The sequence below is a fragment of the Schistocerca serialis genome, chromosome 2 (assembly GCF_023864345.2).
Source record: "Schistocerca serialis cubense isolate TAMUIC-IGC-003099 chromosome 2, iqSchSeri2.2, whole genome shotgun sequence".
NCBI classification, from domain to species: domain Eukaryota; kingdom Metazoa; phylum Arthropoda; class Insecta; order Orthoptera; family Acrididae; genus Schistocerca; species Schistocerca serialis.
The window spans coordinates 334,930,998-335,507,713 of record NC_064639.1 but is presented as its reverse complement, the minus strand read 5'-3'; the positions used below and the strand labels follow the sequence as shown (position 1 = coordinate 335,507,713).

General features: G+C 41.9%; 3 protein-coding genes, 1 non-coding gene and 1 pseudogene across 4 annotated transcripts; 4 read left to right on the top strand and 1 right to left on the bottom strand.

Annotated features, from left to right (window-relative positions):
- Nucleotides 1-134,768: 134,768 nt before the first annotated feature.
- On the top strand, nucleotides 134,769-141,725 carry LOC126455961 (uncharacterized). The gene is made up of 3 exons (XM_050091718.1): nucleotides 134,769-134,840; nucleotides 140,982-141,253; nucleotides 141,521-141,725. Exons 1-3 carry the CDS (start codon nucleotides 134,769-134,771, stop codon nucleotides 141,723-141,725), a joined length of 549 nt encoding a protein of 182 aa, XP_049947675.1.
- A 37-nt stretch (nucleotides 141,726-141,762) lies between these two features.
- On the top strand, nucleotides 141,763-142,590 carry LOC126455960 (piggyBac transposable element-derived protein 3-like). The gene has a single exon (XM_050091717.1). It carries the CDS (start codon nucleotides 141,763-141,765, stop codon nucleotides 142,588-142,590), a length of 828 nt encoding a protein of 275 aa, XP_049947674.1.
- A 15,532-nt stretch (nucleotides 142,591-158,122) lies between these two features.
- On the bottom strand, nucleotides 158,123-554,905 carry LOC126455959 (protein NDNF). Its single transcript, XM_050091715.1, has 9 exons — nucleotides 554,552-554,905; nucleotides 439,078-439,268; nucleotides 250,182-250,297; nucleotides 242,321-242,567; nucleotides 231,467-231,728; nucleotides 207,843-208,070; nucleotides 194,636-194,857; nucleotides 184,356-184,645; nucleotides 158,123-167,169 (listed from the first exon to the last, which is right to left on the bottom strand). The coding sequence occupies exons 2-9, from the start codon at nucleotides 439,266-439,268 to the stop codon at nucleotides 167,025-167,027; spliced, it is 1,701 nt and encodes a 566-aa protein (XP_049947672.1). The 5' UTR covers nucleotides 554,552-554,905; the 3' UTR covers nucleotides 158,123-167,024.
- Nucleotides 259,992-260,109, top strand: LOC126459061 (5S ribosomal RNA; annotated as a pseudogene).
- On the top strand, nucleotides 376,769-376,842 carry Trnat-ugu (transfer RNA threonine (anticodon UGU)). Its single transcript has one exon. It is a non-coding gene; the product is annotated as a tRNA-Thr (tRNA).
- Nucleotides 554,906-576,716: the final 21,811 nt, after the last annotated feature.

Genomic DNA, 576,716 nt, shown 5'->3' with positions numbered 1-576,716 from the left:
CGCTTAAAAAAATAAAAAGAGGAATCGTCTCATTAGCGGAACAATGGCAAGAGACTGCTTGCTATTTGCTGTTACTTACACTGGTGCTTTCTTTGATAATGATCAACAAGAACCAAATGATAGACTGCGTATGATAGAAGATGTTCTGAACTAGAGTTTAGCGAAAATTTTTCTCCGGTTGAAAATCTTTGCAGACGCCTCTGTAGTACATTACATTCTGTACAGAAATTAGTCATCTTAGATTTAAAAATCTTGTCAATGGCCGAGCTTCATTTCTGACTGTATCACTATTAGGCATAAGAACGATGCGAATATAAACATGACATGATATGTATATTCTTCCGCATTTGCTGTTGTCTCACTCTAGTTTTGTAGTTTATTAGGCAGACAGGATTTAAATGAGATAGCAGCAAACATGAAAGAATACATGGCAAAATGTTTATATTCATATTATTCTTATGGTGAAGAGAATACTGCATATGATTCACAATTCATAAAAGTTCTTATTAGCAACGATCTCTTGTCTTAGGTAGGAAAAAATTCAGACAAACAATCTTGCCAGTCGGATTTTCGTAGTACGCTGAAATGCTGCTGCATTCGAAGATGAACAATACGGAATTTGTATTTACTTTGTTGGATAATGTGCGAAAATGCAGTGGTCAAAACTCAGGGCGGTGAAAAAAAGCTCGTCTTCCACTTTTTTTTTTTTAATTTACTGACACAGAGGTTTTGTCGCCAGTATTTATCTTTGTGCCTGCAAAGCATACCTGTGTAGCGCTACATAATTCGACGGAAGAAGTTAGTTGTGGCGGCACCTACCAACATTTTTCAGAACTGCCGCTTACTTTGCACTCGATTCTAAGCCGCAGGCGGGTTTCTGGATTACAAAAAATTTGGAAAAATAGTGCGGCTTAGATTCGAGTAAATACGGTACTTAATAAACTTTTAACAAAAGCCACCATCTTTCTCGATGGCTTACTAAACAAAACTTAAAGAAACATGTTGCTGTTACTTAGTAAACTTTCAATGAAACTTGTCAACTTCTTTGATGACTTAAAATTTAACTTAAGTATTACAAGAACTACTACTACTGATTAATTGTCTACTAATTCTACATAGAAAAATTCATAAACATTGTTCATGTCTTCTTGCTTCCCATCTTATCCTACTTTATATGTGCAAAAAATTAAATTCTTAATCAATTAAAATATTTCTTTAATTCTATATGAAGATACACCCCCTTTATCTTCTTGTTATCTTCATCTACCAGAAGGTAACTTCCTGTGTGTGGTATTTCAATAATGCTGTGTGGTCGTTTGTATAAGCAACACGATTTTCTATTTAACTTCTTTCTCTTTGAAGATTTGGGATGATTCATTAATAACACACAATCACCAGCTTTATAGCTAACTCCTCAACCTAGCTTCTTATCGAACTGACTTTTTCAAAGATTAGCTTTCTGTTGTAAACTTAAATATACTTTATGTATAACCTCATCATGATCCTTTGTCTTATTACGTAAGCATGGTAACTTACCAAGCCACTTATTACTACATTGCTTATTAAATAAAATCTCATTAGGTGAATAACCGGTTGACATATGTGGTAATTCATTATACATTTCTTTAAATTTTGCGATTAATTCTATCCATCTATGATGTTGGTTACGCACATACGTTCTTATGAATCTGTTCAATTCTCGAAAGACTCTTTCTATGGGGTTCCCTGACGGATTAAAGTGGGCAATGAATACATGAGGAATTCCCCATGTCTTCATTGTTTTGCACCACACTTTACTTCGAAAATACAATGCATTATCAGAAATTAGCATTGCAGGTTTCCCATTTTAACTAAATAATCATCTATGATCCTTCTTAATATAGGTTTCACATTAGTTGATCATAACACATACAATTTTACATATTTTGTGAAAAGATCATACATTTCAAAAACACATTTAAAATTTCCTTTTGCTACCAGAAATGGCCCACACATATCACATGATACGATGCTTAGAGGTTTCCTAGGTATTATCAGATGCAACAAATCTTTGACACAATAATTGACTGGGTTTGCCTTTTGGCATACCCTACACCTCTTGAGAATTTCTTCAGCTCTTTTCAGTAAATTTGGATAGGAACATAGTTGTTGCAATTTCATTACACACTTACGAGCTCCAAAATGTCCCCATCTCACATGTGTGAACCACATTACGGAATCAATACGCATTGAGGGAATACATATCTTCCACTCATCCTTCTCAGTTTTATGATAAAACAAAATACCTTCTTGTAATTGGTAATGACTATTAACTTTATCAGTCATTCCTGTTCTTAAATCACTTATTATTTTTCTCCAGTTATCATCTACTTTATTCATTCGCCCTATTCACGAAGACATTTCATTAACCTCGTTCTTATATGGAAGTGTTCATAACATCATCACCTTAAAATCCATTACTCACTCTTCTTCAACCTCATCAATCTTGGTATTGTGTAACCTCAACAATGTGTCAGCGACAGCATTGTCTCTCTGTTTGACATACTTAACTGTTACATCATATTCCTGTAATAATAAGGCCCAACGCGTAAGTTGGCCTTGTAACATCCTACTTATCATTAAGAATGTCACTGCTTTATGGTCACAATATATTGCTATCCATTCACCATACAGAAAATATCGGAACTTTTTTAGTGCCCGTATAATTGCTAATACTTCCAGCTCAGTAGTACTGTATGAGCATTCACAACCTAATAAGGTTCAACTAGCAAAGGCAATAATTTTTATAGTTTCTTCTTTATTCTCATCATCCATTTGGAATAATGTAGTTCCTAGTCCTGTTTCTGCTGCATCTTTTGCTATGAAAAAATCTTTATCCATCTGTGGATAATGCAACAATGGAGCATTTATTAATGCATTGCGACTCTCATCAAAGGCTTTGCTACAAGATTCTGTCCAGTGCCATGATACATTTTTCCTCAACGATTGCAACAGACAGTCTTTATTTAATAACTGCTGAGATACAAACTTTCTGAAGAAAGATGCCAGACCTAAAAATGACTTTGTTGTTTCTTATTTTGCAGATACAGACAATTTCTTATTGGATCCAACTTTTAGGATTTGGAATAATTCCTTCAGGAGTTACAATATGACCCAAGAATTTAATCTGATTTCTTCCAAATTTGGATTTTGCTAAATTAATCATGACTCCACATATTCCAGGAATTTCTCAAATACACAATTCACTTGCTCAATATGTTCTTCCCAGGTCTCTGTGGCGATCAGTAAGTCGTCACCATATACAGTGACCTGCTCTAGTAATTCCAGACCAAGTATTGTATCCAAAGCAGTTATAAAAACACCACCACTAGCATTCAGTCCAAACAGCATTACTTTAATTGGTAATTACGTCCTAGGTAAATGAACGCCGTATACTTTCTTAATTCCTTAGATATTTTAGTTTGCCAATATGAGCTTCAGAGGTCAGTGGAGGTCAAGAACTTCACCCTGTGAAATTTCTGTAATAGTTCTTCCAAATTCTCTGGGTGAGTCCTCATAGGCTTAATAATCTTATTAATATCACAAGCGTCTAAGACTAACCGAATGTCACCATTAGGCTTAGTCACTGTCAATAATGGGCTTGAGTATTCAGACTCGGAAGTCTCAATAATTCCCCAGTCTATCATCTTTTTGATCTCTTTAGTTACAGCTTCTCTTTTTGACCATGGGACTGAATATGTAGTTTTACAAAAAGTTGAATGAGGGTATGTTTCGATACAATATTCAAAGTCCTTAATTACACCTGTTTTTTTTTATTAAATACAAAGAAAAATAATTGCAAGACTTCTCTCAATTCAGTTTGTTGTTGGGGCATTAAATATTCTGATTCTTGTACTTTTTCAGCGATGCTCAATACATCGGTCTCAGCATCAGTTTGCCCAACACAATCATTACTCTTGAAATGCAAAGCAATTACAGGAAGACAATTAATGGTTAGATTCTGGAAATACTTTCCTAAAATAATCTCCTTCTTCAACAAAGTTATCTTTAATGGTTTGCCTTTAGCCATAAAAGTACACACACCTTCCTTAATATCAATCACTGCACCATAATCATATAAAAAATCCATACCCTAAATACGTAGCATTGACATTCTAGACACTACCAAGAAAGTGCAGTCTATGGCTACTCCTTGTAGTTCCACTGTCACCCATATCTGCTTAATTATGCATTGCGCTTTTGTGCTAAATGCCCCTGACACTGTGCAGCCTGTTATTGGTAAGGTGAGTATTTTTTGTTGCTGGCTAACCATATTCAAGCAACCCATTGTCATCACACTAACTGTCATCCCTGTATCTATCAATACATTAACCAATAAATTATTAATCTTTACTATTACAATCACTTGCAAAGTACACCCTTTTTCATTTGTTTCATTCCTTGGTTCTTTCATGAGATCTTCCCCAATATCCGGTTCCATATTATATTCAAGAATATTTACTGACTCGCAATGTTTGCCTCCCTCCTCAATACCAGCCACCTGAGGAAGGCCTAAAATGACTAGTACTAGTTTGACCGTCTGTCATTTAGGTTCCTCGGTGGTTCAAGTACCTCTACTAAATGAATTTCATTTCCTGTTGGTGGATATGTGTTATCTGCAACTTCATTTCTCTCATCTGTCAACGGTATGGGTCTGGTAGATCCAGAAGATGTACCTGTAGTATTAGTGTTTGTCCAACCTACATTATTCATGTGATACATTCCCCAATTTGATTTATTCAGTGGCTCCATAGGAGTACAATTATTCCTAAGGCCATCATCGCAACATGGATTGTTTGACAACTGCCGCCCCCAAACCACCTTTTCCTATTTGTATTTACAACATTCACCTGTTGAAAACCTCCTGCTCCTGGTATCTGGTTATTATTTCCTATGAAATTCCCTTTAGAGTATTTCTAATTCATATTCCAATTTTGATTATTCTTTTGTGTAAGATCCACATATCCACTACTGTTCTTAGAATTATTGTTGCTTCAGTTAAAGTCTGGAGAATGACTATTACTTTGATTACCATTATTCCATTGATTGCTACACACATTATTCCTAGAATAATGATTACTATTATTATTCAGACATTGTCTCGCATCTTCCATCAGCATGTCGATCAAATCGATTACTGACATAAATCATTCTAAATCACTATTGGATACATGAATAAGTTTCTCTCTGATATTAAAAGGTAATCTGCCTTTTAATATTCTAATAACCTCCCTACTCGAAATCAGTTCAGTTCAATAATGTGTCTTGTTGAAATAATGTTCAAAATATTGTCTCAATGTTTCTTTCTTTGAATTGTAAACTTCAGGCTGATAAACCTCTATACGTAATCTCTCTTGTCTACTGATTGACCAATATTTTGCTAGAAATAGTTTTTCAAATTTGGAACACATATTGCAGGTTTTTACTTATCTCAGTGGCCCACAATGCTGCTTCTTGTACAATTTTTGATACTATGAATTGTAGTTTGTCAGACTCTGTCCAACTACATAGAAATATCCTTTTTAAAAGAATTAATAAGTACTTTGAGATTAATGTTATTCTTTTCACTCAAAAAATAGGAAATTGTCTACTTTTGAAAATACTGTGTTTTACCTTTAATGATGAAATACAACTTCTTTGAACATAGGGATCATCCTCTTCATCCCATTGGCTGTTTACTTCCTATGGTTCATCTGTATACACACTGTGTTGTACTTGTGGACATTTTCTCTTGCAGTTAGATTTTGCATGGCTACCTATTCGTTCATTTTCCAGCTTGGCATTACTATTTGATTGTTGCTCTGGTGAGCGAGTGAAACTAATTGCTGAGTGACACCCTTTGGTGCATTCATTGACAAATTTGTGTTTAATATGTTTAAATTCTTTAACAAGAGTTTCTATTGAAGAATTATCCCTCAGTGTCTGTCCTAGTACCTGCTTCTGTGGGCACTTGATGGCAGACTGCACCTTGCCATCAACTTCTATAGTCTGCTGTTCTATCCATTCAGATAGATTCTCTTCTAGCTTCTTACTTTGGTCTAATAGGTAAGTATCTATTTTACTCAATGACCCGCTCTCTAAATCATTTAAATGACCAGTTAATCCTTCTATTTTTTCAGTAATACTGCAATTATTCTCAGCCAAGGCGTTAACCTTTTCTGATACAACCCCAAATTGTTCTGAAAAATTACTAACAGTTTTAATGGATCTTGTCTATACAATCAATAATTTTAACTTCTTCTTTTTCTTGATTAACTAATCTGGATTCTATATTATCAATTTTATTATCGATGTTAACCTGCTGTTGAATAAACTTGTCCTCCCAAGCAGTGATCATTTTAGCCTGCTGTTCTGCAAATTCATTTTCTAAAACCGCTTGTTGATCCCTAAGTCTGGCATCAGCAGATGCTTGCTGCTCCACTATCCTAGCATCGATGTCAGATAATCTATTTTCTAACATCTCCCACTGTTCAGAAAATTTAGTATTTAAAGATGCTTGTTGTTCAGCTACATCAGAAAATTTAGCATTTAATGTCACTTGTTGTTCAGCTAGCTTGGTATTTAAATCATGCAACATATTTAGCTCTGATAGTATAGCACTAAGTACATCTATATTTCCTGAACCAGTTTGTGCAACATTCATCATGCATTCATTGCCTGCTTTATCCTTGGGATCAAAATTATTATCATCTCATTCCATAACCTTACTTTCCATTCCAGAACCAGATACACTAGGAGTAATAATTTTGTCCAACCCTGTAAATGATTCTTGTCCTGCGTTAATGATTGTTCTGTTAATCTCCTCATTTTCATATAATTCACTTAGTTCACCACCAGATTCTGGAATGGTTTTGTCAAAATCACTATGTAATCTCCTGCTTCACTTTGACATGATGGAAAATCTTGTTAACTACAGTCTATTACAATTAAAATATTCAAATGACACTACATTTACTCCTACTTGACACAAGCACAATGAAAATCTCACTATTACCAATATGGCAAAATAATGAAATCTACGGTACCTGAATAATCTCTTATTTTCATTAGTGCTTACTGTATATCGTCTATTTGGGGTTGTTGCAGCTTCACCCACATCCCTGCAGGCAGCATATGTTGTTGTTTCAAACAATGTTCTGCTCTTGAACAGTTCTCTGACAAGTTGTGTCACTCCATCTGCAGATATCTTGTAGTCGCCAAGCGTTGACCCTCACGTGAGACGTGGCAGTCATAGAGACGTCGAACTCCGCACATCATCTCTGCTGGTGTCGTTGATGTGAAGTGCCAAACGATATGTAGTCCAGCATCATCAGGCCTCGCGCTGTAGGTGAACAATGTGTTGCTTGGTGTCATCGAGCCCCGTGTTGTGGGCACCAACTGATGTGACATCACTTCCCTCCTACTTCACTCACCGGGAGGAGACGCAACTTGTAATGATGTTCATTCCTGTCAGTATGATGCGGAAGAGCACCTGTAACTCTCGTAAGAACACAACTCCTTGTGTGGTTTAGAAATATTCTGTTGTCTCTCTGCAACAGTCTTCTCAGATTGTGTGAACTGGTAAACTGCAATCATTTATGTCTATTGTTATGCCCAGTTAGTTCCATGATGAAATAAAATCATGATTCTTGATTTCATCATTACAGTCATTTTTCACATCATACATAGCAAAGATGAAATTTTGCTGTCTACTATTCCGTTGCTATGTCAAGTTATTAACAACAGTCTGACGTAACTCCAGAGATAACATATGTTGGAGTAAATGGTTTTTAATGCGCCATAATACTGATTTAAACTAATCACTTTTCACTGTCCATTATTCATGTACTCACTTAGTCATTTAAAATGTTTAAAGAGTCAATCAACTTGCTTTAATACACATTATATTGTCTGTTTAATGAGTTAGGCAACACATAAGATTTATCTTTTGACTCAGATTTTATTGTTCTTTCTTTAATTAATTGTTTGTCCCTACAACACACGCACACCAATATATAATTCAAGATTAACTTCTGATCAGTTCAGTAATCGTGATGCTGACAACATCTTTTGACTTATTGGCCTACTTCTCTTTCTTCATGTCTTCGTTTTATTGTGTCCTCCTCAAGACTAGAAATTGTTTTTCTGTCATTGATCCATTGCTCTCAAGGCTAAGTTCGATAACCCAATATCACTCAACTAAAGTCTAACACTCATCTTAGTATATCCTCACGTTGAGAACAGTAAAGATTAACTTTCATAAGTTAAATGACTGAGCAATACTTCAGTCTCTACCTCAAAAATTATCAAAGTTCCAAAACTGAAACAATCTCATAGCATTTGCATCCAGACAACTATTGTAAAAGTACTCTAGAGTGACTCAAGAGCAACTAACTAACTGAACATTTCCATATCCGAGTTGCATTGTAGTCACATTGAACTTCCTTTTCGATGTGGCTACAACTCTCTTCCATGGTAAATGTTATCTTTGACTCAGTTACTTTCTTCGATTTAACATTTGTTCATATGATTTTGACTTTATTCTATAGATGTTTGATAAAGAATCTATGATGATTCTTTCCTTTTATCTCCCCTTTTTGTATCCTATTCTCAGTATTTGAATGATATAGGTGCTAATCAAAATACACTCCTGGAAATTGAAATAAGAACACCGTGAATTCATTGTCCCAGGAAGGGGAAACTTTATTGACACATTCCTGGAGTCAGATACATCACATGATCACACTGACAGAACCACAGGCACATAGACACAGGCAACAGAGCATGCACAATGTCAGCACTAGTACAGTGTATATCCACCTTTCGCAGCAATGCAGGCTGCTATTCTCCTATGGAGACGATCGTAGAGATGCTGGATGTAGTCTTGTGGATCGGCTTGCCATGCCATTTCCACCTGGCACCTCAGTTGGACCAGCGCTCGTGCTGGACGTGCAGACCACGTGAGACGACGCTTCATCCAGTCCCAAACATGCTCAATGGGGGACAGATCCGGAGATCTTGCTGGCCAGGGTAGTTGACTTACACCTTCTAGAGCACGTTGGGTGGCACGGGATACATGCGGACGTGCGTTGTCCTGTTGGAACAGCAAGTTCCCTTGCCGGTCTAGGAATGGTAGAACGATGGGTTCGATGATGGTTTGGATGTACCGTGCACTATTCAGTGTCCCCTCGACGATCACCAGTGGTGTACGGCCAGTGTAGGAGATCGCTCCCCACACCATGATGCCGGGTGTTGGCCCTGTGTGCCTCGGTCATATGCAGTCCTGACTGTGGCGCTCACCTGCACGGCGCCAAACACCCATACGACCATCATTGGCACCAAGGCAGAAGCGACTCTCATCGCTGAAGATGATACGTCTCCATTCGTCCCTCCATTCACGCCTGTCGCGACACCACTGGAGGCGGGCTGCACGATGTTGGGGCGTGAGCGGAAGACGGCCTAACGGTGTGCGGGACCGTAGCCCAGCTTCATGGAGACGGTTGCGAATGGTCCTCGCTGATACCCCAGGAGCAACAGTGTCCCTAATTTGCTGGGAAGTGGCGGTGCGGTCCCCTACGGCACTGCGTAGGATCCTACGGTCTTGGCGTGCATCCGTGCGTCGCTGCGGTCCGGTCCCAGGTCGATGGGCATGTGCACCTTCCGCCGATCACTGGCGACAACATCAATGTACTGTGGAGACCTCACGCCCCACGTGTTGAGCAATTCGGCGGTACGTCCACCCGGCCTCCCGCATGCCCACTATACGCCCTTGCTCAAAGTCCGTCAAGTGCACATACGGTTCACGTCCACGCTGTCGTGGCATGCTACCAGTGTTAAAGACTGCGATGGAGCTCCGTATGCCACGGCAAACTGGCTGACACTGACGGCGGCGGTGCACAAATGCTGCGCAGCTAGCGCCATTCGACGGCCAACACCGCGGTTCCTGGTGTGTCCGCTGTGCCGTGCGTGTGATCATTGCTTGTACAGCCTTCTCGCAGTGTCCGGAGCAAGTATGGTGGGTCTGACACACCGGTGTCAATGTGTTTTTTTTTCCATTTCCAGGAGTGTATTACCAGTGTAGATTTTATCGACAACAGTTCCTGTCACTGTCAAAACTACTCACTTCCCTATTTTAAGTTTTCACAGAGTTTGTTAACTGGGGTTTTCTGTCCTTGGTGCATTACACAGGGGAAGCTAATAACACAGACTGCATGTTTCAAGGTAAGTTCTGTAATTCTGAACTTTAACAGGAAACAGATTAAAGTCATGGCAGGACTCATACCTCAGCATGGGAACTGTAAGAAACACCTGCACACTTCTGGTATAGACGAAAAAACCGCTAAGTGTATGTGGTGAGGAGGATGATACCACACATTAATCTTCCAATGCAAAGCTCTGGAGGATGCAAGTCACAGACTATTCAGGTTGGTAGAGCCTCAAGAAATAATGCCTAGTAAGGAACCAGCAAAGGGTCTCTTACTACTTCTTAAGGGTACATGCAAGCTTTTCAAGAATCACAGCGGGCAAAACCACAAAATAAACTCAGTTTTGTTGCAGGCAGCAGTCGGCTAAGACCACTGTTATTTTCGTCTCCCTGCATAAATCAAGTCAAATCAACTGTGCTTTGTGAAATATGTAATTTCTTATAACTGTGTAGTGCAACTAAAATCTTTTTAAAAATTAATTTTTCAGTCCTATGTTACATAACATACAGGCGAAATATGAAAAATTTCTGGCAAAGATAATTAAGATTTAAAGGACAAACTTGAAAACAAATATTTCAGTTTTCACATGTGATTCATAATAAAAATTTAACTGCAAAGAAAACATTACATAAAAATCCTAATTATAAATTATATTTCATGTATTGACCTTTTAAGTGAATGTTGTAACTTAACAGATGATAATTTATGCATGTACAAATCTTAGAATTTATTTATTATTCATGCTGATCATACAAGCAATGTTGTTTAAGAAAACATCATAACTGAAAATATATAATGAAACATTGGTAGTCCACCCTAGCTTTTATCTTCTGCAAAACATCTGTTATATGACAGTGCTACAAAATTATTCCTATTTACACTGCATTTGCATAAACTTTCAGTTGTGATATATAGTAGATTACAGAATTTCATTGCCTTTCAGCTTAGTGAATAATTTAAAAAAAAAAAGTAAACATGAGGTTTTTGGTATCTTTAATCTTGTTGGAGTGAGTGTGCCTGGAATCTTATGTACATATCGAGGTGTTTTTCCTGTTGTGGCCTGATTTAAAGTGATTGCTATATTGTGAGTTGCAAGTCTTTACTCATTCTCTGTAATAACAGTTACCTTCTTTTCCAAATTTCCCAATTGCCATCTTGTTTTCCCTTGATGTTGTGGTCTCGCTAGGCAATGCTACATATTTGACCACTGACTTCTTTCCCGATTTATAGCATCATGTATCACTACAGATTCCCCTCTAAGATAAAAGATGTTGCATGGAATAACTTATACAACTAAAGATTGTGTAGCTTATCTTACAAGTTATCCATAAATTAATCTAACTTTTACATCCAGGTCTCATGTGACCTAAATTCAGTGTATTCCTTCCAGCATCAAACCGATGCATTCAGTCATCATCAATTTCCTTACATTAGTCACCATGGCTTAAAACCGATTTGGTTTCTGAACATATAAATATTTACGAGGGCAGTTCAATAAGTAATGCAACACATTTTTTTTCTGAAACAGGGGTTGTTTTATTCAGCATTGAAATACACCAGGTTATTCCCCAATCTTTTAGCTACACAACACTATTTTTCAACGTAATCTCCATTCAATGCTACGGCCTTACACCACCTTGAAATGAGGGCCTGTATGCCTGCACGGTACCATTCCACTGGTCGATGTCGGAGCCAACGTCGTACTGCATCAATAACTTCTTCATCATCCGCGTAGTGCCTCCCACGGATTGCGTCCTTCATTGGGCCAAACATATGGAAATCCGACGGTGCGAGATCGGGGCTGTAGGGTGCATGAGGAAGAACAGTCCACTGAAGTTTTGTGAGCTCCTCTCGGGTGCGAAGACTTGTGTGAGGTCTTGCGTTGTCATGAAGAAGGAGAAGGTCGTTCAGATTTTTGTGCCTACGAACACGCTGAAGTCATTTCTTCAATTTCTGAAGAGTAGCACAATACACTTCAGAGTTGATTGTTTGACCATGGGGAAGGACATCGAACAGAATAACCCCTTCAGCGTCCCAGAAGACTGTAACCATGACTTTACTGGCTGAGGGTATGGCTTTAAACTTTTTCTTGGTAGGGGAGTGCGTGTGGCACCACTCCATTGATTGCCGTTTTGTTTCAGGTTCGAAGTGATGAACCCATGTTTCATCACCTGTAACAATCTTTGACAAGAAATTGTCACCCTCAGCCACATGACGAGCAAGCAATTCCGCACAGATGGTTCTCCTTTGCTCTTTATGGTGTTCGGTTAGACAATGAGGGACCCAGCGGGAACAAACCTTTGAATATCCCAACTGGTGAACAATTGTGACAGCACTACCAACAGAGATGTCAAGTTGAGCACTGAGTTGTTTGATGGTGATCCGTCGATCATCTCGAACGAGTGCGTTCGCACGCTCCGCCATTGCAGGAGTCACAGCTGTGCACGGCCGGCCCGCACGCGGCGATGATGACACACGCTTTGCCCAACGACTCACCATGCTTTTTTCCACTGCCAGATCACCGTAGACATTCTGCAAGCGCCTATGAATATCTGAGATGCCCTGGTTTTCCGCCAAAAGAAACTCGATCACTGCCCATTGTTTGCAATGCACATCCGTTACAGACGCCATTTTAACAGCTCCGTACAGCGCTGCCACCTGTCGGAAGTCAATGAAACTATACGAGACAAAGCGGGAATGTTTGAAAATATTCCACAAGAAATTTCCGGTTTTTTCAACCAAAATTGGCCGAGAAAAAAAATGTGTTGCATTACTTATTGAACTGCCCTCGTATGTCTTTGTATTTCAGAATGATAGTACTGTAAGATTAACCTTAATTGAACAAGAGGTAGTTTCAGGATCTTGTAGTAACACATTATTCATCATGTGGTTGTTGTCATTTGTCCTAATGTCTTTGTGGGTTTTCTGGCTATAGCAACTGACTGCACACAGAAAACTCTAACTTACTATGATCAGGTACTTTTATTAAGGTTTGTATAATTACACAAAACACAAGAAAAACAATACAGAAACTCACAACACACTTATCATAACCTGCATCCACAAGACTGAACCAAAAGAATGAGCCCCCAAAGACTGTTTACTCTACACTTCATAGGTGGCGGTTACTGGCAGTCGATAGTCACAAAAACCACCCTCCCCGGGGGTACGGAGCACTGGGGGAAGGACATGGGCATCTTCCCGTGTAGTGGTGTTGTGGATGCTCGCTGGTTGATAGAGGCATGTGCAAAGAGTCCATGCTGTCAGTGCAGGGTGTACTAGCACTGGTATAGTCCACCATCCAGTGGGGGGAGAGGGGGGGGGGAAGTACTAGTAAACCTGTATGCATGAAGTGGACTGGCACAGACGATGTTGGTGTTGCAGTAAAGGCGAAGAGGGGGATGTGAATCTTGAGCATCCTGTCAGTACTGAAAGTTGCAGCTATGCCAACCGTATCCACCCTGTTTGGGATGAAGACTGTGCACAGGATGGTGATATGTGACGTGGGAGTGGACTCATGTGAAGTGTCCCCTATGCAGAGGAGAAAGATGGATCCCTCGCAGAGTTGCAAGGAAAGCTCGTCATGTGGGCAATCAGAGGCATTGATCAAGATGCAAATTTCATCAACAGTGGACATAGGGGGCACTAGGGGAGGTGGTGAGGAAAAATGATGTAGTTCAGGAGGAACACTGGAATACTCTGTGGGGGCACTGGGTGCCATCACTTGCAATGAGATAATGTCACATGCAACATGTGGTTAGGCCTGAGGTTGTGGATCGTCACACACAGTGCCTGAGTGAAACAAGGATAGAGTATCGTCCCACACAACAACTGAGCTGCCCACAGGCTTGCTGCACATATGATCATGATGGTGCACAGGGGAGTGGGCCATCTGTGTGAGATCAGAGTTGTCACCTGACAGGGGAACACTCGACTCAAGAGGATGTGGTACAGATTCCTTGACCGTCCTGGCTGGTTTCACATGCTGAAGGGAACTGTCTGTTGATGCCCACTGACAAGAATGTCCATAGTATTGTCTGTGCGAGCCACTACTCAATGTGGGCCAGAGTAAGGTGGCTGTAATGCCAAGTTGACTGTGTAATCCCGTAACATAACGAACTCACAAGAGTCCAGTGCTGAGTGCAGAACGACCCGAGGACAGGTGTGCGGTCATGGAGGGGCATGCAGATTGCAGCTATGTGTGTTTGGACATGCTCAACAAGAGTGGGGAGTTCAGACAGGTTGATGATTGCTTCATCATTGATGAACTCTGTGGGAAGAACTAGGGTCTCGCCATACAGTAACTCCACAAGTGATGCCTGGAGATCTGTCTTGTAAGCTGTGTGTATTCCTAACATAACCCAGGGAAGGGTGTTGGAGCATTCACTGCTGTGCCACACGAGGGTTGCTTTCAGAGTCGTGTGCCACCGCTTGACTAGTCTGTTGCTTTGTGGTGGTAAGCTGTAGTGAGGAATCTATCCACCCCACAGAGTACGCAGAGTTTGTTAAACAGCAAGGATTCAAACTGCCTTCCCTGGTCAGTGGTGATGGATGTAGGACACCTGAATCGAGCTGCGCAGGAGGATACAAATGTGTGTGCTATGTAATATGCTGTGATGTCCTGCAAGGGTATTGACTCCGCCTAATGTGTAACATCAGGGTCACCAATGTGGTTTTCTAGCTGTAGCAACTGACCGCACACAAAAAACTCCAACTTACTATGATCAGACACTTTTATTAATGTTTGTATAATTACACAAAACACTAGAAAAACAATACAGAAATTCACAATATGCGCATGTAACCTCTGTCCACTAGACTGAACCAAAAGAACAATGAGTCCCAGAAGACTGTTTATTCTGCTCTTCATGGGGGGCAGTTACTGGTGGTTGATGGTCACCACATCTTTGTCAGTCACCTCTGAGGATCTTGACAACCATGCAGGTAGTTGGTCATTCTATATATACCCAACATGTGACAGTTACTACTTGGAAAAATGTATTACTCATTCTAGTAGTTAACCTCCCCCATAAAACATATATAAAACTTAACCTATTTTTTATATGGAAGGAAAAATACAAAATATCACATACAAAGAGTATAAAAGTATTTCAATTTTTTTGTAATGATTGTACAAATAAATATCTAATTTTATTGCACTCCAGTTTTTTCTTCAATTATTGTAGTAAATCTTCACATTCCTTCCTTTACTTACAAAGATTACACTGTACTTGTGTATTTGAAATATAGATCTATCTGTACCTGTAAGATAGTCAGAAAAAATTGAAAGACAATAGAATAGTTAAAAAGGAAGAAATTTCCTCATAGAAAACTAAATTGGAAAAAAATGAAACAATTAATTTGGAACCTGGCAGTTGTTGCCATACCTAATCTGCACAGAGGGCAGATTATCCTAAGGACCTAAACATTTTTATTATATCAGTGCTACCAAGTCTTTTTTTTTTTTTTTTTTTTTGCATCCTGTTTTGGAATTGATTAAAAATACTGCTTTGGGGTGTAGATCCCTATTATCTTGAAACGCCCAGCATATTTTAGGAAAAACTCACTCATCCATTTCTTTATGTTTGAACACTGACAATACTCTTGTATTAGCACTAAATCATTTCTATTAAATAATTGTATTTGCTCCTTTTCTTTGCATTTGTGTACTGTTAATTATGGCTGACTACTCAGATTGTCATTTACTATCTTAGTAACTTACCTGGAATTTGACCATTTAAATAGTTTTAGCAGAGGTTTTCTGATCAAATTCTTACTTAATACTTTGACAGGGGACAATCCTGTTGACATATGAGGTAGTTTGTTTAGTATTTACATGGAACTCAGGGATCATCTGAACCCAAGTTGTAACTCAGTATGTTTGTCAGAGCAACATGTATTACATAAATAAACAATTTCCTTCATAATCCTCTCACCTGGATCGTTTGCAGATGGTATTTCAGTATCAGTAGTTTTACATTGGGTACTACTAACAATATGTGAATAAATTCAACATCACTTATTTCTAATGGTAGCCAAGTTTACTACCCACTATTCCAGCAATATATACTCCTGTCACAAATAATATGGGATATTTATTATTTTCTTATTTCTAAGAGTGTGCAGGTATTCTTGTGAAATTAATGAAATTAATGAAATTTCCTCCTGAGTCTATATAAATATCTACATTTATATGTAATACCTTTCCCCTGATTATGGGTTTTAATTTCTTGTCCTCTTCTATATTATCTTCTTGTAATAACCATTCTCTTGTAGGTATCATATGAGTGACTGCAATTAATTTTTCTTTGTTAGACATAGGATGCATTCTGTTTTACTGCAGTATCAATGGTGTTTGAACCTCACATCCTTATTACATGTAGCTGTGTGAAAAAAATCGGATTATGATGTAACAAGGAAACATATGGTACATACAGGTAAATATCATCTGATTCAAATACTGATCTATTCCACAAAATACAACTTAATGCCATGATTTACATGTTGTTAGTGTGCAGTGGACAATTATATTGATGCCTCAGTGGTAATCGCTTCTGTTCCTTATCAGTTTTCCTCATAGAGTGCTTTACTAGCATGTGATATCTGTGCTAAGATCAGAGGATGGTCTTCAACTTATTCAAAAAACTTCTGTCTGACTGAATGCACAAGCAAAACTTGCCACATAAATTAATGCAGTTATTGTAACAATATTTTTCATTTAAACAACAAAATGAATTTTGCAAGTAGCTTTCAATATTACAGTCTCAAAATGAGATGGAAAATTCAACTTTTCAGCAATCTGGCTTACTTATAATTAGCACATGAATATATTTAACTGTTTATCAGAGTAATGGTGTCCATACTCACATGTTCATTACACTATTCTTCACTACACATCTTGCTTCTTGTAATGACCTACATCCTTCCTCAGTATATACATATATGGGCATCAATAGTATCTTCCACTAATATCCCTATCACAATTTCATTGTCCGCCCCGATAGCTGAATGGTCAGTGGGATGGACAGCCATCCTAAGGGGCCGGTGTTCGATTCCAGGCTGAGTCGGAGATTTTCTCCACTCAGGGACTGGGTGTTGTGTTGTCTTCATCATCATTTCATCCCCATCCAGCATGCAGGTCGCCCAGTGTGGCGTCGAATGTAATAAGACCAACACCAAGGGGGCCAGACCTACCCCGTAAGGGGCCTCCTGGCCAGTGACGCCAAATACTCATTTACATTTCCACAGTTTCATTATTACCTTCTTTCGAAAGTAATTAGTCCCATTGTATCATTACACAGTATTCTACATTTCTACATAAACTTTTCAATTTCCATCCGTTATTCCAAACTTTCCCAGTACTACAACATGAAAATGGAACGAATGGTCATTATGACACTATTTCATCATAGTCCATATATATTTACATATATTAATATATTATATCAGCCTAATAATGTCTGACATAAAAAGATGCTTCACTGTTTGCTATGCTAGTACATCTGACCTTTCTAGGTAAGACGGCTCTTTCATATTTAAAGGTAGGTAAACAGGACACATTGGCATCTAGTTTTCACTTGGTAAATTTTACATCTGTTACTACATAAATGTTATAATGCCAGTTGTTTGTACTAATGGTATTTGACAAGTGAAGGTGTGGATTACTGATCCCCTTCATTCCACTTACTTCTATCCTATGGTATTCATGTGCTTATTAGTACATTACAGTTAGGCTTGTAACCAATTATATTATGCAAACTTTATCTTTACTGTATCATATGACAATTGATAAGTAAAGCAAAAATGAATCAAATTCATATACAAACAACCTTATAAACACAGGTTTGGCAACGAAAGAGCCACGTTAACGTCTGTTATTCCCAAATCTTACATTAATAGTTGACTTAGTCCTTATATTCACTGTTTTTTTTATTAAAGTAACAAGTTTTCAGGTATCTTGTAATGTAAGGTATCTGTAACTCTGTGTGACATAATAAACAACATAGTAATAAAAAAATCAATATTATTTACAACTATATACAGTCTTTCACTACCCAACATTCAGTAATCTACAAAACCAAATAAGGCATCCGTTCCCATTCAACCAATCTACACCTACATCTAAATCTACATGGATACTCTGCAAATCACATTTAAGCACCTGGCAGAGGGTTCATTGAACCACCTTCACAATTCTCTATTATTCCAATCTCGTATAGCGTGCCGAAAGAACAAGCATCTATATCTTTCCGTACGAGCTGTGATTTCCCTTATTTTATCATGGTGATCATTTCTTCCTATGTAGGTCAGTGTCAACAAAATATTTTCACATTCAGAGGAGAAAGTTGGTGATTGGAAGTTTGTGAGAAGATTCTGTCGCAACGAAAAACACCTTTCTTTTAATGACGTCCAGCCCAAATCCTGTATTTCGTGATAATACAAAATGTGCTGACCTTCCTTGAACTTTTTCAGTGTACTCCATCAGTCCTATCTGGTAAGGATCCCACACCGTGCAACAGTATTCTAAAAGAGGATGGACAAGTGTAGTGTAGGCAGTCTCCTTAGTAGACCTGTTACATTTTTTAAGTGTCCTACCAATAAAATGCAGTCTTTGGTTAGCCTTCCCCACAACATTTTCTATGTGTTACTTCCAATTTAAGTTGTTCACTTGTGTGTTACAGTGTCGAAAGCCTTCTGGAAATCCAGAAAGATGGAATTGATCTGAAATCCCTTGTCAGTAGTACTCAACACTTCATGCGAATCTACTACTAACATCTGTAATTAGCTAACACAGGTACTCTAATGAGTCAGTTCATCATCTTGTGCCATAGTCTTTATACAGAAAAGGGTGTCCCACCTGACAGACTCACTTACTGACTCATGATTCAGCCCAAAGCACCAATGATAGAAGCTTGATAGTTGGAGAAGGTGGGTGTTGGTCTTATACTGTAGACATTGTTTCAGAAGGAATTTTTTGAAAGTCACCTCTTTATGGGAAGAGGAGGAAAGGTTTTTTTGACACTATGTTGCTATTTAAACAATTGTGAAGGTAGACCCAAAAAAATTGGTATTTGGTTTCACACTCAGAAATAAAGAAATGTATGTTTCAACATTTTTGGAAATTTAACCCCTATGAGGGTGAAATAGTGAGTGAAAGTGTTTCTTGAAAATAAGTCATTATTGAAGAACTACTTATGTATTTTTAAAGCCACTACTATGAAGAAAACTGGCATTTGGCTTCCCTGTTACAAATAAAAAAAAAGTCTTTCAGTGTTTCTGCAAATTAAACCCACAGTGGAATGAAAATGGAGATGAAATGTTTTATGAAACTATTTCATAATGAAAGCAGTTTTAAAGCTAAATCTATAAACATTCGAATTTGACTTCTCAGTTATAAGTAGGAGAAAATACATTTAATGATATGAATTAATAGAGGGAAACATTCCACATGGGAAAAATATACCTAAAAACAAAGATGACGTGACTTACCAAACGAAAGCGCTGGCACGTCGATAGACACACAAACAAACACAAACACACACACAAAATTCAAGCTTTCGCAACAAACTGTTGCCTCATCAGGAAAGAGGGAAGGAGAGGGAAAGACGAAAGGATGTGGGTTTTAAGGGAGAGGGTAAGGAGTCATTCCAATCCCGGGAGTGGAAAGACTTACCTTAGGGGGAAAAAAGGACAGGTATACACTCGCACACACACTCATATCCATCCGCACATACACAGACACAAGCTGTATGTGCGGATGGATATGAGTGTGTGTGCGAGTGTATACCTGTCCTTTTTCCCCCTAAGGTAAGTCTTTCCGCTCCCGGGACTGGAATGACTCCTTACCCTCTCCCTTAAAACCCACATCCTTTCGTCTTTCCCTCTCCTTCCCTCTTTCCTGATGAGGCAACAGTTTGTTGCGAAAGCTTGAATTTTGTGTGTATGTTTGTGTTTGTTTGTGTGTTTATCGACGTGCCAGTGCTTTCGTTTGGTAAGTCACATCATCTTTGTTTTTAGAAAATACATTTAGCTATTTTTGGAAATTTAACCACTAAGGGAGTGACAAAAGCATTTTCATAGCTAAATCTTTGAAAATTAGTTTTTAGCTCCTCAGTTATATATGAAAAAAAATGTGTTTCACTGTTAATGTAAATTCAGTCCCTAAGGAGGTGAAATAGGGCCAGACTGATTCACTGCCTCATCATCACCCAGTGCACACTGCTAAGGATAGAAACTTGAAATTTGGAGAGGGACATAGATCTTATAACTTAGACATCATTTAAGAAGGGATTGTTAAAAATAACATTCCAAAGTGGGTAATACTGGGGATAAAAGGAGTTCAGAAAATATGTCACTATTATGGCAGTTTTGAAGACAGAACTACCAGAATTGATGTCAGTCAGAAATTTAAAAAATGTGTTTCAGCATTTTTGGAAATTCAATCACAAAGTGGGTGAAGGAGCAAGTGAAAGTTATTTTGAAAATAAGTTGTTCTTAAAAACTACTAATGTTTTTCAAAGTTAATCTATGAAAACCGGTATTTGACTTCTCAGTTCGAAATAATAAAAAAAAAATGTTTTGGTGTTTTTGGAAATTCAGCCCCCGGAGGGAGTGAAATAGGGGATGAAAATTTTTATGTGATTATTTCATTATGAAAACATTTTCAAAGCTAAATTTATGAAAATTTGAATTCGGCTTCTCTGTTAGTAATAAAAGAATACACATTTCACCATTTTTGAACTTCAACTCATAAGGGGTTGAAATAGGGGACGAGAATTTTTAAGAAAATATTTCTTTATACTAAAAATTTTTTAAAGCTACACCTATGAAAACTGGTATTTCACTTCTGGATTAGATATAAAGACATATGTGGTAGGGGGTGAAAGTTTCTATGTAAATATCACCTCAAGCATGCAAAAGGCATGATAAAGAAAACCCTTGGACACCAGCAACTAGAATGCTTTTTGGTCAGACATACATTTGAAAAAGACCATACTTCTATGGCCTTAATTAGCTTGAATTTTGAAAGAAAACAAAAAAAATCTGCATAGACCATATGGTCTACATGAGCTACAGCAGTTGGCTCTAAGCTTCTCTTTACATATAAAAGGAAATTTTCTGACTGATTCACTGACTCTTCATTGCTCAGACCAAAAGAGTACAGATATAAACTTGAAATTTGGAGAGGGTGTTGATCTTATACTATAGGCAACGTTTCAGAAGGAATTATTCAAAATCCACCCCTAAGGAGGTGAAATAGAGGATGAAAGGTTTTTTGAAAATACGTCACTATTAAAGCAATTTTGAAGCTAGAAGTATGAAAATCGGTATTTGGTTTCTCAGTCAGAAAAAAAACAAGTTTCAGCTGTTTTGGAAAATCAACCTCCAAGGGTGTGAAATAGTGGGGAAAAGATTTTTTTTAAAAATAAATAGTTCTTAAAGAACTACTAACACATTTTAAAGGTACATTTATTAACATTGGTATTTGATTTCTTTATTAGAAATAAAAAGATACATGTTTCAGTGTTTTTGGAATTCCAAACCCTAAGGGGTTGACATAGCAAATGAAGACTTTTATGTAAATGTATCATTATTTGAGCATAGTTAAACCCAAATCTATGAAAATTTGTATTTTTGAAATTCATGCCCTAATGGGGTGAAATAGGGGATGAATATTTTATTATGAAAGCATTTTTGAAGCTGCATCTATGAAATTTAATATTAAGCTCCTCGATTAGAAATAAAAAATATATATTTCAGAATTTTTGGAAATTCAGCCCCTGAGGAGGTGAATATGGTTAAAAATTTTTATGAAAATATTTCATTAGATTAAAACATTTTTAAAGATAAATCTAACAAAATTGGTGTTTGATTTCTTGCTAGGAAATAGAGGAATATGTGTTAGGGAATGAAAGTCACTATGAAAATATCACAACAAGTAGTCAAAAGGCAGGTTAATAAAAATCTATGAATCCAGCTACCACACACACCTTTTGGTCAGAAGTACATTGAGAAAAGACTATGCTTCTATGACCTTAATTAGCTTAAAAAGATTAGAAGATGTTGCAGTTTGTGAACTAACTGAAAGAAAACTATTTAACACTCGACACCACATCAAATCTGCTTTGTCAGTATTTTTATTTGAATAATCAAAAACTAGTGCCCAAAAGCAATTGCAATAAGAAGTGTACTAGGTCCCTGAAACCAGTAAAGAAATAAAATTTCTTTTGTGTGACTCATAGCTGATTATTTCAGTAAATGGAAGATGAATAAAATAGTAAACTTGTCAAAGTTGCATGGAAAAAGAAATGGCTCTTTGATACATTAACTTTTCATTGGACCTAATATATGTTTATTTATAAAATTATTTTTCTCATAGGTACTACACAAAAGACATGAGTAAAACAGGTAGGTGCTAAGCTTGTCAACAATAATGCAAAACATTGTACGTCACCATTATGTGTTATAATGTCCTAGACAGTATATCTTTTCATAAGGAAAACAATGTTTATCATCATGCAAAACATTTTCCTATACAAAAAATTTCCTAGCACTGCTAATAAATTCGTCAACACAACAGTGCTTCTCACTACCATAGAGCAAAAATAGTGCTTAGCATAAGATACTATCATGAAAGTATAGTTTGTCCAAGGTACATAATTCACATCATACAACAAACAAGACGAATCAGTCCAGAATGAATTTTTCACTCTGCACTGGGATGCATATTGATATGAAGCTTCCTGGCAGATCAAAACTGTGTGCTTGACTGAGGCCTTTGGTTTTCACAGGCAAGTGCTCTACTGACTGAGTTACCCAACCATGACTCATGACCCAACCTCAAAGCTTTACTTCTGCCAGCCCCTCACGTCCTACCTTCCAGACTTCACAGATTCTCTCCTGCATAACTACGAGGACTAGCACTTCTGAAAGAAAGGAGATTGGGGAGATATGGCTCAGCTGTAGAGTAGGGGATGGTTCCAGAATGAATTTTTTGCTCTGCAGCAGAGTGTGCACTGATATGAAATTCCCTGTCAGACTGAACCTATGAGCTGGACTAAGACTCAAACTCAAGAGAAACTGAAAATGTAAATTTTGGTGCAGATAGCTTGGCAGTAGTGGATGTTTGTTAACAAACTGTTACTCATGGTATGAATGAGATTGCAAATTGTACTGACATTTTACTCAAAAGTTGCACAAATATTAACAGAAACAGAAATGAAAGCATTGAAATGGAGTTGAAGTATCTCAAAATGAACCAAAAAAGAAAATTTCTAAGTAATGGTGAATATGTATGCAAAGCAGTTTTTGCCATAAGACACTGTGGAACTTTAGAGTATTAACTCAAACTGTCAAAAAAATGTTATTTCAAGGGTAAATACAAATGAAAGTAGTTACTTGTTGATGAGAGTGACAGAATTAGTAATGATACCAAGGAAAACCATTATGGACCAAGCCTTTGAATGAAGCACTTGTGAAATGGTTTGAATTCACAAAACCCAGGTATTTATGACACTGTATGGCATTATTGGTTATTTTGAGAGATACTTATGGGGCCTGAAGATAGCATAGTGGAATACTCTAATTGATTGTCATCAAAATAAAATAACATCATAGTTACAGAGCTGTTGGAGAATTTCATTGATACTGACAAAAATGTATGGATTTATGTAATGAAAAAATGAATAATAGCTATGTAGTGTAGTGTACAGTAAAACAAAGAATTATTTAAAGTCAAAAACATATTCTAGCCAAATTATATATTTTTCAGTGTGTACATGCAATGTTGAGTTAAAACAAGTGCATTCAAAGAAACTCATGTTAGAAGTAGAAACAGACAATTTCAAAAATAATGAACATCTGTGTACACCATAACATTAAAGACTTCAGGAGTGTATACATTCAGTTGTATACAATGTGTCTGGTAAACACAGAGTTTTAAGCTGATGAGGATCTTGCTTCAAAAATTTTGATTTCCAGAACCACATCCATCCTCTAACTATCCTGTGAATCTTTCAAGTTATCTTCTATTGTCATGCTATCTTCCTTCAATAGCTGTTAGGTGTGTATAAACCAGAGAATTTTAAGTATAGTTACACAGCAGTAATAATGACAAGTTTATTTACCATTTTTTCAAAAGTCATGTATGAGTCTGAAATGAAGTCTGAATTCAGTTAGTTAGGGCAGAGAAATTCTGGAACATGGTTACACTAAAGATATTTTATACTGTTATGAATGAAAGATATATTTATATTTAAGTCGTGTATGAGTCTGAAATGAAGTCTGAATTCAGTTAGTTAAGGCAGAGAAATTTTGGAACATGGTTACACTAAAGATATTTTATACTGTTCTGAATGAAAGATATATTTATATTTATGCTTGTATAGTGGAGAAGTTGTCTTACATTTTGAGAATGTACATTTTGGCTGTCTTTCAGGAGAAACATTTTTTACATTTGTTGTACTGTGAATTACTGTGCTGTTTGGTTTCATAGAAGGTGCATAAATACAAATTTTGGAAATACTTGGAGAACATTTGTACTTTATTTGTAACTGGAAAGAAAGGAAGTCACACTTGTTAGTTAACTATTCTTGTTTTAAAGATCTGTGGTCAGCAAATGAATACAACCATTGCATACAATGAGAGAAATGATAAAAATGTATTTTGAGGAGTGGATACTAAGCTGAAAATTTCAAACCTAAAGAGCACTTCTCAATTATTTCAAGAACATATAAGTCTAAAAGAAGATTAGATTGAGGAGATTATTTATCTCACCACATACGTAATATCTGAAAGCTATAACTGGTGAGAACTATGTTTTATATGAGTAACTTAAGTGTGGACTGGAACTTACATTTTTCCCAATATGTAAAAGAACTTTTATAATTTTTGAAGGTATTAAACATGTGATGGAGAGTAATGATCTGAGAGCTGATACACTATGGTTACAATATCTTGTAATATAGAGACAGTACATTATACATTTATGGTTAATTATGAGGATTTGTCTATGAGTAGTGTGATGATGCGATATGGTAGGATTATGTGTATGCTCTGAAGATATATAGGATTTTCTTCATGTTTTCATGAAAACTGATGAGATACACGGTACATTATACTACTTTGGAGGTAGTGATTATAATGTGAATGCTACATGTTAGTGAATTTTATTTTGTACAGATGATCAGCTACATCATATAATAAATGTTTGTACTTTCTAATAAGATGGTTCTTAATGTGTCTGGCCTGCTGTCAGTCTCACAGTAATGTGAGGAAGTATGTGTTTATAATGAAACTTATCTTGAGATAATGAAAGTTGTAGAACATCTACTTTTGGAAAATGTCTGGGATGAAGTAATGTTGCTGAGTAATTTTTGTAGCCAGTCTGCATATGGCGAATCACCTAAAACTTGCACTGCAAATATTGCAGAAATAGAGAGTGCTAGTGATGTGCAGTTTTCGCAGAATGGCTCATATTGTTAGCAAATCAACAGATTCTAACAATACTTAGAAAGTGTATTTTTTGTGCAAACATACACTTTTTAAATGGAACAATGCCTATTGAAATTAACCAAGCAAAAGTGAGGTAAATTAGAATACCAGTGGTGTTTGTTGCAGGATTCTACTGTGAGTTGTTTACAAGATACCTCATTTTGTAAAGTTCTCCCACAACAACACTTGTACAATACCTATGGTAGCACACATTAAAGAACAGTGTAAGTGCCTACACCAGTTATGTGGATTCTGACCAGTAATGAGACAACTGACCATCACAAATTCTGTTCAAAATAACCACTGGCAGTTGCAATACATGCTTCTAGTCTGCTATGTGCACTGTGCTGCAGCACACATGCTAGCATTTCAGCAGAGGTGTCTGAGCAGGCTGCAGCAATTCATGACTGCATATCATTGGCTGTAGTTGCTGTGTCCTTGCAGGCATCATCTTCCAGCTTTCCCCACAGAAAATGTCTACAGACATAAAATATGGGGAACAGGCTGGCAAAGGTACAGATCATCTGCTCCCAATCCAATGATTTCAAAACAATTTGTGAAGACCTGCTGTTGTACTTTGTGCACTAACAGCTGGGCAGCCATAATGTTTGCACCACAGGTTCCTCTTAGTCTGTTGAGGAAAGTGTTCCAGCACCCATGGAAGATGGCCTGTTAGGAGGCTGTAATACTTGTGCATGTTCAGTGTTCTGACTATGAGAAGTGGGCCTATGAGATGATGGTTCACTATCCCGCACCACACATTCACTCTCCATGGATGCTGATGTTTCACCTGATGAAGCTAACGGGGATTGTCAACAGACCAATAGTGCATGTTTTGCTGGTTTATTTGGCCATGATTGATAAAGTGGTTTCATCACTAAACAAGATACATGGTACGTCTGGAGTATCCTGTCTTAATGGCTATCTACATAAATTAACATGATTCTCATAATCATTTTCAAGAAGCTCTTGATAGAGAGAGATGTGACAGGAATGGAAACTATGTTGATGGAGAATGTGTAGGACCCTTGCCTGATTCATGCCACTTCCTCAAGCAGTTGTGTGAGAGCTGACGTGTGGATAAACTGCAACACAGCAAGAATATTAATTTCCCCCTGTTCTGTTCTCACATGTTTCCTTCTGTTATGTTGCCTAGGCATTACAGTACAACTTTCACATAAATGGTTGAAGGGGTTGACAAAAACTGCCAAGATGGCTGATGTCTATTGTGATATCTTGCTACATACACCATAAAATAACAAACTGCATTTTTCCTACACTCTCCATACGCCCTGAGCATGCCAGCTTTTTCTGTATTGGTAAGTCCCATCATCCACTCATGACCTACTGCCTGGACTGTCACATACCAACTGACTAGCAAGTCACAATGCACTCAAGGAACATACAAGCATAGTACAAGCAAATAACAAAATCATACCTAGCAACTATGCAGAATGAATTGCACAAACAAGAGTTGGTGTGGAAACTTTTCAAAATATGATATCTTGTAAATGACTTGCACTAGAATTGTGCAACAAACACCACTGGCATTCTAGTTTACCCTACTTTTAGTATGCTAATGTCAATAGGCATGGTTCAATTTAAAAAAGTGTATTTTTCCGCAAAAAGTACACTTTCTAAGTATTATTACAATCCATTTATTGGCTAACAAGACAAGCCCCTGACTATTAATTCATTCTGTTAAATCCTCATATCAATAGCGCTTTCAATTTCCACAATATTATTTGTGGTACAAGTTTTACGTGGTTCACACTTTGTATGCATGTGTGTGTGTGTGTGTGTGTCTGTGTGTGTGAGTGTGTGTGTGTGTGTGTGTGTGTGTGTGTGTGGGAGTGGGTGAGTGCATGTGTGTGTATACTTCTGTATGTGATGAATTTAAAACACTACTAATGATGACTATATTAGAAGACTATACTAGAAGACTATCAAATTTACACACTGACACTTATTTGTAGGAAGAACCATTTTGGAAAATATTTCTTAACACTGAAGTTGACTACAAGTTACGAAAAGTAAATGGAATTTATTTCGATTCAAGACAATGAAATGATTATTAAAAATTGTGAACACATGATTTTGTGGTGATGCTTTTGATGCAAAAAATATTACTGTTTGTGTGATACGAAAGTTAGATACAGAAAATATTGATATAAGCTTACTCGCAATGCTACACTTTATGTTCTTCTGGATAAGCTGATAAAACACCAGAACTGAATTGTAGGCAAAATAATTTAACTGGATAAACAAAAAATCTACTCACCAACTGGCAGCAGAATGCACACATAAAAGAGGATTATAATTAGCCAAGCTTACAGAGCCAGTGGCTCCTTCTTCAGGCAGAAGAGTTGAAAGGAAATGAAGAGGGATGAAGAAAAAGGACTGGAGAGATCTAGAAAAATGGGTAGATTTTGGGAAAGTCACCCAAAACAACAGGTCAGGGGATACTTACCGGACAGGATGAGAAGGAAAGACTGATTGTTGGGGACGGCATCGGATGAGATTTGAAACACCTGAGACTTAAAGGTGGAAGACAGGGTAGTATGCAAGACAGAGGTTACTGTTTAAACATTGTGCATGAGTTAGTAAGAGTGAAGAGCTAAGTGCATTTTACGTAACAGAATTGGGGGGGGGGGGGGGGGGTTGCTAGTGAAAAATACACAGGTAAGACAATGAAAGATTTAGAAAACTAAAATGGAGTGAAGAAAAGAATAGCTACTGTGAAGAAATGCTGGGACAGAAGAAATTAACATAAGTTAAGACCAGGTGGGGCTCGTAGCACTAGTTTGCACTTACGGAGATCTGAGAAACTGGTCTCTGGGGGAAGAATCCAGATGGTCCATGTGGTGAAACAGGTACCCAGATCACAATTGTCATGTTGTAGAGCATGCTGAGCAACAAGGTGTTGCTAGAATACAGCTTCTGCCTATGCCTATTCATCCTAATTGGTAATTTGGTGGTGGTCATGCCACTGTAAAAGGCCGAACAATTATTACATAAAACATGGTATATGATGTGTCATTTCACAGGTGGCTGTCCCTTTGGTAGTATTTGTTTTGCCTGTTACAGGACTGCTATAGGTGATGATAGGAGCATGCACAGGGCAAGTCTTTCAGCAGGGATGGTCACAGGGGTAGGAGATATAGGATCTGACAAGAATTTTGCAGAGATTGGTGGGGCAATGAAAAGCTGTTCTGAGCAAAATCTCAGGCAGCATATGATCTCATTTCAGGGCATGATTTTAGGAAGTCATGGCCTTATCACTTGCAGCTGGTTAATACATTCTAGACAAGGATAATACTGAGTGACCAGTGGTGTGCTTTGAAGCTGTGTTTTGGAGGGATCAGCAGTACCAGGATTGGAAGTGATGGCCCAGGAAATCTGCTTTTGAACCAGTCTGGTGGGGTAATCACATCCAGTGAAGGCTGAGTCGAGAATGGTGGTGCATTGCTGTAAAGAGTCTGTATCTGAACAAATATGTTTGCCTCGAATGCCAAGGCTGTATGGGAGGGAACGTCTGACATGGAAAGAATGGCAACTCTCAAAATGTAAGTACCATCATTTGTTGGTAGGTTTAATGTGGACAGAAGTGTGTAGCTGGCCTTTGGTGAGGACGAGACCATCAAGGAAAGTGGCATGGGATTTGGAATAGGACCGTGAGAAATTTAATTGGGAGAAGGTATTCAGAGATTTTAGGAATTTTGGCATGTCAGCCTCACCATGAGTCAATACGTTAAGACATCATCAATGTTTCTAAACCAGACTAGAGGCTGAAGGCTTATAGATTCTATGAAAGCTCCCTCCAAGCAACCCATGAAAAGGTTGGCATAGGAAGGAGCCTTCCTGGTTTCCATGGTCATACCCCTGCTCTGTTTGTATGTCTGTCCCTCAAGGATGAAGAAGTTGTTGGTAAGTATATAGTTGATTAAGGTGAGTAGAAAGGATGTCATAGGTTTGGAATCAGATGTGTGCTGGCTGAGAAAATGTTCAGCAGCAGACAGCCCACATTTGTGGGGGATGTTGGTATAGAGGCAGGTGGCATCAATGGTAACAAGAAAGGTGTGTGGTGGGAGTAGGATGGGCATGGATTTCAGATGTCTAAGAAATGGTTGGTATCTTTGGTATAAGAGGGAAGTCTTTGTACTATGGGTTGCAGGTGCTGATCAACTAAGGCAGATATACATCCGGTGGGTGCTTTGAAGTCAGCAAAAAAATAGGGCGGCCAGGATAATTAGGTTTGTGGATCTTAGGAAGAAGGTAAAAGGTGGGGGTGCATGGATTGGATGGGGTGAGAAATTCTATGGATTGATGTGTTAGTCCTTGTGAAAGGCCTGAGGTTTTAATGACAGAGTAATGGTCAATTTGAAGCACAGGGATGAGAACTTGATGGCAGACACTGTACATAGAGGTGTCAGATGGCTTCACTAACATGCTCCTTTCAATCAGTTACCACAGTGGTACATACCGTGTCTGCTGGGAGGATAATGATGGAGTCATGATCAGTTTTTAGAGCATGTAGAGCCTGGAGTTCTGCAGAGGACAGTTTAGTGTAATGTTGTAGAGACCTGGGTTGTGAAGCAATGCTGGATGTGAGGAATTCTTGGAAGGCTTGTAAGCAATGATTTTTGAGGTAGTGGTGGTGGATCAAGTTGGGATCATGGTCAGAACTGTTCTAGGCAGGGAATAATGTCAGGTTTTCTGTTGGAAAGGATTTGAGATTGGGTTGCAAAATGATATTTCCAATTGACATTATGTGTGAAGGAAAATAGGTCCATCACCAAGGCACCATGATCAAATGCAGGTTTAGGGCTGAAAGTGAGACCCTTAAATAATAAAGATAATTCAGGAGGGGGCAGTGCTTTAGATGAGTGGTTGAGGACACTGTACTGTTGTGACTGGTTCTTGTAATTATGGATTATTCTTGGTCTGGGTGGCAGTGGTGAAGTCTATGGGATGTTAAGGAGGTCGGCCAAGCTTGGTTTGTAGGAGAGAAGTGATGGTCGAAGGTGTGGCTATTTAGGGAGCTACAGAGGGACAGAAAGCAAAACACCACTGTTCAGTTAATTTAGGAGAAGGTGGGATAGATTTCTGAGGTGAAGTCTGTCATGTTTGAATTTTAGTATGTCTCAATTTTAGAATTACATTTCATGATTACCTAATTTTGTCACATGACTTTATGCTGTATCATTTAATAAGATTGCTATGCATTAATGTGACAGTATGAGAGAGAGAGAGAAAGATATTCTTTATTACTCTGCAGCGAAGTGTGCTTAGATAATTATTCTTAGATAGTAAGCTTTTGTTCTTGTTAAGATTTTATTTCATGAGAGAGGAGTCTGTTCTTTATTGTGTAGCACAAATCAATGCCATTGCAAGATTTTGAAGAACATTTGTATATACATCTGTATATATGATAGAGAATCACTAATTCATGTGCGAGAAGAATTTCATTGACACTAAGGTCAATAAAACTTAGTTCATTTCAAAAAGTTACATGTTATTTCCACAAACAACATACACTCAAGTGTGATCTATTAATGAATACCAGCTCGAGAACAATTCCAATGGGATCATTCAGTTCTAATTAAATAATTTGATGCTTTCTTCGGAAAAAAAGTAATTTTACAGATCACTTTTTTGTCACCAGTGTTTCTAAGAACTGAAGGCAAAACTAATTGCTATGCAACAGAGCCCAAATGAATATTTCCCCGCAACTTTAATTAACACTTTCAGCTTCAGTACAGCATCTGCAGCAGCTGGAGCAGATCGCCATAACAATGGAAGCTTATAGCGTGAAAGCAGTTTCACCCACTGCCCTGTGTCCCATCAACGGTGTATGTATTCACTACAACAGAACACACCCACAGACAATCACTCATACATATAAAGCCAAAACACAGGTTGGTGTGGGGAACATCTCAGTATAAAAGTCTCAGTATAGGCAAAATACACTCCTGGAAATGGAAAAAAGAACACATTGACACCGGTGTGTCAGACCCACCATACTTGCTCCGGACACTGCGAGAGGGCTGTACAAGCAATGATCACACGCACGGCACAGCGGACACACCAGGAACCGCGGTGTTGGCCGTCGAATGGCGCTAGCTGCGCAGCATTTGTGCACCGCCGCCGTCAGTGTCAGCCAGTTTGCCGTGGCATACGGAGCTCCATCGCAGTCTTTAACACTGGTAGCATGCCGCGACAGCATGGACGTGAACCGTATGTGCAGTTGACGGACTTTGAGCGAGGGCGTATAGTGGGCATGCGGGAGGCCGGGTGGACGTACCGCCGAATTGCTCAACACGTGGGGCGTGAGGTCTCCACAGTACATCGATGTTGTCGCCAGTGGTCGGCGGAAGGTGCACGTGCCCGTCGACCTGGGACCGGACCGCAGCGACGCACGAATGCACGCCAAGACCGTAGGATCCTGCGCAGTGCCGTAGGGGACCACACCGCCACTTCCCAGCAAATTAGGGACACTGTTGCTCCTGGGGTATCGGCGAGGACCATTCGCAACCGTCTCCATGAAGCTGGGCTACGGTCCCGCACACCGTTAGGCCGTCTTCCGCTCACGCCCCAACATCGTGCAGCCCGCCTCCAGTGGTGTCGCGACAGGCGTGAATGGAGGGACGAATGGAGACGTGTCGTCTTCAGCGATGAGAGTCGCTTCTGCCTTGGTGCCAATGATGGTCGTATGCGTGTTTGGCGCCGTGCAGGTGAGCGCCACAATCAGGACTGCATACGACCGAGGCACACAGGGCCAACACCCGGCATCATGGTGTGGGGAGCGATCTCCTACACTGGCCGTACACCACTGGTGATCATTGAGGGGACACTGAATAGTGCACGGTACATCCAAACCGTCATCGAACCCATCGTTCTACCATTCCTAGACCGGCAAGGGAACTTGCTGTTCCAACAGGACAATGCACGTCCGCATGTATCCCGTGCCACCCAACGTGCTCTAGAAGGTGTAAGTCAACTACCCTGGCCAGCAAGATCTCCGGATCTGTCCCCCATTGAGCATGTTTGGGACTGGATGAAGCGTCGTCTCACGCGGTCTGCACGTCCAGCACGAACGCTGGTCCAACTGAGGCGCCAGGTGGAAATGGCATGGCAAGCCGTTCCACAGGACTACATCCAGCATCTCTACGATCGTCTCCATGGGAGAATAGCAGCCTGCATTGCTGCGAAAGGTGGATATACACTGTACTAGTGCCGACATTGTGCATGCTCTGTTGCCTGTGTCTATGTGCCTGTGGTTCTGTCAGTGTGATCATGTGATGTATCTGACCCCAGGAATGCGTCAATAAAGTTTCCCCTTCCTGGGACAATGAATTCACGGTGTTCTTATTTCAATTTCCAGGAGTGTACAATTAACAGTAAGTGAAGATAGCTGAGCGCTTTTATAACTTACATGCATCCCCAGTGCCAGAACAAAATACTTTAGTTGTTAAGATCGTATGTATGAGACCATTTTGTCTTAAAGTTGAATTAGTAGGTAACAAGATTTCCTGAACCATTTAAACTTTAAATGTATGGTGTTCAAACTGGTCAGATTTTAATTGTGCATCAACCATTTAAAGAACTTTATATTCAATCTGTAGTTGGGTTCTGACTTGGCTACAGAACTTTATATTCAATCTGTAGTTGGGTTCTGACTCGGCTACAGAACTTTATATTCAATCTGTAGTTGGGTTCTGACTCAGTTACTAGTAATAGAAACTGAAGATGGTTATTTCAGAGAAAAAAAAACACATTTTGAAAAAGTTTCAAGGAGAAATGAGATGTCAACAGAATACCTCCTGGCAAAACACTGCAACCCTCAAAATAGAATTTTTTTAGGAGAGAAGAAAAGTAAACAAGCAAAATGTTTTCAAACGCTTAATGACATGCGGGGTAGACTGTATGAGGCACCTTGTCATGGTTCACGCAGCTCCCCCCCCCCCTCCTCCCCCCCCCCCCCCCACCCTGTTGGAGGTTCGAGTCTTCAATCAGGCATGTGTGTGTGTGTGTGTGTGTGTGTGTGTGTGTGTGTGTGTGTGTGTTGTCATTAGCGTAAGATTGTTTAAGTTAGATTAAACAGTGTGTAAGTCTAGGGACCAATGACCTCAGCAGTTTGGATGTTTATTATGCTGCTGATAGTCAGTTTGATCAATTTAAATGAGTTCACTAATAATTAATGTACCATAATTTTGAAAATTTCTGACTTTAGAATCAAGATATGAGAGTTATCATTGGATGTCTATGCAAGAACATTGTAACTCTTATGGAAGTATCTAATTCATTCAGATTATAATGTTCATGCCACTGAATGTATTTAATACAATTCCTTGGCTTTATTCTGTATAAAAATAATGAAAGAGAAACCATAACTGCAATTTGCATTACTCAGTTTTGTATTTCCCTTTGCTTAACAAAGTTCATCGAACACTAGAGTTACCATTGCAAAAGAAAGTTCTGCAGTGATTAAGTATCACATTGGGAGTTCACTTTGAAGTTCTCATAAAAGGGTTTATATTTTTCAGGAACATAACTACACCAGTCTAGCAGATGAATTTTAATTTTCCACAGATAGCAAGTCTCCATACAGTCTGGGTAGGCCATTCAAGATAATTGTCCTCAGGTGAAAGTGTAATGTTATTTTTACCTCTATAAAGTTTTGAAAAATCTGCAGAGTATATCATCATGCAAACATAATCCATTATTTTGTATTTTGGATCTTTGAATTTGCTTAGCAGTATCATCTTGCTTTTCAATATCATCTTGCTTTTCAGTATCGTCTTGTCGCATGTAACATATCAAAAATAGTTGTTTGGTCTTGCACTGCTGTTACCTTGATCCATTCAAATGGCTCATACACAATATGGTTCTTCTTGTTTCTCTCAAATATTGCAAAATTTCTATCACAAGGCAAAAATCTATGCTCCATGATTAGAAATTTTTGCTCCATGGAATGAAGTACTTCAAATTCAGCAGGTATTGATACCAAAGAATAGTTTTCCAATTATTGTTCTGTACTGCTCATTGATCTGACAACATCACTAATATTCTTTCTTCACCCAATTTCAGTTCTAAAACTTTAGAGGTTCTATAGTTCAGGAGGCAAGAGGTAATTTCTACTGATCCCCTTCTTCTGCAATCTCCTGGACAGTCATCTTTGACTGGCATGCGCAGTTTTATTGACGTTCCCAACATGAGCATCATTAATAAACGGCGAAGGGCATCCTGAATGAAGGTCATCTTTGACTTCTGCCCATCCCTTTTTAAGCCATGTGAATGATTTGTAAAACCAGGTACAGCTTAAGTACTCATTGATGCAGTCTTCCTGCATCATTTAGTGTGTCTCTGTAAAGGTCTTCTTGAATTTCACACAAAATATAATGCAGACGCATTGCTTTTCTAAATCTGCTATCTTGAAATTTACAAACTGTTTGACACAATATTCTACTCAATACAGCTCTGAACAATAATTAACAGACATACAATGATGAAACTTCCAGCAATTACACTTTAAACAGATGCATGTGCAGGAATGCCATCTGCATTCCACTCCGGCACATCATTGGTGTGAAATTATGAATCTTCCAGAATATTTTGAACAGACCTTATCAGTCTTATCAGTAGCTACCACCTCAAATGGAGCAGTTTTGTCTCTTCTTCAGTTTTCTGTCTTTTTGCTTCATTTTCACTTTTAACTTATTGAACTGAACTCCTTACTGCATTTCTTTTTCCTGACTAGTACAATGTGACACCCACAACCTCATTTGCTGTGCCAGTCTCTTCACCTCAGAATAGCATTTAGCTCCCAGTCACCTCAGTTATTTGTTGGATGTATTTCAGTCTTTGTCTTCTCCTGAAATTTTTTTCCTCTAGTACTATGGGAGCTATTCCGTGATGTTGTAACTCTTACTGTAACAGATCAAGGTAGAACCATCATCCTATTTGTTCTTATACTACTCCTGGTATCAATATAATTTTTTCAATTTTTAATATCACTTTGTTAATAGTACATATTGAACTGTTACACAAAATAGTTAATTATGATTCATGATTCATATCATTGAAGTTTATTTTGCACTGGACAGTCTTCAGACTGCTAATGATAACAGTTTACATTTGGTTCTATCAGAAATATTTTATTTAAAAGAATATCCACAATGTATGAGTTATATAAAACACATAGAGGTGAAAGTTTCAGTGAACAAATAGGTGTTCATTTTTAAATTTTGGTTATTTTATGTGTGAGACCCCATTCTCCTCTTCTCCATGAACTCTTTTATTTTTCGAAAAATGTCCTATTTAAAAAGTTATTTGTAGTCAAAATTTTCATGTTCTAGAAAATATGAATCTCAAATAACAATTATTTACAAAATTCAGTACAATAGTTCTGCAGTCCATATTTTTCTCATTTAAAAAATGCCTACTTTCATTAGAATCACTCTTTAGCGTGTTAATTACTTGTTTTGGAAAATTTCACCTTCTAGAAACTTTTTGGCAGGCTTTGGGAATCTCTGCATATGTAAAAATCATTTTTGTAAAATATTACTTATAACTTAGCCTTTTTTCTGCTTATACAGCTCATAGGTAACCATTGAGAGGGCGCACTGGTGCGCGGATTGCGCCACTCATTAAAAAATCTCTACATGAAATATAATCAGTTGCTACCACTGTGTTCTTCTCTTGTGTATTCCTTCATTCTTGTCTTGACTTCTGCTGTGAACAATTGTTTCTGTCTGTCATTGTTACAAGTGGAGTTATTTCATATTTCTTTCACCTGTATGTAGTTGGCGCACAAAGTCGCCACGCGCCTACTGATGTCCCGATACCAGTAAGCATTTTTTTTTTTTTTTTTTCGTTTTATGTGCTGTACAAAACCTTAACGTTATAATACTTAATTGTTTTACATATTTTGTAATTATTTTTGCTTTTATAGCCCTAAAAGGTGCCTTAATGATGCAGAGGTTGAGTGACTAGTCATGGAGAACCCAGATTTTCTGGTATCATATTTTGAGTTTGATTATTGTGAAGATGGGGATGATGAAGAAGAAGAAGTGATCACACAGAGTGACCATGATTCAGCAAGTGAGCAAGAATGTACCTCTGAAGCCAAAGAAAGTGATATCGAATCTGTTTCAAATGACAAATATTATATTGGAAGGGATAAAACGTGTAAGTGGAAGAAATCTTGCAGTATAGCTGTAACAAAGACAAAAAGTAAGAATATTGTCAAGATATTTCCCAGACCTAAAGCCATAGCTAGGGATTTCAAGGATGATATAAGTGCATTCATTAAAATAATCAGCATTGGCTTGATCGATGAGGTTGTCAAATGTACCAACATGTATAGTTAACATAAAAAGACTAGTGTAAATTATGTGCAAGAAAACGATGCCAAAGACACAATGAGAGATGAAATAATGTGTTGTTTGGATTGATCTACATGTTAGGAAGAAGGAATGCTAACCATACAAATGTGAATGAACTTTGGGTGACTGATGGATGAGGCATGCAGATACTTAGAGCTGTGATGAGCTCTAGGCACTTTCTGTTCCTATTACGGTGTCTCAGATTTGATGATAAAAGAACATGACTAGTGAGACAAGAAACAGACAAGTTAGCTGCTATTAGAACAATTATTGATGAGTTTATTGGAAACTCTAACAACAGTTACAGCGTGAGAGAATTCGTAACTGTGGATGAAAAGTTACAAGCATGTAGAGGATGCTGTAACTTCATTCACTATTCCCATATAAATCAGCAAAATATGGAATAGAGATGTTTGCTCTGTGATGCAAAAACTTTTTACACCAGTACCTTGGAGATCTACTGTTGCAATCAACCTCAAGAGCCTATGCTGTTTCAAATTCTCCTTCAGGTTTTGTCAGCAGGCTTACCAGTCGTATTAAAGGAAGCAATAGTAATGTCACTATGGATAATAGGTATACCAGTTATGCACTAGCACTGTCCTAGCTGATCAAGACACTCACATGCATTGGAACAATTAGGAAAAATAAACGTGTGATTCTGCCAGAATTTCTGCCAAAGAAACATAGAGTAAAAAACAAAATAATAAATAAATAAATAGGTAAAAATAAAAAAAATAAAAAAATTACTTTGGTGTCCTACATACCTAAAAAGAATAAAGCTGTGATTCTCCTATCTACGATGCATGATACTGGAGCTATCAGTAAAGAAACTAACACGCCTGAAATCATTATGGAATATAATGCCGCAGAGTTGACAGTTTTGATCAAATGTGTGACTCCTCTTCCATAGCAAGAATTATGAGAACATGGGCTTTGGCAATATTTTTTGCACTGATGGACATTGCAGGTATCAATGCCCAAATAATCTACCATACAAACTCTAAGCATCCTAAAATCCCAAGAAGAATGTTCCTGAAAGGATTGTCACATAACCTAATGAAACCACATCTGCTACAGAGAGCTAAGATTCCATCTCTATCATCTGACATTTCAGCTTTCCTTCAAAATTACAAAGAAGCAGAAGTAGCAAAAGTTGGAGAGTCTTCTTCAAAGGAGCATGGACAATGTGTTAACTGCAGACATTCTAAAAACCTAAACACTACAGTCAAATGTAATTTTTGCTGCAATTTTGTCTGCAAATGGCATGTGACTGTTAGATACATGTGTGAAAACATGCCGAATCAGAATTAAATGTTACAAAGAAATGTGTGTGCATTGTTCACTTTCATAATAATGTAAAGTTTTATAGTTGATTATCACAATAAAGAAATAACATTGCACTGTCTCTATGTAATGTTTAGTGTTTTACATGTATGACATGGAATACAATCTCCTGCTAAATGTGCGTGCATTGTTCACTTTCATAATAATATAAAGTTTTATAGTTGATTATTCCAATAAAGAAATAACGTTGCACTGTCTCTATGTAATGTTTAGTGTTTTACGTGTAAGACATGGAATACAATCTCCCGCTAACCCAAATACATTGTTCTTTTTTTTGTTATTTACAAATCCATGTAAATAGCAATAAAAATACAAATGAGACGTAAGAAACAGAAAAATGTGCCAAAGCGCACAGAGTGCGCCATGCGCCCAATCGTGTAAATAATGGAAGCATGCCCACTTGAGGGTTAATCAGACCTTGCTCTTTTGCACATTGTGATTTTGTGTCCTCTAATTTAGCTACAGTTTTGTTAAGACAAGAGTTTAACACTACCGTTTGATCTTTATTCTTATGCACATCTGTAAGTAGTAGTGCCGGATGATGATGGAGTCAGTTAGTAGCTGGCTGTTGAAAAGTAAATTTCTTTGTGAATAAGCCACCACCAACATCTGTGTATCAATATGGGTCAGTTAGGTAGAACCTTTTGCTTATTTACTTTAATCACATTTCTCTTTTGCTGCCACTAAAGCACTCAATGTATGAGGATTATTTCAAAAGTCCAGCACACTGCACGTGCATAGCTGTTACAGTGGCATCATCAAGTTTAAATTTATTAATAGAAAAATTTATGACTAACTTTTGATCTTTAATGTTACACACATCTGTAAGTAATAGTACAGGATGATAATTGAGTCAATTAGTAGCTGACTCTTGAAAAGTAAATAGCCTTGTAAATAAGCCATCACCAACATCTATGATCAATATGTGTCAGTTAGGCAGAACCTTTCACTTATTTATTTTAATCAAATTTATCTTTTGCTGCCACTAATGCACACAGTGTATGAGGATTATTTCAAAAGTCCAGCATACTGCAAATGCGTAACTGCTACAGTGGCATGATCAAGTTTAAATTCATGTTCGTTGTGAGCATGACTTAGGTGTGATGGCCATATGAGTATTTGCCAATTCGTGTGTCTGTGTTATGAGTAATTATATTTTAAGATGGAGGCTGCAACTAAGTCAGATCAGATTACACAACCAGTGTTGCTACATCAAAATTGAATTCCTATGTGAAAAAAATGTCTGTAATAGGGGCTTACTATAAACTGTTTCTACAAAATGTTTTGTGCCCAAAAATTCTTCAAAGAATGCCTGACGTGCTTGCAGCTGATGTCCTCATTTATATGAGAATGCAAGACCCCATACTGCTCTACCACTGGCAGAAATGCTCAACAAAGATTGAGAGGAAATACTTCCTTACCCTTCATTTACTCCTGATAAGAGCCCAACAGACTCTGATTTGTTTCTCAAATTGAAGCAACAACCCCATAGGAAACTTTTGATACAACTAATGAATCTTACAGTGAGGTAACCCAAGTAATCAGACAGCTCGACAATGAAGGTGCTCTATCCAGGTCACAGAAGTTTCCAAAACACTGTGAAGCTGTTACAAACAAGAATGATAATTATATCAATGGCCTGTAAAGATATTTTGTAAAATAAATTATTTTCTTCAGTTCTGTGTGCAGAATATTTGAGCTAAGTTCCTCTATTGTAATTTTGTTTTGTCAGATGTTAAAAAAGTCAGAAATTATCAAGCATATATTAATCTTCTGGTTGCACATATCAAGTCTGATGAAAACCATTGTATTAATCATTTTCTAATTTTTTATTTTGTTTTCTTCTGTGTCATAAATGGTGTCATACTTTTACATTTGTATTCAACATACTTTTCAGCTGCTTATACTGTGCTACAATCTAGGACTTAGGCAGTGAACTCAGTGATACAGAGATGGCTTTTCCTCTTGATGTATGTGTATTCATTATGCATCACACTTTTGTACTCATTTAGTGAATAAAACTTTATCAGATTATTGACCCAATAATCACAGAGTGAGAAGCTTTATGTATGTAAATAAAATGGAATAGCAGATATAGTGAGGAAGGTGTTTTGTGGTTATTTCCACCATGTGAAAGTGAAAAATATCTTAAAATGATGGAAGGAAATATTACAAAAACTGAAAGCTCAAAGACATCAGGAGCTAGCTGGCCTGGAAATTTCAAGTGCATATAACCTTAGGTGGCATAGGAACTTGATATATTGTCATAGGCTAAACAATTAAACCTGTGCATAACGATGATGTGAACACGGCAGCAATACAGACACATAAAAATGATGTTACAGCATACAAGAAGATGATCAGTGCAGGTCCGAAAATCATCAGAATGCCACTTGAGGAGAAGCTATTGATATACATTATTAATTGTGATCTAACCTTGATGTACCATCCTTTGAGTAACCCTGCAGAAAGATGTATGAGAGTGATTGGAAGACTGTTTACAACATATTGTAGTAAGAATCAAACCAGTTGGATGGATTATGTTAGTACTTTGAGGATATTATGAACAGCTTACAACATTATCAACAGGTTTTTCACCATTTGAAATCATGTTTAATTACATACCAGCTAACTTTATTTCTGAAAATGTTGAGTTTCCACTATGTGAAATTCTGTTTTCACAAGAGAGGGAAGAGGGTGTTATGGAGATGATGAAAAAACAGGGCGATAGGAAAAAGCAGAGACATGATGGTAAAGCTAGATTTTCTAAGTTTGGAGTGGGAGATGTTGTGTTGGTGAAAGGCAAAAGAGAAATCTAAAGTGTTGACATCTGAGATTAAGAAAATTTTCAATATTTATATTGGACCATTCAAAGTTCTTGAAAATCCACATCCTAATGCATACAAACTTGTATATCCAAAATCTAAGAAGCTGTTTGGATTACACAATATCACTGAACTGAAAGCATATAGACATGACCCATAAGTGTCCGCCTCCATAGCACAGCAGTAGCATTACGGACTGCCACGCAGAGTGCCCAGGTTCAATTCCCAGCAGGGGACTGGGTGTTATGTGTCCTTCATCATCATTTTCATCATCATTGACTCACAAGTCGCCGATGTGACATCACCTAAAAAGGACTTGCAATACGGTGTCCGAACTCCCCTGCATGGGGCCTCCCAGCCAACAATGCCATACGATCATTTCATTTCATTTCCATGATCCGTTAAGTATCTAATTTTTGTTTGTTTGTACTTTTTCCATTGTCATGAACTTAAAATGTAAGATCATGTAGTTTCTAGAGTTTTACCTTATCAGTTAACTGAGTTTAAGTCTATCTGTAAAATCCTAAGACTATATGACTGTGTTTTGTTTGTCTGTAATTTAGTGTGCAAGATGTGAGTTTTGAAATTTGTGTTTTGTCCATTGACTGGGTTAAAATCTATGATACACTATATAATTGTGTTCTGCAATGGATTTGTGCTTTAGAATTAAATATGCAGATGCCATCAGACTAAATGAGTAGATCCTTTTACAGTTTTGAAACGGGACAATAACCATAATTTGTACTGCAAAAATTAGGAGTAGTATCTGAGCATATCTGTGTATTACCTTTTTGGTCCATTCTTTTTCCTGCATTTAACTCTGTTTGTTAATGTTTCGTATGTGAACACTTTTAAATCTCAACTGATATAAATCCCATTTAATTGAGTTTTAAATGTTACTAAGGAGAACATATCTCATGTGATGTGAAGGAGGTGTTGAACAACATATTTAGTACACATAACAATGTTTCAGGATTTGATGTGAATGCTAGACAGGAAGTTATCTATTCGTTTGTTGGAGCACATGGTGATAACTCTAAGGAGGAAGCTGAAAGATGTGGGTAGATTCACTCCTCACACCGCTGTATGGCTGTACCCTGCTGGACCAGTCATCTTGAAAGAGATCGTGGTTGCTGGGTAATGTACTTGATCAACTGTTGACTGGATTGTGTGTTGTGTCTGATATTTGTGAATTGTTAGCCAAGACTGATAACGACAGTGTTATTCAGCATAAATGCATTTTTTTATTGGTGGATAGACTCTCCAATCATTGTGTAACCTTAAATCAGTATGTATTTTTTTATTGATTGCAAATGAATCTTCTAGGTCTTTGTGTACATAGGTTAGTGTGTAAGATGTTTACTAGTGTGGACAATATAATAAGATGTATACATGTTTGCTTTCATACTCTGATTTTGGTTGTCAAGCTACTGGGTCATGTCATCATTCAAAGCTAATTTATGACCATATTTACCTGAATTTATTCTGAATATTGCAATATTTTATCTGATTGGATCTTGAGTTGTGGGCAGACTCATGCTTAGTTTTGTTTTGGGTATCCCTGGTCATCACAACTGTGGGAGTGTCAACTCAAGGAGAGTGAACAACCACTGATTGAAGCTAGATGCTTCTCACAATTACTCTTTTGCATATGACTGAACTCATTGATACAATTATGAACTTTATTCATTTTGTTTTGTCAAAACTTTTTTGTTGGTTTGTACACAATTTGGTTTGGATTCATGGGTTGGTTCCCACACCGTAAACATAGGCCCTAATACACTCCTGGAAATTGAAATAAGAACACCGTGAATTCATTGTCCCAGGAAGGGGAAACTTTATTGACACATTCCTGGGGTCAGATACATCACATGATCACACTGACAGAACCACAGGCACATAGACACAGGCAACAGAGCATGCACAATGTCGGCACTAGTTCAGTGTATATCCACCTTTCGCAGCAATGCAGGCTGCTATTCTCCCATGGAGACGATCGTAGAGATGCTGGATGTAGTCCTGTGGAACGGCTTGCCATGCCATTTCCACCTGGCGCCTCAGTTGGACCAGCATTCGTGCTGGACGTGCAGACCGCGTGAGACGACGCTTCATCCAGTCCCAAACATGCTCAATGGGGGACAGATCCGGAGATCTTGCTGGCCAGGGTAGTTGACTTACACCTTCTAGAGCATGTTGGGTGGCACGGGATACATGCGGACGTGCATTGTCCTGTTGGAACAGCAAGTTCCCTTGCCGGTCTAGGAATGGTAGAACGATGGGTTTGATGACGGTTTGGATGTACCGTGCACTATTCAGTGTCCCCTCGACGATCACCAGTGGTGTACGGCCAGTGTAGGAGATCGCTCCCCACACCATGATGCCGGGTGTTGGCCCTGTGTGCCTCGGTCGTATGCAGTCCTGATTGTGGCGCTCACCTGCACGGCGCCAAACATGCATACGACCATCATTGGCACCAAGGCAGAAGCAACTCTCATCGCTGAAGACGACACGTCTCCATTCGTCCCTCCATTCACGCCTGTCGCGACACCACTGGAGGCGGGCTGCACGATGTTGGGGCGTGAGCGGAAGACGGCCTAACGGTGTGCGGGACCGTAGCCCAGCTTCATGGAGATGTTTGCGAATGGTCCTCGCCGATACCCCAGGAGCAACAGTGTCCCTATTTGCTGGGAAGTGGCGGTGCGGTCCCCTACGGCACTGCGTAGGATCCTACGGTCTTGGCGTGCATCCGTGCATTGCTGCGGTCCGGTCCCAGGTCAACGGGCACGTGCACCTTCCACCGACCACTGGCGACAACATCGATGTACTGTGGAGACCTCACGCCCCACGTGTTGAGCAATTCGGCGGTACGTCCACCCGGCCTCCCGCATGCCCACTATACGCCCTCGCTCAAAATCCGTCAACTGCACATACGGTTCACGTCCACGCTGTCGCGGCATGCTACCAGTGTTAAAGACTGCGATGGAGCTCCGTATGCCACGGCAAACTGGCTGACACTGACGGCGGCGGTGCACAAATGCTGCGCAGCTAGCGCCATTCGACGGCCAACACCGCGGTTCCTGGTGTGTCCGCTGTGCCGTGCGTGTGATCATTGCTTGTACAGCCCTCTCGCAGTGTCCAGAGCAAGTATGGTGGGTCTGACACACCGGTGTCAATGTGTTCTTTTTCCCATTTCCAGGAGTGTATTTTTCCATTATTTTGTTCCTTCATGAATCAACATATTCTTGAATACTATGGTTTATATAACTGATTGATTCCTACTCATGACTGAATATAATTATGCTGGTCTTTACCCATTGTGAGTTTTTTGAGTCAGCTCACTTGTCGTACACTTACACTCTGAAATTTTTCTCTTCTCTTCTGAAGATTTTCAGCAAGTGATTTTACGGATGTAAACTTAAAAATTGTAATACTAGTAATTTACGTTATCTCTGCATTTATATCTATAGTTTAGAGGTGTAATGTTGTAGTTTTGACCTTGTATTATTTGTCTTGCGATAGTATGTTCCACAGATCTTAAAAACTGATTTTATGAGTTGTATAGCAGATATTTTTCTTATGTTTTCTGTAAAATGTTATATAACATATATTTCTACACATCTATATGATATCCTGGGTATCATTTCATACACCATTTGGCAAACCTTATAGTCTGCCACAAAATATTGTAAACACCCTGTTTCCAAATTTTGTGAGGGGGATATTGTAATGAATCTTTCTCCTCAAACATTATTACCTGTTTTTTATAACTTATGAAATGAAAGCGTTGGTATGTTGATAGGAGACAATAAAAAACACACAAATTTCAAGCTTTCGTGACCCACAGTTGCTTCATCAGGAAAGAGGGAAGGAGAGGGAAAGATGAAAGGATGTGGGTTTTAAGGGAGAGGGTAAGGAGTCATTCCAATCCCTGGAGCGGAAAGACTTACTTTAGGGGGAAAAGGAACAGATATACACTCGCACACACACACATATCCATTGGCACATATACAGACACAAGCAGACATATGTAAAGGCAAAGAGTTTGGGAAGAGATGTCAGTCGAGACGGAAGTACAGAGGCAAAGATGTTGTTCAGTGACAAGTGATGTACGAGGGGCGGCAACTTGAAATTAGTGGGGGTTGAGGCCTGGTGGGTAGCGGGAAGAGAGGATATATTGATGGGCAAGTTCCCATCCCTGGAGTTCTGATAGGTTGGTGTTAGTGGGAAGTATCCAGATAACCTGGACGGTGTAACACTGTGCCAAGATGTGCTGGCCGTGCACCAAGCCATGTTTAGCCACAGTGTGATCCTCATTACCAACAAACACTGTCTGCCTGTGTCCATTCATGCGAATGGACAGTTTGTTGCTGGTCATTCCCACATAGAATGCTTCACAGTGTAGGCATGTCAGTTGGTAAATCACATGGGTGCTTTCACACGTGGCTCTGTCTTTGATCGTGTACAACTTCCGGGTTACAGGACTGGAGTAGGTGGTGGTGGGAGGATGCATGGGACAGGTCTTACACCCGGGGGGGGGGGGGGGGGGGGGGTTCAGAAGGGTAGGAGCCAGAGGGTAGGGAAGGTGGTTTGGGGATTTCATAGGGATGAACCAAGAGGTTATGAAGGTTAGGTGGGCAGCAGAAAGACACTCTTGGTGAGTGGGGAGGATTTCATGAAGGATGGATATCATTTCAGGGCAGGATTTGAGGAAATCATATCCTTGCTGGAGAGCCACATTCAGAGTCTGATCCAGTCCCGGAAAGTATCCTGTCACAAGTGGGGCACTTTTGGGGTTCTTCTGTGGGAGGTTCTGGGTTTGAGGGGATGAGGAAATGGCTCTAGCTATTTGCTTCTGTACCAGGTTGGGAGGGTAGTTGCGGGTTGCGAAAGCTGTTTTCAGCTTATTGGTGTAATTGTTCAGGGATTCAGGACTGGATCAGATTCATTTGCCATGAAGACCTAAGCTGTAGGGAGTGACCGTTTGATATGGAATGGGTGGCAGCTGTCAAAATGGAGGTACTGTTGCTTGTTGGTGGGTTTGATGTGGACGGATGTCTGAAGCTGACCATTGGACAGATGGAGGTCAACGTCAGGGAAAGTGGCATGGGATTTGGAGTAGGACCAGGTGAATCTGATGGAACCAAAGGAGTTGAGGTTGGAGAGGAAATTCTGAAGTTCTTCTTCACTGTGAATCCAGATCATGAAGATGTCATCGATAAATCTGTACCAAACTTTGGTTTGGCAGGCATGGGTAACCAAGAAGGCTTCCTCTAAGTGACCCATAAATAGGTTAGCGTACGAGGGGGCCATCCTGGTACCCATGGCTGTTCACTTCAATTGTTGGTATGTCTGGCCTTCAAAAGTGAAGAAGCTATGGGTTAGGATGAAGCTGGCTAAGGTAATGAGGAAAGAGGTTTTAGGTAGGGTAGCAGGTGATCGGCGTGAAAGGAATTGCTCCATCGCAGCAAGACCCTGGATGTGCAGGATATTTGTGTATAAGGAAGTGGCATCAATGGTTACAAGGATGTTTTCCGGGGTAACAGATTGGGTAAGGATTCCAGGCATTCGAGAAAGTGGTTGGTGTCTTTGATGATGGATGGGAGACTGCATGTAATGAGTTGAAGGTGTTGATCGAAGTAGGCAGAGATAAGTTCTGTAGGGGCTTGGTAACCAGCTGCAATGGGGCGGCTGGGATGATTGGGTTTGTGAATTTTAGGAAGTAGGTAGAAGGTAAGGGTGCGGGGTGTCGGTGGGGTCAGGAGGTTGATGGAGTCAGGTGAAAGGTTTTTTAGGGGGCGTAAGGTTCTGAGGATTCCTTGAAGCTCCACCTGGACATCGGGAATGGGATTACCTTGGCAAACTTTGTATGTAGTGTTGCCTGAAAGCTGACACAGTCCCTCAGTCACATACTCCTGATGATCAAGTACCATGGTCATGGAATCCTTGTCAGTCGGAGGAATGACAATGGATCGGTCACCCTTCAGATCACGGATAGCCTGGGCTTCAGCTGTGGTATGTTGGGAGTAGGATTAAGGTTTGGAGAGGGTGATTTTGGGGAAGAGGAGGTGGATCCCGCTGTAATGGAGGATGGAACTGTTCCAGGCAGGGTTCAGTTTGGATAGTCTCTTGGGGAGTTGGATCATTAGGAGTAGGATTAGGATTATTTTTCTTCATGGCAAGGTGATATTTCCAGCAGAGAGTATGAGTGTAGGACAGTAAATCTTTGATGAGGGCTGTTTGGTTGAATCTGGGAGTAGGGCTGAAGGTGAGGCCTTTGGATAGGACAGAGGTTTTGGATTAGGAGAGAGGTTTGGAGGAAAGGTTAACTACTGAATTGGGGTGTTATGGTTCCAGATTGTGTTGATTAGAATTTTGAGGTTTTGGGGGGAGTGGAGCTGGAAGTGGGAGATTGAGTAGATGGGAGAGACTGGGTCTGTGTGCAATGAGAGGAGGTTGAGGTTTGTTGGAAAGGTTGTGGAGGGTGAGTGAGTTGCCTTTCCGGAGGTGGGAAACCAGGAGATTGGATAGTTTTCTTGAGGTGGAGGGTGGCATGCTGTTCTAATTTGCGGTTGGCCTGTAGGAGGATGCTCTGAACAGCCGGTGTGGATGTGGGAGAGGAAAGATTGAGGACTTTTATTAGGGATAGGAGTTGACGGGTGTGTTCATTGGCTGAGTTGATGTGTAGGTGAAAGATTAGGTGGGTGAGGGCTATGGATTGTTCAGAATGGAACTGGTATAGGGACTGATGGAAAGAAGGTTTACAGCCAGAGATGGGAACTTGAAGTGTGAGGCCTTTGGGGGTAATGCCAAATGTCAGGCAAACCTGAGTGAATAAAACCTGTCTAGGGCGAAGGCATGTTTGCAGAGGGATTATAAATAAAACTTAATGGGGTCATTGTGAGGATGTTGTGAGGGTGACATGGTATTAGAAGGTGGAAAGTGTAACATGAGGCTGAAATGAAAATAAAAATATATGGGGAGAGATAAAGATGAACTAGAAAGCAACTGGAGATCTGGTGTGAAAAAAGTCGAGAAAGTGTTGGTTAAAGCTGAGCTATGTTGATCCTGTGGGGAAATTAGGTTGGTAAACAATGATGTGCACAAAGGTTAGGTGGTTGTGTTGCCTCCAAAACATGTTAAAAGGTGGAGAAATTCAGGAAAATTTCGAAAAAACTGCGTGTAAATGTATTAAAAGGAGTGGTTTTGTGGTGCGTGAAAATGAGGCTAGCAATTGTCTGATGAAGAAATAATGACGTTAAAACCTGTGGGAAGCGGCTAAAAAATGATCGGTGATGTGGGAAAAATGGAAATGGAATTAAAGGCTTGTAAGCTCTTTTGCTTTGCAAACTCTTTGAAAATTGTGAGTACTTCAGAATGTAAGTAGTGGTGGGCATGCCTCTGATGGTAGCAGATGTTTTTCTGAACTTGGCAACAACAATGTAATTTTTTGGTGTGATAAAAGTGAAAATTGTAAAGTCGGTGTGATTTAGAAGAATGGGATAAAAATAAAAGATATTTATAGCAACAGGCAACTCTTCAACAGTTATTTTGTCATCAAGAACTTACGAAATTGAAGTTTCAGCTGCAAGAATGTATCCCTAGATAAGACCTTGAGCCATCAACAATGACAACGAGATAAACAAGACAAATAAAAAAGTTATTATTTTGTAATCTTACTCCTCTTGAAGCTTTTGAAAATAGTGAAGACACTAAGACAGTGAATTTAATAGTGATGCATGGCAGGGAAAGATTACAAAATCTTCAGCATTATTATTCAGAGTATTAGTTGAAGTATATTCTAATATTTTTTGGTTTAGATTGGTTTCCACTTCCCTTGCAATATTGGCATCAAGTGCATCTATCAAAAATAATAAAAGAAGAAATTCTTACATCCATCTTCATCATCAAAAAATGGTAACAATATGCCATCAGCACTTGATAAACGAGAGTGTTTTGTCATAAATGCTTTTTGTGGTAGATCAATATTAGTCTGTTTCCCTATAGGGAAAACAGTGTTGCACGCAAATGTGAAAATCAAACTACACTCAAATAGAAAAAAAAAACAGTTGTTATTATTTCTCTATATGTAAGTCATTCATGAGAAATGCAATTGTCTCACCATCAAGTAGTGGTGACATATACTAACAACACTCGATAAATGAGCACACTTACCAGTGCCATCGCTATCAGCCTGCATGGAATGTTTCATGACTGATCGGACTGAAGTGAGAAGGAGCTGATCAATACAGAATATTTATATGGCCAGCACACACATCTGATTACAGGTACATGTGTCTCAAGAAAGAAATCATCAGGCAGGTCACTGAATTCATGTGTGCTGATGTTTATGCATGTCCCACGATGTTCACACTTTTTCATGAGAATGACAGTGTGTTGTAGTTCACATGTACATACTCAAAATCCAGCATGCCCCTGCATGCTATTGAGCCATAGATGTGCATGTTCACTGCACCTGTAATCTGATGCACCTGTGAGTTCTATCGAGTGGTGCTACATGCATGTGGCACAGTGACAGTGTTCTGCACGAGTTGGCAGTACATTATCAGCAGAGTAAGCTAACCAAGGTCACAACACAATGCCTGCCAGATCCCACAGCTGCCTGTTAATACCTGTTGGCACAAGCTGTCTGCTTATAAGCCACAGCTAATCCCATCTGCTGGATATGACTCGCAAGGGTCCATGGTGCTTCAATTGTCATATTCTTCTTCTTCAAAAGAAGTGCAGCAGACAACATAAGTTAAAAACTTATCTACAGCCTGTCAGTTAGGAGGTGGAAAATAGGAAGTGAATGAATAAACATGCAGAATTTTGTAAAGAAACAATGTACTTGACTGGGAAGCTAAAAGAATAACAGTTCTACATTTTATGAAGCGATTATAAAACCATGTTATCTCCTCTTCAACTGCTTGAGAGCAGGACTGTGGAAGTATTTGGTATTCAAACAACTCCCATGAATGGAAAGTCAAATGCAATTAGACTCCAGAATTCAGTATGCACAATAGTTTCAGATTTTGTTTGGCTGATAGAGATAAGTGAGGTACTTTCCATATAAATTATCCAGCAAATTTTGTGCTCTTCTTTTCTTTGTCCTACAATGTATGAGTTATCATCTGTAGCACTTTGAACTAAAATCAGCTCATCAAAGGGCCCCATCAATATTTTGAGTGGAATGTATACACTAAAGAGTTATCTATTGGTCTGTCTATGAACCATCTTTTGTTTTGTGTGGCATTCACATTTGATGTTGATGCAGTGACTATGTACTGAGAGTTAATGTGATATGATGTTTATAGAATGCCTGTTTTCAGTCCCATTTAGTTTATTTCTTGACATACACAGGTGAATGCATTACTTGAAGGTGTGATGTTACTGATAGTGCCAAGGCCTTCTTGGGTGTAAACACACATTCCAAATAGGGCAAACTCTTGCTTGGAAGTATCAGTCCATCTCAATGCTGAATAATACAAAGTTATTCTAAATGATGGACCCATTTTCAAAAATTCATATGTATTCAAGTACAAATCCAAAATTAACAAGCTTTATTCCAATGAAAATGGGAAGTTTCAAAGTTTCTGAAGGGCGGCGGTGGGTGGGCAGTGGTGGTTTCAGAAGCAGCTGGTAGAGTTCATGCAGCAATAGGGCTGTCATTCAGTTTCACTATCAGTTGTGAATGAGATGGCGAGTGTGGAGCACAAGGTTTTCTGTATTCTTGAGTTCACGAAAAGTTAGTCACAAATTGCAGTGCAGCAGGCATTTTGTTACAAGTTTGGTTTTCAACCACCAACTTGCAAAAGGAATGTAAACAGACTGCAAAGGAAAAAGCACAGGCCGACTGTGTGTGTCAGAGGATGACATCTGACGGATTCAAGAAAATTTGGTGCGCAGTATCTGTAAATCTACCAACAGAGCCAGTAGAGCACTTGGAATACCCCAACTAGCTGTATGGAAAGTTCTGAGATGGCATTTGCTGTACAAGCGCTACTGTCTACACGCCCAATGACAAAGAGAAGTGTCTCACATTTTGTGGTTATGTACTAGCAAAGATGGAGGATGACACATTTCAACAGCATGTAATTTTTAGCAATGAAGCAATGTTCCACCTTAGTTCAAAAGTCAACAGACACAATGCTCACATGTGGGGTTTGGAAAACCCACATTCACCATTGCAACATAAAAGAAACTCACTGAAGAGCAATGTGTTCTGTGCCATATCCTGTACAAAGGTTTATGGACCAATATTTCCTAATCTCACATATGTGACAATTTCTTATGGGGTTATGTGAAGGAAGATGTTTATGTCCTGTCTCTACCAACCCCTCTGAACAATCTGCAGAACTGATCAATGCTGCCGTGCGCTCACTAACAGCAGATACACTTTCATGTGTGTGGGCTGAATTTGGCTACCACACCAATGTTTACCATGCAGTCAACAGTGGCCACATTGAACACTTATCACATTTCTCATTATTAGATAATTATAAAAACTAATTACTTACAAATTATTAAATTTATTAAATTGATATCAATTATTATGAAACATCTTTGGAACTCCCTCTTTTCATTGGTATTAAGCTTGTTCATTTTGGACACAAAGTATTGAAAATGGGTCTATCATTTAGAATAATCCTAATTCAGATCTCGTCATTATTATTAAATTTTGTTGAAGCAAACTATTTGTTAGAATAATGTTCCTAGCTAATGATACACTCTTCATATTGAATTGAAGATGTTAAATTGAGTGATATCCTTGTGAATTTTCAGTCCTAAGTAGCTCATAATTCTTGTGTGTTATTACATTCTGCTTCCACTGCAAAGTTGTCTTTTGATGGATGGGCATGCCATATTTATACTAAATACTAATAATTCTGCCTTATATGAAGAATACTGTAATTTCCTCACCACAACTAGATTTGCATTCTGATCTGTGATACTCAGCTTGAGATGGTCTAATGTCTGAACAGTCACTGGGAGATACATTGGCAGACTGGGAACCTCTACAATTTTATAACTTGAATCCACTGTAGGAAAAACTTTGTGTATATAGTATGGAATGATCTGTTTGCCATATTTATACTAAATACTAATAATTCTGCCTTAGATGAAGAATACTGTAATTTCCTCACCAAAACTAGATTTGCTTTCTGATCTGTGATACTCAGCTTGAGATGGTCTAATGTCTGAACAGTCACTGGGAGATACATTGGAAGACTGGGAACCTCTACAGTTTTATAACTTGAATCCATTGTAGGAAAAACTTTGTGTATATAGTATGGAATGATCTGTTATTAATGTGCAAATTCTTCATGACATTGCATTCTACATGAATAATACAGACTGGCAGTATGCCCAACACAATACTGAATCAACACATAGATTTTATCAGTATTATGCTCCCGCATTCATCCCCTTGAAAACTTAGTAGTGATCCTTTTGATGCTTCATGACTCAAGTCCAATGTCTCTCCTGGTGTTTTATTCTTGGTTTTAAACATAGGTACAAACTTTTTCATGTTACTCAGATCCTTTTACAATGTATTTTATACATGCATTTATATTGTAAGTGCTATAAGAGCCAGGAGTATTACCACACCTTCACAACTTCCTACGTGCAGTTTATTATTTGCCTCTCTGATGTTAGCTATGCTGTTGTATGTTTCCAGACCAATAGATACTCTAATTCATTTCCCTTGCTTAGACCTGTTGATGGAAAGTAGTTCACTTATAATTTAGACAAATATTCTTTTAAAGTTAGAGCAAACGACTTTGCACCTTGGCCTGAAATCACGTAGTGATGTGCATACTGCTTGTTTTTTGCAGTTGTCAGGAGAAACATTAGACAAAATGTGCACAGAGAAATGAAATGAAGCTTTGGTAGCATCAAAAATTTTAGAACACCTGGTTTCTCTTGGTGAAGTAATCACACAAATCTCCTTGTGGTCTTACATTGCTGAACTAGTCAAAGTATTAGATTGTATTTCATTCTTTTTCTTTTTTAATAAACATGTGTGACACAATGTGTTTCATACCCCCTCTAACATCTAACATCTAACGTCTAAACTTCTTCAGATTTCCACATTTTCTCTGGTAATGTATCCCACATGATTGCTGTTGTGGTCTTCAGTCCTGAGACTGGTTTGATGCAGCTCTCCATGCTACTCTATCCTGTGCAAGCTTCTTCACCTCCCAGTACCTACTGCAACCTACATCCTTCTGAATCTGCTTAGTTTATTCATCTCTTGGTCTCCCTCTGTGATTTGTACCCTTCATGCTACCCTCCAATACTAAGTTGATGATCCTTTGATGCCTCAGAACATGTCCAAACAACCGATCCCTTCTTCTAGTCAAGTTGTGCCACAAACTCCTCTTCTCCCCGATTCTATTCAATTCCTCCTCTTTAGTTATGTGATCTACCCATCTAATCTTCAGCATTCTTCTGTAGCACCACATTTCAAAGCTTCTATTCTCTTCTTGTTCAAACTATTTATCATCCATGCTTCATTTCCATACATGGCTACACTCCATACAAATACTTTCATAAACGATTTCCTGACGCTTAAATCTATACTTGATGTTAACAAATTTCTCTTCTTCAGAAATGCTTTCCTTGCCATTGCCAGTCTACATTTTATATCCTCTCTGTTTTGACCATCATCAGTTATTTTGCTCCCCAAATAGGAAACCTGCTTTACTACTTTAAGTATCTCATTTCCTAATCTAATTCCCTCAGCATCACTCGACTTAATTTGACTACATTCCATTATCCTCATTTGCTTTTGTTGATGTTCATCTTACATCCTCCTTTCGAGAGGCTGTCCATTCCATTCAACTGCTCTTCCAAGTCCTCTGCTGTCTCTGTATCCCACATAAATGCACCAAAGAACTTAGGATTTTGAGTTTTCCAATGAGTTTCAGTAGATCAATGTTTGTAAGTGAAGTGGAAAGAAAACAAAGATTTCTGGGCAGATGAGTGTAGGGTAATATCAACAGCAGTAGAAAACTGTAAAACACAAGTAGGATTCATTATGAATGGAAGGGTAGGACAGAAAACGAGTTACTGTGATCAGTTTGGAAAACAATCAACACTGGTATATATGCAGAAGGTGCAAGCTGAAGATGAAGAGATCAAGAAAGTATATGAGAATATTGAAAAGTTAATGAAGTACATAAAAGGAGATTAAAATCTAATACTCTTGGGGGCTGGAATACGGTTGTAGGGGAAGAAGTAGAAGAAAGGTTACTGGAGAATATAGGCTTGGGACAAAGAATGAGAGAGAAGAAAACGTAATTATGTTCTGTAATAAGTTTCTGTTAGTAATAGGAAATACTCTGTTCAAGAATCACAAGAGGAGGAGGTATACTTGGAAAAGGCCAGGTGATAAAGGAAAATTTTGGTTGGATTACATCATGGTCAGGTAGAGATTTCGAAATAAGATACTGGATTACAAAGCTCACCCAGGAAGAGATATAAACTCAGATTGCAATTTAGTAGTGATGAAGAGTAGGTTGAAGTTTAAGAGATTAGTCAGGAATAATGAATATGCAAAGAAGTGGGATATGGAAATACTAAGGAATGATGAGACATGCTTAAAGTTCTGTAAGGCTGTAGATGCAGTGATGAGGAATAGCTTAGTAGGCAGTACAGTTGAAGATGAGTGGACATTTCTAAAAAGGACAGTCACAGAAGTTGGAATGAAAAGTACAGGTACAAAGAAGGTAACTGATGGGAAGCCATGAGTAACAGAGGAAATATTTCAGTTGATAGGTGATAGAAGGAAGTAAAAAATTTTTGGGGAAATTCAGGAATACAGAAACACAAGTTGCTGTAGAATAAAATAAATAGCAAATGCAGAGAAGCTAAGACAAAACGACTGCATGAAAAATGTGAAGAAATCAAAAAAGAAATGATTTTCAGCAGGACTGACTAAGCATATAGGAATGTCAAAATGACCTTTGGTGAAATTAAAAGCAAGGATTGTAACATTAAGAGTGAAACAGAAATTACATTGTTACATGCAGAGGAGAGAGCAGAGTACATTGAAGTCTTCTATGAAGGGGGAAGATTTGTATGATGTGACAGAAGAAGAAACAGGAGTGGATTTAGAAGAGACAGGGGATCCACTATTAGAGTCATAATTTAAGAGAGATTTGAAGGGCTTAAAACAAATAAGGCAGAAGAGATAGAAAAAATTTCATCAGAATTTCTAAAATTGCTGGGGGAAGTCACAACAAAATAACTAATCACGTTAGTGTGTAGAATGTATGTGTCTGGTGATGTACCATTTGACTTTTGAAAAAATAGCATGCACACAATTCTGAATACTGCAAGAGCTGACTAATGGGAGAATTATTGCACAATTAGCTTAATGGCTCATGCATCCAAGTTGCTGACAAGAATAATATACAGAAGAAAGGAAAAGAGAATTGGGATGTGTTACATGACAACCACTTTTGCTTTGGGAAAGATAAAGGCACCAGAGAGGCTATTCTGTTGTTGGGGTTGATAATGGAAGCAAGAATAAAGAAAAATCAAGACACATTCATAGGCTCTGTTGACCTGGAAAGAGCGTTCAGCAATGTCAGATGGTGGAGAAAAATAGGGCTGAGCAATAGGGAGAGATGGCTAATTTACGGGGTGTTCAAAAAGTCTCTCCGCATTGCCTTATGATTGTTAGCTGAGCATACCATATGCCACAGTGAATATACCAAAATGAAACTTAGTAAAATACAAGTTATTAATTTATTGAATATTCATTTTTACTTACAAATTTTCACATTAAATGTTGAAGGATTCCCCCCTGTTGTTGAATACACAATTCAATTTGTCTAATCATGTTTCCAAACACAAGCTGTAACATTTCTTCTGTAACAGAAGCAGTGAAAGTGGATACTGCAGTTTTCAATTCATCGATGGATTTTGGACGGTTTTTATAGACAGTTGCTTTTGCTGCACCCCAGAAGAAAACGTCAGGTGGTGTTAGGTCAGGTGACCAAGGAGCCCAAAGTCCCTGTGAAATTATGTGATCACCAAAAACATCAGCAAGTAGTGACACTGAAATGAGAGCTGTATGCGCAGTTGCACCATCTTGGTGAAAATAACTGTTCAGTACTTCACTTAACACAAGTTCTCCTATGAATCGGTACAGAATATCACTGCAGTATCATTTTGCATTTATGGTCTCATTGAAAAATATGGGACCCAAAATCTGACATCTAGAAATTGCAATCCAAACTCCTATTTTCACAGAATGAAGTGGTTCCTTATGAATACACAGTGGATTTGCAGTACTCCACATACAAGAATTTTATGAGTTCATGTACCCAGATAAATGAAACCACACCTCATCAGTGAAAAATGTTTCATTAAGAATATCCCTTCCATTTTCTTGAATGAAATTTTTGAACCATTGACAATAATGTAGTCTCTTGCCATGATCAGTATTTTTCAGTTCTTCTATGACTGTCACTTTTTATAGGAAAAATTCTAATTTTTTCCTTGCAGCTGCTTGGGCCGTTCCAACACTAGCATTGATTCCCTTTTCTTACTGACTTGTTTGGACGCGTGGTCATTTTATCAGAAATATTGAGTAGTTTATCCTCAGACAAAATGTTAGGACAACCACTTCTTGGTGCATCTGTCACTGAACCCATACTTCGAAATTTGTTAATCAAATCTCACACAGTATCGCGATGTGGAAGTGTTGTCTCTGGGAAAACTGAATTAAATGTTTGATGAACTGAAACTGTATATTTACCATTAGCTTTGAAAACTTGTTTTATTAAAAACACACGTTCATCAATGATTAGCATTTTAACAGTGAGAAAAACGAAACAAATGAACAAAGGAACTAAACTTAAACATTCACGTCGACAAGTAACGACACACACCAACGATACTACTGATGCTGGCTGAGATAAATGAAACAGAGGAATCTTGGGAGAGTCCACTTGAAGGGAACTAACCCAGGCAGGTGAACAATCATATGGCATGCACGGCTAACAATCAACAGCGCTTAGAGACTTTTAGAACACCCCGTACAACATGTCCAAGAGCCAAAATGGAATAATAAGAGTGAACCAATTAAAAAGAGTATAAGAGAGGGATGTAGTCTTTTACCCCTGCAGTTCAATCTGTACACCAAAAAATCAATGATGGAAATAAAAGAAAGGTTCAGGAATGAAATTAAAATTCAAGGTGAAAGGATATCAATCATAAGATTCACTGACGATGTTGCTATCTGGAGAGAAAGTGAAGAAGAATTACACTCAAGAGCCAAAGAAACTGGTACACCTGCCTAATATAATGTAGAGCCCCCTCAGGCATGCAGAAGAGCCGCATCACTACATGGCATGGCCTTGACTAATGCCTGAAATAGTGCTGGAGGAAATTGACACTGTGAATCCTACAGGGCTGTCCATAACTCCATAAGAGTATGAGGGGATGGAAATCTCTTCTGAACAGCATGTTGGAAGGCATCACATATATGCTCAATAATGTTCACGTATGGGGAGTTTGGTGGCCACCAGAAGTGTTTAAACTCAGATGAGTGTTCCTGGAGCTACTCCGTAGCACTTCTGGATGTGTTGGGTACCAGACTGTCCTGGAATTGCCCAAGTCTGTTGGACTGCACAATGGACATGAATGAATACAGGTGATCAGACAGGATGCTTATGTGTATGTAACCTGTCAGAGTCAAACCTAGACAAATCGAGGATCCCGTATCACTCCATCTGTACATGCCCCACACCATTACAGAGCCTCCACCAGCTTGAACTGTCCCCTGCTGATATGCAGGGCCCATGAATTCATGAGGTTGTCTCCATACCCATACATGACCATCCACTTGATACAATTTGAAACAAGACTCATCTGATCAGGTAATAAGTTTCCAGCCATCAACAGTGCAATGTCGGTGTTGACAGGCCCAGGCAAGGCATAAAGCTTTGTATCGTGCAGTTATCAAGGGTACACTGGTGGGCCTTCAGCTCCAGAAACCCAAGTTGATAATGCTTCATTGAATGGTTCACATGCTGACACTTGTTAATGGCCCAGAATTGAAATCTGCAGCAGTTTGCAGCAGGGTTGAACAATTCTCTTTATTCATCATTGGTCCCATTCTTGCAGGATCTTTTTCTGACCACAGTGATGTCAGAGATTTGAAATTTTATTGGATTCCTGATATTCATGGTACACTTCTGAAATGGTCATAAGAGAAAACCTCTACTTCATTGCTACCTCAGAGATGCTGTGTCCCATCACTCAAGTGCCAACTATAACACCATGTTCAAACTGATAACCTGCCATTGTAGCAAAAGTAACCAACCTAACGACTGTGCCAGACACTTGTTGTCTTTTATAGGGATTGCTGGCCACAGTGCCATATTCTGCCTGTTTACATGTCTTGGTACTTGAATACACATGCCTATACTAGTTTCTTCGGTGCTTCAGTGTTCCTGATCTGCTGAATGGAATGAACAGTCTAATGAGTGCAGAATGTGGATTGAGAGTAAATCAAAGAAAGATGAAAGTAACGAGAAGCAGCAGAAAGGAGTGCAGTGAAAAACTTAACATCAGGATTGATAGTCATGAAGTAGATGAAGTTAAGGAAAACTACTATCTAGGCAGCAAAATAACCATAGGCAGCAAAATAACCAATGATGGCTGGAGCAAGGACATCAAAAGAAGACTAGCACTGAAAAAAAGGGCATTCCTGGCCAAGAGAAGTCTACTAGTATCTAATGTAGGTCTTAATTTCAGGAAAAAACTTCTGAGAATCTATGTTTGGAGCACAGCATTGTATGGTAGTGAAACATGGACTGTGGGAAAACTGGAACAGAAGAGAGTCAAAGCATTTGAAATGTGGTGCTACAGATGAATGTTGAAAATTGTGTGAATTGATAAGGTAAGGAATGAAGAGGTTCTTTGCAGAATTGGAGAGGAAAGGATTATGTGGAAAACACTGACAAGGAGAAGGTACAGGATTATAGGACATCTGTTAAGACATCAGGGAATGACCTCCATGGTACTAGAGGGAGCTGTAGAGGGCAAAGACTGTACAGGAAGACAGAGATCAGGACACATCCAGCAAATAATTGAGGACATAGGATGCAAGTGCTATTCTGAGATGAACATGTTGGCACAGGAGAGGAATTCGTGGTGGGTGGCATGAAACTAGTCAGAAGCCTGATGACTCAAAAAAAAAAAAAAAAAAAAAAAGTGGTCTGTCCAGTAGTATTGTTACAAGATTATCGATGCCCAAGCCCTTACCTATATACAACAGTGCAGTGCCTCTGCTAGCCTGATTATGATGCAAAGTTCCTTTGGACATGCGTGCGGTGACCACAGCTGTTACGAAACACATCAAATGAATTCATAATTGCAAATAAGGACTACCATCAGCTGTAGAATGGAATGATGACATTGAAGATTAGTGCTGGACCAGGACTCGAACCCAGATTTCCTGCTTATCGCTAGTGGTTGCCTTACTGTGCTACAGCTGATGGTAGTCCTTATTTGCAATTGCGAATTCTTTTGATGTGTTTTGTAACAGCTGTGGTCACTGCAGTTCCTATTCCTTTGGACTTGCAAGCATGTCCAAAGGAACTTTGCGTCATAATCGGAATAAACAGGCACTGCACTATTGTATTTATCTGCCAATACTGGGCAAGTGACTTTCAAGTACAACATCTGACCTGTAGGGGAATATACATAATGGATGTATGAGTTCGGGTCATAGACGCATGATTGATGACATATATAAGTTTGAGTTTGGCCATGAGTTGTGCATGGATAACCCAAAGGTAAGGGGACCACTCATGATAAGTGGGAAATTCGAGTTTGAGTCCCTGCCCACACAAATTTTCGTAGTCATCATTCCATTCTGCAGCTGATAGTAGTCCTTATTTGCAATTGCAAATTCATTTGATGTGTTTTGTAACAACTGTGGTCACCACAGTCCCTGTTTCTTTGGATGCACATGGATGTCCAAAGGAACTTTGCATCATAATCAGAATAACACATGTGCTGCACTATGTATTTGTCTGCTGATACCCTGCAAGCAACTTTCAAGTACAACGTCTGACTTTTACAGGAATCTACATAATGGATGGACAAGTACTGGTCATAGGCACATGGTTGATGAAACTGGGAGTTTTGGTCTTGCCATGAGTCATGCACGGAAAGCCCAATAGTAAGGCGAATGCTCATGATACGTGAAAAATCCGGGTTCAAGTCCCAATATGACACAAGTTTTCATTGTCGTCATTCCATTATACAGCTGATGGTAGTCCTTATTTACTACTGTGAATTCATTTTATGCATTTCCTATGTGATTTGTAAATATAATCCTTTACTGATAGTGATGGCCTCCATTGCCATATTATGTCATACATGTCCCGTTGCTGATTCTTTATGTTTTGCACATTACTGTGCATTACTTACTACCTGAGTTATGGGAGTGGCTCCTCCAGCTAATAAATCCATGGATTATAGCCCACCTTATGATCAGATAAAAATCAAATTATTTCACCAGATGGCTTAAGTATTGGCAAAACACTGGATGTTGGACATTTTAACACGTCTTTTTCTTCCACCTTTCTGCCTCAAGGCACCTTTCACCACTGTCACAGTTGGCTGGGTGCAAATTTTTAAACATTTTGTATGTTTTCTCTCCTTCTTTAATGTGCACCAAGCTGAATTCATTATGTGATTTAAGGTTATTGAAGCACCCTATTTAAGTTAGACACACATCACCTTATTAACCATGATTGCAGCAATACACTGTCCTATACCAGTGTCCTTTCTCCAATGTATCTGTGTAGCTCTATCAGCTATTATTAGGTCTGCAATACAATGATCTTTCTTTGTAGTGTAAGTGGTACTATGCTCCTTGCATACCTCATGTAGGATTTGAATCCCCTCACTTCCACAAGCTAGACACTTTCTCAACTTTGTTCCAATTCCACGAAAATTGCATCCAGGGGTACGAAGTTTGACTGGTAAAGTCTTCAGAATATCACCTCCACCTCTGTTGGTACATTTCCTAGCACTCATGCCAATCTACTGTGTGGTTTGAGGTTTGGATCACCTGTTATACAGCAAAAAGTGAGCGTTCATCCAACTGTTGTGCTTTGTTTAGGAGCTGAACCATTTCATTAATGCTATTTACCCTTGATGTCCTATAACCCACTGTAGAAGGAACACATGAAGTTCAGTGCTTTTCTGTAATTCCTCTGTGTAAAAAATCCATGAAATTTCTTAAGCATCACTATCCTTTAAAATGTATGTTCTCATGTATGTCTGCAGTGCCTTGGAAACTGTATATATCACACCAGTTTGATGGGAAAGACATCTCACAATTTTGTATTTTCAAGTAAGTCCAAATCACCTATGTTGAACTTCTGCTTGCTTGTGTCTACCAACTTATTAAGCTTGCATCCTGTATTTAAAAGCCCTTTACCACAGAAATCAATAGGTCTCTCCTTAACTGTGTGATGAGTAGTGCAATTGTATTCATCAGTGATTTTTGGTAGAATATTTAGCCATTTGTATGACACCTGAGGATTAAATTGCTTCCATATCTGGTTTTTGATCATTCTGAGCAACTAATTTTCAAATGGGAGAATGATGAGCAATGGTTTATTCCATAACAACGCAGTATCACTTTGAAATACATATTGTAAAATTCACCTCAATGGTCAGCTGGAAGGGTGTTGGGACACTGATTCATTACAGCCATTGCCAAGGTCTATATATCATTATGGGTCAGTTGATGTGATTCCAGATATTAATGTGTTAACAACTTTGTGACTTTGCCATGAAAAATTACAGTTTGTAACTGGGTTGAATAAATCAACATATTAGCATAGCAACAGCAACATATACGTGGATGATGTAATGACTGTAAATGTGGCCATTCACATCTTTCATTGGCTTAGATTGTTGCTTGAGACAAAGCTTACCATCAGACAATAAATAATGGTTATAAATAAACATGAAGAAACTGAATATTCATGACTATAGTTTGGTGTACACTATTTGGCATTTGTCCATAGTATAGTTTCACAACTATACAGTTTCACACAGGAACACTAAGTACCAGAGCAGCTACATAGTGTAGAATACCAGGTGACCAAAGTCAAAATGTCTGCTTAATTCTCAGCATCCTCCTGTAATGCAACCAGTTTTACTACAGGCCATGAATCATTTCCCGACAGTGCTGTACTCCTGAAATATACACTCAAAAATGTCTTCCTCAAGTTAAAGCCTTTGTTTGATGTTTTTAAATTTTCTTTTATTGTATTTCTTTGTCTTGGATTATACAAGTAGTGTCATGGGAGGTTTTGACTCATCAGTAGGTCATCACCAGGTGTCCTGAATCCATTCCATAGTAACTTTTCAATGGAAAACTCCAAGAAATACATTCTCCTTGTGAACATATGCACAAATATTTTCACATTGTAAACACTTATTGTGACTTGTTACGTTGATGGGTTATTACATAATGAATTAAAAATGTCTGACAATGACTTACTAGAAAAATCTTTATGTAGACTTTTCCTCTTTGTCTAGAGTCACGAGCAGAGTTTTGTACACTGCTGTAGCCAACAAGTTCCCACCGAACGTAAAGTAAGACCTGGGAATCACTACCAATTCAAAAGAAAATTACAACCTGTTTTTTGTGGCTTCACTAACATCAGCATGGAATACCTTTGCTGGTTCAGTAGAATGCTATTATCATTTATCACAGTATACACCACTGGCCATTAAAATTGCTACACCAAGAAAAAAAGCAGATGACAAATGGGTATTCATTGGACAAATATATTATACTAGAACTGACATGTGATTACATTTTCACGTAATTTGGCTGCATAGATCCTGAGAAATCAGTACCCAGAACAACCAACTCTGGTCATAATATCGGCCTAGATACGCCTGGGCATTGAGTCAAACAGAGCCTGGATGGCGTGTACAGGTACAGCTGCCCATGCAGCTTCAACACGATACCACAAAGAGTAGTGACTGGCGTATTGTGACAAGCCAGTTGCTTGGCCACCATTGACCAGACATTTTCAGTTGATGAGAGATCTGGAGAATGTGCTGACCAGGGCAGCGGTTGAACATTTTCTGCATCCAGAAAGGCCTGTACAGGACCTGCAACATGCGGTCATGCACTATCCTGCTGAAACGTAGGGTTTCGCAGGGATCGAATGAAGGGTAGAGCCATGGATCGTAACACATCTGAAATGTAACGTCCACTGTTCAAAGTGCCATCAATGTGAACAAGAGGTGACCGAGACGTGTAACCAATGGCACCCCATACCACCACGCTGTGTGATACGCCAGTATGGATATGACGAATACACGCTTCCAATGTGCGTTCACTGCGATGTCATCAAACACAGATGGGACCATCATGATGCTGTAAACAGAACCTGGATTCATACAAAAAAATGACGTTTTGCCCTTTGTTCACCCAGGTTTGTCATTGAGTGCACCATCGCAGGCGCTCCTGTCTGTAATACAGCGTCAAGGGTAACCACAGCCATGGTCTCTGAGCTGATAGTCCATGCTGCTGCAAACATCGTCAAACTGTTCATGCAGATGGTTGTCTTGCAAACATCCCCATCTGTTGCCTCAGGGATTGGGACATGGCTGCACATTCCGTTACAGCCATGCAGATAAGATGCATGTCATCTCAAGTGCTAGTGATACAAGGCCATTGGGATCCAGCACAGCGCTCTGTATTACTCTCCTGAACCCACCAATTCCATATTCTGCTAACAGTCATTGGATCTCGACCAACACGAGCAGCAATGTCGCGATACGATAAACCGCAACCGCGATAGGGTACAATCTGAGCTTTATCAAAATTGGAAATGTGATGGTACACATTTCTCCTCCTTACAAAAGGCATCACAACAATGTTTCACCAGGCAATGCCGGTCAACTGCTGTTTGTGTATGAGAAATTGGTTGGAAACTTTCCTCATGTCAGTATGTTGTAGGTGTTGCCACCAGCGCCAACCTTGTGTGAATGTTCTGAAAAGCTAATCATTTGCATATCCCAGCATCTTCTTCCTGTCGGTTAAATTTTGCATCTGTAGCACGTCTCTTCATGGTGTAGCAATTTTAATGGACAGTAGTGTAGATTCCCTTCACTGCATGAACCACACTTGACACTTACTCCATTTCTCTAAAAGAATTCATAGACATGACCTCTGCTCATGTCAATTTTGCAAAGAATCAATGGGTACCAGATTAGCCTCAGCAAAACAAGACTTCTCAGGCATCTTCATTTCAGTTAACATCATAGAAAAATGCCAAAATAATATGTCTGTTGCATTAGCAATAATATGAATTCACAACTATTGTTAGGTGAATTCAATGACAATCCTCTGTCAAGGGTGTTGTGTTTGGTGAAAACAAATTCCTTCTAGCAGTGTACATATGCAAATCATTTTGCATATGACATGAATGACACAATTTTTCAGAACTTAGAAGCCAACAGAATTCATCATAAAGTACTACCAAAATGGTCTTAGTCATATTTTGAAAGACTGTTAATACACGTATCCACCCATCATGATGTGTTAAATAATTTGTAGTCCCTGAATCAAATATCCACACATTTACATCATGTTCAGTATTCATGAAATTTATGGGTAAATGATTGATTCCTGGGAGCTCTGTTAAAACTGTTCTCTTTTCTTTGTGTTTGGACAGTCTTTGCTAATACATCCCTTCTCCCAAAAACAAAAAAACCTTAAACACAACTTCTGTTTTTTCTGTTTTGCCAATCTGGCAGAACCTTTCACTTGATTATTTAATCACATTTATCTTGTGCTGCCACTAATGCAAATGATATATGAGGGTAATTTCAGAAGTCATACACACTGCACATGCATTACTGTTATGGTGCTGTGATCAAGTTTAAATTCATGTCAGCTGTGAGTGAGGCTTTAGGCATTATGGTGGTATGAGTATTTGCTGGTTTGTCTGGCTGTGATATGAGTAACTTCATTTTAAAATGGAATTTGAAACTGAATCAGGTTTGATTATGTGTAGTGACCAGTATTGTTACATGGAAATTAAATCTCTACATGGAAAGAACCCAATGGAAATTTACAACACTTTAAGAGAGATATGTGGAAATAGTGTATTAGTTTATATCACAGTATTATGATGGTCTACATCAGCATCTACTTCTTCAATGATAATCTGCAAATCACACTTAAATACCTGGTGGATGGTTCATTGAACCTCTGCTTGTTTCCCTGAAGGTCAGTAAACTGCAACAGACCACTCCTCTCAGATCATTGTTAACCTTCTAAATAATTAACTTGCGATAACTCAGGTCAAACTGTTTTACTGAGAAATATTATCCTGAGATAACTCAGGCCTCCAAATTTTGTGCATCCCTGGCAATGATCCTGATTATAAATATTGTAATCTCTTTCACTGCCCCTAGTTAGCACCAGCACACAGATTTTAATCATTGTAGTTCTGCTGTCTATGGTTTGCATTTTTTGCAGTTTTGCATTTTGTTACAGTGTATTATTAATGGCTTGTGCTCATGAAGTTGTTGCGACAATACCACGTTGTTTCATAGCACTTAGGTGCAGTTGTTCCAGTATTACATCTGCTGGCAGTTTTCTGAAATGAACAGTGATCGTTCCAGTGATGTAGAGCAGTGGAAAGACATCCCTGTCTTGGAATCTGGTGATAACTCTTTTGGACTTTCATCAAGTGAGGAAGAAAGTGAAGAAGACACTGATATAGACTGGTCTCAGGTGAGAGAGTGGCATGTTGTTGATCAAAATACTGATTGTGCTCCATTAAGATTTCTGTTTACTGTTAATCCTGGCTGTACATTTCCTTTTGCTGAAATATTACATCATTTTTTTGATAGGGATTTGATGGAAATGATACATCTGTAAACAGCTACATATATCAGCTACTGCATTTCAACCACTGGATGTAAAGTTTTGCTGCCATCATGTGAAGAATTTCAAATTTTTCTTGCTCTAACCATTTTACAAAGTGTTGTTCAGAAACCTGAATTGCAAATGTATTGGTTCCAGCAGGCAAGCATAGCAACTCCATTTTTCAGTGATGTAATGTCCTGTAACAGGTTTAGCCAGTTCAAAAAGTATCTCCATTTTTCTGATAACAAAGTTTATGATGCTGCAAATCACTCAAATCCTAAGTTGAACAAAATTTTGTCAGTTTACCAGCACCTTGAAAATAAATTCAATACTTTTTTTGTTCCTCAACAGCACATTATGGTGGATGAAAGTCTACATTATTACAAGGGCTGCCTGCAGTATACACTGATGAAGAGAGCAAGAGTTGGAAAAAATTCTATGTGCTGTGTGAATCATATAGTAGATATGTGTGGTCCCTGATTATTTACACAGGAAAATGAATGAAGCTGGGTGCAGACTTCACAGATTTTCCAATGTCATTACAAGTTGTTTTGACACTTGTAAAACCACTCCTGAAGCAAGGTTACTATCTAATGACATTTACACATACCAACAGGTAGCAGATTTCCTAATATTGAAGTCCGCTGATAGTTATGGGACAGTAAAACAGTAAGACTGACCCAGAAAGAAGTGTCAAAATCTCCACAAAATAAAAAAATCAAGAAAGTGGGTGTCACAGGTGAAAGATGACGAAAAATTCTCTCTAAGCATTGGAAAGACCAGGTAGACATGTTACTTCTTTCAGATATCCACACTATGGATATGGTGAAGACTGAGAAAAAGTGAAAGGAAAATAATGAAGCCAATCTTATGCTTACAATGAAACGAACACCCTTAGCTGCTTACAGGCATTGACGTACGTCAACGGGGACAGATGAAAATGTGTGCCCCGACCGGGACTCAAACCCGGGATCTCCTGCTTAATGACAGATGCTCTATCCATCTGAGCCACTGAGGACACAGAGGATAGTGCGACTGCAGGGATTCATCTCTGGCATGCCTATTGCGAAATCCACATTCTCAACACATTGTCCCGCACTACATTCGTAGTGCCCCCGCTCATTGTACTCATTACTCGCGGCATGCTGCTGATTCCCGTAAGAGTTCAGGCACTGTTTGCACACTCGCACAGAAAAAGATATATATATATATATATATATATATATATATATATATATATATATAATGTCCGAAAGAACAGATATACCGAACGAAAGCGCTGGCAGGTCGATAGACACATAAACAAACACACACACAAAATTCAAGCTTTCACAACAAACTGTTGCCTCATCAGCAAAGAGGGAAGGAGAGGGAAAGACGAAAGGATGTGGGTTTTAGGGGAGAGGGTAAGGAGTCATTCCAATCCCGGGAGCGGAAAGACTTACCTTAGGGGGAAAAAAGGACAGGTATACACTCGCACCCACACACATATCCATCCACACATATACAGACACAAGCAGACATCTCACAAGCAGACATATTTAAAAACAAAGAGTTTGGGCAGAGATGTCAGTCGAAGCGGAAGTGAAGAGGCAAAGATGATGTTGAATGACAGGTGAGGTATGAGTGGCGGCAACTTGAAATTAGTGGAGATTGAGGCCTGGTGGGTAACGGGAAGCGAGGATATATTGAAGAGCAAGTTCCCATCTCCGGAGTTCGGATAGGTTGGTGTTGGTGGGAAGTATCCAGATAACCCGGACGGTGTAACACTGTGCCAAAACATGCTGCCGTGCACCAAGGCATGTTTAGCCACAGGGTGATCCTCATTACCAACAAACACTGTCTGCCTGTGTCCATTCATGCGAATGGACAGTTTGTTGTTGGTCATTCCCACATAGAATGCATCACAGTGTAGGCAGGTCAGTTGGTAAATCACGTGGGTGCTTTCACATGTGGCTCTGCCTTTGATCGTGTACACCTTCCGGGTTACAGGCCTGGAGTAGGTGGTGGTGGGAGGGTGCATGGGACAGGTTTTACACCGGGGGCGGTTACAAGGATAGGAGCCAGAGGGTAGGGAAGGTGGTTTGGGGATTTCATAGGGATGAACTAACAGGTTACGAAGGTTGGTGGACGGCGGAAAGACACTCTTGGTGGAGTGGGGAGGATTTCATGAAGGATGGATTTCATTTCAGGGCAGGATTTGAGGAAGTCGTATCCCTGCTGGAGAGCCACATTCAGAGTCTGGTCCAGTCCCGGAAAGTATCCTGTCACAAGTGGGGCACTTTTGTGGTTCTTCTGTGGGGGATTCTGGGTTCGAGGGGATGAGGAGGTGGCTCTGGTTATTTGCTTCTGTACCAGGTCGGGAGGGTAGTTGGGAGATGCGAAAGCTGTTGTCAGGTTGTGGGTGTAATGGTTCAGGGATTCCGGACTGGATCAGATTCGTTTGCCACGAAGACCTAGGCTGTAGGGAAGGGACCGTTTGATGTGGAATGGGTGGCAGCTGTCATAATGGAGGTACTGTTGCTTGTTGGTGGGTTTGATGTGGACGGAAGTGTGAAGCTGGCCATTGGACAGGTGGAGGTCAACGTCAAGGAAAGTGGCATGGGATTTGGAGTAGGACCAGGTGAATCTAATGGAACCAAAGGAGTTGAGGTTGGAGAGGAAATTCTGGAGTTCTTCTTCACTGTGAGTCCAGATCATGAAGATGTCATCAATAAATCTGTACCAAACTTTGGGTCGGCAGGCCTGGGTAACCAAGAAGGCTTCCTCTAAGCGACCCATGAATAGGTTGGCGTATGAAGGGGCCATCCTGGTACCCATGGCTGTTCCCTTTAATTGTTGGTATGTTTGGCCTTCAAAAGTGAAGAAGTTGTGGGTCAGGATGAAGCTGGCTAAGGTGATGAGGAAAGAGGTTTTAGGTAGGGTGGCAGGTGATCGGCGTGAAAGGAAATGCTCCATCGCAGTGAGGCCCTGGACGTGCAGAATGTTTGTGTATAAGGAAGTGGCATCAATGGTTACAAGGATGGTTTCCGGGGGTAACAGATTGGGTAAGGATTCCCGGCGTTCAAGAAAGTGGTTGGTGTCTTTGATGAAGGATGGGAGACTGCATGTAATGGGTTGAAGGTGTTGATCTACGTAGGCAGAGATACGTTCTGTGGGGGCTTGGTAACCAGCTACAATGGGGCGGCCGGGATGATTGGGTTTGTGGATTTTAGGAAGAAGGTAGAAGGTATGGGTGCGGGGTATCGGTGGGGTCAGGAGGTTGATGGAGTCAGGTGAAAGGTTTTGCAGGGGGCCTAAGGTTCTGAGGATTCCTTGAAGCTCCGCCTGGACATCGGGAATGGGGTTACCTTGGCAAACTTTGTATGTGGTGTTGTCTGAAAGCTGACGCAGTCCCTCAGCCACATACTCCCGACGATCAAGTACCACGGTCGTGGAACCCTTGTCCGCCGGAAGAATGACGATGGATCAGTCAGCCTTCAGATCATGGATTTCCAGCAGAGAGTACGGGTATCACTTTGCCAGGAAGAAAAATGATCCTAATCCTACTCCTAATGATCCAACTCCCCAAGACACCATCCAAATTGAACCCTGCCTGGATAGTTCCGTCCTCCATCGCAGCGGGACCCACCCCCTATTCCTCAAAATTACCCTCTCCAAACCTTCCAGGAATTTCTGACTTCCAGCCTTGCATCTCAATCCTTCTTAAAAAACCTTAATCCTACTCCCAACATCACCACTGCTGAAGCCCGACCTGGTACAGAAGCAAATAACCAGAGCCACCTCCTCATCCCCTCGAACCCAGAATCCCCCACAGAAGAACCACAAAAGTGCCCCACTTGTGACAGGATACTTTCCGGGACTGGACCAGACTCTGAATGTGGCTCTCCAGCAGGGATACGACTTCCTCAAATCCTGCCCTGAAATGAGATCCATCCTTCGTGAAATCCTCCCCACTCCACCAAGAGTGTCTTTCCGCCGTCCATCAACCTTCGTAACCTGTTAGTTCATCCCTATGAAATCCCCAAACCACCTTCCCTACCCTCTGGCTCCTATCCTTGTAACCGCCCCCGGTGTAAAACCTGTCCCATGCACCCTCCCACCACCACCTACTCCAGTCCTGTAACCCGGGAGGTGTACACGATCAAAGGCAGAGCCACATGTGAAAGCACCCACGTGATTTACCAACTGACCTGCCTACACTGTGATGCATTCTATGTGGGAATGACCAACAACAAACTGACCATTCGCATGAATGGACACAGGCAGACAGTGTTTGTTGGTAATGAGGATCACCCTGTGGCTAAACATGCCTTGGTGCACGGCAGCATGTTTTGGCACAGTGTTACACCGTCCGGGTTGTCTGGATACTTCCCACCAACACCAACCTATCCGAACTCCGGAGATGGGAACTTGCTCTTCAATATATCCTCTCCTCCCGTTACCCACCAGGCCTCAATCTCCACTAATTTCAAGTTGCCGCCACTCATACCTCACCTGTCATTCAACATCATCTTTGCCTCTTCACTTCCGCTTCGACTGACATCTCTGCCCAAACTCTTTGTTTTTAAATATGTCTGCTTGTGAGATGTCTGCTTGTGTCTGTATATGTGTGGATGGATATGTGTGTGGGTGCGAGTGTATACCTGTCCTTTTTTCCCCCTAAGGTAAGTCTTTCCGCTCCCGAGATTGGAATGACTCCTTACCCTCTCCCCTAAAACCCACATCCTTTCGTCTTTCCCTCTCCTTCCCTCTTTGCTGATGAGGCAACAGTTTGTTGCGAAAGCTTGAATTTTGTGTGTGTGTTTGTGTCTGTTTGTGTGTCTATCGACCTGCCAGCGCTTTCTTTCGGTAAGCCACATCATCTTTGTTTTTAGATATATTTTTCCCACGTGGAATGTTTCCCTCGGTGACCATGCAGCTCATTAGAATGATATTACAATGAAATGAACACCCTTAGCTGCTTACAGGCATTGACATATGTCAACGGGGACAGATGAAAATGTGTGCCCCGACTGGGACTCGAACCCGTGATCTCCTGCTTACATGGCAGATGCTCTATCCATCTGACCCACTGAGGACACAGAGGATAGTACGACTGCAGGGGCCACGTGACCGTCTTCTTCTTCTGTGCGAATGCACAAACAATGCCCGAACTCTTACGGGAATCGGCAACGCACCGCGAGTAATGAGTACAATGCGCGGGGGCACTACTAATGTAGTGCGGGACAATACATTGAGAATGTGGGTTTTGCGAGAGGCATGCCAGAGATAAATCCCTACAGTCACACTATCCTCTGTGTCCTCGGTGGCTCATACAGATAGAGTGTCTTTCATGTAAGCAGGAGATCCCGGGTTAGAGTCCCGGTTGGGGCACACATTTTCATCTGTCCTCGTTGACATATGTCAACGCCTGTAAGCAACTAAGGGTGTTCATTTCATTGTAATTTCATTCTAATGAGCTGCATGGTCACCGATGGTATCTGTTCTTTCAGACATGTCTGAAAGAACAGATACCATCTTAGTATATATACAATCTTATGCTTGACTAGAATGACACAGAGGGAGGAATGGATCAAGCCAATCAGCGAATGGTATCATATCCAATACCCAGAAAGCAAGGCAAGAAATACTACAAGAAAATCTTTATCCATTTGCTGGAAATTTCTGTGTGGGATTCTTTTATTTCATATGGAAAATCTGGAGGGAAAAAGGACTCCCTGGAATTTAGGTTGAACCTCTCAGAAATGATAGTTGATAAATACAAAGGGAGTATCATTGTTCCTAAGTCAGGCTGAACAGGACAAATGCCCCACTGTCTTCAGTTGACTAAAAACATTTCCCAGAAGTCACTAAACCAACAGAGAGGAAGTGCAATCCAACACAAGTATGCACACTTTGCTCCAAGAAGCAGGATGCTATTGCTTCAGGATCTATTATACAAAAATGGATTTCTGGTACCACTGTAGTGTGATATATATATATATATATATATATATATATATATATATATATATATATATAAAAAGACACAGGGTGTACATAAAGTCTGGAAACACTTTCAATTATTTACTGCACAAGAACTAAACATTGTACAGATGTCATACATATTGCATTTTGAAGAGAAACCCTGAAATTTTTTTTCATGTATACCGCCACAGCATAGTAGTTTGATAATTTACTGATAGTCAACGCTAGTCACAAACATGGTGAGTTCAGCTGTGGAGTGAGCTTTTTGTGTTGGAGTTCAAACAAGTGTGCTACAGCTGTTCAACAGATGTTTAGAACTAAGTATGGTAAGAAGCCACCAACAAGGAAGGTTATTTACCACTGGCACAACAAATTTGTTATGACAGGTTGCTTGTGCCAGCAAAGCAAAGCACATGTCCCATCTGATTTTTGTCTTTAAATAAAAAATTTCGATTTTTATAATGAAAAATGTGTTGTAACAAATATTTTCAGCGATTTGTGATGTGCCCAAGTTATCTCATGATAATACCTTTTATCCACTTCTGCCTACATTATCTCCTTAGATTTTTAAGATAAATGTAGGGATGAGTTGCCAAAGCAATATATTTTCAAAAAAGTGTAAAATTGCATATAAAAAATAGGTAATGTGTAGAAAGTTTTGTGACAGAAATAGGTATGTTAGGAGGTTAATGACATATTGAGGAAGCATCGATGAAAAACTTGAGAGGAAAATGTGTATGAGGCCAGAATGTCTGTCACTTCAGTTTACAGAATCATAACTAAAAAGTTAAAGTTGAGAAAAGTTACTGTCAGATGAGTTCTGTATGATCTGAGTGAAGAGCAGAAAGTAGGTTTGAAATGAATTGCATAAGAACTGCTTCAACGTTATTGAACAGAAGGAGAATAGTTTCTATAAAGAATTGTTGCATTTGATGAAACCTCGATATGAGATTTTGAGCAAGAACAGTAGCTTCAGTCATCACAATGGAGAAGTTCCAACTCTTCATGGTTGAAGAAATTCCACTGCCAACAATCACAACAATCAAAGGAGGAAGTGATGATGACCTTTGTGGATGACATGTATGGAGTCATAGTTGTAAACAGAGTGTCCAGGGAGATAGCTGTAACAGGTCCACACTACAAGCTGTTTATGCAAAATGTTTTGTGCCTGAAAATTCATGAAAGAAGGCCTGATGAACAGCTGATGTCCTCATTTTGCATAATGATGCAAGAGTGTATAGTACCCTACCAGTAAGAGAAACACTCAACAAATATGGATGGGAAATATTTCTCCACCTACCATTCACTCCTGATATGAGCCCACCAGATTTTGAAGGAACAACCCTGTGGAAAACATTTTGATACAAAAGATGAAGCTTCCAGTGAGGTGACCCAAGTAACCAGACAGCTCTACAATGAAGGTGCCCTATCCACAATACAGAAGTTTCCATAATGTTGGGAAGCAATCAAAACAAGAATGTAAACTATACTGAAGGCTTGTACAGGTATTTTGTAAAATAAATTATTTTCTCCAGTTCTGTCTTACAGTGTGCAGAACTTTTCAGCCAAGTTCCTCTATTGTCAATGCATTTTGTCAGATGTTAAAAGCATTTGTTGATCTTCTGGTTGCACTTATCAAGTCTGATGAAAACTGTTGTAATAATAAGTTTCCAATGTCTTAATTTTTTGTTTCTCTGATATTTATTAACAGTGTCATATTTTCAGTGTCATATTTGACATACTTTCCAGCTGCTTATTTTCTGCTGCTATCTGGGAGTTATGCAGTGAACTCAGTGGTACAGAGACTTCTTTTCTTCTTGAAGTGAGTATGACCATTATGTATTACATTTTTGTACCCGTTTATTGAATAAAACACTGTCAACATTCAACAATAAAAATCAGTGCTGTTTTGCAGGGACTATTTTATCATGTTATGGACACTGTAACCACAGAGTGACAAGTTTTAAGTGATGTAGATGAAACGGAATACCAGGTACAGTGAGAAAGAAGTTTTGAGATTATTTCCACCACATGCAATTGAAAAAATAATCTTAAAATTTTGAAAGGCAATACTGCAAAAGTTACAAAACTTGAAGGTATTGAGATCTAGCTGGTCTGGAGATTTGGAGTGCATATAACCTTGAGTGCCATAGGAGATTGGGATACTGTCATAGTTTAAATAATCAAACTGCAGCACTGTAGCAGATGGGCAGTGCAACTCAAAAAATTATCAGAATGTCATTTGAGGAGAAGCCAGTGCTATGCACTATTAATTGTGGATCTTCAGCTGTCATGTGGACCAAACTAGTTTCAGTTTACAAATTGAAAAACAATATAAGCATACAATTACTCCAGCAGCAACTTAAAAAAAGGATGTTTCAAGTGACATGACTACATATATTTTCATTGTTAAAAGATGTGGTACATCTCTTGAGGGATTACTGTGCAAACTTTTCAAACTCTATGGCAATCTTAAAACTGTTAATGGTGTTACCAATGATGTATAACCATTTTTGGAGTTCTTGGGAATCAACACATTATAAGACAATCAGCTTTTGTGGCCATATTTCCATTACTTTACTTGATAATTGTTGAAGTGGATAGTGAGGTGCACAGCTGGGTTTTAATGTAATTCCTCCATTTAAAATATTATATAGATCAGTTGTTATGCATTGAGAGACAGTTTTCAATGTTTCACCAACAAATAATGTAGCTGAAATACTTTTTAGATAAGCTTATTACATCACATCACGGATAAAACTGTCATGGGTTTACTGCTCACAACACTGGTTCAAGACTGGCTTGCCATGGCTACAGACACGGTGATTATATAACAGCCAACAATTACAGTACCTTCCTGTGCATTATCTAATGTGTACATAATTAAACTCACAAGTGAAACTGATATGCTTTCATAAAACTTACTACAGATTTTAGCTTGAGAATGATGTTAACACATCTGATACAATCAGTATGTTTGAATAATTCAGCTTTTATATTGAAAATTCATGAAACATTCACTTGCAAAAATGCATTGGTTACTTTAATTAATTGCTTCATAATTTCACTGTGAATTTTGATGCTAACATGATTTTTGTATTTTTACATTGAGTTGCATCATTAATACTACTGTCCTTTTGTGTATTAGTCTTACAAAGAATGATCTCAGTTTGTGTTTACATTTGGTTTAAAATGCATTGGATTTGTAGTGGAGTCCTTCCAGAAATTTATTGGTATTATTTATCATGAACGTCATTTCATCATAAGTTAATTAGCTTTCATAGATATAGTAAGTGAGTAACAATATAACTGAAACTTTAAGATGTATTTGATGTTGCATAAAGGTCACATGATAACATCACTATCTCTGAAATGTACAGTATCTGTGTTTTGTACAGTCCTATTCTGCTACTTGTCTTCTTCTGTTGGCCTCTTCAGTTGCAATCGCAGCAGAAGAAGACATTTGTGCAGTGGCAGCTGTGTTAGCTGGCCTCTCTGCCAACTGCGTCCCAGGTGCAGACATTAGGTAATGAGTCTTTCTTCTTCTTCCATTGGCACTACATCCCAGCATGGGACTTCGTCTCCTCAATAATTTTTCCACAATTCCTCTTTGGACTTCACTGTAGATCTCCAGTTATGACAACCAACTCAGGCAGTGTCTTCTCCAGCATCATCACTCCATCTCAATCTCAGTTGTTCTCTTGCTCTTCTTCCTCCAGGTTCACTGCAAAAGGTTTCCTTGCAGGATCTGTCTTATCGAATCATATTACATGTCCAGCCCACCTGAGTCTACACAACTTTATGCACTTGATCGTATCATCCTCCTAATAGCAGTCATAAGGCTCATCATTCCTGCACCTTCTACATCTCCTACTTTCATAAACAGATCCAAAGGTTCTCCTGAATATATTTCTTTTGTGTGATCCCCATCTGCTTTCACCCTGGTTTGTAATTGTCCATGATTCTGAGCCATACATAAGTACTGAGTGTATCAGCATTTTATGGAGTAATTAGTCTCTCATGATAGAAACTTGGATTTGAAATGCCACAGCATTCTAAAGGAACATCAATCAGAAGCACTTATGTGGGGAATAATTTCAGTCAAATTTCTGCCATTTGCTTCTATCTTTGTGCCCAGATAAGTGAAACATTCTAGTCACTCAAAAATCATTCCACTGATGGTTATTGTGGGCTGTAAGAGTTGATTTGTACCATTATACGTATACTTGGTCATTCCTTCATTAATTTTAAAGCCTATCGTCTCTCAACTCTATTTTAAAGCTGAGAATGAACTTTGTAGAGCTATAAATATTCTAGTCATTAGGTCCATGTCATCCAGATGTCCCAACAGTTGTACACACTTATAGTAGAGAGCACTTCTTGTCTGGATACCTGATTCATGCACCACTTTTTTGAGTGCCAAATTGAAGAGTAGGCAGGAAAGCCCATCCCCTTGTCTTGGCTCAGTTCATGTGGGAAACTGGGGTAATAGCCTAGACTGCACTCACACAGTACACTGGGGGAGCCTTATGGTGACCTCTATCAAACACACCAACTTCCCAGGTGCCCAAAATTCCTGCATTGCCTCATAAAGTTTAGCCTGCTTGATTGTGTCATATGCAGATTTGAAGTCAATGAAATGATAGTGCACATCAACATTAAATTCATCGATCTTTTATACTATTTGCTTGTGAGTAAATATCTGGTTCACAGTTGCCTTTTCTGGTCTGAATCCACACTGATAACTTCCAATAATGTTTTCTGCCACGGGTGAGAGTCTACTAAACCAGTCATTTAACCATGTTTTATATGCAATATGTAGTAGTGTTATGCCTCTGTAGTTGCCCCATTTAAATATATATCCTTTCTTGAGTATGAAACAGACTATCCCTACATTCCATTCTTCTGGTATCACTTCCTTTTCCCAGATGAGGCACAAAATCCTGTATACCCTGTGATTTAACTCAACTCCTCTGGCTTCCAATAGTTCTGATGTTATTTTATCAGTCCCTGGTGCTTTATTGTTCTTCAGTCAGGCAACTGCTCTGTTCACTTCTCCTTGAGAGACAGGAGAAACTATGGCTTCATCATCTTCTTCTGGGTGGATTAGGATCTCTTCAATAGGGGGCTCTGGAGCATCCAACAGTTCACTAAAATACTCTACCCCACGTTTCAATATACTCGTACTTGGATATCAGTTAGTCATTTCCCATTTTTAATTTTACATACATTGATACACGGCTTAAATGTTCTTGTTTTTCCCCCCTGGAAGGGACTGTTAGCTGCTTGCCCAACCCCCACCTAGGAGGACCAGGATTTCTATCAGGTTTATTCTATTAGGGAAGTTGATTTCACCATGCCTCTAGAGCCTCCTTACCCTATGTTGTGGGACACACTTTGTCTGGCTTCTCCATCAAGACCACTCTGGCTTGAGTGACCCTGCCAGTAGCTATGCTAATGCTGGCATAATTCTTGAGTTTGATGGAGGATGCAAGGCCTGCTGACAACACTGAAGGTGCCTCTGACAAGGCAGTGTCACTTGGGAAGGAGGTAGTGTGACTAGTTGCCTTCTTTCGGGGAAATCTACGCAGGTGAGCTTCCGCATTCTGAAATATCTTTCACTCATTGTAGCTGACAATGTAGTTGCTTCTGTTGTTCTGGCACCTGGGTGGATGGGTCTTCAGCTGTGGGTACAGGATTGCCCATGTGATTGCCCATACACTTCACACATGCTTTGGAGAATTAGCAGTAGCGTGTCACATGTCCCACCTTTTTAGCAATAGATGCACTGTGGTGAGCCCTTGTTACATTTCAACAGTTCACTTGCGACTGCTGTATGCTGTATGAGCCATCCTCCACATGTAAAAGAGCTTTTGGTTCTCTGCATTGTGATGATAAGCAGAGCAGGTGACTCTTGCTTTGTCTTGGGCAATTTTATGTGTGCCACTGAGTGTGCAGCATATCGAAGGTCTTCCAGTTCTTCTTTAATGTGACCAGATCCACACAGTGAGGAAAACCCTTGAACACAATGATCAGAAGCTTCTCAGGATGGTGCCATCAGTGAAGAATGGCATCTTGCTTATCACCTTTGTATAGTCTTCATAATTGGTGTTGTGGCCATGCCAAATGTTTCTCTTGGACTTGATAGTGTTTACAGTTGTCATCCTGTGCTTGAGGTGCTGCAGGAGCCATCTGTAATCTTCTTTTACTTCGGTGATAATGGAATGTATCCTCTGCTCAGACCCTCTGGCTTTGGGTTCTGGGCGGGAGCCAGTTACATCAGCATTTGCCTGCTGCTTGGTTGGCAACTGATTTGTGCAGTCTTCTTGTTGTGCTGCAATATTAGTGCCCTGCTGTCTGCTCTGCACCTGTTCTTGCATCCTAGGGTCAGGAACTGCAAATGCTTGAAAGCAGTTGGCTGTTGTCATCTGCTGGTCTTCTTGCTAGTTGGTGCAGAATGAGCCACATATCTTGATCTGATTGTTTTTCAACTGTCCTTCAAGCTTGTGTCAGCTGTGTCTGGTGTGGGGGCAATACACTTGGATGTACAGATATCCACAATCATCCCACCACATTCATATCAGCCATAGCTCACTTCCTCACTTCTTACTACCAGTTATGGAGGCCATGATTGGCCTTCCCATCTTGGATGACCTTCTCCTTGCAGGCATAGCCTCTGTACTAGAGTGGAAGAACACTGCCACTGCCTCTCCACCAAATGTTTAGTGTTACAATTCAGTCCAAGAGGTGGTGCTCCACATTAGTGTTCATGTCCCTGTACATATTCACAGACCGTGTGATCCCAGTTGGGGGGACCAGATGCGACTGCCAATGAAACAGACTCCATTGGACAGCAATCAGCCACAACCTTCTGTTTATCAAATGTGAATTTGAACAAATGGCACACCCACACCACTCTTGAGGCAATGGTACAAGGAAAGTAGCTTCCAGAAAGCCACTTGGTGCCTCAGAGGTCCTAATGCTGCCTTGTCCACCACACTCACTTAGTTCTTGAATTCTTGGTTGCACTATCACAACATACTGTAGTCTGTTTCCTTGCAACCCAGCAAAAAATTCAAACCTCTTCTGATACTTCCACTGTTCTGGTTCACGACAGTTTCAGTTTTCCGGACACACAAATGAGCCCAAATTAGCACCCAGTCAGCTGCCCACTCACTCACCATATACATCCCTCTCAGTTACTCTAACATAATATTAAAAACAAGCTGCCAAGTTCAACTGAGGGGCGTTTGAAAAGTCCATGCAAAGTCTGAGAGATGGCACCACTGGCACGTATCAAGGTCATGTTTAGTTAGTACCCTGTTTGGAAAGAAAACACACCAAGTTTCAGCCATATTGGTCTATTTCTTTGTTTTTTGCATTTGTTTGAATCAAGGAAGTCAAGTTATTGTCAAGAAATGGACGAAAAAGAATTTCATGTGGTGATAACATTACTTTATGAAATGCAAAACGTCTCAGGACACTAAAGAGAAGCTTGATAAACATTACAGTGACTCTGAACCTTCGATTAGAACAGTTTATAAGTGGTTTCAAAATTTTTGGAGTGGCCATATAGCCACAAGTGATGCTGAAAGTTCTGGACGCTCTGTGGAATTTATGACTCCAGAAATCATTGATAAAATCCATGATATGGTGATGGATGATGAAAGAGTTAAGGTGCGTGAGATTGCTAATGTTGTGGGCATCTCAAAGAAATAGGTAGATAATATTTTGCGTAAACATTTGGACATGAGAAAGCTATCCACAAGATGGGTTCTGTGCCTGCTCACTCTTGACCAAAAACGGAATCATGTGAAGTTTTGCAAGGATGCTTTGCAGCTGTTTAGGGAGAATCTGCAGGACTTTAAGAATCGTTTTGTCACTGTGGATGAAACATGGATACATTACTATACTCCTGAGACCAAATAACAATCTAAACAATGGGTTACCAAGGGAGATTCTGTACCAAAAAAGGCGAAGACCATTCTTTCGACCGGAAAGTTAATGGTGACTGTGTTTTGGGATTCACAAGGGATAATCCTCATTGACTATCTGGAAAAGGGTAAAATTCTTACAGGTGCATATTATTCATCATTATTGGACCAATTGAAAACCGAGCTGCAAGAAAAACGCTGGCGATTGGACCGCAAAAAAGTCCTTTTCCATCATGACAATGCACCAGCACACACCTCAGCAGTTGTGGTCACAAAATTATTGGAAATAGGATTCCAACTAGTTTCACATCCCCCCTATTCTCCAGACTTGGCTCCCTCAGACTACTATTTGTTCCTCAATTTGAAAAACTTGCTGGCGGACAAAGATGTGATTGCAGCAACTAACAGCTATTTTGCAGACTTGGACAATTCCTATTATTTGGAAGGGATCAAAAAACTAGAACAGCCTTGTGTGAAGTGTATAAGTCTAAAAGGAAAAATAAAGAATATTTACCCCAAACACATAAGTAGTTTTTATTTTTGCATGGAATTTTTAATTGCCCCTCATATTGTAACAAAAATTATTTAAAACCATACACATTATTACAAACAACTGTGTGCTTAGCTGGATGTGTTAGTTCAGGAATTGCTATCCGGAATGATCCAAGTGGTGATAGACACAATTTATTGAGTTTATACCCTGGGTAATGTAAGGAAATACATACTCAGCTGAATGCCTTAGTTCAAGAATTGAGCTCCAGGGTGTTTTGGGTGATGATTTATGTAATATATTGAATTTATATCCTGACCAATGTAAGGAAATATATTGTATTTACACAAGAACTTACAAAAAACACATTGTAGTCATTAATAAAGCCACAACTACTCTGGTGATAAAGTGATACCTTGCCATATAACTCAACATTGCTCATTCTATATGGCAACAAACAAATTCTTCATCTGCGTGAGCCACACAAATAATGCTCCCCATATCTCATCAACCATCACTCAGAACCCTTATTTTTTATTCTAACTTTCCATTATTTGGCACTTTTTACATAACAACAGCCTTAAACTTATGAAAACAGTAAATATCAACATTCAAAATTCTTCAGTAAACATTCCCAAATGCAGCAAACAATATCAATAAAGAAAAGTTAAATCAGGCAAGCACATGAACAATAAAACAGTAGCAGTCGCAATTTATACACGTTTCATCCATAACAGACATTTCAACATACACTGAACAAATTATGTAACTTTCATAAGCCTTAAGGTAGAAATGAATTTTTTAAATTCTCTGTAAAACTTCGTCTCAATGATGAACTGGTTATGATTAAACTTGTTACTGCCTTACCCTTTTCTTCCATCTTACTGCAATCTTCTTTCCATTAAGTGCATGATAACAATACTAGGATTCTTTTCCAGTGACTTTCTTTTCAAATTACCATCAAATAATTTCTCACAAGTTGCCTTCCATGGCCTATTCCATCTTACTATGTACAATAACACCTTGGATAACTTGAATTTATTGGCTTTCCAATAATCCACATATATCTGCCAAAATAGATAATTCATCCCAGGCCTTCTGATTGCAAGTTCTGTAAATCCCAGTCTCCCTCACATTGGAAGAATGTCTTTCCTATAGCCCCTTAATAACTTCAAATAAATCACCTGTTCCCCTCATTTCACCAGCATTAACAGCCTTACCTCCATAATTAACAGTTTCCATTACTGCACTCTTGTCTGATCCTATGCTCTTTTGTTTCACAGTATCGAATTCTTTTTTCCATCTGTTGCATCTGATCTCATCACAAGAAACACTCCTTTCCATTAAGTTTTTCTGCATTACCAAAAATATCAGCTATGTCATCAATAACTGCACCACCGTATACATCAAAAGCAACTCTAGTATTAACAGCTTCACTACCATTCAATTTGTCTTAGCAGAAATAAAATAATCAACCTGATTAACAAGACTAGCATATTTTACTTCTGAAACCACAGGGTTTTTATCTTCATCAACTTGAACATTATTCCCTGCCACATTCATTCACATTATTTGTATATTTGTATTTATAATGCTCTAACACAGAACATTTGGCTCCTTACTTACTATCTATCCTGTTGATCTTATTCCATACCTCACCATTCAATCTTATGCATTTGCTGAGTTATTTTCTATCTCTGACTTCAGCTTGTTTGATGACAGTTGCCCATTTACAGAAAATATTTTCCATTGACTGGATGCTTTTGTTAACATTGGCTCCTTGGTCTTTTATATCTATTTATTTTCACCTTATTGGCCTATGATTTTCGGCAGTGCTTGCAACATTAAATTTACAGGACCCATTTATATTCAGAGTTATTCAGTCTGCTTACACTGATTTCATTCTCTGAAGGTTTACAGTCACTTATGACTTTGTTAACACCATTTCTGTTCGTGTTATTCATTTTTAAATTCTCACTACACTCAATGAAAATTTCTAAAATAGACCTCTACACAAGTCCATTCACATTTCATCATTTACACTTATTGCACCAGTGTCAGCCACTGCTTGGTCTGCAACCAAAGAGGAAAACACAAGAAGATGTGCATATATGCACAAAATCTGTAGGACTGCCATTCCAGATGAGTGGTGACATGTTCTCCCCAGGGGGAAGTTCGTCATCCAGCCAATAATGTCACCACTATGGCACGCAGAAGTAGTAGAAATGCTACCACTGCTGACCACAATGATGCTGTTTCTTTCCAGGCTGCACCAGTAGCTGTCACCAGTGGTGACCTGCCAATGTGGCTTGCCTTGCTGCCTGCAGTTCTCAGCCAGGTCTTGCTCCTTGTTGAGACATCGTAACAGGTGCCTGAGGCAGTGATGAGAGCTACCCAAGCAATCAAACTGGCTGCCCCATAGCTGATACCTAGAATGTCCTCCCAATGCTGTCTGCACTGGGAGCAGTAAGAGAAGATCAGTCCAATCTTATACAAGCACTGTCAGTGCTGCTGGTCATGCAGCAAAAACAACACTCGGAAGGAGGGGGCAACCAGTAGCCACCACAAACCAAAAAGCTTTCTGTTTTTACATTGTGTCAGATTTTTTTGGAGGAGTAGCACCTGTGTTTAACCTCTACCAGTCCAACTACTTGAAGTTTTTGTCTGAAGTAGTACTGTTCTTTAATTCTGAAGTTTATTCTCTGCACATAGCTGCCACTCACCCACCTCCTGTACACAATGTCACTGTAGTGGTTTCTAGCTATTCAAATTGGGTTCCCTTTCTGGTTTATGATTTCTTCTTTGATGCTGCCTTGAGAGAATTTGTTAGTAGCAAGGCAGTGTACATTCTGGCTCAAGAATGTGATGTCAGTGTCAATGTTTTCTTATCTGTCATGTAGTATTACAGCTGAAACATTGTGCTTCTCATATTTTGCTTACAGCAGCATCAGCACTTCCTTATATCTAAGGCCATTGGGGGAACCATGTGCCAAGGCCAAGGAGGGGAGTGAGAGGGAAGGGCCTTCACCCCCCCCCCCCCCACCCCACATCCCCCACCCACATGTGAACTTGCAACTTGCACATTTGCATGTGTGTTGTCAGCATGAAGCACTCCCCACCTCGAATGCAATAGAGAAGACTGTGATTGAGACATTGCAAGAATAATTTAATATGCGAAAAACACATAACACCATAATTTATTTGCCATCAGTGCAGCATGTTTTCAATTAATGAGGCAATTGTGTTGAGCAAAGAAGACTCTGATAAGTTTATTTGTTGTAAACCTCTATTGAAGAAATGTACTCACAGCTTTCAGCATCAAGAATGGAAGGACATGGTATTGGAGCATCTATGGAGCAGAATGCCAAGAAGACACATTACATGCTTGGGTCCATTGACTCAAAGTGCCACATACATTGGAATTGTTGCTATCTTTAAAATGCCTATCCAGGCTCCTGCCATGAAAGACACATAACATTTTTATCTATCTATAATTCTTATTATATTCCACATAATGTTATACTTGGTGTTTATTTATTTTTTGTTTTGCTATTACAGTACTTGTGGAGGTGTTCATTACAATAGCAGCTGGTTGTAGCTTTTTAAAAATGTTAATGCACAGGACTCTGTCACTGCATTTTTTTCTTGATGTGATGCAACTGATGATGACATCTGTTCCATGTTCCAAGTCCCTTAAAAAAAAAAAAAAAAAAAAAAAAAAAAAAAAAAAAAAAAAAAAAAAAAAAAAAAAAAAAAAAAAAAAAGAAGTCTGCCCTTCTCACATAACACTGCTAAGCATTCACTTCACTGTATTTACTTTTTTTCCCCACAGAAATACATGATGGGAGTGCTGATGATGATGTGATTGAAGCATCTTGCTGTTGTCGTTGTTGTGGTATTCCAGAAAATGTAAAGAAGATATTGTTGGCAATTATGTAATAATAAGTAATTATTGCTTAAATAGGCCAGTGTAATGTCACAGAATGCCCCAGTTCTCACAACAATCAGGAGGAATATTGTAAATAAACACTTGCAGTCTTTTTAAACAGCATAAACAACAAATAAACAGCATGCACCTCTGGCTATGAGGAACTTATCACCCTTGTAGTGTATGTTAGCACACCAACTAGAGCATCATCCTGAATGTCTTAGCCACACTGGCATAGGTAATTTTACCAAAAATACTAACAATGGCAGTAAAGGTCATGAATATATGTACAGAAATTGATAAATAGTTCACCCAATTGTGAGAGAAGTGGAAAAGGGTTAGGATGTGAAGATGTATATCAACACTAATTGCTTCAAGGCAGTATAAGTATTAATGTTAACAGTGTGCAGGAGGAAAAAGCAGATATGCTTAACTGATAATGCTTGTTTCCTTACAAGTGAGTTGAAGTCACTCCAGCAACAGCCATCTGATTTGTGAAAATAATGCTGCTCAGTCAAACATACTGTGTGAAACCCTGTGGCATAAGCATGCCAATGTTGGTATGATGTTGAATCAGGAATTTTACTTGGTGTTAGTGTTAGAAAACCCTTGATTTACAGATATAATATTATCCATGGATGAATAGCATCAACTATATGATGTGTCAATACAGATTTCACCCTTGTTCCATGGAGATGTTTACTCTTTGTCGGTGACACTAGAAGAATGGACAATCTCTGTAGGACACTTCTCTGATGCAGTTAAAATATTTACCAACAGAGAGTGCATAAATCTACAGGAGCAGACTTTTAAGAGTTTAATGAATGTCATCTAAGCACTACAGCATCAGCTAGACTGTCAACAAAGGTGGCAGTCATACATCTAGCAATTCTATAAGATATTGCGGAGCAATCTGCTGGCATTAGGTCACCAAACTCTCTGTCAATAGGAAGAAACCACAGCTCAACACTATGATGAGTGCTGTGCATCAATGAAAGTGGAAGCATATGATTCAACATAACCAAATATGAGCATAGAGCAAATATCTTATTTAAATTTGTTTGTATACTCACTTTAATGTAAGAATTTTATTTAAAAAAACTCTGCATCCCAATGTATTATCAGGACTTCAGATTGTAGGAAAATGAATGTTGTTCTAACACTGATAACACATTCTTAGGAAGTGTACTTTGAGACATATTTTTTCAAAAATCTTGTTTCAGCCAAAACATCAGGTACTTCAGGAGAGTGTGCATGACATTGAGAGAGTAACATATCGTTAAGAGCAGCAAAAGCAGCAATGTTCCACTACCTGAAAAAGGAAATCCAGACAGCATATTTGCATTAGACAACATCTCAGTGGAAAATCAGGACAAAATCTGGAGATATTTCTGCATTGGTTATCATATGCAAGTTAATATGTTTTATTTGAACCAGACATAATCAAGGAATGGAGGGAGTTGGTGTGGGATAACGTGAATTTTATTTTTTCCGTAAAACAGGAAAATCTGAATTTAAAGCATTATCACCAAACACATGTGGGAACCAAACAGGTCATTCGATGAATTCAATACCAAATGCAGGGTTTGTTGGAATAACTTGTGATGTGGTTTCCTGGTTATAGATAAAGCTAATAAACTGAATGATGGCCAATACAGATGAAACTTTGATAAGATTCTGCATAAAAGGCAGTGTACCATAATGTAACTGTATCGGTAAACTATACACAGTGGACAAATTTGCCTGTGTTTTGCACACTCATTCAGAGGGTGATAAGCATATGCATCTACATGTTGACAGAAAACTGAGGTAATCAATGCAAAATTAATTGAACTAGAAAGTCTTATCAAGATGGGGTTATAAATGGAAAGGTGTTGAATGGTAGAACACAGTGATGTGAACCATAACTCATGAGAAAACTGAAGAAGTCAAAACAGAATGAACAGATACGTGTGGTTATATAAGGGCAATAGGTAAGTGCTTGACTCTCATCATCATCATCATCACCCACAGTCTCAAAGTATACATAAGCTGTACACTTGTGACATTTGCCTCCCTTATTTCTTTGTTGACAGTCCTCGGTGTTGATGTACTGCATTGTTATACTGACTGAAAAATGGGGGGTGGAAGTTCAACATTGACTACTGTAAATGATGTGGCTGAGACTTGCACAGTTGCATTTCACAGCCCTTTACTTTCAGTTAACAACCACCCAAATATTAGACAGTTATATGGCCAGTTAACTATTGGTCAACTTTTGATAGCTTCATTAATAGTTTGCAGGCAAACATCGGCATACTGCTGCAATAGTTTGCTGTTGAACGACTATGAGCAGTAAATACCTAACCACACAGTTCACTACTTCTCAAATAAATGAAACAGACACTGTCATTGTTTTAACACAGAGCCTATTTATGTCACACTAATTCCACTGTTCAGTTGAAGCATTACTATAACTGATACAGACTTCCAGTTCGAAAATCAGCAGTGGACTGACTGCATAAGGACCAAAAATCAGGCCTTTATATATACTCACAACAACTGGCACTGAAACTATGCGCTGTTCAATGTTTAAGTTACGGAAATTATAATTAAAACATAACTCATTTAATTAACTGAATACAATGAAAAATTCTTTCTTTTTAACAGTTCCTTCTACCACAAAGGTTATGCCAAATTATTTGATTAAATAATGAAGTTCACAGATAAAGTTGCACAAACATTGCTTCTGACAAACCTGGTAATTACTCTGGAATTAATTAATTAATTAATTAATTTGCTAACATGTTTTCGAATAGAGCCAAATAAATACTTAAAGGATCCTAGTAGTTCTTCTTCAAAATCCAACAAAAGACATTAACTAGGAATAGTCAAAATAAATTAGGAAATTAACTACATATACAAAACTAAGCACAAAATTAGATCAGTTGCTATATTCATTAAGACTGAGGATCAACCTTTCTCTTTTATGAAAATGCAGATTATATTCATGTATGTTAATGATAATTAGTCAAAAATGAAATAAAATGAATTTAAGGAAGCAGATGGCAAAACAAGAGAAGAAGAAAATTGATGCCAGCTTGCTTCGTCACACACTGTCTCAAAAATTGCTTAGTATAAAGCAGCTTGTCATCAACAAAGCATAAAGTCATTGAAGTGTGGAAGGCTATTTGACAGGAGATATGATTCTTAAGTTAGGGCATTTGCAAAAAGACCAGCATCTTTCATAAATATTTAAACCAATAACTGAAAGTCTGAAAGGGCTGTAACACACTATGGACAGAAGCAGAAAAAGAAGAAGAAGAAGAAGAAGAAGAAGAAGAAGAGGGAGTACATGCTATTAATGACTTCATTAACCACTTCAATTCTGCCCAGTACACACAACATGCAGGTCAGTTGTATGAAACCATATATGTTAGGCAAGTGCCTAATACATTTAACTGAGAATCCAATATGAGTTATGGATAAGGAATTTGAAAGATTGCCCAGTTTATTAAAGCTAATATTCTTAAAATCTTTAAACATAAAAAACTATACTTCAAAAGATATAAAAGCATATGGTCAAATATTACACATGACTAATTCACAAAGAGGAGGATGAATCAAAGCCTCTAAGAGCGACAAATACAAGACTATAACTAATCAGTATTAGCAGCAGTGCGTAGTGGAGGTAAAGCATTTGAAAGTCAGCATGAAAGACTGAACAACCTACCTGTGGCATATAAACATTATGATGAGCCAAATGTAATCATAAACTGATTAAAGCTACTTACAGCATCAGCTGCTGCAGGGAATATAGGTCACATGAACAAACTCTTATCACTCTTATCAAAGCTTTGAGAAAAATGCATCATTGAGTAATTATGGAGATGGGTGTTCATGAGCTTCACAGGCCAGCATGCAAAACATATCTGCGATATGTATGTAATACAAGGACTAAATGATTTATGGGAGGCTGATCTCTTAGATATGTGAGATTGCTCACAATCAAATAAAGGTTTTGAGTACATTCTAATGATTGTAAATACATATTCCAAATGTTCTCGGGCTCTATCTGTGAAGATAAAGGTGAGAAAAGCTATTTAATAGGTTTCTGAACAACTGCTACAGGTTGGAATGAATTGGTGTCCCAACAACCTTCCAACTTACCATGAAGGCAAGTTTTACAATTGTCATTTCAAAGGGCTAATGGAATCATATGAGATAAACCACTTCTCATCATTCTCCCATCTGAAAGCTAGTATTGTAGAACAGCTGATCAGGAAGATCAAAACTCAGATGTGGAAGCAATTTCATCTTCAAGGATCATACGTACAGCTAAACATTCTACCACAAATCATTGATTAGTATAATCACAGTATTCATCACACAGTTAATATGAGACCTTGATTTCTGATAATGGGCTTCTAAATACAGTATACACCAATATTAGGATGGTGGACACAAGTGAGCAGAAGTTCAGCATGGGTGATTTGGTACTTCAAAATACAAAACTGCATTTGAAAAGTCTCACCAGTACCAAACCGGCCAATGTAGATATTTAGTTTCCAAGGAGCAGCACACAAACCCAAGAACACACATCTTAGAGGACAATAACAATGAAGAAATTTCAGGGAGATTTTACGCCGATGAATTACAGAGAAGCTCTGAACCACATGTGTTCCTCATAGAGTGAGTCATAAGACATCAAGGGAGCAAGGTGTTAATGAAATGGCTCAGCTTTTAATCAAAGCGCAACAGTTAGTTTAACATAAACAATTTGTTTCATGAAAGGACACACAAACCTCCAGACACTCAATAGCAAGACATGAGTGCTAGAAAACATATGAACAGAGGTGGGTGTGGTATTCTCAAGAATCTACCTGTTGGACTTCCTATCCCTGGATACAGTTTTTGTGGACCTGGAATGAAGTTGAGAAAGTAAGTAACACATGGTGATAAAGGAATTAATATCCTAAATGAGGCATGCAAGGAGCATGATATCACTTACACTACAATGAAGATCATTGCATTTGCAGACCAAATATTAGCTGATGAAGGTAGTCAAATACTTCGAAGAAGAGACACTGGTGTAATACAACATATTTCTGCATTCATGATCAATAAGGCAATGCACTAACTTCAATTGGGTGCTGGAATAAACTTCAGTTCAGATTGACACACACTAAAGAAGAGAGAAAACCTACAGAATATTTAAAAATTGCATCTAATCAGCTGTGACAGTGGTGAAAGATGCCTTTGAGGCAGAAAGAGGAAGAAAAGTATGAGTTAAAATATTCAGTGTTTTGCCAATACCTAAGACATCTGCTGGAATCATTCCACTTCTAACCCTTCATTTGCCTGGCTATCAGCCATGGGCTCATTAACTGTGGTGCCAATCCAATAACTCAGGTAGTAAATAATGCACAAAACAGAGAAGCAGCAACAGGAAGCTAAAGGACATAATACGGCCATGGATGCCATTACTATCGGTAAAGGATTATATTTTAAACCATATAGGAAAGGGATTCAGCTATGAAAATCTCATAGCAATACTGTTGGACATATGATTACAAACTTATATCTACTTAAACTCATCAGAAAATTCAAAATCCCAAGTTTTTTGGGATGTTTATGTGGGAGACATTGCCACAGACAATGTGGAAGTCCAAAGAATGTGAGATTGTCAACTTAGATGTTGCGAGGAGATATGAAGCTCACTGTGTTGCATATGTTTAAAAAAAAAAGTATTCCTGACAGTTGCATAAAAACAAGAGGGATGACTGTCACTATGTGATTTGAGGTTGAGATGCCAAATAGTTTGTTCTAACTCTAAAAGAATATTTGTCAAATTAAAAGCAAACTACTTTCCACTAATAGATCTAAGCAAGGAGGCTTGGAATAGAGTATTGATTGGTCTGGAAACATACAACAGCACAGCTAATGCCATTGAGGTCAACAATTAATTGCACGTAGGAAGTTGTGAAGGTGTGGTAATACCTCCTGGCTCCTATGACACTGATGATTTAAATGCATATATAAAATGATTTGTGGAAAGATTTGAGTTACATGCAAAAGTTAATATGTTTAAAACAGAGAAGAGACAATGGACTTGAGTCACAAAGGTTCAATAGCTTCACTTCTAGATTTTTTGAGATGCAAGTGCTAGAGCATTGTACCACTGATTACCTGATACTAGTGTTACCTGTCTTTTTTAATCTGACTGATGTGTACTCAGGAGATCAGACTGCTAACTGGATTGTGGATGAAAAGATTAACAGGACCCAGTACCTGGAGGGCACAATAAGTGCCTAGAAAATGCAGTGAAAGCTTTCTAGAAACACTGACAATAGGTCATTAATGTTCCACAAAATTAATAACGCAGAACTGAGTGGGTAAGCAAACATTAGCTAAGTGGGAATGGCCTTCATAGACTCATATTGGGCAGAATTAAAGGTGAGGTTGATACGTGGGAGCAAGGCATCCAACTTGGTATCAGTCTTAGTATGATAGATAATAAGAGTGGCCTTAATGTTCCTCTCTCAGCAAATGTAGCCTGGGGACTGGAGGGCATTCTGAAAACAAAAGTGGTTAAACTGCTTTGAAAAAAAGTCACTGATTAGGGCCCTGGATTGAACAAATATAGAAAAAACTGTAGAAAGATGGTAGATAGTAGTTGCAGTGGTAACTCCCCTACCAGGAACAAGTCAGATGAACCAGGAAATGCCATTCATGACAGCTAAGATGTAATGATTCACTGCCTTAGTTTGGGGAAGGGGGCATGTGTAACCAATGAATAACTTGTCCATATAATGTTTTTCTCTCTCCAACTGGAGGAGGGTCTTGGGTGAGTTGTGATTAGGTTTTCCCATTTTACACAGCTTGCACTCCCACACTAAATGTGAGACACCCTTACCCAGCAATGGTCAAATTATGTGTTGTTTCACCTTAGTGATGGTCTTGTGAAACCTCAAATGTTCTCCAAGTAAGGAGTATTCAAGACAGTGAAAAATGGGACATGACAAGTTCCATGGGCAAACAAACCTTTGACTAAGGTGATTTCACAACCTCATGACATAAAATTCCGCTAATCAACAGATACTCTAGCGTCTGCTCCCCAGCAAGCAGATGCTTCCTAATAGTGCCCAGCTCAGCATCCCAGTTCTGCTTAACACCGAGGTCAGCAAAGAGCTCCAGCACCTCATTTAGGATGGCACCAACCAATTCTTCAGATGCTTTGTAGCACTCAGTTATCTCCTTGCCATCCTCCTGAAACTTTTGGCTAAGTGCATTGGCCATTGGTTGTTATCCCCTCTTATATACCACACTGGAAAGCAGAATGTGGATCTGCACACCACCCTCCTAGCAATTCTGCCAGTTTTCCTGGGAAGGGCCAGGACACAGCTTAATGCCTGATTGTCAGTTTCAAGATCAAACTCCCTATGCTCCAGGTAGAATTTAAATTTTTCAACTTGAAAGAGCATGGCCAAAACCTCACACTGATAAATGGAGTATTTTAATTCAGCCTCTGTCAAGATCCTAGAAGTGTAGTCTCCCCAGAGCATACCTGTAGTACATTGGAAGCACCAGCATTGGAGGCACCAGTCTGGATGACAAACACCTTTTGAAAGTCTGGGGTGGCCAAGACTGGAGGGTTACTCAAGGCAGTTTTAATGGCCTCATAGGCAGACTGCTGACTCTACCCAAATGAAGGCCTCCCCCTTTTTACATAAACTTGCCTTTTCCCTTGGGAAAAAGAAAAATTGGTGACCAATAAGGCAACATAGATGGCCCAATAACCCCACCCTTCTACATTTGGTTCTCTTACGGCCATAATATACTCATTTTTGGGAGTGACAAATGATATGGAGCTTGCTTCACAGGAACATCAGTTGATAAATGAATTTTATGCTGAATTTTGTCCATTATACCTAAATGGTTAGTGAGGACATTGGGACAGTCTCCTGAGATCTTGAACTACTGGAGAGCCCAACACTGCTCAAGGTGGTTAATGACAAACTCAGACGGCATGAGTTAAGTAGTTTGACCTTGCCACTGCTACAATGGGAACAAAGGCCTATTTTTTCCAACTTAAAGGAAAAGGTCTTACTGATGCAATCAAGCACCAGCCCAGTTTGCTGAATAAAATCACAACTGAGGATTGAGGGAATGGGCAAATTTTTAATGATGACCAATTTAATTGGCCATAAAAAATCACAAATGGATAATTTCCCCTGAACCTCACCTGTCACAAGCAACACTTGGCAATTAACTGCCCGATACCTCTGAAGAGTGGTGTGCAAAGGTGCCATTCTGCATAACTCACAATATTCCAATTACCTATGGTAATCTAAAAAAAGACACTGACCTGACTGCATCTAACAGGCCACAGAAGAGTTCCTGGTTAAATTGAGTACAAACATTTGGCAAGGACAACCATTAATGCCTTGGACATGAGCACATCGGCTATGAGGTTTTCATCAACCAGTCTCAACTTTGTGGATATGGCGCTATCTGTTTGGTATAAAACCTTGTTCAATTGGACAGTCACATGCCAGAGGATCCCTTTTCTACACCAGAAACTTGCTTTTCAAGCAGAAGGTTTAAATGGTAACCAATGGATGGAATTTCGACTCTAATCCATTTTGCTGGTTGCATTGCCCATCTATCAACCTCACACCCTTCACGGAAGACAACAATTCATTTAATTCAGAAAACACAGTGGGCTTCCGGGTGAATGCAGTCTACGACTGATCTTCTGGTGTTGTGTCCTGGAGAATGTTGGGGACACTGTCATGTTCTGTAACCATCATCTACAAAGCAGAAACTGTCATGTGCACATGCTCTATGCATTTGAACAAATTCTCAGTTGGCCATTGTACCCACCAATATTCATTGTGGACATGGGGTAATAACTCTAACTGTATTGCGTGACTCCTCGGATTTCTTAGAGTACCCCATTCCTTAAGTATTTCCGAAAGTACACTACACAGCAGACACCAGGTTCAAGGATATAATAGATGCAATATATTAGGGTGGGGAATCTGCAAGGCATCAGCATGAATCTCAAAATGGACAATCAGCGATAACAGTTCTTTCGTCTGGGGCAGTTAGTCAATAGCTAGATTGGGAACTTACAGAAACAAAAGTATAATTGTTTTAGGTAACTTAGCAAATAATTTTACAGGTGATCTATTGGGAAGGTAAGCATCAGTATTCTGACTTCATCTGACAAAACCTGGATGACACCACTTGCCACCTATTGGTTGCCACTGTAACTTAAACTCACATTGAAGCTGGTCCCTTTTTAAATAGGTCAGGCCAAGGCAGCTTCTTCGACAATCCCCCATAGTATGCCTCTACAAAATTACAACAAATATTAGACAACAATATTAACCAATAATACAGTTCAGTAATGAAACCATGACTGATGTCATCAAGGTGAAGGCAAACTCCTCCCCTCCCCTTCCTCCTTGTGGAATAACCACACTATGCAGATACAATTGAAATGTTCTTTTATTGATGGTGGCAGGAATTTATGGAAGGACCAAGCTCCAAGTTCAACATCACTTGCTTTTGACAGCAACAATAATCACAGAGGGCCAGAAGATCCTAAAAATTTGCTTTGAAATTTATCCCCACCATACTCTTTAAAGAAAAGTTATAAGGAGATCAACATCATCTTTAAAAGTTCTCTTGATAAAATTTACAAGTTTGAAATCAATAATCACAAGCACCAAAAGGCTTAGAAATTGCATTGAAATTTTTAAGTATGAGGGTAAGTCAATTATTATCCGCAAAGTAGTTATAAAATTTTATTGTAATCAAATAGGAAACTTACAAGAAATTCATTTCTCAACATAGTCTCCTTGCATTTCAATGCACTTGGTCCATTGTTGCACAAGCTTCCTGATGCCCTCATAAAAGAAGGTTCTCGGCTGAGCTGCGATCCAGGAATGCACTGCTTCTTTCACTGCATTGGTCCGAGGCAAATCGATGGCCCCTTAATGCCTGTTTGAGAGGACCAAACAAGCGATAATCAGAAGGGGAAGATCAGGACTATATAGAGAATGATCCAGTACTTCAAATTTCAGTTTCCAAAGTGTTTCAGCAGTGTGGACAACAGTATGTGGACGGGCATTGTCATGCAACACAACACCTTTTGACAGCAAACCTCAGTGTTTGATCTGAATTGCATGCTTTAGCCTGGCAGTAAGCATCTCACTGTAATGTAGACTGTTTTTTGTTGTGCCTCTTTCCCCATAATGTGCCAATACTGGACCTTGTGCATCCCAAAAAACCATAAGCATCTGTATTCCTGTGGACGGTTGGGCCTTGAACTTATTTTTGCACAGCAAATTTGGATGTTTCCATTCCATACTCTGCTGTTTGCTCTCCAGCTTGTAATGATGGATACATGTTTCATCACCAGTAATGACCCTGTCTAAGAAGTTGTCCCCTTTGTTACCACAGTGATCCAAACGTTTTTTGTAGATGTCCAAGCGTGTTTGTTTATGTAACTGTGTGAGTTGTTTTGGGACCCATCTTGCACAATCTTTATGAAACCCAAGTCTGTTGTGAATGATTTCATAGGCAGAACTGTGACTAATTTGCAGATGATGTGCCACTTTGTCAATAGTTAATCATCTGTCTAAGAGAATCATTTCATGTGAACGCTCAATGGTTTCTTCATTTGTAGTGGTAAACAGTCATCCAGCTCCTTCATTGTGTGTAACACTTGTGCGACCATTTTGGAATTTTTCTCTCCCTTTGTAGACACTCCATTGTGGAAAAATACTGTTCCCATACTGTATCAAAAATCTTTGATGAATTTCGACCACTGATGCGCCTTCTGACCACGAAAAGTGGATCACTAAACATTGCTCTTCTTTGGTGCATATAGACAGTGCAGCAATAACAAAACTAACCTAGCAGCTTGAAAATTGCAAAGATATGACAACAAATACATAAATCATGCATCATAAACATAAAATGACAGTACTACCAAAATAAACAAAAATATAACTAAATTGTGGATAACCATTAACTTACTCTCATATTACAACAAGGCCAAGATCAATACAGTATCCCAGAATGCTTAGACATATTTCCTTTTACAAAAATTAAAAAAAGAGAACTTTAACAGAAATAGATCAAGGTATTTTACAATTCTTCCACAACAATTTAAGAGAGTAAATACCTCACTTCAAAACAACTAGGTCACGGTGGTGGCTACCAGGAAAACAACAAATGTAAAAACAATGACAGCAAGCACACTTGTAGGGGCTTAAACATTTGGTAAATTGGCAACAATAAGTGACTGATGACCTGCTATCACCACTTGGCATGTAATGGCAGTCCCGGTGAGGTCCTAGTACCGGTCTCCATCTAGGTGCTCATTTCCTCTCCCGTCATCAAGGTGGCCGGCTGGTGAGGCACACCAGAACAATTTGTTGCCTTACCAATAAAGGGCATTCATCAACAGTCCACAGTGTCTGCTACATGACAGTTGTCTTCCTGTGCAGCTAGGACTAATGAACATTGCACTGGATAGCAATGTAATTCTAAAACACAATTTAAAAAAAGAGTTTAACAACTGCCCTGTCTATCCCAGTAGGACTCCTATCCTTCTCAGATCCACCAAAAAACAATACCACAAGCAGCTCAAATGATAATAAAACCAGTCACTGTGCATAAACAGGGATGAAATGCAAGTTATCGGGGGCACACGGTCCCCAGAAGTGGCCAGAAGACCTAAACACATTGTCTGTTGAGACAACCGACTAACCAACCAACAGTTGTTCCCAATAAAATCACAGGCAAGCGAAAAGTTTGCAAGTGGATTATTACCAAGAGGTCACTTTGAGAGACAACAACATGATGGGCAGTGATTCCAGCAGCACACTTTTGATGCAAAACCAGTAGCCATCAGCTTCTCGAAGAATGGAGTCTTTGGTCACTTCCTGCACAATGGACCAACCTTCATCCCAACTGCTTCAGCTTGGAGCCCCAATTTCCTCCCAGCGTTATCCAAACAAGACTTACACGCTGAAAAAATTCAGCCCACAGCCCATGGCGTTGTGGCAGCCCCACCAAAGACCAGAGGAAAAACCACGTAGAGGAAGTTACCTGGAAGAGAAATTGATATGAGCCAGCATGGCTAACTGATGAAGGATAGTTGTGGAGTTTGTAGGGCTTAGATCAAAGCTGTATGCATACCATGTGGATGCAGGTGCCGCCCATAGATGGGCTAAGGTGTGCATCATGTGGGCTCATTGGCGGCATGATCGAAGACTGTCTTCTGATGATGTATCTCCTTATATTGTGCAGCAAGTAGTGTTTCCATTGTGGGGCCATGATGTGCACACTGCACTACAACTGAAAGTCAGTCCATCAGGTCATGAAGACATATGCTTCATCTGTGTGGATGGGATCAGGACACTCCCATCCTCACATATTCTTTCAATCTACCATAAATGGTCAATCAACAACCGGTACTGTAACGTTTTAACTGATTATGTATCTGAAGTTGTGTGTAAATTGTCCAATTGTCCAATGAGCTGTCACAGACAGACAGGAATATTTCAAGAATGAAAAACATTGTGAGAAGGAACAATGGCAATGAAAACTTCTTAATATTTAGTAATAAGCTAATAGAGGTAAAATGACCTTTTGATCATTGGATCTCAAGTAACGGAAATATTTAAAAATTGCTAAATTTTTTTCTAGATGACTTTCATAAAACAATTCCACCTAGATCCTGGAGTAATAAATAGACAAATAAATTTAGGTGGGCCACCCAGGGCACCAAAATTTCCAGAGTAATGAGTATGTAACTGCACAGAGAATTAAAATATTACAGAATATTGACCCATGATCTAGGGGTAGCATCTCTGATTAGAAATTAAAAAGTCATCTGCACTGGGTTTGAAACCCACCAATGCTTAAATTTTGATTAATAATCAGCATTGGTGGCCGAAGACATCCAGCATAGTAAGTCACCCTCATTCTACCAACAGCCTCATCAAAGTAGGTGGAGGAGCGGACAGAGGTTCAGGACACTATCTTGTCCTTGGGGTGGGAAACTGCCACTAAAGGAATGATCAATGGCATGAGGGTGCAGAAGGCAAAGGAAACCACTGCATTAAAGACATATAACGTGTTTCCACAGGACATGTGGCCTGTAATTAAAAAAGTGTCATGATGATCTCTCCATTGGCAAAATATTCTGGAGTAGTCTCCCATTCAGATCTGCGGGAGGGGCTGCCAAGCGGGAGGTAACCATGAAAAAAGATTGAATAATCAACAAAAGAATAACATTCTACAAGTTGGGTTGTGGAATGTCAGAAGCTAGAATGCAGGCAAGCAAGAAAATCTGAAAAGAAAAATGCAGTGGCTTAATCTAGATATAGTAGGAGTTGGTGAAATGTAATGAAAAGAAGACACAGATTTCTGGTCAGATGAGTTTAGGGTAATATCAACAGCAGCAAAAAATGATGTAATGGGAGTAGGACTTGCTACAAATGGGAAAGGTAGGGCAAAGAACGTGTTCCAGTGAACAGTTCAGTGATGAGTTTGTTTTCATCAGAATCAACAGCTAACAAACACTGACAACAATAGTTCAGATGTATATGCTGAAGATACAAGCTGAAGATGAAGAGATGGAGAAATTATATGAGGACACTGAATGGGTAATTCAGTACATAAAGGGAGATGAAAATGTAATAATCCAGGGGGACAGGATTGCAGTTATAGGGGAAGGAATAGAAGAAAAGGTTGCAGGAGAACATGGGCTTGGGAAGAGGAATGAGAGAAGAGAAAGACTAATTGAGTTCTGCAATAAATTTCAGCTAGTAATAGCAAATACTCTGCTCAAGAATCACAAGAGGAGGAGGTATACTTGGAAAAGATCAGGTGATATGAGAAGATTTCAATTAGATCACATCATGGTCAGACATAGATTCCGAAATCAGATACTGGGTTGTAAAGCATACCCAGGAATAGATATGGACACAGATCACAATGTAATAGTGATGAAGAGTAGGTTGAAGTTTAAGAGATTAGTCAGGAATAATCAATATGAAAAGAAATGGGACACGGAAGTACTAAGGAATGATGAGACACGCTTGAAGTTCTGTAAGGCTGTAGATACAGCAATGAGGAATAGCTCAGCAGGCAGTATAGTTGAGGAGGAGTGGACATCTCTGAAAAGGGCAATCACAGAAGGTGGAAAGGAAAACGTGGGTACAAAGTAGGTAACTGCGAAGAAACGATGGGTAACAGAAGAAATACTTCAGCTGATTGATGAAAGAAGGAAGTACAAAAACATTCAGGGAAATTCAGGAATACTGAAATACAGGTTGCTGATGAATGAAATAAATATGAAGTGCAGGGAAGCTAAGACAAAATTGCTGCATGGAAAATGTGAGGAAATTAAAAAAGAAATGATTGTCAGAAGGACTGACTCAGGATACAGGAAAGTCGAAACAACCTTCAGTGGCATTAAGAGGAAAGTTGGTAACATTAAGATTGCAATGGAAATTCCACTTTAAATACTGAGGACATAGAGGATAGGTGGAAAGAGGACATGTAAGGCCTCTATGAGGGGAAAGATTTCTCTGCTGTGATAGGAAAAGAAACATGAGTGGATTTAGAAGTGATATGGGATCCAGTATTAGAATTAGAATTTAATACAACTTTGGAGGACTTAAGATCAAATAAGACAGAAGGGATGGATAACATTTCATTAGAATTTATAAAATCATTTCAGAAAGTTGCAACAAAATAACTATTCACGTTGTTGTGTAGAATATATGTGTCTGGCGACATACCATCTGACTTTTGGAAAAATAACATGCACACAATTCTGAAGACTGTAGGAGCTGACAAGCGTGAGAATTATCACATAATCAGCTTAATGGCTCATGCATCCAAGTTCCTGACGAGAATAATATACAAGAGAATAGAAAAGGAAATTGGGATGTGTTGGCTGATGATCAGTTTGGCTTCAGGAAAGGTAAAAGCACCAGAGAGGCAATTCTGATGTTGCGGTTGATAATGGAAGCAAGGCCAAAGAAGAATCAAAAGAGATTCATAGGATTTTTTGACCTGCAACAAGTGTTCAACAATGTCAAATGGTGCAAGACGTTCAAAATTCTGAGAAAAATAGGGGTAAGCTATAGAGAGAGACAGGTAATACAAAATATGTACAGAGCCAAGAGGGAATAATAAGGGTGGATAATCAAGAACGAAGCCCTCAGATTAAAAAGGGTGTAAGACAATGATGTAGTCTCCCCCCCCCCCCTCCAATACTGTACAATCTGCATATCACAAAAGTGATGATAGAAATAAAAAGATAGGTTCAGGAGTTAAATTAAAATTCAAAGTTAATTGCTGATGACATTGCTTTCCTGAGCGAAAGTGAAGAAGAAATACGTGATATGCTGAATGGAATGAACAATCTAATGGGTATGGAACATGGATTGAGAGTAAATTGAAGAAAGATGAAAGTAATGAGAAGTAGCAGAAATGATAACAACAAGAAACTTAAAGTCAGGACCTAGGGTCATGAAGTTAAGGAATTCTGCTACCTAGGCAGCAAAATAAGCAATGGCAGATGGAGCAAATAGGGCATCAAAAGCGGACTAGCACTGGCAAAATGGGAATTCCTGGGCAAGAGAAATCTACTAGTATCAAACGTGGACCTTAATTTGAGGAAAAAATTACAAGAATGTATGTTTGGAGCACAGAATCATATAACAGTGAAACATGGACAGTGGGAAAACCAGAACAGAAGAGAACTGAAGCATTTGAAATGTGGTGCTACAGGCAAATGTTGAAAATTAAGTAGACTGATAAGGTAAGGAATGACGTCACGCCGCGGCGCGGGGGTGCGCGGACACGGAATTTAGCAGCAGTCAGTAGCGAGCCAGTGTGTGTGTTGGACCTTCCATCAAGCTACAGACCCCCTTGAAGATGTCTCCCACAGTCGGAGACGAAACGTTGGGAATCACCACAGAATTCATCAACCAACCACGGTATAACAGCCCGGATAATTATAATGGACATGATATTTCCGGCCGTGAAAGTTTACATTTTAGTATTGTACAAGCCCCCAACACTGAATGACAAACTCTGTTTAGTATTTTTTAAAAATGTGTTTGCTCATCTTGATTTGTCAATGGATAACTTAAGAGGACAGTGCTATGTTGGTGCCTTGAATATGAGAGGTAAGTTCAAAGTACTAAAAAAGTTAGTTTTGGATATACAACCAAAAGCACATTAGGTGCATTGCACTGCTCACAGTTTAGACTTGTCAGTTGTAGACAGTCTCCACCATCTTACATCTATGAGGTATATTATAGCTTTAACCAAGGACTTAATAAACACTGTAAGGGAATCCAACAAAAGGATGAGACTTTTCAGTAGCATACGCTGTGAGAGTGCCAACAACCAAGCTGGTCTATGACCCATTTGCTTCACTCAATGGACTATGCGAGCTTCTAGTATCTTGAGAATACTGAAAACTTTGAAGAGCTTCTAGAGATTTTTGAAACATGTTCTGCAGAGGACAAAACAGAAGCAGGTTACAAATGTGCAGGCTACCTTGAGTCAATGTTACAATTCAAGACATTTCTTTTTATGTCTTTATTGCCATGCAATGAACCCAGTAGATGATGTCAATGAAAAAGTTCAATGCCCTCATCTAAGTGTTGCTGATCTGGAAAAAATATATGAGGGCTTGACTTGTACATTGAATGGAAGGCATGGTAGTTTTGAACACTTTTGGGAATTCGGTTTAAAAGAAAAACCTTTACAAGTTGATGATTCTTCACTTCCTCAGAATCAAAGTATACCAAAGAAGTATGAAAACAATGAAGCCAGCTCACTGCACACTTTGAAAACCCCAAAGGAATACTACAAAGCTATTTACATTGAAGTTTGTGAAACAGTGCAATCTTGCGATACTGAATGGTTTGCTTCAATTGGACTCACATAGGTCGCTGCCGTTGAACAAGAGTGCTTGCTTTTAGTAAACAGAGGTGAAACAAATTTGGAAAAATCAACTGAGTTTTTTTAAAAATGACCAAGACATTGAGAGATTGCACTTACACTTGAATATGTTAGCTGATATTGCTAATAAAAAACAACTGGTCTTAATAAACATGTGTGATGTAAGAAGAAAGTACATTACACAAGAGCCTGCAGTTGGAGAAATGTTATGTGAAGTAGTGAAGTGCATTAAGCTTCTCCAAATAGTTCAAATCATGACAGTAACAGCAGAATGGTCATTTAGCATCCTTAGATGTCTGAAGTCATATCTCTGATCAACAACGAGACAGAAGCGATTGAACAACTTGGCTGTTCTTCATGCCCACCAAGATGTTTTGGATGAATTGGATATCCGACCAGTCATCAACAACTTCATATTCAATAATCCAGTCAAACATTCAACACTTGCACCTTTCGAAACACACTCTAGCCCTAATAACAGCATAACAGTAATATTAAAAAATCTTTATAAACTAGAGAATTAAATACATACATAATGTTTAATTTTCAGTTTCAAAATATTGGTACTAGTATAGTATGTATTACTATATTACTATAGTACTGTATTAGTTATTTTCAAATACTTAAATATTTTTAGGGTGTAAGATCCAATTAAAACCCACTTTTTACATACTTTTTGACTGAAAGTATTAGACATACTGTATTAACTTTATTAACTGTATTAAAGCATTAACTCTGAGATATTGTTTTTATTTAATGAACCCTGAGCCTTATTCAGAGTAAGATTAAATTAGCTGTTTCACTTATTAATCAAAGTGCTATTACTGTGTGACAGCAATATTTTGTTTCATTCTTTTAATGATAGTTAAGGATTTATTTAAACATAATTTCAGTCTTTTCAGAGCTATATGTTCACTGCTCTGTAATACTCTATAAACATGATTATTACTGTAAATTAAATTATCTTTTTAGAAAAATACCTTGCGTGTTTATGTTTTGTTTCTTTTTTCAAAGCCAAAAAATGTGTCAGGCTTTTCGAGTTTACCGGAGTGTCGAGTTATCGAGAGTCCAATTTTAGGGGTTCTAATGTTGGTCATATGACTCTAAAATGCTTAAAAAAACTTTAAAACTCACTATTTTTCATCTAAAATTTCCCATTGCAGGACCCCCAGTATGCCCCCCCCCCCCCCAATATTTTTTATAAGTCGGCACCCCTGGTTGCAAGTGCTACTCAGGACAGGAATTCATGGCGGGATGCATCAAACCAGTGAGAAGGCTGATGATCTGACCATTCACCCCCCCCCCCCCCTCCCCCCACCCCTCACACCTCCCCTCCCAAAATAGATAAATAAATAAATATATTGATTTTATTGGATAACAATATGTTAGACTTTGCAAAACTATATTATTAGGGAGACTGTGAAACTATTGGCAAAAAACCAGATAATTTTCAACCACAAAAATAAGTCAAATGCTGTGTGCCCAGTTATTAAATCTGAATTAGGTGTAACCAAGAAATTTCAAAAACTAACTTTGAAGGAAACACTTTTGCAAGTCCAACACAAGCATCAGAGGGCTCCAATGAATTGTTTACAAATATAATAAAATCTGATGTCAATGTAACAGATTATTACAACAAAGTAAATCCCTTTGACCTGGAAGAAATCCTCTGATCATCCTACAGTTTTTTTATAAAGTTTTCATATGGTGGGTGCAGTCTTAGCATTAAAAAACTGTTGGCAAAATCAGTGCATAGACAAGTTGGCACCATGTACCATGACTGATATAAATTTTGCATCCAGGAGATCATTATGTAATTTAGTGTCTGTTTTGAATGGTTAATTGGACAGTGAATGTGTAAGTGGTATCATGGACAGTGTTAAACTTCTGTAATAGCTAATGCAAACTGTGACAACAGTATTGGACTGTGAACTGTGTTATTTCCAAACTATACGTACTGTGCACAGCGTGTTCTTTGTGATATGACTATCCACTTAGAAGGACAGTGCAATTAGTGAATGTGTAAATGATTTACTTCCCACACTTGAACTTTTGTGTCACTTCATTGTTAAGTTACAGCACAGAACAATCTCATTATAGGACACTGACAGGGTGTAGCATGTGGCTAACCAGTTATCTATGCATAAATTATAATAAACGAGACTTGATCTGGCCATAGTCCACCCCGATAGCTGAGTGGTCAGCATGAAGAATTGCCATCCTACGGGCCTGGGTTCGATTCCCAGCTGCGTTGGGTATTTTCTGTGCTCAGGAACTGGGTGTTATGTTGTATGTATCATTTTATCCCTATCTGGCACACAGGTCACCCAATGTGGCATCGAATGTAATAAGACCTGCACCAAGGTGGCCAGATCTGTCCCGTAAGGGGCCTCCCAGCCAATGTTGCCAAGCGCTCATTTCCATTTTCATCTGGCCATAAACCATAGGTTATTCCACATGAAATCGCAACTAAAATATTTCAACCGAAAGCCTTTTGTAGACCATGTCATCTGAAGTAACCTACTCTTGACAACCACTTTCAACCAGATTTGATGGAAGCTTAGCCACCAGAGCTATATTAGCACAGGTAAATATGTTTATGCTGCATTTAGTATCATTTTTGGATGAGGATTGTTCCACCCAGGCACGTTTTGGACTTACAAAACATGTGGTAAAATAATAGTAGACAGTGATGGTAACAATAAGAAGTGAGAGGGAGTGGACAGTGTAATATTACCCTCCCACATATCACCAGTAGATTTTTAGTCTCCTAAATAATTGATTTTATTTCATAAGCTCTGAGAGGCATAAGAGGTACAAATAAACTTTCTTACTTATCTTCATTTTCTTGTTGCTGGCTGTAGTTCACCACATCTAGGGATTGATTCTTGAGGCTGAAATTTTTTTGACTTTGCAGATTCAAGATTATATGATAATTATTAAGGAAGCCTATTGCATAATTTCTGTTTTTGCATTTTTTTATTATGTCACATTCTTCTATACTACACTGCCTTTACAATTTCCACTCCAATAAAACCAAAACTTAGTCTTATTGCCAAAATTAAAAACATGTCCAATTTCATCAGATGCATGCCCACTACTACTAATTGATTCTGTGGTACTAACGATATTCCAAAGAGCTTACAAAACAAAAAGAGTTTATAAACTTTCTTGACAAAAGAAGAATCTTCACCAAGTTATACTATTATTTTATAAATGAATCCAGAAATAAGTTAGATAAAAATTGTCAGATTGTGCAATTAATAATAGGAATTTTAAGTATGTCAGACATTTACTAATTTCAAATGTTTCTTAAAGAAGAGTAATTTTAATTGTACATACAGAGTTAATACATATCAACTGTAATAAAATAGTTTCTTTTTATACATTTTAGATTAAAAAGTGTTCACAAATGAAACATTAATGAACAGAGTTAAATGCAATGAACAAAAATGAACTAACAAGGTGATACACACAGACATACTAAGATACTACTCCTAATTTTTACAGTACAAATTATGAACATTATCCCATTTCAAAATTGTAAAAGGATCTACTTACTAAGTCTCTTGTCATATATGTATCAAATTCCAAAGCACAAATCTATAACAGAACATAATTATATAGTGTATAATATATTTTAACTCAGACAATAGATAAGACAAAACATTAGAAATCACATCATCTTACATGCTAAGTTCATGACAAACAAAACAGTTATATAGTCTTATGAATTTGCAGATAGATTTAAACTCAGCAAATAGATAAGATAGAACTTAAGAAATCACATCATCTTATGTACTAAATTGATGACAAATGAAACACATTTACATAGTCTTATAAATCTACATACATAGTGTATATTTTCCTCTAGACTAGGCATCATTCTGCATCCATGTTCAAAGGTCTTGTTCTCTATACCAAATGTTAGCAGTACTTGACATTGAACATACTTGCTTTGCTTACCAATAGCTCCTCTTAACTTAACAGAGTTAATTCTCACTATACAGGATATTGTCTCTAAATTGTTCATATATGCTACAAATTGGACTATTTATTTTTTTATTTTTATTTTGCATGTGTATTCCATGGATCTGTACATGCAATCGATTTGCCTGGATGTGGAACATGTCAATATAATTGTAAAAATACAATTAATGCTACAGAATAGTAATATAATACAATGATATAGATATCAATAAGTATCACTTTTTCTCATTTACAAGCTGCCATTGAACTAGTATAGCAATTCACACTATAACATTATAACTATAACATTAACACTATAACGTTAACATAATATTGTATCATCCATCTAATAACTAAGAGACTAAATACATCTATTATTAAGGGAGTGCATTACTTCTGGAAAAGAATTCATCTAAGGAGTACAGTGGATGGATAAGCAGGCTACCTGTGTCAGCCAAACAGTTCCCTTCCCACTGATCAATCTTAATCTTAAGGTAAGGACATCCAAACTCTGAATCATCATCTCTGTTATTAGACTCTTCATGTAAAAGAACACATTTAATTTCATCAAATGCTACATCCACGCTGTTTTTGCGAGGTTTTATCAACTTAACTGGTATCAGAGCATTACTTTGCTTACTCATGTTGTCAGGTAAAGACTGAACACACTAAATGGATACCATAGCACAACTAATATCACTTATTACTGAAGGAATACTAAATATATTACTGTCAAAATTACATTTCCTACTTAGATCTTCTTTCACTTCATTCCACCAATTTGGATACAAATTTTGACTAACCACTGCTAACTTATTACAGGTCGCACATCTATCTATGTTATCATCAGTCTGATCCCAAACAAACTTCAGAAAGCTTTCACCTTTATTCTCTAGTCTTTCAGATAACTCACCTTTACTATTTGGATCATTACTGTGCATGATGTTAATGAAAAACTGCTTTGACTGGACTGGTATTCCATGACTCACTTACATCATCACAAACCTCACTTACCTTACCTATATTCACAAAAAACTCTGAAACTTCATTGATCTTAAACTCTACAAATACCTGATGCTCATCATCATCATACTCTTCAAAAATTACTTCATCAACAATATCGTTAATAACAAAAGTCTCATGACCATCAAAGTCACACATCTCACCTTCATTTATTTGCAATAAGCTACCAGTCTCAGACTTAACAACCTCAGTTATTTCACAGCTTTGATTCACATCTACATAAAAAGTACCACCTAATTTAGATCCAATACAGTCATAACCTAATTTACATACATCAATAACACTGTTTTCTGACCATTACATCAAAATTCTTGTTTCTCTCACATTCTGATTTGTGATTAGTACCTACATCACTACATTAAACATAGTATCCCAAAACTTTTGATAAAAACATAAATGAGAAATCTGATATTTCTTCTGTTCAACTTCAGACACCTGTACCACATTATTAACACTGTTATTATTGTCTAATTGCAAGTCTAAATTGGGGGTCCTGTAGTTGATGTGTTTCCTCACCCCAAAACTGTGAACCTTCAATGAGGTGGACTGCCATTTTCTGAATAGTTACCTCTATGATTGTTTCTGCTATTAGATTGCCCATAGTTATCCCCATTATTCCTATTCTGCTAATGTTCAAAATTTCTTTCTCTATTGCCATTCTGACACTGAGAGAAGTTGCCATTATCTCTGTTTCTGTAGCTATTCACATTGTGATCTCTATCATGTCAATTTTTATGATACATGCTTCTTTATAATGCCCTGTCCAGCATGTCAACATATCATAAAAATTCTTCAAGGCATTCATCAGATCCATTTACTAAATCCCACTGCAACCTTTCTGGTTATCTCCTTTTGAGTGCATCAATTGATGTCATTTTGTCAAATGGTTTGTAAGGTGTGTTAATTTCTTAAATCGATTCTTACAAAACTCTTTCAGAGTACCATCCCTATCCCTATAATTAGGACCATTTAAAAAATCACTTTTAATTCTCCCATGTTCAGCTTCCAATCAAAATTTATTTAAAAAATTTTTTCGGAACTTTTATATGTTTCCCACTGACTTAAATTTAGATTTGTCCAAGAAAGAGCTTCACCTTCAAGACATCTTTTAACAAATTTCATTTTTTGATTGTCACTCATACCCATCACGAAACTATCTCTACAGTGCTGCAGAAAATCCACTGGATGTAAATTATCTGATGGAAAAATTGTTTGGAGTGTTGTACCATGCAATACCATTGTTTGAATACAGATTTTTTTAATACAGTTTTCCTGAACTGCTGAAATTTTTTGACCTGAAACATTTACATTAGATTGCATACTGTTTCCAACATTTAAAATTTTTTGATCTAAACTACTTAAAGTTCTGTTCCATTTTTTCCGCCATTACCTTATGTTCAACTCTGACATCATTAACATTTTTTTTATGATTTGCAGACTTGGCAATAAACTCATTTTCCAAAAACAATAAATTTATTTTCTAAGACATCAACTTTTTCATTCACACTTTGTAATCCCTCTGACAACCCATTTTTCAGCTCTGAAACCTAATTACTAACTTCATCTATTTTTACTATTGTTTTCAGTTTTTATGTAATTTAATTGTCCTTGTAGTGAAGTAAATTTGCTATCATTTGCTGTTGTTATCCATATTCATTTCCTCTAGTTTTGCCAAAATTAACCGCAAAATATCCATTTTTACTGTTTCTTTGCTGACCACACTTTCACTCAGTTCAAACATGTCCTGACTGGGACTCACAGCTTTCACTTCTACATCACTACTACTCTCGTCTCTATTGATTTTCCTAACAATCTTGTCTGTCATTGTTGATAGTATCTCATCACAGTTGATACAACTTTGTTGGGCAGTCTTCGGTCTTCTTTCTCCACATCATCGGGAATCTGTATATATGTATATATAAAAACCGAAAATGACACAAATCACTGTCCTTTCTTCTTTTGCAAGAGACATAACTTCATTATCAGTCAACCGATCCCAGACGATGGCCAAAATTGTAATCTTACCCTCTCATACATCACCAGTAAATATTCAGTCTCCTAAATAATTGATTCATTTCATAAGCTTCAAGAGTAGTAAGATGTACAGATAAACTTTTTTACTTATCTTCATTTTTTCATTGTTGGCTGCAGTTCATCGCATCTAGGGGTTGATTCTTGAGGCCGAAATTTTTTTGGCTTTCTGAGTTCCAGGTGATACGATTATTATTAAGTAAGCCTGTTGCATAATTTTTGTTTCTGTACTGTTTTTTATTATGTCACATTCTTCAATATCACACAGTTTTTACAATTTCCACTTCCATAAAACCAAAATTTTAATTCTTATTACCAAAATGAAAAACATATGCAATTCCATCAGATGCATGCTCACTACTACTAACTGATTCTGTGGTACTAACAATATTCCAAAGAGTTTACAAAAGAGTTTATAAACTCTCTTGACAAAAGAAGAATATTCACCAAGTTAGATCATTATTTTGTAAATGAATCCAGAAATAAGTTAAGTAAATATTGTCAGATTGTGTAATTAATAATAGGAATTTTAAGTATGCCAGACATTTTGTAATTTCAAATGTTTATAAGAGTGAGCAAATTTAACTGTACATGCAGAGTTAACACATATCGATTGTAATAAAGTAATTTCTTTTTATTAATTTTAGCTGTAAAAATATAAAACCTCATATAAAAAATCATATGAAATTCATATAGTTAAACAGATGAGATAATGTTCACCTCTATAAGATTTTAAAATATTCTCGATATCAATGAAAAGTAGTGGTAGAGCAGAGGATGGTGTTCCTTCACAACAGGGACAATGGAAGTGCATTTTATGTGGCATACAAAGAAATTGAAATTATGTATGGCCAATGATTAGAATATTGCTCAGATAGATTTTAAAAACAATAAAAATTTTAATTTCCTGGTGTTGTACATGGAAGTGGGGTCGACTATGGAAGAAAGTAAGACCAATGAAAAATGCAATACTGCCTGATGTCATAAACATTGATTCCATCTTGGATGGCCACCAGTCAGCGTGCAACAGACATTACACTGCAGAGCTTGATACCTGAATGACATAAGGTGGAGCAGTTGTAAATAACTCCAGAGATGAACCAACACAAAGATTACTTGCTGCAATAGTCAGCAAATGATGCAATGGCAGCCACAACTGGTGGCAGAAAATCGTCAATATAAAAATGTTTATATCATAAACTAATGGGTAGTTGTGCGGGCAATATGAGTAACTCAAAAGTTAAGGACAGTGTGTTTGGGGATAGAAGACAAAAGTGGGTCAAGAAAGAGGTTGGATGAGTGATTTTAGAGAGTGATATTTCTAGTTTATGTTCAGGAATAACTGAAATGCGTAGTGACATAAGAAGTAGCATCAGAGAGTGTTTTGACAGTCTAGAACCAAAATCAACCAGCAGTACTGGAAGTGTAAGTATTGACAGAGTTCCAGCACCAAATTTTTTATGAAAAGAAATGACAGAGAACAGAACATTTTGATGAGGAATTAGGCTGTCAAATACAAATGTAATTCAAAATGAATGCAATAGGGAATGAAAGTTTTTGATTTTTGTTGTTTTGATTTAACTGAAGTAGTACAAATGCGTTCTTTTGGTGATAGCAATGGAATGAGTTAGAATACAAAGCAGGTAAATACTGTTGACGTTGAGAAGGTGGAGGTAGTCACAGAGGATGTTGGTATAAATATTGATGCTCCTGATGGTGATGTGGTAGAATGTGTACCAGTATTAAATGAAATGGTTGTCAAAGTAGTTATTAATGTTGTGGATCTGGGGGTAGTGTAGTGAATATGGAAACAAATATTAATACATGTGATGATGGTAATAATAACAAATTGACTGCAGATGCAATGCAAGTAAAGTATGTTAACATTCAGGATCTGTGGGTCAATCAGAAAATCATTGATGTAAATACTGATGTTTTTGATGTAGAGCAGGAGTGTGTATAGGTACTAAATGAAAGTACTGATGAAGTTAATGATCTTGTTGGCAAGGAATGCAAAGCTTTAATAATTAGTAAAAAGCTACTGGTGAGTGAAATGAAATTAGTAATTGTCAATATAAATAATGTTGTGCTGATGTGTGAACTAACTGAGAGGAGAAAAGTCATTACATTAAAGAAACAAGTTTTCAAGTCATCTGTGATGGATGTGTACAGCACATTAGAGACAGATAAAGAAGTTAAAGTTTACAAAGAGTAGTATTTGATGAACAAGTGCAAAAAATTATTTTCTGTGTAAATTCACTAAAGAAATTTTCACTGCCAAGGCTTAAAGAGTAAATCATGATTTGTGTGCAAAGGGATTAAATTTCAATACACATGCAATGAGAACCATTCTGAACATCAAATTTCAAAGTAAATATGAAGGGCAATGCATTGGTGTTTGCTGGGCGCAAATATTTGAGGAATTTGTGATGTTCTGCAGTGATCTTGTAGAGGTTCTGAAGTCAGTAGTGCAAGATTGATAGGAATGGCAGGTGTCCAGTTAATTATGGACATACCAGCATGTAGGGGGTTCAGTGCTCTCTACTGAATTCATTATGTGGCAATAATGTTTATCGCAACTGGGTGTCTCATCCTTTTTTGTTTCTTGAGTGAGTCAACTTCTTCTAATATCCTTTCAATAGCTTGTAAGCCAATTAGTAATTGCCTTAGATTTTGTATGATCTTTGGTACAATAATATGTTTGAGTAAAGATTCTTCTATGATTCTAGTTTATATTGGAGTAATCATTAAAAATTATGGGATGATACGAGACTGTTGTGCTTCAAGAATTTCCACATAAATTCTAGAACCACTTGGCCTTCCTCCATCACAAACCCACAATATTTTAAATAGAAGTGTGAGAGAGATGAATCTGACCTACTGCACATTGCATGTTTGTGTGTGCAGGTCTAAAAAAACAGTCACAAGCAAAATGTGAATGCAGCAGCTGAACGGCAGCCAACAGGTACATAATGTACAATCCATAGAGTTTCCTTTTGTGTGTAGAGAAGGGCCTGTGCTATCCTTTGCTGGTTTAGCGACTGTGAGGATTGTTAAGAACAAATGAAGAAATGAGATTAAACTTTTAAGAAATTCGTGTGTTGGACTTGCTACAAGCAAGCCATGTTCATAAATTATGAGTGGTTTTTAAACCAACTTGATTATGAATGTTAATTTAATGCATTTATAAAACTTTAAATATGAGTGAAATGTGAGAAGACAGAGATATTTACATGTGAAATGTGAGAATGTTATTCTGCATAATCCAATACATCATTAAGTGGTGAAAATATAAATTTTGTATATTTACTCCACACGTTCTATCATCTAAAGCATTAGAACGTGGTGGCCAGTGAAAAAGGACCTGAAGAAATGGGAACTAGAGATGAATACGAAAAAAATGGATGTTGCATGTTGCCATAGCAACTGAGTATAACAAGATGAGAAAACCATTATGAGAAACGGGATTTAGCCCAGAAATCAAATGAAAAAGAAAATTTGTGAATGCAGCAAAGGGAAAGACGTAAGGAAGTAATAACATTGAAAGAATGGAAAGAAGACCTCAACGTATTAGCCTAAGAAGAGATAACAACGAGAATAATTCAACTAAGAAGATCCAGTGTGGGGAGTAGCTCTCACACACATCACGGCAATGCTAACATGGAAACCAGGAACCGTTGACACTGGCATCAGTTGTTGTTCACCGGTGCTGATTCCACACCTGCCACCGATGCAGCCTAAAACTTTAGGCTGGGTGAACATAAAACAGTAATTGTTTGAGTATAAAGTTGAAGAAACTGTTCATTAGACTGTATTTGTGTATTTATTATACTTAGAATTATTTTTTTAAATGCTTACTAGATTTAAAATTGGTAAAACCATGGAAAATGTACAGTTAGTTGGAGAAAATTCAGAACCAGCCATGGCTATGAGAATCAGTAGAGAAATGAGCCAGACTGGACTCAGTTAGCAAATATAATTAAAGCACAAAGCGCAGCTTCCAATGCTCAAATTATGACTTTAAGTGAAAAAATAGATGCCCAGAGGGCAGATTCAGTGGCTTTAAGAAAGGAATTAAATGAAATTTTAAATTCTAGATTAAACGCTCAGAAGGAAACTCTAAGGAAAGAATTAGGTTTGGTACATTCTAGTTTAAATGCTCAAAGTGACGTGCTAAATGAGCAGAGTGAAACCTTGAATAGTCAAGCAACAAATATATGTTTACTAAAGACAGGATGTGACACACTAAATAGTAAAGCAGAAAATTTGAAATTAGATTTAAAGAAAGAATTAATGAGTTCTTTAAACCTTCATGTAAATCATGTATTCACTGACTTTAGTCAGAAACAGAATGATAAAATCCAAGATTTAGCAAAAAGGTTAGAATGTGATATTGAGGAAAAATGTAATAACGTAGAAACTGAAATAAAATGGGCAAATGTCTGGGTGAAATTAACATCATTAAATTTGTGTATTCTATTAATATGAATCATACTTACAATGATTCCAAAAATGGTTTTCTTGAAAGCTGCCAGTATTTGTCACATAATTCTAAGTAAGTAGGGAGAACCATACCTAGCACTAAGAAGGCCAAAGAGTAAGGCAACACAAAAATACTTCCGCATACACACAAAGAAATATGAATACACAAACAATGAAGTTACAGATTAAAAGGATGTAAGAACCACCAAGGGTTGTAGGGGAAAAAAAAAGGTGTACATCTGGAAAGATGCACACATTGTTTTTTAAGTGACGGTTCTACATCGTTACTTTTTTTTTCTTATCTTGCATATACATACATATATATAGATGTGTGTATATATAAAGAAAGAATGGTAGCAATCAACTCAAGTGCCAAGAGAGACAGGAGCAGGAGAGCTTGTGGAATAATTATAAAACAGTGATAAGCAAGGTTGCAGTTAATCGTGATAATCATTTAAGAAAAATCAGGGTAGCAAACACTCTGATGAAGTGATGAGTCATAGAGTAGCGGTACTTGATCGTAATGTGTAGACATAGTGTCTACTAAGATTATAGATGTCAAGAAGTGAAAGAGGACTCTAGGTTACTAGAGGAAGTACTAAGAAGTGAGAGTGAAGTGTAAAATAGTGTTTAATTTTACCAAGATATATTTAATTACAGTGCACATAAACATGTATACTAGGACAATGAACCATGAGGCCTACTCATAAAGGATAAGGGGGACACACCTGCCATTTGCTAAGGATATAGGGCAGGCGTACCTACATAGAGATAGGGCGACCTGTGGCTTCATGAATAGGGATGTTTTACAAAGAGCCGTACTTAGCAGAATGAAAGGAGTAAGTGCGCTCATAGGGTCAACCCACATGTAAGGCATAGGTACTGATCCTAGGAGAAAAGGGCAGTTATCCTGACAGAAGTCACACATTTAATAGGAATTATTCAAGTAAGTTTGAATTCTATATACCAATAGCTTTATTATGGTTTAGGTTGTTTACGAGTGTCAAAAGGGGACACTTTTATTTTGCCCAGAGTTCCCCCAGACTACAAAAAACTATAAATAACGATACTAGTACATACTACAGAAGAAATAGTACAAGGAATTAGAATAAGGAATAAAGCACTCAAGTGTCTTGAACACCTGGAATTTACGATTGGATAAAGAGCAGAAAAAAGAAAAAGAGCTAACTCCAACATTGATTGAAATATTCACATTTTATAATTAAAGCAAAATGAAAAAAATAAGGAATAACTAAATAATAAGGAAAAGGGTATTCACAGTTATTAAAAGAACAAGGTATACTGTTGAAATATGAGTTGTTATTATATGTGATATAAATGTACATAATGATGGTGTATAAAATATTGTGTGTTCGATCTGTAGGGAATATGTAGTGCTTCGAGAATTTCCGTGTAAATTCTAGAGCCACTTGGCCTTCCTCTGTCTCGAACCCTTGATATTTTAAATAGAAGTGTGAGAGAGAAGAATCCGAACTAATATGCATTGCATGTTTGCATGTGCAGGTCTAAAAAAAGTCACAAGCAAAATGTGGATGCAGAGGACAAATGGTAGTCAAGTACCTGCTGTATGATCCATAGAGTTTCAGTTTATGTGTAGAGAAGAGCCTGTGCTATTCTTTGCTGGTTTAGTGACTGTGAGGATTTTTAAGAACAAATGAAGAAATGAGATTAGACTTTTAAGTGATTCATGTGTTGGACTTGCTAAAAGCAAGACATGTTCATATTTTCTGGTGGTTATTAAACCAACCCTGTTTGAAATGTATCCTAATAGAGCCTAATGTTTGATGACTTGGTTCACTCGCATGAGTTCAAATATTTATATGAGAAGTGGTGAATTTGTTTTTTGTGGAAGTTGAAATATAACACCACTGAACTAAAAGTATTCTTCGAGTGCCAGATTATTTCAAGAGTAGAGAAGGAGTCTGATAAATTCCCTTAATGAGCATTACTCTTTGGAGAAGAAATTTTTGAAGATCGATGTGGCTGGATATCCAGAGAAGATCGGCTATGCACACCAAGTAAGTCAATCTATGGGAGAGAGGTGGGAAGTTTGCAAACCAGCTCCAAGTTGCTTCTTGTCGTCTAAAGTGTTAGAGCAGGAAGCAAGGGCAATATACAATGTGTATGGTATATGGTAAAATTGAGGCGGTATTGTCTTTATTTTAGTTTTGATGGTCACAATGACACTAATTTTATTTCAGCATGAATCAATTTCTTTAAACTGAAGGATAAGGTGGATTTAAAGGACAAGTGTGTCAGGATATGTGGAAAATGTGAAAGTATCTGAAAATCATATTTAAGATGTAAAGTAATCAGCTAATGTGTGGTGCGAGCAGAAAATTCTGCAGCAGCATAAGTAAAGAAAGAAAGAACATCTTGAATACATGGTTGAGTTCTATTTGTGGTAACTTTAAAAGTTTTATGTGTAGTGCAGTTTTTTATGGAGATTTTAGTCTATCCATGTTAAAATGTGTCATGATATAGTCCTTTTGGCATCAGTAAAACAGAATAAAATTAAGGTACAGCTGCATACAGTAATGTATGGAGAATGAGAGAGAAAGGTTTGTATCTGTATTGCCCTTCAGGTTTCAGAATTTAAAATTATATGATGGGATACAGTGAGGTATGATTTTAGCTATGGGTATTTTGTCTGTTATGTTTCCAGAGAAAAGTTTGCATATAATACTAGGATTTGTTTCTGTGGAGTGTGGGTCTGTACATTCTCTTTTGTATATGAGGAGCAAAGCAGATGTAATGAAGTATAATGATACTTCAACAATGAATGAAGTAAGATGAGAAGTAATAACAAATGTGTTAGGTATGCCATTAACGGTCAGGAAGCCTGGCTGTGCAGGAGGGTAATTATTGGGAATGCACTTCTCTGTATAACAAGATTAAAATGGGAAAGGCATGATGGGACTTAAGACATGAATGAGTAGTGTAATGCTAACTGTATATGGGTACTTGTGGTTTTGTTGTACTGAAAATATGGTTGTGCTGGGCAACATTTAGCACTATTTTTCGTGACACTGAAAATGGAAAAATGACTGAGTGAGTAATATTTTGCTAAAGTAGTAGTTATGCACTGCTGCATATTTGGTTTTAAATGCTACTACTGGAAATGGCTATTTGTGTTCTGCATAATGAATGGTTTAAGATAAAGGTGATACATTGAATGAAAAATATTTTTGCTAGTTAACTGACGACATTAACTCAGAAGTAATGTAAATTCTGACAAGAAGGAATTATTTTGTGACATTTTGAAGAATTTCATGAGGATTTATTTTTCTGGAAGGTAGTACTCTAATTTGGGCAAAATAATGTAATGATTTGAAGCAGCTTCCCTCTCCTTCATTTGATTTAACTAGTAATTATGTAATGATATTATCATCATGGTTTTGTTCTCTTTGTAATATGCTTAGTCTATCTTTCTTAAATGAATAGAACTGATGTCAAGAAAGAATGAGCTCCACAGTTACTAGATAACTTAATATATTTTCACTAATGCCCAAATTATAAACATGGCAATTTAACACCAAGACGAACAAGAGTGAGCAGCAGCGCAATAGAACAAAGAAGTACATACACAAAGATAAAACGAACTGATTGATCTCACTTGCCCATACACCAGCCTCCCCCCCCCCCCTTTCCCTTTTCCTGAAATTTGGTGCCCCAGGTATATTGGGGTACTGGTGGCAGACAGTTGTTCTGGCCTGTTCAGTCACTGGAGAAATGGGTGGAGGGTCTGTAGGCGGAATGGTGTAATCCTTCGCTGGAGATCTGTGGAGCCCCTGAGAGTCATGGTTTGTAGCAGCTGCACTCAAAGTCCCATTGTCCTGTGCATCAAGGTGAGTAGGTTTGAGCCACTCTATGGAGACTGATCCATGCTTTCCATTCCAGTCTATGATGAAGTCATTCGGCAATCTGCACAGTACTCAGAATGGACCTGCACTTGGTTGGTGGAGAGGGGAGTACAGTATCATTTCATAGCCATGAGTGTATTGATGTGACCAGATTCCTGTGTACAAAAATTGCTTTGTTGCCATGATGTTGTAGAGGGTGCATCTTGATCCATGACATTCCCTCTTTTAATTGTCTAGGAAAATTGGATGTGTGTTCCTCAGGTGGCAGGATGGTGTGTTTGTCAGTCAATAGATCAGAAGGCAGGCATACTTGCTCACCAAACACCAACTCTACTGGTGAATAACCTAAGTCTTCCAACACCAGAGGCAAAGCTTCCATCCATTTAGAGCTGTGTGCCATAAACTCAAACTTCAGAAATTGTCTAAATCTTCCAACTAATCTGTTGTTTGCTGGGTGGTAACTAGTTGCTGAAATGTGACTGCAGCCACATATCTGTAGCAGCTCTTGAAACAGACAAACCTCTAATTGTCCTCTGCAATCGGATGTGATCACCTGTGGTATGCCATACCTAGCAAACCAGCTTGCCAATAGTATCATAACCACAGAGTATGCCAAAATATTGGAAAGAGGGAATGCTTCTGGCCATTGGGTAAACGTATCCACCATCACCAACATGTAGCTATAATTTTCAGAACACAGAAGATGTCAGACCAAATCAATATGTTGGTGCATAAAATGGGCTGTAGGTTCAGTGAACATTCCCACATCTGCATGCATATGTTTGCTCACCCTACTCTTCTGACACTGTAAACAGCATTGAACCCAGTGGTGGGAATCTTTCCTTATTCCAGAGCATGTGATGTATTTTGCCAACAGTTTAGTTGAAGCTCTGACTCCCAGATGTGCTGAATTATGAAAGGAGCAGGAAACCTCTTTCTAGTGTCTTGTTGGAATGTAAAGACCTAATCTACCCCGTGATGTATCACGCCATAAGGTAAGTGCCAGCTCTTTCACCACTGGTATATCAAACACCAAACCATGAGATTGGTTAGCCAACAAGTGAACCATTTCAGCGACTTTCTCTTAATCACCTGCTTTTTTCTCCCAGCACACTGCCTTGATGCTTGCGCAGCTATGTGATAAGTAATAAGCCACAACATTATGTATCTAACATCTGTGGTGTACCGTGTTATGAAGTCCACCATGTGACATTGATGCGGCAGTGCTAGGTCTGTCATCTTCGAAAAGAATGCTGTAAGTGGTGCATGATCTGTATAAATTGTAAAGTGCTTGCCTTCCTGGTATTCTTCAAATAATTTAACCACTTCATGAATGGCTAGTAATTTACGGTCTTTAGCACTCCATTTGTGCTGTGATTCTGTCAAGAGATGGGAAAAAATGACAAGGGTTGCCAATCACTATTGATCCTCTGTTGTAATGTCATGCTGATTTCCACCTGGATGATGTTGACCATGACTGCCAGTTTGGAATTGTGAATAAGATAGTGTAATAGAACTGGCTCTACCACAGCATCCTGAACATTGTGGAAGACCTGCAATAGATTCTCATTCCACAGTACCTTCTTGTTCCCTGAGGCAAATTTTCCCTTCAAAAGTGGGGTCAAAAGAGTGTTTCACAGCTGCCTGTGGAAGTTGGCATTGGTAGAAATTACTCTTTCCCAAGAATCTTCATAATTCCTAGAAAGTCCTCAGAACTGGAAATTTATGGAAGAGTTGTATTCTTTCGTGGTTTGGAGATAGAGCTATGTGGGAATGGTGAACTACAAATCCAAAGTTCTTAAGCCTCTGGAGAAGGGTTCATAGGTGTTCCTTATGTTGTTCCACACTGTCAGAGAAGATAAGAATGTCATCCATGTAACAAAACAGGATTGAAAGTCCTCCAAGAGCCTGGTGAACAAACCTTTGCTAGGATTGTGCAGCATTATTAAAATGAAAGTGCATAAAGTTGAAATGGACAAATGAAACAGAGTAGTGATAGCAGTCTCCTTCTTGTCGTCCTCTCTGACTGGAATCTGTGCATATGCCTTGCAGCAATCAGTAACATTTAAAACTCTCATTCCTGCTAAGGCGTTGTTACAGTCATTTTTATTTCTTGTTATTATATGGTATATGATTCTGTATTTGAGTATGTTTTGAATAATTTATAATTCCTTGTATTATAAGTTTGTTGCCAGGTTAGCTAACCAAAATATTTCTGAATCTGGATGTCTGAATTATTTTGTAAAAAAAGTTGTGACTTGCTGTCTAGGTATTGGATTGGTCAGTTATTTGGAAATATTTGCCTAAATAACCCAGTGGGTGAAGCAACAAACAAGGAGGATACTTTCTTCCTGTTCTGTTTTTCTCCCCCCCAAAATTTTTATTTCTTTGCAAATAACTCAAGTCATGTTATTTATATGACATGTGCACAGTACCTAAAAATTTCAAATATTAACTCAGTGCTTCGCCAACTTAACTTTATTATCTATTACATTCTTTTGGTTAATGGGAGCTCATAAGTGTAATTAGTTTGCCTAAAAACCATACTAATTACAAATACCCATAATAGAGAAGTTTGTTATCATTATTCTTGTGTACATATACCTGGTCGCTAACTCAGTTAGTTCTAGAGTAATTAGCAATATTAGTTAGAATGTTGTTGCTGAAATAGAAACCCATATTTCAGCAAACCAGGCAGCACAATCTACATCTACATCTACATCTACATCCATACTCCGCAAGCCACTTGACAGTGTTTGGCGGAGGGTACTTTGAGTACCTCTATTGCTTCTCCCTTCTATTCCAATCTTGTATGACTCAATAGCAGTTCAATAGCAATTATGGTTCTGTCTAAAAGTCAACATTTAGAAGAATCTTCCTTTACTATTTATTTGCCCAGAAACATAAATTCTTAATTGTAACTTATGAAAATACAGCAAACAATAATGGCTAACTTCAGCTTTGATTATTGTGATCTTATAAACAAGGCTCCTCAGCAGTCATTTTAGTCAGTCTATGGTAGGTTATGATATGAGCAAGATCTATGCTCAAAATTACTGTACAGCACACACAGAATATTTGGTACAAATTACAGTTTGGAAAATGTACCATTTTGGTCAAAATTTTGCCACTGGAAGATCATTCTGTAATCTAGTGACTGTTTTAAATGGTTAATTGGAAAGTGAATGTGTAATTAGTATCATGGACAGTTTTCAACTTCAAGAATAGCTCATGCAAACTGTGACAATAGTGATATGAGTGTCCACTTGGAAGGACGGTGTAATTAGTGGATGTGTAAATGATTTACTTGCTGCTTATGAACTTCTGTGACACTTCAGTATTGTGTTACTGCACTCGAACAATTTCACTATAGGACATCAAAAGACTTTCATATTTGACTAACTGTTTATCTGTGCATAAATTATAATAAATGAAACTCAATCTGGTCATAAACCATAAGCTGTTCAAAGTCAAATTTCAATTACACTACTGGCCGTTAAAATTGCTACACCACAAACATGAAGTGCTTCAGATGTGAAATTTAACTGACAGGAAGGAGATGCTGTGATATGCAAATGATTAGCTTTTCAGAGCATTCACACAACGTGCTGACATGAGGAAAGTTTCCAACCGATTTCTCAACACAAACAGCAGTTGACCGGTATTGCCTGGTGAAACATCGTTATGATGCCTCGTGTAAGGAGGAGAAATGTATACCATGACATTTCCAACTTTGATAAAGGTCAGATTGTAGCATATCGCATTTGCGGTTTATCGTATCGCAACATTGCTGCTCGCTTTGGTCGAGATCCAATGACTGTTAGCAGAATATGGAATCGGTGGGTTCAGGAGGGTAATACGGAATGCTGTGCAGGATCCCAATGGCCTTGTATTACTAGCAGTCGAGATGACAGGCATCTTATCCACATGGCTGTAACGGACCGTGCAGCCACGTCTCGATCCCTGAGTCAACAGATGGGGATGTTTGCAAGACAACAATCATCTGCACGAACAGTTCAATGACGTTTGCAGCAGCATGCACTATCAGCTCGGAGACCACTGCTACCATTACCCTTGACGCTGCATCACAGACAGTAGCACCTGCGATGGTGTACTCAACAATGAACCTGGGTGCACGAATTGCAAAATGTCATTTTTTTGGATGAATCCAGGTTCTGTTTACAGCATCATGATGGTTGCATCCATGTTTAGCGACATCACAGTGAAAGCACATTGGACGCATGTATTCATCAACGCCATACAGGCATATCCCCCGGCATGATGGTATGGGGTGCCATTGGTTACACGTGTCCATCTCCTCTGGTTTGCATTGATGGCGCTTTGAACAGTGGACGTTACATTTCAGATGTTTTATGACCTGTGGCTCTATCCTTCAATCAATCCCTGTGAAACCCTACATTGCAGCAGGATAATGCACAACCACATGTTGCAGGTCCTGTACTGGACTTTCTGGATACAGAAAATCTTCGACTGCTGCCCTGGCCAGCACATTCTTCAGATCTCTCACCAATTGAAAATATCTGGGCAATGGTGGCCGAGCAACTGGCTCATCACAATACTCCAGTCACTACTCTTCATGAATTGTGGTATCGTGTTGAATCTGCATAGGCAGCTGTACTTGTACATGCCATCCAACTGTTTGACTCAATGCCCAGGCATATCAAGGCTGTTATTACAGCCAGAGGTGGTTGTTTTGGGTACTGAGTTCTCAGGATGTATGCCCCCAAATTGCGTGAAAATGTAATCACATGTCAGTTCTAGTATAATATATTTGTCCAATGAATACCTGTTTATCATCTGTATTTTTTCTTGGTGTAGCTATTTTAATGGGCAGTAGTGTAAAATGTTTGAACTGCAAACCTCTTCTAGACCATGTCATTTGAAATTGCTTACTTTTGACAATCAGTTTTCAGCCAGAGTCAATGGAGGTGCAGCTGCTGGAGGCATATAAGCACAGATATAAATGATTCTGTTACAAACTGGTTTAAGACTGAGGCAAGGCTAACACACTTTGACTACAGCCATTCCAACTATTGCAAAGTCATGTCTTGTATTGTTATATTGAACATAATCGAATTTTCAATTAACACTTACGTGCTTTCATAGTACTGGTTATGGATTTCAGTTTTACAAATCATGATACAGTTAGTATGTTGAAATATCGTAGTTTTCATATTAAAATTTCTTGAAATGTACATCAATGACAATGTTCTAATCATTTCTGTTAATTACTTTTTCATTGCAGTATGGTATAGTATACACTTTTATTCCTAACATGAATCCTGTGTTTTCACAATGGGCTCTATTGTAAATGCTATTACTCTTCTACATCTTAACTCCACAAAGGAAAAGTTGGGCTTGTGGTTACATTATATTGGACATATTTTTGATTTGCAGTACAATATCTCTACAGACTTACTGGTATTTGTTAAATTTCATCTTAGGTCAACTAGTTTTCATTAACACAGTAGGCTGGCAATATTGCAGTTTAAACTGACACGTGTCTATAATTTTGTGTGAACATTGCATCAAAGTATAATCTCCAATATGTCTTGAATCATACTCTTCATTTAATGCTGTCCTATTCGGGTACCAGTACATTACAAGTTCCATTACATCTGGTGCTTTGTGGTTTCAGAAAACTTTATAATGAAAGTGTTGAGTGAAAGAACTCTCACAAAAAAGTGAACTAACAGACAATTGAAAGAGGTCTTATTTAAGTGTGTATTAGACAGAACAATGTATTTTTGAACAGCACAAAAAACTGAAATAACAAGTGGGCTGACAGATATGACAGAACACTGATCATTTTATTACTTGAAATGCAGACGGAACTGTGTGAAGTGGACCTCAACCAATGGGAGAGCAGGACTGCCTGATGCCATCACCTGTGCCATTTTGAATAGCAGCCTGTCATCTGGAGCCTGGGTGGCAATATTGGAGACTGACATGGCAAAATGAAAAGCAGATAGCAGTTATGATATACAACAGCTGACAATAGATTCTGGTGGCAGTAGCAATTGGTGTGAAAATAATTTGGAGTTAAGATATTTTTGTTATTCACGTGCGAATAACTGTTTGCCAAAATGAGTGACAAGGAAGAAGGAGTCGATATATGTTTGACAATGATGAGCAGAAACAAATATTAAGAATGAGGCTTGTGATGATCACTTATTTGGAGATACAGAGGAAGAACTAACATTTGTAACTGAATGTAAAGTGGTTGTTAAAAGTGGATTTGATGTTGAGTGCAAGGTAAAATTAGAGCAATCTTGTTTGTATGAAGAGGCTACTTCTAGGCAAATTATAGATGAATTGTCAAGGGTTTCACCTACTGAATATTGTGATGACAAGGTAGATGATCATAATGTAGGAATAATGGGTAAATTAGAGGTACAATTGGGGGACAATCAGACAGATATGTACAAGAAGGAATAGGTTGAATGAGGGAGAATAATCATGTTGTATTTGAATTTTTGAAAGTAATGAGTACTGACTTTAAACAAGAGTTTAAAAGTGATACTGGTGGTTTGAATTCAAAAATAGACAAAAATAGTAGTGATATCAAAGAAGAATTTAAGAAAGACATTGGTAGATTAAAGGTTGAAATGAAAGAAACTAAAAAAGGTATTTGTAGGTCATATTGAAAAAGAGATAAAAAATAGGGAAACTGGTGTGATTAATGTTACACTTGCGAATTTGGACAGCAAAATAGTCTGCAAAAATTATTTTTGAAAATAAGTTGAAAGAAGTGGTACAGGACACAAAGGTGAAGATAAAGACAGTGAGTAAAAATTGTGAGGATAATATTAACAGCACTGGAAAACTATGTGAAAAGAGAACAGAAACTGTTACTGATTCATGTGAGAATGAGTTTTTATTACCACAGAAATCTTGTTCTGACAATAGGGATGAGACCAAAAGAGAAATTGAATAAACTAAAACAGATCTACACAGCAAAATAGGAACTGAAGAAAGAGATACAGAAAATGAGTGTATGGCAGTTAGTGAAAAAAATAGAAAAAGGAGAACAAAAATATAGATTAGAGTATAAATTTGTTGGAATGAAAAACTGAGTCAGTAAGGTTCAAAACGTAAGATATAATGCTTGTGTTGTATCTAGTACAACAATCTTCAAAAACCTGGTTTCAGATGAAACACAGTTTAAACAGAGTTTGAACAACTTTTTGATAGGTAACTCCTTCTACTCAATAGATGAATATTTTAACAGGGAATGATAGACCAGCTTAAGTAAAAATGTCTGCTAGATTTCAGTTTTGGCAGCAATTAGATGCAACAGTTAAGATTAAGTATTTTGTGTATGATAAATTTATTAAAAGTGCATAACAATGTTTCATTCTGACAGTGTAGTAAGTCTATAAATATTAGTAATTCCAGTTTACTATGATGTATTCACATGTTTTGAGAGTCTCCTGATAAATGATCAGGATGGTAAGTATTATATTAACATGTTATTTGTTTTTAATGTTATACTTTTCTACATTTTCCACACCCACAAGAGTCATCTCTTGGTTCTCAGACTAGATTAGATTAGATTAGAAATTAGATTTACTTTCATTCCAATTTATCCGTAGTGGAGAGGTCCTCCAGGATGTAGAACATGTTAGAAAATCAAAAATACATGACAAATATTTACAACTCAAACAAATAAGTTAATGTGCCATTCCACAGGTCCCAAGTGAAATGATCATAATTTTTTAATGAACACTATATGAAAGAATCATTTTAGAGACACTAATGCACTGAAATTAAAATAAAAAAGTTTTTTTATTTATAAACATGTAATAGAATGAACACATTGCTGCACTGAAATTGTGCAGAAGTTATATTATATACAAATCAGTTGGTTCTACTGAGAAATTCATCAATGGAGTAGAAGGAGTTGGCCACCACTAAATCCTTTAGGCTTCTCTTAAACTGAGTTTCATTGGTTGTTAAGCTTTTTATGGCTGCTGGCAAGTTATTGGGAATGTGTGTTCCTGAATAATGCACATCCTTTTGTACAAGAGTGAGTGACTTTAAATACTTGTGAAGATTATTCTTATTTCTAGTATTGATTCCATGAATTGAGCTGTTCATTTGAAAAAGTGATATATTTTTAATGACAAAGTTAATTAAGGAATAAATATATTGGTAAGCAGTAGTTAGTATCCCTAATTCCCTAAACAGGCTTCTGCAGGGTGTTCTTGAGTTCACACCACATATAACTCTTACTGGACGTTTTTGGTGCCCAGAAAACTTTAGCTTGGCTTGATGAATTACCCAAAAAAATAATCCCATACAACATTTTGGAATGAAAGTAAGCATAGTATGCCAGCTTTTTCATTTTTATATCCCCTATGTCTGACACAATTTGCATTGCAAATAGAGATTCATTAAGACACTTCAGCAGTTCTGTGGTGTGCTCCTCCCAGTAGAATTTATTGTCAAGCTATAATCCCAAGAATTTAATACTGTCCACTTCTTCTATCTGCTTGTCATTGTATGTTAGGCATATACTTGTGGAACACCCCTTACAAGTTCTGAACTTGATGTAGTGTGTTTTATCAAAGTTTAGTGACAAAGAACTGGCTAGGAACCAATGATTAATGTCCACAAATATTTTATTAGCCAATCTTTCTAAGACTACACTTGATTTTCTATTTATTGCAATGTTTGTATGTTGGCAAACAAAACAAACTTGGCATCTGGTAATGTTACTGATGAAAGGTCATTGATATACACAAGAAAAAGTAAGGGGCCTAAAATGGAACCTTGTGGGACCCCACATGTAATTAGTTCCCAGTTGGATGAGGCCTGATAGCTTAATACATGTCTCTTTTCTAATAATACCCTTTGTTTCCTGCCAGAGATATAAGATCTGAACCACTTTGCAGCATTTCCTGTTACACAATAATATTCTAATTTACTTAAAAGGATATTATGATTTACACAGTCAAATGCCTTCGACAGATCACAAAATATACCAGTTGCCTGCAATTTTTTGTCTAATGAATTAAGCACATTTTCACTGTAAGTGTAGATAGCCTTCTCAATATTGGAACCCTTTAGAAATCCAAACTGTGACTTTGATGGTATGTTATTTGAGATAAGATGGTTATAAAGGCAATTGTACATAAATTTGATGCTATTTATTTATCCCTTTCTTAAGCAGTGGCTTAACTTCAACATATTTAAACCATTCTGTTCTGTGGAACAGAAATTGAATCTACTCTAATCTATACTTTTTTTGTTAGTTATAAGAAATTTAATGATCTTCAATTATAAGATGAGGTACATCCTCTAGAATTTATTACATAAATTAATGATCTGCCTTAAAACTGGAGTTATAAGGAGGAAGTGTCTTTTGGGAGAGAATATTGAAAGTAGATTCCTATAGTTGGGCAACTGATGTTGCAGAATGAAATAATTCATAGGAAGAGTTTTAAAAAAATCTTTTTTTAACTGAGCATTGGTATAGAGACAAACAGAAGAGGATTTTAAATGAGTGATAGGTATGATTCAAAAACAGGCACAGTTAAAGGTTTGTCAATACTCGATTAACAAAACTTAAGTATTTGGACCAGGAAGTGGGCATTGAATCTGTAAGTGTTGGCTTATAAAATAAACTTGCACTTAGAGTTGGACTGTTGCTTTTGCCATCTTTTAGGAATAATATTAATGCTTTTTTGAGTTATTTGGGAAAGGTATTTTACTTCACCCCAAATCATCAGTCTTCTGACTGGTTTGATGTGGCCCACCATGAATTCCTCTTCTATGACATCCTTCACAGCTCAGAGTAGCAGTTGCTCCCTATATCCTCAGTTATTTCATGGAAGTATTCCATTCTCTGTCTTTCTCTTTAGTTTTTACCTTCTGCACCCCCTCTAGTATTATGGAGTTATCCCCTGATGCCTTAACAGTAATCCTATCCTGTTCTTTCTTCTTGTCAGTGTTTCCCATATGTTCCTTTCCTTGCCAATTCTGTGGCCTCATTCCTTGTGTTATCAGTCCATCTAATTTTCAACAATCTTCTGTAGCATCAAATCTCAAAGGTTTATGATTCTCTTCTGTCTGGCATTTCCCCACAGTTTATGTCTCTCTACTATAGAATGCTGTGCTCCAAACACACATTTTCAGAAGTTTCTTCCTCAAATTATGGCCTATGTCACTATTGCTAGACTGCTCTTTATGTCCTCCTTGCTCTGTCCATCTTAGATTATTTTGCTGTCTAGGTAGCAGAATTCCTTAACTTTGTCTGCTTCCTGATCCCCAACTGTAATGTTAAGATTCTTGCTATTCTTGAAAGTCTCTTCGGGTTTACTGCTGGATCCTAAAATCAACTTGACTTGATATTTTGGTGATACAACTACCGTATTTACTCGAATCTAAGCCGCACTTTTTTCCGGTTTTTGTAATCCAAAAAACCATCTGCGGCTTAGAATCGAGTGCAAAGCCAGCGGAAATTCTGAAAAAAGTTGGTGGGTGCCGCCACAACTTACTTCTGCCGTCGAATATATGTAGCGCTACACAGGCATGCTTTGTAGACACAAAGATAAATACTGGTGCCAAAACCTCTGCGTCAGTAAATAAATTAAAAAAAAAGGTGGAAGACGAGCTGTTTCCAATGTACTATGAAAATCCGACTGGCAAGACTGTTTGGGATGTTTGTCAATATGGCCAACTCTACGTTCTGAATTTTTTCCTATTTGTGAGAAGAGATGGTAGTTATAATAGGGACTTTTATAAATTGTGAATCACATGCAGTATTCTCGTCACCATAAGAATAATACGCATATAAACATTTTGCCATGTATTGTTTCATGTTTGCTGCTATCTCATTTAAATCCGGTCTGCCTAATAAACTACGAAACTAGAGTGAGACAACAGCAAACGCGGAAGAATATACATATCATGTCATGTTTATATTCGTATTATTCTTATGCTTAATAGTGATACAGTCAGAAATGAAGCACGGCAATTGACTAGATTTTTAAATCTAAGATGACTCTAATTTCTGTGTAGAATGTAATGTACTAAAGAGGCGCCTGCAAAGATTTTGAAACGGAGAAAAATTTTCGCTAAACTCTCGTTCAGAACATCTTCTATCATACGCAGTCTATTATTTGGTTCTTGTTGATCATGATCAAAGAAAGCAGCAGTGTAAGTAACAACAAATAGCAGTTTCTTGCCATTGTTTCGCTAATGAGACGATTCTCCTTAAAAAAAAAAAAAAAAAAAAAAAAAAAAAAAAAAAAAAAAAAAAAAAAAGCGGCGGTAGCGCGCACAAAAGCAAGCCATGCCACGAGCGGCGACAGGCCGTAAACACGCACTATCAGAAAGCGACAAACAATGCATGACACAGTACAGTAACGCATTTTCAGCTTAGAGTGACGTAAACACCTTTAACAAAGAAAACTGCGCGTATCAGATCAAAGAAAAATAGGCTATCAATTCAAACCAGACGAAGCACGTGCAAAAGGAAGGGTACCCGTATAAATACTGATGCATAGCAATGGCTACCTGGTAAAGCTTAACTGGTAACTTACGACTCGAACCAAACTACTGTAGCTGTATCGTCATTCATTCGACCTAAATTGTGTCTCATATTACAATGGACCAACTTTGTTTCGATTTGGAGATGCGGCCTATAATTTTTCTCTCCCCTTGAATTTTGAGTCTCAAATTTCAGGTGCGGCTTAGATTCAGGAAAATATTTTTTCCTTGATTTCGAGTCTCATTTTTCAGGTGCGGCTTAGATTCGAGTGCGGCTTAGATTCAAGTAAATACGGTAGTCACCATCTTCAGGATAATGCTGCTTCTGCTGATAAGACCTGCTGTGAACTGAAGCCAGGTTGCAAATCAACATGCTATGTAGGCCACCATTCAGTACACAGTGCATGCGCCACCCATCATGGTTTCTGCCCTCCAAGACAGGGAGGTGGCGCCGCCTTTAGTAGAACACTGGTGGTAATGATATCTCACACTCAGGGCCGCACCAAAGGACATTCAATTTTGATGTGAGATTATACAGGATTCCATGTCTTGCTAAGAGGAAACCCATTGTCTATGTGGATTAAATTATGTGTCAACCTAATTTCAATCGCCTCTTTATAGACACTGTTTCAAAAACTGGAAATGATGGAAACTACCACAGTTTCATCAAATTTCATTCCGTGTCCCTCAATTAAGCAGTGTTCTGCTACTGCAGAATTTTCCGGCTGTTGTAGCCTCATATGATGGCGATATTCCACACATCTGTCATGAACTGTGGGAATTGAACGGCCAATGTAAGTCTTCGCATATTGACACAGAATTTTGTACACACTGGGTTTCCTAAGCTCCAAATCATCTTTCACAGAGGCAAGTAGTACCCTAATCTTAGAAGGTGGACGGAACACACTCTTAATGTTAAAATTCCTTAAAGAAGCGGCATTCTCCTGAAGATGGTGACCAGCTGGATTGCCAAAATATCAAGTGAAGTTGATTTTAGGGTCCAGTAGCAAACCCAAAGAGACTTTCAAGACTTATTACTCTGGGAAAGCCTACGTAGTAACTTCTCACTATTCTCATTTTTGCTACTGCTCATTTCTTTTGTCTTCCTTCAGTTTTCTCTCAGTCCATATTCTTCACTCATTATACTGTTCATTCCATTCAACACATCCAGCAATTGCTCTTCACTTTCATTGAGGATAGCAATGTTGTCAGGAAATTTTATCATTGATAACCTTTCAGCCTCAATATTAATCCCACTCTTGGGGCTTTCTTTTATTTCCCTCTTTGCTTCTTTGATACATAGATGTAATAGTAAGGGCAAAATACTACATCCCTGTCTTACACCCTTTTTAATCTGAGCACTTTGTTCTTGGTCTTCCAGTCTTATTGTTCCCTCTTGGTTCTTATAGATATTGTGTATTACCCACCTTTCCCTTTAGCTTACACCTATTTTACTCAGAATTTTGAACATATTGCACCATTTGATACTGTTAAATGCTTTTACCAGCTCAATAAATCCCATGACCATGTCTCGATTCAATCCCGCATCCGGCCATCCTGATGTAGGTTTTCTGTGATTTCCCTAAATTGCTCCAGGCAAATGCCGGGATGATTCCTTTGAAAGGGCATGGCCGACTTCCTTCCCCATCCTTCCCTAAACTGATGAGACCGATGACCTCGCTGTCTGGTCTCCTCCTCCGCAACAACCAAACCCCCCATGTCTCGATTTTTCTTCAATTTTGGTTCCATTATCAACTGCAATGTCAGAACTGCTAATCTGCTGCTTTTAACTTTCCTAAAGGCAAACTGACCATCAAGCAACAGATCTCCAATATTTTTCCATTCTTCTGCATGTTATTCTTGTCAGCAACTTGGATGCATGAGCTGTTAAGCTATTGTGGAATAATTCTCATGCTTGTTGGCTCTTGGTGTCTTGGGAACTGTGTGGATAATGTATTTCCAAAAGTCTGATAGTATATTGCCTGTCTTGTACAATCTATGCACTAACATGAGCAGTCATTTTGTTACCAATCATCCAAATGATTTTAAAAATTTCAGTGGAATGTTATCTATCCTTTCTGCCATATTTTATCTTACGTCTTCCAAAGCTCTTTTAAATTCTGACTCTAATAATGAATCCCCTATTTATTCCCTGTTGATTCCTGATTCTTCTTCTATTACATCTCTGGACAAGTCTTCTCCCTTGTAGAGGCCTTCAACGCACTCTCTCTACCTATCCACTGTCTCCTCTGCATTTAACAGTGGAATTCCCACTGAGCTCTTGATAGGATCGTATCCTTGTGGAAGACCCAGGTGCAAGATCTGCCCAATCCACCCACTCAGCACTTCTGATTCCAGTCCTGCCACAGGTTTATCCTACCCCATCAGGGGCTGAGTCACCTGTGAAAACCCTAGTCCATCGCTATGTCACTGGCACTCCCAACCCCTTACCACAAGGAGCATATCCTAGTGCAAGACCCAGGTGCAAGACCTCCCCAGTCCACCCACCCAGCATATCCTCTTTCAGTCCTGTCAGAGGTTTCTCCTAACCCATCAGGGGCTGGGCCACCTATGCAAATAGCCATGTCATTTATCAGCTCTTCTGCAATCATTGTACAGCTTTTTATACTGATGTGTCTACCAACCAGCTGTCCACCAGGATGAACAGTCGTATCCAAACTGTGGCCAAGAACAAAGTGGACCACTGAGTGGCACAACATGCAGCTGAACATAACATACTTGATTTCAATGGCTGCTTCACTACTCAAAGTACTTGGACACTTCCTTCTGTTATCAGGTTTTCTGAACTGCACAGATGGGAATTATCCTTACAAATATTCTCTGCTCTCATGATTATCCTGGCCTAAACCTCAAAATATGCTCCCCACACCCTCCACCAAACAGTTTCCACCCCCTCTGAACTGTCATCTCCTCTGCATTCTTGTTTCCCACCCTCTTTGTTTTCCACCCTCCACCAATGTACCTGCCCACATTTCCCCATTTCTCTCCTCTTTTCCTCCTATTTTCTCCACCTTTTTGCCCCACAACATCCTGACACTATACTTGATGGAATTCTAGTCACTCATACTCTGCCAGCCTCTCTCCCCTCATCCATACACTACTATCTCTTTCCCCTTCACCTTTCACTTCAGACTGCTGCTTGTATCTGATGAGACAGTTGCATTCTCTCCTGAGCTGCTGGTGTCGGCAGTCATGTGTGCATGAGGTAGGCTTGCTTGCCTATATGAATGTATTTACCATTTGCTGATGTAGGCTGTGGGCAAAAGCTTTATGTAAGTGTCTTTTAATTGTGCCTGTATGCAACTTAGCGTGTCTTCTTTATGATAAGTAGCAATCTACTTTTTTTCTAAATTGTTGTTAAGGACGTTGTATTGATAACAGTAGCCTTAGGACCCCTGGAATTGAATGAGTGCATCTATGTTGCCTCCATAGACGAAATATTAACACTGTTATGTGGTAAGTCATGAACCAGTAGATGTAATTGTAAAGGAACAGGTAAACTGATATCCTAAGGAAAATGTACAGATATCGCAATGAATTTATACTACATATTCAGCAGACAATACAGACTGAGAAAATCTTCTGAGATGTGCTACATAATGTTAACATATCCATGAAGGAGTTCCCATATGGAACTAAAATACAAACAGATAAAGATGGAGATGGAGAACTGCACTTCCTCGCATCTATGAGTATACATCACTCACAGTACCTAAAAGGGAAATGGCAACATATGCTAAATTAGAGATAGAGTGGCAGAGACTGACAGATCCAATAGGTACAGAAGCATTTTTGCCTGTGCATTAGTAATCATCAGCACTCTTGTAACCCTAAAAGTGGTGCTTAGACATCTCAGACATGGCATCCAGAAATGGAAAATGTGGAAAGACAGGAAGTGTTACGATCATCTGCATGTGAACTGTGATCCAGCTCATGGGAAAATTTCACAAAGAAGTGCACTCTCTAACTGAAATTATTCCTAACCCCTGTGTTTCATGATCACATACATCAGATTCCAGTTGAGGGATGGAGAAATTGTGATTACTTGGTGTATATATTTTTGTTACAGGGATGTATTAAAAGTATCAATGAAAAATCTTTGTTTCTCTGTTTTTATGGTAAAATAGAAATCTAGTGTTAACATATTTATATGTACACAGCAATGTAACTTGTGTAAGAAAGAAGTCTAAAACTAGTATCAAAGATTTGAGGGCAAATCTTCTCCTGATATGGGATGTGCAATGACTGAATCATTAAGAATTGCCAAAAAAGAAAAGGAAAATCATCCAAGTATGAGTATTAGTTGTAAGTCTTGAAACTTGGGAAGAGATGTACAATGCAGCCACTTCTGTCAGTCCATTAAGAGGTCTCATTCATTGGGAAACCACTGATTACATGCTCACAGCAGCGTCAGATGAATGAGCCTACAAGAAATACTATATGAGTGAGCATTATATGCAATTAAGCATTTATACTAAGAAGGACTTGCAAAGTTTATCTGTACATATCCCTCTACTAGGATTATTATAAATTTGCCTGCATGTAGCTATGTCTGTATGTCACTTTCATTGTGATGAGTCAATCCGCCATTTCCTGGTGGAATGCCCTTTTTTTAGCCACTTACATTCTCGTTTGTTTGCCATCTGAGATATTAGCCATTTTAGTGAACAGCGCATGGGCTGTTCACTGCATTTTACTTTTTACCCATAGTAGCAATATGGCAAAGGAAATTTAATTTTTAGTTCAGGACCTCTGTTTCTCTGTGGCATATATTATAGGCCTTTCTCCATGTCCCTGTTTTTAGCTGTCTTTCTTCTATCAATTGGGATTAACATGTAGTCATTTTTAACTCCTCTCTCTGTCTTCATGTTCTACAGTTCTGATATGGGCGCATATGACCCTAATTGTTTTTGCGCCCTAAAACAAAACAAAGCAAAGCAAAACAAAACAAAACTGAAACCTAAGGGTTCAATTAGAGCAACAGAACGTGTCAGTTCAATGGTTAATGGTCTGCAGTAGCATATGTTACTATGTATACATAAATCTTGAAAAAGTTATGGGCTGGGATGGCCATTATTTTTGGTAACTGGCTGGTGAATCAAGTAAGCCTCGTCTAGGTTTTGTATTTACGTATGTTGTAGAGTAGTGTCTGAGCTGTTCTGCATGTTCATTGCAAACACTTGAAGAAGCCATAAAAAGCAGATGAGAAAGCCAATCCAGAGTATTATTTCTATATCATCACCATATTTACCTCCTTATCCTAACATCCAAGCCATTCTGCACTGTCTCTTACCACAGATATCTGAAAAGTCTCAACTGGACCCTGCTGCATTTCACTACTACACACAACTGCTCATATACCAAGAAATGGATGAACTAAAATCCTATGTCGCCTTTGATTTGAGAGTGAGTTTTTGACCAAGTATATTGTGACCCAACTCAGGTTACAACACAGTCCTGTGATATCACAACACTAAAGACAGAATGAATCGTCACTCTAGAGCAGAGTGTGCACTGACAGAAGTTTAAAAGGTCAGAGATGAATAACTGGCAGAAGTAGAGCTGGTAAAGAGTTGCACTTGGATAGCTCATTTGTTAGAACACTTGTCTGCAAAAGGCGTTGGTCTCAGGTTTGAGGTTTGGTCCGGCACACAGTTTTAATCTACCAGGAAATATGGTAACACTAAAGCCAGTTTATTTTGCATTAGTACATTCAAGTATTTTGCAAACATTCATTTTATGAGCTAAATACTGATCAGGAATCTAGATGGGATAAGATATATGGACAATGTGCACTACAATAAATAATCCCTATCTTTTTGTGAAAACATTGATACATTTAAGAATAAAGTGAAGAACATTTTACTTACATGCTCTTATTTCAGTTGATTGATATCTAAAAGCCAATTGTATTTATACTACTTGAACCTTTATTATACTTACCGTTATTATTGTAGATCTTATTAATTTGAACACTACAGTGTTATGTGTAGTGTAGACAATGAGACCGGCATACAAGTTACTTAACCCATTACCGGCCATTGTCCCTTTTTTGGGACGCATATATTTTACTTATTTCTACATAATCAATTGGGCTTCTAGGCTTTATTGTTGCACCTGTAGGTTCAACTAACTGCTATAATGCCTGTAAATGTAAAATAAATAACTTTTTTCTAAGTACTTCATGTCAGGAAAATTATAAACTTGCCGATTTTTTGTTCTCGCACTTGGCAGCACTGTATGTCTGCTGGTAGTTCCTGGATGACAGTGAGCTGTGATTTAGTTGTCTGGGCATGTTTGTTATGAACATATGGATGTCTGTGTAAGATTAAGTATACTTCAGATTTTTTCAAGTAAGTGTGAAGCGGGACGGGAACGTGTTGTATCTCCGCTTACAGTTGCTCACGTGCAGTGAACCGGCTTTATCGCCGCGCCCACGCACTATGCTCAAGGTAGAGGCTTGTGGCAATGAACGACTAGAGCAGTTACGGGACAGGCCACATTTATTTTTCCTACCGTTACGATGATTGACACATAACATCCTTCACTAATGTCCGTCTATACGGGTGCGTTGCACTGGCGGCACGGCTCAATCACCAATCCCAGAGGGTGTACACTCCAGTGATGAGCCGTGGTGCGACTGTGTGGACCGAGCGAGGCAAAAGGCCGCATCACTGAATGTTCTGCTCTTGGCGCGACCGGAGGTGCCATAACATCCGCGAAGAAGCGAAAGACAATTTAACGGCGACTGCGTTTACGACCGTGCGTACGCATTTACGGCGGAGCCACGTTGACTCGACGCACATGGTCCACAGCGGAAGAACTGGGGAGACGTGTGTCGCGTCGATTGACTGGCTCGCACTGGCCGCCTGCTTTGTTCCCGTGCGGTCTGGTGTGCGACGCACTGTTGCCGAAATTCTGCGGAACGGTACAGCTGCCCATACTTGTGTCGGCAGTGCCATAGTTCAGCCCTTCGTGCGTTGGATGGTGCTGCCGCCACACAGATCCCCCCTTGGAGAGCGGAGCTTCATAGCTGCGAAAACGCGGCCATCGTTCGGTGTTTAAAGTTCGCGCGCTGCGTGATGGCAGTGCGGCAGCTTTGGTGGGGGTCGGTCGGCGTCGGAAGGGCGGCGGCCCGTGACGTCAGCGTGCCGGACCGGCGAGCGTGCGGTGGGCATGACGTAGTCCGCTGGCGGCTGTGTTGGGGGCGACCGGTGCGCGTGTGGTGGGCGCGGTCCGGGCGGCCGTACCAGCTGATTGGGCGTGGTGGTGGGAGGCGCACATGGCGGCGCGATGACAGCAGGCTGCAGCTGTGCGTCACCGGCGGCTCCGGGTGCGGGTTCCATCTGACCGCTGGCAGAGGGAGTGTCGTCCGTGATCAGATCTTCTGCCGGGTCGAAGAAATGCGTGGCTGATGGAGCGGGCAAGATGTAGGCTAGTTTGACGCGGTCGACTGACACTGTCGACGGCTTTCTGTTGCACTCGAGGACCAGCGTTTTGTCTCCTCGGGCGATCACGTGGTGCGGTCCACTGTAGGGCGGTCAGAGAGGTGGCCGTACTGTGCCGGTACGCAACATGACGTGCATGCAGCACTGCACGTCGGCGTGGACGAATATCTTCCCGGTGCTGTGCCGCGTCGGTGCGTCCGCTCGGAGGCCGGCCATATGACTGCGCAGACGTTCCGCCAGAGTGGGTGCCATGGTGTTGCGTGGGAGTCTTACATCTTCGACAAAATCGCCCGGGATTGTCAGAGATTGCCCGTAAACGAGGTCGGCAGGTGACGCACTGATCTCCTCCTTCGGCGTGACTCGCAGGCCGAGCAGCACCAGTGGAAGCGCCTCTGGCCATGAGGTGTCATGGCAGGTTAGAGCGGCTTTGAGAGTCCTGTGGAACCGTTTGAACAAGCCATTCGACGCCGGATGGTAGCTGGTTGTCCTGTGTAACCGGGTGCCACACAGTCTGGCGACGTCTGTGAACAACGCGCAGTCAAACTGGCGGCCGCGATCAGTTGTCACGTGACTGGGACATCCGAAGCGTGCCACCCAGGTGTCGACGAATGCGGTGGCGACGGTCTCGGCTGTGACGTCCGCGACGAGCGTTGCTTCCGGCCAGCGAGTAAAGCGGTCCACCATAGTTAGGAGGTACCGCTTGCCTTGTGAGAGAGGAAGCGGGCCGACGAGGTCCACGTGAACGTGCGCAAATCGGCGTGTCGCGTCCGGGAAGGTGCCCACGGGTGTGTGGGTGTGCCTCCCGACTTTGGCGCGCTGACATGCGGTGCAAGTGCGCGCCCATTCGCAACAGTCCTTCCGAAGCCAGGGCCAGACGAAACGCACAGCCACGAGCGTCGCAGTGGTGTTGGTGCCGGGGTGTGACAGTCCGTTGACATGGTCGAAGGCACTGCACCGGAATTTCTCCGGGAGGAATGGTCGGTGCGTGCCGGTTGACGTGTCACACCAAATATTCCGTGCGGAGCCGGGGACAGGCACCAGCTCCAGTTGCAGGCCGCTGGAAGTGTCGTGACGGAAGTGGTGCAGTTTTTTGTCACTCTCCTGTACTTGGGCCACGTCCTCAAAGTTCACAGGGGGTGAAATAACGGCACACGCTCGGGACAAACAATCGGCGACGATATTGTCTATCCCCGAAATGTGTCGAATGTCAGTCGTGAATTGTGACACGTACTCTAACTGCTGGAGTTGGCGCGGTGAACACTTAGTGTGGTTGTTCTCGAACACGTGGGTAATGGGTTTGTGATTGGTGAAAATGATGAACTGTCGGGCTTCTATGGACAGTCGGAAGTATTTCACCGCCGCGTACACCGCAAGCAACTCTCGGTCATAAGCACTCCTAGCACGTTGCGAATCGGAAAGCTTTTTAGAGAAAAAACCGAGAGGCTGCCAACTCCCGCTGACACACCATTGTAACGCCACGCCGATGGCGGCCTGGCTGGCGTCCATGACTACAGCTAAGTCCGCGTCATGTACCGGGTGCACGAGCAGCGTCGCTTCCACGAGATTCCTTTTTGAGTCCGTGACGCTCTGCTCCATTGCGTCTGTCCAATTCACGAGGGTCTTTCCTTTTGAGGTAGGACCTTGTAACGCCTTAGTCAGCGGCTCTTGCACGGCTGCGGCGTTGGGCAGGTGTCAACGATAAAAGTTCAACATGCTGAGGTAACGTCGTAATTCTTTGTGCGTCTGCGGACGCGGCATGTTCAGTATGGCTTTCACTTTCTCCGGTAGCGGTGTCGATCCGGTGGGCGTAATTAAATGGCCGAGGAACTCGATTTCCGTCACACCGAATTCGCATTTAGCGGGGTTAATGACGATGTTGGCTTCACTCAGGCGCTGAAAGACGGTCGTTAAGTGGCGGCGGTGGAGTTCGGGCGACTTGGAATACACCAGGATGTCGTCGAGGTACGCGAAGCAAAATGGCAAGCCTCGCAAGACGCCGTCCAGGAACCGCTGCCAAGTCTGGGCAGCATTCCGAAGACCGAAAGTCATAAACAGGCTTTCGAAAAGCCCAAAGGGCGTTACAATGGCTGTTTTTTCGATGTCTTCGGGCGCCACCGGAATTTGGGTGTACGCCTTTGCGCAGTCAATCTTGCTGAACACCGCGCAGCCCGCCAAGGCGTAGCCGAAGTCTTGAAGGTGTGGGACTGGGTATCGGTCCGGCACCGTTCGCGAATTAAGGGCGCGATAGTCCCCACACGGGCGCCACGAATTGTCTTTTTTGGGCACTAAATGCAACGCCGATGACCATGGGCTGCTCGATGGTCGCACGATGCCTTGCCACAGTATGGCCTCGAACCCTGCCTTTGCTGCTGCGAGTCTGTCCGGCGCGAGTTGACGTGGGTGACACGATGTGGGGGGTCCGGGTGTGGTTATTATGTGGTGCACCGTCGGATGTTTGATGTCTCTCGGTGCACCGGCTGGGCGGGTGAGGTCGGGGAAGTGTTCATGAATGTCAGCGTACTGTCCGGGGCACTTCACGGGTTTAACACTGTAGTATGCAGCCTGCCGGCACTGTCCCACTATCTTTAAACTCGTTGTCGTGTCGATGAGCTGGCAGTTTGCGATGTCGGCTAGCAGCCCATAGTGGCCGAAAAAATCTGCACCCAGGATCGGCTCATTGACGTCGGCCACGGTAAAAGTCCACGAGAACGTGCGCCGTAGGCCTAGATCTATATTGCGGCTGTGTGTGCCGTAAGTTTTAATAGTGGAATTGTTCACCGCTGTAAGGCAGAGTGCCTCGGACCGCTTGCGGTCTCGTAACATAGAACGGGGGAATATCGAGAGGTCCGAACCCGTGTCGATGAGGTACCTCACGCCTGCCCCCAGTTCCGCAACAAACAGACACTTCAATATCACACTGCAGCTGGGTGCGCCTAGGTCCGGTCGCAGCTGGCGTTTGGGTGCGAGCAAGGAGCGCGGCACCTGGTTGCTTCGTTGCCGAAGCGGGCGTGGTACCAGCAGTGGCCGCTTTGTGTGTGCTGTGACGTCGGCAGGGTACCGTTGCTGCGTTGCCGGCTGCACGAGCCGCGCCGCCTGTCGCCCAGTCTGCTGCCGCTGCGGCGTGTGCTGCCCTCTTGCTGCGAGCGTGCCAACTGGTCGACTTGCGTCGAGAGAGCTGCCACCTGTGCGGTCAAGTTTTGCACTAGCTGGTGCAGGTCGGCATCCGATGCGGGTGTGGGAGGTGCTTGCCGCCACGGAGGTGGGGGGACGGAGTCATAAGCTGCCGCAGCCGCGGTGCTAGGCGCCGTTGTCAGCGCGTCGTGCACCCTGTCGGCCAAGTTAGCGACGACGTCCAGCTGCATCTCCGTCTGTGCGGCTATCACTGCCTGCACCTGAGCTGGGAGGCTGTGCACCCAGATAGTGCGTAACAGCGAATCTGGCGCCGTGTCGGACTGCGCGACGCTCCACAAGTGGTGCAGGAACTGCGAGGGCCTCCGATCGCCGCATTCCTCTTGCTGCAGCAGTTGGTGCACTCGCTGTTCCTCTGACAACGAAATCCGCCGGATCAGCTCTTCCTTGAGCCGTTTGTAGCTTGACTGCGTTGGCGGGGCGGTGATTATATCCCACACTTTGGCTGCATAGTTCTGGTCCAGCTGGCTCACTATGTGCCCAAATTTCGCCAGGTCGCAGGTCACGTGGTTGCTCACAAATACCGCCTCAACCTGGCTGAACCACATTACAGGGTCACGTGGCCAAAAGGGAGGCAGCCTGATCAATGCCCGTCCAGCGCTTGTCGGCGTTCCGGCGGTCGTAGGAGGCGTCGGTGTGGCAGGCATTTGCGCACCAATATTTTCCTGAGCTGTCTGTGGCTGCGCGGCGTCCGCGCCTATAGTCCGTGCTTGTAGCTCACTCTCTAGCCTCGTGTTACGTGCGAGCAGTTCTTCGACGGTCTTTTGCAACTCCTCTAGTGTCGCCATCTTAGTTCAGAATCGAATCCTCGTACAAAAGGAAAGTACACAGTGAAAATAACATGCCAAGGGAAACACACGAAAAAAAATAACACTAAGCAGTCTGCGATCAAAACATACGAGCACAAAAACAATACAAAAAAAAGTTAGTTAAAAAAAAAGTTTTACTACGGAGCACTGTTCGGCGCGGGCATATACGCTCAAACCTACTCACAGTTCCACGTCTCTCGTACCGACGAACGTTCATCACCACGTGTTTCTCTTTAGCCTCAAAATCACGTCGGGGTCACCAGTGAAGCGGGAACGTGTTGTATCTCCGCTTACAGTCGCTCATGTGCAGTGAACCGGCTTTATCGCCGCGCCCATGCACTATGCTCAAGGGAGAGGCTTGTGGCAATAAACGACTAGAGCAGTTTTGGGACAGGACACATTTATTTTTCCTACCGTTACAATAAATGACACATAACATTCTTCGCTAATGTCCGTCTATATGGGTGCGTTGCACTGGCGGCACGGCTCGATCACTGATCCCGGAGGGTGTACACTCCAGTGATGAGCCGTGGCGCAACCGCATGGACCGAGCGAGGCAAAAGGCCGCGTCACTGAATGTTCTGCTCTTGGCGCGACCGGAGGCGCCGTAACGTCCGCGAAGAAGCGAAAGACAATGTAACGGCGACTGCGTTTACGACCGCGTGTACGCATTTACGGCGGAGCCACGTTGACTCGGCGCATGTGGTCCGCAGCGGAAGAACTGGGGAGACGTGTGTCGCGTTGCGTCGACTAGCTCGCACTGGCCGCCTGCTTTTCTCCCGTGCGGTCCGGTGTGCGACGCACCGTTGCCGAAATTCTGCGTAACGGTACAGCTGCCCCTACTTGTGTCGGCAGTGGCGTAGTTCAGCCCTTCGTGTGTTGGACGGTGCTGCCGCCACAAGTGCAATATCGATATATTTTATGCGTCCCAATAATGGGACAATGGCATGTTACACTATCATTTATTGTTGATGTGCCATATTCTTGTATTCATGTATTATACAGAGAAGAATTGCATTTTACATTCTTTATATCTGCTTTTTTTCATATTCTATTCGAATTTTATGATTCCAACAGGATAAAAATGTGCTGTGTGGACTTACGCTTGAAGAAATTCTAGCAGAACTAGAGAACCATCAAGAGAGTGACGATGAAGATGTAGAATTGGCGATTATTCCACCCGATGCAGATGTAATTACAGATGAAGAAGACATTGGCGAAAATGTACTGAACAATGAGTCTGTTGTACAAGATGTAGCCAGTACGTTAGAGCTCATAACCAGCCGAGATGAAGCTAATGCTACAGTTGTACCTCCAGAAGCCAAAAGAATGAAATGGAGCAGAAAGTGGTACTTTATCTACAAAAAAATATAAATGTAAGTGGTATAAATGTCAACCAACGTACACAAACACTAGTGAACCAGGGAAGAGCAACGAACAAAATGTTGCGGAATGTCTAGCAAATAAGACAGTGCCCCAGGTGTTTGAGGATTTTTTTTCTGAGAAACTAATGGATACTATTATTGAACAAAGTGAAATCTATGCTTGCCAACATAACTAAATTTTCTGCTAACGAAAGAAGAACTAAAATCATTTATTGGCATACTACTTCTGAGTGGTTATCATAAGCTTCGCCATGAGAACGTGTACTGGGAACAGGCTCCTGATGTCGGTGTTCCTTTAGTCTTCAACTCCATGTCAAGAAATAGGTTTCGGGAAATAAAGAGATTCATTCATCTCAAAGACAACTCCAAAATATGCAAAAACGACAAGATGTACAAACTGAGGTTGTACTTTGAAATGATGAAAGGAATTTGGTAAATTTGGCGTATTTCATTCAGAGCTCTCAATTGATGAAATGATGGTTTGTTATTATGGCAAACATTCAGCTAAAATGTTTGCGAGGGGAAGGCCTATCAAATTTGGATACAAAATTTGGTGTCTTACAAGTTCCAATGGCTTTCTTTACGATTTTTCGCCATACTGTGGCAAGACTGACAACAAACAGGAGCCTTTAGGTGCAAGAGCAATAAATGAACTAACCAGCATGATTCCAGAACCAGAGTATCCGAATTATAAGCTTTTCTTTGACAACTTTTTCACCAGTGTTGACACACTGATCACACTCGGAAAGAGTAAAATGAAAGCTACAGGAACAATAAGAGAGATCCGAACTAATGCATGTCCTTTGACTGACTCAAAAAGGATGGCAAAAGAAAAGGAACGAGGGTTCTATAACTACATGTTTGACAAAGAGAACAAAGTTCTGGTTGTGAAATGGAGTGACAACAAACCAGTATGTGTAGCGACAAATTACAGTATTATTACTCCTCTGAGTTCTACTAAAAGATACTCACAGGCAAAGAAAAAGGAAATATCTGTTACAATGCCACCTCTCACTGAAGCATACAATGCCCATATGGGTGGTGTAGATCTGCTGGACAAGCAGATATCACTTTATAAAATGAGGATAAGGTCAAAGAAATGGTGGTGGCCATTATTCACACAGATGATAGAAATATGCGTAGTAAACACATGGCGTGCATACCAAATCGCTAACTCTAATGAGAAGCTCTCACTTTTGGATGTCCGACGGAGAATAGTGACGTTTTACCTAGCAAAGAAAACAGGATCAGTACCAAAACGCAGAGGACCACAAGGAAGCAAATTGATGGGAGGATGGTGAAATATTACTGTATCTCATTGCTACCTATCAGAGCCCCTCGGAGAGCATTAAAGATAAACACCAGTCCTAATTGCCCAATTGTAAAGTGACCTGTTTCCAAATTACATACAAAAATAACCACTATTTCAGTATACATATAATTCGAAAATGACGCTTTGCTGATTAACATTGTTCTTATGTGAAAAACACAATATAAATGTGAAATTAATACTGTAACTAATCAAAAGAAATGTAGCACATGGTCAGGATGTACCAGTAAACCTATCATTACAAAATTACTACAACAATTTAAATAGAACATATAAATAAAGCATGTTAATTGAATCTCCGATATACGTTAGCACTAAAATTCAGGCACTAGTTGATTTGCTATAAACAAATTTAGAAATGTAATTGTTACCTGTAACATAATTAGTCAGAAAATGTTATATTAACTCGTAACTAACTTGAAAATAGGTTCACCTTGTTCAGCACTGAGATTGTAAATTTTTACCAATGTGTATCTCATATTCAGTTTAACTTTTAATTGTGATTTTACATAAAATTGTAATTTTCATTGTAGGTAACTGTTAACAAAAGTATAAATAGAGGTCACGCAGGTGCCTTGGGGCACTCGTTTTTTGGCTATGGTTGCGAGCAAATATATTGTAGGCTCACTCGTTTGTTGATTGTTGTGAATTCTGTGTCGTTTGATGTCAACTTTGGGTACATGTGATGTAACCGGTACAGTTCACCAGGCTCGGGCTCAGAGTCCTAGAAATATATTGGTGTTAAAACTGCACTGTACTTTGGAATTTATTTGGGAGTCTTCCACAATCCTTTTCAAGGGCTGCACAGCGACGAGACGAATCCAGGAATTTTACAACACCCCGAGAACTAATCAACTCTCACTGTTGGTAGAATTGACGTGAAAACAACAGCACATCGACTGGGCATTCCACTCAAAAGTCAAAACGTTTGCAAAGCGGAGGTGGGAAAATACAAACATCTCAGTGTGGTGGAGGAGCCGGGATCAAGTGGAAGACTGTGCAGAGGACGACTAGCAAGAATTCCATGTACAAGAGGCAGGAACCATAATTTTGTACGTTGCAGACTGCACCACGGACGTCGACAGGTGCAAAAGTGAAATTCTGGAATGACATCGCGAATGAATCAGATAAGTACCCATTTTAATTGCTTTTATTTCAGTCACAGACAGTGTCCTACAATTTTCTGTTCTTGTTTCATTGTGTGCGTGTGACAATTTCACCTGATAGGCAGGAAAGTGTTTTTTCTAGTGTCTAGCCACTTTGATCAAAATGAGCGAAACTCAGTTATATCAAATAGGCATGACCACGGGTTCAGGCCGTCAATCTCATGCTTCAACTCCAATTGTACACTTAAACAGTGAAGCAAATTCCGTAAGCAGTAGTTGTTCGCGTTTTCATGGTTTTTCGGGAGCAAATCAGCAACCGAATTTAATTGATCAGATATCTCAATTGTTTAATAATAAACTAGAACAACTGGTAACTCAAAATAACCAATTAGGTAGCAACATTAAAGAGGTCACAGAAAAGCTGGACCAAAATCTGAAATCATTGAGAGAGAAGAAATCAACGCAACAAATAACAAAGTACAAATTGTTGCATGTGACATAGAAAGGGTAGAAACCAAAGTTGACTGTTTGGAGGCTTTCTCAATCTCCGAATTTAAAGAAGCAAACAAAAGCATTGAATTAGTTAACGAACGTGTCAAAAACACGGAAGTAGTCGTTTTAAATGAATTAGTGAACCGAAAAGACGAGTTAAAAATGTTGCAGGAACTCATTGTTTCAGAAAAAGAATTGGTAGGGGAAAGATTGAAATTAAATTCTGGAGTAGTTTCTGATAATATATCTCGTATTGCCGAGAAAGTAGAAAGTGTAGGGGAAGGTGGGGGAATTGCACGCATGTGGGTAATCCCACGCAGGCTGATTTACGCAGTTTCAATGGCGCAAGCTGTTCCCAGTTAGTGCTACTCCCTGCTGGCAGGAGTAACAACTACTATGCGGCTTATGCCAGCCATTTTCCATTGGAATTATTGGAGCAGTGAAGTATTGTTTGTTTTCGACGTGTCGCATATAATTTTGATCAGCTGTATTTTGCAAGGTAAGTGCTACTGTAAGTTGCTTTAATGTAATTCTTGCGTATCAACTACTAACTCTACATGAAACCTTTAATTTAATTGTAGATTTGTCCCGCTATTTGAATTAGGTGCCGAGTTATGCTTAGGTTAGTCATCGAACTTACAGTGGAGTAATGCCATGCATCTGTTGAAGTACGTGGTATTCCCCCTTGCAGGTTATATTTTCAATACTAACGAGGTTTTTTTTTTTTTTTTTTTTTTTTTTTAATTTCAGATCGGTAGATATTAGAAAAGAAAAACCCAGAAAGCAAAATGGATGCAAGAGGAACTTTGTAAGCCTCTTGATGCCATCAAACTTGGAAGAAAAATAAGAGAAGTATCAAAAGCTTTCGGGATTCATGAAGCTACTCTGCGAACGAGAATGAACGTTAAAAATACCGAGGGCCCAAAACTTGGAAGAAACCCAACATTTTCGACAGAACAGGAAAATGAGATTAGGGATCATGTTAATACAATGGCCAAGCTGTTCTATGGCGTTACATGCATCCAGCTGCGAAAGATTGCATCTGAGTATGCAGAGGCTAACAACATTGCAAACAATTTTGATAAGTCATCTAGGTTAGCCGTAAAGGATTGGCTAGCTCTATTTTTAAAAATAAACCCAAGTATTGGCATGAGAAAACCTGAAGCAACTAGCATTAACATAATACAGGCACTTAATGAAGAAGAAGTTAATGCATATTTTAAAAACTCAGAACATGTCTATGAAAAATATAAATTTAAAGAGGGGCGAGTGTTCACCGTCAATGCAATGAGCATAAATACTGTACAAAAGCCGAAGAGAATTTTGGTTCCGAAAGGTGTTAAACAAATGGGTGGGGCCACGTCTTGGGGAAGGGGGGAAAAACGTGACTGTGATATGTTGTTTCAGTGCTCCTGGGACCTACATCCCCCCTATGTTTATCTTCCCCAGGAAGTGGATGTCAAATCTGTTAAGAAGAGGTGGACCGGTTGAAGCAATATATGGTTGTTCCGTCAATGGCTGGTCCAATGAGTCATCGTTTTTCGAATGGATCCAACATTTTCAGAACAATGTAAAATCAACTATTGAGGACCTTGTGCTGCTGATTTTAGATAGTGACAGCAGCCACATTTCACTTGATATTTTTGAATTTTGTAAAAAACATTCTATTGTCATGGCAACCATACCTCCACACACTTCTCACAAGCTTCAACCACTAGATGTTACATTGTTTTCTTCTCTGAAATCAGCCTTCAATCGTGAATGTGACATGTATATGAAGTCACATGGTGTATCAAAAAATAACACCATATGAGTTAGCAGAACTTTTTAATAAGACATATATTAAGGTCACTACCATGGACAAAGGGCAGTCAGGGTTTAAAGCATGTGGGATTTGCCCTTTCAATCCAAACAAATTTCGGCATGACGACTAACAACAATGTGAGATCTTCAGAGACGTTATCCTTGAAGATGAAGAGGTTCCGAATGCAACAAATGGAAATGAAGTGGTTGCATCTACAAACAAGCCACATATTCCCAAAAGGAGTCAAGAACAAATTCCAGGATCTTCAGGAGAAGATATTCCACCTCTAGTAGACCTATAAGAGGTCACAACAACATCAACTAAAAGTGCATGTGTCAAGTACGTTAGTGTATTTGACATATCTCCTGCTCCAAAACAAAAACAAGTTCTTCCTAAGACGAAACAAGCCAAAGGAAAGCCTAAGGGAAAGTCAGTGATCCTTACAGCAACTCCAGAGAAGAATAAACTGCTAATGGAGTTATCAATAAAGAAACAAAAAGTAGCCATGAAGAAGAAAGCTGAAGGAAACAAGAAAAGAAATCTTAAGGATAAAGCAGATGAGTGCAGAAATCTGCAACTTAAAAAAGTCTTGAAGAGGAAACAGACATTAAATAAGAAGAATCACCATCAAGAAAGTGAAAGTAGCAGCGAGGATGACCTAAATCTGGACTTGCGGAACATTTGTGATGATGGTGAAATGGATGATATTGATCCATTGGCGATTGCAGAAGATGTCTGTTTAGTATGTGGAGAGTTTGGGAAAGATGGAGAACTATAGTATCGATGTATTTCTTGTAGCAGATGGAGTCATGAAGAATGTAGTGGCTGGAACACTCCAAAAGGTTACAAGTGTGATCTTCGCAGTATGAGAAAATGATCTCTTTTCACATCAATAAAAAATTAAAAAACGAAAATTATAATAGATGTTTATAGAACTACATTATTTTGTTCTTAAATATACTGTTTACTATTTGTTGTAACTAATGAGAAAATAAAAATAGCAAGCGTTGTACATTTTTATGGTTTGTTTCTTTTACGTGTTATTACCCAGTACTTTGCGTGTCATTACCATCAGGGATGGGGAATACCACGCATTTGCACCTTTTTTTATTTTAATGTTCAAAATTAAGGTACTGTTTATAACTATTTACAGACGATTGGAATATGTGGAGAAATGTCCATTGTATGGTATGTACTTATTTTCGTAGGTTTTAATGACGTAACAAATGGTTCACATCGATTTTTCCTTAGGTGCGTGTATTTCTCCCACTCTCCCCTAACAATAGAACTGCAAACAGTCAGCTCTGAAGTTTCAATATTGCAAAAGAATATAATGCCCAATCTTGATTCAAACCAGATGTTTGTGCATAATTGTGACAATGTTAGTTTAAAATGTAACCCAGGTGATGAGAAATTGCATCCGGTTGACTTTGTGCATCAGTGCACAGACAGTTTTCAACCTAACATGCCAGAGACTGCTAAAGTTAAATTTGTGAAACGTTCTTTGGATGGTGAAGCCCTTACATGAGCGAACCAAAACATTAATACAAATACTACGTCTTTAGCTGAATTTGAACGCCAATTCTTGGCAAAGTTTTGGTAGGAAAACAAACAGGCAAGAACAAAATCTGGATTTCTTAACGGTGGCAAATATCACACAGGTCTTGCAATTAGCATGCGAGAATTTTGTGAAAAACAATTAGGGACATTGTCACATTTGAGCAAACCATTGGATGAACTGATACAGATTGACGCACTGAAACGACGCCTACCACACTGTTTTCAGTGGGGACTTGTATATGGACCAGATGACAGTGTTGACGAATTTTTACGTCATGTAGACAAAATTGACCGTGCATGGCAGAAAGATGACAGACAATACAATCAAAACCTCAGAAACACTCACAATAGAAATGGGGGGGGGGGTCACAACAATATAATGGACACAGAAATAATCCTGGCGTGGTAACCAAAACAGTAGTTACAACAGACACGAAAACCATCAAGAACAGAGAAACAGTAACCAGCTTCACAACAGAAATTCCAACCAGGGAAACAGGTAACCACCTCGTTGGGAGCCTGTCAATTTGAGGTGAATAGTTATGGCACAAACCAGGCAAATAGGAGGTTAAAGAGACAGAAACGTAAAAGCAATCATAAATGTAATATAAATAGGGATTACTACTTAGATGATACTAGTTATAAGCAAAACGTTTGGGATCACATGTTGAGTGAATTGAATAATGCACATACTCAAGAAGGACTACAGTTTGAACTTAATGAACATGACTTAGCATTAATTAATGACACATTAACACCTGATGTAGACAGAACTTATGATATGTAAGGTATCAATAACTTGTTTTCTGATGAAGGTAAGGATAATGAGGTATCTATATTAGTAGAAATTGGTAGCCAAAGTGAGGAAATAACACCTGACTCAGATATTGAAATAGGTAACGATTTCAGTAGTGTAACTTCAGATGTTGAACACTTAGTAGTTAAGGCAGATGTGCATGCAGAGGCATCACCCACAGATTATTTTGATGACGATTTTGGTAAAGATAGTGCTGTGAAGGATGATGTATTTGATGATATATGTACACAAGAGGAATTAGATGGCATTATTTACGTTGAAGTTATTGATAATGGTGTTGCAGCTAAAAGTAACTCTGAATGCGAAGTTGGTTCACGGGAAGATATTAAGAGTGCAAACAATGTATTGGTACCAATTTGTGTAAAAGAAATCTTAAGTAAATCTACTAATAAGAAGGAACAAGCTAAGTTGATAGGTGAGAAGATTTTGGAATCTATTATCAGTGAAAATGAAGTTTGTTTAGAAAATAATAAGGAAAGTGAAGTCATCAAATCAAATCCATCTAGGAAAGATAATTTTAAGTCTAGTGAAAGTAAGGTACCTGTTTCATGTGTATTTGATTCCAGTAACAATGACACTCAATCTTATTTTGATTCTGACATTGAAACCTGTAGTAAAGAAGTATGTAACAACATCGATACAACTGAATTAGAAAGTGACTTGCTGGCAGAGAATGTGAATAGTGACCCAAATATTACCTTAGGTAGCCCTTATGTAGAAATAAGCATTAAAAATTGGTCAAGTCTTTGTTTGATTGACACTGGCAGTCCCATTAGTAGTATCTCAGACAAGTTGAGGAACAGAATAAAAGACACGGAAAGTTACACCGAATTTCCAATCACAGGTGTATGGATTAAAGGTGCCGCTGGCAAGTTTAGTAAGTTAATAAATAAACAAGCTTTAATTACATTTTCTGTTGGCAACATTAATTCAGAACATGGTTGTTTAGTTATTCCAGACCTCAATGAGCAAATGATTTTAGGGATGGACTGGTTAGTTAAAGCAAATGTGAGTTTTGATTGGCAAAATTCAGAATTACTGTTCACTGAACCAAACACTAGTATTCAAGGAAAAGTAGTGATCCAGTTAAATTCAAGTACAAGCAGTAGTAACCATATTAGGGAAATAGTTTATCCAGAGTGTAGCCATTACATGGAGGAAGAGGAAAATAGGGATCACAATAACCAGAATTTGGTTGATGATAGTTACTCCCTAACCATATCAGAAAAGGTAAAAGAAGCAAATGACTTGACTGAGTCTGAAAACCAGGAATTAGAAAATTTTCTCTGGGAGAACTGTAACATTTTTTGTGATCAACCTGGTAGTGTCAAAGATTATGAATGTCATTTGAAGTTAAAGCCACACGAACTTTTTTTCATTAAACCTTATGGGGTATCCATCTGTAAAAGGAAAGAAGTGTAGAGGGAACTCCAGAAAATGCAAAAATGGAGAATAATAGAGAGGTCACAGTCCATATAACAGCTCGATTGTCTGTATTTCTAAAAAGGATGGTGGTGTTAGGCTGGTATTGGATTCACGTCACCTGAATAAGTTTATAGAGAGAGAAACAGATCATACTGAATCCATGGAGGAACTCCTGTACAAATTCAATGACACTAAATATTTTTCTAGCCAGGATTTGACCTCAGGTTTTCATCAAATCACATTAGCACAGGATTCAAGGCAGTACACAGCCTTTTTATATAATGGTAAATGTTTTCATTATTGTGTTGTTCCGTTTGGGCTGAATGTGTCTGTAGCCAAGTTTATTCGAGCTTTGGATCAGTTGATTGGAAGTGAACTACTATCTAGACTAATTATTTACATGGATGATATATTAATAACCAGCAAAACTTTGTACAAATTAGCCAATAATTTCAGACAAGGCGGTATGACCCTTAAATTAAGTAAATGCAAATTTGGAGTATCAGACTTGAAGTTTTTAGGCCATATAATTATAGTCTGGGAGACGAGTCTTTGGTATTGACAGCTCGGTAGCGTCTTTCCGTTGCCTAGCGACCGCAGGCAGGCAGCCAATGACGGCCTGACTTTGAGCGGGTAGCAAGGGCCCCGTTGCCGCTCTGAAACCCGATCGCGCGCGCTTATGAAACTTACGTGTCTCGCGTGCAGGCGGTGCGGTCGTTCGTCGTTTGTCTGAAGTTGAATTCGTAGTTTATTTCGTTTTTGTTGTTTTCAGTGTTTCTTTGTTTCCGTTTCGTTGTAAACAATGTCTAGAGCGGCGGGTAGTACCAGCCCAACACAAGAAGTGAAACGGAGGAAGAAAAGTGTGCTACACACCCAGGCCCGTGAATTCGTGTGCTCTGTGAGGGATTTCTTTGAGAAAGAAAAGGACAAAGGTGGGCCCTTAATTCCTGTTGTTCAGGTTGTGAAGAGAACTGCAGCAGCATTGAAAATAAGTAAGAACACTGTTGTAAAGATAGGGAAAGAACAGTATAGTGTAGATTGTGACGAGAGTGGCACAACAAAGCTGCGCACACACCAGGAAAGAAGCGACCGAGAAATAAGCAGGTGACAGCTTTGGGCGATTTTCAGAAAGACGCTATTCGTCGTCGTATATACAGCTATTATAAGAGAAGGGAACATCCCACTCTATCTAAATTACTGGTGTCGCTTCAGAAAGACGATCTTTTTAAAGGGAGCAAATTTTCATTTTGTACAGTGTTGAAAGACATAGGCTTCAGCTATTCACTGTTTAACGGACGCAAAATATTAATGGAAAGGACAGATGTAGTTGCATGGCGGTGCAGATTTCTGCGCAGGATTATGGGTGTGGAATTCGAAAGTATAGTGTGGTTAGATGAAACTTGGGTCAATGCCAGCCATTCTTTACGTAGAGGCTGGAATGATGGAACGCCCGAGGGGACAATGGCAGTGCCTGTTGGCAAAGGAGGGCGTATTATTGTCTTACATGCAGGAACATCGAAAGGTTTTGTGCCGAACTGCTTGAAAATGTTTCGGTCAAAAAAGATGGGAGATTACCATGAGGCAAACAATAAAAAATTCACGATCTCTGAAGTGGAAACTCTCCTTCCAGCAGCTATCAATAAAGTGACAAGCGAGACGTGGGCTAAAATTGTAAACAGCACTGCAAGTGACATCAGAGAGGCGGCCAAAACCGATGGGGTTGTGGAAGAATGCACCGAAAATTTAATTATACATCTGGGAGAGAGCAGTGATAGTTCTAGTAGTGCTGAGGAAGACAATGTCAAATCAGATTGTGACAGTGATGTGAGTGGTGTTTTTCCATTACAGTAACTACAACGTATTCAGGAATCTAAGGAGGGAGTTTGCTATCGATATACAACCAGATCATCATATTGTGAGTACTTTCTTCAGATTATAACTCTTAATACACTGACCAATTATTCTGTAGCTTGTAGTAGAACAAATTAATAATGCTAATACTTAACAATGGAAACCAAAACTGCTAATGTTCAACAACTTGCGAAAATAGTTTTCATTTCAGTTGTGAAGTTTAACAAATAACTTTATTATGTTTCAGCATCTTAGATACTTGTACTAAATAGCTCTTATCAGTTTTCGAGTTAATATATTTCAAGCATCAACTTTAAATAAATTCACGCGTACCAATACGACTTGTATTTTGTCTCGCTTTTATTTCTGCTGCTAGAGAATGCGTGTAGCAGACAGGGCGCCGCGTGCTGTGAGCCACGTTCAGCAACAGCGCCGTCTGCCCGCCGGAACTGTCAGTACCAACCGCTCGTCTCACGGACTATAACAGAGAAGGCATTCTACCTGACAGTGATAAAATTTCTGCAGTTGTCCAGTTTCCATGTCCAAAGAACAAGAAACAGCTGAGGTCATTTTATGGTCTATGTAATTTTTATCGTAAGTATGTCAGCATCCAACCTTTAAATGCACTGTGTTTGAGAGAGCTATTAAAAAAGAACACCATATGGGAATGGACAGATCAGTGTCAAGCAGCATTCGATGAGATCAAACAACAACTAAATAACAGTCAATTACTCCACAGACCTGACCTTTCACTACCATTTTGCCTAATGACAGATAGTTCAGATTACGGATTTGGTGTACATTTGTTTCAACAGAAGGAAATTGATGGAAAAATAGAACATCTTTCAATCAGTTTTGCCAGCCGAGGTCTGGAGAAACATGAACGTAATTACACAGTGACTGAGAAGGAACTACTTGCCATTGTTTGTAGTTTTACTAAATACAGGAACTATCTAGCAGGCCATAAAGTCATAGTTTTCACAGATCACAAAGCTCTATGTTATATTAAAGACTGTAAACTTTTCAATAGTAGATTAACCAGGAGGGCCATATTTTTACAGCAATTTGATTATAGCATTCAGTATATAAAAGGGGATCAGAATATAATTGCTGATGCATTGTCTAGATTACCTGTGGGGGATGGTCAGAAAGAAGAACTATTGGATAACAAAATGTTTAAAATAATGTACATGAGAGGGATTAAGGGTGAAAAGGAAATTACTAACATTTGCAGTCAGCTTAGGAGATACCAGAACCAGAATGATGATTTGAAACATGTGAAAAGCCTTATCGGTAAAAAGGGTTATGAAAAGGTTGGCATGTATTATCAAAACTTTAAAGGTATTTTATTCAGGAGACATAACACTGACTCTGACATCTGGAAGGTTTGTTGGCCTAGACAATGTGTTGACATTTTAATTAAGTACACACATGAGAGCTATGGACACTGTGGAATCTTGAAATGCACTGACAAACTTAAGGAAAATGTCTATTTTAATAATATGTTCAGAAGAGTAAGACAGGTTATACAAAAATGTGATCGGTGTCAAAGAGTAAAAGTCACAAATCAGAAATAGCGAGGTTATTTACAAAGTATTGTGCCAAAAGGCAAATTGGAACTGATAGGAATTGATTTGTTTGGTCAGTTGCTGAGAACTAAAGAGGGTTATACATATTTGTTTGTAGTTGTTGACTTATTCACTAAACTAGTAAAATTGTATCCACTAAAGAAGGCAACAAGCAGGAAAATTTTAAACTGTTACTGTAATGATTACTTCACACAAATTGGAAAACCAAAAGCCATTCTTTCAGACAATGGGAGCCAATTTACATCTAACGTTTGGAAAGATTTAATGAAAGATGAAGACATTAAGCACGTCCTTATTTCTGTTTATTCTCCATCTTGTAACCCAACTGAGCGCTATATGTGTGAAATAGGCAGGCTTTGTAGAACTTACTGCTCTAAAGATCATACAAATTTTTCAAGTTACATATGTGATTTTGAAGATGTTTTGAACACCTTACAACAACTGGCTTTACGCCTTATGAAGTCCATTTTGACAAACACCCACCAAACATCTTGTATGACTTGATCAATTTTCCTGTCTGTAATGAGTTAACACCGGACGAGAGAATGGAAATAGTAAAGAAAAACATTGAAACACACTGTGCCAAGAGAAAGCTTAAACATGATTCAAAAGGAAAGTTTACACAGTACAATGTAGGTGATCTAGCCTTAACCAAAAGTTATGAGAAATCCAAGGCAATCAATAGAGAGATCAAGAAATTTTTCGATATTTACATTGGTCCACTTGAAGTTTATGAAAAACCACACCCAAATGCCTACTGACTTATCTATCCCAAATCAAAAAAGCTATTTGGTTTAAGAAATGTCACTCAGTTGAAACCTTATGTGCAATATTTGCAATCCCTCAGGGGGGTACACAATCTTTGAGTACTGTGTGTGTGGCTTATGCAAGGTGCTCCAGCTAATGTGACATTTTCTTCTCGAAAACACTGATGCCACATTCTACGATACCTTTCTGACACACAAACTTCCGACAATACATACATTAATTTTTTGTACCTATGTTTGCTTATATTTGTTATGTAAGATATTTTCATGTGATTTAATTTGTAGTATAAGATACATTTTGTTTTGATTGAGTAATCTGCATCATCAGATGTATTGACAATTTGACATTTACATCCTATCGATTGTGACTATTATTGATATGTGAGGACTTTGATTTGCTAGGAAAAACCAATATGTATTTTCTAGTGAGGAACAGTTACACATCTTTACAGACAACAGACCATACTGTATTTATATCAGCTTATGCAGAAATGAAAGGTGGATTGTGTGAAGATACACTAAGTTTATTAATACATACTCAAAGATTTTATGGTACATTTGTGCAGTTAAGAAGAACTATATACGTCTTTTCACTGTTTTTATCTTATATAGGTTATCCACAAGGAAGGAATTACTATGTTCTGATTCTCATACCGTTATCTGATTGACAACTGAATTAATGTGTTACTATATATAAGACCACATGAGATGTTGAAAGATGTTATGATTTATGACAGGGTTGAAGTGATTTATGCTGTTAAGAAGGGATTATCACCATGATATACTATATACATGTTTCGCTCAGTTATGTACACACGAGAGAGATGTTGAAATTGATATGAATTGTTGAGGATTGTCTTGAAATAAGGTAAGTGATGTTGTGATTTGCATTTGTATTAAGGATTTAAGGTTGCCGACTCATTCCTGTTTCTGATTCACATGAATTGATGTTTACAGTTTATTGATGGAAGATGGTTTGATTTAATATTGCATTTTCATAGGGGTATTTGGATGAGGATGATGATGATGATTATTATTATTATAGGTTTAGGTTATATGATATGCAATGCTGCTGAGGTGGTTCGGTGGTATTCAACCCTCATTTATTAATGGTTTTGATGATTAGTTTAATTGAGAGGATTATGATGATGATGATACTGTGCAGTCACACACAACAGAACTTATGAATGATTTGAATCACATGAAATAGGACTCGTATACATTTTGATTGAAAGAAATGCTGATGTGAAGTTACAATTGAGAGTTATTTTTGAACAACTATGACAACACACAGCACACAAATCACATTGAAAGACTATTATTTTACACTACTCACATCTCGCTAGACATGATATGGAGGCTAGTTAGGTACTGAGGGATAGGAAATGACAACTTTAATAGACAGACTGAGGACTTTGACGAAATGAAATATAAGATACCATGTGACAAGGTTCTGGATTTTTTTTATAAAATCTCCTTACTGCAAAGTTGCTAACTATAGCACAATTGCATTTTCACTTGCTTAACTGTATCTTGCCACTTTCAGGAATTTTATTGACATATTACTTATTGTCTCACAATTTGTAAAATCTTGAAGCTGTCTCTCAGTTTAATTTGATCTGCCTTTCTGGATGTCTGGTAAACATTTTGAAATGTTATTGCATTTGATGTACAAAGCCATGAAATATAGATACATATATATATTGTGACTGTACATAATATATTCAGGTACTTGTGACAACAACCCGGATTGGACATAAATGAACAGTTTCTATACTGTCACAATATAAATACACATATATAATTTTGAATGTTCATGTTTGACAAGATTTGTAGAATATTTTATGGTATTGCAAACTGTTAGGATAAATTTTATTCTTCTGTCTTTTCTATGATACTATGTCATATGGACACTTTGAAAGTGCAACGTAATCACTTTAATCAAATTTGAATTTTGTTAGCTTAGTTGTGTTTGAGTGTTTGAAGGAGGGAAAATTAATGGACACTCTAGAAGTGTCAAAAACAAGGACGCTCTAGAAGTGATAGTTTCGCAAAAACATTCATTCAGAAAATTTGATGTAAATTATGAGTTTGTAAAAGTTTGGAAATTTCTTTGTAATCTCATGTTTCCAATTCTTGATTTCTTGATGTATATGTTTGTAGCTATTTGGAAAATTTATCTGTATGTAAAGTTTCATGATTCAGTTTTGTACCTTTTAAAATATATGCAGTTTGTGTTATTTTGTCCAACTAGTACTGTATCACATCAATCACACTAACATTTCTGTTGGAAGAGGTTCATCTATCAGGCTAGGCAAAACTCTTCAGGGGGGGTATTGAAATATTACTGTATCTCATTGCTACCTATCAGAACCCCTCGGAGAGCATTAAAGATAAACACCAGTCCTAATTGCCCAATTGTAAAGTGACCTGTTTCCAAATTACATACAAAAATAACCACTATTTCAGTATACATATAATTCGAAAATGACGCTTTGCTGATTAACATTGTTCTTATGTGAAAAACACAATATAAATGTGAAATTAATACTGTAACTAATCAAAAGAAATGTAGCACATGGTCAGGATGTACCAGTAAACCTATCATTACAAAATTACTACAACAATTTAAATAGAACATATAAATAAAGCATGTTAATTGAATCTCCGATATACGTTAGCACTAAAATTCAGGCACTAGTTGATTTGCTATAAACAAATTTAGAAATGTAATTGTTACCTGTAACATAATTAGTCAGAAAATGTTATATTAACTCGTAACTAACTTGAAAATAGGTTCACCTTGTTCAGCACTGAGATTGTAAATTTTTACCAATGTGTATCTCATATTCAGTTTAACTTTTAATTGTGATTTTACATAAAATTGTAATTTTCATTGTAGGTAATTGTTAACAAAAGTATAAATAGAGGTCACGCAGGCGCCTTGGGGCACTCGTTTTTTGGCTAGGGTTGCGAGCAAATGTATTGTAGGCTCACTCGTTTGTTGATTGTTGTGAATTCTGTGTCGTTTGATGTCAACTTTGGGTACATGTGATGTAACTGGTACAGTTCACCTGGCTCGGACTCAGAGTCCTGGAAATATATTGGTGTTAAAACTGCACTGTACTTTGGAATTTATTTGGGAGTCTTCCGCAATCCTTTTCAAGGGCTGCACAGCGACGAGACGAATCCAGAAATTTTACAACACCCCGAGAACTAAAGAACTCTCACTGTTGGTAGAATTGACGTGAAAACAACAGCACATCGACTGGGCATTCCACTCAAAAGTAAAAACATTTGTAATGCGGAGGTGGGAAAATACAAACATCTCAATGGGTGAGCACAAATGTACAACTAGATCCAGGAAATCATTTCATTGTGCCAAGTAAAACACAGAAGAGATGTGCTTACTGCAAGAATAAAACAACAAAAATTTGTGATAGGTGCAATGTTGGTGTACACGACATACTGAATAGGCATTCAATAGTATTAAGACATTCTTTATTTATTGTTTGTATTGTTTCTTACAATATTATGCATGGAGAATAAGGTTCTGAATTTGGATAGCACATTTGGCCAATGTCCCAAAAATGGGATGGTCTGTAGTTTTTGTTCTAATAAACTGAAAATTTTCAAAACAACTTTTTATTCGATTAATCACTCAATGTAAAGTATTTATGTATAAAAGTTTGCAAAAAATGATCTGATAGAGTTTTGGTTCAGTAATGGGTTAATTTTTGTTGAGCTGTGCTGTATAGTTTTATTATTACAACTTATTACTATGCTGCCTGAATTTCTGTACAACTTTTTTGTATCTCTATTTACATGGTTTCAATTACATCTTATGTTCAATGTATAATGCAAGATTCAAGTGGCCAAAATAAATAAAACGAATACAAGCTAGGCAATATGTTAATTTCCTTGGCCTGGCCCCGTATGAAACCTTATACACCAAACAGGGAATATGTTGGTAAATATTATTTTCATCATACAACTGTTCTGACTCTGATCAAAGAAAAATATTTTTGCTGTGTATTTTAGCTTCTATAATGGATTTTACATATATAGTGGGATTCATAAAAATCAACTGAGTAGTAAAACAGTCAAAAATGTTTATTCACAATTTCATTCATATGTACAGTAACTCATATTAAGAGGCAGTTTCTTAATAATAAATAAGAAAATCATTACTTAAGATTATATACACTGGATGGTTTATTATGTGGAATCTGCCACATTCTCAATACAAAAAGTAAACTAAGCACACAATACATTAGGAATGAAAATGGGCAAGAAATATGAAGAAACATGGTTCGGTTATTTATTCGCAAAGAAATACTTACAAGATAAGAAAATCACTATAAGTATTGTTTGATTAGCAGACTAACTTGCAATCAGTGAATGTTCATATCTGAGGTGAAGAAAGATGAAGGAACAAAAAAATATAAAATAAACAGTTTTGTTATGTTTTTTAATTCTGTAGTTTCTCTAATTGCCTCACCTGATGAGGTGGAAAACAGGTCTTTTGAGAAATGAGTACTTTGTTGCTCTGTTGTTGTACTGTGTGTAATGTAAGTGAAACAATATATCAGGAATTATGATGATTGTTTGCAGCATAATAAAAAAAAAGATGTTTGTAATTTAACATTTGACAGACAGAAAACAAAAATATATAAGGGACTGCAATATACCATGTGGTATGGGAATAGAATGACATGAAGGAATTGTAGGAAAAGCCACTAGTAGTATAATTGTCAAACCACTAGTGGTCCACTGCTCTTTATAATTTGAGTGCATTGATCTAAATTTTAATCGCTTACTTTTATCAATCTCTTGTAATATACAATTGGGGATTTTTGTGGTGAAGAATTTTGTTTTCCAGAAAGAGTAGGCTGTTCATCAGTTGAGCAATTAGAAAAAAAATCAGATAAAGTGACTTATTGTCATCACAGTTTTGAGTGTTTGAAGAAAGATATTTTACATTTAGTTTGTGTTTCTGGTAACAGTACTTCAGATGGGTCTTAGCCCTCTTATCGCTTGTCCTAAGGTATTTATACAGTTCTTCAGGCAAATGACTCAAATAATATGCTCAATGATTTCTACTGTGCCCATGTTCATTCCTATTTCACAAAAATTATTTGTTCAGTCTATAAAACACAAATAGCCTCATAAAAAACTTTAAAAAACATCATTCATAAAAATTTCTTGAGGTATATTATGAATACTTTTGTAAATAAAGGTAAATGCTCACTGTGTCTAAAACATATTGACTAAGTATATACTTCTTTTGTGTTATTATTTTTATGTAGATAATAAAGACGTACAGAAGACAAAAGAAAAAATTATTAATATTAAGAAATTATTCAGAATAGCTGCTCTGTATAGTAATGGGCACTGTAAAATAAAATCACCACTTGTGCACTTTTTAACTCTTCTCTTTCTGTATATTATTGCACACCAATTTGGATGAAAAATGTTCTTATTGTTTTGATGGGTCCTTACATGACATTATGATTCAAATGCCTAATATTCATAATTTGAAAGAGTCTAATAATTTGCATTTGAGAAGTTTCATTAACTTGGAATTACAATAGGTGTGCCTTAAAAAAAGACGAAATTGTATATTAAGAATGCTCCATACAATTTAAAATTAATTTCTTGGCAAACCGTAATGAACTTATCATTCCTGACACATCAGCTCAACAACTGATCTCAGTGTGCTGTTCAGATATTTGCAACTTACAACATACCAGAAATTTTTGGTACAATGCTATTTTGTAGCATTTTAATTAACAGAACAAGGTGTGGAGTGTATCTGAAATCCTTCTTCAGACAAGAAATTAAAACTCACTCCACTTTTTTACAATACTACTGATAGAATTTGAAATATGGTAGTGTTTGATCAGAAGCAAATTTAGAGTTATTTTATAACTTTGAAGTTGGCTGTATAGAGTTGGCTGATTAAATCTGTAACTATGAAGAAAGACAATGTGAAAACTATTTCATATCAAGACTTAATGCTTGAAAGTGTAGGTAACACAATGCAAAACAGAAGATGAGCAATATTAATATGTAAGGGAAGTTCCTCTGAATAATGAACAGGAAATGCAAACATTATGGGAGATTAAGAAAAAATAACAATAACAACAGACTACACAATTGCTGAGATTCAAAGTCCAGAGCATGAACTGTATCAGCTATCCTTAGCATTCACCTGTCTCCTCAATGTCCCTCTCACTCAACATGAAAAAACTGCTTTAAACAGTTATGAACTTAAGAGATTCAATACAGTGTTTTTATTTATGTGTTGTCACCTTCTTTGATTGTTTGTGTTTTAACAGCTCAGTTTGCAGACTCTTTTCCTTTGCAACGATGATTTCTATTTTTTATTTTCTGAAACAAGAGATTCCATTTATGTAAGAAACTGAATTAGTATGCATGCCTGAAGCTTCAATATACTTCTAGAGTCAGTTGTAAAGAAAGGAACACCACTTGGGAAATATTTCTTATTTTCAAAAATATGTGAAGAATTGCATATCCAGTAACAAATTAAGAAGAGGGCTGATTGTCGATAATACACAATTAATAATTGCCAGGTGAAATAAATGAAAATATTTAATGTGCATTCTGCAGTCTGGCTCATACTTTAAAATTGTACTTCGTTCTGAGTGAGACTTATATAGTAATTGAATCAGTAACTATTCAGATTCAAAAGGTCATTCAGTAGGCTGGATGAAATTGAGATGATGGTCCTGGGAATTTTTTTTCATAGTCTTTGGAAACTGCTAATGAGGGTGTGGAAATACAGAAGACATAGTTTCTGTAATGCATACAGTAAATATAACCTCTGTCAAAAAGTGATATTGATGTTATACAAACATATAGTCTTATACTGTGTGTGTTGGTATCTACACAGATATAAAAATGTAGCAACAACTATGGCTACTGTCACAAAAGAAGCCACTAAAACTAGCTTTCTGGAATCATATTAATTACAGAAACTGCTACAAATACTCTAATCAGGAAAGGAAAACAACTATATAATTGTAAACTTGCTTGAATAGTATTATGCTGTGTGTGTGGTGTGTGTGTGTGTGTGTGGTGGGGAGGGGGGCTGATAATGAGAGACAACAAGAAAGGAAGAGATAGAGTAATTGCATCAAATTATCATATTCTAAAATGAAATATATATTTCACATTCTCTGTTATGAAACGGATCATTGCTACTTACCATATAGCGGAGATTCTGAGTCACAGATAGGCACAACAAAAAGACTGTCAGAAAGTAGAAAGTGAACTTTCGGGCAACAAGACCTTTGTTGGAAACACACACACACACACACACACACACGCACACACTCAAGCAAGTGCAACTTGCACACACATCTGCAGTCTCAGAGAGCTGAAACTATAGTAGTGTAGTTTCAGCTCTCCAAGTCCAAGTTGCACTTGCTTGAGTGTGAGTGTGTGTGTGTGTGTGTGTGTGTGTGTGTGTGTGTGTGTGTGTGTGTGTGTGCGCGCATGTGTGTATGTGTATCTACTGCTGACAAAGGCCTTAATGGCCGAAAGCTATGTTTGTGTGAATCTCTTTATTGTGCCTATCACAGCTCAGCATCTCCGCTGTATGGTGAGTGGCAACTTTCCTTTTCTCATATTGTAAGAATGATATTTGAAAGAGAGACTAAATGACTATTTTATCATACTATTTGATTCAGCCATTTAATCTAAAAGAGGGACAGTGCATTGCTTAGTAACCCTCCCGGATGCACAAAAGTTTGAGAATTACAGAGGTAACAGGTAACTTAACAAAAACAGTGCAACAGAAAATAACAGAAATAGAGAGCTGCTTCACAAAACAGCACTTCAGAGAAGAGATGCAAAAGAACAGATGGAGGAGGAGAGTAAGAAGAAGAATGGTAGATATGAGGAAAGGAAACAAAGTAGGTAGAAAGGAATTTAGGAAGAAAGAGAAAGATCTGAATAGCCATCATACTCAGTGGAAGGTGGTACACAGAAAAGCAGAAGGGTTAGCAAGAGTATTTTTAAAGTAACATGGAAACAAAGAATTCAGTTTTAATCAGTATGAATTGTGATAGAAACATGAAAAGAACTGTATAATACAATTTGGCTAATACGTGCAGCCCAATGGGGGGAATTGATTGTGCTATATTGCATTTAAATAAGGAAAAAAAAGAACAACATAAATATTAGAAATAAGGTAAACTTAATGGTTTCATTCTTGAAGAATCGAAGATTCCCTCTCATGCAACTACTAATGTAGAGCAATAGAGAAACAAAGAAAGCAATAAGGCAAAGACATAATCATTCAATAGTACAGGGTGTGAGGAATGCATACTTTCTAAAAGATGAACAACTGACAAAATTCAATGAAAGAAACACATATTTCACTTCTTGGTTCTGAATTTGACACAGATCATGTTTGGTTTTGCACTGGTTTTGTAGTAAGAGAATTATAGTTTTCTCCCATAACTTGTTTCTGTTATTGGCAGTAGATGCATAAATTAATTGCTTAATGGGAATTCTGCAAAAATAAAGATTTGGTCCTAGGTTAGCTCTGGGAATTTTTGCAGTACATTTTGTGGAATTACCTCTGACACTGCTTTGCATGTGTGAAAAATTCCAAGCTGTACAGTGATTTGAACTTTATAGCAGTAGTAGTCCTTCCTGTAAATGATTGGGTTGAGCTAGTTTTCATGCCAAAGCAAGGCAAGGATTACCTCAAATAATCAACTAATTATCAGGCACTATTAATGATGCTATAATTAGCTCTTATTTGTAGCTTTATGTACTTTTGTAATTGTGAAGGTATTTACTTAAACTAATTTGGAATAATGTTTTTCATTTTTGAAGCTGATGAACTTCCTCTTGCCAGTAATTACAACTATTCTTTACATTTGACACATTTGCTTCAAGTTTAGTTTTGACTTTATTTTCAAGATGTGAATTACTTACTTAAAAAAATTGGCAGATAATTTCAGTTGTTGATTGAGGACAATATGTCAGGCTGATTGTTCTCAGTACTAGACAGGATGTAAATAAGTTACTTTCAAATATTAATACTTCCATACAACACCTGTGACACCCGTTTTCTATCTTACAGTTTTCTCCTTCATCTTTCTTATTAGTTTTGTTGTATATGCTAATAGTGTTGTAGCTCTTAAGAAAAATGTTATTAAAAATCATATGCATTAGAATAGATTACTACTTACCACAGACAGGTAGGACTGAGCAGTGGGCAGGCATTTTAAAAGTAGACTATTTGGTATTAGTGTTCAGACAAAGTCCTTTGTCAGGTCAAGAAGAAAAAAAAAAAAAAACTCAAAACCTCACACACATATGGCCACTGTCACATCTGGGTGCAAAGCAATCTCTGTCATCTGAGTTTGGAGGCACAAAAGAGGTATGGTGTGAGTTGTGAGTGTTGGGGTTAGCAGGGTGTGGGTGGGGGAAATGCTCTCTGTGGGAGAGTGCAGGGATGTGGGATCATGGAAAAAAAGAGAGAGGAGAGAAACAGAGAAGGGGAAAGGGTTATGTAAAATCTGGATTATTTTCTAGCAGTGCCAGATTTTCTAAATTGCGCCTGTGGAAACTCCCCCTGCAACATTACCTTTATTTCTGTAACCTCCCTGGCCTTAGTTTTCACTAGTCCCGTTCCTCCAGCTGCCTGTAACCCCCTTCTGGGTTCAGCCTTGCACGTGCCTTTTATCCCTAGAGCAATCAGAGGTGACATTAACCATATATGTGAGAGTTGTGTGTGTGTGTGTGTGTGTGTGTGTGTGTGTGTGTGTGTGTGTGTGTGTGTTTCTTCCTCACTTAAGAAAGAACTTTGTTGAAAAACTAACATCCAAGAGGTTACTTTTAAATGAGACTGTTTACTGCTTGATGCCTCCCAGCAATCTGTTCTAATTCAAATTATTATTCCACTCATGATTTCCATTGTTAGACAAGAAAATTGTGTGTTATTAAAAAGTTTTGAGCTCCTGAGAACAGATAATTATATTAGTATCCTGAGCAACGAGCAGACTGTATTTACTTCTAGTACAAGGACTATTCTATGTGCTTTTGTCACTAATATCCTAAAAAAGAGAGACTTTTCTATTTTTCAAGTTAAATAAATTCATTCAATCTGTAACAAGTATGAGTCACCAGAATTTGAACACTGTTGGCAAATTTTTTTGCTTCAATGTTTCATTGGAGTCAAACAAGATAACCTAAATGAAAATATTTAAGATCCCTGATGTCTATAGTAAAACTAATGGCATAAATTGTATTCTGAATTGAATTAGGATGTCATCACATGTCATTTCTAAAGAGAAACTTAGGTACTACTATATAAAATATGACACTTGCTTCCTACATATCCTTTTTGCAATGCTGTCTTGAATTCTCAAAAATATTTCACCTCACATTGCACAGTTGACTGAAAATAAAAGTACAACTGGTGATTTAATATTGCAAATTATTAAAAAAGATAAACTGTTACCTGTCTTAGTAGTGTCACATTCTGCTCTCTTAACAATTATACAAATTTTACAAGGTTCTGCAAGGTTCACAGAAGCTCCAAGTTTGGAAGGTAGGAGATGAGGTATTGGCAGAACTGAAGCTGCAAGGATGGGTCATGCTTGGGTAGCTCAGTCAGAAGAGCACTTGTCCATGGGTCCCGAGTTTGAGTGTTGGTCTGGCACACAGGTTTAACCTACCAGGAAGTTTCAAATTTTACACTTTTCATCAAAAGGCACATTGGAAGGTAGTAACTTCTGACTCTTATAAATGAAGCATGGAATAATATACTTCTTTACATATGTTGAGAGGGAGGTGTGTGTGTGTGTGTGTGTGTGTGTGTGTGTGTGTGTGTGTGTGTGTGTGTACACACTAATGTTCAGGGAAGGCATGAGTATGTTATGAGTAGTTGACCAAGGGTGACATGATGCTTAAAGCCATTTGCAGTAGAACATCAAGAACCACTGTTTAATAAGTAACACAGACAATTTCTATGTAAGGAAATACATGGAGGAGGGTGTATCTGGCAGAAGAATTTTTATGGAATGACTAGGTACTTCATCAATACTTGACATGTTCCAAGAGACTTTTCAGGGGTACTAAATTCAAATGGAATTCCAGAGAAACACGTGCATGTGAAACTCAAGAAGACATGTTCATCCCAAAAACTGCTATCCATGAACTACTGAATAACTGATCACAGACAAGAAATCAGTTCAATAAAGTTCAGTCCTTTATTGACTGTACATACTGTTATGTGTTATCAACCTCTTTAAAAATGTATGTAGTTCCAACTGATTGTATTAACTATTGTAATGCACAGGTCTTATGGCAAAAGGATCTACAGTTACAAAAGGTGTATGTGATGTTGCACAGAGCTTCTAATGTGGCATAAAGAAGAGTGGAATTAATGACTTTGTTCTTTTCCTAAAAAGATTATAATCAATCTACATTAAAGTAGAGGCTTTTAGCAGGATTAATTCCTCCCTTTTGCTGGATGGATCTGAAAGTCTTTTGATTGTGATCCCTATAGCAGATATGACTGGTTATTAATATAACTGCTACACTGAATAGATTGTGGCCAATTCTGTATTTGTATAGTGATACTTGACAAAAAGAAAAAAAGAACTCTGCATGTATGGGACAAGTGCACATATTCTATTGTATTCACAAAGCTGCTTTTTGTGAATGGTTGCAAACAGAACAATGAAGATATAGCAAATAACCTTCAAGAAATTTGAATACTGGTTTAAGACTCTTTTTGAACCATTTACAAAATACATATCTGATATACTATTGCAGTATCTGTCATTTCATTTATATAAAGTTTGCGTTTTTTATGCTGTCCTTTTAGAACATGTTTCTTCAGACTAGTGAATTTTCCATCTTTGTTCAATGTATGAAGAAAATAACAGACATTCTCTCAAAAATAGAAAGCATTATTGGTGTATTTATGTAAAATGTCACTTTCATTGTATGTTACTTAAGCAACCTGCAGAGTATACAGCACTTAAGCTACATTGATACTATTGTGACAGTTACATTCAGGGATAGCACTGCAGCTTATTTCTGAACTATTCTTACAGGAACCCAGGTCAAAATGTTAATAATGTATTTGTTTTGATATTCTACTTCAGTAATACTGTACAGCTATGCATGGATATTCAAGACCAAGAATAATCTGAATTTAAAGCATCTTCACCATTACGCACATTCATTGCATCATATATTGAATGACTGTATTTAAGATTTCCAAGAGAAATCAGTGGTAGAAAATTAAGTACAATTTAATGTGAAAGAGTTCGGTGGAGATATTGCTAACACTGTGTAAGAAGGCTATAGATTTGTCACATGTAGAGACTAATCTTGAATGTTGTGAGGTCTGTGCTGAAAAGTGGTTTAGAGTTTTGATATTTCATCTACAATCTGTGAAAACTACATTGTGTTCTCTATACATTTCACTTGGAATTTCTTCTCTCCTTGATCACAGTGTGGGAAAAGCAACCATTCTACACAGGTATGCTGGATTCTATATGTAATATTGCAGAAGCTTATTAGTTATTGGCACATACTTGGAAATTAAATTCCTATTACATAACAAATCTAATCAATATTGTATCAAACATGGTCAGAAAATACAGACTTAACTAACTGTGCCTAGAATATAAATATTGCGCAGTCTACAATTCAACATTGGTTTGATCTTAACTAATAGAAATAATACTTCAACAAAATTAAATTATCAAATGATTCACATACAAACTCATGCCACTAAGACAGTACATATCTTGAGCAGCAAATATATGAAGGCCCTATACCTGTTATGTCCATAGCCTCTTATAATATTTAGTCTTAAATGTTTCCTTACATGGAAAGGTAAGAGTCCAGGTACAGACATTCCTGCTACATTCACAACATCATCTGTTATCATTCTTACATAACTTGATAGCTGCAAGAGAATGCACACATAAACCTATTGTAGACATTCTGTTGTGGTGCGCACTGGCAGAAGATCATATGAGAGAGGTCGTCCACCTGGCCGTTGCACTGTGAGCTGAACCACATAACTGCGACCTGGTTCTAGGCCAGTGACTTCATGTGTGGTCACATTACTCGCTCTGTAACAGTTATTATCAGACAATGCAGTGATAGCTATTGTACAGAAGTAGTTGTGTCATACTATAAGGAGAGACTAAAGAAAATACTTTTCTAGTTATAAAAGCGAGTGAGCTGAATTTATTTATCATTAAACTTTACAAAATATGAAATGCCAAAGGACTAAAATTTGTATCTCTTGCACACATTTAACTATGTATATTTTTTAGTAAGCATTCATTCCATTTCTGTCTTACCAAGCACCATGCTCTGCAATCCAGTCATAAAATTCTTTCCCAGAATATTATGAGAATGAATCTCTCCTTGAAATATTACAACTCTCTTCACTGGAAGCCCAATAACTTTGTAATGGTTCATTTGTGAAAGCCAAGGTTTCTACTACTCCATGTATAGTGCAATCATAATCTACAACACATCCATACATTATGTCTTTTCTTAATTATTTACACCTAAAAGAAGAAAACTGTTCACACAGAAAATGACTAACTTCCACAATGAGCATTTTCAGTGTGTACAGCCATGTCACAATTTGTGGCAATACTTTCAGTCTGTTAATGCCCATGTGGCATTATAGCAGCAACATATTATCATACAAGTGAGATGTACTACACATCGCAGTTGAAATTAATACCAATTCAGCATTATTCTCAGAATAATAGGGTATCAACATAGATCACAAAGAATGCAGTGATTTTTGAGTAGCAGTGCTAGATGCAGTCAGAAGGAGGTGTTAGCAAAGCTGTGCGAGTGGAGCACCATCATAGTGCCTAGTCATCATTTGTTGAACCAGAGTTTGTTGCCACCACCTGGTCAATATTTTTCTGTCTCCATCATGGTAGGTGCCAATGGCTTTCTGTGGTAGTTTCTCTTGTACTGATGAGTACAACACTGGTATACCTTATTTGTAATCTTTAAGAAAACTACTGTAGCACTAGCTAAAAAAACAATGTCAAAAAATTCTAAAACTTATTCTCTCTACTTAATTTTGTCTTAGTGATTTTTTTTCTGCTGCATCTGCTTCCCCATTCTGTCTCGTGCTTCTGTGAATGGTTTAATCCAGACAGACAAAACTGTCTGTCCAGCAACTTAACTTGGGTTTTTAAAAATTGTTTTCAAAACTGAGAGTGACAGTGAATTTTAGTGTTCCTGAGTAAATGGACAAAAGGATTAATGTTGAGACTGGCACTTACAATTAAGCACATAATTTGACAAAAAGGAAATCATTATCATGTTCATTCATGCCAAAAAACTGTGTAATTATTCAATTAGTTACTCTCTCCTACATTTGCAATATGAGCTTCATCAAAGATAAAGTTTTGGCAAATGCTCTGACTGATGTAAAATCACTTAGTCACCAACATAATAATATTCTCTCACGCACAGGGATGACTCATTTTTAAGGGCTAGCTGGCCCAGCCGCACCAGAAATTTTGTGATATAATTTAATTCTATGTATTTTTTCAGTATTATATCAAATAGTTTGAGCATGACATGATTTTGGTTTAGAAAGAGTGACAGGGACCAAAGGTAATAAGGCCTCAGTTCCTACTGCTCTGTCACAGAGATCTGATGTTACTCTGAGCTGCCAGTAGCCAGTTCAGGTCCTGCTGCTACCCTCTTACATCTCTCCCAGCAATTATCCTTCCATAGTGATGAATCTGTTTTCCTTTCCCCACCACATACATTCAACATTGAGGACCAGAGTCAGGTGCTCATACTCCCTCCATAGCCCCAGATCCCAAAACTGGAATTGCAATAATGTGACCAAGCTGTTTCCCTTTCTCCACCCTGCCTCTTGCCATAGCACAGCTTAGGGCCTGCTGGATGTACCATCTCACACGTACCACTCTTTCTCTGCACCCTAGCAAATACTGTAGCCTCTCCCTGCTCCTTGCCCACCTGCATACTCATCTCATAGTCAGAGCCATACTGGGGTGATCTCACAGCTATGACACAACTATCAAAGCTCCAGCTTTCATTATGAGCATCATAACTATGAGGCTAAGTTCCTCACATAAGATGGCTTACCCCTAATATGCAATACCATATGTATCGTAAAACCTGACTGTCTTGCTTATAGTGCTCTATGTTTGATAATAGGGTAACTTAACCTTGCTGCCTTAGTAGATGGTTCAGATTCACATATGTACTAAGCAGTCTGACGATTTTGTGAACTTTCTCATGATGATTTTGTTGTGCAAATATTTGATGGGCAGCATATTACATTCATGTGACAGACAGAGCTAGAGAAAACTTTGTTCACATCATCTATATATCATGCTTTTCCTCACATAAACTGCAGCCTCTTGTGTGAAATCCAGAAAGTGTTTAAAACACATTATCCCCAGAAAGTAGAAACCTGGGAGGCAAATAACCCAAGTCAAGTAGCAGTCTTATTCTTGATTGTGAAGTTATTTGAAGCAAGCCTCCTTGAGCCCAGTGACAATGCAAAATGCTACAAATGACTTCTGGAAAATGGGACACCTTCCATGTAATAGACATATACTTAGAAATGAGTTTGACATACAAAATGTAAACAACAGAGAAATGTGAGTTCAATTAGTATCCAGCCAGCTCCCACAATCAGCAAGCCACATCAAGAGCCACTTGATATACTAAAACCAGAACATTCTGAATCTGTTAAGTAGCTAACATTGTATCTATACAGGAAACGTTTGAAACAATTCAAAGAGATTACAGATGCAGGAGAATCAAAGGAGACACGAGTGAAAGTTTTGTTCTGGAAAAAGAAAAAGAGAACAACATAGGGAACAATCTTCTACTTATTCATAGTCTGATACAAATTTAGTTGAAGACAATGCTTCAGAAATTCAATCTGAAGAAGAAGACACTGAATTCATATTCTGCAGTGGTCATTTCTCTTGAAACTAACATATAGAAATGGACACAGTGCACTGAATGTTATCCTTTGACTCCCAAAGAGAGTTAACTTGAAAATGAGCCTTTGTATGCTCTGAATGCACTTCTTTTGCACAAAAGATGCAGGAAATGTTGGAGAGGCAGTAAGGAAGAAAATATTACTATTTTAAGGTTTACCTGTCTTTGTATTGGTTGATGTTAAGTGTTTTATCTGACTGTCTCATACAAGGACACCATTTCTATTTTTATTCAAATTGACTTGTTTACGATTTTTCCAAAGTTGCTTATGTTAACAATTAACTGCCATGAATTCCGTAAATAAATTGTAAAGTACAATGATTTCAGGCACATTTCCGATTAACAAACATACACCTGTGTCAGATGTTGTATTATTATGGAGTAATGTGAGATGATGAAAGTTTCACATCAGTGATGAGGCCAGTCTCAGCTCCACCTACCATTAGCCTAATCAAGTGAGGCACAGAGGTGAATAGTCTCTGGAAACATGTCTCTTTGTCCATGAGACTGCCATTCCCAGCTGTTCAAAACACCAGGTCCAGGATATAGTGTCAGCTGGTTTAAGTTCACGTGACACTTCAGTTTGGCCCACAAATTTTCAATGAGATTCAAGTTCAGCTCTCAAAGAGGCCAGTTGATCATTTGTGAAAACCATTGCTAAACAATTCAACTCATGTGGAATGGTGAGTGACCCTGCGGCACTGTATCGCTTCATTGGGATAGCACACTGAAACCACCATACTGGACAAGTGCCAGCAAGCTTTCTCTTGTGGCCTACATATGCTGCGACATACTGGCAATAAGTGACTGATTGTCACATAGTCGTCTATGGTACAGTGTGTTTTCAAGTTTGCAATACCTTGGCTATGTTTGCGTTACACTTACAACAAATCAATAAACAATACAACGTAAATAAATGTTATCAAGGGGACACAAACCTTAATTTCTTTTGTGGAGTTATAGATCCTCAGAACGCTGCTATGTGGCTACCACAGATCTGCATAGCACTTCTCTTATTTGTCTATTCAAGGCAGAAACATCTCAGTGTTTCAAACAGATAAAAGTAAATGTTATAGTATGTATACGAAACAATGTGCAGCAATTGTACACAATCACAGAAAATCAAGAATGTCTGTAAGCAAAATCATTACATTGAGAAGGGAACAAGTACACTGCTTAAAGTGTGTTATATGTGACGCTGGAAGTGTAAGAAGGCGGTCTGATAAGTCTGGTAAATTTCCATGAAAGAATGGAACATTTTTGTTGCACTTTCATTGTTGGTATGCTTGATTATTCCCAGGCCCGTATAGAGATTTTCAACTATGCACAGTGTACAGTTCATTGTTGACAGCTGTCTGAATCGGTCGGTGTGTTGATCATGATTGAAAATGGTTCCTTGCTGCTATTTTCATCTGAATTGTTGGAATGCAGCACAAGTCAAAGGAGAATTGAATGAAATTCACGCAGACTCTACATCATTGAAGCCCATTTACTTTTGATTAATAAATTTAAACGTGGTCGGAGAAGTACAGAAGATGAAGCGTACTCCAGCCATCCAATTGAGGTCATCACAAAGGAAACCATAGACAAAATCTCAAGAATGTCAAATGAAAATTCGTGAGATTGCTGAGACTAGGTATCTCAACTGAACGAGTGCGTAATATCCTGCATGGAGAATTGGCTATGAAGAAGCTGTGTAAGAGATGATGAGGAGTGCCTCCGGCACAACATTTCAATGTCTGGCAATGTTTCATCTCAATCTGCAAGACTTTTTGCACGGATTTGTGATTCTTGATGAAACCTGGAACCATTAGTACAAACCAGAGACAAAATAGCAGTCGAAACAATGACAAAGGCTGGTAAAAGAGCTCAGAAGAAAGCAAAGACCATTTTGGCAGCTTGTATGGTGATGGCTACCTTCTTTTGGGATTCCCAAGGAATAATCCTCACAGATTACTTGGAAAAAGACAGAACCATAGCGAGATGCTATTGTGCTTCATTATTGGATTGTAGTCGACACACTAACCAGTTCAGATGGCTGTCAACAATGAACTGTACGCTTTATATACTTGAAATTCTCTATATGGTCCTTGGAATAATCAAGAGTACCAACATGAAAGCGCAACAAAAATGTCTCACTCTTTCATGGAAATTTACCAGACTTACCAAGGTTGGCACTCAAGAAAGTGGTCTATCAATAGGATAATACACCATAACTCACATTACCGTTAACAGTGTCAAAAGTGCTTGAATTTGGCTTTGGACTGGATTGGTTCCTAATTTACCCTACTCATCACACTTGGTCACAAGTAACTTCTCTCTGTTTCCAAACTTGAAACTAAGGCTTGCTAGGAAGAAATTTTCATCAAACGAAGAAGCGATAGTTGCAGTCAACGAGTATTTTGCAGAGTTTGACAGAATCCATTTTTCCAGTGGGATGGAAAGCCTGGAGGATAGCTGGGCCAAGTGCATATCCCTCAAAGTTGACTGGTGAGTTATTTACGAAACAAACATTTTTCTCGCTTTTTTACCACACTTACCAAACCACACTTGTACACTCATGTTCAGAAAAAACAGCACCTTGAACGACTACAGATAGGACATCGTATTCAAGGGCACATACATTAATATGTCTTGCAGAATGATTAGCATTTGAACCATGTTGGCCCACGGGATCAAGGTCAACACCGATATCACGGCCCAACACCACCAACCAGTAAAATGTGCCTACGGCTCTCGTTGTTTCTATAAACCGAAGGTAATGGATTAGTGTGACTTGAGCGGACGTGCAGGATGCCTCAAAGACATATGTGCGAACCATACTGTCAAATCAGTGAGTTTGAAAGAAGGCACATTGTTGACAAGAGAGAATGTGAAGCATCCATTCGGGAAATTGCTGTTTGTGTGGGGCGAAGTGTTTTGGCAGGTCGCACCATCCAGACCACCCCCCGAGATGATCGACATCTCATCCTAATGGCATTGCAGGAGAGGTCTGCGTCCTCCTCAGCTTTGGCGCAACAATGGAACAGTGTACCACATCGTATGCTATCAGGGGTGACAGTCCATCGCTGTTACATGCATGTCTTCCACTGTTCCGCCTACCTTTTACGAATTTCCAGAAACATGCCAGATGACAACGGCATGTGGAACGGCATCACTGAGGACAGGAATGGCATCAGATGGTGTTTTAGGACGAATGCAGGTTCTGTTTGTTTGACAAAGGATGGCCACATTTTGTTTCATCACAGACAGGTAGAGTGGCATCACAGTGACTACTTTCGCACCAGACATACTGACACTATCTCAAGGCTTTATGGTGTTGGATGCAATTGGGTGGAGCCACAAATCGCACTTGGTGCGTGTCCAGGGCACTGTCACCAGTGTGATCTAAGTGAATTACATCTTGCGACCTGTAGCTGTACCCTTTCTAAACAACATCACAGATGTCATTTTTCAGCAAGACAACGCACGACCACATGTTGCTGCATAAACTCTTGTTTTTCTTGGTGTCACAGGGTGACAGCTTTTTGGTCTGGCCTGCCGGATCACCAGACTTGATACCATTAGAAAATGTGTGGGATATGGTGAAACGATAGACGCAACACTGTGACACAGTGCCAGCCACCACAAATGAACTTTGGAACCAGGTGAACGCAGCATGGATGGCTATACCATATGTGCCATTCGCACCTCATGTGCGTTGATGCCATCACTCATGGAACAAGTTGTTTGGGCACATGGCGAACCCTGCATCTACTAGGCAACAGGACACATTTTGAACCGAGGTAACTGAAATGCTAATCATTTTTGCAGAACATACTAATGTACATATCCTGTTAATATGAACGTCGTTTTCTAGTCATTCAAAGTGTTCTGTTTTTTTCTGAACATGAGTGTATATTGCATTGCCACTGGTGTGGGCTGTACACAACCGAAGGTATCTGAGCTTAATACATGTGAACAGTTTTGTGTTGTGGACTGTACATCTGTAACATTAATAGTAATTACAGACACCTTCATTATGTAACTGAGACTCCGTAAAGTCAAATGACATTTACTTTGTGTCAGTTTAGACTTACTTTGTCTATAAACATAGTTCAAAAATCGTGTCCTTTAGTTCCTGTAGTTGCTGTATTCAATCATCATCTTTCCTGTCACCACATTGGCCAAGATATTTCAAGAGAGGGAAGTGTGCCATCTGTCGGCAAGTCACGTAAACTTTACTCCGCATCTTCCATTTCTAGAGGGGGCTGGGATCGCGCCACCATTTGCCTAAATGAGCGTGGGAAATCACCTAAAAACCACAGAGAGGCTAACTTGTTCATCATCCAGCGATTATTAATCTGTACCGCGAATACAATCCAGGTCTATCTCATTTTCCTGTCTTCCTAGCTAGCGCACTGCTCGTCACGGTCTATGAACAACAACCAATATGGTTAAACAGTTTGTTTGTTGAAAAATGGCAGCCTTCTCTAAATCTCTGTGGCTTCAGCGTTCAGGAATACTGCTGCAACATTAAGCGTTAACTGTTGGTCCACATGGTCTGGAGGCTGAGTGTAACTCTTGCAGAAACAAAGTGAGCAAATGAGACATACTACTCGCTCGATGCAGTGTTTAAAACCTCAGCTCCTGGAATCAACAGATGGCATACAAAAATAGCAAAAATTTGTATTTCCAACCTGACAGCATCATTTGCTGCAGTTATTGTCAGACACAGCTGGCAAGCTAAGTTGCCAGCCATTAAGTCTCCTCATAACGACCTACTCTACCTTGGTGGTGCATCTCCACAAGCGAAAATGTTGAAGTCCTACAAAGAATTGATTTTAATGGAAATTGCCATCTTGGCAGTATTAGTAACTTTTTAATGGAACTATGTAATGACTGGCCAAAATCAGAGAAAAATACCTCTACACCTAAGTGCCATCACTATTTTTTAGTCATCTCTCATTATTCCCTTGCATCATAAATAAAACTGACATGGACATTTCCCTGCTTCTTAATTAATGTTATTTCTGAATTAACTTTGAGCCAGAAGCGCTTCATTTTCTTTAGTCTGCTAGTTCTATCACAATCCATTGAGCGCATTGTTTCTCACACACTGGATAACAATAGAGCACTTTGCAGTTTCATATCCTAGAGTGTACGTTAAAAACTTTGCTCTTATATGTAAGACCTTTCCAACAATTACTGAAAAGTAACATGCTCCTAAAATTGCGAAAGACTATTACCAATTTTTTCTGTGGCAGTTATATGTAGTCACAGGAGCAAAGACGCACATGGCAAAATATACTATTTCAGAATGCTCTATAAAGTAAGTTATAATCCTCCTAGTATAACTTGGGCTATGACTTGTTCTTACATTCAATACATAAGTGACACTAATGCATCCAATGTATGTTTCTCTCATTTCAGGTAGTTGAAAATGACCTAAGATCGAACCGTCAGCTGAAGGCATTACATAATAGTTCCCAAAAATACGCTAGAATGTTGAGGACTTACTGTGCACACTTTTCCCATATTTTTTCTTGGTGTGCTGGATACTTGTTCGTCAGGAGGTAACTCATATTTTGTACAAGGTGATCAGAGACAGTCTGAAAAATTTGTAAGGGTATTGCAGTGTAGATAGTGCTGAGAAGTAATTATTACGAACAAAAAGTCGATACATTGCGCCATTTCCATATCTGTTAGCAATCAGGCCATTGCTCGCGCAAAGTCAAGCGGCCCATCAGAGATGGTGTTGTCAAATGAGTTCTTTGTTTGGTTACCTAAAACCAAACAAGAGAACATGTAAGGCGACCGAATTTTATGGACCGTACATGAGCTTGATCCATAACGACAGTACGAAACAGTATGATATCCTCAGGCAACAAAAAGCAACTGCAGTAAACTCATGTACCTAAAACTAACAAAACAATATCTACCAATAAGGACAGGGGCATGCATAAGTAAGTTAAAGTGAAACACATTTTGGAGAAAAACCGAACAGGTGGTTAATGGCATTGGAAAACCCCACTTAACAAGAGAATGGCGAGCTTCAGTGCAGAAAGGGAGAAGGCCAGAACAATGTATTGTCCCTTTCAAAGTAAATACAGCCGGGACTGAGGGTAAGGGGCTGGGCGGCTTTAACAGAGCTAGGTAACGACCTGGCAAGAAAAATAAAATTCACTTTTAGCAAGACGGGTTCAAAATGGCTCTGAGCACTATGGGACTCAACATCTTAGGTCATAAGTCCCCTAGAACTTAGAACTACTTAAACCTAACTAACCTAAGGACACCACACACACCCATGCCCGAGGCAGGATTCGAACCTGCGACCGCAGCAGTCCCGCGGTTCCGGACTGCAGCGCCAGAAGGCAAGACGGGGATTGGCTGAAGCCATACTGGGCGATGCAGACGTGACATTGTGGGGAGATCCCCATTACATAAAAGAATTTTGAGAACTAAAATTTCAAAAAATCTCTCTCATCTCACGGTAGACCACACAAGTGTGTGAATAATAACGAGGGCATTGAGAGCTCTACTTCTGCGAAGTGTGGATGATATGCTTCATGTATCATGGCGACAGATAGCAAAGAGGTAGTTAATTATTCCTGAGGGAACTTTTGTGGGCAAAGAAATCGTGCACGTCTCTACAACTGTCAGCGAGTGTGCAATAGCCATCATTTCGACTAGGGAAAAAATAACATTCTACAGAACACAGGAAAGTTGAGACTGAGTGAATTCAGTCAAGGCCAGAGTAGGGAATTAGCTTTTGAGATCCAGCACAGAGACAACACCGTTGCAGATCCCGCTTGGTGAAGTACCATTGCACATCAGGCCACAGTAAATGTTGAGTCGAGATTTTGCTCACTCCAACTTGTGTACGCTTTGACCATTGAATATCAAAAGCTTTTCTCTATTTTTGTACCTCACAAACAATACAAAAATTGGACGTCGGACGGTGGTAAGGGCCAAACCCGAGCCAGAGGTTGAGCAGTCTCGTGTACTATCATGTATGCTATGGGAACAACTTACACTAAAATAATTATGTCTATCAGACCACTTGAATTTGCATGCACATTGCCTTGATTGGCTAACTTCAATGCTAAATAACTCGGAAACTGCACAACATTTCGAATTTTATTCTTAACAATTATTTCTCAGCACAACCTAACCTGCAACACTCTTACAAGCTTTTCAGATTGTTTCTGACCGCCCCATATAAGACAAGTTTGCTCATGGTTTGTGGTTTAATACTGGAGAAGGCTGCGAATCTGTTACTAATGTGGTCAAACTCTCGAATGTGTTGTTTTCAAACTAATTTGTCTGTCCCCCGCAATAACATCTCAAAATGCGAATTTTGACAGCTATGATGAACACGTTGCGAAAATCGTCAAAACGTTGTAATTTGCTGGCAACTGGAAGTAACAATACATGTACGCACCCTTATTCCACCTAATTGTTCGCGAAACTCTTAGTAAGTGGTGACTCTTACTTTACTGTATTCTAGTATAATGTAGCGGGACGTTATCAAAATTAGCATGCGTTTGCAACGGTGGATAGAATTATCAGTGCCAGAAACAGCAGAAGTGTCTTTCACACTACTAAAACATAAATATTGAACGGCGATTGAAGATGCATAAACGTGTAAGAGAGAGACACAGAGACGGATTCGAGAGTGGGGGCCTAGTCACTCTGTTGATTCCCACCCCCTCATTGTAAGCAACAGAACCTGAAGACCAGTGCAGGTTGGTACGGCTCCCCTACTCTTAGCTACTTGAACTTTATAAATGCCTATAAGTGTTGTACTCCATAGTAGCTAAGCCCCTACATCTCTATTACTTGAAGCTAAGAGACATTCCAGGGCGCAGCCTTAAGAAAACATCAGTCGATATCAACAGTTCTAAAAATGTTGTCTGTCATCACTTAAATCTGTATGAAAAATGTTCGAAATGCTTCCTTTCTTTATTTATTTTTATTTACTTCTTCCATTAAGCCTACAGTCTTCTCACTGGTTTTATATGGCCTACCACGAATTCTTTTCTAGTGTCAACCCTTTCATCTCTGTCCTCGATAATTTGTGGGATGTATTCCAATCTCTGTCTTCCTTTACAATTTCTATCCTCTACAGCTCCCTCTAGTAGCTACCCTGGAGGTTATTTCCTGATGTATTAACGCATGTCCCATCATCATGTCCTTTCTTGTCTGTGTTTTTCGTATCCTTTCTTTGTCACTTCTATGAAGAACCTCCTCATTCCTTACAGTATCAGTCCACCCAATTTGCAAGATCCTTGTACACTACCACAACACAAACGTTTCGATTCCCTATTTTTCCAGTTTTCCCACACCATACAATGGTGCGCTCCAAACGTACATTCTCAAAAATGTCTTCCCCAAATTAAGTCCTATGTTTTATACTAGTCGACTTGTTTTGGAAAGGAATGCACTCTTTGTCTGTACTAGTCTGCTGTTTGCTACGTCCATCAAGTTTTATTTTGCTTGCAAGGTAGCAGAATTCATTAACTTCGTTGTTTACTTTCAGTTCAACAGGTCCTGTAAATCGTGTACACTACCACTGAGGATGGAAATCTCGTTGGTGAATCTTATCTTTGATATCCTTCCCCCAGGAGTTGTAAGTCCACTGCTGAATCTATTTTATTTTCATCACCCCTTCTTTGATAGACAGCATGAATCACGTGAAACTTAGGCCGCAAATATTGCGGAAATGGGAAGTGATATTGTTGCGTCGTTTTCACAGAATAGATTGGTTGTCATGCACTCGTGTTGTTAGCCAATCAAGAGATTATAATAAGACTTAGAAAGTGTATTTTTTGTGCAAACATACACATTTTTAAATGGAACATTAACAAACTAAAAGTAGGGTGAGTTAGAAAGGCTGCGGTGTTTGTTGCAGGATTCTAGTGCGAATCGGTTACGAATTATCTTATTTTGAAAAGTTAAAACACCAACACCTGTTTGTGGCATTCGACCTGCATAGTTTCTAGGTACGATGTTATGTTTGCTTACAGTGTACTTGTGTGTTCCTCGAGAGCATCGCTACTTGCTAACCTGTTAGTGTGTGGCAGTCTAAGCAGTGGATCGTGATTGAACGATGGGATTTAACACTGCAGAAAAAGCCGACACGATTTGGAGAGTACAGGAAGAAAACAATTAATTCTTATAAGGTGTTGCGGCAAGATAGACGTCAACCTTCTCGGCAATTATTTATCAGTCTCTTCAGCCAGTTACGTGAATGTTGTGGTGCAACACCTAGACAACTTAACAGAAGGAAACATATGACAACAGAAGAGGCGGAAATTACTGTTCTTGATCCGCACATTAGCTATTGCACAATCGCACGAGGAAGTGGCATGATTCGTGCAAATGTGCTACACATTCTCCATCGACATAGGTTCTATCGTTATCGCATCTCTCTCCATCAACAGTTGCAAGCTGTCCAGCCCACAGTGCACGAAATACAACAACATGTCCTCACGAACTGTTCCCAAATCCTTGGATTGCATGCAGCGGACCTGTACCTTGGCCGGTCCGTTCCCTGTGGGCTTTTCTTTCTGTTGGAAAAGCTGAGGGATACTGTCTGCAAGGATATACCAACTACACCCGTCGATATGCAACGACGTATTACTGCAGCCTGCACGGAAATCTCGGCTGAAATGCTTGCACAGGTGCAGCAGTCGTTCCATACCACACTGGAAGCATGTATCGCCTTTGGTGCTGATAATTTTGAACACAACCTATGATGGTCAGTTGTCTCGTTACAGGTCAAAATCCACATAACTAGTGCATGCACTTACGTTGTCCTTAAGTGTGTGCTACCACAGGTAATGTGCAAGTTACGGTGTGGGAACTTATCAAAATACGATATCTCGTAAACGAATTGCACTAAAATCGTGCGACAAACACCACTGAAATTTTAATTTATTCTCCTTTTAGTTCGTTAATGTCAACAGACATTGTTCCATTGAAAAAAAAGTCTAAGTATTATTACAATGTGTTTATTGACTGCCAATTTATGCCCCTGCCTACCAATCCATTTTGTCGAAAGCGCGCATCAATGGCACTTTCCGTTTCTGCAATATCTGGGGTAAGTTTTAGGTGATTCACCTTGTGCAGGTTGAAGGGTACAGGCGAATGACTGCACCCCTATCTTATACCCATTTTAACCCGATCATTTTTGCTTTGTCTTCAATTCTCGTACTTCCTTCTTGGTTCTTGTACATACTGTATATACCTGTCTTTCCATTCAGTTTGCTCCCACTTTTCTCAGAATTTAGACTATTTTTTACTATTTCCCTATAATTCAGATTCTGTCATACTCTACTGGAAAATATTAATTCATATCTTTCGGGGCTGCTCTGCCTCTGTGTCTTAAGTACGAGCCGCGCTCAGAGAAGACCAAAAACTGAACAGTCTCTGGTAATTCACCAGGAAAGTGGGACAGCAGCCAGACACTTAGTACTTGAATATGATATTAAAACCAGTGGCTGTATTTGAAACTAACGTCGTTTATGCTCTTTAAAGCATGCCACCAGTTTCGACACCACATGGTGTCATCCTCAGGCTGGTGATTGCATATATCGCATACATCGCATATATCGCTCCTGTAGGAGTGGTGGAGTTGTAAAGGTTGCGTAGAATTTTGTGTTTTATTAACCTTTAACAGTGGCTTGTACCAAAGTGGTTATCTTGGGGCTGCGCGGAGTGACCGCGCGGTTTGAGGCGTCATGCACGGCCTGTGCGGCTCCTCCCGCCAGGGGTTCGAGTCTTCCCTCGGGCATGGGTGTGAGTGTTGTTCTTAGCTGGCTGGCTCTGAGCACTATGGGACTTAACATCTATGGTCATCAGTCCCCTAGAACTTAGAACTACTTAAACCTAACTAACCTAAGGACAGCACACAACACCCAGCCATCACGAGGCAGAGAAAATCCCTGACCCCGCCGGGAATCGAACCCGGGAACCCGGGAGTGGGAAGCGAGAACGCTACCGCACGACCACGAGATGCGGGCTGTTGTTCTTAGCATAAGTTAGTTTAAGTAGTGTGTAAGTTCAGGGGCGGATGACATAAACAGTTTGATCCCTTAGGAATTCACACACATTTGAACATTTTTGTTATCTTGGGGAGTAGGGTTAAGAATAGTGTTGCTTAACAGTGTTCAGCCGTAATTATGGCTGTCACTTCTAGTGGCTTTTACAGTTGTCCGAATAGCGGTGACTACTATGTTTTTGCTTGTGGCAGCTGGGTGTTTCCTGAGCCTTAGATCATGTGGGTGTGGCACATATGGCCTCCTGTTCTGTTGCATTGAACTGCTCATTGCCCATGCTGCTGGCCTCCTATTTTCAAACGCTTCTAGGTTGATGGTAGTACTGTTTGTCTGTTACAAAGTATTGTGAGTAGTTTATCGTACTAGGTGGTGTCACTATTATCTTCCGCATGTACGGTTGTGTTGTTACTTTGGGTGACTGTATGTGTGCCACTCGTTACTGTGCAGGTATTCAAATGTTTCGCCGTTCTGTGTTTCTAGTACGTGTATATGTTTCCTATGACTTGCCGTTCCCAGCGTGAATTTCTATTTAGTTTTAGAGCTTTTTAATGTTTTTTTTATAGTTTCTATGGTGCCTGTCTAATTAGGCTCATTTTAGTGGCCAACATATTTGCTGTGTTTATGGTTAGTTCCAAGTGACTACTGAAGTCAGTTGTGGTATGGTTGGTGGGGGTGTTACTTGCAAATTTTCCAGTGTGTAGTATTGGGATGGTTGTGTGGACTGGTTGGTCTGGAAACTTAACGAATGCTTCCGGTTTTTAAGGGGTGTGAGCACGTCGTTGTTTTGCCCTTTCGTTACTTCATATTTGTGTGTGCAGTGTTCGGTTGTGATTTTGCCGCGGTACAATGAATAGCTTCAAGTGGTATTTTTATTTTTATTTCGAATGTATGATTGTTTTTGGTTCATGAGTAACTGAGAGTGGCGTGAAGCACCTTGTGGACGCACAGGTGTGCCACTACCATAGTGCAGTTTAGGTGTACGGAGATACAAGATATGAACTATGCGTTTCGACTGGGACGCATATCAATGCGCTCAACGTTTGTTACGTTTGCGGAAGTTATTAACTGGGTTCCCATTATTATGAAAGCTTTGGAGTTCTTTGCCCTGTTCTTGTGTGTTAATACGTGCATGTTCTTGGCTTTATTTTGCCGGGTTTTCATATGGGCCTTTTAAGTTCATGGTACAGTATGTGTAGCTTCATATATGTGGCTACTGGTTTTACTGATTGACCTTTTTCTAGATTACCCTTTATAGCCTATTGTTATGTGTAAATTACGGGTTCGCCACGTGAGATGTTCCTCGGCAACAGCTTGTAGACGTATGTGCTGTGTCGTGCGTTCATACAGTACGGTTGCCGCACGTAAGACACGGCCACCGCCTTCTCGAGCACCGTGTGCTAACTCTCCACGCAGTACACTGTCCACAGTGGGAGCTCCACAAGAGATGCAGCAGTCATATCGCTGGAGTCGACGGAGCCAATTAGGATGCAGTCCCAAGTGATTAAGCCGCGTCGTCGCAGCCTGGAAGGGGGAGTCGTCTGGTGGGCCTCCTGGCGTACAGAGAAGCTCTCATCTCAGTCGCGACGCTGTTACTGTGATAGTGTTTATGGGAGATGAACTCTGGTTGCGGACCTGGACGCGAGTGATTGGGCTATGTTATGTTTCACCTTGATAAATTTAGACAACGTAGTCTATGGAGAACAGAGACCTCATGCTGTATTTAAGTTATAATGAAAAATCAAGCTCGTGGTATCACGAGACATCCAAGGAGCCGCCGGCACCAGCCATAGGGGGCCAAAAATTCTGAAGATGGCTTTTACTTAAGCGGAAACGGGTAAGTTGCAATCTTGAGTGTTCGTTCTAATTTATATGTTTCACCTTGTTTTCAGACTAAATCTTCTAAGTTGTAATTAATTCCAACTTTCCATTTGGTAGTTTGCATCTGGGATGTGACAATATGCATACTGCTTTTATCTGTGTGGGCAACGGCCTTGCCGCAGTGGAAACACCATTTCCCGTCAGATCACCGATGTTAAGCGCAGTCGGGCGTGGATGGCACTTGGATGGGTGACCGTTCGGGCCGCCATGCGCTGTTTCCATTTCTCAGGGTACACTCAGCCTCGTAATGCCAACTGAAGCTACTCGACCGAATAGTAGCTGCTCCGGTCAAAGAAAACCATCATAACGACTGGGGGAGCGATGTGCTGACCGCGCCCCTCCTATCAGCATCGTCAACTGTGAGGATGACGCGGCGGTCGGATGGTCCCAATGGGCCACTTGTGGCATGAAGATGGAGTGCTTTTAACCCTGTGGGTACATATTGACAGTGGCTGTTAGGGATATAAGTGACGGCGATCGCTTTGCTGGTGTAACTGCTTGTACGTGTGGGTTCCCCTCAAGTCCATTACGTCATTGGTGAAAAAAATTGCGGTGAAAGTTAGATGCTAATTTTGTTTTGTGTGGATAACACTACTATATTTTTATTATGTAATGTTATCATCATCATCATTTTTTAAGGCCTTTGTCCCACTTCAACGCGGGGTCGGCCTTGTTACTGTGGATTTGGCAATGTTAGTGTGACAGGGTGGTCGCATGCCATTCCTGTCGCCACCCCGCGTCCCCCGGGACGGAAATTAGTGTACCCCAGCTGCCTGCGTCTAGTGGAAGCCATGAAATAGTGTGAACGTTTTCAAATGTCTGCGAATCGTGTAACTGAGGCGGTACGTGGGGACCAGCCCTGCATTCACCTAGTGGGATATGGAAAACCGCCTAAAAACCACATCCAGGCTGACTCGTCGTTAATCTGCCGGGTGGGTTCGATCCGGGGCCGCGCGCCTACGCGCCTACCTGAGTCCAGAAAGCAGCGCATTAGCGCTCTCGGCTAACCTGGCGGGTCCTGTTACGTAATTTTATGGTGAGCCATAAACTATGATTTATGTTGTCTGTGCTCATACTGTTCTATCATGTTGTGTATGTTTCCATATGCAGGCGCCTGAAGATGACACCATGTGGTGTCGAAACTGGTAGCAAGTGTTAAGAAAAATAAAGGACGTTAGATTGGAATACATACGCTGGTTTTGTTATCGTCGTTCAAGTAAAAACTGAAACGTCTGGGACTCTACTGTGCAGATTTTGCTGTCGCAAAAATTTTGTCGTTCGGTGCTTCGTTGTGTGGTAGTACGACGAGGAGAGCTGCGAATACGTCCAGCGGTTTCCGATTAGAGACACGGAGGGAGGCGTGTGCCTACCTGTTGGCGGTGGTCTCCCCCTCGCGGCAGGTGCTGGAGAGGGGCTGCGTGGCGGGCGCGCGGCGCAGAGCGCACTGGTTGGGGCGCGGCGCCAGCTCGTCGTCGGCGTGCGCGCGCTCGCGCACGCTGAGGCAGTAGCGCAGCGGCTGGGCGCTGGAGGCGGCGCTGGGCGACGGCAGCCAGCCCACGGTGACCGAGCGGCAGCGCCGCAGCGACTCGTACTCGTGCAGCTGCGGCCGCGGTGGCAGCTCCACCAGCGGGAACCGCTCCGGCCGCGTCGTCGCCAGCACCTGCCACCAACGCCTGCGTTGAAGAAATCGCTCCGGGAGGAAGAGAGACGTCCCATCGATGACGAGGTCATCAGCGACAGATAACAAGCTCGGATTAACGAACGTGCCGTTTCAAAGAAACCATGTTTGCATTTACCTTAAGTAATTTAGGGAAATCATGGAGACATACAAGAAGGTTGCATTAATTACTGGTTATCTACACTACTGGCCATTACAACTGCTACACCAAGAGGAAATGCAGATGATGAACGGATATTCATTGGAAAAATATATTATACCAGAACTGACATGTGATTACATTTTCACGCAGTTTGGGTGCATAGATCCAGAGAACTCAGTACCCAGAACAACCACCGATGGCCGTAATAACGGCCATGACACGCCTGGGGATTGAATCAAACAGAGCTTGGATAGCGTGTACAGGTACAGCTGCCCATGCAGCTTCAACACGATACCACAGTTCATCAAGAGTAGTGACTGGCGTATTGTGACGAGCCAGTTGCTCGGCCACCATTGACCAGACGTTTTCAATTGGTGAGAAATCTGGAAAATGTGCTGGCCAGGGCAGCAGTCGAACATTTTCTGTATCCAGAAAGGCCCGTACAGGACCTGCAACATGCGGCCGTGCATTATCCTGCTGAAATGTAGGGTTCCGCAGGGACCGAATGAAGCGTGGAGCCACGGGTGGTAACACATCTGAAATGTAATGTCCACTGTTCAAAGTGCTGTCAATGCGAACAAGAGGTGACCGAGACGCGTAACCAATGGCACCCCATACTATCACGCCGGGTGATACGCCAGTATGGCGATGACGAATACACGCTTCCAATGTGCGTTCACCGCGACGTCGCCAAACACGGATGCGACCATCATGATGCTGTAAACAGAACTTGGATTCATCCGAAAAAATGACGCTTTGCCATTCGTGCATCCAGGTTCGTCGTTGAGTACCCCATTGCAGGCACTCCTGTCTGTGATGCAGCGTCAAGGGTAACCGCAGCCATTGTCTCCCAGCTGATAGTCCATGCTGCTGCAAACGTCGTCGAACTGTTCGCGCAGATGGTTGATGTCTTGCAAACGTCCCCATCTGTTGACTCAGGGATCGAGACGTGGCTACACGATCCGTTACGGCCATGCGGGGAAGATGCCTGTCATCTAGACTGCTAGTGATACGAGGCCGTTGGGATCCAGCACGGCGGTCCGTATTACCCTCCTGATCCCACCGATTCGATGTTCTGCTAACAGTCATTGGATCTCGACCAACGCGAGCAGCAATGTCGCAAGACGATAAACCGCAATCGCGAAAGGCTTCTATCCGACCTTTATCAAAGTCGGAAACGTGATGGTACGCATTTCTCCTGCTTGCAGGAGGCATCACAACAACGTTTCACCAGGAAACGCCGGTCAACTGCTGTTTGTGTGTGAGAAATCGGTTGGAAACTTTCCTCATGCCAGCACGTTGTAGGTGTCGCCACCGGCGCCAACCTTGTGTGAATGCTCTGAAAAGCTAATCATTTGCATATCACAGCATCTTCTTCCCGTCGGTTAAATTTCGCGTCTGTAGCACGTCATGTCCGTGGTGTAGCAATTTTAATGGCCAGTAGTGTAATTTTTGTGTCAAACGACCAATTTAAAAATTCAGAATGTCAGTGTTAAACATTCTGGAAGTGACCATCATCTGGTGAACAGCAGAATTTATGTCCCCTGTACTTTTAGGAGTAGTGGCGAACAGAAGAGGTCGCGGTATGCAGACCAACCAAAGATGGTAAGGTATAACTTGGACAGATCAAGGGAAGATAAACATTTACATTAACAGCGACTGGAAAACAAGTTGTAGACTGCGGAGAGAACAGTAAAAGACGAATATGAGCATACAGGGTGTTTCCGTAAGAGCGTGCAAAAATTTAACACGACGCAGAGGATGCTTAACTGAACAATTTGAGGTAGGGAATCTGGGGTCGGAGAAGCCAGCTTAAGGAGGTGAAAGGAATAAAATCACATTACCGTCTACCTTTTTATTTACATTAGTTACAGTTAACTGCAAATACCATCATCGATAAAACAATCGTAACATTTGAACTTGCAAGATCCCCTCACTACTAAACAGATACCGTTATTACTCAGCTAAGCCGCGAGTCCGTAGAGGGGTATATGTGACGTACAGTATAACTGGTCAGCATTTCCACCCGGAATTTGCGAGTGGAATTCGGACCTTCCTTGATCCGCCTTGGTGGGTCGTGTCGTCGGATTTCCTCCTACGTGTGCGCGGTGCAGCTCTCGTACCGTGCAGATTCTTCATTGGCGCATTGGATGTCTCTGTCAGTGGAAGCTAATTATCTGAAATTGCTGTCGATCAACTTTGGGGGTATCTATTTACTCGAAATTAATATTCAGAATGCCGTAATATCACTTTTATTCCTATTAGATCAATAATGAAACACTCATGTCACAAACTACTCGCAACCGAGAGCATGGCTACCATCGAACAAGCCAGGAAGAGCTCTTAACGCCGACTGCCGACTTTGGCGCGCAGTCCGTATCTCTTACGAGTTTCGTCACAGTTCGTGGATTTCCGATCAAGTTCGTACTTACTAAGATATGCATTTGTTAATGAACGGGTGTGAATTTTAACGAGGCAAAATTATGATAAATAGTTTTAAACATCCAGAGGCTCCTCCTAGTATTCATGTTGTCATAAATGACTTTAATTATTAAATATAAATAAACAAAATCGGTGACTTTGGCGCCAAGATGGCGGTACTTCCCGTCATGTGTATTTCCCAGGCTGACGCTTGTTGCTATGGTCCAGCGCCGAGCCCCACCCCACTATGCGCGACATATGGTCGCTTCGTCACCTAGCCAGCCAGCATGGGAAACGCTCTCCGACTCATGGCCAGCTACGGACTACAGCATTTCCTAACTATAGTGAATACATCAATAAGAGACAATAATTTATTAAAACTGGTAAAAATGTCTTCCTCACGCAAGAGGCACCTTACACACTGTATCTTACAAAATGTGCTGAAACTGACGGCCATCAGCCTCAAAGAAAGCAAGACATCGGCGAACAAGTTTCTGACGCAACTTGAAAAATATCTCTGGCATCTTTCCAATCACATCACAGGCATCTACAATTGTGGCAACTAATTCCATCTCCATATCCATTGAGGTCTCACACACAGGAGACTTTAGATATCTGCATATGAAATAATCATGGAGATTTAGGTCAGGTGACCTAGCAGGCCATGGAATAGGACCTCCCCTTCCAATCCAGCGACCAGGAAATACTGTACCGGTACTGCTCCATCATATTGTACTGTACGTCTCTGAATAGCATTGAGTAATGAATTGGTCTGTCGCTGATTCATAGCACGTTCCGTCATGGGACAATGTAAATACGATACAACAGAGCCACCTCACGGACAAGTAAAGTAAACAAAACCTGCATCATGTTTCCCTGGTAATCTGGCTCGTCCTCCCTGTTTCTTTGTAGAAAATAAGGAATGTGCATGTAAATAAACAGCACCGTAATGCTAGACAAAGCAGTAGACAAGTTTACTTCCATTTCTTCTTAAGCTGACTTCTCAGACACCAGCTTCCCTAACAAAAATTGTTCAGTGGAGCGTTTTCTGTGTCCTGTTACATTTTTGCACGCTCTTACGGAAGCACTTCGCATAAAGAAGGCCATAGATGAGGCAGCGAAAGAAGCACTTGGAGAATATGAGAAGAAGAAGAAACTAGTTTGATAGAATACAGAAACAGCAGAGATAATTTTAAGGATAATGAAACCTATTTGACATTCCTGAATGTGAATCGCAGTTAAACTAGAGATAGAGACAGGATACTAAGTAGAGAAGTAAAAAATGAAGCGTTAAAAAGCAAAAACAAGTTGTGGGAAGAAATATGTGAATATGAATGATGATGGGTGGGTCTCGTAGTGCTGAGCCATGGAAAACAATCTGGTCAAAGAGAGTGTCAACTAATGAAAAGTTACGTCATAATAATACTAGTCGTAGTCAATGGACAAAATATTTTAAGGATTTATTCCAGGAAAAAATGGCCCTGAATTTTCACATAAATGTGAGGTGAGGATGCAACAGGTGGAATTATGACGTTTGGATATAAAAGTTCTTTAACGGGCCTGCGGAGCTGTAAGGTGAAGAAGGCACCAGAATATGAATCAAGAAATCCAGATTGGTCCAGCAAAATTGTTGGAGATGCTAAGGAGGCTGTTTGAAAGAATATTAAATAGAGTAGATGTTCCAACGGAATCTTACATAAGACCGGTGGATAAGAAAGGATCACGTAGTGATCCAAATAATTGTAGGGGATTGGCAGTGATCCCCTTCTTCCGAAGATTATACTCGAAGGTAGGGAAAGATCTGGTAGAGAAAGAGGCAAGTCACAAGCAGCAAGAAGAGTAAGAGGATTCCGAGCTGGAAGATCGGTAATGGACAACATCTTCACAATGAAACTAATATGTGGAAAACGTGCAAAAGTTCGACTGAGGACACACGTTGCTTTTATTGGCCTAGACAAAGCATACAATAATGTACCCACCAAAAAATTGTGGGAAAAGTTGAAGGAGACAGAGCTAGACCGAAAATTGCTAAAGTCTGCTATGAAACTGGATGAAAATAACGTAGCTAGAACAAGTATTGCGAATAGCTGGACACAAGAATTCGAGATGAATAAGGATCTGCGAGAATGATGTGGGCTGTCACCAATCCTCCTTAAGCTGGATCTAGGAGTATTACTGCAGACTAGGCATAGAAAATGCCACGTTATAGGAGTGGCAGCAGAGGACAGCAAGGTATTTAATTCATGTTTTGCTGATGACCAGATTTTACTAGCAGAAGATGAAGATGATCTGAGCTGTATGACAAGAAAACTTAAAGAGGAATACAGTAAGGCTCGCTGAAGGTGAACATGAAGAAGTGCGATTATCTGACTGTTGGAACGGAAAAAGCAAATAGTTTGGAGGTAGATGAAGAAGTAATTGTAGGTGTGGAAAAGGCAAAATATATTGGGGTATTATTTGATAAACAAGGCAGAAGCAATGACAAAATCACTAGTAGAATTAATAAAGGATGAGCTGTAACAAGGGCAATGAACTCTGTGGAATAAAAGGAAAAGAAGAACAACGAAGAAAGAAATGTGTAAGACTATAGTCCAGAGTGTAATTTTGTGTGGAGCAGAAGACTGAGGCGTTAGAAGAAGAGATAAGAATAAACTGCTTGGCACTGAGATGGATTACTTAAGACGAAGCTCAAGCTGTACTAGGATGAATAGAATAAGAAATGATGTAATCCCACAAAGGATGAAAATGAATGGGGATAACTGTGATGACTTCCTCCAAAAAAGCTGATGTCTTTTGTTCATGTGAATGGGATAAAAGAGGATAGGGTACTACATAGGATACTACGATACAGCGGAGGGAAAGGGGTCGTCCACGACACAACTGGCAAAATGATGTGTAGGAGGAAATGTAGGCAAGGAATGTAAGAGTTGAGGAAAGTCAAGAAAGAAGAAGAGGGCGACTGGGGGATGGAGAAGCGGCACCTGCCGTGGAAGAAGAAGAAGAAGAAGAAGAAGGAGGAGGAAGAGAAGGAGGAAACTGTAAACTCAACTCTGGATTGAAGAGCCCATTGTGCTAACCACTGCGTCACTTCGATTTGTAAATTGCTCTGGCGTAACCCTCTGAAGACTAGCGCTCTTTCCAAAAACACCAGTCCATGTTCACGAGAAATGTCGGAAGCCACAAGGCAACATTTAGAAGCTGGATTGAATAAAGGCGAAGTTACAATTACTGCATATGTATATTTAGAGAAACCTTTTGACGGTGTTTACTGGACTACACTCTTCAATATTTTGAAGACAGAAAGGAGCAGAATGTTTCCTACAACTTATACAGGAGCCAGACTGCAGTTATGAGGTTCGAAACACATGAAAGGGAAGTAGTAGTTAAGAACAGCGTTATCTACAGTTGTAGCCTACCCTAACATTATTCAGTCCAGACAGCAAGGAAGCTATGAAGCAAACCAAGGACAAACTGAGAAATGGAATTGATATGTCTGCCGCAGGTGGCACGGGAAAAATAACTAACTCCGCCTGACAGGCCTCGGAAGGTGCAACGGTACGAACCAGCCGCCGTGTCATCCTCAGCCTATAGACGTCACTGGATACGGATGTGGAGTGTCATGTGGCCTGTACATAGCTCTCCAGCCGTTATCAATTTTCGTGACTGGAGCCGCTACTTTTCAGTGAAGTAGCTCCTCCACTGGCTTCACAAAGACTGAGTGTAGTCCACTTGTCAACAGTACATGGCCTACTCGGACACCGACCCACCAAGTCCAAAAGTGATTAACTTCGGTGATCTAACAGGAACCGGTGTTGCCAGTGCGGCAAGGCTGTTGGCTACAGGAGAAGTATCCTGGTAGAAAATGAATATGAAGTTTATTGCAACACACATGAATAATCTTCTCCGATTGGAGTTAGTTTGGAACACAAGAACCGAAAGCAAATCACTTCTTAAATACTGAAAGAACAATAATAGTATCTGAAGTTGGAAGGCCTGAAATTGTCAATTTCAAAAATCCAGTCTTCATACAGTACGCATGCCATGGAGCCTGGAATGGATATGGAAAACTTAAAGTCCCAAGGGGACAAGTAAACATTGAAGTTCCGAAGGGATAGTCAAAAATTTAAGTCCAGTACATTACTGATAAAAAACAAAGGCAAATATTACGATGTCAAGTTACTGGTAATGTCGTTGGAGGTCACGTATCTTTGATGTAGAGATCGCAACTGGTGTAGGTTCATCGCTGGCAGTTCCTTGAGGCGAAGGTCAATGTAGATACCGGCGTCGTCATAGTAGAGGTTCCAGAGTGAGATCCTAATTGTGGGAATGCTTTCGCAATTGGCACCTGTCCCAGGAAAGTTACTTTGTGCAAGCTGGTCGAGCATAGTGTGCGTGCTCAGCTACATACAGCCCGGGTGCCAGGATACTGAAGGTATTACTTCTGATCACATGGCCCATGGACGAGAAAAGGTCCACAGGGTCAGTGACCTTTTGCGGCGCTTCGGTTGCCATCTCGTGGTCAGGCAGAGTACGGTAATTCCTTGTTTGTCGTTTGAAGAGCTTTCCCCAGCGAAGTCCTTGCCTGCATAACGTGCTTGTGTTGTTGGTTGCTGGCTAAGTAGGGGCAAGGCCTAGACACAGCAGGAATTAATGTTAGACGAGAAGAAATAAGAACTCTGAAGTTTGCACATGACATTGAAATTCTGTCAGAGACAGTGATGGACTCTGAAGAGCAGCTGGACGGAATGAATAATGTCTTGAAATGGAATTATAAGACGAAAATCAACAGAAGTAAAACAAAGGTAATTCATTATAGTCAAATTAAATCAGGGTTTGAGAAGCCACTTAGATTCGGAAATGAGACACTAAAAAAAGTAGATGGGTGTTGTTACGTAGGTAGCAAAATAACTGACGATGGAAAATTAGGATATTAACTGCATACCGGCAACAACAAGGAAACCATTTCTGAAAAAGAGAAACTTCCTAACATCGTGTGCAAATTTGAGTGCTTGGAACTATTTTCCGAAGATTTTTGTCTGAAATATAGCCTTGCATGGAAGTGACAAGTTGACAATAAATAGTTCAAACAAGAGTAGAATAAAAGCTTTTGATTTGTGGTCTTAGAGGAAGGTTATATGGGCAAACAGGATAACTAATTAGAAGGTACTGTGTGGAATAATGGGCACTTACGTGGTATGCTGATGAAGAGGATTGGAGACACTCAAACAAGAACTGTAGTGCTTAAATTTGCACAATTGGAAGTCACTGTATTCTTTTCTCTATTTTCTGTAGGACTCAGTAACAAATTTTTACTCACGAGCAGATCTTCAGAAAATACAGTGGATAAATTAACACCGAACTACAAACACGGATTTTATGAATCGTATCTCTTCTATTCGACAAAGCATTTAAAAAAATAAAATATGATCTGATTCATGGATCAGCATATGGTACAGGTATTATTGACGAGATACGTTGTTATTTTAACGAAAAGACCATTTGAGCATGCACACAGGTTGACTCCGAACTCTACCCGCTAACTTTCCGAGATTGTACTGGGATATTTTCCGAGTATTTTGGTGTAAGAGACGCGTGGTCTCAGGTGGCTCGTTACAGAGTTGTTGCATGTCTTTTGATTTCTTACCCCTTGTATCGGCACTGCATTGAAGGTATCCGCACAACAGTGAAAATATCGGCGGTGTGCTATGTGTCTTGTTTGAAAGCAAACTTGTTGCATTCACTCACGTTACTACCCGAGCACGATATTGTTGCGCTTGAACTGCCACGACCGTTATCGGAAAAAATCGGTGACGTTACATTAAACAAGTACAGTGGTGACTGGGGAAAATGCACCGCACTGTCAAAGTTTTCAAGACGGATGTGAGTATACTATCAAGTTAATAAGTGCATCCTGTGAAATATCACAGTAAAAACTCACGACATGCCGACCGAAGCGGCCTCGCTCCCATGTGCAGTAATATTGCCCTCAACTAATTCTTGCCGTTGCCAACATTGATGGCCACTTCATTCTCCAGCCTCAAGCTTGCATGAAGCATTTCTCAGTTCTGTCTCGGTTTTGTTTTTTCGGTAGTGTTCCCTGTACGTGAACAGTGATACAAAGCAGTATGAATAGGTTTACTGATGAAGAATCGGCCGATACGCATCTCGTCCATGGGTTCACCGAATGTAATGGAAAAACGGCACAATGACTCCACGTTCAGCTTTTCCCACAGCGACGGCAACCACATAACAGTGGTTTTACAGCTGTATATAGGTGCTCACTAAGAACCAGAGCCTCTCGAGTTGCTACTTTGGGATGATATTTTACTGCAGTGGAAGTGTTTTCACAGAAACAAAGATAATTCTGGTACCAAGGCAAATAAATCATAATTATATTATTATTCTGTAATGAGCTACCGGAGACCACTGGTCCCCTATATACCAAAATACTCAGAAAATATCCTAGAAACAACTTCGAAATATTGTCGGTAGAGTTCTGGTTCACCCTGTGCAGGTGACAATGAGTTGTACGCAGCTTCTTTTCCAACTACGAGGTCTACATGTGCACGTCTGCCATATGTGACTTACAAACGTGGAAACAATGTTGTATATGTCAATAATTCTACATATACATCTACTTCTGTTCTGTGAAAACCACTGAGAAGTGTATGGCAGATGGTACTTCCTATTTTTACCGTTATTAAAGTTTCTTAACGGTCGCTTCACGTATGACCTAATTCCTCAGTGGGTGCTGTTCACTTTCGTCATGCTTGGCCTCCCAGGGTCCCAGACCTCAGTCTGTTCGATTATTGGCTTTGGGGTTACCTGAAGTCGCAAGTGTATCGTGATCGGCCGACATCTCTAGGGATGCTGAAAGACAACATCCGACCCCAGTGCCTCACCATAACTCCAGACATGCTTTACAGTGCTATTCACAACATTATTCCTCGACTACAGCTATTGTTGAGGAATGATGGTGGACATATTGAGCATTTCCTGTAAAGAACATCATCTTTGCTTTGTCTTACTTTGTTACGCTAATTATTGCTAATCTGATCAGATGAAGCGCCATCTGTCGGACGTTTTTTGAACCTTTGTCTTTTTTTGGTTCTAATAAAACCCCATGTCATTCCAAGCATGTGTGTCAATTTGTACCTCTCTATCTACATTATTCCGCGATTTATTCAGTATTCAAATTTAAAAACTTTAAAACCAAATTACTTCACAGAGCCTAAAGCAGACTAAAACAAGAAGAATGTTTGTTGGTATAACTCATTTTTCAATAGACCTATTGGTTTGCTTGTAATTATAACTTAAACTCAAGTCTCCGTAGTAAGCAATCAGTCGCCCCAGAGATGGGGCCAACGGAGAGCGGACGTCGGCGGAAGGGTGTCCGGCTGGTTGCCTACCTCGACGGCGTGCACGCGGCGCAGCTCCTCTCGGTGGGGCGCGGCCACTTGTAGCGTGTAGCGCTGTCCCTTGCGCGGCTGGCCCAGCTCGAGGCGCGCGTACCCGTCGACGCGGGTGCGCCCGCCCGTCTGTTGGCCGTCCACGCGCATGCGCACGTCCACGGAGCCGCCGCCGCACGCCATCACGTACGCCACCAGCTGCGGGCCCGGGTTGCGCCCCACCTGCCAATGTTCCACATCGCACTTTCATCTTGCACAAGCCACTGAACAGGGGTAAGTGGGGAGAAGAGCGTGGACTTAAGCAAAAAATTCTACGACGGTCTTTTTCAAAAGCCTTGCACAATGCGCAGACGCAATCGTTACGGTGGCGCTATCAAGTTGAAATTCAATGAAATTAGAATTATATTAATACCTTCAGCTGCTACGGGTGTTGATGTATATCAACGGGGACAGGGTGAAAATGTGTGCCCTGATCGGAACTCGAACCTGGGATCTCCTGTTTACATGGCAGACACTCTATCCATCTGAGCCACCGAGGGCACAGAGGTATTCGTGGAAGACATTCTTACCAAGTCACATAAGAGTCCCGGGGAATATGTGTGGATCCGCACAGAAGAAGAAGGTCATGGCCGGTATTGCCAGAACTATATACTTATATGGGTATGGTGTCTGTGCTTTCCGACATGTCCGAAAGAAGAGACACCATTGATGACCTGCAGCCGTCTAGAATGAAATTAGAATTACATTAATACCCTCAGCTGCTGACGGGCGTTGATATGTATCATGTCCGAAAGAACAGGAACCATATCCATATAAGTATATAGTTCTGGCAATACCGGCCATGACCTTCTTCTCCTGTGCGCATGCACACATAATCCCCGAACTCTTACGGGACTTGGTAAGAATGTCTTCAAATGGTTCAAATGGCTCTGAGCACTACGGGACTTAACTTCTGTGGTCATCAGTCCCCTAGAACTTAGAACTACTTAAACTTAACCAACCTAAGGACATCACACACATCCATGCCCGAGGCAGGATTCGAACCTGCGACTGTAGCGGTCACGCGGTTCCAGACTGAAGCGCCTTTAACCGCACGGCCACACCGGCCGGCAAGAATGTCTTCCACGAGTAATGAGTGTGTTGGGGTTGGGCACTACGAATGTAGTATGTGGACATACTAGGTGAGAATGTGTGTCACGCGGGAGGCATGCGCAAGATTGTCCCTGCAGCCGCAGTATCCTCTGTGGCCTCGGTGGCTCAGATGGATAGAGGGTCTGCCATATAAGGAGGAGACCCAGGTTCGAGTCCCGGCCAAGGCACACATTTTCACTTGTCCCCGTTGATATATATCAACGCCCGTCAGCAGCTGAAGGTATTAATATAATTCTAATTTTATTCTAGGCGGCTTCTGGTCATCACTGGTGTCTGTTCTTTCGGACATGTCCGAAAGAACAGACACCTTATCCATGTAAGTTGAAATTGATGTCAATTGTGGGAAAGACTTTAGGTGTGACGGTCGTATATGTATTTGCTGGTTCGAGCGGCTGTGACGTGAGTGATTCAAATTTAAAATGAAAGCTGAAATCGAGTCAGGTCGGATTACACGTAATGACCAGCGCTCCTATATCAAAATCGACTGGGGGTGAAAACACAACTTTACACTGAAGAGCCAAGGAAACTAGTACAGGCATGCGTATTCAAATACAGAGATATGTAAACTGGCAGAATACGGCGATGCGATCGTCAATGCCTATATAAGACAACAAGTGTCCGGCGCAGTTGTTAGATTGGTTACTTCTGCTACAATGGCAGGTTATCAAGATTTAAGTGAGTTTGAAAGTGGTGTTATAGTCGGCCCATGAGCGATGGGACACAGCATCTCCGAGGTAGCGATGAAGTGGGGATTTCTCGTACGATCATTTCACGAGTGTACCGTGAGTATCAGGAATCCGGTAAAACATCAAATCTCTGACATCACTGCGGCCGGAAAAAGATCCGGTAACAATGGGACCAACGACAACTGAAGAGAATCGTTCAATGTGACAGAAGTGCAACCCTTCCGCAAACTGGTGCATATTTTAATGCTGAGCCATCAACAAGTGGCCGCCCGGTGTGGCCGAGCGGTTCTAGGCGCTTCAGTCTGGAACCATGGGGCCACTACGGTGGCTGGTTCGAATCCTGCCTCGGGCATGGATGTGTGTGATGTCCTTAGCTTAGTTAGGTTTAAGTAGTTCTAAGTTCTAGGGGACTGATGACCTCAGAAGTTAAGTCCCATAATGCTCAGAACCATTTGAACCATTTTGTACCGTGAATATAAGAAATCCGGTAAAACATCAAATCTCTGACATCACTGCGGCCGGAAAAAGATCCTGTAACAATGGTACCAACGACGACTGAAGAGAATCGTTCAATTTGATAGAAGTGCAACCCTTCCGCTAAACTGGTGTGTATTCAATTTGACAGAAGTGCTACCCTTCCACAAACTGGTACATATTTTAATGCTGAGGCGTCAACAAGTGGCCGCCTGATATGGCCGAGCGGTTCTAGGCCCTTCAGTCTGGAACCATGGGACCGCTACGGTGGCAGGTTCGAATCCTGCCTCGGGCATGGATGTGTGTGATGTCCTTAGCTTAGTTAGGTTTAAGTAGCTCTAAGTTCTAGGGGACTGGTGACCTCAGATGTAAAGTCCAATAGTGCTCAGAGCCATTTGAACCATCAACAAGTGTAGGTGCGCGAACCATTCAACGAAACATCATCGCTATGGTCTTTTGAAGCCGAAAGTCCACTCGTGTACCCTTGGCGACTGCATAACACAAAGCTTTATGCCTCGCCTGGGCCCATCAACAGCGACATTGGACTGTTGATGACTGGAAACACGTTGCCCGGTCGGACGAGGCTCGTTTCAAATTGTATTGAGCGGATGGACTTGTACGAACATGGAGACAACCTCACGAGTCCATGGACCATGCAACTCAGAAGTGGAGTATTCCAGGTGATGGAGGCTCTTTAATGGTGTGGGGCGTGTGCAGTTGGAGTGATGTGGGACACCTGATACCTCTCGATACACTCTCCAGATAGACTCTGCCTGCATCTCGGATGTTTGACTGTAACATACCCTAACGGAACATTGGGAATACTATTTCATACTCCTGGTCAACATAACGAATAGCAGCTCTCCACTGAAAAACTCAGCCGAATAAGAGAGTCCATAGGCTTCAGTCTATCCAGCATGCGCCTGGCTACCCTCCTCCCTGCCCCCCTCAACCCATTTGGGAGTCTGTAACCTGACAATGCTTTGCGCTTTATGCAGAAATTGGACGACAAGTATTAATGAAAAAATTCTATAAAAGTATAAGAAGTCCACTCTGTCTTTCATTACAAGTACTGTTCTATGGTATAGCTCTGGTCAGGCGAATTGGCTGGTGGTTGTTAATGTGCTGTTACCAGACAGTGAGCAAACAGCACTTGGTAGTAACATGCGCCTCTGTTACTCGTTATAGTAGTTTCTGCTTGGACTTGGATCAAAATCAGTATAATTACATTTTTACGGTGAAATATTGATTTAAGCTGTTCAGTCATATCATTATGGAAGCAGTATGCATGTACATTATTTGAACTTAAAACATTTTAGAAGCCTTAGCATTCAATTAGTTATTTGCATTCTACAGTGTGTAAAATTATTGTGGACACGTTAGGTATTATACGTTCATAAGAATTGTAAACGTAGTTAAATCACTGGCAAAAGCGCACATCAGGGCAAAAAATACTGTAACTTCTGAAATTTCAAGCAAATTGACACGCTCGTGAAAATATATAGTTGCTCAAATTAAGCAGTGTTCATTTCTGAATCGCAGTCTTCAGATTTGTTTGTTTTCCTTTACCTGCAAACTAATTTACTTTCTTTTAAGAAAAGAGTCTTCGTTGACCCAAGATACACAACAATCATCCTGGCCCTTTCCCCAACAGGCATCTCAAGGCCTTTACTTTGGCTCGAATTTTCCCATATGTACTTCAGCGAGTGGATCTGACTAATCCAAGTTTCCTCCAAATAAAATAAGATGACGGCACCTGAAGTACACGGAGAATTCATCATTTGACGCCTATATTTAAATCCTATATCGTTTAATATGCGTTTCGTAGACCTAGCAGATCCAGTAAAATTTATTTTTTCAAGTAACTTCTTCCCAAAATTTTCTGATGTTCAGTACCTGCCACTGTAGTAAAATACATAGACTGTCCATCTGACATCGTCTTTTGTGAGTCGTTTAGTTCTGTTAAAAAGCTGTGTTATTTAATATTTTTCCTTGGAGATTTGAACGTTGGGGATTTTCCCTCACGACACAAGCAGTGAAGAGTTCTTAAACCAACATCACAAGCTGCAGCACAGATACCCTTTACGGTAGTAATGATTTTTCTTGCAATGAATGTTTTTATTCGGCTATTCTTGATATAATTACTATTGATTATTTCTACCTTCCACAGATCTTTCCTAGCGACTGAGCATGCAGATGTTAACAATTCACCATCATTGTCTACATGATGTTTTAAATATTTATGGATTCTGTGAATTGTGGATTTGCTTTGCTGTCAAAACTATGTTGCCTTTTTCAGTTGCGATCTGGCTTGCTGTCAAACCACGTCTTGTTGGGGGTTCTTTAGAAATTCTACGTGCTCACAGGAGAAATCTCTCCTTGTTCCTGCTTTTTCATTTTCAATTTACACAAATACTTCCATTCAGTAAATAAATTGAGACAAGTAAGACCACAAGGTACACTTTTTGACTTCAAATCAAAGTGTTGAAACTAATTACACAATAAGGAATGGAGAACAAGAATTGCACGAAAATCTACACATTGTCTCGCTACTGAAGCTCTACTGGTGCTCGAACTAGGTGACTACGGACGCTCAGCGGTGCCATTTTCTAATGTTAGAGAGAGAGAGAGAGAGAGAGAGAGAGAGAGAGAGAGAGAGAGAGAGAGAGAGAGAGAGAAACAGACAGAGAGAGAGAACGCTACCCGAGATTAGGCTCAAGGGTGGCACGAGCGCACTAGCAGCCACCCGCCAGTACCCTGGCCAGGTCTACAGCGATAATGCGAATACGGCTTCGTGACATCCCTGTTATTCAGAGCGTTGCATATGCTCACACAAGCACGTGCACATAACGTAGTCATATCTATTCCCGTAGATAGCAGGTGTCACATGAAAAACAAACAATGTCACACCACTAACAATATACCACCCGAGACGAAACTAGTGGCGGTCTTGTCGATCCCTTACCACAGAATACTGGCACGGTTATTGTTGTGTCTAGACAAGACAGCCTAGACACAATGAGAGGAAACCGAAAGGCACGCGCTAAGCTAAAGCAGGATGGCGTGAGGTCTGAAACAGGATACGTTATGAATGCTATAAAGAAAAGTACGTAGCTTCTGGAATACTTAACTTTAATCCATCCTTTTGGTACATCTGGAGATTGTGGCGATACAAGTGAGACTCTTTAGATACATGCAATGTTACTAATGGCGCCTTGCTAGGTCGTAGCCATTGACTTAGCTGAAGGCTATTCTAACTATCTGCTCTGCAAATGAGCAATGCTTCGTCCATGTAGTCGCTAGCAAAGTCGTCCGTACAACTGGGGCGAGTGCTAGTCAGTCTCTCGAGACCTGCCTTGCGGTGGCGCTCGGTCTGCGATCACACAGTGGCGACACGCGGGTCCGACATGTACTAATGGACCGCGGCCGATTTAAAACTACCACCTGGCAAGTGTGGTGTCTGGCGGTGACACCACAGTTATAACGTGTTCATGTGTCCAAAATCGGATTCACACACGGCGGCGACCCAGGCCATAGACTTTTCGGGGATAATGGGTTTCCTTTCCTTGGGTTCTGTCGTTCAGTTATGAAATGCATCGTTTAATGTAGCAGGCATTAATGACTGTACATGGTAATGTAAATATTAAACTTATGAGGCGCTTAGAACGAAAGCATGAAGACCTCATGAACTCGCAAACTGGAAAATATTAACACTGTGATGATAATCTGATATCGAAAGCGGTCGTGGAATAAACATATATATTCAGATATCCTGTGCACCACGGATTTTATTGAGTTAGGAACTTACCAGAACGTTCAAACTGCCTTTAATACGACGTAGAAATATTGTTACTGACGTATCTTGGATATCTTTTGACGCCTTTTCATTGCTCAACGGTTTGCACAAGGTGATAAAGGTCATGGATCAGTCAGTCTGTAACGGTTTTTTATGGACTGCTATGAATTTTACATTCCCCTACCATGATAATGTTTCATTTTTGACATATGTTAATGTTTATTAAGTGAAGGTGGCTGTAAACTCAGTTGACAAGGAACAATATTTTGTATTATCTGAATCAGTATACGAAAAAATGAGTTTCAAAACTCATTCATGTCCAGCGTCCGCGTGTCACAATGTTTTTCGCGGTTGGAGACGAAATGACGGGTAAATAATTTGTAGCTGCAGTTCTTCAAGGTGGAACGCTCAAGTGAAACTGGCCGAAAACCCGATCGGGACCTGGAGAGTGGAGCTACTTTTTAATTTATTTCATCAACAGTACGTTCCAGATAGCAATATGAACATATAACAGAATAGAAGATTTTGAAATGTGGTGTTTCAGACGAATCCTGAAGATTAGATGGGTAGATCACGTAACTAATGAAGAAGTACTCAATGGATACGGGGGAAAAGAAATTTGTGACACAATCTGATTAGAAGATGGGTTCGATTGGTAGGATACATTCTGAGACATCAAGGGATTACCAGTGTAATACTGGAGAGGAGCGTGGGGGGATAAAAACCTAAAGGTAGACCACGAGACGATTCAGAAGGATGCAGATTGGAGTAGTTACTCGGAAATGAAGGGGCTTGCACAGGATAAAGCAGTATGGAGAGCTGCATCAAACTAGTCTTCGGACTGAAGACCACAACAACAACAATTTGTGTTTACGTATCTTTTAGTGTGTGTTAAGCAGATGATGTTGCTTCATTTCCACGTAATGGGTGCCTCGAATCGCTGTGTAGCTATGGTATCCATTTTGTACGGAAGAGGGAAGTGCCTAATAGCTACAGTCTTTGGTGAACTTTACATGCAAACGGGCTTCGGAAAGTTTATTTTCGTTCAATACTGGCGCGTCATACAGCATTAAGAATGGAAAAACGTTCCGAAACCGGTCTAAAAATTAAGGTGTTATGTGAATTCTTCTCTTATGCGAAGCTCTTCATCTCAGAGTAGCACTTGCAACCTATGTCCTCAGTTATTTGCTGGATGTATCCAATCTGTTTTCATCTGCATTTTTTGCCGTCAACAGTTCCATTTAGTACCATGGAAGTAATTCCGTGATGTGTTACGATGTGTCCTGCAATCCAGTTCCTCCTTTTTGTCAGTGTTTTCCATATATTCCCTTCCTCGCCGATTCTTCTGTGAACTTCCTCATTCCTTACCTTATCAGTCCACTTAATTTTCAACATCTTCCGTAGCACCACATCTCAAATCCTTCGATCCTCTTATGTTCCGGTTTTCCCACAGTCCCTGTTTCACTACCTCATAACTCCGTGCACCAAACGTACACTCTCAGAAATTTCTTCCTATGTTTGATACTGATACACTTCTCTCGGCCACGAATGTCCATTTCGGCAGTGCTAGTCTGCTTCTTATATCCTCCTTGCTCCATCTTTAATGGGTTATTTTGCTGTCTAGGTAGCAGAATCTCTTAAATTTGTCTACTTCCTAAACCCCATCTGTAATGTTAAGTTTCTCGTTGTTCTCATTTCTACTACTTCACTTTAGCTTTGTCTTTCGTCGAGTTACTCTCAATCCATGTTCTTTACGCGTTAGGCTTAAAGTTTTTCGTTGTTCTCATTTCTACTACTTCACTTTAGCTTTGTCTTTCTTCGAGTTACTCTCAATCCATGTTCTTTACGCATTAGGCTGTTCATTCCATTCAGCAGATCCTGTTGTTATTCTTCACTTTCATTGAGGACAGTAATGTCACCAGCGAATCTTATCATTGATAACCTTTCATCATAAGTTTTAATTCCACTCCTGAACCTTTCTTATATTTCCGTCATTGCTTCTTCGAAGTACAAATTGAACAACAGGGGCGAAAGATTGGATCCCTGTCTTACATCCTTTGTAATCCGAGCACTTTGTTCTTCACCTTACCTGTTATTGTTCCCTCTTGGTTCATGTACTTACTGTATGTTACCCGTCTTTCCCTGTAGCTTAACCCTGCTTTTTCTCCGAATTTCGAACATATTGCACCCTTTGACACTGTCGAATGCTTTTCCCAGGTCGACAAATCCAATGACCGTGTCTCGAGTTTTCTTCAGTCTTGCTTTCATTATCAACCACAACGTGAGAATTCCCTGTCTGGTGCCTTTATCTTTCCTAAAGCCAAAGTGATCGTCATCTAACACATCCTCAGTTTTCTTTTTCGTTCTCCTACATCCATACTCCGCAAGCCACCTGACTTCGAGTTGCGGAGGGTATCTTGAGTAACTCTATCGTTTCTCCCTTCTATTCCAGTCTCGTATTGTTCGTGGAAAGAAAGATTGTCGGTATGCCTCTGTGTTAAGCTGACTGTGCGATAATTCTCGCAATTGTCGGCTCATGCAACCTTCAGAATTGTTTGGATGATGTTTTCCGAAAGTCTGATGGTACATCGGCAGACTTATACATTCTACATATCAACATGCACAGTCGTTTGATTGCCACTTCCCGTAATGATCTTAAAAATTCTGATGGCATGTTATCTATCCCTTCTGCCTTCTCGATCCTAAATCTTCCAAGGCTCTTCTAAATTCTGATTCTAATACTCGATCCCTATATCTTCTATATCGATTTTTTTTCTTCTTCTTCTATCACGTCAGACAAGTCTTCTCCATCACAGAGGCCTTAAATGTACTGTTTCCATCTATCCGCTCCCTCCTTTGCATTTAACGGTTGAATTCTCAATGTTCCCACTCTTGCTTTTCTGTATGCTGAGTCTGGGTTTCTGGCAGTCATTTCTTTTTCGCTTTCTTCACATTTTGCATGCTGCATTTCACCTTAGCTTCCCTGGACTTCCTATTTGTTTCATTTCCAAGCGCTTGTATTTCGGTAGTCCTAAATTTCCTTGAACATTTTTGTACTTCTTCTTCCATCGATCAGCTGAAGTATTCCATCTGTTACCATTGGTTACTTCGAAGTTACTCTCGATGTACCTACGGTTTTCTTTCCAATTTCTGTGCTTGATCTTTCTAGAGATGTGTATTCAACTGCCTACTGAGCTATTCCTTATCGCCGTATCTACAGCCTCAGAGAGATTCAAGCGTATCGCCTCATTACTCAGGATTTCCGTATCCCAGTTCTTTGTACACAGATTCTTCCTGACTAGGCTCTTAAACTGCAGCCTGCTCTTCATCACTACTAAATTGATCTGCGTCTATATCCGCTTCTGGGAACGCCTTACAACTCAATATCTGATTTCGGAATCTCTAACTGGCCATGATGCAATCTAACTGAAATCTTCCCGTATCTCCCGGCCTTTTCCATTCATACCTTCTCCTCTTGTGATTCTTGAACAGAGTATTCCCTATTAAAAGCTGAAATTTACTGCAGAACTCAGTTAGTCTTTCTCCTCTATCATTCCTAGTATTAAGCCCTTATTCTCCCGTAACGTTTCTTCTACTCCTACAATTGCACTTCAGTCCCCATGACTATTAGATTTTCATCTCTCTTTACGTGCTGAATTACCCGTTCAGTATCCTCATATACTTTCTCTACCTCTTCACTTTCGGCTTACGACGTCGATGTATGTATCTGAACTACTGTTGACGGGGTTGGTTTGCTGTCGATTCTGATGAGAACAACGCTGTACCTAAACTATTGTTGCGGGTGTTGGTTTGCTGTCGATTTGGATGAGAACAACCCTGCCAGTGATCTGTTCATAGTAACACACTCTTTGCCATACTCTCCTATTCATAATGAATCCTACTCCAGTTATATTACATTTTGCTGCTGTTGATATCCCATATACTCATCTGACCAGCAATCCTTGTATTCTTTCTATTTCACTTCACTGGTCCATAGTACATCTAGATTGAGCCTTAGAATTTACTGTTTTAGATTTTCTAGTTTCCCAACCACATTCAAACTTCCGATATTCCACGCTCCGACTCGTAGGACGTTACCCTTCCGTTAGTTATTCGATCTTTTTCTCTCGGTCATCTCACCATTGGCAGTCCCCTTCCGGAGATCGAAGTGGGAGACTAGTCTGGAATCTTTTGAAAATCGAGAGATCATCATAACACTTTTCCAGTTACAGGTCACATGTCCTTTGGGTACATATTATGTGTCTCTAATGCACTATTTCCATTGCCTTTTGCATCCTCATGTCGTTGATCCAGACGTACATTCTCAGAAATTTCTTCCTCAAATTAAGGCCTATGTTTGATAGTAGTAGATTTCACTTTGCCAAGAATGCAGTTTTTGCTTTTGCTAGTCTGCTTTTGATGTCGTCCTTGCTCCGTCCGCCACTGGTTATTTTGCTGGATAGGTAGCAGAATTCTTTAATTTCATCTACTTCATGATCACCAACCCTGACGTTAGGCTTCTTGCTATTCTCATCTCTGCTGCTTCTCATAAATTCCGCCATTCTTCGTTATAATCTCAATCCATATTCTGTACTCATTAGACTGTTCATTCCATTCAGCAGATCCCCTAATTCTTCTTCACTTTCACTGAGGACAGCAGTGTCACAAGCGAATCTTATCATTGATACCCCTTCATCTTGAATTATAATTCCATTCTTGAATCTTTCTTTTATTTACATAATTGCTTCATCGATGTACAGATTGAACAGAAGGGGGCGAAAAACTACATCCCCGCCTTACACCCTTTTTAATCCGAGCACTTCGTTCTCGGTCTTCCACCTTTTTTGTTCCCTCTTGACTCTTGCACATACTGTGTATTATCCTCTTTCTCTACAACTTAACCCCATTTTTCTCACAATTTCGTACATTTTACATCATTTGACATTGTCGAAGGTTTTTTTATTTCGACAAATCATATTAATGTGTCTTGAATCTTCTTTATTCTTGATTCCTTTATGACCCGTCGTCAGAACTGCCGTTCTGGCGCAATTACGTTTCCTGAAGCCAAACTGATCGTCGTCTAAAATATCCCCAGTTTTCTTTTCCATACTTCTGGGTAAAATTCTTGTGAGCAATTTGGACGGACGAGCTGTTCAGCTGATTGTACGATAATTCTCGCGCTACTCAACTCTTGTAAATTTGCGGTTACTGCAAACGAAATAAGAATGACTGAAATGCATGTCTGCTGCCAGTGCGACCGACACAGTATGCAAGCGCAAAACTTGGAGGATACTAGGAAGAAAGGAATCTTTGAATTTTTAGCATTTACATAGATCAACAACGCATGTGTCCTTTCGAGGGCAATGTGGAAACAAATCAGTACAGGGTGAAAAGTATTTAAACCGACAAACTCTGGGAGCTTATAGGGCACATCAAAACAAATATTTTTCCCTAATGTCATTTTTTCCTATGAGGAGTATTTAAACCGGTAGAAGAAGATTTCTCTGGCGGCAAATTAATTAAACCAACAAACACTTTTCCATGTTTTTATGACCAAGAGACAACACATTAATACGACCAAATTTCAATTACAGTAGATTTAAAAAAATGCCGCCACTGACACGTAAACAAAGGTTACACCGCCGGATCATGTTCTGTCTGACACGGGCAAAAACCTCAGGAGTATCCTGAATTGTTCGTGCTGCTGCTACTATCCGGGCAACCATATCCTCTTCTGATGCAACAGGAGTTGCATACACAACGTTGCGCATCTCTCCCCACACAAAAAAAGTCCAGAGGGGACATATCTGGGGATCGAGCAGGCCATGGTACAGGACCATCAATGCCAAGCCACGTTTCCGGGAACCGTCGGTCCAGGAATCGACGCACACGACAACTGAAATGTGCTGGCGCCCCATCATATTGAAACCACATGCGTTGTCTTGTAGCGAGTCTTCCAGCAATTCTGGCAATGCTCTGGCGACAAAATTGTAATAGTGCCTGCCATTTAATGGCCTAGGTAGCAGATACGGTCCAATTAAACAGTCCCCAACAACATCGGCCCAAACATTAACGAAGAACCGCACTTGATGAGCGCTAGAAAGAGTGGCACGTGGGTTATCCTCACTTCAAACATGCGAACTGTGCATGTTGAAGACTCCATCACGCTCAAACGTTGCTTCATCGGTAAACAACACAGAGGATGGAAATGTAGGATGCATTTCACACTGTTCCAGGTACCACTGCGAAAACTGTGCTCTGGGTGGATAACCAACTGGTTCGAGGTTGTTGACACGCTGTAAGTGAAATTGATGTAACAATTGCTCTCGAAGGACTGTTCTTACATTCGTCTGATTCGTCCCCATGTTACGTGCAATTGCACAAGTGCTGATTGAAGGATCCCACTCCACATGCTGCAAGACAGCTTCCTCAAATTGCAGCGTTCATACCGTGCGACGGCGTCCCTGTCCTGATAATCTGCTAAATGACCCATTCTCACGCAGACGTTTGTACACAGTAGCAAAGGTCGTATGATGCGGGATACGGCGATTAGGATATTGTTGTTAATAAATCCGCTGTTCAGCTCGTCCGTTGTGGTGCGCTACGAAGTACGCACCAACTATATCAGCGTACTCACTCCAGGTGTATCACTCACTCTATTAGTAAACAGAGACAATGCCCTACTACACTGGTGGACAGCAGTTGCCTACAACTGAAGAGCGTAATACGGCCTCTAACAACTGAAGAGCGTAATACGGCCTCCACCGGTTTAAATAATGCTCACAGGAAAAAATGACATTAGAGAAAAATATTTGTTTTGATGTCCCATACAACCTGCCAGAGTTTGTCGGTTTAAATACTTTTCACCCTGTATATTGGCATTCCGTCTCGTAATAATAGTGACTTAAAACAATAACAATTATTATGGATCTCAGGTAATGCATACAAAAGGGAATCGTAATGTAGGTAAAGTCCATTAACTTTGAACCTCACGTAATTATTATTTCGTATGTCTTCTGATATCCCCGCGGATATCTACATCGACAGAGGCGCCGGCTTTTATCCGCAGACGCCTGCAGCTGAGCGCCGGCGGACCTACCTTGAACTTGAAGGAGGCGCGGCCGTCGAGGTGTCGCAGGTTGACGCTGGCGCGCTTTCCGTCCCTGAGCGCGACCGGCCGGGCGCGTTGCTCGTACTTGAGCGTCGTGCTGCCGTACGGGAAGCTCAGATTGGTGCGCTTGTTCACGGCGAACAGGTTCACGTGGTACACCTTGCCGTGCTGCAGGTGGCACAGCGTGTACTGCGTCTTGTGGCCCACGCACGTCACCTGCCGACCACACGAACCCACTCAGCACCTTTCTGCAGTCAGGAGCAAGAGGAATGAATACACATGGACTCAATATCACAGTTACGGGGGATAGCTCATAACTGTTTCACCTCTTGCTTTAAGAAAAAACAGCAAAAGGTCATTCTCCACAGTATGGCTATGATGTCGAGTCCGAATGGGACACAGTTAAATGGGAGTGGGGGTTACCCCAGGGATCAATGCTGGGGCCACTCCTGTTCCTTATTTATATAAATGACATGCCTTCTATTATTACAGGTGATTATAAAATATTTCTGTTTGCAGCACTAGCTTCGTAGTAAAGGATGTTGCGTGCAACGTATGCACTGCCTCAAATAGTACAGTTTAAGACAAAAGTTCATGGCTTGTAGAAAGTAAACTAACGCTGAATCACAGTAAGACTCAGTTTTTGCAGTTTCTAACGTGCAACTCAACTAAGCCCTACATTTTAATTATACAGAATGCGCATTTCATTAGTAAGACTGAACAGTTCAAATTTCTAGGGTTCAGATAAATAGTAGACTGCCTTGGGAAGCCCATGTTCAGGATATTGTTCAAAGACTTAATGCTGCCACTTTTGCTATTGAACAGTATCTAAAGTAAGTGATAGTTTGACACGAAAAGTAGTTTGCTTTGCTCATTTTAATTCGTTTGTGACGAATAGTATTAGTTTTTTGGGTAACTCTTCCCATTGTCAAAGGGTAGTTTTGGCTCAGAAACTGGCGGTTCTGGCAATAAGTGGTGTAAGTTCGCGAACTTCTTGTCGTCCCCTGAGCATTAGTCTGTTTATTGTGACATTGTGCAGAAAGGCGTGCAGTGTTTTATATGTATATATATATATATATATATATATATATATATATATATATATATATATATATATATATATTACTTTAACACCGTTTCTTGTTAACAATATCAGCTGATTCCCAAGAATTAGCAATTAGCAGCTTTTACTCAGTTAATAGTAGTCAGAAATCCAATCTACATTTGGATCGCAGCTCATTAACTCTTGGTGCGAAAGGCGTGTAGTATTCTGCTGCATCCACTTTCAGTAAGCTTTCACAAGACTTAGAAAATCTTAGCAGTAATATACGCCCTTTCAAATGCGAACTGAAGAGTTTCCCCACGAGTCACTCCTCCTATTCTGTCCAGGAGTGCCTTGAAAAATTAAGCTTATTTCTGTGTTACATTGTTGATGGCGTTTATATAAACTTATACCGTGTCATCTTTTCAGGATTCATAAACATTTTATTTTATCTACAATTAATTTTCTGTTGTAACTTAGTGTACTGGCACGTTCCATGGCCACTGATATTTGCTCCACAATTTGGTCCTACGGAACTAGACATGAAAAATAAAATAAAGAAAATAAAATATAAGAGGCTCCGGGCAGGTGAAATTTTGAAATTTTCAATCCTTTTCCATTGTTCTAAATCTACGAAATTTCCGCTTTCCAATGGTGTATAATATATGTATATTATTGCCTCATTTCTGGTTTGTTCATTCGTTTAAACAAAACACTGTGCGGGAGTGACCTTGTACGTTTAACTGCTCTAAGAGTGAAATTTGGTTTTTTGAACACCCCCCTCCCCTCTCTGAGGGTAATGCAATAATTTAAGAGGAGGAGATTCGATAGTTTTCAAATCACTTCACGAAGATAAGCCATATCGAGAAAATGTAACTACCACTAAACTGAAGTACATAGATCATGTACAAAAGCGAATGAATTCGAGGTTGCGACGACTGAAAACTGCAATCAGTGGAAAGAAATTGGAAGATGGCTGAGGATTATATGGTAAGAAAAGACTCACAGAATCTGTCATACATAAAATTCAAAAATATTCTAGCATGGCCATCAGGAAAAATGTCAGCAGCACAGAATTCATGAACAAATCTGTATGGGCAGTTTTGTTTCACTCCTCTTCAACAGACTATAAGCCCATTTACGGCCTGTGCCCTCCAGGAAATGCTTCTTTTGTGAGTAGTTTCTTGGCCAATAAGAGATTAGAGTCCCTGGCCGGTGCTCGTAGCGTTCAAAGGGCACTGAGACTTGTCTTGTGCTTAGTCTGTGTCTGCTCTAGTGTATGCACACGGAACGGTTGGCTGGTGGGTAATCTTGTGTTAGTGTTGTAAAACTGCAAAGATATTTTCTTCCTGCATTCTCTAGTTACGACTTAATAGTTAGCGTGTAACGCACTACATAGTAACGGATTGCTCAACATAACTAAACGTAGTATCGCAGGGCAGAGAATTCACGGCTGTACTGCACCATTACGAGTGAATAGGATTCATGCTCTGTACTGCAATCGCGAATCACGTGGGAGAGAATTCGGATTCTCTACACATCATAGCCGAATAATAGACGAAGTAAATAAATCTCTTCCTAATTCATATAACGATTCTCGATATTTTCGTCTTGAATCCTGTGTGTTATGCATTGGTGTAGAATGCCACCTCCGACTTTCGTATATTCATCTTCTATTTCGGATGGAGAGTGGGACATTGGCAGGTTAGTATGTAACAAGTAACGGTAGCACCTTCAGCGGTGTATTTAAATCTCTTTATTAAAATGCGATCGGTTTCGCTGACATATTGTAGCGTCGTCGAGTCCCTTTACTGGGAAAATTGGAACTATAACGAACTTGCCGTACCGCTACAATAAAGGATAAAACTTAAACTCGGCGTCCCGCAGGTCTCTTCAAGCATGAAGTAAATCACAGCACGTGTGTATCGGGCACTTCATGCTTGACCAGGTTTTCACACGCCGAGTTTGAGTTTTATCCCCTGTTATGTCAGTATGGAAATTTGCTTATAGGTCGTATTTTTGCCAGTAGAGGTGTTTGATGACCGTGCAGTGTGTCAACGAAACGGTCGCATCTCAAGAGATTTAAACACACTGCTGAAGGTGTCACCCTTAATTCCTATAGAATGCCACATAATCTGAATCGTTTTTACGTATCTTGCCAGTATTAAACCAATAGCTGAAATTTCATGATTCTATGTAATATATGTGCTCAGTATGTTCATGGACTTCGGAAACTGAACTGTATAGTGCTACTGGCGAACGATGGCGTTCCCACAGGTCGAGGCAAGGAGGAACACTGCACTGTTGGCAGTTCCAAGCGACAGTTGCGGTAGTGCATACATGCGCTTTGGCGCTTGACACCCTGCATATTAAATCTCTTATGTGGATTTGTTGCTTGCCACCACTGTCAGCGATGACAACTCGAAACAAATGGAATAAAAACGATTAAATAGCTCGCTAGAATCACGTTCAATGCTTAAATTGGCTACAACATTCACGGCATTACTGTACGCTCATTGTCTGTCGGAGAATGCGTGATGTAGGTGCGTAGAGGAAGCCTAAACTCGTCGATATAGTTCACGAACGAATTGCCGGATGTCGTTTTACAACGGGCAAAATATTTCGGCAAATGACCGTGTTGCCATTCTCAAGTGTGCTGATGAACTGGTTGATTGGAGGAAGGGGGGATAGCGCCGCGGTTTTTCTCCCCCTCTCCCCCTGGTCGGCCGCTCCATCGGCCGTCCGCACCCAGAATCCCTACCCCCACTCCTCCCGCCGACACAGTGTTCCGTCCAAGGTTCACGACCAGGTGTGCGGTTGTAGCTCTGCTGTTCCTCCATTTGCCCCCGAGGTCAGGTTGAAACCTGGTACCTCATTTCTCTTCTTGAGCGTTTTAATAGGAGGGTCTCATGCCTTACTAAGGATGTACCCGCTATCACGATTTATCAGTGTTTCCCTTTCTCGAATCTCAATAGATTCCTTAATGGCCCAGGCCCAGAAGTTGCTCGTCTGTGTCAGAATCCTGATGGGGTCATAATCCATTCCGTGTAGTTTTGCCGATTTGTTATGTTGTAATTTGGTGTGACGTTGGTGTTCCCGGCAACGATCTTTGGCACTACAATGTCTTACCACATTGTTGGGGTACCTGAGAGACCCTGTATTTCCGTAGTCCAAGGTCTTCACACCACCAAGCAGTGCGCGAGTTTTGGCTGGTAGGCTGAAGATCGTCTTCACTCGGTGTTCCCGGAGAATTCGTGCTATCTTCCCAGATAAAAAGGAACAAATGCAATGACCGCGTCCTACTGAGAATCCTCTTCTGTTTCCGCCGATTGTCCAGAGGATATAGAACGTAGGGGTCTCCGACTTTGCCACTCCTTGTAGCCATTTTTCAGGAAAACCGCTCTCAGATGTCAAAGTTCTTGTTTGATACTTTCGTTACCAGAGAGGGTGCGAGCCCTGTGGACCGTAATTGACTGCAGTCTCAGGCAACTGAGGCCACACTCAAATTTTCGCCAAACTGATTTATTGTAAAATATTGAGCGTATCTCCTTCTTTCTCATTCGCTTCATCTGTGGCTGATAATGAGTAACATATGAATCACTGTTGGTCACAAAGTGGCGTCATTTATTGAAAAAAAAAATATTTTTACGATCTTGACAGTGTTCCTGTTTAAAGGTGATATGAAACAATAGAAATAAAATCTTATCTTTGGAAAGCATGCAAGTATTTCGTTAGAGTAAAAATCATAAGAATTTCAGAACAGCTAACCTTCCGTTACTTCAAATATTGTTGAAACAAAGAAATGACCGTGATCAGTTAAGCAGGTACAGATTACACGTAATACTTGCAACAATGCAGCTTGCGGAGAAGCAACCGTTCAGCTTGCCACCTTTATCTATATTTATCTCTTGCAACTGGTTAAACCACACAACACGGAAAAGACGCCAAAATCTTGCGTGAAAGGAATTAAGTTAAGGAGAAGTACAAAATGTTTAGTAGTCACATAGGTCATTTCAGCTGCCAACGACTAATTCGGAAATCAATTTTTACCTTCTCGATAAATCTTGAGTTCAGCATAACACACCGTCAGTAGTGTACAACGGCTTCCTAACGCCTCCTGGGCGTACGTTTGATTTAGCCACATAAATTGTACCAGTAACATCACAAATAATTAAGGGCTATATGACGAATGTCTAACTCCAAAGACAGACATCAGAAGAAGATCCAAAATGGTAAAAGAGTTCCCATGTTCTAGAATTTCATGAGACTAATGAAATAAGTCACGGAATCTAGCTCACTATTAGACTTTCATTGAGTATTTTTACAGATAACACAATATTAACAATGGTACGCAACTTGTTCATATACCCTTTACGTTACAGCAATCACGCAACGAAGTCAAAGCCTGTTCAGATCGCTTGTGAAGCTCACATGTCTAGTTGTGTTGAATTTGTCTCAATTCTAGTTGTGTTAAACTTCCATGTGGTTGCTTAAAAGTGTATTAAAGTGTCGTGCAGTGCAATACCATAAATAAGACGAATGTTACGATTTAATTATTTAGTGTGGCACAATGGCCAGGTGCTAGTCTTTCGAATGGACGCCACATCGGCGACTTTCGGGTCCTAACTTACCGTAGTTATCCAACCAGGGAAAGGGAAGTTACAGTTTAACGTAGAATCCGAACCACGTGGCGTTCTTGTCGACTCCTCACATCGGTCAGAGGTGAAGGATAGATTATAGGCAGACTGAAAAATTTCCAGGATTCCATCCTGCAATCTCTCGGCTGCCAGGCAAGCACTTTACCATTAGTCAGTTAGGCCCGATGGAAGATAAGAGAAAGTATTTTAGAAAATTCCGGCTGGTGCTTCTTCCCAGGGTGTTATGTTAGAGATTGGCATCGCTAACTCGACTGTAAGACTTCGGACTTTGTGCAGATGAACTAGTCTGAAAATGAAAACGAACAACTGGATCTATTCTGACCACAGTTGGTGCTGTGTACATTTCGTTCCACCGAAACTCTGTGTGCAGAGTTCATCTAGTTTTCATTTTATTAGTTTTTATTTAATTGCAGCTTCAGATAAATATTTTAGAAAACGTTTCTATCAATAACTTGGGCTAGGACTAGTTTCAATTACTAAGAGTTAGTGAAGTTTCACTTTACTAGTAAAAACGAGATTAAATTTATTAATACTGTACAATGTCTCTGTTCCTTTTGGTCACATACGACGATTTCTCGCCAGTGTCTGTACTGTGGCACCTCCTTTAGAATCGTTGAATAATTTAAGAAATATTCTCATTCTTTAAATAATTTTAAGTACATGTTGAAAAAATAAACTTAGCTTACAGTGATAATAATTTATGTAAAGTGTCATGTTTGTCTAAGAATAAGTGTAGAGTATGGAGCTAGTGCTCCTGGTCTGTTTCGTGTTTTACTGTGCATTCTATTACACGACAATGAGTCGTTCATTATTCTTTCATTATCTTATCTGGTCTGATCTTAACTTGGTCTGTGTGATTACTGTCTTTGTTCTGATGAATGCAAGTGTAACTTCTGATTGATATAATAATTATTGTAAAGATTCAGCAAACCTTCTTTACGTCAATTCCTATCCCTTACTGTCCGACAGTACCTAAAGTTTCTAGCTGTACTAGCTTTGTAGTTTTGCGGACTGATATTATTTCCAGTCTTAATAGTCATTACTTGTCTCTTCCGTTTAATATACCCTGCACAGATCTTATTTGTTTATCAAGTCCGATATTTTCATGGAGGTCAAAAGAGAGGGGAGATGATGCTACAGATTTACACTGCCTTGTTTTGAAGCCGCAGTAGTCGGGGCCTGCCACCATCTTAAATAGCCAACAAAGCAGACTACCGTTTACGATTGTTTCTTGTCCATTATTTCTGTCGTGTTTACACAACAGCTGTTTTAAATAGTAAAAACTACAGTGCTTATATGAATAACACAGTGTCAGAAAGGCAATTTCGAACGTTTTCCTGTTCCTGAATGCATATTTGCCCTAGCAATACGACACATTTGGCCTCATTAATGTAACATGCTCTTTTTGTTGATATATGTCGAATAACCAAGAAGAGCAGGATGTGATGTGAAAGTGATCCTTTCGTAATCAATTTTTTTTCAATTTTACTGTACTTTTATCTATAGAAAATGAAGCTGGAACTCCGAAACCAGTCATTGTTTGCTTACTGGTACTGTTTCTCGTTAGTTACATTTTCAGATTTCACCTAGTATGCACATTTTTAACGATCACGTTTGTAAAAAACTTACCTACATCTTTATTAGCCCATAAACGTGTGCAATGAGGAAAGAAGCAAAGCATTCTATCGTATCTTGTGCATGTCAACAAAATGAACAATTATTGAAAGGCCAAAGGCCAAAGAAACAGAACTGCACAGAGGTATACCTTCAAGCGGAATAGAGTTCTTGTTCTAGTAGATTGTCAGTGCATTAGTCTCCCTGTAGTTTACACATCTTGTCACTTTGAAATCTTACCTATGATGCGTCATTCAGTGTGTGGCCAGTTATAGGAATTTGTGGGGCTAGAAAAGAACTAAAATAAACGTAAACAGCGCAACCATAATTCATGTAAAAAGAAAATATCACTTGAACGCCTCCACTTACGAATGAAATGTGATTGCTTTTATCTTTAGACGACGATAGGATCGATTATTACACCCATGAATGATGCAAACTGGAATTTTTGATGAAACAACGACGACTCCTCACGGTCACATCACCTGATACTATTTCGGATACGGCCACGAAGGCGCTAGAAATCCCCAACGGTCGAAAATGAGCACGGGCGCATCAGAGTGACATGAGGGGGAAGTACCACCACGGTCAACCACCGAGGTACAAATGTGATGAACCAACGTTTCGGGCTGTGTATGATGGCCGACGTCATTTTCAAGTCTGTGACGTAACAACAGCTCCATTCTCTTTTTACGTTCATGGAAATTTTATTAAGTTGCGCGGTGTAGATCGTTTATTCAGTAAAGATATTTTAAACGCAACCGCACAAGGCGAAGCTACTCAGTATCTTTGGTCCGAGCAGAATTTAATGTGTTTTCACTAAGAGAAAAGTTAATCAATTATAACGGTACTTTGCGGGCAGGCGTGTCAATTAGCATCATATTAATTAAAATCGGGGATAAATAGACTTTATTTTGGAAGAATTAAAAAGGGGAAAGTAATACGAAACTTTAATAACTGCACGGTATTACTAAGAAGCAATATAACGAAAAGTATAAAAAAGCAAAGTAGCAAAGACCAAGGGAGACAGAAAGTTACAGGGGCGCGTTTGTTTTTTTAATACATATAAAAGAACATGTAACACAATATTGAGCTCTCTACCTTCAGTTATCGCGATCGGGCTAGTCGATGAAAAAGTGGTACGCGACTGCGAAATACGTTAATGAGATTATTTAAAGACTCTTCAACCATGTTTAAAATACATTACGTATGACGAATTGATCAGAGACGTTTATTGTCGGGTGAAGTGAAAATGATTCCGACAACATAATTCGAATTTTGTGTTAGCTGGGAAAAATAATCTAACTATTGTGGTTGCGGAACCCACGAAAGTTGTACGCAACGGAAAGCTATAGTTACGTAAGTCTGCATTTTATTAAATTGTGAAACCCGTGTGCGCGGAACATTAAGAGAATATTATCCTTGGACGGTTGCGGGGGTAACTGATACAAACAACGCGCCAGCATAAAAATAGTTCGCTTATTAACTACCAGATATTAATTAACGGGGACCTAAAATACTAAAAACAGTGCATACACCGTTAAATTGACCCCTGCGTGTGAAAGACAATCACATCGAACATTTCGAGAGCGAAGAATAGACATTTAAGTGCCGAAATGAGAGCCTGGGTCGTGTCGATATTTGGACATTATATGACACGCGTTATTCAGAACACGATATCGACCATTCTAATACTGAAAAGAAGGATAGGATCATCACCTCAAATCCCGATTCATATTTCATATTTAGTTAGTGAAAAGAAAAGTGTTAATAAACAAACTACATTTCAATTTTATCCACGACTTTGGCTTCATTGCGTAGTCTTGACTACATGATAAGCATTATCAGTGGAAGTTGCATGCAACGAATCGTCATAATATTTAGCCAACCAACATTGTTGGACACCAAAAACGTAAATGCGCGAAATTGTTGTTACAGCAGATGTATAATGTGTGAGTGCGACGAACTATATTGAGAAACTGAACATCCATTACGTACTTGCATGTTTATCTGCGAAAATGGTCCTTGTCGGTACATCAGCATAGAGTTCGAATAGAATCGCTGGAACATTGCAAACCATTCAGATTAATCGAACATCTAAATACGCATAATGCTGGTAGCACCAGGGTGTGTTCTTTCTCCTCACCCCCGTGGCAGTAATTGAATTAAGAGTCAGCCGGGAATAACATTTAAATCAATTGACGACCATTGAGCTAGCGTCACGAATTTTCAAACGTCCACTGCCATGTATGAAGGCGAGTGACACCACGAGTGCTAACGTCGATCGAGGGGTGTCGTCGTTATCGTATTGAATGACACTGAGCGCTCACACAATCTAAATATGAATGGTAAGGAAATTATTACGACCTGTCTTTGCCCATAATTCAAGGAAGAGCAGAGATATCGTTTAACGCTGAATCACATTTCTCTCTGTTGCGACGAATTTATAACTGACGCTCTTGAAATATTCGTCCCACCCAAGAAATTTCTTTTGAAATAAATTGAAGTAATATTAGAGGGCAGTTTTAGTATGCACGAATTTAGTTTCGCGTTTAGATTTTACAACACAGAGGGTGGTGAATTATTTCCCTTTAGGGTCAGGTAACTGCGGCGAATACCTCCAGACTTGTTACGCGAATGCTGGTGTGTAATGAGTGCTTCAGCGCATGTACTGGTAGCTTTACATAACGCGCAAAGATAAATAACGCGTTTCAGTCGGTTACTCGTGTAAGCAGATGGAATGAAGCTGCAACAGCGTAGAAACGGAACCGGAGGACTAAAAAGAAAGAAAGGAAAAAAAAGAGACTCGTGGAAGACGCACGGGTTCAAATAATGGGCGTTCAGAACACGATGGTAATCTTACGACACGTTCCTTTATTTAATTACGGACATCCCTCCGCTGACAGCATACATGAATGTGTAGTAGAAAATGCATTGCGAGAATTACCGTGATGAATTCCGAGTGCGCCGGGCGTGGATGACACGGGCATTAGCGTTCAATTACAGCGCCGTAGCTCTCGAGGGAGCTAACTCAGCGGGCGAGAGCTGGCGGCGGGCCAAGCGCGCCGCTGCTGAGATATGCCTATTGTTGGGGCGGCGAGAGTGGCGGGCGCCGCCCGCCGGCCGACGCCTTTCGCGTCGAATTTTTAAGCGACACCGAGTGGGCCTGGCCGTGTTGTAATCACTCCCATAAGTCTGCTCGCAACGGCGGAAATAATTTTTGGAGGTTCGGTGAACCCGGTTTGACATCGTCCTCCAGCACGCTATCCAAAGTCCTTGCGGTTCGTTGCAGTTAAGATTCAACCGAAACTTGGTCGACAACATTCCATTACGGAATAGTGTGCATATAGTGTGTGCTGTAATCAAAACGAGCACTGTAGCTTTAGCTTTTTACGTTCTTACATACTGAAACAGTTCCCAACTCATGGGCCGCGGCTCGCTTGTGGTCCGTGGGCAGCATGGTACTGGACCATTAGCGCTGGTCGAGAGTTCAAACCAAGATAAAAAATATCGGGAGCTTCACTGATTCCACTCATCATCAGTCGTCAAGGCCAGCCAGTACGGAATGCAACAAGAGTTGAAATACTTACCAATAATTTTTCTTTTTATGTTCGAAATTACCAGTATCGTGTGCCACTAGGCGTCTGGAAGTGTACACCCTCACAAACTCCTCCACAGGGCTGGCGCGCTGTTCATGGCGTAGGCACATAATATTTGACAATCCGATGGTAATTTGTCGAATGGTAGTTTCTCGGACACAAATGTTCGCAAGAACGACTCGCTTGAATTTTTCTGACTGAATATCGTGACACAAGAAGAAGGAAGGTCCGTTGGTGTTATACGCTCATCAGACAGAATATTAATACCACATACCTGGTAGCCGGTATGTCCACCTTCGGTACTAATTACAACGGCGAAGCGCCGTGGCATGGAAATAATGAGATGTTCGTAGGTCGCTGGAGAGAACTGGCGCTACATCTGCACACACAAGTCACCTAATTCCCGCAAATTCCGGCGAACTCTGACGCCACGTACAATAACATCCCAGATGAGCTCGATCAAGTTCAGATCTGGCGAGGTGGGTGGCCAGCACATCAATTGGAACTCGCCCCTGTGTTCCTCGAACCACTCCATCACACTCCTGGCCTTGTGACATGGAGCATTATCTTTTTGAAAAATGCCACTGCTAGCGAGAAACATGTTTGTCATGAAGGGCTGTATGAGGTCTGCAAACCAGTGTCCGGTACTCCTTGGCCGTCATGATGCCGTCCACGAATTCCACTGGACGCTCTACGTCTCGCGATACAGGTTCTACCACTGTAGACCACTTGCCAGCGAAAGGCAAAGGTCCCGAGTTCGAGTCTCGGTCCGGCACACAGTTTCAATCTGCCAGGAAGTTTCATATCAGCGCACACTCCGCTGCAGAGTGAAAATTTCATTCTGGCAACATCCCCGAGGCTGTGGCTAAGCCATGTCTCCGCAATATCCTTTCTTTCAGAAGTGCTAGTTCTGCAAGTTTCGCAGGAGAGCTTCTGTAAAGTTTCGAAGGTAGGAGACGAGGTACTGGCAGAAGTAAAGCTGTGAGGACGCGGCGTGAGTCGTGATTGGGTAGATCAGTTGGTAGAGCACTTGCCCGCGAAAGGCAAAGGTCCCGAGTTCGAGTCTCGGTCCGGCACACAGTTTTAATTTGCCACGAAGTTTCATTCTGCCACAGATAATCCGTTTGGTATTCCTTTTGGTGACGAGTTGGGTTAATTACCATAAGCTGGCTTTTACGAGTGACTGCCATTGCGTGTGAGAGTTGAAACTAGAATATAAGATTAGCACGGGCTTCGCAAAACTTAACTCTTGGAGGTGTTGAGGTGTGAGCCTCTTGAACCCCAGAAAACTGCGATTCGTCAGTAGAAAACTGCCAAATTTTAGGACGGTAGGAGAAGTTGACAGAATACATGTCACTTACAACTCACTTTCCACAATCCAGATTCTCAACATTAATTCTTCTGAACCGTTGAGGCACTGGAGGCAAAGGAAATCTACGAAAAATTGTAAATAATTCAAATCCAAACGGAATAGCCAAGTCAGTGTTGTTTAAAAATCCCAATAACATTTTAATCCAATACACTTCCAAAATATTCTTCAAGCTGAGAAAGATTTTCATGTGCAAACGTCACACTGTTCCGGAGTTTAGTGATGATTTTATCCTACAGAATTAAAAACTTATCTCTATGCTAAGCTTCATTTCATAGTTAACTTTCATGGATGAGTTTTTACTTTACCCATCCCAGGGGAACAGCAGTAACGTGGACCATTCCACAGGAACAGTGATCATTTTCGGAATGTAGGGTAGCCTATGTGTGAATTCAGGGTATAGGCTATCTCCTTTCCAAAATTCATCCAAATCCATCACTCAGCGTGAGGAGTACAAATCAAGAGAGAAAATAAGCAATTTCTAGTTTGGTGCAGTGCAAATTTTATAATACTCGTACGTACTTGCGACAACATAGTCTGTCCTCATCTGTGTGCTTGTTACTAGCGGATATCCTCGCGTATCATAATCAAATCCAGTTTCACTAAAAGCCTACCAGATTCTGCATGTAAAGGCACAGCGTCTCCCTGTCGTATAGCATTTAATTGACACCGTCGCTGTTGGTCTTCAAGCATCTCTGAAGTTATAAGAAACGGCTGACACTCAGTGGCAAAAATGCAACAGGCTTATACAAAGGTATGACTTAAACACTAAGAGGACTGTATAAGCATAGTATTGATTACGTTGAATCGTATTATGTAGGGCACATTGAACAATAAAAGCATTTTCACAAAGACGATGCAGTTCAAAAGTCAACGAGCAAATAGCTTTTTCTAAGAGTAATTATTGTTCCACATTTGAAATTATATTCCTCAAATCAGTAAACGTCTTGTACACAGTTTTAAAAGTAGCTTATTAGTTAATTCAGGGTATAAGCTAATTCCATTCTACATTTCTTCCAAATCCGTCCAGCCGCTTCAGCATGAATGAGTAACAAATATAAGGGGCGTTCAAAAAGAAAGGAGCCGGAGGCATAATTTCGGAAACCAGTACCTGTATATTAGAAGTATTGACCCTGGCTGTTGAGACACTTGTGCCACTGTGACACAAGGCGGTGAATGGCTGTCTCATAAAATTCCTGGGGCTGCGATGTTAACCAGTTCCGCACGTACAGCTGGACGTCGTCGTGCGAGGTGAATCGTTTGCCCCTCAGAGCCTTTTTAAGGGGACCAAAAATGGCGTAATCACAGGGAAAGAGGTCCGGACTATATGGAGAGTGGCCGAGAACCCCCCATTTGAATTTCTGCAGGAGTGCTGCTACTGTGTTGGTCATATGAGGCTTTGCATTGTCGTAGAGCAGAATGACCCCACGGGTGAAATTGCCTGGTCATTTTGATTTAATCTCTTGGCGAAGAGTGGTCAAGGTTTTCGAGTAACGCTGGGCAGTCACTGTTGTCCCATGCTGCAGGAAGTGAATCAGAAGGAGGCCATCTTGGTCAAAGAAGAACGTCAGCATAGGGGCACACTCAAGGACTGTCAGTCATAATGTACTAGCTGACGGCCACAGCGTTGTCCGGATATTCATTTTGCCTATTTTCTATTAGAAAAAAAATGGACTCTGTAGTGTAACATCGAAAAAATTTCACTTCCATTTATTCGTGAAAACACTTTCTGAATTATGAAACAGTCGCCCAAAGAACTATACCTAACGTACAAATGAAGAAGTGCATATCCCGGGCAGTTTCTGTATGCTGAGCACAGCTGTTTCGTGTGTCTACAACGCTTTGTAAACGTTTCTAAGACCACGCCACTTCGTAGATCTGTAGACGGCTATTGTTTTCGTCTGCAGTTGAAATCTGTCAAAAGTGCTGCCTGGTGTCAGAGACCTAGAAATGTCTTAGTAACAGAGAATAAACGCACTGAAACCTCATGCATGATGCTGCGCTACGGTTTTTCACTCATGTCACTGTTTATGACGCGATATATTTTGAACTATGAGTTATAGAATGGTATATTTGTGTAGGTACGTTCAGCGGAATATGTACATAACGTCTGCGAAATATGTTGCGAATAGACTTAGTAACAAAGAAGTAATAAATTTAAACGTCATGCATGATGCGGCAGTTTTTCACGCATCTCGTTGTTTATGACGTCATATTTCCTGAACTACGATAGGCAGGGTCTTAACCCCACAACGACTGTTGCTTAACAATAAGGGATATGTGTACTAAGTTTGGTAGAAATCGGTTCAGTGGTTTAGAAGAAGATGAGGAACATACATGCATAAATACATCCATTTTTATAATGTGAATGGTTATTGGATTTTTAGCATTATTTCGATCTCGCCACAGAGTCAGGGTGAAAATCGTTAATAGCTACAATAAACCTCTAATTCGCATATAATTTTAAATACGTCCACGTCCGTCATTGAGAAAGACGGCCTCAGCTGCCACGTGTCACATTTTCACGGTGAACTGGATGGCACGTATCATATGGTTGACCCACGTGACAGAATGTGTCATACGATCGTCGTTCCTGCCTGTTTTTTTACATTCCGATCAAGTTCTAGGCTTCCAAGATGAAACGATAGAGTTTCGCCCTCTGTTCTCGTGTATCACGTGGAGGCTATTTCTGGAGACAAGCAGTTCCATTTCTTGCTCCGCTTCCGACAGCTGGAGAAGTTTCTCCAGATTTCACTTTTCACTAATAAGACAGATTTTTCATTAAACCTCAGGACAAATGGTTTATTAGTGACTACGTTCTCACTAATAGCTCTCCGACAATCTTTCTTTGAAGAAGTTTTCGGATCTGTACAATCTCGACCAAGAATAGTGTATGAATGCTCAATATACTTCTACGAATGAGTGGGAATATGTGTAATTGTCGTCTACAGAACGTAATGAAACGAGGTCTCACGAAACACACACCGCAGTGACATGTGAAAAGACGCAACGGGATAAGTCAAAGAATGGAAACTCACTCCGTACGGTTATTACTGTATTTCCTTGTAAAAGAAGGAAACTTTGTCCTTTATCGAATATACACCCCTAGGTAATATTATAGCGGAAACGAAAGCCATAATTCCTAACGTGATATGTGAAGAAGGTGAGGAAAAACGGACTCAGGGAACTAGTATTCTGAACCAGAAAAAAAATTGCGGAGTATTGGATTTAACAGGAAAGAAGAGCAAGCATTTAAGACCCATGATCTTTCTTGAAGACACGGGTAATTCAAATAAATGTGTGCCCAAATGAAAGGAAGACTACAATTATGTGTAATCAAATTTTGATAACAGTATTACCTTACAGTTCGTGTGGAACAGTACAACTACGCACGGCTGCCATTGACATCGGTACCTCGATCACAGCACGTTTGAAGAAAGTCGAGGGCTTCAGTGTAGAAAGTCTTGGGTTGCCGACGTATCCACTTTGCCATTGTACCCTTCACATCCGTGTCACAGGACCTTTCAGGGATTTTTTTTAAGGGGTCGAAGATATGCGAGTGACATAGGAAGATATCGTGGCTGTAAGGAAGATATTCCAGAACCTCTCATCGAAATTTTTGAAGGGGTTCGATGGCCTTCTTGGCCACACATCTCACCTCATAGCCCTGACACCATCGGAATATTGTGCGCCGTCCGACAGACTGCTCTCCATACAACTCTTCCACCTCGCAATAAATTTGTGGAGGTCGCTCCCCTCCTGTGCGAAAAAACTGGATAACCGTCCTTTGCGCTACTAGAGAGAAATCCATAATGCAACGAAATGTGGAAACAAATCGACAGAAATTAGGAAAGTGCTGCAAAGCCGTTGACTCCGCTGGCTGGGAATACCACCAAGCTCTCCCTCGGTAAATACATTCACCGACTGGGACTTCGTACAAAGCCGTTAAAGCGAAGGCCTTCTTTTCAGTTGGGTGCACTTTAGGACAAAAAAAATAGCTATCCGAATTGGATGGAAGTCGGTAGACGTGATATAGGTGTACAAACAAACAAGTTTTTCAGAAAGTTTAGAAGATTTATTCACGAGAAAGAGCTTCACAAATTGACCAAGCCTATAAAACGTTGGTCCACCTCTGGCCCTTTGCGAGAAGTTATTCGGCATGGCGCTGACTGACACAGTTGTTAGATGTCCTCCTGAGGGATATCGACCCAAATTCTGTCCCAGTGTCGCGTTAGATCTTCAAAATCCCGAGTTAATTAAAGGGCCCTTCTCAAACCTTCTCAATTGGGGCGAGATCCAGCATTCTCTCTGACCAAGCCAGGGTTTGGCAATCACGAATGCAAACCGTAGATATTCTCGCCGTGTGCGGGTGGTCATTATTTTGCTTAAATGCAAGCCCAGGATGGCTCTTCATGAAGGACAACAAAACGTGGTGTAGAATATCGCCGACGTACCGCTGAGCAGTAAGGGTGTCGCGGATCACAACCAAAGGGATCCTACTAAGAAATGGAATGGCACCTCAGACAACCACTCCCGGTTGTCGGGCCGTATGGCGGGCGTCCGTCAGGTTGGTATCCCACAGCTGTCTGTGGCGTCTCCAGACACGTCTTCGCTGTTCATCGAGGCTCACTTCGAAGCGGGACTCATCATGAAGACAGTTCTACTCCAGTCAGCAATATTCCAGCCCGAATGTGGCCGACACCACTGCAAACAGGTTTGTTGGTACACATAAGTCAAAGGTAGCCAGCCGAAGGTACGCCATAAGCTCAGCCTTCTTGCTGTGAGCAGCTTCTTACTGGTCCTCGTGGTCACTGAAGCACCAATTGCACGGCTGTTCGATGATAATGATGCATCTGGTGCTCTGAGTGCCTCTGTGACGATTGCTCGGTCCTCAAGTTCCGTCGTCTCTCTCGATCGAACACTTCGTTCTTGACGTTGTGTTCAAATTTCGAGTGTTTCGCCGATTACTCCAGCCGGCTTCTTTGAGCCCAGATTCTCGTTCCCTCTTGGCTGCGGTTTTGTGAAAAAGACTGGGTTAATTCTGGATTATTCGAGCAGGGTTTTCTATTTCAAGTTTTATCCTTTGATAAAGTTTAATATATGTCGGGTATTTATTCTGTGTTAGTTGGCTGTGAAATGGGTCACTTGGCCCGGGAAGAAGCTCAAGAGTTATTCACGTTCTTGAAATAGTTCCGGGGTTTTGACAGATAAATTAGGTGTCATCAATAAAATAGACTATTGTGTTGCTTGTCGGATGATGTGTCAGTTAGACAATCATCTTACAGGCAGTCATCCCCGAAAATCAAGGTATTGAGGGAGATAATTGGGAACATGTTGAATGAGAGTATCATGTACCCTTCTGTTTCCCCTTATGTTTCTCCTACTCTTTGGGTCACAAAAAAAGGAAAAAAATGTGGAGGTGTGTTCCGGGTAGTAGCTGAATGCTCGGTATTTTACCGTGCTGGATCTGAATCAAGATTATCACCATATCCCCCTGGCGAGGGAATCTAAGGCGGCCACGGCATTTAAGTGGACTGGAACTTATACTAATTAAATAGGGTGAACTAGGGTTGTGAAACGGAGCAACCCTTTTATCTGGGCTTCTAGATTCGGTGTTGAATGATATTAAGTTCCAATTCGTGTATAATTACCTAGATGGTGTCATGGTCTATAGAAAGTCTTTTCCCGAACACTTGGAACACATTCGTCAGGTTTTGTTCGGTTAGGGGAGGCGGGACTCACAATAAAACCTTCCAAGGTTGACGTGGCACGTAAAGAAATTCCCTTTCTGCGGAATTTGGTCTCAGTCATTGGGGCGAGAACTGATCATTCGCGAATTCGGGATATAAATAATTTTCGACGAGCCACGACCAGGAAAGGAAATAGTCGATTCGTGGGCATGGTAAATGTTTTTCTTAATTTCAGTCCTAGGTTTGCAGAAGTTGTGGCACTTTTGAATTTGTTACGTTGGAAGCAAGAACCTTTTAAATGAGCTGAGAGCCAGCAAGCAGCCATTGATGGCCTGAAGAACGTGTTAAGTAACGCTCTCGTGTTGGCCATTCCATATTTCGGCCACTCTTTTTTTTTGTCCAGGCGGATGCGCCTATCTTTGATGTTGTAGCTGTATTGTTACAAGAGAAGAAAATGGCTCTGAGCACTATGGGACGTAACATCTGAGGTCATCAGTCCCCTAGAACTTAGAACTACTTAAACGTAACTTACCTAAGGACATCACACACATCCATGCCCAGGGCAGGATTCGAACTGCGACCGTAGCGACAAGAGAAGAATGGACAGAGTCGACCCATCGTCTTGGTCTCACGATCGTTAACTCCTAGTGAGAGTAGATAATCCATCTATGAGCTAAAGGCTCTTGCTGTGTTGTTCGCTATCGAAAAAATACGTCGCGAATTTCCCCCGAAGCGGACAACCAATCCCTCACTTGGGTGCTGGGGCGTCCTCGAACTATGCGTATCGCCCGTTGGGCACTCCGAAACTCGGTGTTCAAGTCCTCCGTCAAGCATGTAAGGGGACGGGAGAACGTGGTGGTGGACACCCCTAGTCGGGTGGCCGGCCGAAGTGGCCGTGCGGTTAAAGGCGCTGCAGTCTGGAACCGCAAGACCGCTACGGTCGCAGGTTCGAATCCTGCCTCGGGCATGGATGTTTGTGATGTCCTTAGGTTAGTGAGGTTTAACTAGTTCTAAGTTCTAGGGGACTAATGACCTCAGCAGTTGAGTCCCATAGTGCTCAGAGCCATTTGAACCATTTTGAACCTAGTCGGGTGTTCGAGGAAGAAGAGTCCTCTTCCTCCAGGACCCAGATGGGAGAGAAATTGTTTATGCAGTGCTTACCGTGGTGCCGAACATGTTTACTGAGTTAAGGGAACAGCAAGAACAGGATCCCGAGTTCGGCCTTAGTAAAGGTCGCCTACAATCTGGTGGGGATGTACCGGGATACAAATTAAGGGAGGACATCCTTTGTTTGCGCACTAAAAGGAACGGAAAATTCAAAATTTTCCAGCCAAGCGCCCTGATCCTAGCCGTGTTTTGGTATTATCAGTACTATGACGAGTCGATTAGTGTGGGACACTTGGGAGCTTATAGAACACTACATAAGATCAAGGAACCATTAACGTGGCCATCTCTCTATAAGGATGTGCGGAAAATGATGAGTCAGTAACGTGATTATAAGATTGCTGAACCTACTTCTGACCAACAAAGGGAGTAGCTGCCGTCTACCCGAGTTGATTGGTCAATGGAGCGTTTATTTATTGGCTATGGAAAGCGACTGACTGGCACGCAAGCAGGTTAGAGGTACATCTTTGTGGCTGTCGATGCCTTTTCCCTATTTGTTTGACAACTGCTGAGTAGAGGGGTAATGGTGGGTGTCAGTGTTAAGAGCCTTGGTAAAATGTATTTGTTGTTTAGTTCTCCTAACTTCCTTGTGAGCGTTAACGATCCGGCGTTTACTTCGAGGGAGTCTTCTGAACAAGCAATCAACCATGTTATTAGAACACCTTACTATGCCGAACCATCCTTTGCGGAAAGGTTTAACAGAAATCTCTAAGTGTCACTGATTGGGTATCAAGCAGAAGCCCAAACTAAGTAAGATAGCTCCTAGCCACGGCTTAATTTGGCGTTCAGTACTGAAAAACACAAAACTTGTCTCCTCTCCTTTGAATTCCCCTTTATTTCTGAGAATTGTCGAGGGAAGAGTTTATCAGGGATAACTGGTGCAGGCTAAGAATAACTTAGAAAGGGCCCATAAAAAGAATCAGCACAGTACAATCGCGGCCGGCTGCCTGGAAAGATCGAGATGGGAGGTGTAGTTTTCATCAGGAATTACTACACGAGACGTTGGAAGCAAGGCTACGGGTAAGCTGGTGCCTCATTTTACAGGTCCATGGCGCGTCTTAGAGGTGCTAACCCCTATCACTGTCAGTCAAGAATGTGGAGATGGGTCTTTGCTAAAGCGAGCATCTCAGCCAGATGAAGGTGGACGATAATGATGGTTTTGCTTTTGTGTATTCTGTAAACCATACATCAGGGGTTGAGTTCAAGGGGACCGGGGGAGGGTGGGGAGGGGATAAGCGGGGGGGGGGGGGGGGAAGGGGAGCGAGGAGGGGAGGGAGGCTGAGCCATGTTGCAAATTAACCTATTGCACCAGGCTTTCATGTGATCTTATGTTTAGCAACCGGGTTGTAGGAGGTCTCTGGCGAGCTTGCTTGCTCTCACTCGATAGTCCGCCGAAGAGGGAGTTGATGCCTAGGGTGAAACCTCGGGGACGTGAGGAGCACCTAAAAGTCCAGCGTTGGTGGCTGTGCTTCTGACAATAGGCACGTGGGCCACTTTTCACCGTAGCTAGTGGTATAGTGGGAAGAGGGACCTTTCCACCACAGAATAAGCGCTGGTAGAAACAGAAGTACAACTTCTAACACTCAAGATCGCTATTGTGCAGCATTTATTGTGATGATCCGTTTCAGCAAACTGCTTTCCCATCGTTAGATCTTCTACAGCACATATCACTGAATCTTGCATATTATATCATGTCAGTCATATCATAGAACGGTAGTTTATGAACATTAGAACAATAGTAGGTCAGCAAGTCAAGCACAAAACAACTATTACATAAAACAACAAACATATTGCACTGATTGTAAAAGCTCATGTTCGTACATTAACAAAATGTGTAGTGTTGCGAGATGCACTGTGTCATTTTGTCTTTTTTCGCTATCTGACATAACAGAACACTGAGATACGCCACATCTGTCCCATACTCGCCTTGCAGCCCTACCTGACAACCCCAGGGGAAGTGTAGTGTTTGCAAAGTTACGACCATGATTTGCTGCGTTCACTGCAAAAACTTCTCGTTCATTTTGCGACATGACAACAAAAAATGTGACTTATAACTGATGGAAAAGAAAATTGAGGATCTGTTAAATAAACGGTCAGTTTGGCTTTAGGAAAGGTAAAAGCATTAGAGAGGCAGTTTTGAGCTTACGATTGATAATGGAAGAAAGACTAATGAAAAATGAAGACACTTTCATAGGATTTGTCGACATGGAAAAAAGAGTTCAACAATGTATAGTGCCACAAGTTGTTCAAGATTCAGAGAAAAATAGGGATAAGCTATAGGGGTAGGCCGGTAAAATATGTACAAGAACAAAGAGGGAGCAATAAGACTGGAAGACTGAGAACGAAGTGCTCAGAAAAAAAGGATGTAAGACAGGGATATAATCTTTCGCCCATGTTGTTCAACGTATACTTCGAAGAAGCAAGGACATACATAAAAGAAAGGCTCAAGAGGGGGATTAAAATTCAAGGTTAAAGGATATCCACGACAAGATTCGCTGCTGACATTTCTATCGTCAGTGAAAGTGAAGAAAAGACCCGCCAGGGTAGCCGAGAGCGCTAACGCGCTGCTTCCTGGACTCAGGTAGGAGCGCCCGCCCCGGATCGAATCCGCCTGGCGGATTAACGACGAGGGCCGGTGTGCCGGCCAGCCTGGATGCGGTTTTTAGGCGGTTTCCCACATCCTGCTAGGTGAATACTGGGCTGGTTCCCACGTTCCGCCTCAGTTACACGCGTCGCAGACATTTGCGACACGTTCGCACTATTTCACGATTTACACTAGATGCAGACAGGTGGGGTACACTGATTCCATCCCGGGGGGTACGGGATGGTGGCAGAAAGGGCATCCGGCCACCCCTAAAACTAACTTCGCCAAATCCGTTCTAACCTGCCGACCCTGCAGTCGCTGTGGGACTCTGGCGTAAGCAAAACAAAGAAAGAAAGTGAAAGTGCTGAAAAATCACAGGGTGTCTTGATTGTAATGGGAAGTCTGATGAGCACAGAATAAGGATTGAGAAAATGAGAACTAGTAGGCACGAGAACAGCAAGAAACTTAAAATCAGTATTGCTGATCACGAAGTAGGTGAAGTTAAGGTATTCTGCTAGCTAGGCTGGAAAATAACCCATGATGGACGGAGCAAGGACGACATAAAAAGCACACTAGCACTTGTGTAAAGGGCATTTCTGGCCAAGAGAAGTCTACTAGTATCAAACGTAGGACTTAATATGAGGTAGAAATTTCTGAGACTGTACGTTTGGAGCACAGCATTGTATGATAGTGAAACATGACTGTGGGAAAACCGAAAAAGGAGATGATCGAAGCATCTGAGATGTGGTGTTGAAAATTATGAGGTCTGATAAGGTAAGGAATGGGGACGTTCTCCACAGAATCGGAGAAGAAAGGAATATATGGAAAACAGTGACACGAAGAAGTGACAGGGTAATAGGACATCTGTTAAGGGGGGTAGGACGTCAAACGGGCCGACTTGGAGCAGGAGTCACCACAGGACATTTTAATTTCTACTGTCTATACTTTTACAAATAAATTCATAAAACTTCGTGACCATGACCGGGAAGGACTGAGGACTAACACTCATCGCAGTGAAAGTTCAAAAACGTAGCAAAATACCTTTTTTTACATGTTAAATTTCATCATTTTTTCACTTATTACTGGCTGCATTTGTTGCTATAGGTACACTTTTCGTCCTAAGTAAGAGAGATTCTTCGATGAATTTTTCATAGCATAGAAACAGTAGTTACAGGTGTATGAAACTCTAGAATTTTCCAAATCTATTAAAAAACTGTGGAAAAATTGAGATTATTAACTATAAAACTTGAGTTTTTTCTAAACATGAGGTTTAAAATGTAACAGTTCATTCATTTTTTCATAAATTAAATAACTTCTAGAGTTTCAAGACCTGTAACTATGGTTTGTATGCTGTGCAAAAGTCATCGAAGAATCTCTCTTACTTAGGAAGAAAAGTGTACCTATGGCAACAAATGCAGCCTGTAGTAAATGAAAAAATGATGAAATTTCACATGTAAAAAAAATGTGTTTTGTTACGTTTTTGAGCTTCCATTGCTATGAGTATGAATCATGAATCCTTCCTGGTCATGCTGTTAAAGTTTTATGAATTTATTTGTAATAGTATAGACAATGGAAATTAAAATGTGCTGCTGTGCCTCTCCTGCTCAAAGTCGGCCCCCTTAAGACATCAGAGGAAAACTTCCATGGTACCAAAGGGAGCTATAATTGAGGACGAAGGTTGCAAGCGCTATTATCAGATGAAGAGGTTCACACTACTCTAAGATGAAGTGGTTGGGACATTAGAGAAATTCGTGGCGGGTTTCATCAACCTCCCCTCCCCCCCCCCCCCCCCCCCACCCCCCCTCCAAGAAAGAAAGAACTAATGGCAACAGGCAACTTTGAGGCTGGAGTATCCCTTTTGGGATTACACAGCTGGAGCGTGGTATACTCACAACTATGTCCTCGTGCGTCTCTGCGCCCGAGCCGCGGCCGAGGCGGCTGGCGTTGTGCCGCTCGGCCTTGCTGGCGAGCGACGCCTTGGTGGCGCCGGCGACGTCGTGCGGGAAGTTGAAGCCCACCGGCGCGCCGTCCGCCGGCTCCGGCGCGTCTGGCGGGATGACGCCGTAGCGCTCGCCCCGCGCCTCACACAGCGTCGAGTAGTGTCGCCGCGGGTTCACCACCAGGCAGTAGTGCATCAGGTGCGGGTCCACCGAGCTGCGGCACGGCACAGAACACGTCTGTCACAGGTGAAATGGTGTGGTAGCGTTGGCTGGGAGAACTTGAAGAGTTACTAAGGAGGCTACTGGGAATTGGTTTTCCTCCAACTACGATGGACTTTCCAAAAGTCAGTTTCATCATCGTTTTCCACACGGAAACCTACTTCACTTTAAAAAAACTTCTCAGCAGTCGATTTGTATACCCATTCGCCAACTTTCGCGACCGTGGCAGTATTCCTCTCTCAGATCTCTCTTCCTCGTCGTAGTAAATACTCACGCTCTCGATTATACTCTCGGCTGTCCACGCTTCCTCCTTCCCGGTGGCGACCATTCCAGGACTGCATCTGGCCATTGTCCTTGCTCCATTCGCCACTGCATCTGGCCATTATCCTTGCTCCATTCGCCGTACGTGGCCGTACCACTGAAGGGCTCTGGTGTCAGTTCTTTGCACGACTGGTTGTTTCACACCTATTTCTTCATTTCTACTCCGCTCTGCCCGGGACGTCCTGGCTGCCTTGTTATTCTGTCTATCTCCACTGCCCATATTCCGCTTCTCTGCCATTCTTCCAAGGACCATCCTTCTGAACTGTGAGTTAGCATACTTTTCACTATTGTTTGCAGACTCCTCTTCTTAGTTTCTTTTGGTATGGCTCGGCTCCGCAGAACATCACTTAGCATTTTAATTGCATCTGTCGCCTGCTGGGCCCTGCGTTCCATATCTGCTTCACAGCATCTCGAGGAACGGATAATGGCTCTGAGCACTATGGGACTTAACATCTATGGTCATCAATCCCATAGAACTTAGAACTACTTAAACCTAACTAACCTAAGGACATCACACAACACCCAGTCATCACGAGGCAGAGAAAATCCCTGACCCCGCCGGGAATCGAACCCGGGAACCCGGGCGTGGGAAACGAGAACGCTACCGCACGACCACGAGCTGCGGACAACGGATAATGGATCCTAAATATTTAAACTGCTTTGCAGTTTTAATAGTTCCTTGCGGCAGTGCTATGTTCGTTCCATCTGCTCCCACCACTAGATATAATTTTTTCCTCATCTTTATTCTAAGCCCGCCTCTTACAAATGTTTTCATTAACTTCTTTATCATATATTTAACATCCTCTTTAGTTTGTGCTATCAGTATCTGATCATGGGCAAATAATAATGAGTAGATAGTACCATGCCGGAAAGGAAACCCCATACCTCCATGAGGCTACTGCATATGATTTTAAACAGGATCGGCGCCATACTTCAACCCTGGCTAAACGCTTTCGATGTCTGGACTCACTCACTCAACTGTCTCCCTACTTGAACTACTGCTTCGACTGGTGGTATATTCTTTGAATTTGGGATATCTGTAGTACTTCTATTCCTATATACTCCATCGCTTTCCACAGTCCGTTGATGGGTGCAGAACCATTCGCTTTTTCTAAATCCACAAATGGTAGGTCTACTTTCTGACTCTTAGACTACATCTACTCACTTATTTGTCTAAGGCTAAAAATATTATTCATACAACTGAAAACCTGCCTGCTCCCCTCGCATCTTTAAATCTTTCCCTCGGTCTTATTTTCCAATCTGTTTTTAGTACAACACCAAAAATCTGCTGATAGAACCCATAACACTAATTCCTTAATAATTATTCGTCTGTTTCTTGTTTCCTTCTCGTTTTCTTTTTTTTTTAATGGTACACACAACTCTTGGGTATTTCCTCTCACACCACAATCTGTCTGAACAGTTTACATATAAAAGGTGACAGCTATTACTGTTGTATAAGAAAAAATGTAAATTGGTTACAAACTATGGCGTGCACACACTTTATTCAACATGTTAACATCACTAAAGATATTCGGATTTAGGTTATGACATGTTCTATATTACTGCCATCATTGGAGATAATGTGGCGCGAAGCTCTGCGTGACCCGCTGAAGTGTCGGAACATCGATGCTGTCGATGACCTCCTGAATGGCTGTTTTTAGCTCAGCAATGGTTTTGGAGTTATTGCGGTACGCCTTGTCTCTAATATGGCCCCACAAACAGGAGTCGGATGTGTTCAGATGCGACTAGACTGACTTTATTAATAGACCGACATCACTTAGACTTAATGAGTCGGACTTACTAGGAAGCTTCGCTGTCGTCTCTCTCTTGTCTAGGGTCCCTCTCATGGATTCTTTGCCGCTCATAAGCAGTAATTTTAAAGCGGATATAACACCTGCTGTTTCATCATGCGCTTTCCTCACCTACTTTTTATTCAACAGTGAATACTTTGAGCAAATTGATGGTATTACAATGGGTAGTCCGCTCTCTCCTCTGGCTGCAAACTTTTTTGTGGAAGAGTCTGAGGAGAGGGCACTTGATTCGGCACAACTTAAAACAAAAGTCTTCTGACGACATGTTTGTGATACGTTTGTAGTACGGCCCCACGGTGACGAAGAGCTGTGATGGTTTTCGCAGCATCTGAATTCTATCCACCGGAACATCAGATTTATGATGGAAGTGGAAAAGAGAGGCTGTCTGCACCCGTTGATCAGACGGAAAGTGGATGGATCATTGGGGTATTCCTTTTATCGTAAGACTACACATACGGCCCTGTATTTCCAGGCGCCAAGCTGCCGCTGCCCATCACAAACTATGGGCGTTCTTCGAAAGTTGGTACACTGGACTCGCACTCGGGAGGACGATGGTTCAAATCCGTATCCGATCATCCAGATTTACCTTTTCTGTGTTTTCCCTGAATGGCTCCAGGCAAATACTGGGATGGTTCCGTTCAAAGCGCACGGCGGATTTCCTTTCCCATCCTTGAAACATTCCGAGCTTGTGCTCCGTCTGTAATAATCTTGAAGTCGTTGGGAATTTAAACCCTAACATTCCTTCCTTCTTCCTACATTTCGAACTTTGGTGCAGCGGGTACATGTTTTGTCCGCTGGAGACAGCCTTGAAAAAGTGGTGGAACACCTACAGACCGTGTTCAAAGGTAATGGATTTTTCCATCAGATCAACACACCTTTAAGGAAGAAGAAACGTGATCATATACAAGACTAAGAGGTGTTAGCTGGATGAAACTCTTCATTACTATATCCGTGTGAGGTGTCGTGCTCGTACTGTCATGCTTAATTGGGCCACCCCTAGTACTTTTCGTTCGATAAGACACTACCTGTTGCACGACGTTAATTCTTCTAAATTTTCACGGTCTTATGGGGAGATTACTTTCCCTGTGGGTCAATGGAGACTGGACTTATAGGATCTTAGAGGTATGCTAAACAGCCCAGCTGACATTTAAAAAAAATAAAAAAAATTAAATTGTTTTAAAATTGTTTGAATTTTGTATAATATTTTATGTTTTTGGATCACAGATAAAATCATAGTGGTTCACTCCATTTTAGGCCTTGGGCATGTCAAGAAGAAACAATTAGCCAATACACATAAAATTCGCCAGAGCCATATGGAAGGAAATGCTTCTGAAGTGAGCTAGCACTTGAGGGATGCACCAACAGCTCAGCTCCTCTACCCTTGTCAAGGTAAGTTATACGCTCCTTATCCGTCATGAGTCTCTCGCCCGCGTTCAGAATAATTTGGAACATTTGAAAATTAGTTCCCCATCATGTTCTCAATTGCTTGGAGTGAACGCCCATCTTGATCATATAAATTATCGATTACACGAGTTACGGATGTTAATTCAGATGACGAGAAAGTAGGAATAAGCCAGCAAGATGGGGGTGGAGCACCAGATGGTGATGATGTCGACGCGTAGCAATTTTTTTTTTATCATTTTTCAAACCAATTATGGCCATTTTGCAACGTATTCATGAATTGTCCATCGATAATAGCGACCAGATTTTAGAGTTCCTTTGTTATTTTGTCAGTTGAGATGCAACGATTTGTTACCCTGTTTCAAGTTCCTGATTTTTTGATCACTCAAATTGTTTCCATTGGCCAAAGGCCAATTATGAAGTATTACACATCAAGTTATCGGGGAAGTAGGCACGTTAAGGGTGTTAAGAAGGAGAACCGTTCAGCTAAATTTATCTAATGGACTGAGAAACCGGAATTATTTTTGAGTGCAAGACTGTTAGGAATCTCTCTGATTATGTTGGAACTAGAAAGGTGTGCTGAAAAGTAAAACCCCCGAATTTCTTATCCTATTCACAGTGGCGGTTGAGGTATTAAATGCCATGCTTTACTGACGCAAGTTGCAAACCCCTGCCGTTAAAGTGCTCTGAATTGTAGAGTGTAGCATGGCCATGTGTAACGTAACTATGTTGGTACGTGAGTAATATCATGCTGTAATAAAAGAACTGAAAGAATGACTTCGAAGAGGTTGTCCACGCGTGGAGCACCCTCTCCTGCAGCAAGACAGTGCCAGACGGGACACGAGCGCTGCGACATCTGCAACAATCCGATGCCTTAAGTTCACTGCCGCTTTCTAAAACCTAATGAACAGTGATGAAGCGGTCCAAGCAGAGGTGAGGTTGTGGGTCCACCAACAAAGTCAAACATTCTACAACGAGGTTATCAATAAACTGGTCTCTCGTTGAGTGAAATGCGTTCGTAGGCAGCGGGACTTCGTTGAGAAATAAATATGTAGACTTGAAGCATAACGAAGCTGAATGTTAATAAAGCTTCTTTTATTAAAAAATCTTTAAAAGTTTTCACAAGAAAACCAGAGGCATTATTTTTCAGCACGCCTTGTACTAAAAAGGCCGAGCTGGCCTTTTACGTCGAGGGTAGTGAAAGGGAGGTTGTAAAAAACAAAATTCATAGTTTGCAGCTTGAGGATCTACCTTAGGTAACATTCAGCAGCGATCCTGACAGTTTTCTCGAACTCAGAAATATTATTCGGGGTACTGACAGTATTACTTTTTCCAATCAAGAAAGAAGTCCATCGAAACCTAAATTAAAAGGTCTGAAAGGCGCGGTTTTTATAAATCAGGCAAGGGAATTGGGAAGCTTAAGACGTAATCAACACGGCCATTTGCGTTGGAGTGTAAGTACATTAACTGTCGGTAAATCGTGCGTGTTATTGTAGTTTCACGGCTTATGCATCGTACCCTCTGAGGGTACCAACACAGCAGTTGCCTGAACCCGTCCGAAAGCTTACTCACGAAGACCAGTATACCAGTCCTCGGTCGATAATCCACCATACTGATTTGTTCAGGGTTTGGTTTACCTCACTGTCTTACAACATAGTACGTTGCGTGTTACACTATACAAGCATGTTACTATTATTATAATTATGAACGTTAAAGTCGTTTAAAGCTGGGATGATGACAAGTATAGGGGAGGAGGTCGAGACTAAGAAGGTATAACTAAATTCTGCCCTCCCCCTCGCATCCTTCCACGCCCTTTCACCTTGTTCATGACAAATATCTTGGGTAACTACCTTGAAAATGAGGGAAGGTCAACAGACCTCAGACCTGCAGTTATGGCTAATATAAGAGGGAAGAACGGAAAGCAACGCACAATAACTTTATTACCAGAAAGTTTAACTGATAACAAAATAAAGAAATCACATATGAACTTAAATCTATTACCTACTTTTATATATAGTCACCAAAGTTCTCAACGCATTTTTCCCGTCATGGTACCGGATTCAATATGCTCTGTTCGTAGAAGTCTGTTTGGTTGGAGTATTCCCACCTGCGGATTGCTGATATCATTGCCGCATCTGTCGCAAAGCGCTGGCCGGCCAGGAATTTGTTCACGGGTCCTGGCCCCTGTGGTTGTCTGTCAGGTTCTTCGGCACCCAGCGAGCTCTAACTTTACGAAATTTCAATGTGTCATGAACAATAGCATACACTGCACCATGGGAAATGTTGAACTGCTGCGAAAGGGTCCGCAGTTTCACATGCCGGTCGTTTGAATTTGCGTCTTTTACCCGCCGCGGCGACTCATTAAGATTCAGACGGGCCTCTCGGAAGAATCCACACCGCCTGGAGACATTGGTATGATCCATATAGTTGTCCCTATAAACGCCACGCATATCCCTGTCAATTTCACTCTGTTTATGGGCTTGGGCCAGGAAATATCGAATTACAATTCGCTGCTCATCACAAGTTGACTGTAATACAGGGTGTTTCAAAAATGACCGGTATATTTGAAACGGCAATAAAAACTAAACGAGCAGCGATAGAAATACACCGTTTGTTGCAATATGCTTGGGACAACAGTACATTTTCAGGCGGACAAACTTTCGAAATTACAGTAGTTACAATTTTCAACAACAGATGGCGCTGCAAGTGATGTGAAAGATATAGAAGACAACGCAGTCTGTGGGTGCGCCATTCTGTACGTCGTCTTTCTGCTGTAAGCGTGTGCTGTTCACAACGTGCAAGTGTGCTGTAGACGACATGGTTTATTCCTTAGAACAGAGGATTTTTCTGGTGTTGGAATTCCACCGCCTAGAACACAGTGTTGTTGCAACAAGACGAAGTTTTCAACGGAGGTTTAATGTAACCAAAGGACCGAAAAGCGATACAATAAAGGATCTGTTTGAAAACTTTCAGCGGACTGGGAACGCGACGGATGAACGTGCTGGAAAGGTAGGGCGACCGCGTACGGCAACCATACAGGGCAACGCGCAGCTAGTGCAGCAGGTGATCCAACAGCGGCCTCGGGTTTCCGTTCGCCGTGTTGCAGCTGCGGTCCAAATGACGCCAACGTCCACGTATCGTCTCATGCGCCAGAGTTTACACCTCTATCCATACAAAATTCAAACGCGGCAATCCCTCAGCGCCGCTACCATTGCTGCACGAGAGACATTCGCTAACGATATAGTGCACAGGATTGATGACGGCGATATGCATGTGGGCAGCATTTGGTTTACTGACGAAGCTTATTTTTACCTGGACGGCTTCGTCAATAAACAGAACTGGCGCATATGGGGAACCGAAAAGCCCCATGTTGCAGTCCCATCGTCCCTGCATCCTCAAAAATTACTGGTCTGGGCCGCCATTTCTTCCAAAGGAATCATTGGCCCATTTTTCAGATCCGAAACGATTACTGCATCACGCTATCTGGACATTCTTCGTGAATTTGTGGCGGTACAAACTGCCTTAGACGACACTGCGAACACCTCGTGGTTTATGCAAGATGGTGCCCGGCCACATCGCACGGCCGACGTCTTTAATTTCCTGAATGAATATTTCGATGATCGTGTGATTGCTTTGGGCTATCCGAAACATACAGGAGGCGGCGTGGATTGGCCTCCCTATTCGCCAGACATGAACCCCTGTGACTTCTTTCTGTGGGGACACTTGAAAGACCAGGTGTACCGCCAGAATCCAGAAACAATTGAACAGCTGAAGCAGTACATCTCATCTGCATGTGAAGCCATTCCGCCAGACACGTTGTCAAAGGTTTCGGGTAATTTCACTCAGAGACTACGCCATATTATTGCTACGCGTGGTGGATATGTGGAAAATATCGTACTATAGAGTTTCCCAGACCGCAGCGCCATCTGTTGTTGAAAATTGTAACTACTGTAGTTTCGAAAGTTTGTCTGCCTGAAAATGTACTGTTGTCTCAAGCATATTGCAACAAACGGTGTATTTCTATCGCTGCTCGTTTAGTTTTTATTGCCGTTTCAAATATACCGATCATTTTTGAAACACCCTGTATGAGCACTATGTTTGCTTCGTAGCTAGAGCTGTAAATAAAAACAATATACCATCTATAGCACAAACTTAAAACTACAGGATCTTTCACAATTCATGTTATACACTTCTAAAAGTTGTAGGTTACACGTTTCTAGAGGCTGTAGAGTGGACTTAGTAGATCAAGTATTAAGTAGGAGCCAATGTCCTGCAACGTCATGCTACGACGCTACAAAGCGGCAAAGTCGTAGGCGCCGGCGCCTGTAAATGTACGTTTATGCAGGGTGATTCTGTGATGGTGCTACTTTCAGAGATGATGGAGACGTATAAAAGTATCAATTGGAGGTAAGTGTTCCTGTACCAGAAACGAAATAGTCGGAAGTTGTAAGCGAAAACCGTTCTAATACCTGTCACGATGGGATATATGTACCGGTACTGTTGTTGCTAAGATTGTAGGGTAGGAAACTTCCAGAGGTGGTAGTATCGATCAAAGCAAGAAAAAAAGTCTCTAAAGTGTTCTCTAAAAAGGATACGTTTAGAAAAAAATGGTTCAAATTGCTCTAAGGACTATGGGACATAACATCTGAGGTCATCAGTCCCCTTAACTTACAACTACTTAAACCTAACTAACCTAAGGACATCACACACATCTATGTCCGAGGCAGGATTCGAACCTGCGACCGTAGCAGCCACGTAGTTCCGGACTGAGCGCCTAGAACCCCTCGGTCACCGGTTGATAGGTTTAGAGCTATGAGCACTTGTTCAGTAGAAGAGATGTTTCACACTACTGAAAATGGAACAAGTTTTGAGAACGGTTTTCAAGATACAAGGGAATTACAGACATTGGCTGCAAGCTTGTATTAATTGAAATCAGTCGGGAGAGTTGAAAATTTGTGCCGGACAGGGTTTCGAACGCGAGTCTCCTGCTTACGGGGCAAATGCTCTGACCATTAAGACCATTAAGCCATCCGGACACGGTGCTCATTGCAGCTGCACGGACTAAACTAGCATCCCCCCTTCCTCCCCAGACACAAATTCTCAACTTATCCTTACACTATGAATGTAGAGTTCAATTTGTGGTAAGGTCTTATGGGACCAAACTGCTGAGGTCATCGGTCCCGAAGCTTACACACTACTTAATCCAACTTAAACTTTCGCTAAGGACGACACACACCCATACCCGAGGGAGGACGCGAACCTCCGACGGGGGGAGCTGCATGGACCGTGACAAGACGCCCTAGACCGCTCGGCTACCCCGCGCGGCTGAATGTAGATCCCCTTGCCCATTTTTGTCATTACCTGCAGCATTTCACCGATGTAAGAGATTATGTGCCGTCTCGCCTTAATATATATACAAAAGGGAAATATATATATATATAACTTTTGACTCATTCGTTACCGGTAGAGGGGCCTTTAACTCAAATTGATCCATATATCCTTTTCCAATACCGCAAAATGTTTGTAACGTCATTGCGGAATCATTCCGTATATACATACATTAATTACAGGCACCGGCACCTATAAATTTTGACGCTCTGCAGCGTCGTCGGATGACGTTTCAAAAATGGTTCAAATGGCTCTGAGCACTAAGGGATTTAACATCTTAGGTCATCAGTCCCCTAGATCTTAGAACTACTTAAACCTAATTAACCTAAGGACAGCACACACATCCATGCCCGAGGCAGGATTCGAACCTGCGACCGTAGCAATCACGCGGTTCCGGACTGAAGCGCCTAGAACCGCACGGCCACCGCGGCCGACGATGACGTTTACTGATATGAGTTTCTATGTACAACTTTATCTACTATGTCCCCTCCACAACCTCAAGAAGTGTGTAACACGAAATAGTGAAACACTCTGGTGAAATGTCAACATTCCAGCTGCAATAGCAGGGGAGAAAAAAAGGTTACTGTGTGTTACTTTTGATCACCCCACGTAATATGCGGGGCATGAAGATGATTGTATGATTGTGACAGTAATACTGACAAGGGAACCTCCCCATCGCAACCCCTCAGATTTAGTTATAAGTTGGCGTAGTGGATAGGCCTTGAAAAACTGAACACAGATCAATCGAGAAAACAAGAAGACGTTGTGTGGAAGTATGAAAAAAATAAGCAAAATATACGAACTGAGTAGTCCATGCGCAAGATACGTAATATGAAGGACACTGTGAGCTCAGGAGCGCCGTGGTCCCGTGGTTAGCGTGAGCAGCTGCGGAACGAGAGGTCCTTCGTTCAAGCTTTCCCTCGAGTGAGAAGTATACTTTCTTTATTTTCGCAAAGTTATGATCTGTCCGTTCGTTCATTGACGTCTCTGTTCACTGTAATAAGTTTAGTGTCTGTGTTTTGCGACCGCACCGCGAAACCGTGCCCTTAGTAGACGAAAGGACGTGGCTCTCCAATGGGAACCGAAAACATTTGATCGCAAGGTCATAGGTTAACCGATTCCCCCACAGGAAAACACGTCTGATACATTCTATACGACACTGTTGACCGCATGTGCGTCACATGACAGGAATATGTTGTCGACCCACCTAACTTGTACACTTGGCGAATGGGTAAAAAGATTCTTCTACCTTGCCCGATTTAGGTTTTCTTGTGGATGTGATAATCACTCCCAAAAAAGTGATCGCATCGGACGGACAGATAATAATTGTCTGAAAATAAAAAATTAAATTTTTCACTCGAGGGAAGACTTGAACCAAGGACCTCTCATTCCGCAGCTGCTCATGCTAACCACGGGACCACGGCGCTCCTGAGCTCAGAGTGTCCTTGATGTTGCCTATCTTGCACATGAACTACTCAGTTTGTATATTTTGCTTATTTTTTTCATAGTTCCACACAGATTGTTCCTGTTTTCTCGATTGATCTGTGTTCGGTTTTTCAAGGCCTATCCACTGTGCCAACTTATAACTAAATCTGAGGGGGGTGCGATGGGGAGGGTCCCTTGTGAGTGGCGGCAGGACTGAGACCGGCAGCAGGTGGCGGCTTACCTGGGCTCCCAGCGCACGGTGAGTCCCTTGCGGCGCTGGCGCCGCTGCAGCTTGAGGCGCGGCTTATGGCGCACGGAGAGCGGCCCGGGCCCGCCCGGCTGCTGCGTCGCGTACAGCATCACGTACGACTGGCCCTCGAGCGGCGCCACGCGCACCGTGTACAGGCCGGGCGCCGCGGGCCGCACCTGCAGCGTGCGCAGCTGCCGGCCGCGGTACTCGCCCAGCGACTGCTCCGGCTCGGGGTCGCCTGCCGACAACACCACGGCTGGCGTCACCGAAGCTTGTGCGGGGAAAGAGCCATCAAATGAAGGGACCGTCACGGCAGCCAATGCTTGGCCCACTACTGAGTGCTCCGAGCAGCTATCTTCGTATTGAATTTGAGGACTTCTTTTTATTCTGCTACTCCCATCAGCTACCGTACTGAATGTCTTGTTGGAGCTCGAGGGCACTGTACATCTACAGCTACATAATTACTGTGCAACTCACAATTAAGTACCTGTCAGGGGGTTCCTTGAACCAGCTTCAGGGGCATTTCTCTACCGCTCCAGTCTCGAAAAGCGCGCGGGAAAATCGAACACTTAAATCTATCCGTGCGAGTTCCGATTTTTCTTATTTTATTAAGGCGATCGTTTGTCCCTACATAGGCAGGGGCCAACAAAATATTTTCACTCTCTGAGGAGAAAAATGATGAAATTTCACGAGCAGGTCCTGCGGCAACCCCAATTAGAATATGATATCTGTGGCACTGTCTCCCCTATTCCGCGATAATACAAAACGAACTGCCCTCCGTCAATCTACCTGATGTGCACACCACACTGCACAGCGGTACTCCAGAAGAAGGCGGACAACCATAGCGCAAGCAGTCTCTTTAGCAGAATTGTTATATTTTCCGCCAGTAAATCACACTTTGTTTTGCTTCTCCCACATTATCTGTGCGATAGTTTCAATTTTAAATGCGAAAATTTTAGGTTGTGCTTTACTGTGACTGTTATTGACATTAGAACAAGCAACAAATTTACTGTCACCAGTCACTGTTTATTTATCTCCACGACGCGTTTCAAAGGTTTAAACCTCCATCACCTGTGAACTTACATTTGTTAGTATGAAATGTGTGTGTGTTTTTACGTGTCACGATTTTTTGGAAAAAACTTATGGCACTGTGTTGTGGAGAAATAAAATACTATTTTAGGACATGATTCTTGGTTTCTTCTGGCAAAAAACTAAACGTATATCTAAAGGTAAAAATAAAATAACTAAATTACACTATCTACAGTGCCACAGGCTCCTTTAACTGTCGTAACATGTCACATGTATACTGTCATATTTTGTAAACATCTATGGCGTCTGGACACCATTTGGTGCAAGGATCATGTAGCAGAACATTATCCCGTCAGGCCTATAGTGAACTGCAGGAACAGCCCTACATTCAAACTCAATAAAATGCTCTTCAAAATTCTCAAAGAAGCATACACAATCAATAATGAGCGGACACTTAAAACACAGCAGAATTTACACAACATGTCAAAAGCGTAGAAGTTCCTGATGGATCCACATTTGCTTCATTTGACATACAAAATCTTTATTCCTCTCTGCCAATAGATCCCACACTACAGGTAATTAATGCCAGCCTACAAAATCACAAAAAAATCCATTCAACTGACATTACTGCACTAATGGACCTGCTCGAATTCACACTTTCACACAACTATTTTAAATTTAACAATAAAATATTCAAAGAAGCAGATGGCCTCGCAGTTGGCTCAAACCTTTTCGGATTGCTAGCTGAAATATTTATAAGTAATTTAGGAGACAAAATCCTGAATTCTAGTCACCACCTCCTAAAAAATATCATCTAGGGCTGCAGATATGTAGATGATAACATCATTTTAGTCAATGGCACAAAAGATGACACCAGTGAGTTGAACCAATTATTCAATAACTCCAATGAAAACATAAACGTCACAGTTGAACACCAGACAGGTGACAGTATAAATTTTTTAGACCTTAGCATTAGACTAAAGAATAGCAGACACCAGTTTGAAATTTATCGAAAGTATACTACAAACCACAGCTCCTCTTTCAACCACACAGACCACAAAATGACAGCCTTCCGGTACATGATCAACAGAGATATCCAACTATCACTCTCTGAAGACAAATGTGAACAAGAGATTGAAATAATAAAACAAACAGCTATTGCAAATGGTTATAACAGTTCCTTAGGTGACAGCCTAAGACACTCAATAATGGCAAAGCAATCATATCACAAAAAACGAAAAGGAAAAAACATCTTCCATACAATCCCCTTTTTAGGTAATATTTCATATCAGACTGCCAATGTCTTCAAACGAAAATGCTTAAACGTAACCTTTTCCATAGACAACAAAATTGGACAGACGTTACCTCACACTATCAACACACGAAACCTACTTCATCACACAGGTGCGTACAAAATTGAATGTTTGCACAATGAATGCTTCTACATAAGCCAAACAGGAAGATCATTTGAGATTAAATTCAAATAATACAGTTCAGTACTAAAAAACAAAAAATACCGCAATCAGCAACAGCCACCCACCTGCATGAAACAAAATACCATGTTCACAACACAAGTATCAGCATCCTACACATACAACCTAATGGCAACAAAACTAGACATCCTTGAAACACTGCAGATATACATACACCAAACAAAACAACCAGAATCCATCTTAAATGACAAACATGACAATATTTATAATAGCATCATCTCTGTTTTCAACAACTGCCTACGTTACTAGATTTGCGATGTGCGCGTACACCACACACACAAACACACACAAAAACACACTCAAACACAGACGCACACACACACACACACACACACACACACACACACACACACACACACACACACACACACACACAAACAAACCTACATATTTACAATAATCAATTATGTTGCCATGATATCCCCCAAATATGCAAGGGATTCACCTCATTTACAAATATACCATCACACTAACAGCTTGTATCCCCTGTCAGCTTGAAACTATATGTACATCAACCAATGGCCCAACCTGTACACCCATCTGCATATTTTAAAGCATTAACCAAATTTACTACCCCAAGCTTTAGGCAATTATTACATGTAACAGATATAATCTTAAAGAACCCAGTGCTTTGGAAAGTTTGCTCTCATCCAATCACTCCTTCCACCCTCTCTCTCCCTCTCGCTTGCTCTTTCTCTTTCTCTCCCTCTGCCTCCAGCCTTTCACTCATTTCTCTGAATCCCAACCAAACCTGTTATTTATGTGTAATTTTACCACTGTAGCCAACATAATTATTGTGATTAAAGTTTGCAGCTTGTAAGCTGATTATATAAACGAATACAAAGTTTAAGCTATATTAACTTGAGAAAATCGGACATATACCACCTGAAATATCTATTCCAACACATGTATTCAACACCTCAAAACAAAGATCTCCTAAGGCCTTTAAAACTTACACCGTAACGATGTTGTTACGATGTATATTCTTTGTACTTTGGTATAATGTTCCTCTTCTGCTATATGACCCTTGTGCTTAATATTTTTCAGACGCATGTTTGTTTACGAAATATGACAGTATACATTTGATGTGTTACGGCAGTGAAAGGAACCTGTGGTCACTGGAGGTACTTTAATTTACTTATTTTATTTTTACCGTTAGATATACGTTTAGTTTTTTATCGAAAGAAACCCAAAACATGTTCTGAAATACTGTTTTGTTTCTCCACTAGACAGTGCCGCAAGTTCCTCCACCGAGCGAGGTGGCGCAGTGGTTAGCACACTGGACTCGCATTCGGGAGGACGACGGTTGAATCCCGCGTCCGGCCATCCTGATTTAGGTTTTCTGTGATTTACCTAAATCGCTCCAGGCAAACGCCAGGATGGTTCCTTTAAAAGGGCACGGCCGACATCCTTCCCCATCCTTCCCTAACCCGATGAGACCGATGACCTCGCTGATTGGTCTCTTCCCCAAAACAATCCAATCCAATCCAAAGTTCCTCCAAAAAATCGCAACACCACACACACACACACACACACACACACACACACACACACACACACATATATATATATATATATATATATATATATATATATATATTTATTTCATACTAACAAATTTAAGTCCACCTGATGATGGAGGTTTAAACCTTTGAAACGCATCGTGGAGATAAATAAGCAGTGACTGGTGGCAGTAAATTTGCTGTTTCCTTTAATGATCGTTCCAATTTAAGTTATTCGTAATTGTAAGCCCTAAGTATTCAACAGAGCTTACAATCTTCAGAGTTGTGTCATTAATTGTGTAACTGAAATTTAGAGGATTCTTGTCAGTGCTCATGTGGCTGAGTTGACACTTTTCATGATTTAGAATCATTTGCCAGTTTTTAAACATACAGTCATCTAAATTATTTTGCATTAATTTTGATCATCTGATGACTTTACGTGACCGTAAATGTTAGCATCATGTGCAAAATCTAAGAGGACTGTTCCGATTGTCTCCTAAATCGTTTATGTAGATCGGAAACAATAGGGGGCTTATAAAACTTACTTGGGAACTCTAGATATTACTTCTCTTTTACTCGATGATTTTCCGTCAATTACGAACTGTCACCTTCCTGACAGGAAATCACGAGTCCAGTCACACAACTGAAACGATACTCCCTAAATACGCAATTTAATTAGAAGTCGCTTGTGAGGAACAGTTTCAAAGACTTCTGGAAATCTAAAAATATGGATCAATTTGACGCCCCCCTGTTGGTTGCATTCATTGCTTCGAGAGAATGAAGAGCGGGTTGTATTTCACAAGACAGATATTTTTTTGAATCGGTATTGGCTATTAGCGAATAAATCGTTTTCTTCCAGGTAATTCATAATGTTCGAGCACAGGATATGTTTCAAAATCCTACTGCTAATCAACTTTAGTGATATGTGTCTATAATTGAGCGCATTACTCCTGTTATCTTTCTTGGGTATTGGTGTGACTTGTTTAACTTTCCAGTCTTTGGGCACGATATTTCTACGAGTGTGTGGTTCTATATGACTGTTTAGTATGGAGCTAGCGTATCAGCATACCCTGAACTCAGTTCTGTACGTAGCATGGCCATAATTAATACTGCGTGATTATAATTAAACTCAGGATGTTTCGAGCGTTATCGCAGGACACTGAAAAATTGTAGGTATGCTCATTAATAATTGGTGCGCTCGGAGAGTAAGCTGAAAAAAATAATACTTCCACTTTCTGCCACCATGTGAAAATAGGGTGCTGTAAGCAGTCAAAATGTGTAATATTTCCTGTTTCGAAATCGGTATGCTGTTTGTTTCTTGGCGACTTGTTTTTTGCTTATTAACCGCCCTGCCCCCTCCCCCGCCCCACGTGTGCGGATGGTGGTGGAGGGCGGGTGGGCTGTAAGTGGTATTAATAACCTGCTCTTCAACCTGTAGAACTAACTTAGATGCAAAGACAAAAAACAAGGAGGAATATATGCTATGAATTTAAAATTATTCAAAAAAGTGATGTGAGCGGGAGAAAGATAAATGTATAATACTGTCTTCATGAATTATTTTAAAAAAATGATAAAAATATGGACAGACAGTAAAATTAAAAACATTTGTGAAACACCTGAAGAACACTAAACACTTAAAATAACACTTGAAAAACACTGAACACGACAGATGATACATAGGCCATTAAAAACGGAGCACCATGAACTTTCACTAAAACGTGAGAAAGACCTGCCGTGGCACGGTAGATTGCGGATGACAACCGGGGGTGGGGGGGGGGGGGGAGAGGCTTAGAGGGAGATAGGAGAGTGATGATGAAGAGGACTGAGGACTGGTAAGAGGTGGGGATGGGACGGGGGTGGCTATGGAGGAACAAGGAGAGAGGGGGAACTGGTGTCGGGATCTGTGGATGGAGAGGAAAAGGGAGGGGGGGGGGGGGAGGGCGACGGGAAAGGGGAGAAGGAAGTTGTGTGTTAGAAACACACTATTAAGCGAGTTGCTCGGAATATGGATCTCAGTACTGCGTGGTGAGAACTTACAGTTCCTCAAGAACAGCAAAGTGTGCCGAACAGCACCAGACGGTTTCTATGGCGCGATCCTTCAAAATTATCTCTCTAGATGGTAGCCGGCTATCGATTCCTTCAATCTACTTGGTCTTTTCCAACACACCACTTCGAAAAAATATACCCAGAGGGAACGACTCTATGCTGTTGCCGATGTCATGGGCGATAATTGTTACGAAAAAGCGTTGGAAAGCACATGTAACTTCCCTCTTTTTGTGTACAAGCTTCACATATTGAACACAAAGTTGGTACTGGGCGAATGCAGTGGCTCCATAACTGGTCAGGCTTACGTGCCAAGAACACTGTCTACAGTGGCGTAGATATAAGTCATGAATACGATGTCTATCCTTCTGGGTATGTCCGAAAGAATAGACAATGTTTTGGTCCTGTAGCCATCATAAATCAAGACACGAAGGAATGAACGACATTTTGCTGCGTAGTAGGCATTAATTTATGTAAATGGGAAAGTTGAAAATGTATGCCACGCCGGTGTTCGAACCCGCTTAATAGGTAGATGCTCAGACCATTAAGACATCCACACAGAGCAGTCATCACAGCTGCACGAACATGTCCGAAAGAATAGACACCTCATATACAATCTAGGCGAGACTGGCCAATGATTCCTTCAGTGTAGATGCACAACACTCTCGATCTCCTATGGGAATCGGTGAAACGCTGCAGGTAATGAGGATAATGGGCGGAGACTAGTTAAGAAACTGGGCGTGCTGGGAGATTTCGTGCAGTTGTTACGGTTACTCTGTCCAGATGGCTTAGTGATCAGAGCATCTCTAACTTAAGCAGGAGACACTGGCATAAATTTTCAGCTCTCCCCATTGATGCAGCTTAATTTCGTTCATTCCTCTGTGTAGAAACCAAATTTCAGAGCAAATGCAACTGACAAATGAAACTTATACTCCCACATTGGTCAGATGGTACCGTGGTATATTGCTCTAAGATGCTTGCAGAACTGGCAAAGTAAGTCATTCTCTGGAGATTGTACAGAATCTAAGGCGTTCACTGATCACAGAGAGGGTCACCATACGACTTGCGCGAAATGTACCCGTATCGGCAGAGGAGTCGCTCTTCACCTAATGAGATTCACAGACTGTTTTCTGCCGACAACAGAGGCCGTAGAAACGTTTCCAGTGACACACTACCCCAGCATCGGTGGCACAAGGTTACCTCTCCAAGCACACAGTTCCAGTGTTCTCACTAAAATAAACACTAAATACCGGCAGAAAATGAATCAATGTGACTTAACGAACTGTGAAAGTAACGTGACAGTATATTATCCCATTTAGACTGTGTCTGCTTCACACAAACCAGAAAATTACGTGCCACCCGGATTACCATCGTTTGCTGGAACCTCGTTTCGATATCTTGAACCATTCAAGGAATAAAAGGTTTATTACACATTATGAGAATCATCTTGAAACTGATATTCGATCCCACCACCAATTGAGTTCAGCATTACAGAACTTGATTTTTGAGCAGATGTCGCCATTGGGGAGAAGAGTGACTGATGCTATTTATTGCTAGGATTCTTTATTTACGTTTCTGTTGCCTAGAATTGCAAGATATTAATTTTGGGTAGCACTGAAGGTCAAGAGCTGTATATTGCCCAATAGCAAATACATCGCAGTGATGAAGGCCAGTTACAACGGTGGTCGAAATTTTTGTCACATAACAAAAAATTTTTATTGAGGATTTGTGAACGAATCTGAACTTTGATTTTGCTCTGACAGTATGACGACGCCAGTCACTTACCCATTTCGGTGTCATTGCTGACGTTGCGGTAGCCCACCGACCAGAGGAGGCTGGAGGTGCACGGCGTCACCGTGATGGACAGTGGGCCCTCACGCTTCTTCTTCACCAGGAAGAACCTGAGGGCAAGGAAACTAGTTACTCACAGCACCAGCGTTTGGCGGTAGTGCGTTTCTCAAATACATTCACTGAAATATATAGGTGCCTGTACGGTTTGTGAATGTGACCATCAGGACACCTTCATGATGTTACGCTATCAGGATTGATGGACTGCAGAGGCGTTGACTGACCACTACTACAAGACATCCCAAATGTCTACGACCAAAAAATTATGTCCAAATACAGCTTAAATTAAGCAAGTATGTTGCATTCATGGACATGTGTATTTAATTAGTGTGTTATACCTATTTGCATGTTCATTAGCGCTCTATGTAGAAATGATAACGCTAGTGAAACTACTACTTGTGCTTTGACACAACGTTACATATACAGGGTGTTTCAAAAATGACCGGTATATTTGAAACGGCAATAAAAACTAAACGAGCAGCGATAGAAATACACCGTTTGTTGCAATATGCTTGGGACAACAGTACATTTTCAGGCGGACAAACTTTCGAAATTACAGTAGTTACAATTTTCAACAACAGATGGCGCTGCAAGTGATGTGAAAGATATAGAAGACAACGCAGTCTGTGGGTGCGCCATTCTGTACGTCGTCTTTCTGCTGTAAGCGTGTGCTGTTCACAACGTGCAAGTGTGCTGCAGACAACATGGTTTATTCCTTAGAACAGAGGATTTTTCTGGTGTTGGAATTCCACCGCCTAGAACACAGTGTTGTTGCAACAAGACGAAGTTTTCAACGGAGGTTTAATGTAACCAAAGGACCGAAAAGCGATACAATAAAGGATCTGTTTGAAAAATTTCAGTGGACTGGGAACGTGACGGATGAACGTGCTGGAAAGGTAGGGCGACAGCGTACAGCAACCACAGAGGGCAACGCGCAGCTAGTGCAGCAGGTGATCCAACAGCGGCCTCGGGTTTCCGTTCGCCGTGTTGCAGCTGCGGTCCAAATGACGCCAACGTCCACGTATCGTCTCATGCGCCAGAGTTTACACCTCTATCCATACAAAATTCAAACGCGGCAACCCCTCAGCGCCGCTACCATTGCTGCACGAGAGACATTCGCAAACGATATAGTGCACAGGATTGATGACGGCGATATGCATGTGGGCAGCATTTGGTTTACTGACGAAGCTTATTTTTACCTGGACGGCTTCGTCAATAAACAGAACTGGCGCATATGGGGAACCGAAAAGCCCCATGTTGCAGTCCCATCGTCCCTGCATCCTCAAAAAGTACTGGTCTGGGCCGCCATTTCTTCCAAAGGAATCATTGGCCCATTTTTCAGATCCGAAACGATTACTGCATCACGCTATCTGGACATTCTTCGTGAATTTGTGGCGGTACAAACTGCCTTAGACGACACTGCGAACACCTCGTGGTTTATGCAAGATGGTGCCCGGCCACATCGCACGGCCGACGTCTTTAATTTCCTGAATGAATATTTCGATGATCGTGTGATTGCTTTGGGCTATCCGAAACATACAGGAGGCGGCGTGGATTAGCCTCCCTATTCGCCAGACATGAACCCCTGTGACTTCTTTCTGTGGAGACACTTGAAAGACCAGGTGTACCGCCAGAATCGAGAAACAATTGAACAGCTGAAGCAGTACATCTCATCTGCATGTGAAGCCATTCCGCCAGACACGTTGTCAAAGGTTTCGGATAATTTCATTCAGAGACTACGCCATATTATTGCTAAGCATGGTGGATATGTGGAAAATATCGTACTATAGAGTTTCCCAGACCGCAGCGCCATCTGTTGTTGAAAATTGTAACTACTGTAATTTCGAAAGTTTGTCTGCCTGAAAATGTACTGTTGTCCCAAGCATATTGCAACAAAAGGTGTATATCTATCGCTGCTCGTTTAGTTTTTATTGCCGTTTCAAATATACCGGTCATTTTTGAAACACCCTGTATATACATCTCGCACATTTGAAGAATGTGAATGCTAAAAGGAAATGGTTTGTATTTTATAAATCAACATGTTTCAGTTGTCTTAGCTAGAGTCCTGGATACCTACACTCAGGCTCATAAATTAATGATAACTGCAGAATGTGATGCCACACAACGTGGCACTACACAAAACTGGTGATAATAGCATAGGCACATAGGGAACACACACGACACAGATCTGCACGTCCACGGTATTGGTGAGAAGTTGAGAAAACCGTCCCGAAACACATGTGCTACAAAACGCCACTGTTCCCTGCGCATGTACCCCGACATCAATATGGGATATGATCGCCATGCTCACGTACACAGGCCGCACAACGGGCTGGCATACTCCGGATCAGGTGGTCGAGCAGCTGCTGGGGTATAGCTTCCCATTCTTGCACCAGTGCCTGTCGGAGCTCCTGAAGTGCGCTAGGGGTTTGAGGACGTGCATCGATACGTCGACCGAGAGCATCCCAGACGTGCTCGATAGGGTTTAGGTCTGGAGAACAGGCAGGCCACTCCATTTACGTGATATCTTCTGTTTCAAGGTACTCCTCCAGAATGACAGCTCAGTGGGGCCGTGCGTTATCATCCATCAGGAGGAAGGTGGGACCCATTGCACTCCTGAAAAGGCGGACATTCTGGTGCAAAATGACGTCCCGATGCACCTGACCTGTTACAGTTCCTTTGTCAAAGACATGCAGGGGTGTAAGTGCACCAATCATAATCCCACGCCACACCATCAAACCACGACCTCCATACAGGTCCCTTTCAAGGACATTAAGGAGTTGGTATCTGGTTCCTGGTTCACACCAGATGAAAACCCGGCAAGAATCACTGTTCAGACTATACCTGGACTCGTCTGTGAACATAACCTGGGACCACTGTTCCAATGATCATGTACTGTGTTCTTGACATCAGGCTTTACGGGCTCTCCTGTGACCAGGGGTCAGTGGAATGCACCTTGCAGGTCTCCGGGCGAATAAACCATGTCTGTTCAGTCGTCTGTAGACTGTGTGTCTGAAGACAACTGTTCCAGTGGCTGCGGTAAGGTCCCGAGCAAGGCTACCTGCAGTACTCCGTGGCCGTCTGCGGGCACTGATGGTGAGATATCAGTCTTCTTGTGGTGTTGTACACTGTGGACGTCCCGTACTGTTGCGCCTGGACACGTTTCCTGACTGCTGGCATCGTTGCCATAATCTTGAGATCGCACTTTGTGGCACACGGAGGGCCCGTACAAGCCATTTTCAACACACAGTCACCACTAGCACTTCTGAAAACGTCTGCACACGTACTGGCTGCACCGTACTCTGACATGCACCAACACATCTCTGCGTATGTGGACTGCTGCCAGCGCCACCGTGCGACGACCGCAGGTCAAATGCACCGCATGGTCATACCCCAACGTGATTAAACACGCAAACCGCCCACCAGAGCGTTGTTTCACCATGTATCAGCATTATCCTTAATTTATGAGCACGAATGCAGATATTTGATTTTTTAATGCAATGTAAGCCATGAGAAAATTGCCTGTTGATCTGGGTCTGGAACCTACAGCCTGATCCTTCGCAAGCATTTCTCTTAGCCCACTGGACTATCCACGCACGTCCATGGCTCGGCAGAGGTTTTCAGTCTCCTGTCAGGACTATTCTGTATCCTTAGACGATATAACGAAAGAGCAAGAAGAAAGAAAAGTATAGTTCAGCACGTAATGTATCCAGAAACAGTGCACGAAGAGAACAGAACGCATCAATGGAAGTGTGTCATGACATGTGTGATGCCTATAAAATTTCTAGAAAGTCTTGTTCGACGAAATTTCTTGCAAAGGGAAAGGAAAACAATGTAGACTACGAATCGCTGAGACATTGGACATGCTCAGGTAGTATACAGATGGAAATCAGAACTTCTTTACTTCTTCAAAGGAAGTGTTGTGGCATTCACATTAATCGATGTAGAGAAATTACTGAGAACCTTAAACTAAAAGGCCAAATGGAGATGGAATCTCTTGAAACGATGCATTGACTTTATGATGGCAAAACTGAGCGTTGTAAACTAAGCAAGCAGTGCTGTGGGAGTACAGCCATATGAAATTCTACTCTTCCCTTCCCTTATACCTCAAGGTATACAGAAGACACGAAGCTATTGAAAATGTTATCCCACTTTACGGAATACGGAATCAATAATAACGTAAACTCGACAAATGGCTGCCCAGACTTCACCATTTTCCAGTTTGCAGACTGATTTTAAGATGGTTCAAATGGCTCTGAGCACTATGGTACTTAACATCTGTGGTCATCAGTCCCCTAGAACTTAGAACTACTTAAACCTAACTAACCCAAGGACATCACACACATCCATGCCCGAGGCAGGATTCGAACCTGCGACCGTAGCAGTCGCGCGGTTCCGGACTTAGCGCCTTAACCGCTAGACCACCGCGGCCGGCACTGATTTTAAGAAAACGGGGAATTAAATAGAATTATTTTCTGTCCTGTTACTTCAGTGCTCCTATTGACATGCTAGTCGTGACAAAACGTTAGCCACTGTGGTCCGGTGGTCGTACCCGTTTTGGATCAGGTTTGTAAGTTTTCATCTTTTTTGAGGAGCCTAACTCATCTAACTGTGTCGCGCTCTGTTCCGCCTTCCTCTTTCTGTCTTGGCAGACCAAAAGAAACTCTACCAAAGGCATCATAAGCTTAAGAAGGTCCATATTACTGTCTTTCAAAGACTGGTTTTCAGTACACTATTTTCTGTAGAGAAACCAGCAGTTGACAACCGGAAGATATATGAAGTGCAGAAAACACTGGTGTAAAGCCACTGAAATCGGAATCCTCTGACAGAACGAATCTGATCTTCTATTAGACGTGCGCAATACAGCTTCCTCAAAAAATTTGTGATAGAGCAACCGTGTCCATTTAAAGTTGAAATTATGCCGGAAACACCTAACACGCTCACTTCTGGTAGTACAGATTTAATGTCCGGTGCATATCTATAAGATTCTGTGTAGAGAATGTGGAACAATGTGCTCTTCTGCATCTTTTACTGTACGCTTTACTCTCTTGTTTTCCATTTTTGAGTTGAATGCAGGTGCATGTGGAAAAGAAGTGGTCTTCTACCATCCCAGCTAAAAGTCTGTGCGGGTAAGAAAACTGCTGATCTCATCCGCAGCTTCTCCAAAACTCTCCTATTCGCATCTTCGAATAGGAAAATACCGTAAACCATTGGTTTTGGTTCAATCCGTTTTGCGGCAGCTCTGGCGGTTTACCTGTGCCCAGCCTGAATTTTCGTCTGCTGAAATCACTTCATAATCCTCAGGCTAAAAAGCGTATGGACCGATCATGACCACGTTTTGAAATAATGTAATCTGTCATATTCTTCACACTTTCCTCGAATTACAACATTCTATCATAATTGCGTAAATAGATTTTACAAAGTTTCCCACAGAATATTATACTCAAAACTGGGAATTCAAATGAAGTCGTGTTGGAGCGTTATTCATATAGTTCATTTATCAAAAGTTGTTTGTTTCACCACTAACTTGGATAGTGTTACGTGATTCTCGTTGCACTGTTGTTTTGTTAATACATGTTTACCAGTAAACGACTAAAAGGGTCACCAAATCCCAATTGCACGTTGCCTCTCTAACAGCTTCCAGGGGCACAAAAATTTGATTTCCAGTGTTTTGCGTAATTACTGACCGAATTTAAAAATTAAATATGCCGTCATAATCTAATCATTAAACGTCTGACACACTGAGCAAGTATTAAATATACAAACTTTGAATATGTCCTAAGGCAGCTAACCCATGGTGTACAAATTACCCAAACTTCATTCATCCAGTATTTGAGAATGAGGGCACATAGGAAGTTTAAACAGTCTTTACACTTAATTTTACACCTTTTCTAATTTTTTTCTCGCCAACATCCGCCAAAAAATACACTGAGATGACGTAGTTCATGAGACTACGATATGCACATCCATAGACGGCGGTAGTGTCCCGCACACAACGTGTACAAAGGCAGTGCATTGGCAGAGCTGTCATTTGTACTCAGGTGATTCACGTCAAAAGATGTCGACGTAATTATGGTCTCACGACCGAAATTAGAAGACTGAATGCGGAATGGTGGTTGGAGCTAGCCGCGTGGGACATTGTATTTCAGAAATCGTTCGGGAATTCAACATTCCTGGATCCAAAGTGTCAATAGTGTGCCGAGAGCAGCAAATTTCAGGCATTATCTGGTCATTATCTGTCACCAAGGACAACGCATTAGCCGACTGCCTTCATTTAATGACCGAGAGCAACGGCATTTGCGTAGAGTTGTCAGTGCTAACAGACAAGCAACAGTGCTTGAAATAACGGCGAAGTTGTCATGTGGATAAAAATCAGCACATTATAAAAGGTTTTTATAACAAAAATATTTAAAAACATAAAGCAGCTTGTTCAAACGGTCATGTCTATACATGCATCGCGCACAGATGCTTGTTACATCTAAAAACACAGTAGACAGTAGCGACATCTGTTTACATAACCTGGACATATTCTAAACATTAAAAATCCACAGCTTAAGTAAACAGATATACTACTGTGTGCTGTGTTTTTGTGATGAAACAAGCATGTGTGAGCGATATATGGATGGACATGGAAATCTGACGAAACTGCTTTATGTTTTTAAATATTTCATGTATGACAAACATTTTATAATATGCTGATTTTTATCCACATGACAACTTGGCATGAAGTCCAACGTAAAATGAACATGTTTCATTAGAAAAGACTTTTGAAGTCTTAAGGATGACAGCAAAGTCTGTCGAAACCGTTTGTTTTCAATAAAGGAATATTTGTGCGATCTTCCCTGCTGAATGTTTCTAGCAAGTAAAACTGATCGCTCCTTCGGTCTTCTCAAAATGAGAAAATTCCACCGTCAGCATTACTGCTGTGGCGTTTGTCACTAAGGGCAAGACGCAACTTAGTTTTAATCTAGGCTGTAGCATTCCCCTGTTCAGCAAATTGCGCCAGTAACACACCACGCATATCCCAGAAGCCTGTCACTCGCACTTCCTTAGCAGACTGAGTCACTCTGAATTTTTTCTTTGTTCTGCGGAATCAGCGTGGTTTCACTTCATAGGAGCCTACTTGATTTCGGATGTGTAGTGGTACGGCCACGACTCATCATCAATGACGATTCCTTTCGGAAAGTCACGCCCTTCTGCGGCATATCGCGTTAAATAACCCAAGGTTGTCATCGTTCGCCATTCGTTGGCTCTTGTGGTTGTCTGTCAGGTTCTTAGGCCGCCAAAGAGCACTAAATTTACGATATTTGAACGTGTCATGAAGAAGATCGTACACCGCACCTCAGGAAATGCTCAACTGCTGCAATAAGGTTTGCAGTTGCACACGCCAGTAGTTCAAAATTGCTGCCTCGATGGCTCTGCAGCTGTTACCGGCCTCCTACAGCTGGGGGATGACTAACGTTCACCCGGCCCTCTTGGAAGAATGCACCAGCTGAAGACATTTCTACGATCCATACAGCGCAATCATACATGCCACGTACATCCTTACGAATTTCATTCGGTTTATGCTCTTGGGCCCACAAATATCGAATTACACTTCGCTGCTCTTTACAAGTTGACGATAGTAACATACGCGACACATTTGTTTTGTAGTTCAGGCTTCTCTCGCTAGAGCTGCACATGAAAACAAAATACCCTCTGCAGCACAAACTTGAAACTATATCATCGTGAAATTTCAACATTCCAGCTGCAGCAGCAGGGAGAAAAAAATTATTGCGCTTTACTTTCCCATCCTCCCTCAAATTTCATACTCGCGTATTATGACTCTCTAGAGACTGAAAATCTTCTTGAAGGAATCAATAAGGATTCCACAAATAATGATCATGTGAAACACAGTTCCTTCTGTCTGTTCACAGAATCAAAATGCAGCAGATAATGCGCTCTAGCAGATGCCGTGCTTCGTGACTTGCGAAGGCGGTCATTACAGTACAACAAGTACAACTCTGTAATGGAATGTAATACGAGACACACTCGCTTTTATTATTAAATTGACAGTCATATGCCATCCACAGCCTACGGGCAGACAGATCTCATTTCGCAATAATTATATTTGTTCCAATGCATACTTAGTATTTATTGATAATGCTTAGCTGATTTAAAAACTGGAACACGCGTTTTGAACATATTGAAGAGACTTCTTTTCACCTTACGCTTTGTAGCGAAGTACTTGTGTACGTCACAGTCTACATATTTGAACTTCTGTGCATTCGTCTGTATTGTCTCCACAGAAAAGGACTATTTATGACATTTATGGACGCGTCTGTTCTGATAGCAGGTTCATATCAGCAGATACAAGCAAAGACATTCTTCTATAACTACAGTTTTAAAACTGTGCCTATTACCGTGTTTGCTAAATTACTTGTAAGTGATGGTGGCTGGGGAATACCGTCTACTTTTCCTTGTACGAAAATAACTGACCAATAGCATGCATAAGGATCGCGAGCAATATTCTATCCCTATCTTTGCTCTGTCCCTGCCATTACTCTCGTTTCAGGACTACGAGTTCCTAAAATACTCCTCCTGGAGGAGAAATATTTACTGACTCAAAGCCCCGTCTACTGGAAGCGTGATGTATGTCTGCAGTATGTTACGTCGTCCTGAAAAATCACCATAATCGATCAGATTAGAGACATTTAAGAGGCACAGTCCTTACCACGCTGACGATTTCTTTAAAAAATCTACCGCTTATTTACACCATTCAGGTCACATCTGTGAAGGACATTAAGAAAAAGGTGATAATGCTAGTATTCAAGAAGTTCCTTTTCGCGTACGTCCATTAATTACACGAAAGTAAAAAGGCCACTCCTTACAGAGCACCTTGTGACTGTCACAGGCCCGGTACGTCACTTTATTCACTCATAGTATTAACACTGACTTTCAAAACAATATGTTTCATTACTGAGACCTGTTGTTACTCAGCAATTGTTACCGAGTAGCTCAGCTTTAATCCTTGCGATCGGATTAGAAACTTAAAAATGCGGCATCGTAATGGATACTGTCGATTTAGTAATATCTACATTTTCCATTTAGCCACTCAGTCTATTTAACTGGAAAATGTTTCATAGTTCCGTCCAAACCAGTACTATTTAAATCTACTCCGAATCTTTTACGGTCATCTCATCACACCGAACGAATTCATAGATGCATTGCTAGGGTTTTAACTCGTCGGTACAGCTCACACGAAAGTGCAACAGAAGTGGTCGAGCAACATAAATTGGAATACCTGGAAGGCAGACAACATAATTCTCGCGAAACACTGTCGGATACCTTTAGGTACCCCGTATTTGAAGAACCATCGCACATCACGCCACATAAATAACGTAAGTGAGATTAGGCTTCACAAAGAGACAGACAGTGATTTTTTCCTTGCTCAAAACACGAATGGAGTAGGACAGAAAATGGATATACCCTCTGCCATACGCTATACTACCCTTGCAGAGGATATACACTGCGCAAAAGAACTGAAGGGTCACTTTTTTTAAACCCCGTCATTTATCCCCTTTGAGGGGCAGAAGAATGAAATTGGGCTCAAAGGGGCCTTCAGACTTCCTCTGTGATGACAAAAAAGCACGGCGCCCTGCGATGTCACCGTCTACCTGCGCGGCACTTCAGACGGCTAGTTTATAAAAATGAAAGTTATGTTTGATTTATACCTAATGAAATACAACAAGGGATTCACTATGAAAGGCCAACGCCCTTGTCGCAGTGGTAACACCGGTTCCCGTCAGATCACCGAAGTTAAGCGCTGTCGGGCTGGGTTGGCACTTGGGTGGGTGACCATCCGATCTGCCGAGCGCTGTTGGCAAGCGGGGTGCATTCAGTCCATTTGAGGCGAACTGAGGAGTTACTTGATTGAGAAGTAGCGGCTCCGGTCTCGGAAACTGACATACGGCAGGGAGAACGGCATGCTGACCACATGCCCCTCCACACTCACACAGGTGACCCTTGTGGGCTGAGGGTGACACGGCGGCCGGTCGGTGCCGTTGTGCCTTCTTGACCTGTTCGGGTGGAGTTTAGTTTTTTAGTTTATTAACCATAAAAGACCACCAGTGATTGAGTAATCATCAATAAAATATAAGTATATACGAAAGGTAAAGTAACCACATTGTCATATAGTTACAATAGCAGGAATATGTTATTCTTCCTACAGATTTTACAATGAATGGTGAAAAAATTCGTCACGATAAGATGATAGATGATGTGATGGGTGCCACCTCACGTGAAGCAAGAGAAGTTCTGCTTTCAGAACTGCAGGTAGGTTGACGGCAGCGCACTCTCAGCCCCTGTCGGGAGCTGTTCGATCGCAGATTAACAACCACTTTGGTTGTAAAATTACCGTAGACTACCTTAGACTATCAAATATAAGCGTAGACCATCGTAGATTTCCTAACAGTCATGGTCAGTTAAGGTAGTAACCACGTTACCTGAACGTTAGGTGCATTGTGTACCTTTCGAGCGTTACCTAATGTCGATCTCTTTGTTGCGTATGCGATCGGTGTCACACTAGATTAGCCTAGAAACGGGAACCGGTGAACCGTTCAAATGGTTCAAATGGCTCTGAGCACTATGCGACTTAACTTCTGAGGTCATCAGTCGCCTAGAACTTCGAACTAATTAAACCTAACTAACCTAAGGACATCACACACATCCATGCCCGAGGCAAGATTCGAACCTGCGACCGTAGCGGTCGCTCGGCTCCAGACTGTAGCGCCTAGAACCGCGCGGCCTCTCCGGCCGGCACCGGTGAACAGTCTAGTGACTTTGTGAGGATATATAAAGGGCCGCCTATCCTATGGAATGTTTATAGTCTACGTAATTTTCCTGTCTGATATTGAAATATAAACAGTATTTATAGCAGAACTGAATTTGTCAATGTTTAATTCCGATTTTGTTCGAAAGCTGTTGTTTTGTTGCATAAAACAGAGGAACGTTGTAGTAAAAAAACATAAAAAACAATACAGATTTATCATATAACGCTAGAAAATTTCCTCAAAAAAGGTAAAGTTAAAAAGAGAAATGAAATATGTTTCCGTTATTTACAAACAACTTTCACATTTATCAATAATAACAGGAAACTCTTGTCTTTGATTATGACGAAGAACGATATGTTGAGTACAAGAAACAACAATAACTGTATAGATTTTTTGTGTTTGTGCATGTAAACTGTACTTATACCAAATTTAATTGTTTTGTTTACATACAGGTAAAAGCACAGAAGTTATGCAATCAACTAATTGTTCTTAGTTATAAAATTCAGTTTATATTTTTTAAGGACGTAAAATGTAATGGACTAACACTGAACGATGTGCGGTTCTAATTACATGCAAAATGTAAAACGAACAAAAACAAAGAAACTCCGTCGGTTCCCAGTTTCTTTCACACGTTCATTCGCGTTTCTTTTCGTACCGACGCTACCATTTACAATGTCATTTACGTAGTGTACAAAAACTACAGCACCGTCGTTTTGGTAGAATTCAACTCTGTTAACGACTATAATCTCTGTAAATTTTCATTGAAACTACCGAAAAGCTTATCCTATTCATTCAAAATCTTATAGCAGCCTTTTTTTCGTACCAGAATAAATATTTTTTTACGAAATTCCAGCATGCTGGAGCAACTTCTCTTAATCAGTAGAACGAAAAGCCAGTCCAAGTTGCAACTGGGGCTGGTTTTTCAGTCTATTAAATAATTTTTATAATTAGTACTTCGAGATATTTCATCAGGTATAAATTAAACATTACCTTCAAATTGTCAGTCATTACCATGTTATTTTGAATAAAAATTTCACGTACGTTAAAGTTTACTACTTATTTGTGTCAATCTTTGTAAACGCAAGCGCTTTCACGCCACCTGTCGGCTTTGTTGGTCACTTCAGTTGGCCACATGAGCCCTTGCATAATATTCACTTTTAACGTGTCTTGCCATGATGATTGAGCTTGTGGCATTTTACTTTTAATCTTCAACTTATCAACATTTTGTAACGATGACTATGCTCGCCCGGTTAGCATAGCTGTCAAACGCACAGCTTTCCGGAGTGGGAAGGAGCACCTGGTCCCCGGCGCGAATCCGCCCGGCAGACTTGGGTCGAGGTCCGGTGAGCCAGCCAGTCTGTAGATGGTTTTTAGGCGGTTTTCCATCTGCCTCGGCGAATGCGGGCTGGTTCCCCCTGTTCCGCCTCAGCAACTATATCAGCGATTGCTGCGTAATCAAGTTCTCCACATACGCGTACACCACTATTATTCTACTACTCGTCTGGTGTGAGACGTTCCCGGGGGGGGGGGGGGGGGGGGAGGGGGGAATCCACCGGGGGGACCGAACCGCATAATAACCGTGGGTTCTGTGTGGGGCGGCGGAGGGGTGAAGTGCACTACGGTGGTCGTCGTGGGGTTGTGGACCACAGCGGCTGTGGTTGGGACGGAGCCTCTCCGTCGTTTCTAGGTCCCCGGTTCACATACAACATACAACGATGACTATTTTATACGCGATAACGGACCATTCCTTTGTAAGCCATGATATGCTATTTCTCTCTCTGTTTTTATGCCTATTGATCATATATCTTCATTTATAAAATTATTAGGTCAGCTTTGTTTATTGCTTACAGCTTGGAACAGCCGAAATTCTTGTTACAATTTGTATCACTATAATATATACTGTACAGTTGCATGCAATGGGTATTTGACATGATTTTTAACTTAACTATTGGTCGTTTCGTTCTTCATTACCATCATCTTGCTAGATTGTGGTATGCTGTTCTTATTTTTAGCGTTACTCTGAAATCTGATGTTTTTTGTCATTTGAAAATTACGTAGTATCTGTCTGTAACACAACTTCCTGTCTTGTAATTTTAAATTCATTCCCTTGTTATTTTTATAGTATTACAATTACTTGGATATGGATACAAGCCTTCTTAGATTCTTTTGTCTTGAATTGCTCTGGCAGACTTATAGCCTGTCTTGGTTTCTATGATGCTTTTAACAGCGTACTGTTATGGTCTTATTGGCCCATAATACGAATGCCTGTCATTGAATGGTTGTTCTTATGACGACATTTTTCAATGTATATTCAGCCCATTTGTACAATCTGAACGGTAGGGGATCTTAAACACAGCAACATATTACCTATATGACAATATTAGTGGATTTGTTATATGTTACTTTTTACTGTTGGAGTTGGCTCTCCTTACATATTTTGTTTAGCTTTTACACATTTTTTATATTCTACTTTACTGTACAAAATTTTCTTAGCCTATTTTTCCTCTGCTTGTTCATGTATTTGAAGATTATTGTTGAAAGCAATCGAAACTAGTCACCATGTTTCAACTGTATAATGTAAACTGCGGTGTAGGGAGTTTTTTATATTAAAAATTTTTATTCAATAAACGATCAGTTCTTGCCGACGAAATTCTTCTTTTTATCAGTGTCTCCGTCAACAACTACTTCCATTCATTATTTCTAGACACGCTCTCCGTGGATATTCTCGCTTCTCAAGCACCTAACTTACTTTCGTGTAGGGGGAACACGTTAATATTTAGGAAAAAGGAACCTTAATGTGTCTGGATATATAAATAACTACTGACAGAAATGTAACTGCGGTAGAAAATTAAAATGTAACGCATATGCGGAGTAAACAATGACATGTCTGTCGGAGACGACGGAAACCTCAGCTTTATTGACTGGCTATACATATTCACAGCGAAGCTACTGCAGCGGTGATCCAGATTTAAGAGTGAGCATCTTGGATTCTTCTGAGCGAGAAAGTGAGGTTGAGAGAAGCTTCTCGAATAAGTAAACAACGTCACTAACAAATATGTCGCTGAAGTGTCATCAACAAGAAAAGCTTTCATATCATGTTGGGGAAACGCAACGTATGTGAATCTAACAAGGTAACGGTCACGAAATATTTTACCCAAAAGTTAAGTGTCCGTCTAGATCGCAGGTCTATGTTTCTTCACGACTGGTTTAGACTGTGAATGCGATCTGTGGCACAATCGTAAATTATTTAACTCGTCGCTTAAAAAAAAAAGTCGTTATATGGATCAACGCACGTAATAGTTAGATCCAAATGCCTAATTTAATTCAAGGTGATTTTACTACAACGAGATTTCCAGTTTGAAGATTTTAGTTCAGTTCTCATTCTTCAGTTATTAAGAATTTTCACAATTTCCATGAACAGTTATTTTTATCTAAACCAATAAGATCAGAGTATTCGAAAAATCTATTTGAGAAAGGTCTGGTCACAAGAATGTATCTTCAAATATCTTGGTTTTGTTGCAGTAAAAAAATTGGTATAAGCCGTGTGTTGATTATGGAGCAAGAAACTGTCAAAGATCGACAGTGAACGACGAGACTGTTGAAATTTCCTTGTTGCCTATGACTTCGTTGATGAGTCAGTCCTAAACCGAACTCTACGCGAGTCCGTGGCCTGTTTATGAAACTTGGGTTTTGCACTTGTGTTGCATAGGGAAACTGTCCAGCCGACTAAGGCGTGTCGTAACCCCGAGAGACGAAATATCCAGTCAAAGACATTGAGGCTGGCGCGTCCCCAAAATAACGAACCATTTTTTAGGATCAACCTCTGATAGACAGAAAGAGCAGGGGCCTGTGGCAGTAGTCGACAGTCTCCCGGAGGTCTTCATAGCTGGAGAACAGAGGTAGCAAGCCGCCTCCTTCAGCGACACCATTCACATTGATAGACAGTAGTTGAAGACTTCACAAGCGGACAGCGTCTGTCTCAATCTCATTACAAGCAATTCTAACCACTTTGTTCAGCTGTCATATGCTGCTATGTTATCTTTGTTTATTGCGAGATCATCCAACGTTCGTAAATGATATGATCACCTCTGACAACAAATACTACTTACTGCCAACTTCCTAGTAACGTTCATGCAGTTACTACGATTGCTTCAAAAACACTGCGATTCATGCATTAACGCCGGATATTTACGCAGATGAAGACTACTTGGTAGAACGCATCCTTCAAAAGAATATGGACTCCATAACATTCTGTGATGACGTTTCTGTGGCAGATCTTTCAGGTGATGACTACTACAAAGACGTCAACAAAGAAGTGATGGTGGTTGATAATTTGCAAGTATCACTAGGCCTATACGGCCTGATGTTCGTGTTCAGCACACCCCTGTAATTCAACCAAGAGCTAACAATGTTCAGAGACCTTGACCTGGACGTCATAGAAAAGCAAGCTTGAAGTAAAGAGGAAAAAATGGTTCGAATGGCTCTGAGCACTATGGGACTTAACATCTGTGGTCATCAGTCCCCTAGAACTTAGAACTACTTAAACCTAACTAACCTAAGGACATCACAGACATCCATGCCCGAGGCAGGATTCGAACCTGCGACCGTAGCAGTCGCGAGGTTCTGGACTGAGCGCCTTAACCGCGAGACCACCGCGGCCGGCTAAAGAGGAAAAGAAGAACAAAAAGAACGGAAGTCTAATGATAAAAAATAAAAGGTAAAGAGATCGAATGAAAAGATGAGTAAAGAGAGGTTTGATGGTAGAAATGGAGAAAACGAGGAACAGCAAAAAGAAAATGAGAAGGGCAGTTTTTCAATCTGACATAGATATGTCTCTGAGCTAAGAAGAAGAAGAAGAAGAAGATGTGAAGATATGTCTGAAGCTTGCATAAGCCTAACGGAAAAGGGAAAAGACATTTGTGTTAATTCAACAGGAATAGATGACGAACTGTGCCCTCGCTGCTGACACTACGGTTTGTGGGCACATTCAAAGTGCTCTCGTTTGTGCACTCCTGAGGGATATTTATGTGAGATTTGCACTAGGAAGTCAATAAATTTCATGTAAGCAAATTATATACTTTATTTTGATTGTATGCTTGTGACTATAGGCTGTATGTAAATTTTGTATTTTTTCCTAAAACTTACACTGTGTAATATAAACAAAAATACAGATTTTGAGTTATAATTATGCCTTCGTTAAAAAGTACTCACATTCCTTGTTGTGTAGTCAGTAAATAAACATTAACACCAGCCGAATATCATTACTCCAGCCTCCTCTAATGTTCCTTTGTCAGCTCAAATACGACATAGTATTTACTGTTTGTTAACAGTTTCACCGAAATGACTGTTTTCCGCACAACGAATCGCTTACCTGTAGCGATTCAATAACATAGAGGCTGAATATTCCTTAAAAGAGTTTATTGTGAGGTAGTCACGAATGTCTCTGAACGATTCTAAGAAACATTCATGATATCGACACATCGTTAGGCGCTTCACCATCATCATTGTCGTACTCGTCATCGCCAAGGATTCATTCTGCACTAAAAAATCTCTGTCCATGCATAATTTCTTTCTCGTATCGTGGCTTGTAGCTCAGCTTGTGGTTGATAGTCTAGTTCCGTCCATTCTTTTCACTTATCCAAGTTAACAATATTTAGTTTTTATCTGATAGCCTCATTTCTATTTATAACCAGCAGTACGTTTCTACTCGACACTTCTAGGGATCGCGCTCTATTCTTCTGGTGGTGTTCTTAGTTTTCAGCATACAGATGAAAAACCAGTGACTGCACAGCCATTACTTCATAGCCTTTAAACGTTTTCTCCTGTGTGCTGTTTTCGAAGTCCCCCTTGGTTTAACTGCACAAACACCGAATTATTTCTAAAAATATTATCACTGTATGTGTACGTAACAGACAACCAGGATACACGATTTTTATGCACTGTTCTACAGCTCCGCTGCAAGTAATTATCCCCAATAGTATTAACTTTCTTTAAATGCCACAGCAGTAATTTCTGTAATGATTATTATAGTACACCTAAGCTACTTTTATCAGCTTTTCAGCATTCGTTGTAGAACGTCTTCTGATTCAGCTAATGTCACATAGTTGTAGCTTAGATGTTTCATAAATCTTTACTGAGTTGATACGACTGGTTTCTAGATTTATCTCTCCCATCTCAGACGATACAGATTGTATATTATTTGCACTTGGGAGACGCATGTATTCTTTATCAGTAAATAAAAACAGCAAAAATGAAGAATCTGCAGTGTAGTCGGTGATGTGGCGTTCATTTTGAATTCACTATCCTCTGAAGGCCCCATCGTCGTCAGGATTTCAAATACTAGCTTCCATGTTCCTTTCCATAGTAAAATCTTATTCATCCCGACATTTGAAGTGAGTCATGGGCCTGATTAAATCTCGATGGTCAGTATAAATTTTCTCCAAACCACCTCCACTAAATCATTCATTTAGGGTACAACTAGATCTGGAATTTCTCACTTTAGAAATCGCGAAGGTTAGTTGCTTCTCGTCTCGGTTTTACGCCTCCTCCTCCTCCTCCTCCCCAACCTGCTAAGCGGAATTCTATGACGGTATACTAGCACAAAGGGATGCAGAAGGATCCCTGTGGAAACCAATTTTTTATATATGTTCAACTACTGACGTGTTTATGGTTCATTCTGCTTCCTGGCTTGTGCATGAACCATGCAAGTCTCCTTTCTCCTCCACAGTGTCAAAAAATGTTTACTAATTTATATTTTTATCTATTTCAATTACTCCTATTGTTGGTCGTCTGTCTCCGTCATTACTGCCGCTATCGACTCATTGATTGAAATGCAAATAACAGTTATATAAAGCAACAGTTGTAAGACAAAACAATCGAGATAGTTGATGTGGTGGCGTTTATGAGGTTAATAAGAATTTTTGCAGCCAAGATTGTGCATTGAAATATTTTTGTTTCCTCAATGACCGGTTTCGACAGAGTCTATCTGTTATCTCCCGATCTTTCAGAAATAACATTACTGTAGGTGAATCGCAAAACCATTACGAGAGTACACTCCATTTATAAAACAATGTACCATCTTTTTTTATAAATTGAGTTTTCTCCTGTTGTGGTTGTGCGATTCATGCATAGTCATTATTTCCAGTGGAACCGAAGATGACAACTAGACTGTATCGAAACCGCTCACTGAGAAAAAAAAAGCATTTCAACACACAATCTTGGCTGCAAAAATTATTATTAATCATCAAATATTACAGGGCAACCGCCAGGTTAGCGGAGAGTGCTAATGTGCTGCTTCCTGGACTCGGGAAGGCGCGCCGGCCCTGGATCGAATCCGCCCGGTGGATTAACGCCAAGGGCCTGTTTGCCAGCCAGCCTGGATGTGGTTTTCAGTCAGTTTTCCACATCCCACTAGGTGAATGCCGGGCTGGTCCCCACGTTCCGTCTCAGTTAAACGGATCGCAGACATTTGAAAACGTTCGCGCTGTACCATGCCGTACACTAGACACTTGGGATGCACTGATTCCGTCCCAGGGGAGGGGGGGGGGAGGGAGGGGGGAGGGGGGAGTGGCGGCAGGAAGGGCATCTGGCCACCCTCTGCAACTAACACTGCCAAATCAATAGTAACACGGCCGAACCCGCGTTGAATCGGGACAATGGCCCTAAGAAAGAAAGAAAATCAAATATCAGATGGCGCTGAACAAGATGTGCAAATTATATTTGTGTGCTTAATTTTGTTACCTGCAAGGAAGATGATGGTGGGCAGTTCTAGCAATTGTATGTTAGGGATTTTGATGGGAACATGGAACTCGTATGGTGGAGAGAGGGGAGGAGAAGTTACGGGAAGGGGGGGGGGGGGGGGAGGTGACAGAAGGTGGACATTTGAGTGATCATAAACTGACAAGTAAACCAACCAAATGGATACACTTCGAAATTAATCAGCTTTGAATATGTTGTACTGCAGAGCAAAATAAGAACCACATAATTTCTTATAACTACCGATATGGCCTCTGAAAAAACTGGGTCGTAATATTTCTGAATGAATAGCGTCCAAACTGTAACAGATATCCAAAAAAAGCTTCAAAGAAAAGTTCTATGGTTTTCAATGTACGTTACAATGGTTCACCCCTCTTTGTAGAAATAGTAATTTTTTTCGAAATCTCCAACCCACAACCATTTGGTTTTTCATTTCTACATTTGACTAATAGTGAAACGTATAGCATTGTTAACATAAATTTTACCATTTTTGTTGAAATGGTATTCCAAAGATGCATTTGTCGGAAATAAACTAGAAATATGTCTATATTACAGTATTCGTACACGATATGTGTCCCCTTGTGCATCAGTGGTCATGTTGGGTTCTTTAATAAGTCTTTCCCAGTTAAAGATGTTATAAACGCATATTCTACATATATTGTTATGCGTACATATTTTCTTTTAATTGTACGAAATACAAAAGTACCTTCTGTTGTATTTATGTCTTCTTTTTACGTTTGGTGGTTGTTTTCAAGTTGAACCTTTTCAGGTTTACTTACGTTATACTTGAAATAGCTTGTACATTATTGTAACATTACCGTGAATCAGGCAATAATGAGTTAGCGCAGAATTGTTCACGTCAAGAAAATGCTGAATGAACTTCGATTTTCCTCAATAGGCACATCGAATAATTGCAATACCACTTCATCAAAATGATTGAATTTAGTACTGGGTGCACCACTGTAACAAACATCAAAAACCATAGATCTTTTGCTTGAAATTTTTTATATCTGTTACCATTTCAACGGAAGACCTCTTCATCCAGAAACATTAAACTCATTTTTTCAAAGGGGTGTTCCACGCCCTAAATGGCCGCATGGGCACGTGTAAAGAGATGTGTCTCTTCTTTTGGTCCACACTACAACACACTCAAACCAGATCAAAATCGAAGTGTATTCCTTGGATAGGTTTACTTGTGAATAAGGCATGTTACAAACGATAGAATGTGGAGTTTGTAGGGATGTTTCACACTGTGTGTCGACTTCAAGAGAATCATCCCAGAATTGGGTATAAGTGATTTAGGGAAACGTAAATTTGAATGGCCAGACGAGGATATGGTTCAAAATGGTTCAAATGGCTCTGAGCACTATGGGACTTAACATCTGTGGTCATCAGCCCGCTAGAACTTAGAACTACTTAAACCTAACTAACCCAAGGACATCACACACATCCATGCCCGAGGCAGGATTCGAACCTGCGACCGTAGCAGTCCCGCGGTTCCGGACTGAGCGCCTAGAACCGCTAGACCACTGCGGCCGGCCGAGGATATGGTATCACGAGGCAGCAGAATTTGTTTCGGAAGATGTGAGGTATGATGGCATGTTAGGCTTCAAACTTACGGAAGATTTTCTTTTTATAAATTGTTGGTTTTCGAGATTTGCCCATACGCAAAAATGCTGAATGCACTTTGATTTACCGCATCAAGCACACCTAACGATTGAAGTACCACTTCATCACATATGACTTACTTTAGTACAAATGTTGCTCTGCGTTTTGCTGGTAGTCAAATGTCGAAATGAAAAATAAACGAGTGGAGGGCGTGTGTGGGTATTTCGAAAACAATGAAAAAAAAAGAAAATGGGCCGGGACCCTGACCCGCGCTGTTGTATTTATCAATCTGCCTCGCTGGTCGTACGGCTACCGAGGCGTACAGTTGGTAACAAAGTTCTGTGGGCAACCAAAATTTTTCTTGCAGTTTTACTTTTCGATGTATCTTTCTATGAATCAAAATCTGTATTACCAAATAAATATTTCCTCAGTGTAAAATTATTGAAATGTTAGTTGTAAGTTAACGGGGTCATACGATATTGTCAGAGGGTATAGTCAACTGGCTGTTGCATTATCGCTGAGCGCGCAAGTAGTTCCGTACCGTGCAGAGAAGAACGCAGGAGAGAGTTGATGGGGACAGTTGAGTCGAGCTACCCTGTAAGGCTCTTTTTCTTTGCGTTGGTGCTAAAGTATATAATGGCCCGACGTATAGTCTGGAGCGAACTGGCGAAGTATATGGCATTGAATAGGCGCAGTATAATTACCGAAAGAGGATGCAAACCAACATGAAGAGGATTGTGGGCCCAGTTTCATTTGTTAAGGAGCTACAAGAAATATAGCCTGTGCTATACAGTGTCAACATTCAATGTGTTACATTGCACCAACGTCATTTCAACCAGCAGTAACACCCAACTAATTACTTGGTCAGACTTGTATGCGGCTAGCTGTCGTCCTGGTACATTTTCTAATTGAATAATACCGAGTTATACTAAAGTTTTGACCTTCAGTTTGACCTAAGACAAAATACCCAAGTAGTGACCATCGTATCTATTATTGATGATCCAACAGAATCCTGATGATTGAGAAACTGTTGCAGTGTTTTATGAAACAAATAATACTAATTAAAATTTCAGTAATTTGCATGACTACAATTAACAGAAGTTCTGAAGTCTAGTAAACAGTAATTTGAAAGACACTACTTAACAGAGCCAAATTCAGTAAGAGATTATTTTGTGTATTCTTCATGGATCAAAAACTTTTCAATTTTACGCAACTGCAATCAGTCGGAAATGATTGTTATCGTCTTGTGCAAATAATAGTTGTAATTGCACAAAGTGATTAGCAGTAGTCGTTAATGAAAAGAATAAAAGTTGAAATTGCATGAAACCAATAAGTTAGTAGAATCGCATCACGAACTTTGCCACCCTTTCACAATCGAAATCTTGACTTTTGCAAAAATGGCTCTGAACACTATGGGACTTAACATCTGAGGTCATCAGTCCCCTAGAACTTAGAACTACTTAAACCTAACTAACCTAAGGACATCACACACGTCCACGCCTGAGGCAGGATTCGAACCTGCGACCGTGGCAGTTCCGCGGTTCCGGACTGAAGCGCCTAGAACCGCTCGGCCACCGCAGCCGGCTGACTTTGCAAATTACGTAACTTTAACTCACAGGAAAGTGATTACAGAATGTCGCGTATCATTACCATAATTTTCAAGCTACACTCCTGGAAATGGAAAAAAGAACACATTGACACCGGTGTGTCAGACCCACCATACTTGCTCCGGACACTGCGAGAGGGCTGTACAAGCAATGATCACACGCACGGCACAGCGGACACACCAGGAACCGCGGTGTTAGCCGTCGAATGGCGCTAGCTGCGCAGCATTTGTGCACCGCCCCCGTCAGTGCCAGCCAGTTTGCCGTGGCATACGGAGCTCCATCACAGTCTTTAACACTGGTAGCATGCCGCGACAGCGTGGACGTGAACCGTATGTGCAGTTGACGGACTTTGAGCGAGGGCGTATAGTGGGCATGCGGGAGGCCGGGTGGACGTACCGCCGAATTGCTCAACACGTGGGGCGTGAGGTCTCCACAGTACATCGATGTTGTCGCCAGTGGTCGGCGGAAGGTGCACATGCCCGTCGACCTGGGACCGGACCGCAGCGACGCACGGATGCACGCCAAGACCGTAGGATCCTACGCAGTGCCGTAGGGGACCGCACCGCCACTTCCCAGCAAATTAGGGACACTGTTGCTCCTGGGGTATCGGCGAGGACCATTCGCAACCGTCTCCATGAAGCTGGGCTACGGTCCCGCACACCGTTAGGCCGTCTTCCGCTCACGCCCCAACATCGTGCAGCCCGCCTCCAGTGGTGTCGTGACAGGCGTGAATGGAGGGACGAATGGAGACGTGTCGTCTTCAGCGATGAGCGTCGCTTCTGCCTTGGTGCCAATGATGGTCGTATGCGTGTTTGGCGCCGTGCAGGTGAGCGCCACAATCAGGACTGCATACGACCGAGGCACACAGGGCCAACACGCGGCATCATGGTGTGGGGAGCGATCTCCTACACTGGCCGTACACCACTGGTGATCGTCGAGGGGACACTGAATAGTGCACGGTACATCCAAACCGTCATCGAACCCATCGTTCTACCATTCCTAGACCAGCAAGGGAACTTGCTGTTCCAACAGGACAATGCACGTCCGCATGTATCCCGTGCCACCCAACGTGCTCTAGAAGGTGTAAGTCAACTACCCTGGCCAGCAAGATCTCCGGATCTGTCCCCCATTGAGCATGTTTGGGACTGGATGAAGCGTCGTCTCACGCGGTCTGCACGTCCAGCACGAACGCTGGTCCAACTGAGGCGCCAGGTGGAAATGGCATGGCAAGCCGTTCCACAGGACTACATCCAGCATCTCTACGATCGTCTCCATGGGAGAATAGCAGCCTGCATTGCTGCGAAAGGTGGATATACACTGTACTAGTGCCGACATTGTGCATGCTCTGTTGCCGGTGTCTATGTGCCTGTGGTTCTGTCAGTGTGATCATGTGATGTATCTGACCCCAGGAATGTGTCAATAAAGTTTCCCCTTCCTGGGACAATGAATTCACGGTGTTCTTATTTCAATTTCCAGGAGTGTAAAAACAGCATTCAGGAATGAATGAGTAAAATTAAAGATAATAAGCATTGCAGTGAGTGAAGCCAGGAAATTTTTGCATTTACGTAACTGTTTACTCGTGATGAGGTTTTGTTTTTCTTTGAGGATTACTAATTGAATTCCAATGATTTACTAATTAACTGAAAGGTAACTGTTCACTGTGAAATATTCGTTTAAAATTACGCTCGGGTAATATTTACCAATTTCCCGCTGTTTTTGCCTTGCAACAAAGGCAGTCATTCTTCCGATGATCCTGTGGTTTTGTCCCATTATACCCTAAACCAACCAACCAACCATTCTTACGTAAATTTCTGAGTATTAACAGACACTAATTATGGAGAAGGTAAATTTTGCTTATGTAGTGAGCTGGCGACCGTTGATTTTCACTGACTCATTTATTAAATTTGTAACATTTTCCACATTCAACTAACCACTGTTATTCCATATAGCCCAATTTTATATTCATTTAATTTAACCGGGTTTTCCTTTCTTGTCGTCATCGATGCAGTTACTGAGCATTGTCATTGGCGATTCGGTTGTAACTGCACCTGCAATTTACGAATGTGATTTATTCTTCGGAGTAGATGCCTTTCTCGCACAGCAGGAAATTTCAGGGACACGGTTTAAGTCATAATTAATCGGAACTGTAGAGAGAAGTTATAAGTTTACGGAAGATGTAGAGCTAGTTGTACCGGGTGATGAAAAAGTCAGTATAAATTTGAAAACTGAATAAATCACTGAATAATGTAGATGGAGTGGTACAAATTGACACACCTGCTTGGAACGACATAGGGTTTTATTAGAATAAAAAAAATACAAAAGTTCAAAAAATGTCCGACAGATGGCTCTTCATCTGATCAGAATAGCAATAATTAGCGTAACAAATTAAGACAAACCAAAGACGATGTTCTTTACAGGAAATGCTCAATATGTCCACCATCATTCCTCAACAACAGCTGTAGTCGAGGAACAGTGTTGTGAACAGCACTGTAAAGCATGTCCGGAGTTATGGTGAGGCATTGGGGCGGATGTTGTCTTTCAGCATCCTAGAGATGTCAGTCGATCACGATACACTTGTGACTTCAGGTAACCCCAAAGCCAATAATCGCACGGACTGGGGTCTGGGGACCTGGGAGGCAAAGCATGACGAAAGTGGCGGCTGAGCACACGATCATCACCAAACGACGAACGCAAGAGATCTTTTACGCGTCTAGCAATATGGGGTGGAGCGCCATCCTGCATAAACATCGTACGTTCCAGCAGGTGTTTATCAGTCAGGCTAGGAATGATGCGATTCTGTAACATATCGGCGTACCTCTCACCCGTCACGGTAGCAGTTACAAAACCAGAATCACGCATTTCCTCGAAGAAAAAAGGCCCGATAACGGTAAATGTGGTAAATCCAACCCATACCGTAACTTTCTCGTCGTGCAATGGAGTTTCCACGATAGTTCTAGGATTTTCGGTAGCTCAAATTCTGCAGTTGGGGGCGTTGACTAACCCTCAAAGCGTGAAATGAGATTCATCGGTCCACACGTTACTCAACCAATCGTCATCTTCCGCCATCTTTTGAAACGCCCACACCGCAAATGCCCTCCGCTTCACTAAATCGCCCGGTAACAGTTCATGATGTCGATGGATTTTGTACGGATAGCATCGGAGGGTACGCCTCAGTGCCAACCAAACAGTGGTGTATGGAATGCCGGTGCGACGTGCGACTGCACGAGCGCTGACTTCCCCGTGCATAGACGAACCCGCTACAGTCTCCTTTTCTTCCTGAACTATCTCAGCAGCATTAGGCCTTGTGCTCGGTCGGCCACTACGGGGTCTATCGTCTAAAAAACCTGTGGCTTCAAACTTCGATGTCATTCTCGCCACAGCTGCATTTGTCAACGGACCTTTACCCGTTCGAATCCCCTACCTATGGCGATAGAATCGTAATGCTGACCTAGCACATTCCCCATTCTGATAATACAGCTTCACTAAAAGCGCATTTCCATGTAACGTCAATATGCTGCGACTGCTTGCGCATCTGATTCTGTCTCTCATTACAGCTCCTTTTATACACGATTGTCATGCGCAGTCACTGACGTTTTGCTATCCAGCGCCATCTGTCGGACATTTTGTAAACTTTTTTTTGTCATTCCAAGCATGTGTGTCAATTCTTACCTCTCTATCTACATTATTCCGTGGTTTATTAAGTTTTCAATTTATACTGACTTTTTGATCACCCGGTACATCAAGGTTCAGACCCGGTAGCAAGCTTCGCTTTCCGTAGCAAAGAAGAGTGAAAGAAAGACCAACGTCATCACGAGCCATCGCGCCTGATAAGCAGACAGGTAGACTGTGGTCGGGTTACTCATAAAGTACACAAAACACGAGTCGCCGCCAAAGAAGGAGGCGGACTGGATCTCGAGGTCGGCGACCAAGGTGGGAGGCGCCGCGGAGGTTCGGCAGACGGCGTGGTGGACGACGGGCGGGCCTACGTGCCGGCCGGCCGGGGCAAGGGCCGCGGCCGGATCGTTACCTGCCGGGGCCCGCTTTGTTTACACTGCGCCGCGGCCGCCTGACCTTTCCCGCGTCCTCGCGCCGCCGACGGGACGGCCGCGATCTGTAGACGTCCGGCGTCGCCGAGCGGCGCGTACGTTACGCCGAGATTTGTGGCACGCCCCCGCTATCTGGCCATCTGCGGGGGGGCTCGTATTTGTCGGGTCGCCGCTGGGTGACTGGACCGGCTGTCTTCGGTTACCTCATCTTCCTTCCCAGAAGGTCGAGGAGCCCTGCAGGCTGAGCAGTCCTCCGTGGCTCACGTGGCCCCTACAGTTCTACGAACTGTCCGCGGTGACGGATTATGCAACCAATGCTGCTCGACGGTACCCGTTGGCCTTTCGACAGTAATAGTCCAAGGAAGTAACAGCTACTAGGTCTTCTACCCTTTTTTTTTGGACCATCAGTTTTCTGACAGATTTGTTACCGCTCGCCATGAATTCGTCTCCTGTGCCAATCTTTTCATCTCAGAGTAGCACTTGCAACCTAGGTTCTCAATTATTCTCTGGATATATTTCAATTTATATCTTCAGTTTTCACCCTCTACATCTCCTTCTAGTCCAGTGGAACTTATTCCCTGCTGTCTTAAAAAAATGTCCTACAATCCTGTCCCTTCTTCTTGCCAGTTCCTTTCCTCGCCGATTTAGCAGACAATCTCCTCATTTCTTACCTCATCAGTCCACCTAATTTTCCACTTTCTTCTGTAGTACCACATCTCAACTGCTTCGATTTCTTCTGTTTCGGTTTTCAAACAATCTATGTCTCACTACCTTGCAATGCTGTGCTCCAAACGTACGTTCTCAGAAATTTCTTCTTCAAGTTAAGACCTATGTTTGATACCAGTAGACTTCTCTTGGCCAGAAATGCCCTTTTCGCCCGTACTAGTCTGCTTTTTATGTCCCCCTTGCTCTGTCCGTCATGGGTTATTTTGCTGCCTAAGTATCAAATGGTTCAAATGGCTCTAAGCACTATGGGACTTAACATCTGAGGTTATCAGTCCCCTAGACTTAGAATTACTTAAACCTAACTAATCTAAGGACATCACACACATCCATGCCCGAGGCAAGATTAGAGCCTGCGACCGTAGCAGCAGCGCGGTTCCGGACTGGAGCTCCTAAAACCGCTCGTCCACAGCGGCCGTCTTCCTAAGTATCAGAATTACTTAACTTCATCTACTTCGCGAGCAGAAATTTTGATGTTAAGTTTCTCGCTGTTCTCAATTCCGCTACTTCTCATTACTTTCGTCTTTTTCTGATTTACTCTCAAACCATATTCTGCACTCATTAGGCAGTTCATTCCATTCAGCAGATCCTGTGATTCTTCTTCACTTTCCCTGAAGATAGGAATGTCATCAGCGAATCTTATCATTGATATCTTTTACCGTGAATTTAAATTCCACACTGACCCTTTCTTTTATTTCCGGCATTGGCTCTTCGATGTATAGCTTGAACAGTAAGGCGGACAAGCTATATCCCTGTGTAACACCCTTTTTAATACGAGTACTTCGTTCTTGGTCTTCCACTCTTATTCTTCCCTTTTGGTTCTGGTTCATTTCGTATATTACCGGTTTCCCCCTATAGCTTACCGCTATCTTTCTAAGAATTTCGAAAGTCGTCCACTTGACGCTGTCGAACACTTTTTCAGCGTCGACAAATCATTTGTATGTGTCTTGACTTTTCTTTAGTCTTGCTTCCATTATTAACGAGCAACGTCAGAACTCACTCTCTGGTACCTTTCCCTTTCCTAAAGCTAAAGTGATTGCCATCTAACACATACTCAGTTTCCTTTCCCATTCTTCTGTATATTAATCTTGTCAGCAAGTTAGATGCTGATTGCGTGATAATTCTCGGTGTGTCGGAACTTGCACTCTTCGGAAATCTGTGGATGATGATTCTCCGAAAGTCAGATGGTATATCACCAGCCTCATAAGTTCTACATACTAACCTCAACAGTCGTTTTGTTGCCACTTCACCCAATGATTTTAGAAATTTTGATGGAATGTTATCTATTCCTCCTGTCTTATTCGATGTTAAGTCTTCCAAGGCTCTTTCAAATTCTGATTCTAATACTGGGTTCCCTTTCTCTTCTATATCGATTACTGTTTCTTCTGTCACTCATCAGACAAGCCTTCCCCATCATAGAATCCTTCAATGTACTGTTTCCGCCTATCCGCTGTCTCCTCTGCATTTTACAGTGGAATTCCCGTTGCACTCTCATTGTTACCACCCTTGCTTTTCATTTCATCGAAGGTTGTTTTGACTTTTCTACATGGTGAGTCTGATCTTTCGACCACAATTATTTTTATCTATTTCTTCACATTATTGCTGCATCCATTTCAGGTTAGATTCCCCGCACTTCCTATTTATTTTATTCGTAAGTGACTTTTATTCCTGCATTCCTGAATTTTCCTGAACGTTTTTGTATTTCCTTCTTTCGTTGTTCAACTGAGGTATTTCTTCTGATACCCCTGGTATCTCCGCAGTTACCTTCTTTATACCTAAGGCTTTCTATCCAACTTTTGTGACTGCCAGTTTTAGAAATGGAAGTTGCTCTTCTACTGAACTGCCTACTGAGCTATTCTCTATCGCAGTATCTATAGCCTCAGAGAACTTCAGTCGTATCTGCTCATTCCTTAGTATTTCCGTATCCCACTCCTTTACACATTGATTCTTCCAGAGTAGGCTGATAGTCTCTTAAACATCAGCCTACTCTTCACTAGCGAACGAGAACATTTGAAGACTTTTTTGTAAATAGCAGTACCACAGCTACATTTTTTCTTTATTTTACTTTCTTCACTACTGGTTTCCAGATCACAATCCTATTCTCAAGCGCTCATTCTCGTCAAATCAACCAAGCTCTCACGCTCCAACCTGTGATGTATTCGTCTTTCTCTCTTTTTTCTATCACTATATTGTCTTTCCAATGAACAGCTTGTAGTATTTTTCATTTACTTGTCCCACATAAATTACACAGGACTTTCCGGGAGGAATGGTCAGTATTCAGGGGTACGACGGGAACGACCATTTGAAGCAAAGAAGTTTACTAAACATGGTACCTTGGATTGGCAATAATTGAAACAAAGGGTTTTTTGGTCGTGGAAAGATCTTTTCACGACATTTCTACCCCGAGTGTGAAAATATTTTGCTGACACCCACCTACATAGGGAGAAATTTGAACTGCAATAATGTAAGAGAAATCAGAGCAAGCACGAAAGGATGGAAGTGTTTGTTTTTTCTCTAGCTGTTAGAGAGTGGAACGGTAGAGAAATAGTGTGAAAGTGGTTCGATGAACCCTCTGCCAGGCACTTGTGTGAAATGGAGAATAGCCATATAGATAGATGTACATTAAGATTCCTCCTGGGATACCCTGTATATTTATGAACCTTGTCGCCCCTAACAAGGAACTTAGAATATGATAAAGATAGCATAGTTCGATGGTTACCTGTGAGTATGTTCCTCGGAACTTAAAATTCCTTAATTATTTTCATTTTTCTGCTACCAGTCACATTTGTTTGATATTTAATCTGACATATGGCAACGTGTTTCGAGCCTGTTTTGCTCATCGTCACGGGTTTTCCATATAGAATTGGACATAATTTGGCATGATATCCCTCAGGAGGTCATCCAACAACACCATGAATCAAGGCCAAGCCGAATAACTGTTTGCATAAGAGCCAGAGGCGTCCACCCAGTTAGCTGATTGGCTAGCGTGTATGACTGCAATGCAACGGGCACGGGTTCGATTCCAGGCAGGGTTGGAGATTTTCTCTTCTCAGAAAAGGGCGTTGTATTGTTCTCATCGTCATTACATCATCATCGACACACAAGTCGCCCAATGTGGCATCAACTGCAAAGATCTGCAATTCGTCAGCCGAATTTCCAGGTGAAAACTCCAGGCCATCCGTACCATACGATCATTTCATTTCACTTCAGCCTCAGAGGTGGACCAACGCGTTATTGAGTTGCTCAAATTGTGAAAGTCTTTCTCTTGAATAAACCGTCCAATTTTTCTGAAATTGGAATGATTTGTTTGTCTGTACATGTATGTCACATCTATCGATTTCCATCCGATTCGGATAACTCCTTCGTCTGTGTTGTTTATCTCAAAGTGTATTTTAGTTTCCTCATCCGCCAGTATCTCTCTTTCAGTAGTCATCCAACAGCTTTTTCGTTTAATACACACCCATAAACTATTAGTGAAGGAACAAATAAAATTAAAAACAATAAATTTGACTGTCGAACTGCAATTTCCACGGAAATGTATCCGTCTACCATTCGGCGTAAGGATTTGTGAATTCTTAGAAGTACAGCAAATGTAGATAAAGTACTACATAGACAAGAGCGTTCCGCTCGTGCAGCCAAATGTTCTACACTGGTACCAGGTTTCTGTTAACTGCATGTAGGGCATTTTACCCCATCTCAGGGGTATGGAATGAGTGAGGTCTTCCATCCGCAACCTTTTTGGTTGCTAGAGAGCCGTAAACGGTAGACGCTGGAAAAGTTGCGTTTGAGCGTAGAGGACGTGGTCTCACAGGTTACATCCACTTGCTGAAGCATTGGAGAAAGTCACATGCGCCTTGTCATTTGTGGAGTAGTAAGTTCCTGTTGCTGGAAAGTAGTTGACAAAACAAATAACTGAACCATTCGTACGTACAAGAAACACAATGACGGAAAACACGTAACTGAAGTAATCTGTGTAAGCAGGTAACCATCTGCATCTACATATATACGCCGTATGGTGCATGGTGGACGTTACCTTGTACCCCTATTAATCAATTCGTTTATCGATGTATTCGCAGATGGAGGGAGGGAAAACGACTGTGTATATGCTTACGTACTAGCCCTAATACGAGGCATATTCCGAAAGTAATGTCCGATCGTTCGCGATATGGGAACCATAGTGCAAATCGCCGCTCCGTCTGAGACATTTGTCGTAGCGGTGTACCAACTTTCCAATACTCTCATCATGGAAGGAAGCCTCCTGCACTTTATACCGATTCTCTACAGTGATCTGCAGTTCGTTGTCTGTGACAAAACGTTCAGCGGTTCATGTAAGCAGAAATGAAAATCAGAGGGAACAAAGTCCTGGCTGTATGGAGGGTGATCGAACTCTTTCCATCGAAAACGCTGCAGGGGCAGCCTCATTGCCCCTGCAGAGTGCGGCCGAGAACTGTATGAAGAAGGAAATGCATAACAGTTATGCTGTGTGGGCTGCATCAAATCAAGAGAAATCTCTCACTGGCACTCATAGTTGGTGGCAGACACTGTTTTCCAGTCTTCTTTACGTGCTCAATGTTCACTCAGAACTGAAAGTGCAGACTTGACGCGGTCAATTGGCGTACTAGAGACACTGTCCAACACAACTATGCAAAGATTTATCGGATTTTCACTGTGGTTTTCATTTCGCGACCGATCGGACCTTACTTTCTGAATACAACTCGTATTTCTTGTCTTCGCGGACCGAGAAATATACGTTGACGGCAACAGAATGATTCTGCAGTCAATTGCAAACATTTTGCGAAAAGAACGTCGTCTTCCCTCCAGCGGTTCAATTTGAGTTAACGAAGCAACACTGTGATACCTGCGTGTTGATCGAAATTACCGATAACAAATCTAGCATAATGCGTCTGTACTGCTTAGATGTCTTCCTTTACTCTGACCTGGAGGGGATTCCAAACTTTCTTAGTGTACTCAGGAATGTGTGTCTCTGATGTTCTATACGCGGTCTCATTTCGTAGATGAGCAACAGTTTTCTAAAATTCTTTCAACCAATTAAAGTCGAGGATTCTCCTTCCCTACTACTGTCCTTACACTCTCGTCACATTTCACACCGCTTTGCAACGTTACGCACAGGTATTTAATCGATGTGACTGTGTCAAGGGGCTCACAACTTACTTTGTATCGGAACATTATGGGATAGTTTTTCCTACTCGTCTGCGTTAACTTACATTTTTTCTAAATTTACAGTACGCTGCCATTCATCACACAAAATGGTAATTCACTCAACGACGATAGTTTCCCGTGTACTACAGCGTCATCAGTAAACAGCAGCAGATTGCTGCTTATCCTGCATATGACACCATGATACATACCAGGTGCTGGGAGTAACTCACTATACAATAACACACGTGAGTTCGAATGAAATTTCAGTATAATAGAAACTGTGTTACACATCAGACTGAAAACTTCCCAGTGATCACCCTAACGTGTGCCTAGAGTGATGCGACAGCGAACGACAGCATAACAACCTGTTGATTCACGCCAGTGCAACGACTGTGTTCGTATCTACACCCTCTACCGTGAACAAGTGTTAGGATCTCACGAAATACGCGTCTCCAGACTAACGTTTATGGAAATTCTTCCCTTGTTGTTATGAGTGCTACCACCTCTCTAAATATTCGACACTTTCCAACTCCCTGCTTTTGTTAACGCGTGGAGTACTTGGGAATTCCATTTCCCAAAATAGAATTTGCTGTGTTGACCCACGTTCTCCACTCACTCGTTATTGAAGTAGAAAGTGAATGAAGCGATTAAAGCGCAGCGGAATGGAAAAGTATGCAAACTTGGTCAAAATAACATCTACGCTTGTTTCGCTACTTTCGTTGTATCCACGCTGCATTAGTCCCACATTAAAAGGCCACAGTGATCGTGTTATCAGATGATGCAACAGGACTATCACTTGGTACCCTGGTGTTTTGACGCGTAAGATAAAGTTCTTTTATATCTTAGTGTAGAAAGTGAATTGTAAATAACGGAAAGACGGATAATAAAACATCAACCATGTAATGCGACCCACAGTTTGATTGCAAGAGTACAAACTCAACGAAACTTTTGTTACACGGTTTGTACCGTGTAAAAAATAAAACTCCCCCTTATATGATATTATTTGTAGTGACATGTGCATCTGTATTCACTAGCTCCGTTAAGTTTCCATTTTTTCTAAATTTTGAGTTGTTCATCGTTATGGTGGAACTGTTTTATACTGTACTCTGGCTAAAATGTTTTGTTAGTATCGATCTCTGCATCTCACTGATTGCTCTTTGTATTTCGTGAACTGTGCTCACACTATTATGCAGCTGACCTGTTGATACCTCACCTATTCGTTATGCAGCTCTTCTTGTCGGTTTCTAATGATCTGTAATGTTATTTTTCAACTTGAACCAGACTGACGCATTTTTTGTTTCAATAAGTGTGTCAATATCTGCATTCCTATGTTTCCATTTTCGTAATTTGTGTTTTTTTTTCGCGAGTTTCGTAAGTACTACAGTGCATTGCTTTTGTCATTCACATTGTATTTTTGTGACTGTATTTACGCTTGTGACTCATGTTCCAATTACGATGATACAGGTACCAGATGATGGCTTGTAACTGAAACCGGTAATACAACAAAGGAAGAAAATGCAGCTTTTCGTTCTGAATTTAGTGAAACTTTCTTATTTGCTTTAACACAGAATTTCTGCAGTACTTGCGTGTTGATGGAAACTACCGGGAACAAGTCTAGAAGCAGTTATCTGAATTACTTCGACGTCTTCCTTTAATGTAACCTGGCGGCGATCCCAAACACTCCAGCAGTACTCAAGAATGGATCACGTATGTGTGTGTATACGGTCTCCTTTATCGATGAGCTAAACTTACTGGAATTCTCCCCAAAAAAACCAAAGTAGGCCATTGGTGTTTCGCGCGTCTGACCCTACGCGCTCGCTCCGCTTCATGTCGCTTTGCAACGTTATACATAGACATTTATTCAAGGTGACTGCTTGTGACTGATTTAAGCAGAAGACTAATACTGCATTCGAACATTACTGGAACGTTTTACCTACTCATCTACTTTAACTTACATTTGTTCCCATTTACAGCAAGCTGCCATTAATCACACCAAACAGTGCTATGTTGCCTACAATTTTTGAAACGTAGACTCTTACAACTGAGACCGTAAACCGGTTGTAGTAAGGTTCGCTGAGGGTGTACGATGGGTGTTTTAGGAGACGAAAACCACTGAAAGAACACACAGAGCTTTAGTTATCGTTAATTACACCATCTGCCTGACAGCATCAATTTTGGGCCGCAATGGATTAGCGATTTTGCATGGGACTGATCCGACAAGTCTACTGTTCATGGGTGCCGAGCTAATGCCGGATAGTGTCCCAGATGCGTTCCATCTGATTCAGATAAGGCGAATTTGATGGAAAAGACATCAAAATGAGTTCACTACTACTCTTCTGAAACCGCTGGCCTTGTGACACGAACAGTTACCCTGCTGGAAGAAGCCGTCGTCGTCGGGGTGGACAGAAAACATAGAAGGGATGCAGATGATGAACAATATTGTTAACAGCTGGGATGGTATCTTCGATTACTACCACGGAAGCCCACGTGAACGTCCCTCACAGTATAATCTCGTTATCACCGGCCTGCGCCCATTTTGCGGTGCATGGTTCGAGTAGCCGTTCGGCTGGACGACGGCGTATCCGGGGACGACGACTGACCTGATGTAACACGAAATGTGGTTCACCCGACCAGACGACACATTTTCATTGATCCGCGGTCCAATTTTGTTGAAGTCGCTACTGCTGGAACCGTAAATTATTATGTCGTTCGGACGACATCGGAACATGTAGTGGTCGTCCGCTGTGGAGCTCCATGTTCAATCAAGAATGTGCACCGCACGATTGAATGCTCTGTCAGGCACTTTATTGTGGATAGCAGAGTGATTACGTGGATGTAGATGTGTAGACGTCCCACACTTCAACTAGTTGTGGTTCTACAATTAATTTCCATAGATTCTAATGACAGTACCACGAGAAGAGCCGAGCAGATTGACCGTTTCCATGATGCTCGTTCAAAGCGCCAGGATTAAATAATTTTTTGTCAAATTGGATTTTTCCATTTCCTCATTTGTCTCTCTGCTCCGTTTACATACTTTTCTTATCGCGTCAAGTGCCTTTGTCAACACCACTTGGCATTCAAATTGACGGTGACCAGTGGTTTTAATATTTTGGCGCATCAGTATATGTGTTATGCAGTCGGCATTTTCCGCACTAAGTAAGGCCAGCTACGCTGTGGAGTTGGTAAAGGATACAGTAGAACTCGTAAAGCCAACCAGTTGAACGTAGAAAGTGTATTCGCTTCTTTATCTAGGTTACAACGGATATAAACCTATCTTCCTCAGAGAGGCAACAACACCTACAAATGAGATATACTGCAACCAGTACATGGAAGTCATACATGAGCACAAAAGCCGGCCAGAGTGGCCGAGCGGTTCTAGGCGCTACAGTCTCGAACCGCGCGACCGCTACAGTCGCAGGTTCGAATACTGCCTCGGGCATGGATGTGTGTGATGTTGAAAAGAGAAACGAAGACATATGGCTTAGTCAACAATAAAATGATCCATATAAATGCTATGTCCTAGTCATATGGCTTTATTCTTTTTTTCTTTTATTTTTGTCGTCAGTATTCTGATTGGGTTGATGCAGCCCGCAACAGATTTCTCTCCAGTGCCAACCTCTTTATCTCAGAGCAGCACTAGCAACCAACGTCCACAGTTATATGCTGGACGTATTCCAGTTGTGTCTTCCTCTACAGTTTTTACTTTCTACAATTCCCTCTAGTACCATGAAGGCTGTTCCCTGATGTCTTGATATATGTCATATCAACCTGTCACTTCTTCTTATCGATGTTTTCCATATATTCCTTTCCTCAGCGATTCTGTGGAGAATCTCCTCATTCGTTACCTCATCAGTCCACCTAATTTTTAACATTCTTCTGTAGTACGACATCGCAAATGCTTATGTTCTCATCTCTTCCGGTTTCCCCGCAGTCCATGTCTCACTGCCATATAATGCTGTGCTCCAAACGTACATTCTCAGAAATTTGTTCTTCAAGCTATGACCTACTTTTGATACTAGTAGACTTCTCTCGGCCAGGACTTCCCTTTGTGCCTGTGCTATTCTGCTTTTCGTGTCCTCCTTGCTCCGTCCGTCACGGTTTATTTTGCTGCCTAGGTAACAGAATTCCTTAACTTCATCTACTTCGTGGTCACCGTTTTTTGTTAAATGTCTCTCTGTTTCCATTTCTGCCGCTTCTCATTACTATCTTCTTTCTTCGATTTACTCTCAATCCGCCTTCTGTTCATTGGACTGTTCATTGCATTCAACAAGACCTGTAACTCATCTTCATTTTCACTGAGGATAGCGCTGTGATCATTAGATCTTATCACTGACATTCTTTCACCTTGAATATTAATTCCTCTCTTGAACATTTCATTTTCGACATTATTTCTTCGATGTACAGAGTAAAAAATGGGAGCGAAAGACTACATCCCTGGCTTACACCCTTTTTAATCCTAGCATTCAGTACTTGGCCTTCCACTCTTATTGTTCCCTCCTGGTTCTTGTACGTATTGTTTATTAACCGTCTATCCCTACAGTTTGCCACTATTTTACTCAGGATTTCGAACATGCTGCGCCTTTTGACACCGTCGAACGCTGTTTCGAGGTCTACAGATTCTTTGAACGTGTCTTGATTTTTCTTCAGTCCTGCTTCCATTATCACACGTAAAGTCAGAACTGCCTCTGTGATGCATTTACCTTTCCTAAAGCAGAACCTTCCCTAAGCCAGTCTACCTTGGCAAAGATTCGAATAAACTTTTGACGTGCAACTGGTTGAATGTGTGATTCTCGTTGCATCCATAATTCGACAGTTGTTGACTGCTGCCATGTTCAAGGTTTTGAAGTAGTAAACGCTCCTTCGGCAGCGCGAGCAGATGGTTCTCACGTTGGACCCCACGGGCGGCAGCATCGCTGCCCCCGGCGTGAGGTCACGCGGCAGGCCAGACACAACACGCGTGCCTGAGAGCGCCTCGCACCGGCCACGGCGGCGCGGCTGGCAGTAGGCTAGCGCGCCGGGACACGGCGCTTTTCCCTCCCGGTATTTCTTCAGCTTGTAAAAGCAAGTGGCGAGGAACGCCGGCCATTCTCACGACGTCGTCATAGACTACTACTCCTGCCAAATGGTCAAGTTTTGTTGTTTTGTATCCACAATCGATCGACAGAGTTTCTTTTAGGGATGGGCAGAAAATGTGGATATATTTTTTCAACATAATATCGATGTATAACGTCGACATATTATTTGTCTATGTATAGATTAACATTTGTCTATGTACAGATCATGTACCTTGCCGTTGGTGGGGAGGCTGCGTGCACCGTAGCTGCAACCACAACGGAGGGGTATCTGTTGAGAGGACAGACAAACGTGTGGTTCCTGAAGAGAGGCAGCAGCCTTTTCAGTAGTTGCAGGGGCAACAGTCTGGATGAATGACTTATCTGGCCTTGTAACACTAACCAAAACGGCCTTGCTGTGCTGGTACTGCGAATGGCTGAAAGCAAGGGGAAACTACAGCCGTAATTTTTCCCGAGGGCATGCACCTTCACTGTATGATTAAATGATGATGGCTTCCGCTTGGGTAAAATATTCCGGAGGTAAAATAGTCCCCCATTCCGATCTCCGGGTGGGGACTACTCAGGAGGACGTCGTTATCAGGAGAAAGAAAACTGGCGTTCTACGGATCGGAGCGTAGAATGTCAGATCCATTAATCGGGCAGGTAGGTCAGAAAATTTAAAAAGGGAAATGGATAGGTTAAAGTTAGATATAGTGGGAATTAGTGAAGTTCGCTGGCAGGAGGAACAAGACTTCTGGTCAGGTCAATACAGGGTTATAAATACAAAATCAAATAGGGGTAATGCAGGAGTAGGTTTAATAATGATTAGGAAAATAGGAGTGCGGGTAAGCTACTACAAACAGCATAGTGAATGCATTATTGTGGCCAAGATAGACACGAAGCCCATGCCTACTACAGTAGTACAAGTTTATATGCCAACTAGCTCGGCAGATGATGAAGAAATAAATGAAATGTATGATGAGATAAAAAAATATTCAGGTAGTGAAGGGAGACGAAAATTTAATAGTCATGGGTGATTGGAATTCACAGTAGGAAAAGGAAGAGAAGGAAACGTAGTAGGTGAATATGGATTGGGGGTAATGAATGAAAGAGGAAGCCGTCTGTTAGAATGTTGCACAGAGCATAACTTAATCATAGCTAACACTTGGTTCAGGAATCATGAAAGAAGGCTGTATACATGGAAGAATCCTGGACATACTACAAGGTATCAGACAGATTATATAATGGTAAGACAGAGATTTAGGAACCAGATTTTAAATTGTAAGACATTTCCAGGGGCAGATGTGGACTCTGACCACAATCCATTGGTTATGAACCGTAGATTAAAACTGAAGAAACTGCAAAAAGGTGGGAATTTAAGGAGATGGGACCTGGATGAACTGAAAGAGCCAGAGGTTGTAGAGTGTTTCAGGGAGAGCATAAGGGAACAATTGACAGGAATGGGGGAAAGAAATACAGTAGAAGAAGGATGGGTAGCTTTGAGGGATGAAATAGTGAAGGCAGCAGAGGATCAAGCTGGGAAAAAGACGAGGGCTAATAGAAATTCCTGGGTAACAGAAGAGATACTGAATTTAATTGATGAAAGAAGAAAATACAAAAATACAGTAAATGAAGCAGGCAAAAAGGAATACAAACGTATAAAAAATGAGATCGACAGGAAGTGGAAAATGGCTAAGCAGGGATGGCTAGAGGACAAATGTAAGGATGTAGAGGCTTATTTCACGAGGGGAAGATAGATACTGCCTACAGGAAAATTAAAGAGACCTTTGGAGAAAAGAGAACCACTTGCATGAATATCAAGTGCTCAGATGGAAACCCAGTTCTAAGAAAAGAAGGGAAAGCAGAAAGGTGGAAGGAGTATATAGAGGGTTTATACAGGGGCGACGTTCTTGAGGAACAAATTGTGGAAATGGAAGAGGATGTAGATGAAGATGAAATGGGAGATACGATACTGCGTGAAGAGTTTGAAAGACCTGAGTCGAAACAAGTCCCCGGGAGTAGACAACATTCCATTAGAACTACTGACAGCCTTGGGAGAGCCAGTCCTGACAAAACTCACCCATCTGGTGAGCAAGATGTACCAGACAGGCGAAATACCCTCAGATTTCAAAAAGAATATAATAATTCCAATCCCAAAGAAAGCAGGTGTTTACAGATGTGAAAATTACCGAACTATCAGTTTAATAAGCCACAGCTGCAAAATACTAACGCGAACTATTTACAGACGAATGGAAAAACTGGTAGAAGCCGACCTCGGGGAAGATCAGTTTGGATTCCGTAGAAATGTTGGAACGCGTGAGGCAATACTGACCCTACGACTTATCTTAGAAGAAAGATTAAGAAAAGGCAAACCTACGTTTCTGGAATTTGTAGACATACAGAAAGCTTTTGACAATGTTGACTGGAATACTCTTTTTCAAATTCTGAAGGTGGCAAGGGTAAAACACAGGGAGCGAAAGGCTATTTACAATTTGTACAGAAACTGGATGGCAGATATAAGAGTCGAGGGAGATGAAAGGGAAGCAGTGGTTGGGAAGGGAGTGAGACAGTGTTGTAGCCTCTCCCCGATGCTATTCAATCTGTATATTGAGCAAGTAGTAAAGGAAACAAAAGAAAATTTCAGAGTAGGTATTAAAATCCATGGAGAAGAAATAAAAACTTTGAGGTTCGCCGATGACATTGTAATTCTGTCAGAAAGAGCAAAGCACTTGGAAGAGCAGTTGAACGTAATGGACAGTGTCTTGAAAGGAGGGTATAAGATGGACATCAACGAAAGCAAAACAAGGATAATGGAATGTAATCGAATTAAGTCGGGTGATGCTGAGGGAATTAGATTAGGAAATGAGACACTTAAATTAGTAAAGGAATTTTGCTATTTGGGGAGCAAAATAGCTGATGATGGTCGAAGTGGAGAGGATATAAAATGTTGACTGGCAATGGCAAGGAAAGCGTTTCTGAAGAAGAGAAATTTGTTAACATCGAGTATTGATTTAAGTGTTAGGAAGTCGTTTCTGAAGGTATTTGTATGGAGTGTAGCCATGTATGGAAGAGAAACGTGGACGATAAATAGTTTAGACAAGAAGAGAATAGAAGCTTTCAAAATATGGTGCTACAGAAGAATACTGAAGATTAGATGGGTAGATCACATAACTAATGAGGAGGTATTGAACAGAATTGGGGAGAGGAGGAGTTTGTGGCACAACTTGACTAGAAGAAGGGATCGGTTGGTAGGACATGTTCTGAGGCATCAAGGGATCACCAATTTAGTACTGGAGGGCAGCGTGGAGGGTAAAAATCGTAGAGGGGGACCAAGAGATGAGTACACTAAGCAGATTCAGAAGGATGTAGGCTGCAGTAGATGAAGAAGCTTGCACAGGATAGTGTAGCATGGAGAGCTGCATCAAACCAGTCTCAGGACTGAAGACCACAACAACAACAACATAGATTAACAATAGTTTAACACTAAATATCGAAAGTGATATTATTATTTTCTGCCTTATCCTGATTCATCGGCATTATAGTTTTCATCAGCAGATTTATTGCCCATTCCAAGTACTACCAACGCTTAAAGCCTGATAACAAATGTCTTATACTGTGCTTAATTCAATTTCATATTCAATACCACAAATGAGAACGAGATTTCAAAGTGAATGTATCTATACTGTATATTAATGTAAGCTTGTTACTTCTGTGAGTCATTTCTACCATTGCAAATGACAGGTACAACATGGAAAATGCAAACATGTGGCGACAGTACTGTATGAGAACGTTGGAAACTATTACTGCTGACTCCCAGCTATGAGGCAGAATGTGCGCCTCTGTTACCCCCCCTGACTGCTTGAATCCTGAAAAGGTAGGCACACTGTAAAACTGATTTACACTCGGTACAAACATCACACACACTACTGCACTGGTATCAGAGGGAAAATGGATTCTGTTATCTGAAATGTTTAGTCACACCTGTTTTGTCAGACGTTGCTCAGAAATACTTTATATGCCAGGTCTCTTCTGTTTCGTCCGGATGAGTGTCTTCCTAAGCAAACTTGGTTGTGGCAGATTACAGAAGTAAATTGACAGGGTATTGATTAAACAAAGATTTCTACTAACGACTGTCGGTCATGATTATTGGTTTCATTAGTTAGTTTTTTGTAAATAAGTGATTTTGTCGTACATTGTGTGCCTTTTATTGTTTAACGTTGAGTATAATGAAGTATTCATCGGTATTTAAATTCATTTCTCTGACTTTGATAAGTTTTTTGGAAATTTCTGTAAATAGAAAATATCGATGAATATATCTAAATGTTGATATTATAGTCTCAATAATGTCGACATCTATCATACATACAGATACGATGTATATCAATATTTTTATACTATCCCCATCCCTAGTTTCTTTTAGCGCTACGAAAACAGGATAAACGAAAAAAGGGTGAAAGAATTGGAAATATTGTACCTCGCGTTATCAACTGTCAACAAAATTGCAAATTCTAATCCACTCATTGAATGTCAGTGTGCGTGCCGCAACAGGAATTATAGTTGTCGTGACACCACATTGTTTTACTTTTCGAGCAAAGAATTAAACTGTCACCTCTCAGCGTTACCTAGACTTATGGCTACAATACAGACCTCTATGCCACTACAATGAAAGATTTCATATCCTCATTCATTAGCTTCGCCAACTTACAAACAGACTCTCACGTTCCAACATAACATACATCTCCAGCTACGATAGAGATCAGTCGGTCAGCACTACTTACATACAAAAAAAAAAGTGTACGAGGGAGGATCGGACAGTAACTCACAACAATTTTTTTTTCTTCGCTGGTATTGCAGCTGGAAAGCTCAAATTTCACGGCGATATAATGTGAAGTTTTCGCTACAGAGAATATTTTGTTTTCGTATACAGTTCCAGCAACAGAAGCCTCAACTACGAAACAAACATGGCACACTCGTTACTGCCGTCAACTTGTGAAAGACAGCGAGGTGTAGTTCGATATTTGTGGTCCAAACGGCATAAACCGAGTGAAATTTGCAGGGACATTCGTGGCACGTATGACGACGACTGTATCGACCGAAGCAATGTTTCCATGTGGTGTGCATTCTTCAAAGAGGGCCGTGTGAACCCTAGTGATTCACCACACTCCGGGCCGCCGGTAACAGTTGCAAACCCACAGAATGTAGGAGTCATCAAGGCAGCAATTTTGACTGACCGGTGTGTGCAACTGTGAACCTTATCGCAGCGGTTCAACATTTCCTATGTTGCAGTGTGCGATTTTGTTCATGATACGCTGAAATTTCGTAAAGTTAGTGCTCGCCGGGTGCCTAAGAACCTGTCAGACAAACACACGGTCCAGCGAATGAATGATGAAAAACTTGGATCAGTTAAGGAATTAGGCCACAGAAGGGCATGCAGTACATTTCTGAAAGGAATCATCATTTGTGATGAGTCGTGGGTTTATCACTACACGCTACCATGCACGTCGCAATGGAGTGGAAACATGCTGATTCCACAGTACGAGATAAATTCAGAGTGACTCAGTCTGCTGGAAAGTACTTGTGACAGTGTTCTGCGATATACACAGTATGTTATTAGTGCTCTTCCTGACAAACACCACAACATTGATGCTGACGCTGACGGTGTCAAACCTTTTGATGAGATTGCTCGCCCGCATTTTGCTACTCCTTTTCTTGAGAAAATCGATAAACTTGAGTGGAAGGCGCTCCATCATCCATCGTACAGTCTGAACCTTGCACCGTCGGACTTCCATCTGTTTGGCCCCATGAAGAAATTACTCTCCGGACAACGCTTTGTGCCAGATGCGGAAAGTGAAATCAGCAATCCGCAGATGGCTATACTCTAAACAAATGGCCCTCTACGCACAGGGCATATTAAAATTGGTACCACGATGGGAGAAATGTGTTGATAACATTGGTGTCTATGTAGAAAGGTAGTCAACAGATTTAAGTTGCTTTGTAATTTTTTTCTTACTTGTCAAACTTTTTGGTAAAAATATTATTGTGCATTACTCTCCTATCTTCCCTCATAGAAGCAAACTAATTTTTATCAGTGTTCTAATTGTTTGCTCGTGTATGTCACATGCCATAACAACATTACGTCTTGAGTCGATTCCGACATCTTTTGTCGGTAGGTTCACAAGTCCCAAGGAAGGCGGAAGGTTATTCAGCGCAGCGAATATGTACGTTTACATATATGGTGTTTCAAAGTCTTTTCATCAAACGTCTAGGGGAAATAGTTCACGTTGTAAAGAAAATCCCATCGAGCACTTGTGGGATGCTCTCGGTCGACGTATCGCTGCACGTCCTCAAACCCCTACGACGCTTTCCCAGTAGCTCCAACACGCACTGGTGCAAGAATGGGAGGCTATACCTCAGCAGCTGCTCGACCACCTGATCGAGAGTATGCCAACCCTTTGTGCGGAGTGTGTACGTGTGCAAGGTGATCATATCCCATACTGATGTCGGGGTACATGCGCAGGACACAGTGGCGTTTTGTAGCACATGTCTTTCTGGACGGTTTTCTCAACTTATCACCAATACCGGGGACTTACAAATCTGTGTCGTGTGTCTTCCCTATGTGCCTAAGCTATTAGCGCCAGTTTTCTGTAGTGCCACGTTGTGTAGCACCACATTCTGCAATTATCCTTAATTTATGAGCATGAGTGTAGACGAAGAAAAGGAATTCTGACCTTGGCAGCAAAGTAATCCATGACGAACGGAGAAAGAAAGACATAAACATAGCTCTTAATTTGTGCTATGTAGCATCAAACATAGCTCTTAATTTGAGGAAGAAATTTCTGAAAATGTACGTTTGAAGCATGGTGGTGTGTGGTAGTGAGACATGGACAGTGGGAAAACTACAGCAAAAGAGAATAGAAGCATTTGAGATGAGATGTTACAGAATAATGTTGAAAATTGAGTGGAATGATAATGTGGATCTTCTGCAGAATCGCCAAGGAAATGAATATATGGAAAACTCGGCCTAGAGGAAGGGGCTGTACGGTAGGCGATCTGTTATGACATCTAGGAATAACTTTCATGGTGCTAGAGGATGCTGTAGTTGGTAAAAGTTGTAGAGGAAGGCAGAGATTGGAAAATATCCAGCAAATAATGGAGGACATATGGTGTAAGAGCTACTCTTAGATGAAAAAGTTAGCACAGGAGAGGAACTGGGGGGGGGGGGGGCGCAAAAAACCAGTAAGAAGACTGATGACTCAAAAAAAAAAGACCCAAGACAAAAATCGTGTCATGCTGTTTACTGAAAGCGTTAGTAGGTCCGTATGGAACGAAAAGAATCTATAAAACTCGTAATGGCCGTAATTAAAAGGGTAGTTAAAGTTAATCATTCAACAAAAATGCTATGCTACTATAGAAAATGACACCTTCAGGAGTGAAACGACGGAGGATTTTCATGGGGGACATCTCTTTTCTATCACGTAACAGACTTCTGTGTCTCTAGTATAGATGTTTAAAAACGTGGCAATGTTCTTCTGTTGCGGAACACGTTACTGTCCAAACTACAAATATGTTATGAACATCTGATGTGGTGCACTAGAATAATTTCCAGAACACGCTTTGTGTTAAAGTAGTGTCGTACATGGTTTAGTTTACTCTTAACCATTGATTGTTAGAAATTTGCATACAAGTGTAACGTAAAACACGTAAAAGATTCATCAGATCGGTATAATCTAAACCTTTTTCGAATGACAATCTCTAAAGCAGTGTATGGATTTTGCCAATTTGTCTTGGAAGCTGAGACTATAGTGGTTTTGTCTTGGCTATCATATTAGGATATCTGAGGTGGAAACAATATAGCCTATTTACATCAATTTGAAAGCAGTGCTTTCAAATAACATGATAATCAAGTGCTTTGATAGTTCTCGGGAAGAGGAATGCAATATGCCGTTGACGAAATGTGGCGCTCCATTGCACCTACGAGTTATGCAATTCATAAAGCCGCACTGCGTTCTGCATATCTCACAGGCGAAGTCATAAGAGGGCTGCTAGCTTTGAAGCTCACGTCAGGAGGCTGCCAGCACCTACTGATAGTGATGGTTAGAATGAAAGGTGATATTTACATTCAGTTGTCCTCCTGAAAGTCTCTTATGCATATTCGGATGAAATCTAAACTCGTACAGAAAAAGTCTGATAGCAATTAAGTTGTTGCAACTAAGTTATTGCTCAGTGTTTGTTGCGGCGTTGGTTAAGCGAATAATTTTTACAATTAACGAGAATAGAATAAAAACTTCAACTTTTTAAATAGTTTGTAGCTTGAAAAAGTTTTGACATCAATGTAGAGATTATGGCATCTGTAGACAGCATTTGACAGAAATGCGAATGGCTGTTCGAGGATGTTCTGTGGAATATGCGTTGTTTTGTACTCTGACTATTCGATTTCTTCTGAGAATGATTTCTTAGAGACACCTTTTCTTTTCTATGCTATACAGCACCACTTAATTTCGACCCTTACATGTTCAACTTATTTTTAACATTGTTCTATCGCATTACATGTCGAAAAATTCTGGTTTTTTTGGTGAGGTTTTCCCCTTAGTCTACGGTTCACGTCATGCAGAAGCAAAATTTACTGCGTGTCAACATGACATTGAACTTACAGTGTTGCACAACATGTGGCAATGTCATAAAAACAGAATTTGAGATCAGAGCAGTCTCTTTGTCTGGAGGAAAACTGTTCCCCCTGTCCTTGTTATTAACATGATACTGGACTGCGATAGGTGGATTAAAACTTTAGGTGTGACAAAAATTAGGATACACTAAATAAATTATATACATGTTTTTATTGTAGCCGGTACATACTGATTAGAAGAAAACTAACCCCAGCAGTATATATGTCTACATCTAGATCTGTATTATGTAAGTTACTTTACGATTTGACGCTGAGGATGTTCCTAACACTTCTGATGTCTTATAATTTTACTTACTTTTGAGGGCTTGTCAACTCTTCGGTAATTGCTCTATATACCCATTCGTCAACTTTCACTGTTATGACGGTCTTCCTCTTTCAGATCTCTCTTCATCATTTCTACTAATCCCGCTCTGCACGTTGATCTCGCTCCTTCCCGGGCGCGACCATTCCAGGACTGCTTTTGGGCATCGTTCTTGTTCCATTCGCCTTACGTGGCTGAACTTCTTAATAGCTCTATTCTCAATTCTTTGCACGACCGGTTGTTCCATATCCATTACCTCCTTAATTTCCTCGTTTCTTCATCGCTCTCCCATAGATATCCTGGCTGCCTTCCTTATTCCATCCATCTCCACTGCTTGTACACTGTTTCTCTGCCGCTCCTCCAGGGTTTATCCTTCCGCGCCGTATGTTGCTTTCCACTACTGTTTGCAGAATCCTATTCTTTGTTCATTTTGGTATTGCCCGGCTCCACAGGACTCATTTAGAATTTTAATTGCTCCTCTTGTCTGCCGGATCCTATCTCCCACATCTGCCTCACTACTTCCCGATGAATGGATAATTGATCCCAAGTATTTAGGCTGCTTTACGGCTTTAATAGTTCCTTGCGGCAGAGCTATATCCCTTGCATCTCCTCCCACTGGATATCCTGTTATGCTCATATTTATTCTAAACCCGTCTCGTTCAAAAGCTCCCATTAACTTCTTAACCGACATTCTCTCTGCTTCATGCTATCATTGCCTGACCGTCGGCAAATAATAATGAATAGATATGGTTCAAATGGCTCTGAGCACTATGGGACTTAACTTCTGTGGTCATCAGTCCCCTAGAACTTAGAACTACTTAAACCTAACTAACCTAAGGACATCACACACATCGATGCCCGAGGCAGGATTCGAACCTGCGACCGTAGCAGTCACGCGGTTCCGGACTGAGCGCCTTAACCGCGAGACCACCGCGGCCGGCTATGAATAGATAGTACATGCTGTAAAGGAAATCCCTAACGGCAATATATACTACATTTTAAACTGGGTCGGGAACGTACTGCAGCCCTGTCGAAATCCCTTCGATGTCTGGAATGTCTCACTCAGCTTTCTCCCTATTTTAACTGCTGCATGCGATTGATGGCATATTTTTTGAATTTGGGATATCTGCTGTGCTTATACAGCTATTTACTCCATCACTTCCCGTACTCCATTCATGGGTGCAGAATCATACCCATTTTCTAAATCAATAAATATTCGGTGTACTTCCTGATCCTTAGAATACACCTACTCACTTATCAGTCTAAGGATAAAAACATTATCCATACCAGAGAGTCCAAATGTAAGACATCCCTGTTCCTCTCTCGCTTCTGATGTCAACTTTCTTATTCCACTCGCGAATGGTGGGTGGGAAAAACAATCGTATTTGAGAGGAAGCAGTCTATGATCACTAAAAGAACGAGTGTCAAGCACCATCGTCTCTGTCGCGTGTATTAATCCTACCTGGTAAGAGTAGTAGTCTTTCAATTAGCCGCCTCAGCCTGGCGCTCCTTAACCTACCGATAGTTTTATACAATCGTTCCAAATAAGGTCGTTCTGAGTGTGTAGTTCTTAATACAGCCTGACAAGAAAAGTGAAGCACCAGGAAGAAATGGTCGGATATCACTGCAACTTTGTACACGCACACTCCATCAGCGGGAACGTAAATGATTAGTTGTGAATCTCCATTTCGCCTGCTAGTCGATTCGTGTGATATTCAGATTTGTGTTTCATTCGCATGTGAGACTGGCCCGCTGTTGGGCTGCACGGGAACATTAGGGCAGGCATACTCGTCGTCTAGGTACCGACCGACTACAACCACCACACGGGAGAAGCGCGCTGTAGTGAACCAAACACATCGTAGCTGTTTCACGTCTTCGCCTGCCATCCGATAGCAAGCAATTGACTCAGCCTTGATCAGAGACTAGCAACAGACGGACTAGCGAATTACTGTGTCATGGGTAGGCTGCCGTTAGCACCACAACACAAACTGCCATCTCTGTAATGGTATCATTACCGGCAAGAATGGCGTGCTGATGAGTGGCGTCGCGCTGTGTTCAGAAATTAATCGCAGTTTTCCACTGTGTAAGGGAACGTGAATGTAAGGACGCGAAACGATTGACTGAGTGTGAGTTGTGATACAATTCTCAAATACATTTGTTAAGATATACCAAGCACATAAAATCTGAAGGAAATGGCAGTAAAATACCACATTTTTCAAATGCACACTGGGCTGATGCATCAGAATGTGTACGCGAGCCGATAGAAAAAGCACTAAACTAATGACCAATGATGTAGCAGATCCAAGGGATCCATCAACGATTCAGTCATAAGCTTTCTCAGAAACGCACAAATAATTGAACCCCCCCCCCCCCAGACACACACAAACATGCACCAGAAAATTAATCATTAACCGACGTTAACATGAATCTAGCCAACTGGCCACAAAAATTACTCACTCCTCAGGTTAGCGTTAATCTCACAAGCATGAGAAATTACACTCCTGGAAATTGAAATAAGAACACCGTGAATTCATTGTCCCAGGAAGGGGAAACTTTATTGACACATTCCTGGGGTCAGATACATCACATGATCACACTGACAGAACCACAGGCACATAGACACAGGCAACAGAGCATGCATAATGTCGGCACTAGTACAGTGTATATCCACCTTTCGCAGCAATGCAGGCTGCTATTCTCCCATGGAGACGATCGTAGAGATGCTGGATGTAGTCCTGTGGAACGGCTTGCCATGCCATTTCCACCTGGCGCCTCAGTTGGACCAGCGTTCGTGCTGGACGTGCAGACCGCGTGAGACGACGCTTCATCCAGTCCCAAACATGCTCAATGGGGGACAGATCCGGAGATCTTGCAGGCCAGGGTAGTTGACTTACACCTTCTAGAGCACGTTGGGTGGCACGGGATACATGCGGACGTGCATTGTCCTGTTGGAACAGCAAGTTCCCTTGCCGGTCTAGGAATGGTAGAACGATGGGTTCGATGACGGTTTGGATGTACCGTGCACTATTCAGTGTCCCCTCGACGATCACCAGTGGTGTACGGCCAGTGTAGGAGATCGCTCCCCACACCATGATGCCGGGTGTTGGCCCTGTGTTCCTCGGTCGTATGCAGTCCTGATTGTGGCGCTCACCTGCACGGCGCCAAACACGCATACGACCATCATTGGCACCAAGGCAGAAGCGACTCTCATCGCTGAAGACGACACGTCTCCATTCGTCCCTCCATTCACGCCTGTCGCGACACCACTGGAGGCGGGCTGCACGATGTTGGGGCGTGAGCGGAAGACGGCCTAACGGTGTGCGGGACCGTAGCCCAGCTTCATGGAGACGGTTGCGAATGGTCCTCGCCGATACCCCAGGAGCAACAGTGTCCCTAATTTGCTGGGAAGTGGCGGTGCGGTCCCCTACGGCACTGCGTAGGATCCTACGGTCTTGGCGTGCATCCGTGCGTCGCTGCGGTCCGGTCCCCGGTCGACGGGCACGTGCACCTTCCGCCGACCACTGGCGACAACATCGATGTACTGTGGAGACCTCACGCCCCACGTGTAGGGCAATTCGGCGGTACGTCCACCCGTCCTCCCGCATGCCCACTATACGCCCTCGCTCAAAGTCCGTCAACTGCACATACGGTTCACGTCCACGCTGTCGCGGCATGCTACCAGTGTTAAAGACTGCGATGGAGCGCCGTATGCCACGGCAAACTGGCTGACACTGACGGCGACGGTGCACAAATGCTGCGCAGCTAGCGCCATTCGACGGCCAACACCGCGGTTCCTGGTGTGTCCGCTGTGCCGTGCGTGTGATCATTGCTTGTACAGCCCTCTCGCAGTGTCCGGAGCAAGTATGGTGGGTCTGACACACCGGTGTCAATGTGTTCTTTTTTCCATTTCCAGGAGTGTAATTTAACGAAACCTTTGAATTGTACCAATTGTGAAAGTGGAAAACTAATACTTACACTATGAGATGAAAAGTATCAGGACACCTGCCTCAAAATGACTTACAAGTTAGTGGCGCCCTCCATCGGTAATGCTGGAATTCAGTATGGTGTTGGCCCACACTTAGCCTTGATGTTAGCTTTCACTCTCGCAGGCATACGTTCAATCAGATGCTGGAAGGTTTCTTGGGAAATGGCAGTCCATTCTTCACGGAGTCCTACACTGAGGAGAGGTATCGATGTCGGTCGGTGAGACCTGGCACGAAGTCGGCTTTCCAAAACATCCCAAAGGTCTTCTACGAGGTCAGGACTCTGTGCAGGTCAGTCCATTACAGGGATGCTGTTGTCTTGTAACCACTCCGCCACAGGCCGTGAATTATGAACAGGTGCTCGATCGTGTTGGAAGATGCAATAGCCATCCCCGAATTGCTGTTCAACAATGGGAAGCAATAAGGTGCTAAAACATTATTGAAGACCTGTGGTGTGATAATGCCACGCAAAAAGCAAGGGGTGCAAGACCCCTCCATGAACAACGCGACCACACTAGAACACCACCGCCTCCGAATTTTACTGTTGGCACTACACACGCTGGCAGATGATGTTCACCGGGCATTCGCCATACCCACACCCTGCAATCTGATCGCCACATTGTGTACCGTGATTCGTTACTCCACCCAACGTTTTTTCACTGTTCAGTCATCCAATGTTTACGCTCCTTACACTAAGCGAGGCGTCGTTTGGCATTTACTGGCATGATGTGTGGCTTCTGAGCAGCCACTCGACCATGAAATCCAAGTTTTCTCACCTCCCGCCTAACTGTCATAGTACTAGCGGTGGATACTGATGCAGTTTGGAATTCTTGTGTGATGGTATGGATGGATGTCTGCCCTTAACACATCATGACCCTCTCAGCTGACGGCGGTCTCTGTCAGTCAACAGACGAGGTCGGCCTGTACGCTTTTGCGATGTACTTGTCCTTCACGTTTCCACTTCACTATCACGTTGGAAACGGTGGACCAAGGGATGTTTAGGAGTGTGGAAATGTCGCGTGCAGACGTATGACACAAGTGACACCCAATCGCCCGACCACATTCGAAGTCCGTGAGTACCGCGGAGCGCCCCATCCTGCTGTCTTACGGTGTCTAATGACTACTGAGGTCACTGATATGCAGTGGCTGGCAGTAGGTGACAGCACAATGCACCTAATGTGAAAAACTTATGTTTTTGGGGGTGTCTGGATACTTTTGATCACATAGTGTACCATCAATGCATTGGAAAGACGCTGTTAGGAAAGTCATCACTTCAAGCACTCAGCTAATAAGAATCAGCGAAATAACTGCACATTACGACCAACACTTTGGAATGCACCACCTTCAAGTATCCATGACAGGCAAATAACATGGATGCACTAAAATGATTTTGTCAAATACATTGTTACTTTGGTACTTCATGAATTCGACTTCGCAGAATGAGCATACACTAAAACCGTACCATAATGTTAAAAAGACAAAACAAATCTTCACTTATTCTCTGCGTGGTGACAAGAGGCCAAGTTCCTGTCACATTCGCAACATATCGGCACCAATCGTGCCTCACGGAAGTTACACACCTACCGACATAACTCACTTTTCCAGTATGACGTGCGTCCACCACTTACAAGTCTGATGGGAGACAGAGAGCCCCATCGGGTAACCGATATGAACTCAAGAAAATGGCTCTGAGCACTATGGAACTTAACTTCTGAGGTCATCAGTCCCCTAGAACTTAGAACTACTTAAACCTAACTAAACTAAGGACATCACACACATCCATGCCAGAGGCAGGATTCGAACCTGCGACCGTAGCGGTCGCGCGGTTCCTAACTGTAGGGCCTAGAACCGCTCAGCCACACCGGCCGACTTATGAATTCAGCCAGGGCTAATGCACACCTCCGAGTACAGCCGTCACACAATGTTCTCGGAGCTGTTACGCCAAGCCACGAGGACTGATTGTTTGGGGATGCGATTCCAGAGACCAGCAGAAAGGGCGCGCCGTACAATCCACAGTCTGACCAAGTCTGCTGCCACATCGTCCCTGTCCGCCTCCGCCCCGGCTATCACTGCCCGCTCCACCCACCACCTCGCCCTCTAGCGCGCCCCTGCACCACGCTACCTCGTCGCTTCATCGGACGGCGCAGGCCACGAATTCCATCCTTACAGACGTAGGAAGACAGAAAATAGGCTCCACTAGTGCCAACACGGCACCACTACCCCCGATGAACGTCGTCGGTGAGTATGCTGGTGAACTGGGAAGAGGTCCCATTCTTCCAATTTTTCGAGAGGTATTAGGATGTTACACTTATCGTCATAGGGTATGAATTCTGGACGCGGCTCAATGTTACTGAGAGAATTTTAGCGACAGATCGGTACGTCACAGTCGATCTTTATCCACATGTGGTACTTCTCATGCGATTGTATTTAGGTACCATTTTTCAAGAGGACAATGCTCGTCCACACTTGGCATCTGTCCCTGTGAACTGTCAGTGTCTTGACGAGGTACTTCAGTCGTCAGAATTCGGACATCAACTCCATTCCAGTACCAGGACCCAGGATATAAAGGACCTACTACAAAAGTTATGGGCCAGTTTGCGTCGTGGGAGGATACAAGGGCTTTATAACACCCCGGACTGAAAAAAAAAAAAAACATGACATACCCTCTCAACCTGTGAAGGATAATTCCTTTTCTCCTGTCACTCTTGGAAATTTACCTTTTTTATCAGGCAGTGTATTTTTCTGTTGTTGTTCTTTCCAGTGACTTATCGCTAACTGTGTACTACTTACGCACTGTTCGTTTATTTATTGACATTGAGGGTCAACTGCCATTTCATGTAGCAAGCGTTGATTCTCTGCATGAATATTGCACGTTTTTTGTTTTTATTTGATTTCGATAGATTTTTTGGATGTTAATTAGTTTTCTTTTAATTTTTCGCGTGAATACTGTTAAAGAGCATCCACAATTTTGTGTTTTTCAGTTATAACTATATTTATCCCAAAAAAGTGCGTTTTTGGTTACCTTCTAAATCCTGTAGCACAGTTCAAACCAAATGCAGTGAGTACTACTGGACTTAACATCTGAGGTCATCAGTCCCCTAGACTTACAACCATTTAAAGCTAACTAACCTAAAGACATCACACACATCCATGCCCGATGCAGGATTCAAACCTGCGACCGTAGCAGCTGTAGCATAGTGACGACAGGTTCTTCCGCTATGGCTCCGTCATATTCAAGCTGTGTTATCTATTAATGATGTTGTGTCTAGGACGGTGGGCACATACCCAACTGACGCAGAGGTCTATCAGTGCATTTATAACAAAGTCGAGGTGCACTAGGGTCACCGGATGTATGTGTCAAGAAATAATATGCTGTCCGCCTCTACGTAGAAACGTACGATCTCGGAAGTTGTATAGTAAACTTCTCCTTACCGCACTGCGTCTCTCTTGCAGCGTCTAACCCCGTAACGCCTTCGTGCATACAAAACGAACTATTTATCAAACTTTTTGTAACCTGCATATCCTTTATTAATGCTAACTAGTAGTCAGCCCTAAACAGAAAATGGATTTTACGTGCTACCTCCTTCGTAGTGAATTACATTTGCTTAATTTTTGCGATTAAAGCTGTCCAGATCGCCTAGTATACGCTTTTTTCGTATATATTACTTCTTATAGTTTATTGTCACCATCAGAGCAAAGGAAGAACCAGCCGAGTTGTAATACACTGAAACCTGCAACCTATTGTTTTTGCGTTGGTTCTGGAAAAATCGGAAATTTGAAAGGTAAATCAAACTCGACACGTCATCCGATAAAAAACTGAATGCAGATGCCCACTGAAGTCTACTTCTACCCTCTCTTCAGAGCATAAAATAAATTCCGTTGAAACACACGGGTGTGAAGAACTTACGGACGACACTAACATTCGCATTATGCGTCAAATAACAGATTTCGATGAAACTTGGACGGTATATAGAAAAAACTGCTGTAGTATAGTGCAGTAGGTAGCTAAAAGAAATACGCAATGAGAGAAACAGGACTTTTTTGTTTAAAGACTTAGCTATACTGAAAGCATCGCGATTTATGGTTGTCGTCTGGTCATTACAAAAGGATGGATATGGATACGTGCTCCCATGCTGGCCACCAGGTTGGTGAAGGTTTCTTGTGGTGGTGCGCTCCATTCCTCCACTAGCGTGACTGAAAATTACTGGATGGTAGGGATCACAAATTTAGCGTTGGAGGGCAGCGTGGAGGGTAAAAATCGTAGAGGGAGACCAAGAGATGAATACACTCAGCAGATTCATAAGGATGTAGGTTGCAGTAAGTACTGGGAGATGAAGAAGCTTGCACAGGATAGGATAGCATGGAGAGCTGCATCAAACCAATCTCTGGACTGAAGACCACAACAACAACAATTAGTGCATGTGAGGGTGCTGCAATACGTTCCTGGGTGCATTACGTGTTTACACCTCTCACCACATGAGGATACGTCCAGCATTCTCGTACATGATCGTTATGGTCGGCCAGGTGTTTCGCTATTTGGAGGCATAACGTTGTATGAGGGAGCTGATCTCTGTACCTTTGAACACGGTAAACTCACCGTTAAACGTTACTGTCGTGCCGTACTCCTTCCAAATTTGTCCCTGGCTTCATTTTCATGGAAGAACTGCGACACTGCATTGAAATGCACAGATGGAGCAGCTCTTGGAAAGACAGGGTATTCGGCGAATGTACAGGCCAGCCCTTCCCCCGGGTGGGATGCATTCGGGTGACTTATTGCAGCATGTCCAGATGCGCCAAATACCTTCCAGCAGTAGTCAACAGCGCTGCTGGGGGAATGGGACGTCCTACCAGAAGAACTCCTTACCAACTTTCCAGCCGGTATGGGAGCACGTTGCAGAGTACGAGCTGCCGTCGGCGCTGATCACACACTCTATTAAGGACCCTGTCCCATCTTTCTTAATGTCCAGGGGGCCACCATGGATCGGGGTGACTTCGGGATAATTATTGCCTTCGAATAAAAGTGTCATTTCTGTTCACCTCATTGCGTATTTCTTCCAGTACTATTCTGCATCGTTATTTCTAAATTTTATCGAGCCATTTTACTTGGCTGTGACACATCATTCTAAACTTACTTTCGTCATTAAGTTTTGCACACCAGTATATGACATACTGAGACGTCCACGAAACAGACAGAGCGAATGTGTGGGTCTTCCCTTCGCAGGAAAAATCCATGCGTAAAGCATACGTACTTAAACAATATCATTATAAAATTACATGATATTTTTTGTACTTCTGTACCACTATTTCCGATGGGAAGTAAAATAATTTCTAAATTACACAATGAAAAAATATCTTTATTCAACTGGAAGGGTTGGATGGGGTTGTTTCGGGGAAGAGACCAAAGAGCGAGGTCATCGGTCTCATCGGATTAGGGAAGGACGGGGAAGGAAGTTGGCCGTGCCCTTTCAAAGGAACCATCCCGGAATTTGTCTGGAACGATTTAGGGAAATCACGGAAAACCTAAATCAGGATGGCCGGACGCGGGATTGAACCGTCGTCCTCCCGAATGCGAGTCCAGAGTGCTAACCACTGCGCCACCTCGCTCGGTACCAACTGGAAGCGAACAGATAATTTTTATTTTCATAATTTCCACTCATGTTAGTTTTTACTGAAGCTTTCTCCTTTCATTAATGGGCACAGGCACTACGTTAGTAGTGTGTGCAGGAGTTAGAAGCTGGATCTGATGTGAGGCAGTTCCTATGACCGATATGTCCAGGAGGCACAATGGTCAGAGCGTCTGCATAGTAAGCAGGAGGCTAGGGTTCAAATCCTAGTCCAGCACGAATTTTCAACTTTCCCCATTGATTTCTATCAGTGCTCACTCGCTGCCAGTGTCTGTCGTTTGTTTGTGTTTTAATTCATAGTGGCTGCTGGATCACGTCCGAAAGAGCAGACACCACACACACACACACACACACACACATTTGTTTGTGTTTTAATTCATAGTGGCTGCTGGATCACGTCCGAAGGAGCAGACACCACACACACACACACACACACACACACACACACACACACACACATATATATATATATATATATATATATATATATATGTATATATTATTATGTGCGATTGGACCCATACGGATCACGCAAAGCTTTTCCGATTCAATTTTTTAATTCTCCAAACTTCTCTCATTCTTTCCCCATGAATTCTCTTTCTTTCCTCTGTCCATTTTGTCCCCTGTCTCTTGCAAACTTCATTCTCGGGTTGTACTTTCCAACTTTTGATTTTTTGCCTGTATAGATTTCTGTTTATAACTTCTGAAGAATTTATTTGTGCATTTGCTAGATCTGTTTTGGTTTCTTGTATCCAGGGTATGGCTTTCAATTTTTCAATGTATATTAAAATTTTGTGGGAGAGTCTGGGTGTTGGGAGTCTGTGGATATGACCGTAAAATTTTGGTCTTCTTTTCCGGATGTCTGCGGCGAGGTTAGATAATTTTTCTGTAGTTTTCCGAGACTGTAACCTGTATCCATCTTCCGTTCTTTTTGGGCCAAGAATCTTTCTGATAATTTTGCGTTCCTCTTTCAGGATGCCTTCCAGGTCGCCTTTTCTATGGAGTGTGAGTGTTTCGCTGGCATATAGTGCTTCGGGTTTGATTACTGTATTGTAGTGTCGTATTTTTGAGTGAATGGAGAGACACTTTTTATTGTAGATGTTGTGGGTTTTCCAGTATGCTCTTTTCAGTTTCTGCAGTCGAACTTTTTGTGCAGTTTTCTCTCCCCCTGTGGGTTCTAGGACCTCGCCTAAGTATTTAAAGAATGGAACTCTCTCAATTTGTCCATATTTTGTAGTCAGTTTTTGAGTTTCAAATTTTGAGCAGATGAATTTGGTTTTTTGGAAGGAAATTTGTAGCCCAACTTTTTCGGCGCATTCTTTGAGAATGTCTATCTGTTTAATTGCTGTGGTCTCGTTTTCTGCTAGAATGGCCACGTCATCTGCAAATGCCAAGCATGAAATTTTAATACCATCTTTAGATCTTCCTAGTTGTATAGGCTTCCAGTAATTTTGATTCTTCAGTTCTTTTTCCCATTCTCGGATGACTTTGTCTAAGACAAGGTTGAAGAGGAGTGGAGACAAGCCGTTACCTTGTCTGACGCCGGTTTTGATCAGGAAGGGCTCTGATATTTCACCCAGGAATTTTATCTTAGAAGTTGTGTTTGTGAGCGTTTCTTCGATAAGGTTTAGGGTTTTCGGATCGAGTCCTAGCTCCTCAAGGATAATAAAGAGAGATTGCCTATCGATTGAATCATAAGCCTTTGCGAAATCAACAAAGGAACAAATGATCGGACTGTTTCTGACTGTTTTGTATTTTAGTGTTGTCTTCAAATTGAAAATTTGTTCTGCACAGGATCGGTGAGGGCGAAAGCCAGCTTGGTATTCACCAATACTGTGTTCGAGTTGTTCTTGTGTTCGTTGAAGAAGACAAGCTGAGAGGATTTTATAAGTGACTTGGAGAAGGGAGATTCCTCGATAGTCGTTTATATCTGCCATGCCTCCCTTTTTATGCAGTGGATGAATTAGGGCGCATTTCCAATCTTCTGGTAGTTTTTCTGTCTGCCAAATGTCTGTGATGATTTGAGTGAGTTCTTTGAGGGAATTTGGTCCAAGATTTTAAAGTAGTTCTGCAGTGATATTATCTTCTCCGGATGCCTTGTTGTTTTTCAGTCTATGAATATGTCTTTGGATCTCCTCTAGTGTAGGTGGTGGGGATTCTGGATTTGTGTAGCATATATATATATATATATATATATATATATATATATATATATATATATATATATATTGCTATAATCGTCCTGATTTTCATATAAGAGATCCTAGGAATTACGAGGACTGTTCGGAAGGTAACGTCCGATCGATCGCGAATGAAAACCACGGGGAAAATCAAATTTTTTTTATTCGCGACAGTTATCCATACCTTCCAGCTACCTCTCTATATAGTCGCCGCTCCGACTAAGACATGTGTCGGGGCGTTGTACAAACTTTCCAGTACCTCGTCACAGAAAGCAAGCAATGCTACTGTTGTTATGAATAAAGAAGATTATAGAAGTAAGATTTTGGATCTTTTAACGTCAGGACAATATAATAAACTTAAGAAAGACCCGACAGCTAGCATATTGAGGAAAACAAATACGCTGATAAAGTCATCTACTTCAAAAGGAGGAGAAGAAAGGTTTGTTGAGGAGTGAAGCTATGTGTCCCAGACTTTATGGCCTATCTAAAGTTCATACGATTAACCTTCCTCTGAGACCCATTGTCAATGCTATTAATTCCCCAATGTACCAAATAGCCAGCTATCTGGCATCTTGTTTACAACCACATATTGAACGAACTGATTCTTATGTAAAAGATTCATGTCATTTCATTTAAAAGCTGAAGGTACTAACTTTGGCTCCTGACGATATTCGTGTCAGTTTTGACATAGAGTCTCTGTTTACGATGATTCCGCTTAACGAAGTTATGCTTTACATAGCGGATGTTTTCACAGCACTGCTCTTTTCAGACACTGTCTCACCTCTAGTCAGTTCCAGTGGGAGAATGAGTTTCATGAGCAGGTTGATGGTGTGGCCATGCGTAACCCATTGAGTCCTACGATCACCAATTTTTACATGGAAAAATTCGAACAATTAGCTGTGGAAAAAGCGAATAAGAAACCATGTCGATGGTATCGATACGTGGATGATACATTTGTGGTTTGGTCACATGGCAAAAAAGCTATAGAGGAATTCTTTAGTTATGTAAATGATATAAATCCTAAAATCCAGTTTACCATGGAAATGGAGAAAGACAATGCAATATCCTTCTTGGATGTCTTCGTTATGAGACAGCTTGATACATAAAGTCTTTCGGAAGGTTACACATATCGACGGATACTTGCATAACGATTCCAATCACCATCCACAACAGAAAAGAGGTGTAATTAAAAGTCTAGTCGACAGAGCTAAAAGGATTTGTGCCCCGGAATACCTGGAGGCCGAGTTAAAACATCTAAAGTAGGCTTTCGAGAAGAGTGGGTACTCTAGTAAGGAAATAGAGTTTTGCGACCGAATAACAGGTGGCCTAAGGACAAAGATAAGACATAGCGATGGAAGAACACGGTTTCTCTACCTTTCATCAAGAAAGTAAGGATCAAATCGGCAAGATTTTGAGGAAACATAACGTTCGACCGATTTTCAGACGAACTAAGAAAATAGGCCAAGCACTTCATTCCGATAAGGATAAACGTCCCCCTCTGTCTGCAAGTGGTGTATACAAGATTCCGTGTACATATGGTAGGGTCTACATCGGAACTAAAAAGAGAAGTGTGAGTACACGGTTGAAGAAACGTAAAAGTCTTTGCCGACTAGGTAAAACAGACAAGTCAGCCGTGGCGGAACATGCTCTTCAGTCGGGTAATAACGCAGTGAAATTTCCGGCAACTGAAGTTTTTTGTACTATGACGAACTATTATTCACGGCTATATAGAGAAGCCATCGAAATATATAAACATGGGCATAATTTTAACAGAAAAGAAGAAGCCATGAAACTCCACGATATATGGACAGTGGCGCTACAGAATCGATGAGAAGTTTTTATCTTTGACGTACTATATGATCGATAGTTATATTTTATCCTTGACAAGGTTTATCTCTGCTGTCACGTGAAATCCAAACCACTCCCACTTTCCACGGTTTTTAGGCCGTTCTTCGACGTCCGACTCGCCAGTCGGCAAGACTCAGCACAACCAGCAGCACCTCCGAAGATGTCCAACGTAGCTTTGGACGAAACGTCAGAGATAGAAGAGTTCCATGGACCACGGCCATACGACCTGGAAGAATTCTCGGCAGCTGAAACATCCGGTCGTGAAAGCGTTCATTATATGGTGAGTGTCTTCAACATGTGGCGAAACCAAAGTGAAACCATGTCCAGCCATCGTGAGGTTGGACGGCCACCCCTCATTACAGATGTCGAACGTTGTAGTCTGGACAGACTGGTAAAGCAAAACAGGCGGCGAATGTGGTGCAACTAACGCAAGACTTTAACGCTGACCAGATTACTGGTGTGACAATCCAGTGCACCGAATACTCCTAACGGTAGGTCTGCGGGAGCGACGACCCATGCACGTACCAATGTTAACACCGCGACTTTGGCTACTATGCCTGAAATGGGCACTTGACCATCGGTACTGGCGCAGTGGCAGAGGGTTGCCTGAATCCCGATACCTTCTTCACCATGCCGATGGAAGGGCGTGAATCTGTCATGTTCCTTGGGAACGGCTCCTTAATACCTGTACTGCGGGACGGAGACAAGCTGGCAGCGACGCCATTGTGCTCTGGTGTACTCGTACATTCAGTCGGCATCCACGGATCGAGCGGAACTCGTGCAAAGCATCATGACGGCCAACGAGTACCGGACACTAGTTGCAGACCACGTACGCCCCTTCATTATCATGTTTCCCGACGACAATGGTGTTTTTCAACAACATAATGTGCTTTGTTACACGGCCAGGAACGTAATAGAGTGGTTCGAGGAAAACAATGGCGAGTTATAAGTGACGTGCTCTCTCCTCAACTCGCCAGATCTGAACGTATCGAACTTATCTGGGATGTGATTGAACGTGGCGTCAAATCTCACCGACTCCTCCAAAGAATTTACAGGAATTAGATGACTTTCGTGTGCAGGTGTGGTGCCAAATCCTTCCAGCGATCTACCAAGGCCTCATGACTTCCATGCCACGACGCGTCGCCGCTGGTATCCGTGCCAAAAGTGGACATACGGGCTACTAGGAAGGCGGTCATAATGTTCAGGCTGATCATTGAGCACGCTCCTCTCCCCATGAACGGGACATGGCCGCCATGCTGAACACTGCCCGGCTCATCGATGTCCATGCCCCTTCCTGCACAGTTCGACATCGCGAACACTCCAGTTCCCTTTTGCAGAGGACGTTACGCTGCTCTGCCAGGGTCGACTAGATTTGGTGACTGGCGGTACTTCAACTGCAGAAGCTTCGGACCAGCTCCCACGCCATTTCCAGCAATCTTCAGCTCGCGAACACTTGGTGCCACATCCACGGTTATACCACTATTCCGCTTCACAAGTAACTCGCCCAGCAGATTCGACCTGTTATATGTTGCTCGCTCACTCCAGACAGCGATATGCTATGCAGTGCTATGGCCAATAACCTTTTTCGGGTAACTCTGCCCACATCTGTGCCATTGCCCTTAGACTCCTCAGGGGTATGGCGAAGCGGAATCCCATGGAAGCTCAATACCGCCAATCTGACCTGCCCAGTTTCTCGAGTAGCCGTATAAGATAAGTGGAATAAGAGTGTCTGCCATCGCGGTTTTCACCCCTCAAACCTAGGATGGTGGATTGATTGCACAGAAGCAGTAGAGAAGCTGCTGCGTGGCGCAGACACGCAGTGGAATTTTACTTCACCATCCTCAGAGAATGTTCCGGTCAGCCACTCTTGCCGGACAGACAGGCATCAATCACCCGTGTCAGACTCCATTTAGGAGGAGCTGTAGTAGGCGCAAGGCAGCCTGCCCATGGAACGACCTACTGTGTATCATTGGAAGCGGACTTGACAGGGGACGTGACAAATGGAGTGTCGACAGAGCTGCTGTTTTTGCTGTTTGACGGAGATATGCCAAGAACAGATGTCTCTAAATGTACCATCCCCTGCAACTTTCTTGGAAAGACTGATAGTAAAAATTCATAAATTGAATGGTGTGCCTCATACACATGATTGGCGGCCCTTGACGTTGCTGAATAACCTCTTCAAAATTTTCTCCCGATTGATGGCTACGCGATTCAGGAGTACAATACAGTAAGAACCTCGCATGGTAAAGCATCGTTGGGGAGTCCCCATAACTTAAGTGCAGCTCTGTGCCGATACAGGGACATAATAACGCTGCTAGAGGTTCGGCGATTACGAGGTGCGCTGGCATCCGTCGACTTTAGCCATGCATTTGACCGAGTCGACCACTCATTCTTGACTGTAATTTCTGGAGCATGCGATACCCGGACCGCTTTATTGAAGTGGTGATGCGCTTACGTCGCTATGCGTCATCGAGGGTGTCGTTAACGTTCGTTTAATAGTGGTCGTCAGTAGACGCCGGTCAGTGCGCCTCGGCTACCAATTACTATTTTTATTGTTAAACAGTCTACAGCACTGACTGACTGGAATGACGCGCGGTACCGCCACCTTCCGCGGACGACTTGATGCTAGTTCTCCATGGTGTTGATGATAAGTGTATTGTCAAGGAATAGACTACGACCTACGGGGCAGCCTGCGGTAGCGGGATTAACGCCGAATAATCAGTCGCTGTGCATATCGGGACGGGGTTGCCACTTGACAATGTCACCTCCTAATGGGCCACCGACCAGATGAAATGCTCGGGCTTATACTTCACGAACGATATAGGCCGTACGACCACCCGTAATTATAGGCAGGCGCCTCCTGCACCAAGTTGGAGCAAGGATAGCAGGTCACACGTTAAACATACTCCAAAGGACACAGTATGCGAATGTCTACCCCCTGCCGCGCATCTTACACGTCGCATAGGTTCTTCCAATTACGACCCGAATATTCCACAGCGTTATGGCGACTCTAGGTTACTTCGTTAGCACAGGAGTGTTGTTCAAAGTTCGATATGAACCTCTCACCCTCCCGACGAACAGGGAAAGACAAGGACTAGTAACGCGCTGCAGTCATGGACTGTGCGGCTGGTCCCGGCGGAGGTTCGAGTCCTCCCTCGGGCATGAGTGTGTGTGTCTGTCCTTAGGATAATTTAGGTTTAGTAGTGTATAAGCTTAGGGGCTGATGACCTTAGCAGTTAAGTCCCGTAAGATTTCACAGACATTTTGAACTAGGACTAGTAAACGTTTACGTTTGTTCACATTTATGTTTGTGGCATCACTGCCACACGAACCCCACAATCTTGTTGCTGGAAACACTAGCTCCAGCCTGAATCGAGACCCCATTGTCGCTACGAAACATCCCGGCACCGTTCTTCTACCATAGGCGTTTGCTGGCAGCGGTGGCCATGCGGTTCTGGCGCTGCAGTCCGGAACCGCGGGACTGCTACGGTCGCAGGTTCGAATCCTGCCTCGGACATGGGGGTGTGTGATGTCCTTAGGTTAGTTAGGTTTAAGTAGTTCTAAGTTCTACGGGACTTACGACCTAAGATGTTGAGTCCCATAGTGCTCAGAGCCATTTGAACCATTTTTGAACCATGGGCGTTTCTATTTGGGACTCAGAGGCTCCCTGCAACGGAGTCGAGAACAGAAAGTTGTGGAAACGGAATACCCCACCACGCAACGGCGTGTCTCGTGACAAGACAGTCCACGCAGCCATGCTCGACTCAGACGTTCAATCCAGTTGGTATGTAACTGTTAACAGAAAACAGGTCACACAGGAACGTCTAGATAAAATCCACGTGACGGAATCCCCCAACTGCATACAGTGTAATGCGACTGACATGGATGAACACCACCTTAGGTGCGGAGAGGCCGCGGCGGTCAAGTACTTTGTCGAAGAAATGTTGGCTTTTCTATTGCGGGTAACACCGGCACACGTCACCGCTCGAGCCCTTCTTCTCCCGGGCGAGAGGTACTGTCCAAGCACCAAGATCAAAGCTGTCACGTGGATCTGAGGTCATGCAGCCCACTACTCATTCAGTGACGGCCCCAAGGATGTACTTGATTTTTGGAACTATGTGCAGGAACGGCATTGTGTGGTGATTAGGGACCCCAGATATAGATAATATTTTTCGACACAGGTATGTAGAACATCCGCAACTGACAGGCATAATAATTAATTCAGAGAGATCCGCTTCAGTTGTACTAACTATTTATTCAAACCATGATCGGTTTTGGGATTTTAAAATCCCATCATCAGGTGTATGAAATGTTTGTATTTGGTAACACGTGACACTTGGTCCGGCCAGTCAGTGCAAAAGCTCCAAATCACTGCCTGCTAGTGTTATGAAATACAATAATTTCATACACCTGACTATGAGATTTTGAAATCCAGAAACCAGTCGTGTTTGAATAAATAAGCAGATCTATAAATTAATTAAATATTTTTCGAACTACCTCTGGAGTGCATTGCACAACCCACCGAACAGCCGGATCATACACGGCGAGAGATGAACATGTTGTCATGCATATGACTTTAGAAAAAACAACCGTGACTCGTCAAAAGATACGAGAAGATAAGCTAAGATCTGATAACGCGAGGACCCTAGTTGAAACTACTAACGGCGTCATTGTTTATTTTCTCTCAATCGAAGGACGAATGTACTTCAGTGAAAACAATTGCTGCTTCTGGAGAGCGTGTCATGATCATCTCTCTAATGACAAAAAATTCCGGATTAGTCATTAATGCGGATACGCCGGAGGGGACGGTCAAAGGACAGGTGACCATGAGAAAGAGACGGAATAACCAACGAAGCGATAGCATTCTACGATTTGGAGCATGAAACCTCAGAAATTTGAACGTAGTAGGAAAGATAGAAAATCTAAAATGGGAAATGAAAAGGATCGATCAATATATAATGGACGTCGGCGAACTGAAATGGAAGATAGATAAAAATTTCTGGTCAGACAAATATAGAGTAACATCAACAGAAGCAGTAAATAGTTTAACAGGAGTAGGATTTGTCATGCACAGGAAAGTAGGACAGAGAGCGAGCTACTGTGGACAGTTCAATGACAGGGAATTTCTTATGCGATTCGCCAGTAAACCAACGTCAACGACGATAGTTGAGGTATACATGTCGCAAACAGAAGATGAAGAGGTAGCGAAGATATCTGAGGATACTGAACGGGTATTTCAGTAGGCAAAGAAAGATGAAAATCTATTAATCATGGGGATAGGAATGCGGCTGTAGGGGAAGGGGTAGAATAAACGTTACGTGGGAATATGGGATTAATAGTAGGAATGCGAGAGAAGAAATACTAATTGAGTTTTGTATTAAATATAGCTAGTAGTAACAAATACTCTGTTCAAGAATCACAGGAGGAGGTTCGCTAGGAAAAGGGTGGAAGATACGGGAAGATTTCATTTGGATTATATCACGGTCCGGCTGAGATTCCGAAATCAGATATTGGATCGTGGAGCAGATATGGACTCAGATCACAATTTAGTAGTGATGAAGAATAGGCTAAAGCTTAAGAGAATAGTCAGGAAGAATCGGTGCGCGAAGAACTGTGATTCGGAAGTATTAAGGAATGAAGAGATATGCTTGAAGTTCTTTGATGTTGTAGATATTGTAGTAAGAAAAAGCTCAGTAGTCGGTAAAGTTGAAGAGAAACGGACTTCTCTACAAAATCACGGAAGTTTGAAAGGAAATCATAGTTACAAGGAAAGTAACTGCGAAGAAGTTGTAGGTAACAGAAGAAATACTCCAGCTGATAGACGGATTAAGGAAATATAAAAATGTGCAGGAAAAGACATGAGTACAGAAATACAAGTCACTTAGGAATGAAATAAACAGCAACTGCTGGAATGAGATTTTCACTCTGCAGCGGAGTGTGTGCTGATGTGAAACGTCCTGGCAGATTAAACTGTGTGCCCGACAGAGACTCGAACCCGGGACCTTTGCATTTCGCGAGCAAGTGCTCTACCATCTTTTTTTTTTTTTGTTGCTTTTGGTCTCGGTGGACGTCACAAGACATCGTTCAAGTTGATCGTTGGTTCCTTTACTCAGTTTTTTTTACAGAGGGCGAGCAGCCCTGTGACCGAACACGCTGAGCTACCATGCCGGCAATCCATCTGAGCTACCGAAGCACGACTCACGCCCCGTCCTCACAGCTTTACTTCTGCCAGTACCTCGTCTCCTACCTTCCAAATCTCACAGAAGCTCTTCTGCGAACCTTTCAGAACTAGAATGAGGAAAGATCCCGCAGGCTGTGGCTAAGCCATGTCTCCGCAATATCCTTTCTTCCAGGAGTGCTAGTTCTGCAAGGTTCGCAGAAGAGCTTCTGTGAAGTTTGGAAGGTAGGAGACGAGGTACTGGCAGAAGTAAAGCTGTGAGGACGTGGGGTGAGTCCTGCTTGGGTAGCTCAGATGATGCCGGCATGGTAGCTCAGCATGTTCGGTCAGAGGGTTAGCTGCCCTCTGTAATAAAAAACTGAGTTAATGGCTCAACTCTGAACTTGAACGGGTGTCATGGGACATCCGCACCGAACAAATGGAACGAACAAAATCGTCAAAAATGGGAACAATAAAAAAAAGATGGTAGAGCACTTTCCCACGAAAGACAGAAGTCTCAAGTTCGAGTCTCGGTCCGGCACACAGTTATAATCTTACAGGAAGTTTCAGGAACTGCTGATTAATTGTGTTTTTTTTTTTGCGCCTAAACACAACTTTGCACTGTTTGATGTTCAAATGTTGAAATGTGTGTGAAACCTTGCGAAACTTAAGTGCTCACGTCATCAGTCCCTGCCGGCCGTTGTGGCCGAGCGGTTCTAGGCGCTACAGTCTCTTGGAACCGCGCGACCGCTACAGTCGCAGGTTCGATTCCTGCCTCGGGCATGGATGTGTGCGATGTCCTTAGGTTAGTTAGGTTTAAGTAGTCGTGAGTTCTAAGGACTGATGACCTCAGAAGTTAAGTCCCATTGTGGTGTCACCGCCAGACACCACACTTGCTAGGTGGTAGTTTTAAATCGGGCCGCGGTCCATTAGTACATGTCGGACCCGCGTGTCGCCATTGTGTGATCGCAGACCGAGCGCCACCACAAGGCAGGTCTCGAGATACGGACTAGCACTCGCCCCAGTTGTACGGACGACGTAGCTAGCGATGCACACTGACGAAGCCTCGCTCATTTGCAGAGCAGATAGTTAGAATAGCCTTCAGCTAAGTCAATGGCTACGACCTAGCAAGGCGCCATTAATAACATTGCATGTATCTATGGAGTCTCACTTGTATCGCCACAATCTCCAGATGTACCACAAGGATGGATTAAAGTTAAGTATTCCAGCAGGTACGTACTTTTCTGTATAGCATTCATTACGTATCCTGTTTCAGACCTCACGCCATCCAGCTTTAGCTTAGCGCGTGCCTTTCGGCTTCCTCTCATTGTGTCTAGGCTGTCTTGTCTAGACACAACACCCATAGTGCTCAGAGGCTCATCAGTCCCTAAGCTTACACACTACTTAACCTAAATTATCCCAGGGACAAACACACACACATCGATGACCGAGGGAGGACTCGAACCTGCGCCGGGACGAGCCGCACACTTTGAAGGCCTTATTTTACTCTCTACGCACCAAATACTTGTTTTATTTTGTTTTAGGGACACTCTATTTTATCTATGTGACAAACGCTTCTAGCGGTTATGAGTTTCATCGGTGACGTGAAGGACGGGGAGAGAGGCCCTTTAGAAAAGCATTAAATAGTGTAAGTACCTAATGTGTGGGTCTGTTCTCCGCCGTGTAACAGTATTCACTAAATCTGTGTAAAAAGAAAAATTGTAAAATACTTCCTTTCTAATCACTATTTAGAATACCTAAGGATGCGCCTAAACTGGCGTAAAACCGGTCGTGGGTTTAATAAACTTTCTACAGCCACAGCGGTGTTTGTTGCCTTTTGTAAAAAAGTGGACATTTAGCTGCAATTGCCCGCAATTCAAGATAATACGTACAACTTTGAGAATTGCTTAATGTTTTACCAAATGTCTCCATTCTCTGCCAGTAGTAGTTTCCAAGTTACAATTTTTATAAATAATAATAGAACTTTATGAACGCCCTGTATCTGGCTCACGGCTACACTTTCGCAGTTATCTGTTTACTGGAAAGTTTTTGCTTCTGTTATCGATCGTTTTTACACGTGTCAGTTTTAGCTATTAATTGCGATACACTGTGTATATAAATGAAATTCGTTTCAGTGAAAGCTGCGAGCCAGGATGTCCGTGTGAGGGCGACGTTTGTATGCACGCGCTTAGGAAAGAGTAAGCAATGTTACTCCAGGGATCCAAACATTTTTCGGAGTGTATAAACGGAGAACGAGACCAAGAGAGAGCGCCGACCCGGCCGCCAAAAGAACTGCAAAGAGGATTTTCAAAATGAGGGGAATTTAAAGGGCGGCAGCCGTATGTGTATTTTCTCAGAGAAGACACCCGACTAAACGCAGACGATAATTCGGCCCCTGGCGCGTATTTACGCGTCGGTCCCGCTTGAACTCCAGTCCGGCGGAACGGCGGCCTCTGTGTGAGTGGAAGCGAGGCGGATGGACGCTAGCGCTGAGGGAGCGGCTACCAGAAATAAAACCGTCGAACGCCCGTCAGACTGGCGGACGCCTCGTTGGGGGCTTTGGTGTCGTGTTTGTCTTACGAAACGGGTAAACACCAAAGCTAAATTGTAGCAGCCAAGGGGCGCCGAAGGGAGGCCAACTCGTTTTCACCACGGCGACGAGTTCGTGTCTAATATCACAGTGGTACAGAGAGGATAATGGGAAGGCTGTAGTAAAAATAATACTTAGGTCTACTTCGACATGATTACTTTGCTGTTCACTTTCACTTAGGTGCTTTGAAAAGGCTGCAAGACACCACTTTCAAACAGTATCTCTTCTTCTTCACTTCATGTCTTTGGGAAATTATCTGTTGTTTTACTTGATCTGTTGTACGTTTTCCTACATGTATTTTTCCACAGCCTTTACCGTAATTCGTTCTCTGATCTTACGGTATACATGTTCCTTCCATTCTCTCCATTTTCTTTTATTTTTTAGTTTACGTTATACAGATTAACTCACCTAAAACTTTCACCGCAATTATTGCGGAAATGGAAAGTGCTGTTGATGTGCGATTTTCACAGAATGGATTGATAGTCGGTGGTTCGTATTGTTAACGAATTAACAATTGTAATAAGACTTAGAAAGTGTACTGTGTACGCAAAAATACAGTTTTAAACGGAGCAATGCCTATTGACATTACCATACTAGAAGTAGGGTAAGTCAGAATGTCAGAGGTGTTTGTTGCAGGATTTTAGTGCGAGTTGTTTACGAGATATCGTATTTTAAGCAGTTCCCAGATCGATACCTGTGGAAGAACACACTAAAGAACAATACAAGTGCATAAACCAGTTATGTGGATTCTGACCAGCAACGGGACGATTGACCATCACAGGTTGTGTTGAAAATGACCACCGGCAGCTGTAAAACACGCTTCTAGTCTGGTACGGAACGACTGCTGAGCACTTGCTAACTTTTCAGCGGAGATGTCCGATAAAGCTGCATAATACGTCATTGTATATCATTGGCTGTAGTTGGTATGTCCTTGTAGACAAAGTCTTTCAGCTTTCACCACAGAAAAAAGTCAAGAAGTGTCAAATCCGGGGAACGGACCGTACGAGGTGCAGCTCTACTGCCTGGGATCCACCGATTTGGAAATAATTTGTGAAGACAATCTCTAGCACTCCATGCACTCTGGGTCGGAGAGCCATCACGTTGGTACCAAAGGTTCCTCCAAGTCTGCAGAGGAGCGTCTTCTACCATCCGTGAAAAATGGCCTGTTAGGAAGCTGCGACACTTGTGAACGTTCAGTGTTCTGCCCATGAAAAAAGCTCATAGAATGAAATTTTCACTCTACAGTGGAGTGTGCGCTGATACGAAACTTCCTGGCAGATTAAAACTGTGTGCAGGAGCGAGACTCGAACTCGGGACCTTTGCCTTTCGCGGTCAAGTGCTCTACCAACTGAGCTACCCAAGCACGACTCACACCCCGTCCTCACAGCTTTAATTCCGCCAGTACCTCGCCTCCTACCTTCCAATCTTTACAGAAGCTCTCTTGCGAACTCATGGTGCACAGTCCCACAGCACACGTTTGCACTCCATGGACACTGACGTTTCACTTGACGAAGGAAACGGGGATTGTCAACAAACCAATAGTACATGTTTCGGCTGTTTACCTGGCCGTGATTGGTAAATGTGGCTTCATCACTAGACAGCATATATGATACATCTGGAGTATCCTATCTTATTACTCATGTAGAAAAGTTAATACGATTCACACAACCGTTTCCGTGTTATCCTTGATGGAGAGAGATGTAATAAGGATGAAACCTAATTTATCGATGGAGAAGTTGTTGGACACTTGCCTGGATCATGCCACTTCCTCCTGCGATTGCGCGGGAGCTAACGTGAGGATCAGCTGCAACAGCAGCAAGAACATTAATTTCCCCCTCTTCTGTTACGTTGTCTAGATGTTACACTACAACTTTCGCGTAAACTGGTCGAAGAGTTTGATAAGTAATTGCTGAGATGGTTGACGTCTATTGCGATATCTTGCAGCGTACACCGTATAAGAACGAATTGTTTTCTTCCTACACTCTCCATAGACCATGGTCACGCCGGCCGCTGTGGCCGAGCGGTTCTAGGCTCTTCAGTCCGGAAACGCGCTGCTGTTACGGTTGCAGGTTAGAATCCTGCCTCGGGCATGGGTGTTTGTGATGTCCTTAGGTTAGTTAGTTTTAAGTAGTTCTAAGCCTAGGGGACTGATGACCTCAGATGTTAAGTCCCATAGTGCTTAGAGCCATTTGAACCATGGTCATGTCGCCTTTTTCTGCATTGGTAAATTCCATCGTCCAATCACGGCCTACAGCTTGGATTGTCGCACGCTAACCGACCTGCAAGTCACAATGCGCTCGAGGAAACACAAGCACGGCATAAGTAAACGTAACAACATCGTACCTAGCAACTAGGCAGGTTGACCCAACAAAGTGTCGGTCTGGAAACTTTAACGACTCACACTAATCTCCTGCAAGAAACACCACTGAAATTCTAATTTTGACTACCTTTAGTTTGTTAATGTCAGTAAACCCTGTTGCATTTAAAAATGTGTATGTTCGAACAAAAATATACTTTCAAAGTATTATTACAATATGTAGATTGGCTAACAATACAAGCCCCTGAGTAACAATCTATTCTGAGAAAAACGCAGTTTCATACTTTACCTAAGTACGTACTCAAATTGTTTATCATCGACTGCAAGGTAGACTTGCAGTCGCCATTGAGAGATAGATGAACATATAAAAGTACACTGGATGATACGCCTTTTCATGCTGTGGCAATTAGACGGCCCATTTCGTCTGGCGTAGTTGGGGCTCCATGACACACTGCATCTTTAGTGCTACTCATAGAAAGAAATCAAGAGGAGTCAAACAAAAGACCTGGCCGTCTACTGTACGGCAGCATTCCATCCTACACAACGGTCAGGAAAACTTTCATTCACTATTTGCGATGCAACAGTGTGTGAGTGAGATGGGCAGCCCTCGTGCTGGAACCACATACTCTGTCGCTTATTCAATGGTAGCTCTTCTAAAGTAACAGATATAATCTTCATAAGGAAGTGTGCATACGTATTTTCATTTAATATCCCTGTGATGAAGTAAGGTCCCACAGTGGAATTTCCTATGATGGCGCACCATAGGATTACTCTTTATGGTCGTTGTAGTACCTGACGCAGCCAGCGTGAATTTTCTGTTGCCCAGTAGTGCGAGTTACATAAATTTACATTGCTGCATCTGTAAAGACCACACATTAGAAAAACGTATTATCGTCTCCGAAGCGATACAGAGCAAACCGACAAAATTCTATAGAATCTTCGAAATCACATTGTAAGAGGTCCGAGCAGATGTAATTTCGGTGTATTGCTCATGCGCTGCCTGCGATATGCAAGGTAGAAGAGAATCTCTGACCAGAGAGCAGTGTTGACTGCAATAGGAACTATGTAGCTGTAGCAGTAAGTTGTTTCTAGTCTGCAGTCTGCTCTGGTCTGGTCTGGTGTATCGTGTTGGCTGGGCCGGTCGCGGCGCAGCGATGCCGGAGCCTGAGTATTATTGTATAAGGTAAAAAGCAGCCTCACGCATATGTAGTAATGTCATCTCAAGTCCCATGTAAACGTTTTAAAAATTTCGTAATAATAATATTTCTCATAAAAAGTAACTTTTCACAACCATTCATTTCAATTTAAAGAATTTACTAATTTCTCCCATCCATTATCATCCCGATTGTTGCAAAAGAAAAATCAGTTGCTTCCTTTCATAAATGACAAACTATCGGCCAGCATTGCACAGGGCTGTGCCAGAAAACATTATTTTAAGAGCAGATATAAATGCGTTATCCGGCGACTTCATTGAGGTAACAATTTTTCTCTTTTTTATTCAGAATGATCTTACAGGGCCATGACGCAGCACTGCTGACGTCCAAAATTTACCAGGCTAAATTCACAGTCAATTATTGAAACGTTATAAGTGAGCGACAATTTAATTGAGAGGTTAGTTACATTGTATTATTACCAGGTTACGGAAATTATTTTGTTGGGACGTTACACTGAATGTGAACGACATAATTATGATTTTTTACTGTTGAGAGGTTTAGGAATTTTTCTGTTTTGAGCATAGATTAAATATGAATAAATATTTGTAGGGAGGCTAAATGTGAATGAATTTTGTGGGTAGATTAAATCAGAAAGAATTTTGTGGGGAGGTTAAATGAGAATATAAAATTTTGTGGGGAGGTTACACTAAATTAGAATATTATTCCTATTATTTATAAAATTTTGTGGGGAGGTTACACTAAATTAGAATATTATTCATATTATTTATAAAATTTTGTGGGAAGGTTACAACATCCTCCTAGTGCCTGATATAGTGATAGACGATAAGGGTGGAATTTATGAGGATGCAAGATGCGAAACGCTTTCGTCTGGCTGGTATCGCATTTCTTGGCAATACGTCTCTTGTCGACATTAGCAGTATAAAGGTAGTACGTATAACTTCCCCTCATTGCTGAACAAATCTGCGTGTAAGGAATGTTGAAACAAAAATGAGCTGCCAATTGGCGCCAATTCCCGCTAGTTCTGCTGTACGGAGAAATAAACAGTCGAAAGGCTTGATACAACGACGTAGCCTGGCAAGAGTGTGTTCACAACGTAATAGCCAATTCCAGCCGACTAGCCTTTCAATTTCAGAATATTTCTCGGGTTAGTTTGCGAAGAGTTTCAACATCAACATCAACAAGCATTCTATCACTGTACCCGTAGGTTCAAGCATTTTCAGATGCCGTCAAAAAGTATATCATTATATTGTAAAAAACCATAGTTGCTTCAGTATCTCGATAGATGCAAGCGTTAAGACTTTATATCACATGTCAAAGTACATGCTCCTTAGCGTAGTATCAAATGGCGCAAACCTCGTTTCGGTATCTGGAACGGATGTTGCGTTTTAGCTGACTCACCCTGTGTACACATGAAGTTGTCAACAATATCTCTGCCGAAGGCCAAACCTTTTGAGTAATTGAAGTCACGTGTCACAAGTCAATAACATAAAATATGTCGAAGATTTGGAGATAATATTCTGGAATGCTGTGGCTTTCATAGTGGATTTGGAGAAACCACAAACAGGAAATAAACACAAACGATATGAAAAGAATCGCTACAGATAATTCGAACCTAGAAGTAAGGGCAAACACTAAGATAGGAGATACGATACTAATGCAAGTAAATGATATTTAATGCTTGGGAAAACACAAGATGTGACGACAGAAGTTAGATGTGACTACAAAGTCTTTCGCGACGGAGTCCTTGGATAAAAATTTCTCGTTTAACTTGCGGAAACAAACTAAGATAAAATAATCCCGACCTTTCGGCGGTTGCTTCGTCATCGTCGTGAAGCTGATGTTATTCTGTTAATATTTATTTCATTCCCATCGCTCCATATGGGCGGGGTGTGGTCTGTTAGAGTAAAAAGTTCCGCTAGACAATAAAAACCTTTTAAGAATATAAAACAAAGATAGAAAAATTAGCCAGCCGGAGTGGAAGAGCGGTTCTAGGCGCTACAGTCTGGAACCGCGCGACCGCTACGGTCGCAGGTTCGAATCCTGCCTCGGGCATGGATGTGTGAGATGTCCTTAGGTTAGTTAGGTTTAAGTAGTTCTAAGTTCTAGGGGACTGGTGACCACAGCAGTTAAGTCCCATAGTGCTCAGAGCCATTTGAACCATTTTTTAGAAAAATTATGTTTAAAAGGTGAAAAGTTTGCAGATGCTTTGAAAATACGTAAAAAGAATAAAGTTTGTTGGCATTTACGTCAAAATACTACTCAGTTCGAGTTATGGTCCGGAACACCGTTTTAAACAGCCATCAAGATTCGAAATATATTTTCTCAGAGTAATGTTTGTAAACAGTACCAACACAGTTGCAGTCAAGATGTAAATAAAGCGGTCATAATGCACTCTGTTCAAATTCCTATAGCTGGTGAAACTAATCGTTTCATTTTTCTTAATTGCAAGTGCCATTCTCAAGCTTAGGTTTAATAAATAAAAGTGTTCAGGGCATCTGTCCAGTGATCAGAGACCCGGATTCGAATCCTTGTCCGGCACAAGTATTCAACTTCCCCACTGAAGTAATACAATTCCTTTGTGTCTTCATTCATAATACCTGCACGATCGAAAACATGTCTGTTCTATTATACATGTCCGAAAGATCAGACACTACATATAAAAATTATTTCTGCCAATGTGCGACTGCACACATCAGCTACCCAAGAAAATGCACTTTTTTGTGGTCTTCCATTAGCTGCACAGTCCGAATACGACCCGCTCAGAGTTGGTACATTGAAGGTCGATCTTCGGGCCAACGATTTAATGTCGCTTATGACGTGGAAGTGGCCGCTTAGAAGTGGATAAGGTAGGCTACACCAAAGTATTTCCAAACAGGTTACAAAAATTATGTTTACCAAGTGTGCACACAGATTATTTTTAATGGAGAATAGATTGACTAGTACTGTATAGAGAAGAATGCAAAAGAAAACTGAGGATTTGTTAGATGACAATCAGTTTGGCTGCAGGAAGTGAAAAGGCACCAGAGAGGCAGTTCAGATGTTGCTAATGGAAGCAACAATCATAGGAACTGACAAGCTAAAAAAAGCGTTCAACAATGTAAAATGGTGCAAGACGTTCGAAATTATCAGGACGATACGTGTATGCTGTATGGAAATAAGAGTAATATACAACCTGTACAAAAACGAAGGCAACAGTAAGAAGACCAAGAACGAAGTGTGCAGTTGGAAATATACACACCTCAAGATAGTTTTGACATTACCCCGTTTATGGGAGTTCCGGATCCTGTGCGGAAAACTGGAATGGAGATCAACACAAACATCATTTCCGCCCTTTTCGTTGCTCATGAAAACCACACACTGCATGTTATACCACCATATAGCGAGACCTTCAGAGGTGGTGGTCCAGATTGCTGTACACACCGGTACCTCTAACACCAAGTAGCACGTCCTCTTGCATTGAAGCATGCCTGTATTCGTCGTGACATACTATCCACAAGTTCATCAAGGCACTGTTGGTCCACATTGTCCCACTCCTCAACGGCGATTCGGCGTAGATCCCTCTGAGTGGTTGATGAGTCACGTCGTCCATAAAAAGCCCTTTTCAATCATCCCAGGCAGTTCGATAGCGCTCATGTCCGGAGAACATGCTGGCCACTTTAGTCGAGCGATGTCGTTATCCTGAAGGAAGTCATTCACAAGATGTGCACGATGGGGGCGCGAATTGTCGTCCATGAAGACGAATGCCTCGCCAATATGCTGCCGATATGGATGCACTATCGGTTGGAGGATGGCATTCACGTATCGTATAGCCCTTACTGTGCTTTCCGTGACCACCAAATGCGTATGACGGCCCCACATAATGCCACCCCAAAAAAGAAAGAAACCTCCACTTTGCTGCACTCGCTGGACAGGGGGTCTAAGGCGCTCAGCCTGACCGCATTGTCTCCAAACACGTCTCCGACGTTTGTCTCGTTGAAGGCATATGCGACACTCATCGGTGAAGAGAACGTGATTCCAATCCTGAGCGGTCCATTCGGCGTGTTGTTGGGCCCATCTGTAGCGCGCTGCATGGTGTCAGAGGTCCTCCGAGCCATAATCCGTAGGTAGCGGTCATCAACTGCAATAGTAGCCGTTGGGCGGCCTGAGCGAGGCATGTCATGGACAGCTCCTGTCTCTCTGTACCTCCTCCATGTCCGAACAACATCGCTCTGCTTCACTCCGAGATGCCTGGGCACTTCCCTTGTAGAGGGCCCTTCCTGGCACAAAGTAACAATGCGGACGCCATCTGACTGCGGTTTTGTGCGTCTAGGCATGGTTGAACTACAGACAACACGAGCCGTGTACCTCTTCCTGGTGGGATGACTGGCACTGATCAGCTGTCGGATTCCCCCAGTCTACTAGGCGCTGCTCATGCATGGTTGTTTGCATCTTTAGGCGTGTTTAGTGACATCTCTGAACAGTCAAACAGACTGCATCTGTGACACAATATCCACAGTCAACGTCTATCTTCAGGAGTTATAGGAACCGGTGTGATGTAAAACTTTTTTTTTTGATGTTTGTATACGACAGGTTTGGGGAAATTCGCCCCATTGTTCAATCTAAATTTGCCGAAATGCAATGAAGGAAAGAAAAGAAAGGTTCAGGAGAGGGATTAAATTCAGGCTGAGTACACAATATCCATTTAGGGTAGCCCGAAGAAAGACGAAAGCAGTCAGGAGTAGCAGAAATTTGATAAGCAATAAATTTAACATCAAAGTTGGTGACTACAAAGTAGATGAAGTAAAGGAATTCTGCTGCTTTAGAAGCAGAATAATTGATGACGGACAACGCAAGGTGACATAAAAAGCAGACTAGTACAGGCGAAGTGAACATTCCCGGCCAAAATAAATCTACTAGCATCAAACATCGGCCTCAATTTGAGGCAGAAAATTGTCAGAATGTACTTTTGGAACGCTGCATTTTTGGAGGTAAAACGTGGATAATGGGAACATGGAAAAGAAGAACATCGAAGTGTTTGGGATGTGGTGCTACGGAAGAAAGTTCAAAATTATGTTAAATTATAGGAATCGGCTAGGAAGAAACATGTGGGAGACACTGACGAGAGGAATTGACAGGGCGATAGGACATGTTACGACCTCACGGAACAACTTCCACGGTACTGTAGGGGAAGACAGAGATTGTAATTTGACCAACAAATAATTGAGGAAGTTCGATGCAAGAGCGAGTTGGAACAAAAGAAAAATTCGTGGTGCACTATATCAACCCAACCAGAAGAACGATGACGAAAAACGAAAAGGAAAAAAATCCGAGTAGAACTTCAGTTCCCAGGGACACTCTCACTACATCTGCTATTTGAATTATGAAATTGATAATTACCTGTAGCTGGCCGGAGTGGCCGAGGGGTTCTAGGCGCTACAGTCTGGAGCCGCGCGACCGCTACGGTCGCAGGTTCGAATCCTGCCTCGGGCATGGATGTGTGTGATGTCCTTAGGTTAGTTAGGTTTAATTAATTCGAAGTTCTAGGGGAGTGATGACCTCAGAAGTTAAGTCCCATAGTGCTCAGAGCCATTTGAGTCAATTACCTGTAAACAACGTGAAAGTGTTCTGCTCTCTTGGAAGAAAAATAATGTATGGCGAATGAAGCAAGGGGGTTAAGAAGCGCCCGCATCTCGTGGTCGTGCGGTAGCGTTCTCGTTTCCCACGCCCGGGTTCCCGGGTTCGATTCCCGGCGGGGTCAGGGATTTTCTCTGCCTCGTGATGGCTGGGTGTTGTGTGCTGTCCTTAGGTTAGTTAGGTTTAAGTAGTTCTAAGTTCTAGGGGACAGATGACCATAGCTGTTAAGTCCCATAGTGCTCAGAGCCATTTGAACCATTTTTGGATTAAGAAGCAGATTAGCGCAGGTGAATAAAACGTTTCTTGCAAGATGAAGTCTGCTAGTATCAAACATAGTCTAAAATCTGAGGAACAAATTTCGCAGAATGTGGGTCTTGAGCACAACATGGTATGGAAGTAAACCATGAACTGTGAAAAAATGTAGAAAAGAAGGGATACGAAGATTTTGAGATGTGGCGTTACAGAAGTAGCCTGTGCTGAAAGTAAGTGTACTGATCAGATGAGCAGTGAGATTTCCCTCAGAATCGGCGAAGAAAGAATTATTTGGGTAACACTGAGAAGAAGGAGAGGATGATGCGGTATATGCCAAGACATAGGGGGTGGACGTCGATGGCACAAGAGCCTAAAAAAGTAGGGGGTTGGAAGATATCCTATAGATAATACGGAAGAAGAACTACTTCGCGATGAAGAGCTTGGCAAACGAGAGGAAATTAGAGTGTACCGATTCAAGTTAGATTTTGCTGCATCTGGCATTGAATTTTGATTTACGAGTTCTGAGTTTTGGATCTGATGATAACAATAGCCGAACCACGTCACTAAAACAGTAACTGAGGAACGCCTTACGCGATATAGGCGGTATTATTCGACTGGACAGCCCCACTGGGTCTTCTGTCCTCAATGCCATAAAACCCTCTCTTTCTTTTAGTAACATACTGTGCGGATACTTCTTCAGTACAACCTCCTCGAGGTTCTCTATAGGCGCTGGTCGCCCATTTTATTACTGTAGGCTAGTGATTAACGGTATTTCTGTTTCGAGATCCGTCCCGATTTAGAAAAGTAATTATTCCAGCCCTTTCTTCCGAGGTAGTATGACAATCCTTAAAAATTCCTGATCAGTGTCAGACTGGGACCAGTTTCGAATCACAGTTTCCATTGTGGCAGCATTTTCCAGGAAAAGCAAGGTTCCGGATTCGAGATATCGACGCAACTCGCAGTTTTATTCTGACACGAACTTTAGAAATGATGTGTTCTCCCCCGTGTATGAAAATATTCATTCTGGCCCTGTGGACTTTGCCACAAACTGACTGATTGACCCTTTAAATAAAAAAGGCTCTTAGACAAACGAGCTGTTTCGTCTATAGTTACTGCTACGATCATACTAATACCTACTCTAAGCGAAACTGAGAATGATTACCAACGTGTGTGTTGAACTGGAGTGTTTCTAACAGCGCTCTGCGGTTAGGTTGGTACTGGAGATTAAGAGGCACCGGTCACGCTTTCAACGTGTAATACGAGCCCAGCGCAGGCGCCTGCGAGAGGGTGTCATCGGGCCCCGGATTATAAACGGAGATACTCCTGCCTGTCAGCTCCATTTGTTTACGGTCTGTGGAAGGGCTTTCCCGTGGAGGCGGCTAATCTGGCGCCTCGACTAGCACACACATGCATTGCATTCACACCCTGTCAAGTCAGAATAACTCGTGAAGCGCTCGTCATTTTGTGTGTGTGTGTGTGTGTGTGTGTGTGTGTGTGTGTGCGGGTGGCGTGGGCGGCGTGGAGGGGCATAGGGAGGCAGGGAACATCCGCTTCACTGGTAGGCATGTAGCTTTGTAGTATAAGACCTCTGCAACCATTGGTAAGATGATCTCGGCCAGAACCGCAACAGGATGTAAGTATTCCTGCCGCCGGTTGCCTAGCAACCGACAGCCGAGACGCTTTCTAGTATAGCGTCACATCCACGTCCACCCACTTCGGCACTTGTTGACAATTTCATTTCTTCTCACAGGAGGCCGGTTTACATTAGGAACGACAATCAGGTTCCAGGAATGGCCGCTAAGACAGGTATCGTGGCTCAATGCGGAAACGTACTGTAATTAGGACTCGAGTGCAAGTAGAACAGTAGAATCAGACATATCGTGTTGGCTAGCGTGTTACATTAACCAATGTGCAGGACCGTATTCATATACGCAACATAAATAGCGTTATAAATCACAGTGTACATAATTTATAAAACGACGTTCCTAAAAAGAGGAGCAAAATTAGAATTCACCCAATAAGATAATTATACCTTTTGGAAAAGTTGTCATAAATATAAAAAAAGAATTAAATTCTGCCGAAAAGATAGGAGATTAAAACATATAACGAAAGAGATACCAGCATACTGCTCAGCAAAGAGGTTAAACTTCTTTGAAGAAGGCATTATTATATCAAAAAATGATTAAGTTTTGCTGATCAGCTGATCACTGATGAGGCCATCAACTCCAAAAAATGCGTTTAACGATCTCAAACTCCTCAAGTAAGCTGAGGTTCCACTCCTTATGGGAAAAATGCAAAATTTGGGTATTATTGACAACAGGCGGGCTATAACCAGATGCCTTCAGATGTTCAAAAAATGGCGAGTGTTGTTTTACCCGTCCTCTTCTTCTGAGCAGGTATTCCTGAAATCTGTTTTTAAACAAAAAAAAAATATTTTTTAAATATACTCTTCCTTAACAGATATTGCTTCTTGTCTCACAATCATTAGCACTGTTATTGTGTTACGATAACAATGATTTTATCAAGACTGACAATAAATATTCAAGTTTTACCAATTGTCTTACCAAAGCACGGTCAAAAAAAAAAAAAAAAAAAAAAAAAAAAGAAAAAAAAAAAGAGTGGCTCATATCCTCCACTTCTTAGCACAAGCGTAAGAATGTTGCCACACCAGTACGACGAATAAGCTTCTTGAGGCGCCAATCATTGGATCTGATTCTTGAGGTCATCGCCCTTAAAGAGCATGTGACAGGATCTTCATCGCTTCAATGGCAAGGCAGTAGTGACAGTACGAGTACAGTGTTATTCTACGATTTATGTTCTCCAGACGTGATGTTTTTACAAAACTTCCGGTATAATTAATTAATTAATTGCATCATCTTTAAATATTTATTCCGTAATGTAAGAACTATCTGTTAATCCCTTTGACCCTGAAAATGTTATTTTGACTTCTTATTTGCGCAACGATTTCATTTTTGTGTGATCAAATCTGACTTCAAAAGGAAACGTGAAACAATCTGCGACATGCAGCACTGAAACCCATAATCATCATGTTACTGTGTGTCTTCATCTTTCCATTGTCGCTTGAAGGGATAATTTCTGGAGCATATCGATAATGTGCCCTGTTTCACGTGCATCATGATGGCGAACACTGGTTGAGCGCGTTGCTCGTTTCAATGTGACTTCACTCTAAATTATTGTTGTAGTAATTTTTACGGAAAGATGATTAAATTAAAGAATGAATATATAGTTGGGTTCTTAATTGTAAATTATTATTATTCTCCTTGATTTTCGCTACGAACTGTTAGCGCAAAAGAAGTACCTTGACCAATCATGTTTGATACTTCGTCGAACACTGAAATAATTCCTACACTTGTTTCAATATTTTACTTGTAATACTTCTGTCTGTATTCCACCGTCGGCATCCCATCCCAAACAATTTTATCAAATCGTCAAAAGCACTCCCACGACATCTATATAAAACTCAGTCATTCACTACTATCGTCCAACTCACACTGAATTGGGTTTTTGTTCAGTCAAGTGCCTCAATCTGCCTTCGGCGCTAGCTCACATGAACAGCACGCAATAGCAGCAGACAGTAACAAAACACGCAGGTTCACGTGATCGTCGGAGGAGCGTTACACTCTTCTGAAAAATTCCTTTTATTTACACTACTTTCATAATCAGGGAGCTACACCAAAGGAGCACTGAGTACATGGACAAACTCAGATTTTCATTTAAACATAAAAAGATTTAATCATCTGTTCGATTGTAAAAGTGTCAGACAATGTTAGTTGTGCCTAAGGATATGGACATCGTAGCGCCAAACTTTTCTGACTCGTTGTGATCCTACAGAGCTGAGTAATGTTAGGGAAGTTTGTGTTATGTTTCAGTAAAGTATTTATGGAATTAGGTTCAAACTGCACTCTGCGACAAAGAAAATGACGATGACCACGAATGAGTTGTTCAAACTGGTCACAAATTGATATTCATATAGGTCGACGGAAAGTCCAAAACTGTAAACTTTGGCGGCCGATGGATGAATGTGTGACGCTGCAGTGCAATTTCACAGCACAGCTGGCAAGGATAGTAAGCAGGGGACACGTCGACAATTGGGGATAAAAATCGTTGTGAATTTCATTCCGTGTACTCAGTTGGACAATAGCTATGCCTCACGGACAGGAAACTGAACAATATATGCAGATTTTTGCTTTTGACACAGGACGTGTAGATGGATTCCAAGAAGCTGGTTGGAGTAATCAGTGAATCGTTGAATAGAGGTTTCGCCCCTATTCATATATCGGTGGGAATGGATGGACCATTGTCGAACGCAAGCAGTCGACCTAGAGAATCAACAGAATGTGAGGAGCTAGCAATCGTCAGAGAGGCACTCAGCGCCCCGGTTTCATCGATGTCATCAGTCCGACCTGCAACTGCTGCTGCAGTGACCACAGGGACCACTCAAAGGCGGCTCACTGCGCCACTTGCGCCGACACACTTGCTGTGGTGCAGTGGTGTCGGACACATTAGGCATGTAATCTCATTGACTGGAATGGAATTGTCTTCAGTGATGAATCCCACTTCAAATTGTGCCCCGATTACTGGCGAAGAGCCGGCCGCTGTGGACGAGTGGTTCTAGGCGCTTCAGTCCGGAACCGCGCTGCTGCTACGGTCGCAGGTTCGAATCCTGCCTCGGGCATGGACGTGTGTAATGTCCTTAGTTTAGTTAGGTTTAAGTAGGTCGAAGTCTAGGGGACTGATGACCTCAGATGTTAAGTCCCATAGTCTTTAGAGCCATTTGAACCATTTAAACTAGCAAAGATGTGTCTGGAGACGCCCTGGAAAGCAGTGGGATACCAAACCAACTGTCTGGGGTGTCATATCATTTCATGGCGGGACCCCTTCGGTTGTCATCCGCGGCGCCTTTACAGTACAACAGTGAGTCGACTATATCCAACGCCCCGTATTGTTTCCCTTCATGGCAAGCAATCCTAGGTTTACATTTGAGCAAGATAATGCCCGCCCGCTCACAGCGGGAGTTTCTACTGGTTGTGATCGTGCTTGCCAAAAACTATTCTGGCCAGCAAGGGCACAGGCTATGTCTCAGTTGAGAACGTTTGGAACTTGTTGCAGGGTCCTCCAACCAATTCGGAATTTTAGCGATCTAACGCTCCAGTTGGAAAGAATTTGGCACGATATCCCATTTTTCTGAAATTGCATTCATTTGTTTGTCCACAGATGTACGTCTACCTATTTCCTCTCCATTCGGATGATTCGTTCGTGGTTCTTCGTCTTTTCGTCTTGGAGTGTATTAAATAAAACTACATAATTATGTTCATTTTATCTGTTCCATGTCAGCGAGCAAGATCAGAGGAATTCGATGTCGTATATTTCCTGCGTAACGGATATGATCAACATCAGTCGCAGAAAATCTAGCAGACGACGTCCAGCCCCAAGGAGAATGTTCCGTTGCACTTGGTTGCGTCGCTAATGTTTTTGTGCATTATTAAAGAAAAAAAAGGAAACGTACAGAACTAGAGGGAAGAAAAGTTTTGAGATAATGAGATCAGTTAGTCTTTATTTGTCAATAAAAAAAGTCTATGATCATCTTCCAAAGTGTAAAATGTTCATCTTTTTCTGTTTATTCATTATTAACTATGTCGAAAGTAATAATTTTATTACAGGGTAGAGTTCTTTTATATTACGTGTGATTAGTTGCGAAGAGTATAGTAGATTTGGTTTACAAGAATGTTACTATATATGAGGAGTGAAAAAAAGTTTAAATATCTATCATAAAAAATGTTTAAAGTCTGTTGGTGAATATCGCTGGTTAATCGCTTTCACAGAAACCTATATGAGCAGTTAAATAATTTATTATCACATCTGGAGACGGAAACAAATTCACAAAGTTTAATCATGATTTATAAATTCTAGTTATGTGCATACTGAATATCATGTAAACTGTATAAAGTATGTCAATAAGATACGCATCATAGCATCTCATGTTCAAAAACAGTTTTTATGGTAAAAATCAATGCTGATTCCATCATCAAGTCCTCCATTCGTCGTCACTTTCACATGTAATCAGCGAATTTTATCACTGGTATCATTTCACCCAGAATTTTAATTCCATTCCTGTACCTTTGTTGTATTTCCAGAATTCCTTTTTTGATGTATAGACTGTACGCAAGGGGGCGAAAACCGGCGTCCCTGCCCTATTCTCTTTTTTCTCACTCTTCCATTCTTATTATTCCCTCTTCGCTCTTGTACCAGTCCTCTTCCGTAGCTGATTCGTATTTTTCTCAGAATTTTGAAGTCTGGCACCATTTTGTGTTTTCGAATGTGTTTCCTAAATCGACAGATTCAATGAACGTGTCTCGATTCTTCAAAAATTCCTTATAAAGCGCAGTCCCAGAAGAGCTTCTCTGGTGTTTTTTCCTTTCCTAAAGCCGAAACGCTTGTCATCTGACAGATCTTCATCTAAACTGCAAATACATCTGCACCTATACTCCACAAGGCAACTCGTAGTGTGTGGAGGGTACCTTTTCTACCACTGAAACTTCCCAACTATCCTATTCCAGTAGCAATTGCCGGCCGCGGTGGTCTAGCGGTTCTAGGCGCTCAGTCCGGAACCGCGCGACTGCTACGGTCGCAGGTTCGAATCCTGCCTCGGGCATGGATGTGTGTGATGTCCTTAGGTTAGTTAGGTTTAAGTAGTTCTAAGTTCTAGGGGACTGATGACCACAGATGTTAAGTCCCATAGTGCTCAGAGCCAACCAGTAGCAATTCGTTGGCGGGAAGAACGATTTCAGGCAAGCCTCCTTACGAACTCGAATCCCTCTGCTTTTACCTTCACGGTCTTTTCATGAGATATTCGTAGGAGGAAGCAATTCTAGGAGCGAACGCTCTCGGAACTTTAACAGTAAATCACTCCATTATGCAGAACGCCTTCGTTTAGCGTCCGCCACAGGAGTGGGCTGATCATCTATGGGGCGTTTTCGCGCTTTCTGAATGAACCTGTAGCGAAATGTGCTGCACTTCGTTAGATCTCCCCTATCTGCTCCATCATATCGACTGTGCCTATTCAAGTATTGGTCGATCTGGGGTCTTGTGAGGCACCTCCTTTATTGATGGACTACATTTTCTGAGGATTCTTCCAATGAATCTCAGTTTGGTATCTGCCTTACCTGCGGCTAGTTTTATATAATCGTCCCACTTTAAATCGCTCATATGCACATACTCCTAGATATTTCATTTAAGTAACTGTTTCCAATGATTAATTTGGAATCGCGTAATCACACAACAATGAGTTTTTCTGTCTATGTATACGCAATACGTTATATTTGTTTACGTTGATGATCTATTGCTAATCCCTGCACCAAGCGTCGATCCCCAGCGTGCCTTCCTGCGATTCAGTACAATTTTATAGCTTGGCGACTTCTCTCTATACAACAGTGCCGTCTGCGAAAAGCCACACTGAACATCCGACGTTGTCTACTAGGTCTTCCGCGTACACTGCGCAGTCATATTTGTGTGGTCACCTGTTAACAGCCTGAATAGCCCCTTTTGCAATGCGGGCCTCTGAGGAACGTGCAGGAAGGGAGTTAATGAGGTTCTTGAAGGGACAGACAGAGATGCGAAGCCATGCCGACTCCTGCGCTGTGCCCAGTTGCGCTAGATTTCTCTGTTGAGGATCCATGGCGCGAACAGCTCAATAGAGGTGGTCCCACCGATTCTCGTTTGAGTCCGGGGAATGTGTGACACATTGCATTGTCCTCCTGGTAGATGCCATCGTGCCGAGGGAAATCAAGCTGCATGCAGGGGTGGACGTGATCCCAGAGGAGAGATGCATACTTGTGTTGATCCACTGTACCTTCAAACATACAGTATCGACAGCAAATAGATAGATTCACACCGTATAAGTTAATAAGAGGCGGGACTGATTCACCATGGTACACAAAACATGTCCGATCTCTGTTGCAGAAGAAACGAAAAAAGCATGCCAAATTCAGAAGAACGCAAGATCCCCAAGACTCGCTAAGTTTCACGGAAGCTCGAAATTTAGTGCGGACGCCAATGCGAGATGCTTTTAATAGTTTCCACAATGAAATATTGTCTCAAAAGACGGTAGAAAACCCAAAGAAATTCTGGTCGTATGTAAAGTACACCAGTGGCAAAAAACAGTCAATACCGTGACTCGCTACGGTCGCGGGTTCGAATCCTGCCTCGGGCATGGATGTGTGTGATGTCCTTAGGTTAGTTAGGTTTAACTAGTTCTAAGTTCTAGGGGACTAATGACCTCAGCAGTTGAGTCCCATAGTGCTCAGAGCCATTTGAACCATTAATACCGTCACTGCGCGATACGACGGAAATTTTATTCCGTAATTCCTTCACGAAAGAAGACGAAGTAAATATTGCAGAATTCGAAACCGGAACAGCTGTTAGCATGAGTGACATAAAACTAGATATCTTAGGTGTTGTGAAACAACTCAAATCACTTAAGAAAGGCAAGTCTTCCAGTCCAGATGGTATACCAATTAGGTTCCTCTCACAGTAAGCAGACAAAATAGTGCCTTTCTTAGCAATCATATACAACCGCTCACTTAAAGGAAGGTCTGTTCCTAGATACTGGAAAGCAGCGCAGGTCAGACCAATATTCAAGAAGGCAAATACGAGTAACCCATTGAATTAGAGCTCCATATCACTGTCCTCAATTTGCAGTAGGATTTTGGAGCATATACTGTACTTGAACATTATCAATCACCTTGAAGAAAATGACTTTTTCATACATAACCAACACGGATTCAGAAAATATCGTTCTTGTGCAACACAGCTAGCTCTTTATGCCCATGAAGTAATGAGTGCTGTCGAAAAGGGATCTCAGATCGATTCCATACTCCTAGATTTCCAGAAGGCTTTTGACACCGTTCCTCACAATCGACTATTAATCAAATTGCGTGCATATGGAATATCGTCTCAGTTGTGTGACTGGATTCGTGATTTCCTCTGACAGGTCACAGTTCGTAGTGATAGACGGTAAATCATCGAGAAGAACAGAGGTGATATCTGGCGCTCCGCAAGGTAGTGTCATAGGCTGTTCCTGATTTATATAAATGATGTAGGTGATAATCTGAGCAGCCTCCTCAGATTGTCTGCAGACGACGCTGTAATTTACCATCTAGTAAAATCATCAGACGATCAATTCCAATTACAAAATGATCTAGAGAGAATTTATGTATGGTGCGAAAAGTGGCAATTAGCATTAAACAAAGGAAAGTGCGAGGTCATCCACATGGGTACAAAAAGAAATCCGATAAATCTTGGGTATATGATAAATCGCACAAATCTAAGGGCTGTCAATTCGGCTAAATACCTAGGAATCACAATTACGAGCAACTGAAATTGGGAAGACCATACAGATAATATTGTGAGGAAGGCGAAACAAAGACTGCCCTTTGATGGCAGAACACTTAGAAGATGCGACAAACCCACTAAAGAGACAGCCTACATTACACTTGTCCGTCCTCTGCTGGAATACTGCTGCGCGGTGTGGGATCCTTACCAGGTAGGATTGACGGAGGACATCGAAAAAGTGCAAAGAAGGGCAGCCCGTTTCGTGTTATCGGGCAGTAGGGGTGAGTCTGTCACTGATATGATACGCGAGTTGGGGTGGCAGTCACTGAAACAAAGGCGGTTTTCTTTGCGGCGAGATCTATTTACGAAATTTCAGTCACAAACTTTCTCTTCCGAATGCGTAAATATTTTGTTGACACCCACCTACGAAGGGAGAAATGATCATAATAATAAAATAATAGAAATCAGAGCTCGAACGGAAAGTTTTAGGTATTCCTTTTTCCCACGCGCCATTCGAGAGTGAAATGGCAGAGGAGTAGTATAAAATTGGTTCTATGAACCCTCTGCCAGGCAGTTAAATGTGAATTGCAGAGTAACCATGTTGATGTAGATGTAGGAGACGAGATCAACCAGGGAATGCCTCGATATTCCCGTGGCCAGAACGCTTCATCCTCCGCCTTGTCCCTTGCGACGATTGTTGCAGGGTGCTTGCTTTCAGACATTTCACGGCGACGGGTCATAAAACATGATTCATCTGAAAATACCACCTGTCGTCACTGAGTGGGCGCCAGTTGCGGTACTGGGGTGCAAATTCCAGCCTTCGTCGCCGATGAATGGCAGTCAGCATGGTGCATGGTGCAGAGGCTCATGCGTTCAATGGTCGTTGAGGAGACACTATTGGTAGCCTGTTGGTTCATCTGGACGGACAGTTGCTCAAGAGTTACACGTCTGTTCGCAAGCACACATCTCCGCAGCAGTCGTTCACCCTTGTCATCTAAGACCGTGGTGCACTGCTGTTACCTCGGCACCGGTTTTGGATAGCACCATTTTGTAATTCACAGTATGCTTTAAACACTGCGGCACGCGAACAGCCTAGAAACTTAGCTGTTTCTGAAATGCTCTCACCGTTGGCCCGAAAGCCTACTGTCATTCTCTTTTGGACGTCAGATAAATCGCTCCGTTTCGGCATTACACCAACAACTGCACAGTCCCGCCGACACGATTTACGTACCCTTCACCTGTTGTCTGTGACTGATTATCCTCAAGCTGACGTCGAACCTTGATGTGACAGGACTGTGTATATTAAAATTGTGAAAATATAAACAAGCAACACTCCTTTGGAGTACGCCCGAAGTTACTTTTGCTTCTGAAGACTTTTTCCACTGATGAGCATATGTGTTGTGTTTGTTAGAAACTCTTCGTTGCAGTCCCACGCTTAATATTCTGTGCGCTCGTATTTTGTTCATTAGGTGACATTGCAACAGGGTGACGCCGCAATCCTATGGAACATACTCTCTCCTCCGAGAATACTTTTCGCCATGTGCAGATCCTTAAGAGCTTCAGTATTTATTTTAATTAAAGAATTTCACTCGCTTGCACTGTGGGTTTAAAATGTTAAAAAAATGTATATATTTTTCTTTTTTAGTTCTCCGTCTTTAATTTTTAATTTAAAGTAGCAAAACAGCGCCATATTTAGTCTTTAATTGTCATTATAATTTATTGTTTGTTTTTTAATTTGGCTGAAGAGTGGAATACTGTACCACTGACAGCCCGCCCTGCCCATATGGGCATTGCTATTTCATTCCCCTCGCCCATATATATATGTATGTATATATATATACAAAGAGCACGGCATCTCCCTGGACGCTGATACCTACCGCCTTCTGTGTCTCATGGGAACACTGAGCGAGCTGTGTTTGACATGATGTTGTTTTCGGTAGCCATGTTGATTTCTACAGGCGAGATTTTCGATCTCCTCGGATGTACTCTGTATAACAGAGTGAGCTGGGACGCCTATTGGGAAGAGTCAGTAGGACGACCGTGAGGCGGCCCCCAGTACCGGTGTCCTCTGCCGCCAAAAGCGGCCTCCGAATTCAGAGCTGCAGCGACCCCGCGGCTCGACTGCCGCACAGCCCAGCGCAGCCCAGCCCAGGCTTTCGGTCACCGTATATAGCGGTCTGCCAACCGTACGGAACCTTGAGCGGCCCCCAAATCCGTCGCGCCCGTGACTCAGGAGTCGTTAGTCAATGCCAGACGCAACATTAAGTCGCCCCGATGGGAGGGGCGTTCGCACGCCATCCCGGCGGACGGTCTCGTCTGCCGAACACTGGTCTTAGCTGTGACCTTTTCTTCTTCATTGAGTGATAAATACCGGCTGGGTCACTATTTTTTATATTAATGACTAGCTGAGAAATCTGCCGTTGCTTCTCTTCATCTTTTCTTCTTCTTCTTCCTTTCCACCTAGGCTAAAGCCTGTTTCCTTCTGTACACCTCACTTCACCCTGAGGTTGTCATTCCATCTTTTCTTGGATGGCCAATATTTCTTTTACCAGCTGGTCATTTATTTCTTACTATTTTCGCAATCTTCTGTTGGTCCATCCTGCCTATGTGTACGTTTAATTCGTGCTTTCTTATACGTACCCACTTCACATCGTTTTCTAATCCTTCCACTTCTCTCTCTGTCTCTCAGTATCCTCCCTGTAACCCTTTGTATAATTTTCGTTTCCCTGATCTCCAAATGTCGTTTTGGTTTGATGTTTCCGATCTTGTCTCAGCTGTGTACGTCGTAATTTATCTCACTATTTTTTTGCATATTCTTGCTTTTGCATCTTTTCCTATATGCTTGCTTTTACAAACAGGAAATGCGAAGAAACCGTGGATAACAGAAGGAATACTTCACTTGATCGACGAAAGAAGGAAGCACCAAAATGATTAGGAATACAGAAATACAAGTCACTTAGGTACGAAATAAATAGAAAGTGCAGGGAAGCTAAGGCAAAATGGCTACATGAAAAATGTGGAGAAATGGAAAACGAAATAATTGTCGGAAGGACAGACTCAGCATACAGAAAAATCAAAACAACCTTCGGTAAAATTAAAAGTAAGGGCGATGACTTTAAGAGTGCAGTTGGAATTTCGCTGTTACATGCAGAGGAGAGAGCGTACAGGTGGAAAGAGTACACTAAAGGCTTCTATGAGGGTGAGCAATTGTCTGATGATGTGATAGAAGAAGAAACAGGAATCGACAGGGAAGAGGCAGGGGTTCCAGTATTAGAATTAAATTTAAAAGTGAGTTGAATGACTTAAGAGCACATAAGGCAGAAGGGATGCATAACATTTCATCGGAATTTCTAAAATCATTAGGGAAGCGGCAACAAAACTATTCACGTCCATGTGTAGAATGTATGAGCTGGCGACATACCATTAGACTTCTGGAAAAAACATCATCCACACAGTTCCGAAGCCAGCAAGTGCCAACAAGTGCGAGAACTATCGCACACTCAGCTAAACAGCTCATGTACCCAAGTTGTTGACAAGAATAATATACAGAAGAATGAAAGAGAAAACTGAGGATGTGTTAGATGACGATCAGTTAGGCTGTAGGAAAGGTAAAAGGACCAGAGAGCATTTCTCACTGCAATGGGGTTGATAATGGAAGCAAGACTGAAAAAATACAAGATACGTATATAGGATTTGTCGATCTCGAAAAAGCTTTCGGCAATGTAACATGGTCCAGAGAAATGGGGGTAACCTATAAGGAACGACAGGTAATATACAATATGTACAAGAACCAAGAGTGAACAATAAGAGTTGAAAACCAAGTACGTCGTGCCCGGATTAAAAAAAGGTATCAGACAGGGATGTAGTCTTGCGTCCCTACTATTCAGTCTATACACTGAAGAAGCAATGAGGGAATTAAAAGGAAGGTTCAAGAGTAGGATTAAAATTCGGGGTAAAAGGGTAGCTGTAAGTTTCGCTGAAGGCATTGCTATCCTTGGTGAAAGTGAAGAATTACGGAATGTGTTAAAAGAAATGACCAGTCTGATGAGTATATAATATAGATTGAAAGTAAATCGAAGACAGACGGAAGTAATGAGAAGTAGCAGAAATGAGAACAGCGAGAAACCTAACCAGGATTTGGGATCACGAAATAGATGAAGTTAAGGAGTTCTGTTATCTAGGCAGCAAAATAACCCATGACGGACGGAGCAAGGAGGCTATAAAAAGCAGACTAGCATTAACAAAGGGGACACGAGCAAAAAGGTCACTTCTGGCCAAGATAAGTCTAATAATATGAAACACAGGTCTTCACTTGATGAAGGAATTTCTGAGAATGTACGTTGGTGCACAGCATTGTTTGATAGTGAGACATGAACTGTGAAAAAACCGGAACAGCAGAGAATTGTAGCCTTTAAGATATCGTGCTACAGAAGAATGTTGAAAACTAGTTGTGCTGATCAGGTAGGAAATGAGATTCTCCGCAGAATCGGCGAGGAAAGGAACATATGTCAAACACTGACAAGAAGAAGCGACAGGATGATAGGACATCAGTGAATAACTCCCATGGTACAAACCGGAGCTGTAAAGGAAAAAAAAACTTAGAGGAAGACTGGGATTGGAATACATCCAGCAAATAGCTGAAGACGTAGATTACAAGTGTTACTCTGAGATGAAATATTGGCACAGGTAAGGAATGGGCGGCGGACCGCTTTGTTTGAATTTGCTACATCTTCTCTAACTTCTTTTTCGAAATTTACACTACTAGACAGTCCAATATCAAGGCATTTAAATGTCGTTATCTGTTGAATAACTTTTCCATCCTTCCAGTTTAAATCTAATTGGCACCACAGATCTGGTTATACATTTGGGTTTTTGGGTACATACGACCACATTAGATTTCGGCTGCTTTGTTAAACATATGTAACAGTTTCTGCAGATCATCTTCACTTTTTAGCAGCAGAACAGCATCGTCAGTTATTTCCCCATTCTCCATTCCCTATTCTATAACCATTACCAACCAATACCTTCTGTATGACCTCGTCCATGACTGTATTAAAAAGTAGTGGGCTTAAAGAGTCACTTCCTATTCTTTAACAGACTTGCAGTTCTCTATATGTGAAACAATGAAATCCTCATTTGCTTGTATACTGACCTCTGATTTCTCTTCGTTTTGTGACGATTTTGTAGCTTTATGCTACTCTATTAATTATTTAACCCATGATTTCTCATTTATATCACTCCTTTACAAAATTACATTTAATTCCTTTCTCTTCTGTCCTATCATCCTCCAAATTTGTTTCTGCACCCCATTGAAGACATATTCTTAATTTTTAGAAAACCTTTGCCGGTGTAACGGTTTAAAACCATTCGGTATTGACTTTGTCTCATTATAAGCTCTTTTGTAGTATTCATAAGATTCTTGTCTTATGAGTGTTTTATGTTTCCAGTAGATAACCTCTTTTTTACATGTTTTTAACCTCTTTGCAAAACTATAGTGTTCTTTCTGTTTACCTCTCTTCCTCAGTAACTAGCGTACTTAATGCTTCTTGAACTGCTGCTTCATATTTTTTTATTTTCTCCCAACCCTAATCTACGTTATCGTCTCCATTATTGCGTTTCTCTCTTATTTTCTCCGCTAATAATTTCTGGTATAAAAACTTTGTAGGTTGATTGCAAAGTGCCTTACATAAAATTTTTCTTGTTTTAAAATTGGTTCTTTAACAATCTCGTAATCTTGTTTCTTCCAACATTGCAATCTTATCTTTGCCATGATCACCGCCTACGTTGGTAGAGTGTTAAGACCTAACATCTATCACTGACTGAGGATGGATGTTCCTGTTAGTAACAATTTAATATATTTTGGTTTTGTAACTTCTTGCCGTTGAAAATAGTATTTATACTGCTCTTTGTGGTCATAGACGGTATCATTTACTCTTAGTTCGCTGCTTGAGCGTAAGTTGATCACAACCACACCATTATCATTTAGAAAGCCTTAATGAAATCTTTGTTTAGCTCCAGGGATGAAATATTTCCAATACGAGCAATGAAGTCCCCGATTATGGCTGTAAGTTCGTTTGAAGGAATCAGATTGATAATTTCTCTTAACTGCTCATAGGAGGCCTCTGTGTCCTGGGTTTACAATAATCTTGGGTGTACAGGGAGATACAGCTCAATTTGTCATGATCCAGTTTCAGTTGTAGTAAAACTGTTCTCTCAGAGATGTCCTGGCACTCCTCAGGTTTTTGTTTATAGCTGTGCTCCAGACTTCGAAAGCATGGAATTTATTTTTTGCTTACAGAGCTTCTTTGGATACAAAGTTTGTGGTAGTATGACTGGTGGCATGAACGAAGGGCTTGTTTGCTTTTCTAACAAGGGAGAGTATGCGAGAGCAAAAGGCAACTAAGAGCTTCGCCCGTAGCATTCAGTGTCTGGTCTTGTGCTTTTTTATGGTCATTTGATAATATAAACTTACCGAGAATTGTCCACGTTTAAGGCGGAACAGTAATTTGTTAGGAATACGTGGGATTCGTGTTGTAAAAACTCGCTCATCTGCGCCAAAATTCCCGCTTCTGTGATGTTACGTTGGAGAGAAGTAACTTTAAGCTTATGTGAGTCTAGAGGTCTGAGGAGCGAGACAATGCATGACGCTCTGGATCAGTTATGTCGTGCCTGCCTTTCGCACACAGTTTTCCAAGAGTGAGTTAAAGCCTGATGTTCTCTGGCCACAGCAAATCTCGCCTCACGATGTTAGTTGAAATTCCGAGACCGCACAGTCCTCATTCTTTTAGCCTAAACACTGCTGTTTATCGTCGCTACATAGCGGGCTGCTCATTGCCATAATAACCCGCCGTCATCATGGAGTTTGAAACACGTATGTAACGTAGCAGCGATGGTGAGGCACGTTAAAATCTTTGACCAGAGAGCCTATTATCGTGATTAGTCTGCGCTTGACCGCGCGAGTGTTGCGAGCAGTACAGTAGTAGTCGTCGTGGAGTACGCGAGTAGCAGTAGGCCAGTGCAGTCTGTCGATAGCAGTAGCTCAGTTCAGTTGCGTCCAGCAGTACGCTAGTAGTCGTCGTGCAGAGCAGTATGTCAGTAGTAGCAGCCCAGTGCGGTTGTGTGATGTAGTCTGTCGGCAGTAGTGGTCTAGTCCTGTCACGGTCGCGAGCGGGACGCAGTCGGCGAGCGTCGACATGGCATTCTGGTCAAGATGCAGAATGAGGTATATTGTTAATGTAGGTAATCCTCAGATAATGTAAAGTTTATTTATTGTAATTAATTTCCAACAAATCCCCCAATAATAATTTTGATTTCAAAGCAATTTTTACAAAAAAAATTTATTTAATTGAACTAACGATTTCGTTCCACTTCCCTTAAAGAAAAGTTTCAGTTAAATTAAAAAAAATATATATATTATTTGCAATGCAGTTCCTCCAAGCCGTGCGCAACAATAAGAGCAGAAATTTGACAAGCAGTTTCAATGAGGTAAGAAATTAATTCTGATTTTTGCACAAGGGCCAAAGACCGTTTAATTGAATTATCATTATCACTGAGATTTTCTTATCACTGAATGGACTTTAATTTTTTTGTGAAGAACTTATATTTGAGTCAGATTGCGATTCTCACTTTTATTGTCATTAAATTTAATTGCTAGGGAGGTTACGCTAGGATCTCATTTCTATTAAATACTGTCTTTTAAATTTTTGTGGGGAGGTTACAAGTTTTAATGGTCAGATGATGATCTTACCACGATCAGAACTGGCCACTTGAATAATAGGTTTTGAATTTGGACAACTCACATGAGATCTTACACTGTTTTATTTAAGAAGGATCTAATTAGTATTTTTGCGTGTTGTCAGTTAAGGGTGACTCAAGGTACGTACGGAGATACTAATTGTAATAAACTGAAGAGCCTAACATCGTGTAGGGCCGCCCTCTAGCATGAAGAAGTGTCGCAACACGACGTGGCATGGATCCGACTAATGTCTGAAGTAGTGCTGGACGGAATTGGCACCATCCTGCACGGCTGTCCATGAATCCGTAAGAGCACGACGGGGTGGAGATCTATTGTGAATAGCACGTTGCCAGGCATCCCAGATATGCTCAATAATGTTCATGTCTGGGGAGTTTGGTGGCCAGCGGAAGTGTTTAAGCTCAGAAGAGTGTTCTTGGAGTCACTCAGTAGAAATTCTGAACATGTGGGGTGTCCCATTATCTTGCTGGAATTGCCCAAGTCGGTCGGGATGCACAATGGACATGAATGGATGTAGGTGATCAGACAGGATGCTTACGTATGTGAAACCTGTCAGAGTCGCATCTAGATGTATCAGGGGTCCCATATCGCTCCAACTGCACAAGCCCCACACGATTACAGAGCCTTTACCAGCATGAACAGTCCCTTGCTGACATGTAGCGTCTATGGATTCACGAGGTTGTCTTCATACCTGTACACGCCCATTCGCTCGATACAATTTGAAGCGAGACTCGTCCGACCAGGCAACATGTTTCCAGTCATTAACAGTCCAATGTCGGTGATAACGGGCCCAGTGAGGCGTAAAGCTTTGCGTCGTGCAGTTATCAAGGGTACACGAGTAGGCGTTCGGTTCCGAAAGCCCATATCGATGATGTTTCGTTGAATGGTTCGCGCGCTGACACATGTTGATGGACCAGCATTGAAATTTGCAGCAATGCGCGGAACGGTTGCACTTCTGTCACGTTAAACGATTTACTTCTTGCAGGATCTGTTTCCGGCCGCAGCGATGTCGGAGATTTGATGTTTTACCGGATTCGTCAGATTCACTGTACACTCGTGAAATGGTCGTATGGGAAAATCCCCAATTCATCACTACCTCAGAGATGCTGTGTCCCATCGCTCGTGTGCCGAGTTTAACAACACGTTCAAACTCAATTAAATCTTGAGAGCCTGTCATTCTAGCAGCAGTAACCGATCTAACAACGTCGCCAGACACTTGTTGCCTTACATAGGCTATGCCGGCCGCAGCGCCGTGTTCTTCCCGTTTACATATCAGTGTATTTGAATACTCATGCCTATACCAGTTTCTTTGATGCGTCAGAGTAACTTAATATATGAACATATGAAATAAAGTTGGTTCCATTCCATGATTGGGGCCTGGCACAGCAATCGGTTATAAGTTTCTTGATATACGACAGTATTGGTTGCAAACTGTTTTATCCATTTATCGCAATGATGCGTTTCGTCCTTTTTGGGCACCTTCAGTTTATTAAAGTAGTTACAGCACCGAATTTCTGTCATCGAGAACTGCTAACCTGGAGCTAAGAAGTGGCGCCGTTGTAGATCTATATAAATAAAAATCAGTTGCTGTATGTGTGAAAAATAGCCACCTGAGAACGAGTTGGCCGATTTGGTTGATTTTTTGTTGTTGTGTTTCTTATTGTCAGCACAAGGTTTGTATGAAAGAAAATCTTGTGCCCTGTTCGCGGAGTCAGCAGTTCAGAGGGAAGTGCGGTGAACGGAGTACCGCCACACGTCGTTAAGTTCGAGGGTCGTCCGTTAAAGAAAAATCATAATTTTTTGACAACATACGTTGACTGAACCTCATAATTTTGACAGTCCTCAAAATTCTCTACTTCGGAAGCGATGCGTTAGTCCACGCAGTTTTCCGTCTGTAAAGACACACTGGAAACACTTTTTTTTTTAAAGGCCCTTCAGAACCGCCTGCACAGCTTTCACTACTCCTGATGGTGGAAAACACATCCCTCGAATATGTTTCTTCGGGTTAATAGAAAAAAGTTGCACAGAGCTAAATCCAGACTACAGGGAGGGATAAGTACGCACTTTGTAACACCGAAAATGCAGGATGCATGGCACCTGCTACAGATATATAATTTTTTTTAATCGTATATAAACATTTATAATTTAAGTGCTTTCTTTAAATAAGTAAGGACACTGCTTCACTGTATGTGTACATTTAGGTAGAAGTCTGTTGACGTTTCGTTGTATTTATCTGTGTTTTACTGTGAAACTTATAAGCTCTGGGAAAAAGCCAAAGGAACTGTCATTGGCATCGACTAGGAACAATAATAGCAGTGTTTGTGCGTTGTAAAATCTTTGAGTAGGGGATTGTTGCGCATAGCGTGCGGAGAGAGCGGGAGATGGATTCCAGCGCTTGTGGTGTGCGGAAGTGTGGTGTTAACGCTCTCGTAGTAGAGAGTACCATTTCGGCGGCATCATGTACGCGCGCCGGCCAGATGACTAGTAGCGGGAGGAAGGACAGTGGACGGGTGGAAGAGGCTGTATTAATTACGATTGCCCGTTCCTGTAATTAGCTGTGGCCCCACAAGATGCTACCGTCTTCAAAATCAGCAGCAGTTCCAGCAACACAGATTCGTCGTCGGATCCGAGTTTCGTCGCACGCACAGCGCTGAAGTAAGACTGTTCATTGATAGAAAGTATTAACGGCTAACCCAGCAGCACAACTGAACGTGATTTCATTAATGAACTTTATTTAAATAATAATCAGTTAAATTCAGGGCGATTGTGTCTTCATTGCCTCTAGACATTGTTACCAAGCAAGGTCCTTGTTCCCTTTTTTCCTTATATGCTAAATGAAGTTTGAGAATCTATCACAGGAAAAAATCCAAATCTAAAGAAAATGCACAAATTAAGAGTGCGGAAGTTTTATTTATTTTACGTATAGCTTGGAGCACATGGCTGTTTGGCTTGGTATGTATTCTAGTACTTAATTCTGTTCAAGTCAGTAAAAAAGGTTCAGTTGTTGAGACAATAATATGAAATACAATTTGAAAATGAAGTAACTGCAAAGTAAAAAGAGCTTACCTCTCTCTAAATTTCTTTGATGACGTTATGTTGAGGTCCCTGAATGTCAATGTTCACGTAACGATTTCAAACTAACATACAGTTTAAGTGCATATTTTCAAATCATTACTCGATTGCCCTTTTCAAAATTTAATGACAATCTTAACGTAACGTAAAAGTGACTTCTCAGTTTTCTTTATCATTACATACTCACTTAAAATTTGTGTCAAAAATCGTGACAACCTTCACTTCCCGCGTCAGTGTTTTGGATGTAAATCGCCCTAGTGGGCTGGCGACTGTAATTATTTCATTTTCGTTCATTAGTGATCAGTGGTACCCCTTTTCTGTCCAGTGTTGTTTGTGAGTGAATACACAAAAAACTTTCATTTTTCCAAATTGTAGCCCTGTTCGGTTTAATTACTTTTTTAGTTTTAGTAGACTTTTCTATAAGAAAGATCGGTTGTACACTTTCCCCCTACTTTTCGGTATTACTTCATGAGGAAAGATAGCATTATGCAATTATAAAAATTCCATTAGGTATACACGCAATCCACTGTCATATTTTATATCGCAAGCAGGATAGGCCGATTAATAAGGGGGAGGTTACAATTTCACATTGATTTTTGCAGAATATTCAGTAACAACATTCGCTACAGGTTGCCGTGCATTATCGTGATGCAGCATCTAGCCTGTTTTACGGACAAGTGCTCGTTTCCGCCTGATACGGGCTTGCGAAGTTTTCAGTACATCCCTGTAGCATTGTACCGGAACAGTGAATTACGCTAGGGGGAGTATTTTTCGTGGTTACGGTGTGGGTCCCCTACTGCACATACGAAAACACTATATGCGGAAAGATACGAACATACACTCCTGGAAATTGAAATAAGAACACCGTGAATTCATTGTCCCAGGAAGGGGAAACTTTATTGACACATTCCTGGGGTCAGATACATCACATGATCACACTGACAGAACCACAGGCACATAGACACAGGCAACAGAGCATGCACAATGTCGGCACTAGTACAGTGTATATCCACCTTTCGCAGCAATGCAGGCTGCTATTCTCCCATGGAGACGATCGTAGAGATGCTGGATGTAGTCCTGTGGAACGGCTTGCCATGCCATTTCCACCTGGCGCCTCAGTTGGACCAGCGTTCGTGCTGGACGTGCAGACCGCGTGAGACGACGCTTCATCCAGTCCCAAACATGCTCAATGGGGGACAGATCCGGAGATCTTGCTGGCCAGGGTAGTTGACTTACACCTTCTAGAGCACGTTGGGTGGCACGGGATACATGCGGACGTGCATTGTCCTGTTGGAACAGCAAGTTCCCTTGCCGGTCTAGGAATGGTAGAACGATGGGTTCGATGACGGTTTGGATGTACCGTGCACTATTCAGTGTCCCCTCGACGATCACCAGTGGTGTACGGCCAGTGTAGGAGATCGCTCCCCACACCATGATGCCGGGTGTTGGCCCTGTGTGCCTCGGTCGTATGCAGTCCTGATTGTGGCGCTCACCTGCACGGCGCCAAACACGCATACGACCATCATTGGCACCAAGGCAGAAGCGACTCTCATCGCTGAAGACGACACGTCTCCATTCGTCCCTCCATTCACGCCTGTCGCGACACCACTGGAGGCGGGCTGCACGATGTTGGGGCGTGAGCGGAAGACGGCCTAACGGTGTGCGGGACCGTAGCCCAGCTTCATGGAGACGGTTGCGAATGGTCCTCGCCGATACCCCAGGAGCAACAGTGTCCCTAATTTGCTGGGAAGTGGTGGTGCGGTCCCCTACGGCACTGCGTAGGATCCTACGGTCTTGGCGTGCATCCGTGCGTTGCTGCGGTCCGGTCCCAGGTCGACGGGCACGTGCACCTTCCGCCGACCACTGGCGACAACATCGATGTACTGTGGAGACCTCACGCCCCACGTGTTGAGCAATTCGGCGGTACGTCCACCCGGCCTCCCGCATGCCCACTATACGCCCTCGCTCAAAGTCCGTCAACTGCACATACGGTTCACGTCCACGCTGTCGTGGCATGCTACCAGTGTTAAAGACTGCGATGGAGCTCCGTATGCCACGGCAAACTGGCTGACACTGACGGCGGCGGTGCACAAATGCTGCGCAGCTAGCGCCATTCGACGGCCAACACCGCTGTTCCTGGTGTGTCCGCTGTGCCGTGCGTGTGATCATTGCTTGTACAGCCCTCTCGCAGTGTCCGGAGCAAGTATGGTGGGTCTGACACACCGGTGTCAATGTGTTCTTTTTTCCATTTCCAGGAGTGTATTTTGCAGGATGGTGTGCTGCTTACAGTAAAGGGACTTTCCGAAAAGATGGCAATGCAGCCTGACATAAAGCAGCGTCTGTGACGCAATGGTCTGTGGAGAACAACATTCCTGAAATGGATTTCCTGCCCAGTGTCCCTATCTCATCCCAATGCAAGACCTTTAGGATGAGTCACAGCGTCGACATCGCTCCAGACTCCAGTTTCCAGCATCGCTGCCCTCTCCTGTTTCCACTGTTAAGGAATAATGGGCTGTCATTCCTTCACAGACATTCTAACACCTCAGTGAAAGAGTCCCCATCAGAATTCACAAGGGGTCGACAAAATCTCTGTTAGTGTCCACTAAAAATATCCGGATACTTTTGATCAGACTGTGCAGGTGCTTCTACGCAACATGGACAAACCTAATGTTTCTTAACTATACGAAATATCGGACCAACAGCTTCAATAAGTAGTGCGCTACTTTACCGTATGGGTATTGCTCTCAGTTTACGGTGAGAATACTATATTCTTATGTCGCACGGTAACACACGATACAGCGGCCACAAGTTAGTCATTAAAAGGGCACGCAATTACTGCAGTTCTTTCTAAGTGAAAATTATCACGTGAATTAATGTCCAAGTAATTTAGAGACAGTTTGAGAATCTCATAAATGTTACTACGCAAGGGTATCATACAGCTACGCTAATTACACTTTAACGGTATTGTATTTGCAATTTAAATGCAAAACAAGCCCTCTTGATGAACTCTTTTTATGGTCTTGTACTTGACCTTTCATTGCTGAGTTAATGAAACTTTCTAGTTGTAAACATTAAAACGCATGTGCTGAGCTTCACTTAATAGAAAGGGCAACAATTAACCCTTCTAATACATACTTCGTAAAGGCAGTCCAGCATCGCCTTCTGTCTGAGGAAATGGACTACAAAAGCTTTGTAATTATACCTTCGATGGTAATTTTCGAGAAATTTCGAAACGGCAGGTAGCACTTGTTAGCTCTAAAGAAGCCAAGGGAAAGCAATGGCAGGATTTATTACTATATTCTTCTACGACCTTTGTCTTGTTCACTTGTAACATAACGTCTTTGAGGAGATCTGCTACATTTTCTATGCATTTCATGAAATTTTACGTATGAGTCACAATGGAATTGTTTATTTTATATCCAGCTCGTAACGCGTTCCATTGTGCACCATTTTCAGATCTATGACTCATATTAATACGAAGTATTTTTTCCGCTCGGTACTAACATAAGAGCTGTAAAAATAAGAATATACTGTCTGTTCAAAAGTATCCGAGCACCTGTTAGTGTGCATTAAACTTGGGTGCGTCCGTCCTTCGTCTTTATGAAGCTATCGATGTGTCTTGATGTCTGTGCAAAAGTTTTTCCTCCAAAGCGTAAAACAGAGGAAATAGTAAAACAATAAACTGGTAGCCAAAATCGCAGGAATTCTTTTTATTCCATGATTACCGGTTTCGGCGAAACTAAAGCCGCAATCATCGGATCTAGGGAGGACAGAAAACACTATAAAAGTGGGCTTGGATTCCACTTACGTAATATGTATGCATATAAATTTAGTTACATTCCTTAGGACACGTACAGGTTACAACATCAAGGCAAACAATGGTGATATTAATAGTTGCCTATAACACGCAGGCCTTACAAAATTGTCGTAAGTAGCACATAGGCGTCCAAGAGAGATGACATAAATGTTAAGTGTATCCATCACATACAAGCGCAAGCTAGGTACTACTGGAACTCCGGCTCTGTTCTTACACTACAGGCCGTGTCGTGAGATGGCGCTAGCAGAAGAGGCGCCAATGAATGTCACAGCTCGCGTCATAACAGGCTTGTACATAACTCTAGAGACTACTGTATCACATAAACATATACAAAACTTATGAAAGCTGCAGACCTACACAACCGCACATTTGCCTGGTCACATATACGACATATTGAAAAGCAAATGCAAATTTCATTAGAACTACGGAAAAAATGTACATCTGTCTGATCTTATAGATAATAAGATACGATCATACATAGATATTTTATGGGATCTGCAGGGCTACACACAGCATATCAATCTGGTGATATATAAAATCTACCGAGAGTAGAAGCCCTAATGACGTAGTGTTAACACACACGCAGAGCCTGTTATGACGCTTTGTGTGTGTGTGTGTGTGTGTGTGTGTGTGTGTGTGTGGGTGTGTGTGTGTGGTGCTGAAGTCGGATCAACTTCGTTGATTTTTACTTCTGTAGGGAATGGAAAGGGAAAAAATTTTCCCTTTATTTATTTATTCTTCTTTCAGCTTTAGTTTGGGCACAAAGAAGGGTCGTTTAACTCGCTGCTTTTGGTGTGTGTGTGTGGAAACATGTCTGTAGAAGTGCTAAAGGACTTTATGTCCTTAAATTATGGAGAATTACGTAGGGATAACATTTACCGAGGCTCAAATACTATGGCCTTCGGTATTTTATATTTGTGGTTGCGTAAGGGTTCTACCGTACCTATTGTGGTGAGTTGTGGTGTACTGTCGCGTGCCGGCCGGTGTGGCCGTGCGGTTTTAGGCGCTTCAGACTGGAACCGCGTGACTGCCACGGTCGCAGGTTCGAATTCTGCCTCGGGCATGGATGTGTGTGATGTCCTTAGGTTAGTTAGCTTTAAGTAGTTCTAAGTTCTAGGGGACTGATGACCATAGATGTTAAGTCCCATAGTGCTCAGAGGCATTTGAACCATTTTGTACTGTCGCGTATCATGTCCAACTTCCGAAATAAGGTTCGAGCCTTCTCCTTGACCTTGTCTGAGAGGTATGATTCGCTTAAGGCTCGATGAATATCATGATTCCGGATCCACCATTGGGCACCAGTGATCCATCGTAGGCATATGCTTTGTACAACCTGTAACTTCTTGTAGTTAGTGGCACACGTAGTACCCCAAGAGGTCGATCCATACAAAATAGATGGTTCAACTGTGGCGTGGTACAGCTGGAGTTTCGTGCGTTGGCTGAGGTACGAGTTCTTCAGAAATGGGAGAAGAGCTCCCAGCATTTTGAGGCCAGACGTCTTCTTCTCCATAATGTGATGATTATACAGCAGTTTGGCGTACAGATGCACTCCAAGGTATTTTACAGTTGTTGCCCAGGGGAGTGGCTGGTCTGATACCCGTAGGCGTTCATTGACGATGGGTCTCCGACGTGTGAAGACAATAACTTAGGTTTTCTCTGCATTGACCCTTATTTTGTTCCTGTGGGTCCAGTGGTCCACTAAATCTAGTTGGCGCTGCATCCGTGTGACGAAGTGGTCCATTCTGGTGCCTGCAGTCAGGAGCGCTGTGTCGTCGGCATAGAAACAGGCAGTAACATGTGGCATCGTCGGGAGGTCGTTAATGTATAAATTAAACAGCAGTGGAGATATGACCGATCCTTGTGGAAGTCCTTCAAGGACAGGCCGTGTTGTTGAATTCTTGTCATCAATGCGAACATATAATCTGCGATCCTGAATAAACTTGTCGAGAAGTTTTAAATGGCAGTCTGGTAGGGGAGTGGTACGTCGGAGCTTGACGATCAAGTTGCGTCGCCATACTTTATCGTAAGCCTTCTCTACATCGAGAAAGACTCAAATGGTATGTTTTTTCTTGTTGAAATTGTCTTGGATAGATTCCGTGATGCGTAATAGTTGTAACTCTGCTCCGGTCGGACGATGATGTGTGCCACAAGGATGTCCAGCATGCGTTTCAGTCGGACACGTTCCAGTACCTTTCCCAGCGTCGGCAGTAAACTTATGGGTCTGTAGCTGTCAGGGTGTGAGAGATCCTTTCCCGGTTTTGGTATTGGCACTATTCTGGCAATCTTCCATGACCCTGGGAAGTATCCAGTCCTGAGGCAGCTGTTCACTATCCGGGTGAGAAGCACAATAGGCTTTCTCGGTAGGTGTTTCAATTCCGTATTGCTGAGTCTATCTGTTCCAGGTGAGGTGTGTTTACTATACTTGATAATCCTCCGAATTTCCTCCGGCGTAGTCAGCCGGGGCATAGTGTTAGTTGGGCCGTTCCGAATAGCTTCCCATTACGCCGCGGTGCCCTCCCCTGCACCGTGGAGTGCATAATCTACATCCTCCGTGGGGGGCGTAGTCATCTGTTGTTGGTATGTAGCCACATATAGCTCCGCCTGCGCCAGTGAGTTGTACAAGAGGCCATGGGGTCCTCGAATTGCCCTTTTGGGGGGCTGTTGCTGTCTGAGACTTTTAACTATTCGCCATTCATCTTTGGTGCGTAATAGAAAGTTGTCCATTCGGAGTTCCCACGTGTGTTGCTTGCAGTCCTGAACCTTCCGCTGGAATTCTCGGGTTAGTCTGTGAGTCTCCCGTCTATCATCCGGATGGCGGTAACGGACCCATCGTTTCCGAAATCGATTGCGCCTTGTCTTAGGTTCCTGCAGTGGTGGTGGAAACTCGTCTTAATTGACTTCCGGTTGCAGGCGCTCCGTGAGTGCTCGTTGTTTCGCACTGTTAATCTTCTTCGTGAGTACTGCGACTGCCACATCAATCGCTTCTCTGGTAGTAACAACCTGGGTTGGTCGCACATTGTTGTTGAGGTACGTTTGGAACTGCTGCCAGTCGTAAGTTCTTGTCGTCGGCAGTGGAAGTTGCAAAGTAGCCCTCTGTATGAGACCTAACACCGGTCTGTGGTCCGACGAAGGATCATCCAGCGTCCGCAGATGGAGATTCGGGTTGATGTTCTTGATTATGGCGATGTCTAGAACATCAGGGTCTTGTGTCTGGACGTAAGGTATCCTCGTCGATTCCCGTGGGCCATGGACGGAAACATGTAAATTCTCAGCCAGTGCAAACAACATATGTCCTTTTGGGTTAGTCTAACGGGAATTCCAGGCAACATGTTTACTATTAAGATCCCCTCCAAGGAGGATCTTGTCGTAACCCTCTGTAACGGCATAAAGATCTGGGTGGAGAGGCTTCTTTGGGCTAAGGTAAGCCGCAATACAGTTAATGTTTCCGAGCGTCGTGTGGATTGTTACTGCCGTGGCCACTAAAGTCTGGAGTTGGGGTAAATGTTCTTGGTGGTGACGAATGCATTTTTTGATCAGAACTGCAGTCCCTCCACACCGTTGGTCCCGTCTGTCCGTTAGGACGTTCAAACTGCACGATTGGCCGCGGGGCTTTATGGGTATTAGTATTCGCATGCGCACGCGCCTTATTGTCGGCCATTTCCACGTGATGGGTTCGTCAATAAGCAAAATTAGAGCATTTTGGGGGTGGGGGTGGGGGGGTGGAATTGAGAATCTACATTTCGCGATGGAGAAGTCTCTTCACCCTCAACGGCTGACTGTGTGATGCTCAATGTCCTGTCACGGATGTCGATGCAATATTCCTTGACGGCGCTGTGACTACCACAGTGCGTGAAGATTTCGGACGATGATTTCATCACCACTATCCGAAGTGACGCAGATTTTGACAAGATGTGGTTCATGCAAGACGGAGCCTAGACCATGGAAGCAGGAGAGTATTTGATGTCCTGGAGCAGCACTTTGGGTACCGCATTCTAGCTCTGGGGTATTCACAGGCCACTAGCAAGGGCTGTGATTGGCCGCTAAATTCTCTGAACACATGGGACCCCTTTTTGAGGGGCTATATTAAAGACAAGGTGTTTAGCGATAACCCCAAAACAATTGCTGAGCTGAAAGCAGCCATTCAGGAGGATATCGACAGCTTCGATGTGCCGATACTTCAGCGGGTCATGCAGAATTTCTCTATTCGTCTGCGCCACATCATTGCAAATGATAGCAGGCATATCGAACATGTCACAACCTAAATTCGAATATCTGTAGTGACGTTCGCATGTTGAATAATGTGTGTGTACGCTGTATTTCTAACTAATTTACGTTTTTTTTTAAAATATAGTTCAATAATTGCCACCCTCCAAGTGGCGTGAACAGCGTCAGCTGTTGAAGGACTCGGAGATGCCGCGTACTTGTGTGAGTCATCAGCGTTTGATGGGGCTTGGAAGGAGAGTCTGTATTTGGCCGGCTGCTCTAACTGTGCAATATCTAGATTTTTTCGGGCACTCGGTTGCTGACAGCGGCCCGATGTTGGACGGCATGGCAACGTTAGAGCAGGCATAAACGTCGTGTGTTCCAGTCGATCACGTCTGGCCATCGCAACCACGGTATTGTGCACCAAGCACGTCATAGCCCCCTCATATCGCTGCACTTTCCATCTGGGAACAAGTACTAGACTACCTGCGATATTCTGTGTCGACCCGCACTGTGCGTTAGAGACTGGCAGCAGCTGGGCTGGGAATTACCGTCCCGTGCGCATGCTGCCGTTAACGGCACAACACTAATGACTGCGTTTTGTGTTGCGCTGTCACTGGGAAACATGGACTACTGAGGCGTGACGTCGCATTGTGCTCAGCCATGTATCGCGGTTTCGTACCACTGCATGAGCGTCGTCGGTGAGTGTGGCGGCGGCCTGGGGAGATGTCTCATCTTCCAACGTTTTGAAGAGGCACTGCGGTGTAACCCTTGCTGGCATTGAGTGGGGAGCCGTCGATCACGACTTCAGGTCACGGCTGATAGTGGTTAAAGGAACTCTGACGGATAAACGGTACATCGCGTGCATCATGTGTCCTTACCTGTTACCTCTCGTGCCACAGTATCGTCATCATCTCAGTCCAAGGATTAGGTGTTATAGTCACCTGTTATAGTCCCTGTCATCCACCCATCTCTTATGATGTCTACTTAATCCTCTCTTTCCATTCGCCCGATAATTTATTTTCTATGTTGGCAGTCTATCTTTTATCATTCTGTCGATATAATCCTTCCATTTCATTCTATTCTCTTCTACCTTGTTATTAAATTAAAATGTTTTAAAATCATGTCTTATTGTTTCATTCCTTATTTTATTCATTTCGTTACAGCCCCTTACACATCTCAAGAGCTTCATTTTGCTGACTACATATGTGATCCCTCAATTTTTTGTTGCGCTTCGTGATTCGAAACCTTATACAAGAGTAAGTACAACCATAACTTTACAGAATTTCATTTGTGTTTCTTTTCTTCTTTTCCTTCCTGGTGTTCTTCCTATTGTTCAGCATATTGCTGGATATTTATTAACCTTTCTCTGAACGTCTTTGTCGTATTAAAAAATAATATCACATGCTTTATAACTGAAGTCAGATGCTCGTCCTAAAGATTTCTCCTTTATTATTTTCGATCTGACTGGATTCTTTTCTTTGTAAGCCATTAACTTTGTCTTATTTGTAGTTGTGTTAAGTCATAGTATGCTACGTTTAGGCTGAATCTATACACTGCTCTTCTGTTTCCTGTATAAGTATCTGGTCATCAGCATATAACAGGTTATTTAATGGTATGTTAGATGCTATTAAAGTTCCTAACTGCTTTTTTGTCTTTCCTCTTTGTAAATAGGTCGTCAGTATGTAAATTAAATAAAGTGGGTGATACAATGCACCCTGATTTATTAGCATTTCACCCACAATTTTAGAACCTGAACTTATAATTATTTTCTGATTTACATATAGGCTCTTTATGCTATTAATAAGGCATTTAGGAATATCTTTGATTTCGCATGCCTTCCACAAAAGGCGTCTTTTTACGTCTTTCAATAATTTGTCTGGTTTATAAACATATCAATGTTACATAGTCCCTTTCTGAAGCCCGATTGTTCTTCTGACATTATAGATCGTAACCTCTGATTAAAAATTTTCCAGTTAATTTTATATCATGCTTTTAGTAAACGTATTCCTCTATAATTTCCTTTGTCTTTCCTGTTGCCTTTTTAAAATATAGAATTGACTTGAGATGTGCTCCATTCTTCAGGTACGGAATGTTCTTCCACCACATATTTTAAAATATGGAGAAACCTAAATTCTAAAATGATCGTATTTGATTAATTCAGCGATAATTCCAACTAGGCCAGTAGCTTTCCTACTTTTTGACACATTGAATATTGCTTACAATTATTTCATGTCTGTTCGGTCTACGATATCGTTATCAGTTTTTATACAGAGTGCCCCAGAGAAACACCGATACATTTTAGGGACAGGATCCTTACACCAAAACAAGAAAAAAAGTCTAGTGAACAACGACTGTAAAGGGCATACCTTAAGAGATACGAGCATTTGTTCATCTTGTTCATCTTGGATACTATGAGACATACCTCTCCTACTGCAAGAGCTTTGCTTTTAATATGTTTGGAGGAGGTATTATGGACCAAAAAAAAAAGTCTAGTTAACATGGGATCTAAAATGTATATGTTGTGAGCTGTAACCATTTATTCAGTATCAGGGATGTGTTTACATTAGCGAAGATGAACAAGTGCTCATAGCACTTAAAATATGGATTTTAGACCCCTTGTTTACAGATATTTTTTCTTGTATTGGTCAATACTTCCACCTCCCTAAATATGGAAAGCAAAGACCGTTGAGTAGAAGCAATCAGTTTCATACTATCGAAGACGACAAAGTGCACATACTTCACTTTTGAGCCATCAAACCACATATTTCTATTTATCCATTGATTTTTTTGTTATTATATTAATGTTTGCAATATCTTTCCCTGTTTTATTCACATGTTTCACAAGTTTACGCGCTATATTCTGTCTTCTTCATGTTCAACTTTAGGAGATAATTTTCCCAGGATTCACTAGACTATCGTTTTATTAAATTTTTTGTTTTATTTTTTTCTGTTCATATATTTCCCAGGCTTCAATCGACCGTCTTTGTAAATAGGCATTATAAGAATTTTTTTCTAAAATTGTTGGCTATTTTCTTATTCTATATTTTCAGACTTCCTGTTTGGTGCTTCACTTTTCGTAAGTACCTCGTTAATTATTTTCATTTGCTGATTTTAATCTTTGCCAATTCTCCTTGAATACTGTCTTGAGTTTCGCGTGTGAGTCTTTGTTGACATAAATTCGTTATACCTTCTTCCTCTAGAAGAAGAGCTTTAAATTTCAAGTATTGGGTATGGGTTTTGTTTACATTTGTTTGTTTCCTCGAACTTCCCCATAAGTCAATCTTTGAAGTAAGTAGGATGTGATCAGACGGCACATCGTGCTGTGACTTTTCAACAGGATGAAATTCGCCCACACTTGACTAAAGTTACTATAAACTTCCTGCGTGATTTTGAGGCAGTGCTATGGGAACCAGATCCCAAGATCTGTTTCCAATAAAACTTCTGTGTGATCAGCGCGGATGTCAACCCCGTTGCAGTGCCAGTATCAAACATATCTAGGACCAGCTACAACATTAATTGGTCTTTTTGCCTTAGTAGGAGATACAACGGCTTTATAGTACTCTTCCCTACCGAATCATTGCATACATCCAGCCCAGAGGTTGTGCAAAGTGATTCTGATAAGTGGGCTCATACTGCCACGTTCTGTGTAAATTTGGTTTGATTTTAATCACAGAAATAACATATCTATTAACCCTCCCAACTCGTGAGGTTCCATTTAGTTTCCTCTGTCCCTTTTTAGTGGTCGCCCACTGCCGACTGGAAACCCCTACTGTTTTGTCAGGATGCAGACAGATGACATGCGTGGTATCGTTAGATGCAATAAAACTATTGAAGGTTATTCCCTTTATTACTCAGATCTCAGGCCGTTACCATGACTTCTAGTGTCTATGTAATCCGGAGATGAATCCGCTGAATCCACCAGCGAACTCAGGAGTGCCGAGGACTCTGTATCAGCTTGAAGCAGAAGTCGATTACTGTCCACTTACGCGAGTAACGGTGTTGAAATGTTTACGCTTCCCTGTTATAGACTGTAGAAACTTTCACCTGACTGAGTAATACTGGCTGTTCGAACTTCGGAAACTTTACTCTTCCGTTTCCTTTCTGATTTGACACGTAAGCCCCTCCTCGGTGTATCACGTTTTGTCAGGCAGAATAGTTCATTCGGTAGCAACATTGCCTACCACAGGCGATGTTCCAGGTTTGAGTCCCCGTCCTGCCCACAGTTTTAATCTCCAATTTGACTGATGAAGTCATTTATTTTGAAGATAAGCGACCATTCAGACCTGGCATGCAGTAGTACCTTGGAAACGTCTTGATCGCTAAGTACTTTGTTTAAGACGTGTTTCGATTAATCATCATTAGAAAACTGTTGCCAAAATTAACACAAAAGACAAAATTAGAAAAGCTTAAACGCAAATACTTCAAGACCAACGTAATATCGAGAACGAAGTACAGATTGAGAATAAGTACTTACAATATGCTTAGGAAGCCTCATCCAAGTGAGTAACACAATAAAAATGTTCATTCTCGTATGCAATTGCCGTTAAGCTTGTTTTAAAATGACCTGCTTTTGGACGTCACAAGCCAAACTGGAAGTAGTAAACGATAACTGCAGCTTGGCACGAGATGGCGTTGATTTCAAAGATCTAATATACCAGGACACAGCGTTTACAAAACACAAAACATCGTAAATATGCCTTACCACATTACATCTGTTTTTTACAATAAGCGTCTTATCGTCAATGAAAAAATACAGCAACATTAAATACTAAATCATGAATGAACCCTATCATGGGACAAACACAAAGAACATACAGCACAGTTTTCATCTGCCAGTAAGTTTCAAACGATCGCACATTGGACTGCAGACACATACTCTGCTATACAAATGTTGCAGGGATCTCCGCCCCACCGTAGCTCAGTGAGACCACCCAAATCTTGAAACGCCGTGCAGTCCGTCTCTCTTTCCGCATCCGTTTACCTTCCCCCACATCTCATCAAATTCCCATCCCTTCTCAACCACACTGAACACCTCTGCATCTCCTATACTATCCGCAAACTAGATTCCAATCGCCCAATTGTCTCTCCTCTGCTCGCCAACACTGCTATGACGCCGCGCCTTCATTCACATCCCTCCGTCTCTACACCTACAAGCGAAGCATCTCCTATCCCATCGCAACTTTAACAGAAACCCTCCGTCAGACATTGATATCCGCACCGATTTATCCCTTCTACCAACTGTGATTCATGTTCGCCCATCTTCCACATCAGTGTTCACTTCACCTTTTCTCTCTCCACCTATCCCCATTCTTTTCCTCTTGTAACCACTGCCCCGTCCACACAACACAATACCACTCACCGTCTGTCTTTCCTAACGACTGTATTTCCCACTATCTACCTCAACTCCTATCTATCATCTGCATAGTTTTCTTACCTAACAGACCCTTATCTTCTTACCCACACGCATCAACCCTATGGAGCACAGTCTCTCCTCCGACTATACTTCTCACCCTGTGTAGCTCCTTCAGTTTTTGACAGTGCAGTACTTCACTGTTTTTATCAGAAGACTTTCATTTTCCTGCAATATATTTTTAGAATCTATAAAGAGTGAACATTAATAAAATCGACAAACTGCAGGGACGGATTCCTGACTGGAAATGGAGGAAAAAATGTCGTATGAAAATGTGTTCGGAAATGCATCGTTGCCACTGTAGACGGCGCTGACGATTGAGAGTTCCTCTGACCACGTGCCTTGTGTTGCTAGTGTATTGCAGACTGTGTGATTGACGCAGCGTACTGAAATCAGCAGATTGGTCCGGTATTCATGTCGGGAACAAGCCGTGATGGTGTTTGTGTACGGCTAAGCAGATGGAAATGGTCCAGAGGCAGCACAGCTACACCAAAGAAGTACCCTCACAGACACCAAACTCATCATACAACATTTAAAACTCTTTTTGGACGTTTGTCTGATCATGGGTCCCTTCAGACGGACGAACGGTAAGGAGGCGTCGGAATGTGCGTACACCAGAGTTAGTGGACCGGGTTCTACAGATTTTGAAACGAACACTAGTAGAAGCTCGTGGCAAGTGGCCCGCCAACAAGGTGTGAGCCAAAGTGCGATTATTGGTACCCTGCATGACAACTGCTGCGCGGGATTAGCCAAGCGGTCCGCGGCGCTGCAGTCATGGACTGTGCGGCTGGTCCCGGCGGAGGTTCGAGCCCTCCCTCGGTTATGGGTGTGTGTGTTTGTCCTTAGGCTAATTTAGGTTAAGTAGTGTGTAAGCTTAGGGACTGATGACCTTAGCAGTTAAGTCCCATAAGATTTCACGCACATTTGAGCATTTTACTACTGCTCCTGTCAACTGCAATCCCACGGAGGCCACTATGAACGTCTCTTGTGACGCGGCTGCGTGGCAACTCTGTACTGTGTTCCGGGACGATTTGTTGTCGTTGCACGCACACCGTACATTGCTGGACGCATGTCCATAGGACCTTTCTTCCTGTATTTCCAGTCAGGAATCCGTTCCTGCAGTTGGTCGGTTTTATTAATTGTCACCCAATATATTTTTATTTTAACAGTGCGTCCTTGATTTTTCATTTTCTACTCTATTCTATTCATTTCATTTCTCATTATAGCATTTTTATTTCGCTTGGCTGGAGAGTGAAGAACTGTACTGCTGACAGCCCACTCCCCCACCCACATGGAGCGAGAGGGGATGGAATAACAATTTAGAAAAAAGCTGCAGAGGAAAGGGTTCATTCTCTTCCTTACTTGTTGACTTTCTCTCGTAGGTGTAGATGTAGACCTGAAAACAGCGCTTTTTGCCCAGTACGAAGTGTCCAACCCCATTGTGAGACGAACACACGTGAACGTACGAGCAGGGAAGTCGCTTCGGTAACAGCCTCTTTATGCGCACTTGCACGGGGTGACGGTGCGAGCACAAGGGGAGGCGACGAGTGCTCGGGGGGAACGCATATAAGGCTGCAGCCGCCGTCGCAAATTACGAGCTACGCTGGGTAATTGGAACTGCCACGCTCGGAAATACGCCGGGCATCGCCGCTATTATGAATGGACGGAGGCGGCGGCGACGGCGGCTGTGGAGGATGACTCGGGGGCGGGCAGCGCGAGTCGGTCGTAATTGCATAAATCAGGCGGTAAGTACCGGCCCGTAATAGCTGTGTTGATAGCCCTCGTTGCGTGGTGCGCTGCGGTCGGATGAGAACAAAGTGATTCCGAGCGCCCCGGCTTGCTTAATTTAACTTGCACCTGGCCGGCCGTCATTACGGATGGGGAAACCAGTGTCGTAAACGTAATGGCCTTCTCCAAACTGTTCATCCATTACGGCGCCTGCGGGCCACTGATTGAATTATCGGCACCGCGCCGCGCTGATTACAAGCAATAGACGCCCCGGTCCGGCCGCGAGTCTCCACACACACACACACACACACACACACACACACATGTACGTACACGCAGACACACAGACTGCGGCCAATTACCGGAGGGAGACCTCCTCTCCTTTGTTGTTTGTTAGTGCCGCGGATGAAAACTTTTCCCACTTGCTCCCGATTCGGCTGCGTCACGAACACTTGTTGCTGCCGCATCAAACGAGCCGCTGAGATACTATCGAGCAGCGCTCGGCCCCTCTCCGTGTTCGCTCGCTCGGAAGGCACCTGCGCGACCCGGGTGCATGCTGCGGCATTCGAACGTGAAAGGTGCCGACAAGAGCGAGGAGGAAGAAAGAGGACCTACGAGGTGCGGCTAGAAAAAAACCGGACTGATGCTGGAAAAAACATTTATTTACAATTATTTACAATTTCATGTTATCTCCTTCAATGTACTCTCCTCCTCGGTCTCTACAGCGCTCCATACGAATTTTCCACTGTTCATAGCAATGCTGCAGATCATTTTCGGTAAGTCCATACATTACTTCCGTCGCTTTTTCTTTTACTGCTTCAACAGTCTCAAATTTAGTTCCTTTCAAAGCTGACTTGACTTTAGGGAAAAGAAAAATGTCACAGGGGGCCAAATCAGGTGAGTAGGGTGGATGATCTAAGATGGGAATGTTGTGTTTTGCCAAAAACGTCTTCACTGACAACGCACTGTGAGCTGGGGCATTGTCTTGGTGAAGGATCCATGACTTTTTTCTCCACAAATCGTTCCGTTTTCTCCGTACTCGCTCACGTAGGGTAGCCAGGACGCTAATGTAGTAATGCTGATTCACTGTTTGTCCCTCTGGTACCCAATCAATGTGCACAATCCCTCTGATGTCAAAAAAAAAAAAAAAAAAACAATCATCATTGCCTTGAATTTCGATTTTGACATTCGTGCATTTTTTTGTCGTGGAGAACCAGGAGTTTTCCAATGCATCGATTGTCGTTTAGTTTCGGGATCGTAAGTAAAAAACCACGATTCATCGCAAGTAATAACATTTTGTAAGAAGGTGGGATCACTTTCAATGTTTTCCAGGATGTCAGAACAAATCATTCTTCGGCGTTCCTTCTGTTCAATTGTGAGACACTTTGGAACCATTTTTGAACACACTTTGTTCATGTTGAAACTTCCATGAAGAATCTGCCTAACACTTTCCTTGTCAACTCCTGTTAACTCAGACACTGCTCTGACTGTTAAACGGCGATCTTGTCGAACAAGTTTACCGATTTTTTTCAATGTTTGCATCAGTTTTTGCTGACAATGGCCTGCCAGTGCGAGTGTCATCACTGGTGTCTTCGCGGCCATCTTTAAATCGTTTAAACCACTCAAACACTTGTGTTCGCGATAAACAATCATCGCCGTACACTTGTTGTAACATTACAAACGTTTCACTTGCAGATTTTCCTAGTTTGAAACAAAATTTGATGTTAACACGCTGTTCTTTCTGTACACTCAACATTTTCCGACGCACAGACAAAACGTCAACTACTTAAAACAGACGCCACGGGCAGACTGAGTGCAGGAGGCAGATGAAACTCGAGCAGTAGGCGGAGCGAGAGTCACGTGACAGGCCACGCGACTTTCAGCCTTATTGCATTCGTTTTATTGTTTCACCAGTACTAGTCCGGTTTTTTTCTAGCCACACCTCGTATGTATAGTTCGGGTCTCGCTAACAACGCAAGGTGGCGGTGCTGCGCCATTTCAACCATACTCAGTTTCTTATACACGTGATGCTGTGAAGCCCCGTACCTGTTCCGGCGTACAGATCACACAAAATAATTTTTTATGTAAGTTAAATGGAGAAGGGAAAGGAAAGGGAAGGGAAGGAATTGCTGACGTCAGCTGCATCGTGATAATATGCGGAATCGGCGGCGACGAGTCAACATGCGTGCCAGTGAAAATATATGCCGGACCGGAACTCGAACCCGGGAGTTTCCTGCTTAACCCTGCGCCATACGGACACAGAGCTTATCGCAGTTCCGCGGATTGTCTCGGCACGCCTCTGCCGACTCACATTCCCACTTAGCGTCACCTATCTGCAGTCCCTGACAATGTCTCCCATACTCGATACTTGGAGATTTCCGCAAGAGATCGAACATAGTTGTGCTTCCGCAATGTAGGTGGTGGATTCAGTACCCATCGAGGCTTTCAGTTTTATGACTGTACGGCGTCTGCTTTGTCGGACATGTCCGGGAGAACAGACACCATACATTCATATAAAATAATTAATTCTCTCTAATTGAAAATCGCTTTTTGATGTCATAAATTGTTAATGTAGCCCATCAGAAAGCCTACCGCCACTTGATAGACGAGCATATTCTACGCTCAAATATTTTGATGTTCCCGGAGAGAAACAGACTTCTAAACCAATCAGCATGGATTCAGGAAAAGCGTCGATCTTGTGAAACACAGCTTGCCTTACAATACTTTTGAGGCTTTCCTAGCCAGTTGTTGGAACGTTGCCAATTGGCTCTTCGATCGACGTTTGTCTGACGAGATTTCTTTGACGTCTCGACAACACAATTGGCCGTCATTGTGAAAGCTTCGTCCTGCATTGCTGGTAGCGGACTGGAGTCGAGCTCGCGGCCGAAGATTATACAGGGTGTTCGGAAATTCTCGTTATAGACCTCTAGGACCTGTAGAGGGGAGTGAGCACATACTATTTTGAATCGGAACCCATGTCCAGAAACGTAATCCAACGATGCTACAGAGCGTTAAAAGGTGATTCCGTGATGATGATACAAACTTTCAAGGATGGTGGAGACGGATAAATCAGTCAATTTGAAGTAAGTGTACCGTGCCGGGCACGAATGAGACGAAAATTACAACTGAAAATCCTTCTGATTTCTCTGACAGTGGAATACACGTACTAGCACTGTTGTTGCTAAGACTGCAACGTATGCAACTTTCAGAGATGGAGGTATGGCTCAAAAGAAGAAAAAATAACCAATAAACATGTGCTCTAAAATGCATACCTGTGAAGCTACATGCATTTGCTCATTTTCGCTAGTGCGAAACACATTTCATGTATCGAAAAAATGCTCATAGCTTTTAAGCTAAGCATTTTGGAGCCCATGTTTACTAACCATTTTTTTTTCGTTTTGGTCCATACTGCCATCTCTGAGAGTACAGTACCGGTACATGTATTCCGCTGTCAGAGATATCAGAACGGTTTCCCGTTGTAACTTTCGACTCGTTCGTTTCCGGTACAGGGACCTTCACTTCAGATTAATACATTTCCTTCTCCATCATCATTGTAGTATCATTACGAAATCACTCTGTATATACATATACGTACAGGCGCCGGCTCCTATAACTTCACCGAGCGAGGTGGCGCAGTGGTTAGCACACTGGACTCGCATTCGGGAGGACGACGGTTCAATCCCGCGTCCGGCCATCCTGATTTAGGTTTTCCGTGATTTTCCTAAATCGCTCCAGGCAAATGCCGGGATGGTTCCTCTGAAAGGGCACGGCCGACTTCCTTCCCTGTCCTTCCCTAATCCGATGAGACCGATGACCTCGCTGTTTGGTCTCTTTCCCCAAAACCAACCAATCCTATAACTTCGACGCTCTGCAGCGTCATAGGATGATGTTTCCGGGCACGGGTTCCTATTCAAAATGTTATTTACTCACCCTCTCTGCAAGTCCTAGAAGTTCGTAAAGGCAATTTCCGTACACCCTATATGTATCTGTCGCAGCAACGTCCGGGAGTTTTTCACTGCTCATTAGCGCTGTGTTTCTTCCCTTGCTAACTGCAATGGTCGTTCGCTTCAGCACGGGAATCCAGGATACTGTCATTTACGGCCTTTCTTTTTCTTGTTGAGGCTGTTTTCATGCTTGTGGTTTTCTATTGTCTCCCTGGACAAACAGGCGTGGTACCTCTTCTCCATAGCGAGAACTTACGTTTCGGAGAATTTTGTTATGTGGTCGCTCTCAGACCTCGCGTGCTGCCATCTACTCGTACTTTCCAGGAATGTAGCCCTGCGCTCCTGCCGTTCATCTTAAACCAAGGAGTTTATCTAGTTGTCACTACCATCTTGATGACCACCAACAATTATAGTTTGAAAGTCGTTGTCTTAAAATTTGCGTGGCCCAAAATTAGTCCTGTACAGAAGAAGCAATGTTAAGTAATTTCCGTTTCGCTTTCGTAGCGTGGGCACACGAGAATTGGGAGGCAGGGATCGTTATTTTAATTTATAGCTTAATTTCCAAGCAAAATAGATGACCACAGGAGGAGTTGTTTGATAACATGTCAGAAGACAAAGTCGGACTGAATGCGGATGACGTAGGAAATGCAGAGCTAGGGCACTGAAATACTTGTGGTCTATTAAGGCAAAAGGGGTAGAAACAGTCCTTTAGAGTTTCTGAAATCACTGGGGAAGTTGCAATCAAACGATTATTCAAACTGGTGAGTAGAATCTATGAGAATGAAGACATACCATCATCCAGGCAAACTCGAAGATAGCAAGGACAGTTAGATGCGGAAACTGTCGCACGATCAGTTTAACAGCTCAGGCATCAAAGGTGTGGTAATAATAACGTACCGAAGATAACAAATGAAAATCGAGTAGCTGTTAGATGACGAGCAGTTTGGCTTCCGTAAAGATTGTATATATATATATATATATATATATATATATATATATATATATATTATTATGTGCGATTGGACCCATACGGATCACGCAAAGCTTTTCCGATTCAATTTTTTAATTCTCCAAACTTCTCTCATTCTTTCCCCATGAATTCTCTTTCTATCCTCTGTCCATTTTGTCCCCTGTCTCTTGCAAACTTCATTCTCGGGTTGTACTTTCCTACTATTGATTTTTTGCCTGTATACATTTCTGTTTATAACTTCTGAAGAATTTATTTGTGCATTTGCTAAATCTGTTTTGGTTTCTTGTATCCAGGGTATGGTTTTCAATTCTTCAATGTATATTAAAATTTTGTGGGAGAGTCTGGGTGTTGGGAGTCTGTGGATATGACCGTAAAATCTTAGTCTTCTTTTCCGGATGTCTGCGGCGAGGTTAGATAATTTTTCTGTAGTTTTCCGAGACTGTAACCTGTATCCATCTTCCGTTCTTTTTGGGCCAAGAATCTTTCAGATAATTCTGCGTTCCTCTTTCAGGATGCCTTCCAGGTCGCCTTTTCTATGGAGTGTGAGTGTTTCGCTGGCATATAGTGCTTCGGGCTTGATTACTGTATTGTAGTGTCGTATTTTTGAGTGAATGGAGAGACACTTTTTATTGTAGATGTTTTGTAGGGTTTTCCAGTATGCTCTTTTCAGTTTTTGCAGTCGAACTTTTTGTGCAGTTTTCTCTCCCTCTGTGGGTTCTAGGACCTCGCCTAAGTATTTAAAGAATGGAACTCTCTCAATTTGTCCATATTTTGTAGTCAGTTTTTGAGTTTCAAATTTTGAGCAGATGAATTTGGTTTTTTGGAAGGAAATTTGTAGCCCAACTTTTTCGGCGCGTTCTTTGAGAGTGTCTATCTGTTTAATTGCCGTAGTCTCGTTTTCTGCTAGAATGGCCACGTCATCTGCAAATGCCAAGCATGAAATTTTAATACCATCTTTAGATCTTCCTAGTTGTATAGGCTTCCAGTAATTTTGATTCTTCAGTTCTTTTTCCCATTCTCGGATGACTTTGTCTAAGACAAGGTTGAAGAACTGCTATCTACACAAATCCAGAATCCCCACCACCTACACTAGAGGAGATCCAAAGACATATTCATAGACTGAAAAACAACAAGGCAACCGGAGAAGATAATATCGCTGCAGAACTACTTAAAAATCTTGGACCAAATTCCCTCAAAGAACTCACTCAAATCATCACAGACATTTGGCAGACAGAAAAACTACCAGAAGATTGGAAATGCGCCCTAATTCATCCACTGCATAAAAAGGGAGACATGGCAGATATAAACAGCTATCTAGGAATCTCCCTTCTTCAAGTCACTTTATATATATATATATATATATATATGTGTGTGTGTGTGTGTGCGTCTGCGTCTCGTACGCGACTCGGTGAGATGCTGCAAGTAATGAGATTAATGGGCAGGGGCACTACATCAGTTGTGTGTGGTATAAGTTGAGAATTGTGGTCTAATGGGAGGCGTACTAGGGTAGTCAGTGCGATTGTGGTGACCACTGTGTCTGGATAGCTACTGGTCAGCGCATCCGCCTAGTTAGCAGGGGACCCGGGTTTGAATCCCAGTCCGGCATAAATTTCTAGCTTGCCCCATTGAAATAGATCAGTGCCCACTGGCAGTTAATGTATTTAATTCCTTTGTGTTTCAGCTCTGATATTGCAGATGATGATATAAGCAAGATTTAAGAAAAAAGAAGAAATATTTATATCGTTTGTCGACCTAGAAGAAGCGTTCGATTAAGTTAAATGGTACAAGATGTTCGAAATTCTAGTAAACTATAAGGCACGACAGTTAATATACAGTAGTTGCATGAACCAAGTGGGGACAAGAAGAATGGGAAACCAACACCGAGATGCTCCGATAAAAGCAATACATGGCAAGAATGTAGCTTTTCTCTCCTACTGTTCAATCCCTGTACCGAAAAAGCCGTGAGGGAAAGAGAGATTAAGATTTTGGGTGAAAGGATCTCTACGAGAAGATTTGTTGATGACACAGTTATCCGCAGTGAAAATGAGAAAGAGTTACAGGATCTGTTCAATGGAGTGGACAGTGTAACGGGTACCGAATATGGATTGAGAGTAAACCTAAGAAAGACGAAAATAATGAAGAGTAGCAGATACGAGGTTAACAGTAGACACTTAGTAGAAGAACTGAAGGAAATCTGTTAGGAGGACATAAAAACCAGACCAGCACAGGCGTATAGTCAAAAGAAGTATATTCGTATCAAACAAAGATTTAATTTGAGGAACAAATTTCTGAGAATATACACCATCTGTCCAATAGTTCCGGCTCTAATATTATTTTGGTATATGAGCGACGTCCGCGCAGTAACTACTGTCGAAAGTTGAAGTAACAACTGTAAGCAAAAGAAAGGCTAAAACCAGTCAGTTGTGAGGAGATATTGCTCAGCAGTCGCCATGAGGCTTTAGTGTGTCAGCAATGTTGTCTCACCATCCGAAATCGAGCAACGTATGTTTTAAATTTGTCCCATACACCATGACTGCTGACCAAAAACAACAAGCATTCACGCCAGCCGCGACTTGACTGAAATTCAAAACGCGGACAGCTCTGTTCTGGAACTAATCACCATGGTTGACCAGACTTTTTATTATCAATAAGAACCTTCAACAAAACGACAAAGTGCAGAAAATCATATTAATGGTCAACGCTTTGACGACATAGTCGACATTCAAGCCGATCTGACACGCAAGTTGGCGGTTTCAAGTGTACCCAGTGCGAGAGACTACATAGAACACCAAAAGCATTAAAACCACTGTTTTAACTTCTCTCTCTCTCTTGTTTTATTTTAACCCAGTCACGGTTTTTGAACTGACGCGGTAGTTATGAGTAACGTAAAGAGTAACATTGTGTGTTAGTGAATTATGGACTGCAGGAAAACCGAAAAAGAAAAGAATCGAACAGTTTGAGATCTGCTGCGATAGAAGGTGTCGGAAATTAGGTGGAATGATAAGACCAGGAGTCAGGAGGGTCTCTGCAAAGAAGGGGAAGAAGATTGGGTTTAATGTCCCGTCGACAATGAGGTCATTAAAGACTGGGTCTCCTCAGGATCTACGAAATAAGAAACGTACGGTATAGCATAACATGCACAGGCTGAACATTAATGTCCAAATGTGTGTGAAATCTTATGGGACGTAACTGCTAAGGTCATCAGTCCCTAAGCTTACACGCTACTGAACCTAAATTATCCTAAGGCCAAACGCACATACCCATGCCCGAGGGAGGACTCCAACCTCCGCCGGGACCAGCCGCACAGTCCCTGAACGTTAATAAAACCGACAAACTATAGGGACGGATTCCTGACTAGAAATGGAGGAAAAAGTGTCCTATGAACGTGTGTTCGGAAATGCATCGTTGCCACGGTAGATGGCGATGACGAATGTAAGTTCCTCCGACCACGGGCCGTGTGTTCCTTGTGTGTTGCAGGCCTTGTGATTGACGCAGCGTACGGTGAGCAACGAAATGGTATGGTATTCATGTCTGGAACAAGCCGAGATGGTGTTTATGAATGTCTAAGCGGATGGAAACGGTAGAGGGACAGCACGGCTGTAACAAAACAAGTGCCCTCACAGACACCAACCCCATCGCACAACATTTCAAGCCCTTTTTGGCCTTGGTTACACCAGGTTTGGAGCACCGGATTCTATAGGATATTGAGACAAACTCCAGTACCGGCTCCAGGCAAGTGGCCCGCCAACATGGTGTGAGCTTAAGTGCGATTATGTGTATCCTGTATGACAACAGCTGCTGCCTCTATCATCTGCAACACAAAAGGAGCACACGGCATGTGGTCAGAGAAACTTGCATTCGTCAGCGCCATCTCCCGAGGCAAAGATATATTTCCGGACAATTGTACATAGGACCTTTTTTCCTCTATTTCCAGTTAGGAATCCGTCCCTGCAGTTTGTGGATTTTATTTATGTTCGTCCTGTATTAAGACATCCGAGAATAAGTCCTGTGATACTACATGGAGCTGTAGAGTGTAGAGGATAAAGCTGTAGGGGAAGACAGAGATTGGAATATATCGAACTAATAACTGAGGATATACGGTGCAAGTGTGTGTTATGCATGGGCACGGTGTAAGTTTTTCTTTACTCTTGTTCGGCATCCGTGTGCAAATGTGTCTTTTTCAAACGGCTCTAAGCAGTATGGGACTTAACATCTGAGGTCATCAGTCCCCTAGACTTAGAACTACTTGAACCAAACTAACCTAGGGACATCACACACATTCATGCCCGAGGCAGGATTCGAACCTGCGACCGTAGCAGCAGCGCTGTTTGGGACTCAAGAGCCTATAACCGTTCTGCCACAGCGAAATGTGTCTGGAAACAAGGTTTGTGTACGCAAAAATGTATGTATTATATATTATGTTTGTTGTAGCAAGTAGATATAGGATTTATTGGAGGCCAAAAGGAGATTAAAGCGCGAAAAAGCAGCGAGGCAACCACTGGTCGTCGCAGAAACCAGAGAAGTAACGACACTGCGGAATAGATGACCGCCGCTAGATCTCGCCAAAGGCTGACAATAGTAATGAAATCATTCTCAAAATTCGAGGTGGCATTACGTGTTTGTTCGCAATGATGCTTGCAAATGACTTTTACTTGAGAGGGATAGGCAGTCCACTGGTATTATTTGCTCCTACGCATTGTTTAGTACTTGTAATGGATATATTTCGACACGCAAGTCACCGAAGTGGCTTCAACTCGAAAGACTTGCACCAGGCGAACGGCCTACCCGCCGGGGCTCTAGCCACACGGCAGTGGACATATCTATTAGTCAATAGTATTTTGCGCGAGGAGGTAATGACTCATCGTTTACGTGTCACGTGGAAGGAACCCTAGTAATCAAGTCTTCGTTTTGGTGCTGGTCACGGGGTAACTGATTGTATCAGAAATTATGCGGATTCTGTCAGTATCATCCTGCAAGTTATCTGAGAGCACTTTCAAAGGTAAGGGGTTGTAGTTCTTCTTTTGTGTAGAATTGGAGGGTTTTTGGTGCCTCGAGAGAGATATCGACTGGAATGAGTATTGTTGAATGTGTTGGCGCTAGGAGATTACGACAGTAAATACTTGGCTTGTTAATACTGACTCTGCCCACAACAGTTTGAGTTGATCCTACCCTTAACCGTTGTTTAAAGCTAAAACTAAGTAAAGAGGAACCATCGAACGAGCAGCACGTAGCAAAACTGAGACTTGACTGATCATTAAAGACGAGTGACCAGATTTCATTTTAGAAACTGTAATGGGTCGCGAATTGCCATCGTCTGAAGAGGCAGAGCTTTGTTTAATTGTGTAAGATTCAAGGATCAAGTAGGTAGTGTCACGTTGGATTTTTCTTTTTTTTGTGTGTTTCCTTGTCGTTTGCAGGGGAAATTACTAGTTTTGTTGCTGGCAGTCGTACAAGCCTATGTTTGAGTGTATAGAAAAATCTTAAGTCCAAATAAAGAAAGCTATGCGCGTTGCAGAAGAGTTAACTAAAATAAAGAATTTGCATTGATTGTTCATTTCCCTAGACAGTAACAGCTCTTGTATCTGGTCGCAATATTTTGTTACTGCGTACTTCGTAAACTTAATTTTACTAAGAAAAAAAGATGTTTAGTAATTTCACTTTTGCCAAGCAAGTGACCATTATTGATGAGTTAATTTCGTTACGGCAGAGAAACTATATAATGAAAGTAACTGATTATAACTGATTAATGCCGAGTAATGAGTATTCATATCCTTGGTTATGAAAAGTCAGTTTGTCGTATATTTCCTGTTATCATAAAGCAGGGAAGCAAAGATAATTACATAATTAACGATTGCATAAAAAGAAAAATAGTTAACGGACAAGAATTGAAGTCACTCTTAATTGGGAAATTAGTTTTGTTTAAGAAGCCAACGTTTGTTTATGTGATTCTTTTCCGTAGTTACTGAAAGTGATGGCAGATAATCAGAGGTTGCTTTATCGCTGTGATACGTTACGACCAGCTAACAATTCCCAGATATTCCGAATTAAGGAGACACATTTTTATAATAAACGAAAATATTTCGATACGATCTTAGTTACAGCGTATTATAAATAAAGAGGGATAAAGTTTTTTCTTATATCTGTATTGAGAGAAAAACAATCCGCATCAAATGAAATCTCCAATACTCGGTAGCAGTTGCGGATGATATCAGACTAAACGCAAATGATCTCAGACTAAACGCTCAAAGATATAATTTATCTGTCACGGTTAAATTTATCGCCATAAACTGAAAAGAGCAATTTTCACATGTTTTGTTACGAAGAGTATTTTCAAAGTTTTTGCTCGTAAGTAAATTTTCGTCTATAAAGGCGGTGCCTCTTAATGTTAGTATGAGTTGAGCCTACTTGTTAATTGTTCATTAGTCTCCAGTAGGACGTGTGATATCTAAGTTTTTGGCATTAGTCTTTTAAGTCTGCGCTGCGTTTTGTAAAGTACAGTGTGTTTACCTATTTTTTTGTGTCTAAGATTTTTTCCCTTACAAGGAACAATATTTATAGTCATTAAAAGAGAGTGCGATGGTGTAATAAAATTTTACTGACTTTCAACGTTCGTTAAGATATTGTTAGGACTATCAACAATTTTGAAATCTAACGTGAAAAGTCAGGCGTAACGATTTACGAAAACTTATATTATAATCATTTTACATATTTCTGGTGTTCTGGACGGCAGGTGTACCGGGCAAAGAGTGCAACAGGAAACTAGTTAAACGCAGTGTAACGTCTTGTAAAGTGACTGACTCTGGTGTAATATCTTAAATGAAGAGGTTTAGCATAAAAGAGAAAAATGGATCAAATTGCTCTGAGAACTATGGGACAACATCTGAGGTCATCAGTCGCCTAGAACGTATCACTACTTAAACCTAACTAACCTAAGAACATCACACACATCCATGCCCGAGGCAGGATTCGAACCTGCGACCGTAGCTGTCGCGCGGTTGCGGACTGAAGCGCATAGAACCGCTCGGTCACAGCGGCCGGCTCATAGAAGAGAAATTCGTGGCGGGCTGCATCAAACCAGTCTAACGAATCATCAACAAATATCGCGGATGTCAATTTTTTACACAACGTAAAATACATTTAATTCTTTATGGGATACGGAAAATCGTGAATTTCATACACGAAGATTTTGAGAAACGCCCCTCTCTCTGTTCACCAACGGTACTCAGATGTCGACAGATACCAACGCCTAGCCGCGCGGGATTAGCCGAGCGATCTAGGGCGCTGCAGTCATGGATGTGCGGCTGGTCTCGGCGGAGGTTCGAGTCCTCCGTCGGGCATGGGTGTGTGTGTTTGTCCTTAGGATAATTTAGGTTAAGTAGTGTGTAAGCTTAGGAACTGATGACCTTAGCGGTCAAGTCCCATAAGATTTAACACACATTTGAACATTTGCCGGTGGTCTCGCGGTTCTAGGCACGCAGTCCGGAACCGCGCGACTGCTACGGTCGCAGGTTCGAATCCTGCCTCGGGCATGGATGTGTGTGATGTCCTTAGGTTAGTTAGGTTTGAGTAGTTCTAAGTTCTAAGGGACTGATGACCACAGCTGTCAAGTCCCATAGTGCTCAGAGCCATTTGAACTAACCATTTGAACCATTTGCACCAACGCCTATGTTGATGGATTCCGGAAGGCGTCCGGTACAGTTCCCTAATTCGCCTATTGAGCAAAATGCGGCCGTACGGTATGTATTTTTTTAACAATTATAGACATCTAAGACATGAATTTCTTTCTTTGGTTTGGCTAAATATGCAGGCTCCCGAGTCATATTTCATGTGCGCATGTACACGAAATACTGTTTTTCCGACTTTACAAGAAATATTGAGCTAATTCGTCTTATTTAGTATTAGTGTTTGTAGCTCCACCTTAACGAATTAGATGACGATCTTATCAACGAGATTAGTATTCAGTTACAGGATAATGCTGCAGACGATTGCGAAGAATTAGTATTGTAAAATGAAGCCACAGCTATTTTGTATAAATTCGTATTATCGCGTCTGAAAAATACACGTTTCATTACAAATATTTTCTGCTTTTTTGTATAATTTTTCCCTATGTTTCAGAATATTTCAGGCCTTTTAATCAGATGCCAGATAACTTTCTAGATCCATTTGCTAAAATAATACACTGTCTGAGAAAAATGTGGAACACGTGAAAAACGTGGTGGGACGCTAATGTAACTTAGCAATAGTGCACGCCAGCGGCAGTTACGTGAATTATTATAGACTTGCTATTCTCTGTGACAAGAAGTACGGCCACTAGAGTACATTACTATTGTTCGTGTTTAGCGTTGTTACCAGGGCTAGTAGGGTACATAAGGGACGTGAATCACAAAAGGTTTTATCATGACTTGGAGAGGCGGTGTACACGTCTGAGGCAGCATCATCAGTGCTCGACACATTTAGAAACATATGCTTATATGGATATGGTGTCTGTTCTTTCGGACATTGGTGACCGGCAGCCGTGTAGAGCGAAAGCAGAATTATATTAATACCTTCAGCAGCAGACGGGCGTTCATATATATCAACGGGGAAAGGTGAAAATGTGTGCCCGGACTACATTCGTAGTGTCCCACCCCAACACAATCATTACTCGTGGAAGACATTCTTACCAAGTCCCTTAAGAGTTCGGGGAATATGTGTGCCAGAACTATACTCATATGGATATACAAGGTGAGAATGTGGGTCTCGCGGGAGGCGTGCCAGACATAGTCCCTGGAGTCGCACTATCCTCAGTGTCCTCGGTGGCTCAGCTGGATAGAGCGTCTGCCATGTAAGCAGAAGATCCCGGGTTCGAGTCCCGGTCGGAGCAGACATTTTCACCTGTCCTTGTTGATACATATCAACGACCGTCAGCTGCTGAAGGCATTAATATAATTCTAATTTCGATTTAGAAACAGGCCTCATTGTGGGACTCCATTTGGCCGGCTGGTTCAATAGTCCAATATCGATATCTGAGAGGCATTCGGATGTGAAAGTGGCGCAATGAACCGCATGGGAACGTGGGAATACTGCCACGGTTTTGGTCAACCACGCCTGACAACCAAGCACACCGTGACCCCTCCACATCTGCTCCTGCCGTCTGGGAAGAAGTAATGTATTCTCTGCAACATTCTGTGCCACCATTCATCAGGATTGACTGGAGACTATCAGCAGCCGGACTAGGGAATTGCCGTCCCATGCGCAGGCTGCAGTTAACACCACAACACAAACTTCTGCGTTTGGCGTGGTGCTGTGACCGGGAAACATTTACGTTCAGCCATGAATCGTGGTTCTGCATTACCTAAATGATCATCGTCAGCGAGCGTGGTAAACGACTTGGGAAAAGGACCCATAGTTTCAATATTTTTGAGGCTCACAGTGACTTTACTTCTTGCATTACACCGTGGCGACCTATCGGATATGAGTTCAGGTACTGTATAATTAATTGTTCCTGTTGAAGAAGGTGTTCAAAGTGTCGTACTAGCAGCACTTATTCGTCTCCTCATTGAGTTTAGAATTCCTCCGAACACCTTCGGAATATTTCCACGTTTTTGATAGGCATTTACAGTGTCCTGGTTTTAAGTCTTCGAGGATTTTAATTTCCGTACACGACGTCTTTAAGCTGGACCTCGTCTTAAAAAGCCAGAGGATTCAGTTCAGACGAGTGTGAAGGCTAACATGAAGGACATCTTCCTTTGCCTTTTTGTTTCCAAGTAGTAGTTTTGTATGTTTCTTAACCATAAGGGAATGAATTTGAGATTCAGTGTGTAGACGTATTCTGTCAAGCTGATGATTTGAACATCTCTTGTAACAGACGAAGTGTGACTTACTTCTTCAATAAAGCCAACTGTACTTCTACAACAGAATCTAATAACTTTTCTTAGCCATTAGAATTTCCAGTTCAGGTGTTAGCGGTCTGAGCTTGTGCTTAGTCTGGAGGACGTCAAAATCGACGAGACGTTAACTTCTTCCTGCGTTAACTACTAAACTTTGAGAAAGAGCTTTAAGATAATGGGAATTATTTTGATTATGGGCAAAACTTTTTCGCTACATACCTTAATTTTTTTCACACGGCTAAATGTAATCAAGATTTCAAACTGCAGCATTAAGGAAGGAATCGAGGTCATTGGAGACGGAACTCAAGCTCGGATTGTGTCATGGTTTGGGAAGGAAATGTGCCGTACTCTTTGGGAGTAACCATCCCGGTATTTGTTTGGAGCGATTTATGGAAATCGCGGATAACCTAAACTGGATGGCTGGACGCGGGTTTGAACCGTCGTCCTCACGAATGCGAGTGCAGCGTGCGAAGCAGCGCGCCACTTTGCTCGGTTTGTAACATAAAGGATGCAGTTGCGTTGCTACTGGCACTCGGCATTATAGACACATTTCTAAAAAAAAATACTGCTGTAGAATTCACTGCAACCAATAAATTTATTGTAAAGTAGATGTATACTTTTTTTTCAGTTTAATAGTTACAGAGCATTTAAGGATCACTCTGCTCTGTCCGCGTGCGTGCAAATCATCCTGGCAGGTATCAGCCGGTTGGCTTTAAAAGAGGGGAAGTTCATCGACACGTTAGGGAAACCCAATTCCGAAGGCCGAATGGCGAAAATAGCGCCCATTGGCACCGTGGCTCTGACGTCAGGCACGTGTTGCCGGCGTGAAGGAGCCATTGTCCGACCGCCAATGACGCGCTTTCGCCGGATCACCGGTGCGGGCAGGCGGGCGAAGCGCGTCCTTGGCAGTTTACGGTTCCGTCCTCCCGTTTCGAAACGCATGCGTTACGCGCCGATTTACAGTGGCCGCGCCACATTGCTCTTTTTTGTGCGAACGAAGTAATGAGTTGAAGGGTACTAAATTATTTCTATTTTAGTTATTCTATTTAGTCCCAGACAAGTTCAAGGTAAAGCATTCAATGAAGAAAACAAAATACACGGTGTTTCACAATTCCAGTACACACTTCTAGCGGTTGTAGAGAAAACTTAGTAGATCAAGTTTACATAGGAACCAACATCCCGAAACGTCATCCAATGACGCTACAAAGCATCGGCGCCTGTAAATGCATGTATAAAGAGGGTGATTCAGTGACGATATTATAAACTTTCAAACTAGAGCGTCGCGTGCTGGAACGCCCAGTGGGCAAGGCAAAGTAGCTAGTACGACCATTGTTGAACGAAGACGCGATTGCACGTTTCCAACACTGTATGGTATTGTTGCAACCCACAGGGGTTCCCGGAGACACTAAGTGCATCCCAGAGTACCCCTGAAAGCTTCAACACCAAGAAAAATCGCTTCTCGGCTTTTGGCAACATCAATGTGTAATTTTGTTTTTGGTTCAAGATCAACTTAATTTAATAAATAAAACACTTTATACATTCAAGGTCAAGTTTATTGTCAATAATACAGTATAAAATCACCTACAATCTTTATTTTAAAATTTGCTATTGCCTTCTTTAGCCCATATAAACAAATAATCGTCAGAGTGCTTGCTCTTTCTCCTAGTTGACAAAAAAAGGCTTATATGGAACTAAAGTACTACAAGACACCTTCGCTAGCAGCCCAGTACTTTCTACCCCACGTCTTCCAAGCAAGAATATTTGCATGAGGGAAAGCTTCAAGGCCACCATAAACTGCATGACTGCCCCATACAACAGCAAAGGTGAACCACGTACTGCCTCCAAACACTGCTGAAACATCACACATGAACTGCATTCCAAGTCCATGAAAGACATTTGGATCACCAATAAACTGCTGCTTATTGAACTGTCCAGTAAGGTCTATGTTTACTACTTTCAATGACCTGGCCGACCGGAGTGGCCGAGCGGTTCTAGGCGCTACAGTCTGGAACCGAGTGACCACTACGGTTGCAGGTTCGAATCCTGCCTCGGACATGGATGTGTGTGATGTCCTTAGGTTAGTTAGGTTTAAGTAGTTCTAGGTTCTAGGGGACTGATGACCTCAACAGTTAAGTCCCATAGTGCTCAGAGCCATTTGAATCATTTTTCAATGACCTGTACACAGGAACATAGTGCCTCATGTGGCGACGATGCGAACGTCGACCAGGCGTTGCAACGGTTCGTTAACACAAGTGAACCCTGGACCGGAAACGAACGAGTCAAAAGCTATGAACGAAAACCATTCTGGTACCTCAGACAGTGCAATACATGTACCGATACCGTTGTTGCTAAATTTGTAGGGTAGACAACTTTCACAGATGGTAGTATCGACCAAAACAAGAAAAATATCTCGTAATCATGAGCTCTAAAATGCATACCTTAAGAGCTATGAGCACTTCTTCAATAGAGGAGATGCGTTTCAAACTATTGCAGATGAAAAAGTGTTCGTAACTCCTCACTTATACATTTTAGAGCCCACGTATGCTAGACATTTTTTCTTTTCTTGGTCCATACTACCACTCTATATAACCATCTTTGAAAGTTATCTACCATACATTCTTTGCAACAACCGTCCCGCTACTTGTATTCCGCAGTCATAGGTATCGGAACGATTTTCGTTTGTAAATTTCGACACCTTCGTTTCCGAGCCAGGGAGCCTTACCTCAAGTTGATACATTTATCCGTGTCCCTTGAAAGTCTTTAACATCATTACGAAATCAAACTGTATACAGGGTGTTACAAGGTACGGCCAAACTTTCAGGAAACATTCCTCACACACAAATAAAAAAAAGATGTTATGTGGACATGTGTCCGGAAACGCTTAATTTCAATGTTAGAGCTCATTCTAGTTTCGTCAGTATGTACTGTACTTCCTCGATTTACTGCCAGTTGGCCCAATTGAAGGAAGGTAATGTTGACTTCGGTGCTTGTGTTGACATGCGACTCATTGCTCTACAGTACTAGCATCAAGCACATCAGTACTTAGCATCAACAGGTTAGTGTTCATCACGAACGTGGTTTTGCAGTCAGTGCAATGTTTACAAATGCGGAGTTGGCAGATGCCCATTTGATGTATGGATTAGCACGGGCCAGTAGCCGTGGCGCGGTACGTTTGTATTGAGACAGATTTCCAGAACGAAGGTGTCCCGACAGGAAGACGTTCGAAGCAATTGATCGGCGTCTTAGGGAGCACGGAACATTCCAGGTTATGACTCGCGACTGGGGAAGACCTAGAACGACGAGGACACCTGCAATGGTCGAGGCAATTCTTCATGCAGTTGACGATAACCCTAATGTCAGCGTCAGAGAAGTTGCTGCTGTACAAGGTACCGTTGACCACGTCACTGTATGGAGAGAGCTACGGGAGAACCAGTTGTTTCCGTACCATGTACAGCGTGTGCAGGCACTATCAGCAGCTGATTGGCCTCCACGGGTACACTTCTGCGAATGATTCATCCACCAATGTGTCAATCCTCATCTCAGTGTAAATGTTCTCTTTACGGATGAGGCTTCATTCCAACGTGATCAAATTATAAATTTTCACAATCAACATGTGTGGGCTGACGAGAATCCGCACGCAATTGTGCAATCACGTCATCGACACAGATTTTCTGTGAACGTTTGGGAAGGCATTGTTGGTGCTGTCTTTATTGGGCCCCATGTTCTTCCACCCACGCTCAATGGAGCACGTTATCATGATTTCATACGGGATACTCTTCCTGTGCTGCTAGAACATTTGCCTTCACAAGTACGAGACAACATGTGGTTCATGCACGATGGAGCTCCTGCACATTTCAGTCGAAGTGTTCGTACGCTTGTCAACAACAGATTCGGTGACCGATGGATTGGTAGAGGCGGACCAATTCCATGGCCTCCACGTTCTCCCGACCTCAACCCTCTTGACTTTCAATTGTGGGGGCTTTTGAAAGCTCTTGTCTACGCAACCCCGGTACCAGATGTAGAGACTCTTCGTGCTCGTATTGTGGATGGCTGTGATACAATACGCCATTCTCCAGGGCTGCATCAGCGCATCAGGGATTCCATGCGACGGAGGGTGGATGCATGTATCCTCGCTAACGGAGGACATTTTGAACAGTTCCTGTAACAAAGTGTTTGAAGTCACGCTGGTACGTTCTGTTGCTGTGTGTTTCCATTCCATGATTAATGTGGTTTGAAGAGAAGTAATAAAATGAGCTCTAACATGGAAAGTAAGCGTTTCCGGATACGTGTCCGCATAACATATTTTCGTTCTTTGTGTGTGAGGAATGTTTCCTGAAAGTTTGGCCGTACCTTTTTGTAACACACTGTATACATAAATACACAAGCGCCGGCGCCTATAACTTTGACGCTCTGTAGTGTCGTTGGATGGCGTTTCCGGATGTGGGTTCCTATGTAAAACTTGATCTACTAAGTGCTCTCTACTACCTCTAGAAGTGTGTAGCATAAATTGTGTGACACCCTGTAGAATAAGGCAATAAATGGAAAAGATTCCAGCTCAAAGTTGGATTAAAATGCTAGAGCAGTAAATAAATTACAAAGTTTAGGTGAAGGCCATCAAAGGGTCGATGAACGTCGAGAGAGGTTTTCTTATACCTTCCTTTCTTTCGTCAACGCCTTTTTCCTTGAATCACGCACTAATTGAAGGTCTGCCTTTCCATGCTTTTGGCATCTCAATCACTGGCGCACCATGTTCTTTAATGCAAGGGTTGTTGGTGGTTGTGAAATGACCCTTGCCCGACATGTTTTCTGCAGTTAGCGATTTGCACAGCGCCGTGTGCGAGCTAGGACCAAATGATTTTCCTGAGTGAAGGTTTTCACGGCCAGGATGACATAGCTGCTGGTAAACCTTTCGGCATCTGAGGTCGTCGTCCAAGAAACTTTTCTGTTCATGACGTTTCGTCCAGGACTGCGCTCGACATCCTCAGAGGTGCTCCTCGGCAAGACTCAGCGGAGGAGCGCCTCTGTGGATGTACAGCGCAGTTCTGGACGAAACGTCAGGAAAAGAAGATTTCCTTGGATCACGGCCTCACGTGCCGAAAGGCTTACCAGTAGCTACCAAATGGTTTCCCTAGTTTTTCAGAACTGAGAACATTCAGCACTCAGAGCCGCAAAGTCCAGTGGATTAGTAAGTATATACATCTGCATACATAATCTGATCAAACGTATCAGGACAGTAATACGGGCTGTGTCCACCCTTTCGCTTTACGAGGGCTTGAATTCTGTGTACACTTTAAGTGAAGTGTCGGGAGGAATGACAGTCCATTCTTGCTCAAGAACCGGCTCTAGAGAAGGAAGAGATGCTGGAGGCTGGGGTCTGGAGCGAAATCGACGTTCCAGCTCATCCCAAGGTTTTGGTATGCTCATTCTTCTGAGTGATGGTCTGTAGCACTTTTTTCGTTCGTTTACGTAATACAAGGAAACACCTAGGGCCATCATTTTGATGTTATTTTATTGATGTTCAACTAGTTTCGTAGATTCTGTATAATATCCTCAGGTCTCAACTGACGCCGATGAGGTGAACTTCGATCGTATACAGAATCCATCAGTGGCCATATATACGAACTGGTTTCCACAGAATACTGTAACAGCCATGTGTCTGCAACGATCAAATACCTACCTTGCACATGCAATAGACTTCAACCTAACCAAATCTATCCCACTTGACCCCGCCAAAAATAGAGGAAGAAGTTCGGATGTACTGCGACCAAGCTGTCGGCCGAAGTTATCGGGTGACCTCTGGCAGCTGGTACTACCACCGAGCGAGGTGGCGCAGTGGCTAGCACAGTGGACTCGCATTCGGGAGGACGACGGTTCAATTCCGCGTCCGCCATCATGTGATTTCCCTAAATCGCTCCAGACAAATGCCGGGATGGTTCCTTTGAAAGGGCACGGCCGACTTCCTTCCCCTTCCTTCCCTAATCCGATGAGACCTATGACCTCGCTGTCTGGTCTCGTCCCCCAAACAACCCACCCAGGTACTGCTGTGAACGAATCCGAAGTCCTCAGTAACTCGCAACAGTGTCTACTAAATGGGCAGCACGAGTCCGTGGGAAGCTAAATCGGTTGTTTGTTGCGCAGGTCGGTCAGTGGCACCGGTCAGGTGCATCTCCGGGGCGAGGGGCGTTTTGTAAGAGGGTAGTAAATCTCGCAACGGCAACCAGTGGTTATGCTAATCTCCCGGCCGGGCTGACGGGGCATTATAATGTCATTAGTTTCGCATTTCGGTGTGCGCTGCCAGCAACAGCAAGTGAGCGCTCGGCACCTCGCAGCAGCCGCGGCGCGGCTGCGGGCTCGGCCGCGACCTTGCTCAACGGGGGACCTTCGGCGAACACAATGAGGGGCGTGGCCGGCCAGCGGCTCTGCAGACATCAGCCCGGACTCTGCAAGAGCGACGTGCCGGCCGGCAACCTCTGCACCGTCCTCAGGAGCACCACACGCAGCTCTTCGTGGTGAGAGGACGTTGCCCGTAAACAAGTCACACGCGCGGCGTTCACGAGCATCTGAACGACAATCCGGAGCAGATGAATTAATTGATATGGCCACGAGATATCCAAAGAAGAGGCGGGTAACCACAGGTATTTAAATACATGGTGGTTGTAATTAAACTCGCTACTTGAGAGGGCCGCCATGAAAAACTTTGAAGAAACATTTGTAAGAACACGCGAGAGACATACACAACCCGAGGAAAATAGTACACATGGAAAGAAAATATCAATCCGCTGACGGCAAATGGCACCTGGGAGATAGCAGATGTACTGGTAATGGTAGCAACGTCGTAGTGGCATAGCTGCCAGAGTGCCATCTGTATCTACCCTTAAATGAGGAATCCTCACAGCCAGAATGTTCCGTGTGGTGCAAAAATGTGAAGCAGGAAGACCCCTTCCTACAGTCAAGTGAGCAAGTTTCAAAGGGGTCAGCCGGCCGCTGTGGCCGAGCGGTTCTAGGGGCTTCAGTCCGGAACCGCGCTGCTGTTACGGTCGCAGGTTCGAATCCTGCCTCGGGCAGGGAGGTGTGTGACGTCCTTAGGTTAGGTTTAAGTAGTTCTAAGTCTAGGGGACTGATGACCTCAGATGGTAAGTCCCATAGTGCTTAGAGCCATTTGAACCATTTGAAAGGGGTCAAACTATGGCCTTCCGAGTGGCTGGATGTTCCTTTCGGAGAAATGTCACAAGTTGGACATGCTGAGCCAGTTGTGCAACGATACTGATATTAGTGGTCACGTGAACATTCTCACACCTCTAGATGAGGTTCCAGGCGTCCAGGCAATACAGACGCCCTCTAGGATGGTCGTATTGTAGGGACAACAACGGCAGATCGTACAAATACCACAGCAAAGATAAGAGAGCCTGTGAGTCCAAACGTGTCAACAGGAACCGTTGCGAACTGGTTATTAGCTGTGGGACTACGCGTACGCACACCTATGGCCCGTCTTCCACTCACGTTCACACCACCGACGTGCAAGGCTCGATTGGTGCCCTCAGAGGGTGACTTGGAATGACGCTTCGTGAATTTCAGTGATGAAATCAAATTCTGCCTGCACGCAAATGACGGTTGTTTGTGCGTACGATGTAGACGTAGCGGGCGCAGTCTCGTAGATGCATTTGTCTAAGACACTCTAGCCCCACCCCACGCCTTATGGTTTGGTGTTCGATAAGCTCAACTCTCGTTCAGCTTTGGTATTCGTGGAGGAGACGTTAACAAGCGCTCTTTATGTGTAGAATGTTGTTAGACCCGTTCCTTTGTCATTCTTGAGACAGAAATGTGATGTGTAGTTACAACAGAATAATGCTCGCCTACACACTCCTCGTGTAACTAAACGTGCTCCACAATAGGTACAGCAACTTCCCTGGCCAGCACGATCGCCAGACTTATCTCCAATCGAATGCGTGTGGGGTATGGGACGAGAAGTGACACGTACGACTCGTCAACCAACGATCCTTACAGAAGTACTGAGCAGTACGACCAGGCGAGGCATAGCGTATCTCAGGACAGTCCGTCGACTGGAGGCAAGAGTCAGCGCCTATATTGCCGCCAGTGGACGCTGCACCATGTACTAATGTGGGTGTTTCAACACGGGTCGACACCTGATACCTGAGAACCGCTTTTGCTATTGATCTGTAAACGCAGTAATTTCATGTACTCATGATCTGTTGCAACAATAAACCTCGAGTGAATTGGAAACCTGACAAAGGGTGTACTATGTTTTTCCGTCAGTGTATAACGAATAAAAGTTCGTCAGAAATTCATTCTAATTCCGACATGAGAAAGTAATAATCGTTTACTGCGTTCCGTGTTTGCGTCCTAGGTTACAAACCTTGCTCAGTGTGACGACCATCAGCCTGGACGCACACTGGAGGTTGCTCTTCTGCCGCCCGAAACATCTCAGGAGAGATGTTGGCTACCTCCCTCACTATGCTCGTCTTCAAAGTATGTTAGTGGTCCGGTGATAAACCTTCTCCTTCAGGTAATCCCACAGCCAGAAATCACACTGGTTCGAATCTGGTGATACTGATGGCCACGCACTTTGGAACTACTGGCCAATGATTCAATTTGTAACAATGTGGAGTTCCAGAGTGCATCGAAACAGCTGAGACCAAGAACCTCTCTCTTGTAGAGCAGCGATAAGACGTTGCCGAAGCAGATCACACTAAAGTTTGCCACCGGCCGGGGTGGCCGAGCGGTTCTAGGCGCTACAGTCTGGAACTGCGCGACCGCTATAGTCGCAGGTTCGAATCCGGCCTCGGGCATGGGTGTGTATGATGTCCTTAAGTCAGTTAGGTTTAAGTAGTTCTACGTTCTAGGGGACTGACGACCTCAGAAGTTAAGTCCCATAGTAATGAGAGCCATTGGAACCATTTGAACTAAAGTTTGCCGTTCAGATCACGCTAAAATTTGGCGTTTACGATGCTTGTCCTTAGAATCCGGGGTCAGAGTTTCTTTAAGAAAAGTGGACCGGTCATGAATCGTGACGTGAAGCCACGCAATGAAGCGTTCACTGTGCAGGAGAACTTCATGATCGTGCATTTGCAGTGCTGATCCCCAAATCCAACATTTGTGAGTGTTCACTTATCCAGTGAGCGTAAAGTCTGCATCACTATACAAAATGTTCCAAGGCCACATGTCGCCAACTTCAGCCCTTGCAAGAAGCTTGAGAGCAAAGTCTACTCGAACGTATGTGTCACGTAGCAAAAGTTCATGCGCAATGTGTAACTTGTACGGATAAAAGTTCACAATTGTCGGCACCACTCTTCGAGCGGTGGACCATGGAGTATTCAGCAGTAGTGACACAGCTCGTGACTGCTTGAAGATCACACATTGCGTCTAGCACTCTCAATCGTATCATCATGAGCTTCTCCAACAGTTTGTAGCGCAATTGACCGTCGGCCTCTCCCAGGGGCATTTCACAAATCGCCAGTTACTTCGAAATTTCTTGCAACCGGTGCGGAAAGACGACCTCTCCGTATTGCTTTAACGCGTCGATACTCACGAAGAGCAGCAGCCCTATTGCTGTTGTTGTGATAAAACAGTTTACGAGTAAAGCCCTGAACACTTTGTCCAGATTGTTGTTGACTGCATCTGTAACACACTATGATGCTTCTGTTCAATTCTACGTCACCGTATCAGTATCGGCGCCAAACGGCGAGTCATGACACTAGTGCTACTAATAACGCAAATCTCGCGGCGCACAGTTTGAAAATCATTCCTATGAAGTTGGGCCCCACACTGTAAATAGTTTTCCGTTTACATTGGCGCAATTAGTGGTAGTTAAGTTACAACCAACCTGTAAATCTAAGGTTGGTATCTGGCCAGAACTGCTCTACTATTTATCGGCCTTAATATGAAGAAGAAATTTCTGAGAATATGCGTTTGGAACGTGGAAATGAATCATGGACTGTGGGAAAATCGGAAAAGAAGAAGCGTTTCAGATGTATGGTGCTACAGTAGGATGTTGAAATTCAGGCAGTCTCATAAGAAATGAAGTTCTTTTGAGAAACGGCGAGGAAAGGAACGTTAAAAGGTGACTGTTTTTTGCGATCACGTCTTCGCCACTACAGCATTAGCTATCGTCTGCAAAGAGCTTCGTGTACAAGCCATGCGTGGAGTAGACCTCTGTGATAACTTGGTATGGCTGTTAATAGCTCACGTCGGAGATTTTCCGGCCAAGTTAATGAATATGTAGTATTTCTCAGCGGCACACGTTGGCTTCCGGGACGTTGCCTTGAGATTGACCGCTGCTGCTTTGCCTGCTGGCCTCTGCGTGCTGACTGTAGTAAAGTGTTCGAACGCTTTTGTGCGCACTGAATTTGTAATACGATTAGGGCAGAGAAATATTATACAGATTATTCGTCTTGTAAGCGTATTGTCATATCGCTGGATTAGTTGTGGAGTATCTTTGCGGGCAGCCGCGTCTGTAGAGTCGAGCGCGGGACACGGAACTGTTACGTTGTGTTGTGTGTAGCTCTGCATGTGAGAGGCATTGTTAGTACGGAAGTTGAAGTGTTGCTACAAGTGCTATTACAGTAAAGCGATAAAATATGCAAATGATTCAGAGGAAAGTGCGTCAAGAAGTAATTAAAAAAAGAGCAGTGCCGCCGATAACGTGTTTGTGTATCTCTCTCGTTGCGTGTCGTACCGTACAGTATCAATCATCCGCACAGTGTTCGGTCTCTCAGAATAAACTAACATGAATCAGCAAAAATTAGTTACCATAAAACAGTGCAGTAAAGTGCCAGTGTCTTGTAACGAGCGTGAGAACGTGCGTTCGATCATCGCGTTTCCGCATTATCAACAATCAGCCGTACTGCGACGGTTATGCGCACGCTCGTACAAGTGAGAACTGAAAAATTAACTTTACGGACAGTGTTATATCATTACTAGTGTCAAGGAGTACTGGCACCAAAAGAAATCTGTGTATGCGTGGCGAGCATAAGAGCTTTCGTTCGATTATTCGGCTTTCGCATCATCAACAATCATCCGCGCCGTGTTCGGTACGCGTACGCTCGTCCGAGTGATATTGTGGACAGATAATCATCAAGACTGCCAATAGAGATAAACATTTACGACTTAGAGTGTAAACAGTGCAACCTGTGATTTCTATATCGCCTCAGAATATACATGTTCATACCAGATGTAGAACAGTGTTGTGCTTAACGTTGAGTGGCTCCCCTTACTCGCTTGCATATTTCGATGGATAATTTCAGGCAAGCCAGCAGCAGTGTGGAGGAGAACAGTACGACCTTCGCGGGATTACCAGGTACGTGGTGTGGAGAGGCCGCACGGTCAAGAAAAGCAGAAGCGACAACCAGTTTAGGGGTACCCCACCCATTTGTGCCCCTGGGCGTGATACAGTCTGATATCGGATTCATGATCATATAATCATTGAGCTGGCAACCGCTTCACGGTGGCCACGCGGTCCTAACCATTACGTTGAAGAAAACTATTTGCCCCTTTGGCAAGATTTCACGCAACAGCTTATCAAGATAAGTACTACGCGGAGTCAGAGTATCATTCTACACTGAGGCGACAGAAGTCATGGGATACCTCCTAATATCATGTCGCATCTTTTTCCCGGCTTTAGCGCAGCAGCTCGACGTAGTTGGAAGTCCCCTGCGTAAGTACCAAGCCAAGCTGCCCTTTAAGCTGTCCATAACTGCGAAAGCGTTGCCGGTGCAGGATTTTGTGCACGAACTTACCCCTCGACTATGTGCCACAACAAAGGGAGTCACGTCAGGCGGCATTGGGTGGCCAACTGATTCACTCAAATTGTCCAGAATGTTGTTCAGTCGCGAACAGTTTTTGCCCCGGCGACGTGGCACATTGTCATCCATAAAAATTCCATGGTTGTTTGGGAACATGAAGTCCATGAATCGCTGCTAACGGTTTCGATGTAGCCGAACACAACCATTTCTAGTCAGTGATAGATTCAGTTGGACCAGAAGACGCAATCCATTCCTTGTAAACACAGCCCACAGCCTTATGGGGCCAAACTCAGCATCCACACTGCCTTGTCGACCGCTTGGGTCCATGGCCTCGTGAAGTCTGCGCCACTCTCGAACCCTACCGTCTGCTCTTATCAGCTGAAATCGGAGCTCATCTGTCCAGGCTGGACCAGTCGTCTGCTGCCATTAATGCCAAATTTCACCGCACTGTCCTAACCGATACCTTCGTCGTACGTCCCACATTGATTTCTGCGGTGTTGCTTGTCTTCACTGACAACTCTTCGCAAACGCCTCTGCACCCAGTCGTGAAATGTAGGCCATCGGCCACTGCAATGGAATAGCCCACGTGTCTAACTCCAGCTACAATTACGCGTTCAAAGTGTGTTAATTGCCTTCGGAAATCTTTGCACATTACTTAGCTCAACACGAATGATACCTCCACCAATGCAATGTTGTTTTGTACTCCATGTACACGATACTACTGCCATCTGTACATGTCCATATCGCAGTCCCATGACTCTTATCACCTGAGTGTATGACTGAATTTGCCTGTCTCCCCTTAATTACTATTTACTTCAGCTGATGTATGTGATATACGTCAATTGCAGCGGTTGCCATTGATTTTCCCAGTGTGACTGGTCTTACATAATTCTCATGTTGAATTATTACTAGTGTTCATGATTCAGTAAGTGAGGGATTTTTTATCTTTAAACATGATTTAAAACGTTTCGTTAGGATTTCATGGCAACCGAATTTTTTGTGGCGTTGCGGATTGGTAGGAGAAGTTGGTGTCTATATTTGTATTTATTATCTTCGTAAAGACCAACTGAGATCACGTTACACGTTCTGCTGCTCATCTTTCATATTTGTTTCCACTGTTCCAGTACTCCATATTCTCCCCATATTTTGTTTTCTTCAACGCACCATATTACTATTTCTTTTATCTTCTGCTTCCAAAACCTTTTAAGTTTAATATTTTACACTTAAAAAGGTCTATTCCAATTATTTCGCTTTTTGTGTTTTGTAGTTCTTTTCTTATTTCTGTAATCCACGCGATGATCGATTTCTTTTTTCAGAAATACTGTGATATTTATTTCGTTAACCTGTTAGTCATTCGGTAGAGGTGTATGAAGATTAATCTTCACTTTGCCATCTGATTTGATATTTTCTGTACGTTTTCATTGATTTCCTAATTATTAATTTTTCAACCATCTGTGCTGCAGCCATCATTTTCTAATTATCAGTCATTCAAGTAGCTCTGATACGTTTGAATTAATATTACAACAAACTGCAAAGTTAGGGGAGGTTTAAGAGGGACTTCTTCAACCCATGTTAATGTATAGCTTGGCAGGGAAGGGGGAAGAAGGCTGTTAAACATGCCTCGTGGCGGCCGTGTGCAGGAGGTCGAGCGGTCAGGATTTGAGAGTGGGCATCCAGGGCTGCCGTTAAATGACAAAACAGGAAATTAAGTACAATGAACAGGATATATTTCAATATACGGAGTACAAAGGGCGCGCCTAGGGTCGGAAGTTAGCAGGTTTATGCCAGTCTAGGAGGTCGAATAATTAATTAAAATGGGCAACGTAAGGGGAAGTGGTTCATGTTAACTTACGTTGGTGGCCGGTCGCGAAAGGCAGAGCTGGAGGCTCTGCCTTCCAAAAAGATGTCTATTCTGCTCGAGGTCTGGATTGCAAGAGAGAGAAGCAAGTGTGTTCTGCTCCGCAGGGCGCGCCAGAGTCCATACACCTGATCGGTGTCCCGAGCACGCTATTGGCTAAAAACCATGGCGTGAATTCCCTAGCAATTGCAGCAGAGGGCTCAGGGCGTCTCCTGTTAGCAGCTTTAACTGGACAGAACCGCCTCGGTTTTGAAAGGCAAGCGACTTGTGTCATGTGGACACGACGTGAATTACTCTGGGAGAAAACCTGTAAGGATTCCACTGGGTCTTTGAAATAAATTTCTTAAACAAATTCCCTAAAATATTCCTTGACTGGCTGCCATCCTGTACAAAACGTATTAAGCGCGATTTTGAACCGATACTTGTGGTTCCACCATTTCATTTTTCCCGTGAGGCATGCCGTAACCTGGCACTGCTCATTACGTGCCTGTTTGTGTATCACTTTCAGGTTATCCAGACTGTGGGCTACACTGTCAGTGATCTGAGAGCAAGGCGAGTGCGGTGATCTATATGTGTTTGTATACGGTCCAGTCACGTTAATATGACCACCGCCTTTATTCAACGTCAACGTGTGATAACCACTCTCAAACAGCTGGGTACGCGGGAAACAGTGCAATCGTTGTCCTAATGCGGAAAGGGGCGATTTATCTGACGTGCGAAAGAACATGATCATAGCTTTTGGGCCAAGGGTGGAAGCATTTCCGAAACGGCTAAGTTTGTAAGCTGTTGGCGTGGCGCCGTGGTTAAAGTATACCGTGCATGGAAAAATAGTGCAATCCCAAACAAGCGCCAAGCAACTGTGGTGCACGACGGGACGTAGATGGCAGGGCTGAACGACGGCTGCGGAGAAGTATATGGGCGAACAGATGTGCAACTGTTGAGAAACTGACCGCCCATATAACTCAACAGCGTCTCCTCAACGATCGTTCAGCACACTTTGCTGCGCATAGACCTCAGCAGCTGGCTCCTGGTTCATGCATCCGTTCTGACTGCTCTTCATCGGCGACGAAGGCTGGAATTTACACGCCAGTACCGTAACTGGACGACGACTGGGTGGCATTAGGTGGCTTTTCTGATGAACCACATTTTACGCTCTTCTGAAGAGACGGCCGGTGGTGTGTACTGCGTGAAACGTATGGAAGCAAACCCCTGCTACTAGGACGGAGCTTAATGGTCTAGGGAATGTTTTCGCGGCATGCCCTTGTTGACCACGTCCACTACTATATGCAGTTTTTCTTCCTCGGCATGGTGACATCTACAACCAGGGCAATGAATGTCGTATTCGTTATTTCCACGTTAATGGTCTTAGCAGCACACTAATATCCTTCTAAAAGGTATATTGAGACCAAAAGTCAACACTAATGAACGAAATTTACATTTTAAATTTTTTTGTTGTGGTCATAAAGTCGATAATACATGTTACTGAAAATGCGTTGATGTTGCTAAGAGTGTGTTAAAAGATATTTTCGGATTCTGGACTCTACTTACACATCAGTATCTCTCTAAAAAGTATGTTATTATTATAAGTCAACATGAGTTAACGAATTTTTAAATCTTTTTTTTAAGGTTGGCATAACATACTCCCCACCCACTCCCTAGTAATGCGCCTTGATGTCAGACGTTGGTCTCCTAAAGCCAAACGTGTTCTTATTACTAGAAAATTGTGATAAGAAGCTATTTATTTTCTCTTTTACTCCCAATTTTTATTTACTTCTTTTGCTGACTCCAGAAATGACACTCTGTAAACCGTAAGCTGCTGTTAAAAGAACTGTTTAATAAGTGATCATTTTCCAGCATAACTTGGGTTTACAAATAGAGTCACATTGGAATACAATGATGTAAAAAATTTGCACAATGTCAAAAGGTCGACTGCAAATCGTGCTCCAGTATGATTACTCCCTATAAAGTTTCTAGGAGAAAAATTGAAACAGAAATTTGTGATAAGTTCTATGGAACCAAACTACTCAGGTCATAGGTCCCTAAGCTCACACACACTATTTAATCTAACTTAAACTAACTTACGCTAAGGACAACACACACACCCATGCCCGAGGGAGAACTCAGTCCTCCTACGGGGGCAGCCGCGCGAACCGTGACAAGGCACCCAAGACCGCACGGCTACCCCGCGCGGCTAAGTTTCTACTTACTTTCTGACACTAATTTTTTTTAAAAACATTATGCCAATGTCAATGAAACACCTACTGTTAAACAAAGCTGTGCTGGGAAATGGTCTCCGATCATTTCCTTAGTGCCACTTGTTCTTTCATCAGGGGTACTAGTTTGCTTGGTTTGTGTAAAGGATGCCATGTAATTGCGCAGCTGTTCTGGTCATTCTTTCCTTTGTGGTTCAACCATATTGTTGGTTTACAGAAATGCACAAAATTATTCTAAATTTCCGTCTGCATACCGTCCCATTTCTCCCCTATAATACGCGTCACTTCACTTACAATCTGCTGCATAAAGAATCGCCGGCCGAAGTGCCCGAGCGGTTCTAGGCGCTTCAGTCTGGAACCATACGACCGCTACGGTCGCAGGTTCGAATCCTGTCTCGGGCATGGATGTGTGTGATGTCCTTAGGTTAGTTGGGTTTAAGTAGTTCTAAGTTCTAGGGGACTGATGACCTCAGATGTTAAGTCCCATAGTGGTCAGAGCCATTTGAACCATTTTTTTGTATTTCATCCTTCGTTGTCCCCGGTGGTTCCTTCCCTCCATAACTCTTTCTGGGGATATGCCAATTGCGTTGTTCTATTTCTACATTTACATCTAAATGGTTACTCTGCAAATGCCTGGCAGAGGGTTCATCGAACCATTTTCATACTACTTTTCTACCTTTACACTCTCGAATGGCGCGTGGGGAAAAAGGAACACTAGAGACAGTCACAGAACAAGTGAACTAGTTCGTAATTTCTTTGTGCTGAGTCAAAGTCCCCTAGATCCCAAAACAGAACAAGATTTTTTAAGAACGGATGCTCACAGTTTGTAAATATTTAAAAAAGTGTCGTAATTCACGGCGAAGAACTAATGGTAATAATTTCTTAACTATACAACCAAATTTGGTCCAAAGACCATCATCAGATAGCATTAAATATTTTATCTCGCCTTGTATGCTTCTGTCTAGTGATATTTGTCCTAACAGCAACAGCAGCTGCAGCACGCCACAGTTCTGTGAGTTGGCACAGCTTCTTATAAGAAGCAACTTATTTAAAATTTCGTCAGCGTTCCTTAGCTTCATCTCCTATATTACATGTGTGTCTGTGTATTTATCAGGCCGTCGTTAGTCCAGATAGCCACAGACCAAGGAAGTTGGTAGCAACTATACCGTTGTCTTTACATAAACGCATCTGTGCAGCTATGAAGGGCACACATTTTACGCTATCTTGTTGGTGACAGTAAATTTTGCTTGCTCAAGATATTTTGTTGTATACTCGAAGAGAACATGTTACTAAGAAGTACGTGCAAGGATTTGAAGTTCATAGATACGGATTATTTTGACAATGTATACAGCGATAAATGTTTAAAACATTTTTCCTAACGAACTGAACTGAATATGGCGTTGGGGTACAATGGCGTACCTAAATAGGGGCACATCGGGCCAGATAACTGACCTACTGAGCTATATTTTTGCAAGTAAGTGCTCTTATATGACAGGTCCAACGTAGTCAAATTTCTGGATGATGTACAGATGTACAGTGCAATTTTTACATAAGCAAATTGTGTCCTGCATTGATTTTAAACCGACAATATCTATGCGATGTTAAATTTTTTTCTCTCTCTGCCTTTTTTATCTTTGAGCTACACTTTATCCTAACGCTGTTTGTTGTGGTTTAATTGCTGAAGGTGGCCCATCAGTTGCTCAAGAACATTGTGGTAGACCTATGCTCTCAGTAAAAACGCCTGGTAAGTTAAACATCACATCACCTGACCAGTCGCGCTTCCAACACCTGAAGGAGTCGGGGCATTTGAGACTTCACAACCAAGAAATATAGACAGCAAACAAACGAAAAGGAGCTTCAGCAATACTGCCACACAGATTCCAGTGAAAGGTGCGTTACAATGCGAACAAGCAGTTTGAAAGCAGTAGGCACGTCTCTCATGCGTTAAAAACGACGAGAAAGAACACTTTTGTGTGTATTTATGAAGTGTGAAGATTGAAGGTATTATTGGGGCCTCAGACGAAGCCAGATAAAAATTCTGGACATAGTTTCTTGTCAAGCAATTGTTATAACAATGCTAACACACTTTATGATTGTGGTTTTTGTCATAAAGCAGTAGGAAATTGTATGAAAAACTGAGAGTATTTAAGTCCATATATTTTCAGTTAAGTAACCAATGTGGTAATTACGTTAAATGATAGTGAAGCGGGCTACTTGTGCTAACTGCTGGGCCATCTTACTCCGTGGCTGGGATACGTTTGCCCAGGTGGTATTATTGCACTAAATATTTTTAAGGAATAGACAACCAGTGGACGGCCTCAACTACTTAATTTAAACGGTGTTTCAATGTTTCTACGCAAAAAGGGAAATGAAAAAAAATTATAATACAAGCTGGAAAAAAGTCCTGAAGGAAAATGGGTCAACTGCCCTGGTCTCTTTCACTCTTATATCAAGGTGCCAGTGTGGTGGTGTTTCGCGTAAACGCCTCTTTCTACTTCCGTTCAATGAGCACCATCAAGTTTCACCGAAAATTCAACAACTGCCTTCGTATTTAATTGTGACTAGTTTGTGCCGATACCATGACTGAAGAAGTTTAGTCGTTCTATTTGACGTTAAAGGGGTAGTCTGGAAAAAGGAGAGCACACAAACACTTGGGCGACTGCCTGACACGAGCACAGCGAGCAGCGAGCACAGGGAGTGTGAGGTGCGACGCGCAGTGGACGGGCCACAATAGCCTAGCGTCAACATTGTCTACACTTCTATCAAAATTGCAACACCACAAATTATTAGCAATTCATTGCAGCCGCACAAAACAGTTATGTATACGCTTGGTATACAGGGTGAATCACCCAAAACTTTACCACAGATATTGCAGAAATGGAAAATGCTATTGCTGTACACTTTTCACAGAATGGATTGGTAGTCAAGGGCTCGTATTGTTAGCTAATATACAGATTGTAATAATGCTTAGAAAGTGTACATTTTGTGCAAACATACATTTGTTGTAAATGGAATAATGCCTGTTGTCATTAACAAACTAAAAGTAGGATAAATTAGAATGTCAGTAATGTTTGTTGCAGGATTCTAGTGCGAGTCGGTTACGAGATATCGCATTTTGAGCAGTTTCCACATCTTCACTTGTATGCACAATTCAACTTGCATAGTTGCCAGGTACGATTTTGTTATGTTTGTTTACAGTGTGCTTTGTGACCTGCTAGTCAGTTGGTATGTGGCAGTCCAAACAGTACGTCGAGCGTGGACGATGGAATTTACCAATGCAGAAAAAGCCGACATGCTCATACTGTATGAGTGTGTAGGAAAACAACAGTTCGTTCTTGTATCCTGTATACGGCAAGATAATCCAATGGACGTCAACCATCTCGGAAATTATTTATCAACCTCTTCACCCAGTTACGTCAAAGTGGTAGTGTCACACATAGACAACGCAACGGAAGGAAACAAGTAACGACAAAAGAGGGCGAAATTACTGTTCTTGCTGCTGTTGTGGTTGAACCGCACTTTGTCTCCCGTGCAATCGCACGAGGAAGTGGCATGAGTCAGGCAAGTGTCCCACCCCTTCACCATCGACATATGTTCCATCGCTATCACATCTCTCTTCATCGCGAGGTACACAGAAACGATTATGAGAATCATGTTAACATCGGTACGTGGGCATTAAGATAGGACACTCCATGTGTATCACATATCTTGTTTAGTGATGAAGCCGCATTTACGAATCATGGCCAGGAAAACCGACGAAACATGCACTGTTGGTCTGTTGAGAACTGGCTTCATGAAGTGGAACGGCAGCATCCATGGAGTGTAAATGTGTGATGCGGAATAGTGAACCATCAGCTCATAAGCTCAGTTTTCATAGATGGAACGCTGAAGGCGCACGAGTATCACAGTCTCTTAACAGACCATCTTCGACGGATGCTAGAAGACGATCCTCTGCATACTAGGAGGAACCTGTGGTACCAGCATGAAGGCTGTCCAGCCCATAGTGGACGAAGCACTACAGCATGTCTTCATGAGTTGTTTCCAAATCATTCGATTGGAGGCGGAGGACTTGTACCCTGGCTGGCCCGTTCCCCGGATTTGACACCTGTAGACATTTTTCCCCGTGTGGCTAGCTGAAAGACGTTGTTTACAAGAACATATCAACTACCCCTGATGATATGCAGCCTGCTCGGACATCTCTGCTGAATCTGTACTATGTAAGCATACGAGCATGGAAGCGTGGATTTCCGCTAACGGGGGTCACTTTGAACACAACCCGTGGTGGTCAGTTGTTTTGTTATTGGGCAGAATCCATGTAACTGATCTATGAACTTGTGGTGTTCCTTTGTGGGTGCTACCACAGGTATTGTAATTAAAGTGCTTCTTCTATTTTAAGTCATCAGTCTCCTGAATACTTTGATGTGGCCCGCCCCGAATTTCTCTACTGTGCCAATCTCTTCGTCTCAGAGTAGCACCTGCAACTTACGTCCTCAATTATTTGCTAGATTTATCCCAATCTCTGTCTTCCTCTACAGTTTTTACCCTCTTCATCTGCCTCTAGTATCTTCGAAGTCATTCCCTGATGACCTATCATCCAGTCCCATCTTCTTGTAGATGTTTTCCATATACTCTTTTCCTCGCCGAATCTGCGGAGAATCCCCTCATTCCTTACCTTATGAGTCTACCTAATTTTCAACGTTCGTCTGTAACACCACATCTCAAATGGTTCTACTCTATTCTGTTCCGGTTTTCCAACACTCCATGTCTCACTGTCACACAACACTGTCCTCCAAACGTACATTCTCATCGGTAAGACTCGCTATTCCGGTGTCGCGCGCCTCAGATATGTAGTTCGAATAATGCTGGAACGAATGTCATAGTTTACAAACCCTGATTAGTATTCAGTTGACCAATGGTCTCATTTAAATCGAAAGACTCTGTGAATTGCGTTATGAGCAAAAATTTGACACTGCTATTGTCAACCATCCACCAGGTGGCTATTTTGATCTTAACTCCTCACTTTGCGAAATCCAATAGAAATACATTGTGTGGCAGTGTTGCACTGCTCTAGTCACTCACAACAGCCCCAACATAGCTTTATACTTCACAAGCACTGACTGATATCACCAACACGATGTTGCTGTTGCCGTCTTCAGTCGGAAGACTGATCTGATGCTACTCTCCATGCTACTCTATCCTGTGCGAATCTCTTCGGCTTCGAATAACTACTACAACCAGCATTCTTCTGGATCTGCTTACTGTATTCATTTCTTCATCTCCCTCTACGATTTTTACCCGTAACACTTCTCTCCAACACGAAATTGGTGCTCCCTTGATGTCTCAGAATGTGTCCTATCAACCGATCCCTTCATTTGATCAAGTTGGGCCATCAATTTCTTGTCTCCCCAATCATGTTCAGTACCTCATCATGAGTTACCGTGATCTACCCATCTGATCTTCAACATCCTTCCGTAGCACCACATTTCGAAAGGTTCTATTCTCTTTTTGTCTAAACGGTTTATCGTCCACGTTTCACTTCCATAAATGGCTGAAATCCACACAAATACCTTCAGAAAAATCTTGCCATTGCCAGTCTTCATTTTACATCCTCTCTACTTCGGCCATCAGTCATTTTGCTGCCCACGTAGCAAAACTCATGTTCTACTTTAAGTGTCTGGTTTCCTAATTTTATTTCATTAGCATCATCTGCTTTAAATCGACTACATTCCATTATCCTTGTTTCGCTTGTGTTGATGTTCATCTTTCATCTTCATTTTAAGACACTATCCATTCCGTTCAACTGCTCTTCCAAATCCTTTGCTGTCTCTGACAGAATTACAGTGTCATTGGCAAACCTCAACGTTTTTATTTCTTCTTCATGAACTCTAATTCCTAATCCAAAGTTTCCTTTGGTTTCCTTTACTGCTTTCTAGATGTACAGACTGAATAACATTGGGGGTAGGCTACAACACTGTCTCACTCCCTTCTCCACGATTATTTAGTTTCCTTTCATGCTCCTCTACTCGTATGACTGCCGTATGGTTTCTGTACAAGTTGTAAATAGCCTTCCGGTTTCTTTATTTTACCCCTGCTACCTTCAGGATTTCAAAGAGAGTATTTCAGTCAAAACTGTCAAAAGTTTTCTCTAGGCCTACGAATGCTATAAACATAGGTTTGCCTTTCCTTAACCTATCTTCTAAGATAAGTCGTAGCGTCAGTATCGCCTCCCATGTTCCTACTTTCACTGGAATCCAGATAGATCTTTCCCGAGGTCGACTTCTCCAGTTTTTCCATTCTTCTGTAAAGAATTCGCGTTATTATTTTGCAACCATTACTTATTAAACCGATAGTTCGGTAGCTTTCACACCTAGGACAGACGGATGTTGCAGTATGTCTTGCGAGCTGATTGAACTACAACATTAGGTATCGTCTTGCTGAGAAGGAAGGTTCTTCTCCATAGTCTAACACATGTACCAAGGTTTAGTTCCATTCTTTTTTCGTTAATCAAAAAAAGTTGCTAATTCTCTACTAGCAGAAGACTGTCCGCTTCTTCTCACCCCAGAAACCTTGTAGTATTTGTCAGTTTCAATCCAGCGCAGAGAAGCGACGCGGTGTCCCAAAGAAAATTTGAAGGATCGGTTCAGAGAAAAAAAGCGACACATACCAGTGAAAGTATGATGTAGCACGAAAATGATACTAAAACGGTAATGAGATGTTGGTGCTAAAGGAGCTCCTGTAACATCACTTAGACTGTTAGAGCAACAAACACTATGACAGGGGACTCTGCTACAAGGTTATGTATTGTGTACATTGTTTACTGTTTGGGGGTAAGAAATAACACTCGACTGTGGGGTAGCATATACCACGTTAATATGAATATAACGTAATAAAATATTCGTAAAACCTTCTAAAGTAGCACCGCGCTAGCTTGCTTTAACTCAGATCAGAATTCAACGATGATGCAGAGCAGAGTGAAGTTTAAGACAACCGTCCGGAACAATGAGTGTGGAAATACTGAGAAATGATGAGACGCTTTTGATTATCGCTAAAAATATGCATACTGTGCCAAGTAGGCATTTAAGCTCGAAGAAGATTGCACAGCTTTAAAGATAGCCGGTGTAGGTGACGCACAGGCTAGCGCATGTGCGAGGAAGATAACTGCGAAGAAAACTTGGATAGCATTGCATTGGATAGCAAGGGAGTAGAAAAATGTTCAGGGAGATGAAAGAACACACAAATGAAATTCATCGAAAAAGAAATGGAATTCGGAAGGACAGACTTAGCGTTCAGAAAAATCAAAACAACCTTCCGTGAAATTAAAAGCAACGCTGAAAATATTAAGAGTGCACTGAAAATTTGGCTGCTAAACACAGAAGTGAGAGCGGATAAGTGGAAAGAGTACATTGAAAGCCCGTATGAGGGGGAGGAATTATCTAATGACGTGACAGAAGAAGAAAATGGTGTCGACAGGGAAAACACAGGGATCCGTTATTATAGTCAGAATCTGAAACAGCTCCGGAAGACTTGGAATCAAATAAGAAAGAAAAAATAGGTAACATTCCATCGGTATTTCTAATATCATTCGGGGAAGTGGCAGTGAAACGACTGTTCAAGTCAGTGTGTAGAATTTTTGAGACTGGTGAGATACCATCGAACTTTCTGAAAAACATTATCCACACAGTTGCTAAGACAGCAAGCACGGTTTAAGTGCGGGAACTATTGCATAACCAGCTTATTAGCTCGTGCAGTGAAGTTGCTGACGAGAATAACTTGCAGAAGGATGGAAAATAAAATTGAGTATCTGTTAGACGACGATCACTTTGGCTGTAAGGAAAGATCGTAATTACCAGAGAGGCAGCGCTGACGTTGCACTTGCTAATGGAAGTAAGACGACGAAACATCAAGATAGGTTGCAGGACCTATCAACCGAGAAAAAGCGTTCGACAATGTTGCAGCATGTCTAAAATTATACGAGAAGCAAGACGAAACAGTAAGGCCGAAACCTAAATGCTAGTATCAAAAAGGAGGTAAGACAGGTGCAGTATTTCGCCCATACTGTACATTCTAATACATCGAAGAAGCAATAACGGAAATAAAAATGGTTCAAATGGCTCTGAGCACTATGGGACTTAACTTCTAAGGTCATCAGTCCCCTAGAACTTAGAACTACTTAAACTTAACTAACCAAAGGACATCACACACATCCATGCCCGAGGCAGGATTCGAACCTGCGACCGTAGCGGTCGCGCGGTTCCAGACTGTAGCGCCTTTAACCGCTTGGCCACCCCGGCCGGCGGAAATAAAAGGAATGTTCTAGAGTGAGATTAAAATTTAGAATGAAGCGATATGAACAATAAGATTCGCTGATGACATCGCTATCTTCAGTGAAGGTGAAGAAGAATTTCGGGTTCTGTTGAATGGAATGAACAGTCCTCTGAGGACGAAGCAAGGAGGGCATGAAAAGCAGACTAGCATAGGCAAAGAGGGCATTCCAGGCCAAAAGAGGTCTGTTAGTTTCAAACATAGGCCTTAATTTGTCGAAGAAATTTCTGAGAATGTACGTTTGGTGCACGGTATTGTGTGATAGTGAAACATCGACTGTAGGAAAAGCAACACAGATGATAATCGAAGCAGTCAGAATGTGATGCTGCAGAATAATGTTGGAAATCAGGTAAGTAATGAGGGGGGCTCTCCGCAGAATCGGCGAAGAAAGGAAAATACGGAAAACACTGACAAGAAGAAGAGACAGGATCATAGGACATGCGTTAAGACATCAGGGAATAGCTTCCACAATACCAGTGGGACCTGCAGAGGGTAAAAAATGTAGAGAAGTCAGAGATCAGAATACACCCAACAAATAGTTGAGGACATGGGGTGAAAATGAAACTCTCAGCTGAAAAGGTTGGCTCACGCGAGGAATTGGTGGCGGGGCCGCATCAAACCACAACCAGCCTGAAAGTGATTTTTAGGGAGTTTTTCACATTTTTATAGGAAACTGTGGAACTGGTTCCCATGTACGCCTCAGAAACGTAAGTCACGAAAGGTTTAATCACGAATGCACACAAAACAACATTTAAATGGCTCATATACTGACGATTTCTCCTCTTCAGGATAAGGAATAATTGCGACACCAGGATTGGAATCTGGTGGCAGCATTGAACTAAATGTAACTGCCAAATCTCGGATGAGGTATTTTTCAAATGTAGCCCCTGAAACGGTGAAGCAAACTTTACTTTTAATTTGGCTAGTTTCTACTATACTGGTCATCATTCAAAAAATACCTATTGTGTGTTGTATTTACCGAGTAGTACTTAAGAATAAAAAATACACTCTACGCAGGACTGACCTATTACACACGTGGTTCAACGTGAGATCCTAATCTTGTACCTTAGCGACCAACTTCTTATCTGTGCTCATAAGAGCTGTGTAAAGGTCCTTGTTGGAATTCCGCCCTGAGACGACTCATTAAGTGATTCGATGATCCCTCTACGGGCCACGTAAATGTAATTTTGCAGAGTATCCACGTAGATGTAGCTTTCAACATACGTTCTCCTAAAGAGTAAAATTTTGATTCTGAGCTAATGATTATTAACAACATTTATGACCACTCTGTTGTTGCTGCGTCAGTGTTAAAAAGTGAAGAAAGGTTATTTAACGTGTCTTTCTCATCGAGGCCGTTACAGATGGAACAACAGCTCAGTTAGAGGGGATGAAAACTGCAGTAAGGTATAACCGCACCAGCTGAAGCTCATTCAGAAGTATGACGGTTAAGATCTACGTCCCGATATTCAGTCTTGGCTGTTCCGTCATTTCCCTAAATTGTTTAGCGAAATTGCCTAGAGGGTTCCTTCGAGAAGGACACGTCCGATTTCCTTCCTCAGTCCGAGCTTGTGTTTCGTCTCTTATTACCTCATTGTCGACGCTGCTTCCTCTAAAAAGGGATCACTCCATTCAAGGCGCTCTTTCCCACTGGTGACACAATCGTAAACTCCATTCCGCATATTGAAAATAGCCGTTGTTCTGTCTCTGTATTTTAGATATGGATTTCCAAGTAACGATATCCGAGAACATCATACCTGTAAATTTTCTTTCTTTTTGCATTTAAAAGTAACCCACTTCGACGTGGAAGGCCCAACGGTACCGACCGACCGCCGTGTCATCCTCAGCCCACAGGCGTCACTGAATGTGGATATGGAGGGGCATGTGATCAGCACACCGCTCTCCCGGCCGAATGTCAGTTTACGAGACCGGAGCCGCTACTTCTCAATCAGCTAGCTCCTTAGTTTGCCTCACAAGGGCTGAGAGCACCCTGCTAGCCAACAGCACTCGGCAGATCGGATGGTCACCCATCAAAGTGCTAGCGATTCATTCTTGTGAATTCTCAAATTATCCACAGTGATATGTTGAAACTTTACCGTTTATAATTCATACTTTTCTTTCCGCAAATAGGCAACGTAAATAGTTACAAATATTAAGTTATTCGGTTACCTTGTTATATAACACAGTCTTCGATGAAACTGTATATTTTCCAGTGAAAGACCCTAACAATTAAAAATGCTAATTTGTTGCTTCACTTACTAACAGCGGCTCGTACGGAGAGGAATAACGGTAGAATGCAACGAAGAAAGTAAAGGCATAAAGTCCCGCCGATACGAAATTATTGGTGGATACGATAGTCAGTGATTAGGAAGGAAAACTGCATTTTAAAAGAAATCATCCCGGTATTCACCTTAATAGATTTGGCGAACCAACAGAAGGTTAAAATGAGGATGGTCGTAACCAGATTTCAACGGTTCCTCACTGGAATAATGAATCCAGTTTGGTAATCACTACAGCAGTTAGTTTAGTTGGTGAAGTCAGATTGACTAAAAATAAATACTTGTTTTTCATAACAACGTCTCTTTAACAACGCTGTTGTGGTAAAACTTTATTTGTTATGATAGAAAAATGCCACGGACCTGTGTAACATCATTTTAGCACAGTCTTCAAGAAAATTTTGTTAAGAAAACTAGCTTCCCATGGCAGCTGGTCTCAAGACATTGAGTATTCTCCCTAATGATTTAATTAACTCTGGAGCTGAGTAATTTTTCTGAGAGGGTAATTACTTCTTGAGTCCAGTTACCATGGAAAGCTAGTTTTCTTAACAAAAAACTAGCGTTCCATGGTAACTGGACTCAAGAAGTAATCACCGTCGCAGAAAAATTACTCAGCGCTAGAGTTAATTAAATCAGTAGGGAGAATACTCAGTGTCTTGAGGAGCTTATCTCTCAGAAGAAACAGTGAATCATCGTATCCATGAGTGTCGTTATTTACTATCATGCCTTTGAAAGATCCGTTAATGTAAAAATTACACAGTCGTATTGTTGCCCTGCTTATATGTTATACTGTGCGTCCATTATTACTTTAAACTGTTCTTGGACCTTTCAGGCTTTCGCTTCTAGCCAACCTTTTGACATAAGTTTAATATAGAGAGTTTTCCAAAATACTTCTGCAAACTTTGGGGAAAAAACAAGAAAAAATTTTCCTCTAAATGTATGTCTGAATATCCTTCGATTTCGAGATATTAATGAAAGTCTACAACTTAGGCGGTTGGAGCTCGTCAACACGTAAGCACATAATAAATGCTCGAAATATCCTCCTCATGCACGCACTCGTCGAATTGTGGACTGTCGCAGCCTTTCAGATAATCCATGGCATTTTCGAATGGTTCCTCAAACTTCGATGATACACCGATGAAGAGTTTCTGAAACTGGGTGATTTGACGTGCTCCCATAGATAATAATACGAAGGACTGAGGTCGGGCGATAGTGCAGGCCATGGAACTGACCATCTTCTACCTATCCATTTGTCATGGTATATACCAGCCAATGCATTTCGAACACCGAGCCAAGAGTGAAATGTACGGGAGCTCCATCGTGCATAAACCTTATGTTTCTTGTTCCTTTCAGGGGCACATCTCCTAGTAGATCCTGGAGGATGTTCCAAATATAGTGTTTGTAGACAGCACCTGTAAAACATGCTGGGAGAACGTATGGCCCTACCAGTCACCTACGATTCCAACCCACACATTATTCTTAAACTGATGCTGATGTCTATTCTGTACTGTAGCGTGAGGATTATGATCAGTCCGTGTGTACTGGTTGTGGAAATTTGATATTCCATCTCTTTGAAACGTTTGGGTCATTCGTAAACAAATCTGAAGAGACAAACAACGTACTGGCGGTTTGTGCAACATACCATCGCTAAACGTCCTCCCGTGGTGGTTGATCGGCAGGTGCAAGGACTTGTACACGTTGAAGGTGACACAGATACGGAAATGCTCGAGAAGTATCCTCCATGCTGAACATCGAGATATACCACAAGGCAGCGCCACCTGTCTTGCGCTGGTACCTGATTTTTCTTCGACAGCATGTACACTACCGACCACTAAAATTGCTACACCACCAAGATGACGTGCTACAGACGTGAAATTTAACCTACAGGAAGAAGATGCTGTGATATGCAAATGATGAGGTTTTCAGAGCATTCACACAAGGTTGGCGCCGGTGACAACACCTACAAGGTGCCGACATGAGGAAAGTTTCCAACCGGTTTCTCATACACAAACAGCAGTTGACCGGCGTTACCTGGTGAAACGTTGTTGTGATGCCTCGTGTAAGGAGAAGAAATGCGTAACATCACGTTTCCGACTTTGATAAAGGTCGGATTGTAGCCTATCGCGATTGCGGTTTATCGTGTCGCGACGTTGCTGCTCGCGTTGGTCGAGATCCAATGACTGTTAGCACAATATGGAATCCGTGGGTTCAGAAGGGTAATACGGATCGCCGTGCTGGGTCCCAACGGCCTCGTATCACTAGCTGTCGAGCTGACAGTCATCTTATCAGAATGGCTGTAACGGATCGTGCAGCCACGTCTTGATCCCTGAGTCAACAGATGGGGACGTTTTGCAAGACAACAACCATCTGCACGAACAGTTCGACGACGTTCGCAGCAGCATGGACTATCCGCTCGGGGACCGTGGCTGCGGTTACCCTTGACGGTGCATCACAGACAGGAGCGACTGCGATGATGTACTAAACGACGAATCTGGGTGCACGAATGGCAAAACGTCATTTTTTCGGATGAATCCAGCCACTGTTTACAGCATCATAATGGTCGCATCCGTGTTTGGCGACATCGCGGTGAACGCACATTAGAAGCGTGTATTCGTCATCACCATACTGGCGTATCACCCGGCGTAATGGTATGGGATGCCATTGGTTACACGTCTCGGTAACCTCTTGTTCGAATTGACGGGACTTTGAACATTGGACGTTACATTTCAGATGTGTTACGACCCGTGGCTCTACCCTTCATTCGATCCCTGCGAAACACTACATTTCAACAGGATAATGCACGACCGCATATTGCAGGTCCTGTACGGGCCTTTCTGGATACAGAAAAAGTTCGACTGCTGCCCTGGCCAGCACATTCTCTAGATCTCTCACGAATTGAAAACGTCTGGTCAGTGGTGGCCGAGCAGCTGGCTCGTTACAATACGCCAGTCACTACTTTTGCTGAACTGTGATATCGTGTTGAAGCTGCATGGGCAGCTGTACCTGTACACGGCATCCAAGCTCTGTTTGACTCAATGCCCAGGCGCATCAAGGCCGTTATTACGGCCAGAGGTTTTTGTTCTGGGTAGTGATTTCTCAGGATCTATGCACCCAAATTGCGTGAAAATGTAATCACATGTCAGTTCTAGTATAATATATTTGTCCAATGAATACCCGTTTATCATGTGCATTTCTTCTTGGTGTAGCAATTTTAATGGCCAGTAGTGTAGAACGTCCTCTTCCTGGCAAGGCGTACGAGCAACACGTGGTCTTCCTCTGTGCGTAGTCTTTGGTGCTACGGATCCTGCTTCGGCAACGCCACGACAGAGGACACTAAAGGTTAGATGACTCGCCTGTCTTCGGTCTGGAAAGCCTTTTGATGCAATCGTGAAGCCCAGCGCCGATTACCATTCGCGGGGTCGTATATAAATATAGTATCAGCCTATTCACGAAATGAATATCCTGCCATCTTTGAACGGAGAAATTTCAGTTAATTCACTAACTGTAGTGCATGCACCCAATGGACACGATGGAAACAGGCGAATGACGAATGAAAACAAGTCTCCCTGGCAACACAGCGCCACCTAGGATATAATGAGTCAAAAGGATGCATCGATGAGTGAAGTTGTTGGGTTGTCCACGGAAAGCCGTTGAACGTCTACTTTCGTTAATAACTCTAAAACGAAAGAGTTTAGGACATATGTCTATATAAATTTTTTTCTTGTTTTGGCAAGGAAGGTGTCTCCAAAGTTTTTAAAAGCATTTTTAAAACATCCTGTATTTTTCTGTTCGATTTTGAAAATTTAGCATTTATGTTTGCTGGAGTTTTTTGTGAAATTACATAAATTACTCCTGAAAAGTAAGGTTTATCCAAATGAGAAAAACTATTCCAAGATACAACATAGTGAGGTATCTAGAAACAAATATTCTATTCAAATTTAAAACGTTGCAATCGAGAAAATCCTGTCAGCCATCAAGTTACTTTTAATTAGCATAGTGGGTGTACCCAACGACTGTGATATGACTTTCAGATGATAGAGCATGGCAGTCAGTTTTCCTTTTGTTTCAGGTTTTATTAGGGAAATCTACATTTCTGCTAGTGCCTAGCCATTATCAATGCACTATTTCGTGGTATCAATGCATATTCTAGTAAGTCAGTACCCTGTTGTTCGCGCTTCTGTCACAATTCGTTCAAGACTACTGCATAATAAGTCTTGAACGAACTGTGACGTAAGCCCGAAGAACAGGGGACTGAAGTACTAGGACATGCATTCATACCATGAAATAGTGCATTAATAATGGATAAGTGCTAGCCAGAGTCTAGATTTGCCTAATAAAGCCTGAAAGAAAAGAACGACTGATTGCTGTGATCCATCATATGAAAATCCTGTCAGTACTGTGCCCAATATTGTGTATTACATTATTACTCTGCTACATACCGATAATCGATAAGGGAAACCAAATTAAGAACAATTGTTATCGAAATCCAGTTACAAATTAAAAACATCTGGTGTGAAAGCTGTTAGCAACTAACACAGGTTTCCACTTAGTTAGAGAGAAAATGTTTGAGACGTTAAAGAAGTCCAGTTCATTTGCAAAAGTCACGTGCTCCATGGTAAAGAGATCCTCTGTTTCCGGGTACAAGATGGTGTACGACTGGTGAAATATGGCAGAGTTCTCCACACGTTACGTGACTAGTTTTAAAAACATAAAGAATTTTACTGAACATGAAACGCTGCATTATAACGATTAACAATGTCCTCCTAATAGGAAATGTATATTATTCAGCATTTAAATATGTAGCACTCGTAATACTTACAAACGATGCACAAAATCCAACCCCAAGCCTCACAACAACAACAAAAACAGTAGAATATGCGGGAAACTACATTTAGCGCGCGTTCCTTCATGTGATTCAATATTGCGTCACTAGACTGGAACTTCGTATAGGAAACATCTTGTGTTCCTAGGTATATCATCCAGCAGGAACAACAATCTCCCTCTACAATATGTAAGTTTATCGGACTGAGAGGGCATGCCATCCCCACAGATATAGATGTGGCATTAGTTCTGTTTGATAATTATCAAGACAGTCCGCTGTAATACTTTCCGAAATTACGAGGTAATCCATCTTAGTGCTTAGTTTTGTTGAACGTCCACAGCTCTTTTTGTCACACATAATCACGAGTTTCTTTAAAAGTGACGTGTCACTTCGTAGAGCAGTTCTGGGTGTTTTGGAGCTTTTGAGATGTGGGTTTTTATTATTCATGAAGGAGGACGTCGAGCCTGTCTTTGGAAAGCACCGCAGCGTCTGCAGTGTTCTGGATCCTTGCTTATGAAGGCGGGACCTCGAACTCGTCGACCGCTGCCAAGGATACGAAACAGAGGCCAGCACACCTGCTGTAACAAGGTCACCTATCAAAGCTGGGTCAAGGCGGTAAGCTCAAATTAGTTTGGGCGCTATGACGGATTCTCAACTGCAGTTGAGGAGATACTATTCCAATCATGACGAGTTAAGGAAGCTCTTCTCGTGAGATCATGTTTGACAAAGTATTTGTGAATTAAATCTACTCAATTTGCAAATTTTATTGTTGTTTCAAGAAGTTAAAATTGAACTGCAGTCTATTGATGGATCATAGTACGTTACTCCAAGAAAAAGAAGTATATGATTTAACTTCCATCAAAGTACAGATCATTAAAGTCGGAGTGGAAGCCCGAAATTGACCAGGACGAGGCAGCGGGACTTTCTGATGTAATCAACTCGCCATTGGTCTAAAGTGATTTGGGGGGAATGGAAGTTAATTATTAAGAATTCGCTGACAATTCCCTAACGTATCTACTACTCGATCTACACTGATTTTTAGCTTTGACTGGCTTTGAATGTTCGTCTAACAGTCAGCAGGTGACGTTTGACGTGATCGCTGTCTGAAAAATCTACGAATATCAGTCACTGAATGCTGGCCCCTATTTTGACTGGACGAAAGGTGAGGATCTTCCTCCACGTCGGCCAGGGGGTCTAAGAAGAAGTTTGGAACTTTAATAGTGGCAACTATTTACTACAGCTCGCACAAAATAGATACATGTTTCAAAGTTTTACTGAACTTCAAGGTAGTCACCAGCACTGTGTATAACCCGTTGCCAACAATGTGGAAGTCATAGGATACTCTTAGCATGGCCAGTTTTATTGACAGTATGAGCGGCGCGGTCTATTGCCCGACGAAGTTGTAGCAGGTCTGAAGCGAATGCCGTGAAGTGTTTTCTTCAGTTCAGAAATCGAGTTGAACTTACGAGGGCTTAAGTGAGGGGAATACAGTAGATAGTATAGTTTTTGATAATTATTCTATTCATTGATCCTGTTAGTTAATTTACTTTACCTTGGAGGTTATTAGACTGAATTAATTTTCATATTAGAGTCTGTAATTGTAGTCTTTAATAAGTTCGTTACTAACTGAAATTTCAGAACTTAAAGGTTGAATCCTGTCTTTCATTGGAATTCTGTCTCAAAATTATGAACCCAATTTCCCTGGACCAAATCAAGTTATCTTTTAGCAATATTTTTTTTTTTAATCTGTTACGGAGTTGTGCTGTGTTGCTGTTTCTGCCAGTACTTCATTTTCCAGGCGAGATTCATAATACGTGATTGTTTCGTTTTCTTTGCGCAATGTAGGGTCTTTCAGTTTATGTATTTTACCAGGGTCACATGTCAGTGCAGAAATTTTCGTGTGTTTCAGGTTACATTCTTCTACAAGTCGACATTACAGTTTTTTTTATACAGTTGCGGTTTTTCTTAAACAGTTTGCACTGACCAAGACTATTGAGCGTGAAATTGTTGGTTTGCTTGTGAATGAGATTGGTTTTCACATACACATTATTCTTCTCAGTGTCATGGAACTCATGTGGCTTTGAGATCAGTAAAACATTTAGGTTGTCAGTTTACAATTCCAAGTTTGTATTTACGATAACACACAAAGTAAAGGCAACTGACTTACAACGGTATCTCGACACAAGGATATAAGATGAACATCAATAAAAGCAGAACGAGGATAATGGTATGTAGTAGAATTAAGTCAGATAATGCTGAGGGAATTCGAATAGGAAACGATACAATTAAAGCAGTAGATGAGTTCTGATGTTTGGGCAGCAAAATAACTGATGATGACCGAAATATAGAGGATACAAAATGTAGACTGACAGTGACAAGAAAGGCGTTTCTGAAGAAGAGAAATTTGTTAACATCGAATATAGACTTAATTATTAGGAAGTCTTTTCTGAAGGTATTTTTCTGATGTGTAGCCTTGTATGGAAGTGAAACATGGACCATAAACAGTTTAAACAATAAGTGAATAGAAGCTTTTAAAATGTGGTGCTACAGAAGAATGCTGAAGATTAGATGGGTAGATCACGTTATAATGAGAAGATACTGAACAGAATTGGGAAAACAAGATATTTGTGGCCCAACCTGACTAGAAGAAGGTATCGGTTGATAGGACACATTCTGAGACATCAAGGGGTCACCAATTTAGTACCGGAGCGAAGAGGGGGGGAGGGGGGGGGGGGGGCAAGAAAGGGGTATCATAGAGGAAGACCAAGAGATGAACACACTAAGCAGATTCAGAAGAACGTGGGTTGCAGTTATTCGGAGATCAAGAGGCTCGCACAGGGTAGATTAGTATGGTGAGCTGCATCAAACCAGTCTGCGGACTGAAGACCACAATAGCTTGCATATTTCGCTTTTTATTGATATTTGAACACTTCGGTTACCACACAAACACCATGCGGTTTCCGATCCATAATTCCCTATCTACATATTTTTGTACCGTAACCTTTCTCAAAGTTTGTTTTTCTGCGCACGGAACCAGCCCTTGAACCTAATAGATTTCATATAATTAGCGTTAAGTGCTATACTAAGTGAATGCTTTAACAAATTAAAACTCAAATATCAAACCTGAAATGAAAGGCATAAATGGTTCAAATGGCTCTAAGCACTATGGGACTCAACTGCTGCGGTCATTAGTCCCCTAGAACTTAGAACTAGTTAAACCTAACTAACCTAAGGACATCACAAACATCCATGCCCGAGGCAGGATTCGAACCTGCGACCGTAGCGGTCTTGCGGTTCCAGACTGCAGCGCCTTTAACCGCACGGCCACTTCGGCCGGCTGAAAGGCATAAACCTACTTTTAGAATATACTTAGCTTTTCTTTATATCATTTTTAGATTACTTTAACCTTCTATGTGGCAGTGTTGCTCTCAAGCAACGTCAAAATTGCAACATGTTTCCAGTTTCTTCCTTCGGTGGGTAATGGTGCTTGCAAGGGACGTTTAAGCTTTCATGTACAGCAGTATTCTGTTTTCTCTGACGGAAAGTTCCTGAACAGTGTGCATCTTTAGCAGACACCGTGCAAGGTTATGTGAGCATCAGTTACCAGTGTAGCAGTATCATTCGATTTTGTTTGCCGCTGTTTTTTTTTATCGTACAACGAAAAGTGATGGTAAACGGAAAGAGAAAGGGTTGAAAGTGAGTTATTACATAAACATGTTAGCGAATTCTTAACTCGTACACTGCAAATGAACTGAACTGTTCTGGGAAGAGAAACCTGTCTTTGAATGTTGTACTGATAACAAGACCAGAAGAAGAAGAAAACAGAAACTCCAGTGTTAGTGAATGATATACGGTATGACACTTTTGGTCACTGGACAGAGCATGGGCCGAAAGGGAACCTGTAGACTTTCCTGTCAGGCACAGTAAAATCCGGAAAATGTGGAATTCTTCTGCGCTTTATACCAAAATGGAATTGTTTCAAGACATTTCACATGCATTGGTGCAAACTTAATACTTTTTCTTACCATATTTCTGTGTATGCGAAATAAAGACCTAAATACATTGTGTTTTAAATACACGAGGCTCACTTTTTGAGAAGCAAATGAATAGAAATTTTCAAATTAGGGATTATCAGAAAGAACGTTCCGTGTACTGGAACTGCCTTACGATTATGACTGCTGACAGCGAATCAGTTATTTTCTTACTAGCACGCTGGTAGTGTGCAGCGGACGCTGTTCATGACTACTGCTGTGGCCGGCCGGAGTGGCCGAGCGGTTCTAGGCGCTTCAGTCTGGAACCGCGCGACCGCTACGGTCGCAGGTTCGAATCCTGCCTCGGGCATGGATGTGTGTGATGTCCTTAGGTTAGTTAGGTTTAAGTAGTTCTGTTCTAGGGGACTGATGACCTCAGAAGTTAAGTCCCATAGTGCTCAGAGCCATTTGAACCATTTTGAACTGCTGCTGTGGTTCCCTACTCCAAACTCCGCACTGATGGAAAGAGGCCTGGCAAGGTGCGAAGCAGACGCCGAGCAGAGCTGCCAGTCAGACACTTTGAAGCAAGGACCGACGCCCATTACAGGCGATGTGGCGGTCGCAAATTTCGTTACAAGCAGCGGCCGTGAGATCAATGAGGCGGGGCGAGAAAGGGCAGGTGCTCGCCGGTCGCAGAGCAGTTCGCCTTCGCAGTGATTGGCGGCAGCCGGAAACATCGTCGCCATCGGGCCCACTCGTAAAAACAAGGCCCTCTGTGCTCCGAACGCGGAGCTGTGCGTAAATGCTTAGTGCTTCCACAATGTTCTGGATTCACTGCAAGTAACAGAGCCATTGCTGTCACCACGCAGTTGGATTTGCTTACTGTGTTCATCTCTTAGTCTCCCTCTACGCTCTTTACTCCGAAGACTAACCTCCAATATTACGATGGTGCACCGTTGATTTCTCAGAGTTTTCCCTATCAACCGACCTCTTCTTTTCCTAAAATTGTGCCACAAATTGCTTTTCTTCCCCAAATTCCTCCTCATTAGTTACGTGATCTAACTAATCTTCAACATTCTTCTGCAGCACCACATTTCGAATGCTTATATTCTCTTTATATCTAAACTGTTTATCGTGCATGTTTCACATGCATACACACAAGTACCTCCAGAAAAGTCTTCCTAACGTTTAAATCTATATTCGAAGTTGACAAATTTCTCCTCTTCCGAAATGTTTTTCTTGCCATTGTCAGTATACATTTTATATCCCCTCTACTTCGGCTATCATCAGTTATTCATCTACTACATTAAGTGTATCGTTTGCTAATCTAATTCCCTTAGCATTACCTGATTTATTTTGACCACATTCCATTATCTTTATTTTGCTTTTTTTGTGTTCATCTTATATCCTCCTTTCAAGAAACTGTCCATTCCATTCCGTTCAACTGTTCTTCCAAGTGCTTTGCTGTCTCTGACAGAATTACAATATCATCGGCAAACCTCAAAGTTTTTATTTCTTCATCCTGAACTTTAATTTCTATTCCAAAGTTTTCTTTGCTTTCATGTACTGCTTGTTCAATGTACAGATTGAATAACATATGGGATAGGCTACAACCCTGTCTCATTCCATTCTCAACCACTGCTCCCTTTCATGCCCCTCGACTCTTATAATTGCTGTCTGGTTTCTGTACAAGTTGTAAACAGCCTTTCGCTCCCTGTATTTTACCCCTGCTGCCCTCAGAATTTCAAAGAGGGTATTCCATTCAACACTGTCAAAAGCTTTTCCAAACTCTACAAATTCTATAAACGTGGGTTTGGGTTTCCTTAACCTACTTTCCAAGTTAAATCTCAAGGTGAATATTGCCTCGCGTTTTTCTTCATTTTTCCTGAGGTCGGCTTCTACCAGTTTTACATTCTTCTGTAAGGAATTCGTGTTAGTATTTTGCAACCAAGACTTATTAAACTGATAGTTCGGCAGTTTTCACAGCGGTCATTTGACCATTATATTTGTTGTTGTAATATAATGACAAAAAATTTCAGCATTAAGTATTCAACCACAAAACATGAACAATGGTAATAATACAAAGCTCATTTTTGAGAGAGACTGATCAATTTCCCAAAGACTTGGCTTGCAGTTGAGTCAGTCGTTGAAATGAGAGCAAGGAGTTCATCTATTGTCTCCTCGTTGTTCTAATCGTTTTGTCTGGACAGACGTCACATGACACCCCTCCAAGTTCATACTAAGGACTATGGTCCTTTTGCGGCTTAAAATATGTTATCTTCTAAGTCAATGCAGTCAAAAGATACGGCCGTTTTTGTAACATATTTTGGTACTCCTACTCATCAAAATTTGTAGATGAACTGCCAGTGCACATAGTTAATCTCGCACAGAGCCCAAAGGGCACGAAAGTTACTCGCACTTACCCCTTTTCTTTTTTTCTTTTTTTCTTCAGTTTACTCTGAATCCGTAGGCTGTAGTCATCAGACTGTCCACTTCATTCAGTAGATCATGTAATTCTTCCTCACTTTCACTGAGAATAGCATTGTTATCAACAAAGCTTATCATTGAAATATTTTCACCCCGAATCTGAATCTCACTCTTGGACCTTTCTTCAGCGTACAGGTTGATCAACAGGAGCGAGAGACGTATCCCTATTTTACACCCTTTTCAACCCGACCACCTGATTCTTGGTCTTTTATTCTTACTGTTCCCTCCTGTTTCTTGTACACATTGTCTGACATCTGTCTTTCCGAAAAACTTACGCCTATTTTTCCCAGAATTTCGAATATCTTGCATCACTTTACATTGTCGATCACTTTTCTAGGTCGACGAATCTTGTTAATACGCCTTGACTTTCCTTAAGTCTTACTTCCATTAGCAATCGCAACGTCCGTACTGTCTCTCTGGTGCTTCTATCTTTCCAAAGCCTAACTGCTCGTCACCCAGCAGATCCCATTTTCTTTTCCATGACTTTCCGTAAGTCTTGCTTCCATTAGCAATCGCAACGTCCGTACTGTCTCTCTGGTGCCTTCATCTTTCCAAAGCCTAACTACTCGTCATCCAGCAGATCCCATTTTTCTTTTCCATTCTTCTGTACATTATTCTTGTAACAAACTCGTTCGCATGAGCCGCTAAGCTGACTGAGCGATAGTTTTTGCTCTTACCTGCTCTTGCTTTGTGTGGATTATATTTTGCCTAAGGTAGTTTTGACTTTTCTGCATGCTAAATCTCTCCTTCTGATGACATTTCATTTTCGGTTCTCTTACATTTTCTTGCAGCCATCTCGCTTTGGTTTCCCCGTACTTCCCGTTTATTTCATTCCAAAGTGATTTCCATTGCGCAATTCTTGTCTTTCCTGAGGGCTTTTGTGCTTCCTTCTTTCATCGATCACTTGAAACATTTTTTCTGTTATTCACGGTTTCTTCGTAGTTACTTTCCTTGTAGTCAAGATTTCTCTCCAATTTCTGCGATGCCCGTTTTAGAGATGTCCATCCCTCTTCAACTGAACGGCCCACTGTAGTATTTAGACATTGATTCATTTGGGTAGCTGTCTTCAGTCTACTAGCAGATACTAATTCGATGTCACGTGGAACACCATTATTTCCACAATTTGCTATAAACGAAGGTGACACAGTACCCCAATGGACACATGTAGCGGCAACCCTCAAGACAGCTGAGTCCCGCAGTTCCAACAACGAGGGCGTTGGCTACTGGACTTGTGAGATTCTTCCCTCATCGCCATGTTACAAAATGCCTGGAAGATAGAATGTACAGTAATAAAACGCGGAAAGGGGTGATCTTCATCCTTCTTTCCTTTATGGCTTATGAACCCAGCACATTAACAGTAAAACCCAGACTCTACATCTAATACCTTACCAACTTATCACCAAGCCAGATACGCTGATGCACGGCTACGTCCTCATTTCAGCTTCCGTACACAGATGGGTTGTCTTCTCCCGCCGCAACTTCAACAAAATTCCTGTTATCCAGCAATGATACGTCCTGATATAAACACTTCCTTCCAACCGTAGTCTCAACGCTTCACAAAGCACCAGCCACTTTCCTCTCTCCCTTTCAATAACGTCTAGTCGCTTTCTGCGGTTCCACAAGATTCGGTAATTAAACTCATTATCCCAACTTCCTTACGTGCATGATCATATTACTGCACCAACAGCATCCACTTCTTATCACGGTTGCATTAACATAGTCGTCATTAAGTATATTTTAACTATACTATACTATGAAATCTTATCAGAAGTTTTAAATAGAATAAAAAAATAGTTTAAAAACACGTTATTTATTTCCATATTTTTTGTATACTTTGAGACATTAACATGTGAAACCTTTGGGTGAAGAGCGGTTTTATCCGCTGCCAGCTTGCGCCTAGAGAAAAAAATGTCTTCGTCAGTCTGAAGAAAACTGGCAGGTATCGAGACGAAATAATATTTAGTGAATGACGAACTGATGCAAACGCGAAACTTTGAGGAAAGTCTGTAAAAATTGTATTACCCTATACGAATGACGACGCATGATCAAAACGGCCGTTATTTGAGAAATTTGTGATTCAGTTGTCCTGTGAAAGATTCCAAGACTAAATGAAACATACATTTATTATGTAATTATGAAGTGCATACGACCGCTTGTGTGTTCTTCTTATCGAACTTGTCTGCCTGAACATAAGAGAGTGTGCCAAAGGGTCGCTAGAACTACTTTTCCTACGGAAACCTGGCTGGGATGCATGTGAGAGTTCTTTGTTCTCATACAGTTTGGTACTCGAAGACAGTAGTCGTAGAACTGTTTACACTAGGACGAATTTTCGCTGATAGTTACTATCTGATAGTTTCTTGCGAGTACTTTCTGTAACTGAGAGTCTTGTGCACATGTTGGAATAGGTTACACACAGCAGGATAAGAATGTCCGTGAGAGCTGAGAGATCACTCTCCGCGAATTTTTTTTTATCGTAGTTGTGTGCGTGAAGAAAGAGGATGCGGTGGAGGAGTGCCGGGCTGCAGCTGCACTTTTAATGATTTTTAGTGGCAAAGAGAAAACTTAAACGACCGTGTTCATGTTGGATAAGAGAAAGGACTAGGCAGTGCGATGACGTTGGTGCACGTATGAATCTCGGTGTAGAGCTTGTGATGGAAAATCCATAACAATATCGAAATTATGCGAGCATGATAGCGGTGGAGATGGAAGAATTGCAGTTTATTCCCTTTATTATTGTGATCATACCTCAATTTATTTTCGGTGACTTTAGCATAGAATCGGTATGTGAGTTCAGTGCTTTGAAATTCCTGGAATAAACTAAAAACAGTCAGGTCTTCACTTAAGCATTCGTTACCAACTGATCTTTTCCCTCAAATAGTGGCTTTCTTGCTTTGGTATGGCGTTACCATGATCAACAACCAGTTTATTATCTTCTTCTTTATATTTTCGGTGTTTTGCCTTATTTCCTCGCTTTTCTTCGTAGACAATCTCACCACTCTGCTACAGCTGTGTTATCGTCTGAACTCTTTTTTGGTCGAACCGAGAAGACCACAAAATGTTCCTTTACATAATATTGTTTCGTCTCCCTCACCATCAGGCAATGTGTAGCACATAGCTACTTCTTTCTTGTTTGGTATTATCGTTTGTTCAGTGCCTTCTTCAGTAGAAAGCTGAGCAGTTTCATGACTACCATTATTTACTTTTGATCTGAGACTCTTCACTTTACAAACACGTACGTGAGACATTGCATAGGTATTTATCTTCACTGTATCTTTTTGTCAGTAGATATCATTAAACAACTTGAGTTTCTAATCATATAAAATCTGTCTGTATTTAAATGAACGTTGAAAGGAAATCTGAAAGAGTGAAACAATATATATAATAACATTTTTTAATCAACGTATCTATGTCTCTGCAGGTAAGTAAATGATTCTATAATCAAAACAATGATTGTTGTCGATACGAAATTAGTTTCAATAATGACGTAAACGCATTAAACAACCTGAACACTACTTATGTTGATTCCAAGCCTTACAATAAATGTTAAAACTACTTTCAAGGCCTACCTGATGTTTGGGAGCCTCTATAGCTGGAACCACAATACTGTTTTTTCGAGTATATCCCTTTCCTTCCCCGCTTATCTTCCAAGTCCTTTGCTGTTTCTGACCGAATTACAATATCATTGACAAACCCTATAGTTTCTGTTTCTTCTACATGAACTTCAATTCCATTTTCAAATTTCTCCTTGGTTTCATTTACTGCTTGCTCAGTGTATAGATTAAATAACATCGGGGAGAAACTACTACCCTGTCTTACTCCATTCTCAACTACTGCTTTCCTCCCATGTTATTAGATTCTTATAATGGCACTCTGGTTTCTGTTCAAGTTGTAAATAACTTTCGTTTTCTGTATTTCATCCCTACTACTATGTATTCCGGTCAACATTGCCAGAATCTTTCTCTAAATCTACAAATGACATAAAAGTACGTTTCGATTTCTTTGATCTGTCTTCTAGGGAAAGGCGTAGGACCGGTACCACCTCTCGTGATCCTAAATTTCTCCGGAACCCAAAGGGAACTTCCACTAGGTCAGCTCCTACCAGTTTCTCCATTATTCTTAAAAAAATTCGCGTCACTGTCTCAGAACCATGACTCATGAAACTGATGATTTGCCACTATTTGCCTTCTTTGGAATAGACATTAGAGCATTCTTCTTGAAATTTTAGTGCAGTCATTCTTTTTCATATACGTTGGACACCAATTGGAATAATTTTCTGATGGTTGCCACTCCCAAGGATCGCAATGATTCTGGAGGATTGTCGTCCACACAAAAGGCCTTGTTCCGAATTGGTTCTTTCAGTCTTCTGTCAGATTCTTCTTTCAGTATCGTGTCTCCCATATCTCCCATCTCTAATAATTTTATTGAAATATTTTTGTGCCATTATCATTGAAATTCAAGGGCATAAAGGTGCGAGAACTTTCCTACAATCAGCATAGTAGCTCATCAATCGAAGTTCCTGATAACAATAACATGCAGAAGAATAGAAAATAAATTGAGAATCCATTAGATGATGGTCAGTTTGATTTTCCGAAAGATAAGGGCTCCAAAGAGGCAGTTCTGAAACAGCGATTGATAACGGATTTAAGACTCCAGCAAAATCGAGACACGTTCACAGGAATTGACGACGTGTAAATAACATTAGACAGTGTAAAATGATGCAAGATGTTCGAAATTTTCAGAAAAATAGGAGTAAGCTACAGGGAAAGATGGACAATACACAATGTGTACAAGAATCAAGAGGGAAAAATAAGAATGGAAAATCGAGAAGGAAGTGCTCGGATTCAAAAGGACGTAAGGCAGGGATGTAGACTTTAGGCACTACTGTTCAGTCTATTCAGCAAAGAATTAATGACGGAAATGAAATAAAGGTTCAGGAGCGGTGCTAAAAGTCAGGGTGTAAAGATCTCAATGACAGATAAGATTTTCTGATGAAATTGTTATCCTCAGTGAAAGTGAAGAGCTACTAGGTACTGAATGGAAGAACAGTCTGGTAAGTACAGAGTATGGACTGAGAGTAAACCGAAAGACTAAAGTAATGAGAGGAGTAGCAGATATGAGATTAGCGACAAATTTAACATCGCGATTAGGGACCACGAAGTATGCGAATTGTAAATATTTACGAAAATATACTTAACCTTTTAGTAACAAATATTCCAGAGGAAATAAGGAGCAACTTGACGAATACACGGATGAGGGACCACAACGTCGCTGTAGCAAGACTTAATATTGTAGCATCCAAAGACATTAAAAATAATCGCAAAATTTATCTAAGAAATGGAGGTAAAAATTTGCTTGACACCTGCCTAAGAGACAGTCTCCCTTCCTTCCAAACTGTGTAAACATAAACCAAATGCGGTTTAAATTCAAGGAGGTAGGATCGACACAAACTGAGAGATTTATACTTAATAATTTAATAAGAGACGGAAATGATCCCCCAGTAGTATACAGGAAAGGTCAGAACACTGTTGCAGAAGCCGCAAAAAACATACGACAAATTTAAAAGAACGCAAAATCCCCAAGATTGGATTAGTTTTACGTAAGTTCGAAATTCAAAGAGAACTTCAGTGCCAGATTCTTTTAGCAATCTCATAACGAAACTCTGTCTCGAAAACTGGTTGAAAACCCAAAGATATTCTAGTCGTATGTAAAGCACACCAGCAGCAAGACACTATCAATACCTTCATCGTTGTGTGATAGTGATGGTTATGTTACCATTGACAATGGCACGAGTGGAGTTACTAAATACGATGTTCTGAAATTTTTTCACCAAAGAACTGTAGACAAAGTAAATTTTCCCTTATTCGAATTAAGAACAGCTGCAAACATCAGAAACTTAGAAGTAGATATCCTCGGTGTAGCGAAGCAGCTTAAGTCATTTAATAAAAGCAAGTCTTCCGGTCCAGATGGTATATCAATTAGGTTCCTGTCAGAGCATGCCAGTATAACAGCTCCATACTTAAAAATCATATACGACCACTCGCTAAACGAAAGGTACATACCTACACTACTGGCCATTAAAATTGCTACAACACGAAGATGACGTACTACAGACGCGAAATTTAACCTAGCTTTTCAGAGCATTCACACAAGGTTGGCGGCGGTGGCGACACCTGCAAAGTGCTGACATGAGGAAAGTTTCCAACCGATTTCTCATAAACGAACAGCAGTTGACCGGAGTTGCCTGGTGAAACGTTGTTGTGATGCCTCGTGTAAGGAGGAGAAATGCGTACCATCACGTTTCCGACTTTGAAAAAAGGTCGGATTGTAGCCTATCACGATTGCGGTTTATCGTATCGCGACATTGCTGCTCGCGATGGTCGAGATCCAATGGCTGTTAGCAGAATATGGAATCGGTGGGTTTAGGAGGGTACGCCGTGCTGGATCCCAACGGCCTCGTATCACTAGCAGTCGAGATGACAGGCATCTTATCCGCTTGGTTGTAACGGATCATGCACCCACGTCTAGATCCCTGAGTCAGCAGATGGGGACGTTTGCAAGACAACAACCATCTGCACGAACAGTTCGACGACGTTTGCAGCAGCATGGACTATCAGCTCGGAGACCACGGCTGAGATTACCCTTGACGCTGCATCACAGACAGTAGCGCCTGCGATGGTGTACTCAACGACGAACCTGGGTGCACGAATGGCAAAACGTCATTTTTGCGGATGAATCCGGGTTCTGTTTACAGCATCATGATGGTCGCATCCGTGTTTGGTGGCATCGCGGTGAGCACACATTAGAAGCTTGTATTCGTCATCGCCATACTGGCGTATCGCCCGGAATGATGGTATGGCGTGGCATTGGTTACACGTCTCGGTCACCTCTCGTTCGCATTGACTGCATTTTGAACGGTGGACATTACATTTCAGATGTGTTACGACCCGTGGCTCTACCCTTCTTCATTCGATCTCTACGATACCCTACAGTTCAGCAGGATAATGCACGACCACATATTGCAGGTCCTGTACGGGCCTTTCTGGATACAGAAACTGTTCGACTGCTATCCTGGCCAGCACATTCTCCAGATCTCTCACCAACTGAAAACGTCTGGTCAATGGTGTCCGTGCAGCTGGCTCGTCACAATACGCCAGTCACTACTCTTGCTGAACTGTGGTATCGTGTTGAAGCTGCATGGGCAGCTGTACCTGTACATGACATCCATACTGTGTTTGACTCAATGCCCAGGGGTATCAAGGCCTTTATTACGGACAGAGGTTGTTGTTCTGGGTAGTGATTTCTCAGGATCTATGCACCCAAATTTCGTGAAAATGTAATCACACGTCAGTTCTAGTATAACATATTTGTCCAATGAATACCCGTTTACCATCTGCATTTTTTCTTGGTGTAGCAATTTTAATGGCCAGTAGTGCAAAAACTGAAAGGTTGCACGGGTAACGCCAATACTCAAGAAAGAAAAGAAGAGTAATCGCTTGAATTACAGATCTATATCTCTTAAGTCGATCTGCAGTCGTGTTTTGGAACATATACCGTGTTGAAACATCATTAATTACTCGAATAAAACGATTTATTGACACACAGCACGAATTCAGAAAATGTCTTTCTTGTGAAACACATCTAGCTCTTTTTTCTCTTGAAGTAATGAGCGTTATCGACAGGGAATTCCAGATTGATTACATATTTTTTGATTTCCAGAAGGGTTTTGATACCGTTGCTTACAAGTAGTTTCTTATTAAATTGCGTCCTTATAAATTATCGTATCAGTTATGCCACTGGATACATGATTTCTTATGAGAAAGATCACAGCTCGTAGTAAATGACGGGAAGTCATCGACTAAAGCGGGAATAATATCTGGCGTTCCCCAAGGAAAATTTATAAGTTCTGTCATGCTCCTAATCTGTATAAATTAATTAGGAGACAATCTGAGAAGTCATCTTAGATTGTTTGTAGATGGTGCTACCATTTAAGGTATAGTAGTCGTCATATGATCAAAACCAATTGCACAAGCAGTCGTACGAGATACGTGTGGCAGTTGACGCTAAATAATGAAAACTGTGAGGTCATCCACATGGGTTCAACTAAATTCAACTAAATACCTAGGGTTAACACTTACGGACAAACTAAACTGGAACGATCACATAAATAATGTTGTGGGGAATGGGAACCAAAGACAGCGTTTGGTTGGTAGAATACTTAGGAGGTGCAAACAAATATAATAAAGAGACCGTCTACTTTACACTTCTTCGCCCTCTGCTAGAGTACTGCTATGCTGTACCGGATCCTACCTGACTGGATTGACAGAGGGTACCAAAAAAGTTCAAAGAAGGGCAGCTCGTTTTGTGTCATGGCGAAAACGGGGAGAGAGCGTCACTGATATGATACGCGAGTTAGTGTGGCAATGATTAAAACAAAGCCATTTTTCATTGCGGTGATACCTTTTCACTCTGTTTCAGTCTGTAACTTCCTGCTCCGAATGAGAAACTATTTGATGATGCACACCTAGACAGGGATAAATTATTATCGTAATAAAATGAGGAATATGAGTACTTGCACGGAAATAAGTACTGTTTATTTTCCCGCGCGCTGTTCGAGAGTGAAACGGTGGAGAACTGGGAGAACTGGTGTGGCATTGGTTCCATGAACTCTCTGCCAGGCACTTAGGTATGGAAATGAGCGTTTGGCGTCATTGGCCGGGAGGTCCCTCGAGGGGCAGCCAGGCACGTCGGTGTGAATTGCGGAGTAGTCACTCGCAGATATAGTATTCTGTTACCTTGGAAGCAAAGTGACACCTAACAGACGAAGGAAGGTGGACATTTAAGATAGACTTTTTTTTTGATCATCAGTCTTCTGATTGGTTTGATGCGGACCACCACGAATTACTACACCAGCACAGGTAAAAAAGGCATTCCTGGCCAAGAGAAGTCTAAGGCTTTAATGCGAAGAGAAGTTTTTGAGAATGTACGTTTGGAGAACAGTATTGTATGGTGGTGAATCATGGACTGTCGGAAAACCGGAAAGAAGAGAATCGAACTGTTTCAGATTTGATGCTACAGAACGATGTTGAAAATTAGGTTGACTGATAAGGAATGACGAGATTTGCTGCAGAATCAGCGAAGAAAGAAGCGTGTGGGAAACATCGGACATGTCTGTTAAAACTAGACGTACTTGTCATAGGGAGTTAATTATCAGCGATCCTTATTTATACGAAATAGCCTGAATGCAAATACAGGATTAGTGCGCAATTATAATTTTACCTTGGGAGAGCCAGTCCTGACAATAAGAGTCGAGGGGTATGAAAGGGAAGCAGTGGTTGGGAATGGAGTGAGACAGGGTTGTAGCCTATCCCAAACGTTATTCAATCTGTATATTGAGCAAGCAATAAAGTAAACAAAAGAAAAGTTCGGAGTAGGTATTAAAATCCATGGAGAAGAAATAAAAACTTTGAGGTTCGCCGATGACATTGTAACTCTGTCAGAGACAGCAAAGGACTTGGAAGAGCAGTTGAACGGAATGGACAGTGTCTTGAAAGGAGGGTATAAGATGAACATCAACAAAAGCAAAACGAGGATAATGGAATGTAGTCGAATTAAGTCGGGTGATGCTGAGGGAATTAGATTAGGAAATGAGACGCTTAAAGTAGTAAAGGAGTTTTGCTATTTGGGGAGCAAAATAACTGATGATGGTCGAAGTAGAGAGGATATAAAATGTAGACTGGCAATGGCAAGGAAAGCGTTTCTGAAGAAGAAAAATTTGTTTGCATCGAGTATAGATTTAAATGTCAGGAAGTCGTTTCTGAAAGTATTTGTATGGAGTGTAGTCATGTATGGAAGCGAAACGTGGATGATAAATAGTTTAGACAAGAAGAGAATAGAAGCTTTCGAAATGTGGTGCTACAGAAGAATGCTGAAGATTAGATGGGTAGATCACATAACTAATGAGGAGGTATTGAATAGAATTGGGGAGAAGAGGAGTTTGTGGCACAACTTGACAAGAAGAAGGGACCGGTTGGTAGGACATCTTCTGAGGCATCAAGCGATCACAAATTTAGCGTTGGAGGGCAGCGTGGAGGGTAAAAATCGTAGAGGGAGACCAAGAGATGAATACAATAAGGAGATTCAGAAGGATGTAGGTTGCAGTAAGTACTGGGAGATGAAGAAGCTTGCGCAGGATAGAGAAGCATGGAGAGCTGCATCAAACCAGTCTCAGGACTGAGGACCACAACAACAACAACATTTAATAGACCTGAGTATAGGTACCATTACCTGAAACCGATCATGAAATACAGACAGTATAAGACTATTTTGATAGAACTGCTGTTAAGAGACTAAAAATATTTTCCACTTGCAAAGACTGGTAGGACGCTTCAAACGTTAGGAAAGTAAAACTGCGCATTTCACAAAACGAAAAAGAAAAACTTAATATCCTATGTATATACACTCCTGGAAATTGAAATAAGAACACCGTGAATTCATTGTCCCAGGAAGGGGAAACTTTATTGACACATTCCTGGGGTCAGATACATCACATGATCACACTGACAGAACCACAGGCACATAGACACAGGCAACAGAGCATGCACAATGTCGGCACTAGTACAGTGTATATCCACCTTTCGCAGCAATGCAGGCTGCTATTCTCCCATGGAGACGATCGTAGAGATGCTGGATGTAGTCCTGTGGAACGGCTTGCCATGCCATTTCCACCTGGCGCCTCAGTTGGACCAGCGTTCGTGCTGGACGTGCAGACCGCGTGAGACGACGCTTCATCCAGTCCCAAACATGCTCAATGGGGGACAGATCCGGAGATCTTGCTGGCCAGGGTAGTTGACTTACACCTTCTAGAGCACGTTGGGTGGCACGGGATACATGCGGACGTGCATTGTCCTGTTGGAACAGCAAGATCCCTTGCCGATCTAGGAATGGTAGAACGATGGGTTCGATGACGGTTTGGATGTACCGTGCACTATTCAGTGTCCCCTCGACGATCACCAGTGGTGTACAGCCAGTGTAGGAGATCGCTCCCCACACCATGATGCCGGGTGTTGGCCCTGTGTGCCTCGGTCGTATGCAGTCCTGATTGTGGCGCTCACCTGCACGGCGCCAAACACGCATACGACCATCATTGGCACCAAGGCAGAAGCGACTCTCATCGCTGAAGACGACACGTCTCCATTCGTCCCTCCATTCACGCCTGTCGCGACACCACTGGAGGCGGGCTGCACGATGTTGGGGCGTGAGCGGAAGACGGCCTAACGGTGTGCGGGACCGTAGCCCAGCTTCATGGAGACGGTTGCGAATGATCCTCGCCGATACCCCAGGAGCAACAGTGTCCCTAATTTGCTGGGAAGTGGCGGTGCGGTCCCCTACGGCACTGCGTAGGATCCTACGGTCTTGGTGTGCATCCGTGCGTCGCTGCGGTCCGGTCCCAGGTCGACGGGCACGTGCACCTTCCGCCGACCACTGGCGACAACATCGATGTACTGTGGAGACCTCACGCCCCACGTGTTGAGCAATTCGGCGGTGCCTCCCGCATGCCCACTATACGCCCTCGCTCAAAGTCCGTCAACTGCACATACGGTTCACGTCCACGCTGTCGCGGCATGCTACCAGTGTTAAAGACTGCGATGGAGCTCCGTATGCCACGGCAAACTGGCTGACACTGACGGCGGCGGTGCACAAATGCTGCGCAGCTAGCGCCATTCGACGGCCAACACCGCGGTTCCTGGTGTGTCCGCTGTGCCGTGCGTGTGATCATTGCTTGTACAGCCCTCTCGCAGTGTCCGGAGCAAGTATGGTGGGTCTGACACACCGGTGTTAATGTGTTCTTTTTTCCATTTCCAGGAGTGTATTTCTCGACTGCTACGCTCTACCTGTTAGTTCTGCAGAAAAAATGAAGGGCTCGTTTTTGTAAGAAATTTAATATGGTTAAATTTTGTACTGAGATACGTTCTCGTTGGAGACCACAGTTGTCGATTCACTCAAGAAAAATGCGTTCGAAGGTCACTTTTGTACATCTCTCTAGAATAATTCGAAATGTACGGCCTCTAGTGAAAATGTAGTCCAGCACAATATTTAATTACATTAATGTTCTACAAAAAGTTCCTGTTCATTATTTCTGTAGGACTAACTGTTTGTCTGTAGCAAGCGGGAGAGAATCTATACCTTTTGCGTGGAATTTGAAAGCGTTTCGGGTTGCATAAAACCTCTTTATAGCAGCAGTTGAATCACGTTGTAGATGTAGACGGTATACACTGAGTTGACGAAAATCATTGGATGTCTTCCAATATCGGGTCGGTCCTCCTTTTGCCCGGAGTAGTGCAGCAGCTCGATGTGGCATGGGCGCAACAAGTCGCTGGAAGTTATGTGTAGAAATGATGAGCCATGTTGCTTTTATAGCTGTCAATCATTGTGAAGATGTTGCCGGTGCAGAATTTTGTGCACGGAGAGACCTCTCGATTAAGTCCTGTAAATGTTCGGTGGGATTCATGTCGGGAGATTTGAGTGGCAAAATCACACGCTGGAAATGTGCAGAATTTTCTTCAAATCAGTCGCGAACAATAGTGTCCCGATGATATGACGCATTGTCACCCATACAATTCTATCGTTGTCTGGGGACATGAAGTCCATGTATGGGTACAAATGGTCTGAAAGTAACTGAATAGTGTCACGACCATTTTCAAGTCGTCTAGGGTCCAACCGCTATGGTCGCGAGCCCAGGAGAGGCGCTGCAGGCGATGTCGTGCTGTTAAGAAAGGCTCTTGGGTCGTTCGTCTGCTGCCGTAGTCCACTGACACCAGATTTCGCCGTACTGTCCCAGACGATACGTTCGACGTACGTCCCACATTGATGTTTGCCGTTATTCAACGCATTGTTGCTCGTCTGTGAGCACTGACAACTCTACGAAATCACTGCTGCTCTCGGTCGTTAAGTGAAGTCCGTCAGCCATTGTGTTGTTCACGGTGAGAGGTAATGCCTGAAATGTGATCTCGGCACACTACTGACACTTAGGTCTCGGAATATTGAATTTCCTAACGATTTCCACAGTGGAATGCCCATCCTTCTAGCTCCAGCTACCATTCCGCATTCAATGTCTGTTAATTTCTCTCGTACAGCCATAGTCACGTCGAAGATATTTTCACAAGAATCAGCTGATTCCAATTATAGTTCTGCCAATGCGTTGCCCTCTTAACCCTGTGTACACGACACTATCGCTATCTCATTACTTTCGCCACCTCAGTGTACGGTGGTATTACTACCTGAGATGATAAGGTACTCAGAAGGGCGGCCCCGTAGAACCAGTCAGGAAACGAGGAAAGGCACTTTTGCGCAGCTGCTCCAAAATGGGGCGAGTGTGCGGGAACAGTGACCCAGTGCTGGCCGCCGGCTGGGAACAGGTTCCGCTGAATGGCCTTACGTGACGCGGCGGCCGCGTGTGCCATTGTGTAATGCGGAGGGCGCGGCCTTGCCCGCTGCCAGGGACCACCTTACCTCACCTCACCTCACCTCACCTCACACCGGGGCAGGGATCGTAGCCGGCACACACACTCCCAACTAGCACCCTGATCACAATCATCGCATTACACGAGATCTCAGTCTGAAAGTCCGTGCTAAGAAGAAGGCAACGCAGGATTCCAACTCGTCATCACCTCATTCAACTTGTCTTTGGAAGATACAGTGTAGGAAGCTGCAAAAAAATTTGAAAGAGGAGTACAAGTGCAATGGGAAACATTAAAGGAGAATGACTATTATCATCCCAATTACACACATTTTAAGATCACAGTTAAAGCTACATAAACAATCGCATCCTTTTCATCCAGTTGTTAATAACCATATGGTACCTACTTACAAACTAAACAGAGATCTTAATAAGAGGCTAATAAAACTTCGGAAAAGTCCTTTTCAATAAAAAGCACTCTTCATTTTGTAGAGTAAGCATCACAATTAAGACACACTCTCATCGATTTAATTTAGTTTGTGGTATTTTATTTTAACTACTGAGTCGTTGCATTAGTCCTACTGTACCTGATTTACAGTGCACTCATCCACTACACGTAGGCATAGCTGCTTAAATCGTTTTCCAGACTCATAGTTTATGGCTTCCTTTCATCTCTCCCATATTTTTATTACGCATTGTGCAGCGTGGATGGACCGTGCTCTTTTATATGATTGTGTTGCTATTCCTGTTACGTACATTATTATTCAAATGCTGGCATTGTGTTTTATAATCAGACTTTGTTTTTGGTCTTTAAAACGAGTCTAAACACGATTACCTCTCGTAATGGTTGACATCATTCTCTTACCACCCTTCACCTGGCGTTGTCGTATTGCTCAATTTTTAGATATATTACTGTATAATATCTGTCCCTCTGTTTTAGTTGTATTTTGTCTTTTATGTTTTTGTTCTGATGCTCTCTGTCTCGTTCGCTTGTTAGCCTTTTTGCCGAACGCTCATGTTTATATCTTACTATATTTATTGTGGTGTCACCGCCAGACACAACACTTGCTAGGTGGTAGCCTTTAAATCGGCCGCGGTCCGTTAGTATACGTCGGACAAGCGTGTCGCCACTATCAGTGATTGCAGACCGATCGCCGCCACACGGCAAGTCTAGAGAGACTTCCTAGCACTCGCCCCAGTTGTACAGCCGACTTTGCTAGCGATGGTTCACTGACAAATTACGCTCTCATTTGCCGAGACGATAGTTAGCATATCCTTCAGCTACGTCATTTGCTACGACCTAGCAAGGCGCCATTACCAGTTACTATTGATGCTGTAAAACATGTACCGTCAAGAGCGATGTTCACCAATTATGAATTAAAGTTAAGTATTTCAGTAGTTACGTACGTTCTTTGCTACTATAAAGTCCTTGTCCTGTTCCAGACCTCACGCCAGCCTACGTGAGCTTAAACGCGTGCCTTTCGGCTTCCTGTCATAGTGGATTGGATGTCTTGCCAGTCCACAACATTTATTAAAACATTTGTGGTAACACACTGAGCTGACGAAAGTAAAGGGATAGCGTTGTGCACATATACAGAAGGCGGTAGTATTACGTACGCAAGGTATGAACGGCAAGAGCATTGGCGGAGCTGTCGTTTGTACTCGAGTGAGTCATGTGAAATGGCCTCCGACGTGGTTATGGCCGCAAGACGTGAATTAACAGATTTTAAAACACGGAATGGTAGTTGGAGCTAGACGCATGGGACATTCCATTTCGAAATGGATAGGGAATTCAATATTTCGAGATCCGCAACGTCAAGACTGTGCCGAGAATACCAAATTTCAGGGCATTACCTCTCACAACGGACAACTCAGTGGCCGGCGTTCTTCAGTTAATGACGGAGAGCAGCGGCGTTTGAGTTGAGTTGTCAGTGGTAACAGGCAAACAACACTGCGTGAAATAACTGTAACTGCAGAAATCGCTATTGGACGTATATCGAAAATATCCGTTAAGTCAGTAGGGTGAAATTTGGACCTAACGGGCTGTGCAGTAGACAACTGACGCGAATGCCTTTGCTAACACCACCACATCGCCTGCAGCGACTCTCCTGGGCTCGTGACCACATCGGTTGGTCTCTAGACGACTGGAAAGCCGTGGCCTGGTCACACGGGTCCCGATTTCAGTTTGTAATAGTTGATGGTAGGTTCAGCGTATTGGGCAGATCCCACGCAGCCGTAGATCCAAGTGGTCAAAAACGTGCTGCGCAAACTGGTGGGGGCTTCATTAGGATGTGGGCTATATCTGCATTGAATGGACTGGATCCTCTGGTCCAGCTGAACCGACCACTGACTGGAACTGGTTTGTTCGGCTACTTGGAGACAATTTCCAGCCATTCATTGACTTCATGTTCCCGAAAAAGCATGAAATTTTTATGGGCGACAGTGCGCCATGTCACCAGGCCACAGCCGTTCAAGTATATATATATGAAGAATATTCTCAATAGTTCTAGAGAATACTTGGGCCTCTCATCCAACACTTATGGGACATAATAGAGAGGTTATTTCGTGAACAAAATGCACACTGACCTAGACGGCTATAGAGCCAGTATGGCTTAATTTCTGCAGGGGACTTCCAACGCCTTGTTGAGTGAAGGTTGTCGGTCACTGCGCCGTCCGTGGTGAGAGGTAATGCTTGAAATGTTGAACTCACTAACGATTTCCGAAACTGGAATGACTCATGCCTCTAGCCTCAAATACTATTCCGTGTTCAGTCTGTTAATTCCCGTCATGTGACCAGAATCACTTTGGAAACCTTTTCACACGAATCACCTGATTACAAATGACAGCTTCGACAGCGTAATGCCATTTTGTACGTTGCATACGCCATATTACCATCATATGTATATGTCCAAATCGCTGTCTCTCGCGTTCCCATGGCTTTTGTCACCTCAGTGTGTTCATCAGTTTGGCTGTTCGTCTTCCTCGCCAACACAAAGGCCCCTACTACCAGGGCTGGTTCGGGAACATTTTCCCACAAAAGCGGCTTATAATTTGAGTCCACTCGCACACTTTCAATCACTTTAATTTTCGCTGGTAACTGTGGTACGCATTGTACACAAATATTGCATTTGGACGCCCCCCCTCAGGTTGACGCCCCAAGCAGCCGCTACTGTGACAAGTCCTTTATATAAGTCTTACTTTTTGAGAGCTTCTTGCACCCACCCCTCTGAGCTTGGCACCCAAAGCGGTGGCTTGCATAGCTTGGGCCTAAAATGGGTTTTGCCTGTGATACTGGGATGTCGTGCCAGCTCTTCTGGAACAGAGGCCAGGCCTAGTGGAGCCTGCCACACCTGCTATAAGTGTCTGAGTGTGGCAGTTCTCCCAGCAGAGCTCAGCCTGTGGAATGCTCAGTAGCTTATGGCCGGTCCCGCGCCTGGGTGTCAAGAGCTACCTACTGCTCACTCGCAGGTTCTTCCAGTTCCGCACGTTCGCTATGGGTAGTTTTGACACTGACTCTTTTATCTGCAAGATTCAGATGAGACCAGCACTTTGGGACTCTTGATCTCAGGTCTGTTCAAACGTTGAACTGAAAATCGAATAGACAGATTGGGAATCATTGGTGTCTTAAATGAAGCCCAGTTTGAAGAAACTCACCTCTGGATATCACAATGGAAGTATGCTAATGCACTTCAGGACACTGACTAGTTGGAGAAACTGGAAATTATGGATCCTCAGTTTCCTTACAATCTATTCATAATGCTCATTCCAATCATAAGAACTTTCCAACACAAAAAAGTACAGTACTATCGCATATTTAAAGGCTGTCCTCAAAACCTGCTTCCAGACCAGTACGATACAGATACATTTCCTGCTGCAGCAAATGATGCTAATGGATCCGATACAGTAGACGTGGTAGAATTCTTTTAAGAATCGAGGTATGTAAACAAATGAGCTAGGTTTTCTACTTGTTATCTAAAATATTTCTAAACTGAATTTGATTTTGTAGTAATGCACTTTTCAAATTAAAAATGCAGAATCACTTCTGTGTGTACATTTAAGTTACAACTAAAACTATGAACATCATTGCAAACAACAAATAATTAGCTGCTGATTAGACAGGTGAGGAAAATCTTTTTCTGGAGAGACGACTTTCTTTCACACTGTGTCCTCCTTCTTCAGTTCATCTCGGGGGAACTCCACTAACTCATCAAATGAACATACTGACATTCTCACGATACTGAAAAATTGAACACTGTAATTTCTTAAATCACTGTAGAGAGTGTGAAATAAACTATTTACGTCACGTGCAGCAATGAAAGGATGTACCCAGAACTTCTTCTTTCTTTATATTGTCATTAAGAATTCATACACGGGTTCTAGATCTTATACTGGTTGCAGACTGAAGTATTTCTTCTGGCGTCTTCTACCTCCAAACCAGGGTGCTGTCAGCAGAACTGCCGTGGTATCCCAAAACGCTAGGTCCCAAACAGGACAATGGAGTACTCCGAAGAACCTTGGAAGGTATCTGCCATTATAGCCACCGTGCATTTCATACTCAGCGGCATGGACAGCGACGTGGTTTGCGGCAGTCTTCAGAAACTGTAAACAGACACCGCACGCGGAGGGAATTTAAATATTCACTCCGTTGGCGACGTTACAGATGCAACCTCTAACTCAACACTCACTGGAAGCTTCCGACTGTCCCAGCTGTCCATTAACAAACAACTCTCTATTGCCTTTCCCTCTGACCGTACACTCTCTGTCCCAGCAGAGACAACACTCGCTCCACAACCGAGCTAGTCAATGACTTTCCAAAAGACATGGTATTGCCAAAACTGGCCCCGGTTGCTTTTGATATTTTTATGAAATACATCGTTGGCAGCTGATATAATGTGGCAGAACGACACCATCGTGAGGGACAGATGTTTCACTGCACAGTGCTCACTTTAGAGGAGTTTAACATGGTGTCAGCAGGGACAGAAATGGGGAGACTCGAAGTAGGCAACCGTTAATGACTGTGAAGGAGTCAGTTAATCCCACACTCGAACTCGGCCACCCTGTACCCAAGTAGGATGACGGCCAGACCCTAGTAGGTATGAGTCAAGGGGTGGTGTTTCTAGCCCTAACCGACTGACAGCGACACACTAACATTCGTGCAGAATCTGTGTTTCGTTGTGTTGTTCAAGTTAGTTATCAAATCGAAAAATGCGAGAGGTCACATTTTGCAACCTATTCCCAGTGACCGTGGGAATATACATTCAACCAGCGACGGTCATAAATTCAAATCTTAAAGAAGAGTTCTGGGAACTGAAGAACGTGGATGGCGATGCTGTGATAAAAATGCGCGGTATTCTGTTAAATTATTTTACAATAATGAGCTGAAACTGAAGTTCGTGTTTGGAAGGTACTCATGGCCACACACCATTTACAAAACACTTATTAAACAGGAATGCTATTAAAAACCTTTAAAACAAAAGGGGAAGCTTTGGATCAAAGATCATCAAAGCTTATTTGCAAAGAAGTAGATGACAGACCGACAACCGTCAACTCATTAACGAAGGTGGATGTAAGGCATATTCTCTACAACATTACTCACGCTCGTTTGAAGAGTATGCCGAAACCGTCAAATTCCACGATGGAAATTCAGTTTGCCTTATCACAGATGCAGGTAACAACTACAGAAGACGAAGCTTTTGTATTAAATAATGATATGGAAAATGGTCATATTATTTCTCAATCGACGCCAGTCTATAGTTCGTATGTCAGAAGGATACTACATTGATGGATTGTACTTTTCATTATGCAGCGAAACACTTTCTCCGTTTATTCACGATCCACAGTTACTCCTGAGGTTCTTGAGTACCATTAACGTTTAGCCATTTAAAAGATGAGAAGAAGAAAACACATTTTAGAACCATATAGTGTGTTCAAGACGAATGCAGGAAGAGGCAGCTGTATTTTAATTTGAAACCGGTGGTAAATGACTTCCAACATCCATCCACTACAATATGAAACCTGCGTTCCCATCAGTCAAGATTACTTGTCGTTTTCATCTAGTTCAAGCTTGGTAATAGCAACTGTAATTGCCATATTAAGAAAACTCTATTACTGTTGGATGATAAACTGCCGAAATTAATATAGAAAATTTTTTGCCTTATTTGAAACGCAGCAGAATAAAGTTATTCCTAAAATTAAGTTATTCTTAAAATCAAGTTATTCCTAAAATAAAGTTATTCCTAAAATCAAGTTATTCCTAAAATCAAGTTATTCCTAAAATCAAGTTATTCCTAAAATCAAGTTATTCCTAAAATCAAGTTATTCCTAAAATCAAGTTATTCCTAAAATCAAATTATTCCTAAAATCAAGTTATTCCTAAAATCAAGTTATTCCTAAAATCAAGTTATTCCTAAAATCAAGTTATTCCTAAAATCAAGTTATTCCTAAAATCAAGTTATTCCTAAAATCAAGTTATTCCTAAAATCAAGTTATTCCTAAAATCAAGTTATTCCTAAAATCAAGTTATTCCTAAAATCAAGTTATTCCTAAAATCAAGTTATTCCTAAAATCAAGTTATTCCTAAAATGAGGTTATTCCTAAAATGAGGTTATTCCTAAAATCAGGTTATTCCTAAAATCAAGTTATTCCTAAAATTAAGTTATTTCTACAATTACGTTACTCCTAAAATTAGGTCAAGCGTTGTGTACACTGCTTAAGTTGCAGACCTTATACTTTTTCCATTTAAATTTCCAGAAAAAATTTTTCTACATGTTTCAGGTGGCGAAAAATACAGATACTTGGTTTGACTTTGATATACAAAGACCAAAACAGTGAAAACTGCCAGTGGCCGCATTACGTCTTTAGGCTGTTACTTAAATCCTCAAGATGCTACTGGTGTTTTTGATCATATGGTCAGCATACAGCCACAAGACCAAAAGCTCACCAAATTTTCCAGTTATCTAACTGAAAATTACATTGATGACTAAGAAAATGCACTATTTCCTCCTCACAGTTTGGCAAGAGACTGCGCATCCTTGTGGAGAACGAGTAACGTTTCTGAAAGCATTTATTCCTGTTTCAGTTCTTCGTGTGAATCTCCTCACCCAAACATCTTCAAGTTTGCGAAAAGTCTGAAGCTTGAACGAACTTATACATACGTCAAAATTAAGTATGCAAAAAATGGATATCTCATCAAAACGACCACAAAAACCATAGAGAGGCTCGATTTCCTACAACACAAATTATATTTATTCATAAATGGCGGAACTGATAGATTATAATTTGTAAAGTGCGCTTAATACAAAGCAGCCGTGAGCAGAACGTAACATAAAAATAAAATGCAGTTGATTGCAGAATGAAGTTTTCACTCTACAGCGGAGTGTGCAATGATAAAAAATTTGCTGGGAGATTAAAACTCTGTGCCGGATCGAGACTCGAACTTGGGACATTTGCCTTTTGCGGGCAAGTGCTCTGCCATGTGAGTTACCCAAGCACGACTCACGACCCGGTTTCATATCAGCGCACCCTCCGCTGCGGAGTGAAAATTGCATTCTGGAAACATTCCCCAGGCGGTGGCTAAGCCATGTCTCCGCAATATTCTTTCTTCCAGCAGTGCTAGTTCTGCAAGGTCTGCAGGAGAGCTTCTGTGAAGGTACTGGTGGAATTGAAGCTGTGAGGACGGGTCGTGAGTCGTGCTTGTGTAGCTCAGTTGATACAGTGTTTCCCCGCGATAGGCAAAGACCCCGAGTTTGAGTCTTGGTCAGGCACACAGTTTTAATCCGCCAGGAAATTTCAATACAGTTGTTGTAAGGGATATTTCTGCATGTGAAATCTATGTAAATAAAAATCAGTTGCCGCATGCATGGGATCGGCTTGGCCGATTTCGTTTATTTTTTGTTTTTTTGTTTTGCCGTGTTCGTCATTGTCAGGAGAAGATTTGTACCCAAAAAAAAAGTTTGAAAAATCCAGCAGAAAAGTTGGAAATTAAAATCAGCTGTGGAAGATCATCACTTGACAACGGCTCGACTGATATAATTGATTTTTTTGTGTGTAATTGTGGATGGTATGCTGTCACATGCTTTCATGACAAAAAAAATCAGTTTGACAGTTGTACACATAGCGTAGAAATACATAGGTAATATACTGTATAAAGGAGTAACGTTGTTACCGACAATAACGAGAAGTTCTTGACCGACTTACCACAAATTTTTACACGACGTTCTAATGAACGTATGGACTGATATAGTCTACTTGTTTTTTGTAGTATATATAATATATACATATATACGTCATATATAAAGGAGAGGCGTAGTTAGTACAAATTTCAAAATGTTCTCTACCGATTTACTTGAAAATTTTACAAGATACGCTAATGAACAGTCGGACGGACACAGGTTTAATTATTTTTTATAACATATTACATATATAAATGTATGTAATACAAATAAAGGGGAAACGTTCTTACCAAAAGTCTTGAAAAGATCTTGAAGGATTTGCTTCAAAATTTTTCAAGAGATTCTAATGAACATTCAGGCTAAAATGGAGGTAGAGAAAGGAGAGGTGGAGATGAACAGAGAGAGAGAGAGAGAGAGAGAGAGAGAGAGAGAGAGAGAGAGACAGACAGAGGGAGAGAGAGAGAAGGGGGAGGATATTATGCACAAGAGATGGGGGGAGGGGAAGGACATGTACGGAGCTACTGAACATCCTGACGGAAATGGACATACAGGAGAGGGAGGCGGAGATGGACGGAGACAGAAGGGAGGAGTTTACGCACAGAGAGATGGGGCAGGAGGAGATGTATGGAGAGAGAGAGAGAGGGGGGGGGGATGAGAATACAGGCAGAGAGAGGGTGGGTAAGGAATTTAGGATGTGAAAGAAATTCCCATACAAGTTTAGCAACTGCGAAGCATTGTCGGGCTCCTTAATTCCTATAAAATTTTCTTGTTTATGTATAATTTGTTTAGTTTTACATCTTGTTCATTGGTCTAGTATTTACGATATTCTTTCAGAACGTTGTAAGCAGTGGTGGAGGTCATGTACTTGCTCCGTTCAATTTTAGAAGAATTTACTAAGCTTGTGCAGCTGGTCTGCCATGAGCATCTAAAACTTGTCTATTTCGTGCGTGCCGATCAAGAGGGCGCTTGTTGCGAATTCGAGTGTTTCATTTCGCACCAGCTGATAGTTGATGGTTGCAGACACAGCATTGCTGTTATAGTATTCTGCAACCATCAGCTGACAACCGGTAGTCGATGGTTGCAGACACAACATCGCTGTTATAGTATTCTGCAACCATCAGCTAACAACTGGTAGTTGATGGTTGCAGACACAACATCGCTGTTACAGTACTCCGCGGAAGCGAGTTCGCAGCTGTTGGCCACCGATGGGATCGTGTATCGTGTATGTGTCAGCGTCAGCCTATGCGTGAAGATGGTGTAGTGAGTCACCGAAACTGGTTGCTGTATAGGAAAATAACAACAAACCTATGGTTTGCAGGTGTTTTAATGTATTACACAAATAAACGGCCGAAGTCCCGACGACTGTCGATCACAAGGATGAACGTACAAAAACAACTAATAATGGAGTGAGGTTTTGTGTTTGGAGGGGGTTCAAAATGGTTCAAATGGCTCTAAGCACTATGGGACTAAACATCCGAGGTCATCAGTCCCCTAGACTTAGACTTGCTTAAACCTAACTAAGAACATCACATACATTCACGCCCGAGGCAGGATTCGAACCTGCGACCGTCGAGGGAGGGATCGTACGTAATTCTACGGTCGCGCGTCGCAGGTTCGAATCCTGCCTTTGCATTGATGTGTGTGATTTCCTTGGGTTAGTTAGGTTGAAGTAGTTCTAAGTCTAGGGGACTGATGACCTCAGATGTTAAGTCCCATAGTGCTCAGATCCATACATAAATAGGATACAAAAACTGCAATGAGTATTTATAGCAGAAATAAGAGAAAGAACTCAGCTTGATGAAGTCATTTTGCTGAGTTTATCGGAAGAATAAGTGATTGTTACTTTGTAATCGCTTTGCACTTGAAACACAGCCCTGGAGCTGGAGGCGGTACTCACATCTTGGTCTCGCCCTTGTAGAGGAACTCGGAGACCTGCTGGTCGAACGGGATGACCTTGTTGTCGCTGAAGATCTGCTCCTTGGGGATGGTCCAGCGGTAGCGGGAGGCGCCGCCGGCCTGGCCGCGCGCCACCGCCAGCGCCAGCGCCACGCCCGCCAGCACGCAGCACACCGCGGGCGGCGCGCACATCTGGAACACCGCCACTGTCTCTGGTCACCCGGGCACAGTGATACGTAGCGACGGCCTAGGGGGCCTACAACAAACTACCTCGTGACATGCGCTAGTGTCACGCCAGACAGGATTCAGTGCTCTGTGGGCCAAGTTAGTGTGCAAACACGAGGGTATGCATTCTACTTTCTTTTTGTTTGATAGCCATCTGTAAGAACGTCAGAAGCACAATTAGTCATCACGGTCAACCATCCCCTGCAGGCACACACTTGACAATAACAGGTTAGGAAAGCTGAAACTGAAGACCATGTCTGACTAGCAGTCCTGGTGACGCTCCTATCGTATCGGTGGTAGGTCGGTGGTCATCATGTTCTGGCTGATCAGTCTGTATAGCACTTGATTTTCACATTCTTCTGTCTCAATGTAAGTCTAATAACCTAATAAAAACAAGAAAATTCCACACATTTAATTTTTGGTATTTAGAATCTTAAAGAGTTGTTTCGTTCACCCGCTCGTCAGCCCCTTTTGCGCTGTGCTCTTCTGCTTTCATCTCATTATGTGCAATGTTAGTCGCTGTCCATGAGGAAAGTAAAGCAGATTCTATCTAGTAGCAACATTATGGTCAGCGTTTTATGGGATGCCGTAAGCATTCTTCTTTTTCATTAACTTGTTACAGCACAAGTATTCTGAATCAACAGTGTAAATAAAAAAAATGAGAAGATTTATGGATCATCATTTCTTTGGACAATCAAAGTTGCTTCGGCAATGGGAAAGCTGAGTGATGTGAAGTGAAAATTGTTAGAACACCCTCCCTGTTGATTCTATTTCGCACTCTCTGAGAGATATCTTTCAGATACTTCTGGTATCCTTTTGCTTTTCTCATTGGCTTTTGGTAAATGATTGTGAATGTAACCAACCCCTTGGGAAAAAGTGGACCATTGTATTCTTTACGTTAGGATGTTTGATGAATGAAAATCTGGGTCCGCACTTCTGACTCCTTTCCGAATCCAGCTAATATGAAAATCAAATCCGACAACGGATGACAAAGACACGAATTAATAAAAGAAACATACAGGTTGATGATTACTGAACTACAAGAAAAAACTTAAATTAGTTACAAAATATGGCGTTTACGGACATTATTCAACATTTAAATGTCACTATAGATATTTGGATTTAGGTTATGACATGTTCGATATGCCTGCCATCATTACCGGTGACGCGGCGCAGACGAATAGCGAAATTCTCCATCACCCGATGAAGTGTCGGAACATCGTTGCTGTCGATGACCTTCTGAATGGCTGTTTTCAGTTAGCAATCGCTTTGGGCAATTTCTGTGCACCTCGTCTTTAATATAGCCCCACAAAAAGGGGTCGCACGTGTTCAGATCAGGAGAGGCCCATGGCAGTGTCTCCTAGATACCCCAGAGCCAGAATGCGGTCCCCAAAGTGGTCCTCCAGGATATCAAGCACTCCCCTGGTTCGATGGGGTCGAGCTCCATCTTGCATGAACCATGTCTTGTCGAAATCAGGGTCACTTTGGATAGTCGGGATGAAACAATCTTCCAAAACCTTCACGTACGGTGCGGTAGTCACCGTGCCATCAAGAAATATCGCACAGATTATACTGTGGCTGGACATAGCACACCACACAGTCACCCGTTGAGGGTGAATAGACTTCTCGATCGCTAAATGCGGATTATCAGTCCACCAAATGCGCCAATTTCGCTTAATGGCGAACCCATCCAAATTAAAGGGGGCTTCGTAACTAAACCAAACCCACAAATTCCCATCATGCCCTGCGGCCAACCGTCAGTTTGAACGTCCTAACGCATCCTGCTCAGAAGTTATGACGATTTTATTTCATATAGTTCAATAATCGTCACCCTGTAGGAAGATGCTGGCGTATGTCTCACTACTGGCACTTTGACTGATACATTACCCTGGTGTGATTACAAGTCGTTGGTTTCCGCTAGTAATTTCTGTGAGCATTAAGGATCGGAAGTAATTGCAACCACCAAAGTAATGTGGTCCTTTTAAAAGAATCGAGATAGATAATTCGACACTCCTCTTAGCAGGGCAAGGAATAAGAAATAAAGATTTTGTTGATATTACAAAATATTTCGTCTCATGTAGTTCTTACTTCAGTCGCGTGCCTCTATGGGCAAAGCGGCCTCTTAGGTACCTCGGAAAATGAAGATCATCCCGTTATGTGGGCCTGGGGAGCAGGCCTTACGAGATATCTTTTCCAGTCCACCAGGGGTCGCTCACAGCTTATGTTTAGTGAAATGTGCTGTGGAGGACAGCCTTGTGATTAACAGTGCAGTTACGCCTCTTCCAGAAATGCTGGCTGGCTCGAGCAGCAAGGAGACTGTTTAGAAACTGACGATGGGATACAGCCACAACAGATTTTGCCAGAGCAAAATTGATTGACTCAGAAGCTACGCCTCCACCAGACTTAGTGACGCCGAAGGTGTGAGAACTTTCGTGGATTAGTTAAGATGCTTTCGAAAATAATCTTAACTGTATGAGATGTGACGCTGCGACAAGAGCTCTCATTAGCCACTAACGTGTGGCATGGATTTTTCTGAGACTCATAAGACGAGAAGATGGAGTTGAGTGCTAAATTTTCTCACTTCTGATATGCAAAAATTAATCACGAGTCCTGGTTGGTTGACATAGGTTTCTGGCGGAATTATTTGTATTTAGGTGAGATGCCAGAGTTAGGAAAACGAAAAGCACAGAGGGCACTCGGTGTCAGAGACCGTCGGAGAGAGAACTCTGGTTGTGGGGACGGTGATGGAAAGCAGCTTTTAGGCACCCAGTTTGATGGAGAGCAGTTGGTGTTTGTTGGAGGTACAGACAGCAACAGAAGTGGTAAGTGTTCTCGCTGCAGCACCAGGATTTAATTGAGATTAGCATCGTGTGAAGATTAGGAATCCTGCAGTCAATTGTTTCAAAGCCATAGATATGAATCTTACGAAATTTTATCATTTCAGTTCTTTTACTCTTTGGGACTCAGCGTTTAGTACCGTGAATCTTGAGTTACTATGACTTGCTCGTTCACTTGCACAATGCACTTATTAATTGCGGCGCATGCCTAACTTCTCCTTAACACTGTGGGTAAAGAAGTTATTTCTGCCATGTAATTTAAAGCCGGTTCATTCGCGATCTATTGAAGTAATATCTTTTCTTATAGCGTATTTCTTAGTCCTTTGCGAACCCACCATATGCATTTTACTTTAATTGCGACAGTTTAAAACTTCATATGTTTCTTGTTATTTTGGACGGAGACGTTCGTCACGTTTAGCTTTCTTCACGTATGTAGACCATTTGTGAAATAGATGTGTAGTAATCGGATTCGTCTTTATACGAGGGCTATCCAGAAAGTAAGTTACGATCGGTCGCGAAGCGGAAACCACTGGGAAAATCCGGTAAAGCTTCGCACAGATGTGTTGGTCAGTGTCTCTAGTATGCCCGTCAATCGTGTCACGACGCCCTTTTCAGTTTTGAGTGAACAGTGAGCACGTAAAGATGCGTAGGGAATAGCGTCTCCCGCCAAGTATGAGGGCCCGGTTAGAGATTTCGCCTGTGTCATGCAGCCCACATAACACAACTGTCGAGCAGTTCCTTCTTCATGCCAATTCTCGGCCGCACACTGCAGGGGCAATGAAGACGCTCCTGCAGCGTTTCCGATGAGAAGTGTTTGATCACCCACAATACAGTCCGTAATTGGCTCCCCCTGAGTTTCATTTCTGCTCACAAAAACCGCTGGCCACGAAGACAAAATTTTTCGACAGACAACGAGCTGCAGACCTGGCCGAAAGCGCAGGCGGCTGCTTTCTATGACGAGGATATTGGAAAGTTGATACAACACTACGACAAAACTCGAAGTTGGAGCGGCGACTATGTAGAGAAGTAGGTGGAAGGTGTACCTAATTGTTGCAAATAAAATGTTTCTGGTTTTCACTGTGGTTTCCGTTTCGCGACTGATCGTAACTTACTTTCTGGACAGCCCTCGTATCATTTTGGTAGTTAGTTAATCCCATGTCACTTGAATACAGATTAAACAAGGCAATCAACCAACCCTATAGGGGAGAGATGTCGGAACTTATGACAGCTCTATGGTGCAAAACTTCTTTTAAATAACAGATAGTGTCCGATCAGCCTACACACGCCACAGGATATCGTCATATGTATAATTTCTCAAGTCAACATTCCATTTCCTCAACACATACTAATGGTACAGAGATGACTGAGGTATCGTTAGAAAGGTTTTATACAGAGCTTCTGATGTTACATACCGTTTACCGCTGAAACACTATTTGTGGAAAATTTTAACGTCAAGCACACTTTTACCTGTCATAGGCAAAAGGGCATAATGCATGCTAGATTCATACTTGTAGTACTTATTAATCACAAGAGACTCTCTTTCGATACTATCTTATTACAAATACCGTTTTATTTGTTTTAAAGTATAAAGTGGATAAATTATATGCAGCATTGTCATAGAAAACAGCCATGATGACTGCGGTAATCTATTGTTTCTGCCTGTCATACAAGTTGACTTTTATAATCGAAAAATGGCTCTGAGCACTATGGGACTTAGCATCTGAGGTCATCAGTCCCCTAGAACTACTTAAACCTAACTAACCTAAGGACATCACACACATCCATGCCCGAGGCAGGTATCGAACCTGCGACGGTAGCGGTCGCGCGGTTCCACACCAAAGCACATAGAACCGCTCAGCCACACCGGCCGGCTTTTATAATCGAATATACTTTCCGAAAGAAGAAAAATATTCGTAATTTTAGCCTTGAATTGGGATTTACTTGTTGCTACTACGGCCTATCGTGCTTACTATAACTGAAAATGGTGTCGAGTTAAAGTTCTAGGTTACGTGGGTATACCGAAAGTCCCTCATCGTAGGAGCCGGAGCAATTATTCCGAATGCAAAACACCGTTTTAAATACTTAGAAATGTATATACGAGGATATATCATAAATCATGATTATTATTTCAAGTCGTTCGGTTCACTTTCAAAGTAGTTTTCCTTTCATTCAAACAACTACCCTTATCCCAACGCCTATATTTATATTCCAAATACTGTCATACAATTGCGAAAGTTTCGCAGGCTCCCCTGGTGTTCATTTGTTTAATCATTGATGGTCAGGCATATGGCGGCTCTTGTACGAATCATTCATAGAATCAAGCAGAAGTTTACGTAGTCCCCCCCCCCCCTCCCTCCCCCATCTACCTGTTTCCAAAAACAAGCATATCTTCGTAAATTTAAAAAGGCTGACTGATTGCTGCAATCTACAATTTAAAAGTCAATATAACAGTCTCTGAATGCAACCGCTTTCCGAATGGAAGGTAACCTGATGAAGCATATCTTTAGTACGATCAGCCCTAGCATTTCGGGGATGTTATACCTGCATCTAAATGGGGAATACGTCTCAAACTAAGTGCATTGTTTTTACTAAGAGACGATACCTTTCAATACCAAGTGGAGAAATTTTCTCGTAGCCATCATATGTTTGTGTTTAGTGCTAATTTACATGTGCTCGTATGAAATCATGAAGTAAATCGTCACCATACAACACAAAGGGTTTATCGCTTCCTGCGATGAATTGAAGAGGTGGCCTTGGAACTGAAGGCAACAAAATATGTTTTCATGTGAACAAAAGGGGAAATTGTTTGAGACAAAGGACGCGTGGGAAAAATGAGACCTGATTGATGTTATGGGGATGCTGAAATATTGTGTGTTTCCTGGAGAAAATCCTTAATGAGTAGTTGTACATATTTCTAATGCTTTGACAGGCTTTCGTTCAATCGAAGCATCTTCAGTTGTGCGCATGTTGAATACAATTTCTATAAGCAATATACAAAACGCAACGTAAAACAACAGAGTTGTGTAAACTTTTATCCCTGAACTACTCTAAATTATAATCATGCAAGCACTTTTCAGTATTCTTCAGGTTTCTAATTCGTTAGGAGTTTGTCGTAGAAATAGTTTCGGTCATCCAAAAATTTTAAAATTTAAATTACTATGAATTTTTTAAAATTAAGTCTGAAAGTATTTTATGTGGCTTTTAAGGACTCCAGCCACCTAGTAACAGTTGTCTTGTAGGTCCATATTAATAACATTAGTATTGCTACAGTATTTTGTTGACCTATGAGGCAATACATATGTTGTTCATAGAAATTAAAGGGTAACTGAAGGTCTTTGGACGGAATAGAGATCGGCTATATTACAATTTTTTATTATAATTACTTGTCAGTTGACACTTCAAGCGTCGAAATGTTGTGTCTTTAATCAGGGCTTTCTCCGTCACACGCGAACTGTCGGTCGATGCCAATGCGCCACAACAACGTGACAGTTCATTTGCGGTTCTCAAGAAATGTGGAGTGTAAGAGTATTCCGGTATCAGGCATCGCCGAAGAGTCATGTTATGCCTATTTTGGTTGACTGCTTCCTGTTGTCCCTCACTTCAGGTAAGCGAAGTGTGCAGTCGATATGGCAACGCTGTCGTATCACGAGAGGAATGTCGAATAACAAATATTGTTAATTAGGGCAGAGTCATTCACCACGCGAAATTGGTGAAGATCACAGAAATGATCCAAAGAGAAAATAATGGTAACCCCCTTAAAAGAGCACACTAATTGCTTTGGAACGCTGCACGGTCGCAGATGACGTGCAACTGGTACCAGGTGGTCATGTGGGCATCCACCGCTAACGTAAGAAATGGTAATGAAGTGGTTTGTACCCGCCCGACGTTTGTAAGGAATTAACACAGTAAGATTCTTCGATATGGAGACGAGAAGGAGTTATCTTGCTTGGACGAGCCCATGGTTACACCGTGAATCAAGTTGCCCCATCCGTTGGCGTATGAACGCTAACTCTACAAGGGACGCTGCACCAATCGCTGCCGTTTAACATAGTGTAAGAAGAGTGACCGTAAAAGTGCCTAACGGATAGGGGCGTACATGTAGAGGCAAACAAATGACTGCAATTTCAGAAAAATTGTTTGATTTATTCAAGAGAAATAACTTCTCAAATTGAGGAAGTCAGTAACGCGTTGGTCCACATCTGTACCTTATGCTAGCAGTTATTTGACTTAACATTGATTGATAGGGTTGTTGGATGTCTTTCTGAGGGATATTGTGTCAAATTCTGTCCAATTGGCGGGTTAGATGGTCAAAATCTCGAGCTGGTTTGAAAGCCCTGCCCATAATGCTCCAAACGTTCTCAATTGGGGAGAGATCCGTTGACTTTGCTGGCCAATGCAGGGTTTGGCAAGCGCAGAGACACGTAGTATAAGCTCTGTACATCTCTTTGTTTGCGGGCGGTCATTATCTTACTGAAATGTAAGGCCAGGATGGCTTGTCATGAAGGACAACAAAACGGGGCGCTCCGCTGTGCTATAAGGTTGCTGTGGATGACAACCAAAGCGGTCCTGCACCCCAGATCATCACTCTTAGTTGTTGGCCTTGTGGCAGGCGACGGTCGAGTTAGTGTCCCACCTCTGTCTGGGGCATCTCCAGACACGTCTCACTGACTGAAGCAGAACTCTCTTCAGTGACGAGTCCCTCTCCGAAATAAGGCCCAATGTCCAGCGAAGACGTCTCTGGAGACTCTCCAGACAGCGATGGGTTACTAGCCAGTCTGTCACCCACCATTCGACCTAATACTCAAGTGCGCAATTTTATTTCGTAGCAGGAGACCTTTGTCGTCCGCGGCACGCTTTCAGCACAGGAGTACGTCGACGATATTCTACGTCCCATTTTGTTGCCCTTCATCGTAAGCCACCCTGGCCTTACATTTCGGCAAGATAACTGCTGCCCGAACACAGCAAGAGTATCTACTGCTTTTGTCTTCGTGGTTACCAAACCATACTTAGGCCAGCTAGTTCGCCGGAAACTCTCCCAGTTGAGAACATTCGGAACATTATGCGCAGGGCCCTCCAAACAGCTCGGGAGTTTGATGATCTAACGCTCCAGTCGGGCAGAATTTGGCACGACGTAACTCAAGATGTTATCCAACATCTCTATCAATCAATGCCAAGGCAAATACCTGGTTTCTCAAGGGCCAGAAGTGGAACAATGCGTTATTGACTTGCTCAATTTATGGAGCTCTTTCTCATGAGTAAGTTTACCAAATTTTCTGAACCTATAATCATTTATTTGTCTGTACATGTACGTCATGTCTACTGATTTTCGTTCCATTCGGACGATTCCTTCATGGTGTGACGTTATTTTTGTCTTAGAGTGTATTTCAAACCGGACAGGAATTACTGCAGTCAGTGAATGGAAGTCCATTTAAATCAGTTTTCAACTGAACGTTGCGAAAGGAGCTTCATGAAATGGATATTTGGGATCGTGTATCAAGAAACAGGACGTTGTTCACAGTGGCACATACATCTGCAAATTTTCAACAGGACATCAACAAAGAAGCTGGACAGTGGTTGATTGGATGCATGTAGTGTTGTGGTGTTGCATCTCGCGTGCACACCACTTCCACTAACAAAGGGAACCCAACTGGAGGAGATGCCATACCGTGTGGTCTCAGAAACATCTGTTTCTTTGAACAAAGACTAGTCAAACCTGATTATGGGGATTTATGTAAACAGGAAGACAGTACCACAATCACGGCAAATTCGACTCCTTAACTGCTATACACATTACACATCCAAGATGAGTATAAGCACTAAATTCGGGTGAAAAGTGTGCACTAATCTTCAGTATCAAGTGGTGGTGGTGGTGGTGGTGGTTAGTGTTTAACGTCCCGTCGACAACGAGGTCATTAGAGACGGCGCGCAAGCTCGGGTTAGGGAAGGATTGGGAAGGAAATCGGCCGTGCCCTTTCAAAGGAACCATCCCGGCATTTGCCTGAAACGATTTAGGGAAATCACGGAAAACCTAAATCAGGTTGGCTGGAGACGGGATTGAACCGTTGTCCTCCCGAATGCGAGTCCAGTGTGCTAACCACTGCGCCACCTCGCTCGGTCAGTATCAAGTCCCGTGTTATCAAAAATTAGTTAATACAAAAATTATGATGTTGCAATGAATGAAGCCCTTATAAATATGAGACGAGCTAGAGAGAAAAATGACAGAAATGTGGACCATGACGGCTCGATCCCTATTCTCTAGGCCGTAACATCTCGCCTTGTTGTGCTGACAGTGACATATGGTTGCCCACAAGGTCCTCTGTGATAGACAAGGACGCTGCGTGTTGATTTCTGCAGGACACCGACAAAGGTAAGACTGAGTGTCCCCGCTGAGACATAATTAAAAACTCGGTCCAAGTAGGAAAACAGCAGACCAGCTGGGTGACACAATTTTTTATTGCCACCCAAACTCGCCGATCCTACAAAAAACCATGTCTGCCTCATTAGCCAGTTGCTCCCCAGGAATGCACGCCTTCGATCCAGTCGTTCTTCTTCAAACTGAGGAGCTTTTTAAATGGTCAATATCATCTTGGTGACAATCAACTGGTGCAGTCTCAAAGGCGTGACCTTACATTTAACGTGGCCAAAATACTGTTAAGTACTTTCTGTCTCACTTTTATCCCAGGGACACACAGGAAATCCTCAGGCAGTGTTTCCTTTATTCTAATTTATAGCTTAATCCATACATGTTATAAAAATGGATGTATGTATAAGGGACAGTCAAACGAAAATCAAACATATGCCACAACTAGCCCATGGATTCATACACAAGTAATCACCACATGCGTTAAGACATTTATCCATCTGGGAGACGAGACGATCAGTTCCTGTTTTGTAGAACGTGGTCAGCCGCTGATGGATACACAACTGTATCCACTCTTGCTCTTCTTCGTCCGACGGAAAACCACGTCCATGCACGTCTACCTTCTCGCCAACGATGTGAAAATTACACAGTGAAAGGTTTGGTTGTACAGAGGACGTTGCTTTGCTTCTCAACAAACTTGATACAGCGTAGCCTTCGTCCGATTGGCATTGTGGGGCGGACATTATCGTGCAAAAGAATGATTCCATCCGATAACATTCCTGGGCGTGCTGACTTTATGGCCCGTCGCAGAGTTTACAAAGTGTCTACGTAGCACTGTGCATCCGTTGTGACTCCATGCTCAAGGATCTCGTCGAACAGACGTCATCAGTCGAAGGAAAAGGTCACCGTGACCTTACGGAAATTGCGTTAACAGCTTGCAATTTCTTTCACGGTGGGGCAGGGGGCAATGATGGATCATTCCATTGCTGGCAACCGTTTGCCCTCGGATCGTCGAAATGCTGTCGGACGGAATCAACCTGTTGCACAATAACGTCTGCCTCCACACTGTCAATCAGAAAAAGGATACGCTTCGGTGACTTTTTTGGAAAACACTGCAACATCCGCCGTACAGCCCGGATCTCTTTCACTGTGCTATTTCCATATCTTTGGCGACCTGAACAAGGACATACGTGGACGTTAATTTTAGTCGGACGAGGAAGTTCAAGAGTGGGTACGGTTGTGAATCTATGAGCGAACGACCGTGATTTAAGAAACAGAATTGATTGTCTTGTCTCCCAGTGAGATAAATGTCTTAACATGTGTGGTGACTGCTTTTCAATGGAACCTTTCCCAGTTCCCATTGTGCCACGTGTTCGGTATCGTTTGTCTGCCTCTTACATATACAACCATTTTTGTAATATGCATGGATTAAGCTATTTAACTGCCCCTAATACGTATGTATGTTCCACATAGCATCCTAAACCAAGGGACCGATTTCAACCTAACTTGGTATGTACACATATCACTTCCTGTGTGGTTCTGCACAGAATCAGAGAGGAAAGGAATATGTGGAAAACTCTGACAATGATAAGGGACGCGATGATAGGACATCAGTTAAGACATCAGGGAATGACTTCCATGGTACTAGAGGGAGCTGAAGAGGGCAAAAACTGTAGAGGAAGATAGAGATTGGAATGGATGCACCAAATGATTGAGGACGTAGGTTGAAAGTGTTTCTCTGAGATGAAGAGGTTGGTACAGGAGAGGAATTCGTGACGGGTGGCATCAAACCAGTCAGAATACTAATGACTTACAAAAAAGTGTAAAGATTCACTGTGGCAGTAAGAACCACCTACCTAAAGGGATGGGAGTGTGGATGAAAAGGAATAGAAAGAATTTATCCACCCAGTATTGGAGAATGAGAGTACTTAGTGACTTGCAACAAACATATAATTTCAAACCTTTTTGAAACTTTTTCTCGCAGAAAACCCCTACAGAATGACGAAAGGAAAACAGGTTTGTCGCTTACTACATTTTTGCTATCCATGCAGTAAAACTGCTGCAATAGGTATGGCGTTTTTATTTATTATGTATTTACTAGTCACTGTATTCGTGACACATTTTGCAGACAGTGTTCACATAAATCACTGAACGTACCTGCAAAATTATATGATTGTAAAACATGTAGCTCAGGCGATATGACATAATAAACAATGGGTTACGTGAAAAACTCCTGCATCATGCATGACGTTTAAATTTATTACAGCTTTGCTAATAAGCCTATTGCCAACACATTTCGTAGAAAGCATCCTCATCCACCACTGAATGTACCTACAAAATTTCATCATCGTACGAAGTATAACTGGTGAGAAATGACGTCATAAAGCTCGAGCTGCATGATTGCGAAACTGCAGTGCAAAATTCGCTAGAGATACAGGTGAAATATGTGTACAAATACGTGTGAAGTATTGTAATTATGTGTGCAATATATGTGACGTGCGCACGCGGCCGAAGCCACGTGTTTAAAGCTCCAACTAAACCCCTGGACCGATTTCTACAAAACTTAACGTCTGGATAGAAATACTGGGGGGGGGGGGGGGGGGGGGGAGGGGGGGTGTAACTACCAGCAATCATTCACTGGGGTGAGGATGATAATGTGGCGAGAGAAAGGAGTAGGAGGAGATGGACAGAGAGGGAGAAGGAGGAGATGGACAAAGATAGGGAAGGAGGAAGATGTGGACCGAGGCAGAGGGAGGGGAAATGGAGAGAGAAAGGGGAGTGGAGGAGGTGGACAGAGAAAGCGCCGAGTAAGAGATGGACAGAGGGAGGGGGGAGGACGAGATGGATTGAGAGAGGTGGGGGAGAAGGAGATAAAAAGTTAGAATAAATACGTACAGGGTGTTTCAAAAATGACCGGTATATTTGAAACGGCAATAAAAACTAAACGAGCAGCGATAGAAATACACCGTTTGTTGCAATATGCTTGGGACAACAGTAAATTTTCAGGCGGACAAACTTTCGGAATTACAGTAGTTACAATTTTCAACAACAGATGGCGCTGCAAGTGATGTGAAGGATATAGAAGACAACGCAGTCTGTGGGTGCACCATTCTGTACGTCGTCTTTCTGCTGTAAGCGTGTGCTGTTCACAACGTGCAAGTGTGCTGTAGACTACATGGTTTATTCCTTAGAACAGAGGATGTTTCTGGTGTTGGAATTCCACCGCCTAGAACACAGTGTTGTTGCAACAAGATGAAGTTTTCAACGGAGGTTTAATGTAACCAAAGGACCGAAACGCGATATAATAATGGATCTGTTTGAAAAATTTCAACGGGCTGGGAACGTGACGGATGAACGTGCTGGAAAGGTAGGGCGACCGCGTACGGCAACCATAGAGGGCAACGCGCAGCTAGTGCAGCAGGTGATCCAACAGCGGCCTCGGGTTTCCGTTCGCCGTGTTGCAGCTGCGGTCCAAATGACGCCAACGTCCACGTATCGTCTCATGCGCCAGAGTTTACACCTCTATCCATACAAAATTCAAACGCGGCAACCCCTCAGCGCCGGTACCATTGCTGCACGAGAGACATTCGCTAACGATATAGTGCACAGGATTGATGACGGCGATATGCATGTGGGCAGCATTTGGTTTACTGACGAAGCTTATTTTTACCTGGACGGCTTCGTCAATAAACAGAACTGGCGCATATGGGGAACCGAAAAGCCCCATGTTGCAGTCCCATCGTCCCTGCATCCTCAAAAAGTACTGGTCTGGGCCGCCATTTCTTCCAAAGGAATCATTGGCCCATTTTTCAGATCCGAAACGATTACTGCATCACGCTATCTGGACATTCTTCGTGAATTTGTGGCGGTACAAACTGCCTTAGACGACACTGCGAACACCTCGTGGTTTATGCAAGATGGTGCCCGGCCACATCGCACGGCCGACGTCTTTAATTTCCTGAATGAATATTTCGATGATCGTGTGATTGCTTTGGGCTATCCGAAACATACAGGAGGCGGCGTGGATTGGCCTCCCTATTCGCCAGACATGAACCACTGTGACTTCTTTCTGTGGGGACACTTGAAGGACCAGGTGTACCGCCCGAATCCAGAAACAATTGAACAGCTGAAGCAGTACATCTCATCTGCATGTGAAGCCATTCCGCCAGACACGTTGTCAAAGGTTTCGGGTAATTTCATTCAGAGACTACGCCATATTATTGCTACGCATGGTGGATATGTGGAAAATATCGTACTATAGAGTTTCCCAGACCGCAGCGCCATCTGTTGTTGAAAATTGTAACTACTGTAATTTCGAAAGTTTGTCTGCCTGAAAATGTACTGTTGTCCCAAGCATATTGCAACAAACGGTGTATTTCTATCGCTGCTCGTTTAGTTTTTACTGCCGTTTCAAATATACCGGTCATTTTTGAAACACCCTGTATATGCCATGCACTAAGCGAGTTTCCTTATAAAAGAAATATACTACCACATCATGGTCAGACAGGCCGTGATATTTTCTCTTTCCAAATCATGCGAGACGTCGAGTGGACCGGCGGTAGAGTGAGGCATGTAATTCTCAGTGTGTGGAGGCTGCAGTTCGTGCCTGTGGTGGTTCGGTCATGTATTGGGGCTGTTGCTATGACTTTGACTCACTCATTCAAGTTAGAGTGAACCTGAACCAGAATGTTTACATCAGCATCATCGGGACGAAGTGTTGTCCTTCCGTCTGCATTTTCATGATGAGTGTGCTGTGCACACTTCCGTCTTCCAAGATGGTAACAGCACTCGCACGTTCCTCGTTTGAAGAACACTCAAGCACCATTTCTCACCTCGACTGCCTCTCTGAATTTTCCAATCTTACTCCCAAAGAAAGTATGTGGCCGGTTGACACGTAGAAATCGACGTCCCCGCTGCTTGGTGGCTCTACGGGATGTGATCCTCAATCAGAAGCTTGAGCTGATAACGGCATTGGTGAAGGGACTTATAGACTCTCTCCGTAGTTGGTCTGCTTTTCTTAAGATTTGGGGTGAGATTGAATGATGTTAGCATGATGAATCTTAGGAACGCTTAATTTTTTATCTGTTGTGCTTACAATATGAAACGATCGTTCTTAAGAAGATTTAAAATTGTGCAGGATTAGAAGAGAAAGAGACCGAGAGGAAGATAGCAGTAGAGAGAGTGTAATGGATGGGGGTAGACATAAAAAAGAACCGTGCATGAAAGTAACAGGGAACGGAACAATGAGAATCCACGGGTACCATGAGTTTGTCAGTTCCGGAATCAAATCAGTTAAGGTTGAAGCTGAGGAAACAACTGTTTGTATCATTCCATTAGGCTAGCGTGTCAGTATGCAGCGCAAAGAAGGGCACATTGATATGAGCTTATGCCATCCAAAAGATACTGTAAATAACATGGTGGAGTTGTATACTACTGTGAATCCCAACTCTCCACGGTCACATTGCTGCGGCTGTAATGTTGTGGCAGCTGGCTCGCTACACGTAAATAAACCGGTCTCGTCACAGAAGACTATAGAACGACGACCTGTGCGCCAATTTCCTTTTGGCACGCGGACAACGCAGTGCTTTCGCACAATGTCTCCGGGATACATTTCGCACTTGATGTGCGACGACGTTCCATCGTAGGAGCAGACATAACCTTCAGCAGTAACTGTGAGAAGCTTGCTGCTCTGAAGCCGTGGTTTTCGAGCTATGACTCACCGTGGATCATTTTTTAGGCAGAATTCATGTAAATAAGGAAAATATGCATACAGAACAGTAGGAAAAAAGGAGCCCTAAAATAAGCTCAGCTAGATACGGCTTAAACGCTAAGAAATCACAAACCAGACCGCTTTCGTGTGGTGCTAGAGTTTTGTTATGTAAGAATCTCTAAGAGGCAACGGCGGATTTTATGTCGTCTTACCTTGATACGAGTTTGCAGGCCTTTAATTTATGTTTCAAGGCACTCCAAATCCTGTGAAGAAACTCCACAGGTACCGTTCTCGCAAGAGTTTCGCACAGTGACCTCCAGTAGAACGTGCAGTCTGGAGCAGCCACGGCATTTATACAGTTACAGTTGTCGCCTGCGGTGCACGAAGACACTGCAGCGTGAGGTACGCACAGTATTTCTCCGCAACTTTAATCTGCCCGTTTAGTAATTACGATGAAAAGACAAATCGTAATGACCATTGCCAACCGGTGGCATCTGTTGCATTAAGGACAAGACACGATGAAAGTTGCAAATACGGAAATCCTTTGACAAAAAATGGTTCAAATGGCTCTGAGCACTATGGGACTTAACATCTATGGTCATCAGTCCCCTAGATCTCAGAACTACTTAAACCTAACTAACCTAAGCACAGCACACAACACCCAGCCATCACGAAATCCTTTGACATGAGGGACTCTAACAAAAGGCAAATTGTCTAGGTCTGGCTCCTGATATGGAGCATTTCATAATTGTGAATCTGATTGGCTGTTCGCGTGATACTACCTTGGGCATGTATGAAAAGTGGTTGAAGCATTCTGAAACAAGAATATGTTCGGCGTTGACGCCTCGTGATGTCGAATCAGATACTTGTTAATTCTTTTAAACAGGGTAGGCGGCGATCTGTGGCAAATCAGACTGCAGTGTTGATGCAAGCACGCTATTCAGCGCACAGTGTTTACCTTGGAGTTCACAAGCGACCAATATTTACACTGACTAGCCAGAAAATTATGACCATATACCAAATGAAAGATACGTCCACCTTTGGCACGGATATACAGTGAAGACGCGTCGTGGCATGGGAGCAATGAGACCTTGGTAGGTCGCTGGAGGAAGTTGGCATCACATCTGCACACACGTCACTTACTGTAAATTCCGGGGAGATGGCCGTTGAGCTCTGACGCCACGTTCAATCACACCCCAGATCGGGTTCGGATCTGGCTAGCTGGGGGCCACCACATCAACTGGAACTCGCCACTGTGTTTTTCGAACAATCCCTCAACTCCTGGTCTTGTGACATGGGCCACTGTCTTGATGAAAAATGTCACTGCCATCAGGAAACGTGATCGACATGACGGGGTGTATGTGGTCTGTAACCAGTGTACGGAACTTCTTGACCGTCATGGCACCTTGCACGACTTCTGTTGGACCCACTTGACGTGCATGTTCCCCAGAGCGTAGTGGAGACGCCACCTGATTGTCTCCGTCCCGCAGTACAGATGTCAAGGTGCTGTTGCCCTGGAAAGCTATGGGTTCGCGCCCTCCCATTGGTATCTTGAAAAAGGTATGGTGATTCATCAGGCCATGCAACGCTATGCGACTGTGCCGACGTCCAGCGCCGATGGCCACGTACCCCGAAGTCGGGGTGTTAACGTTGGAACACACATGGGTCGTCGGCTGTAGAGGCCCATCGTCGGGAGTATTCGGTGCACTGTGTGTTCAGATACACTTGTACTCTGCCCATCAGTAAAGTCTAATGTTAGTTGCGCCACAGTTCGCCGCCTGTCCTATTTTACCAATCTGTCCAACCTACGACGTCCGACATTTGTAACTAGAGGTGGCCGCCCAATAACACAACGTCTGGGTGTGGTTTCACCTTGTTTTCGCCACGTGCAGAAGACACTCACCAAAGCACACCTCGAACTCCCGAAAAGTCGTGCAGTTTCCGAAATGCTCGTGCCAAGCCTCCAGGCCATCACAGTCTGTCCTCCGTCAAACTCAGATAGCCAGTGTGCCTTCCCCATTCTACACACGGGCAGCACGTTCACCGTGCGTATGTCTTCCTAGCAATTATTTTTCGCCAGGTGACGCTGCTATCGCCCGGGCGGGTTTATATCTATCGCAGGTCGGTGATCATAATATTATGACTGGTCAATGTGTTCCCAAGTTGAGGCAACGATATCGTCAGTTACGATTCCAGTGGGCACGAGACAATATACATTGGACCGTGATATAGCATAGCCTCCTGTAAAATACGAGTATAAATAGATTATCGATACGCAACAAGAAAGAAGCGTGATCTGCGCTCTCCGAATCGAAATAATTATGAACTTTGTCCATTAGTATAAAAAGAATAAGCGTTTTTTGTTTCATTGTCTTCTCGATTATGATGTTTTAGCTGACAGACGCTTATTTTTCACGGTCTGTAATTCATACAATTATCTGTGGCAATATCAGAATTTGTTTGAATATATATGAAACTCCTGGCAACAAAATGTGTTTTTGTCAGTGGAAAGTATCTTTCCTGAATATGATTTAGTTACGTAATAATGAAACGTTGCCCTGACCATTTTTGTGTAGGCTCATTGTTGTAGCGACGCCATTAATGATATATAAGCTCTTTTAATAGTCATCTCATGCTAAAAGTATTGAGAATAATAATCTCAATAAATGGAAAACGGCGTCTTGTAAAATTTTCCAATTCATATTAGGCCAGAGGCACAGTTTTTTTATTAAAAAAATGGCTCTGAGCACTATGGGACTCAACTGCTGAGGTCATTAGTCCCCTAGAACGTAGAACTAGTTAAACCTAACTAACCTAAGGACATCACAAACATCCATGCCCGAGGCAGGATTCGAACCTGCGACCGTAGCGGTCTTGCGGTTCCAGACTGCAGCGCCTTTAACCGCACGGCCACTTCGACCGGCAGTTTTTTTATTAACAGGAATTTCTGTAAATAGTTACACTGCCATTGCACATAGGCAGCTATCCTGGAGCGTCAAGCCTCACAGAAAAAAAATTAAGCATTGTGTTTAATGGATTATCGCGTAATATTAAAGAAAGGTTTTTAATCTATCGTGAATAAGACGGATGTCTTCACGTTGGGATACGTACGATATTTTGTTTGGCGGTAGCTCCCTGAGAAAATTTATCCTTGGCTTTTAACACACATAAAGGAGTATTTTCAAAACCATTTCATAGACTAGGAATAACGGCACAGTTATCGTTGTATGAATTAACAGCATTTTCAAAAAGTTACGCGATAGTGAGTACAAAGAAACCTGACGCTTGGGTTGATGAAACTCGTTACATATCACACTAGGTCGAGTATCGTCGTCAGATAAGCCGTCATTCAGGCGAACGGAAGTTGTTCAGACGTACAGTGCCGTATTCCTTCGGACATCCGTGCACCTCCAGAGGAAAAATCAATGAGGCGACTACAACCTTTATGAATTACATAAAATGTATTCGCAAACAGCGATGGATCATAAACCTTGAGCCCATCTGGATAAACGTAATCATTCACGCCATTGGGGCGGCATCCGTATTTTGGGTGCTGATCATTTATCGGAACATTATGTGAGTCGTCGTAACCGTTTACCATAGTCCGTAGCACTCGCAAACGTTATCCATCCACATATAGCGCCAAGAGAAGGAGCACAGTCGTTTTCACAATATGCAGTATGTCCAAGTGCATATACCATGTGCATTACTGTCTGCAAACGTTCGGTTTCACGAGTTGTTTCGTTCTTGGTCACTCCGGCTGTTGGGCGGACTGTACAATAATTGCAAAGTAAGTTTTGTATATCGTATGACAACGTATCAGCTTATGCTGTTCTTGTAGGTACAGCGTGACAATTATTGAACTACATGAAAAAAAATCGTCGTGACTTTTGAACGGTTTGCATTAGGACGATCAAAAGGCACGGTTGGCTGCGGGGCATGATTGGAATTAGTATACGCATAAATACGCATAATGGTTTGGTATAGGAATGAGGGAGGGGAGAGACTCATTAAGTTCTGTAACAAGTTTCAGCTAGTAATAGCGAATACTCTGTTCAGGAATCACAAGAGGAGGAGGCATACTTGCAAAACGCTGGGTAATACGGGAAGATTTCAGTTAGATTACATCTTGGTCAGACAGAAATTTCAAAATCAGGAACTGGGTTGTAATGTGTATCCAGGAGAAGATACAGACTCAGATCACAATATAGTAGTGATGAAGAGTAGGCTGAAGTTTAAGACATTAGTCAGGAAGAATCAATACGCAAAGAATTGGGATACGGAAGTTCTAAGGAATGACGAGATACGGTTGAAGTTCTCTAACGCTATAGATACAGCAATAAGAAATAGCGCAGTAGGCAGTACAGTTGAAGAGGAATGGACGTCTCTAAAAAGGGCCATCACAGAAGTTGGGATGGAAAGCATAGGTACAAAGAAGGTAGCTGCGAAGAAACCATGGGTAACAGAAGAAATACTTCAGTTGATTGATGAAAGGAGGAAGTACAAAAATGTTCCGGGTAACTCAGGAATACAGAAATACAAGTCGCTGAGGAATGAAATAAATAGGAAGTGCAGGGAACCTAAGACGAAATGGCTGCAGGAAGAATGTGAAGACATCGAAAAAGGAATGATTGTCGGAAGGACACAATCAGCACACAGGAAAGTCAAAACAACCTTCGGTGACATTAAAAGCAAGGGTGCTAACAATAAGAGTGCAACGGGAATTCCACTGTTAAATGCAAAGGAGAGAGCGGATAGGTGGAAAGAGTGCATTGAAAGTCTCTATGAGGGGGAAGATTTATCTGATGTGATAGAAGAAGAAACAGGAGTCGATTTAGAAGAGATAAGGGATCCAATATTAGAATCAGAACTTAAGAGAGTTTTGGAGGACTTAAGATCAAGTAAGGCAGAAGGGATAGATAACATTCCCTTAGGATTTCTAAAATCATTGGGAGAAGCGGCAACAAAACGACTATTCACGTAGGTGTGTAGAATGTATGAGTCTGGAAACATACCATCTGAGTTTCGGAAAAGCATCATCCACAAAGTTTCGAAGACGGCAAGAGCTGGCAGGTGCGAGAATTATCACACAATCAGCTTAACAGCTCATGCATCCACGTTTCTTGCAAGAATAAAATACAGAAGAATGGAAAAGAAAATTGAGGATGCGCTAGATGATGATCAGTTTGGCTTTAGGAAAGGTAAAGGCCACAGAGAGGCAATTCTGATATAGCGGTTAATAATGGAAACAAGATTTAAGAAAAATCGAGGCACGTTCATAGGACTTGTCGACCTAGAAAAAGCGTTCCACAATGTAAAATGGTGCACGATGTTCGAAATTCTGAAAAAAGCAGGGATAAGCAATAGAGAGAGACGAGTCATATACAATATGTACAACAGCCAATAGGGAAAGCAGTGATGGAAATAAAAGAAAAGTTCAGGAGAGGAATTAAAATTGAAGGTGAAAGAATATCAGTGATACGATTCGCTGAGGACATTGCTATCCTGAGTGAAAGTGAAGAAGAACTACATGATCTGCTGAACGGAATGAGCAGTCTAATGAATACAGAGTATGGACTGAGAGTAAAACGAAGAAAGACGAAGGTAGTGAGAAGTAGTAGAAATGAGAATAGTGAGAAACTTAATACCACGATTGATGGTCACGAAGTAGAGGAAGTTAAGGAATTCTGCTACCTAGGTAGTAAAATAACCAATGACGGACGGAACAAGGAGCACATCAAAAGCAGACTAGCAATGGCTAAAAGGCATTCCTGGCCAAGAGAAGCCCTACTAATATCAAATATCGACCTTAATTTGAGGAAGAAATTTCTGAGAGCTTACATCTGGAGTGCAGAATTGTATGGTAGTGAAACATGGACTGTGGGAAAACCGGAACAGAAGAGAATCGAAGCATTTGAGATGTGGTGCTATAGACGAATGTTGAAAATTAGGTGGACTGATAAGGTAAGGTGTGAGGTTCTGCGCAGAATCGGGGAGGAAAGGAATGTGTGGAAAACACTGATAAGGAGAAGGGGCAGGATGATAGGACACCTGTAAGACACAAGGGAATGACTTCCATGATACTAGAGATAACTGTAGAGAGCAAAAACTGCAGAGGAAGACGGAGATTGGAATACATGTACCAAATAACTGATGACGTAGGTTGGAAGAACTACTCAGAGATGAAGAAGTTATCACAGGAGAGGAATTCCTGGCGGGCCGCATCAAACCAATCAGAAGACTGGCTGAGAAACGGGATGTTCGGGCAATACGTGGTGTAAGTTCGCGATCTCTTGTCGATCCTTGATCACGAGTCTGGGTAGTTTGACATTGGCCTCTCAATATATATATATATATTTCTTACTGTCATTTCTTGTTAACGATATTCCCAAGAATAAGTAGCTTTCACTCAGTTAAAACTCGGCAGAAGTCTAACCTGCATTTGGACCGGACTTCCTTAACTCTTGTGCAGAAATGTGTGCAGTATACTGCTGCATCCATTTTCAATACCACTCGAATTCAAAAATCTTAGAAGCAATTCACGCACTTTCAAATCAAAACTCAAGTTGTTTCCTCATGGGTCACTCCTTCTATTCTGTCGAGGAGTTCCTTGAAAAATTAAGCAGATCTTGTTGTATAGTTGATTGAGTTTACTTAAACTTATGAATTGACTTTTTTCAGGTTCATAAATATTTTATTTTTATCTGTTATTACTTTTATGTAGTAATTTCGTGTACTGACACGTTCTATGACCTTGGAGATTTGCTCGTCAGTTTGTTCCTACGGAACTTGACGTGTAAATGAATAAATAAGTAAATAACACAGATAATCGATTTACAAAGAACAGCACTTCGTTTTACTCCAATTTCAGTTCACAAGATTAAACACTGAAAAGTTACACGGTGCACTACGGACATTTCACCGCGCAATTATTATGATTATTATTCTGCGGGCAATGTATGGATCATTCTGAAGTTACATGAAGTGTGCTAGAGGTTCCTTTTAAGTGCCAAACACGTCATTCAGTGGATGTAATCCCCGATCTCTGTGCAAACCACGTTCTCGATTTGCAGAGTTTTTGAGCTTAAATTTGTCATGCTGCTTAATTGTGAATTTTTTACGACGTTAGTCAGTGAAGACGAAAGTAACGAGAAGTAGTAGAAATAAGAACAGCGAGAAACTTAACATCGTAATTGGTGATCACGAAGTAGTTGATGTTAAGGGATTCTGCCACTAGGCAGCAAAATAACCCATGACGACGGAGTAAGGAGAACATAAAAAGCAGAGTAGGACAGGTAGAAAGGGCACTTCCGGCCAAGAGAAGCGTACTAGTGTCTAACATAGGTCTTAATTTGAGGAAGAAACTTCTGAGAGTGTAAGTTCGGAGCACAGCATTGTATGGCAGTCACAAATGGACTGCGGCAACACGGGAGCTGAAGAGAATAGAATCGTTTGAGAATGGTGCTACAGAAGAATGTTGAAAATGAGGTGGACTGATAAGGCAAGGAATGAGGAGGTTCTCCGCAGAAACGGCGGGAAAGGTAAGATGGCAGACACCGACACGAATGAGGAACAGGATGATAGGACTTCTGTAAGACTTCAGTTTAGGACATTAGGAAATAACCTGTCTTCAGTAGAGCTGTAGAGGGCAAAAGTGTAAAGGACGACAGAGATTGTGATACACGTAGCAATGTGCTACTTTGAGATGATTGGTGAGTCTACTACAGTGCGAGGTTTGTAGCATGTGTGGATAAACAGCTTCTGCATGTTTTCTATGAATTCCGTCTCGTATTCTGTACAACAGATACGTATAAAGAAGACTTAGTGTGTGACGTGTACAGCATTTTTTGGCCGAGTCCGAAGGTAATGTTGACGATAAAGGAAGCATCAGCAGACTGTCAGCCTTAGACGGATCGGTGTGAGTCACAAGTTGTACCTGCCAACGGCTGTACTGTGTGTGCTTGCGTTTCCCCTTCCAGATGGCCCGTCCAGTAAAGCACGCACGCGGCGGCGGCGAGTGACGACATCCCTCGCTCCAGCAAGATGCGACACGCATGTTCCGTATATACACCGCAGACGAGTTGGAGCTTGCTGCCCGAAATGGTGGGTCAGCCACCTGTCCCTACTGAGCCTATGTCTGCTCTGAGGCGGTGCTTACATCACGTCCGTAACGGATTCCCGCGAACGCGACTACATTACGGAATCGATCCGCGTTTAAGATACGGTTTCTCTATGAATACTGCCTTTCTATGCGAGAGAGGCCGCGGGTTGTTGTGGACGTAATCCATTACAGCGGACAATCTTTTACAGAGTTCGTTACCTAAGCCATTAAGCCCAAATAATTCTGAAACTGTTTCAGATACCACAGTTCTGTTTTCTCCCAGATGGATTGTAATAAAACCTTCTGAATAACTTATAATCTCCGTCATAGCAATATTAATCAGAGAGACTAAACTCCGTGGCTGACAAACATTGTAACCTCATCTTTAACGGGCAATTATCTTACCAGCTAAGCTATCCAGATACGCTCATGGTATGCCCTCAATTCTGTTAGTATCTCTCTCCCATTTTCCAAAGGTCACAGGAGCTCTCTAAGAGTACCTAGGAATATTCTCACTCCGTGCCTGGAGAGCTCACTTAACTTTGGAAAATTTCTGTTTTCAATTTTTCGAGGATTTAGATCACTATACTGCAAGTGTTCCCAAACTTTTCCTCTGACTGTCTGACAGATTTGTCTGCACTGTAGCGTCTGTATAGGTTGTGGAGTTTTGTGGTCTTTGTTTCCGTTGCTTGTTTTAATTTTTCTTCAGTTGCGTTGCTATTTTATTATTATCTGCATTATATGAGTATTTTATCCATCGTTTCTGGTTATGAGCTGCGTTGTTGATAATTCGTCGTCTTAGTTTCCTCCGCTGAATGATGTTTCATTCAAACTGTGTATCATACATTGGAGAGTAATTTTTGCTACTACTGTGATAAAACTTCAAGGCGTTGCACCCCGCAGTACCGACATGAAGAGGCGAGGACGGAACAACAATCCGTCTCTTCCCTATCCGATTCAACATTTCCTGTTCTGGCTGGGAAGTCACTTCTGTAGCAAACAGTTCGATTTTTAAACGAGAGAAATTCGAAGTTTTAAATATTATGGTCGCTCAGAAACTTCTTAACAAGTTTAAAAAGTGAAGCCTCACTGAACTCATATCCACCGTAATACTAGTAATAATTGAAGAAGTTCCATTACAAAGGAAAAGGAACTAGTTGCCTCCATAATCAAGAGTTTAGTGAGTTCGAGTTCATTACAGTATTAAACTGTCTGATAACAGAACTGAGATATGACAGCAGTTCTGTGAATATTTTAAGTTAATATTTAGGCACATTTTAATAATTATATATAAAATACGCGGTAAGGTAATGCACCAGTATTAAAAACGGAGTATTAGTACATTAGGGACGGAAAATGTTTTTACTAATATCAAGTAAGGAGGTTAGCACACTGGACTCGCATTCGGGAGGACGACGGTTCAATCCCGTCTCCGGTCATCCTGATTTAGGTTTTCCGTGATTTCCCTAAATCGCTTCAGGCAAATGCCGGGATGGTTCCTTTGCAAGGGCACGGCCGATTTCCTTCCGAATCCTTCCCTAACCCGAGCTTGCGCTCCGTCTCTAATGACCTCGCTGCCGACGGGACGTTAAACACTGATCTCCTCCTCCTCCATCAAGTAAGGAAATTAGCGATCTCTAATTAAGCACTGATTTCGTAAGGAATAAACTTCTAAAATGGTTGCTTTTAGTTACCAGATGACTTTTTCGTCATAATTGGCGAATTAATAACTGCTGTTAACATCCCTATTGGCCACAGTGCCGTGACCTCCAAATGGCAAAAATGTATGACAGCTTGTTTAAAGACAGGAAGATCCTTAAGCATGTGAGTGTCATCCAATGTTTTCAGATCAAATTCACATGGATACTTTCCCTCACCTAAACTTCACGTAATACCCACATTTCTTGAATTCCTGACAAACTTCTTCATTCTGCTTGTCCTTTTTGCCTTGTATTTATCATTGTGTTCAAAGCTTATATATGTTCTGCTGTTTTCCCTGCAGTAAGTGCAGTTCTTCATATTTGCTGATGCACAGCTTTCCAAGCTCGCTGCTATTGTCAGTGACAGTTTTAATTCTGTTTCTGTATTCACGCGCATCATATTTTCAAGCTATTGTCCAACACTCTTGCCTTCAATTTATTTTATTTCTAATTTAATTTTAATCATTGTATGTGCTGTTTTTCCGCAAGTAGATCTTTTCTGCTAATGAGTGCAATTCCTTGCTCATATTTCCTTTCTCATACCTTACGTCATCGTCAGACACGAAGACACACACATACACACACACACACACACACACACACACACACACACACACACACACAGACATTTACTGTTTGGTCTTGTAACGACACAACCCCGACAAGGCCCGTAACATGTCGGAACGCCTTCATGTGTGTTCGTGAAAACACATTAACAAAAGAAGAATTCCCAGATAATTAAAAATCAATATATATCACTGCAGATACACACCCATTTTTAACGGCTGACTCACTGGTGAACTTATCACATTATCAGTTTTATTCCGAAGTTGCCGAAACATTATATGCAAGTTTCACTCCTAGTTAAACATGAGATAAGAGGCCATAACAGATTCCTGACGTACTGAACAACATTATGTGTGCATCTTAATTCAGATGCGATAATTCTGAGAGGATTCGATTATTCTGTAAAGATGGTGCTTGGAATCAAGGCAGGATAGAAAACCTCTGTGCGCAATTCTGTTTTCTAAGTCCCAGAAAGGAGTCCCTGATCACTGGCCCTGCCAGCAGTTGATACTGGACCTATTGCTTGAAATCGGATGCACACCAGTGTGCGGACATTTAGAAGCCATAAAACGTCAGGGTGAAGCCGCCCTGTCCTCAGTTGGGCAGCTTCTCTTCGGACCAACGGCTGCAGCAAGACGGGTCGAAGTGCACGCGATACACACTCAGCACTTGCCACCTCGAGTAAGAGTAGTGTATTGTAGGCTCATTACCGTGATAAGGAGGGAAGATTGTCGATCGCGTATGAGCGCCACCGTTTACAGTCGCAAGTGTGACTACGTGTGCTGTTGTAGTGACACAACACACTCTGCCATGTGGTAAGCCATCATCTCAATCACTCCCTTTTCGTGTTCTCGATCGCTACATCAAAGATCATCTCTCTCTCTGTTGAAATTCATGGTGAAACTTTTACTACTAGTTTCGGTTAATGACCATTAGTAGCGAATTGTGCAAGATAAATGACAGATGAAAGTTTCACCATAATTTTTAACAGTTATTTGGCGGCTGAATATCCCCGCCTGCAAACACACATAAGTTCAGCTCTCTCTCTGTAATCGGACTTTCATATAAATTCAACTTTCTCTTGCGCTTTAGACTCCAGGTATCGTTGAAGTTTATTTTTTCTTTTCTTTTTTGATAGTTATGTATATCGATTCTTGCATTCACTGATTATTATCTTTGTATGTCATTGCTTCGTCTGATCAGTGAAGACTTCTTACGCCCACATGTTTGTATATTCCAGAAGAATCTATCAGTTGCTTAATATGGGTCTCTTAAGTAATTGGGATCCCTTGCGACTAGGAATAGTGTTGATAGCCTTCCACTCTCGGTACTAAGCTGTTTCTCTATTAAAATTGCTGGCAGTTTGAAAATGTCCGCTCAAGAGGGGAGCCACTTGCTACACTCTGAGCACTCTCTAACGTGAGCAGTCTCTATGATTACCAGTATACGTCCAGCTGTACGCTGCTTAAGGTCACAGCGGGGGTCTTACAGTTTTGTGGTGGTTTCATTTTCCATTTATTTAGAGCTCAGCTTTATGATTTCCAATCATGTCGTCAAAGATGATGTTTTCTCCGTTTTTTCACCTCGGTCTAGAAGTGTAACATCTGTTTCGGTGTTGTTCAGCGGTACTGTATCATGTTTTGACGGCGATAGCCAGTTATAGTCTGCTGAAAGTCTTATAAACCGAAAATTGCCGAAATACATAAATTAATATTGTCACAATTTTGCACTTTTCATTTGTGCAAAGCTTCCTGTTCTTTTCGGAGGAACAGAGAGAGGGTACAGTATACAGTGAATATTACATGGGAGGACAATGCCTGGAATATTAATATCTTGCGATACGCACTATAACTTGTATGTGTAGCTGAATTAACAGATTTTGTCTGAAGTGAAATGAAGCCTCTTAAAGTTATACTTCATCTACATCTACATCATACTCCGCAAGCCACCTAATGGTGTGTGTCGGAGGGTACTTTCGGTACCACTGTCTCTTCCTTCCAACCCTGTTCCACTCGCGAATAGCGTGAAGGAAGAATGATTGACGGTAAGCCTTTGCATTGGCTCTAATTTATCGAATTTTCTCCTTGTGGTCAATACGCGAGATGCATGTGGAGGGAAGCAATATGTTGTAAGACTCCTCCTGAAAAGTGCTGTCCTGAGATAGTAAATATCTCCGTGACGCACAACACCTCCGTAAATCTCTCCGTGATGAACAACGCCTCTCTTGTAACGTCTGCCAGTGGCGTTTGTTTAGAATCTCTGTAACGCTCTGTCGCCAGCTAAACGATCCCGTGACGAAACGCGCTGCTCCTCTATCAGTACTATCTGATAGGAATCACAGATAGGTGAACAATATTCAAGAATCGGGCGAACAAGCTTCTCTCGTGGATGACTTACATTTCCTTAAGATTATTCCGAATAATCCGGGTCTGGTATCTGTTTTTCCCACTATCTGTTTTATGTGCTCATTCCACAAAAGGTCGCTCTGGATAGTTATTCCTAGATATTTTATGGCAGACGCTGTCTCCAGAATGTCATGCACGTTCCGAAAAATCACAAAAGATGTTTGTTTTCTGGAACAAAGATCAATATGCAAAATATAATATCGTGGGACAAAGCGCAAAATCCCTGCTAATAATATATCTTAAGACTTACAGGCCATGATTTTTTCTGGTAGAAGCCCTACATTGCAGCCATCACTGGACATCTCAGTTCAGGCACTAAGGGTACGCCAAAATGCATGTAAATGTGAAGCAATTTTCCCCTCGTCCATTTGTGATAGAAATTTAGTACAATAACTACGGGATCCTTTCGGCTGGTTTCTCTGGAGATTTAGAGTAGATTAGAAGTCCCCGGTATGGGATACCACCCCATTGCCAGACTCTAAATACGTAGGGGCTGCCACATTTTGGTCTAATGACTTGCCAGTAATTTTTAACGTAGAGTTGCTTGAATACGGGGATTACTGCTAGAACTTAAACTTCTCCATTTATACAATTTGTGTTGCCAAAGACGCCAAATGCCAAAATCATGTACAGTGCAGATGTCGTTTCAGTCTTTAAAAGGGTAAACGAAATGAATGCAATAATTATCATAGTATAACAAAAGCGGACACAGCGTATAAGATCTACGCAAAGATAATAAATCAATGTCTACAAATTGTGGCCGAAAATCCACACTTAAACAAGTTATAAGAAAACAAAGACAGTTCAATAAGGAAATACATCGCATTTATACTGTAAAAGCCTTCGACCCTGTAGATATGAAAATCTTATGGAGCATATTGGATTGGAATGGATATCCTCAGCAAATAAAGGTCTATGTAAAGGTACAAAAATAAGAATAAAGACTAACCATACTATATCAGAGGACATAACGATAAGCCAAGGGCTTCGACAAGGGCGTAACTTATGATCCACGCTTTTTAATATGTACATTGGCTATATGATTGAAACATGGAGATAAAAATTTATCCAGTCTTGAAATTATCATAGAACACTTTTAATACGATTCTTTTCGCAGACAACTTTGCAATTTTACAGGGTAGCGGGATATCGAAACAAAGATCCATCTGTAGACTGGGTCAGATTTCTAAAGAATATAATATGAAAATATTCATTCCGGAAACAAAAGTCGTGGCTTTCAATGGTACAAAACCGCTGAGAACTTAGATATTAAAAGGAAACAAACCCATAGTACAAGTTAGTCACATCAATTACCTCGCAAATATTGTAAGCTACCGGAGTGAACTCCACATTGTCAACAAACTGCAGAGATATCAAATGATATGTGAAACAGTCAATAGAACGTTAAGAAATAAAGTGAGAAGAGACGCAAAAATCAAGTTTTATGATGTAATCGCCATCCCCACATTCCTCTTTGGACACGAACCCTCGACAACTGCTAAGAAGCAAGATAGTAGAATCCAAGCGACAGAAATGACATTTCTAAGAGGAGTTAACTGCTGTGCGAGATTAGATAGACTAAGAAACGAAGATGTAAGAAGAGAGCTTGGGATATATGCTGTAAATGAGAAGATGAAGTCTAATCGACAAAGCTGGATGGAACATTTAAAAAGGATTCAAGATTCAAGATTAGCATAACAAGCCTTGAATTTTAAAACTTTAGGTACAAGATCCGCAGGAAGATCAAGAGCAAGACGGATGAATACTTAGAAGACGGAGCAGGCCTATGGCCTAGACCATGATGAAAGAACAAGAAGAAATTACGGGATATGTTACAAAATATCGTAGGGAAAAAGCAGAGATTCTCACCGGAGGCTGGAAATAACGAGTTGGCGGAGGCGCATGTACCACTCAGTGCTCATATTATATGCTCGTAACGTCGTGAGGTACGAACTTGTCGATGAATGAATTATGGAGATACGTCTGTAGATAGTTGTTTCGGACGTGAAGTCATGCACCTTTGACCGTACAAATGGCGGACACACACACACACACACACACACACACACACGCACACACGCACACACGCACACACATCGGCTGTAGGAAATAATTTCGGCAGGCGATCTCGGCATCAGAGGTAAATGCGAACGGCACAGACGGGCACGAGAGATTACTCAGTTTATCGGCCGGCTCGGAGAGTTATAGCTGCGACGTGATCGCCGAGTACAACACGCGCCGTAGATCCCAGACGGTCACACGAGCCGTGCCACGTAATAGGCAACAGGCGGGTCGCGGGTCACAGCCGCGCCAGTGTGGAAAGACCAAGAAGGCGATCCATCACGTCTGGTGCGCGCGATCGCGCCCGCGAACGTCCTCACGAGGAAGAACAGGTGAAAGTTGTGTTGGTATGTCTGAGACCTGACTCGAGAAGCGTAAGTGCAATGCTCTTTAAAAAACAGGGCGAGCGACCGCAAGTGCTCGTTCTTTTCTGCGAATCCTTAATACAGCTGATTGTTGAGTTTGGCCACTGCACACAACGGAAACACCGCCACAATGAGAACAATACAACTGCGTGTACAACAGGTTATATTTTATTTGTGGATCACCTAACCAAGGAAAAATCGTCAGGCTGTAATGTATCTTGAAATACGTGTCAGGACTGAGATTAACATTTCTTTATTTGCTCCAATGATTGATGAAAATCAAAGTATTTTATTTTTATTCATTAGTTAACTTTTTCTTTTTTTTATTCATCAGTTCCCTGATTGGTTTGATGTAGCCTGCCACTAATTCCTCTCTTGTGGTAACCTCTTCACCTCACGGTACCACTTGCACTCTACTTCCTCAGTTATTTGTTGGATGTTTCAAATTTACGTCTCCCCGCACAGTTTTTACCTTCTACAGCTTCCTCTAGCACCACGGCGCTTATTCCCTGATGTTTATTTCCTGTCCTATCGTCCTATCTCTTCTTCTTACCGTGTTTCCAATACGCCGGCCGCGGTGGCCAAGCGGTTCTAGGTGCGTCAGTCCGGAACCGCGCGACCGCTACGGTCGCAGGTTCGAATCCTGCCTCGGGCATGGATGTGTGTGATGTCCTTAGGTTAGTTACGTTTAAGTAGTTCTTAGTTCTAGGGGACTGATGACCTCAGATGTTGAGTCCCATAGTGCTCAGAGCCATTTGTTTCCAATATGTTCATTCCGCCACCAATTTTGCGGAGAATCTCCTCATTTCTTATCTTACCAGTCAACCTGATTTTCAACATTCCTCTGTACCATAACAAATCAAAGCCTTCTATTCTTTTCTGTTGCCCACTATCCATGTTTCGCCCGCCCGGTTAGCCGTGCGATCTAGCGCACGGCTTTCCGGAGTGGGAAGGAGCGCCTGGTCCCCGCCACGAATCCGCGTGGTTGGTTTTTTAGGCGGTTTTCCATATGCCTCGGCGAATGCGGGCTGGTTCCCCTTATTCCGACTCAGCTACACTATGTCGGCGATTGCTACGCGAACAAGTCCTAGATGTACCCTACACGACCATTCCTCTACCACGTAAACATAGGGGCTACACTCGTCTAGTGTGAGACGTTCCCTGGGGGGTCCACCGCAGGCCGAGCCGCACAATAACCCTGAAAGAGTGGTCCGGTGTGGGGCTGCGGAGGGGTGAAGTGGACTGCGGTAGTTGTCGTGGGGTTTTGGACCACTGCGGCTGCGGCTGCGGCTGCGGCTGCGGCTCTCCGTCGTTTCTAGGCCACCGGTTAAAATACTATACAATACAATACAACCACAGTGCTGGTGCTCCAAACGTACATTCTCACAAATTTCTTCCTCAGATTAAGGGCAGTGTTTGATACAAGTAGACTTCTCTTGGCCATAAATTTCCTGTACTAGTCTGTCTTTCATGTCCTCCTTACTTCCGCAATAAAATTAACAGATTGCGAAGTTCTCTAAAACTCATATCAGATTAAATAACATGGAGGATGGGAAGTAGAGTGGTACCTAAAGTGAGGAAGGCTGTAGGATGAGACAGCACAACAAGATCTGCTCGTCTGGGAAGCTCGCAAAATCAAAATTAACAGTACAAATGTATGCCACAAATTATAACCAAATGAAGCAACAGAAGCTCCATGGCAAGAAAGCAAATAATTAACTGCTCAGAGTGCATATTGCGCTTCTGCGAGACGCAAGACAGTGACAGTCCGGGGGGCGAATTCCGGAATCTAAGTTGACACCCCTCCAGTCTCTACAAGGGATGATTCAGTACTGTTGACAACGTGATGGGCGAGAATATAGCTTATTTCTCCTGTGTTCAAGGAAACACAGGAGAAATGTCCCACTTTTGGCGTGTACAACACACATTAACAAACACCAACTTGGTACCTTCTTGGAGCTGGTGAACTATGGCGACATTATTACCAGATACGTCCATGCAGGATGGACGTGCTGTTATTCTTCTTGGCGGTCGAAGAACAAATACCGGTAGACATTCACCGGAGAATGAAGAATATGAATGGGACAGCACGTCCGTCGAAAACCACCGTTGTGGAATGGTGCGTCGGGTTCCTTGTTGGTCACGATCGGACACAGGACGCTGGTCGAGAGATTAGAAGTTACGCCAACTGAAGTGGGAGATACTCGAGTAACCGCCCTACAGTAACGATCTCTCCCCATGCGATTATCACGCCTTCGGTCCCCAAAAAAAGGACTTGAATGGTCAAAGATTCCTGTCGGACGAGGATGCGCACCAAGCAGTTACGGATTTTTTCACGCAATAGGACACGGTGTTATATTAAACGGGCGTCTTGAATCTGGTGCGGCAGTGGAACATTTGCCTCAACCCTCACGGCGATGTTGCCCGATTGGTATACCAATTTTATACAGTACGGCCTTCGCATGGAAACTTTTTGATCGCCCGTTATATAGACTTTAAAATTCATATTTTACGTAAAAGAATTCCTTCGATGCACGTATAACCTCTGTTCTTTTTTATTTTGTTGGAAGCTGTTATATGAAGTTGTTGCGAAGTTGCTCTTCTGTGCACGTCATGTTGTCTTTTGAGTTTGAGACACGTCTGAATACTGAAATTGTGCTTTGTCTGAAAGATGAGAATTAAATATTGCGTGTGAGAGATCAGGTGCCTGGAACAAGTTATTTCACGAACGTTTTGAATATCCTCCTCCAAGCCGCGAAAGGCGACGAAATACGCTGAGATGACAGAGGTCTTGGGATAGCGATATGCAAGTATACAGATGGCTGTAGTATTCCCTACGTGAAGTATGAAAGGGAAGAGCATTGGTGGAGACGTCATTTGTAATCGGGTGATTCATGTGAAAAGGTTATGGCCGCAAGACTGGGATTAACAGACTAAACAGGGAATGGTAGCTGGACGCATGGAACATTCCGTTTCGGAAATCGTTATGGAATTTAATATCCTGAGATCTGCAGTGTCAAGCGTGTGCCGGTGATACCGCAGCATTCGCGTAGATTTATCAGTGCTATGAGACAAGCAACAATGCAAGAAATATCCGCAGAAATCAATGTAGGGCGTGCGATGAACGTATCGGTTAGGGCTGGGCGGGGAAATTTGGCGTTAATGGACTATGATGGCGGATGACCGACTCGAGTGCCTTTGCTAACAGCACGACATCGCATGCAGGGCCTCTCCTGGGCTCGAAACCATTTCGGTTGGACCTAGGCGACTGGAAAACCGTGGCACGGTCAGATGAGTCCCCATTTCAGTTGGTAAGAGCTTATGGTAGGGTTAGAGTGTGGTGCAGAATGCCCCCCCCCCCCCCCTCCCTCATGGAACCAAGTTGTCAACAACACACTGCGCAAGCTGCTTGTCTCTCTACAATAGTGTGGGCTGTGTTTACATGGAAAGGACTTGGCCTCTGATCCAACTGAACCCATCACTGACTGAAAATAGTTATGTTCGGCTACTTGGAGACCATTTGCAGCGAGTCATGGTCTCTATGCTCCTAAACAATGATGGAATCTTAAGGATGACAACGTGCCATATCTCTGGGCGCAGTTGTTCGCGATCGGTCTGAAGAACTTTCTCCACGATTCGAGTGGATGATTTTGTGTCCCAGATCTCCCGACGTATGACTTCAAGTTTCAGGTATGTATTTATCTCCCGTGACGCTGTTTTAATATCCTGTATCTCCGATGCGAACCTATGATCGAGTTGACTAACCAGTCTTGCAAACTTGGCAGTATCTGTCGTTATTCCGGAACACAGAACACTTGCCTCTCTACTTGCGGAAACCAGAGCGCCGGGTTGTGTGACTAAAATGGTGGAAATCGTACTGCCAGACTTGAAGTAATGGGTGCGTCGATATCCGGCCTGTTTCTGTCGCGCGATGCAGTATCTTATTTTGTAATTCGTATTCCTGGCCACGACCATGTCGGGGTTACCAGTGTCGCTATCTCGTCGGGATACGAGGCCGCGGCTTACTTTGTCGTGCTCGGAGTGTGGACTATGGACGGCACTTATTGCATTCAATAATTCGCTCCTATGCGTTAATATACGTTGCTTCCAAATGCTCTGTGTAATAAACTCGAAAAGGAGAGAGAATATGAACATTTATCCTTCAGTTGTAATGGAAACCCGGGTTCTATTCCCGGGGGGGTCAGGGATTTTCTCTGCCTCGTGATGACTGGCTATTGTGTGATGTCCTTATGTTAGTTGGGTTTAAGTAGTTCTAAGTTCTAGGGGACTGATGACCATAGATGTTAAGTCCCATAGTACTCAGAGCCATTTGAACCATTTTTGTAATGGAAAAACTAGGTACCAGTCAATAACAGCCGAACAATTAGTTGCTAAATCACAGAATTCACAGAGCTTTCGTGCCTCGCCTAGGAATAAGCTCGAAGCAGCGCTCCAAGCGGTAGGCGTGCGAAATCTTTGACATTCAGTGGCGATCAGCTATTCGTGATTGCCAAGCGCGCGATGTCATGTAGTCACATCATCGACCATTTATGGGACGTAATCGAGAGATCAGTTACATTACATTTATCGATTTCCGTGGATCCCTTGGAGTGGAGTCTCTGGGATGTGGAAAGAGTCAAAGTAGTTTTTTTTTTTTTTTTTACTCAGATACTTGGATATTGTACAATTCTAATGCAGACAGAGTTATGAGCTATAATCGATGTGAAGATATTGATCGATGGAGTAGAAGGAGTTAGTCAACAGGAATTTTTTTAATCCACTCTGAAACCGATCTTTCACACTTACAAGACCTCCTTAGATATGCTCTGGTGAGTTATTCAATATATGAGTACCCATGTATTTGACTCCTTTTTGTACTAATGTTAAGCTTTTATAGTCCTTATACAGATTGTTTTTGATTCTGGTATTATAATTATGTTTTGCACTATTTTGTGTAAAAAAAAATGTTGGAAATGACAAAGTACAGTACATAAATGAGTATATGTACTGAGAAGTAGTACTTAGAATACCAAGTTTCTTATAGAGGTCTATATGATCTAGGACTGACAGCAAATATAATTCTGACTCGTTTCACAGAATATTCCAAGTGGTAATAACTTCTGATTTATTGATTCTAATATATCATCTGTAAAAGTGAATATAGCTTGATCAGTTGACAATCCTTTCCGAAATCCAAACGGATTGCGAATGAGAATATTTTTTTGTACTAAGTCTTTATAAAGTCTATTGTACATAATCCTTTCAAACACCTTTGAAAATATTGCTAATAATGAAATGGGGGAGAAGTTTTCGACTGATGATTTGTCTCCCTTTTTGTGTAATGGTTTGACAATAGCATATTTAAACCTATCTGTGAAAGTACCACTGTGGAGGGATTCATTACGTAAGCAACTCTGTATGTCAAAAAGTTCTGAGGAGCAACTTCTAATTATGGTAGTGCTGATTTCATCATAACCAATGGAGCATTTGTTTTTAAGAGAGCTAATGTTGTTGTTGTTGTCTTCAGTCCTGAGACTGGTTTGATGCAGCTCTCCATGCTACTCTATCCTGTGCAAGCTTCTTCATCTCCCAGTACTTACTGCAAGAGAGCTAATAAAATTATAAATCTTTTTCGGTGAGGTAGGATATAGTTGAATTTTGTCAAATTTCTGCGAAAATGCGTATTTTAAAAATTTTAAGCTGTCTTCTGTGGAACTATGCAAACCTAAGTTGTCTGCTACTGAAAGGAAAAAGTTGTTGAAAGTGTCTGCAATTTTGGAGGTATCTCTAATCAACTCATTATATACATTTAACACAATTTCCTCATTTGCTTGATAAGTTTTTCCTGTTTCTCTTTTTACTACACTACTGGCCATTAAAATTGCTACACCATCAAGATGACGTGCTACAGACGCGAAATTTAACCGACACGAAGAAGATGCCGTGATATGCAAATGATTAGCTTTTCAGAGCATTCAAACAAGGTTGGCGCCGATGGCGACACCTACAACGTGCTGACATGAGGAGAGTTTCCAACCGATTTCTCATACACAAACAGCAGTTGACCGGCGTTGTCTGGTGAAACGTTGTTGTGATGCCTCGTGTAAAAAGGAAAAGAGCGTACCAACACGTATCCGACTTTGATAAAGGTCGGATTGTAGCTTATCGCGATTGCGGTTTATCGTATCGCGACATGGCTACTCGCGTTGGTCGATATCCAATTACTGTTAGCAGAATATGGAATCGGTGGGTTCAGGAGGGTAATACGGAACGCCGTGCTGAATCCCAACGGCCTCGTATCACTAGCAGTAGAGATGACAAGCTTCTTATCCGCATGGCTGTAACGGATCGTGCAGCCACGTCTCGATCCCTGAGTCAAGACAACAACCATCTGCCCCAACAGTTCGACGACGTTTGCAGCAGAATGGACTATCAGCTCAGAGACCATGGCTGCGGTTACCCTTGACGATGAATCACAAACAGAGCGCCTGCGATGGTGTACTCAACGACGAACCTGGGTGCACGAATGGCAAAACGTCATTTTTTCGGATGAATCCAGGTTCTGTTTACAGCATCATGATGGTCGCATCCGTGTTTGGCGACATCGTGGTGAACGCGCATTGGAAGCGTGTAATCGTCATCGCCATACTGGCGCATCACCTGGCGTGATGGTTTGGGGTGCCATTGGTTACACATCTTGGTCACCTCTTGTTCGCATTGACGACACTTTAAACAGTTTACGTTACATTTCAGATGTGTTACTACCCGTGGCTCTACCCCTCATTCGATCCCTGCGAAACCCTACATTTCAGCAGGATAATGCACGCCCGCATGTTGCAGATCCTGTACGGGCCTTTCTGGATACAGAAAATGTTCTACTGCTGCCCTGGCCAGCACATTCTCCAGATCTCTCACCAATTGAAAACGTCTGGTCAATGGTGGTCGAGCAACTGGCTCGTCACAATAAGCCAGTCACTACTCTTGATGAACTGTGGTATCGTGTAGAAGCTGTACCTGTACACGCCATCCAAGCTCTGTTTGACTCAATGCCCAGGCGTATCTAGGCCGTTATTATGACCAGAGGTGGTTGTTCTGGGTACTGGTTTCTCAAGATCTATGCATCCAAATTGCATGAAAATGTAATCACATGTCAGTTCTAGTATACTATATTTGTCCAATGAATATCCGTTTATCATCTGCATTTCTTCTTGGTGTAACAATTTTAATGGCCAGTAGTGTATGTTCCATGTGGTTTTTATCTTGTTATTAGAGACATTTGGTTTTTTCTTGCACAACATCCTACACCGGCAACATTTTCACAATTATAGACAGCTATAGCAGGCAGCATGGCTCGATATTTCTGCAGTAGACTTCCACGAACTTGTGCCTGTGCCACGACGAGATGTTGCTCTAATCGGGATAAAAGGAGGCAAGCACGGCATTAGGAGGTGTCTCATGACTTTTGTCACGTCAGTGTACATCGAATAAGGAAAACAAAATAAGCAGAAACTACTAGTTCTCTATTTTATGAACAATCCAACTTGTAGTCGCATTTAGAAGTGGTTTACGAGGTTTGTTATAAAAGTATATGTTGGCAGTGTAGTAGATACTGGTGTTAATGTTTGAACTTGGAGACTCTGAAGTCTGCCGCACAACAACTGGTCTCTACAATGTCTATGACCGTTGACGTACAAACGCCTGACGGCAGCAGCTATGTTCCGGCCACTTAGCGTAGTGTGTGGAACACTTTATTTAACGTTATCGGCTATCGAAAAGCCGGCGATTCGCCGTACAGTGCGTAACCATTGCGTGTGAAACATGTCGCTTCTGCTTTGCTAGAAGTTTGTGTCCGTTGTCGTGCTACTGTGTACAGCGAGGTGTTCTGGCAGCTAACCCGTGAAATAACGAGTGTTGAAACCCTTTCCGAAACTGTGGCAGGAAGCAAACGAGTTTTCAGGTTTCGCAGAGAAGCCGCCCCTCGCGAGTAAGGCAGATAGCGAGCGAAATTAGGAGCGACGTGTGTTGGGAATTACTGATGACTTAACCATCAGCACAATGATATTTTTTCTATCATTTGTAACGTTCAGTGACAAGAAAATCGACATACTCAAATGATTAAACTGTTGCAGCCCTCACTTTACATGAGCGCCAGTAAGAGTCAAATCTCTTCCCTGCTTGTTGAGTCTCCAAGATTGAACGTATGCCTGCGAGAGTGGAAGCTGTCATCAAGGCTAAGGATGCGCCAATACCATATTGAATTCCAGCATTACCGATGGAGGGCCCCACGAACTTGTAAGCAATTTTCAGCCAGGTGTCCTTATACTTTTGATCACAGAGTGTAGTTATGCACGAAAATTCCTAGTCATATTATAACATAATGTTCTGTCAGTTATTCTTCGTACATCAGAATGTAAATATACCAATGCACAGAAAAACTGGAATAATGTTCAGGTAATGCCTTTTATTTTTACTAGGTTACTTTCATATCTGCTGGCCGGCCGGAGTGGCCGTGCGGTTCTAGGCGCAGCAATCAGGAGCCGGGCGACCGCTACGGTAGCAAGTTCGAATCCTGCCTCGGGCATGGATGTGTGTGCGGTCCTTAGGTTAGTTAGGTTTAATTAGTTCTAAGTTCTAGGTGACTGATGACCTCAGAAGTTAAGTCGCACAGTGCTCAGAGCCATTTGAACCATTTCATATCTGCTTGGTACAAATTTTGTAACTGGTTTTAAACTATCTTTCCTAATGAGACAGAGACTTGAAGCTTTTAACGAAGGCCAGATCTAGACGACAATGCAATACTAAATCTCTCCTGTATCTAGTGTGTGGTCGAGGGTAATTCGTTTTTCAGCTTTCTCTGTTTGGTACAAATTTTGCAATTGATTTTAAACTGGCTTCACAAGGAGATAGAGACTTTTAACTGTCATCATTTTTCGGAACTGGATGACAATGCAGTATTAACTCGCTTTCTTGTCTGGTGTGTGGCGGAGGGTACTTCGTGTACCACTGTTGTTTCCCCTGTTTCCTGTTCCACTCACGAATGTTTCTCGGTAAGAACGATTGCTGGTAAGCCTTCGTATAAGCTCGAATCTCTCTAACTTTTAGTTTCACCGTCTTTTCGAGAGACATACATAAGAGGAAGCGATATATTGGTTGAGTCAGGTGAAGAGAAACTTAAATAAACCAGAAATTTAGCATAAGTCTCTGTTGTAATCTCATCGAAATGTTTGAAACCGGTTGAAAAATTTCGCAGACAAGAATAAAGGCAGAAAATAATTATTTAAATAAAAAACCTTTTCAATATAACAAGTTTTAACGTGATCTAAAAAAATATAAAATAAATTCCCCTAGCCCCATACACGTTCCTAACTCCATACAGAAAGTCCCGAAAATTTGTGATTGTGAATGTTTAATTGCTACGACAGTAACTGTCAAATATAAAATTGATAATGTGAGGCGCATGCAGCAGATAATAGTATGCAGTGTAGAGCGTAGCTGCTGTTGGGAAAAATCACAGAACAACTCATATCATTTGCAGTGCCATAAAATGGTTAGTTACTTAGGTGAACTTAAGACGTATCAATCATCTATTGCATGCGCCCAACGTTTCGCGTTTTAAACTTCACAGGTATTGGCATAGCTATTAAAAATTGACAAGCACAAATTTTCAGGAGTATGTGTGGGGTTAGGAATCTGTATAAGGCTAGAACAAATTATTTTGTACCTTAGAGTCCGTGTTCAAACGAGATAGATTGATAAGGTATTTTATTTGAATAATTATTTGTTGTTAAACCTGTCTTACTACTTTGTGTGATTCCTTCAATACTTAAAAAAAAAAGGCTTTTCTTGTTTAGGGTAGATCATGTATTTCTTTGTTGATCCGTTGCTTAGTAATGCAATGTCTGTCATAACTTCTGGTCCCTCGTATATTGAATTTTTTACCATACTTCTAGTAACTCCACTATAGAAATGAAGTCGGTAGTTCTCTGACGCTGTTGAACACAACAGAGAGATCGCACCGTAAGACATTTTGCCTGCCAAATGCAACATGATCTGCAAAGGTTGGTAGATCATCCTTAACGCAAACAAATATAGCAAATGGCCTAAATGGGAGAAATCTGTCAGTTATGTGTGATTATACTGTTGAGGTAGCAGTGGAATTGCTCATATGCACTGTGGAAGATTTAGGTGTATTCAAGCTGAGCCTTTTAAGTAGAAACTACCTAGTTCCGGGAAAGCAAATAATCCAATCAAAGTTTCATTGCAAATGTCATAAGTACGAAATAAATTAATGGAGACGACATAAATAAATTCAATGCAACTCAAATTTGAGCGATTTGTCACTGGTTTGTATAGAGAGCGTGAAGTCTTCATTCAGAGAAACTAAAGGAAAGACATTTGAAGTCACCTACAGTTTCACAGTTAAAATACCGTGAATGTACATTCTAAGATGATTAAAGAAACTATTACAAACTCTTACATACACCGTCAACAATAATAATGACGGTAAAATTCGACATTTTCGGCTTTTCATGGAAGCATACGTATAACCATTTTCCCCATTAACTATCTGCGAATCAAAATCGTTCTGAAACACTGTTTGCATGATTTAGATATAGTAATGTACACACCAGCCTGTCGATTTCCATTCTCTCTCAGTACTCGTAAAAACCACTCCAATGGGGAACGTATTTATTGTCCAGAAAGCTTTTTTCTGATTTAAAAGAAATTGCTAGGGCAGTCTAGCACGTAGGGTCGACAGATACGTGAGAACGTATCCTCAAGGCTATAAAAGGGATTGGATGCTTACTGGCAAACTTATTAAGTCTCAGTGTCACTATAATACTTGAATTACCTGGCAGTCTTTCGGAAGATTAAAGCTTCGTAAGGATCGACACAAGTATCAAAGATTCTTTGTGAACTACGCATTCTAAGAAGAAGGGAACATCTACTTAATCATGTAGAACTCGTCTAATAATTCATTTCCTTCGGCTTGCAACTGAATACATTCAAAAAGGATCAACTAGACATATAAGGGGAGGTATATTAAGTAGTCGGCGACTTAAAAGTTTAATGTCTTTGAAGATACGTACTGGGGATACTGTACGAATAAAAGAGTCTGGATTAGTATGACATACCGACAAGTTGCGCACTTCCTATCCTCTGAAGAAATATCGGATTACGTTCTGTATAACGTGTCTGCTAGGTATTGACTTTTCATGTTTTCAGAGTCCAAGGACTTTTTATTCCTGATTCAGAGTGAGTCCGTAAACTGCCATTGACCTTGTGAAAACTACGACGCTTGAATGCAAGGTACATGTCCTGCTCCCTGATAATCGTGATCGGTAACGCTATTGCTATTTGAATGATAGCCTAGTGAAGTACAGAAAGCGTCACTGATGATGACTTGATAACCGAGTAGCGGTGAAACTGGAATATGCCTCCAAAATATTAGATACAGAGGTGACATTGAGTGCCGTAGCATACTCAACGTATTCATAAACTCTTTAGTCAGAACAGAAAATGCGGATACAAGAGCCGAAGAAATGTAGAAACACGCGAGACAAAACGACCCTACTGATTATTATAGCATTCGTAGATTTACATAACGCTTTTTACAATGTTGACTGGAGTACATTCCTTGAAGTTATGAAGATATCAGGGATAAAAAAACAGTTAGTTAAAGCTTATCTGTGGCTTCTAAAGAAACCAGATTGTACTAGGCTGTGGTTGTAAGAGCCGCAGGGCTTGAAAAGGAAAAAGTAACTGAGAAGAGCCGCAGAGCATGAAAAGGAAGAAGTAACTGCGAAGGGAATGAGACAGGTTTTTAGCCTGTCTCTATGTTTTTCAGTCTGTACAGTGAGCACGTTGTGAAGGAAACCAAACAGTAATTGGGAGAGGCTGTGAAGGAAACCAAACAGTAATTGGGAGAGGCAATTAAAATTCAGGAAGAAAAGTTTAAAACTGAGTTCTGCCGATGGCATAGTAATTCTGTCAGAGACGGTACAGGATATGGAAGAACAATGTCTTGACACTAGATTACAAGATCAGCATCAACTAATGTAAAACATAAAATTTATTTTTGTTATTTGGGCAGCAGCTGGGTTGTGGAATATACATGTAGATGTACATGCAGATGCAGCATAGCATAATGACGCAGAGACCAGGCGTTGGCTGTTCTTACTCTATTCCTTCTTGGTATTCAGGTAAACGTTTTCGTTAGAATCGAAAGATACATACCCACTTCATAATTATAACGGTTTCAACTAAACAATCGCTGTAGCATAATTAACTGAACTATCTGTTAAGTCTACCAAGTATTTTCTCCCTTGTCCACACGTTAGCAGCTGTCTGTCTTGTAGTGGTATCAAACGACGCACTTTTCAGCGTAGTCGGGCCACTGCGGCGGATTACTCAGATGTGCCTACTGCCGGTCAGCAACAGTTGAGAAGGCAGCAAAAGCATTTGAAGTAGCAGGAACATGCCCCTAAAATCCTAATGCTTATCGGCGCAGGATTTTGCACCTTAGCTAGTAATGGCAAGAGACGAAACTTCTGCTCATGCTATCGATCATAATAAAACGACTGGAGACAGTGGTTCAGTGTCGGAAATCCAGCCAAGAACCTCTTCGGGAGTGCTAGAATGCAGATCCACAACCATGTAAGCACGTACACCCCAATCTGACACGTCCTCTTCCAAAACTGTAGTCAGCCAACAGAAGTAAGCGGAGGGTACAAACATTTGAAATCCTTTCCCCATTGCTGGAGATTCAAAACGGAAAATATGAAAACCAAACACGATCTTCTACAATTGGAAAAGGAAATCTTCCTGCAAGTCTTCTTACGTCCGTATAACACAACGACAGGATAAAATGATCTCAGATATAAATGAGACAGTGTAGTGAATTTGTTATAACCAGGAATAACACAATAACCTCGTCAGTCTGGTTTATTAAATCACAAATCACTTTTTAACAATTATGTTAGCCAAGCGTCTTCCCAGGCTCACACTCAGAAGTAATGCATAATTGAAGTTTGGTTATACCAATGTCCAAATGTGCATAGTGGGGTGCACGTCCCGTAATTATTCCCAAGTCCAGTGAAGTTCAGTCTCTCCAAGTGAAGTCGCTAGATTTCCGCCGAGCAGACAGGTAACCTCGAGTGGTGCGGGGAGTCATCCACAAGCAGCTGGAACACGGCGTACTGCACTTCCCGATGAGAACTGTCGTTCGCGGCGGCGGCCGGGTTTATATAAGGCTTGCTAGTTACTGGAGCCGTCGGCTGGGGTCGCTGTTTTCCAGGGAAAACCAATCGCAATGTTTCCTGGCGTAGCCAATTGCTGTGTGCTGAGAAACGCGCGCGCGCGAAGGCGGCCAGCGATGGTAGCCGCGAGCCGCCCGGAGAAGTGCGGCCGGCGATGTATTTCTCGGCAACGTCAGGGAGCGTGCGTGTGAAGACGGCCAGCGATGGAAGCAGCGGGCCGCCGAGAGAAGAGCGGCCAGCGATGTATTTGGCGGCCGCGTACTGGAGCGCGTTGTTCGGTGTTTGTTAGAAGTGGTGTATACCACAGAATTATTTGACGCTGAGACTGGGAGAGGCAGTTTGGTTAGAGCAGTTGTGACGTGCTGGATGCTCAGCACCTGCGTCGGTGTGTGAGGACTCCCCCGGCGCCATGGGCGTCGCCCGTAGGCGTCGTGGCGCCAGCGTGGCGGACAGGGGTGAAGGTCGCTCCGCGTGCGTGCAGCTTGCGTGCGTGAGGCCTACGCACTTATCGCTACACGCGCGTGCTATACTTCGCCGCCGGAAGCGGTGGGCACCACATCGAAACAATGGCACCCTCATAAAGCACCCTTGCAAACAATGCGGGGTACACAGTTTCAATTCGCTGCAAAGCTTTCGAAAACAAAACAAAAAACAGATAACTCTGGGTATGACTCGCACTCCCAGGGTCCCGTACAAACTTAATTACGTTTATAGAGGGTATTTCACATTTCATGTAATACACTCCTAGAAGTTGTTAGGGGGACATAGTAGATCAAGTTTTACATAAGAACCCATGTCCGGAAACGTCATTCAACGACGCTACAGAGCGTCACAGTTATAGGCGCCGGCGGCTGTAAATGTACGTATATGCAGGGTGATTCCGTGATGGTATTACAAACTTTCTAAGATAATGAAGACGGATAAATGTATAAATTTCAAGTAAGGGTCCCTAGATCGGAAACGAACGAGTCGAAAGGTATAAGCGTTGTGTTGGCAGAGAACCAACACCGTGTTACTAGTGGAGGCCGAAATGCACGCGTTTTAGCTCACGCAGGCTGGCGTGAGGAGGGAAGGATTATACTGATGTGAGGTCTGGAACATGACAAGGAATTAGAATTCGGAAAGCGGGCGTAATTAATTTGATACTCAACTTTAATCCATTAATGGTGAACGTCGCTCTTGACGGTACATGAGTCACAATATTATCTGTCCAGAAGACATAGTAACTGAATATGGCGCCTTGCTAGGTCGTAGCAAATGACGTAGCTGAAGGCTATGCTGAACTGTCGTCTCTGCAAATGAGAGCGTCTGTAGTCAGTGAACGATCGCTAGCAAAGTCGGCTGTACAACTGGGGTGAGTGCTAGGGAGTCTCTCTAGACTAGACCTGCCGTGTGGCGGCGCTCCGTCTGCAATCACTGATAGTGGCGACACGCGGGTCCGACGTATACTAACGGACCGCGGCCGATTTAAAGGCTACCAGCTAGCAAGTGTGGTGTCTGGCGGTGACACCACAATAAGCGAAAGCCCTTCTGATACCTTTGACAGGGGAATACATGTACTGATAGGGTTGTTGCTAAGACTGTAGGGTAGGTAACTATCAGGGGTGACAGTATGGACCGAAAGAAGAAAAAATGTCTAGTAAACATTTGCTCTAAAATGGATACCTTAAGATATATGCGCACTTGTTCAATAGAGGAAATAGATTTCACAACTAGCAAAGATGAGCAAGCGCTCATAGCTCCTCAGGTAAGCATTTTCGAGCCCTTGTTTACGGGACATATTTTAATTTCTTTATCCATGCTACCACTGTCGAAAGTTGCACATCCTATATTCTTAGCAACAACAGTTCAGGTACATGTAGTCCACTGTCAGAAATATTAGCATGATTTTCGCTTGTACCTTTCCACTCGTTCGTTTCCGAACCAGGGACCCTACCTCAAACTGATACATTTATCCGGCTCCATCACCCTTGAATGTTTGTAACTTCATAGCGGAATTATCCTTATACAGGTACATTTACGGGCACAGACACCTATAACTTTGACGCTCAGTAGCGTCACTGAATGAGGTTCCGGAACATGAGTTCGTGCGTAAAACTTGATGTTCTAAGTACCCTCTACAGCCTCTAGAAGTGCGTAACATCAAGTGTGAAACACCCTGTCGATAGTTCATCCGTCCTTGAGAATCTCGGTTTTTTGCCTCTTTTCGATATAGATACTGGCAAGATATCAGTCCTCGAAATCCCAAGACTTTACAGAATGACAAGAATTTTTTTTTCGTGCGATATATTTACAAATCTACAATTTTAGAATTTTTTCTTTTCTTATACTCTGAAATGTTGCTTTTTTCCAAATTTGATGTTTGTATGAGAAATGGAAGTATCCTATAGGTTTTAATGAGTGAGTTTGCGAGTATCGAGAAATGTGACATAAATTTCCGTACATTTTGACTGTAGTCATTTAGAAGCTTCAGTTTTGTTACATCGCCAAGGGACCGTAGACGTCAGTATATGACATAAATTTCAACTCGATTCGTGCTTCTACTCCTGAGGAAACGGGTTTTTAACGGTCGGATCGACAGATAGGTAGACGGACAACAAAATAATCCTGTAAGGAAGAAATGCAGCTCCGGGCCAACACCTATAGAAATACACCTTTATTATCTACCGTTTTGGTTAACTAACCATCTCCAAAGGGGAAGAAGCTAAACAATGATGAGTCACGAAGACATCATCTTCAAATCAACACCAGTCATACTTTCATACAATTGCTCCATTTCTCAGATGAACTAAAATTATTTTGTCTGATATAAATAAAGTCCTGAATAAAACGTAATCCTTAGCTGTTACAACAATTGTACCAGCTAAGGATTACTGTATAAAACGAGAAGTGCGTGGGCGAGCATTATCCTGTTGGAAAAAACGCATCACCTTCCTGTCGCAAGACCGGTAAAAGAACAGGTCTAACAACATTCTGCACGTATTGAGAGCTAGTTAGCGCCTCCTTCAGAAACACCGAAGGTGAACAAGAGTTGTAGCTTATCGAACTCCGGAACATAAGGCCTGGGTTGGGATAAGTGCGTCTTGGAGGAACGTACTCTACGAGACAGTGCTCACCAGGTCTACGCCGTACACGCAAATTACCATCACTTGTGTGAAAGCAGAATATGCTTTCATCCGCGATAGATGCAAAATAGAATAAGCATCAGTTATTGCTGTTATTGTAAACGTCATTCACATTTCTGAGACCACGGGTCGCCATTCCATTTCCCAAGTGATCTTCTGACGGCACCAGTCGAGCTGTGCGCATAGAGCCGGCCGAAGTGGCCGAGCGGTTCTAGGCGCTACAGTCTGGAGCCGAGTGACCTCTACGGTCACTGGTTCGAATCCTGCCTCGGGCATGGATGTGTGTGGTGTCCTTAGGTTAGTTGGGCTTAATTAGTTCTAAGTTCTAGGCGACTGATGACCTCAGATTTAAGTGGCATAGTGCTCAGAGCCATTTGAACCATTTTTTTTGGTGCGCATAGATGCTGTGGCAATAGTGGAAGACAGGGTAGTGGTATGCGTACCCGTAGTTCCACCGCTAAAACCTGCCGCCAAAAAATTTGTGTTGACACGTCGGGACTCACAAGTCCTCTTATTCTGTGTTGTGGTAGTTGTACCATCTGCCACTGCCGCCATTGCAATACTTCGATTCTGGCAGACGACTGTGCTGCATGGACGTCCAGAACCACGTCTACAGATGTGCAACAGTACCTAACCGTTACTGCAACTGTAGATGCTCTTCTGAACAGCATCCCCTACGACCAAAACAGTTGTGCGTTCACCTGCGATTACTCGTACTTGCGCTATACTCGGCTCTGTTTAGAAAGAATAGCTTGACGTAGTCATAGTGTCGAGCCATGCCCCACAATTAATGCGCAGCAAATAATAACTTGTGGTTACGATCCTGCAGTCAAACTGTCTATAAACTGGCGAAAATTGCGGGTTAATGAAATACACAGAAATAAAAAATAAAAGTTCAAAGAATAATGACAAGGGTTCAACTCTAACGTCTGCAATTGATGTAGACGACAGAGAATTACGTTGAATGATGTTTATTCAAGAATGGACATCTCAAATAAACGAGAAGTGATCCTACGACATTCAGTTAAATGGCTCTGAGCACTATGGGACTTAACTTCTGCGGTCATCAGTCCCCTAGAACTTAAACCTAACTAACCTAAGGACATCACACACATCTATGCCCGAGGCAGGATTTGAACCTGCGACCGTAGCGGTCGCGCGGTTCCAGACTGGAGCGCCTAGAACCGCTCGGCCACCCCCGCTGGCGACATTCAGTTAAAACACAGAAGTCCACTAAACATGAAGTGTAAAACTTATACCTTCAGATCTATGAGCACTTGTTCATCTTTGTTACGTGAAACTCATCTCTCCTGCTGGAAGCTCTTTACTGTAACGAACCAGCTACAGAATGCAGTAAACAAAAGAGGGCACATTCCTCTGTTATTGTCTATGGATACATCATGCAGTAAACATATGTTAGTGCTGTTAATGTAAACCGTATTCACAGTTCTGAGTAAATGCTGCGCGTATACTAGTTCTAATGGAACCAATTTGTGTTTCATAAACCTGAGAAATAATTTTACATCTTAGTTTTATCTTTGAACTTACCAGCATGTATGTATACATGCCTGCATGCATGCATAAACACACTATTGGGCACCTCCTTTAACTATGAACTGGAAGTACAGGCTGTATGCAATACCAAGCAGATCACATTTGGAACTCTGCTGTTTCACAGTAGCACAGTAAAGAGATATTATTTGTTTACTGATTTCTGCAGGTCGTTTCTCGCCATAGCGAAGATGAACAAGTGCTCTTAGGTTTCAAGGTATGCCTTTTAGTGACCATGTTTAGCGCACATTTTTGCTCGTTTTGGTCTATACTGACACCTCTCAAAATATGAAACACTTTGTTTTACCACAACGTATATCCATTCATGAGATCTCATTCTGCTTCTAGTCAGAGTACCTAGATTACGGCCAGAAACAATCCCTACAAAAACTGTACGTTACGTAATTAACCCTGGAACACTAAAGGAGGGAAAACGCTACATTGTTGCTAAAGCATCGTACATTTTTACGACTTCATATTTTAATCAAAGGAAGTCATAATGTATAGTTAATGCAGAAGTTAATTACAATTATAATGTCTCTAGTGGCATGTCACAAACAAATGAAGTACAGAATGCTCTGTTTAACACCCTGCTCTGACGACACTGGACTGGTGGGAATGGCGAATTGGCGCCAGTTGCAGTGGTAAAATTTAAGAGGGTTTAGTAACTGTCCAGTTCAATCAAACAACACACTATCCTCACGTGTAGAAAAATTTAATTAATTACAGGATAAGCGTATCTAGATCAGTATCATACATTAACTTCATCAGAATGATAGAATGCAAGAAAGCACTCTGTTTATAAGACACTATATTAAAAGGTCAAGGTACATGAACAGATGCATGATATTCTGGCATGCTACGTGTCATTCTACGAGGATAAAATGATGAAAATGTTTTTTAATTTTATTATTCTCAATACGTGAATCGAAATTATTGATCATATGTAAACAGAGTGATAGCAAGGCTTTTTGGCCCATAAAATAATACCTTTGTGGCTGATATTGTTTTTTTATTATTGGCTAAAGGAAGGTACGAGGAAATGGTATTCTTTTTCATTGCATCTAATAATATTATGTTTGTATTGTATGTTAACCGGGGGCCTAGAAACGACGGAGAGGCTCCGTCCCCGCCGCAGCCGCAGTGGTCCACAACCCCACGACGACTACCGCAGCCCACTTCACCCCTCCGCCGCCCCACACCGAACCACTCGTTCAGGGTTACTGTGCGGTTCGGCCCCCGGTGGACCCCCAGGGAAGGTCTCACACCAGACGAGTGTAACCCCTATGTTTGCGTAGTAGTGTAATGGTGGTGTACTCGTACGTGGAGAACTTGTTTGTGCAGCAATCGCCGACATAGTGTAGCTAAGGTGGAATAGGGGGAACGAGCCTGCATTCGCTGAGGCAGATGGAAAACTGTCTAAAAGCCATACACAGACTGGCCGGCTAACTGGACCTCGACACAAGTCCGCCGGGCGGATTCGTGCCGGGGACCAGGCGCTCCTCTCCAATCCGGAAAGCCGTGCGTTAGACCGCACAGCTAACCGGGCGGGCAATATTCTGTTTACTTTTCGTCTCATTGCACACAGTTTTCCTCTCAGAACTGAAGCACAAATCCTCCTCTGTCCATCTTCCGATACCCTTACAAATTTTATTCTCATTCTCTGAACCTGTCCAGTTATTTTTCCCTGTTCTGAAATAAAAGCAGTACTGTCGTTCCTTGTTCTGACTGCTCCGAAGGATAATACAACTGACAGCAGGATGTTATTGTAAGGCAGTTGGATCGCGGACTCTGATACACACCCCTCTTCTAACAATAAAAAGGACTGTGAGTTGTCGAAAATCGTATTTATAAAAGCAGTATACACTTGGGATGAATCTTGAAATTGCTGTCGCGCCTAGTATTTGGTTGTAGGAGGTTGGAATCTCAAACCACCCGCAGTACCATATCGGTTAGAGAACAAAATATGTTCAAGAAGTAAGTAAATAAAAAAATAGCAAAAGTGTGTGTGTGTGTGTGTGTGTGAGAGAGAGAGAGAGAGAGAAAGTGAGAGAGAGAGAGAGGGAGGGGGGGGGGGGAGGGTAGGCGAGAAGTTTCACATGTAGTACGTGATGAGCACCAAGAGTGAGAATATAGGCGAGAAGTTTCACATGTAGTACGTGATGAGCACCAAGAGTGAGAATGTTGCGTTAAAGAATCTTGCTATTGCATCATTGTTTAGAAGAAATACGGCCGCCAATCTGAACAGACAGGCAATGGATATCAACACGTCAAAATTCGCAGCATCATGTTATCTTTGTTCTCGTAATAGAATCCTCTTGAAGACTTTTCTAATTCACTCCATCACGACCCTCTTTTGGTTTTTAAGGGTTTGAAAACAGGAATATTCAAGTGCAGGAACAGAAAACGACCTTTTGCACATAATTCAGCATAGAAGTGAAATCTCACTGTCATGTGCAATGTGCAGGTGGGCACTTCATGAGGGCCGGCAGGGGCGGCCGAGCGGTTCTAGGCGCTACAGTTTGGAACCGCGTGACCTCTACGGTCGCAGGTTCGAATCCTGCCTCGGGCATGGATGTTTGTGATGTCCTTAGGTTAGTTAGGTTTAAGTAGTTCTAAGTTCTAGGGGACTGATGACCTCAGAAGCTAAGTCCCATGGTGCTCAGAGCTATTTTGAACTTCATGAGGATCAATGGTACTCCAAGACAAGATGATTATGAGCAACACTTATTAGTTACAGAAAATATTCAACCACGACTTAAGGGTGAAGCCAAAGCTAAATTATGCTATGTCGAACATGTAGATATTAGAATAAAACTGACTGACGGGATATAGAAACTCCCGACCAGCAAGTACGATGTTCATAGAAGCCTCGAAGCGGGTCCAGCACGTTTCCGGCCAGTAAGAAAATCTGTTGTACCTAATGCTCCGTAAGAAAAAGTCATAATCCCTTGGTTAACCTTTAACCAAAGAGGTGCACAACCTTTTCTCTCCTGTAACAGAGTTACCTGTTCACTGAAAGACATAGGCTGATATATCATGAATATGGCTTTAAACCTGAGGTACCACGCATCGATCCATGCTGAAACACTCATATTAGTATGTGATGTAGTCTTCATAGTCTTCACAGGCGCTAACTCTGGCCTCCACTTAATAGTACAATGGCGACTACTGTCCTGGAATACGTTATGCTATACCTGCTCGACGTAGTTTTGTAAGCTTTGTTGGCTGACAAATCGCACAAGTCACTTCCCGTTCCATCATATCCCACACATGCTCAACTGGAGACAAATACAGAGATCGTGCTGGCTAGGAATGTTGCTTCAGGTCTTACAGAGCACGTTGAGTTTCACGGAAAGTATACAGGGTGAGTCACCTAACATTACCGCTGGATATATTTCGTAAACCACATCAAATACTGACGAATCGATTCCACAGACCGAACGTGAGGAGAGGGGCTAGTGTAATTGGTTAATACAAACCATAAAAAAATGCACGGAAGTATGTTTTTCAACACAAACCTACGTTTTATTAAATGGAACCATGTTAGTTTTGTTAGCACATCTGAACATATAAACAAATACGTAATCAGTGCCGTTTGTTGCATTGTAAAATGTTAATTACATCCGGAGATATTGTAACCTAAGGTTGACGTTTGAGTACCACTCCTCCGCTGTTCGGTTGTGTGTATCGGAGAGCGCCGAATTACGTAGGGATCCAAAGGGAACGGTGATGGACCTTAGGTACAGAAGAGACTGGAACAGCACATTACGTCCACATGCTAACACCTTTTTATTGGTCTTTTTCACTGACGCACATGTACATTACCATGAGGGGTGAGGTACACGTACACACGTGGTTTCCGTTTTCAATTACGGAGTGGAGTAGAGTGTGTCCCAACATGTCAGGCCAATAGATGTTCAATGTGGTGGCCACCATTTGCTGCACACAATTGCAATCTCTGGCGTAATGAATGTCGTACACGCCGCAGTACATCTGGTATAATGTCGCCGCAGGCTGCCACCATACGTTGTTTCATATCGTCTGGGGTTGTAGGCACATCACGGTACACATTCTCCTTTAACGTACCCCACAGAAAGAAGTCCAGAGGTGTAAGGTCAGGAGAACGGGCTGGCCAATTTATGCGTCCCCCACGTCCTATGAAACGCCCGTCGAACATCCTGTCAAGGGTCAGCCTAGTGTTAATTGCGGAATGGGCAGGTGCACCATCATGCTGATACCACATACGTCGACGCGTTTCCAGTGGGACATTTTCGAGCAACGTTGGCAGATCATTATGTAGAAACGCGATGTATGTTGCAGCTGTTTGGGCCCCTGCAATGAAGTGAGGACCAATGAGATGGTCGCCAATGATTCCGCACTATACATTTACAGTCGACGGTCGCTGTCGCTCTACCCGTCTGAGCCAGCGAGGATTGTCCACGAACCAGTAATGCATGTTCCGTAGATTCACTGCCCCGTGGTTTGTGAAACCCGCTTCATCGGTAAACGGGTAGAACTGCAACGCATTCTTTGTTAATGCCCATTGACCGAATTGCACTCGATGATTAAAGTCATCACCATGTAATTGCTGATGTAGCGACATATGAAACGGGTGAAAGCGGTGACGATGCAGTATGCGCATGACACTACTTTGACTCAGTCCACCGGCTCTCTCAATGTCCCGTGTACTCATGTGTGGGTTCATGGCAACAGCAGCTAACACACCAACTGCACCGCCGGCCGGTGTGGCCAAGCGGTTAAAGGCGCTTCAGTCTGGAACCGCGCGACCGCTACGGTCGCAGGTTCGAATCCTGCCTCGGCCATGGATGTGTGTGATGTCCTTAGGTTAGTTAGGTTTAAGTAGTTCTAAGTTCTAGGGGACTGATGACCTTCGATGTTAAGTCCGATAGTGCTCAGAGCCATTTGAACCATTTTGAACCAACTGCACCCGCTTCTCCTGTGACGGGCCTGTTACGGACCCGTTTGCGTGCTACGACCATACCTGTTGCGTACAGTTGGCGGTAGATGTTTTGCAATGTGCGGCACGTTGGATGCTCTCTGTCCGGGTACCGTTCTGCATACAACCTGCAGGCTTCAGCTGCATTTCGTCGACACTCGCCATAGATGAGTATCATCTCGGCCTTTTCAGAGTTCGAATACACCATGGTCACAGTTCCTACAACACTACACTATCACAGACGTCTGGTAACACGGTGTACTACAGTTGGTCTGCGTGCGGAGACGAATGCAGAATAACAATAGCAGCAAGCGCTACATGCGGACACTGCGACAGCTAGACCAAACCACAACAGTGCACTACAGCCACACTCGTAAACACGGTCGTCATCGTAAACATGTCCCGGCAGATGCTGCTCGCCGACGGTGGCCCGTGTTTGTTACAACACGCAACTGAACGACGGAGGTGTCAAGCGTCAACTTTAGGTTACAATATCTCCGGATGTAATTAACATTTTACAATGCAACAAACGGCACTGATTACGTATTTGTTTATATGTTCAGATGTGCTAACAAAACTAACGTGGTTCCATTTAAAAAAAAACGTAGGTTTGTGTTAAAAAACATACTTCCGTGCATTCTTTTGTGGTTTGTATTAAACAATTACACTAGCCCCTCTCCTCACGTTCGGTCTGTGAAATCGGTTCGTCAGTATTTGATGTGGTTTACGAAATATATCCAGCGGTAACGTTAGGTGACTCACCCTGTATACGGGGTGTTACAAAAAGGTACGGCCAATCTTTCAGAAAACATCTCTCACACACAAATAAAGAAAAGATGTTATGTGGACATGTGTCCGGAAACGCTTCATTTCCATGTAGAGCTCATTTTAGTTTCGTCAGTATGCACTGTACTTCCTCGATTCACCGCCAGTTGGCCCAATTGAAGGAAGGTAATGTTGACTTCGGTGCTTGTGTTGACATGCGACTCATTGCTCTACAGTACTAGCATGAAGCACATCAGTACGTAGTATCAACAGGTTAGTGTCCATCACGAACGTGGTTTTGCAGTCAGTGCAATGTTTACAAATGCGGAGATGGCAGATGCCAATTTGATGTATTGATTAGCACGGGCCAATAACAGTGTCGCGGTACGTTTGTATCGAGACAGATTTCCAGAACGAAGGTGTCCCGACAGGAAGACGTTTGAAGCAATTTATCGGCGTCTTAGGGAGCACGGAACATTCCAGCCTATGACTCGTGACTGGGGAAGACCTAGAACGACGAGGACACCTGCAATGGACGAGGCAATTCTTTGTGCAGTTGACGATAACCCTAATGTCAGCGTCAAGGAAGTTGCTGCTGTACAAGGTAACGTTGACCACGTCACTGTATGGAGAGTGCTACGGGAGAACCAGTTGTTTCCGTACCACGTACAGCGTGTGCAGGCACTATCAACAACTGACTGGCCTCCACGGTTACACTTCTGCGAATGGTTCATCCAACAATGTGTCAATCCTCATTTCAGTGTAAATGTTCTCTTTACGGATGAGGCTTCATTCCAACGTGATAAAATTGTAATTTTCACAATCAACATGTGTGGGCTGACGAGAATCCGCACGCAATTGTGCAATCACGTCATCAACAGAGATTTTCTGTGAACGTTTGGGCAGGCATTGTTGGTGATGTCTTTATTGGGCCCCATGTTCTTCCACCTACGCTCAGTGGAGCACGTTACCATGATTCCATACGGGATACTCTACCTGTGCTGCTAGAACATGTGCCTTTACAAGTACGACACAACATGTGGTTCATGCACGATGGAGCTTCTGCACATTTCAGTCGAAGTGTTCGTACGCTTGTCAACAACAGATTCGGTGACCGATGGATTGGTAGAGGTGGACCAATTCCATGGCCTCCACGCTCTCCTGATCTCAACTTTCTTGAGTTTCATTTATGGGGGCATTTGATAGCTCTTGTCTACGCAACCCCGGTACCAAATGTAGAGACTCTTTGTGCTCGTATTGTGGACGGCTGTGATACAATACGTCATTCTCCAGGGCTGCATCAGCGCATCAGGGATTCCATGCGACGGAGGGTGGATGCATGTATCCTCGCTAACGGAGGACATTTTGATCTTTTCCTGTAAGAAAGTGTTTGAAGTCACGCTGGTACGTTCTGTTGCTGTGTGTTTCCATTTCATGATTAATGTGATTTGAAGAGAAGTAATAAAATGAACTCTAACATGGAAAGTAAGCGTTTTCGGACACCTGTCCACATAACATATTTTCTTTGTTTGTTTGTGAGGAATGTTTCCTGAAAGTTTGGCCGTACCTTTTTGTAACACCCTGTATAAACTGAAAACATTGTTCTTAGTATAAATATGCTCATAATGATTACCCTGTGCAGTAAAACATTGTTAACTCGTTTTACCTTGTTTGAGGCTACTTCTCAAACCTCGTTGACATTCATATTTGTCTCCGTTTTCATGTTAATCTTTAGTTACGCCACGTGTGCGACCTATTTTTGCAGGCTCTTCCTTTAACTAAACTTGACAGGAAGACGCCCAGAGATCTCAAATAGGGAAAACGTGGATGTCATAATCCTTTAGAAATGATTCAAGCACCAAAAAATTTGCTTAAGAAATGAATTGTTTCATTTAATGTGTTACACGTGACACTGTCCTGCTGCAACCAATAATAACGTATACCTGCCTGAAGAAGCGAAACAAACTGTGTAATGGTACCTACGCCACCCTTTTCACTGTAGTTTGAGAGAAGACTGGACTCACGAATTGACGACGCGATACTTCACGCCACACCGCTTAACACTAGCCGGGGTTAGGCCTTAGGATTGTTCCGACTGGCCGACTGTTGCCCGTATGGCAGTATGAGGGACATCAGCAGGTTACCAGTGTCTCTAGCCGTCGTTGCCAATAGGTGAACCCTGACGGTTCCCCTGCTTCTTTATTTTGTCGGCTACTGATTTGCCATCACGAAGCTTAGTTGACACCATTCCAGACCTCCCTAGCTCAGAATAATTCTGAAGAGATACCGGCAATCGCGCCTGGATCCTTTCGAATCGGAGGCAGTGATGCAGACCTTTCGGCTACGGAGGCTGTCCATTACCCTCCTATTTTCTGGAAATGCGAGACGTTTTCATGACGGACACGTAAATGTTTTGGTTAACCAAGTGCTTGTGTTTTGACTATTCATGTAACCGTAAGATGAAACCATACCGCATGAGTGAAGAAAATGGGGTCCAGTTCTGCGATTCAATGGATGTCAACAAATGGCCCAAACAATGTACAGCACGCTAGACGCTTTTTTTTATCCGACTCCAACTCCTGTAGGCTACGAAAACGGTATGCACGAAATTTTAGCTTCAGCCTGGGTTTCTGAGCGTTACCCTATGAAATCTGAGACTGGATAGTCTCTCGAAATTTGTGAAGGCGAACGCAGCATCAGAACCCTCCCACTCGTCAGTTTAGCGTCTGTGAAAATGGCCGTCTCCCGGTTCTCTTCTTGTCCGCAACTAATCCGCACTACGGCAAACTAGCTATTAATCTCGTCATTGATGAACTGTTCGGTAGGGCGACGTCTAAAGATTTCCCACGAAATACGTCTACAACACGCGCATATGAATAACTGGTGTGAGGTAACGGGGAATTGTGGCGCCCTGAAAACGTTCTAAATTCGGAGTTGGCGTGGTCGCTCGGCCAGCCGGGGCCCGGCAGCAAACATGTATTGCGGAACGTTTTAGCCGGACGAGAGGGGTAGCCCCAGCGAATGGTCCAGCCACGTGGCTGGCAATTCCATTGTGACTTTGTCGATGCAGGAGACACGCTGGGAGTGCCAAAGATGGCGGACTTTGTGAAACCATCATGGCAGATATTTCACAATTCGTGGAGAAATTAATAGTAGATGAATCATAATACCTCAAAAAGAAACATGTACATTACCATTATTTGTACGACGATTCTGATGGTGTAAGCAGATTTTCAATGTATTTATTAGTTTAAAGTTTAGTATCTCACGATAACACCCAGCAACGTATTTCCAAAATATAAACGCTTAATCCGAATTCGTCGATCGACGTGTGTTTAGAAAGCTATTAGTGTAAACGTAAATTGGTATGAACTTGACATGTAACTTCAATAGTACATGAGTTATTGGAGGTCAAAGTGGACAATTACTATCGATCGCGTCACGCCATAAGTGCTCCACAGTTACACGATAAAACGGTAGCAGCATGATTATAAATATATTTATTAATTTATGTCTTTGTTTATATCCGATATATGCTATCATGAAGAAACTGGTCAATTATTTACTGTGTTTTAGAAAGTACAGAGACATTAGGCCACTGGCTTAATTTTGCTTCTATTCCTTTGATATATGTTTATTTAATTTGTTTATGTATTTAATAATGTGTGTTAGAGCGTGTTTATGGTCCAGCCGTAGGAATATTTAATAAATTTCAAGTTATTTAAATGTCAATCCAGTATTTCGAATGTGTTACAAAATGTTTGTGAGTGTGCGTTGGCTTGGAGACATGACAGAAGCGCTATCGCCAATCACAGCACTCGTTACTAACAGAGGCGACTACCGAATTGAATGGAGGGGGAGTTCTGGGCAGGGCGGCGCGAGGGCAGAACGGCACAGGACACGGGAAGTGCTGGACGCGACGGCGCGACGGATGCGGCGTCGGCGGAAAGACTTGGACAGTGGAGCAGTTTGCACGTGCTCGCGAAGTATAGAAATATTTCGGAGTGACGACCTGTGCTCTTGTGTGATTTGCATGGCTTCTGCAGTGAAGTTGTAGTATGCGTTCAGAAGTTAATACACTCCTGGAAATTGAAATAAGAACACCGTGAATTCATTGTCCCAGGAAGGGGAAACTTTATTGACACATTCCTGGGGTCAGATACATCACATGATCACACTGACAGAACCACAGGCACATAGACACAGGCAACAGAGCATGCACAATGTCGGCACTAGTACAGTGTATATCCACCTTTCGCAGCAATGCAGGCTGCTATTCTCCCATGGAGACGATCGTAGAGATGCTGGATGTAGTCCTGTGGAACGGTTTGCCATGCCATTTCCACCTGGCGCCTCAGTTGGACCAGCGTTCGTGCTGGACGTGCAGACCGCGTGAGACGACGCTTCATCCAGTTCCAAACATGCTCAGTGGGGGACAGATCCGGAGATCTTGCTGGCCAGGGTAGTTGACTTACACCTTCTAGAGCACGTTGGGTGGCACGGGATACATGCGGACGTGCATTGTCCTGTTGGAACAGCAAGTTCCCTTGCCGGTCTAGGAATGGTAGAACGATGGGTTCGATGACGGTTTGGATGTACCGTGCACTATTCAGTGTCCCCTCGACGATCACCAGTGGTGTACGGCCAGTGTAGGAGATCGCTCTCCACACCATGATGCCGGGTGTTGGCCCTGTGTGCCTCGGTCGTATGCAGTCCTGATTGTGGCGCTCACCTGCACGGCGCCAAGCACGCATACGACCATCATTGGCACCAAGGCAGAAGCGACTCTCATCGCTGAAGACGACACGTCTCCATTCGTCCCTCCATTCACGCCTGTCGCGACACCACTGGAGGCGGGCTGCACGATGTTGGGGCGTGAGCGGAAGACGGCCTAACGGTGTGCGGGACCGTAGCCCAGCTTCATGGAGACGGTTGCGAATGGTCCTCGTCGATACCCCAGGAGCAACAGTGTCCCTAATTTGCTGGGAAGTGGCGGTGCGGTCCCCTACGGCACTGCGTAGGATCCTACGGTCTTGGCGTGCATCCGTGCGTCGCTGCGGTCCGGTCCCAGGTCAACGGGCACGTGCACCTTCCGCCTACCACTGGCGACAACATCGATGTACTGTGGAGACCTCACGCCCCACGTGTTGAGCAATTCGGCGGTACGTCCACCCGGCCTCCCTCATGCCCACTATACGCCCTCGCTCAAAGTCCGTCAACTGCACATACGGTTCACGTCCACGCTGTCGCGGCATGCTACCAGTGTTAAAGACTGCGATGGAGCTCCGTATGCCACGGCAAACTGGCTGACATTGACGGCGGCGGTGCACAAATGCTGCGCAGCTAGCGCCATACGACGGCCAACACCGCGGTTCCTGGTGTGTTCGCTGTGCCGTGCGTGTGATCATTGCTTGTACAGCCCTCTCGCAGTGTCCGGAGCAAGTATGGTGGGTCTGAAACACCGGTGTCAATGTGTTCTTTTTTCCATTTCCAGGAGTGTATATCGCGAGCTGTGTTGTTGTTCACAACTAATTACGTGAAGTAGGAATCTATTGTTTCCCTGTTATGCAACGTATATTTTATTTAATTGCTGGACCATCGACACCAATAAGTGTTTTGCAGAAATATACCGTATTCTCAAAAGTACTTCTACTGTAGTACTCATCATTTAAAGTCTCTAAGATAGTACCAGCAGATTTTATTTAGCTGCAGTCTTTTACTTATAAATTTATATGTTACACTCATAATTCGCAATTGCCGAGTGATAGAAACCTTCGACCATTCGATTCATGTGTGTATTATTATCGTATACAGTAGACTCAGCAGTACTTGGCCTCTAATGTGGCAACTACGTAACCCAGCCCCTAGACAACGAAACCAGCTAAAACTTTTAATATTGCAACTCTGTGTCTGAGGGTACATAGTTTAGGGCCACCACACCAACATCATTTCATTTCATTTATTAGAAAGCCCGCACTGGTAAATTACGAGTGGCCCTCAGTAAGCAATGCAACGCTTTTTTCTGTAAGCTGATTGGTTTTATTCACGATTCCGATACACCATATTATCCTCCACACTTTGGCTACAAAGCTCTGTTTTTCAACACAATTTTCGTTCCATGCGACGACCTTACGCCACTTTACTGAGAGCGTCTATACGCCCGCATGGTACCACTCTACTTGTCACCGTCGGAGCCAACGTCTTGCTGCATTTATAGCCTACCTATTATACACTTACTGCTTCCCAAGGAGTGCATCCTTCACTAAGCCAAACAAATGGAACTCGAAAGGTGCGGATGCAGGCTATAATGTGAATGTGAATGAGTCCAATGAAGGTTTGCGAACAGCTTTCTGGCGTGCAGACTTGTATGAGGCCTTGCGTTGTCATGGAGAAGAAATTCATTTTTGCGACGACGAGCACGCTGAAGTCGCTTCACAGTTGATCGTTGTACTGTTAGGTAGCATAACAAATAAAACAACCCCTTCAGAGTCCCAGAAGAAATGGCTCTGAGCACTATGGGACTTAACATCTGAGGTCATCAGTCCCCTAGAACATAGAACTACTTAAACCTAACTAACCTAAGGACATCACAAACATCCATGCGCGAGGCAGGATTCGAACCTGCGACCGTAGCGGTCGCGCGGTTCCAGACTGTAGTGCCTCGAACCGCTCGGCCACACCGGCCGGCAGTCCCAGAAGACCGTCGTCATGACTGAGGCTGCAGCTTTAATCTTTTTCTTCTCCTTAGAGATAATATGGTGCCATTCAATGGATTGCCATTTTGTTTCCGATTCGAAGTGACTGAGCCGTGTGGCTCGATCAGCGATATTCCCGCCGCCGGTATGGGTGATCTTTCCTGCGGTGTGCGCAGAGCGCGCGCTGGCTCCACCTACCGGGCCGATCGGGAACGAGAGGAAAAGCTAAGGAAGAGGGAGTGATTTTGTTTTTGGACGCCGGCGAGTAACGGCGTTTTGGGAACTATGGCGGACAGCTGAGCTCCGGTGTCAGCCAGCAAGCAGGGCACATCTAAAAGGGGCTGTTACCCGGGTGCAGGCGCCGTGGGAAATATCGCCGGCGTGGAAAGAGAGGTTACTGGGAAGCCGTTGGTGTGTTTTTCCGCTGGCTTCATGTCTCCTGGCATCGGGATCTGCGGCGGCTGGCTTCCTCGAACAGCAAGAGGGTAAGGGCCTTGCCTGTCCTGTAAATTGTGGTAGGAAGCCACTACTGGGTTCTCTGCGGTTGACTGTATTTTCTTGGGCGGCCGTCGCTGCTCCTACTGAGTCTGGCTTTCAGTGTGTTGATTTTAACTGGTTTAATACGTAATGTTTTAAGGTGAATGTGGTGTGATCATTAACATTTACGAGGGCCTGCAGTGCTGAGACATTCCGTTGTAGATCCCTACTGTCGAGGTTTAACCACCATTGAAAGCAGTTTGCTGGCCCTTGTTCAAGTACCGCCTGGTTATTGTATTTATATCACACCACGGAGTTAAGATGGCCAGTCGCTATTGCTATAGATAAAATATTTCCCTAGATATATTTATCTCTGAATTGTAATAACATTACTGTTACGTTTCTGTTGGAACTAACAGTGTCTGAGAGACACGTGTATAATTTTGAAACCAGTAGTTTCCTAAATTCTTACCAGTTATTGAGAGGCCAGTTGTTATTGTGTGTTTAATAGCCTGAAACTGATTCTATTGATGGTGTTACTGAAATTACTTCGATGACAGTAGATCGATATAGTAATTAATTTCATGTATTAATTTTACTGCAGATGTGGTGTAATGAGTTACTGTGTTTCTTGTTATTTAAGGCAGATGTCAGTCTGTTGTAGATACCCACTAGTTCTGAGATTTTCTCATGCCCATTCGTGACCGTTGCTGCTCCCGTCTGGTGGTCCATGTCAAGCCTGTACTGGAGCGGGCGGGCGGGCGGGCGGGCGGGCGGGCGTCCGTTTTCTGAGCGTAGTTGTTGAATCTTACGAGCTTGTTTGCTCACACGAAATTTTATATTTTATATGCTAAATTATGTGGTGCCTACCATTTAAGTAACCTGTTGTGTGCCATGGTATCTTATTGTTGCCTGAACTCTGAATTATTTTGGTAATAACAATCACTGTCGTAATGAAAGAGTACATTACTAAAATTTAATTAAATCGTTCTTCACCTTGATTACAATTTAGAGTATAGAAACTTCAACTCATTTCAGTAAATGTGTAATAGGATATATGTGCCGCGTTTTTATGAATGTTTAAAACTGAAGTAATTTATTTTCGCCTAATTGGTGATTTTTAAAGATGTGTGGTAGTTTTAAACATTTGATGGTTTTATTTGTAAAGCTGTGTTGTTTAAAGGTACCAAATAAAATGTTAGGTGCAACTGCCGATGGTGATCGCCTGATGTGTTACTTTGGTCCAGTCCTACCACCCTACAGCCTACTGTGCTGAGTTTGTATCGTTGCGTAAAAGGTGAAATTACACAATGTTGTCTCGACACTTCAGTGATGATCCCTTGTTTCGCCACCTGTGACGAGTTACAACAAAAGTTGTCATAATCAGCCTTCTAAGGCGCAAGCAAGTCCTCAGGTTGCTCTTCATGGGCTTTTGTCAGGCGGCGTGGAACCCAGCGAGCAGACACCTTTGAGTAACCCAACTGTCAGCACTACCAACAGAGTCGTCCACTTGAGCAGTGAGGTGTTTGTAATTTGTCGATCACCTCTAATGACATTGTCCGCACGATCCAATACTGCATGAGACGCAGATGTGTGCCGCCAGCTAGCACGCTGGAAATCGGACAGGTTTGCTTGACCTAGTTGTGATGATGACAGACGCCTCACCCAACGACTCAACGAGATTTTGTTCACTGCCAGGTCCCCATAGACATCTTGCGTGCAATCTTTCTCTGTTCTTGGTGAAGCAAGAGGGATAGAGTTAGTGCTGCTACCTCGGATGTTGGTTATTAGTGTTTACTGTCGGTAATGTCTGACGTCGGTCAGCTTTGATGGTGTGATGACGCTAGAGTTTACTGTGTGTGCATGTGTGTGTGTGTGTGTGTGTGTGTGTGTGTGTAGATGAATATCTACGACGATCTGGTTTCTGACAAAAAGAAAGATACTTCTCTGCATGCAACGCACATCCGTTATACACGCCACATTGAAGGCTACGTATAGCGCTGCCACCTATCGGAACATCATGGAACTAAAGGAACTGAAGGGGTAATAGTTCATGATGACCCACAACAAATGAGATTTCAGAATTTGAAACACGAACAGCTGCTAGCATGAGTTTCTTAGAAGTAGATACCATAGGGGTTGCGATGCAACTCAAATCGCTTGATACGGGCAAGTCTTCAGGTCCAGATTGTATACCGATTAGGTTCCTTTCAGATTACGCTGATACAATAGCTCCTTACTTAGCAATCATATACAACCGCTCGCTCACTGATAGATCTGTACCTACAGACTGGAAAATTGGGCAGGTCGCACTAGTGTTTAAGAAGAGTAGTAGGAGTAATCCATCTAACTACAGACCTATATCATTGACGTCGGTTTGCAGTAGGGTTTTGGAGCGTATACTGTATTCAAACATTATGAATCACCTCGATGGGAACGATCTATTGATACGTAATCAGCATGGTTTCAGAAAACATCGTTCTTGTGCAACGGAGCTAACTCTTTATTCGCATGAAGTATTGGCCGCTGTCGACAGGGGATCTCAAGTTGATTCCGTATTTCTAGATTTCCGGAAAGCTTTTGACACCGTTCCTCACAAGCGACTTCTAATCAAGCTGCGGGCCTATGGGGTATCGTGTCAGTTGTGCAACTGGATTCGTGATTTCCTGTCAGGAAGGTCACAGTTCGTAGTAATAGACGGCAAATCATCGAGTAAAACGGAAGTGATATCAGGTGTTCCCCAGGGAAGCGTCCTCGGACCTCTGCTGTTCCTGATCTATATAAATGACCTGGGTGACAATCTGAGCAGTTCTCTTAGGTTCTTCGTAGATGATGCTGTAATTTACCGTCGAGTAAGGTCATCCGAAGACCAGTATCAGTTGCAAAGCGATTTAGAAAAGATTGCTGTATAGTGTGGCAGGTGGCAGTTGACGCTAAATAACGAAAAGTGTGAGGTGATCCACATGAGTTCCAAAAGAAATCTGTTGGAATTCGATTACTCGATAAATAGTACAATTCTCAAGGGCGTCAATTCAACGAAGTACCTGGGTGCTAAAATTACGAACAACTTCAGTTGGAAACACCACATAGATTATATTGTGGGGAAGGCGAGCCAAAGGTTGCGTTTCATTGGCAGGACACTTAGAAGATGCAACAAGTCCACTAAAGAGACAGCTTACACTACACTCGTTCGTCCTCTGTTAGAATATTGCTGCGCGGTGTGGGATCCTTACCAGTTGGGATTGACGGAGGACATCGAAAGGGTGCAAAAAATGGCAGCTCGTTTTGTATTATCACGTAATAGGGGAGAGAGTGTGGCAAATATGATACGCGAATTGGGATGGAAGTCATTACAGCAAAGACGTTTTTCGTCGCGGCGAGATCTATTTACGAAATTTCAGTCACCAACTTTCTCTTCCGAATGCGAAAATATTTTGTTGAGCCCAACCTACATAGGTAGTCACTCGTTAGAAACTAAAGTTGCTACAAGAAATCTATGCCGCACGCTTTTAGCACCTTGTAAAGCGGAGGGGTAAGTTCAAATGGTTCAAATGGCTCTGAGCTCTATGGGACTTAACATCTGAGGTCATCAGTCCCCTAGAACTTAGAACTGCTTAAACCTAACTAACCTAAGGACATCACACACATCCATGGCCGAGGCAGGATTCGAACCTGCGACCGTAGCGGTCGCGCAGTTCCACACTGTAGCGCCTAGAACCGCTCGGCCACTTCGGCCGGCTGAGGGGTAAGTGTTTAAGTTGATAATGGGAGTGCGCTGAAAAGCAAAATAAATTTGAGATTGGTACACGCGGCTCTGATGTCCCTAATCCAATTTGCGACTTATTTATTGGCTTATACGTGCGTATGACATGTCACACCCGTAAGTAATACGATAGACAGCGTCATTAGGCAAACCAAGAACGCCCCTTACGGATCCTAAAACGCTCTAGTCTTAGATAAGTGATCGTCAAACTGTGGCCCGGTTCAATTACCCGTGCGGCCGTAGTTTATAGTAATAAGCTTGTAGTTAGTAAAAGTCGTGTCAAAAAACGTCAACTAACGTTAAGAGCATCTTAAGACTGTAGTTTTCCTGCTCAGTAAGAAACTAAAACGCAGGGACAGTAATATTTTAGGAAGTGCTTAAGTTTACTTGACTTCCTTGAAAGTCGCCGTGAGCTAAGTAGAGTTGGCCCATTACCTCAGTAGTAGAGGGACAACACATAGGCGTGCGCGACTTGTAGTGACCAGCACCTACAATATAAATTCACACACGTGTAACGCGGATCTGTGAATGCTCATTACAGATACGACCATCTTCAAATTCGATACACATTTCTAGCAAGGAATGTGAAATAAAATTAAGGCTGCTGTAATACAATACAACGAGTAGAATAAAAATTACATTCGAAACATCTAGTAAGCATTTTTGATCGTCTCATATTGCATTTAAATGTAAATACAATTATCCATACAAGTACTGATATTAATCATCCGCTCGCACACACAACAACACCCAGTTTGTCAGACATTTACAGTGATACAACGTTGGGGTTACTGAGAGTGGCAAAAAAGTTAAACAGACAAGAAGTGTTCCGAATATTGCTGAATTTTAACGATCGGTAGTTGGGGCAGCTATGGGTAGTCTGTTGGGGGCCAATAACATACTAATTTATATAGGTTACCAGTTAATTATTAGATCGGTACATATGCAGCCCGAGGTGCCACCCATAGTATCAGTATTCGCTCTTGAGCAAAAAAGTTTGACGACCACTGTTTTAGATGGTGCTCGAAAAACACATTCCTGCATAACAAGACCAATGTTGCCGGAAACGATTTGTGTGTAAGATAAAGAGGCAGCAGACTTAAGTGGCACTTCATCACTCACCAGATTTACTTTTAGTCGATAGTGCAACATGCCCCTGATATTTCAGTATAACCAGTCTGACGAAAGGTGACTTCGAGATGGGCTAACTTAGCTGACAAACGTCCAGAGACTGAGATGACGTGGCCCTTTGAACCGAGGTACAAAGTACACGGTGCGTCACAGCACCTCTGTTATTGACAACAGACCTCATACAAACGCCTTCCTTGTGGATTTTTAGCAAGGCCGTACAATCTAGGTGGAAAGGCACAACAGGAACTTAGACTTTTGTTAGTATTCTGCGACAGGAAAGTTTTCTTCAGGAGTCTGTTAGTCTTTCTCTCAACACTTTTCGTCGGGTCAGCACTTATACTGGTATACACTGAAACTTTTGAACGTAGTACTGCTCGTCCAAGACAACTGTAGTACCGCACTGGACTGCAGGTAAGATAACAATATCAAGATCCATCCTGAGTGAACGCAAAGCAGCCCTATCAGCTGCTGTTATATTCTCTTGGACGAACGTGCCCCAGTGAACACACGACATGCTTAATCTCCTTGGCAGCAGGAGGAGGTTGTTTAAAAACAGCCTGTGCTCCTTCGTGTTTTCGCAGCGCAGTAACTGCTTCATTACATATCGGACGTGTAGCCGCATAAATTCCACTCCTTCTGATATTTCGGTTATGTATCTTTCAGGCGTCTTCAGAGTGAGCCAATGACTGACGCTCCAGCACTTGCTCCCTCCTTTTAATCTCGCGGACCGTGCAACTGCCAATGCGACCACAGATACACAAGGCGCCAGGAACTTCAATTGGCGACAAAGAGCTACAGCAATGCTGGGGTATCGATGTACCACTGCGAGCTGTACTGTGCTGACATATTTGTAAGTTTATCATAGATAGTGCCGGATTTCATGATTCATACAAGCTGAAGCCGCTATCTTTGTTAGTTCCATTCGTCACCAACCGAATTTCACTTGCTTCTTTTAGTACTGACTCCCGGAACAATGGGGTTTTTGTGCATCCTAGAGTGTCCAGTGTCAATACAGTGCCCCACCATTGCCGATTTATCAGGTTGTAAGAGCCGGCTGTCCCTACGGTGTTCTGTGCATCTTTTCTGGACTGTACGTGTCGTCCACCCAAAGCGTGAACAGCCACATTCAGAGGGGATTTTGTGCAGCCCAGGTTTTTGATGCACCAAATCATCTTTAATGGAACCGAGGAGCACTGCTCGTGGGATACGGCAGTTTCTGTAATAAACTTACAAAACCGTCGCAGCAGTGCAGCTCGCAGTCATGCATTGATATCCCACCGTGAATCGACTGCGGGCCCATGCCCAGTTCATGCATATGTTGTACTTCTTTGCCGCCGATCAATGTCTTTAGCTTCTTGTGAAACGTTGGTCGCATCCGCAGTAGCGCTGTCCATGACTTTAAAATGACGGAGCGAGTGATGGAGCGTTAGTGATTCAACACGCTGTGAGGATAGGTTAACGATACACAGCTGAAATATCAGAAGAAGCAGTGGGATTTGTTCACCTGCACACCCGAAAAATAGTGGATCAGTCACTGCGCGGCGAAAACATGAAGGTGCACATTAAATACCTTTTCTGGACAGAGGTGCTTTTAAATGTTCGACTATTGGATAAATTAAGTACACTTGAGAACTAGGTTATTGAACTCCTGAAGCTTTTTATCAACCTGTCGTGACCATGGCATAATACCAAAGTTTGCCATGTTAATACATTTGCTAAGCTCGAGAGCCACAAGTAAGATTTTAAGGAAAGCTGGTGTTGCTACTGTTAAGGAGAGGCTCCGGTTTACCATTCGAAACTTAAACTGTGCCTGAACAGCTTTGCTGCCTGCATCTGTAGAAGTCTGTGGAGTTACCCTAAAATACGTGAAACTGTATAGATGGTATAACATAGGCAAAATCAGATTGCGTTTGTGAGGTCGCCACACCGAGACAGACGGCAAAGTTTAGCTGGCTTGAGACGTTTTTGCAGCAGTAAACTGTTATTCGACGCTCCATCATTAATATGGCTACGATGATGGTACCATGTAAAGGAATAAACTTTGAACCAACGCCAAAGGTTTTACCAATCCCTGCGTTCATCAGTGAAGTTGAAAAAGCTGTTCTACCTCTTTCAACGGATTCAGCAGAATAAATAAAGTGCGAGCTACTATGGAGGCTCACCCACAAAGCAGTAATACATTATGTGAGGAAAAGTATCTGGATACCTGCCTGAAAATCACTTACAAGTTCGTGGCGACCTCCATCGGTTATGCTGGAATTCAATATAGTCTTGGTCCACCCTTAGCCTTGATGACAGTTTCCACTCTCTCAGGCATACGTTCAGTCAGGTGTTTGGAAGGTTTCTTGCGGAATGGCAGCCCATTCTTTACGGAGTGCTGCAATGAGGACAGGTATGGATGTCGGTCGGTGAGCCCTGGCACGATGTCAGCCTTCCAAAACATCCCAAAGTTGTTCTATAGGATTCAGGTCAGGACTCTGTGCAGGCCAGTCCACTACAGTGATGTTATTGTCGTGTAACCATTCCTCCACAGGCCGTGCATTATGAACAGGTAGCTCGATCGTGTTGAAGGATGCAGTCACCATCCCCGAATGGCTCTTCAACAGCGAGAAGCAAGAAGGTGCTCAAAACATCAATGTATGCCTGTGCTGTGATAGTGCCACGCAAAACAACAAGGGGTGCAAGCCCCCCCCCCCCCCCCCCGCATGAAAAACACGACCATACCATAACACCACCACCTCCTAATTTTACTATTGGCACTACACGCGCTTCAGATGACGGTCACCGGGCATTCGCCATACCCGCACCCTGCCATCGGATCGCCACATTGTATACCGTGACTCGTCACTCCACACAATGTTTTTCCACTGTTCAAGTCGTACAGTGTTAACGCTTCTTACATCGAGCAAGGCGTCGTTTGGCATTTACCGGCGTGATGTGTGGCTTATGAGCAACCGCTCGACCATGAAATCCAAGTTTACTCATCTCCCGCCTACTTGCCATACTACTTGCAATGGATCCTAATGCAGTTTGGAATTCCTGTGTGGTGGTCTTTATAGATGTCTGCCTATTACATATTACGACCCTCTTCAACTGTCGGCTGTCTCTGTCAGTCAACAGACGAGGTCGGCCTGTACGCTTTTGTGCTGTACGTGTCCCTTCACGTTTCCACTTCACTACTACATCGGAAGCAGTGGACCTAGGGATGCTTCGGAGTGTGAAAACCTCGCGAACAGACATATGACACAAGTGACACCTAATCACCTGACGACGTTCGAAGTCCGTGAGGTCCACGGAGCGCCCCATTCTGCTCTCTCACCTTGTCTAATGGCTACTGAGGTCGGTGCTATGGAGTAGCTGGCAGCACAATGCACCTAATACGAAAAACGTACATTTTTGGGGGTGTTCGGACACTTTTGATCACATAGTGTATATCTGTGACAGAGAGGACTGCACTATGTAAGCTTCAAGAGGCTACTGAGTCGGTGGTTCTTATAGCTGATAAAGGTACGTAATGTCACTGTTTCAATGTCTCGTGAATTCTATCATAATAAAATGTACAGTTTACTGAGTGATAGCACATACTTGAAGATCATTACAGACCTCACCAACCAAGTGGTAAGCAATACTACTTCGCTTCTGAACGGCGCAGCCACCCTCTCCCCTTTCCACAGTGCGTCCTCCGAGGTTGTATGGACTTCCAAAGATCCGTAAGAAAGATGTTCCTATGCGTCTGGTAGTAACATTGGCTCTCCAACCTATGACAGTGCCATCTTTACTAAGGCCGACGGTCTATTGTGGCAAAATGCGTTCAGTACATACACAACTCTGTGGACTTCTTTGACAAACTAAATTCACTAAAACTGAACAGTTCTGATATGTTAGTCAGTTTCGCTGTAGTGAGACTATTCTCTTACTGGCAAAACCTTTGATAAAGGGATTTCAGCTTTCAGAATGAGATTTTCACTCTGCAGCGGAGTGTGCGCTGATATGAAACTTCCTGGCAGATTAAAACTGTGTGCCCGACCGAGACTCGAACTCGGGACCTTTGCCTTTCGCGGGCAAGTGCTCTACCAACTGAGCTACCGAAGCACGACTCACGCCCGGTACTCACAGCGTTACTTCTGCCAGTACCTCGTCTCCTACCTTCCAAACTTTACAGAAGCACAGTCAGTTAGAAAAGTCTTGTAAAGGTTTGAAGTTACGTATAATATTTGTTGCAAGTCTCGAACTGCTCTAATTCTCAAATAATGGATAACTAAAATACTAGTATTCGTTCCTCGTGGACTGCACTGGTTTTCCACCGCCATCCCCACCCCCACCCCTTTGATAGGTGGTCGGTTCTTACTCCCACAGTCATTCTTTCGAGACAGTAACTGATATGTGTACAAAGTTTGGTTGAAATCGGTCCAGTGGTTTATGAGGAGATGGGGAACAAACACACGCACATACGTATACGAGGGTTTTTGGGAAAGTAAACAATGTTTTGCTGCGACACTTGACCGCTTCCCCCCCCCCCCCCCCTCCTACCTCACCCCACCTCCCACCTCACCACCACCATTACTGTTACCGACCGAGCGATGGCCTTGGTACTCATCCTCGTTAGTTTGGCGGCAGCTACGGTTCAATGCGGTTGCTTCCTGCTTAGCTGTGAGACTTTAAAATGTGTGACAAAATTGACGATCCCGCCAAGTGTGAGGTGCGCAGTGTTATCCGCTTTGTAAACGCGCAAGAAGTCCGTCCCATCGGAATTCATTGAAAGATAACTGAGGTTTATGGTAATGTAATGAACGAAGCGTCAGTTCGAAGTGGTGTATCATGTTCCAGGTCAGACGAAAGAATGTACACGTCGAAGATCGCTCGGATCGGCGCACAGTGGTGACTGACGGACTCAAAGCAAGGAGTGAAAAAAAAAACCAAGAAGATAGGAGTTTAACGATTAGTGGAGTGCAACACCCTACTGTCAGACGGGTTCGCCGCGCCATTGAAATCAAGCGGCACGGAATCTAACCAGTCAAGTCATCTTTCTTCACCATACTGCACGTCCCCATGCAACAAGAGTGAAACAGGACTTGCATCAGCGGTTTCAGTGGGAAAAGTTTGAACATCCGCCATACGATCCGGACTTAGCCCCAAGCTATCATCACTTATTCCCCAAACCGAAATATTTTTTGAGTGGACAACGCTACGGAAGTGATGATGAATTAAAGAAGCCTTTAATCATTGGTTCACCAACTTGTCGGTAACTAATCATACAGAAGGCAATGAAAAGCTGCTAAAACGATACGTTAACTACTTGAATTTGAACAGCTTGGATATCAAGTCGTGTTTACACTGAAGCACCAAAGAAACTGGTGTAGGCACGCGTATTCAAATACGTAGATATATAAACAGTCAGAATACGGCGCTGCGATCGGCAACGCTTTTATAAGTCGAGGGTCTGGGGCAGTTTTTTGAACAGTTACTGTTGCTACAATGGCAGATTATCGAGATTTAAGTGAGTTTGAACGTGGTGTTATACACCACAGCATCGCCGAGGTAGCGGTGAAGTGTGGTCTTTACTGTGCAACCATTTCACGAGTGTACCGTGAAGCCGGTCCGGGTGGCCGAGCGGTTCTAGGCGGTACAGTCTTGAACCGCGCGACCGCTACGGTCGCAGGTTCGAATCCTGCCTCGGGCATGGATGGGTGTGATGCCCTTAGGTTAGTTGGCTTTAAGTAGTTCTAAGTTCTAGGGGACTGATGGCCTCAGAAGTTAAGTTCCATAGTGCTCAGAGCCATTTGAATCATTTTTATACCGTGAATTCTGGAATACGGTAAAACATGAAATCCCTGACGTCGCTGCGGCCCGAAGAAGATCCTGCAAGAACGGGACGAACGACGACTGAAGAGAATCCTTCAACGTGACAGAAGTGCAATCCTCCAGCAAATTGCCGGCCGCGATGGTCTCGCGGTTCTGGGCGCTCAGTCCGGAATCGAGCGACTGCTTCGGTCGCAGGTTAGAATCCTGCCTCGGGCATGGATGTGTGTGACGCCCTTAGGTTAGTTAGGTTTAAGTAGTTCTCCGTTCTAGGGGACTGATGACCATAGATGTTAAGTCCCATAGTGCTCAGAGCTATTTGAACCATTTTTTCAGCAAATTGCTGCAGATTTCAATGCTGGGCCATCAGCATATGTCAGCGTGCGAACCATTCAACGAAACATTATCGATGTGGGTTTTCGGAGCCGAAGGCCTACTCGGGTACTCTTGATGACTGGCCGACACAAAGCTTTACGTCTTGTCTGGACCCGTCAACACCGACACTGGACTGTTGATGACTGGAAACATGTTGCCTCGTCGGACGAATCTCATTTCAAATTGTATCGAGTGGATGGACGACCACGGGTATGGAGACAACCTCATGAATCCATGGACCCTGCATGTCAGCAGGGGACTGTTCAAGCTGGTTGGGACTGTGTAATAGTATAGGCCGTATGCAGTTGGTGTGATATGGGAGACCCCTGATACGTCTAGATACTACTCTGACAGGTGACACATACGTAAGCATCCTGTCTGATCACCTGCGTCCGTTGATAACCATTGAGAATTCCGACAGACTTGGCCAATTCCAGCAGGACAATGCGACACCCCGCACTTCCAGAATTGCTACAGAGTGGCTCCAGGAGCACACTTCTGAGTTTAAACACTTCCGCTGTCCACAAAACTCCGCAGACACGAACATTGAGCATATCTGGGATGCCTTGCAACGTTCTGTTCAGAAGAGATCTCCACCCTTTCGCACACTTACGGATTTACGGACAGCCGTACAGGATTCATGGTGTCTATTCCTTCCAGCACTACTTCAGACATTAGTCCAGTCCATGCCACGTCGTGTTGCGGTACTTCTGCTTTCTCGCCGGGGCCCTACAGGATATTAGGCAGTGTACCAGTTTCTTTGGCTCTTCAGTGTATACGTACATCAATTTATTATGATTTTCTTGGATAGATGTGGCGCCTCCTCGCAATGACTGAGCGAACCAAAGCAATTCATCTCCCATTTCGACGTGAACGTAATTTATTTGAAAATAATATCGATAAACTGTCAACTAGTAAAGCGCAGGGAAGATAAAGTGATGTCTTGGATCTGGGTACGTTGAGTTGCGTTGCGTGTGCGAGACGACAGCGCCACTTACCGCGGAGCTGAGCGTTTATTTCCACGCGCAGGTCATGCGCGCCACGTGGCGGCCGTTTGGCTGTGAGGCAGAGGTCAGTTGCACGCGGAGGTCGTAACAGGCGCGAGAAGTGCGCCGCTGCCGCCGCCGCCGCCGCCGCCGCCGCGGAGATAGCGACTGCAGTGGGCGGCGGGCATGGGGTCGACCCGCATCCACGCTGCCACGCGCCGGCAGATAAGGCGACGCTGCTGCTTCCCAGCTATCAGGGGGCAGATAAAAAACAGCTGGCGGCCCGAGGCCAGCGGGGGAAGGGGGCCGACCTTGACCGCGGACACACGCGCGCGCCCCGGGCAGGACCGCGGAAATCCGCAGCTCCGCTTATCTCTGTCGCGTGTCACACCCGGACATTCCAGCGCACTCCGCTACGACGGCGGCGGGTGACTTTCACAGCATCCAAGACATGCATTCGCTTTTTGTGACATCACATTCGGTATCGCTTCTTGCTACTTGTAAGACACGTGCCGCTCTGATTAATGCCTCTAGTGCCAGAGAGCTGTAATTTATGTCGTTCGACTGATGCAGCGATAGTATCTTGCCTCCAGTGGCTGCACGTGGAAGCGAATTAGTCCACAAATCTCATTTCTCACCCGGAATTAAGTCACTCTGCAGAGGAGTGTGCCGTCATTTTCAGGTAAATTATAATTGTGTGCCGAACCAGGACTCGAACCTGGAGGCTCTGCCTTTAGCGATCAGGTTTTCCAGTAATGTCTCAATTGATGAGCTCCTCTCCGTCCGAACCGGTCTTAGAACAACCAACAGGACCGACCGACCGCCGTGTCAACCTCAATGACGAAGTTTCACCGGTTGCGGATATGGAGGGGCATGTGGGGTCAGCATATCGTTCTCCCGGCTGTTGTCAGTTTTCGTGACCAGAGCCACTGCTTCTACATCTGCTTCTACATGGGTACTCTACAAATTGCACTTAAATTCCTGCAGAGGGTTCATCCAACCATCTTCACAATAATTCACTGCTATTCCAATCTCGAACGGCATGCGGGAAAAACGAACTCCTGTAGCTCTCCGTGCGAACTCTGATTTCCCTTGCCGGGCGCTGTGGCTGAGCGGTTCTAGGCGCTTCAATCCGGAACCGCGCGACTGCTACGGTCGCAGGTTCGAATCCTGCCTCGAGCATGGATATGTGTGATGTCCTTAGGTTAGTTAGGTTTAAGTATTTCTAAGTTCTAGGGGACAGATGACCTCAGATGTTAAGTCCCATAGTACTCAGAACCATTTGAGCCATTCTGATTTCCCTCATTTTATTATGATGGTAGTTTCTCCCTCTGTAGGTCTGCGTCAACAAAATATTTTCGCATTCGGAGGAGGAAGTTTGTGAATGAAATTTCATGAGAAGATTCCGTCGCAACGAAAAACGGCTTTGTTCTTTAATGATGTCCACCCCAAATTCTGTATCATGTCAGTGACACTCTCTCCCTTATAGCTCAAAAATACAAAAGTGCTGCTCTTATTTGATCTTTCTCTATGTACTCCGTTATTGCCATCTGATAAGGATCCCACATCAAGCAACAGTACTCCAAAAGAGCCGCGCGGGATTAGTCTGCGGTCTTAGGCGCTAGAGTCATGGACTGTGCGGCTAGTCCCGGCGGAGGTTCGAGTCCTCCCTCGGGCATGGGTGTGTGTGTTTGTCCTTAGGATAATTTAGGTAAAGTAATGTGTAAGGTTAGGGACTGATGACCTTAGCAATTAAGTCCCATAAGATTTCACACACATTTTTGAACTCCAAAAGAGGACTGACAAGCGTAGTGCAGACAGTCTCTTTAGTAGACCTGTTTCATTTTCTAAGTGTTCTGCCAATAAAACCCAGTCTTTGTTTGATGTAATTGATAATTTTCGGAAGTTTTCTACGTTTTCTTTCCAATTTATGTTGTTCCTAATTGTAATTCCTAGGTATTTAGTTGAATTTGCTGCCTTTACGTTCGACTGGTTTATCGTGAAACCGAAGTTTAACGGATTCCTTTTAGTATTCATGTGCGTGACCTCGCAATTTTCATTATTTGCCAATTTTCGCACCATACAGATATGTTTTATAAATCGTTTTGCAATTTGTTTTGATCTTCTGATGACTTTACTAGACGATAAACGACAGCATCATGTGCATTCAAGTCTAAGACGGCTGCTCAGATTGTCTTCTAAATAGGTAAGGAACACCAGAGAGACTATAACACTACCTTGTAGAACGCCAGAAATCACTTCTGCTTCATTCTGTCACATTCCGTCAATTACGGTGAACTATCCCCTCTCTGACAGGCAATCACGAATCCAGTTAGGCGACTTAGATGATATTCCATATGCACGGAATTTCACTACAAGCCGCTTTTGTGATACAGTGTCAAAAGCCTTCCAGAAATGTAGAAATACGGGATCAATTTGAAATCCCTTGTCAATAGCACTCAAAACTTCGTGTATTTAAAGAGCTAGTTGTGTTTCACAAGAACGATGTTTTCTAAATCCGCATTGACTATGTATCATTAAACCATTCTGTTCGACGTAAATGATAATGTTTGAACTCAGTATGTGTTCCAAAATTCTGCTGTATGTCGATGTTAATGATTTGGTCCTGTAATGTAGTGGCTTATCCTACTGCCTTTCTTGAATATTGGTGTGGCCTGTGCAAATTTCCAGTCTTTGGGTACGTATCTTTTGTCGAATGAGTCGTTGTATAAAAATGTCAAATGTGTGAGAAATCTTATGGGACTTAACTGCTAAGGTGATCAGTATCTAAGCTTACACACTACTTAAGCTAAATTACCCTAAGGACAAACACACACACCCACGCCAGGGAGGACTCGAACCTCCGCCGGGACCAGCCGCACAGTCGTTGTATATGATTGTTACGTATGGAGCTATTGCATCAGCGTACTCTAAAAGGAAGCTAATTGTTATACAGTCTGGACCGGAAGACCTGCTTTTGCTAAGTGATTCAAGTTGCTTCACTACTCTAACCTCACCTACTCCTAAGTTACTCATGTTAGCATCTGTTCTTGATTAGAATTCTGGAATATTTGCTCCGGCTTCTTTGACGAAGGAATTTCGGAAGGCTGTGTTTAGTAACTCTGCTTTTGCGGCACTGTCGTTGATAGTATTTCCATGGCTATCGCGCAGAGAAGTCTTCGCAGTCAAGTAGCTATACAGTTGGCCTCACAACGGCTGAATGCAGCCGTCAGCTTTTAACTCCTGTGGTCCCATGGGAACCTGCGTTACCACTGGGGCAAGGCCTTTGGCAATTTGCGAGCTTAGTTTCTGTAATTATTTTCCAGTTAAGTTCTTTTTGTCACCGTCTTAATATACACGTTTTTTCCTAACCGTTATGAAAAACAAATAACCAGTTATTTCACAGACAATTTAAAAATGTCATATTCGGATTAAAACCAGTTTCTTTTTTTGGTTTAATGTTTTATTGTACAATAAAATTACTTTTTTCTTCGTGAAAAATAAATTAAAATTTTTCTTGCTTCCATTAGAACAATAGGCTTCATTTGATGATTAATAAAAACCAGATCAGCTCTACAAAATTTGGTGAACAGGACATCCGCAACTGAGCTTCGTAGAATCAAATAATAAACGCCTGAGCTGTAAATAGTTTTATTGGTTCTGTCACGTCTGGTTTCGGACGGTTATAAGCACATATTCAGGTAGGAATGGGAAAAACCGATCGGTTTAAACCGATACGAATATTTTAGTTCTGTATAACCGATATTTTCTGGTATTTATATGATCTCAGTTATAACAGCTGTTTTGTATTTTTCACTAATAAACGAGGAAAAATCGAAATAGAGACTAGCCGTAACGCAGGTCTAAATTTTCTTTGTTTTTAACGAAAACGTTATTTTTTAAAAAAAGGAGTGATTTTATTCGTAAAAGTTGGATTGATTTGAAATATTGCGTTGTTATAGAAAATGGGAAGAGAGAGATCAGTGCTGGTTTTTCTTTTTTTTTTTTTTGTATTCTATCACTTGCTACTTTGCGTGAAAAGCAGCGAACGGTTGTTGGTCTAGGTTTTCTTTTATTTTGCTATTTAATTCAATATTTTGATTGCATGTTCTTGAAACTGAGAGAGTCAACATTTTTCAACTTTTGTTATTTCAAGGAATAAAAAATCGAAAATCGGTTGTTTCAGAAATCGGTTATTTAGAGCGGGTTTAACAGTCAGTTTAAATTGTCATAAATAACGAACGATAAAACCGAAAATCGCCTAAGGCCTAAGGCGAACAATACCCACGAGGTGCGTAGCCGCTGGACACTGGCTACCAGCCAGCGGGAAGTTGAGAGCCGAACGTGAAGCCGATTCCACATCACGGCTTCACTTGCGTCTCTCGCCTGTCTGCAGGCTGGGCTCCAGTACGAGGCGGCCACGCGCCTCATCGTTCTTGTTCAGCTGAAGATGGGTTTATAGTCACCCGAAGTCGGTCGTGATTGAACCAACAGAACTATTTACAACTGAAGCGGTTTATTACCTGATTCAACACCAGCTGTCTTATTACCGACTTATTATTGCCGAGTTGTGCAACCTGAAGATTTCCCAAGAACGAAACCGGTCTTAGCGCAATAAATGTGTAATAATGCAGCTGAGATGCTTTTCATTAATCGTTAAAATTAGTATCAGCTGTGGTGCTTAACTTGAGCACGGACTTCGCTGTTATAGGACAGAGGTTTACAAGAAAAGCAATCGTTTCCTTAACGAATAAGGCTGATAATCACATGCCTTAAAAAGAAATCACTTGCAGTACATTAAAATAATACATTCTACACCTACAATAACTATATAAAACGGTTGTGTCTGTCTGTTTCTCTTTAAAGACTCTAATCTATAAAAGTATTAGACGAATTTTTACGGGGTTTTCAGAGGTAACCTGAGTATAGTTTGGGGCATCCTACGGGCCTTAGTTTATCAGAATACGATCACGGAAAAAAAGGTACTGTGATTTAAAATTTGATAAAAATTTAAACATATCCCACGTCAGCCGCACCATCATCGAGAAGGAGTTCATCGGTGAGGGAACATGTTTGCTGGGGGGTCTGCAACAGTCGTCGAGGGTGATGATGTCCGACGAACACCGCTTCACTGTAGCGAGTGATGCTGGCTACTAGTTTGTGTGGTGAGAGAGAAGGGAACATCTCACACACCACAAAATGTTCATGCCTACTGTATGGCAGAGCTGTTACAGAGTGGCCAGGTATTGTGCACAATGGCCGCTGCATATCTTTCCGCAAGCTACCGTTACAGCACAGCGGCATTTCTGGGCGATTATTATGGATCATATCCGTCCGTCCAACACAGGACTACTGAGGTGTCGGACACACGGGATAGTGAAAATATTGATCGCATGGAATGTCGTGCGTACTCTCCAGACCCAAACCCCTAGAGGACATGCGTGGGATGCTCTTGGCAGACTTGTTTCTGAACGAACACCTCTCCCCGAAATTTATATGAACTGAAAACCGTCTTGAGAGAGCATCGGGTCAATATCCTCAACGATTTGTCAAGAGCTTGGTAGAGTGACGGTACGTCACAAAAATATTAAGTATTTTATGAATATCATTAGTGTAAAAGATATAGTTAATGTTCTTGAAACAACTGATATGCAGAGTTAATTAAAGAGTAGCATCTTTATTTAATGTCAATGAAAATAAAAAAGGATCAAAAGAGACGCGATTCTACGGCCGAGGAGGAAGGACGTATTTTGTGGTACACACACTGTTTTGTTTCGCTATACGGAAGGCAGTCATTGAGCAGTTACACATATTTTATGTAAGTTATTCGTATTTATTGCTAAAATAAACTTGTTATTATTATTACAAAATGAATTTCTTTGTAATAGTTGTCACCTCAAATGCTCGCAATGGCTAAGTATTTTTAACAAGCATTTTTTCAGTAATTTTCGCTGCGAGAAGCTCATCTTCCGATGCAGCCTCTGGTCGGCCATTACGCGCCGAAGAATTAATTTATTTTTCAGTGTTAACAGTAACTGTAAATGCGAGAGATTTCGTTATAAGAACCTTTTTAAACTGCAACAGATAATTAATTTACTTTAAAGTTCATGTTTTTAAACTATACAGATTTACTGAATTCAGTAAGCTTTATCTTGGCCGCTCCACGGCAACAATCAAAATTCTCTCAAGCCTTGCTTTGCAATCAATAAATAGAAATTAACAAAATTACATTCAATTCAGTTAACGGCAACTATATTTTAGTCATCGCGTTCAAAATCTAAAGTTGGTACATGAGTAACTGAGGCCCTTCAAGAACCCGTTTCATATTGACTTATGCACGTAAGTGAAAGTGATAAGAAAAGACAATATCCCTGAGAGAAAGAAGCATGCTGATAAATTAAAAATATAAAAATATAAAATATATACGTAATTTTTTTGTGTGTGACGTAACGAATGACAACGACGTCACAGTAGCCGGTACGCCTAACAGGCATAAATGTGCATTAATGCTCGAGGGGGGCATATTCCCTACTGAGAGTCGAGTGACGATCTTTATGATGGGAGTCTGACCTGTGTCAAACACGAACGTTATTTATGTTATCCTGCTTTCTCATGTGGTGAAATCTGTACCATTTTGTCCTTATAAACATGTACTGTGTTTCATCTCGTCCAACAATTCCTTAGCTGCTGTCACCGTAAATAAAATAGAGTCATCGTACTGCGCACTGTTAAGCCGCCAGCAGCCGTCACAGCGCCCGGGAACGCTGAAATCGCCCGCAGGCAGCGTGGCTGTTGTGGCCGAGAGCGCTGTAGGCGGCGCACTACTTCCCTACGCTACGTCATGTGCCCTCGCAGCGCCACGCGAGTATCCTTCCGCTGGAGACTATTCAAGCCGCCACTGGACGATGCTGGAGCAGTCATCTCCTAGAGCTTCAACCGGCTGCACCAGCAGTTCCCGTACGAAGTCATCACGCTCGCCGTGACTGCATGTCGCTCCCAGGTGCGACTGCAAGCCGCACGTCGTCCCACCGGCAGTTCTCGTCGTCCGAGCCATCGTCTCCGACATGCGTCGAAGCCCGTCATCTCATACTCTAAGTACTAGGTTGGCTTCTAACGTCGTTCAGCCTCTGACCCTTCTGCTCCGCCGCCTACCACGACTCGTGAACTTCATCGCATAGGTACATCTCAGGCAATATCTAGCAGAGACTGTTCCGTTACACATTGAGATGTCAGAAGTCATGGGATACCTCACAAATCTTGTCACACCTCTTTTTGTCCACGTAGTGCAGCAGCTCGACCCGGCAGAGACTCAACAAATCGTTTTAAATACGCTATAGGCCTCCATTATTTCGAAAGTGTTGTCGCTGCAGGCTTTTGTGCATGAACTGACCTCCCGATTAGGTGCCACAAATGTTCGATGGGATTAATGTCGGACGGTCTAGGTGGCCAAATCATGCGCTCGAATTGTCCAGAATGTTCTTCAAGCCAATGGCGAATAACTGTCGACTGGTGCCATGACATGGATGTTTGGGATCGGTAAGTCAATGACTGGTCTCAGAGTACCGAACATTACCATTTTCAGTCATTGATTGGTTCAGTTGGATCAGAGGACCCATCCCGTTCCGTGTAAACGCAGTCCACATTATTATGGGACCACCACCATCGACAACTTGGGTCTATGTTTCCGAGAGGTGTGCGCCACACTCGAATCTACCATCTGCTCTTACCGGACGAAACTCGAACTCCTCTGACAAGGCCACGGTTTTCCTGCCGTCTAGGGTTCAACCGATATGTGTAGTGTCGGCTGAAGAGCCAACACCGTGTTACTAGAGGAGGCCGAAATGCACGCGTTTTAGCCCACGCAGGCTGGCGTGAGGAGTGAAGAACTATACTGACGTGAAGTCTGGAACATGATAAGGAATTAGCATTCAGCAAGCGGACGAAATTAGTTGGATACTTAACTTTAATCCATTAGAGATGAGCGTCGCTCTTGACGGTACATGGTTCACAATATCAATATCAATAATAACTGAATATGCTGCCTTGCAAGGTCGTAGCAAATGACGTAGCTGAAGGCTATGCTAAACTGTCATATGGCGTGTGGCGGCGCTCGGTCTGCAATCACTGATAGTGGCGACACGAGGGTCCGACGTATACTAACGGACCGCGGCCGATTTAGGGGCTACCAGCTAGCAAGTGTCGTGTCTGGCGGTGACACCACAATATGGTCTGGAACCCAGGAGAGGAGCTGCAGGGGATGTTGTGCTGTTGGCAAAAGTGCTCGCGTCTTTCGTCTACTACAATAGCCCATTAACGTCAAAATTCGCCGCACTGTCCTAACAGAAACGTGCGTCGTTCGTCCTACATTGATTTCTACGGTTACTTCAATCAGTGTTGCTTGTCTGTTAGCACTGACTACGCAAAGCAAATGCCACTGCTCTCGGTCGTTAAGTGAAAGCCATCGGCCACTGCATTGCCCACGGTGAGAGGTAATGCCTGACATTTGGTATTCTCGGCACGCTCTTCACACTGTTGATCTCGGAATATTGATTACTTGAACGATTTCCAAAGTGGAATGTCCCATGAGTCTAGTTCCAACTAATATTCCGCGTTCAGAGTCTGTCAGTTCCCGTCGTGCGGCCATAATCACGTCGGAAACCTTTACACAGATATTCCGAACACAAATGACAGTTCCGCCAATGCACTGTCCTTTGCACCTAGTGTAAGCGATGCTACTGCCATCCGTATATGTGCTTATCGCTATCCCATTACCTGCTCACCCTGTGTATTAGTCTCCATAGAATACCATTTGAACTCTTATTTTACATCGATAATTTTTGTTTTGGTCATCAGTCTTCTGACTGGTTTGATGCTGCCCGCCACGAATTTTCTCCTGTGCTAAACTCTTCATCTCAGAGTAGCACTTGAAACCTACGTCCTCAATTATCTGCTGGATTTATTCCAATATTCGTCTTCATTTCCAGTTTTTGCCCTCTACAGCTCCCTCTAGTACCATGGAAGTCACTCCTTCAGGTCTTAAGGGATGTCCTATCATCCTGTCCCTTCTCCGTAATAGTGTTTTCCACGTATTCCATTCGTCTCAGATTCTGCGCAGAACCACCTCGTTCCTTACCTTATCAGTCCACCTAACTTTCAACGTCTGTAGCACCATATCTCAAATGCTTCGATTTTCGTCTGTTCCGGTTTTCCCACAGCCCATGTTTCACAGCCATACAATGCTGTACTGCAGACGCACATTCTTAGAAATTTCTTCCTCAAATTATGGCCGATATTTGATATTAGTAGTCTTCTCTTGTCCAGGAATGCCCTTTCTGCCACTGCTAGTCTGCTTTTGATGTCCTCCTTGCTCCGTCCGCCATTGGTTACTTTACTGCCTAGGTAGCAGAATTCCTTAACTTCATCTACTTCGTGACCGTCAATCCTGATGTTAAGTTTCTCACTTTTCTCTTTTCTACTACTTCTCAGTGTTGTTACAAAGTATCTTTTATCACACTTCACTTCGAGGATACTTCAGACATGGGTTTGGGGAAACTTAATTTATGTGTCTGAGCTCACTTTCTACTTGTCTTTATGTGTGACTGATTATGTAACCACAGCCACAGAAAGTACTAGAATTACCTAAAACATTTTCTTACATTGATTGCTAAAAATATCCCCTTCGTTACGTTTGGTTAGAATATATAGTAAGTTATAATTTGGAGGTCCACCGCTAATGTTTGTTGTTCCAATTGAGAGAAAGCAATGTTGACACGTGTCTCACTTCATTACTTTTGTTGATTTGTGACCCAATTCTCTTACTAGCATCGGGAACGTAGTATCAAATGCTTAGTGTTCATAACGTTCTTGATTGCCGGTACGGGGCAATGGACATGAACTCAAATGGGAGATGGCAAATGCCCATTTTCTATACAGACTTGCAGATAGTAACGAGGGTGGCGCTCAACGTTCGTATCGGGAGATATTTCACGAACGACGGTGCCCCGATAGCAGGACGTTTAAAGTAAATGATGGTCGTCTAAGTGAGCACGGGAGTTTTAAGCCTGTTACTCGCGACGGGGGAAGGCGTGGATGAACGAAGGTACCTCAACAGGAGAATGAACTTCTTCATGCAGTTTAACGTCAACAGTGTAACGAAAACCATAATGTCAGAGCAAATTAGCTGCAACAAGTAATGTTGACCACTTGACTGCCTGGAGAATGCTACTTGAGAACCTGCTGTATCCGTATCAACATATGGAGTGTAGAAACGAGCTCCAACATGTAAATAAAGCGTTTCCGGACCTATCTCCCTGTAACACGTGTTCTTCCTCCGCATGTGAAGGACGTTTCCTGAAAGTCTCGCCATATCTTTTTGAGACACCCTGTATATGTGGAGAAATGACGAATCATTCTAGCAACTATGTGGATAGCAAAGGGGAAAATTCATAAAAAAATTCGGCAAATGGCTCGGCGCACGGCGCCTGGGAACCAGCATCTCGGAATGGGTGAACTGCGTCGACTGTTCGCGTGCTACTGCCGTGAAAATCTAAGGAAAATGGTTGAACGATGATGAAACCAGGAGTAGGAGATAAGGTGTTAAACGTCTGCGACTCTTCTCACATTGTGGATTTCATAGTCTTGTCTGCTATGCAAGTGGCATATCTGACAACAGAGAATAATGCCGGTGCAGAGGTAGAATTCAGTGGATATTGCTGAACCTGAGGCTCCACAGCAGATGACACCTACACATTTCCATGTTCCGTAATGACGTTATCAGTTTCGTAAGTCTGCAGGCTTCCGTGGCTGTTATCACTGAGATTAAAATCTTCTAGGTTGTTAGACCACGTTTCACCCCTTTTCATACTTCTTCAGTATCTTGTGTTGTCCACCATATACTGAACACTCAGAAACCAGTGTCGCCTTGTCTTACGCAGGAAAGTTTCCCTGCGCTTCTGCTAGGCAAGTGGGATTATTTGTCATTGGATAGTAAGAGAAGTTTTCCCGCGTTAATTCCGAAGAAGGAGGTTATTGGCTAAAATTCTTGTGGATACCATTTGTGGGCCGGCGTCACTGGTTAGGAGGGCATTTTTCCCGCACTTATGGTGGAGAAGAGTTATTGGTTAAAATTTCTCCTGGTGCTATTGGTAGGCCCACATCATTGGCTAGAAGCGAAACTGGTAGAACATGAGAGGGGGGATGTTCACACAAAATTATTTCCCACAGAGGTGGCTTCCAGGGCGTTGTTTGTATTGCTCGCAGGCCACGTCCGCCTATTCACTTCCCAGATGCCGGAAGCAACAATGCCGGAATCGTATAGTCGACCTCTCTATTGGATACATGCGTTCTTAGAAATGGCTTTTGTTCTGTAAATGTAGGTTTCCTTAACCAGCGCACGTACGTTATTGAAATGGATGTCAAGACCGCTGTTCTCGTGATGTACCGCTACCGAGGATTTCATACTTTGTTTCAGCCGCCTGTGGCGTTCGTGTTCCTTAATACGTTCTTCAGCAGTCCTTCCCGTTTCCCCTATTTACACTTGAACGCAGCCACACGTGGATAAACACTCCCTCTCTCACGCTCTGTCTGTTTCGCTTATAGCCAATGACGTGGGCCCACCAAAAGCAGCAGGAGGAATTATAACCAGTAACTCATCTCCTCTTCCCGATGTTCTTATCCTCTACCAACAGTAACTGGTAGCGCTGTGCTGGAACAATTTAATCGTAACATAAATCAACAATGCGTTAAGAGAGACAATACTCTCATCATATCTTAACCACTTGGTCACTCAGGACATGAAGTTAAAAAACTAAGTACGACTAAAGTGGTTGAATGCTACCAGTCACTATTGAAAAAATGCGACAAAACCTATCTGAACCCGAAAAAAAGGTGATCTTTGTAACTGTCACTATTTTCCCTCCATATAGATGTCCGGTGAGAAAGATTCCGTAAATTGAAGTGACATTTGCTTGTGAAAAGCAAATTCTTAATTGTTCGGTGGTGCTGTTTTGATGTCACTGACTCGAGAATACGTGGAGTCAACCGTCTAGTTCTGTGAGCCGTACGAAGTTAGTTTGGCATACTGCCCAAACGTTCTGAGCCTCCGTCTCTCGGTTCGAGGGGTAACTGTAGCTCCTAATGTAATTAAGGCCTCTCCAAACAGTTACGTTGCAGACGTTGTTGAACAAGCAGTAGCTAACCTTGATCGAGCATGTACAGGGTGAAAGTCGTTCGTTAAAATGTCAACTTTGATGCTATTCATTCCTACTCAGGGTCTGAGTGTCGAGTCTGTTGCAAAGAATTTCTACACCCAGCTTATCGATTGCTTAACGTACCACTGTCTGTGACTGGTAAAGTGAAGGTAGGTCTTCAGGAAATACTTTCGAGGCGTAATGTACGGACCAATCGGAGGCCTGCACGGGTCGAGTAGCGTGTTAGTAAGCTCCGTTCAATGAACAAAGCACTCAGTCTTTCTCGTGTTGTATTCTGGGTTACTCTGATGGTTTGTCTTTCTGCTTGCTGCCAACGACTGGGATCGCAGCTTGCTTGCAGACTCTTTGCATTTGAATTGAGGTAGTTTCTGGTGGCTATTCTCATGCGACGAGCTACGAGAACTACGGTGAGGTTGCGGCATGCATTTACAGCTCGGTGTAGTATTTTGTTTGCAGCGTTTACAGGGCTTTAGAAGTAAACTCATGTTCCGACTGAACTTCCGTGCTCAGAAAGGTAGTCGTGTTCCATGCTCGTGGTATAGCACCGGTATTTCAGTTGTTCATCCTTGACGTTTGCGTACTGTCTTCATCACATTCCCACTGAATTAAGTGTCTCCAGGACTTTTTGTTGTTTTTCAAATATCGTGAATTTGTTTACATCGTGGTAAAATTGTAAAAATATTATCTGTTTATTAATAATCAGGAATTTCACTCAGACATCTACTGTTTATTCAACTTACGCAGGCACTCTTGGAATTATTACAATACTTGTACTGCACACGTGCTCCTATATTCATTCTTGAACCTGTATTTGATTTGAGAACTAACTTTACTGTGAATTCTGCTTTCACCGGTGTTATTACTAAAAGCGAAACCAAACGCAGTCAGTGGAAATATTTTGAATTCCTTGCATACATTTACAGCTCGCAAAGGAGGTATAGCTGTGAGACTTCGAGATTGCGTGTTGTTCCCCGCGTGTGTTCGACATGATTATTATACTTCATGTTCTTGTGTGGACAGACGTTAGGCCTTCACACGTGGTTTGCCTACAAGAATGTTCAAATACACACTCTCGAAGAAAGTTAACAGAGCACACGATTTAATCGTGATCTTGAATTCATTCAAATACTAATTAATGCCTCCATTTCTTCCCGTTGAATAATGTAAGCATGTTGTGGTCAGATAGAGTTCTTATTTTTGCTACGGTCGCAGGTTCGAATCCTGCCTCGGGCATGGGTGTGTGTGATGTCCTTAGGTTAGTTAGATTTAAGTAGTTCTAAGTTCTAGGGGACTGATGACCTCAGATGTTAAGTCCCATAGTGCTCAGAGCCATTTGAACCATCTTATTTTTGGGGGCAAAATTTCTCCCAAAAGAGGCACATTTTCAGATCATTTTACTGAAGGCACATAATTCCAAGTTCTCAGTTCAATTCTAAAAACACTAGGAGACTTTCAAGCGTAATACACAGAGTAGTCAAAAATCATGGTAAGGTACTGGATGTCACGTCGATCGTCGATTGTTGAGCCTACGCCGTGTATGTGCCTCTGTACAGTCCTGATAGATACGGATTCCCGACACCCCACATGCAAATCAGGGGACATCTCACAGTCGAGAGTGTTAGGCGCCCCAAGCGTCAGTGCGTTTGCTGCACTCCACATTTCACGTCGCTTTTGTGAGATATAAACTATGGTGCAGCATTCATCTTTGCTACGTTAATGTGAAAGGGGCACAAGATCAGTTAATCGCAAAATCCTTGCAATTTGCACATTTATTTATTTATATTTACGTATACCTGTATAATTCAACTTCCGTTATTTCTTTTGTCTCTGAGTCAAATCATTTGCGCCAGATAAAATCGTTTCGAAAACTTAGGTCCAAAACTCGAGCCAAATTTTAAACCTATTTTTCTGTTGATGTCCTAAAAACATGTGCCTGTATCATGATGTATTATGTAATAACATAGCGTCGGTCCTAAGCTGAATCTGTGCTTTTCAGAAAAGTAATGCAGGCTTGGAAACTGCTGCGAATAGGTATGATGATAGAGCTACCAAGAGTCATTCACCACAGATATCCATGGTACCTCTAGTAGCACCCTCTCCTGTGGATACTGTCTCTTTTGTAGGAAATACAGGATCGATCATTAATCGCCAATTTGGTTGTGAGTGACTTATCAATAGTTGGTCCAAGCATCCTGTACAGAAGAGACAATGACCAGTGAGCCAGTGAGACGCACTTCACTTGTTGGGGACCTGTTGTGTCGTTTGTCAAGAGGACACGAAAAAAAAACAGGAACGTACCTATCAATAGTTGGTTCAAATGGTTCAAATGGCTCTGAGCACTATGGGACTTAACATCTATGGTCATCAGTCCCCTAGAACTTAGAACTACTTAAACCTAACTAACCTAAGGACAGCACACAACACCCAGCCATCACGAGGCAGAGAAAATCCCTGACCCCGCCGGGAATCGAACCCGGGAACCCGGGCTATCAATAGTTGCCAGTTCCTACGTATAACGGATAATGGTCCCCTTACGGAAATGGCAGCGAGGGAAGGGAAGCAGCACCACGTACACTCAGTGAGTATGGCTGATGGCGTCATTCAGCAGGAAAGAGGCTATTCTGGAAGCCACCCAGGGAACTGTCTACAACCAACTGCAGATCGTGGCACGTTGGATCAAACGAAGCTTGTTGTCCGGGCTTTAAGGTCGTACTTGGATCATTCCAGCGACTAATAGATATGGTTGAGAATACCAGTTTTCCTCATGGAGTTTCAACAAAGGTCACGATCTGCAGCATTATCACCAGAACAGACCGTGGCCGCACGATTCTGAGTCGAGTGGAAGGCTTGAAGCAGGTTCTGTCACAGGCTGTGAGTTTCTAGACTGTGTGGTACCCCTAAGTTGGTCACGTGTGCACCTCGCATCAGATGGAGTGTCCAGAAGGATTTCTTATACACTGATCAACCAGAACATTAGAAGCACAGATCTGCTGCGTCACCTGGCAAGGAATGACTACTAGTCAGACACACGCATGGCGCATGTAGTAACAGTTATCGTGCTGTCCGTGAGAAGAATGGGCAAGGCGCGCCATCTATCTGAGTTTGACCGATGGAATTTTTGCACGGCTTGTCGGAATTCGAGGAGTGCTGTGGTGATTTCAACACGTGGCGAAACTAAGGTGAAAACACGTCTAGACATCGTGAGCTTTTATGTTCCGTTTTATGTAAATATTCTGAGCTTTTTTTTTTTCCCTTGACACCCGTCTCACTATGATACTGAACGGGCGCTGAAGACCTTGCTGTCGTGCGCCCACAAAACCCCTCTACAACTCTACAACAATTGGCGGACACCCCTCATTACAGATGTCGGATGCCGTAGGCTGGGCAGACTGGTAAAACAAGCCAAGCAGCGAACTGTGGCGGAACTAATGCTGGCAGAGTACAACGGCGTCTGAACGTGCAGTGCACCGACCAATTGTAACAAAAGTCTTCTGCAGCCGACGATCCATGCATGTCCCAGTGTTAACATCACGATATCGGAAACTACGACTGAAATTAACACGTGACAGTTGGCACTGGATGTTGGCGCAGTGGCAGTGCATTACATAGTCTCATGAATCCCGACACTTTCTTCATCATACGATGAGAGGGAGCGAATATTTCATATTCCAGGGGAACAGCTGCTTGACACCTGTACTGCGGAACGGAGACAAGCTCGCGGTGGCTCTGCGGAACATCCACTTGGGCATCCAGTGGAGCTCGTGCATGGCACAATGAGGGTCAAGGAGTATCGTACACTGGTTGCAGACCACGGACACCCTTTCGTGCCATCATGTTTCTCATTGGAAATTTTCAGCAAGATGTCAAAAGGCCAGGTGTGTGATGGAATGGTTCGAGTTCCACTTGATGTTCTGGTCCCCCAACTCGACAAATCTGAACCCAATCGAACATACTTGGAATGTGGTGCCAGAGCTCATCGCTCATCACCAAGGTATTTATGTGAATTAGGTAACGTTTGTGTGCAGATGTAGTGCCAACTCCCTCCAGCGACCTGCGAGGGCCTCGTTGCTTCCATGCAACACGCGTCGCCGCTGTTATCCCTGCCAAAGGTGGACATACCAGATCTTAGGCAGGTGATCATAATGTTCTAGCTGATCAGTGTATTAGGCGAATGATTGTATTAGGTGACTCCCCATTCAGTCGAGATAATGACAGCTATAGGAAACCCATAAATTTCAGTGTAAGCCCTAAAGAAACGCCCTTCCCCCTGCTCCCCCCCCCCCCCCCACACACACACATACATGTGAAAGTATTTCAATCCTAGTGCCTAACTGCTGGAGCATTTGCAACTAAGTGCGAGAGATTGAAGCACTCCTAAAAAGCAGTGAAGCTCACACTAGGTACAGAGAGCTGATTAAAATCTATAGCTGACAGGAGCAAGTTTTTTAGGGAGATTTAAGCATGTACCAAACGGATAAGCAAATGGAAAATGAAGGTAGTGTATTTCTCGCAGTAGGGAAGAAATTGAAATTCAGCGAGATGGCGAGATGGAGACTGAAGCTGCTCGCGAGTATGTTGGGCGAGACTCAGAATCAAGGAATGGGGAGGGGGTGTGTGTGTGTAAAATAATAATTGGATTATTCTACCGACAACCAGACTCGTGTGATGTAACTAAAAACTTGAGATAAAGCCTGTAAATCCTCACTTTGCTAACATGTAAGATTCCTAATCGTACTGCAATCATTGGAGGATATTTTAATCATTCTACAATCACTTGGCAGAACTACAGTTTCGTTAGTGGTGACAAGACATCCTGTGAAACATTACTAAATGCATTCTCTGAAAACTACTTAGAACGGTCGGTTAGGGAACTTACACACGATGGAAAATATTAGATCTAATGGCAATAGATAGACCTGACGTCCCGGAAGGTGTTCATATAAAAATTGGTATCAGTGAAGTGCAAAGGTCAACTGAAACAGGTAGAAACGTTTAAACCAGACAAAGAAGCAGCAGTGTCATGTATTAAGTCTGAAAGAATAGATGACCATGCGCTGGATAGACTTGTACCAAGTACAGCAGTTCATTATTGCGAGGAACCCTCCCCCCCCCCCTCCCCCCCCCTCCATGGTATACAAGGTTCTTCATGTGTGTAACATGAATTGTGATACACGCTGTATAAGATGCAGTAATGTTGTTGAGAAACTATTTCCTACGAATTGATACGTCCGCAGCTCGTGGTCTAGTGGCTAGCGTTGCTGCCTATGGATCACGGGGTCCCGGGTTTGATTCCCGGCCGGGTTGGGGATTTTCTCTGCCCGGGGACTGGGTGTTTGTATTGCCCTCATCATTTCGTCACATTTCTTGAAAGTGGCTAGACTGGACTGTGTAAGGATTGGGACATTGTAAGGGCGCTAATTCCCGCTCAGTTGAGCGCCCCATAAACCAAACATCATCATAAACCAAACATCATCCCAATTTCTATCCTCAAACCAGTTTTTTGAACGAAGCAAAATTATGATTGTTCTTGAAGAATAAGTTTCGGTAGTATTTTGGGTGGCGGAACGGCGTACCCTAGCGGCTAGGTTAAGAAATTGGCGTTGCAGGGGGAGAGGAACATGGAAGACACAGGAGCATCTGGAACTGATTGTAGTAGGGACTTAGCTCGTTGACTCCAGCACTCTGTGAGCCAGTAGGGAGCTTGCCACTTGGTGCTATGGGAAGGGTTCGGCTCGTCTCTACAGAAGGCAGAAGATAGTCGAAGGGGATTCACAAAAAAAATTATATTTTTAAAACGATTTCATGATTTTCCGGAGTGTCCATTACAGTGGACACTGGGCCTTAGTGACATGTAAGTAAGCATTAAAAAGAAAGTGAAAAATGTAGAAGAAAAACTACCTTATCGGTAGTTTACTTATCAAATGCCGGCCCCCGGTAGCTGACTGGTAAGCCCAACAGAATGTCACTCCCAAGGGCCCGAATTCGATTCACGGCTGGGTCGGAGATTTTCTCCGGTCAGAGGCTGGGTGTTGTGTTGTCCTAATCATCATCATTTCATCCCCATCGACGCGCAAGTCGCCGAAGTGGCGTCAAATCGAAAGACTTGCACCCGGCGAACGGTCTACCCGATGGGAGGCCCTAGTCACATGACTTTTTTACTTATCAAATCACATTCTTATTCGGCAAATATCACTCGAATCATAGACTGATTATAAATTTAAAAAATAAATCTAGATTGTGACAATTTTATTTCTGCTTATACTCAGAAAAAGATTTGTTCTGTGAGTTCAGACAGAGGAAAGCTGAAGAGACTCGGCACTTTATGTTGGTTTTCTTGATGCAGTCAGTGTTCTTACATTTCATGCTCTTGTGAGGGCAATAGTCTTCGCTTTTTAGGAGTTTAATCCTCATCTTCTTTTTCAGAATGTTGTTCCTCTTGTCTACTTAACTAAGGCTCTGCAACTGATAGTTTGTAATCAAGATATTGCAGGATATTCTTCTTTGGCTCATCGTTCTGAATTAGGTCAATCCTGTTTGCAGTTCCCAAATCAACGAAGTGACAAATAGTTTTTTCATTCCGCTTTCTGGTTCTGGTACATATTATGTAGTAACGTATTATACTGTCAGGCATGTCTATGCCACTCATATTTTTAATGTAGCAACCTGTAGCTCCCGCCATTCTTCAACAATCTTTTACATTGATCCATAAGCTCCTTCCCAGTCTTGGTCGATGCAGTTACGGTTGGCTTTTGTCATAATATTTTACAATAGAAATTAGTTTATCTTCTCACACTGGTCGACAGACTCATGCCTTTGATTTGTAAGAATCTTGTCCGCTACCAGATGGATTGCTTTAGGCATTCTTGACTTCATTATTGTTCCTGAAAATGATTGTATTAACATCCTACCAACTTAATTTACAAAAATTAATAATAATCTTACAGATAAGGACATTTAACAACAACCACAACGGAAATGTATTGGAAATCAGCTAAGATATCAGCCTCCACCGATGACCAGATACCAGTGCTGTAAAATGTGACACGAAGTCTCAACGTCCATTTCAGAGGACATTATTATTTTGTAACGCTAATTAAAGAAACATGCAGTACTGCCAGAACTTATTACACAACAAAGCCGTACGGACATCACTTACAGATATTGTCTACAATAGGTATACATTTTCATGAAATAAGTTTCGAAAATACACATTAATGAAAGAGTACTCATCTGCAATGGTAGAACATCATCAACAAAGCTGCTACTTGACGTCAAGTGATCGTAGTGACTGTATTTCCCACCAAAAAGTTGCACCATAGTGTACATAGAAATGGATTAAACGTATTATCAAGGAAAATGCAGAACCTTTGGTAGCAGGAGAGACAACTCTATGTCCGTTATAATGGTTATCAGGTCCCAGGAGCCTTTCTGCCCTAACAACACCGGCTTTGTGTAGGCGGTGTTGGCCTGAAGTAGCAACGGGTCGCACTATCTGCGAGCCAGTTGGTATAGAAGTACAAACACCTTGAGTTTGCTTTGGACCCGCCAGCGTTTCTGAATTCGTTACGAGGCCATACGACGATGGACTAACACAAGTAGTTGACTGTAGTATATTCCACGCTATGGGTAAGCTTCTCAACTAAAAACAACAGTGTAAGGAAAGGATACACATAAAGTGCAAAATTGTTGGGAGTTGGGCAACAGTACCACTCACCGCGACTGGTCGGCACATCTGCCCTCGTAGTTAAACGAGCTGGCGGACTCGAACTGCTGCTGGGCGCATGCTATTGGGATGGATGATGCGATAAAATTTATCAGGCGATTATCATCCGAACTGGAAGCTTCTTAACTCATGCGTTGCTGCCATGTTCACCGCACACCTCTCTGTAACAGACTGCCAAGTTATGGTGTCAATTCAATTACCACGGCATCAGGCATCAGGCCCTGAGTGATCAGGCTATCTGAATGGTTTGGGCCGGCCGCAGTGACCGAGCGGTTCTAGGTGCTTCAATCTGGAACCGCGCGACCGCTACGGTCGCAGGTTCGAATCCTGCCTCGGGCATGGATGAGTGTGATATCCTTAGGTTAGTTAGGTTTAAGTAGTTCTAAGTTCTAGGGGACTGATGACCTCAGATGTTAAGTCCCATAGTGCTCAGAGCCATTTGAACCATTTTTTACTGTTTTGAAGCGACCCGCCACAAAATTCCTCTCCTGTGCCAGTCTCTTCATCTGAGAGTAGCACTTGAGACTTACGTCCTCAATAATTTGCTGAATGTGTCCCAATATCTGTCTACCTCTACAGTTTTTACCCTCTGCATACTTCTTCTAGTATCATAGAAGTTATTCTGTGATATCTTAGCAGACGTCCTACCATCTTGTCCCTTCTCTTGTTGTAGTTTTCCACATATTCCTTTCCTCGTCGATTCTCCAGAGAACCTCGTTATTGCTTACCTTAGTGGTCCACCTAATTTTCAACATTCTTCGCCAACACCCCATTTCAAATGCTTCGATCTTCTTCATTTCCGGTTTTCCCACAGTGTATGTTTGCTACCATACACTGCTTTGCTTCAAAAGAACATTTTCAGAAACTCCTTCTTCAAATTAAGGACTATGCTTGATACTTTTAGGCTTCTCTTGGTCAGGAATGCCTGTTTGCTTTTTATGTCCTTCTGTCATAAGTTATTTTGCTGTCTAGGTAACAGAAGTCTTCAATTTCGTCTATTTAGTTATCTTCAACTATGATGTTAAGGTTCTCGATGTTCTCGTTTCTGCTACTTTACATTACTTTCGTGTTTCTTTGACTTGTCACTCCACATTCGCTACTCATTAGACTGTTCATTCCAATCAGCAGAACCTATAATACTTCTTTGCTCTCACTGAGGATATCAACGTCATCAGCAAATATTATCATTATATCCTTTCACCCCAATTTGAATTTAAATTTTGAATTTTCCATCATTGCCTCTTCGGCGTATAGATTGAACAGTAGCGGCGAAAGACTATATACGTGTCTTACACTCTTTTTAATCCGAGCGCGTCGTTTTTTGTCCTCCACTCTTATTGTTTTTTCTTGGTTCTTGTACATACTGTCCGTTATCTGTCTTTCTTTGTATCTTACCCCTTTTTTTCTCAGGATTTTGATCATCTTGGACCATTTTATGCTGTAGAACGATTTTTATAGGTCGAAAAATCTTACGAATGTGTCTTGATTTTTTTTTAGTCTTGCTTTCATTATCATACTCATCGTCAGAACTGCCTCTCTGGTGCCTTTACATTCCCTAAAGCCAAACATCGTCATCTAACAGATCCCCAATTTTTTTCAATTCTTTTCTATATTATTCTTGTCAGCAACTTGGATGCACGAGCTGTTAAGCTGATCGTGCCATAACTTTTTCACTCGTGAGCTCTTGTAGTCTTCGGAATTGTGTGGATGATATCTTTCCAAAAGTCAGATGGTTTGTCGCCAAACTCATACATTATACACACCAACGTGAACAGTAGTTTCGTGGCAACTTCCCCTAATGATTTTAGAAATTTTCGTGGAATGTTATCAATCTCTTGTCAGATGGCTTGTCGCCAAACTCATGCATTATACACACCAACGTGAACAGTCGTTTCGTGGCAACTTCCCTTAATGATTTTAGAAATTTTCGTGGAATGTTATCAATCCCTTCTCCCTTATTCGATGTTAAGTTTTCGAAAACTCTTTTAAATTCTGATCCTAATACTGGATTCCCTGTCTCTTTCCTATCTAGTCAATCATCAAACTTTGCCCCTCATAGAGCCCTTCACTGTACTCTTCTAATGTTACGACCCTTGCTTTTAATTTCACCGAAGGCGGTTTTGACTTTTGTATATGCGGAGTCAGTTATTGCGATTTATTCACATTTCATTGCTTAGCTTCCTATTTATTTCATTCCAAAGTGACTTGTATTTCTGTATTCCCAAGTCTCCCTATACATTTTTGTACATCCTACTTTCGTTGATCACTGGAGTATTTGTTTTGTTACACCAGTTTCTTCACAATTGCCTTCGTTGTATCATACACCTTGTCTAAACCCAACATTTTGGCTGCATACATGGCACAGCTTCAGAAAAGACAACGCTTCCTGTTATTTTTCATCAGTCTCACACTGAAGAAAGCATTTGTCCTCTGGACCTAAGACTTGCAATACAAGTCGCTGGAGTACCTTGTCAACAGGTCGATAAATAGTGTTTAATGTTTCGGGATAAGAAGTTAAATCACAATAAAAGTCGTCTGCTGTGAGACATACTTCGTGCCCTGCGTTTAAGAGCGCGTAGACGCTTTTATGTCTCATAAGGCCTGTAGTGATCTAAATGGCTGCTGGATGGTATATCGTTGGGCATGTCTTAGGCAGCCGTCTGAACACTGACGTGACGCAGCCAATAGGAAAGTTTATTTGTCAGACGCATTCAACGAAGCCTGCGTGCTCAGTAGGTCGTCACTCTCGTCTGGACACGTGGTTCTGCCGCTGTCTGCTGTGAGGACCTGCTAGTCTGTCTAACATCGACACATTGGTTTGTGATGATGAAATGGGCGCACCCAAACAAATTCGTTCTGGATTAAGTGCATACTTGCACTGCATTTGAATAATTGTAGGTTTCGTCGTTTCACATTATGGAACATTAGTTTTCTTTACATGAGACAGTTCGCAGTCGTATTTTACATGGGTAATGTCAGGTTGTTCAAGAATCACAAGAGAAGGAGGTATACTTGGAAAAGGCCGGGATGTACGGGAATATTTCAATTAGATTACATCATGGTCAGACAGAGATTCCGAAATCCGATACTGGATTGTAAGGCGTACCCAGGAGCAGATATAGACTCAGATCACAATATAGTAGTGATGAAGAGTAGGCTGAAGTTCAAGACATTAGTCATGAAGAATCAATACGCAAAGAAGTGGGATACGGAAGTACTAAGGAATGACGAGATACGTTTGAAGTTCTCTATCTAGAAGAGATAGGGGATCCAGTATTAGAATCGAAATTTAAAAGAGCTTTGGAAGACTTGCGGTCAAATAAGGCAGAAGGGATAGATAACATTCCATCAGAATTTCTAAAATCATTGGCGGAAGTGGCAACAAAACGGCTATTCACGTTGGTATGAGTCTGGCGATATACCATCTGACTTTCGGAAAAGCATCATTCACACAATTCCGAAGACGGCAAGAGCTGACAAGTGCGAGAATTATCGCACAATCAGCTTAACAGCTCATGCATCGAAGCTGCTTACAAGAATAATATACAGAAGAATGGAGAAGAAAATTGAGAATGCGCTAGGTGACGATCAGTTTGGCTTTAGGAAAAGTAAAGGGACGATAGAGGCAATTCTGACGTTACGGCTAATAATGGAAGCAAGGCTAAAGAAAAATCAAGACACTTTCATAGGATTTGTCGACCTGGAAAAAGCGTTCGACAGTAGAAAATGGCGCAAGCTGTTCGAGATTCTGAAAAAAGTAGGGGTAAGCTATAGGGAGAGACGGGTCATATACAATATGTACAACAACCAAGAGGGAATAATAAGAGTGGACGATCAAGAACGAAGTGCTCGTATTAAGAAGGGTGTAAGACAAGGCTGTAGCCTTTCGCCCCTACTCTTCAATCTGTACATCGAGGAAGCAATGATGGAAATAAAAGAAAGGTTCAGGAGTGGAATTAAAATACAAGGTGAAAGGATATCAATGATACGATTCGCTGATGACATTGCTATCCTGAGTGAAAGTGAAGAAGAATTAAATGATCTGCTGAACGGAATGATCAGTCTAATGAGTACACAGTTTGGTTTGAGAGTAAATCGGAGAAAGATGAAGGTAATGAGAAGTAGTATAAATGAGAACAGCGAGAAACTTAACATCAGGATTGAGGGTCACGAAGTCAATGAAGTTAAGGAATTCTGCTACCTAGGCAGTAAAATAACCAATGACGGACGGAGCAAGGAGGACATCAAAAGCAGACTCGGTATGGCAAAAAAGGTATTTCTGGCCAAGAGAAGTCTACTAATATCAAATACCGGCCTTAATTTGAGGAAGAAATTTCCGAGGATGTACGTCTGGAGTACAGCATTATATGGTAGTGAAACGTGGACTGTGGGAAAACCGGAACAGAAGAGAATCGAAGCATTTGAGATGTGGTGCTATAGACGAATGTTGAAAATTAGGTGGACTGATAAGGTAAGGAATGAGGAGGTTCTACGCAGAATCGGAGAGGAAAGGAATATGTGGAAAACACTGATAAGGAGAAGGGACAGGATGATAGGACATCTGCTAAGACATGAGGGAATGACTTCCATGGTACTAGAGGGAGCTGTAGAGGGCAAAAACTGTAGAGGAAGACAGAGATTGGAATACATCAAGCAAATGATTGAGGACGTAGGTTGCAAGTGCTACTCTGAGATGAAGAGGTTAGCACAGGAAAGGAATTTGTGGCGGGCCGCATCAAACCAGGTAGTAGACTGATGAAAAAAAAAAAAAAAAAAAAAAAAAAAAAAAAAAAAAAAAGTCAGGTCTTCGTTCATGTTCACAACTTGGTTGTTTCACGTGGAAATCAATAGTCATTTTTATTCAGTCGTCCGACTGGAATAACAGAGGAATTATGACTGGAGGTTTATATCTGAACAATCTGCGTTTTGTCGATGCTGTTGTGCCCATAAGTGAAGCACCAATGACTGAAATGGAAATGTGTCTGACACATAGCTCTACAAGATCACAGCAGGTGGACCCCTAGAGTCGTTGACTGGAGGCCATGAGTCCATCCACAAGAGAGGCAATGGAAGACTAGAAAAAGATGGGTTGATGACGCGAAGCCCATGGCTGAAACACGATGGTACCATGTGGCTCAAAATCGAAGACAATGGGAACGTATAGAAGAGTGTTACATCCAGTAGTGGACAGAGATAGACTGAAGGGGGAGAAGAAGTAGAAGTAGTAGCAGTGATGGAAGAAGAAGAAACACCACACTTTCACGTTGTTTATATCGTTGCTCTCCAAATCATCAAATAATACTTGGCACATTAACCCTAATGTATGTTTATTTTCTTTGTTATTGGGTGCTCATATAGAGATACTTGCTTCGTTGAATGAGATTTATGTATGAAAAAAGAGATTTTTTTTCAATTTATGAACAATATCTTAAGTGTTCATGTAACTTGAGATTTTAGCAATTTTATTTTTTAGTCTCCTGATCTTTATTCAAATGAACTTTTTACGTGTTTTGTATCTCTATATGTGTTCACTACAGAACGGCGTTCTGAAACGTATTACTTTCGCTTTAACCACATTTAAAGCTGACAGGGATTAAACTGCTGTAAGCAGCGAGTGTATTTTCTTATTTTAAATGAAATTTGCATCTATGCAGGTAAATGCGTGTTGTTGTAGAACGACACATGCTTACCGAGACGAAGACTTCGAGATAAAATTCTACAACCATACCATATCAGATCATTTCTGTTTACCCGTTGTAGGAAACGGAGTGCAAACACATCTATGTAATTCATAGATATAGTGAATAACTCAGTGAGATATGTTCTGAGGACATGGTTTCAGTTGAAGCTCCATTTAATTATTCCGTTGAGCCATGAGAAAGTTCTTGCCATTGCGTAAATTAAAAACCAAGTTAGACAGATTGTGTTTATTTACATAAGGGTCAGATTTCATATTAAAGTTAATGTTTCATGGCATTAATATCTGGAGTCAAAGTCTCTTATGTACTCACATGTTAAAGTATGAAATAGTGTTAGGATTTCAACAGTTAACGACTACAGCTTAAAAATCACCTCTGTTTATCCCGAGGATACCTCTACAACAGTTTTCCGGGAAATAGTAAATAATTTGAGAAAATATCAGAACTGGAAGCCTAAGATGTGTAATTCAATGTAAGGGCGCATATTATTATGTCCTGCGAACAGCCTTACATTTATTTAAAGTTTAGACACTGTCCTTCCATGTCTTTCAGCGCCTTACCTTACTTAGTACATACGGAATATTTACTGTTTCTTAAAAGTCCTAAATGTTAGCTTATGCTTGAGTTATGAAATTTAAAAAAAGGAAATATGTTATTTCATAGATGGCATTTAATCAGTTTTACAACATATTTTGAATTAAGCTCACGAACGAAATGTCGTGGAAAATAGAGACCAAAGAGGAGGTTGAGATGTTGTGTGGTATACAGGTTAAGGCATTCAAGTGACATATACTCACGTTTATCATTAGGCATATCACGCTAAATCAAATATTTCAATAAGAAAAACGATACATTGGAGCATCTGTATTGAAACCTATGTTTCTGCCCTTCTTTGGTAATGTGTGCTAGCAGCAGCCGTTTGACAAGATGGACCTTATGTCCAACAGTTATAGATTTTGTTAGAGAGTAATATTTATTCAAGACTGCAATAATTCTGGATAAAAATATTTCTTTAGACAGCTATAACACATATTCAGCACTAAAAGTCGTTCGAAACCGCAACGTTTTTGCGTTGTTCCCAAAATGACCTTGCCTTCCTCCAGCAATGTTACTGATGTAACCAAGCATGAACAACTCACACGCCGCTTAAAGGCTTTAGTCTTTCAGAAAATCTAATAATTTTATTGTAACGTTACTGCTCTTTAGAGCTGAAGACTAGGTCTGGAAACAACCTTTGAAGCGATCCTCAGCCATACTGTGCCAAGCAGAAGGGAGAGAGGGAGGTATGGTATCGAGAGCCATTTCTAGACCGTTTAGTAGATAACAGCACTGCATACGAAATCCAGAGGGGTGTCTTACGATGGGTTACTCTCAACTATTCTCCAAGTTACTTATTCGTCATAATTACTTACGTGAAATTTATGCATTTCACAAGATCAAAATAAAGTCAAAGCTTAAATACAGTTCGCTGTCAACAAGGAGATAGACACGTTAAAATATACAAATTTTCCGGGTGGTTTTCGAAACTGACAGCAACTCTGGAAGAGGTATTTGTGCTTCCAAGAGAACGTCATATACGATGTTGAATAACATTTAGCTAACACAATTTTTGACTAACAGAAATAAGTTTTGGAAATTCAGGATTGCACCTCTTGTAGTGTTTTTAAATTATGATAGACATAGACTGCTACCTGAACATATTAGTTAATGGTTCAAATGGCTCTGAGCACTATGGGACTTGACATCTGAGGTCATCAGTCCCCTAGAACTTAGAACTACTTAAACCTAACTAACCTAAGGACGTCACACACATCCATACCCGAGGCAGAATTCGAACCAGCGACCGTAGAGGTCGCGCGGTTCCAAACTGAAGCGCCTAGAACCGCTCGGTCACAAAGGCCAGCGAACATATTAGTTAGAAAAACAAACATTGAGTGAAGAATCACCATCAGAACTAATTATCGTATATTTACTATAGAAAATGTCTCTCTCTAGTTGTTCGATCTAGGTAATACTCGATTCCTCAGACGAGACGACGTTCGTTTGAGAATTGCTTATAAGCAACCTTTCCTTTTTTTTACAAGAAATTTAAAAGATTTCAGCATCGACTTGAGGTAATGAAGTGACTACTCCAGAAAGCGTGCAACTATGTCCTGCGCCTCACTTCAGCAAGAGCAGGGGTGACGGTTTCGGATTGCCGATACGCTCCGAAGAATACTGTAAAGTAAATTCAAAAATTCATTCCATTAATAATATTCTGTAAAAATGAGACAAATATTGTGCCAATGCAAATTTATGGGAAAGAGAAGTCAGCATCACATCTGTCTTTAATGACCCCGACATCGATGAGATGACCGAATCCGTCGTTTCGCTTCAAAATTGCGTGTGGCATGAACCGAAATCCAAGACTCAGTCGCAAAATTACGTAGACAGGTTCCAAACAAAAATCCCCGCAGAAACGAGTAGGTACTCGCATTAAAAGAAGTTCACCGTAGCAGTAATATAAAGCAAGTACAATTAACAAAATGTTGCTGAGGAATGGAAGATTTGCAACGACGAACCTGTTGGACCGCTCATCAAAGCAGTATAAAGCGATAAACAAGGAGCATGCATGTCTTTACGCTAGCTTGGGCGTTAATTAGCTCAACCAACGGGCAATTCCAGTGTATGTAATGAGACATAATTTCGAATTGTTATCTCTTGATCAAGGTGTTCTTACTGTTGTAGAAGGTTCAATACAGCGTCAGAATGGCATGTTAAGCGTATGGAACGAATAAATTCATTCCGGTTATTTTAATCCTTTACATGTCAATGTTGCTCTCAAGCAAAGTTAAAGAAGCACATTGTTTTCTGTAGAATGTTAAAGTTCCGTCCTTATATAGGTAATGGTACTTGCAGGAAACGTAAAAGGTCTCACATACAGCGATGTTCTGTTGCCTCTGGTAAAAAGACTCTGTGTAGTGTAGATCTTTAGCAGACACCGTTATCCGGACTTGCGAGTGTCAGTTCTGAAAAGTGCTTACAATCGGAAAGCGGATGTCTTCAACTAGAATTATTACATAAATTTGTTATTCGTACCTGGGACATTCCAAATGAACTGATCTTTTCTGGGAGGAGGATGCTGGCTTTGACTATCGGATGGACATGTCCAGAAGAAGAAAAGGACCGGCAGCTGGAGTGCTACTGGAAGGTGTGTGGTAAGACGGCTTTGGTCTCTGACCAAAGTATGGAGCAAAAGCGAAGATTTAGGCTTTGCCCTCAGAAGTATTTGATTGTAAAAAGGAAAAAAATGTGGATTTTTCTGTGCTTTGCACCGAAAAGGAACTAACATTTCAAATGAAATATTGTAAGATGCAATCATTTTTTTCAGCCACAAGAACAACAGATTAGTATTTACATTGTAGAGCATGTACCTTTTATGGGCAACGGTACCTACAGGCAACATGTTGCATTTTGAAAAAAAATGTTTGTAAAATTATTCACACGACCATATACATCTAACTTACGTAACTATATATATTTTCTTCAGAATAGTTCTATGTGTGCCAAATAAAGAGTTAATGTAACATAGGTCTTGCACAGTATTGCGTAAGTCAAAAGAAATTCTCTCCAGTTTTTCGATCTTTGATTCCACTATTTGTTCATTTGGAAACACATGTACTATAAAAAAAATCAGTCAACCTGGTTTGGAACCGGATATTAGCTCAGGTGCTTCTCATCTGACCAAAAATACACATGACACGATGACGCCTTTGTTACCGTCACGTCCTTGTTGTAAAAGTAGTGGAGTATGTTGGGCAAGTATCCATGACCAGCGTTTTCGGAAGTCTATTTCTAGCGAATGTTGGCGATACCAGAGCTAAATTATGAATCACGGTTTTCTGTGAGCCCGGGCTATCAGCCAAAATTAAACAACTTCTTGGTGCTACTGAAGTGTTTTATACTGTGAAATGTTCCTACATCGGTGCCAAATATTTAGCCTGCTTGAATCTTTGCTTGCAACAAACTGTAACAATGTTTTCACAGTTTGTTAAAGAGTTCCCGTGTGATCCTGTCCTCACAATCAACGTTCATCGCAACGAAAATGGAGTCTGGCAACGTTCCTTGACATAATCACATTTGGGTGTTGACTGGTATTCAAGTGAAATATAGAAGTGAAACACAGAACGTAAGATTTAATATTTTATTTCGCTCTGGTCTTATCTCTTTCTTGTAGTAGAACATTTGCTATGTGGTGGAGGTTAATACGTCAGTGGGCTGGTTATTGTGCACACAACGAGGACTATATTTTTCACATAGAAGAGGATCAGTTATATAACTCACTGTCAGTAAACTTTAAACGAAAACTTCCCTCCTCCGTGATACCTTAGTGGTGGGAAAATGCTGTTTCGTTTTGTATCAGCGGTGACTTCATGAAATATCTTCAATAGTCCGTTACATCACTTGCCTACTTACTCCATTTTTGCCTCCAAAAAGCTGTCCCATTAACTTTCGTAAAGGATTTCTACATACTTCTTGCGTTGCTACTATTTCTAGTCCTTCGTTTTACAAGCGTAGTTAATTTGTAACATACTTCTGTGGAAAAAATGTAAATGTAACGAGCTTCTCCAGTACCACTGGTACAAAACACTTATGTCCGAATGTGTAATATACTGGTATACTGTTAGGATAATATACTCAGCTGCTTTATGTGTGGTATTAAAGTCACGTTATCGATTCCGAAAGAATCTCCAACTCAAACGAAACACTGCAGTAGGTAAGGTGATCTAAAACAATTTACATCACCAATCACTACTACCTCTATAAGCATCAAACATCCCCATATGAAGCTGAAACACGCAGTTACTGCCATTATTATGCTTACAGTAGCAGTCATTCTGTTCTATGTAGTTAAACTTTTTCGGACTGCCACAAGCACGTCTGAAGATGTATAGTTTAGAAATCGATCGCCGGCCGGTGTGGCCGTGCGGTTCTAGGAGCTTCAGTCTGGAACCACGTGTCCGCTACGGTCGCAGGTTCGAATCCTGCCTCGGGCATGGATGTGCGCGATGTCCTTAGGTTAGTTAGGTTTAAGTAGTTCTAAGTTCTAGGGGAATGATGACCACAGATGTTAAGTCCCATAGTGCTCAGAGCCATTTGAACCATTAGATATCGATCGTGCGATCGTAACGAACATTCAAAGAATAGCATATTAATTAAATACAGCTGAATGCCTATAAGGTTCCATACATGGAAATGAGCGTCACTAAAATTCGTGTTTTGTTTTGGTAAACCTTTTTCATCAAACAAAGCTCTCTTCGTTTGCATTAACGTGCCGTTGACGTCGACTTTCACTCGCTGTTTTGTGTAATCTTTGTACTAGGGACAAATTTCTTTCATGAAGTGCATTTGCAGTTGCGAGTATGGGCAACCGTCAGCTGTATAGTAGAATGACGACAGTGAAAATTTGTAGCGGACCAGGGCTCGAAATCGGATTTCCCCGCCGCGTGGTCTGAGGCGCCTTACCACGGTTTGCGCTGCTCCCTCCGTCTGAGGTTTGAGTCCTCCCTCCGGCATGGGTGTGTGTGTTGTCCTTGGCGTAAGTTAGTTTAAGTTAGATTAAGTAGTTTGTAAGCGTAGGGACCGATGACCTCAGCAGTTTGGTCCCATAAGAACTTACCGCAAATTTCCAATTCGGATTTCCCGTTTATCGTGAGCAGTAGCCTTACCATCAGGCTATCCAAGCACGCTGCACAGCGGGCGTCGGCGGATAAATATGATGGTGCAGTGCCTGTGTTGTTCAGAAGTGCGATACAGAATTCCTTCGGTCATGCAAACTTGCTTTTCTGAAGGAACATTGCATCCTACTTTGAAAAACAGATGCTCTGCACGATCATATCGTAAAATTCTTTCAGTTTCTCTGATTTTAATGTTTTCTGCATCCCATTTTTTTATTGTTAAGCCAAAAGCTGTCCTAGTTCTTCGGCCATTTATCTACGTTTTTAAGTCCTTCTCACTTTCCATCAGAGAGGTCATATCGTCCTGAAATTTTACCAGTCTCTCCTGTTCCCTGTACTCTTTGAGCTCCTTCTTAAGGAATTAGGATGACAAGCTAGTTTCTTTTTGGATCAGTGTGTGTAGAGAAGTAGTAGGCTCGTTCCAGGGCATGCGAGGCATTGGGAGAGTGGACAAATGGAGAGTGGACAAGGTGGGGGCACCGTTGTGAACGGTCACGCGGGGGAGGTGGGGAAGGCGCAGTTCAACAGCTGAAGTCCTACGCACAGACGTGTATCTCGTGTAACTTACAATCGAAAACAACTAAGTCTGTAAACCACCTTATTAACAGATTATGTCACTGCAGTCAATAGTTCGATAAATATGGAAGTTCGGCGTGAGACGTTTTTCACTATAGTACCGAAAAAGAATAATAAGTAAATGATCAAACGGAGCAAAGCACGTAAGATCACACACTGTCAGAAGGAAAAATGGGAAAACAAAAAATGTGGTGAAAATTAACTGTACGTTACTAACAATACAAAATTAAAGAACATATGTCTTTTATGTCAGTCTTCCGATGACCTGCTCGTATGTATTATCTAAATACCCACTTCGTCTCCTTCATCTTTTATTAAGCAGTGAAGTCTCGGGAAAGAATCGTAGCTATATCTTTCCCCTCCTTCTTAATGACCTTTATTATGCGACTGGGATAGCTATCGGTTCCTTCAACACTCTCAAGCTTACTTAGTATTGGGGTTTATGCTTCCTCGTTTGGCTCTCCGACATAAGTTTAATTGCACTGCGTATAGTCACAGGTGCTTCATTATGAAGAAGTTTTACTGCACCTCTGGTTCACAAAGACTGCGGTGCCGTTCTGTAAGGCAGATAATAACGAGAACTCCCGAAGAGCGGCAGGCAGGCGACAGTAAACTAAGGATCGTCTCCCTCCCTCTCTCCCAGCCTTTCAGAACAAAGCGATGGACTCGCCTAACATTGAGGACAAGACTGCTTTTCGATATGTGGGTACAGTTATTCTGCACGAGCTTTACAGTATTTACTATTAAACGGCATAAAACTGACAAGAAAATAATTTCTCTACCGTTCCTGTGAAACGCTCAAAACTGTGATCTGCCACTGGGTCATTCCTTTCGCACCTTCAAAGCAAGCCCTCCGCATTATACGGCACATATACATTTCACTCGACGTCGTTCTGTTTGAAGTGAGATTTCGACGAAGCGGCTACAGTCGGGCAACAGCTGTCAGTCACGTTAAGAAGATTCGAAACAATGTTCCGAGAACTCCGGAATGTGTTGACGGCACGATCTCGCGGAACGGTATCCATTGTGTACCCGCCAGCGATTTCAAGACTGACGATTTCTCTTGCTTCTTTTGTGGCAACAAGATGGCTATTTTCGGCAAGTCCTGTTGTAGAACATTTTGCGCCATATTCAAAATTTTCATAAAGAAACTGAACTTCGCGATCAGGCTCTAAAGACCATGTAGTTGTCTGGTCATTCTCCGCGGATGCGGTATGGAGTGGCATGGGTTCAGAACATCGCTCTCCCAGCAGTTGTCGACCTTTCAGAACTTGTAGGCGCTACTTCCCATGCAAGCAGCTCCTCAGTTGGCATCACGAGGCTGAGTACACACCGTTCCAGTCGTCATACCATGGAAAAATCCGTGGCTGTACTTAGAATTGACGTGCGGGTCCTCCGCATGAGAATCAGTCCGGCTGACCACTCGGCTACCGAGGTGGACAAGGTGGTTTTTTTTAACAGCCTTTTATTGATGTGGAACGCCACGAATTCCTTACTTGTGCCAATATTTTCACGTAAAAGTAGCAACTGCAACCTAGGTAGTCAGTAATTTGCTGGATGTATCCCAAACTCAGTTTTTCTCTTCAGTTTCTACTGTCTACAACTCCCTCTAGTACCATGGAAGTTATTCCTTTATGTATTAACAGATATCTTTTTATCCAGTCCCTTCGTCCTGTCAGTGTCTTCCATATATTCCTTTACTAGCCGGTTCTATGAAGAACCTCCTCATTCCTTTCCTTATCTCTCCACCTTATTTTCAACATTCTTTTGTAGAACCACATATCAAATATTTTGGTTCTCTACTTTTCTGATTTTCTCACAGTCCATGTTTGACTATCATACAGTTATGTGCTCTAAACGTACATTCTCAGAAATTTCTTCCTCAAATTAAGATCTATGGTTGATGATGATAGACTTCTCTTAGTCAGGAAAGCCCTTTTTGCCAATACTGGTCTGGTTTTAAGTCCTCTTTGCTCCGTCTGTAATGGGTTAATTTGCTGCCTGGCTAGCAGAATTCCGTAACTTCCTCAACTTCGAGATTACAAAAAAAAAAAAAAAAAAAATCTTTCTTGCTGATCTCATTTCTGCTACTTCTCATTTCTTTCGTCTTTTTAAAATTTATTCTCAACGCACATTCTATAGTCATTACACTGTTCATTCCATTCAGCAGATCCTGTACTGCTTCTTCAATTTCACTGAGGATAGCAATGTCACCAACGCATCTTATCATTGATATATTTTCAACTTGAACTTTAATCCACACTTGAATCTTTCTTTTATTTCCGTAATTGCCTCTTCAATGAATAGATGGAACAATAGTGGTGGAAGACTACATCCTGCCTTATACCCGTTGTAATTCGAGCTCTTCGTTCATGGTCTTCCGCTCTTATTACTCACTCTTGATTCTCGTACATGTATCATGTTACCCGTATTTCCCTACAGCTTACTCCAATTTTGCCAGAATTTCGAACAATTTGCACAATTTTACTTTGCCGAACGGTTTATCCAGGTCTTCTGTCTTCCTTCCACTGTCAACCGCAATGTCAGAACAGCTTCTCTGAAGTCAAACTGATCGTGATTTCCAGCGCCAGAGGGCACATCGGTTTGCCTTTGTAGGTAAGCTACCAGCTCGAGTGGTTCCCGATCTGCCCGATTCTGTCTGATTCTAGGTACTGCCAACGAGTTTTTCTTGTACGACGAACAGGGGGCAGGATCCATCTGGTCACCTCAGGACAATCGAGAAACTTCCAGAAGGACTGAAGGTTCAAGTTCAAGGTTCCGTAGCAATCGAGGTCACTACAGAGGAAGCTGTATTATGAATGAGAGATGCTCTGGTTCTAAAACCAGATAACAAAGGTTGCGAGAGGTGGCTGTCCTACTCCTCTAGTATTCTCGTTTTTCAATTGAACGATGAAGGACTTGTCGATGAGAATTTCACAACCTCGTCAGCATAATGACGAGAGTTTTTTTCATGGTTTTCACTTGTATCGCGTAAATCAGGAAGTATTATTTCATACTGCAGTACTAAGTACGTTGTAAGAGAATGTGCTTCTCAACGAGGATCTGAATTTAATGCAATAAGGAAAAAAACTGACGACTGCAGCCTCAAACATAAAGTAAAATAACTTTGCGAATCATAAAAGCAATGATCCTAACAAGGAATCGGCACTGATGGAAAAGTGAACCTAAGAAAGATGTTCTATAATAACTGGTTGAGAACACAGGACAAACATGATAGAGCCTTGTCTATTAGAATGGATGGAGGAGTAAAGCAGGGCATCTGAAAAAGGAAAACTGAAGCCTGGGATGATAAATGCGAAGAAGTTGATAGATGTATGGGGGCACAAAAGTAGCGGGACCATGGAAAATGTTTACAGAGGCGAGGAAAGAAGTAAAAGAAAGAGAAAATCTGTCTGTTACTAGTCTGCTTGAGTGGGAGAAGCATCCTACAGGCATATTAACGGAAGAAAGGACAGAGTACAAGGAAACAAAGTGGGAGATACAGGAGAACCAGGAGGGTCAACAGGTAGAGAAAATAACTGCCAGAGAGGTACAGCAAGCGGCTACACAAATGGAAATTGGGATATCACAAGGGCTTGTATATGTACCATTCAAATTAGTGAGGTGTGATTATCCAAGCAAGTTATTTAATAAATGTATGTGGAATGGGGAGAATATTCCTACAGAGTGGAACTTAGCGTATCTAAGTCCCACACATAAAAAAGGATGCAAGGAAGTATGTAGCAATTGTCGTGGCATAAGTATAGTTAGAAGGCTGTGCAGGAGGATTTTAAAATCAAGAATTGAGAAGTTTGTAAATGAAGTAGGACAAAGTGGCTTTATTGGAGGAAGGTCATGTGCAGGTAACACAGACAGATCATGGAGAAATGATTGGAAAGGAAACCAAGCAGTCACTTGTTTTTCATAGATCTTGAGGAAGCATATGACATAGTACCAGTAAGGCTAACCTTCGAGGTGCTGTGGTCAGGGGAACTGCTAGAACTTGATGTAAGAAACGTCATAACCCCTACAAGTCAACAGAATGTGTCATTAAAGTAGGAAACGAAATTTTTAGAGAGGCATTCAGAATAACTAAAGCACTGAAACTGGGATGCTGTCTGTCTCCCATACTCTTTAAGACGTATGTGCAGAAGGTGCTGAATCTGTGTTGTAGAAAGTGCATGGGAATGGGGATAGAAGTAGGGAATCAGTGTATGTACACACTTCTGTGCTGATGTTTAGCTCGTTGCAGCGTACGATGACATATATCTTACACGCCCAGGAACTTGTTGGAAGAGTATAAAAAGTGACGTTTGAAAATTAATTTTAGAAAACGGAGTATCTATGTTCTGGAGAAGATGGGCGTAAGCAGGACATTGACGGATATGTTATTAAAATGTGTAAGAAGTTTAAGTATCTGGGTAGTCTCCTATCACATGATGGAAGATGACAGAATTAACCATCAACGCATTGGGCAGGGAAGAGCAGCTATCCAAAAAATAAACCTTATACTTTGGTCCTCAAAAATGAGTTTAAAAGTTAAAATTCATTTAAATAAATCCATTGTTAAACCAGTGACAATCTATGAGAGTGATTGCTGGGAGCTCACAGAAACAAATAAAAAGATGCTTAAGAGCTTTAGAAATGCACCACTTGAGAAAAGCCTGTAGAATTTTCCGACTTCGCCACGTAACAAAATGAGGAAACAAGAGAAAGGGCAAAGATTCATCATAGTATTACGGATAAAATAGAAGAAAGGCAGCTAGGCTGGTTTGAACATGTGAAAAAAAAATGTATGAAGACAGATGGCCCAAGAAACTAATATCGTGGCAGCTTCCTAGAAGGAGAAGAAGAGGAAGACGACGGGAACTGTGGCTAAGTCGTATCCAAGAAGCGATGGAGGGAAGAAGAATGGCGAGATCGGGGCATTTAGCGACAGAGATGCGGGATGCGGCGACAGCTGTAGGACTCCCGCAACAAGGAAACGCATCTGAAAGTAAAACTTTTGGCAGAATATACTTTCTATTTTAAGGAAGGAAGATTAGAGTTTAGCCTCCCGTCGACTGCGCGGTCACAACACACGGAACAAAAGCTGGGATTACCAAAGGACGAGGAAGGAAATCGGCCGTCCCCTTTACGTCTCCAGCATTTGCCTGGAGCGATGTAGGGAAATCACGGGAAACCTAAATGTTGGTGGCCGGAAGGGGAATTGAATTGTCGTCCTCCCGAATGCGAGTCCAGTGTCCTATCCACTGCGGCACCTAAGTCGGTCTGCTGCATCCGGTAATGCGTGCGAAGAAATTTGTTTGACATCATTCTGTACAATGTGCAGTTAATATGTATTTACGTTTACGGTCTCTAGTCAGTTAGACAACTAAACCGTTGCCGAATAATCACAGATTTCGCTCCGGAAGTCGAAACCTGGAATTTTTTAAATACGTTATCGCGTTATGTTAGCATCTGTTTTCAGTTCCTTGTTACCTGATTTTTTTCAGTTTCTGTGCTGCACCCTCTCGAAATTTTCCCCTCGCTGCGTGGGTAAAGTTGCCAATACTGATACGCAGTACTGTATGCCATGTACTGTACAGTGTCTTACGTCGTTTACACGGTGAATCACCAAAAACTCGCACAGCACATATTGCGGAAACTGAAAGAGCTGTTGAAGGTGGTTTCCACAGAATGGATTGGTAGTCAGGGGCTCGTATTGTCAGCCAATCAACAGATTGTAATAACATGTAGAAATTGTACTTATTATGCAAACATACTCTTTTTTAAATAGAACCATACCTATTAATAACTAACTGAAAGTAGGGCAAATTAGAATATCAGTGACCTCTGTTGCAGGATTTTCGTGCGAAAACGAGACATCATATTTTGAAAAGTTCCCACACAAACACTTTTATAATACCTGCGGTAGCAAACACTACAGAACAACACAACTGCATACACTAGTTATGTGGATTCTGATCAGTAACGATACAATCGACCATCACAGATTGTGTTCAAAGTGACCACCGGCAGCAGCAATACACGCTTTCAGTCTGGTATGGAACGACTACAGCACATGTGCTAACGTTTCAGCCGAGATGTCCTAGGAGACTTTCAGTTACACGTCGTTGCGTACCGTGTGGTTGGTATGTTCTTGTAGACAATGTGTCTCAGCTTTTCCCACAGAAAAAAGTCTATAGGCGTCAAATCCAGGGAAAGGGTCAGCCAAGGTACAGGTCCTATCATGTTAGTACCACAGTTTCCTCCTAGTCTGTAGAGAAACGTCTTATAGCATCCGAGCATGATGTTCTGCTAGGAAACTGCGTTACTTGTACACCTTCAGTGAGCTGTCTATGACAAACGGGCTTATCAGCTGATGGTTCAGTAGCCCACACCACACGATTATCCTCCGTGGACGGTGACGTCCCACCTGACGATGCCAATGGTGACTGTCAACAGACCAGCAGTGCATGTTTCGGCGGTTTACCTGGCCATGATTGTTCGACGTGGCTTTATCGCTAAACAAGATACATGATACATCTAGAGATCCTGTCTTAACGCACAAGTTCAGAAGTTAACACGACTCTCATAGTCGTTTCTGTGCAGCTCTTTATGGAGAGAGATGGGATCGGGATGGAAGCTATGTCAATGGATGAAGCCTAGGACACCTGCCGGGCTCCTGTCACCATGCCACTTCCTCGTTTGATCCTGCAGGAGATAACGTGCAGATCAACTGCAATAGCAGCAACGACATTAATTTCCTCCAACTCATGTCGTCAGCAGTTTCTTTCTGTTAGGTTTTCTAGGTGTTACACTACCACTCCACGTAACTAGCTGAAGAGAACGATAAAAAAATTGCCGAGAGGGTTGACGTCTATTGCGATATCTTCCCGTGTAGATTGCACAAGAACGAAATGATTTCTTCCTACACTCTCCAAGCACCATGTCGGCTTTTTCTGCACTGTTAAATCCCATCCTTCCACTCATGACTTACAGCTTGGACTTTCACACACTATCTGACTAGCAATGTACTCAAAGAATAGACAAGCACACTGTAAGCATATGACAACATCGTACCTGGCTCCTACGCAGGTTGAGTGGCACTAACAAGGTACGATATGGAAGCTTTTCAAAATAAGATATCTCGTAAACGACTCCCACTAGATTCCTGAAACAGAGACCACTGACCTTCTAATTTACACTAAATTAAATTTGTTAATATCAAAAGAAGCCGTTCCATAAAAAAAGTATGTTTGCAGAAAAAATACATTTTGTAAGTATTATTACAATCTTTTGATTGGCTGACAATAAGAGCCCAAGAGAACGAATCCCTTCCGTGAAAACCCATTTCCGCAATATCTGCGGTACAAGTTTTAGTTGTTGTACCCCGTATATTGTGATTTGGGTGTAAATGTTCATAGACCGAGAAAGATTCCTGTGTTCTGTTTCGACTGAAACTGTGGTTCCCTACTATCGTGCCAACAGAAATTTCACTTTCTCCGACTAATGACGAAAACGTTGCTGCTCCAGAGTTAAGATCTGAATAATACTTTCGTGATTACAACCGCATTATAGAACGATGATAAAATTACATTTAACATTTTCGTCGCAGTTGTCGTCTGCAGCGTTTGGTGTACGCAGATGCGTCCTTTGTAAGAGCGTGCAGCATTCTAGTGCACGAAAGTAAATCGTTAGCGAATAAGTTAATTGCCCATCGTGCTTGCACGTCGCTGGTCGAAGCCACATTCTCCGCAAATATCTATGATACTAATGCGACGGTCTTACCATTCTCGATGGTACGTTCAGTTTCATATCGATATATCGACCTGTTGAACGTTAACGCAACACAGTGACAAAAATTGTAATAATCTTCACGTTTCGAACATATGACTCAAAAATTCATAACAACGAATGAAAATATAGACACTCTTCGTATCGAACAGTGACTGAAAGCATAGTACTATTTTTTTAAAAGGACATGTTACTTACGTGCGGAAAACAGCTTGAAAATACTTTTGGCTGTAAGGATTGGATGAGCCACAGGTACTGTATGCGGATGGAGTAGTTTCTAACGCTCGTCTGGCCACAACGGTCTAATTTTTACGTGGTTTTCCTCAATTACTTCGCGTGAATGGCGGGATGTTTCCTTTAAAAGGGCACAGTAGAGTCCTTCTCTAATCTTTTCAGTGAGACAGTCTAGAATCATCTAGATTTTCATGGGACCCTGTTTCTTTTAAGAGAACAGGAGAGAAGAGGTAGTATGGAAAAGTATCTCATCATCTTCGTACCTTTTCGCTGCCCATCCTTTTTTTCGTTGAACTCCTCTCGCATTACTCCACTGCATCTCAGGACAGCAACACTTCATCTTCCATGTATTGCCGAACGGACGCCCAAATGATTTTGCAATATTCTACTTGACGGGAAAAGTTAAGAACCACTTCTCCTCTGGTCTCTACCACACACAAAACAGCTATCGAGAAGAAAAGTGCCCATCAAAATAACGCCGCAGTAGGTACCGAGCATATCTTATTGCTTATAGCATACTGAATACAAAAGTCCCTTGGAAACATTTTCAGACATGCAAATGATAAATACTTATGAAGTTATAATTTATTAAACATAAATAATTGTTGGAATTGCTCTTTTCGCACATCTAAGCCAAACATACCCTCTATGAATATAACTGTTCCATTTTATGTGTATGACGCAAAGACAGACAAGGCAGTTACTTTCAAGTAATCGAGATGTGAGCTAGACGATTTCTCGGCCCCTCACTTTCATGTAAAGATAGTGGGTACATTGTAAATTTTCTTCTTATCTTGAATATTCTTAATTTTTAATGTTAAATTTACATTTTAACTTCTCTGTGTCTTTAGTTCTGATAAAATTTTAATATTAATTTTATGTTTCATCCTCTCAGTATTTTTCGATTTCGTCAGTTAAGGCCAGAAGATGGCGTTTTGAGTCACCGAAACTGGTTGCAATGCAATGAAATAAGATTTAAACGACCCTTGCATGTGTTTCATTTTATTACGTTAAGGAGAAAGATCAAGCAGACTCTGGTATAGATATCGCTACTATCTCCTCTCTGCCCCATTCATAAACCTAATTCAAACATGAAAGTGATATTCTTTAAACATAAATTATTCTTTGTAGTGGCAGAACCGAAATATATTTCCCGTGCCATCGAAACGGAAGTAATAGCCTTAAGAGGTCCACTTACAGAGCGTGACATGTGAGTTCGGTAAACACGCTGTAGGCGATCGCTTCCGATACGGAGCACACACAAAAGCGTTCTTCAGTGTTCACCGATGATTAGAAAACAACGCTTCTAATATAGCGATTGTCAGTATGATAAGACACGGGATCTTGCATGATAAGACAGTGGAAATCAAAGCTTACGGAATGGGAGTACATTTGATAAGACAAAGATATTAAGGGGGAAAGACACACACCAAGATATCCAAATTATCAGATTAACAAAATATTTATCTGCTATGAGCCATTAGCATTCGGTGTCAAATTGCCAATGACTCCACAGACCAAAAAGTTTGCTTCTCGCCGTCTCCTGTTTATAAACGTAACAACAGCTTCAACATTCGTTTTCTTTTTACTAAAGTTAATTGTTTGAGGGGAAGCATTAAATACTTTGCTTGTTTTAGTAAACGTAGATAATTATGAACTAACACTTTTTACTTTCCTAATTATCAAGAAAGCAGGTTTATTATTGGAAGTTCGATGTAATAACGTTGCTGGACAAATACAACGTATGCAACCATTTGAAACTCTTTAGATGTGAGGCAAAGTAGAGGAAACAATTTCCAGAAAAATGGTCGTGCATGAAATATTTAAAATAAATAAATAAATAAATAAACAGTTCATACACAACGCTTTCTGGGGAATGCCAAGAGGGATGGTAACCAAAATACTAATTCCTTTTACAATGTAACACGCAGACAAGCAGTGAAACTTTTTATGGAAACACTCATAGATTACTCTGGGGAACGACCCACAATATCGTGGACAGGCACACACACTGATAACAAACGGATGTGAACGACTCTACGTAATGGCTCTACTGCAATGGTGGATTATTTTTCTTCCTGGTTTGAAAGCATGAAAAAAATTTCTACTGGCTTTTTGAAACACCCAAACCACGGGGTGACATCTCCGCAAACATTAGAGAAAACCGTATACAATTATTAAAGATTCGCTCAAGGGATCTGATGAAACTAAATCCTATAATTTGATCTCTGTAGCATTATAGTGGAGTAACGGTGACATAAAGGACTTTTTTGCACTACAAAAAGCACAATTGTCGTGTTTGAGACCACCAACTACTTACCTGTCTATGCAATCGTCGAAGCAGGGCTGCACGAAGGGTTGCAGGTCAACAGGCGCTCCTAAACCTCACGATCTGAAAACATTTCGCGAAGAAAACCGACGCGGCTGCTCAGGCACTACTGACACGCTATGAGTCCTTTAAGACTAATAGTGTCCTCGGCTGTTCGACTGGATAACTGATAAAGCAAAACACGATCTGGAGAGTAAGAGTACAGCGCGTCGTCGACGTCGTCGTCGTCGTCGTCGTCGTCGGTGGCGGCGGCGTCGTCCGGAGCGCGGAGGTCCCGTCGGCCGGCTGAGCTGCGTGGTCAGACTGGAGGTGGCCTTGCGCCGGTATTGTGCATGTTTGGCGCGGCTGGAGTCGAAGCGAGAACTGCGGGCGCCATGCGTCCCTCCACGCTTGTTATAGCGCAAGTCGCGCATGCGCCGTGCAGTCCGCGTCACGTCTGCGGGCGCGGCGAGGAGTGGGGTAGCCGGGTTGCGCGCTCCTCAGATGACTTCATTGAGAAAACCTGCCTCGCGCGGTCGGCCACGCCAGCGGGTCGCGGTATACCACGGCACGCCAGACGGGCTGCAGCCACGGCCGTAGCAGCCGTCCGGGCGCCAGGGCGCGCGAGTTGCGTTACACGTCTGTGTTTCGTTGGCACCGCGGCAGACGTGTGAACCAATGGTGTGATTAAAAATAACAAGTTTCTTTGTGTGGCCGTTTATCGCAAACAGGTATATAATTACTCGTTTCGTAAATTCGGAATTCCTTTTTCCTTGTTGCAATATAGTATTCATATGTTCAGGACACGTTTCACCTTTTATTTCAAGAGCATCTTCAGTGGAGTTATTTGTTGCTTGTCGTACTTGCTACTGCTACAATAAAGTTCACAGTTCTCGCAAGGTGTATGCGAGGTAGGAGAGGGAAAAAACCGAGAGGTATTTTCCACTTTTGTTTGATTTCGGTTGTAACAGGAATCTTTATTTTTTTGCTAATAACCGAGTAAAGAAACCGAAATATCAATTTGCCATAGCATCAGTGCAAAAATTTTAAATGAAGGATTTTTCTAAACAAGTAATTTTTATTTGTAAAATTTGCATTGCTTAAAATATTGCATTATTGTAGGAAATGGGAAAAGCAGTCAGTGCCATTTTCACAACAACACCGACAGAAACGAACAAAGAACACATGGCGTAAGACTTGCCGCAGCGCTGTTGAGACAATAATGTACCTGTTGTAGTGTAGAATGGAGAATTAGATGGTAAAAGTGCAAACGCAGTGTGCAAGACTTGCCCCATCAGGTCTGCATGGTAATTTCTCACTGTCGTCGTCAGACAGCAGGCATCATCCCTAGCCCGGAAGTATTTTACGAAATGCGACATAAATGAAAGATTAAAAACGCGACAAGCCACAACAAACTTGTGACATAACATAAGGAGAAAAGAACTTAAAAGTTAACCGTTCATTCATGGTTACTATAAAAATCGAAAGCAACTGATTTCCTGCTTGTCTCTACATAACACACCTCTGCTTGTAGCCCTTGAAAACGGACAAAGTTACACGAAAAACAATTCCTCAGCTTCAGTTTTCAACCTTTAGTACTTTTCGAGAAAAGGAGCGAACTGTAGATAGACTAAGTTTCCTTTTATTTACTTGTTTAATTTAATGGTTTGATTCTATGTATCTCAAAAGTTAGGGAGTCAAAATTGTTGAATTTGTCTTCCATTCCTATGTTTATTACAGGAAATAATACAAAAAAACCGGAAATCAGTTATTTGAGAAACAGGTTATTTTTAGCACTTTTAACAGTCCCGTTAAACTGGCGTTGAAATAAATCGATATAACCGACAACAGATTGTTTCAGCGATAACCAGCATCCCTGTTCTGAAATTCTTGTCAGAACAGTAGTGAAATGTTTCACATTACTGAGATTGCAAAAACAATGTATGAAAACTATACAAAAAATTAAATATCTCGAAGTGAATATGTGCCGATTTTTCATAACACTAGTGGAAGTACGTCCAGAGAGAGGAAATGCAAATTTTGGAAAGGCACAGAACTAACTAATAAATTCACTGAAGATCCGTTTCACATAAACGGCGAAACACTTCTGGCACGCAAATAAGTATTATACTACCACAAGAAAAATTATTTTGAAGTTATGAAACGAATAATGATTAAAATTAATTGACAACTATTGTTTAAGGTCCGAAGTTGCGACATTGTCGTGACAAGAGCTTTCTGCAGATAGCTATATCAGCGCTCGCAGCAATAGAACGTCACTTTGAAATCTACACTTCCCTACATTAAAAAATCAGGCAAGAAGTTCTGAAATTCCAACGGAATATACATCCCTGTAGCGACTATAATAAGGTCCTAAATCACTTGTTAAATTAAACTAGTACTAATGTTTCGTTTTATTAATTATGTCTTGTCATGGAAAGCTGTTGAACTGACGATATTCTTTTTTACTTGATTACCAAAATACGTTGCTCCGGAACGATAAGTCTGTTCGCAATGTACTCCTTTTGCTATGTATCGCCTTGAAAACAACGTATTTCTTTGGTTATTTTCAGTTTTAATGAGGATCGTAATTATGTTTTTCTTCTTGTAAGATACAAAATTTTCGCGTCGTGAAAAGTCTCCTGCTTGAGAATCGATAGGAACAATGTTTTGTGGAGCGGAAGAGGCAATACTGTGGGAGCCGACAGTATATGTCTCCCATTGGTGCACTGATGACGGAAGCAATTAAACCAGCTACCTGTCAAACACCAAAGAATTAAATCGTAATGATAAAAGAAGTGCACCGAAGCACTCAGTCGCAGTGTAACGGGCGGGACAGTTCAAACCGTTTTACAGACGGGTCGCTCCTACATAAGGTATTTATGATTGGTAGGTCGATTTTAATTCGAGTTAATTAGTAATCTCGACAAAAAAGCCACTATTTCCATTGGAGATTGTCGCTCAATGAATTTCACCTTCATATCCAAGTTTATTGAAGGTTCAGGTCATAAATCGTTCCTTAGCGGCTGCTCTCCATGATATTTACATTAGTTTTTTTATCAGTGATTGCCTGCAGAATTCACTGTTCCTTTGATATACAAATATTTCCTCCTGGAAAATACAATTAGAAGTACGATAAATTTTATATTTTTCCAAACGTGCTCATTGATTTTAAAGATTACACATGCAACGCTGATTAAAATGTTATCGTGCATTATTTCTTCTTTTTCACGTGGACGTTCATCCGGTCATTGTACACATTGTGAAATATAAACTTACCGGGGAATGAACACATCGATAGAAATACAATATAACCAGCGCTCACAGCGAGAGTGACTGCCCGCCGGGGGCGTTCTGAGCACGTCACGCGGTAAGGAAGGTCCGTAAGCGGAAAGCGGAACAGAGACGTATGGGAAATTACTGTGGCGTCGATACGGGCCGCAAATGCGGAAACCTGCTGGTGTAGGTGACAGTGACAAAGAGGAGAATGTAAAGACGCGGCGACTGGAACGGGCATCTCCGAAACGGCAAAGCTGTTCGGCTGTTCGCATGCTGCTGTTATGATCATCTATGGAATGTAGTTCAGTGACGGTGAAATCACGGTTAGGAGACAGGGTGTTGGGCATCCACGTTTCATGACGGAACTTGGAGATCGGAGACTTGCTTGCTCTGTAAAGGACGATACAGTATTACGTTGCTGCAGGCAGGTGTGTTGCGGAACATACCGATGAGTGCACTTTATTGGACCCGTAGCTCTGTTGCAGACGACCACTACTTGTTCCCATGTTAATCCAATGGCGTCGTCAATTACAGCTGCAGTCGTTGGGAGACGACGGTGGATCAATGGAAACGTATCGTTTGATTGGATGAATCACTTTTCTTAATACGCCAGGTGATGGTCGTCAGTGAAGCTGTCATTAGGCCGAACACGCACCGTGCCACGGACTCAGACCGGTGAGGGCAATGTTTTACTACGGGGTACATTCACGTGGGCTTTACAGGCACCTGTAGTAGTAACGAAAGGCGGCTTGACAGCAATAGTCTATGTTTACATTATTGCTGACCAGCAGCATCCCTTCATCCTGGATGTCTTGCCCGACTAGTGATGACATCTTCCTGCAGGATAACTGTCTGTGTCAGAAAGCCAGTTTCTGCTTTGAGGAGCGTGATAGTAAACTCATGTTGATGTCTTTGCCACCGTACTGGTCTGGTCCGAGCACAATGAAACACATTTGGGACGATCTCTAGCTCCAGATCACGAATTACGAGACCTGTGCTTAGACGTCTGATGCTACATAACTCCACAGCCCTACCAAGGACTTTCCGAATGTATGCGTCACTTACCAAAAGTGGACTATCACGCTATGAATCCGTATGAAGCCGGTGATCATAATGTTTTTGCTCATCAATATTTAGTTACCTGTACACTACAGTCACAGCTTACATGCTTTACGTGGCTTAATTTTGAGAGTTAAAAATATTTTTCAGGAAGCAAGAGCTCTTAACTCATTCAGCTAACTATTCAATGACACAGACTCTCTGAACTTTAAATGACGCGTGACGAACAGTCATCCTAAACAGGTAAAAGAGTACGAGACGTGAGACGATGGAAGGAACAGCGATCTCGCTCGTTTGTCTATGTGTGTGTACGCGCGTAACGATATCGAAGGAGTCGAGTGCAGGGCAAAATTTTAAAAATAAACAAAAATAATTTGCCCTATGTATTCAAACGAAAGACTGCAGCGCCAGTGACTAGGAGAAACAAAATTAAGTTACATAGATTCACTTTCCTACGGTCGCATTCAGCAAAATTATCCAGCTATTGTGGGTTTCAGAACATACCCCATCTCCTTTCCGAAACTTGTAATGCAATAAAATTAGCCTAGTAACTACATCTACATCTTCGTGATTACTCTGCTATTCACAGTTAAGTGCCTGACAGAGGGTTCAATGAACCACCTTCTAGCTGTCTCTCTAATGTTCTACTCTCGAACGGCGCGCGGGAAAAACGAGTGTTTAAATTTTTCTGTGCGAGCCCTGATTTCACTTATTTTATCGTGGTGATCATTTCTCCATGTGTAGGTAGGTGCCAACAGAATGTTTTCGCAATCGGAGGAGAAAACTGGTGATTGAAATTTTTATGAGAAGATCCCGTCGCAACGAAAAACGCCTTTGTTTTAATCATTTCCACTCCAATTCACGTACCATGTCTGTGGCACTATTTCCCCTATTTCGCGATATTTCAAAACGAGCCGCCTTTCTCTGAACTTTTTCAATATCATCCGTCAGTCACACGGCACAGCAATACTCCAGAATAAGGCGGACAAGTGTAGTGTAGACATGCTCTTTAGTAGATCTGCTGCACCTTCTAAGTGTTTTGCCAGTGAATCGCAGTCTTTGGTTTGCTCTACCCACAACATTATCTATGTGATCTTTACAACTAAGATTATTTGCAATTGTAATCCCTAAGTATCTAGTTGAATTTACAGCTTTCAGATTTGTGTGACTTATCGCGTATTCGAAATTTAGCGGATTTCTTTTAGTACTCATGTGAATAACTTCACGCTTTTCTTTATTTAAGGTCAATTGCTACTTTTCGCACCACACAGCCACACAGATATCTCATCTAAATCATTTTACAATTCATTTTGGTCACCTGATGGTTTTTCAAGACGGTAAATGACAGCATCATCTGCTAATAATCTAAGAAAGCTATTCAAATTGTCTCTTATGTCGTTAATATAGATCAGAACAATAGAGGGCCTATAACATTTCCTTGGGGAACGCCGGATATTACTTCCGTTTTACTCGATGACTTTCCGTCTATTACTACGGACTGTGACCTTTCTGACAGGAAATCTCGAATCCAGTCGCACAGCTGAGGTGATATTACATATGCCCACAGTTTGGTTAGAAGACGCTTGTGAGGAACGGTACCGAAAGGCTTCTGAAAATCTGACAATATTGAGTCAATTTGATAGCCCCTGTCGATAGCAGTTATTACTTCATAAGTATAAAGAGCTAGTTGTGTTTCACAAAAACGATATTTTCTGAAACCGTACTACGTGTCAATATATCGTTTTCTTCGACGTTTATCATAATGTTCGAATACAGTATATTTTCCAGAACCCTACTGCAAATAGACGATAGTGATATGGGCCTGTAATTGAGCGGATTACACCTCTTTCCCTTTTTGGGTATTGGTGTTACTTGAGCAACTTTCCAGTCTTTCGGTACGGAACATGCCGTGAGCGAGCGGTTGCATATAATTGCTAAATATGGAGCTATTGCATCTGCATACTCTGAAAGACATATAGTGACCTTCACGAAACGAGTTCAGTTGTTGCTCAAACCAGAAACGAACTCCGTAAGATAGGTGCAATGGTGGCTGTGTGAGGCTAAACGGGCCGTGCTGTACCAAACGTGTGTTTCCGAATGGTAGAACAAGCGTGGACACATATTACCCGTCCTGATGCGCTCCTCGCCAGCTATAAACCCACTGTCACCTCATGAATCGGCCTGTGTTCTTTACAAAGGAAGATTGTACGACCAAGGCCGTTGTCACGGAACAGATAGCGTCTTAACAGCTGAGATAAGTTTTATAGCCCTCCTGAGAAACAGCCCAGGTATTGAGGTTACTGCTTGCATAAAAGGCAACGCTTACGAGCGTATAAAACAGGTCACTGCTTTTGGATGACAATGAACGAGTGTTTTTGCATGCACAGCAACAAGGGGAAGAGTAAGAGTGACGTACATAGCTTTGGTTATTTTAGTACTGACCATGGACGTGGGAAGTCTTCATGCTTTTCTTTAAGACAACGGTTCCCACCTCTTTGTTTCTGCTTAAAATGGTTCTGATCTTGTTATTACGCACTAATGGACGCTCAGTGAGGGTAGAATACGTGAATTTAGCGCGTAGTTGTCGTCAGCATTGTTAGAGATTAAATGTACAGTTACCGGCAGACAAGGATGAGGAAAGGCGCATTGTACGAATCCCTAAATCACTGAAGGCAAAGCGGAACGATAACTTCATCAAGGTGCTCGTAGTTCTCATATATCATCATCATCATCATCATCATCGTCATCTTCACCACTGTTGGGTCGATAGCCATTTGTGAGCCTTTGCCATCTACAGAAAATTATTCCACTCTTTCATTTTTAGTGTCGAACACCTCCAATTCTGAAATTCAATTTTCCTTGTGTGCACCCTGCCACATTCCACCCACCTTAGCTTTGGTTTTCCGACTCTCTTACTTCCTTCGGACACTGCATTGAATATCTTCTTAATCTTTCTGTCATTGGCTCTCAGTACATGTCCTTCTCATTCCAGCCTTTCAGTCTTAATGTACCTAACAATATTTAGTTTTATTCCAAAATGCCGCATTGCTTTTCATTGAATTTCCTTAGTGTCCATGTTTCAGCACCGTGTCTTAAAACCGACCTCAGTAAAATTTCATACATCGTACTTGTTGCTTTCCTGAACAGCAGCTTACATTTTTGTATTTTCTGAGATATACGTGTTATCATGACGTGGATAAAACGTGTGCGTGCTTCACAAACCACTGTAAAGCGTACGATGGAGGTTTCATTGTTTAAAAGTGAGTGTTTTTTTTGCCTATTTCGTTCGTGTATCATGACAAGTGGCTATATGCGTGTGCTGAGTTCTTCTATCCTATTCTCAAGATTCGTAAGGGAGATATACGTTGGTGACAGCAAAATCAACTCTTCCACTATTCCTCGGAGATCGATAATCTAAATGCAACCAAAAGGGTTTCGAAAGCACAACCTCACCTCTTCCGACACTAGCAACACGGCCGGCCGGATTGGCCGTGCGGTTCTAGGCGCAACATGCCTCGGGCATGGATGTGTGTGATGTCCTTAGGTTAGTTAGGTTTAAGTAGTTCTAAGTTCTAGGGGACTGATGACCCAGAAGATGAGTCCCATAGTGCTCAGAGCCAATTGAACTAGCAACACGTCTTTGAATTCGTTCGATTTCAGTTGCCATGACTACTTGATAAGGACTTGAAACCCTCTATGCTGTAGAGTTCGTTGCATTGGCGTCGTGTATTTGATTTCCTTTCCAGATGCACTGCATTTTCTCAGAAAGCTTATAACAAATCATTAAATCTTCCACTCACCTTCCTTCATATTGATTTACCGTGTTCGTCCCGGGTTATATTGCTTCTTAGTACTACTACTTAATAATTAAAGAGTGTGACTTGCTTCGGAAGGTAATAACTGGCAATTTTTCACATTTAAAGTGAGCTCCCAATCATTATACCAGTTGCAGATTACGTGCAAGTATATCTGTACTTTTTTACGATAATCCAACGGCAGTAATTTATCTACACAGTAGCTCCGTCAGCGAACGATCTGATACTGTTGCTTACCATATCTGATACCTCATTAATGTCGAATGAGAAGATTCTAGATCTTATTACGATTCCTTCGTGTGACTCTTCCGCCGATTTCATTGACACATATTCCCGACAAACTCTCAGTGGGACAGCTACCAATACAAAACTGAAAAAGTCTGTTTTAGTCTATAGTCACTTTTCTCTATTTTGCATAGTGACTACTGTCTTCGGTACATAGTACCATCCTCACGCTATCATATGATAAAAAAATCGATAACATAGTTAGGAGGTTGGGGTTGTTTGGGGGAAGAGTCCAAACAGCGAGGTCATCGGTCTCATCGGATTAGGGAAGGACGGGGAAGGAAGTCGGCCGTGTCCTTTCAAAGGAACCATCCCGGCATTTGCCTGGAGCGATTTAGGGAAATCACGGAAAAACTAAATTAGGATGGCCGGACGCAGGATTGAACCGTCTTCCTCCCGAATGCGAGTCCAGTGTGCTAACCACTGCGCCACCTCGCTCCGTTAACATAGATAGGACAATAATGCAGGAGCTGTTTATAAAATTTTGTCCTACAAAATTTTATCCTGTGTGACAGCAAATGTAAAAAAAAAAACCGTAAAAATAGATCTGTAAATTGGGGGGGGGGGGGGGGGGGGGAAGAGGGCGGCTCTCTTATCACTGCTGGTCGCAATGTACATCTATTTGTAGCTCAACATTGGCCTTTTCTTTCAGTATTTGACACACCCACTTATGAAGGGAGAGTCTCGACTACGTGCCATAGGTATCTGTACGGCACTGTATTGTGTCGTGTGGCCTGGGCCTCCCGTCGCGTAGACCGTTCGCCGGGTGCTAGTCTCTCGATTTGACGCCACTTCGGCGACTTGCGCGTCGATGGGGATGAAATGATGATGATTAGGACAACACAACGCCCAGTCCCTGAGCGGAGAAAATGTCCGAGACACCCGGAAATCGAAGCCGGTCCCTGAGGATTGACATTCTGTCGTGCTGACCACTCAGCTACTGGGGACGGACACATATAAGGTTTCAGCTACCTATACATTTGAAGGTTCACTATATGCTATATGTTTGCTGTGATAGAGGATAATATTTTGTAAATGGCTCTTTCATTATTGTTGTAACTATGTTATCGAATCTATTGATCCTAGGATGGCCTGTGGATGGTACTTTGTACCGAAACCAGTAGTCAGTAGGTAAAATAAATAAACTGCGCCTACAAACTAAAAACGTTTTCATCTTTCATTTAATTTTCATTATTCCTTTTATATCGCCAAATAGCAAATTCGTATCGCATGTTGACTAGGAGACCAAGAGGGGTATTTCAGCGACATAATCAAAAGGTTTCTTTTCTTCCTAACAGTAATGTGTGTCTTAATAGTACAGTGAGGCGCCATAATTGTGTTTTATGACGATAAGGGAACGACTGAAACACGATGTCGACACAAAGTCTACTCCTCTCGAATAGCACCAAGAGGGCCATCAAACTTAACGTCCCCAGCCGACAGACGGATCAATACATACAGTGTCACATGCCAGCACTCCCATTAGACGCTGCCGAGAGGTTGTGGTGTTTAATGTTGGACATCGGTTTTGAGACGATGCTACACTTCGACTCGACATGATATAACACTCCGGCGCATGTGCCACAGCGTCTGTAAAACAACATTTCACCGCCAACTTGAATCCTCAGTCGTTCTCGCTGCGGTACAGAGAACGGTCGAATCTGTCACGGAACGTACCATGATTTTGGACACAGACCGTCTACGACATGGCTGATTTGAAGGAGTCAGCTACGACTAATCCTTAGAGGAACTGAAGTTGGCCGCGCGAGATTAGCCAAGCGGTCTGAGGCGCTGCAGTCATGGACTGTGCGGCTGGTCCCGGCGGAGCTTCGAGTCCTCCCTCGGGCATGGGTGTGTGTGTGTTCGTCCTTAGGATAATTTAGGTTAAGTGATGCGTCAGCTTAGGGACTGATGACCTTAGCAGTTACGTCCCATAAGATTTCACACACATTTGAACATTTTGAAGCTGAAGTTGCAACTGAGAGTCGAGTAAGAGGGCTGCGACCATAATGTAACCCGGAGCACTTCACCCCAATGGGTCACTTGAAATGAGCATATCAATTGTCGTTCAACAAAGCTACATTTGACGAGCGTCTCTAGACTACCTTACTAAATGTCTTCGTGCAAAGTGTGCCTCACTATCAGGGGTCATCAAGTTTCATTTCAAGGGATTCATTCAACAGCGATGTAACAAATGCTCTACATGTTAAATGGTATTACAATACAAACCCAAAAGAAAGATGGAAACGGCCAGCTAAAAGATGGAACCGAGAGAGAACAGGTCAACAGATCTAATATGTGAAAGCTGGAAGGGAAAATAGGTCCTACGCCTAACCAAGGAGTTCGATCTGCGTTTGACGGGCGGAGGGGGGGGGGGGGGGGGAGAGAGAAAGAGAATTAAGAATTAGATTCTTACGTCCCGTCGACGAAGAGATGACTATTGACAAGTTCGGATACAACGAGTATGATAAAGGAAATTGATCAAGTCCTTTTTAAAAGAATTGTGCTTTATATGATAAAGTAAACTGCGGAAAACCTGTACCTGGATGCTGGGACATTAATTTTAATCCCACTCACGTAAAAAAATAATCCAGTGAATCAACTGACTCATCACTTCTCTCGCTTGTTAATGGAACTTTTCCCGAAAGCATTTAAATTATTATAGATATTTATGCACGCTAAACTAATGAACAGTTGAATTACAAGTAATTGCCTTGTTGGGGAGAGAGGGCGTTCTTGAACTGAACGGCGAGCCGAATAGTTAGGGGTAGTGGTGTATCTCATTAAGGTATTTGTTTATGGAATGGCTTTTTGACACATTAAAATCATAGATGAAAAAGAAATAGTAAAAGAATATACATTATAGTATACACTGCGTAAACAAGAAAGGGTACACCCAGAAGGGGAGAAGGGAACGAAATGACACTTTATGGGCTGAGAGAGTACTTAATGTTATTTATAATATCGAATAAGCTTGACCCGTGGTCTAGGGGTAGCGTATTTTATTCATAATCAAAAAGTCTTCGGTCCCGGGTTCGATCCCCGCTACTGCCTAAATTCCTGGCCACGACCATGTCGGGGCTACCAGTGTCGCTGATCTCGTTGGGATACGAGGCCGCGGCTTACTTTGTCGTGCTCGGAGTGTGGACTATGGACGGCACTTATTGCATTCAATAATTCGCTCCTCTGCGTTAACATACGCTGCTTCCAAATACTCTGTAATAAACTCGAATAGGAGAGAGAATATGAACATTTATCCTTCAGTTGTAATGGAAACCCGGGTTCTATTCCCGGCGGTGTCAGGGATTTTCTCTGCCTCGTGATGACTGGGTGTTGCGTGATGTCCTTAGGTTAGTTAGGTTTACGTAGTTCTAAGTTCTAGGCGACTGGTGACCATAGATGTTAAGTCCCGTAGTGCTCAGAGCCATTTTTTTGTTCTTTGTGTGTTACAGGCTGCGTGATTGACGCAGAGTAGTGTAGGCAGCAGAATGGTACGGTATTCATGACGGTAAGAAGGTACGGCCGAAACGCACGGCTATACCAAAACAAGTATCCTCACACATGACAACCATGTCACACAACATTTCAAGCCCGTTTTGGGCGTTTGTGTGATCAACGGTCCTTTCAGGCAGAATTAACGTGCAGGGAAACGGTGGATTGTGCGTACTCCAGATCTGGAGGATCGGGTTGTACAGGATATTGAGATGAAGCCTAGTACAAGCCGCAAGTAAGTGCCCGCTAACGTTGGGTAAGCCAAAGAACGATTGTGTGTATCCTGCACGACAACCACTACTGTCCCTATCACCTGCAATTAGTGTTGCCTCTATGGGAAGGATATTGTTGACTGCTTTTACACCAGACCGCCACAATCGTGGGATTTGTGTCAATAGTCTTCTTTATCTACGAAGCAGCCTTTACCAGAACTGGCATCTGTAATCTGTATAATCGTCATCTGTGGGCTATAGACAATACTCGGAAAATGGTTGAGGCTTATCATCGGCATAAAGTACATAATAAGAAGATCATTTCTTTGTCATGTGACTGCGTCAGTAACCAACTGGAACTGATTTATTTTCGGTAACAAAAACCATTTAGGAAATAAGCCTTCCGAAGGGTTTAGAAACAAGATGTGTTCTTTAGACAACATTCTTACCGCTCGCTTTTGGTGATTAAACAACTGACTTGCTTTTGTTACTCTGCTGCAGAAGAATTTCATAAAAGCAAATGAAAATTTACAGAAGAAGCAAACGCTGTTTTTAGTTCAGCACAATGAGGTATACTTATGAGGGCACAGCATAGTAAACTGAGCTTCTTGAATCCACTTCAGCTTGCTATCCAACGTGACTCGAAGGAATTTCACACACGTGTTTCATTAAGCGTATGAAGATTGAAGTCTGTTTCTGGTGCAGCTCATCACTGCTTGTTTCAAACTGCAGAAAATGAATCTAGTTACATCAAGGCTTAAAGTGTTAGCCGTTTGCCACCTGAAGGCCTGTTCAGCTAGCTATCCAATGAGCTAGCTGCATCAACTGATAGTGGTTTTTTTTCGCATCCAAGTACGACTAATTAGTCGCTCCTACAGATTTACTTTTAGTGTACGTCTCCTGCCTTTCAAGGTTCACATCCCGCCAACAAATTTCAGATCTGCGCACACTTCAGAAGGAAAGAGGAAGTATTGGGGTTTAACGTCCCGCAGAGGTCTTAAAAATGGTTCAAATGGCTCTGAGCACTATGGGACTTAACTTCTGAGGTCATCAGTCCCCTAGAACGTAGAACTACTTAAATATAACTAACCTAAGGACACCACACACATCTATACCCGAGGCAGGGTTCGAACCTGCGACCGTAGCGGTGCAGAGGTCTTAGAGATGCAGCACGAACGGTGATTGTTTCCAGAATGGGGAAAGAAGTCGGTTGTGCCCTTTCAAAGAAACAAGCCCGTCATTCAGCTGAAGAAATTTAGGGAACTGTATGAAAATGTAAATTTGGACGTCCGGACGCGTATCTGTACTGTCGTACTCACTAATGAGAGACCATTGTGCTAACAACTGCGCAACCTAGCTCGGTCGCACACTCCGCTGCAGAGTGAAAATTCATTCTGGAAACGTTAAGTTTTTGAAACGTCGTTTGAAGTGGTTGGAAGATTATTTTTGTATGTTAAAAACTGGAAAGAAACCGATTACAATATAGAGCACCGAAAAAATAGGAAATAAAAACGACAGAAGAGGAGCTGAAGACGCCTACCGTTTCATGCACAAACTATGAAAAACTGTACGAAAGGATTTAATATTTGGGGAGACTTTTACCAAAGAAACTAATTACAGAGTATTACATTGTAATTCATGTATTTTGTTTGACATATGTACAAGAGACAAGTGGGACTTATGAGTTTCGTCAGGATATAATAATCATATCTGACTGGGTTATTTACTTAGTAGCACTCACGGAAGTAGGTATAAAAACATAGGGAACGTCGTTATTATTGTGAAATGTCACGATACATACAGAAACGCAGTTTATTATCGTTCAAGCACATGGAGGCCATAAACATTTTAGAGTTTATGTGAGTTTTAATTCAAAATTGTTAGTTGCACACACTTCAAAAATCTTCTGTTTTTCACAAACACTGGTCGCTGCACTCCTCTGTTGCTTAACCCAATGTTCTTAGGGGGGGAAAAGCAATATTTTCTCCTCTTCGTTTTACTGACTGTGTTTGTGATGTGCTTCGTTTTTTTGTCCCCTTTCTTCCCCCACAAGTCTTTCTTGGCCATCAATGCTTGTCAAACCTTTCTTCAGAATTGAAACACAGGCATTGTTTCTCACAAATTACAATAAACTGCCTGGTAAATACTACATAAATAATGGCCGAGAACATTGTGTCCCACATTTTCGATGATTAACGATCAATATCGTGCAACGTCCCGAGTCTATCTGCCTTATCTACACCTTCGTGTAGAGCAAGGAGTCTTACATTCGTACAATCAGTCTGCTTTCTATCAACAGTGGCTGTTTCATTCACCTGGTAATCGGAGGCTAGTGTCACAGTTCTACTGTCTTTCCCCTTTAATACAGATTTCCCAAATTAGAAATCCTGTGCTCAGAGTCATCCATTTTTTAATTTTTTGTCGTCTTTCATTTGAGTCACACCCTTTCTTTCTCTCCTAATTGTCACAGATGAAAGCATGTAGCGTGTTTTCAGAACCTCTAGCAAGCGAAGAGACAGAAAGTGATTATCGGAACATACAACTGAGGTTTTGTTCCTCATTAGATTTGTCAGCTTCAGAAATACTCTTTCTGCTCGTGTTCACGATTCTGAGAAAAAAATCCATATTGATATGATAAATGAATATGTTAATTCAACTTAATTGATAAATAAACAATTTAGACAATGCCACAATAGTGTAATTACGTCGCTGTTTGCAAAAGAAAGTTGTGTTCTAGGGGACTGATGACGTGAGGTGGCTCTGAGCACTATGGGACTTAACATCGCAGGTCATCAGTTCCCTAGAACATAGAACTACTTAAACCTAACTAACCTAAGGACATCAAACACATCCATGCCCGAGGCAGGATTCAAACCTGCGACGGTAGCGGTCGCGCAGTTCCAGACTGAAGCGCCTAGAACCGCTCGGCCACCAGGGGGCCGGTGATGACCTGAGATGTTGAGTCCCATAGTGCTAAGAGCCATCTGAACCATTTTTCCTCTGTTACAGCAGAGGTAAACACTAAGGTGACAAAGGTCATGGGCTACCTCCTAATATTGTTTCGGACCACCTTTTGACCGGCAGCAGCTCGGCGTTGCATGCACTCCACAAGTCGTTAGAAGTCTCCTGCAGAAATGTGAGCAATGCTGCCTCTACAGCCAACCATAACTGCGAAAGTGTTGCTGCTGCGGATTTGGTGAACAAACTGATCTCTTGATTGTTTCCCACGTCGAAAGATTTGAAGAGCCAAATCATTTGCTCCAGTTATTTAGAATGTTCTTCAAACCAATCGCGTACAATTGTGGCTCGGTGATGAGGCGCAGTGCCATCAATAAAAATTTCATCGTCCTTTGGAGACATGAAGTCCACAAATAACTGAAGATGGTCTCCAAGTAGCCAAACATAACCATTTCCAATTGGTTCAGATGGATACATTTCACGTAAACATAGCCTACACCATTATGGGGCCACTACCAGCTTATACAGTGCATTGTTGACAACTTGCGTACATGGATTCGTGGGATCTGAGCCACACTCGTACCCTAGCATCAGCTCTTACCAAGTGAAATAGAGACGCGTATGACCAGGCCACGGTTTTACGGTTGTCTTCGGTCCAATCGCTATGGTCACGAGCCCAGCAAAGGTGCTGCAGGCGATGTCGTGCTGTTAACAGAGACTCTCGCGTCTGCTGCCACAGCCCATTAACGCCAAATTACACCGCACTGTCCTAACGGATACGTCCGTCGCACATTACACATTGGTATCTGTGGTTAAATTCACACATTGTTGCTTGTCTATTAGCACTAATAAATCCACGCAAACGCCGGTGCTCTCGGTCGTTGTGTAAAGGCCGTCGGCAACAGCGTTGTCCGTGGTGAGAGGTAAATAACTGAAATTTGGTATTCTCGGCACACTCTTGACACTATGGATCTCGGAATATTGAATTTCCTAACTATTTCCGAAATGGAATGTTCCATACGTCTAGCTCCAACTATCATTCCGTATTCAAAGTCTGTTAATTTCCGTCGTGCGGCCATAATCACATCTCACACATCTTCACATGAATCAACTTAGTCCACATGACAGCTCTGTCACTGTACGGCCCTTTTATACCTTGCTTATGCTATACTACTGCCATGTGTCTATCCCATGACTCTGTCAGCTCAGGGTGCAGGACACAAGTGCACGAATTCAACTCATGTTGTTTTACGACTCTAGAAAGTGGACAGAAATTGTGAGTCCCGTCGGGAAGGAAACGGTTAAATGATCCCAGTTGGCCAGTAGGAAGATAAAATAAGAAGAAATATGGGAGTGGTAATGGTATCCACCAGTCAAGAAGACCGTAGCTCAGTGCAGGTATCGCGCACGATCATGTTTTATTTATTAAACGTCAGTAGCGCACAGTGTTGTAGGACCCTGGGCGGAGAGGAATTCAAGCAGATGGCGCTGCGTACAGCTTTCCTAATCTGCGCAGCCTCCAGATAGTCTCGCGAATGTAAATTCTCGAGTCCTCCAGAGTCTGTCGATCTATCACGGGAAGGCGCGGCGGGGTCAGATGGCAGTGAGCGCCTGCTAATCTATCACGCGGAGCTAGCGGTGGCGGCGGCGGCGGCGGCGGCGGCGGCGGCAGGGTCAAAGAACCCCCGGCAGCGCGCGGCGAAACAAATGAGTCAGCGAAGCTCGGTTCACACGTGTTTATAATACATCACGGCGCGCGCCGGCCGCTGCCGGTTGGTTACTTTCACTTTGCGCGCCGGCCGCTCCTCTGGAGGAAACACGTTCCAGCGGTTAAGTGGGCTCCTGGCATCCGTCCTCTCCTCACAAACTGTTTTACACGACGGCCGTTTATGTTGCAGATCAATCACACGTGCACGGTACTTACCGCATCTGTCCTGCAACTGGACCGACAAGTACGCGGCGAGCACAATTTCTAACTTACGTACTGGCTACGCCCCAACGTTGTGTTGTTGTAAGGGTCTTCAGTCCGAAGACTGGTTTGATGCAGCTCTCCATGCTACTTTGTCTTGTGCGAATAACTACTGCAACTTACATCCTTCTGAATCTGCTTACTGTTTTCATCTCTTCGTCTCCCTCTACAATTTTATACCCCCCTCCCCCTCACACACTTCCCTCCAGTACTAAACTGGAGATCCCTTGAGGTCTCAGAATATGATCTATCAGCCGTTCCCTTCTTCGGGTGACGTTGTGCCACGAATTTCTTTTCTCCCCAATTCTGTTCAGTACTTCCTCACAAACTCCCTCATCTATCTACCTAATCCTCAGGGCTCTTATCTAGCACCACGTTTCAAATGCTTCTACTCTCCTCTTGTCCAGACTGTTTATGTCCATGTTTCACTTCCATACGTGGCTACCATCCATATAATACTTCCAGGAAGAACTTCCTTACTCCTCAAACTATATTAATTATTAACAAATTTCTGTTCTTCAGAAACACTTTCTTTGCCACTTTCAGTCTACTTTATATATTCTCTTTCCTTCGGCCATCATCACTTATTTTGATACGCAAATGAAAAACTTGTGTACTGTATTAAGTGTCTCGTTTCCTAATTTAATTCCATCACCATCTCCTCATTTAACTCGACTATATTCCTTTACCCTTAATTTGCTTTTGCTGATGTTCATCTCATATCCTCCTTTCAAAACACTCTCCATTCCGTTAAACTGCTTTTCCCATTATTTTGCTGTCTCTGACAGAATTACAATGTCATCGGCACACCTCAGAGTATTTGTTCCTTCTCCATAAACCTTAATTCCTATTCCAAATTATTAGTTTTTGTTTCCTTTACTGCTTGCTCAATGTACAGATTGAAAAACATAGGCGATAGGCTACGACACTGTCTCACTACCTTCTCAACTACTACTTCCCTTTCGTGCCCCTCGATTCTTATAACTGTCGTCTGGTTGCTGTACATGTTTAAACAGCCTTCCGCTCCGTGTATTTTACCTCTGCTGCCTTCAGAATTTCAAGTAGAGTATTCCAGTCAACAATGTCAAAAGCTTTCTACAAATGCTATAAACGTAGGTTTGCCTTTCCTTAATCAATCTTCTAAGATAAGTCTTAGGAAGAGTATTGCTTCACGTGTTCCTATATTTGTCCGGAACCCAAACTAATCGTCTCCGAGGTAAGTTTCTACCAGATTTTCCATTATTCTATACAGAATTCATGTTAGTATTTTGCAGCCATGACTTACTGAACTAATTGTTCGATAATATTCACACCTGTCACCACCTGCTCTCTTTGGAATTTGAATTACTATCTTCTTTTTGCAGTCATGGGGTATTTCACCTGTCTCATACATCTTCTACATCAGATGGAAGAGTTTTGTCATGGCTGTCTCTCCCTAGGCCGTTAGTAGTCCGACGGAATGTCGTTTACTCCTGGAGCCTTATTTCGACTTAGGACTTTCAGTGCTCTGTCAAATTCTTCTTGCATTGTCAAATGTTTCATCTCATCTTCATCTACGTCCTCTTCCATTTGTATAACATTGCCTTCAAGTTCGGTTCCCTTGTACAGACACACTATATACACGTTCAAACTTTCAGCTTTCCCTTCTTTGCTTAGGACTGGTTGAAGAAACCTAATTAACGAAAAAGTTAAAAATACCGTGTGAATAACAGTTGGTTTTATTACCGATTGTCGGTGAAAATAATAGTATGAAATTTTATTGAACCACTTTTTTTTCCTTTTGAGTGTATAAAAGGTCATCTCTACTTATTTTGTGGATAGTTACAGCAGTAGAGAGCCAGAATTGAGAAACCCTTACTTTCTAAGATGATGGTCCGCGTTTTTTAATTAATTTTGAATGAAGCACATTTAGCATTTTTATCAAGGCGATTTATTCTGCTGGCTGCCACTCAGACGCTTCTAAATATAACCATAACTCCGCAAAACAGAGTAGTTACAAAAAATAATCATCATTCTCTAAAACTTTTGACTATTACAACTCTGAACAGCTTCAGTTAAAAATATTCTTTCGGACATTTTAATTCCGCAGCCATTATCCGTCAAGACACAAAGAAATTAATAACATTAGCTGTTAGCGGGCATTGATTTAAATGAACGGAGAAAGCTGAAGATTTGTGCCGTACCGGCGTTCGACCTAGGGTCCCTGATTAAATTTTTTCTTTTTTTGAATTAAAAAATCAGTCTCGGTAGTTTGAAACACGGGATCTCCATCACCATGTAACTGCTTCTTTTCTCTTTATTTAACCAAGTTTAATATCAAAAATAAAAATAAAATGAAACGAAAATCAAATATACGCATACTTGGCACCGCCAGTTTTACCCTACCATAAACAGTATGAACTAGTCCTCTTCAGGTGTTGCCCGTAACTATCTCTGAATAGTCTCCCACGGCGATAGGCTCCACGGGTCTACATTTTATTTATTTATTTGGTTTGGAGCAAACAAAAAGCACATTCTTCCAGCGCAAAAGATGCAACAGAGTCACGATATGTTCCTCTGGTATACGTCCTAACACCATAATATCGTGCTTGTAATTTGAAATTAATGTAACCTTTGCAGCAAGCTATTCTATGTAGCACCGGAATATGGCACATGCGGAAACACTGCCAAAGAGTAAGCGGAAAAATTTGAACACTAAAGCCGAGCGGTCTAAGGCGCTGCAGTCATGGACTGTGCGGCTGATCCCAGCGGAGGTTCAAGTTCTCCCTCGGGCATGGATGTGTGTGTGCCTAGGATAGTTTAGGTTAAGTAGTGTGTAAGCTTAGGGACTGATGACCTTAGTAGTTAAGTCCCATAAGATTTCACACACATTTGAAACTTTTTTTTCTTTTTTCTTCTTCTTTTTTTGAACACCAAATGTGTGTTGACCACAGACACTTTCTGAGACTGTTCATCTAGCGACATTTGCAAATACACATCGCGTAAGTCAATTTTTGAAAAATGGCGGCCTGCACCAAGCCTGTCCATCAATTCCTCAGAGTGAGCAACGGATAAGTATCAATTATTGTTTCTGGATTCACAGTGGATCAAAAAATCAACACAAAGACGAAGTATTCCACGAGGTTTCGGGAAGATTACTAAGGGAGAAGCTCATTGACTAGCCTCGATAGGAGCAATAACACCACTGTCTTGCCATTCTTTACGCTCATTTGCAACTTTCTCTGTAAGAGTAAGAGGAACAGGACGCGCTCAAAAAGTTGAGGTTGTGCATTGTCTTTCATTGTAAAGTGCGCCACAAAATTATTTGCTCTGCCAATTCCTTCAGAAAATAAATCAGGAAACTCAGCAGTCAGTTGAGTAACACTGTCTCGATAGCAGAAACAGAAAGCACATTGACTTGAATACGAAGACCAAACGAATCAAAAGAATCTAATCTAAAAATATTTTCGCAGTCTCAAAATAGGATCAGAATGTTTGAGAATTTGTTCACGAATCCTAGTGACTGGTACAGTGTATGTAACTGCATCATGAATCATTGCGTCACTTTAGTACTGGCCACAGCTACATTAAAAACGATGCTGCCGTGTCAAACCTTGTATTTTAGTGACCCACTGTTCTGGCTTTTTGTGCAATTGAAACAAATTGAACGAACCACAGCAGCCCGTACCTGATCCTCGTAATTCTTAGTGAGGGCAGAAACCAAAACTAGCAACTCCGGCCTACTTAGTCAGGAATAACTTCTGAGCGAGGCAGTGAACTTCTGTACCGGCCGATGACAAGAAATAAAAAAGTTTGACAGTACCTTGCACTTTACGTGAAGCACAATGAGCGCTGAACTGAGATTAATACTCGTTCATTTCCGCTTGCTGGTCATTGAAAGATTGGAACGGGGGAATTCATGGAGGCAGTGCCATGAATGTGGCTGGCCGTTGTGACTTGTGGCGGAGTTGACGCAGCAGTGGCTTCTGCATTAATGAGCTGCTGGATTGCCGTCATCAACTGCGCCATTCGTTGGTTCTGAAACTGAATATACTGCATTAGATCAAATCCAGGAGCAGCCACAGGCGTAGGCGCAGATGATGTAGGAGGTGGGTTAGAGGCCGTTCTAATGAGAAGAGCGCCGTAAAAAGGCAAATATAGATAGTTAGTAGCAATGTGCTTACAAAATAAAAGAGAGAAATATTAGTGATTCACTGTGATGGAGGGGCGTAGATCGAATAGAGTAATGCTTCTGGAATCCTCGTTGTCAGATGTAGTGTCGGCTACTGTGGGAATCAGCACCGACACAAACAAGGAAGGAGAGAAGTTGCGATGGCCATTGGCAGGAATCAAAAATATTCTGTATAAAACACTTTCTGGTTAATAGAAAACTATTTCTAAAAAGAAAAAGATACTTAACTTTTGATTCCTGTGCTTCCTGTGCCTCTACATAGAATTACACTATTCGCTATTACGACTCGCAGAATGCAGACTACGTAATGTCTTCCTATTACTCAGTGATTATGCGCTTGAAGTCTGTGACTTAATTCGGGCCGGAGGTACACAGGTCAGCTTCTTGTTGACCTGGTTTCGAAGCGCTGCACCGGGCAATGTGTAGTCGATTCTTTAGGACTTCACAGTTTCCTCTCTCAGCCGCTCCAGATACACTTGTTTCGTTCTGAGAAAATTGTCTCCTCGTGGGAAATCCCTCAGTCTTCCCATCCCCTTCCCCACTTCCCCCTCTCCTCTGCCATCTGGAAATTGTTAGGAAAAAGATTAAGTTTGTACTGAATTGCTGGAGACAAAGGATTTCACGATACAAAATTCAAATCAATGTCAATAATATATTGTTCAATTCGATTTGCATATTATTTAACATAGATACTGCCTACAGGAAAATTAAAGAGAGCTTTGGATACAAGAGAACCACTTGTATAAATATCAGGAGCTCAGATGGAGACCCAGCTCTAAGCAAAGAAGGGAAAGCAGAAAGGTGGAAGGAGTATATTGAGGGTCTATACAAGGGCGATGTACTTAGGACAATATTATGGAAATGGAAGAGGATGTAGATGAAGATGATATGGGAGATATACTGCGTGAAGAGTTTGACAGAGCACTGAAAGACCCGA

Excerpts from the sequence above, each read along its gene's own strand:
- LOC126455961 (XM_050091718.1), top strand. The coding sequence starts at position 134,769 with ATGGATGTCTGTGTAAGATTAAGTATACTTCAGATTTTTTCAAGTAAG. Across the intron at positions 134,841-140,981 it reads AAGCGGGACGGGAACGTGTT|GATAAAAATGTGCTGTGTGG; the intron begins GTATCTCCGCTT and ends TGATTCCAACAG. Across the intron at positions 141,254-141,520 it reads ATGAAATGGAGCAGAAAGTG|TGGTTATCATAAGCTTCGCC; the intron begins GTACTTTATCTA and ends ACTACTTCTGAG.
- LOC126455959 (XM_050091715.1), bottom strand. The coding sequence starts at position 439,268 with ATGTGCGCGCCGCCCGCGGTGTGCTGCGTGCTGGCGGGCGTGGCGCTG. Across the intron at positions 208,071-231,466 it reads AGACGCACGAGGACATAGTT|GTGACGTGCGTGGGCCACAA; the intron begins GTGAGTATACCA and ends TGTGGTCGGCAG. Across the intron at positions 184,646-194,635 it reads GCCGCGTGCACGCCGTCGAG|GTGCTGGCGACGACGCGGCC; the intron begins GTAGGCAACCAG and ends CGTTGGTGGCAG.
- LOC126455960 (XM_050091717.1), top strand. The coding sequence starts at position 141,763 with ATGATGGTTTGTTATTATGGCAAACATTCAGCTAAAATGTTTGCGAGG.